The sequence below is a fragment of the Tachyglossus aculeatus genome, chromosome Y2 (genome assembly GCF_015852505.1).
Source record: "Tachyglossus aculeatus isolate mTacAcu1 chromosome Y2, mTacAcu1.pri, whole genome shotgun sequence".
Lineage (NCBI taxonomy): Eukaryota > Metazoa > Chordata > Mammalia > Monotremata > Tachyglossidae > Tachyglossus > Tachyglossus aculeatus.
Window position 1 is genome coordinate 4,085,704 of NC_052094.1, and position 576,716 is coordinate 4,662,419.

The window sequence follows — 576,716 nt, forward strand, 5'->3', positions numbered from 1 at the left end:
TCTAAATGGGAAAACATTGAGATTATTCAGAGGAAAACAAGGCCAGAAAGTAAGAGAGAGATACTTCAATGTAATGGGCAAATAACCTGGGGGGTGGGCTCCAGCAAGGAGGGTTTTGAAGGCAGCTCATCACAACACTGGTTATAGTCTTGTCATTTTTGGTTTTCCAAATTCTTGCTGTATTTCCATGCAACATGGACACAAAGAACACAAAGGGAACAGTAGTATTCTAAATTTAGTGCATGAGATGTTTATCTCTGAATTACAGGGAAATGAATACATCAAGGTGCTCTGTTGTCAAGATGAACCAACCACAGGAGGGAAATTAAATGTCTAACAGGAACAACATCCTAAAAGCCACCAAGTATTTTGATGGGTTGATCTTACTGCTTCTGGTTATCCCCTTCACCCACCATGCTCTACCATCCCCAGTACAGGGTGACACAACCCTTAGGGATTGGAGGGTTCATAGAGGAACAACAAAATCCCCTCCATGATCTGAGGAAATGACAAGCCTTCCTGAAGGGGTGAAGATGGATTAACTCTGTAAGACTGTAGGGGTAACTCAGGTGAACTCTAAACTTCCCCATCTGGCTCCTGAAGCATTTAGCATGTAATATGCATTAGATCATATCCAACAGGGCTTAGGTGACAAACTCACCTGTATGGAAATTGTACGATGCAGGGAGAAACCAGTGCCCTGAAATAATAACGATGATGAGAAGCAGCGTGGTTCAGTGGAAAGAGCCCGGGCTTGGGTTCTGATCCCAGCTATGTCACTTGTCAGCTGTATTACTTTTGGCAAATCACTTCACTTCTCTGGGCCTCAGTGACATCATCTGTGAAATGGGGATTAAGACTGCGAGCCCCACGTGGGACAACCTGATCACTTTGTATCCCCTTCAGCAGTTAGAACAGTGCTTGGCACTGTTTGTTAAGCATAGTAAGTGCTTAACAAATGTCATCACTATGATGATGATGACAATGATAATAAAACAATAATAATCTCATTATGGACAGGGAATGCATTGGCTAATTCACTACAATACAACAGTACTGTACTCTCCCAAGCACTTAGTACAGTGCTCTGCACATCACAATCACTTTATAAATACCATTGATTGATTATTATTAATATTAGTAATAATAATGGTATATGTTAAGTACTTCCTATGGGCCATGCATTGTGCTGAGCACTAAGGTAAATCCAACATAATTAGATCAAACAGCCCCTTATCCCATGTGGAAGATCAGTAAGAATTGTTCTTCCCAATTCATTGATTGATTAATTGATTGATTTCCCAAAGGGAGAGTCCAAACCCTTTAATCCATGGAAGGATTAGCCCAATTATTATTTTGGCACTGTTCAAAAAACAATGAGTGGTATTTATTAAACAATGAGTGGTATTTATTGAGCACTTACTGTGTGTTGAGCACTATACTGAGCTTTTGGGAGACTACAATACAGCAAAGTTGGTAGACACATTCCCTGTCCACAATGAGCTTACAGTCCAGAGGACCCACTTTTCTTAGGCACTAGACACCTGAAAGGTCTTGTGTCTGCTCTGGGCTTTCTAGCAACCTTGGGAAATAGTTTCCAAAAGTTAGTGATTAGTCCATAATTTTTATCATCCAAACTTTCTTCTTGGGTCTAATCTCCCAACCTGTCAGCCCTTAGAGAGGAAAAACTTGGAGGGATGAAGCTGCATCTTTCTCATGTTCTCAAGCACACTGGTCTGCCCGGTGGCATATGAATTGACACATTGGCACTATGGCACATTAATCTAATGAAATCCCTCATTATGAGAAGCAGTGTGACCTCTTGGAAAGACCCTGGGCCTGGGAGACAGAGGACCTGGGTTCTAATTCCAGCTCTGCTACTTGACTGCTGTGTGATCCTGGGCAAGTCACAACTTTTTTGAGCCTCACTTACCTCATCTGAAAAATGAGGATTAAGGCTATGAGTCCCATGTGGGACAGGGACTGTGTCCAACCTGACTAGCTTGCATCTTCCCCAGTGCTCAGTACAGTACCTGACACATAGTAAGTGCTTAACAAATACTATTAAAAAAAATGATCCAGTAAACTAGTGCTTTATTGAGCACATAGCAGGTGGTTAATTAATACTGCTGCTACTGTTGCTGAGAGCTTTGTGGCTCTCTGAATGGTCTTCAAGTTCCTTTCTTCACTCATAAATTATGGAGTCTTCAAGGAAGTGTCTAACAAGTGCAGATATAACAGAGGATCATCAAGTATTTCTATGTATTATATTACCCACAGGAATTAAGGACAATGGCCTCAGGAATCTTTTTTTTCAATGTAACTTGTTAAGTCGTTACTAGGTACCAAGCTTTGTACTAAGTGCTGGGGTAGATACAAGATAATTAGGTTGAACACAGTTCCTGAGTCCTTGTCCCACATGGGGATCACAGTCTAAGTCAGAGGGAGGAGGATTTAATCCACCTTTTTTTTGTTATGGATGAGGGAACAGTCATAAAGAAGTTAAGTGGCTTTCCCAAGGTAACACAGTAGACAAATGGCTGAGCTGGGGTTAGAACCCAGGTACTCTGACTGCCAGGTACATACTCTTTCCACTAGCCCATGCTGCATCTCTGGAGCTGGAGATAATACTGACAGTGGAGATAGAGATGGAGCTGAAGAGCTACTTCTAGGGGCTCTGGCTCCACAACTTCTTGCAAAATAAATCTGCTGAGTTAACAGTAAAACTGAGACATTGAGGAAAATGTTTTCCATGACATTATGGAACTGGTATGCATTTTTTATCCAGTAAGGGGAAATTATTTAAATAGAGGAACAAGAACAAAAAAAATGGGGATTGAGAGGGGAGTGGAGGAAGAGAGGGAGAATAGAAAGAGTGGGGAGAAAGAGAGGGAAACAATGATAGACACAGAGAGAAGAATAGGTGAAGGGAAGAGAAGCTGAGGGGGAAAAAGTAGAAGAGAAAAAAGAGGAAGTAGGAGGCAAGAAATGGGGAGCATGCTGGAGATAGAATGGGAGAGGGCAATAAGGAGAAGGGAAAAGGAGAATAAGGGAAACAGAAGGGGAGAGCAGTATGTCCTAGTGGATAGAGCATGGGCCTGGGAGCCTGAAAGACCTGGGTTCTAATCCCAGCTCTACCACTTTTCTGCTGTGTGACCTTGGGCAAGTCACTTAACTTCTCTGTGCCTCAGTTACCTCGTTTGCCAAACAGGGATCAAGACTGTGAGCCCCATATGAGCCTCATATGAGCCCCAATAATCAGGATAGTGCTGCCTAGGGGAAGTGGGTTTGGGAGTCAGGAGACCTGGCTCTACTTCCGGCTCTACAATCTCAGCTCTACTTCCCACTTGCTTCATGGCCTTGGGCAAGTAACTTAGCCTCTCTGTGCCTCAGTTTCCTCACCTGTACAATGGAGATAGTAAGGTCTGTCTCTCCCTTCCTCTCTTACAGGGATGCATTGAGACTAGTAATGAATTTTTTGATAATATTTGTTAGTACTTACTATTACATCAAGCATTGTTTTAAGTGCTAGAATAGATACAAGTTACAGGTCAGATACAGCCCCTCTCCCACATTGGACTCACAGTATAAGTCGGAGGTAGAATATGTACTGAATCCTCATTTTGCGTAGAGGAAACTGAGGCATAGAGAAGGTAAGTGACTTGCCCAAATTCATACAGCCAGCAAGTATAGTAACTGGGCTAGGTACTCAGGTCTCCTGGCTCCCAGGCCTGTGCTTTATTCACTAGGCCGCACGGCTTCTCTGCTACTTCTAATAGCTGCCAATAACTAATAACTGCTTCTACTGCTACTCTCTCCTCGACCCCCTCCAGTCTGGCTTCCATCCCCTACATTCCATGGAAACTGCCCTATCAAAGGTCACCAATGACCTCCTGCTTGCCAAGTCCAACGGCTCATACTCTATACTAATCCTCCTCGACCTCTCAGTGGCCTTTGACAGGGTGGACCACCCCCTTCTCCTCAACATGCTATCCAAACTTGGCTTCACAGACTCCATCCTCTTCTGGTTCTCCTCTTATCTCTCTGGTCGTTCATTCTCAGTCTCTTTTGCAGGCTCTTCCTCCCCCTCCCATCCCCTTACTGTGGGGGTTCCCCAAGGTTCAGTGCTTGGTCCCCTTCTGTTCTCCATCTACACTCTCTCCCTTGGTGACCTCATTCGCTCCCATGGCTTCAACTATCATCTCTATGCTAATGACACCCAAATCTACATCTCTGCCCCTGCTCTCTCCCCCTCTCCAGGCTCGCATCTCCTCCTGCCTTCAGGACATCTCCATCTGGATGTCTGCCCGCCACCTAAAACTCAACATGTCCAAGACAACTCCTTGTCTTCCCTCCCAAACCCTGCCCTCTCCCTGACTTTCCCATCACTGTGGACGGCACTACCATCCTTCCCGTCTCACAAGCCCACAACCTTGGTGTAATCCTCGACTCCGCTCTCTCATTCACCCCTCACATCCAAGCCATCATCGAAACCTGCCGGTCTCAGCTCCGCAACATTGCCAAGATCCGTCCTTTCCTCTCCATCCAAACCGCTACCCTGCTCATTCAAGCTCTCATCCTATCCCGTCTGGACTACTGCATCAGCCTTCTCTCTGATCTCCCATCCTCGTGTCTCTCCCTACTTCAATCCATACTTCATGCTGCTGCCTGGATTGTCTTTGTTCAGAAACGCTCTGGGCATGTTACTCCCCTCCTCAAAAGTCTCCAGTAGCTACCAATCAATCTGCGCATCAGGCAGAAACTCCTCACACTCGGCTTCAAGGCTCTCCATCACCTCGCCCCCTACTACCTCACCTCCCTTCTCTCCTTCTACAGCCCAGCCCGCACCCTCCGCTCTTCTGCCGCTAATCTCCTCACCGTGCCTCATTCTCACCTGTCCCGTTGTCGACCCCCGGCCCATGTCATCCCCCTGGCCTGGAATGCCCTCCCTCCCCACATCTGCCAAGCTAGCTCTCTTCCTCCCTTCAAGGCCCTACGGAGAGCTCACCTTCTCCAGGAGGCCTTCCCAGACTGAGCCCCCTCCTTCCTCTCCCCTTCTTCCCCATCCCCGCATCTTACCTCCTTCCCTTCCCCACAGCACCTGTATATATGTATGTATATACACATGTATATATGTTCATATTTATTACTCTATTTATTTATTTATTTTACTTGTACATAGCTATTTTATTTATTTTATTTTGTTAATATGTTTGGTTTTGTTCTCTGTCTCCCTCTTCTAGACTGTGAGCCCACTGTTGGGTAGGACTGTCTCTATATGTTGCCAACTTGTATATCCCAAGAGCTTAGTACAGTGCTCTGCACACAGTAAGCACTCAATAAATATGATTGATTGATTGATTGATTAATAGTAACTTCTCACTATGCAGTACAAGATAATCAGATTGGGCTAAGTACCTGTTACACTATAAAAAGGAAGGAGAACAGGTATTTTATCCCCATTTTATAAATGAGGAAATGAGCCCAAAGAGGAAAAGTATCTTGCCTAAGCACACAACACACAAGAAGTGGTAGATCTAGGAGAAGAACTTCCGGTTCCTTGTTCTTTACATGAGGCCACACTACCCCCCTAAAAGATGTCACAATGCAGGAAGAAAAGAGAGGGTGGTTTGGAAAAAGGTGGCGGGGCAGGCTGTCTTGATCCCCATTAATGAGTCCAACTGAGGTCTCAGGGCTAAGGTCAGGCTCTACCCTGTTGCTCATTTCACTCCTTGGGTTTTCCTGAGTATTTGAAGGCCCAGATTCTTTGTTAGTAAAAGATGATTATGTAAGATAGATTGTAAGTCCTGTGTGAGACAGGGACTGTGTCTGATCTCATAACCAGGCATCTGCCCCTGTGCTTAGTGAAGTGCACATAGAAAGGGCTTACAAACACCACAATTCATTCAGTGTAGATATCCAAGCATCAAACTATTCCCAATATATTTCTGCAGGAATTGCCAGCTGACCCAGGTGTTTTCTTCATGATTTTGCCTGCTTCCTCAAAAGCTGGGTGATGATGATAATGATGGTATTTGTTGAGTACTCTGTGTAAAACACTGCTGTAAGCACTGGGGTAGATACAAGCTAATGAGTTTGGACACAGTCTTTGTTCCATATGGGGCTCACAGTCTCAATCCCCATTTTAAAGATAAGGTAGTTGAAGCACAGGGAAATTAAATGACAATGTCCAAGGTCACACAGACAAGCGGCAGAGTCAGGATTAGAACTCAGGTTCTTTCACTCATTCATTCAATCATATTTAGTGAGTGTTTACTGTGCGCAGAGCACTGTACTAATCCCTAGACAATGCTGCTTAAATAAATTGGGTGTGAAAGCTGCCACATTTTGGCATGTGCCTCTTAACCCTTTCCCTCAGTTGTGGGATCATATGTAGAAGGTCACTGAATTATTTTGGACCATCTCCACAGTGATGAGGAAAGGCCAGAACTGACAAAGCTAAAAATAAAAGAGTCTCCTAATATACTAAAATAGTATTTCTTGAACACTTTAGTAGACACATTCCCTTCCCACTACAAGCTTACAGTCTAGAGGAGGAAAACATCTGGGAAATCAGTGGTGACACTTAAAGGAAAGCAGATAAAGATACAATAAGGGGTGACAAGGTGATAGCCAGAGTTTGGTCCATTCTTTACTTTGGTTTGAATGTCTGTTAAAGGATTACTTTATAGACATTGATCCAGGTAACAGGAAAGGGAATAAACTGTGGGTAATTACACAAGATGATTCAAACCAAATTGATATACCATATATATCTTTACTATTTAAAGAAGACACCAATGATAAAGAAATTTATCTTGAATGAATGTGTGGTTTAAATGGCCAATGTGGGACCCACAGTCCAGGACAAATGATGCACACAGAAAAGTTGTCCAGTGTCGTGCTGTTGTAATTATAATGTTTTTAATTCCTCGCTTTCTTTTCTTTCTCTCCTCCTTTCCTCTTCCTTTTTTTTCTTCTACTCTCTTCTGCTCCTCTCTTCATTGTCAAACTTCATTCTTATATGACTTGGGTAACAGTTCCACCCTGTTTCAGTATTACAAAATTATGCCAAAATGAGGCAATCACACAAGTAAATATGGCATACAATGGTAGTCTGAGAACTGTCAAGACTCAATTTTAAATAAACATCAGTTTGTACACATCTCCCTACTCTTTAAAACTCCTCAATAGCTACCCATTCTTTTCCACGTCAGCAGAAACTCCTGACCATCGGTTTTAAGTCACTGAATCACCTCTTTCCATAGTACAGTGTTCTGCACACTGTAAGTGCTCAAAAAATGATTGAATAAATGCTTTTCCTCATTCTTCTCAGTAGAACCCAGCTATCAGTTCTTTGCTCCTCTCAAGTCAACCTACTCATTGTGCCTTACTTTCGTTTCTCTCACATCAACCTGTTCCTCCCACCCTCTCTCCTGTGTACAACTATCTTCCCCACCCCATCAGGAACAAGGAATGTCAGGAAGGTGTGAGGATGGACAGATCGAGTTCCAGATTCATAATGGGTTATTAAAGGGCAAGTTAGGAATGTAGAAAGGGAAATTTAGGGTGACAGATGGTCCATCCCTAACCACAAGGATAAAATCTGGGTGGGCAACCTCACATATTTCCTTCAAGAACCCTGGTCCTTCTGCAACCAAATAATCAATCAATAATATTTACTGAACATTTATTCTGGGGAGAGCACTGTACTGTTTGGTATAGTATAACAAAGTTAGTAGAGATAATCCCAGCCCTCAAAGAGTTTACAGTCTAGGGGTTGATAGAGACAGAATCCTGAAATAGATGGACTACTCGTCTGGTAGTAGCACAGTTTATGACTTTGTGAGGATGGAGAATAGATGAGGCCTCCTTAATGATGAATAACAGTCCTTGTCCTGGTAGCAGTCAGCATAGCTTTGGATTTTGAAAGATTAATCAAACAATCAATCAGTGTTATTTATTGAGTGCTCACTGTGTGCAGAGCTCTGTACTAACTGCTTAATCTTCACCTCACATTTCTTCATCCTTAGCATCCCAGTCCTGGTCCTGTGTGTTCCTTTAGGTTGGCCTGCATGTGACCTAACAAGATTTTGTTCTCTTCCATTAGTAAAGATCATGAGGAGCTACAATATACCGATTATGTATTTGTGCTTTGTGACTTGAAGTTTCTCATTCTGAGTCATTTTCATGCACATACAAGTTTGCCTGAGTTGATTCTAGTTCTTTTACAGGATTGCCTGGCAGCTGAAGTTTAAATGAGCTTAATAAAATAGCCATAGTTCACTTTATTGTCTCTACTTCAAATGGAGGGGAAACGTTTAGGAATTATTGTTATTACTATTAATAATGATAACAATAATAATTATAATAATAATGATGATAATAACAGCGATAATACTTGTTAAGCACTTTTGTGTATCAAGCACTCTACTTTGCACATAGTAAGTGCTTAACAAATGCCATTATTATTATTATTATTATTATTATTATTATTATTATTATTACTAAGTAGAATAGATACAATACAATCAGATCAAACACAGTCCCTAACCCATAGCTCTCCTCCCTCCTCTCAAGTGCTACTCCAGCCACCTGAGCTTCTGACCCCATTCCCTCTCATCTCATGAAATCTCTCGCTCCATCTCTTCTCCCCTCCTTAACTTCCATCTTCAACTGCTCACTCTCCACTGGTTCCTTCCCCTCTGCCTTCAAACATGCCCATGTCTCTCCCATCCTAAAAAAACCCTCTCTTGACCCCACCTCACCTTCTAGTTATCACCCCATATCCCTCCTACCATTCCTTTCCAAACTCCTTGAACGAGTTGTCTCCACGTGCTGCCTAGAATTCCTCAACAACAACTCTCTCCTCGACCCCCTCCAGTCTGGCTTCCGTCCCCTACATTCCATGGAAACTGCCCTCTCAAAGGTCACCAATGACCTCCTGCTTGCCAAATCCAACGGCTCATACTTTGTCCTAATCCTCCTCGACCTCTCAGCTGCCTTTGACATTGTGGACCACCCCCTTCTCCTCAACACGCTATCTGACCTTGGCTTCACAGATTCTGTCCTCTCCTGGTTCTCCTCTTATCTCTCCGGTCGTTCATTCTCAGTCTCTTTTGCAGGCTCCTCCTTTCCCTCCCATCCCCTTACTGTGGGGGTTCCGCAAGGTTCAGTACTTGGTCCCCTTCTGTTCTCAATCTACATGCACTCCCTTGGTGACCTCATTCGCTCCCACGGCTTCAACTATCATCTCTACGCTGATGACACCCAGATCTACATCTCTGCTCCTGCTCTCTCCCCCTCTCTCCAGGCTCGCATCTCCTCCTGCCTTCAGGACATCTCCTTCTGGATGTCTGCCCGCCACCTAAAACTCAACATGTCCAAGAATGAACTCCTTGTCTTCCCTCCCAAACCCTGCCCTCTCCCTGACTTTCCCATCTCTGTTGATGGCACTACCATCCTTCCCGTCTCACAAGCCCACAACCTTGGTGTGATCCTCGACTCTGCTCTCTCATTCACCCCTCACATCCAAGCCATCACAAAGAGCTGCCGGTCTCAGCTCCACAACATTGCCAAGATCTGCCCTTTCCTCTCCATCCATACCGCAACCCTGCTCATTCAAGCTCTCATCCTATCCCGTCTGGACTACTGCATCAGCCTTTTCTCTGATCTCCCATCCTCGTGTCTCTCCCCACTTCAACCCATACTTCATGCTGCTGCCCGGATTTTCTTTGTCCAGAAACTCTCTGGGCATGTTACTCCCCTCCTCAAAAATCTCCAGTGGCTACCAATCAATCTGCGCATCAGGCAGAAACTCTTCACCCTGGGTTTCAAGGCTCTCCATCACCTCGCCCCCTCCTAACTCACTTCCCTTCTCTCCTTCTACAGCCCAGCCCGCACCCTCCGCTCCTCTGCCGCTAATCTCCTCATCGTACCTCGTTCTCGCCTGTCCCGCCATCGATGCCCAGCCCACTTCATTCCCCTGGCCTGGAATGCCCTCCCTCTGCCCATCCACCGAGCTAGCTCTCTTCCTCCCTTCAAGGCCCTACTGAGAGCTCACCTCCTCCAGGAGGCCTTCCCAGACTGAGCCCCTCCCTTCCTCTCCCCCTCGTCCCCCTCTCCATCTCCCCGTCTTACCTCCTTCCCTTCCCCACAGCACCTGTATATATGTATATATGTTTGTACATACTTATTATTCTATTTATTTATTTGTTTATTTATTTTACTTGTACATATCTATTTTATTTATTTTATTTTGTTAATATGTTAATATGTTTTGTTATTTTGTTCTCTGTCTCCCCCTTTTAGACTGTGAGCCCACTGTTGGGTAGGGACTGTCTCTATGTGTTGCCAACTTGTACTTCCCAAGCGCATAGTACAGTGCTCTGCACACAGTAAGTGCTCAATAAATACGATTGATGATATGGAACTTATAGTTTAAGGGGAAGGTAAAACACGTACTTTATTCCCATTTTGTACATAAGGAAACAGGTACGTAAAAGTTTAGTTACTTGCCCAAGGTTATACAGCAGGCAGGTGGTGGAGCTGGGATTAGAACCTAGGTCTCCGGCCTCCCAAGCCCAGGCTCTTTCCACTAGGCCTCACCATTTCTCCAGATAGACATTTGGGGATTCCAATTTGCAGTTTCCTAGATCATTCCTTCTTCACTCCCTCCCCCACTGGACATTCATGGCTTTATCTAATGTTGTTATGGATCAGTAATCCAGTAATTTTAGGGAACAGTAATCTAGGGTTGAGCCCCTGCAGATGAGAAACAACAGTAGCTTTCAGGGAGAGGTCTACATGAAGAACAGTGTCAAAAACTAACTGAGGGATCACCGCCAGGCTAGCTCTCTTCCTCCCTTCAAAGCCCTACTGAGCACTCACCTCCTCCAAGAGGCCTTCCCAGACTGAACCCCCTCCTTCTTCTTCCCCCTACTCCCCCTCCCCGTCCCCCCGGGGACAGCACAGCACCTGTATATATATATATACACAGCACCTGTATATATGTATATATGTTTGTACATATTTATTACTCTATTTATTGATTTATTTTACTTGTACATATTTATTCTATTTATTTTATTTGGTTTATATGTTTTGTTTTGTTGTCTGTCTCCCCCTTCTAGACTGTGAGCCCGCTGCTGGGTAGGGACCGTCTCTGTATGTTGCTAACTTGTACTTCCCAAGCGCTTAGTACAGTGCTCTGCACACAGTAAGCGCTCAATAAATATGATTGAATGAATGAATGGACAATGGCACAAGGGATTTACAAACATGTTTGGAAACATGCAGCCATTGTATCCATTAACAATAAATAATTATCCTTAAAAAGCACAGTAATTGCTCATTTTAATTCAATAATATTAATTTAATTAACAGGGCATTTTAAAAATGTAAATCACCTGGGTGCTGGTCAAATCTGCTGTTTTTAAAGCCCTTCTGAAAACCCATCTTCTCCAAAAATCTTGCCTCACTAATAATGATAAAAAAGAGAAGCAGTGTGGCTAGCAGATAAAGCACAGCCTGGTAGTCTGAAGGAACTGAGTTCTAATCCCGGCTCTGCCACATGTCTACTTTGTGACCTTGGGAGAGTCACTTAACTTTTCTGGGCCTGTCACCTCATCTGCAAAAATGGGGATTAAGAGCATGAGCCCAATATGGTATAGGACTGTGTTCAATCTGATTACCCTGTAAATGCCCCAGCCCTTGGAACAGCGCTTGGCACATAGTAAGGGCTTAACAAGTAACATAATTATTACTATCATTATAATTTTTAATAATTCTGGATGATGAACTCTTCTTCTGTCCTATTTATTCAGTTCTATTTTCCTAAGGCTTGGAGGAAAGGTTGGTTGGGTGTTCTTATTTTCCAGAGGCTTCCATTGGAAATTTGGAATTCTGCCATATCCCCTAGAAAGAGCAATTGTTTTTCTGATGATTTCAACAAGCAAGAGCACTCCACTTTTGTCTTATCTTGTGCTGTCATGTAGTCTCTGACCCCTAGCGACACCATGGACACATCTCTCCCAGAATGCCCCTCCCCCACCCGCAATCGTTCTGGTAGTGTAACCACAGAGTTTTCTTTGTAAAAATATGGCGGTAGTTTACCATTGCCTCCGTTTGAGCAGTAAACTTGAGTCTCCACCCTCGACTCTCTCCCATGCAGCCCAGCACAGGTGAGTTTTGACTTGTAGCAGATTGACTTCCACTCACTAGCCACTGCCATGCTAAGAATGGAATGGGTATGCCTCTGCTTGACTCTCTCTCCTGTAGTCGAGACTGGTAGAGTACTGGAAACTCTCCAGGTGTGACACTGAGAGGGGCTCCACTTTTACAATGAATTAATTTGTAACCTTTTGGAAGATTAATGTGAGAATGGGAAGCAGTGTGGCTTAGTGGAAAGAGCACAGGCCTAGGAGTCAGAAAGACCTGTATTCTAAACCTGCCTCTGCCACTTGTCTGCTGTATGAGCTTGGGCAAGTTACTTAACTTCTCTGTGCCTCAGTTGTCTCATCTTTAAAAGGGGGATAAAAACTGTGAGCCCTGTGTGGCACATGGATGGTGTCCAAACTAATCGTTTTGTGTCTACTTCAGTGCCCTAGAATAGTGCATGACACACTAAGCGCTCAGCAAATACCACACACAGAAAAACAGTGAAATGGAGAACCAGAGAAGTTGTGACTTGGGAAGTAGCATGGCCTAGTGGAAAAGACATGGGCCTGGGAGTCAGAGGACTTAGGTTCTAATTCTGGCTCTACCACTTGCCTGCTCTGTGAACTTGGGCAAGTCACTTCTCTGTGCCTCATTTTCCTCAACTGTGAAATGGGGTTTTTATATCTGTTCCTTTTCCTGCTTAGACCATGAGCCCCATGAGGGATAGGGGCTGTGTCTGTCCTGATTATCTTTTAACTACCCAAGAGCTAAGTACAATGTTTGGCACATAGTAAGCACTTAATGAATACCATCATTATTATTAGGTGACAAGTGAGATCACAGGTCATACTGAACTACTCTTTCTCTGCTAAGACTGTGAGTACCAAATAGGACAGGGACTATGTCTGACCTGGCTAACTTGTATCTACCCCAGTGAATACAACAGTGCTTGATTCATAGTAAGCACGTAACAAATATCATTGGAAAAAACCATAGCAATGTGCAGGCCATTGACAGAACTGGGATTAGAACTAGGTCTCCTGAGTCCCAGTCCTGTGTTCTTTGCTTCTCCAAACACATTCTTCAACATATGGAACTCTGAAGAAATGCTACAGGATTCAAATTTGCTTTCATAATCACTGTCTTCAAGACCTCTACTGCCAGTAGGAGTGTAGCCAGTGGCCTTTTTAGATCTAGCTCTGAAGAATATTATTAATCATGTCCTTCCTGAATCACACTTCTTAAGCACTTACTATGTGCTATGCACTGTTCTAGGGACTGGGGTGGATACAAGTTAATCAGGATGGATACAGTTCCTGTCCCTATCCCTGTCCCTGTGTCAAGGCTGTCACAGTCTATGTAGGGGGACAATGTACATTGAGTCCTCATTTTATGGATGGCTTTATGCTTATTCAAAATTGTATAGACATCTTGGGGCACTCTCTGGGCTCGTAGGTGTTGCAAACTGCTAGGTTGGGAGGTGGAGGAGTCGATGGAGGCAATAAGACAGATAAACATGGTAGAGAACAAAACTGGGACACCAAGTGTTAGCTCCCTACTCATGGGTTCTGCCTATAACCTGTCAAAATACTTTATTCCTTTTAAGAGGTACATTACCAGTGTGGTGTGAACAGGGCTGTATTATCTGCCCTGTGGAACTGGAGCTCTTAGATATTATCTGCCACCCTCCCTCATGACTTATGACATGGTTTACATTTGGAAGTGGGTCATGCCAAAGAAAAGCCCACTGAAGGACACAGAGTAGCAAGAGGAGAGGGGTTCAAGTATTCACACTGATTGTGGCTGCCTCCTACAGGAAGGAAAGCTTCATAATTACTGACAGATACAGGTGGATGGGACATGATTAGGAGGTCTTATGGTACCACAAATTATTCCTGATTGAGAAGCAGCATCTCCTTGTGGAAAGAACCATGGGCCTGGGAGTCCGAGAACCTGGGTTCTAAGCCCAGTCTGCTGCTTGTCTGCTGTGTGACTTTGGGCAAGACTTTTTTTATCTGTTCTCCCTTCTGCTTAGACCATGAGTCCCTTGTGGGACAGAGGCTGTGACCGATCTGTTTACCTTGTATCTACCCAAGGTGTGGCACATACTAAACACTTAATAAACACCAATATTATTATTATTATTATTAGGTTGCTGATGAGATCACAAGTCATAGTGAACTAATTAAGGGGAAATATTGGGACCTAGAATGATGGATATTGAGTTGAAATAAGAAAAGGGAGCAGACTGTTTTAATAATAATAATAATAATAAGTATTTACTATTCCCAAGCACTGTGCTATGCACTGGGGAAGACACTATCAGTTCAGGCATTGGCCCTGTTCCACAAGGACTCACAATCTTGAGTAAACTGAAGCATAGAGAGTTTAAGTGATTTGCCCCTGGTTATACATCAAGCAAATACCAGAGCCAGGCCTCGAACTCATGTCTCCTGACTCTCAATTGCATGCTTTTTTCACTAGGCCATGCTGCTTCAAGATGGGTCACTAAAGTGGATCTCTTAAAGAAACGTCTCTATGAGTAGCCAATAACTCTGTGTAACTTTAGGCCGTAAAGGTAATTTCCTAGTTATGGAGTAGCCTTGGGGTTTTCTGGTTAGCTGTTTGGGAGCGGGAAAACACACTTCATAAATATCATTGGCAGAGATAGTTCACAGAGATGATGGTGATGGTGGGCTCAAGTTGCTAACTTCCAGTTTTATTTTGATTGATGTCTGGAACTTCCTCCCACTTCATATACGACCACAGCTCAACTCATCTTCAAAGTCTGTCTGAGACCACAAATCCTCCAGGAGGCTTTTCCCAAGTAATCTTTAATCTCCTCACTTTATATTCTCCAACTGTCAACTTCACCCCCTTCTGCTCCACCCAAGTACTAAAGTTCCCACAATCCCACTTAGCATTTATGTAGATGTCTTATGTACTCAAATTAGTCCCCCTATTGCTAATCTTTTTAAGTGTCAGTCTGCCCCACTAGACTGGAAGCTCTTTTATTTCTTCTAACTTTTCTGCTCTCCCAAGTGCTTAGAATGGTACACAGTAGGAGCTCAATACATGCCACTGATTTATTCATTGATTTCATTTTAATAAAGTAAAATCCTCATATCTCAAGCAACATCTTGTGAGAAAATTGGACAATGATGGACTTCTGGAGGACTCTGAAAATTTTTTTAAAATACACAATGTAAGAAAGCTGTAGAAGGTAAAACTTCATGATTTTAAGCACTGGTTTGGGGTGATAGTAGGCAGATTTGGAAAATAGAATAATAGGGGCATTTTACAAATATCAGAAGGGAAATACAAATAGTAAAGACAGGAGTCAGTGAGATGATAGTGTCAGGGTTAATCTTGACTACTGGATGGTGTAGGCAATATCTAATCACTTCTGGCAGGCTTTGGGGGGAATCTGAAATACCTGGGTTATTTGCTAGTGTAAATGTGGGGTCTGGGTCATTGAGTTTGGTGTGGAGTGTTATTCTGTTCTTTAGACCATAAGCACATTGTGGGCAGGGAATATGTCTATTTATTGTTATATTGTACTCTCCCAAGCACTTAGCAGAGTGCTTTGCACACAGTAAGCACTCAATTAATATGACTGAATAACTGAATGAATGATCCCCATGTTCAGAAAGCTGATTGTGTTCAAGAAATGTGTCTAACTGTTATAGTGTCCTCTCCCAAGTGCTTAATACAGTGCTCTACACACAGTAAACAGCACAATAGATATGATTGATTGACTGATTGATTGATAACATGGGTGTTGGACTCCATTTTCTGTTTTTCCAAAGAATGTGGGAGATTAGAGAGCAGCCTGGAGGAACCCAGGCCTGGAGGTTCATCCAAACCCACAGCAGAAACAGTGTGGCCTAGGGGAAAGAGGCATGGGACTGGGACTGGGACTCAGAGGACCTGTGCTCTAATTCTGGCTCCACTGCTTGTCTGCTGTGTGTCCTTGGGTAAATGACTTAACTTCTCTGTGCTTTTGTTTCTTCACCTGCAAAATGGGGATTCAATACCTGTTCTCCCTCTCCCTTAGACTGTGAACCCCCCATGGGACAGGAAATGTGTCCGACCTGATTATATTTACCCCAGTGCTTAGTAAACAATATAATATTATTATCAATTTTATTATTACCATCATAATCATTATTATATCTAGCTGTTGACTTCAAATCCTTAATGGACAGGATTCCCCTGCACCGGTTAAACCCTCTCCCTTAAAGACCTGGCCACTAATCAAGCCTTCTGACCAATTGGAAAGCAGCAATGGGAGGAAAAATTCAATGAAATCCAGTTCACCAAAATGGATATTTTTCTTGTTTTGCCTTTTTAAATGAACTATTGATCCAGACACAATTTTTTGAATAGCCAAATGAATACCACAGGTGAAAATGTTTCAGTGGAAATAGTGAAATGGCATAGTTTAGTCATGTCTGTTCATATTTGCAACTGGTATTAAGTAATTGCTTTGCAGAAAGTGATAGGTTGGTGAACTGAATGAAGGAAGGAGAGCAGCAGTAGAAGCACTCAATGATGTGGGAGGAAGAGGTGTGTTTCCATTGTGACTGGCAGCCCAACAGAGCAAGTGAAAAACAAGGGGCTTGAGGAACTGCTTGTATGTCACTGGCATTTCCCTGTTGTGTTTATGAAACGAGGCAGGAATGCAAGAGTGACAGGTTACTTGAATCTTCTCTTTTAAGAGAAAAGGAGAAAAAACAATGAAGCCCCCAGTGGAACAACACTCACATGTCTGAAGCGGGGCGGTGGGAGTTGGCTAATAAACAGCAGCTCTTCTGCTGCCCCAAATTTCAATGAGAAATAGATGAGGGAGTAGTAGAGGTAGTCGATTTATTAAGTACTTACTGTGTACTAAGCACTAGGATAGAATACATAAATAATAATAATGATAAATGGGAATTGGACGTGGTCTCTGTCTCTCAAGAGGCTCACAATTGAAGACCGTGGGAGGGTGACTAAAAGAAATGCAAAGCCAAGATATGGGTGACTGGGGTCATTAAGGACGCTGCTTCCATCCTTCAAGAATGTTCCAGGATGGGGGCTGACTAGAAAGGATCATGTGTTTTCTTTAAAAAGGCTTTGTCAGTTAATGGAATGGCTTCATTCATTCATTCATTCATTCAGTTGTGTTTACTGAGCACTTACTGTGTGCAAAGCACTGTACTAAGGGCTTGGGAGAGTACATTACAACAATAAACAGACACATTCCCTACCCACGATGGGCTGCTTAAGTGCTTACTATGTGCAGGCCATTGTTCTTTGCGCTTGGGAGAAACACTGCTCCCTGTCTTTGAGGGCACCAGAAATAACTGTGGCATTTGTTAAGTTCTGACTATGTGCCGAGCCCTGGGTGGCAAGAGCATGGGCTTTGGAGTCAGAGGTCATGGGTTCAAATCCAGACTCTGCCAACTGTCAGCTGTGGGACTTTGGGGAAGTCACTTAACTTCTCTGTGCCTCAGTTACCTCATGTGTAAAATGGGAATTAAGACTTTGAGACCCCCGTGGGACAATCTGATCACCTTGTAACCTTCCCAGTGCTTAAAACAATGTTTTGCACACAGTAAGTGTTTAATAAATGCCATTATTATTACTATAGACAATAATCAGATCAGACACAGTCCCTATATAACATGTGGCTAACAGTCTGGGGGGAAGGAGAACAGGAATTTCATCCCCATTGTACAGATGAGGAAATGGAGTCACAGAGAAGTGAAGGACATTGAATGAAACAGGCTATATTGTGGATGCCTCCACAATTACCAGAAGAATTTTTTTGAGGCTGCTTGTATTCCTGGAAGCAGGTTGCAGGGAAATTGAAAATCAGTTTTTTGAGGTATTGGGATCACATCCCACTCTCTCCTTGGTAATTCCCCCACCCCCACCCCACCCAGGGTACAGCACAGTGCTCTGCACACATATAAACACTCGTGGATTTGTGAACACTGTATCCAAAATAAATCGCTAATATCTCTGGCCAAAATAAAGCCAAGTCAGAAGTCAATAATGATTACAATTACGGTACTTGTTAAGTACTTACTTTGTGTCAAGTACTGTTCTAAGTGCTGGGGTACATATAAGATATTTGGATTGGACGCAGTCCCTGTCCCACATGGGGCTCAAAGTCTAAGGAGGAAGAAGAACAAGTATTGAATCCCCGCTGTACAGAGGAGGCACAGGGAAGATAATTGACTTGCCCAAGGCAACAGAGCAGGCTGCTTCTCAAATGGCCAAATGGAAGATGTTTTAGTGTTGACCTGGCCTGAGCTACTCCGGAGTTGACCTCGAGAGTTTCATCTCTGCCCCAAGGACTCCAGCATCAATCAAATCAAGCAAATCCCCTGGGACATCTAAGACACTTAACCCAGTTGCCATCTTATAAAAGGGTGGTTTTTTGGTGCCTGGCAGAGACAAAGTGAGTTGGAGAGAAGAGTGAAACAAAAATACCATTGATTTGAAAAAACCCAGGGGAAACCAGCCACCCAGTGAGAAATGCTAATTGCACATCCTATGGCCAAGTGGCAAAGTTCCACTTGCCTTGCTCAGATTTGATAGTGTCAAAACAATGGCAGGGAAAAATCTCCACACAAACCTAAACAATGAGTTACTGGAAATTCTTTGGTAAACAGCAGCAAGTAGAAGGCAAGAGAGGTTCTGAAACTGTCTTCTAACCATCTCAACGCAACAGCAGAATATCTTCCTACTTGGCAATGTCTGTGGACCCCCAAGGCTGCTGCAAAGGATTCTGGGTGTAATCAAGACTCAGAATTCTGGACTGAATCATCGATCTGGAGGTACATGGTAGCTTTAGCCGTGGAATGAGGTAAATTCGCATAAGATAAGAGGAGGCAGTGTGGTCTAGTGGAAAGCACATGGGTCTAAGAGTCAGGAGATCCAAGCTCTATTCTCAGGCAAGTCACTAAACTCCTCTGGGCCTCAGTTTTCACATCAACAAAATGAGGTTCGAATACTTGTTCTTCCTCTTAGACTGTGAGCTTCAAGTAGGGGCAGGGTCTGAGTCCAAGCTGATCATCTTGAATCTACCCCGGTGTTTGGCATGGTTCTTGGCAGCACAGCAAGCACCAAATGAATAGAATAATAGTAACAACAACAACAATAATAACAATGACAACAACTCTTTGGGACTTCTGCTAGGCAATGAGGGTAGAGAGATATGAGAGCCATATTTGGGGAACATTATATGTGTTTGGGAAGAAACTAAGCCAGGCTTTCACACAGGTTGGAACCAGTCGGATAAGAAGGAGTCAGCTGTGGGTTGAGGGGCTTTATAATCCAGGATTTAGGTGGAGTGGAAACCAGTGCCAATTACCAACAGGATGATTGATGAACATCAGAAAGCCCAATCTTGCTGCAGAATTTGCTGATCTTTTTTTCTGCAAGGTAATCTGCAATGGTTGTGCTCTTGCCTAGGGTTATGTATGGTCATTTTATTTTCTTTTAATGGTATTTGTTAAGCATTTACTATGTGCCCGGCACTGTATTAAGTGCTGTCCCACGTAGGGCTCACAGTCTTAATCCCCATTTTACAGATGAAGTAACTGAAGCCAAGAGAAGTTAAGTTCATTCATTCATTCAATCGTATTTATTGAGCACTTACTATGTGCAGAGCACTGTACTAAGCTCTTGGGAAGTACACGTTGGCAACATATAGAGACGGTCCCTACCCAACCACGGGCTCACAGTCTAGAAGGCGGAGACAGACAACAAAACAAAACATGTGACAGGAGTCATCAGAATAAATAGAAATAAAGCTAGATGTACATCATTAACAAAATAAAATAAATGTAATAGGAAATATGTGCAAGTAAAATAAATACAGTAATAAATCTGTACAAACCTATATACAGGTGCAGTGGGGAGGGGAAAGAGGTAGAGCGGGGGGGATGGGGAGGAGGAGAGGAAAATGGGGGCTCAGTCTGGGCCCCCTATGACAATTATACAACAGAATTGGTAAACATGTTCCCTGACCACAAAGAACTTACAGTCTATAGGGGGAGAGAGACGTTAATACTCATGGATCAGCCAAAATGAGCTGTCAGGCAGCCACAGACAATCAGTGTCTGAGATCGAGTCTAGCAGGATGAGGGCAGAGGAGAAGAGATGGTGGTGAGGGAGGGGGTGGCTTAAATACCTCCTGCTGGCCCTTGAGGCCAGATTCGCATGGGTCTCTACCTTGGAGAGAAGCTGGTGGGAGAGAGGAGGAGGTGAGGACTTTGGGTCAACACAATCCTCTTCGACCACGGTGTTTCTGGTATGGTGATGATTCACTTTTGGGAGCTGTTGGAAGAGAATGTGTAGGAATCCAGTAAGTCTTCCACTTCAGCCTCTTCTTCAATAAGTTCCTGAATGGAAGTGATGTCTCTTGGCCCAGAATGCCTGCCGCCTCTCTTGGCTGTGATCGTCCTCCTGTTTTCCAAATTCATGCTCAAAGGCGTTCAGGAGCTCCAGGGTGATGCGCACTTCTCTTTTGTTCATTTTGTAGGCTATGAGCTCCCTAGCCAGTTTGTCATCCTTCATCCGGTGCATGAGACACAACACCAGTTTCTCACAAATGGCCTTGTCTTCCTCGAATTCCAGGCCAAACTCTCTCAGGACCTGGGCCAGTCACTCAGTGGACACTGCCATGGCACCGTCAGGGTCCCTGGGGCCAAGCCCCCTCGGCCAAGCCAGGCAGCCTTCAACCTCGAAGTCTGAGTATTCCTGGGGAGACCAAGAGAAGCCCCCTGAGTGCCCCCCGAATATAGGGGGAGGGTCGGAGCACAGGGGAAAGCCCTGCCTGACAATGAGGGGAGCGAGAAAGACCCCCCTACTAAGAAGCAGGAGCACCTGACCCCCTCACCCTCCCCAGAGACATGCCCACAAGAAGACATAGAATCTGTTTTGACAAAACAGCCTTATATTATGGGCTGATGCTAAGCATACATAAAGCCAATGAGCATTATCAGTCCACATCAGGGAAGTCATATAAGTAACAAGTTTTATGCCAATCAAATGGTATTTACTGAACACTTACTGAGTAATTTGCCTAAGATCACCCAACAGACAAGTGGCAGAGTTGGGATTACAACACAGGTCCTCTGACTCTCGGCTCTGTGCTCTTTTCACTAGGCCAACCTGCTTCTCAATCCCCCAGACCTCGCTGGGCAAACAGCCCCCGGCAAGAATTCAAAAGGCAGTTAGAATCAGAACCTCAGTGACCCCGTTTTGCCCCCCTGCCCAAGTTCTACTCAGCATTACATTTGGGGATTGCTGACTGAATAGAAGAGGAGAGGGGTTAACCCTTTGATAAACTAGAACAACTGGATTAATAAATATGGGGAATTCCACTGTTAAAAGAGTTGAACATCAGACTGCTGAGGAAAGGTTTACTATAGCATAATGTAGCCCACATTTCTGGCATATTGCCGGGTGTGTTCTCTCATTTTCGAGATTGGTTACCTAGCACCATTTGGGGCTGAGGTTTTGCACGAGAGATCTGGATCAGTTAATCTGTCCACTGAACACCCTCCCTGGTCCCTTAACTCTAGTAAGCAAGGCTTGGGGAAGGGCAGAACCACTAAAGATAAAAAAAAGTACATAAGCTTTCTTTTTCTGGGTAGAACTCTATTATACTGTACTCTCCCAAGCACTTAGTACAGTGCTGTACACAAAGTAAGCATTTAGTAAGGATCACTGATTGTTCGATTGAGAGTACAGATCGGGTTTACTATTGCATTGTACTCTCTTAAGTGCTCAGTATAGTGCTCTACGCGCCCAAGCATTCAAAAAAATACAACTGATGGACTGAACGAGAGCAGGGATCCCATCTACTAGTATATTGAACTCTCCCAAATGCTTAATACAGCGCTCTGCACACATGAGTGCTCAATAAATATCACCGTTATATTGATTGAGGGCCAGGATCGTGCCTACGCATGTATTGTACTCTCCCAAGTGCTTAGTACAGTGCTCTGCACACAGTAAGCACTCAATAAATCCCATCGATTGATTGATCTCAAGGAGTCTACCATCATCCTTATAGATAATGCTAATGCTCTTCTCTCTGAAGTGGTAACACAGTTGATCCAGTGTAAGAAGAGGTAGCTCTTCTGGAGAAGATTCCCTTTCATATCAGGTATCCACCAGGCCAGGGTCCTCAGACACAAAACGCTAGTGCACCTCACCTCTCTTCTCTCCTTGGCAGGATCTGTGCTTGGGACTGAAATGATGGATTAGTCGGCCTCAAACTTCACCTGAGCCAGCCTCCATTTCTGGGGCCTTTGAGTCTTCCCAGGAACCCTGATGGCAGCATGGCAATTTGGCAGATTGCATGTGAGCTCTTGCCATTTCTCCACCTCATCTTCCACATGCAACCACCTGGACCACTCTAGGTCTCTAGGGCCAAGTGCTTAGTGCAGTGATCTGCAATCATTCATTCTCGAGTGCTTAGTACAGTGCTTTGCACACAGTAAGTGCTCAATAAATGTGAATGAATGAAATCTAGAGAGTCAAGTTCTTAGTACAGTGCTTTGCACCCATTAATTCTCTTCCAAGAAGCTTTCCCTGATTAAGTCCTCTTTTCCCTAGCTCCCTCTCCTTTCTGCATCATCTAGGCAGATGGATCTGTGACCTCTGGGCATTTGATATTTGTCCTACCCTCAACCCCACAGCACTATGTACACAGCTGTCAATAATATATCATAAATCATTAGTTTATATTAACATTTGTCTCACCCTCTAGACTGTAAGCTCACTTTGTGCAGGGAATACTTTGTTGTATTGTACTCTCCTAAGCCCTTACACTAAACACACAATAAATATGATTGAATGAATGAATATTAAGAATTCAAAAAGTACCACTGTTGATGATGATGATTATCAATTATTCTGTTGAATAATTTGTATTTAGGTAGAAATACAGAGAAGAGAAGGGAAAGTTCAGTAAAGGCTCCGGGCCACAAAGCTCTACTTAAGAGCCTCAGGGATCAATCATGCATCATCTTGTCTTCCAGATCTAAATGGTGGTCTAGGCTGTCTATGGGAATAGATCGAGATGTCTGGTGTGGGCTGAAAATGAGGTCACAAATTGCAAGACAAGTAAATAGAATGTAGTCTGTTCCAAGCAGCCTACTGCAATTAGAACATTAATCAACCAATTGATTAATGGTATTTATTGAGCACTTACTGGGTGCAGAGCACTAATAAGTGCTTGAAAGAGTATGATAGAGTTGGCAAATGTCATCACCACTCTCAAGGAGCTTAGTATCTAGCTGGGGAGAAAGCCATTAAAATAAATTGCAGATAGAGGAAGAGGCAGAGTTTAAGTACTCTGAAGTCGGCGGTGGGGTGAGGTGACACAGAAAGGAGGTGAAGTGGGTGGGGAGATGAAAAGTTAGTCAGAGAAAGTTTCCTGAAGGAAGTCAGTTTTGGATTGTGAGCCCCAAGTGGTACAGGGGCTGTGTCCAACCTGATAACCTTGTATTTAGAACAGTGCTTGGCAAATAGTAAGGGCTTAATAAATACCATAATTGGAAATATTATAATTAAAATTACCCATATGAAGATATGAACTTTGAAGATGGGGAAGTGGTGATTGGTTGGACCAGATGAGCTGGAATTCCAGGCAGGAGTGAGCGTGTGAGTGAGGGCTCAGCATCAAGAGAGACGAGACGAGACTGAAGTAGGATAAGTTGGTGTTGGAGAAGTGAAGTGTGTGGGCTAGGTGGTAGTGGGAGAGGAGCGAGTTTAGGTAGGAGCAGATTGAGCAATTTAAAGCCAATGGTAGGGAGTTTCTGTTTGATGCCAAGATAGATGAGCAATCACTGGAGGACTTTGAAGAGGGAGGAGATATAGACTCAACATTTTTTAAGAAAAATGATCTGGGCATTACTGGGCCTGTATCACCATCAGTTTGAACTTCCAGCAGGACTTCTGGATGCCCAGCTCAAAGTTGCCATCCTCTAGACCGCTCGTTGTGGGCAGGGAATATGTCTACTGACTCTGTTATACTGTACTGTCCCAAGCATTTAGTACAGTGCTCTGCGCAAAGTAAGCACTCAAAAATACCACTGGTTGATTGATTGATTCAGCGGAGTGGTCCCTCCATTCCCATATTCATCATCATCAATCGTATTTATTGAGCGCTTACTATGTGCAGAGCACTGTACTAAGCACTTGGGAAGTACAAATTGGCAACACATAGATACAGTCCCTACCCAACAGTGGGCTCACAGTCTAAAAGGGGGAGACAGAGAACAAAACCAAACATACCAACAAAATAAAATAAATAGGATAGATATGCACAAGTAAAATAAATAAATAAATAAATAGAGTAATAAATATGTACAACCATATACACATATATACAGGTGCTGTGGGGAAGGGAAGGAGGTAGGATGGGGGAATGGAGAGGGGGAAGAGGGGGAGAGGAAGGAAAGGGCTCAGTCTGGGAAGGCCTCCTGGAGGAGGTGAGCTCTCAGCAGGGCCTTGAAGGGAGGAAGAGAGCTAGCTTGGCGGATGGGCAGAGGGAGGGCATTCCAGGCCCGGGGGATGACGTGGGCCGGGGGTCGATGGCGGGACAGGCGAGAACGAGGTACGGTGAGGAGATTAGCGGCAGAGGAGCGGAGGGTGCGGGCTGGGCAGTAGAAGGAGAGAAGGGAGGTGAGGTAGGAGGGGGCGAGGTGATGGACAGCCTTGAAGCCCAGGGTGAAGAGTTTCTGCCTGATGTGCAGATTGATTGGTAGTCATTGGAGGTTTTTGAGGAGGGGAGTAATATGCCAAGAGTGTTTCTGGACAAAGATACTCCGGGCAGCAGCATGAAGTATGGATTGAAGTGGAGAGAGACACGAGGATGGGAGATCAGAGAGAAGGCTGGTCCAGACGGGATAGGATGAGGCACATATTCCTGCTGTCTAAACTCTATGGCCACTTTGACCACAGCAGACAAGTGGCAGAGCCGGAATTCAAACTCATGACCTTCTGATTCCCAGGCCAGTGCTCTATCCACTACGCCATGCTGCTACTTCCCTGTAGTTCTGGATAGGGCTCAACCATTTGTCTGCTGCGTGACCTTAGGCAAGTCATTTCACTTCTCTGGGCCTCAGTTACCCCATCTTGTAAAATGGGGACTAAGACTATGAGCCTCAAGAGGGACAGGGACGGTGTCCAACCTGATTTGCTTGTATCCACCCCAGTGCTTAGTACAGTGCTTGGCACATAGTAAGCATTTAACAAATAGCATTTTTTAAAAAAGCAAAAATTGCCCCCTAAAAACCACTCCTCTCTCCTCCAGGACTGGTTCAATCCAATTCACTATGTTGCTATGATACTCATTTGTTCTTTTTATGGTATTTGTTAAGCACGTACTACGTGCCGGGCACTGTACTCAGAGCTAGGGTACATACAAGCTAATTAAGTTGGGCACAGTCCCTGTCCCACATGGGGCTCACAGTCTTAATTCCCAATTTACAGATGAGGTAATTGAGGCACAAAGAAATGAACTGACTTCCTCTTTCTTCTCTTTGATGCACGCACCTCCCTGCTGCTGTCACGTAGTCTAAATGGACAGAAAGCGGACTGAAGCCAGATTCTTGGGCCAGTACAGTGGAAGATAATGGCATGGGCTGAGCTCTACCAGCTGAAGAATTAGGGCTACTGATATTTTATTACCCCTTAACAGGACATAATGGTATTGGGTTTGAATGATATTTAAATAATCACCTATAAAATAATATGCTCATATCATTTTATGAGAGATAAAGTGAGACAACATGCCCTAATGAACTGGGAGTCAGGAGTCCTGGGTCTAATCCTGGCTCTGTCATTTACCTGCTGCCTGACCTTTGGCAAAGCACTTAACATCTCTGTGCCTCAGTTTCCTCATCTGCAAAATAGAAATTAAATACCTGTTCTCCCTCCCACTTAGACTGTAATTCTCATGTGGTACAAAGGCCATGTCTGATCCAATTACCTTGTATCTTTCCCAGTACTTAAGTAGTGCTTGGCACATAGTAAGCAATTAATGTATACTATTATTATTGTTATTGTAATCTTATTTTTAATGGTATTTATTGAACTCTTACTACATGTAGAACACGGTACTAATTAAGCAATTAATGGTATTTATTAAGTGTTTACTGTGTGTAAGCACTATACTATACTAAGCTCTTGGGAGAACATAAGAGAATTGGTAGACACATTCTCTACCACAAGGAGCTTAGTCTAGAAGGGGAGACAGACATTAAAATAAATTACAGATATAGATATCAGTGCTGTGGTGCTGGGTGTGGGGTGAACAACAAATGCTTCAAAGGGCTTAATCACCTTGCCTCCTCCTACCTCACCTCACTACTCTTCCACTACAACCCAGCCTGTACACTTCATTCCTCTAATGCCAACCTCCTCATTGATCCTTGACCCAACCACAACCTACCGCTGGCCTGGAATGCTCCTCCTTCTCAAATCCAACAGACAATTATTCTGTTCTGCTTCAAGCCTTACTGAAGGCACATCTCTTCCAAGAGGCCTTCGCTGACTAAGCCCACCTTTCTGCTTGTCTCATTCCCTCTGTGTCAACCTGACTTTCTCCTTTTATTCATTCCCCCCTCACAGCCTCACGGTACTTATATACATATCTGTAATTTACTCATTTGCATTAATGTCTGTCTCCCTCTCTAGACTGTTAGCTCACTGTGGGGAGGGAATGTGTCTGCTATTGTTACATTGTACTTTCCCAAGCACTTAATACAGTGGTCTGCAAACAGTAAGAGATCAATAAATATGTGTGAATGAATGTATGAATGAACTAATCCAAGTACAGAAGTGACACAGAATGGAGAGGGAGTAGGGGAACCAAGGGCTTAGCCAGGGAAGGCCCCTTTTGAGGGGATCTGATTTTAGGAGGGCTTTGGAGCTAGGATGAGGGGTGATTTGTTGGGTACAAAGAGGGAGAGGGTTTCAGGTAACAGAGAGGATGTGGGTAGAGGTAAATGGTGAGATAGATGAGATCGAGGTATGGTGAGTAGGTTGGCATTAGAGTGGTGAAGTGTGCAGGCTGGGCTGTAGTAGGAAATCAGCATGATAAGGTAGGAGGGGGAGAATTGTCTGGGTGCTTCAAAGCTGAAGGTAAGGAGTTTCTGTTTGATGTGGAGGTGGATGGGCAACCATTGGAGGTTTTTGAGGAAATGGGAGACGTGGACTGAAAGTTTTCAGATGGGCAGCAGAATGAAATACGGAGAGGGGAGAGACTGAGGAGGCCGATGCAGTAGTCAAGGCTGGATATGATAAGTGCTTGGATCGGGTAGTAGTAGTTTATTGTTTTTATTATTATTGCTTAGTGGATTGAAAATGGCTCTGGGAGTCATAAGGACCTGGCTCTACCACATGGTCTGCTGTGTGACCTTGGGCAAGTCGCTCAACTTTTCTAAGCCTCATCTCATCAGTAAGTGGGACACATGTCCCAAGTGGGACATGGATTACATCCAACCTGATTAGCTTGTAACTATCTTCAGCACTTAATACAGTGCCAGCAACATAGTAAGCTCGTAACAAATACCATAAAAATATAGTAGCATCTTTCCATTAATGAATTCAAAGGAGAAACATAAAAATACTGACAACCTTGGTGTAGGACTCTACAAAATACAGGCCCATGGAGTGAGAGACTCCTCAGAAGTCAGTGACACTGACAAAGCTTAGCTTGGAGGCTAGAATGGCCAGATGACGAGGGTTTGCAAAGCTTGCCCAAACACTGTTTATAAACTCATTCAGATACTCTGTTCTTGGGAGTTCTTAAAATGCTGAACTTCCATAGGAAGTTTCTATGCCTAACCACTTTCAGGTCTAATTTCCTTTTTTTTTTCTTGTTGTTGTTGTTCTTTAAATAAAAATATTTAGGTTTTCAAAACGTTAAAACTAGTGAGTTTCATTTGTGGGGGTCTGTTATCAAATGGAGAACAAATTGCCTTCTTTAATGTTTTTTTCTGAATGAAAGGCAGCGTTTAAGGGCTCTTAAAAATGAAAGAGTGAGGTTTCCTGAAATGAAGCATCGCTGGTTTTGGTTCTGTGCTGGACTCCATGGAAGCTATAGCAAAGTATCTGTGTTATGCTGAGATTAACCCAGGGTTCCAGAAGCTATGGCACTCTTTTGGCAAGGAGCCTGGAGTCGATTTCTTACTTTGTAGATTGGGAGCAACTTCTAGTTCAAGAAAATAACCCTGATGGAGTAAAGATGGGTTTGAGAACCCTTCATTAGAACATATACAATTTGTTAAATGAATCTTCTTTTAAAAAAAAATCAATCCAAACCTCTGAAATCTCCTCGAAATTTGGCCTGCCCTGTTTAGGGGCTATAATATAGGAATAGACTAACCTCACTTTGGGCACTTGGAGGTCAAAACACAGTGGCCTTCCAAATGGAAAAATTGAGCCTAAGTTTAGTGATGTGTTCTGGGGCATCACTTTGCCCGCTTTTCCACCCAGCATTGACTTTGCTCTGCTTGGTCCTGATCTGTTTTCTCTCACCAATGCATTTAAAGTAGAGTCATGCTTCCTTGTTTGGAAAGGAAATTTATCTTCACCTTGATTCTGCATCATCAGTATCATCCTCCTCATCAATGGTATTTGTTGAGTGCTTACCGTGTGCAGAGCACATAGTATTAAGTGCTTGGGAGAGTACAATACAACCGAATTGGAAGGCAGTTTCTCCGATCACAATGAGCTTGCAGTCTAGAGACTGTATCAATTGCAGGATGATTCATCTTGGGGATAATAATAACAATAATGATAGCATTTATTAAGCACTTACTATGTGCAAAGCACTGTTCTAAGTGCTGGGGAGGTTACAAGATGATGAGGTTGTCCCATGGGGGGCTCAGAGTCTTAATCCCCATTTTATAGATGAGAAAACTGAGGCCCAGAGAAGTTAAGTGACTTGCTCAAAGTCACACAACTGACAAGTGGCAGAGATGGGATTGGAACCCATGACCTCTGACTCCAAAGCTCGTGCTCTTTCCATTGAGCCCAGAAAAGTTAAGTGACTCTCCCAAGGTCACAAAGCAGACATGTGGTAGAGCTGGGATTAGAACTCAGGTCCTTCGGACTACCAGGCTGTGCTTTCCACTGAGCCACACTGCTTCTCTAGCCATGCTGCTTCTCTATACTATATACTCTACTTTTTATTCTCTATACTACTATAGTATAGTATATAGTAGTATACTATACTATATAGTATATATATACGTGTGTGTGTATGTGTGTGTGTGTGTATACATAAATATAGTAATATACTATAGTAGGTCATCCTGCCTACAGTAGTAATAGTATTTATTAAATGTAAGGGTGGAGAAAACTATTATATCTGGGAAAGACTACACAAGTGAGAACTAGATACAGTACCTGTCCCTCGGGGGGCTCACAATTTAAAGTGAAAAATGTGGAGACAGTACTGTCAACAGATAATAATAATGATAATAATGGTATTTGTTAAGTGCTTACTGTATGCCAGGCACCATATGTAGCACTGGGTTAGATACAAACAAATTGTGTTGGACACAGTCTCTGTCCCACATAGGGGTCACAATCTCAATCCCCATTTTACAATCTCAATCCCCATTTGCCTGTAATTGAGGCACAGAGAAGTTAAGTGACTTGCCCAAGGTCATACAGACAATTGACATAGTAGGGATTAGAACCCATGACCGTCTGAAACACATGCGCACGCTTGATCCATTTGTTCATGCTGCTTCTCAGATATATAAGGAGAGAGGAAACCAAACAGTAGGACAATATGGAGAGAAAACCAGTTGTCAGTAGGGTCCTTTGGCAGGAGGAGCAGAATCTCAGGCTCCTCACAGCTCACAGCCCACAGTCCGCGACCACAGTGAGTGCTCCAGCAGCAGCTGCCCGGTCTTCCTGAGGTTTAGAGGAGGTGGTCCTGGCTGAAGCTGCTTTTCTCATGTCCCACTGGGGTGGTGGGAAGCAAGTCAGGATAGAGGTTCCTGAGGAGAACTGCTTACCTCAGTGCTCTCCTACTACAACCCGGCCAGCTCACTGTGCTCCTGTAACACCAACCTACTCACCATACCTCCATCTCATCTATCTCGCCACCGATCTCTCACCCACTTCATGCCCTCCCTCTTCATATCCTGTGGACAATTACTCTCCCCACCTTCAAAGCCTTATTCAAGGTCCAGTTTCTCCAAGAGGCTGTCCCCAAGTAGGCCCTCATTTCCTTTCCTCCCACTTTTATCTGTGTCACTCTTGCATTTGGATAAGAGAAGCAGCAGGGCTCAGTGGAAAGAGCCTGGGCTCGGAAGTCAGAGGTCATGGGTTCTAATCCTGGCTCCCCCACATGTCTGCTGTGTGACCTTGGGCAAGTCACTTAACTTCTCTGAGCCTGTTACCCCATCTGTAAAATGGGGATTAAGACTGTGAGCCCCACGTGGGACAACATGATCACCTTGAATCTCCCCCCAGTGCTTAGAACAGTGCCTTGCACATAGTAAGTGCTTAACAAATGCCATTATTATTATTATTTGCTCCCTTTATTTACCCCTCCCTCAGCCCCATAGCACTTATGTACGTATACTCTCAAGCACTGAGTACAGTGCTCTGCACATATAATCAATCACCAATCAATCATATTTATTGAGTGCTTACTGTGTGCAGAGCACTGTACTAAGCACTTGGGAAGTACAAGTCAGCAACACATAGAGACAGTCCCTACCCAACAGTGGGCTCACAGTATAATCACTCAGTAAATACCATTAATCGATTGATATCTGTAGTTTATTCATATTCTAGACTGTAAACTCATTGTGGGCAGGGAGAGTGTCTACCAACTTCGTTATATTGTTATAGAGTATTCTCAAAAGCACTCAGTACAGCACTCTACATGCATTCATTCATTCATTCAATCATATTTATTGAGCACTTTCTGTGTGCAGAGCACTGTACTAAGCACTTGGGAAGTACAAGTTGGCAACAGATAGAGATGGTCCCTACACAACAATGGGCTCACATTCTAGCAGGGGGATGGTTCCAGTAAGTGCTCAATAAATACGATTGATTAATTGCATGGTTCCAGTGAGGCGGCATGGTGGTTTGGCAGAGGACGATGCTTAGAGCCCTGACTGGGGACAGCTGGTGTCCGGAGTAATCATGCAGCCCATCTGGTGGGTAGGTCTGAGGCACGAGGAGCAGTGGCTTAAGTCCAGGTGGGTAGCCCACGGTGCACAAGGCATGCTGGGAATAGAGCTCTGTGAGCTGTGGTGGAGAGGCAGCAAGCATGAGAGTACATTGGTGCGGGGGTTGGGGTTGTGCATTTTTTTTTAATGGTATTAAGCATTTAGTATTTTCCAGGCACTGTAGTAAATGCTGGTGTAGCTACAAGCTAATCAAGTCAGACGCAGTCCATTTCTCATATGGAGCTCAGTTTTAATTTCCATTTTAGAGATGAGGTACCTGAGATGAGGTACAGCAGACGTGGAAGAGCCGGGACTAGAACCCAGGTCCTTTGGTCTCCCAGGCTTGTGCTCTGCAGCAGTTACTAGACGTTTGGTTCAGCCCTGATGAGAAACAAGATGGTTCTTGCTCTCTCCTCACTTTCAGGGGCTTTTTCCTCAGGGACCAATTCCCTGCTCCACCTTCCTCATACCAAGTTGGAGACATTAGAATGGTTAAAATGGAGTTTGGGAGATTGAGTCTCCAGCTGTTCTCTCACTGATGGGCTTTTGGAAAAAGTTTACACAAGTTATTCAACATTGTCAATTTTCACTTTAGCTATTCCCCCTAATGCTCCCTCTATCTCCCTGTCTCACCCAATCAATTAACTAATGGTATTTACTGAGAATGGTATTTAGCACTTGGAAAAATACAGTACAATAGAGGTGGTAGATATGATCCCTGTCCTCAAGGAGCTTATGGTTCAGAGGGGGAGACAGGCACTAAAATAAATCACAGATAAGGGAAGTGGCAGAGAATAAGGAAATGCACCTATGTGCTGTGGGGCTGGGGTGATTATCAGAGTGTTAAAGTGGTCCAGACTAAGAACACAGGTGAAGCAGAACAGGGGACAAATAATGTGGGGAAATGAGTAGATAATCAGGGAAGGCCCTTTAGAGAAGATATGACTTTAATTGGGCTTTGAAGATGGGGGATATGGTGGTCTGTCAGATATAAAAGGGGAGGAGGTCCCAGAACAGAGGGAGAACATGGCTGTGGGAAAGATGAGATTGAGGTATAGAGAGTCTCTTGGCATTAGAAAAAGGAATTGTGTGGGCCAGGTAGTAGTGGGAGATTAGCGAGGACAGGTAAGAGAGGGAAAGCAGATTGAGTGCCCACTTTACCCTCCATAAACATTTCACATTTAAGGCAAGAAGAATTACAAACACAGCATTCCCTAAAGTAGCCAACTTCTGACTTCAGACATTTTTTCCAGGACTGCATATTTTACTTTTGAGCAATCTCCTTTCACCATCGGTCCCTTACCCCCAGGAGCACAGGATTATGTTTCTAGACTATGAGCCCACATTACTAGACTGTGAACCTGTTGTTGGGTAGGGACCAACTCCATATGTTGCCAACTTACACTTCCCAAGTACTTAGTACAGTGCTCTGCACACAGTAAGCGCTCAATGAATTCGATTGAATGAATGAATGAATGTTTCCTTGTGAAGTAAAGGCACCAAACACAAGAAAAATGAAAAACACAACCCACTTCTTAAGGAGTGGAAGCTAACATTCAGCTCCACACCGACTTGAACAAAATGAGGTAATATAAGGGGAGGAAGCTCTTCAGGCTGACACATCCTGCCACTGGGAAACCCACCCGAGGGTGGCTTCAACAGATGGGAAATGCCGGAGGCAACCTAAAGTGGGTAAACGTTGTGACTATCCTCGATTCAGCAAGGAGTACAGCGTGAGCCAGATGAGTCAGAGGGCTGTGATCGTTGCTAGGCCTAATGTTGTGTGAACTTAAGCGCTCATGGGAGGTCGCCTCTGAAAGGCAACCAGCCACTAGGGGAGCCACATGATGGGTTTGAGTTTGCATTTAGTCTGCATTGAGTCTGCAGTGCCGGACTGAGCCCTGTCTCACAAAGAGTCACCATTCACCAGATGAAATGCCATCCAAGAAGGTGTGGAGGGCTAAGACTCTCAAGCCCAATTCCCTTCCCACCTGATCAGTGCTATGAAGGAGCACAGCTTAGTGGATAGAGCATGCTCCTGGGAGTCAGAAGGACCTGGGTTCTAGACCTGGCTCCATCACATGTCTGCTGTGTAACCTTGAGCAAGTTACTTAACTTCTCTGTGCCTCAGTTACCTCATCTGTAAAATGGGGATAAGAATGTGAGCCCTGTGGGGGAAAGGTACTGCTGATTAATTTGTATCTACCCCACTGCTTAGAACAGAGCATGACACATAGTAAGTGCTTAATGAGTGCCGTAATTATTATTATTGTGAACTGAAATAGTCTGAGCAGATTTTCTCAAAATGGTGTTCCCTCAGAATATAATAATACAGATGCACTTCTGCCTCTGGTACTGAACAATAATAATTATAACTGTGGTATTTGTTAAGCATTTACTATGAGCCAATCAATGTTCCAAATGCGGGGGTAGATGCAAGGTAATAAGGTTGGACATAGTCCCTGTCCCACATGGGACTCACAGTCTTAATTCCCATCTTACAGATGAGGTAACTGAAGCCTGGAGAAGTGAAGTGACTTGCCCAAGGTCAACCCCTCAGACAAGTGGTGGAGCTGGGATTAGAACTCATGTCCTCCAACTCCCAAGCCCATGCTCTTTCCATGCTGACCACAATACCTCAATCTGGAAATTTGAGTCCTTAGTTCAGTGTTCTGTATGCAGTAAGTGCTCTCTAAATACTATTGATGATTCTCCCACTCCCCCAGACTCACCGGAAAAGGAGGAGGTGTCAGTTTCCTTCTCACTCCCCAATGTCGCTTTCGCACTATCCCTCCTCTCCTTTCCCTTTCCTTCCACTCTTTTGAAGCCCACATTATTCACCTCTACCACCCCTTCCAGATTCTTGTAGCTGTCATCTACAGCCTCCCCCCACCCCTGGCCCCACCTCCAACTTCTTTAATGATTTTGACCCCTTTCTCACCTTCCTTCTCTCCTTTTCCATGTCCACTCTGATCCTCAGAGACTTCAACAGCCACATGATGTCCCTGGTGACTCCTCTGCCACCCGCCTTCTACCTCTCCTTGGCAATGTGAACCTCCTGCTCTGCCACACCTTGCCCAATCACCAACTTGGTCATATCCTCGACCTCATCATCTCCTACAGCTGCACTATCTCCAACCTCACCAACTCTGAAATCTCTCTCTCTGATCATAATCTTCTCATCTGCCTCCTCACTCACACTCCTCTCCCCTGCAAATCTATATTACTACCTCACAGAGACCTCCACTCTCTCGACCCATCCATCTTTCTGAGCACCTCACACCCCACCTTGCCTCCCTTTCCTCTCTACCCAATCTTGATGACCAGATTACTGCTCTCAACTCCACCCTTTCTACCCAGCCCAACTCGCTCACTCCCCTTTCCCTTTGCTGCTCTTGTACCACTAATCCACAGCCCTGGATCACTGCCACTGTCCACTTCCTTCACTCTTATGCTCAAGCTGCTGAATGCTGCTGGCCAAAGTCTAAACACCAAGCCAACCTTGTTCACTTCAAGTTTATCCTTTCCTGCCTTAACTCTGCCCCCTCCTCTGCCTGGCAAAACTATTTCACCTCCCTTATTGACACCCATGCCCATCATCCCTGTCAGCTGTTCCATACATTTAACTCCCTTCTCAGGCCCCCTGTTCCTCCCCCTACTCCATCCCTCACCCCCAACGATCTGGCCTCCTACTTCATTAGTAAAATTAACTCCATCAAGTCTGAGCTCCCCAAAGTCACTCCTCCCCCTTCTCCAAACCCCCTGCTCTCAACCCTCTCCACTACTCTCCCATCCTTCCCAGAAGCATCTTCAGATGAGATCTCCTCCCTCCTCTCAGGTGCTACTCTGGCCACCTGTGCTTCTGACCCTATTCCCTCTCATCTTATGAAATCTCTTGCTCCGTCCCTCCTCCCTTCCTTAACTTCCATCTTCAACCACTCACTCACCACTGGTTCATTCCCCTCTGCCTTCAAACATGCCCACATCTCCCCCGTCCTAAAAAAAACCCTCTCTTGACCCCACCTAGCCTTCTAATTATAGCCCTATCTCCCTCCTACCATTCCTTTCCAGACTACTTGAACGAGTCATGTACACCTGCTGCCTCGAATTCCTCAACACCAACTATCTCCTTGACCCTCTCCAATCTGGCTTCCATCTGCTACACTCCACCGAAACTGCCCTCTCAAAGGTCACCAATGATCTCCTTCTTGCCAAATCCAACGAACTTTATCCAAATCCTCCTCGACCTCTCAGCTGCTTTCAACACTGTGGACCACTCCCTTCTCCTCCACACGCTATCCAACCTAGGCTTCACAGATTCCATCCTCTCCTGGTTCTCCTCATCTCTCTGGCCGTTCAGTCTCCTTTGCGGGCTCCTCCTCCCCCTCCCATTCCCTTACTGTAGGGGTTCCTCAAGGGTCAGTTCTTGGTCCCCTTCTGTTCTCTACCTACACTCACTCCCTTGGTGAACTCATTCGCTCCCACGGCTTCAACTATCACCTCTAGGCTGATGACACTCAAATCTACATCTCTGCCCCTGCTCTCTCTTCCTCCCTGCAGGCTCAGGTCTCCTCCTGCCTTCAGGACATCTCCATCTGGATGTCTGCCCACCATCTAAAACTCAATATGTCCGAGACTGAACTCCTTATCTTCCCTCCCAAACCCTGCCCTCTTCCTGAATTTCCCATCACTGTAGACGGCACTACCGTCCTTCCCATCTCACAAGCCCGCAACCTTGGTGTCATCCTCAACTTCGCTCTCTCGTTCAACCCTCACATCCAATCCATCACCAAAACCTGCCGGTTTCACCTCCACAACATTACCAAGATCCGCCATTTCCTCTACATCCAAACCGCTACCTTGCTGGTTCAATCTCTCATCCTATCCCGCCCGACTGGATTACTTCATCAGCGTCCTCTCTGATCTCCCATCCTCAGGTCTCTCCCCACTTCAGTCTATACTGCACACTGCTGCCCAGATCATCATTGTGCAGAAACGTTCTGGGCATGTTACTCCTCTCCTCAAAAATCTCCAGTGCCTGCCAGTCAACCTACATATCAAGCAAAAACTCCTCACTCTTGGCTTCAAGGCTACCCATTACCTCACCCTCTCCTACCTCACCTCCCTTCTCTCCTTCTACAGCCCAGCCTGCACCCTCCATTCCTCTGCTGCTAACCTCCTCACTGTATCTTGTTCTCACCTGTTCCGCTGTTGACCCCCAGACCATTCACGCCCTCCTCCTGGCCTGGAATGCCCTCCCTCCACACATCTGCCAAGCTGGCTCTCTTCCTCCCTTCAAAGTCCTACTGAGAGCTCACCTACTCCAGGAGGCCTTTCCAGACCGAGCCCCCTTTTTCCTCTCCCATTCCCCATCCCCCCACCCTACCTCCTTCCCCTCCCCACTGCACCTGTATATATGTTTGTACAGATTTATTACTCTATTTATTTTACTTGTACACATTTACTATTATATTTATTTTGTTAATGATGTGCATCTAGCTTTATTTCTATTTATTTTAATGACTTGACCCCTGTCCACATGTTTTTTCTTGTCATCTGTCTCCCCCTTTTAGACTGTGAGCCCATTGTTGGGTAGGGACCATCCTCTTTATGTTGCCAACTTGTACTACCCAAGTGCTTAGTTCATTGCTCTGCACACAATAAGAGCTCAATAAATACGATTGAATGAATGAATATATTAGGCCTTGATTGATGACATGCATCATCTACTGCATCAGCCTCCTTTCTGATCTCCCATCCTCCTGTCTCTCCCACTTCAGTCTATACTTCACTCTGCTGCCTGGATTATCTTTGTAATGAAACGTTCTGGGCATGTCACTCCCCTCCTCAAAAATTTCCAGTGGTTGCCTATCAACCTTCGAATCAAGCAAAAACTCCTCACTCTTGGCTTTAAGACTCTCCATCACCTCACCCTCTCCTACCTCACCTCTCTTCTCTCCTTCTACAGCCCAGCTCACACACTCCACTCCTCTGCTGCTAAACTCCTCACTATGCCCTGTTCTTATCTGTCCCACCATCAACCCCTGGCCCATGTCCTACCTCTGGCCTGGAATGCCCTCCCTCCACACATTCGCCAAACTAGCTCTCTTCCTCCCTTCAAAGCCCTTCTGAGAACTCACCTCCTCCAGGAGGCCTTCCCAGACTGAGCCCCCCTTTTTCCTCTTCTCCTCCCCACCTCCATCATCTCCCCTCCCTCCCCCTGCCCTACTCCTTTCTCCTCCCCACAGCACTTGTATGCATTTGTACATATTTATTACTCTACTTATTTTATTTGTACACATTTATTACTCTATTTTATTAATGATATGTATATAGCTATAATTCTATTTATTCTGATGGTATTGACACCTGTCTATTTGGGTTTTTTTATTATCTCTCTCCCCCTTCTAGACGGTGAGCCCATTGTTGGGTAGGGACCATCTCTATATGTTGCCAATTTGAACTTCCCAAGCGCTTAGCACAGTGCTCTGCACATAGTAAGCACTCAAAAATGGGTGGGTGGGTGGGCGGGCGGGCGGGCGGCCGGCCGGCCGGATGGATGGACGGACAGACGGACGGACGGACAGACGGACGGACGGATGGATGGATGGATGGATGGATGGATGGATGGATGGATGGACGAACATAAACTAGCTTCAAAGTACAGCTAACTAGTGATGGAAAATTAATTTCCTTCCAGCCCTTTCTTCCCTTCACACCATTCAGTTCCCTCTCTGTCCTGAGCTAAACAGATTTCCTCCCCCTCCAGATTTCTAACCAAGTCTTGCCCTCACCTGTCTCCCCACCAATCCCACTCATTTTAGAAAAACTTGGGGGATGAGGTACCTTATTAAAAATACGCTGATATTCCCCCCGTGTTCCATCTATTGTCAGTCTGTAGCAGCAACAGAAGCAGCAGCAGCAGTGAGCAGAATGGTCCTCGGGATATTCTGTCTTTGGAAAGTCACTTTTCTGCAGGAACCTAGAAAGCAAAGGTGCCTTTCTAATCCTGCTGTTCTCTATGGTATGGACACACCTGGCAGAGGAAGATATGAGCAGAGTCAGAAGAGATGGACACCGCATATATATCTTCAAGTCTGAACGAGCTTGCTCACCATCAAGGGTCCCCCAAGGGCTTCATGGGTAGCACTGAGTGGCCTTTGGGCAGGGAGAGGAGTCAGTGACCCACAAAAGGGAGCAGGAAGGGAGTCACCTGATAAAGTATCACGCAAGCTCCTTATGGGCAGGGAATGAGTCTACCAACTCTGTTCTACTGTATCAATCAATCAATCAATCGTATTTATTGAGCGCTTACTATGTGCAGAGCACTGTACTAAGTGCTTGGGAAGTACAAATTGGCAACACATAGAGACAGTCCCTACCCAACAGTGGGCTCACAGTCTAAAAGTACTCTACTGTACTGTACTCTACTGTACAGTCTATTGTACTCTCCCAAGCACTTAGTTCAGTGCTCTGCACACAGTAAGTGCACAAAAAACACGATTGATTGATTGACAGATAGGGTTCCCAAAGTCACCACCAAATTAACAGATTGCAAATGTCAGACTAATAATAATAATAATAATAATAATAATAATAATAATGGCATTTGTTAAGCACTTACTATGTGCCGAGCACTGTTCTAAGTGCTGGGGTATATACAAGGTTAACAGGTTGTCCCACGTGGGGCTCACAGTCTTCAACTCCATTTTACAGATGAGGGACCTGAGGCCCAGAGAAGTGAAGTGACTTGCCCAAAGTCACAGCTGACAAGTGGCGGAGCCAGAATTCAAACCCATGATCTCTGATTCCCAAGCCCTGGATCTTTCCACTAAGCCACGCTGCTAGGCAGTAAGGATTTCCTGGGACCCCTTAAATGAGGAAGTCCAACCAATGACTGATAAACACACAAAAAGTCCTTGTACACTGTTCCTGGAGACTGGAGGAAAAGCAATAGAGCAGTGCCATGTTTAAGGGAAATGAAATTGGAAAACTTAGAATATGTCTCTCTTCCCTGCTATCTAGAGCATTTGCCAACAATGTTGGTGTGTGTGTGTGTGTGTGTGTGTGTGTGTGTGTAAGTGTGTAAGTGTGTAAGTGTGTAAGTGTGTATGCGTGTCCTGAGTCCATTTAAAAGTAGATGTTAACAACAGTTATCTCTCTGGGAAGAATTTGCAAAAAACAGTTAAAATACAACACTAGGAAAAGGAACAATAGCTAAAGATCCTCTAAGCAACAAGAAACTCTTAATTTAGTTGCAAGAATCATTTCTTTTCCTAAATGGATGGCAAGCATCCACATGCAATTGCATTCAAAATAATAAATGCATGTTTAGATTTTATTGATTCTGCATTTAGAGAGAATCAAGTCTATTATGCAGCTGCTTCCTGGATAGAAAAATAAAATCAAAAGGCAAACATGTTTGGCATAGGCTAGGAGCTAAGGCTGATAAATAAGGTAACATATGCCCTACTGTCTTTTGTAGCATTTCAGCCAGATTCCCTTATTTTGTGGAAAAGGAAGACTCATTTTGTATAAAGAGCCTGTTTTGTGGCAATAGCTTCAACCTAATCCAGTAATAAGACATAGGAGCTTTGGAAAGATAGGAGCTTTGGAAAGAAAGAGATGTTCTCATCATCACATCTTGCCTGTAGACAGAAACTCTCCACATCAAACAAATTCTTCACCATTGGCTTTTTAAAGCATTTAATCACCTTGCCCCCTTCTACTTCACTTTGCTACTGTGCTATCTACAACCCAGCCCACACAAGTCCCTCCTCTAATGCTAACCTTTTCCCTGTACCTCAATCTCCACTACCGACTCCTGGCCCACTTCCCGCCTCTGGCCTGGAATGCCCACCAGCCTCAAATCTCACAGACAATTACTCTCCTGGCCTTCAAAGCCTTTGGAAAGCACATCTCTTCTAAGTGGTCTTCCCTGAGCCTTTCTTTCCTCTTCACCCACTCCCTTCTGCACTGCAATGACTTGCTCTTTTTATTCATCTCTCCTCCCACTCCCACAGGAGTTTTGTACATATCTGTAATTTATTTATTTATACTAATGTCTGTCTCCCTTTCTAGACTGTAAGCTTTTGTGGGCAGGGAATATGTCTGTTTATCATTATATTGTACTCTCCCAAGTGCTTAGTATAGCACTATGCACAAAGTAAGTACTCAATAGGTACAACTGACTGACTGGCTGGCTGACAGATGGTGAATGCTGAAAACTAAAGAAGCAAATGCTTGAAGAATAGGCACAAATGTTAAAACTCATATGTACTACTTGGAGCGGAGGGCCTGGCTGTTGAGTTGGAAATGAAATCAATGGGTGAAAACCTGGGAAAATACCTGATAACCACCATAACCTGCTGCAGAACCTCGAGAAAGTAATTGCACACCTCAGAGTATTCATCTCTTCCCCTCCAAAAGCAGCATGGCCTAGTGAGAATCAGAGAACCTGGGTTCTAATCCTGGCTCTGCCACCTGTCTGCTGGGTGACCTTGGATAAGTCATTTAATTTCTCTTGCCTCCATTGCCTCATCTGTAAAATGGGGATTAAGACTGTAAACCCCACCTGGGACATGAAGTTGATGGTTTACTTCTGTTGAATGTTCCCAAGTGCCTCGCTTAGTAACAATGATGATAATAGTAATTTTGGTATTTGTTACGCACTTACTATCTGCCAAGCACTGTACTAAGCACTAGGGCAGGAACAAAATAGTCAGGACTCACTTATGGCCCCTTACTCTTCCCAAGATCCGCCCTTTCCTCTCCATCCAAACCGCTACCCTGCTAATTCAAGCTCTCATCCTATCCCGTCTGGACTACTACACTAGCCTTCTCTCTGATCTCCCATCCTCGTGTCTCTCTCCACTTCAATCCATACTTCATGCTGCTGCCCGGAGTATCTTTGTCCAGAAACGCTCTGGACATATTACTCCCCTCCTCAAAAATCTCCAGTGGCTACCGATCAATCTGCGCATCAGGCAGAAACTCCTCACCCTGGGCTTCAAGGCTCTCCATCACCTCGCCCCCTCCTACCTCACCTCCCTTCTCTCCTTCTACTGCCCAGCCCGCACCCTCCGCTCCTCCACCACTAATCTCCTCACTGTACCTTGCTCTCGCCTGTCCCGCCATCGACCCCTGGCCCACGTCATCCCCCGGGCCTGGAATGCCCTCCCTCTGCCCATCCGCCAAGCTAGCTCTCTTCCTCCCTTCAAGGCCCTGCTGAGAGCTCACCTCCTCCAGGAGGCCTTCCCAGACTGAGCCCCTTCTTTCCTCTCCCCCTCGTCCCCCTCTCCATCCCCCCGTCTTACCTCCTTCCCTTCCCCACAGCACCTGTATATATGTATATATGGTTGTACATATTTATTACTCTATTTATTTATTCATTTATTTATTTTACTTGTACATTTCTATCCTACTTATTTTATTTTGTTGGTATGTTTGGTTCTGTTCTCTGTCTCCCCCTTTTAGACTGTGAGCCCACTGTTGGGTAGGGACTGTCTCTATGTGATGCCAATTTGTACTTCCCAAGCACTTAGTACAGTGCTCTGCACATAGTAAGCGCTCAATAAATACGATTGATTGATTGATTGATTGATAATGGCTCACAGTCTAAATAAGAGTGAGGAGCGGTATTGAATCCCCATTCTACAGATAAGGGAACTGAGGCACAGAGAAGATACAGTGACGGTGAAAGTCACAAAGCAGGAAAGTGGTAGAGTTGGGATTAGAAATCAGGTCTTCTGTCTCTAGCCTGTGTGCTTTCCATTAGACCACAGTTCTCTCATGGAACCATTATTTTACTGTCTGTAATGTCTAGACTGTAAGAACCTTGTTCACAAGGGAAAGTGTCTACCAACTCGGTTATATTGTACTCTCTTAAGTGCTTAGTACAGTGCTCTGCACATAATAAATAAGTATCATTGTTTGAAACATTAATTTTGTTCTTTTCAGGAACAGCAGACAGAGTAGGCTTCCCCTTACTCTTCCCAAAGAGTCATATTAACTTATCAGGAAGCAGCAATGTCTAGTGGACAAAGCACAGGCCTGGGAGTCAGAAGGACCTGGTTCCTAATTCCAACTCCTCATATGTCTTCTTGGTGACCTTGGGCAAGTCACTTAACTCTTCTGTGCCTTCTCTTCAGTTACCTCTTCTGTAAAATGGGGATTAAAACTGTGAGTCCCATGTGGGACACGGACTGTGTCCAAGTTGATTAGCTTGTATGCACCCCAGAACTTAGTATAGTGCCTGGTACATAGTACGTGCTTAAAAAATACCATTAAAAAAAAGAGAAGATGTGGAGCACAGACTGTCCTACAACTCTTTCCAGATCAATCAGTCAGGCAGTCAGTCAATCCATCATATTTATTGAGTGCTTATTGTGTGCAGAGCACTGTACTAAGCACTTCGGGGAGTATAATATAACAATATTATAGACTCATTCTCTGATGAGCTTACAGTCTAGTAAGGAAGACAGACATTAATATAAATTAATAAATTAAAGATAAATTCAATAAATCAATCAATTTCCTGGAGAAAGACTTCGAAAAGCTCAAAAGATGCAAAGAAATAGTTGAATTGTTGCCTGTTTTTCCAAACTGTTTTCTTCCCTCAGTGGCAGTGAAGGCAGATCGGATAACTGGAATTTACTTTTTAAAGGTGGAATGTAACAAGCAAATCCACAAGACACCACTGGAATTATTGTGAATGTAATCATTTGAGTGCCAGTAACTGAGGTGGGAAAGTTACATCTTTATCCTTAAATCTGATAGCACTTTTGAGAAACAGTGTGGCCTATAAAAAGCAACATGGTCTAGGTGGAAAGGGCATGGGCCTGGAGTCAGAGGACCTGGGTTCTAATCCCAGCTCTGCCGCTTTATCTGTGGTGTGACTTTCAGTAAATCATTAACTTCTCTGAGCCTCAGTTACCTCGTCTGTAAAGAAGGATTAAATCCTCCTCGCTCCGACATAGACTGTGAGCTTCTGAGGGACAATCTGTACAGACTGGTGTACAATCTGATTATCTTGTATCTACCCCAGCATTTAGAAAGGTGCCTGACACATAGTAAATGTTTAACAAATGCCACCCAAAAAAGGTTCTGATTTTCCGAACCCATTAAATTCTTTGATACTTACTCCAATTACAATAATTAGCAATTACGTAGATAGCCACTATTTCCCCTCTGGGTAATTTATTTTACTATCTGTCTCCTCCTGTAGACTGTAAGCTCTCTGTGGGCAGGGATCACATCTACCAACTCTGTTGTATTGAATTTTCCCTAAAACTTAATACAGTGCTATGCACACAATAAATACCATGAAGTGATTTGACTGATTAACCGACAACTTTCAAAACCCATTTGCCATTCAAAGTACTGTGAACAGTGAATCACATATCAGCTTCTAGAAGAAGAGCTTGTTTTGTGACCTGAGACTGTCACACAGAAGAAAATAAGTCCTCCAAACAATTCACACCAGCATCTTGCAGAAGTGAGAATCTTCAAGAATCTTCTGTATTGAAACCGATACTTTTTAAGTTGGAAAAGGAAGTGTTTGAAAATATTGTAAAAGGAAGTATATTTTTCTAGCTCATTCTCTTTCTTCTGCCTAGAACTCCCTCCCTTTCCACATTCAGCAGACCACTGCTTTCACTGTTTCAAAGTCCATCTGAAAACACATCTCCTCCAGGAAGCCTTCCCTGACTAATCTCTCATCTCCCCTTCCCCTACTTCTGCATCACTTGGGCACACACCTCAATTCAAGCATTTACATACATCTCTTTAAACTCTGTTATTTCTCCTACGTGGAATTTATTTTTATGTCTGTCTTCCCAACAGGATTGGATGAGCCTTGAGGGCAAGGATTCTGTGTACTAACTCTAATGCACTCTCCCAAGTGCTTGGTACAGTGCTCTCAATGAATACCATTGATTAGTTGATTAGACCCCAAGCACTTAGTATAGTCCTCTTCTTATGGTAAGCGCTCAATAAATACAATTGAATGAATGAATGAATCAGAGGAATGGGAACTGAGGAGTGCCATCTGAGGCCTTCCCAGACTGAGCCCCCTCCTTCCTCTCCCCCTCGTCCCTCTCTCCATACCCCCCACCTTACCTCCTTCCCTTCCCCACAGCACCTGTATATATGTATATATGTTTGTATGCATTTATTACTCTATTTATTTATTTTATGTGTACACATTTATTCTATTTATTTTATTTTGTTAATATGTTTTGTTTTGTTCTCTGTCTCCCCCTTCTAGACTGTGAGCCCACTGTTGGGTAGGGACTGTCTCTATACGTTGCCAACTTGTACTTCCCAAGCGCTTAATACAGTGCTCTGCACACAGTAAGCACTCAATAAAAACGATTGAATGAATGAATGAATGAATGAATGAATGAATGAATGAATGAATGAATGAATGCCATGCAACTAAACTCCTTCCATGGGTAATAACAAGGAGGAAAGCAGTAGCCCAACTGGCCTGGACTTGGGGGCTGGGTGGAAGTGGCCCCCAGCACAAGGCCCACAGTGAGGCAGGAGGAAGAGATGTTGTGAACCTGTGTCAAGGCAGTGGGACATCTCTAAGAGCTGAGGAAGGTGATGATCAGAGAAGGTGCGAAGGGACAGGAAAAGGGTTGTGGCCAACCCAGATCTATTAAAAGGGGAGCGTTTGTTAAAAACAGCCAAGCCAATCTTTTTATTTTGAGCTGCCAAAACTTTCTGTTTAGCCAGCTGTTTTTTTCTTCCTGCAGAATGGTTCCACAGGCTGCAACTTGAATGCCCAGCTTCGAAGTGAAGGTCATTGCTTGGACACTCAACGGCATGGAAAATTATAACTGTGACCCCTCAGACAGAGTCAACTTTTGGGGTACTGGGAGACCTCTCACAGCAGCAAAGTAGAAGCCCTAACCCATGTCCACACATCCCAGAATCCAGTACTTGTGAAATCCACCCCCCAGCACACATACGGTATCTACCACAAAAATTTACTGAAACCAAATTTGAAAGCACCAAAGCAGTTTTCCAGGCTGAAATTTTCAGTCCTGTGTAAGTTATGGGAAGCAGCTTGGTCTGGTGGAAAGAGCATGGGGCTGGAAGTCAGAGGTCCTGGGTTCTAATCCCCACTTCACCATTTGCCTGCTGAATGAATTTAGATGAACCGCTTAATTTCCTTGTGCCTGTTACTCATCTGTAAAATGGGGATTAAATCCTTCTCCATCCAATCTACCTTCTATTTATCCCAGTGCTTAGGAAAGTGCTGTCACATAATAAGTACTCAACAATTACCATGAAAAGGTCTCCAAAAGTTCTGATTGCTGTAATTCACACAGCACTTAGAAACATCCCTGTGGGAGGGTAGTGCTAGTCACAATGGCATTCACTGCCAGAAGCTTAGATCACCATCATGCTGGAATCCAGTGACCTGCCCACTAGACCATTCTGCCTTCGTTTTAATAATACTACTATTATAGTATTATAACAATACTATATAATACTATATAATATATATAATATAATAATATATATATTATATTATATTATTATAATAATAATACTTCCTTTTTCCTCACGGGGAGTTGGGTCACTTCACTAAAAGCAACAGAAAGGTTTTTTTTTCTCTCTCTTCTGTCGGTCTAGAATAATTCTCTTTTTTTCCTGTGAAAAAGAATGAATTAGGAGTTGGTACTACTCTGGATAACACTAGGGAACTGACACTGACAGAAGTAGAGATGGAGGTGACTTCCTTTTAGAGTTTATTTCAAGTTATAAAACTTAATGTTTCCAGGGGAATATGGTTTAGTAGGACACCTGGTTAAAAACTGTGATGGTTTTAAATGGGATGTTAGGCAAATTATTTGACCCCTCAGCTTCCTCATCTGCATTAACTACAATGATGCTATTGTCTGTCCCTTCCTTACCACATCCAAAGGTTAATGAAAAAATACATGTAAGGCAGTGTGGGCTAGTGGAAAGATCACTATTCTCGGAGTCAGAGGACCTGGGTTCTAATTCTGGCTCTGCTACTTGACCTTGGGTAAGTCACTTAACTTCTCTGTGACTCAGTTTCCTCATCTGGAAAAATGGAAGTAAGATACCTTCCCTTCTCCCCACCTGTCCCCACCTGTGGGACAGGGACTGTATTATCTGACCCAATTACCTTGTGAATACCCCAGTGCTTGGCACATAGCAAGCACTTAAGCAGCACAATTATCATCAATTATTACTTCTGCTCTTGGGAAGCAAAGAGCTTAATAAGGGCAATAAATGTTTCTAAGGTCTTCTGCTCTCTGGCATGGGTGAAGGTGTAAAATAGGAGATTGTTATGGTCAAGACAATTTATCCCAAGGACAGACAGTTACCTACTGTACACATGCTTAGTACAGTGCTTTACATACAGTAAGCGCTCAATAAATACAACTGAATTAATGAATGATTGAATGAATGCGGGTTTCAGCAATGGCTTCCATAGTATGGAACATGAAACCTTTCTTAACCTATATGAGTACCTGCTTTTTAAGAGATAGTTATTTTAACTTTTCCACTGCATTGTGTCTACTCCATCCCTTAGTACAGAGCTTGGCCATAGTGCTTAATAAATACCATTAGTGTTGTTACTATTATTATTACATTGTACAAAGTGCTTGGAAGAGTACCATAGAATTGGGAGAAACAATATCTGCTCTCAAGGAGTTTACAGTCCAACAGGCTTGTGCTTGGGAGAGTACCACAGAATTAGGAGAAACGATCTCTGTTCTCAAGGAGTTTACAGTCCAAGAGGCTTAGTAGAAAGAGCACGGGCTTGGGAGTTAGAGGACGTGGGTTCTAATCCTGGCTCCGTGACTTGCCTGCTGTGTGACCTTGGGCAAGCCACTTAACTTCTCTGTGCCTCAGTTTCCTCATCTGTAAAATGGGGATTAAGACTGTGAGCTCCATGTGGGACAACCTCATTACCTTTTATCTACCCCAGCGCTTAGAATAGTGCTTGGCACATAGTAAGCACTTAACAAATACCATAATTATTGAATTATAGATAAAGGAAGTACTCAAGTATAAAGATAAGTATATATATATGCTGTTGGATGTTGTGAGTTATTTAGGACTAAGGTGGCATGGAACTGGTGTAATGGGCACTTGGGAGGATATAAAGTGGAGAGATTAGAAATTGGTCAAGGAGATGAGATTACAGAAATGCTCAGAGGACAGGACATGCAGGATGGTTCAAGGAATCATATAATGGTTGCCCTGCTAGACACTGATTCCTGAAGGTTTGAGATAGACCAACAGACATGAGAAGCAGCGTGGCTCAATGGAAAGAGCCCGGGCTTGGGAGTCAGAGGTCATGGGTTCTAATGCTGGCTCTGCCACTTGTCAGCAGTGTGACTTTGGGCAAGTCACTTCACTTCTCTGGACCTCAGTTACCTCATCTGGAAAATGGGGATGAAGATTGTGAGCCCCATGTGGGATGACCTTATTACCTTGTCTCCCCCCCAGTGTTTAGAACAGTGCTTGGTACATAGTAAGTGCATAACAAAAGCCATCATTATTATTATTAAACATCCTAACTTTTCTCTCTACATCTCTAACTTTTGCTCTAATAATCCATTATGACCTTGCCCATGAATTTATTCAAACTGATCTTAAACCTGACAGTAGCTTAGGCCTGCATAATTTCTGGTGGCAAACATCGCATTTGGTTTCAAACCTGTGACCCCTAGGCCTCTTGATGCCCTCTGTTTGAGGGTTTTGTCCCAATTCTGTGACAATTCTAACGACCCTTCATGTTTAACAAGAGCCAATCTAGATCTTTTGCACACTTTCATTTCCCTCAGACAGAAGTCAATTAATCAATCAATCAGTCGTATTTATTGAGCACTTACTGTGTGCAGAGCACTGTACTAAGCACTTGGGAAGTACAAGTTGGCAACATATAGAGACAGTCCCTATCCAACAGTGGGCTCACAGTCTAGAAGGAGGAGACAGAGAACAAAACCAAACATATTAACAAAATAAAATAAATACAATAGATATGTACAAGTAAAATAAATAAACAAATAGAGTAATAAATATATACAAACATATATACATATATACAGGTGCTGTGGGGAAGGGAAGGAGGTAAGACCGGGGGATGGAGAGGTGACGAGGGGGAGAGGAAGGAGGGGGCTCAGTCTGGGAAGGCCTCTTGGAGGAGGTGAGCTCTCAGTAGGGCCTTGAAGGGAGGAAGAGAGCTAACTTGGCGGATGTGCGGAGGGAGGGCATTCCAGGCCCGGGGGATGATGTGGGCCAGGGGTCGAGGGCGAGACAGGCAAGAACGAGGCAAGATTAGCGGCAAAGGAGCAGAGGTTGTGGGCTGGGCTGTAGAAGAAGAGAACTGAGGTGAGGTAGGAGGGGGCGAGGTGATGGAGAGCCTTGAAGCCGAGGGTGAGGAGTTTCTGCCTGATGCGCAGATTGATTGGTAGCCGCTGGAGATTCGTGAGGTGGGGAGTAACATGCCCAGAGCGTTTCTGGACAAAGACAATCCGGGCAGCGGCGTGAAGTATGGATTGAACTGGGGAGAGACACGAGGATGGGAGATCAAAGAGGAGGCTGATGCAGTAGTACAGATGGGATAGGATGAGAGCTTGAACGAGCAGGGTAACAGTTTGGATGGAGAGGAAAGGGCGGATCTTAGCAACGTTGTGGAGCTGCGACCGGCAGGTTTTGATGATGGCTTGGATGTGAAGGGTGAATGAGAGAGTCGAGTCGACGATGACACCAAGGTTGCGGGCTTGTGAGACGGGAATGATGGTAGTGCTGTCAACAGTGATGGGAAAGTCAGGGAGAGGGCAGGGTTTGGGAGGGAAGACAAGGAGTTCAGTCTTGGACATGTTGAGTTTTAGGTGGTGGGCAGACATCCAGAAGGAGATGTCCTGAAGGCAGGGGGAGATGCGAGCCTGGAAGGAGGGGGAGAGAGCAGGGGCAGAGATGTAGATTTCGGTGTCATCAGCGTAGAGATGATAGTTGAAGCCGTGGGAGTGAATGAAGTCACCAAGGGAGTGAGTGTAGATTGAGAACAGAAGGCGACCAAAAACTGAACCTTGGGGAACCCCCACAGTAAGGGGATGGGAGGGGGAGGAGGAGCCTGCAAAAGAGACTGAGAATGAATGACCGGAGAGATAAGAGGAGAACCAGGAGAGGACAGAGCCTGTGAAGCCAAGGTTGGATACCCACCAAGACCACCAAGACCACTCACCCTCACCCCCTACCAAGGATCTCTCTGTACCAGTGCCAGTCCTCCATTCCTCCCTCCTGGCCCCCTCCCTCCCCTTCTCCCCTCCCCCACCCCAACCCAGTTCTCCTTTCCCATCGCCACCCCCTTCCCACTCTCCCCGCCCAGGCCCCCGCCAACTCATCCCAATCCAAACCCTACCCACCCCTCGCACCCTTCCCCCTCCCTCCCCTCCCTCGACAGCTGCTGCCAAGTGTGGCCTCTGGAACCCCCGCTCTGTTTTAACTAAGATCCCTTTCATCCTGGACATATTCCTTTCCAGCTCTCTACTCCTCCTCGCCCTAACTGAAACATGGCTGTCTCCAGACGACACGGTCTATTCTGCTGCTCTCTGCAGTGCAGGCTTCTTCTTCTCCCACTCCCCCAGACTCACCGGAAAAGGAGGAGGTGTCGGTTTCCTTCTCGCCCCCCAATGTCGCTTTCACACTATCCCTCCTCCCCCTTCCCTTTCCTTCCCTTCCTTTGAAGCCCACATTATTCGCCTCTACCACCCCCTCCAGATTCTTGTAGCCGTCATCTACCGTCCTCCCGGTCCCACTTCCAACTTTTTTAACGACTTTGACCCCTTCCTCACCTTCCTTTTCTCCTTCTCCATGCCCACTCTGATCCTCGAAGACTTCAATATCCACATGGATATCCCTAATGACTCCTCTGCCGCCCGCCTTCTATCTCTCCTCGACGCTGCCAACCTCTTCCTCCACCCCACCTCACCCACTCACCAACTTGGTCATACCCTCGAACTCATCATCTCCTACCACTGCACTGTGTACACCCTCACCAACTCTGAAATCCCTCTCTCTGATCATAATCTTCTCACCTGCCTCCTCAATCACACTCCTTTCCCCTGTAAATCCATATTACTCCCTCACAGAGATCTCCGCTCTCTGGACCCCACCCATCTTTCAGAGCGCCTCACACCCCACCCCGCCGCCCTCTCCTCTCTACCCAGTCTTGATGATCAGATTACTGCTCTCAACTCTACCCTTTCTACTCAGCTAGACTCACTCGCTCCCCTTTCCCTTTGCCGCTCTCGTACCACTAACCCACAGTCCTGGATCACTGCCACTGTCCGCCTCCTTCGCTCTTATGCTTGAGCTGCTGAACGCTGCTGGCGAAAGTCTAAACACCATGCCAACCTCGTTCACTTCAAATTTATCATTTCCTGCCTTAACTCAGCCCTCTCTTCTGCCAGACAAATCTATTTCTCCACCCTTATTGACACCCATGCCCATCACCCCCACCAGCTCTTCCATACATTCAACTCCCTTCTCAGGCCCCCGGTTCCTCCCCCTCCTCCTTCCCTCACCCCCAACGATCTGGCCTCCTACTTCATTAACAAAATCAAATCCATCAGGTCCGACCTCCCCAAAGTCACTTCCCCCCCTTCTCCAACCCCCCTGCTCTCAACACTCTCTGACACTCTCCCATCCTTCCCAGCACTATCCTCAGAGGAGCTCTCCTCCCTCCTCTCAAGTGCTACTCCAGCCACCTGTGCTTCTGACCCCATTCCCTCTCATCTCATGAAATCTCTCACTCCATCCCTTCTCCCCTCCTTAACTTCCATCTTCAACTGCTCACTCTCCACTGGTTCCTTCCCCTCTGCCTTCAAACACGCCCACGTCTCTCCCATCCTAAAAAAAACCCCTCTCTTGACCCCACCTCACCTTCTAGTTATCGCCCCATATCCCTCCTACCATTCCTTTCAAAACTCCTTGAACGAGTTGTCTACACGCGCTGCCTAGAATTCCTTGACAACAACTCTCTCCTCGACCCCCTCCAGTCTGGCTTCTGTCCCCTACATTCCACGGAAACTGCCCTCTCAAAGGTCACCAATGACCTCCTGCTTGCCAAATCCAACGGCTCATACTCTGTCCTAATCCTCCTCGACCTCTCAGCTGCCTTTGACACTGTGGACCACCCCCTTCTCCTCAACATGCTATCTGACCTTGGCTTCACAGACTCCGTCCTCTCCTGGTTCTCCTCTTATCTCTCCGGTCGTTCTTTCTCAGTCTCTTTTGCAGGCTCCTCCTCCCCCTCCCATCCTCTTACTGTGGGGGTTTCCCAAGGTTCAGTGCTTGGTCCCCTTCTGTTCTCAATCTACACTCACTCCCTTGGTGACCTCATTCGCTCCCACAGCTTCAATTATCATCTCTACACTGATGACACCCAAGTCTACATCTCTGCCCCTGCTCTCTCCCCCTCTCTCCAGGCTCGCATCTCCTCCTGCCTTCAGGACATCTCCATCTGGATGTCTGCCTGCCACCTAAAGCTCAACATGTCGAAGACTGAACTCCTTGTCTTCCCTCCCAAACCTTGCCCTCTCCCTGACTTTCCCATCTCTATTGACGGCACTACCATCCTTCTCGTCTCACAAGCCCGCAACCTTGATGTCATCCTCCACCGCGCTCTCTCTTTCACCCCTCACAGCCAAGCCGTCACCAAAACCTGCCGGTCTCAGCTCCGCAACATTGCCAAGATCCGCCCTTTCCTCTCCATCCATACCGCTACCCTGCTCATTCAAGCTCTCATCCTATCCCATCTGGACTACTGCAATAGCCTTCTCTCTGATCTCCCATCCTCGTGTCTCTCTCTACTTCAACCCATACTTCATGCTGCTGCCCGGATTATCTTTGTCCAGAAACACTCTGGGCACATTACTCCCCTCCTCAAAAATCTCCAGTGGCTACCAATCAATCTGCGCATCAGGTAGAAACTCCTCACCCTGGGCTTCAAGGCTCTCCATCACCTCACCCCCTCCTACCTCTCCTCCCTTCTCTCCTTCTACAGCCCAGCCCGTACCCTCCGCTCCTCCACCACTAATCTCCTCACCATACCTCGTTCTCGCCTGTCCCACCATCGACCCCCAGCCCATGTCATCCGCCGGGCCTGGAATGCCCTCCCTCTGCCCATCCACCAAGCTAGCTCTCTTCCTCCCTTCAAGGCCCTACTGAGAGCTCACCTCCTCCAGGAGGCCTTCCCAGACTGAGCCCCTTCCTTCCTCTCCCCCTCATCCCCCTCTCCATCCCCCCATCTTACCTTCTTCCTTTCCGCACAGCACCTGTATATGTGTATATATGTTTCTACATATTTATTACTCTATTTATTTATTTATTTATTTTACTTGTACATATCTATTCTAATTTATTTTATTTTGTTAGTATGTTTGGTTTTGTTCTCTGTCTCCCCCTTTTAGACTGTGAGCCCACTGTTGGGTAGGGACTGTCTCTATACGTTGCCAATTTGTTCTTCCCAAGTGCTTAGTACAGTGCTCTCCACATAGTAAGCACTCAATAAATACGATTGATGATGATGATACAAGGTGATTAGGTTGTCCCACGTGGAGCTCATAGTCTTAATCCCCATTTTACAGTTGAGGGAACTGAGGCACAGAGAAGTTAAGTGACTTGCTCAAAGTCACACAGCTAACAATTGGAGGAGACAGGATTTGAACCCATGACCTCTGACTCCAAAGCCCGTGCTCTTTCCACTGAGCCATGCTGCTTCTCTATGCATATGCCTGCAATTTGTTACATATTCTATCTACCCATCTAGACTGTCAGTTCCTGGTGGGAATGTGCCTATCAACTCTGTTGCATTGTTCTCTCCCAAGCACTAAGAATACAGTAAGCACTCAACTACTAGTGAATGACTGAAAGTCAAACATTCTGAGAATTTACCGTACAAATATCAGATTCCTAAATCTGTTCACTCTACTTTCAATGGAAGTGATTTTTTGATATGCAATTGCTAAGGTTTGATTTTCAATGTCTTTGAATTCTGAAAGAGCAGATAGATTTTTTAAGGTATTTTACTTGTGCACAATCCCATTTTTATTATTTGTAATGTATGCAAAAATGAATTTCCAAAGAGTTCTCAACATGACAACTAGAAAAACAATGTAAAGCTTGAATATACTTCAGGATAAAATTGGAGAGTGGTGTTTTTTCTTCATTTCAAAGTGTGTTGTGAAAATCTATGGACAAAAATTCTCTTGCCACTTCCTTGGTTGTGATTTGGCTTGTCTACGTGCCCCTTTTGCTGAGCCAGACAAACACCAATCAAGTCAGAAAGGGCCAACTTTAGGCCTCCCTTCTTCCTTCTCCCTTCCAGTGGCAGCAAGGAACCCTCAGTTTAGGTAAAAGGAGCTCGGTCTCTGTGTGGACAGAAGCCTTGCTGACCCCAGTTGTAGTCCCACAGAATCACAGCAAGAGTTGAGCTTGGAGAGAAGAGGCAGAGCTGCTCTATTCATGCCCCAGGACTGGGAAGCCTCATTATACCTCCTCCCTGAAGACTTGGAGAGAAGATGCCCTGATTGGCACACCTTAGATGCAGATTCTGGCCTTGCCCTGGCCCCACTGGCAATGTGAGGAGAGAGGATGTTGGTAAACTGTAGAGGACATTCAGATACTAAGACCCTGGGTATACTGTTCATATGTTCTTTTATTGGGGCAACAGGAGCCAGTGGTTTAGTGGGCAATACATATGAAAGATACACAGGAGAGAAACTCAGTTTTCTTTCAGTCCAGAGACGATGGCTGGTATTCCTGGTATAAAAGGCCACAGGTGTCTGGGGCTGGATTTTTTTTTTTTTTGTATATTATTTGTTAAGCACTTACTTTGTGCCAGGAACTGTACTAAGCATTGTGGTAGATACAAGATAATCAGGTTGGACACAGTCTCTGTTCCACATGAGGCTCCCAATGTTGGTAGGAGGGAATAAGATTTAATCCCATTTTACAGATGAGTGACAGAGGTACAGATAAATTAGGAGTTTGCCTTTGGTAATACAGCAGACAAGTGACTGTTCTGGGATTTAGAACCCAGGTCCTTGACTCCAAGGACCATGCTCTTTCCACTGGGCCATACTGGAATGCAGGCCAAATAAAGAGTACCCTCTATATCCCATTTCTGCTAAATCACAATCTGACGTACCTCCGGCACCATGAACTTTGTAGAGATGAGATCCCAGGTGACCTGCCAGTTCAGACTAGAGCCTAAGTCTCACTTTGGGCTCAGGCTTCTGGCTGAGCTCGCAACAGGAAGGGTAATTTTTGCCCTGTCAGACTGCTGCTGCTGGCGGAATGGAGCTCATAAATACTTTTAATTTTCCAGGATTCGATTCTCCTCCTTTACTGGCAAAAGACCCATGTTCCTCATTTTGCACATCAGAATGTGAAAATTGAGAAGTGAGGTACCTGCAAAGCTCCATTTTTGCTGAAAGATGAAACACATTGCATCAGTCAACTTAGTTCATCAAAGACAGCTTCACAATCTTGGAGAGCACCAGAGGGACTAAGTCCTTAGAAATGGTGAATACCTTGAGGATTTCAAACAATCAATCAATCAACAGTATTTATTAAGTACTTAAGGTTTGCAGAGCACTGTATTTACTAAGCATTTGGGAAAGTCTAAACAAGAACACTATATTCACTGTGTCACTGTGTCACCCCTTGCTAGTTTGGATTTCTTCAAAACCTCCCAACATATTAAAAAAAACCCACCTCTAAAAATTCCCAAACACTCTCAAAAATATACACGCCTCCTTACTCGATCACAAAAATACGTTAGATCAAAACTATATGTAAAATAGTGGTGTAATATATCTAAAAGAAAGAGAAGAATATTTGGTTTATAAAAAAGAAAAGGTGACTTCAGTAAGTACAGTATGTTGGCATTTGACTTTTGAAAAAAGAGTATATTGGACTGAAATTAAAGTGCTTTTGGGAGGTCACTTTATTATCAATTATCAATTTATCCTGGGAGATAAATTACACAGAGAAATCACATATCTTCTGGTATTAAACTTGCTTAACATGCAGGGCATATACTTTGTTTTCAGAGGCATTTTTGGACATGATATTTGTTGGTTAAGTGCTTATTATGTACCAGGCACTGTACTAAGCATTCAGGTTGACACAAGATAATCATCTTAGATGCAATCTCTGTACCACATGGGGGTTACAGTCTTAATCCCCATTGTACAGATAAGGGAACTGAAGCACAGGAGAAATTGAGTGACTTGCCCAAGGTTACACATTGGACACATGCTCTATCCATGCTCTCCCCACTAGACCACACTGCTTCTCGAGGCAATCCAAGGGCTTGTAGTAAAATACAATCTTCACTGCAGGCAAGATAGTAATGAGTCAATCAACGTAGTATTTGAGTGCTTAATGTATGCAGAGCATTACGCTAAGTTTCTCAGACTGTAGGTGCACACCAAAAAAGCCCTGGAAAAGCATAATTTATTTGCAAATTCCAACCTCAAGATTGCACTCCCCAACAATATTTTTTCTTTACTGATTTAGAAAACTGCAGTGTTCGGGGCAGCATAATTGTCACTTAATATGATGACCTAATACCCTGCCAAGAAGGACAGATGAGCCTTGGGCCTGAGGCCTCAAGGACTGGGAACCTTCCTGCCAGCCATGTTTCTGCTACAGTAATAGATGCAGTAGGCCAGTAATCAGGCAGGGATGGAGCATATGGTGAAGGTCATGCAAAGATTTTCACATGCGGGGTCTACTATAGCCGAAGTGACCATAAGACAGTGCCAAATGCTGTTCTGTAGAGCAATGACCTGGATGGCAGATTCGTTGGTAGTCACTGCTGCCCCCAAGAAGCAGTTTCGCTTAGTGGATAAAGGACAGGCCTGGGAGTCAGAAAGACCTGAGCTTTAATCCTGGCTCTGCCACGAGTCTGCTGTGTGACCTTGGAAAAGTCACTTCACTTCTTTGGGACTCAGTTAAGTCATCTATAAAATGAGGATTGACACCGTGAGCTCCACATGGGGCAGGGATTGTGTGTCCAACCCAATTAACCCATATCTTGTCTAGTGTTTAGAACAGTGCTTGGCACATAGTAAGCACATAACAAGTGCCATCATTATTATTATTATTAGCCGGCCATTTTTCAGGATTACTGCTGAGTTGGTCTACCTTTTGGAATACCTATGGTGATTTATAGGGTTTGTTCCTCTGGGACATTTTCTTCTGACTTTTTATTGCTACTCAGAATATAATTCAAAAGAGGATGTGTCTTCAGCTGGCTGTGAGCCTACTTTATGAAGTAAGGTTGGAGGAGTAAAATGTTTTATAGTGATCTAGCAAGGCACATGCCAAGCTGACCAATTTTGGATGTGGAATTGCCAATACCCCTCACATTTGCTGTACCAGTCAGCCAGACCTGATAGACCCTGGAACTTTACTGTTCCATGGACTGCCGGCAAACACTATTGGGACTGGCTGTAATTAGCAATTTCTTTATGGAATTTGTTAAGCAGCATGGCCTGAAGCCCGGGCCTGGGAGTCAGAGGACCACCATTTTAATCCTGGCTCTGCAACTTGTCTGCTTTGTGACTTAGGGCAAGTTACTTAACTTCTCTGTGCCTCAGTTACCTCATCTGTAAAATAGGGATTAAAACTGTGAGCCCTATGTGGGTCATACACTGTATCCAACCTGATTAACTTATATCTACCCCAGATAGTGCTTTCTATGTGTCAAACATTATTCTATATGTTGGGGTAAGTTGGAAACAGTCCACGTCCCACACGGGGCTCACAGTCATTCATTCATTCAATCGTATTTATTGAACACTTACTGTTTGCAAAGCACACAGTGCTTGGGAGAGTACTCAAAGCTTGGGAGAGTACAATACAATAATCAACAGTCACTTTCCCACGTGGTCTTAATTCCCATTTTACATATGAGGTAACTGAGGCACAGAGAAGTGAAGTGACTTGCCCAAGGTCACACAGCAGACAAGTGGAGGAGCCAGGATTACAACCCACACTTGTGATTCCCAGGCCTGTGCTCTACCCACTAGACCATCCGCCTTCTCGATTTACCAGTTGGGCAAATTTCAGGGCTAGGGCCATGGAATCCGTCCCCGGGTGGGCTTCATACAAACTGACTTGGGATCAGTGGCAGCCCTGATTTCTGAACAGCTGTCAGGCTAAAATGGACATGGATGTGTAATGTGCTGGGAGATGAGGGCAAACCTCTATATCTCATTTAGGCCAGCCTCTAGAGCATTCCATGAAATATAATTTATGATCACTAGCAAGTACTAATGGATAAAGAACAATACGAGTAACTTAGCATGTTATCCTTTACAGGACACACTGTGGAAACTTAGGGGGCCTCTTTAACATTTCAGCCTAGGTTCTTGTACAGAGGTAAGTTTCTTCCTGGTCTCTTGATTATCTGGTAAGTTGTGACCCTTTGGGATTCAAACTGTTAACAGTCAGAGGGCATAGTGTGTCTATGAGCAGGTCTAATTTGCAAACTGGCTAAAATTTGGTTTACCAATTTTCCAAAGTATGTCACTTAGTTGAAGGAAAAACTTTTCAACTATTCTGTCTGCTTTTTTCTACAGGTATAAATGGGTTTATTCTTCCATAGAATGGGTAAAACTGAAAATCTCACAAAGTAAGCATGGAAATGGAGCAATTGGGCTGCATTCTTATTTACATGCACTACCTGAAAACTAATCCTAAAAACTCCAAGACAGGTTAAGAAGGTAAAACAGGTTGGCAAAAACTAGCAAATTTAGCTTTCTAGCTCAATGTTTTGCAACGCTTTCCATTAGAGTAATTACTAAAATATATGTCACCTCGGCATTCGCAGCAATTATATTCACCAAGGCTTCCTTTAGGTAGTTCCTGACAACTGAAATCAACATGGGGGAAAAGAGAGTGAGAGACGGAGAAAAAAAAATCACTTTTGCATAATTGCAAAAACTGTTTAGTGCTTAATTGGTGGAAACTTATATTAAAAAGTATATAGTTATGTAAAGAGAAGGAGAAAGTCACACCACCACAATCTATTTCCTTTTTAATAACCAAATGGTGAAAGGAGTGTTTCCTTGTAAAAAAAAGTTTAAATAAGCCAGTAGTTCCTGTTTCAGTGCTTTTCTTCTTTGTGTTTCCCTAGGCCTAGCCTTTCTGGTCAGCTTACTTCAAACTGACATTTAAGGATGAGGGTAGAGGGAAATGGAGGAGGGAGAAAGGCCTTAATTTCAACTTGAGGTAAGGTATAAAGTAGTACAAAAGACTAGAACCATGCTAAGAGCCCCATATGGTAGAATAATATAGATTAAAAGGCATAAACAGCAAATCTCCATTTGGGAATTTTAATTTGTAATGCTGTTTTAAAATGTTTAAATAGAACTCATAGATGGAATTTCTAAGGATTTTCTAACACATGAATAGCAAACCCCTTCTACAATTGCTCCTGAGAAAGTGATACACGGTCACACCAAACAGGGGGTTTTAAAACTAGAGTGTAGGATCAAATTTCACTATTTTATTTTAAAAAGGAAAACTCTCATATGCCAGTTAGCTAGAAACATTGTATAACCATAACCCTCACACTGGTGGGCTCACAAGCCCTACTATGCTTTCATTTTCTCCACTGTAGGTTCTATTGTAAGAAAGCCTCTGGGGAATCTTTTTAATTTCAGTCAAAGGTAACTCCAAAACATATACCTTAATCTGGCTCCTACTCTTAGAAGCACACTCGGCGTATTTGATAACCAATACTCTCTCCATCAGAATGGACGAAACTCCATTCTGACTTCTAAAGTCTTTGGAAAGAGGCAATAGTCCCACACTACTTTTCCTCTCAACTTTGTGACCCAAGTAACAGACTAACTTGATCTGACTCTAAAGTAACAATTCAAAAGGTTAACCAAAGCATTGAGATCATTCAGAATATTGTATTAGAAGCAAAAGGATCAAGTTTATTTTCAAAAGACGTGCTTGGGAGAGAAAGATTATTAGTTATTGAGTTCATGATAATAAAAGTGATCAAGAACCCCCATCTTATCTTGGAATCAGTCAATCAATCATATTTATTGAGCACTTACTCTATGCAGAGCACTTTACTAAGCTCTTGGGAGAGTACAGTGTAACAGAATTGACAGATGTAATCCCATTCTGTCAATGAGCTTATAGACTGGGGAGGACGACATACATTAATATTAATAAATTACGAATACATACAAGTGTGCAAATCCGAATACAAGTATGACACAGAAGGAAGTGGGAGAGGAGGAAATGAACACTTAGTCGGGGAAGGCCTCCAGGAGGACTTGTGCTTTTAATAAGGCCTTGACAGTGGGGAAAGTGAACATTTGTCAGACATGAAGAGGGAAGGAGTTACAGGCAGGAATGGGTGAGAAGTCAGCAGCGAGAAACATGAGATCGAGGTACAGTTGAGGAGGTTGGCATTAGAGAAACAAAGTGTACAGGCCAGGTTGTAAGAGGCAAGATAGGATGGAGCAAGATGATTGACTGTTTTCAAGCTAACAGTATGGAATTTCTGTTTGATACAGAGGTGGATGGGCAATGACTGGAAATTCTTGAGTGGGGAAATGGACTGAATGGTCTTGTAAAACAATGGCAAATGGCCTGAAGTGGGGAGAGACAGGAGGCAAGGAGGTCAGCAAGGAGGCCATTGCAGTGGTCGAGGTAGGATGGTATATGCTTGGATCAACTTGGGAGCAGTTAGGATGGAGAGCAAAGAATGAATTTTAGCGATGTTTCGAAGGTTGAAACCAACAGGATTTGGTGACCAGTTGATTGGATTGAATGTGGATTGAATGAAAGAGATGAGTCGAGGATAATGCCAAGGTTATGGGCTTGTGAGACAGGAAGAATTTTAATATCTCTTATCCTGTCCCACCTGGATTACTTCATCAGCCTCCTTGCTGACCTTCAGCCTCTTGTCTCTCCCTACTCCAGTCCTTCACTCAGCTGCCTGGATCACTTTTCTAGAAAAACATTCAGGACATATCATCCCGCTCCTCAAAAAACTCCAGTGGTTGTTCATCTTTCTCCACATCAAACAGAAACTTTAAACCACTGGCTTTTAAGCACTCCACCACCTTGCCCCCTCCTACCTCACCTTGCTACTCTCTTTCTACAACCCAGACTGCACACTTCACTCCTCTAGTGCTAACTTTCTCACTGTGCCTAGGTCTTGCCTGTCTCGTTGCCGACCCCTGGTCCACCGCCTGCCTCTGGCCTGGAATGCCCTCCCTCCTCAAATCCAACACACAATTACTCTCCTCCCCTTCAAATCCTTTTTGAAGGCACATCTCCTCCAAGAGGCCTTTCCAGACTAAGCTTCCCTTTTCCTCTTCTCCAACTTCCTTCTGCATTGCCCTTACTCCTGTTGTTCTTCCCTGCTCCCAGCTCCATAATATTTATGTTTATATCAATAATCCATTTTATTCGTATTGATGTCTGTCTACCCGTCTCTAGACTGTAAGCTCATTATAGGCAAAGAATGTGTCTGTTTATTGTTATATTGTACTCTCCCAAGTGTTTAGTACAGTGCTCTGCACACAGTCAGCACTGTATAAATACTACTGAATGAGTGAATTAATGAATGGTGCTGTCGACAGTGATGGAAAAGTCAAGGGAAGGTCAGGGTTTAGGTGGGAAGATGAGGAGTTTTGTTTTGGACATGTTTAGTTTGAGGTGTAGGCAGGGCATTCAAGTAGAGATGTCCAGAAGGTAGGATGAAATACAAGACTGCAGAGAAGGAGGAGATCAAAGCTAGAGATGTAGATTTGGGAATATCTGCATAGAGGCAGAAGTTGAAGCCATGGGAGAAGGAGAGAAGGGAACCCAGAACTGAGTCCTGAAGGACTCGCACAGTTAGAGGGTGGGAGGTAGAGGAGGAGCCTGTGAGAGAGACTGAGAATGAGTGGCCAGAGAGATAGGAAGAGAACCAAGAGAGGATAGTATCAGTGAAGCCAAGGTTGGATAATATTTCCAGGAGCAGGGGGTGGTACACAGTGTCAAAGGCAGCTGAGAGGTCAAATAGGATTACGATGGTATAGAGGCCACTGGATGTGGTGAGGAGATTACTGGTGACCTTTGAGAGGGTAGTTTCAGTGGAGTGAAAGGGCAGAAGCCAGACTGGAAGGGGTCAGGGAGAGAATTGGAGGAGAGGAAGTGGAGGTAGCACAAGTAGACAACTCGCTCAAGGTGTTTGGAGAGGAATGGTAGGAAGGAGATGGGGCAACTGGAAAAAGACTTATTCCTGAGTCTACTAGATTGTAACTCCTGTGAGCAGGGATCCTGTTGACCATCTGTATTTCACTCTCCCAAGGACTTAGTACAGAGCTCTGCACACAGTAAGGTTCAATAAATGTCCCTGATTGATTGTTGCAGATTGGTTTTGGCTTTAGAGGAGAGAGCTATCTCATTGCCCTACCTCCCCCCACCCCGCCCTACCTTCTTCCCCTCTCCACTGCACCTGTATATGTTTGCACAGATTTATTACTCGATTTATTTTACTTGTACATATTTACTATTCTATTTATTTTGTTAGTGATCTGTATCTAGCTTTATTTTTATTTATTCTGGTGACTTGACACCTGTCCACATGTTTTGCTTTGCTGTCTCCCCCTTCTAGACTGTAAGCCCGTTTGTTGGGTAGGGACCGTCTCTATATTTTGCCAACTTGACTTCCCCAGCACTTAGTACAGTGGTCTGCACACAATAAGTGCTCAATAAATACAACAATGAATTAATTACATTTTTTATCAGAGAAGCTAATGTTGATAATGTTCCTCTGATTATGGCTAAATAAATCTACAGTCCTATCTAAGCTGAGTATGTGTTCCTTGTTCTTTGCCATTAGGCAGAAGGATCTGGTTGCTGAATCTTTTGCTTCATTTCTGGTGCTTTTCAAAGCTGCTAAATCTGAGTGCCTCCATGTGACTCTTGAAAAGTTTCTGGGAAAATCTTGTTAGACATTTCACTGAATCCTTACTTCTGGCTTCCTCTGTTATAAATAACCATCTTAAGACCTATCATTTGCTAACAGCTCGGCCTAGTGGATAGAGCATGGGCCTGGGAGTCAGAAGTACCTGGGTTCTAATCCCCACTTGTCTATTGTGTGACCTTGGGCAAGTCACTTACGTTTTCTCTGTCTCAGTTATCTCATCTGTAAAATGGGGATTAAGACTGTGACCCCTGTGTGGGACATGGACTGTGTCCAACATGACTAGCTTGTATCTACCCCAGTGCTTAGTAAAGTGTCTGGCTCATAGTAAGCACCTAACAATGCCACTACAAAACAATTAGTAACAATATTCTCTGGAGAAACTTAAATTGCTGCTCCAACCATAGCCCAATAAATATTTAGGAAGATACCCACAAAATCACCGAATTTGCAGCAAACAATAGAATTGACATTTGCTGAATGTGAATATTGCAATGACGTTTAAGAATTCTACAACCTTCCTTTTGAGGAACTAAAATCTCCCCTGGGAATTCCTCATTTTGTTCATAATGTTTCTATGAGAAGGGAACACTCTTACCCCCAATAATGGAGATATGGAGAGTCAAACAGCAATGAATGAAATTCAGACATTCACCTTTCTTTTCTGGAAGGAAGAGTTCGTACAACTCATAAAGGGGATGCTAATGAATTAGACTAGTAAGTGGTAAAAATGTTTCCCTTTAGCAGTGTGGCATAGAAAGGAGGTTACAGGGATGGGAGTCAGAGGAATTGTATTCTAATTCTTGTCTGCTGTGTGACCTTGGACACGTCATTTAACTTCTCCATGCCTCAGTTTCTTCATTGGTAAAATGTGGAATACCTGTTCTTTCTCCTTTGGGCTGTGAAACTCATGTGAAACAGGGACTATGGCTGATCTGATTAACCAGCACTTAATACAGTACCACAATTACTATTACTATTATTGATGATGAGGATGATAACAATAATAATAAAAACATAAATGAAGTGGCTAAATTGTAGAAAGGCTGGTCTAGATTCACCATTAAGACACAATCTGAAACCAAATCCAAATAATAATAATAATAATTATGGGATATGTTAAGTGCCTAGTAGGTGCCAGAGAGTGTACTAAGTTCTCAGATGGATAGCAACAAATCGGGTTGGACACAGTCACTGTCTGGCATAGAGCTCACAGTCTTAATCTCCACTTTACAGATGAGGTAACTGAGGCACAGAAAAGTGATGTGGCTTTCCCAAGGCCATACAGAAGACAAGTGGCAAAGCGGGATTGGAACCCATAACCTTTTGATTACCAGGCATGTGCTCTAACCACAATGCCATGCTGCTTCCCAAATGTTTACTAAATCCTCTCTTAAAATATTTCAAGTTACTACTTTCTCTTTCTTCCCCCTGCTCCAAACTGTCTACACCCCTCCAGCACCCGCAGCCCTTGGAAGCTTGGACAGTGATGAGTAGAAGATTGGAGGCCAAACCAAAAAAAAAAGTGGTGCCATTACATCTTATTAGGAAATTCCAGTTTTAACAGAGTAATTTGTGGGTCTGGGGAACAAACGTAACTGTTTGTAATTGCTGGGGACCCTTCTGCCAGTCTTCCTGAGAAAAGAGGAATAACATAATAATTGAACCTTTGGTTCTAACGACTGAAGTGATTCTGGAAACATAATAGCCTTCTTAAGTTTTGAAACAATTAAAGGGTAAAGAAAGATTTTCAGGCAGTTAACTAGAAGGCAGAAAAGAATGAAAATAGAGCAACTCACTGGTGCTGCTCACTAACTGTATGCCACTTACTCAATTCCCACTTTGACCGTGAAATGAAACAGACATTTTTCAGCAGGAACCCATCATTAAGCACTAATCATAAAAATACCTACCAAAAAGATACATATGAGGACACACACAGAAAGTTGGCTGTGGAGAGTAAAAACAGAAACATAGGAATTTCAACCAAAACAATCATCTCTCCTGGTTCTCCTCTTATCTCTCCAGCTGTTCATTCCCAGTCTGCTTTGCAGGCTCCTCCTTCCCCTCCCATCCCCTTACTGTAGGGGTTCCTCAAGGGTCAGTCCTTGGTCTCCTTCTGTTCTGTATCTACACTCACTCCCTTGGTGAATTCATTTGCTCCCACGGCTTCAACTACCACCTCTCCACTGATGACACCTTAATCTACATCTGTGTTCCTGCTCTCTCTCCCTCCCTCTAGGCTCGGGTCTCCTCCTGCCTTAAGGACATCTCCATCTGGGTGTCTGCCTGCCATCTAAAACTCAATATGTCCAAGACTGAACTCCTTATCTTCCCTCCCAAACCCTGCCCTCTCCCTGACTTTCCCATCATTGTAGACTGCACTACCATCTTTCCCAACCCATAAGCCTGCACCTTGGTGTCGTCCTCAACTCCGCTCTCTTGTTCACCCCTCACTTCCAATCTGTCACCAAAACCTGCCTGTCTCACCTCTGCAACATTGCCAACATCCGCACTTTCTTCTCCATCCAAACAGCTACCTTGCTGGTTCAATCTCTCATCCTTTCCCGACTGGATTATTTCACCAGCCTCATCTCTGATCTCCCATCCTCCTGTATCTCCCCACTTCAGTCTATACTTCACGCTGCTGCCCTGATCATCTTCGTGCAGAAACGCTCTGAGCATGTTACTCCCCTCCCCCAAAATCTCCAGTGGCTACCAGTCAACCTACACATCAAGCAAAAACTCCTCACTCTTGGCTTCAAGGCTCTCCATCACCTTGTCCCCTTCTACCTCACCTCCCTTCTACAGCCCAGCCTGCACCCTCTGCTCCTCTGACACTAACCTTTTCACTGTACCTCATTCTCATCTGTCCCACCGTCGACCCCCAGCCCAGGTCCTCCCCCTGGCCTGGAATGCCCTCCCTCCACACATCCGCCAAGCTAGCTCTCTTCCTCCCTTCAAAGCCCTACTGAGAGCTCACCTCCTCCAGGAGGCTTTCCCAAACTGAGCCCCCTTTTTGCTCTCCTCCTCCCCATCCCCGCCCTACCTCCTTCCCCTCCCCACTGCACCTGTATGTATGTTTGTTCAGATTTATTACTCTATTTATTTTACTTGTACATATTTACTGTTCTATTTATTTTGTTAATGATGTGCATCTAGCTTTACTTTTATTTATTCTGATGACAACACCTGTCCACATGTTTTGTTTTGTTGTCTGTCTCCCCCTTCTAGATTGTGAGCCCATTGTTGGGTAGGGACTGTCTCTGTATGTTGCCAACTTGTTCTTTCCAAGTACTTAGTACAGTGCTCTGCACACACTAAGTGCTCATTAAATACGATTGAATAAATGAATGAATACTGCTGCTGATTGAAACTTGAAAAAAAGACTAGCTTCCTGTTTTAAGGCAACTACTATAGTTTCACAAGGATAGTCAGAAAGAATAATTGATTTTCATTTTGAAAAAAAAAATTTGATTTTCATTTCTTGCTGGCATTTAAAAAAATAACAGAAAAACAGAGGTACTTAGCCTACTCCCTGAAACTAGCACTTTCCCAAAATATCAGTGCATACCATGACAGTGTACAATGAACATACACCTTGGGAAAAGAGAAGGGAAATATTTGTGGTGCTGAGAATTGACAAAAATAGAGATCCTAGTCAACCCACTTAATAGTTCAGGGAAGGTTCAAAGCGATAACATTATTTACTGCATTTGAAAAACAAAAATGCTGTGTTCTGAAATAGAAATATTCAAAGATTGTCCACAAGAATTATCTATTCCAGCCACACCAATTAGAATTAAGAATTAAGCCACAGTTTTGTTTTGCTCTCCTACTCTCCCATTAGGAGGCACAGAATAAGTTAAAAAATGAAATATATAAAAATGGATCCCTTATTCCTCTACCTGTCTTAGCAGCTAAAACTCACAAAAGTTTCCTCTAGACACACAGTTCGTGTGCTGAAAATACAAAAGTATTCCAAACAACTTCTGTGAAGGGGACTCTTTAGAAAACATTTAGCTAATAAAAAGAGTACAGACATATACCATAATACAATGGGGTGGTACTTCTTGAAAATGTTGGTGATATTGTGAATGGTTGTATTATGGGGTTTGATTTCCCATAGACTTATGTGTATGAGAAATCTGTTCCAGCAAGGGCAGAAGAAACATGGTAAAATGAATCCTCATAATGCTGTATCTTAGCTAAACCATCCTTGCTAAGGGTAGAACAGCATGACACACTGCTCTTTTTGAGCAAAAGGTTCATAAGGAATAAGAGTCAAGAAGGCAAAAAAGAAAACCACACCACGTGCTGCAAGCATTAATCATGACCACACAATAAAGGACAGACTTTTTGTGTGTACAATATGGCTGCAATTGTGGATCCCACACTGACCTTTCCAGACACACACACACACATAGAGATGGATGAATTTCACTGTCAGTGGTTTCCTCTCTGAACACGAAGATATATATGTATGTATATATATATATATACATCTCCTAGTGAAGATGTAATGTAAGGTAAGACCACATTGCAACTTGCTGCAATTTCTTTAAGTGAAAGTGGCCACTAATAGTAGTGTGCATTCAGGGCCATTATAGATAATATGAAATAAGAGTTTGGATATCAGCTTTCAAAATATTTATTTAGTCATTAAGTTTTGTTAAAGTGTGAGCGCTCACTATGCATGACTGTGATGGCAACAATGTAAGTTTTTCTTGATATACTGTGTTGTGTTGTCTGAAACTGGGGTATGTGAGTACTACAACACAAGTTTTCCTTAAAGTGAGGTTTGGCTGGACTACAATCGCAGCATTATAGGAGATTTGGGTGTAGTTTCACTTTGCGTTCTTTTCTTAAACAGAAAGCTAAGGTAGGGCAGGGTGAAAGGATTGGAGTCTGAGGTGGGTTGAAAGGAGGGAATGATGGTTGGGAGTTCAGGAAGTTGGATGTCTGGGAATAAGGGCATATAGGAACTAGCAATGACTTGAGAAGGACTCCATCCAATGGTCTTGCTAATTAAGAAATCTTGTAAGTTTTTAAGTGAATACCACTGATTGATTGATGTATCTAGTCTCTAAGAGACAAGACAGGTCAATCTAATTGGGCCACATCAGCTCTGAAAATAAGAGTTACACATGCACAAACAATTCTCCTATAACTCAGGGACTGTATTCTTACAAAACCACACGGAAAACTTGTACAATCACACTCAAAATGTTTATTCTGACACTGTAGCAGACTGTATTCCCAACAACCTTGCATTGTCATATAGACGTTTCATATATGTCAATCAAGGGTATTTATTGAGCGCTTACTATGTACTGTAATAAGCACTTCAGAAAGTACAAAACAAGAGTTGGCATACATATTCCCTGCCTGCAATGGGCTTACAGTTTAGAGGGGGAGAAAGGCATTAATACAAATAATTTATGATATACAATTCTAAAGATATGTACTAAAATACTGTGGGGTTGAGGGTGGGGCAAATATTAAATGTCCAAATGGTTCCAAACTGTTTTTTTTGCCAAAACACACCCTGAAAACACCAACCATGTCAGGCCTGAGACTGAGAGAAAGGGAAGGAGAGTGAGAGCCATCCTTTATTTTCCAAGATAGGGCTACCCAGTTACATCTCCCCATCTCCCTTACATATTATGACAGAAACCCTTCCTTTGAAGCCCACATTGTTCACCTCTACCACCCCCTCCAGATTCTTGTAGCCGTTATCTACCACCCCCCTGGCCCCACCTCCAACTTCTTTAACGATTTTGACCCCTTCCTCACCTTCCTTCTCTCCTTTTCCATGCTCACTCTGATACTTGGAGACTTCAACACCAACATGGATATCCCTGGTGACTCCTCTGCCGCCCACCTTCTATCTCTCCTTGACACTGCCAACCTCTTGCTCCACCCCACCTTGCCCACTCACCAACTATGTCACTCTCACCAACTCTGAAATCCCTCTCTCTGATCATAACCTTCTCACCTGCCTCCTCACTCACACTCCTGTCCCCTGTAAATCTATATTACTACCTCACAGAGACCTCTGCTCTCTCGACGCCATCCATCTTTCGGAGTGCCTCACATCTCACCTCACCTCCTTTTCCTCTCTATATAATCTTGATGATCAGATTTCGGCTCTCTACACTACCCTCTCTACTCAGCTCAACTCGCTTGCTCCCTTCTCTTCGCCACTCTCGTACCACTAACCCACAGCAATGGGTAACTGCCATTGTCTGCCTCCTTCGCACTTATGCTCAAGCGGCTGAACGCTGCTGACAAAAGTCTAAACACCATGCCAACCTCGTTCACTTCAAGTTTATCCTTTCCTGTCTTAACTCTGCCCTCTCCTCTGCCAGACAAAACTATTTCTTCTCCCTTATTAACACCCATGCCCATCATCCCCATCAGCTCTTCCGTACATTTAACTCCCTTCTCAGGCCCTCTGTTTCTTCCCCCTATTCCTTCCCTCACCCCCAATGATCTGGCCTTCTATTTCATTAATAAAATTAAATCCATCAGGTCTGAGCTCCCCAAAGTCACTCCTCCCCCTTCCCCAACCCCCCGGCTCTCAACCCTCTCCGGTACTCTCCCATCCTTCCCAGCAGTATCCTCAGATGAGATCTCCTCCCTCCTCTCAACTGCTACTCCGGCCACCTATGCTTCTGACCCCATTCCCTCTCATCTTATGAAATCTCTCACTCCATCTCTCCTCCCCTTTTTAACTTCCATCTTCAACCACTCACTCTCCACTGGTTCCTTCCCCTCTGCCTTCAAACATGCCCACGTCTCCCCATCCTAAAAAAACCCTCTCTTGACCCCACCTTCCCTTCTAGTTATCACCCTATCTCCCTCTTACCATTCCTTTCCAAACTCCTTGAACATGTTGTCTACACACACTGCCTCGAATTCCTCAATGCCAACTCTCTCCTCGACCCCCTCCAATCTGGCTTATGTCCCCTACATTCCACGAAAACTGACCTCTCAAAGGTCATCAATGACCTCCTGCTTGCCAAATCCAATGTCTCCTACTCTATCCTAATCCTCCTCGACCTCTCAGCTGCTTTCAACACTGTGGGCCACCCACTTCTCCTCAAAATGCTAACCAACCTTGGCTTCACAGACTCTGTCTTCTCCTAATTCTACTCTTATCTCTCTGGCCATTCATTCTCAGTCTCTTTTGTGGGCTCCTCTTCCCTCTCCCTTCCCCTTACTATAGGGGTTCCTCAAGGGTCAGTTCTTGGTCCCCTTCTGTTCTCTATCTACACTCACTCTCTTGGTGAACTCATTCGCTCCCGCGGCTTCAACTATCACCTCTACGCTGATGACACCCAAATCTACATCTCTGCCCTTGCTCTCTCTCCCTCCCTGCAGGCTCGGGTCTCCTCCTGCCTTCAGGATATTTCCATCTGGATGTCTGCCCACCATCTAAAACTCAATATGTTCAAGACTGAACTCCTTGTCTTCCCTCCCAAACCCTGCCCTCTCCCTGACTTTTCCATCACTATTGACAGCACTATCACCCTTCCCGTCTTACAAGCCCACAACCTTGGTGTCATCCTCGACTCTGCTCTCTTGTTCACCCCTCACATCCAATCAGTCACCGATACCTGCCGGTCTCACCTCCACAACATTGCCAAGATCTGCCCTTTCCTCTCCATCCAAACTGCTACCCTGTTGGTTCAATCTCTCATCCTATCCCGACTGGATTACTGCATCAGCCTCCTCTGATCTCCCATCCTCCTGTCTCTCCCCATTTCGAGCTATACTTCATGCTGCTGCCTGGATCAGCTTTGTGCAGAAACGCTCCAGGCATGTTACTCCCCTCCTCAAAAATCTCCAGTGGCTACCAATCAACCTATGCATCAGGCAAAAACTTCTCACTCTCGGCTTCAAGGCTCTCCATCACCTCGCCCCCTCCTACCTCACCTCCCTTCTTTTCTTCTACAGCCCAGCCCACACCCTCTGCTCCTCGGCCGCTAACCTCCTTACTGTGCCTTGTTCTCGCCTGTCCCGCTGTTGACCCCCAGCCCATGTCCTCCCCCTGGCCTGGAATGCCCTCCCTCCACACATCCGCCAAGCTAGCTCTCTTCCTCCCTTCAAAGCCTTACTGAGAGCTCACCTCCTCCAGGAGGCCTTCCCAGACTGAACCCCTTTCTTCCTCTTCCACTCCCCATCCCCCCGCCTTACCTCCTTCCCCTCCCCACAGCACCTGTATATAAGTATATATGTTTGTATGTATTTATTACTCTATTTATTCATTTATTTTACTTGTACATATTTACTGTTCCATTCATTTTATTTTGTTAATATGTTTTGTTTTGTTGTCTGTCTCCCCCTTCTAGACTGTGAGCCCGCTGTTGGGTAGGGACCGTCTCTATATATTGCCAACTTGTACTTCCCAAGTGCTTAGTACAGTGCTCTGCACACAGTAAGCGATCTATAAATATGACTGAATGACTGAATGAATGAACAATATATATGAGCAAAATAAAATTGGGACTCAAATACCCAGAATTTCAGATTCCACTTTCCTTATGCTCCTTTTATTAACTCACCTGAAGAGGATAAGTGTTGGAAATACTCATTTTTAAGCTATCCTAAGGCTAATAATACTGAACACTTTTTGATTTAAAAGATCAGCCTCTGTATAGTTTTATTTGGTTTGTGTTTAGGCTACTTTGGACAGTCACACTTTGGAGGGTTTTTTTGGCATTCCAAGCTTGAATGGTGATATTCCCATGAGCACAGAAATTATTCTTTTCCAATACAAAAGGACAAGGAAAGCCATATGCCATTAGTGGTACCTTCAGCAAAATTTCAATCATACTAGAGAAGTTCTGTTTTCATGCAAAAATTATACATATGCTTAAGTATTATAAAATACTCATGCAGACAGATCTATCAAGTTTTTCAACCTCTTGTAAAATTTTGATAATTTAATATGCAAAATAGCTAAAGTAATTGGCAACCACAGGGAGACAATCTTCAAAGGCAAGAAAACATTGTGTTTCCTGCCCAGTTTTTTAGGTAAGGCTGAACTAAATAACAGGAACATATAATCTCTCATTTTTTATGCTGGTGAAGGTTTTGCTAATTTTGAGGATGCCAGCAAAGGGATCTACAGGAAAGTGAAGGAAACAGAAGACAATTCAATTCTGATCTGCTTTGACAAGTAGAACTGAGAAGTTAAAGTCATGTAACAATTTTCATATCAAACACTGGTATTTATTGAGCTCTTACCCTGTGCAGAGCATAGTACTAAGTACTTGGGAGCATACAACAGAGTTCTTAGGTGTAGTCATTGCCCACAGGGAGCTTACAGTCCAGAGTGGGAGACGGACATAAAAATAACTTACAGATATGTATGTAAGTGCTGTGAGGCTGAGGATGGGGTGAATATTAAATGCTTGAAGGATACAAATTTAAGTACTAGGGTGACAAAGAAGGGAGAAGGAGTAGGAGAAATGAGAGCATAGTCAGGAAAGGCCTTTTGGTGGAGATATGATTTTAATAAGGCTTTGAAGGTGGGGAGAAGGGTGATCTCTCATAATGAAGGGGGTGGGAGTCCAAGCCAGAGGGAGTGTGTGGGCAAGAGGTAGATAAGACTGAGGTACAATGAGTAGCATGGAGTTAGAGGAGTTAAGTGCGCAGGCTGGATTGTAGAACGGTAGGAGTCGGGCAAGGTGATTGAGTGCTTTAAAGCCAATATTAAAGAGTTTCTGTTTGATGCAAAGGTGGATGGACAACCCCTGGAGGTTCTTTAGGAAAGAGGAAACAATGACTGAATAATTTTCAGAAAAACAATCTGGACAGATTTGGACTGTCTCTCTGTGAATCTGGAGCAAGGAGACACAGGAGGCAGGGAGGTCAGCAAGGATGATGATGCAGTAGTTGAGATGGGATAGGATAAGTGCTTGGATCAGTGAAGCAGCAGTTTGGATGGAGAGGGAAGGATGGACTTTAGCGAGGTTGTAAAGGTAGAAATGACAGGATTTGTTTGAAGATTAAATATGGGGGTTGAATGAGCGATGAATTGAGAAAAATGACAAGGTTATATGCTTGTGAGACAGGGAGGCTAGTGGTGCTGTCTATAGTGATGGGAAAGACAGGGGCAGGGTCTGGGTGGGAATACAAGGAGCTCCCAAGATTCTATATTTTGTGGATCCTTAATGCCATGTAATGCCAGTTCCTCCTGCGGTGGTGCAAGGCAGAGCTGGGATTGAAACTTTGGGATAACATGAAGGAGCCCAGTGAGGTAGTATGGTTTTCCAGTGGCTGGGCAGTTGCTATTCTGTTTTGCCAAGCATATTATCACTGGGTAGCTGTAGCTTTCATCTTCTTAAATTTATCACTCTACTGATGCATACAAGCAGCATGCTTAAATGCTTGAAGCAGTACGATCCACTGAAAAAAGCTCAGAACTGGGAGTCAGGAGACCTGGGCTCTAATCCCAGCTCTGCCTCTTGCCTGCTGTATAATTTCTCTCTCAGTGTCTCAGATTCTCTCTACCCTGTAGACTGTGAACAGGGTCTGACCAGAATAATGTGTATGTACTCCAACACTTAGTCCAGTTCTTGGTACATAGTAAGCACTTAAATAACACAACCATTATTATTATCACTTAGACACAAAGTCATCAAATTGCAAGGCAACTTCCCACACTCACTTAGAAAGACAAACTGAGTTGATAATGCAGTATTGGACGGAGGTGCTAGACAACTGAATTATTTCACACCTGGGGCTTAAAAGCTGAGTGCTGATGCTTTAACAAATAAAATTCAAAGCTGTAGTGTCATTTTATTGGATATAAAAAGGAGCAGAATCTGCAAAAAAATTAAAACCTACTAAAAATCTATGTAGCTCATTTGCACATACATTTTTAGTAGGTTTTAATTTAACTACTTATGACAGGCTTGAGCTATTTGTAAAAATAGACTCTATAACAATAAGTAGAAACCATGACACAAAAGTTATATCTCCAAATAAAAGGTTTATTTTGAATAAAATTATCTGGTTCTAAAGATAGGGCTAACCATTCAACATTTGTTTTAAAATTCAATTTCTTCCTAGTTAAGTCTCATAGCCTTTCACGTGATTTCATCACATCTACCTGCGAAAGAGTTCTAAGCATTTCTAGACATGTCTCCATTCTATCTGAATTAGAAGGTGTCACTATATTTTACGTGTTCCCACCCACACAGTACCTAGTACTTCATCTAGTCATTAATCTAGTAGCTCGGTGTGAAAGATAACTTGGAAATTCCCCATGGACATAACAAAGTTAATCTCTGCCCATAAATCAGGCTAAAACAATAAATAGCCTCACCACTACTGATGTTCTTTTGTACACTACTAAAGGAAATGTTTTGTCCATACAATTTCTGTAGTAGTAATTAGTATTTACTGAGCACATAATTGGTGCCGTGCACTGTACTAGGCATTTCTATATTGCTTCTCTTCCTTCCTACTCTGTAAACTACTATCCAAGTTGAGATGTGATGAAAGAGACATGTCTGACTTGAAGGAAAATGATGATGCTGACAATGAAAGGATGTTTATCGGGCTACGCAAACTGATTGATTGATTGATTGAACAGCCTGTCTATAACGGGAATCCTGTGTTACTGCCTTAGAAGACAGCTCAGATTTTGAATGAATATTAGCTTCTGCTGCTCAGTTAATGCAAAGAAATTCAGTTAAAGAGGAAATGAGCTTCTGTGACTGACAGGAGTTCTGTATTGCCCATTTTGAGAACTTCCCTTCACTGCAAGAGAAAGCGAGGACATATAAAAGAATGCTGGTGCTTTTCTATCACCTGAGAAATGGGCAGATAATAAAAGCATGAATTTCCACGGGACAACCCATTTATTGATAATTTTTGAAAAAAAAAGCAGATTACATCTTCCTGTATTAGTTGTACACCATTATCCCTAAAAGAATCCTTCTCTGAAACACTGAACCCTGAACTATGAAAAAGTCAACATATTATTCACTTTTGAAAGAACTGCAAAATACCCTCAGAGAAAAACTTAAAGAATTTACAAAGTCCAAAAGGAAATTTATTTAAAAATTCAGATTTTGCAGTAAATCTGTCAGAATGAAAAGATACCTGAAACAAATAAAACTGGGAAGAAACATTCCAGTTTGATTAAAGAAAACAACTCAAAAAATTCTGGTGTATCATTTGATCTTAAATCTAGAAGGCAAAACTTTTCCATGAGCCATTTCCTGCCATTATTGGAAAAATTCCTCCTTTACACTGAGACTGATTTCAAGGTACTGCACAAATGTTGTTTTGAAACCCAGTAATTCTTCAGACAATACTATGTGAATGCATAAACTCTGGAAACTCACTGGAGAGACTACCCACTTTTCAAACCACATTTCCTGTTTTTAACCCCTTGGCCCTAAATCAGTTATCAGTCTTAGGCTACTGCTAAAAGCAGATACAAAAGGTGCTAAAAATACCTCACAATGTTCTTTTTTTGGGTCAAAATGAAACACAATTTTAAAGATCTATTGAATTTTATTTAATTCACATTGGTACTTGAGTTGGGGGCTATTAATGCAGCCAGGAGATTCTGTTCCCTGTGATTAAAAAAGAAGGTTAGAAAAAGCTCCTGTCACTGATTTCAGAAACCTGCATATTGGCAGGAATGGAAAACAGTGCCTGAAATCACAACCATCCAATGGGTTGTCTTGCTTTAATATCCTTGGCTTCCCATCTTACATTTCCCTGCCTCTGTTCCTCATCCTGTCATCTGCAGGTGCCAGTAGGTTTTGGTCTAGGCTTAGTAATGGACAATCAGTGGAGGAAAAGGACACCAATGTTTGTTAGAAGGATAAATCTGACTTCCAGTTTTCATTTTCAAACAATATAAATTGGCTAAATGGAAACCATAATAGAGAACTGGAAATACAATTACAGATTAGAAACTGATTAAACAGGGTACCTCAGAGAACTATGGGCTAAGAATGGACATTTCATCACTTTTGATTCCTTATGTTCTTTCCCATTGCTCCCCTTTTGTTTCAGTAAAAATGGTCACGGCTCTTAGAATGGGGTGGTACCAGTAGAGGAAGAAAACATGACTTTGTGGCAGAAACATCAACAGGAAGTGAAAGCTATGGTGCAAATTATTTCACCTTTTACTTTTCCATCTTTAGAGAAATACACTCAGTTGATAATGTACATTCATCTGAATTTGGTGTTTGTAAAAATACTCGATTGACAGCTCTGAGGGGCTTATGTGTGAGTGATGCCCTGTGAAAGTAAGATTCACATCTGAAAAGTTGCCTTGTAGAGAGATAAGAGCATAGAATAACTTGAATGTACAGAACTTATATAATAACTTTAATTTTGATCTGGTGCCAAAGCTGTCTTTATATACTAAAATTATAAAGAACACTTTATGTTTATATAAAAGGAGCACACATACAAATATGTGAGAAAATATGTGTGATTAGAATGGGAAAGGAAGCAAATTGTGCATGCCTTGTGGTTCTACTTTGCTATTTAATCTTGATCTTGGCTTGCAGGCAATCCTTAACTCTGCCCTCTCCTCTGCCAGACAAAACTATTTCTCCTCTCTTATTGACACCCATGCCCATCAGCTCTTCCATACATTTAACTACCTTCTCAGGCCCCCAGTTCCTCCCACTACTCCAGTCCTCACCCCAATGATCTGGCCTCCTACTTCATTAGTAAAATTAACTCCATCAGGTCTGAGCTCCACAAAGTCGCTCCTCCCCATGCTCCAAGCCCCCTGCTCTCAACCCTCTCCGCTACTCTCCCATTCTTCCCAGCAGTATCTTCAGATGAGATCTCCTCCCTCCTCCCAAGTGCTACTCCAGCCACTTGTGCTACTGACCATATTCCCTCTCGTCTTATGAAATCTCTCACCCCTTCGCTCCTCCCCTTCTCAACTTCCATCTTCACCCACTCAGTCTCCACTGGTTCCTTCCCCTCTGCCTTCAAACATGCCCACGTCTCTCCCACACTAAAAAAACCCTCTCTTGACCCCACCTCTCCTTCTAGTTATAGCCCTATCTCCCTCCTACCATTCGTTTCCAAACTCCTTGAACGAGTTGTCTACACCCGCTGCCTTGAATTCTTTAATGCCAACTCTCTCTTCAACCCCCTCCAATCTGGCTTCCATCCCCTACACTCCACCAAAACTGCCCTCTCAAAGGTCACCAATGACCTCCTGCTTGCCAAATCCAGTGGCTCCTACTCCATTCTAATCCTCCTCGACCTCTCAGCTGTCTTCAACACTGTGGACCACCTTCTTCTCCTCAACACACTATCCAACATTGGCTTTACAGACTCTGTCCTCTCCTGGTTCTCCTCTTATCTCTCCGGCCGTTCATTCTCAGTCTCCTTTGTGGGCTCTTTCTCCCCCTCCCATCTCCTAACTATAGGGGTTCCTCAAGGGTCAATTCTTGGTCCCCTTCTGTTCTCTAGCTACACTCACTCCCTTGGTGAACTCATTCGCTCCCCCAGCTTCTACTATCATCTCTACGTTGCTGAAACCCAAATCTACATCTCTGCCTCTGCTCTCTCTCCCTCCCTGGGGCTCGGGTCTTCTCCTGCCTTCAGGACATCTCCATCTCGATGTCTGCCCACCATCTACAACTCAATATGTCCAAGACTGAACTCCTTATCTTCCCTCCCAAACCGTGCCCTCTTCCTGACTTTCCCATCACTGTTGACGGCACTACCATCCTTCCTGTCTCACAGGCCCGCAACCTTGGTGTCACCCTCGACTCCACTCTCTCGTTCACCCCTCACATCCAATCAGTCATCAAAACCTGCCGGTCTCACCTCCACAACAACGCCAAGATCTGCCCTTTCCTCTCCATCCAAACCGCTACTCTGCTGGTTCAATCTCTCACCCTATCCTGACTGGACTACTGCATCAACCTTCTCTCTGGTCTCTGCCCGGATCATCTTTGTGCACAAACGGTCTGAGCATGTTACTCCCCTCCTCAAAAATCTCCAGTGGGAACCAGTCAACCTACACATCAGGCAAAAACTCCTCACTCTCAGCTTCAAGGCTCTCCATCACCTTGCCCTCTCCTACCTCACCTCCCTTCTCTCCTTCTACAGCCCAGCCCACACCCACCACTCCTCTGCTGCTAACCTCCTACCCTCTAGCCCATGTCCTCCCCCAGGCCTGGAATGCCCTCCCTCTGCACATCTGCTAAGCTAGCTCTCTTCCTCCATTCAAAGCCCTACTGAGAGCTCACCTACTCCAGGAGGCCTTCCCAGACTGAGCACCCTTTTTCCTCTCCTCCTACCCATCATTTCATTCATTCATTCAATCGTATTTATTGAGTGCTTACTGTGTGCAAAGCACTGTACTAAGGACTTGGGAAGTACAAGTTGGCAACATATAGAGACATTCCCTACCCAACAGTGGGCTCACAGTCTAGAAGGGGGAGACAGACAACAAAACAAAACATATAAACAAAATAAAATAAATAGAATAAATATGTACAAATAAAATAAATAAATAAATAAATAGAGTAATAAATATGACAAACATATATACATACATACAGGTGCTGTGGGGAGGGGAAGGAGGTAAGGTGGGGGGATAGGGAGGGGGAGGAGGGGGAGACAAAGGAGGGAGCTCAGTTTGGGAAGGCCTCCTGGAGGAGGTGAGCTCTCAGTAGGGTTTTGAAGGGAGGAAGAGAGCTAGCTCGGCAGATGTGTGGAGGGAGGGCATTCCAGGCCAGTGGGATGATGTGGGCTGGGGGTCAATGGCGGAACAAGTGAGAATGAGGCAGAGTGACGAGGTTAGCAGCAGAGGAGCGGAGGGTGCGGGCTGGGCTGTAGAAGGAGAGAAGGGAGGTGAGGTAGGAGAGGGCAAGGTGATGGAGAGCCTTGAATCAATCAATCAATCAATCAATCAATCAATCATATTTATTGAGCGCTTACTATGTGCAGAGCACTGTACTAAGAGCTTGGGAAGTACAAATTGGCAACATATAGAGACAGTCCCTACCCAACAGTGGGCTCACAGTCTAAAAGGGGTAGACAGAGAATAAGACCAAACATACTAACAAAATAAAATAAATAGGATAGATATGTACAAGTAAATTAAATAAATAAATAAATAAATAGAGTAATAAATATGTACAAACATATATACATATATACAGGTGCTGTGGGGAAGGGAAGGAGGTAAGATGGGGGGATGGAGAGGGGGACGATGGGGAGAGGAAGGAAGGGGTTCAGTCTGGGAAGGCCTCCTGGAGGAGGTGAGCTCTCAGCAGGGCCTTGAAGGGAGAAAGAGAGCTAGCTTGGCGGATGGGCGGAGGGAGGGCATTCCAGGCCCGGGGGATGACGTGGGCCGGGGGTCGATGGCGGGACAGGTGAGAACGAGGTATGGTGAGGAGATTAGCGGTGGAGGAGCGGAGGGTGAGGGCTGGGCTGTAGAAGGAGAGAAGGGAGGTGAGGTAGGAGGGGGTGAGGTGATGGAGAGCCTTGAAGCCGAGGGTGAGGAGTTTTTGCCTGATGCATAGGTTGATTGGTAGCCACTGGAGATTTTTGAGAAGGGTAGTAACATGCCCAGACCATTTCTGCACAAAGAGGATCTGGGCAGCAGTGTGAAGTATGGATTGAAGTGGGAAGAGACAGGAGGATAGGAGATCAAAGAGGAGGTTGATGCAGTAATCCAGTTGGGATAGGATGAGAGATTGAACCAGCAGGGTAGCAGTTTGGATGGAGAGGAAAGGGCGGATCTTGTCAATGATGTGGAGGTGAGACTGGCAGGTTTTGGTGACTGATTGGATGTGAGGGGTGAACAAGAGAGTGGAGTAGAGGATGACACCAATGTTGCGGGTTTGTGAGACGGGAATGATGGAGGTGCCGTCAACAGTGATGGGAAAGTCAAGGAGAGGGCAGGGTTTGGGATGGAAGATAAGGAGTTCAGTCCTGGACATGTTGAGTTTTAGATGGCGGGCAGACATCTAGATGGAGATGTCCTGAAGGCAGGAGAAGATGCGAGCCTGGAGTGATAGAGAGAGCAGGGGCAGGGATGTAGATTTAGGTATCATCAGCGTAGAGATGATAGTTGAAACTGTGGGAGCAAATGAGTTCACCAAGGGAGTGAGTGTAGATAGAGAACAGAATGGGACCAAGAACTGACCCTTGAGGCACCCCTACAGTTAGGGGATGGGAGGTGGAGGAGGAGCCCACAAAAGAGACTGAGAATGAACGGCTGGAGAGATGAGAGGAGAACTAGGAGAGGACAGAGTCTGTGAAGCCAAGGTTGGATTGTGTGTTGAGAAGAAGGGGGTGGTCCACAGTGTTGAAGGCAGCTGAGAGGTCGAGGTGGATTAGGATAGAGTAGGAGACGCTGGATTTGGCAAGCAGGAGGTCATTGGTGACCTTTGAGGTGGCAGTTTCCATGGAATATAGGGGACAGAAGCCAGATTGGAGGGGGTCGAGGAGAGAATTGGTGTTGAGGAATTCAAGGCCATGCGTTTAGATGACTCGTTCAAGGAGTTTGGAAAGGAATGGTAGGATGGAGATAGGGTGATAACTAGAATAGGAGGTGGGGTCAAGAGAGGGTTTTTTTAGTGTGGGAGAGACGTGGGCATGTTTGAAGGGAGAGGGGAAGGAGCCAGTGGAGAGTGAGCAGTTGAAGATGGAAGTTAAGGAGGGGAGAAGGGACGGAGCGAGAGATTTCATAAGATGAGAGGGAATAGGGTCAGAAGCACAGGTGGCTGGAGTAGCACTTGAGAGGAGGGAGGAGATCTCCTCTGATGATACTGCTGGGAGGGATGGCAGAGTAGCAGAGAGTGTTGAGAGCAAGGGGGTGTGGAAGGGTGGGGGGTGACTTTGCGGAGCTCAGACCTGATGGATTTAATTTTAATTAATGAAGTAGGAGGCCAGATCGTTGGGGGTGCGGGAAGGAGGACGGGGAGGAACCAGGGGCCTTAGAAGGCAGTTAAATGTACGGAAGAGCTGACGGGATGATGGGCATGGGTGTCAATAAGGGAGAAGAAATAGTTTTGTCTGGCAGTGGAGAGGGCAGAGTTAAGGCAGGAAAGGATTAACTTGAAGGGAAGGAAGTTAGCATGGTGTTTAGACTTTTGCCGGCAGTGTTCAGCAGCTCGAGCGTAAGAGCAAAGGAGGTAGACAGTGGCAGTGATCCAGGGCTGTGGGTTAGTGGTACGCGAGCGGCAAAGAGAAAGGGGAGAGAGCGAGTTGAGCTGAGTAGAGAGGGTAGAGTTGACAGCAGTAATCTGATCATCAAGATTGGGTAGAGAGGAAAAGGAGGCGAGGTGGGGTGTGAAGCACTCAGAAAGATTGATGGGGTCAATACAGCAGAGGTCTCTGTGAGGAAGTAATATAGATTTACAGGGGAAAGGAGTGTGAGGAGGCGGGTGAGAAGGTTATGATCAGAGAGGGATTTCAGAGTTAGTGAGGGTAGAGACAGTGCAGCGGTAGGAGATGATAAGGTCGAGGGTGTGACCAAGTTGGTGAGTGGGAGAGGTGGGGTGGAGCAAGAGGTTGGCAGCATCAAGGAGAGATAGAAGGCAGGAGGCAGAGGAGTCACCAGGGATATCCATGTGGATGTTGAAGTCTCTAAGGATCAGAGAGGGCATGGAAAAGAAGAGAAGGAAGGTGAGGAAGGGGTCAAAATCGTTAAAGAAGTTGGAGGTGGGGGCAGGGCAGGGGGCAGTAGATGACAGCTACAAGAATCTGGAGGGGATGCTAGAGGCGAATAATGTCGGCTTCAAAGGAAGGGAAGGAAAGGGAAGGGGGAGGAGTGATAGTGCAAAAGCAACATTGCAGGGCGAGAAGAAAACCGCCCTACCTCCTTCCCCTCCCCACAGCACCTGTATATATGTTTGTACAGATTTAGTGCTCTATTTATTTTACTTGTATATATTTACTATTCTATTTATTTTTTAATGATGTGCATCTACCTTTACTTCTATTTATTCTGATGACGTGACACCTGTCCACATGTTTTGTTTTGTTGTTTGTCTCCCCCTTTTAGACTGTGAGCCCGTTGTTGAGTAGTGCCAACTTGTACTTCCCAAGCGCTTAGTACAGTGCTCTCCACACAGTAAGCGCTCAAGAAATATGATTGAATGAATAATGAAAACACTCATTTATTCATTCACTAAATCACATTTATTGAGTGCCTACTGTGTGCAGAACACTGTACTAAACTCTTGGGAAGTACAATTTAGCAACAAATAGAGACAATCGCTGCCCACAGTGGGCTCACAGTCTGAAACCACACATGCCTTTGGAGGTATTTCATTGCCATTTAGAAGGCTGGACATCACAGCTGAGAGGTAATACACATGATGCTGTGTTGTCATGAAATTTGGTCATTCTCCCTAGAGACATGCTGGCCCTCTTTATGTTATGTTTCACTTTATCATTGCATTATTTTACTACAGAGGTAGTAAAATTAGGTGGTCATTTAAAAGTTCCATATTGCCAGTAGAGTTAGTTGTATGCAGGCTACTCACAACACCAGTCTTCTTAAAGCTAACTGTCAGGGCTCTACTTTCCCTGCAAAGTGGATCTTATTTATTTGAATGTCTTCTGTTGAATGTACCCTAGAGTATAGTCATCTGCATACAGCAGTCCTTGAATAGCTTTGGAAGGAATTTCAGTAATGCTCAAAAACGGTTGAATAGGGAGTCTTGCCCAGCTTCCAGGCTCTCCTGGCATCCTCAAGCACAGCAACGAAGATTTGTTTAAACAGTACTATACCTTCTACGTAATCTGCTTATTCTTATAGTTTCAGGGAAACTGTTGGACAAACACCTTGAACTTAGCTCAACTGACTTAGTAAACCAGTCCCAAAATAAAGCAGTCCTGCAGACAGACAACTGCAAGAGACAGTCTAGACTGGTGTGTGGAAAACAAGGAATAGGACTGTTCTCCTTGAATGGATTCTTTGTGAAGACTGGGATGCCACGAGGTGGACTTGAATCAATCACTCAATCAATCAACAGTATTTATAGAGCGCTTTCTGTGTGCAGAGCCTTTTACTAAGTGCTTGGGAGAGCGCAATGCAATGGGGTCTGCAGACATGTCCCCTGCACACAGGGAGCTAGAGACAAGAACTGCAAATATCAAGCACAATAGCTGGACAAAATACTATCTTCACATGAACAGAGTGTTGGGAGGACTTTCATGTACATGGCCTTTTCAGCCATAAGTGCATGTTTGGTTAGGATTTCAATAACCTAGTGCTATTTTCAATTACCAAGGATGGCTAGAAATGTGCGTGTATACATGTACACACTTGAGTGTAAATAAACACCAGAAGGATATCTTAAGCAGCATGGCCTAGTGGATACAGCCTGGGAGTCAGAAGGACTTGGGTTCTAATCACAGCTCTGCCACTTGTCTGGTGTGTGACCTTGGGCATATCACTTCACTTCTCTGTGCTTCAATTACCTCATTTGTAAAACAGGGATGAAGACTTGAGGCCCATGGGGGAAAGGGTGTGTCCACTGCTACATGTTTCTCAATCAAACACTGCATTCAAAATTAAATGGGTTTTGTCCATCTTTGTAGGGTTTAGAATTATAACTTAACCCCCCCCACACCACACTTTCTTTTTCAATAAATAAAATTTTTCAAGTTGCTTTCTTTTTACAGTTTGGGTCTTTTCTCTCAATATACATCATTTCTAAAACATGTAGCAGGGTGGCAAAGGAAGAAAACTTGATATGCAATAAAAGAGGATAAGGTAAGTACTGTAAATACTTCTGCAAATAGCTTTGTAGATATGATAAGCAATGAACAAATCATTCCATAGAAAAGAAAAGGTTTCCAATAGGCATTCCCCTATTTCTCCTCCTTTTTGAGTCACCTAGGCATTTGAATCTGTATCCCTTAAGCACTTGCTATTCATCCCATCCCCAGCCTTACAGCACTTATGAAGCTACTGCCATTTCTCTTGTTTTAATGTTTGTCTCCCTTTTTAGTCTGCAAGCTCCTTGCAGGAAGAATCCTGTCTACATCCTCCTTGGCATAGTCATCTCCTAAATTTTTCCTACAGTGTTCTACACACAGTAAGCATTCAATAAATACCACTCATCGATTGAATGTCAACTCATGTCACAGAGAGAAAGAGATGGGAAGGTGCAATGTGGTAGGCACAAGGAATAGGGATAGGTGGTAAAAATAAAGGAAAGAAAAGCAATGGAAGAAGGAAAGAAGAAAGGGGGGAGAAGACAAAGGGACCTCATGGAGTGATAAAACAGCTTCCATGACAATGTCAGGAAAAGAATATCAATAATGAGGAAAGCAGGATGCATGACATTGACAAAAGCTAACAGTGCATCAGTGCTTACTGTATGAAGAATACTGTACTAAGTTCTTAAGAGAGTACAATACAGAGAGTTGACAGACACTACTCAAAGATCTCCATCGCTGAGAATGAAAGATGTCCACTACATTATTCTACAGGAGCTTGATAAATTCTTGTCATTTTGATTTCCCAAATACTTTCTGATTGCTCATATAGAATTGTCATAGCATGGAGTCTATATTCATCTCCAGAAAAGCATTCTTGTTGTAGACTTTTTGTCACCTTCAGCATTAGAAAGAAATCTTTAAAGGATCAAGGGTAGGTTTATCATTCCACAAACCTGAAAATAATTTTGATACTTGAGGCTATTCTTCTGGACCTCAGTGACAGGGCTATTATACTGGACTTAGGAGTGATTTATAAGCCTTATTGGTGTTGAGTCACAAATGTTAGGTTGGGGAGAAGACACTTTAAAGATGGTTGCCCCTCTCCCTTTTTCTTCTCCTCTCACACTCTCTTATCTTCAATCTCACCAAAAATTAAGTGATGTGGTGGGGTAGGGAGGTGCTTAGAGAGCAATATTAACTATGCTAAAGGTCCCCATGGGTCCCACTGCGACATCTGGCAACTCTGGTGGCAGATGGACTATGATTAATCAGCAATAGCAGTTGTTTTTCCTTTAAACTAGAATAATTTTATGCTTAATATGGATTCTAAGTGCCCCGAATGAACATTATGGAGTGATACTCAGATTGGCTGCTCTTCTCTTTCTTGAAAGTGAATGAGTTCCTCTTTTTCAAAAACTGGCCAATTATGAGTTTCAGCACCCCTACTCTGACATCTTTTGTTAGCATAACACTAAGCAAGTGCTTGGAGTTTCAGAGTACTTATGACCAAGACTTGAACATTGTTAGAAAGCCCCTAGTTAGTACTTGGAAGTGATCTGAACTTCAGTTTTCTGTAAATGGTGAGTGGCAGTGGTAAGTGGCTTAAGTGACTTGGAATGGGGAATGGTCTTCAGTTTTCTTGCTCAAAGTGAAGTGTTCTAATAATTGGGAACACTCAGTATTATTGAGCAAGTCTAAACCTCTAAACTCACCTAACCACTAATAAAATTTTGAAGTGTCTTACAGCTTGGTGGTAGTAGCAACGAACTCTAGGCAAAAATCTGGCTTGAAAAAAGACTCAGTCTAAGTTTAAATTTTCTTTTGTACAAATATTCTCAACCTCTCAAAATATGGAGTGAGGATGCTTGTATTACAAAAGTACTACAGGCAGCAACACAGATATTAAGAATTCCAATTAAATTTTTCCTGATTGTAACTTACTTCCTGGTTTGTTGCTCTTAGGAAGTTATACACCCAATGGAGGTCTTATTTTCATTTACCTACTCGATGCAACATTTATCAAGGAAAGGTTTAGAGGTTGGCACATTTTGGGCTCAAATAAATGTCCACTTTCCAGATGTGCTTTTCAGTGGTCAGAGAGGAGGCAGGGCTCTCTGGGATATTCCCAGCAAAAAGGCAAGGAACCACGTGAAAGGAATGGTGGGTACTCCAACAGCACTGTCGACCTACCCCAGAGTCAAGCCAACCCTTGTCCAATTTATAAATGGAAATCCCTGGAAAACACAATCTCAAATACCAAGGCAGGGATGTGGGTGGAGGCTGGCCAGAGTTCGCATTCAAAATAGAAAAACTAATTGCCATGTAGAGCTAGCAACTTGATTTTTTTTTTAAACTATGGGCACTTTGTCAGAATATCTCCCCCTCTAGTCTTGGGAAATTAAACCTCAGTCTCCTTTTTACACAACCATAAATTCTGAGAACTGAGAAGAAATGAAAAAAATTGCAATGTGCACTTTGTTACATATTTTAAGCTCAAGTCACTAAATCTTGACTAGAAAAGGTTCTAACATGAACATGATATTCCCTAGTGAGTAGTTTTAAAATTCCAGAGTAGTAGGTAGTTATTTCAAGAATTAATACAAACAATGGCCACTAATTAAATAATTAAAAAATGAAAAAAAAATTAAAAATGAGGCTTAGACTGTATTCTATTTATTTATTTTATTTTGTTAATATGTTTTGTTATTTATTTTACCTGTACATATTCTATTTATTTATTTTACTTTGTTAATATGTTTTGTTTTGTTGTCTGTCTCCCCCTTCTAGACTGTGAGCCCACTGTTGGGTAGGGACTGTCTCTATGTGTTGCCAACTTGGACTTTCCAAGCGCTTAGTACAGTGCTCTGCACACAGTAAGCGCTCAATAAATACAATTGAATGAATGAATGAACATTAGGAAGTCTTAACTTCCTTTCTAATGATTGAGTTTTATAGTTTTATTTTGGTCATGTACATTGGGAAGTCATTTTTTGCATGACGGTACCAATCTTATGCCAATCCTGACAATTTCTAAATTTAGCTTTCCAACATAGCAACTGTGCCAAAAATCTCAAATCATACAAAGCACTTTGTTTCTGTAGACACCTTGTAATATTTTTTCCCTGAGTGAGAGCAAATTAGATTTGCCAATACAGCTTCATCTACTAATGTAAGCTGTTCACCGTAATGTATTATATTTGTGGCACTTACTATTTTCTCATAACCACTCCTGAATAGGAGGCATTAATCTCTTTTTACAAGAATCAAGAAATTGGAAGATAAGTAAACTATCAACAGTGATAGTGCAAATTCTAGGCAGAAATAGGGATAGGACTCCAGTATTTCTGAATCACTTGTCCTAGATACACCTGCAGTATTTACTTTGTAAATACTTGTAACACTTAGTAAACAAAACCATTAATGTCTTGTGTATCTAGCTACCTTAGGTGAGGTAATGAGATATACACAATGCCTTTGGGGGAGGTCAGAACTCACACAGACAACAGCACTTTAGACGAAGACAAAATAATAATAGGAAGGAAAATTGCATATGTATACATTTAGATATGTTATCTATATTCCCCCTTCTAGACTGTGAGCCCGTTGTTCGGTACGGACCGTCTCTATATGTTGCCAACTTGTACTTCCCGAGGCTTAGTACAGTGCTCTGCACACAGTAAGCGCTCAATAAATATGACTGACTGACAATGAATGAATGAATCTATATAATCTATTTTTTCCTAAATTTTTGCTCAGTGAACTCCACTTGGAGGTGGAACTGGAGGGCTCAATAAATAGTTAACTATATATGTATTAAGCCAAACAAAGTGCAAAAAGCTGTGGTAGATTCCAGATAATCAGACCCTCACACCCTGTCTCAAATGGGCTTGAATATAGCCTGCAGGACCATATCAATTTGCTAATGATGCAGTTTAACTTTGCTTTCTTCTCACCCCACTAGTGTGATTTCCCAATCAACTCAGGGCCAGACTGACTGAAAATGAATATGAAATCACAATGATTAAAGTTCAATTTAGCTAAGAAAAATAATGATGCTAATTCAAGTGGGGAAATGTCAACAGAATGTGGTCAATGGCCACCTTTGCTTTCTTTAAAAAGGGAAGGTGCTTGTCCTTAGCTAGTGACCCTTATAACAGTTTGGGTTCTCCTTGTTCCACAGATGCTTTGAGAAGCTCAGAGATCAACTGTAACTAGAATGTATTTTTTTATTTGCTCTTGGAATGGAAAGTGCAACCATTTTTTTTTCCAAATAAAGCTTCATCTTAGTGAGTCAAGAACCATCTTCTGTATTGTACTGTTCTCCAGGAAACCTGTTGGCAACAAGGTGGGTGAAGAATTCTGTGTTGGATGCACTGCTCTTACCCTGAAATGGCATTTTTTATGTAACTTCTTGATTGAATTACTCGAATGCTCGCTCTAGAATTCAGAAAGTAGTTGCTGGTTAGTGCAAAAATGTATCACTCAAGTATACCATATTAGCTTTTTGCTACAATACTGGCATATATACTCTTTTTTTTAATTTAAGGGGTTTTAATAAATGAAGTCCCATATGCTCGGAACATGGTTCCTTCATATAGAGAAGGCTTGATTTGCTGCCTGATCTCCAGCTGTCTGCATCTGGGTATAGGTCTTTGGAAAATACCCCCAACCCTCATTAGGAGTCATACTTAATAAATGAGTGAGGACATGGTACTGCCCACTGCAAATAAAGTCTCAGAGCTATTCTATTTCATGATCACAGAATGTACCCACTTTTTCTGACGACCAACTCACAAAACAATTAGAGCAAAGTAATAAACCACAATCCAAATCATCTCACAGACTTCAGCTATGATGACCTCAATAAGCCCAGGCCATTTTACAATGAATAAACATCACCCTGGAGAAGATCAAACCCAAAATGTCAACTTTCTGAAACAAAATACCTTTCTCAAATGCACTACCTAGAGAAGCTGCATGGCTTATTGGAAAGAGCCTCAGTTTGGCTTGAGACTCAGAGGACACTTGTTTGCTGTGTGACCTTGGACAAGCCACTTCTCTGTGCTTCAGCTACCTATTTGTAAAATGGGGATTAAGACTGTGAGCCCCACGTGGGACAACCTGATTACCTTGTACCTACCCCAGGCACTTAGACAGTGCTTGGCACATAGTAAGTGCTAAACAAATACCATAATTATTATTATATGTACTGACTGCTTACTGTGTGCAGAATACGGTACCAAATGCTTAGTTGAGTGCAGTACAATAAAAGTACTAAATACAATCACTGTCCACAAGAAGCTTATAGAGTAGAGAGGTAGACAGACATTAAAATAAATTACAGGTAAGGGAAATGGAAGAGTTTAGGATATGTACAGGAGTGCTGTGGGGCTGAGAGTGGGGTGAATATGCAGTGTTTAAGGGGTTCAGAATCAAGTTACCTCATCTGTAAAAATGGGGATTAAGATTGTAGGCCCCCCATGGGACAACATGATCACCTTGTAACCTCCCCAGCACTTAGAACAGTGCTTTGCACATAGTAAGCACTTAATGTGTTATTATTATTATTATTAAGTGCAGAGGACTAGTAGGGGAAATGAGGGCTCAGTCAGATAAAGTCTCTTGGAGGAAATGTTATCTTAGTAGGGTTTTGAAAGGTGGAGTGAGTGGTGGTCTGTCGGATATGAAGTTGGAAGGAGTTCCAGGGCAGAGGGAGGATGTGGGCAAGGCACTGGCGGTAAGATAGATGAGACAGAGGCACAGTGAGTTAATTGGCATTCAAGGAGCTACATATAAGTGCTATAAACAAAAGTCCAAAACATCACATCAAGGCTATGACAGCACCGGTTCCAGAATGCTACAAAAACAGTAACTAAATAGAAATCAATTGAGTAAAATAGTTAAAAGTGAATTATTCCTGCAAGGCATCAGAACTGATAATTCTAATAGCCTTTATTAATTTATACAGATGATGTTTAGATAAAAAAGATTATTATTCCTGGGTAAACCCATGTGATAAGTACTATGAATTCATAGGAAGCTGACAAACTGAGAAACTGCTGAATACTTCACATTGGACTAATAATGTGCTCCACTTTCAATTATTATTTTCATGCAGCATAGGAACACGCATTAGATGTTTAAGATTTTAAGATTTAAAAAAACACCTCCTTTAAGATGTTTAAAGGGCATTTCAATAGTTACAAGAAATTAAAATTTGCTTGGCAGAGGAAAATAATGAGTCAGAAAGAGGCTAAACGAAACATAGACCCATGTGGGATTTCATTGCTACTAGAAGAGAGGCTGTGGTCTCGGTTCATAACTAACAGAAGGACCTGGGTTCTAATCCCAGCTCCACCACTTGTCAGCTGTGTGACCCGGAGAAAGTCATTTCACTTCTCTGTGCCTCAGTTTCCTCATCTGTAAAATGGGGATTAAAACTGTGAGCTCTATGTGGGACAGGGACTGTACCCAAAATGATTAGTTTGCATCTACCCCAGGGCTTAGCACATAATAAGAGCTTAACAAATATTATGAAAAAAACATAATCACTGTTTTGAGGATACACGTCTATTTGGCAACATAAATTTCCAGACTTCTTATTTCTTCTCAAGAGGTTAAAACACTTTACAAACTTCCATCAATTTCATAAAAGTCCATGTGATAAATGATATCAACTTAGTTTTAAGGAGGTTGGGATTAAACCTAAAAATCACCCAATGGAAAAGTAAAAATGATGAATAATCAGCAGTTAGGCAAAACAGACATTGTTTATAGCATGGTATGGTAAACCTGTTTTTCCTATGTATGCCATGCAGAATGATCTAATCAAGCCCAAAGAAAAGGAACACTGCAGTGAACTATTATAGTAAACTATATTTTAGTTTAGTGAACTATAAACTATAAAATAAACTATTATAGACTTCAGAGTTCAGGGAATGATAGGAAGCTGATGTGTGACAGTAAAATGGGGAATACCCAACTCTTCTTCAAAGTATACTAGAATTACTATATGTAATTTTTTTACATGACTCACAAGACTAAGTTTTCAGGAAAACATTTTATAGGTTCCATCTCAATATCTTGTTAAGAAATTTGGATTTATGATCATAATGCAATTACCAAAAGACCTGCTGTTTTTGAAGTGTGTCACATTTCTACTGTTACTGTTCACTGATAAACCTTTCCTTCCAGATTCAGTCAACAAAAAACAAAATATCCCTCTGTGGATAAAACTGGAATGGGACATTACACTAGGCTTCTTATTATATAAGCAGAGTCAAAAACTGTATTAGAGCTTTTCCAAGAGATCAGTGTTTTCAACGGCCCTTTCCAAAATATGCTGATCATTAGGTAGTGTATGTCTATCATCACCCTGCCGTTACCTGAACTTCAGGATTTTCTCAAAGAAACGACATGCAGTCATTAGAAGATAATGAGACTTTTGAATAATTTACAGGTAAGGTAAAATATCAAGTTGTAACTTTGCATATTCCTTTTTGAAAACGTAGCACAGTGAATGAAAAAATACTTCTGTTGAACATTTTCCATGTAATACATTAACACCAGTTCAATCATAAAAATTATTTCTTGGAAACATAACTAGGACTGGAAATATGAGAAATGTACCAAAACAATTCTTCTGACACAGTAAGTAAACATGGAAGTAAAGTTAAAGGAAAGATAATTTGAGGTTAAAGTTAACTGGGTATAACGGGAGGAACTATTTTAGTACACAAGTTTAATTTTTTTATTGGTAGGGAAGTGGAAGCAATACATGCTCAATGGACAAAAACGATTCTCACAGTATGTGTTGTGTACTCATCAGGTAGGTTAAGCATTAGTGACAACTTTCCAACTCAGTTCTTTGCCTTGTTTTATGAAGGGGTATCATCTTGTGGATAAGAGAGTGCATCTCTTTAGAATCCATTGTTTCCTTTAGGTTTCTTTTCCTCAAGAAAGGTTAACTTTTCTCTAGCCTTTTTTAATGTAAAAATCCAGTAAGAAAGACAATTTTCCTAAAAAGCTTTATGATTTGGCCAGTTTCTGCAGTATATTTAATTTATCTTAGGAAAAGTGAATTACTTGAAATAATTCAAGTTTCCTTTCCAATTTCATTCCATTTTAATGCAATATGCTTTCAAATATTGATTCTTAGGTTGGAAAAAGCACTTTCATTCAATTATAAATATGCTTAATTTTGAATTAAACTTCAAATTGCATTTTCTGGAAGAAAGGTGCTAGGTTAATTTCCTAAAGTAAGAATGACAAAATAGATAAGTTGACATATTTGAATAATCTTTGTCCCATAATGATACAATATCACTTCAGCACGTATTATCATAGACATTGCTATTTTGATTGCTTGGCTAAAATGATGCATGTTAAATCTATTGAGAGGGATTTTTTTTAAGATCTGCATTCATTCATTCAGTGATATTTACTGAGGGCTTACTGTGGGCAAAACGCTCTACTAAGCACTTGGGAGAGTACAATATAACAATAACCAGACACATTCCCTGCCCACAATGAGCCTACATGCACCTGATTAATGTAAACGTAGAGCTCCTGATTTCATGAGCATCCTAAAAAATCTCTGCAAATACTGCGTAAATCAGAAGGTGGAACTCTATTGATTTGCAAGCTACAACTTCATGAAACAGAAAACAACTATACTGAACTCCTTATCTTCCCTCCCAATCCCTGCCCTCTCCCTGACTTTCCCATCACTGTAGACAGCACTACCATCCTTCCCGGCTCACAAGCCCACAACCTTGGTGTCATATTCGACTCCGCTCTCTCGTTCACCCCTCACATCCTATCCGTCACCAAAACCTGCCAATCTCACCTCCGCAACATCGCCAAGATCTGCCATTTCCTTTCCATCCAAACTGCTATCCTGCTGGTTCAATCTCTCATCCTATCCTGACTAGATAGGATGCATCAGCCTCCTCTCTGATCTCCCATCCTCCTGTCTCTCCCCACTTCAGTCTATACTTAATGCTGCTGCCCAGATCATCTGCGTGCAGAAATGCTCTGGGCATGTTACTCCCCTCCTCAAAAATCTCCAGTGGTTGCCAGTCAACCTACGCATCAAGCAAAAACTCCTCAATCTCGGCTTCAAGGCTCTTGAAGCTCTTGAAGGCTCTTGCCCCCTCCTACCTCATCTCCCTTCTCTCCTTCTACAGCCCAGTCTGCGCGCTGCGCTCCTCTGCTGCTAACCTCCATGGTGTAGCTCGTTCTTGCCTGTCCCGCTGTCGACCCCCGGCCCACCTCCTCCCCCTGGCTTAGAATGCCCTCCCTCCACACATCTGCCAAGCTGGTTCTCTTCCTCCCTTAAAAACCTTACTGTGAGCTCACCTACTCTAGGAGGCCCTCCCAGAGCTCCCTCCTTCCTCTCCCTCTCTTCCCCCTCCCCAACCCCCATCCTACCTCCTTCCCCTCCCCAAAGCACCTGTATATATGTTTGTACAGATTTATTACTCTATTTATTTTACTTGTACATATTTACTATTCTATTTATTTTGTTAATGATGTGTTCTGACGACTTGACACCTGTCCACATGTTTTGTTTTCTTGTCTGCCACCCCCTTCTACACTGTGAGCCCGTTGTTGGGTACGAACTGTCTGTATATGTTGCCAACATATACTTCCCAAGAGCTTAGTACAGTGCTCTGCACACAGTACACGCTCGATAAATACAATTGAATGAATGAATGAATGAATGAATGAATGAATGAATGAATGAATGAATGAATGAAAGTGCCCAATACATATCACTGATTGAAACACAAAGAATGAGCTCAGGTCAGATGGTAAATTTGAGAAAAGGTGAATTAATGGGAAAGAAGTAAAGCATAAACATTTCATAAAAACATGTCATATTGATTGTTCCTAGATTCACTTTGAATGAATGAAAATATAAATAAAAAATTACCTGTTTTGATCTGCTTTCAACTCAGTGTAATTTTCAAACAGTCTTTCATCGAGTTCTTTTAATAATGCCATGCTAACCTGAAAACAATAAAAATGCTTTAGAACAGAATAAAATATGTACAATGTCTCCAATGTTGGGGCAAATAAAGTTTCCCGTCCAGCAATCCTCTGAACATGTTTCTCATCATTTTTCTGATGTTTTACGTAAGCTTTCTATAATATACAGAAGCAGCATGCCCTAGTAGAAAGAACACGGGCCTGGGAGTCAGAGAACCTGTGTCCGAGTCCCAGCTCCACCATTTGTCTGCGGTGTGACCTTGGGCAAGTCACTCAACTTCTCTGTGCCTCAGTTCCCTCATTTGCAAAATGGGGATTTCAGAACCTGTTCTCCCTCATACTTAGGTGGGACCTGATTATCTTTTATCTATCCCAGTGCTTACTACAGTGTTTGGTACACATTAGGCACTTAATCAATATGATGACTAAATTAATTATGTTCAGATGGTACTGGTCTGTCCTGGAGGAAACTTTCTGGACTAGCATTCTCAAGCTAGAAACACAATCACAGTATTTTTTTTTTTTGGTAGTATCTATGTTTGGTTTACACTTGTATTCTCATTTCTCTTAGAATGAAAATCCACAGAAATGTAGCCTGTTTTTGAAAATGTACACCAAACTCCTTGTATATTACTAAGCAAGATGTGGGTAAGAAATACTGTCATCATTAATATGCTACTGAAATACTAAAACCATAGACTATGTTTGGAAAAAAATACCAATTTTCTTGTTAGGATCTGTGATAAGTCCACTTCAGATGCTTTAGGTAGTAAGAAATATTCAAATAGACAAGCCATGGTTTTGAGAATGTTGTCTTTGCCACATTTTGTTCACTCGAACAAGGAAGGCTGTAGAGGTACTGAAACTACAATATACAGTACCCTGGATAAAAAGTTTAAAGAATAGTCAAGAAGAGACCATTTACAAGTTTCAGTTATATATTTTGTTTTTAAATTAAGAGAGCTAGTTAAAATTACCCAACTGTCTATTTTCATGAAAAGCACAATAGGATTTTCCTTTCTGATACCAATTGTAATTGTCAGCATTATCTCCTGAACGTAATGACAGCATATGTAAAGTGATGACACAGAAACAGCACTGAACACAATTACTCAATTGGCATCGGATGGGTATGCAAAAGCATTTCTAAAACTCTGACATTTCTGGGGTTAATCAGAAATAAGGAGAACTGACTTTTTTGTTGAAACAGTCCTAATATGGGGTAATTTGTTCTCAAGATATAACATTCTTGAGAAGCAGTATGGCCTACTGAAAAGAACACGGGCTTGGGAGTCAGAGGACCTAGGCTCTAATCCTGGCTCTGCCAATTGCTTGCTTTGTGACCTTGGGCAAATCACTTAACTTCTCTGTGCCTCAGTTCTCCTGTTCTTCCTACTAAGACTGTGAGCCCCATGTGGGACATGGACTGCATCCAATCTAAGAAACTTACATCTACCCCTGTGCTTAGAACAGTGTCTGACACATAGTAAGTGCTTAACAAATACTATTAAAAAAAAGATTCCTAGAAATCCTGTTTGGTGATATTCCCATATTATGGACATATGTCATTCATTCATTCACTCATTCAATCATATTTATTGAGCACTTACTGTGTGCAGAGCACTGTACTAAGTGTTTGGGAAGTACAAGTTAGCAACATATAGAGATGGTCCCTACCCAACAACAGGCTCACAGTCAAGAAGGGGGAGACAGACAACAAAACGAAACATACTAACAAAACAAAATAAATAGAATAGCAAATATGTACAAGTAAAATAAATAGAGTAATAAATCTGTACAAACAAACATGCAGGTGCTGTGGGGAGGGGAAGGAGGTAGGGCAGGGGGTGGGGGAGAGGAAGGAGGGGGCTCAGTCTGGGAAGGCCTCCTGGAGGAGGTGAGCTCTCAGTAGGGCTTTGAAGGGAGGAAGAGAGCTAGCTTAGTGGATGTGCAGAGGGAGGGCATTCCAGGCCAGGGGAGGACGTGGGCCGGGGGTCAACGGGGGACAGGTGAGAATGAGGCACAGTGAGGAGGTTAGCGGCAGAGAAGCAGAGGGTGGGGGCTGGGCTGTAGAAGGAAAGAAGGGATGTAAGGTAGGAGGGGGTGAGGTGATGGAGAGTCTTGAAGCCAAGAGTGAGGAGTTTTTGCCTGATGCGTAGGTTGATTGGTAGCCACTGGAGATTTTTGAGGAGGGGAGTAACATGCCCAGAGCATTTCTCCACAAAGATGATCTGGGCAGCAGTGTGAAGTATAGATTGAAGTGGGGAGAGACAGGAGCATGGGAGATCAGAGAGGAGGCTGAGGCAGTAATCCAGTCAGGATAGGATGAGACATTGAACCAGCAGGGTAGCGGTCTGAATGGAGAGGAAACGTCCTAATCAATTCTTCAAAATTTACAATAAATTGGGATTGGTCACCTTCTACTTGTCAGAACAAGCCTGCTAATTTAGTCACTCTTGTCTGGCGTAACATGTTTTTTTCTGAACTGGAAGGCCACTTTAAAACTGTCACAATGGCACTAACTACATTATGAAGGAGATAGACCTGTCCAGAGAACATGATACTGTTTGGAATATCCTCTAGTCAGGTTACTCCACTTGAACAAGTGGCTTAAAAAGAAATGTTGTTTCTTTTCTCTAAGAAAAGGAACTTCCCATGAAAATAGAACATCACTTGTTCATTTCAATGAATCAAGCATATTTGAGTGCTTACTGTGAGCAGAGCACTCTAAGCGCTTGGGAGAGAACAATATAACAAAGTTGGTAGACATGGTCCCTGCCCATAGGGAGCTAACTGCATTTCTTAAGAAGCAACTACAAAGGAAGAACAATTAAAAAGTGCATCGAACATCTTCCCAAGAATCCATGTCTTCTCAGGAAACTCTACATCCAAATATTGAAAAATTCTCATCTTTGATGTTCCAAAAATAAAACACTCAACTTCTGGAAAATGTCAATCATTGAAACAGCTCAATGCCTTAAGGCAGGCATAGAAGTGTATGAAGAATTTATACAATTAATCAACGAATGGCATTTATTGGGGGCTTACTGTGTGAAGAGCACTGTATTACATGCTTGGTACTTATTAGAATTGGTAGACACATTCTCTGCCTACAAGGAACTTACAGTCTAGAGAGGGATTCAGATATTAATATAAATAAATTATATATGTGTATATAGGTACTGTGGTTTTGACGGTGGGGTGAATATCAATCACTAACATGTAAAGAGCCAAGAGCAAAGGTGATATAAAAAGTTGTGGGAGTAGGACAATAGTGAATTCAATCTGGCAGGGCCTCTTGGAAGCCATAGGATTTTAACAAGGCTTTGAAGGTGGAGAGAGTAGTAGTCTGTCATACATGAAGGGGAAGGGAGTTCCAGGAAGGGAGTTCCAGGCCACATTGAAGCTGTGGAGCTAAGGGTCAGAGGCAATGGTCGGGAGATGGAGTGAATAAACTGATATTAAAGAAATGAAGTGGGAGGGCTAGAAAGGTCTCAAAGGTCACCAATGACCTCCTGCTTTCCAAATCCAATGGCTCCTACTCTATCCTAATCCTCCTCGACCTCTCAGCTGCCTTTGATACGGTGGACCACCCCCTTCTCCTCAACACGCTATCTAACCTTGGCTTCACAGACTCCATCCTTTCCTGGTTCTCCTCTTATCTCTCCGGTCGTTCATTCTCAGTCTCTTTTGCAGGCTCCTCCTCCCCCTCCCATCTCCTTACTGTGGGGGCTCCTCAAGGTTCAGTTCTTCGTCCCCTTCTGTTCTTGATCTACACTCACTGCCTTGGTGACCTCATTCGCTCCCATGGCTTCAACTATCATCTCTACGCTGATGACACCCAAATCTACATCTCTGCCCCCGTTCCCTCCAGGCTCGCATCTCCTCCTGCCTTCAGGGCAACTCCATCTGGATGTCTGTCTGCCACTTAAAACTCAACATGTCCAACACTGAACTCCTTGTCTTCCCTCCCAAACCCTGTCCTCTCCCTGACTTTCCCATCACTGTTGACGGCCCTGCCATCCTTCCCATCTCACAGGCCCGCAACCCTGGTGTCATCCTCAATTCCGCTCTCTCATTCACCCCTCACATCCAAGCCGTCACCAAAACCCGCCGGTCTCAGCTCTGCAACATTGCCAAGATCCGCCCTTTCCTCTCCATCCAAACCGCTACCCTACTCGTTTAAGCTCTCATCCTATCCTGTCTGGACTACTGCATCAGCCTCCTCACTGATCTCCCATCCTCCTGTCTCTCCCCACTTCAATCTATTCTTCACGCCGCTGCCCGGATTGTCTTTGTCCAGAAATGCTCTGGACATGTTACTCCTCTCCTCAAAAATCTCCAGTGGCTCCCAATCAACCTACGCATCATGCAGAAACTCCTCACCCTTGGCTTCAAGGCTCTCCATCACCTAGCCCCCTCCTACCTCACCTCCCTTCTCTCCTTCTACAGCCCAGCCTGCACCCTCCACTCCTCTGCTGCTAATCTCCTCACCCTGCCTTGTTCTTGCCTGTCCCGCCATCGACCCCTGGCCCAAGTCATCCCCCTGGCCTGGAATGCCCTCTCTCCCAACATCTGCCAAGCTAGCTCTCTTCCTCCCTTCAAGGCCCTAATGAGAGCTCACCTCCTCCAGGAGGCCTTCCCAAACTGAGCCCCCTCCTTCCTCTCCCCCTCCTCCCCTTCTCCATCCCCACTGCCTTACCTCTTTCCCTTCCCCACAGCACCTGTATATATGTATATGTTTGTACATAGTTATTACTCTATTTATTTATTTATTTTATTTGTACATATCTATTCTATTTATTTTATTTTGTTAATATGTTTGGTTTTGTTCTCTGTCTCCCCCTTCTAGACTGTGAGCCCACACTTGGGTAGAGACTGTCTCTATATGTTGCGAACTTGTACTTCCCAAGTGCTTAGTACAGTGCTCTGCACACAGTAAGCACTCAATAAATACAATTGATTGATTGATTAAATGTAGTGGGAAATCAGTGAGGTAAGATAGGAGTGGGTGAGCTGATTAAGTACTTTAAAGCCATTGGTTAGGAGTTTCTATTTGATATGGAGATGGATGGGCAACCACTGGAGACTCCTGGGGAGTGGAAAGATGTGGACAGAACAGTTTTTTAGAAAAGTGACCTGTGCAGCAAAATGAAGTAGAGACTGGAGTGCAGAGAGACAGGAAGCAGGGAGGTCAGTGACTAGGCTGATGAAGCAGTGCAAGTGGGATATGACAAATGCTTGGTAGCAGGATAATAGCAGAGGAAAGGGCAGATTTTAGCAATGTTTTGATGGTAAAGCTGACAGGATTTGGGGACGGATTAGATATGTACGTTGAAGGATAGAGATGAGTCCAGGATAATGCTAAGGTTACTTACTGGCTTATGAGATAGTGTTGCTGCCTATAGGGTTAGGAAAGATGGTAAAGGCTAGGGGAAGGATTGGTGTAGATGACTATTTTGTGGACAACTGGACTTTCAACAACTATTTGATTAACTATTTGTCTTAGAGTAAGCTTTAGGAGTTTACTGCTTGATAAAATTGCTTGGACAATTTGTCATCACTTTTCCCCCTTGAAATGAACACATTAATATAGAACATTTCTGTTGTATTGCATTACGTCCACTAGAAACAATAACATTTTTAACCCACCTCATTTACTATTGTAAAGAATTTTCACAATCTGGTTCTACTCCATTGCATTTTATATAAGCCTACTAAAAATCTGAATATTGATAGTTGATCTCTTATTATCGTTTCATAATCCTAGTCTCACTTGAACATTTTGGGTTAAAATCCCCTTTTGGGGAAAATAATTTTTAAAATGAAGTTTCTGAATAATAGTAATGAAAATCAAGATACCATAAATCTTGGTATTTTTATCACATAAATGTCAAAATGATTACATTTCAATTTATGCATCTTTATATAAATGTGTTTATTAAGTTACGATCAAAAAAACTTTTCTGGTATTACTCAACAGAAGCTAGGTAACTAAGTGCATTCACATTAATTTTTATTCTGAACTCTTTTCAGAGGGTGCCAAGGCAGATGGTAATATAGAATTATTTTACACTAAACCAAGAGTTTGCTAAAATACTGACAATACAAATGCAAGTACTGCAAGTTTCATAGACTGTAAACTCCTTGTGGGCAGGGTTCACAGCTACCAACTCTGTAGTATAGTACTTTTCCAAGTGTTTAGTACAATGCTCTGCACACAGTACGCACTCACTAGATTTTGTTGAATGATGGGTAGAGTAGAATTTAATAGTTGCAACAATAACCATACATAAAGTAAATGAAAGCATGTTTATATACGTACTAAGAAAATCAAAAGAAGGTGAACATAAAAAGTGTAAGATATATTTTCCAGATCACATGAAAGAAACTAGGTCTAAGATACCTTGAGCTCATCAAATTCAGTTTTAAGAACACTGATTCTGCCATAAGGGAATTAAACGGAAACACACCATTAAATTATAGTGCTTGGCACACAGCTAGTAATCAATGTACACCATTGATTGATTAATATCAGCGCCCATGGGGCATACATTTTTTTCCCCCAAACACCAAATTTGACTATTTCCAAATCCTCAGGACAACAAAAGATTGAGAACAGCATTGCTCCTTGAGTCCCTACTGCTGATATCTCACACTGGTGATTCAGGATGATTTTATGATTTATTGTTTTAAGACCTTTCTAGCACCTCTTGTGAAGCCTAGAAAATGCATCCTAGTCATATTTTATTTGGACCATGAGTTGCATTCTTGATTATCTTACTTACATCTAGGTTCACCAGGTACCGTACGGCTGAGTAGTAACACATAAGTGATATGGTAATTGAAACACAAAAAAATGAGTTGGGATTTCACATATTCAAGTAATAATGCAGAAAATTCAGGGAGACAGTATTACTAAATGGATACAGCATGGCCCTGGGAGTCAAAAGGATCTCAGTTCCAATCCCTGCTCTGCCATTTATCTGCTGTGTGACCTTGGGCAAGTCACTTCACTTCTCTGTGCTTCGATTACCTCAACTGTAAAATGAGGATTAAGACTGTGATCCTCATGTGGGGCACGGACTGTGCCCAACCTGACTAGACTGTATCTACCCCAGCATTTAATAAAATGCCTGAACTATAGTAAGTGGTTAACAAATAACATTTTTTTAAAAAAGATAAAACCATTAAAAATCCTCACAATTCTCCAAAATTAGCCTGTGCAGGGAGTATGAAATCACAGAAGGATGCAGTTATTTCAATTATTTTCTATGAAAAAATACTGAAAATATATACCCCTCATATCCATGTTTTAAAGAGCACAATCTCAAGTAACCCTAAAACTTATGAGAGTCATGTGAACCAATATTCCCAGTCACCACAGGGCCTGAAATGCACATATTGTGAATTTTTAACTGATCTATGAACTTTAGTTCAATTCAAAATTTACTATTTTACTATTCTATTTATTTTGTTAATGATGTGCATCTAGCTTTAATTCTATTTATTCTGACGACTTGACACCTGTCCACATGTTTTGTTTTGTTGTCTGTTTCCCCCTTCTAGACTGTGAAACCTGTTGTTGGGTAGGGACCGTCTCTATCTGTTGCCAACTTGTACTTCCCAAGTGCTTAGTACAGTGCTCTGCACAGAATAAGCGCTCAATAAATATGATTGAATGAATGAATAAATGAATTCACAACTTGCAAGAGATTTATCCTAACAGAAACAGAATGAAACCTTCCGATTTGGGTATTTTGGGGGGTTATACATGAGGTACTGTTTTGTTTTGTTGTCTGTCTCCCCTTTCTAGACTGTGAGCCCACTGTTGGGCAGGAACCGTCTCTATTTGTTGCTGATTTGTACTTCCCAAGCACTTAGTACAGTGCTCTACCCACAGTAAGTGCTCTATAAATACAATTGAATGGATGAATGAAAGGTAAAAGAGACTTTGGGGTCAAAAAAAAAGGACTTCTACACAGATGTAGAAGGAAGTGTTAGATCATGTAGTAGCTTAAAGTTCTGAGAATTGTTATAAAGCAGAATTATTTCAAGGCAGCTGCAGCTTGGCAATACAAAACAGGATTTTTAGATATGCAAAACACCTCCATGAAATTGTTTGATTACATCATGAACATCATATGTTCTTGGTCTCGGTCTAATAAATGGTTTAAGAACAATTTACAAACTGTGGCCACTGGGTTTCCCCCTATCAAAAATAGTTAGTGTTCTGACAAGCCTAGCACTATTCGGCTGGACTAATGTAAGCAATTAGTTCAGTTTCACCTTCAGATATGTTCAAGGATTTTAGTTCATATTTAACATGAAGAAGACACGGATAGCCCTGTTCTACTTAAAAGGAAGCATTAATTTATATTTCTACTTTTAAAAGTTAATTTGTCTCCATATCTGAACACGCATTTTGAAGTTGTAGGATGGGTGTAATGGGATGAAAATAAAATCTTTTTTTTTTTTTTGGTTTACAGTACTTGTCCAGCCCTTGCTTTGTACCACAAATTGTACTAAGCGCTGGGGTAGATAGAAGTTTATCAGGTTGGGCACAGTATATGGGGTTCACAGTCTAAATTGGAGGGAGGAGTCAATCCTCATTTTACAGATGAGGTACCTGAGGCACAGAGAAGTGAAGTGACTTGCCCAAGGTCACATGGCAAACAAGTGGTGGAGCTGGGATTAGAACCCAGGGCCTCTGACTCTCAGGCTTGGGTTCCTTCCACTAGGCCATGCTGCTTCTTTCTTTCAACTACTATCCATTCCTTAAGTGCCAATCAGAGGTGTACTGTCAGTGGACCTACTTTAGTGGGTCCATCTCACAGGTTTAGAATGCTAGGGCCTGCCTGGATCCCATCATTTAGAGCCTCTTTTCCCCAGGCATGAATATGTACTGAAGCAGCTAAGGAACAATAACAGGAAGCAATCTAGTAGGGGGCTGCATTCCTGAGGCTTGGTGTTAGTTGTCAGAGGCCAGAAGGACCTAATCCTTCTTTTTGTTTTCTTGTCTTAGATCTTGTTCTAGAAATGCCGACACTTTGTCATGACAGACACAACAGCATGGGCTGGAAAAGTAGACACCTCTCTGGTAAAGTTGGTGAAGATGTGAGGAGGAAGGGAGGTGACATTATTTAGGCAAAACCATTTAGGAAGTTAGCCTGTCCCAGTAGCCTGACCAAAAATCACACTTCACTTCCATTATAACCAACTCATCTGAGCTGAGTGATATTTCAGACCATATGTACTCCTAAAATTCAGATATCATTTTAAAGTTTGTTGAAAAATGCTATACCACTGTCGGAGAGAAAAATATTTACTCTCCTGGAAGGGATAACCCTTTACCTGCAGACAACCAAAATTTCTGGAAATAAACTAGGCATTCATCCCTGAAGGCCCTAAGTCACAGATTTTCTCATTAGAATGATTAATTTTTATGAAAAGACAGGAAAACAAGACATGTAATGCCGCCTACTTTGACATTTTCATTCTTTGAAGAAAAAAAATCCCTGATCTAGTTCACAAAGGAGATCCAGCAGTTGCAAGTTAACAAGAGTACATTCAGAGATAGTAAGTTTTACTGCGATTAGGATCTCCCACTCTTTGCATTGAGAACACTGCACTGACAAAAAAAAGCACTTAGAGTTTTACCTAGAAATCTGATAACTCTTTGCCCAAGGACAAAGTTACTTAATTTTTCCTATTCTACCCTCCTAAGAATTATAAAACAAGCACTCATAAGTGAGTGTGACTTTCTAAACTGCAAAAGTTTCAATAGGAGATTGTTTAACCATTCTTTTGGGGAACTGATGGTGGCATTTAACACCTGACATTAAAATGTTCATTAAAGCAATGGATTGACATTTTTTCAGTAATTATTTCATTCATCTGTTATTTTTTTAATTCCTTGAAAGCTATGTTTCTCAAAATGTTCAGCTACATTTAAGAAGGTATGGCGTTCCAGATAACTGCAGTTACTTAAAACAATCAAAAGTCATTGCACCTAAAACAAAAAAGGTTTATTTTTAATGGAATGACATACAGTAGCAAAGATTAAGAGAAAACAATGTTCATTTATTCATAAATTTCCTTGAATCATAGAACTGCAGAATTCCATTGCATTGTTTTAAAAATTTGGTACTCGTATTGGGTAAATGACACATATTGACATGTAAAAACCTGCCAATTGGGTTTCAAAGGGAAAGTCATGGATGGTATGGTTTAATCCAAATGGATACACATGTCTGTCACGATTTAATGAATGAACATCAAGCATACTGTCCAATGAATTAGTAAGAGCGTTCAAAGGTGTTTTGGAATGCGGGCAGTCCATCAGCATTAAAGCAATGCTCATTACATCACATCTCATTCAATTGTATTTACTGAGTGCTTACTGTGTGCAGAGCACTGTACTAAGAGCTTAGGATAGTATAAAATAACAATAGACACATTCCCTCTCCACAACGAGCTGGGATATGGAAGGAAAATAGATGCTAATAGAATACCCAAACAGTCCGTTGTATGGTGAGCTGAAATGACAAAACCTCAAACATGGGGAGGCCAAAGAAAGGTTTTAAAGGTACAATGAAGCCAAGCCCCAGCTGAACTGCCATAACTATAGAAAGCTGAAGCACCACAGCAGAACAATAATAATAATAACAATGGTATCTGTTGAGTATTTACTAGGTGCCAAGCACTGTTCTAAGTGCTGGAGTAGATAGATACATGATAATCAGGTTGTCCCATGTGGGGCTCACAGTCAATCCCCATTTGACAGATAAGGTAACTGAGGCACAGAGAAGTGAAGTGACTTGCCTAAAGTCACACAGCTGACAAGTGACAGAGGTGGGATTAGAATCAAAGACCTCTGACTCCCAAGCCCGTGCTCTTTCCACTACACCATGTAGCTCTTAGAATTGGGTGACTTTTTTAGAGAAGATGGTGATGATAACTGTATTTATTAAGCACTTACTATGTGCCAAGCACTGAACCAAGCATTGGGGTTGATATAAAATAACCTGAAAAGACACAGTTCCTGTCCCACATGGACTAAGTGGGAGGGACTGACTGATTGATTACTTATACTTATTCATGACATCAGGAAGCATAAACCAAAATGCAGACTAGGTCCTGAACAAAGCAAATGCAATAATGAATAATCTTTAATGACATTACTTATCATCTAAATAATCCTAAACATCAGATTTTTTAAAACCCTAAAATTCACTAAAGGTAAATAATGCACTATCTGGTAGGGGAGAGGGAAGAGAAGGTGGGAGAGAGGTTGTGACTGTGCTGGTAAAGTGAGTTCTGTGCTTTCATCCTTTGGGTAACCCACTTAGATTCTGAAGACTCCCCTAAAAATCATCCAGGGCAGCAGTGGGAGAAAGCAAGGATGGTAGGCAGAAAAGCTGTGTGTCGATCAATACTAGGGTTCCTGGGACTAGTCCAATGCTCTATCCCCCATAAACACCATTTTTTAAAAATGGTATTTGTTAGGCATTTACTATGTGCCTGGCACTGTTCTAAGCGCTGGGGTGGATACAAGCTAATCAGGTTGGATGTAATCCCTGTCCCACATGGGGCTCACAGTCTCAATCTCCATGTTATAAATGAGGTAACTGAGACCCAGAGAAGTGAAATGATTTGCCCAAGGTCACACAGCAGAGAAGTGTGAGAGCTTAGTACAGTGCTTGGCACACAGCACGTGCTCAATAAATATGACTGAATGATAGAATGAAAATGGCAGAGCAGGGATAAGAACCGAGGTCCTTCTGACTCCCAGGCCCGTGTGCTAACCACTGTTAGATGCTGTTGCCATGCTGTTTCCCCTTCTCCATCTCCATTATAATCATTTAATCCAAATGCTAATAAATAAAATATCACACTACATTTCAGAAGAAACACTTCTGTAAATAAAACTCTGAGAATTGAGTTAATATTGCTACCATGATTCACCCAGAGTACTTTTTTCTTATGGCCCTATCATGTGAAAACATTCTCTGAAATAACTATGACTAGTAAAGTACCTTCATTTAAGATTACCTTGACTAAAAACATGGGAGGGATCATTTTCCAGGAAAACATTTCCCCATTTCACTTTTGTCTAATTTTTCCATATGTACCCAATACAGAAGACCTGAATTAGTTCAGTAATAAAAGCTGTACCACCTGTATAAAGAGAGGTGACAAAGTGAAGACAAAGCCTTCAGCTTTTATGTCATACCAGTTAAGTATTTTCATGTCACCTCCTTAGCACTTTCATTGCAATCAAAAGTGATGAAAACAAAACCACTACAAAAATTCCAAGGCTACAGAACAGAAAAATCTTCCACAAACCCTACCAATTTTCCAGATTCCATCTGATCTTTATTTCCAAGCTCCGCAAGAACAAACCCAACTCCACAATTATCTCCCATTGGATCGTGAGATTTTGCCAAAGTCCCTTCAAGAAGACCCACTGCATCCATCATCATTATTATTAAAATGACTCCAGGAATCCTGAAACCCTGAAAATGGTGCGGCAGTGAAGACTACAGTGGCCATTAAGACAGCTGCCAGGTATCTACCTAGGCATTGATCTTCTAATTTACAGCACTCCTGCACAAAATCAGAACTCTGATGTAGTCACTTTGTAACTGGGCTTTGTTCATAAAATTTCTGGGTACATTCTATAATGAGATGAATCTCTGGCCACTTACTCACTTACTGTAGGAACATGACTGGCAGGCATGAGAGAGTGTCAGTATGCTGTTAAACCACGAACACTTTAATCGATTTATTTTCACAGGTTTTCGGGTCTGACATCCTAGTGAGCGGACGAAGGCCACCTTCAAAGCCTTACTGAAGGCACATCATCTCCAAGAGGCCTTCCCCGACTAAGCCCTCATTTTCTCTTTTACTCCTTTTTGCATCATCCTTGCACTTGAATTCACACACTTTATTCACCCCTTCCTCAGCTCCACACCATTTACGAACAAGTCTGTAATTTATTTATATTAATGTCTGTCTCCCCTTCTGGACTGTACATTTTCTGTGGGCCAGGAATGTGTCTACCTACTCTGTTATCCTGTACTTTACCAAGTGCTTAACACGGTGTTCTCCACACAGTATACATTCAAATGCAGTTGATTGATTGATTTGCAGGAGACTATCACATCATCACATCACTGTCCAATCTACTATATAATTGTGAAACCTAGAATTACTACAAGAATCTTGGCTTGTAAAGCAGTTTCATTATCATTGCTATGAACATCATTAAATGGTAAGACAAGACAACTGTCTGATGGTTGAGGCCCTAGAAAGCAGTTATTCTCAGAACAAAAAAATCAATCAATTGTATTTACTGAGTGCTTAGTGTGGGCAGAGTATCTCAACACAGCTTTACTGGGCAGAATATATGACGAGAGTGGGCAACAGCATAACACTCAGGCAATTACTAACAATCGTCCTTTTACAATGAACAGTGTACGTTCATGGTGAACCCAACATTAGAGAAACATTGAATTATGAAATTCAGGCCTTGACTGATGCTGATTGCATTTCCATGACCTTCACTTCTAACTCTGCATCCAGATACATCTGCACTGTTGGAAGACCATTCCTTGATTTCCCACTAGGGTTCACCTTATTCACCCTCCCTTCTGATCTCTGGACTGTGAGCTCATTGTGGGCAGGAACGTGTCTGTTTGTTGTTATATTGTACTCTCCTGAGTGATTAGTACAGTGCTTTGCTCAGAGTACTTTGCTCAATAAATACCACTGAATAAATGAATGCACTACCCACACGCTTGGGTCTGTGCCCCTTAAGCTCTTTGATATGACACCCACAACCCATTTATGTTTTTAAGTATATATCGAGAACTCTGCTGCTTCTTCTATCTGTAATTTATTTAAATGTCTGCTTCACTACATTGTAACATCCTTGAAGACTGTGTCTACCAACACTGTTGTATTGCACACTTCCAAGCACTTAATACAGTGTTCGACACACAGTACATGTTCAATAAATACCATTAATTGGTTACTATTGACAATAGGTCATTCAAAAGCATGCAGAGCAGAGAGACATTTTAAAGACAAGGTTAGTCACAAATTTAAGCCAAACGCAATAGCAACAATAAATTAACTGTTAGGTGATAATAGTGGCAGACTGGCAAACCTGACACAAAGCAAAGAGAGAGATGCCTTCCTTTTCTCGATCACAATCAGGTTCACCAAGAGCTGGAATAAAAATAGTTGCCAAAAATAGGAAGCAGCAAATATCTGCAGAGAATGACATTACTCTGAGTGTATGCATGGAAGAGATTGCTAATTGCACACTGATCTTTCCAGTCACATCACGAATCATAGAAAATATCTTGAGGCCAGGAACAAAGTTTCAAACCCAATGGACAACAACTATCCATACACAGTACAATTGAACCTACCTCTATAACCCTAGGTATATTTAAATATACCCCTAAAACCCTAGGTATATTTAAAGATTCAGAGATACTAATATTTGCTTCCAACCATCCTGATGATGTGAAAAAAAAATGTAGGGTAATTTGAACTCTACAGAAGTGTACCAAAAATTCAATATATCATTATTATTGAAGTTTTTGTAATCATCATCATCATCATCAATCGTATTTATTGAGCGCTTACTACGTGCAGAGCACTGTACTAAGCGCTTGGGAAGTACAAATTGGCAACATATAGAGACAGTCCCTACCCAACAGTGGGCTCACAGTCTAAAAGGGGGAGACAGAGAACAAAACCAAACATACTAACAAAATAAAATAAATAGAATAGATATGTACAAGTAGAATAAATAAATAAATAGGGTAATAAATATGTACACACATATATACATATATACAGGTGCTGGGGGGAAGGGAAGGAGGCAAGATGGAGGGGATGGAGAAGGGGACGAGGGGGAGAGGAAGGAAGGGGCTCAGTCTGGGAAGGCCTCCTGGAGGAGGTGAGCTCTCAGCAGGGCCTTGAAGGGAGGAAGAAAGCTAGCTTGGCGGATGGGCAGAGGGAGGGCATTCCAGGCCCGGGGGATGACGTGGGCCGGGGGTCGATGGCGGGACAGGAGAGAAGGAGGTACGATGAGGAGATTAGCGGCAGAGAAGCGGAGGGTGCAGGCTGGGCTGGAGAAGGAGAGAAGGGAGGTGAGGTAGGAGGGGGCGAGGTGATGGAGAGCCTTGAAGCCCAGGGTGAGGAGTTTCTGCCTGATGCGCAGATTGATTGGTAGCCACTGGAGATTTTTGAGGAGGGGAGTAATGTGCCCAGAGTGTTTCTGGACAAAGATAATCCGGGCAGCAGCATGAAGTATGGATTGAAGTAGAGAGAGACACGAGGATGGGAGATCAGAGAGAAGGCTGATGCAGTAGTCCAGACAGGATAGGATGAGAGCTTGAATGAGCAGCGTAGCTGTACGGATGGAGAGGAAAGGGTGGATCTTGGCAATGTTGCGGAGCTGAGACCGGCAGGTTTTGGTGACGGCTTGGATGTGAGGGGTGAATGAGAGAGCCGAGTCCAGGATGACACCAAGGTTGCGGGCTTGTGAGACGGGAAGGATGGTAGTGTCGTCAACAGGGATGGGAAAGTCAGGGAGAGGACAAGATTTGGGAGGGAAGACAAGGAGTTCAGTCTTCAACGTGTTGAGCTTTAGGTGGCGGACAGACATCCAGATGGAGATGTCCTGAAGGCAGGAGGAGATGCGAGCCTGGAGAGAGGGGGAGAGAGCAGGGGCAGAGATGTAGATCTGGGTGTCATCAGCGTAGAGATGATAGTTGAAGCCGTGGGAGTGAATGAGGTCACCAAGGGAGTGCGTGTAGATGGAGAACAGAAGGGGACCAAGCACTGAACCTTGGGGAACCCCCACAGTAAGAGGCTGGGAGGGGGAGGAGGAGCCTGCAAAAGAGACTGAGAAAGAACGACCGGAGAGATAAGAGGAGTACCAGGAGAGGACGGAGTCTGTGAAGCCAATGTCAGATAGCGTGTTGAGGAGAAGTGGGTGGTCCACAGTGTCAAAGGCAGGAGGTCATTGGTGACCTTTGAGAGGGCAGTTTCCGTGGAATGTAGGTGACGGAAGCCAGACTGGAGGGGGTCGAGGAGAGAGTTGGTGTTGAGGAATTCGAGGCAGCGCGTGTAGACAACTCGTTCAAGGAGTTTGGATGGGAATGGTAGGAGGGATATGGGGCGATAACTAGAAGGTGAGGTGGGGTCAAGAGAGGGTTTTTTTAGGATGGGAGAGACATGGGCATGTTTGAAGGCAGAGGGGAAGGAACCAGTGGAGAGTGAGCGGTTGAAGATGGAAGTTGAGGAGGGGAGAAGGGATGGAGCGAGAGATATCATGAGAACAGTACAAATTTTGTAACAGTACAAATAAAAAATTTAGTAAACCTAAAGATAACAAAAAATCAACAATTTATTTTTACTACAACTCTGAGGGTTATACCAAAAATCCCCCCCAAAAAATGTCACTTGTAGACATTCTTATTTATTTTCCTACTTTTTTTGGAATTAATGGTTTTGAATTATAGGCATAATTTACTTTCCATTTAAATTCCCACTTATTGAAGATAAAGTGAAATCTTCATGGATACTTCCAAATAAGTCGGGAGAAGAAACATCAAGTATAAGGCTGAAAATGAAAACAAACATGAGAGACAAGTTTATTTTTAAAATTTACTTAATGGTGAAGCAAAAATGGTGTGTGTTTGGTTATTTGATCTAATTTATCTCAAACTATCTCCTGAAAAATAGCTGTATGGTAGAAGTATTAATAACCCAAATCCACATATATAAAGTCTGAAATTCCTGATGGCCATCTTGAAGATGATTTATTACACCTAACTCCATCAAAAGACACTGTTATGAAATCAACTGCAAATGATCTGAATAGTACTCTGAATACTGATAAATTTAATATTTCTACATTAATATTTTCATTGTAAATTATTTATGTGCAAAACAGCTTGTTAAAGATAATAATAATAATGATGGTTTTTGTTATGTGCTTACTATGTGCAAAGAACTATTTTAAGTACTAGGGTATATACAAGTTAATCATGTTGTCCCACGGTGGGGGGGTCCCAGTCTTAATCCCCATTTTACAGATGAGGTAACTGAGGTACAGAGAGGTTAAGTGACTCACCCAATGTCACACAGCTGACAAGTGGTGGAGGCAGGATTAGAACCCACAACCTCTGACTTCCAAGCCCGGGATCTTGCCACTAAGCCATGCTGCATCTCTGCTTAGGTTAGATCCTTATGAGGAAAAGGATTAAAACACTGTCTACAGGAAGGCCATTAGAACATTTAACACATAGGACACAGCTATTCATTTTGTTTGAAGTTCAGGATTGCATTCCTTACATTTTTGGTTTAATCAAAATAACAAAGCAGTGCAGAGCAGTGATTTTGGGCTTACTACATTTCCCCTCATACTTAGATGGAAGTCCTTGATTTAGCATACTTCAAGTTATGCTGGACAACACTTAATAATGTTTCTAAGTTAACATCTTGTTTCAGCTTCACAACGTATTGGTTTGATTTTGCCACACTAGCCCCTTTAACGGCACTGGTGATGTAGGTGTTAAAAGTATGCATGGGAACTACAGAGAATTGCTGAAAAAAATTTTAAAATGTGTGATGGGAAGGGAACACTTCAAAGAGAATAGGGGGAGGGAATGGGAGAGGCAAGGGATCTGGGGAATACCTTGATCACCAGTTGGTGTCAACGAGAGACATCTTAGTTCTGATTAAGTGTAAGTTGGTTACCTTATCATGAAATCTCTGACAATATTAATATATTAATAGAGCTACATTACTCATCTATAATTGAGTACACAATTCTGGATAACGTGTAAAAATGGGGTAACTGACCTAGGTTCAAGAACTAATCTCCCCACTTATAACATTGTTCTTATGAGAAAATGGGCTCCAAATTACAATTTTGCAAGTTCAGACAGTTTTTCGGGAATCAACTATGTATAAGGACCTCCAATCTAGTCACTGCGTCCTTGAGTTAAGACATTATTTAGAACCCTCAGTTCTGTGCTTTATAAATGATCAAGTACGGCTCAGTAGGCTGAGTTTATGCCTCTTGCAGACCTGACCTGGAAATGACACTCAACTACAGCATCTTCTAAAGGTCATCCAAGCTGTTTGCTTTTCAGAGTTTGGATTGTACGAACAGAGAATGGGCCACTTGCTATTGAACACAACTAGATTTTTAAAATGCATTCCCTTTAGATGTTTCCAATATGGTGAGCTGAAAATTACTGCAAGAGCAATTTGGTTGGAAGCAGCATGGTGCAGTGCATAGAGCATTGGCCAGTAAATCAGGAGGTCATGGGGTCTAATCCCGGCTCCACCTGTTCCAAAGTCTGGGATTAATACTGGTTTGGGATGCATTGGACATTTTATATTTATTGAAACTTGGTTGCCCTCTTTCGAGAGGCCCCCACTAATCCCATTAGGATCCTCTCCTCAGAGCGCCGCCACAGACGCCCGGGACTCCATTCCCGAGAGGCCCGCTCGCCATCACACCGCGTGGCCCCCACTGCTCCCAGAAGGATCCTCTCCCCAGAAAGCCGCCATAGACGCCCCCTGTTTTCACCCCCCACACCCTCCCACCACCAATTAAGCCACCATCATTAAAGAGCCCCCCAGTACCCTCCTTCATGGTCTGGACCTGACTGATTCTTCCCCCACACCCGGCATCCCCTCCCCTGGGAAAAAGGCCCTTGTTATTACCAAGTTACATTAATGACAACCTCATTCGCACCTACTCAGCCGTCCCATGCTATTTGGCTGTTCACTCCTCTCCCCAGGTATCTCCACTCCCTGACCCCCCTTAACAGTTCCACCCTACTCCAGAACCGTAATAGTTTGTATCTGCTCTCTGTCTCGCTATCTGCGTATTTTATTATTGCCATAGCATGTTAATCGTTAACTACCCTCTGTGATGCCATCGCCTACTTATATCATTGCTACTGTTTTATCGCTTCTGCATTTCAATTGTTAACCTCCCGCTGTGCTGTCATTTACCCTGCTGACCTCACCATGATCAATTCCCTTGCTCCCAACTGCCATTCCCATTCCTCACCTTCCCCTTCCCCTCTCCCACACATAATTTTCCCTCCCTTCCCCCCCCCCGCCCACAACTCCCCCTCACCTCCTACCCAGGATCCCTCTGTACCAGCGCCAACCCTCAACTCTTCCCTCCCAGCCCCCTCCCTCCCCTCCTCCCCAGCCCCAACCCATCCCAGTTCTCCTTTCCCAGCGCCACCCCTCTTCCCACTCTCCCCACCTAGGCCCCTGCCAACTCATCCCAATCCAAACCCTCCCCACCCCTCGCACCCTTTCCCTTCCCTCCCCTCCCACCACAGCTCTGGCCTCTGGAACCCCCACTCCATTATAAGTAAGCTCCCTTTCATCCTGGACCTATTCCTTTCCAGATCTCTACTCCTCCTCGCCCTAACTGAAATATGGCTGTCTCCGGACGACATGGTCTCTTCTGGTGCCCTCTCCAGTGGAGGCCACTCGCCCAGACTCACAGGAAAAGGAAGAGGTGTTGGTTTCTTTCTTGCTCCCCAATGTCGCTTTCGCACTATCCCTCCTCCCCCTTCCCTTTCCTACTTTTCCTTTGAAGCCCACATTATTCACCTCTACCACCCCCTCCAGATTCTTGAGGCCATCATCTACCGCCGCCCCCCGGCCCCACTTCCAACATCTTTAACGATTTTGACCCCTTCCTCACCTTCCTTCTCACCTTTTCCATGCCCACCCTGATTCTTGGAGACTTCAACATCCACATGGATATATCCCTGATGACTCCTGTGCCGCCCGCCTTCTATCTCTCCTTGACACTGCCAACCTCTTGCTCCACCCCACCTCGCCCACTCACCAACTTGGTCACACCCTCGACCTCATCATCTCCTACCACTGCACTGTCTCCACCCTCAACAACTCTGAAATCCCTCTCTCTGATCATAATCGTCTCACCTGCCTCCTCACTCACATTACTCTCCCCTGTAAACCTATATTACTTCCTCACAGAGACCTCGGCTCTCTTGACCCCATCCATCTTTCTGAGCACCTCACACCCCACCTTGCCTCCCTTTCCCCCCTACCCAATCTTGATGATCAGATTACTGCTCTCAACTCTACCCTCTCTACTCAGCTCTACTCCCTCGCTCCCCTTTCCCTGTTCTGCTCTCATACCACTAACCCACAGCCCTGAATCATTGCCACTGTCCGCCTCCTTCGCTCTTATGCTCAAGCTGCTGAACGCTGCTGGCGAAAGTCTAAACAACATGCCAACTTCGTTCACTTCAAGTTAATCCTTTCCTGCCTTAACTCTGCCCTCTCCTCTGCCAGACAAAACTATTTCTCCTCCCTTATTGACACCCATGCCCATCATCCCCATCAGCTCTTCCATACATTTAACTCCCTTCTCAGGCCCCTGGTTCCTCCTCCTCCTCCTTCCCTCACCCCCAACGATCTGGCCTCCTACTTCATTAATAAAATTAAATCGATCACATCTGAGCTCCCCAAAGTCACTCCCCACTTTTTCCAGCACCCTGGCTCTCAACACTCTCCGCTACTCTCCCATCCTACCCAGGAGTATCCTCAGAGCTCCTACCATCCTTTCAAGTGCTACTCCAGCCACCTGTGCTTCTGACCCTATTCTCTCTCATCTTATGAAATCTCTCACTCTGTCCCTTCTCCCCTCCTCAACTTGCATCTTCAACAGCTCACTCTCCACTGGTTCCTTCCCCTCTGCCTTTAAACATGCCCACGTCTCTCCCATACTAAAAAAAAAACCCCTCTCTTGACCCCACCTCCCCTTCTAGTTATCGCCCTATCTCCTTCCTACCATTCTTTTCCAAACTCCTTGAACAAGTCATCTACACGCACGCGCTGCCTCGAATTCCTCAACGCCAATTCTCTCCTCAACCCCGTCCAATCTGGCTTCTGTCCCCTACATTCCATGGAAAATGCCCTCTCAAGGGTCACCAATGACCTCCTGCTTGCCAAATCCAACGTCTCCTACTCTATCCTAATCCTCCTCGACCTCTCAGCTGCCTTCCACACTGTGGACCACCCCCTTCTTCTCAACATGCTATCCAACCTTGGCTTCACAGACTCTGTCCTCTTCTGGTTCTCCTCCTATTTCTCCAGCCGTTCATTCTCAGTCTCTTTTGTGGGCTCCTCCTCCACCTCCCATCCCCTAACTGTAGGGGTTCCTCAAGGGTCAGTTCTTGGACCCCTTCTGTTCTCTATCTACACTCACTCCCTTGGTGATCTCATTCTCTCCCACAGCTTCAACTATCATCTCTACGCTGATGACACCCAAGTCTACATCTCTGCCCCTGCTCTCTCTCCCTCCCTCCAGGCTCGGATCTCCTCCTGCCTTCAGGACAACTACATCTGGATGTCTGCCTGCCATCTAAAACTCAACATGTCCAAGACTGAACTCCTTATCTTCCATCCCAAACCCTGCCCTCTCCCTGACTTTCCCATCACTGTTAACGGCACTTCCATCCTTCCCATCTCACAAGCCTGCAACCTTGGTGTCATCCTCGACTCTGCTCTCTCGTTCACCCCTCACATCCAATCCATCACCAAACCCTGCCGGTCTCACCTCCACAACATTGCCAAGATCCGCCCTTTCCTCTCTATCCAAACTGCTACCCTGCTCGTTCAAGCTCTCATCCTATCCTGTCTGGACTACTGCATCAGCCTTCTCTCTGATCTCCCATCCTCGTGTCTCTCCCCACTTCAATCCATACTTCATGCCACTGCCCGGATTGTCTTTGTCCAGAAATGCTCTGGACATGTTACTCCCCTCCTTAAAAATCTCCAGTGGCTACCATTCAACCTACGCATCAGGCAAAAACTCCTCACCCTCGGCTTGAAGGCTCTCCATCATCTCGCCCCCTCCTACCTCACCTCCCTTCTCTCCTTCTACAGCCCAGTCCACACCATCTGCTCCTCTGCCGCTAATCTCCTCACTGTGCCTCGTTCTTGCCTGTCCCGCCATCGACCCCCGGCCCAAGTCATCCCCTTGGCCGGGAACGCCCTCCCTCTGCACATCCATCAAGCTAGCTCTCTTCCTTCCTTCAAAGCCCTACTGAGAGCTCACCTCCTCCAGGAGGCCTTCCCAGACTGAGCCCTCTCCTTCCTCTCCTGCTCCTCCCTGTCCCCATCCCCCCATCTTACCTCCTTCCCCTCCCCACAGCACCTATATATATGTATATATATTTGCACATATTTATTACTCCATGTATTTATTTTATTTGTACATATTCATTCTACTCATTTTATTTTGTTAATATGTTTTGTTTTGTTGTCTGTCTCCCCCTTCTAGACTGTGAGCCTGCTGTTGGGTAGGGACTGTCTCTATATGTTGCCAACTTGTACTTCCCAAGTGCTTAGTACAATGCTCTGCACACAGTAAGCACTCAATAAATAAGATTGAATGAATTACAGTACTCTGCACACAGTAAGCACTCAGTAAACACAATTAAGACAAAATATGCTATTTGAAATTGGATTCATCCTCTAATAGTTTAAAGAATGCACTTTTATTTTACTTATTGGGTAGTATCTATATCACCATCGGGTTTGGTACTCAATTGTTCCAGGCAATGTATAAAAACCTAGTGCAAAAAAGAATATTGTACGGAAATGAGAATTTAAAACAAAAATTGACTTCTTATGGGCACTATAAAAATGTTTTCTTTTCCCAAAACTATAAAATACACAAATATAAGTTCCTTGTTCCTATGGGTGATATGAAATTTAAAAATATTTTTCTAATCTACCCATTCACATCTTCTAGAGAAAAAGCGCACAGATTACTTTCCTAATATTGCATTTAACTGGATATGTGACACACATGTGAGTTCATTGTGGGCAGGGAATGTGTTTGACATTATATTGTACTCTCTCAAGCGCTTAGTACAGTGCTTTGCACACAGTAAGCACTCAATAAATATGATTAATAATAATAATGATAATAAATGGAATAGTAGTTGCTTTCATTTAGCTGAAAGCTATTTCTTCTCTACGCAATCAACACATATAAAAGTTATCTTTAGAGGCAAATAAGCTACAGCTATTTTATTGAAAAGGAATCCACAGAAAGTTGTTGTGCAAGAGAAGGAACAAGGGGGAATGGGTTAAATTTGCCTGGTTTAAATTCAATTTGAGCAATATCTTCCTGGCTATGAATATTGAATATTCATTGAATATTGAATATTGAACTCCTCACCCTGGGCTTCAAGGCTCTCCATCACCTCGCCCCCTCCCACCTCACCTCCCTTCTCTCCTTCTTCAGCCCAGCCCGCACCCTCCGCTCCTCCACCGCTAATCTCCTCACCGTACCTCGTTCTCGCCTGTCCCGCCATCGACCCCCGGCCCACGTCATCCCCTGGGCCTGGAATGCCCTCCCTCTGCCCATCCGCCAATATGAATACTTCCCTCTCAAAGGTCACCAATGACCTCCTGCTTGCCAAATCCAACGGCTCATACTCTGTCCTAATCCTCCTCGACCTCTCAGCTGCCTTCGACACTGCGGACCACCCCCTTCTCCTCAACATGCTATCTGACCTTGGCCTCACAGACTCCGTCCTCTCCTGGTTCTCCTCTTATCTCTCCGGCCATTCATTCTCAGTTTCTTTTGCAGGCTCCTCCTCCCCCTCCCATCCCCTTTCTGTGGGGGTTCCCCAAGGTTCACTGCTTGGTCCCCTTCTGTTCTAGATCTACACACACTCCCTTGGTGACCTCATTCGCTCCCACGGCTTCAACTATCACCTCTAAACTGATGACACCCAGATCTACATCTCTGCCCCTGCTCTCTCCCCCTCCCTCCAGGCTCGCATCTCCTCCTGCCTTCAGGACATCTCCATCTGGATATCTGCCCGCCACCTAAAGCTCAACATGTCCAAGACTGAACTCCTTGTCTTCCCTCCCAAACCCTGCCCTCTCCCTGACTTTCCCATCTCTGTAGATGGCACTACCATCCTTCCCGTCTCACAAGCCCACAACCTTGGTGTCATCCTCGACTCCGCTCTCTCCTTCACCCCTCACATCCAAGCCGTCACCAAAACCTGCCGGTCTCAGCTCCGCAACATTGCCAAGATCCGCCCTTTCCTCTCCATCCAAACTGCTACCCTGCTCATTCAAGCTCTCATCCTATCCTATCTGGACTACTGCATCAGCCTCCCCTCTGATCTCCCATCCTCGTGTCTCTCCCCACTTCAATCCATCCTTCATGCTGCTGCTCGGATTGTCTTTGTCCAGAAACGCTCTGGGCATATTACTCCCCTCCTCAAAAATCTCCAGTGGCTACCAATCTGCGCATCAGGCAGAAACTCCTCACCCTCGGCTTCAAGGCTCTCCATCACCTCACCCCCTCCTACCTCACCTCCCTTCTCTCCTTCTCCAGCCCAGCCTGCACTCTCCGCTCCTCTGCCGCTAATCTCCTCACTGTACCTCGTTCTCGCCTGTCCCGCCATCGACCCCCGGCCCACGTCATCCCCCGGACCCGGAATGCCCTCCCTCTGCCCATCCGCCAAGCTAGCTCTCTTCCTCCCTTCAAGGCCCTACTGAGAGCTCACCTCCTTGAGCTTTTACTTGTACATAGCTATTCTATTTATTTTGTTTTGTTAGTATATTTGGTTTTGTTCTCTGTCTCCCCCTTTTAGACTGTGAGTCCACTGTTGGGTAGGGACTGTCTCTATATGTTGCCAATTTGTACTTCCCAAGCGCTTAGTACAGTGCTCTGCACATAGTAAGCACTCAATAAATACGATTGATGATGATGATGATGAATATTGTGATACGTGAACACATTAGCGGATTGCAAGAGGCAGGTGATTTTTGTGAATTTCAGAGGCCATTATGCACAGGACAAGGCTTACCTCTGGAAGTATCTAAATCTGTGAGACTACACAAGCAGAAATGGATGCTGTTTTAGAACTAGGCCACCTAGCATATCTGTTGGATCGACAAGCTGCATCTTACTAAGGTCAGTGTCCTTGGATTTCGGATTTCGTCCTGTTCTGAAGTCACTGGTTTGGGTGGGAGGAAAGTTCTCTTTGTTTTTTTCCTTCACTAGATTCAGATTTCTGGAAGGCAGATAGAGGGGAAAGGAACAGGAAGGATAAAGCAGAGAAAATAGTCTGAGGGCAAAACTGGAGTGCAGAAAGATGGTCTTGGAGCTGTATAGACTGGATATTTCCTAAACATAATTGCACGGGCTTCCCAGTGAAGGGGGATATTGGGGTGGGGCTGGGCAGAAAAGGGGAAGGGAGGAGAGGAGGATCACCAATTCTAGCCTTTATTTTTTCCCAGTGAAGTCAACTGGCCATTTATGGTGATAAACCATCCTGCCAAGATTAATTACTATATATTCAACAATAATAACTGTGGTATTTGTTGAGTGCTCACTATGTGCTAAGCATTGGGACAAACACAGATTAATAAGATCAGAGTCCCTGTAATACATGGGGCTCACAGTCTAAGTAAGGGGGAAGGAGAACAAGTATTTAAACCTCATTTGACAGAGGGGGAAACTGAAGCACAGGGAAGTTAGGCATCTTGCCCCAGGACTCGCAGCAGGCATATTACAACTGAGGACTCCTGCTTTCCAGACCTTGGCTCTTTCCACTAAGAATTGATTTTTCTTAGCTTTCCTTTATCCTTTCCCTCAGACAATCCATTTATAACTGCAAATTTTCCTTCATGATGAATGATCTAAAGAGAAATATATCTAAAGTGGCGAGGTAATTTACTGGAGAGAGAGTACTAAATTAGGACCTCTCAGAGGTTCAGTAATTTTAGGAATATGTAGGAATTATGCCTTCCCTATCATCTCTGATGACAAAAGAGGTGCTCTTTTCATTAGTACTTCACATGACTGCTGAGATACTTAACTGAATCAAGTTTCTCAAATGCTGGGAGCTTGCTCCCTGTTCCCATTCTGGTAACCTAAAAGGTTCTGAGTGTATTTTCTTAACTGTTGCTGGAGGGTACATGCCATTTTCATTATCAAGACATACTCCACACAATTTCAACTGCCTCACGCAATTATTGTCACCAAAAAAAGAACTAAGGACAATGCTCTGCACATAGTAAGCGCTCAAAAAATATGATTAAATGAATGAAATCTTTTTCAGGCCTCTGGAAATAATTTCAATTTTCACAGTGAGAATTACCTGCATGATATTAATGCTCAATTGGCAAACCTCCTCCAGGGTTTTAGGTTGCTTAAAAACCTGTAAAACAAAATTATTATAATTAAATAGAAAAGAACTGTCAGTTTAATAGTTAATGATAAAAATGACAATAATAATGATAATGATAATAATAATAATAACTGTCATATCTGCTAAGGGCTTACGTTGCGACAAGTACTGCCCTAAGACCTGGGGCAGATACAAGATAGTATGGTAACAATAATACTAATCAATCAATCGATCAATCATATTTATTGAGCATTTACTGTGTGCAGAGCACTGTACTAAGCACTTGGGAAGTACAAGTTGGCAACATATAGAGACGGTCCCTACCCAACAGTGGGCTCACAGTCTAGAAGGGGGAGAAAGAGAACAAGACAAATTAACAAAATAAAATAAATAGAATAGATATGTACAAGTAAAATAAGTAGAGTAATAAATATGCACAAACATATATACATATATACAGGTGCTGTGGGGAAGGGAAGGAGGTAAGGCGTGGGGGATGGAGACGGGGAGGAGGGGGAGAGGAAGGAGGGGGCTCAGTCTGGGAAGGCCTCCTGGAGGAGGTGAGCTCTCGTAGGGCCTTGAAGGGAGGAAGAGAGCTAGCTCGGCGGATGGGCAGAGGGAGGGCATTCCAGGCCAGGGGGATGATGTGGGCCGGGGGTCCACGGCAGGACAGGCGAGAACGAGGCAGGGTGAGGAGATTAGCGGCAGAGGAGTGAAGGGTGCGGGCTGGGCTGTAGAAGGAGAGAAGGGAGGTGAGGTAGGAGGGGGCGAGGTGATAGAGAGCCTTGAAGCCAAGGGTGAGGAGTTTCTGCCTAATGCGTAGGTTGATTGGTAGCCACTGGAGATTTTTGAGGAGGGGAGTAACATGCCCAGAGCGTTTCTGGACAAAGACAATCTGGGCAGCGGCGTGAAGTATGGATTGAAGTGGGGAGAGACAGGAGGATGGGAGATTGGAGAGGAGGCTGATACAGTAGTCCAGACGGGACAGGATGGGAGCTTGAACGAGCAGGGTAGAGGTTTGGATGGACAGGAAAGGGCGGATCTTGGCAATGTTGCAGAGTTGAGACCAGCAGGTTTTGGTGATGGCTTGGATGTGAGGGGTGAATGAGAGAGCGGAGTCGAGGATGACACCAAGGTTGCAGGCTTGTGATATGGGAAGGATGGTAGTGCCATCAACAGTGATGGGAAATACTACTAGTAGTAATATGACCAAACCATGGAAAATAAATGTACCACCCTCTGAAATAGAGGATTTAGAGAGACCACTTGCTACAGTGTGTCCTGTTTTCTGATCCAGGGAAGGGGGTCCTTTGTACACTTCTAACACCACTTTAGGATAGAGAAATTTACCAAATGACCTCTCCAACCTCAATTGTTTTTTTGAAATAGCTAACCAATAATGTGGGGTGACCAAGACGCTTAGGAGAAGCATTATAAATGGACTTTGCTGCCATCAGTCTGATGATATCTTCTGTATGGTGAGGAGTAACACTGTCTAGAAAGTGACTTTCAGGTAACTTAAGTTGCACACTAATTTAATAAAGCTGCTCTGGTAAATTGCCACTATGGTATTCTTAAAATTGCAATAAAGTATAGTTTAGACAGTACATTGATTTTTTTTCCCTTCTCAATCAGTGGCATTTAGTGAGCACTTTTTGTGCAGAGCACTGAACTAAGCACTTCTGTGCAATTATTGTTCACTGTGTATCATGACTTCGAAGAGCAAGGTAACATTATACAAGGGTTTCCAAGTAAAGACTAAGAGAAATGCAACATAAAAATGGAATCCATACTGTAATGAGCCACGTGAAAACTGCTTAATACTATTTGGTTTTTTATCTACTTATCCTGGAATGAAAAATTAAAGCAGTTGCACATCTTATTAGCTTAAACCTTTTAAATTCAAACTTAAGAAATACTATAACTCACAATTATTCCACGGGAATATATATGCATCTAAAAAAGGGAAGAGAAGGTTAAATGGAAAAGAAAACTTACATTAGTCTCTCCAGATTTGCACTCTCGAACTCCTTTGATTGACTGTAAGGAATGCACAATACACTGTTCAAATTGAGATGGCTGAAAATTACAACAAATGAAATTGTTAAAATTTTAATCAAAGGGATGATAACCAACATATTTATCATTGGGTATTTTTGACTAGGGAAAAGGTGGAGAAAATAATTTATTTTTAAAAGTCATTGTCCTCAAAGCTCCACATTTCATTACTTGGAACCTTCAATATGTCACAAGGCTGCAATTTAGTTTACCCAAATGCAACTGTATTTTAATAAATGTTGTTCAAAAATTTTCCTTTAAAATGATCTTATAAAATAAGAAGAGGAAGCACTGGAATGAAACATACCTCTAAAAGCAAAACTAAAACAATCAAACTTCAATAGAAAGCAATTGAGCAGTATGGGCTACTGGATAAAGACAGGGCCTGGAGCCAGAGAGCCTGGGTTCCAATTCTGGCTCCATCAGCTCCACCACTTGTTTGCTGTGTGACCTTGGGCAGGCCACTTAAATTATCTGTGTATCAGTTACCTCGGCTGTGAAATGAGGATTAAGACTTGTAAGCCCTACATGGGACAAAGACCGTACCCAATCTGACTAGCTTGTATATACCCCAGCTCTTAGTACAGTGCCTGACACATAGTATGTGCTTAAAAAATACAGAAAAAGAGAGAGAGATTGGGAATTCCTGAGTATATACCATTTCGAAAATCCACTTCATCAAACTCACTTTCTCAGGTAAAGAAATGAAAGTTCATAAAACATAAAACAGTATGATTTATGTGAGCCATTTTTTATTTTACCTGCTCCACTATGGTTTGAAACCACCAGATGTCACTATAAGTAATGCTCGCAACAGTGATAATACTTAACCACTTTGGACAATAAGAAGATCACAGGTTTCAGAGAAAGGATATGAAGAATTGGCATTTCACAGTAACACATGAAGATCACAGACTGTGAAATTTTTAAAATAGACTTTAGATTTATAGTGGTTAAGTAAAATTAGTTTAAAAATGCTTATCTACATAATTTAACTATATTCATTCTTTTAAATACCATCAATCAGTGGTATTTGAGCACATTCATTCATTCATTCATTCAATTGTATTTATTGAGCGCTTCCGGTGTGCACAGCACTGTACTAAGCGCTTGGGAAGTACAAGTTGGCAACATATAAAGACGGTCCCTACCCAACAGTGGGCTCACAGTCTATAAGGGGGAGACAGACAACGAAACAAGGTATATTAACAAAATAAAATAAATAGAATAAATATGTACAAATAAAATAAATAAATCAATAGAGTACTAAATACATACAAACATATTTACAGGTGCTGTGGGGAGGGGAAGGAGTAAAGCGGGGGGATGGGGAGGGGGAGAGGAAGGAGGGGGCTTAGTCTGAGAAGCACAGACTATGTGCAGAGCACTGGAGCACTTGAGACTGTACAATACATTAGTTATATGTATTGAACTCATTTATTATCTCCAAGCCAGATTGCAAGCTCCCCGAGGACAGGGATGGCTCTACTTTACTCTACTGTACCCTCCCAAGCTCTCAGTGTAGTGTCCTGCACCTGCACACAATAAGCAGTCAACAAAGCCTGTTGAATGATATACTGATGAATTAAGAGATATTCAATACTGACACCTTATTTTTTTAATTTCTTCAACAAAGGATAGTATGCAGCATGGCCTAGAGGCTTGGGAGTCAGAGGGCGTGGGTTCTAATCCTGGCTCCGCCACTTCTCTGCTGAGTGACCTTAGGCAAGTCACTTAACTTCTCTGTGCCTCAGTTACCTGTAAATTGTACAGGTAAAATGGGGATTAAGACTGTGAGCCCCACATGGGACCATCTCATTACCCTGTATCTACCCTAGAACTTAGAACAGAGCTTGGTACACAGTAAGTGCTTAATAAATACCATTATTATTATTAAAATGAACTTTTTTCACCTCACTTCTCATTTATACCTTATTAAGATAATGTAATATGAATGCAGTATTTAATTAATCATATTTGCTGAGTGCTTACTGTGCGGAACACTATACTGTCAGTCAATCATATTTTTTTAGTGCTTACTGTGTGCATTCATTCATTCAATCGTATTTATTGAGCGCTTACTGTATGCAGAGCACTGTAATAAGTGCTTGGGTAGTATAAGATGGCAACATATAGAGACGGTCCCTGCCCAACAATGGGCTCACAGTCTAGAAGGTGGATTACAGACAACAAAACAAAACATGTAGACAGGTGGTACAGAGCACTAAGTGCTTGGGAGAGTATTATATAGATACATTCCCTGCCCACAATGAGCTTACAGTCTAGAGGCGGAGATAGATATTGATATATATATATATATATATATATATATATATATATAAACTGCAGATATGTACAAAAGTCCTGTGGGGCTGGTGGGAGGTGGTGGTGAGAAAAGGAGGCAAATCAGGCAACAGAGAAGGGAGTGGGGAAAAAAGTATGAAAGAGCTTAGGCGGGCTTAGTCAGGGAAGGCCTCTTGGAGGTGATATGCCTTCAGTATGTCTTTGAAGGTGGGCAAAGTAAATGCCTGTTGGATATGAAGAGGGAGGGTGTTATACAGGCCAGAGTCAGGATGTGAGAGAGATGTTGGCAGTGAGACAGACAAGACTGAGGTACAGTGAGGAGGTTGGCATTACTGGAGAAAAGTGTGTGGGCTGGGTTGTAGTAGGAGAGCAGCAAGATGAGGTAGAATGGAGATAGGTAGGAAGGTGATTGAGTGGTTTAAAGCTGATGGTAAGGAGTTTCTTTCTGATGTGGAGGTGAATGGGTAACCACTGGAGATTCTTGAGGAGTAGGAAAGCATGAAGTGAATGCTTTTCTAGAAGAGTGATGCCGGAAGCTAAGTGACATACGGACTGGAGTGGGGAGAGACAGGAGGCATCGTAGTCAGCAAGGAAGTTGCTAAAGTAACTATGGTGGGGCAGGATAAAACACATGGATTAACATTGCAGCAGTTTGGATGGAGAGGAAAGGGTGGATTTTAGCCATGTTGTGTAGGTTGAGCTGACAGGATTTAGTAATAGACTGAATATGTGGGTAAAATGAGATAGATGAGACACAGATTACTCAAAGGTTACTGGTTTGTGAGGCAGGAAGGCTGGTGGTGTTGTCTATAGTGATAGAAAAATCAGGGAGAAGACAGAATTTAGGTGGGAAGATTAGGATTAGGAGTTAGGAGACTGGATAATGTTACCGGGAGAAGGGAGTGATTGATAGTGTTGATATGTCCAAAACTGAACTCCTTATCTTCCCTCCCAAACCCTGCCCACTCCCTGACTTTCCCATCACTGTTGACGGCACTACCATCCTTCCCGTCTCACAAGCCCACAACCTTGGTGTCATTCTCGACTCTGCTCTCTCGTTCACCCCTCACATCCAATCCATCACCAAAACCTGCCGGTCTCACCTCCACAACATCGCCAAGATCCGCTCTTTCCTCTCCACCCAAACTGCTACCCTGCTGGTTCAATCTCTCATCCTATCCCAACTGGAATACTGCATCAGCCTTCTCTCTGATCTCCCATCCTCCTGTCTCTTCCCACTTCAATCTATACTTCACGCTGCTGCCCAGATCATCTGTGCGCAGAAACGCTCTGGGCATGTTACTCCCCTCCTCAAAAATCTCCAGTGGCTACCAATCAACCTACACTTCAGGCAAAAACTCCTCACTCTTGCCTTCAAGGCTCTCCATCACCTTGCCCCCTCCTACCTCACCTCCCTTCTTTCCTTCTACAGCCCAGCTGCATCCTCTGCTCCTCGGCTGCTCACTGTGCCTCATTCTCACCTGTCCCGCCATCAACCCCTGGCCCATTTCCTCCCCCTGGCCTGGAATGCCCTTCTGCACACATCCGCCAAGCTAGCTCTCTTCCTCCCTTCAAAGCCCTACTGAGAGCACACCTCCTCCAGGAGGCCTTACCCCTCCTTCCTCTCTCCCTCCTTCCCCTTCCCATCCTCCCCACCCTGGCTTACCTCCTTCCCTGCCCCATAGCACCTCTATATATGTATATATGTTTGTACATATTTATTACTCTATTTATTTACTTGTACATATTTATTCTATTTATTTTATTTTGTTAATATGTTTTGCTTTGTTGTCTGTCTCCCCCTTCTAGACTGTGAACCCACCGTTGGGTAGGGATCGTCTCTATATGTTGCCAACTTGTACTTCCCAAGAGCTTAGTACAGTGTTCTGCAGTAATTGCTCAATAAATATGATTGAATGAATGAATGAAGGTAGCTGAGAGGTTGAGGAAAATTAAGATTGAGTAGAGAATTTGGCAAGAAGGAGATCAATTGTGATCTTTGAGAGCGCGGTTTATACGGAATGAAGGAGACGGATACCAGATAGTAGGGTCAGGCAGCGGGCAGGGGACGGGGCTGGGGGAAGAAGAGGTCAGAGGTCACTGATTGGGGTGGGTGGGGGGGGCCCAGGATGCTCCCTCTTACCGCTCCCCAACACACACGAGTCCCATCTCCCCGTCTGTTCCCCCCAGCCCAGGTGGCTGGGATGCTCCCAGCCCGCGTGGAGGCAGGGGCCCGGACCAGGGCCCGGACAAGGCCCTACTGAGAGATCACCTCCTCCAGGAGGCCTTTCCACACTGAGCCCCCTCCTTCCTTTCCCCCTCGTCCCCCTCTCCATCCCCCCGTCTTACCTCCTTGCCTTCCCCACAGCACCTGCATATATGTATATATGTTTGTACGTATTTATTACTCTATTTATTTATTTTACTTGTACATATCTATTCTATTTATTTTATTTTGTTAATATGTTTGGTTTTGTTCTCTGTCTCCCCCTTCTAGACTGTGAGCCCACTGTTGGGTAGAGACTGTCTCTATATGTTGCCAACTTGTACTTCCCCAGCGCTTAGTACAGTGCTCTGCACACAGTAAGCGCTCAATAAATATGATTGATTGATTGATTGATAGGGGATCAAGGAGAGAACTGGAGGAGAGGAAGCTGAGACAGTGAGTATAGATGACTTCACTCAAGGAGTTTGACGAGTAATGGTTGGAGGGAGATAGGATGATAGCTGGAGGGAGCCATGGGGTCAAGGGAGGGCTTTATTCATACCAGGGGATATGTGAGCATATTTGAAAGCAGTGGGGAAGAAGCCATCAGAGAGCAATCAGTTGAAGAGGGAGGGAGCAAGTACTTTGATAAAGGGATTCATTCAGATGAGCGGCGGTGGCGGGGGGGGGGGGCGCGCGCGCACGCGTGCGTGTGTGTATGTGTGTGTGTGTTTGTATTTTGAGAAATGTCAGATCTCCTCTTGAGATACTGTTGGAAAAGATGGGAGAGTTGAAAAAGATGCAGGAGGAGGGAGAGACCAGAGAAGAACAGGGAAGTTTTAGGGAGATCATGCACGATAGCTTCAATTTTCTCAATAAAGTTGGTGGCCAGATCATTAGGGGCTAGAGATGGGGGACAAGGGGTTTGATCAGCGATTTTAATGCCCAGAACAACTGGTGAGGGCAATGGGCAATGGTATCAATAAGAATGGAAAAATCCTTTTACAGGGCAGACGAGAGGGCAGAATTAAAGCATGATTGATTGACTGAATTTGCAAGACAATTAAAACAACACTGTTACTCTAAATGAAGAATCTTATTCTAGAGGAAGCTGTAAAGTTCAATTTGTTGACTGGAGCTGAAGAACAGCCTCAAGATAGAGAAGTTTTGTTTTTTTAAAACAGTCCAGCACGTTAAAAGGAAAATAAAAGGGGAGATTAGTATTCTAGAAAAACTGGAATTTGAGTCCCGAGTCCTTTGTTTTCTCTATGAAGATATTTTAAGTCATGTTATCCATACCAAGTCCATCTATCAGCCAATTTAACTGACAACAAGGCGTTAGCACTATTTCAGTTCTAATGAAAAATGAATTCTCAGAAATGTAATATGAGTTGAGGAAAGATGGAAGCCACTTTTCAGATGCAAAGAAAACCGGATGCTCTAAAATGAGCTGTTTCAGAATGTTGCAAACTAAGTTCAAATTGAAGATAAACTTCATTTGTTGTCTAAGCCTGAAAGAACAGTCATACTGGGTTAAGATTATCATTCATTACTAAACTTAACCAGAGAGATTAGCATTTATTCCCAACTAGCTAACTAGGAAAGAAAAGGTAGTAAATCTTTCCAATTAAAAATCAAATACAATAGGAATGCTTCAACTATTTCATTTGTTTTCTACCTTGCCTATAGAGATTTATGGAGAAAAAACTAAGTATATTCCAAGTATAAAATGTAATGTTACATGATGTGAGGAGATTTACTATATAAGTGAAAAGTAGGTGAGTAATAAATTATTTGATTTTGGATAAGGATGAAAGGCCATCTTTCATCCATGAAAAGCTAAGTACTTCACATCAAGGACTTTCACTTAACTTCCTTCAGAACTACCATTATGGGTACTATTTTCGATGACATGACCTTTTGCAAAAGGACTAGGAATTAACACTTTATATATTACAGCCATGTAAATTGTCATGTAAATCTAATACCTGCAGTTGCTTTTAAACAGGACTCTAATGTTTGGGTCATTAGTCATTCCTGTTTCCTTCCCCAAAATACCTACTTTCTCTGAATCTAGCTTTGGGTTGTTTATAGTTTGCGTGAGCCAAAATGACTACTTAACTAGTGCACTCTGGTTGAAATTTCTCACTAGCAGATAAGATACTTTATTAACTGCAACCATGTTTCTGTGGTAGTCATTTGGCTGGCTAGGAAAACATTTTCAAGTGGATTATCTACCTTAATCAGTCCAGTAATCTTCCTGCATTGTAGTAATAAAGGCAGATTAAGCAAAAATCAATGATTTTACAGCTGCACAGATATTGAGGCTACAATGAAAGACGGCAATATTCCTCCTTAGCTTGGTATTTTTAATTTTTTTTATAATGTTAAAACCTTGAAGGAAGAATCTGTGTTTTCACAAGAGCCAAACTCCACACAGTCAGGCAGTCTGGCACTATTAAATGTTTATGTGTGTAGAGCACCACACAAAGCACTGGGAAAGCATACACATGGACCCTGTGACACAAACTAGGAATATTTATGAAATATCGAGGGGACGTTTATGAAAGAGAAGTCCAGGGAAAGCATACAAACTCTGTTACATTGTACTCTCCCAAGCACTTACTACACTGCTGTGCACACAGTACAAGCTCCATATGATTGATTCTTAATGTACATTACAGAGAAGGAAGGGGAAGAAATGAAGGGATAGCATGTGTATGCTGCCCTCTGTCCAATAATAGGAATGTGATATCACAGAGCAGATCAACCCATATACTGTGACCAGAATATAGTGCTTTCTGTGGGTTTGGCAGCAGGTATGTGTTCCCGGGTAGTGATCAGTGTGACCACACCTCCACATCCCTCAGGTATCTTATCATGACTAAAAGTGATGTGAGCAGGCGTCCTGAATCAGATGGGATGGTCCAGCTATCTGAGGTCCCATCCCACCACCCCAAACCCCTTTTAGACTCTGAACCCATTGTGGGCAGAGATAGTCTCTCTTTGTTGCTGAAGTGTACTTTCCAAGCACTTAGTACAGTGCTCTGCACACAGTAAGCGCTCAAAAAATACGATTGAATGAATGAATGAATTTGGTTCTTGCCTTTGGTTGAGTTGGCAGGAAGAGTCCTTGATAGCTGTTACGGGAAAGCCACAAAAGAGAAACGGAGAGGCAATCTTTGACAAAGTTGACTTGGTCTTTTCAAATCATTGCCTAAAGGTTTTTGGTTCACTCATACCAGAATCCCTCCAAGGTGTGGCCTGCTGCATAGTAGGAGCCAAGAAGATGATCCCCAAATCTACCTGGTTAGCTCCGACCTTCCTCCTCAGAAAAATCTCAGATTTCCACCTGCCACCAGCACATCTATTAAGTGGATACTGGTATTTCAAGCTCAATATTCCTAAAAATAAACTCATCTTGTCCCTTTATTCACTCATTCAATCATATTTATTGAGCACTTACTGTGTGCAGAGCACTGTACTAAGTGCTTGGAAAATACAATTCGGCACTGGCCCCCACACAAATCTGCTGAACTTCATTTACCATTACAGTCAACAATAATTGCACCATCCTCCACATCTCTCAAACCCACAACCTGGGAATTGTCCTTGGCTCCTCCATTTCTTTCAATCCTCATTTTCACTCTATGGCTCAACCTCGTTAGTTCTTCCTCCATAACATATAATGATAATAGTAATGACAATAGTATTTGTTAAGTGTTTACTACGAGCCAAGCACCATAGTATGCGCTAGGGTAAATATGCAATCAATCAATCAATCAATCAATCATTTGTATTTATTGAGCACTTACTGTGTGCAGAACACTGTACTAAGCGCTTGGGAAGTACAAGTTGGCAACATATAGAGACGGTCCCTACCCAACGTGGGCTCACAGTCTTGAAGGGGGAGACAGAGAACAAAACCAAATATATTAACAAAATAAAATAAATAGAATAGATATGTACAAGCAAAATAAATAAATAAATAGAGTAATAAATATGTACAAACATATATACATATATACAGGTGCTGTGGGAGGCAAGGCGGGGGGGATGGAGAGCGTGGCTCACTGGAAAGAGCATGGGCTTTCGAGTCAGAGGTCGTGGGTTCAAATCCCAGCTCTGCCAACTATCAGCTGTGTGACTTTGGGCAAATAACTTAACTTCTCTGGGCCTCAGTTACCTCATCTGTAAAATAGGGATTAAGACTGTGAGCCCTTCGTGGGACAACCTGATCACCTTGTAACCTCGTCAGCGCTTAGAACAGTGCTTTGCACATAGTGAGCACTTAATAAATGCCATCATTATTATTATTATTATGGAGAGGGGGAGGAGGGGGAGGGGAAGGAGGGGGCTCAGTCTGGGAAGGTCTCCTGGAGGAGGTGAGCTCTCAGTAGGGCCTTGAAGGGAGGAAGAGAGCTAGCTTGGTAGATGTGGGGAGGGAGGGCATTCCAGGCCTGGGGGATGACGTGGGCCGGGGGTCGACGGGGGGACAGGCGAGAACGAGGCACAGTGAGGAGATATGTAATTCAGACACAGTCCCTGTCCCACAGGGGGCTCACACTCTAAGTAGGAGGGGAACAGATACTAATCCCCATTTTACAGATTACGAAATTTAGGCTCGGAGAAGTTAAGTAACATGTACAAGGTCATGAGGCAGGTAGGCAGAAAGGCCAAGTTTAGAACCCCAGGTCCTCTGTTTCCCAGGCTCATGTTCTTTCCACTAGGTCATGTTGCCTCCCAGCTCCACAATCTTTCTCTTCCATTACTTCTGAATGGCTATAACATTGGTCCAGGCACTTGTCGTATCCTGGCTTGACTCTTGCATTCTGCCTCCTGAGTCCTCATTCTCCAGCCCATACTTCACACTGATGCCCAGATGATTTTTCTAAAACATCACCATTTCTCAGGAATCTTCAACGGTCACCCATTCTTCTACACATCAGGCAGAATCTCTTGACCACAGACTTCAAAGCACTCTAGTAGTTTTCTCCCTCTTAATTACTCATTGTTCTTTTCCATCATACCCCAGCTCCCAATCTTTCTTCTTCTTCACCTAACCTACTCAACTGTGTCTCATTCTTGTCTCTGCCATTAGTGACCTCTTGCTCAAACTCTCTCTACTGCGTAAAACTCCCTCCCCTCCAACTCAAACAGTTCATAGCATCTCCCATCTTCAAAACCCTGCTGCGCCACCTAATACTTAAGTTAATCACAACCCTCATACCACTTTTATATAACATGTATTCATTCCCTATCCTTGATTTATTTAAGTAGGCATGCCCCAATAGACTTGGAGCCTCTTGACAGCAGGAGTCATGTCTATTTTGTTCTCTCCCAAGTGTCTACAACAGTGTACTGCAAGCAAGAGGCACTCAAATGTTACTGGTGGTGATGATAATGTTACTGGTTTTGTGTCAAGAGCACGGGCTTGGGAGTCAGAGGCCTTGGGTTCTAATCTTGACTCCACCACTTATCAGCTGTGTGACTTTGGGCCAGGCACTTAACTTCTCTGTGCCTCAGTTACCTCATCTGTAAAATGGGGATTAACACTGTGAACCCCACGTGGGACAACCTGATTACCTTGTATCTACCCCAGTGCTTAGAACAGTGCTTGGCTTATAATAAGTGCTTAACAAATACCATCACTATTACAGTATTTTTATGGTATGGTATGGTATTTTTGATAACTGGAAAAAGATGGTTCCTTTACCTTAAGTTGTAGTAGGAGCTATGGCAATTGTAGCATTTATTGAGTACGCACTTGATGTAGTGCACTGAACAAGGAACTTGGGAAGTAAAGGGAGTAACAAAATGATGCATTCCCTGCCCACTATGGGCTTATCCCCTAACGGGAAGGACAAATACTAAAATATATTGACAACTAGGTACATTGAGGGACAGAGATACACTGAGGGACAGGGACCGGGACAACTGAGGCAGGGAGGGAGACGGTAAAGACTGCTTTTGCTCAGAGAGTGATTCTCTGCCTGAAGCAGGAATACGTTGGCAGTAGTGGGCAAAGGGCAATTGTTTCTCAATATCCTCTGGATGAAAGCTGGGTTGATTATTCTTTGTTTTATGAGCGGAATGGTGCTAAGACTTGGATTACTGCAAGAGTTTACTTGTAAATCTTCTATAGTCTCAATTCATTGAATCAATGGCGCCAAGATTATACTCTAATAGAAATTGCTTTAATCATGTCATTCCCCTTGGCAGATACCTATACTCACTTGCAACTGTCACTTGAATCTAATTTAAATTCTGGATTGCAATAGGAGTAAAGGACCTCAATTCATTTAAGCAGCTCCCCTCAACTCACTACCCCCCAACTCAGGCTCCCTTGCTTCTTTCAAGCAAAGAGGTTTACTACCTAATGCATATGACTCTCCGGCAACCAAGTTACTCCAATTCTTTTTACCTACAAGGCATTCTTCACACAAATCATCGAATAACATCCCGCTTTTCCAACTCCCTACTAAAAACTCATCTCCACCATAAAATCTTTCCAGATTAACTCCAAATACTGCCCATTGAACCAAAAATTCCTGAATCCCTTCAGCAATTAAGAATACTTTCCGAGCACTGAATGTGTGCATAGCATTGTTTTAAACACTTGAGAAAGCACAACAGAGGTAGGAGACACAGTCATCATCCTGAAAGGGTATAATAATAATGACAATAATAATAATGGTAATAATAATGGCATTTGTTAAACACTTACTATGTGCAATGCACTGTTCTAAGCGCTGGGGATGATACAAGGTAATCAGGTTGTCCCACGTGGGGCTCACAGTCTTAATCCCCATTTTACAGATGAGGTCAATGAGGCACAGAGAAGTTAAGTGATTTGCACAAAGTCACACATCTGACAAGTGGCAGAGCTGGGATTAGAACCCATGACCTCTGACTCCCAAGCACGTGCTCTTTCCATTGAGCCACGCTGCTACTCTAATCTACAATAATCTAATAGAGCTCTTGTGTATACCCTTCAGTGAACATATGCATTTGCCCATTATGCTGTTGTATATTTTATTTGTTTATATGTTTTGACATTTGTGTTTGGTAGCACTTTTGCCCTATGGCAATTTAAATATTAACTGCAAAGATAACAAATATTTAAAAATAGAACTTTAACTCACCAGAGAGGTCAGTCCTTCATTCTCAATAATCCAGTCTTCTTTTTTCGACTTATCTCTTGTATCTGTATGAAAAACAACCAGAGAATTAATTTCCATTTTAACTGACTGAACTTTATCATGATAAAGATAAACTGTCAAGTTGTGGTTTTCCTGGGATGACTCGGTTTGCAAGTAAAATGTGGTATAAGTTATTAGAACATTTCTCCTTCATTTGGTGAGGCTCAGATTAGCATATTCAGTATAGAATGGTTAAAGAGAACAGTTACCCAGTGTTCTTCCCACTCTGGAAAACTCTCAGCTAAACAGTATAATCACAGCTTCTGAGAGTTCTTTCACATCTCTATCCAGATTCAGAATAAGGCCTGTCGAGTGCATCTAGGCATCTTTGATCATTGATGCTGCCTTTTCACCATCATGCCCAGGCCTGGGAGTCAAAGGATCTGGGTTCTAATCCCATCTCCACCACATACCTGCTGTGTGATCCTGGGCAAGTTATTGTGCTTCTTTTTCTGTGCCTCAGTTACCTCATCTGCAAAATGGGGATTCAATAGCTAATCCCCCTCCTACTTTGACTGTGAACACCACGTGTGGCCCAATTATGGTGAATCTACCCCAGTGCGTGGTACAATGCTTGGCACATAGTGAGTGCTTAACAAATACCACAGTTATCATCATCATCATCATCATCATTATTATTATTATTATTACACATATCTGATCCTACAGCCATAAAAGTGGTATTCTTCCAAAAATAGAGGAGTTTACTGCCACACTCATTAAGAATTTATCACATATCAAGCTTGGTACTAGGCAAGGGTGTCGACATGTGATAATCAACAGTGCCTGAATTCTGTCAATCTCGGTGGACCTTTGGGTGGGCCTTCCTGATAATTTCTAGAACTCTGCATTGCTTCCCTTCTTCCAGCTAGCTCTTACAGGTGGATCCTCCCTTATCTGCTGAGCCTAAAATTCAGAAATTCAAAATTGGCAGCTAACTGGATCTTAGTAGAACTTTGTGAGATGGAGATGGTCTAGTAACAGTGTTCCCATTTTACAGAGGAGGAAATTGAGACACATAGTAGCTGGTGGTGGACCGAAGACCTGGACTGCCCATTTTGCATTTTGAGTGCAAGAATGAACTTCAAGTGGAGGACATTAGTAGGACTGAGTATTTGAGGGGGACTTTAGAGGAGGTAGGGAAAATGGGGGATAGGGGAAAGGGAGAAAAAGGGGGTGAGAGTCAGGAAAGAAAGAAGAAGGAAAAGAAAGGATGGAGAATGAGGGGGAGAGAAGAAAGAAAAAGAAAAAAAGGTAAACAAGATGGGGTGGGTGAGGGAGGAAAAGGAGGCAAGGAGAAGTGGTGGAGGAGGGAGAGAAAAAAAGTCCTAAGATTTACTCTGTATCAGGTACTCTCATTTCTCCTATAACACATGTGTGAAAACACATGTTTATGGCACAACTGAGTCTTCCTAGCAGAAAAGCAGTAGAAAACTAGCATATACCTTACACTTAGTACATACAATCAGACACATTCACCAGTACTGTTTCCAATTTTTCTCAATTTACCTTCAGCTGTGTGTTGTAAGGTGATCTTTACAAAATGGATTCATAGATCCAAAATAAGGTCCTGGATAGTTTGTAACAAATCATTTGGAATTTCAAGGGCAGTCAAAGATTCAGAAGTAAGCCTTTAAAAAAAGGAAAACACATTTATCTTTTACCTGAATGTATTTAGCTACAGAATGTGGCCATTGCTACAAAGTTCTCAAAAAGGAAATGGAAAGCTGTTGTTATTGGAAATACTACAGAACAGATTGTTATTTAGCTTCAAGCAGATTGGGTTTTGCCCAGTGAAATTTTGTTCCTAGAACTAGTAAAGATTATGCATTTATTCAGATGGTAGTACCTTTTCTACTTTTCTGTCATTTTGGGGAGCCAAGTGTCCTTATTTACCTTACAGTGGGAATGACATGAGTTAGACACTGGCCAGAGAGTTCAGACGTCATCTTCCATCTCCCAAACTGTTTCAGTTCTCCTTCTCTGAGACTGAAAGGAAGCAACGCTCCACGGATCAGTTTCACCAAGGAGTACATCACCTCCTGAATCATTTTCTAAGGACAGATGGAAACCATTGGAAATATACTTTAAAAAAAATTGGTGATTTTTTTTTTTTTACTAATTACCAACTACTTAAACAATCCAGGACAAAGTATAATAAACAGTAACTTGAAAATCTGCTTTCTTGTCATAGGGTTTATTTATAAAATATTATGGGTGAATTATTCTATTTTTCTTACCCCAGGTTAAGAAGCATCTGAAATAAAAAGCCCATATGCTTAACCTACCTTGAAGTAATTTTGCCTTTGCCTTATGTTCTTTGATCTTTCCATGTGGCCTGACATCTCAGCTGTATGTTTTTAAAAAGAAGAACAATCAATCAATCAATCAATCGTATTTATTGAGCGCTTACTGTGTGCAGAGCACTGTACTAAGCGCTTGGGAAGTACAAGTCGGCAACACATAGAGACAGTCCCTACCCAACAGCGGGCTCACAGTCTAGAAGGGGGAGACAGAGAACAAAACCAAACATACTAACAAAATAAAATAAATAGAATAGATATATATGTACAAGTAAGATAAATAAATAAATAAATAGAGTAATAAATATGTACAAACATATATACATATATACAGGTGCTGTGGGGAAGGGAAGGAGGTAAAATTGTGGGGATGGAGTGGGGGACGAGAGAGGCTCAGTCTGGGAAGGCCTCCTGGAGGACGTGAGCTCTCAGTAGGGCCTTGAAGGGAGGAAGAGAGCTGGCTCGGCGGATGGGCAGAGGGAGGGCATTCCAGGCCAGGGGGATGACGTGGGCCGGGGGTCGATGGCGGGACCGGCGAGAACGAGGCACGTGAAGAGATTAGCGGCGGAGGAGCGGAGGGTGCGGGGTGGGCTGTAGAAGGAGAGAAGGGAGGTGAGGTAGGAGGGGGCGAGGTGATGGACAGGGTGAGGAGTTTCTGCCTGATGCGCAGATTGATTGGTAGCCACTGGAGATTTTTGAGGAGGGGAGTAACATGCCCAGACCGTTTCTGGACAAAGACAATCCGGGCAGCAGCATGAAGTATGGATTGAAGTGGGGAGAGACACGAGGACGGGAGATCAGAGAGAAGGCTGATGCAGTAGTCCAGACGGGATAGGATGAGAGCTTGAACGAGCAGGGTAGCGGTTTGGATGGAGAGGAAAGGGCGGATCTTGGAAATGTTGCGGAGCTGAGACCGGCAGGTTTGGGTGACGGTTTGGATGTGAGGGGTGAATGAGAGAGCGGAGTCGAGGATGACACCGAGGTTGCAGGCTTGTGAGACGGGAAGGATGGTAGTGCTGTCAACAGAGGTGGGAAAGTCAGGAAGAGGGCAGGGTTTGGGAAGGAAGACAAGGAGTTCAGTCTTGGACATGTTGAGTTTTAGGTGCCGGGCAGACATCCAGATGGAGATGTCCTGAAGGCAGGAGGAGATGCGAGCCTGGAGAGAGGGGGAGAGAGCAGGGGCGGAGATGTAGATCTGGGTGTCATCAGCGCAGAGATGGTAGTTGAAGCCGTGGGAGCAAATGAGGTCACCAAGGGAGTGAGTGTAGATCGAGAACAGAAGGGGATCAAGCACTGAACCTGAACAACAAATATGCATGCACATGCATAATTAGTACCTCTTTCTAGTATGAAATACAACTGTCATTTAAAAGGGTACAATCATTGTACTAGTCATCTTCTACTACAATGATCATTTAGGGCATGAACAAAATTGCCAACAAGTTTTTGGCTTTATACCAAACTAGAAAAACAACATTCCAATCCAGTTTCCTGGCACTTGAAGTAATAGAGAGGATACATCACATGCTATAGAGGAGTGGAATATGTACTTTAATATAAAGAATATATACTTAGAAATGAATGCCCTTTCATTTTTTTTAATGCACTGAAGTAACCTGAGCATTTTAGATGGATTTTTCTCCCCAAATGGCAATACATTTTTGGCATAGCTTATAGTTAGTTATGGTTATTGAAAGATTACAGTGTTCCAAGCATTAGGCTAAGCGCTAGGATGAATATCAACATCACATATCAGGCACAGCCCAAGTCCCAAATGGGTAAGCCTAACTGAAGAAAATCATATCTGCATTTACTACAGCTGGTAAGGAAAATGATTTTTCTCCTATGCTTTTGTCGGTGGGTTTCAAAAGAGCAAAACATTTAGCTTCCCCAGTGAAATCATATGATAAAAGACATTTTCCTACTCAAACTTATCAACCCCTAAAACTGAAAAAAGTATGTCAAGTTCACAACTCCAAAAGTTGTTCATGAATCCACAGTGACACCTGCTGGTAACGATGTTTTTGGCAACAGCAGCTAGAAGCATTTTCCTTACGAGTAATCGATTGGAACTTTCTCAGAATTGTGTCTCTTTTTAACGCTCAAAAAATACGAGACATTTTAGGCTCTCCATCACCTCGCCCCCTCCTACCTCTCCTCCCTTGTCTCCTTCTACAGCCCAGCCCGCACCCTCCGCTCCTCTGCCGCTAATCTCCTCAACCTGCCTCGTACTCGCCTGTCCCACCGTCGACCCCCGGCCCACGTCATCCCCCGGGCCTGGAATGCCCTCCCTCCCCACATTCGCCAAGCTAGCTCTCTTCCTCCCTTCAAGGCCCTACTGAGAGCTCACCTCCTCTGGGAGGCCTTCCCAGACTGAGCCCCCTCCTTCCTCTCCCCCTCATTCCCTCTGTCCTCCCCACCTTACCTCCTTCCCTTCCCCACAGCACCTGTATATATGTATATATGTTTGTACGTATTTATTACTCTATTTATTTTACTTGTACATATTTATTCTATTTATTTTATTCTGTTACTATGTTTTGTTTTGTTCTCTGTCTCCCCTTCTAGACTGTGAGCCCACTGCTGCGTAGGGACTGTCTCTATATGTTGCCAACTTGTACTTCCCAAGCGCTTACTACAGTGCTCTGCACACAGTAAGTGCTCAATAAATACGATTGAATGAATGAATGAATGAATGAATCTTAAAAGACTTTCGTTTAGTTTTTATTACAAGAAAAGGTTTACATGCATAAAATTCTGTAAAAAAATTCATAGTATTCTTTCTATTTATTGATGCTCCTCTTTCTGACTTCCGAATCCCACTTGCAAATAAATGAAAGCAAGTCTCCATGAATTATTATTCCCTTGTTCCTTACACCTGGATTTATTTTCAGAATTTCAATATTAGATAGAATATAAATAAATGCTTCTAAGCAGAATATTGAAAAAAACAGGTATTTTCATTCAACAAAAATTTATTAGATAGCTGGTGGTTGGAGAAACTAGAGTGCACTTACTCAGCTTTGAAAAAAATGTTAAAGTTTCTTTACAACTGCAAATGAGGTTCTCCAGAACTGCTTCATTTCAAATGTAGGACTTAAGAGTCAAATAATTCAATTAATGTTCTGCTCTCTGCCCCCTGCAACTGTTTTAGTGAGAAATCTTATACTCTATAACTTAAAAAGAGATTTCAAGAGATCAGAAGCTTCTTTGAATCCTGTGACCTCTTTGAGTCAGCATAAAATTAGCCAAAGATCAAAAGAACATCAGTGGCTTCTCTGAGAAAATTAAACATCGCAAAGATTCAACAGTTATATAGGAGACTGTTCCTCTTAGAACACGGAAACATCTCAAACATCTAACCTCCCAGAACACTATAATGATGATGGATGATGGTATTTGTTAAGCACTTACTATGAACTAAACACTGTACTAAGTGCTGGGGTAGATAAGAAATAATCAGGTTGGACACAGCAGTCCTTGTATTATACGGGGCTCCCAGAGAACAGGTACTAAATCTCCATTTTGCAGATGAAGAAACTGAGGCGCTGAGAAGTTAAGTGACTTGCCCAAGGTCTCCCAGCAGGCCAGTGGAAGTGGATGTGTTGGACAAAGAGGGAATGAAGGAGTAGAACTTGCTAGCTCAACAGTTCTGTTTCTCCAACTGACAGCTCTTCTTCCTTCTGTACATTTCCCCAGCTGCAAATTTGGGTCAGTGAAACAGGGACAAATGAAATAGTATTTTACTGGGTGCTTACTGTGTGCAGAGCACTTTTCTAAGCACTTGGAAAAGTTCAGTAAAATACAGTTGGTAGACATGATTCCTGCCTTAATCTACAAGACAGACATTTAAAATAAATTAAACGTAGAGCAGAATATAATGATACAGTCATAAGTCACGGTCATAAGTTCTGTGGGACTGGGGGTAGGGAGAGCATCAAAGTGCTTAAGAGGTAAAGATTCAAGTACATAAGTGACAGAAGCAAGGATAAATAGAGTGGGGAAATGAAAGATTAGTCAGGAAAGGCTTCTTAGAAGAGATGAGTTTAATAGGTCATTTCCCTAACCCTTTCTCCCCACCCCCAACTACGAACAGGGCCTCAATAATTTTCCTCCTCTGACACCAGTTGTTTGTAATATAGGACGTAAAAGTTGAGAAAAAATAATCACAGGCCTTTTCAACTTTAAAGGTTTGAAATACAATTTCCTAGGGGTAAATTTTCAGCCAAGTCCATCTTTATAACCCCCTCATTTCCCCCAGAATCCCCACCTTAATGTCTGCCTCTCTTCTTACATAACACTCACTAAGAGGTTTCAATCATCAGCATTAATTCTTGGTACCTATCATATTCAAATGAACGGCAAATATTTTGTTGGGGGACTTCCATTGCCATTCGCTGATCCTAACTACTGACATGAAGGGTACTAGAAGAGTGCTTGGCACATAGTAAGCATTTAACAAATACCATAATTATTATTAATTGCTCCCATTTTCCATATGCTAAGTAACACTCATTATCTAGATAAAACAGATAAGGAAAGGAAGCTAGAGTACTTCTGGTGCAGAGGCTCTCCTCTGTGGTAAGGACAAGAAACCTAAGTCAGTGCTTAGCACATTGAACCACATTGCTTTTATGAGGCTGAGATTTTCATAAAAAAAGTCACCATTAGAGAATAGATTTGAAAGGTGGTGATGACATTGTTTCCTTCTCCTTTCTTTTCTAAGTGTGATCATTTTGACCTGGGTAATAGGGAAGTCCAATTAATCTACCCTCACTCAGAAAGTCGATGTATCTCCATGTGAAAACAATTCTGAGAACAGGCTGTTTTGAATACTGTATTTCAACTTTTCACCTGGGCTTCTGTATAATTACATGATAAAACCGGGACCCAAAAGTGTTACGATGTGGAAATTGTTTTATGTAGTCATCTAGCATTACTGAAAACCCACAAGAGTCTGTTGTTACTGTCCTTTAAAAAAAGAAAATGAGAAAATACGAATTACAAAGATTTGTGTTCTTTTGGTTAGTTTATTTTGAAGAATTGGTGCATTCATAAATTAAACAATGAAATTAAAACATAAGGATAATTGTACTCAATAACTAAATATTACTGAGCATGAAATGAGATCTACAATCCAATTATTAGACTGTGAGTCAGTCCTCTAGACTGTAAACTCATAGTGGGATGGGAATGTGTCTGTTATATTCTCACAAGTGTGCAGTTCAGTGCTCTGCACACAATTAGAACTCAATAAATATAACTGATTGAATGACTGACTGAATTATTAGAGCTACTGAAAATGAAGACCATAGCCTGATAATCTAGCAGATTTTTAAATTGAAACAAACCCCCAAAAATGTGGTGGGTAATTTTTAAAAAATATGTCACAATCCTTGTGGTGACTTCAACATTTTCATTTTCACTAGCATCAGGGGTATATATTATGCTACTTCTAAAATATCACAGTGGTGCATTTTTTTGGAAGCTGATATGAAGTGGCCAGAAATTTCACCGTATTAAATGAGAAAGAAGCCATTTACAGCTCTGGATAGGGCCAGAAACAGAGTGGAGAGAAGTGGTGGAAAGGAAGAATGAAGACAGTGAAGGGGAGAGTATGGCTGAGGGAAATGGTGAGTGGAGGAGGAAGAGAAAGGAAAGAGGAGGAAAAGGGAAAAGGAAAGGACAAAATATGAGAGAGGGAAAGAGGATGGAACAATGAAAAGAAGAAAGTGGGGGAAAGTGAAAAGAAGTGGGAGAGATGAGAAAAAGAGAGCAGAGGAAAAGCGAATAAGGAAAAGCAGGATGAGGGAAAAGGAAAAATACTGCCATCATGGCCACTAAGACTTCATGGGCAGGTAGAAATAAGCCATTTCAGGTGGAACTGTTTGGGTTACCATCACTTTTGCTGTTACTTCCTTTGACACAGTGGCAGCAGGTGGTACAAATACCATAAAAACAACAACAAAAAGACCCAATAATGACTAAGCCAGTATAGCCTTCTTCCATTATTACCTTCCTTAATATTTCCCTCCAACTTCAAAAGCTTGAATAACTGAACTCTGAAGAAGGTGACCCATTCACAATTTTATTTTAACGAAATTGGAGAGGAAGAACTCATACATACCTCACTGTAAAGGCTTCCATTTACATAGGAAATCCAGAGTTTCTAGAATTTAGGGAGCTAACATAAAACAAGCTTGGTCAACTTCTCAACAAAGGCCACTTGGTGTGGAAGTTTATATCTCCAAGCTTAGAGAAAGAAAATAAGACTAATGAAAATGAAGACCCCACAGAACCAGTAATACAGAATAATGTGTCTGTGATACAGCTCTACTACAGTAGCTGAAAAGATATCAAGAATCTTATTGATCATGAAATGTCCCAACCCAGTTTGTGGGCTACGTTGTAGTAGGAGAGCAGCTACGTGAAGTAGGAAGGGAACAAAGTAATTGAGTGTTTTAAAGCCGATGGTAAGGAGTTTCTATTTGAGGTGGAGCTAGATGGGCAACCACTGTAGTTGCTTGAGGAGTGGGGAAACATGAACTGAACGTTTGTGTAGAAAAATGGTTTGGGCAGCAGAGTGAAATATGGACAGGAGTGGGGAAGAGACAGGAGGCGAGGAGGTCAGCAAGGAGATTGATACAATGATTAAGTGGCATAGCATGGAGGTTTGGAATTAATATAGTAGCGGGGTAGCAGTTTGGATGCTCTGAAGGTTGAACTGACAGGATTTAGTGATACAATAAATACCTATCTTCCACTGAATGTTCATCTTCCTTGGGACTCTTCTCCCTTGCTTGGTTGTGCCTGGTAGTTTGGGGAAGGAAGAACAAACTAGACTGTAAACTCATTATGAGCAACGAATGTGTCTGATGTTATACAGTACTCTCCCAAGCACTTAGCATAGTGCTTTGCACACAGTAAACACTCAATAGATATGATTATTATTATTAATAATAATAATGATAACAAACAAAGTGATGAGCAGGAAAAATCTTTAAACTCTCAGAAAGGCAAGTCTGCTTACTTGTTTGTGGGGTAGTTTTAAAGCAAAAAAATACATATATAGAGTAAGGAAACCACAAAATAAATTAAAATAACTCCTTTATCCAAGAAAAATGAATATGAAAAGAGTAGTTACAAATCTGCAGCCACTTCTGCACTAATTCACTAGAAAAGTGTGATTTTCAGAAGTCAGTTGCAGATTTTTATTTTCAAGAATATAAAATAAACTAGGCCCTCCCACATCACAAGTTCCTTTTAAAAGTAAAGTAGGGCAGGTAAGTGAGTTTAATGACATTTATCATATAGAATATCTGAATAATAGAACTAACTAAAATCAGATGACACACAATGCTTTTATACGGGAAAGTTATGTGTTACCTAGAAACTTTTATATTAAATATACAACTCAGTTAACAGGGAATGGAGAATGAAAAGATAATGTATCTTCACTGACAGTGGTTTGAGGTCACAGTAGAGATTAACTGGATTATGGAAAACCTCTTTGGCCAGTTAGGAAAAACACTAAAAACCACAGAGGGAGTTAGAAACAGACAAGCAAACTATTAAAGAGAAGCAGCGTGGCCTAATGAATAGAGCCCGGGCCTGGGAGTCGGAATGTTCTGAATTTTACTCCCAACTCCGCCAATTGTCAGCTGTGTATCTTGGGAAACTCACTTCATTTCTCTATGCCTCAATTCCCTCATCTGGAAAAGGGGGACTAAGACGGTAAAACTGTGTCCAACTTGATTAGCTTGTATCAACCCCAGTGCTTGGTACAGTGCTTGGCACATTCTACTACTAATAATACTAATAATAATAACTATGGTATTTGTTAAGCATTTACTGCATGTGAGGCACAGAGTACTAAGAATTTAACAAATGCTATTTTTAAAAAAGAAAAAAATAATGAGAAATAAGTAAATGAAAGACCTACTGTCATCTCTGCCGGATTGGAAGCTGCTGCCCCGTTTCAGTGAAGCTGTCTGACTGAGGTGGCTCAAAGAAGAGGGTCGGGCGTCCCCATCCATGTCCAGTATGGTGCTGTGTAGCACAGGATAACCTAGGGGGAAAGAAAGGCATCTGATTTCTGATGTGCATGTGTATTCATTCATTCATTACAGGCATTTGCCATATACTCCTGATGCAAATCTTTTTACGCTATTACTTTTCCATAACTATATTTTCTAAGAAAGTGAGAACCAAGAAAAGCCAAGGTTGTTTGTTTAATAACTTCTAAACCACCTGTGCTGGGCAGCAGCGGCATGGGAGAGAGTCAAGGGTGGATACTCAAGTTTACTGTACAGAAGGAGGCAATGGTAAACCACTTCCGTATTTTACCAAGAAAACTATGGATACACTACCAGAACGTTTGCAGATGGAGTTCGGGTATTCTGGGAGAGATATGTCCATGGCATCGCCATGGGTTGGAGACGACTTAGCAGCAAAAGACAAGACAATGTCTATGCTGTTTACAGAAGGTTGTATGTGGCTTAGCGGAAAGTGCACAAGCCTGGGATTTACAGCATTTGGGTTCGAATCCAGGCTCTACCATGTGCCTGCTGTGTTCATCTGCACTTGAGTTACCTCATCTGTAAAATGGGGATAAAATACCTGTTCTCCTTTCCTCAGACTCTGAGCACCACGTGGGTCATGGAACATGTCCAATCTGCTTCTATCATATAAACCCCAGTACTTAGTACATTGTGATTGCTTAATGCATATCACATTTATCATCACGATATATTTTTCCTATAGGAACAGGTTTCATTTTTTCAGTAACAAAGCATTCCTAAAAAGTTCCATTGTTACAGCCATACCAAATATTTCTAAGATTACTGGAAGAATTACTGGAGAAGCAGTGTGGCCTAGTTGTTAGAACATGAGCCTGGAAGTCAGAATGACCTGCTTTCTCATCCCCACTCTGCCACTTGTCTGCTGTATGACCTTGGACAAGTCATTTAACTTCTCGGTACCTCAGTTACCTCATCTGAAAAATGGAGAATAAAATTGTGAACCACATGTGGAGCCTGGACTCTGTCCAACCAGCTTATCTTGTATCTACCCCAGGGGTTAGAATACTGCCTGGCACATAGTAAGTGCTTAAAAAATAGCATAAAAATAAAATAAAAACAAAAACAAAACCCCATGGATGCCACTTGCTCCCTGAATCGCTTGAGGACAATGAACAGATGAGACATGAACAGATGGTGAAATCATGTGGATTCCTTAACTAACACTGGGTAAACTCCTCTAATTCACAGGCAAAGACCATCAGTGAACTGTACTTTCCAAGAGCTCAATACAGTGTTCTGCAACGACTGAATGAATGAATCAGTGAAAAACCTTGAATAAGTCATACGAAAGCTTCTAAATCAAAAGATTAAATACATCATCAGAACTCCACAAATCAATCAGATAGGAGCTCCTTTTCATTTCTGTTTTCTAGAATCAGTCACATAAGATATTAGCTAGGACTGCTTTTTAGGATAAGCACAATTATATGGATCATCATAGCCATATGGATTGGGGTAGTCAACTTTTCAATTTCAAATGCTTTCAAGTTGTCCACGGATATGTACCAAATTGCTTCCGGCACGCCTAGCCAACCAAAACCTTTCAAAGCTCAACAAAGCAAACCTTTAGATAGTATGGTACAGCCTTAGACAATTGTGATGGTAGCAAGGTTGACTAGGCTACCATATAGCAACATGCACATCAATCAATCAATCAATCAATCAATAGTATTTATTGAGCGCTTACTGTGTTCAGAGCACTGTGCTAAGCGCTTGGGAAGTACAAGTTGGCAACATATAGAGAGAGTCCCTACCCAACAGTGGGCTCACAGTCTAGAAGGGGGAGACAGAGAACAAAACCAAACATATTAACAAAATAAAATAAATAGAGTAGATATGTACAAGTAAAATTAATGAATAAATAAATAAATAGGGTAATAAATATGCACAAACATATATACATATATATAGGCGCTGTGGGGAAGGTAAGACGGGGGGATGGAGAGGGTGACAAGGGGCAGAGGAAGGAGGGGGCTCAGTCTGGGAAGGCCTCCTGGAGGAGGTGAGCTCTCAGCAGGGCCTTGAAGGGAGGAAGAGAGCTGGCTTGGTGGATGGACAGAGGGAGGGCATTCCAGGATAGGGGGATGACGTGGGCCGGGGGTCAATGGCGGGACAGGCGAGAACGAGGCACGATGAGGAGATTAGCGGCAGAGGAGTGGAGGGTGCGGGCTGGGCTGTAGAAGGAGAGAAGGGAGGTGAGGTAAGAGGGGGCGAGGTGATGGAGAGCCTTGAAGCCGAGGGTGAGGAGTTTCTGCCTGATGCACAGATTGATTGGTAGCCACTGGAGATTTTTGAGGAGGGGAGTAACATGCCCAGAGCATTTCTGGACAAAGACAATCCGGGCAGTGGCATGAAGTATGGATTGAAGTGGAGAGAGACAAGAGGATGGGAGATCAGAGAGGAAGCTGATATAGTAGTCCAGACAGGATAGGATGAGAGCTTGAACGAGCAGGGTAGCGGTTTGGATGGAGAGGAAAGGGTGGATCTTGTTAATGTTGCGGAGCTGAGACCAGCAGGTTTTGGTGACGGCTTGGATGTGAGGGGTGAATGAGAGAGCGGAGTCGAGGATGACGCCAAGTTTGCAGGCTTGTGAGACGGGAAGGATGGTAGTGCCGTCAAAAGCGATGGGAAAGTCAGGGAGAGGGCAGGGTTTGGGAAGGAAGACAAGGAGTTCAATCTTGGACATGTCGAGTTTTAGGTGGCAGGCAGACATCCAGATGGAGGTGTCCTGAAGGCAGGAGGAGATGCGAGCCTGGAGGGAGGGGGAGAGAGCAGGGGCAGAGATGTAGATTTGGGTGTCATCAGCGTAGAGATGATAGTTGAAGCCATGGGAGCGAATGAGGTCACCAAGTGAGTGAGTGTAGATTGAGAACAGAAGGGGACCAAGAACTGCACCTTTGGGGTACCCCCACAGTAAGGGGACGGGAGGGGGAGGAGGATCCCGCAAAAGAGACTGAGAATGAATGAACTGGAGTGATAAGAGGAGAACCAGGAGGACGGAGTCTGTGAAGCCAAGGTTGGATAGCGTGTTGAGGAGAAGGGGGTGGTCCACAGTGTTAAAGGCAGCTGAGAGGTCGAGGAGGATTAGGATAGAGTATGAGCCATTGGATTTGGCAAGCAGGAGGTCATTGGTGACCTTTGAGAGAGCAGTTTCCGTGGAATGTAGGGGATGGAAGCCAGGCTGGAGGGGTTCAAGGAAAGAGTTGGTGTTGAGGAATTCAAGGCAGCGCATGTAGACGACTCGTTCAAGGAGTTTGGAAAGGAATGGTAGGAGGGAGATGGGGCGATAACTAGAAGGTGAGGTGGGGTCCAGAGAGGGTTTTTTTTAGGATGGGAGAGACATGGGCATGTTTGAAGGCAGAGGGGAAGGAACCAGTGGAGAGTGAGTGGTTGAAGATGGAAGTTAAGGAGGGGAGAAGGGACGGAGCGAGAGATTTCATGAGATGAGAGGGAATGGGGTCAGAAGCACAGGTGGCCGGAGTAGCACTTGAGAGGAGGGAGGAGAGCTCCTCTGAGGATACTGCTGGGAAGGATGGGAGAGTAGCGGAGAGTGTTGAGAGCCGGGGGGTTGGGGGTGGGGGGGAGTGACTTTGGGGAGGTCAGACCTGATGGATTTAATTTTATTAATGAAGTAGGAGGCCAGATCGTTGGGGGTGAGGGAAGGAGGAGGGGGAGGAACCGGGGGCCTGAGAAGGGAGTTGAATGTACGGAAGAGCTGACGGGGATGATGGGCATGGGTGTCAATAAGGGAGGAGAAATAGTTTTGTCTGGCAGAGGAGAGGGCTGAGTTAAGGCAGGAAAGGATAACCTTGAAGTGAATGAGGTTGGCATGGTGTTTAGACTTGATGATGATGAAGTGGATGATCATGTGGACATCCACTTGATGTGGAAAGCCTGTTCTTCAGATGCTTATCACATTCACATATTTACATAATTTTAGGCTCCTTGGCAACTTCTGAATCCCCAAAGTCTGCTCTATTTTTCATTAACCTCTTTTCTCTACCATTAGATGCCTACAGTAGATTGTGTAAGAGCAGGGTTGCATCTTCTCAATACATTCTTTATGTAGGTTTCCTAGTACTGTTCAAGAGATCGATTAAAACCAATGGATCACATTAAATATTTTCTCTAAAAAGCATGGGAAAGTATGTCTTTGAGGGGAATTTGCTTAATTTGTTGTTTAATTTTCCTTTGATTTACCCTGGATAAACACAGAAAACTAATATATTATTGAATTTAAGAAAATGTCAAGTTTTGAGAAGATAACTATGATTTCAGTTCGAATTTAAACCAGTAAGCAATAGCGCTGGAATTCCTGTGGACAGGTTTGACATTCACAAATTTCTTCACTGTCTATTTCTAGCATTTAGTCAAATAATATTAATTAAAATCAATTTGTAAAATGTGTCCAGAATTTAACTGACACCCCATTTTCCAATTAAAATCAATTTAGAAAAGATGCAATGCAAGAACATGGAGTTAGCATTTTTAATTTGGGCAGGAAATGAGTTTCCCAATTCTGATGTATTATATTCTCCAATGTGCTTAGTACAGGGCTCTGCATGCAGTGAATGCTCAATAAATACCACTAAGTTCAGAGGAGAGAGTAAACACTCCACCTCTTTTTTCTTTAATTAACGGATAAGATTAAACAAACACAGTTGACTTTACAGTATCCCAATTAAAATATGCTTTTAAACTAATCCCATAAACTTGCAAATTCCAAAATCTTATAATGCTTTCTAAAAGAGATATTTGTTTTTCCATCTATATAAGAGGAGTAGTATAAAGCATGCTCTCAGATCATTAAAAACCACATAATCAGTTTCGGTGATACCAGAAAAAAAGGAATTTAACATGAACTAATTTCTTAATTGGTTGTCTCACATTACCAACTGTATAACATAGCAGTGGGGAACTACAACAGCGTGTACACACTCAGGACTAATATACATTTAGAATACATTAAAGAGATCTACCTTATTCTCAACTGACCAGAAGACAGTGCTTCAACACCACACACTAATACAGAAATCCTGCAAACTAACATATAGGAGTCAATTTAAAACATATTTTTATTTCTCTGACATTTAATTCTTTTTCTCTGGTTCAAATAGGGGAAAAAATATCCACAGAGAGCAACGATGAATTGTTTTAGGGGAGAACAATAAACTGAAGTTTCTAACACACTGGGAAGGAAAACAATGCTTATGTACATTTTAGAAATGGAGTGCTTTTTTTTTTTATAATTCGAAGAATTCCAAAATGGCCTTTGGATTTGAATAAGCATAGGTACAGACATTTTGGTGCTCTAAATTTAAAAATTTCTCAACTTTTTAAAAGAATTTTAGTTATCTAACCTTGTCCCAAATTACATTCCAAACACGGAATTAGACTAATTCAAAAGAAATCCTGAATTAGGAATAAAATACTTCATCGAGAAAATATTTGACCTGGAATAAAATAACATAGGAAACAATAAAAAAGATATCTTTTATTGAATTCAGTAACCTTCCATTTTCTAGATACTACAAAATAATATTTTTAAATGATTTAAATCCTGAACATTTCTTTAAATATGAGAAACCTTATACCTCTATTATATATATATATATATATATATATATATATATATATATGTAGAGATAAATATCTGCACTCTCTCCATTGTAAGTGAATGCCTGTTGCAAACATATGCAATACTTAAAGTTCTGTCAGAAATATTAACACAAAAATATCACTTACATTATTCATTCATTCATTCAATCATATTTATTGAGCACTTACTGTGTGCAAAGCACTGTACTAAGCGCTTGGGAAGTACAAGTTGGCAACATATAGAGATGGTCCCTACCCAACAGCGGGCTCACAGTCTGGAAGGAGGAGACAGACAACAAAACAAAACATATTAACAAAATAGAATAAATAGAATAGTAAATAAGTACAAGTAAAATAAACAGAGTAATGAATCTGTACAACTATGAAGCTGTTCTACACTGGCCGTTTGTAGAAACACATCATGAGAACCCAACTGAAACTGCTGGCTGCCAGACCATACATAACAAAATGAATAGCTCAGCATGTCTGTTTGCCAGTTCCAAATGATACCACTAAGTTAGGTTTCAACACCTTCTCCTTTCACAAGGGAGTGGACAGCATTATTTAACTGTTTAATAATAATAATGATGGCATTTGTTAAGCACTTACTATGTGCAAAGCACTATTTTAAGAGCTGGGGAGGATACAAGGTGATCAGGTTGTCCCACATGGGGTTCACAGCCTTAATTCCCATTTTACAGATGAGGCAACTGAGGCACAGAGAAGTGAAGTGACCTGCCCAAAGTCAAACAGCTGACAAGCGGCGGAGCTGGGATTAGAACCCATGATGTCTGACTCCTGAGTCCGTGCTCTTTCCACTGAGCCACACTGCTTCCCTAGTTTAGTCAGTTTAGCTTTTTCCCAGCAGCTCAGCCATTATTTCATGCTTCTCAAGTGAATTTGATCCTCAAACTCCACAATGATGGTGTGCAAATTTATGGGGTCTAAGTTTGGTGTCACCTCTAGCCTTTTATCATTAAGTTCTGAAGGTCTGACAGAGGCCATGATATGAATAAATGTTGCTGTAGCTTGCAGCTATACTGTTAACTCTGGGCAAGAATCAAATAAACTAGTGATTGTCTGGACTTTCCGTGTCAAGAGTCACTAAATGGTTCACATCCAAAAGGCTTTTTTGGGTTCATATTGATTTATATCAAGGGTTCCAGTGAGCCACTGATCCCATGGGACAGGTACTGCTTGGGTAAAATCATTAGTTTCACTCCACAGCTTTTTGGGTAGAGAAGGTGACCACAGCTAGGCCCAGCAGCCAGCATGGTGGCTATACTTTTTGGCCCTAAAATGCTTCCTCACCCCAAAGGTTTCTGTTGCCCCCAACCCAGGCAAGCAGGAGAGGAGGGGAGGAAAGGGCTTCTTAGACACACCAGGACTTGTTTCAATCAATCAATATGATTGATTGATTGGCTCTCCAAGGACAATAGACTAATAATAATGGTACTATTTTTTTTAAACCAACTCTGTTGCACTGTACTCTCCCAGTTGCTCAGCACAGTGTGAGCACTCAACCACATTTGAACCCCATGTGCAGAGCACTGTACTAAAAGTCCTTGGAAGAGTACAATATACGAGTTGGGAGACAATCCCCACCATAAGGAACTTACAAGTCAACACTGATTCATTATACATTAATAGTACATATGTTGACAGAGTTAAAATTTTCCATACATACAAATTTTCTTGAAATTTATGAACTTTAGTAGACGTGAGCTCACTGCTTAAAGTTAGTTGTCGGTTTTTGCAGATTTCAATCAACAGTTTTGGCCGTATATTTTATGTAATCAATAGCCAAGTAGTGTTCACCCCTAGCACATACCCATGAAATTCAAATTTTGGTGTTTTCTTTTAATTTGTAAAATTAATAATATTGTAGAGTTGGGGTCTGCAACATTTTTCTTCTCAAGAGCCAAACTAAATGCAAGCTTTAAAGAGTTGAGATGCAGAGAGAAAAATCATACACTAAAAATAAAAGGGAAGGAAAAAGAAGAAAAGAAAAAGGGGGGATGGAAAGGACAGAAAAAAATGAAAGAGAGAGACACAGCCAGACAGAGAGAAATATATTTCAAATACACTGCTGATTCTTTTAGAAAGGGGTTAGGATAGGAACAAAATTCTGTAGCAAAATTCCGTGGCTGCTGTTGTCATATCTCACTCCCCTCCGACTACTGCACCACTGTCATCCTGAACCTGGCTTGTGTGACTTCTTGCCACTGCTTAGATTCTAAGCCCATAGAGGTAAACGGACCATGTCTAATTCTCATTTGGGTAGTCTCTTTCAGCACTTAGTATAGTGCTCTGTACATAGTAAGCAATAAATATATTCTATTACTAATACCCTAGATTGTAAACTCACTGCGGAAGGGAATATGTCTGTTATATCATTGTGCTGTATTCTTTATATCGTTGTGTTGTACTATACCAAGAACTTAGTACGGAGCTCTGCGCACAGTGAGTGCTCAATAAATATGATTGAATGAATGAATGAATAGCTGACCACTGTTGTTATCTTTGCATGCAACAGAGCATCTGTGATGGAGGCATGGGCATTTTTAAAATGGTGTTTGTTAAGCATTTCATTCATTCACTCATTCAATCATATTTATTGAGTGCTTACTGTGTGCAAAGCACTGTACTAAGCACTTGGGAAGTACAAGATGGCAACATATAGAGACAGTCCCTACCCAACAATGGGCTCACAGTCTAGAAGGGGGAGACAGACAACAAAACACATTAACAAAATAAAATAAATAGAATAGTAAATATGTACAAGTAAAAAAACCAGAGTAATAAATCTGTACAAACATATATACAGTTGTGGTGGGGAGGGGAAGGAGGTAGGGCGTGGGGATGGGGAAGGGGAGAGGAAGGCGGGGGCTCAGTCTGGGAGCCCAGGCAGAGGTGGATGAGCCCTGTGTATCCAACACTAGCATGCCAGCCCCTGGCATATGTGCCCAGAGTTGCTGGCTGGGGACACCCAAGGCCCAGAAAAGCTCAAGCCCAAAGCACTTACTATACACCAGGCACTGTACTAAGCACTGGGGTAGATACAAATTGATCAGGTTGGACACAGTCCATATTTCACTTGGGGATTAAAATAATGAGCCCCATGCCTTACATTTTACAGATTTCACAATTAGGTAACTGAGGCACAGAGAAGTGAAGAGACTTGCTCAAGATCACAGAGCAGACAAGTGCAGAGTGGGATTAGAACCCAGGTCTTTTTGACTTCCAGGCCCATAGTCTACCTACTAGTCCACACAGTTTCTCATGGCTCTACCTCTGCCTGGCTTGGCTGGCCCACCTTGGCACTGCTCCTGCTTCAAAGAATTCTGGGGGTGGGGAGGAGAAGGAAGAGGAGAAATAGAGTAGACTTAACTTATCCTATCAGCTGGGGAAGACAATGATGACCCTAATGTTCCCCAGGCTAGGGGTGTGTCCCGACAGTGGAGGCACAGAAGCAGAGCAGAGGTTGAGCTGCCATCCTGAGCATCTCTTCAGCTTCTTTCTGACTCTCAGTGGTGGGAAAGGCAAGTTACTTCCTGCCAAGAGAGTTCTGAGGGAGATGATAATGGCGTCACCTCATGGTGGCGAAACTGTCCACAGAGCTGGCCCCTGTGCTCGAGAGTCAAACAGGATATCTTGAGTAGCTTGATCTAGCTGAGGAGCCATTGGCTCCCAACCCATGTTTTAGTTCACCCATTTATCTACACAACTGTATCACCTTAAAATGCTTTAAACCATGGTATCATGACAATTCATGGGATCAATTTTGCCAGTTCTAACAGATAGGCCCCTATGTGTGGAAACTTCTTTTGGAGGAATGGAAAAAGTTTATTCAATTTTTATTCAATTATATTTTTAAGCTTGGGCTGAGTTCTCTGGATTTTGCCCCCAAATTTGTCTTACAAAACACATTATTTGGTTTAATTCAAAAAATACAGTCCTAAGAAAATCCACCTTTGCATTGAGAACATAGAAAGTTTTAGCTTGAAAAAAAAAGTTTTAAAATATCCAGAAATGAGAATAAATTACCATTATGCAAACTGGTAATGCAAAAAGGATTATTGCAAATTGCATCCTGATTACAGATTTGCACCTTTTAGTCCCAGGATAACTGGCCACTGTAAGTAGATATAAACATTCACTCTCTCTCCATATATATATATATATTTCTGAAAATGAATGGGGCAGATAAAAAGTGATTCTAGGGTTCAGATTATAAAGTTGTGTTTGCCAGTAATTTAATTATCCTGAAGAGAACTCTTCTTGATTAGGATGGGGGCACAGATGAGCTTCCAATGGAAAACAAGAGAAGAGCAAATACAGTTTCCCTCTGCCCAGAGGATGGAAAGAACATAAAAGCTCTAAGACTGGACTGTAACAATACAAAACTCAAAAGAAGACATAATTACATTTACTAGCAGGTCTATTCCATACATAAAATCCTGAGAACAATATTTTAATTCCTCAAAATCGAGCATATGCACCTATCAGATATGGGTGCATTTTCAGAGGTAAAGTAAACTTCCAAAAAGATGTACATTGTTTTACTAAAGCTAATGGTCTGTGCTCTGTAATTAAAAACTGGCTTTTCCTTTCAGCCAAAGTAATTTTTATAAGGTATCCAGGTTGTGCCCTCAAATGGATGTGTTTATTTATGAACACGTTTATTTATGAACACTTATTTATGTGTTCATGCTTATGCTTATGTTCATATTTATGTGTTCATGCTTACCTCTATTTAAGAGAAATTTAAGGAATTATAAACAAAATTAGATGAATAAGGTACTTTTTAGAAAACTTAAAATGTGCTTCCCAAAGGGGGAAAAATGGTTTCAGTTGACAAACTGATCTAATAATGAAAACCCTGTTTTTTTTATCATGCTAAACTAAACATCTAATAATTCCACAACACAACTTTTGCATAATCTGAGCCACTGGAAGACAGAAACCTGAATATTTATCTGTGGATATGGAAGGGATATTTCCTACAAAGTTAGGACACTTGCATGTTGAAATTTAAACCCAGAATCCTTGATAAAGTTTCAACACAATGACAACATCTCCAGGAAAATCCTGCAAATAAAATTTACAGAACCTACCTCATACTGCCTTAAGAAAGACCATATAAGTCTTTTCAACTTGACTCCCCCACTCTGTGTCGAGACACCAGCCACTATTTATATTACAGACTACATAATGCAAAGGGTAAAATCAATATTTGTTGAAGAAGTATGCAGATGTGAAACCAGGTGAATAAGTTTTCTGCATTTTCTCATCCTTTATGTCATTTAAAGCAAGTTTTCTCACAGTCTCAGGAGTGAGAGGGAACACTGAGCTATAGCCTCCAGACTCTGTGAAGGGCAGCAGACTTCCTTACCACCCTTAAACATCTTTGAACACTTTTTCCTGTGCTCAGCGGGCCCTTGTCCTGTGCTACAGTCCGACCACCCACTGGTGCTTGTTGACCAAACATGCAGCGCCTGGGGCAGGCATTTACACAGGCAGAGATGGGATTCCTTTTAAGCCCACCACACACAAGAATTTCAATGCTGAAGGGGGAGGGGAAAACAAAGCAGTTATTACAAATTCCCCTAAAACTAAACCTGTGTCAGCAGATAAAAATGCTTCTTTGTTTGATCTTAGGACTCTCTCTCTGGTTCTTTGAAAATGAAAACAGGGTACAGCAGTTGGGACATTTCCTAAATTTAAAGGAAACCACTGTATCACAATGAATTAGGGGTACAATTGGTGGGCTGGTGTTAATTGCTCTTTAACTTTTAGAGAACATAGATGCCCTTCAATAGGTTTTGGACAATGTTTTCTGACCTGTGGACTTAGAAAGAATGATTCAACATGATTTTTGAATTAGAAAGTAAAGTTGATTAGACTTCCAAATAACTCAAATATTGCTTGTTTTCTGAAATTATGAATGCTAGAAAACACCTTCCAAAATGTAGATATGATTGAAGCCACATTAATTTTACTCTTTGGTTAGGTTTGTGGTCTATATAATAGCTTATGTTCATTTAACTATTAATCAATCATATTTATTGAGTGTTTACTAGGTGCAGAGTACTGTACTTGGGCTTGGAAGAGTACTTCAGATTTGAGGTCTTGCCGTATATATCCAATAAGCCCCTATATTCAGGCTAAATGCTATCCGTAAGTAAATACATCCCTACTGGATTGAGTTTAAGCAATCAATGCGGATGCACATTAGAAGCTCTGTAAACAGTCATATTTTCAAGCTTTGCCTAAGTAGATAAACCCAAGACCTTAGGGGTCCCTCCCACTCCAAATATGCCAGATCATTACTCTCCCCACCTTCAAAGTCATTTTAAGGTCACAGTCTTCCAAGAAGACTTCCTAATTAAAGCTCCTTCTTCCCCTGACTCTATCACCCATCTACGTCACTTAGGCACTTGGATCTGTATCCTTTGGGAATTTGGTATTCACCCCAATTTTATCCCCACAGCACTTACTTACTCAACCATAAATTATTTATTTATGTTAATATTTATGTTAATTTCTGTCTCCCCCTCTAGACAATAACTCCCTGTGGGTAAGGAATGTGTTTACCAACTGGTTTTTTTGATGTTATTTGTTAAGGTGTTTGAACTTCTGGGCATCCGGAGTTGGAGTCACCTTATCCCCAATCTTCAAAATCCTCTCTCTTCAGAAGACACATCAAACCTTCTCCTACCTCTCTGGCCTCTCCTCCATCTCCTTTTCTAATTTCTCTCCTGTTTACCACCCTCTACTGGGAACAGTTCTACTGGGAACGCATCAAGCAAAAATTCCTCACACTCAGCTTCAAGGCTCTCCATCACCTAGCCCACTCCTACCTCACCTCCCTTCTCTCCTTCTACTGCCCAGCCTGCACCCTCTGCTCCTCTGCTGCTAACCTCCTCACTGTGCCTTGTTCTCACCTGTCCCACCATCGACCCCCTGCCCATGTTCTCCCCCTGGCCTGGAATGCCCTTCCTCCACAAATAGCGTGGCTCAGTGGAAAGAGCCTGGACTTTGGAGTCAGTGGTCATGGGTTCAAATCCAGACTCCGCGAGTTGTCAGCGGTGTGACTTTGGGCAAGTCACTTAACTTCTCTGTGCCTCAGTTACCTCATCTGTAAAATGGGGATTGACTGTGAGCCCCCCATGGGACAACCTGATCACCTTGTAACCTTCCCAGTGCTTAGAACAGTGCTTTGCACATAGTAAGCACTTAATAAATGCCACCTTTATGATTATTATTATTATTTCCACCAACCTAGCTCTCTTCCTCCGTTCAAAGCCCTGCGGAGAGCTCACCTCCTCCAAGAGGCCTTCCCAGACTGAGCCCCCTTTTTCCTCTCCTCCTCCCCATCCCCCCTGCCCAACCTCTTTCCCCTCCCCTCAGCACCTGCATATATGTTTGTACAGATTTATTACTCCATTTTTTTTGCTTGTACATACATACTATTCTATTTATTTTGTTAATGACGTGCAACTAATTCTATTTGTTCTGATGACTTGACACCTGTCCACATGTTTTGTTTTGTTGTCTGTCTTCCCATTCTAGACTGTGAGCTCATTGCTGCGTGGGGACCGTCTCTATATGTTGCCGACTTGTACTTCCCAAGCGCTTAGTACAGTGCTGTGCACACAGTGAGCGCTCAATAAATATGATTGAATGAATGAATGAATGAATGAAAGTGCTTTACTATATGCCAAGAACTGTTCTAAGTGCTGAGGTAGAAAAATGGTAATCAGTTTAGACATGATCCCTATCCCACATGGGGCTCACTGTCTTAATCCCCACATTGCAGAAGAGGGAACTGAGGCACAGAGAAGTTAAGTAATTTGCCCAAGGTCACACAGCAGACAAGTGGCAAAGTAAATTCATATTACACACTTTTTGGTACTGTTATGACAGTACTAATACAATGTTGCAATGTACTCTCCCCAGCACTTAGTCTAGTGCTCTTTATACAGTAAGCACTCAATAAATACCATTGACTAATTGATCATTGACCTGACAAGGACTCATAGAAAATTAAAAATTCAATGTATCATGTTGTCCACTAGCGGACTTGACATGACTGACTACATTTTGTGTATGCTGACAGTAACCCTCCATTTTGTGCAGGCCGAGAGAACAACTCCTTTTTGTATTTTGTGCAAGGCTCAGCAACAGATGTCTCCAAGGCCAGTAACAAGTAACACCTATCTATGCAAGGCCATAGGGCAGATGACAACAACCGGCACAAGGCAGTGAAAACAGAGAATAATGAGAATTTACAGCATCCTGTCGGTCCTAATTGGATTCCTGAAATTCCTAAATGCTCCGCTCCCATGTTGCTGTAACTCAATAAAAGACACAGTGAGAATGGGATCGGGGCTGCTTGTCACTCGTACCTCTCCCGGGAGGTGAACGGGCAGGTAGCCACTTTCCTTCTTTACTGCTCTATCTGAACTCATGTCTCCGAGTCATTTTTCCTATCTGCATCACCACCCTGGGTACAAGAACCCTGCGGCCGATTTACACCGAGTTAACCTATTTTGCACCCTACTTGTCAATAACATATCATTACAAGATGCCAAAACAGCTGAAGAAAAGATTATGATTCCTCCATCATCGATAAAACCTTGGGATCAAAAACCTTGCATTAATTGTCAGTAGAGTGGATAAACTTAAAAACTTGATGGAAAAAGGAACCTAATTGAGATAAAAGTTCAAAAGGAGTTCACTGGTGTTCAGAAGGTGTTCACTTGATTCAAGGTGCCTTAAGAAGAAAAGAAGGCAGCAGCCCACCCTAGATTGGAAAGTTTCTTCTAATGTTGATGAAACCTCTTTCAGAATCTGCAAAAAAAGGTTTTACTTCCACAGACTGAGCCAGAGACTTAAAATCATATTACAACTCCTCATTCACAAGGATATTAAACAATAGTTCAGTGGCATGTATGATTATAGAATAAAACATGTTAATGAATTTCATATATTTCCAGAGGTACTGGAATGGATTGTAATTTATAACACATGTGTGGGAAAATATACCCCATGATAAAGCCATCAATGGGAAAGCCACACTCTCAAAGGAAATGAGCTGGTGGAGAGTGGGAAAAAAAAAGCAAAAAGGGCATGAACATAGAATCCAGTGGTCAGAAGATTCTGTGTTCTGCAGAGAATAATCACAATGATTAGTAATTATGGAATTTGTTAAGTGCCTACTAATATGACAAGCACTGTACTAAGCGCTGGAGTAGATACAAGGTAATCAGGTCCCACAGGGGGCTCACATTTAAGTAGAAGAGAATCCCCATTTCACATAGGAGGGAACAGAGTCACAGAGAAGTGAAGTGACTTGCTCCCTCTAGTCTATTTTTGTATTGTACTCTCCCAACCTCTTAGTACAGTGCTCTGCACACAGTAAGTGCTCAATAAATATGACTGAATAAATGAATAAAGGTGACACAGCAGGTAAGTGAAAGAGTAGAATCCAGGTCCTCTGACTTTCAGGCCTGGGCTCCTTCCACTAGGCTACACTGCTTCTCTCTTTGATTCAGCCCCTGAGAAAGAAGCTAATAGTCAGAGAAGAGTTTGAAAGCATGGGTATTTCATTATCATAAATACTGGTCTCTGAGAAAATGAGAATTGAAAAACTGAGTAATCATTATTTCTGCATCAGGCAGAAACTCTTCACCCTCAGCTTCAAGGCTCTCCATCACCTCGCCCCCTCCTACCTCACCACCCTTCTCTCCTTCTACAGCCCAGCCCGCACCCTCAGCTCCTCTGCCGCTAATCTCCTCGCCGTGCCTCGTTCTCACCTGTCCCGCCGTCGACCTCCGGCCCACATCATCCCCCTGGCCCTCCCTCCCTCCCCACATCCGCCAAGCTAGCTCTCTTCCTCCCTTCAAGTCCCTACAGAGAGCTCACCTCCCCCAGGAGGCCTTCCCAGACTGAGCCCCGTCTTTCCTCTCCTCCTCTTTCCCCTCTCCATCCCCTCCGCCTTACCTCCTTCCCTTCCCCACAGCACCTGTATATATGTATATATGTTTATACGTATTTACTACTGTATTTATTTATTTATTTTACTTGTACATATCTATTCTATTTATTTTATTTCGTTAATATGTTTTGTTTTTTTCTCTGTTTCCCCCTTCTAGACTGTGAGCCCACTGTTGGGTAGAGACTGTCTCTATATGTTGCCAACTTGTACTTCCCAAGCGCTTAGTACAGTGCTCTGCACATAGTAAGCACTCAATAAATACTATTGATTGATTGATGAATTATTCAGGAACAAAATAAAAATTTTTGGGAAAGGGAATCTTGCCTTTCAGTTCTTTCACATAACCTTCTTTGCAATTATGCATGAGTTGAATGATCCACTTATGCTGGGCTCCAATACACTGCCAAGCAGGGTCACCATCTGCATGGAGACTGGAAAGATATCTGAAAAAGAATGCCTAAGGTTCACCGGTTAGATATTTATATTGCTGTGCAATAGGAAAAAGACACAAAAAACCTATGTGAGACAAATGCATCGACATAGCAAGAAATTATCTTCATGTGCACACAATGTGCACAAGAGTTCAGTCAAATATTGGACTTCTCAGCCACATTTGTATGCATGCATGCAAGAAGAAGCAGTGTGGCTTAGTTAAAAAAGAATGGCCCCGGGAGTCAGAGGACATGGTTTCTAATGCCGTCTCTATTTCTTGCCTGTTTTCAGACCTCAGCAAAGTCACTTAATTTCTCTGTGCCTCGGTTTCTTCATCTATAAAAGGGAGATTACAATACCTGTTCTCCCTGCTATTGAGACTGTTAGCCTCATGTGGGACAGGGACCGTGACCAACCTGGTTATCATTTATCTGCCCCAGAGCTTAGCAGTGTGTGTGATACATAGTAAGTTCTTAAGAAAATACCATAATTATTCCTACTACAACTTAGACTGTGAGCTCCATGTGGGACAGGGATCAGAAAATTTCATGAGGTCTCTGCTGGAAGATGAACACCTTTGTCCTTAATCTTGTTCACCAGCCTAGCCTGTCTGCTGCACTACTCCCTTGAAAGCCGGGAATGTGTCTGTTTATTGTTATATTGTATTCTCCCTTGCACTCAGTACAGTGCTCTGCACATAGTAAGTGCTCAATAAATATGACTGAATGAATGACAGCCCAATGCTCGATCACGACTTCTTTAAATCATTTTCTCTGTCTTCCTTGATTGTGCATGTCAACCTTATAATTCCTCATACAGAAGATCCTTGGGTATTTTTCCATCATGCATTTTTGTTACATGTTCCATCCTTCATACTGTATTGTTGTGAGCATTATCTCACGTTGATGATCTTTGTTTCAGATCTGATTGCTGAAAGTCTCACCGTACCACCTAACTGTGGGAGTCCTTCAAGGCTCAGCTCTAGGTACCCTTCTAATCTCCATCTACTCTCACCCCCTTGGAGAACTCATTCACTTCCATGGCTTCAACTTCTATCTTTATGCAGATGATTCCCAAATCTCCATCTCTAACCCTGATCAACACTTTTCTTGTAGCTGTCATGCTATAAAGGTTATACATGCTGTGCTGCATCTGGGAATGCAACCACTTGAGAGTGTGGATGGCATGTCCTGGTTCTGCTGAAAATGGGATACTGCCTACCCTTCTTTACAAAGGTCATTTAGAAGCGAGGAGACATTTCCTAATGAATAATGCTGCTGCTTCCTCTGATAGTGAGAATAAAGTATCAGAATAGCCACTAGATGGTGATGTAGTACTTTATTCTAGAACAGGCATTTTCCTCATTATTATCAGTGGCAGAGTAAGTGGTGGCATTAGAGAGAATGTGCGCTGAAAAAAAATCAGACTGAAAGTTCTTTATTCTTGCTGATGCCAAATTTGACCTATTCCCGATTTGATCCATTTTCTACAGTTGTCATTTTGGAAATTACTTGCAAGGAAATCACTATATTTTCCAGGATTTTCCACTTCATTGGCAAATAGATGTTGAAAGTCTATTATGGACTACTGAAAACACTTTAAAAAAATAAGTACTGTAAAAAATACTAATCCGTGGCCCTCAAAAATGATGGGGATGGTGGCCAGTGGCACTGGGGAAGGGAGAAGTGGCAGAAGTAGAAACAATACATGAGGAAGGTGAATGAGGACAAGAGACACAGTAACTCTGCCAGGAGAAGCAGCTGGGGAGAACTGAACCCCTCTAGACGGTAAGCTCATTGCAGAGAATATGTCTGTTTATTGTTGCATTGTAATCTCCCCAGTGCTTAGTACAGTGCTCTGCATACAGTAAGCACTCAATAAATATGAATGACTGAATGACCCCAACAAGTTTCAGGTTAGAAAGACAAGAGATATCTAGCTGAGGAGAGTTGGCTTTTTTTCACATTCCTTCCCCTGCAGCTTCTCTGAGAAGTACTCTAGGCTTGCTTTCACCAAGAATCTGGCTGTTGGGCCAGAAAGTTGCAGTTTCTCAGAACCAATCAACCAACATAAAAGCTGTACGAATAGCCTAAGTAATATATGACCATTGTCCTATAAAGCAGATACCAACATCAAGTTCCTGGAAAATTAGGGCGAAATAATTATGGTACATAATTATGGTACATAACATAAATGAGAACTGGGCATTCTTCCATGATAATATATGTTACGGAACTGTAGAGACACTAAGCATATCCAAGCAAAGCCACCAATATTGGTTTGATGGAAATGACTCTGAGATAAAATGTCTATTTGCAGAGAAAAATCTACTGCGCCCAACTTGCGGCAGTACTCAGAGATGAATAAGGCTTACAAACCCCTGAGTCGTGATATGCAAATCAAGTGGAAAAAAAAACGGGGGTGCAATGCCAAGGTGGAAAAGAGATCCAGGGCTAATTGACCACCATGAAACCAAAAATGCCTTCATTACTAAAGAAATTATGTGACTTGCCACCTCTGAAGAGTGAAGATGGCTCTATTCTCATCACAGGCAAAGTGAGACTCCAGAAAGGATGGCAATGACATCTGACATCAACACGATGAGGCTCTTTGAAACCTACAGTACCTTCCAACATGCAAAGACTTGGCACTTTCTCAACCACTAAGGAAGGTGCTGAGGTAGTTGGAGCCCTGAAATGGAAAAGCCCTAGACGTGATGGCGTATTGATCGATATCTACAATCTTGGAAGGGACAATTAGTTTAAACATGTAAGCTCTTCCTCAAAATTTGGAACACAAGAATATGCTACAGTATCCAAGAGATGCTATTATCTCCATCTTCAAGAAAAAGGTGAAAGACTGTGGTAATTTTTGACATAATAATAATAATAGTGATGGTATTTGTTAAGCACTTATTATATGCAAAGTACTGTTGTAAACACATACCTGAGCCCACTGTTGGGTAGGGACTCTTTCTGTATGTTGCCAACTTGTACTTCCCAAGCGCTTAGTACAGTGCTCTGCACACGGTAAGCACTCAATAAATACGATTGATGATGATACCTCATTACTCTCCACTGCTGGCTAAGTGTTAGCCAGAACACTCCTGTATTGGCTACTGAAGAATATCATTGACAGAATGCTCCTGGAATCTCAATGTGGCTTCAGATCAAAGTGGCACTGCAGGCATGATCTCAGCAGCATGTAAGACACAGGAAAAGTACAAGGAGCCCTGCCAACATCTGAGTATCGTTGACACAGACCTTCAATAGCTTGTGAGACAATTAAATAGATCTGCATTCTAAAAATTGCTTAGCAAACGTGGATGCTTTAGAAAATTCACTAAGATTCTGAGATAATAATAATAACTATGTTTTTGTTAATTGCTTACTATGTACCAGGCACAATACTAATCGTTGGGAGATGTATGTCACCTACGCCAGCAGGGTAAAGCAGGGAAGTGTATTGGGCAAGGATCTGTTCAATTTATTCTATGCAGCTATAGGCCAATAGAGACCTTAATGCAGAGTTGAATATGGTCCCATTCCTCTGAGAAACTCGCCTAGCCAATAGATTTCAAGCATCATTGGAAGCCCTAGAAACAATCACGCAAGAAATGCAGAAACAGCTTGGCCACTGGAAAGAGCACGGGCCAGGGAGTAGGAAGGACTTGGACACTAATCCTGGTTCTGTATGACCTTGGGCAAGTCACTTAACTTCTCTGGGCCTCAGTTACTTCATCTGTAAAATGGGGATTAAGACTGTGAGCCTCTTGTGAACACACACTATGTCTAACCTGATTAGCTTGTATCTACCCCAGTGCATAGTTCAGTGCCTGGCACACAGTCAGCCCTTAACAAATACCATTTAAAAAAATGGGGAATGTAGAGGACTGTTCATTCATTCATTCATTCAATCGTATTTATTGAGCGCTTACTGTGTGCAGAGCACTGTACTAAGCTCTTGGGAAGTACAAGTTGGCAACATACAGAGACAGTCCCTACCCAACCACGGGCTCACAGTCTAGAAGGGGGAGACAGACAACAAAACAAAACGTGACAGGTGTCATCAGAATAAGTAGAAATAAAGCTAGATACACATCCTTAACAAAATAAAATAAACAGAATAGTAAATATGTACAAGTAAAATAAATAGAGTAATAAGTCTGTACGAACATATATACAGGTGCTATGGGGAGGAGAAAGAGGTAGGGCAGGGGAATGGGGAGGAGGACAGGAAAAAGGGAGCTCAGTCTGGGCCCCCTATAACAATAATACAATACAACAGAATTGGTAAACGTTCCCTGCCCACAAAGAACTTACAGTCTATAGGTGGAGAGAGACATTAATATTCACGGATCAGCCAAAATGATCTGTCAAGCAGCCACAGGCAACCAGTGTCCAAGATTGGGTCTAGCAGGATGACAGCGGAGGAGCAGAGGTGGGGGTGATGGAGGGCGCAGCTTAAACATCTCCTGCTGGCCCTCAAGGCCAGATTTGCATGGGTCTCTACCTTGGGGAGAAGCTGGTGGGAGAGAAGAGCAGATGAGGACTTCAGGTCGACATGATCCTCTTTGACCGTGGTGTTTCTGGTGTGCTGATGATTCGCTTTTGGGAGCTCTTGGAAGAGGATGTTTAGGAATCCAGTAAGCCTTCCACTTCAGCCTCTTCTTCAATAAGTTCCTGGATGAAAGTGATGTCTCTGGGCCCAGGCTGCCTGCCGCCTCTCTTGGCTGTGATCGTCCTCCTGTTCGCCAAGTCATGCTCAGAGGTGATCAGGAGCTCCAGGGTGATGCGCGCTTCTCTTTTGTTCATTTGTAGGCTATGAGCTCCCTAGCCAGTTCGTCATCTCACATCCGGTGCATGAGACACAACTCCACCAGTTTCTCGCACATGGCCTTGTCTTCCTCGAATTCCGGCCAAACTCTCTCAGGTCCTGGGCCAGCCACTCAGTGGACACCACCATGGCACCATCAGGGTCCCCGGGGCCGGGTCCCCTTGGCCAAGCCAGGCAGCCTTTGACCCCGCAGTCCTAGTCTTCCCAGGGAGGCCAAGAGAAGCCCCCTGAGGGACCCCTGAATAAAGGGGGAGGGTCAGAGCACCGGGGAAAGCCCTGCCTGATGGTGAGGGGAGTGAGAAAGACCCCCCCAACTGAGAAGCAGGGCGCCTGACCCCCTCACCCTCCCCAGAGACATGCCCACAAGAAGACACATAATCTGTTTTGACAAAGCAGCCTTGTATTATGGGCTAATGCTAAGTATACATAAAGCCAATGAGCATTATCAGTCCACATCAGGGAAGTCATATAAGCAACAAAGTTTTATGCCAGTCAATCAATCAATCAATCGTATTTATTGAGCGCTTACTGTGTGCAGAGCACTGTACTAAGCACTTGGGAAGTACAGGTTGGCAACATATAGAGACAGTCCCTACCCAACAGCGGGCTCACAATCTAAAAGGGGGAGACAGAGAACAAAACCAAACATACTAACAAAATAAAATAAATAGAATACATATGTAGAAGTAAAATAAATAAATAAATAAATAGAGTAATAAATATGTACAAACATATATACTTATATACAGGTACTGGGGGAAGGGAAGGAGGTAAGATGGGGGGATGGAGAGGGGGACGAGGGGGAGAGGAAGGAAGGGGCTCAGTCTGGGAAGGACTCCTGGAGGAGGTGAGCTCTCAGTAGGGTCAAATGGTATTTACTGAGCACTTACTGTGTGCAGAGCAACCATACCAAGTGCTTGGGAAACTGCAATACAAGAATTGGTAGGCATGTTACCTGTTCTCAAAGAGCTGGCAGTATAGGAGTCAGGCGTGGGGGAGGGAAGAGACAGACATTAATATAAATAAAGGGTATGTACATAAGTACTGTGTGAATAAAGGTAGGGTGGGGGTAAAGCTAACAGCTATCATAGAATTCTGTTGTCTAGGCATAACACTAATGACTGACGCAACAGTAGACAAGGAAACAAGCAGTGTGGCAGTAGCATAGTATTAAGCTCCAGACCTAATTAGAGGTCCACCCTTCTTTACGGTGCCCACAGACTCCACTTTTGACTCCTTTAGCAACAGGTCAGTTGAGGGATAAAAATCAATATTAAAATCCTATCAAGTTCAAAAACAATTAAGTCCTGGGAATAAAGCCCGTTTCCTATCAATGAAGATGTTCCCCTGCAACACTGGTGAAACTCCTTACTACTGACCTCCTACCTAACCTCTTTGATTTCCTACTGCAAACCAACCCTCACATTTCACTCCTCTAACACCAATCTCCTGTACCTCGAGCTCATCTATCTATCATCTATCTATCTATCTCCCTCTCCCCCTTTTAGACTGTGAGCCCACTGTTGGGTAGGGACTGTCTCTATGTGATGCCAATTTGTACTTCCCAAGCGCTTAGTACAGTGCTCTGCACATAGTAAGCGCTCAATAAATACGATTGATTGATTGATTGATTGATTGATTGCGGTCAACCCCTCACCCATGTCCTGCCTCTGGCATAGAACTCCCTCCCCCTTCATATCTGACAGATGATCACTCTCCCCAGCTTCAAAGCCTTTCAAAGCCTTGAAATCACATCTCCTCCAAGAGGCTTTCCCTGACTAAGCCATCATTTCCCTTCTCCCACTACCTTCTGCCTCGCCCTTGCATTTGGATTCACACCATTTATTCACCCCACCCTCCGTCCCACAGCACTTATGTTCATATCCATAACTTCTTTATTTATATTAATGTCTGTCTCCTCCTCTAGACTGTAATCTCCTTGTGGGCAAGGAACGTGTCTATCAACTCTGCTACCTAGGTGCTTAGTACAGTGCTCTACACACCATAAGTGCTCAATAACTACGATTGGTTTATTGATTTACTGACCAAGTGAAGATAATAGGCAAAGTAGGCAAAGTAGGACATTCAAACAGCTGGTAAGCTGAATCTGGGAAATTGAAACACGGAGGACAAAACATTTTAAGAATATGGATAAACAAAGCCTTAGACAATGTTGCATCCCAGATGAAAACTGGGAAAACTGGCAACAGGGAGGCTGCTGTAAATATACAAACCAGCATGGTTCAATGCAATCCAGAAAAGAACAACTCTGAGCCAAAGCACCTTAAATATCATAAGACAAGAAGGCTACAGTGAAAACAGCACTAAGCGCAAGCATGTCACCATGATAATGGAGAGTCTTTGTGTATGCACAACATGGTTTGAGACTGTAATTCCTTCTCCAGTTGCACACGCACCCGTTAGTGAATTTCAACATCAGTGCCATTTCTTCTAGTACAAAGGACAACTATATGGGTTTGTGGCATGAACCACTGAAAATGCTTCCCTAGATTCTATTAAAGCAATAATTGAAGGCCCTTAGAAATAGATTTTTCTTTTTTTTATTATTTGGCAACTGATGATTTCATATTTGGAATAATCAAGAGGCTTGCACTACTACTCCCTCCTCTGGCTTTCAGTCTTTAGGTCTTCATTGATCACTACCTCTTCTAGTGGGAAATGGGCCAAAAAAATTAGAGGGGATGAAATTACAGTCAGATTTGTTTCTAAACTATGGGCCAAACATGGCTTTTGTTTAACCATGCTGTCTCTCACTGTGGATATTTGAGATTTAATTTTATTTGTAAGTATTCCACAGTCACTTAGTGTGGTACATAGTAAAATGGGCCAAAGTCACTTTGCACCACAGCTTCATGTAATGTGGCTCTCCCACTAAATTCTATAAATGTGCCAATATCAGCTGCAGCTGCACATACCATCTCTGCAGTTGGCACATTAAAAAATATTTTATGGTATTTGTTAAGTGCTTACTATGTGCCAGGCACTGTACTAAGCACCAGGGTAGATACATGCTAATCAATTTGGACATATTCCAGGTCCCACAAATAGCTCAGTCTCAATCCCCACTATAGACATGAAGTAACCGAGGCACAGAGACTTTCCCAAGGTCGCACAGCAAAGTGGCAGAGCCAGGATTAGAACCCAGGTCCTTTGACTCCCAGGCCTGAGCTCTATCAGGCTCTGGTCATAGTTCTTCCCATCTTTAAAACCTGTCAAAATCCCACCTCTTCTAGGATGTTCCAAATGTTGGTGCACATTTATAAATCTAACATACTGAATTTCACTGACTGGTGAGTTGATCACTAGTTCAGAACTGCTCTTCATTTTTCTAGAAGATGCTACTGCAGACCCTACTAACACTCCCTCTCTCACTGTCTGTATGAAAGAACAGATCCCCTTTACATCTATCCCATTTCTACTTTCGAGTTCTCATCTCGGTATCCTAAACTTCACAATGCCTTTGCTCAAAGAGAGCTACTTCTCTCCCCTTGCTTTTCATTAACCTGAACTTTCTGTTATAGTAGTCTGCCAGAAATTTAATGTTGCATTTTCTGAGATTATTCTTCACTTTGACTTTAAAATGTTTATTCTTCCCTCCTGGGTTTAAATAATTTCTTCTGTCCTTCTAACATATATTTCCCCACTTTGGGTTCAGGAAAAAGGAGCTGCTGTGACCTACACTTACTTCACAGATGCAAGAGCAGAATGGAGTGAGAAAAGCCAAACAGCTCCCTGTTCCAATTCCTGGGAAGCCAGAGAAGGTACAAAGAAATAGGGGGGCAAGAAGCTAGAGCCAGACAGTACAAACACAGAAGCATAAAACAGTTGGCCAGGAGGCATTTGGAAAACCAGTACTTAAAGACTCACTTGCTTGAGAGCAAATAGGACTAGTAGAGGCAAAGTTGTAGGTATGCACACTCAATCAGTTGCTGACATTTTGATGATGATGAAACAGTATGGCCTAATTAGAAGGATATGGCCTGGGAGTCAGAAGACCTGCATTCTAATTCCGGCTCCGCCACTTGTCTGTTGTGTAATCTTGAGCCAGTCGCTTAACTTCTCTATGCCTCAGCTACCTCCTCTGTAAAAATGGAGATGAAAACTGAGTTCCAGGTGAAACATGGATTGAAACCACCTCAATTAACTTGCATCTATCTCAGTGCAGTGTCTGGCACATAGTAAGTACTTAAAAATACCATTAAAAAAAGTGTAAAATAGGGGTCCAGAGTAGAATGATGGCTGTAGAAGATGAAAATGTTCTAGAGTTCCAATTTACTAAGACTAAAATGGCAAAGAGAAGGAGATTTGTCTTGACTAAAGCCTGACTGCATCTGTATGAACCTGCTTCTATCAAATTTTTGTCCTCTCAAGCACACTAGGAAGTAGCTTGCATTTCTCTGGAATGGAGGAGGAGTTGTGATCTATTCTGTTCCTCATTGCTGGACTTTTAGCTGAGTGGTGGGAGGTTGCGGGGAGCGCGGGGGGGTGGCAGGACAGTGGTAGAACAGGTTTTCCCAGAGGATAACAAGGCCACTGAGTGGATAGGAATAGGAGGGCAATGACCCTATCAGATAGAGGAAAAACAATTTTCCTGAGGACCATCTAGGGAGATCAGTAGGGCTGTACACTTTCAAGCTCCAAGCCACCTAAAACTCACCTCTGCATCAGCAGGAGTGCAGAGTGGTAGGTTGCGAACTGCATGGGCACCAGTAAGATAAATCCTGAAGTGTGGGCTAGTGGCAAGAGTTGAGGTGGTGATTACGTCTCCCTTTCTTGCTCCACGTAGAAGACATGCAGCAGGTTCATTGGAAGTTCACTAAAATTGCCCTTTATAAATTATTTTTCAGTTATCCAAGGGGTTATCTTTCTCTCCCTACTATCCAAGTCTCTTTCCACTGCTAATACTTTGTAGAAGGATGTCCAAACTTGAAGAAGGAGGAAGTAAAAGTAATTTACAAGGAAGACATATCTTTACCTTTCTTTGGTAATACAACAGTTTGCAAGAATGAGAATATGGTATGTGGATAAATATTTTCTTGTGTTACAGTCAGGGGGTATGATCAGCCTAGGAAAATTTTAAAAGATTTAAATGAAACAATTCATGACTAAAATCTGAAACACAATCACTTATATCCCAAAGGAACCAAATTTCTAATAGCATGGGTTTTTGTTAAATTTAAACAACATCTTGATAATGTACGGTTGTACATTATCAAAGAAGGTACTAATCAAAGTATTAGATGAAAGAATCACCTTATGTAACATTTCTGATCATGTAAGGTCAATGGAGTCTCCAGTAATGTGTCTAGAAGTAGTTCTCTTAAGGCTTCAATTCGTGCTTCTACTTCAGCATAATCTAATAAAAAGAAGCACACAAAAGTGTTTCCAAATATAACTAAAGCTGAAAAGTACTTTTTTCCTATGTTCTTAAATGATTACTGAATTAATGTAGCAAAATATTAAGATACTGTCTCAAATATATACCAATTTCACACACCCAGTCCTACCCCACAAATAGAAATAACGTTGTTTGAAACTAAACGTCAGGTTAATTTCAAAACTTTATTAGCATCAACATCACAACTCTGATTTACATTGCTCTGATTGAGCAGGGATTGTCTGAAATCTGAATTTTTCTTTATAAGGCACAAAAGTTAGACCTTCTTTGATATGACTTTACTTGACAGCAACAGTGAATGAGATACAGAGCACAACCTTAATCATTTTGGGTTTTTTTTGCATTCTCACTAGCTACCTTTTTAACAATTAAAAATCAGTTTAAACATCTCCTGGCTACCCTTTGTAGAGCTGTTTATAACGCATCTTTAAAGAAACCTGGGCAACTGAATAATTCTCCCCCCCTTTCCTGTAAGCTTGTTGTGGGAACCAACCCTGTTGTATTGTTCTTTTCAAAGCGCTTAGTACAGTGCTCTTACACACAGTAAACACTCAATAAATACCATTTATTGATCGACTGATATTAAATTATGCCACGACTGTGGGACTCTATACTTGTCGCTCCAGAAGTCCAATTTATACTTACTCACCATAACTAAAGGAAATTACTGATTTTGGTTTTCATATACTCCAAGTGTAAACCCACAACTAGAAAAGTTGCTAGAGTTGTTTAAAGTAGTATATCCATAAATTTAAACTTTTGAAACACTTCAGACAATGAAAATTTCTTATTTTTCCTATTGAAGGGCAACATAAAACTTAAGTCTTTAAGAGATTCTTACATTTCTTGAAAACCTGAACTTCTGTTTTTCCAAAAAGTGACTTGGCTTTTTCCTAGTCATTGATGACGACATCGTAATCACCCTTTAAGATAAAGAAGTATTGTGAAGACTTCAGTAAAGGAAAATAAGAACTTTTTTTAAACTACATACATAAATTAAAAGGCAGCCCTACCTTCTAAATATTCCTTTCGATATTCAGAGGAAGGTTGAAAAGAAACTTAAACCGCTGAAGAACATTAAGTGCATTTCTAGTTTAATCTGCCTTGTCTTTTCGACCCAATACTTCTTGAAACAATGTATCAGCTGTAGTAGTTGCCCCTATTTTAGAAGAAAAAAAAACCAGAAAAAGTTCACTTAAAAACAAACTGAAAATATACAAATGGGCACTAAAATTTGTGCTGGGTAACTACTGCACTTTACACAAGAAAAGGACAAATTTTTATTCCATAAATCTGAGCTATATTAGAAATATTATGTAGCTTGCTGAAACAACTTCAGTGTTGACAGATTGGCCCTTTGACTTGGTGAAACCTTTGTACAATGAAAAATTCCCACATTTTCCAAATGCAAGTGCTTTAATTTCAATGTGGTGACTTTGAGTTTGTTTTGGCCACTATGCTAAATTGTTCAGTTAATTTGCACTCTAAAATAATTTAAGATAGAATAAGTCTCTTTAAGATACAACAAAATTATTCAAATTAAATACCACTATTAACTATTATTCAGTTACCAAGGGATTAAAGCTCAAGGAGAATCCTTTTCCTATTAGAATGCTAGCAAGGCTCTCTTACTAATATTAAATACTAACAGCAAAAAATGTATAACGATCCAGAAAACTGTAATATATTAAAATTTGGAATAAACATCTATTTTTATATACAAATCAACCAACAATTCTTTAATTCAGCAAGTCAGACACGATGTTATTTTTACCAAAAAGATCTCATAACTTTGTGAACCACAATAATGAAAAGACTGTTTCAGCAAGTACAATTTATGTTATAGAAATACTTCAAATTTTTAACTTGCAATTTTTTTTTTAGTTAACCAGACGGAAAGTAGAGAGGAAAGGGAAAGGTAAAAATGTCTTCGTCTGTTTGCTCACTACCTTTAGAACATTTCTACATTATCTGGTCTGGTGACTATGCTTTAAGCAAAAATGAAATAAAATGACATCAGTCTCACCAGGTGGTTTACATGCCATATTCTTTAGGCAACAACATGGGTGGCCTGATCATGTTAAAAGTCATCTTTGCAAAATTGTTTCATTTAAATAAGGTTTAACCTGGGTTGCAATTTTAAAGACTTTAATGCAAAAACTTTGTTTTGTCAAGATGGTAGTCTTCACTACATGCTATTTGATGCAAATTCCTTTAATTTCTGAAAAAGGTCACAATGATGGCTTAGGAGAACAAGTAAAAACTGACTATGACCACTGTCTCTTTGGAGAAAATGGTGAAATATATACTAATTTTTTTCATTAAAAAAACTACATGAAAAAGTGAAAGACGGAAAGATAGAAACACCCACATGTGCAGAAAAAAATACTGATTTGTAACTGTTGAGACTAGTTTTATAAAACTAAGGTCTTTCCTACAATATGAGAATTTTAATGTTACTAACAGGGCAGATCACAAATGCTTTAAGGAAAAAAATAAAATAATGCCATTATCAAAAAACAAGTTGCATTTTTGGGCAATGAGAAAAAAATACAATAAAATGCCCAAGGCTTTCAAACTAAAGACTGATTCCAAAAGCACACCAAAGGGCTTAAAAGTAATAAACACATTAACTCATAGAAGTGGGTTTAAACCAGGTTAGGAAGCGGAAATTAAAAATATACAGAGGACAATTTACAACAGATGGAATTATAACATACTGAAAACATTTCCTATAATGAATTCCAGGATATCCACCTTACACACCAAGCGATCTTTTGATCACTTGTAGATTCCAGCTCAATAAGTGCTTATGAAAAGTCGGAATAATCAGCTTATTGATAAGAAAGACTGGTGATGTCAGACAAGAAGTCCACATTTACAAATAATTAATTAAAGTAATTGAAAATCAATCAATCAATCAATCGTATTTATTGAGCGCTTACTATGTGCAGAGCACTGTACTAAGTGCTTGGGAAGTACAAATTGGCAACACATAGAGACAGTCCCTACCCAACAGTGGGCTCACAGTCTAAAAGGGGGAGACAGAGAACAGAACCAAACATACTAACAAAATAAAATAAATAGGATAGAAATGTACAAGTAAAATAAATAAATAAATAAATAAACAGAGTAATAAATATGTACAACCATATATACATATATACAGGTGCTGTGGGGAAGGGAAGGAGGTAAGATGGGGGGATGGAGGGGGGACGAGGGGGAGAGGAGGGAAGGGGCTCAGTCTGGGAAGGCCTCCTGGAGGAGGTGAGCTCTCAGCAGGGCCTTGAAGGGAGGAAGAGAGCTAGCTTGGCGGAGGGGCAGAGGGAGGGCATTCCAGGCCCTGGGGATGACGTGGGCCGGGGGTCGACGGTGGGACAGGCGAGAACGAGGTACAGTGAGGGTGACAGTGACAGTGACAGTGACAGTGATCAAATCACTGTCTTTCAGGAGAAGAACAAAGGACAAAACAAAGGGGAAGCTACCTGTTTATTTTATTTTGTTAGTACGTTTGGTTTTGTTCTCTGTCTCCCCCTTTTAGACTGTGAGCCCACTGTTGGGTAGGGACTGTCTCTATATGTTGCCAATTTGTACTTCCCAAGCGCTTAGTACAGTGCTCTGCACATAGTAAGCGCTCAATAAATACGATTGATTGATTGATTGATTGATAGGGTGATGGGATACTGCCTCTTGCCCCTTCCTTATTTAGACACGCATGCGCATGCGTGCGTGCACGCACACACACACATACGCACACACTCTCCACCCCTCCCACCCACCCCCTTTCCTTCACCCTATTCTGTGTCACTCTCCCATCCTTGGCATGGCTGTGGATATGGAGAATGTTTTCCACGAATGTTTCTGGGCCTATGGCTTATCCCCTGGACTAAGGATGGTCCTGGGAAGCAGGTGCTTGGAAAGACAATGGCTCATGAAGCTGGCATTTTCTTGGCTATGGTCTCTCTAACATGACTCGGGGCTAATTCCTTTCAAGGCAATTCAGAGGTTGCCTCTCAGCAACATTAAGTTAAGCAGATTGCAGAGTTCATCCAGGGGTAGAGAGTTATGACTTCACTGGCACAGTGGCCTAGGGCTGCCATTAATAATAATAATAATGATGATGATGGCATTTGTTAAGTGCTTACTATGTGCCAAGCACAGTTCTAAACAGTCCAGCAAGCCACCCCTAGGTACCCTTCAGGAGTCCTTTAAGCAAGCTGAACGGCCAGAAGATTCCCATTCACCTCTCTCCTTCCAGGATGCCAAGATACTTGAATCATAGTAATAGAACTGTAAGAAACTGGCATTAACAAGTGGAAACAGCATGCATGAAACATAAGCATGGAAGCCACAAAACCAAGGTTCTAATCCTAGCTCCAACACTTGTCCGCTGTCTGACCTTTGGGCAAGTCACTTAACTTCTCTCACCTCAGTTTCCTCAACTGCAAATTGAGCATTCAATATCTGTTCTCACTTCTACTTAAGCCCCTTGTGGCAGAGGGACTATAACCAGCTTGATTATCTTCTATCAACCCCAGTACTTAGAATAGTGCTTGACACACAGTTAGCACTTAACCAATACCACAAAAAAACCCTCAAAAACCAAAGACATTAAAAATGGTCTCTCATGTCCCCGTAGTTTTATAAAATCCTTTTAAAGAGATGGTCTCATTGACACCTTCCCATAATTTTCAAAAACATGAGCAGGGAGGTTGTTTCAAAGAATCCTTGTTCTTATGTTGGATCATCATACTTGATCCAACCCTTGTGTTGGATCATTAACCCTCAGGCCTTCCACAAACTAAAAATTTAATTATTTACAGTATATGGGGTACAATCTTAAATTTCATTCTTATTACATACAGTTGATCTTTTGGTAAGCAAAGCAGATGTTGCCAGTATTAAAGGTGATTATTTGAAATTGTCTTTTTGGAAACCGTCTTGCCTAAAGTTGCTTTATTTTGGCTATTTCTAATACTATTTGAACCACTGTCTTCCATCCCACCAATTTTGTCTCCTGAAAAAATACTGAGGAAACTATGATTCACCATGTGTAAATTACAAAAATGAACAATCTTCTGGGAAGCATTTTTCCTTTTTGTTAATTGAATCACTGGTATGCAGAAAAGCATTAGAATAACCACTGTCCACTAGGCATCTACATTCAAGAAGTATATTAAGGATCATCACAAAGTCCATAAATATTTTCTGGTAGAGGAAGAAAACTAACTGTTCAGTATATTCTCCAGTTTCTGTGTCATAGATCCTTCTACTTTTTCCATTTCATCCGCTTCCAGTTTCTGATGGATGGCTGGAATAAATGTCAAGTTAAAATGCAGGCCATTTTAGTAGTAGGAATATATTATATCAAAATGACATTTTTAAACAATTTTTTAAAGGACCATATTATTTTCCCCCCACTAGTCAAGGCAAGCGCAAACACACAACCCTTTGCAAAATCACCAACAAGAGACGAGCTAAAGTTATGAATGGTTTAATTTTCTAAAAATTGACATAATACATAAACTACATTGCCTGTGCTTTAAGCATTAAAAACAATAGACATTAAAAAGCTTCTAGACACAGAATAACAGAGGTTTATATTAAGAGTCTGGCTCCCAGAAGTCTATAGCTAATGCCACTGCCATGATGATGTAGAAAATCACCTCGTATTTCAGTTTCCCTAGCTGCAAAATGGGGTGATGATACAAGGCATATGAAACAAAGGAATCTGGGTTTTGGGAAGAAAATGTGAAACAATATTGACCTGAGACTGATAAGTGTGGAAAAAAACCTAGGAATGTACCAACCTACACCAGAAAAACCCTACATATATTCAAATAATTCATCTCTGACAAAGAGATTGATGCAGGACCAGAATTCTGCTAACTAAGACAGTCTTCAGCTTACAATGCACTTGGCTCTGTCCCCTTTAAGTATCTCAAAATCAATCCACCCTCAGCTGATTGCACTTAGATACATACCGGTAATTTATTTTAATGTCTGTCTCCTCTTCTAGACTGTAAGTGTCTTGTGGACTCTTCTCCTCTAGACTGTAAGCGTCTTGTGGACAGAGAACATGTCTACCAACTCTGTTGTATTATGCTCTCCCAAGAACTTAGAACAGTGCTTTGCACACAGTAAGCGGTCGATGAATACCATTGTTGGATTGACACTTCTAATCACAATGAACAGTACTCCAGCATTTCTACATGTCCAGCTTCGGATTTGCAACATATTAGTTTCAAATTAATACCATTATCTAGCTGTTTCTAAGGCAGTAATCCCACTTATCATCTATATTACTGTGCTTTTAAGGAAGAAAATATTCTGGAAGAATCCCTAATCTAAACAGTGTTATTTTATAGCAACATTCAGCAGAGTGACTCCCAGGATATATGGATCCCAGTAGCCCTGTGAGGAGCAGAAACCCATAAATTGTATTTACTGAGCACTTACTGGGTGCACAGAGCACTGTACTAAGCATTTGGGAAAGCACTGGGGAACACCTCTTGGAGGAATGGAATTTTAATAAGGCTTTGAAGGTGGGGAGAGTGGTGGTCTGTTGCACATGAAGGGGGAGGGAGTTCCCAGGCCAGAGGGAGATAATAATAATAATAATGATAATAATAATAATAATGGCATTTATTAAGAGCTTACTATGAGCAAAGCACTGTTCTAAGCACTGGGATGGTTACAAAGTGATCAGGTTGTCCCATGTAGGGCTCACAGTTTTTATCCCCATTTTACAGATGAGGGAACTGAGGCCCAGAGAAGTTACATGACTTGCCCAAAGTCACCAGCTGACCAGTGGCAGAGGTGGGATTTGAACCCAAAACCTCTAACTCCAAAGCCCATGCTCTTTCCACTGAACCATACTGCTTCTCAGGGGCAAGAGGTTGGCATCAAGATAGATGACATCACAGTATAGTGAGTAGTTTGGCATTGGAGGAGTGGAATGGACTGGGTTGTATAGGTTATCAGCAAGGTTAGATAGGAGCAGTGAATGGATTGAGTGTTTTAAAGCCAATGGTAAGGAATTTCCATTTGGTGTGGAGGTGGATGGTCAACCACTGGAAGTTTTTGAAGAGTAGGGAGATGTGAACTGATCTTTTTTTAGAAAAATAATCTGGGCAGCATAGTAAACTAAAGACTGGAGTGAGGAGAGATAGGAAGCTGATGAGGTAAGTAGTCAAGGCAGGATATAATAAATGCTTGAATGAGCAAAGTGGCAGTGGGGAGGGAGAGGAAAGGGTGGACGTTAGCGATGTCGTGAAGGCAGAAACGACAGGATCTGGTGACAGAGTACTGGATGAAAACGTTAGATTGGGTGAAAAAGCAAAGATTGGCAGATTGATTTCCCCAGCTCCTTCTCCCTTATGCATCATCTGTGCACTTGGATCTGTAACCTTTGGGCATTTGGTATTTTCTCCACCTTCAGCCCCACAGAACTTTTATACATATCTATAAATTGTTTCTTTATATTAATGTCTATATTAATGTCTATCTCCCCACCTTGATGATAAACTCGATGTGTGCAGGTGACATATCTACGAACTGTGTTGGATGATACTCTCCCAACAATTTAGTACAATGGTCTCAACACGCTAAGCACTCAAATATTATTGATGATGATGTCATAATCTGATCAAGATCTTAGTTCAGTGCTTTGCACACAGTAAGTGCTCAATAAATATGCACACAGTAAGCGCTCAATAAATACAATTGAATGAATAAAACCCAAAGTCACGCTGACTATTCATATACTGCATCATCAACTGGCCTCCAAACTGCCAACAGCTAAATGTTAAGCTCCTGGAGAATGAAGATATCCACAAGGATCTCTGTAGCGAAATTTCTGGTATAGGGAACCCAAACCACAATCCCCAATATAAACAAGGAACGAGCATTTCTTCATAGTGCTGTATTATGGTCAGCTGCCAAGACATTCTGCATGGCCAAGAGAAGACAATATATCAACAAGACTGATTTGATGCAAGTGAATCTGAGACTAAATATCTACCTGCAGGAAATCATCTCCTGAGTCATCAATACCATGCAGCACCCTAGGCCCTACCCCTCATCCAAATGCGGCCTGTGGAATCCCCGCTCCATCATGAAATGCTTCCCTTCATCCTTGACCTACTCCTGACCTAGTTACTGCTCCTCCGCAACAACACTGAAACTTGCCTCTCTTCAGACAACACTATTCTCCTCTGCCGCTCTCACTGGGAAAGTCTCATCTTCTTCCACTCCCCAAGCCTCATTGGGAATGGGGAAGAAGTTGGTTTCCTTCTCGCTTCCCAATCCCGCTTTTGTACCATCCCATCTCCCCCATCCCTCTCTTGCCCTTCCTTTGAAGCATCATGTGATGTTGATATAATAAAATAGTTTGCTAATGGTAATAAATAGGTATTATTTGTCTGGCAACAGTTATGGGAAGGGGCTTATCTACTGTTATTGTGTACTCTACCATGCACTTAATACAATGCTCTGCACATAGTACTAAAATAACAACTCAGTGAAATGTGATTGAATGAAGGCATTTGGATTGGACAAAAACCTGAGTATTTACACAAAATCAACTACATCAAGTTCTCCTACAATATTGGGGTTGCCTTCATGGAAAACCCTGTGTTAGGGAAAACCTCCAACACAGTACTCTACTCCCAACACCATTCCTAAGAGTAAGAGAGGATGTACATTAACTGTTTCTTCCAATGTCACATCACACAGTATCCAAGCAGGCTCATGTACACTGACAAATATTCACTATGTTCCTTAAACCTTTAGTATCGAACTACACAGTATAACCAATCAGTCAAGCAAGGAACATACTGAGTGCTTACTGTATGCTGAGCTCTGTACTGAACACTTAGGAGAGTACTATACAATAGGATAGGTAGATCCCTGCTTACAAGAAGTTTACAGACCAGAGGGGGAGATGTATTAAAATAAATTACAGATGGATACACCAGTGCTATGGGGGTGGGATGAAATTCAGAGTGTTGTGGGCAGGGATTGTGTCTACAAACTCTGTTGTACTGTATTTTACCAAGCACTATGTACACAGTGCTATGCACACAGTAAGTATTCAATAAATACACTGATTGACTGATTAAGGTTTAAAGACTCAAGTGCATAAGTCATTCAGAAGAGAGGGTGAATAGGGAAAAGGAAGGGTTAGTCAGGGTAGACCTCTTGGAGAAGACAGGATTGTAGAAAGGCTTTTCAGATATTTGGGTAGTGGTCTCTTGAATATGAATGGGGAGGGAGTTCCAGGACAGAGGAGAATGTGGGCAAGGGATGAGTGAGTGGCAAGAAAGACAAAATCGAGGTGTAGTGAGTAGATTTGTATTAGGAGAGCACATGAGTTGGGTTATAGTAGGAGATCAGTGAGGTACAGTAGGAAGGGGACACCATACAGAATGGCTGGTGAGAGTAACATTCAGTTTCTTCCAACCAAAGCTAATTTCCCCACTGAAAAGTTCCCTGAGTTTTCATGATTTGCTCACACAGTCCTAGATGAGAGGTCAATGGCTACGTTACTAGCAATGGACAAGGAAAGTAGATCCCTAAGGTCACAAATGGGCCACTTTGAATTGAGTATTCAAAGCTCAAAAAAGGAATGCACATAATATGCATATTACGGCCATTCAAGGATCTCTCATTCCTCTATCCCTAGAACAGATAAGAGGAATTTTTCTGGAGATGGTTTTCTTTAATTGTTTATTTACATGTTCCAATTGTTTTTAATTGTGCTCTTCTCAATATTTCCCCAGGGTGTAGATAGAGAACAAGCTAATGATATTGAAACAAGAAAGCAATAATCAGCACAATTAGTCATCAACTGATAATTTAAAACTGAATTTATTAAGCTTAGTTCTTAGTCCTGTAGCATTTATGTGCTTACCTTACCTATTGCTTAAGTACTAACTCATGTTCATATCCCCTTTTTTTCTTCCTCTTATCTGTACCTATCTCCCCTTCTAGAAAGTAAGCTCTTTGAGGAGAGGTACCAGGTCTACTAACTCTACTGTAATCTCCCAAGGGTTTACTAGAATATTCTGCACACAGTAAATGCTCAATAAGAACTACTCAAGGGCTAATAAAAATTTTAATTAACAAATACATTGATATGCCAACAAATAATTAACTTTGGTAATACTTCCCCTATCTACCTTATCATCTAAGTTCTAAACCCAAAGCAAAGAAGTCCTCTTTGCCTGTGAATAATGAGAATGAATTGGAACCCAAACTTTCTACCAACAAAGCAAGTTCCATCAAGAGACGCAGTTGAAATAATTCTTCACTCAAAACACAGAGCCACTTAAACACCTCTGTCTTATCCAAATAAAGGCAAACTATGACTTTCAAACCTGCCTCAGAGTCAAAAGTCAGAGGGGTAGGGATGATTGAACCAGACTGAATCCATCAATAAATGGTATTTATTGAGCACTTTGTGCGAGGACTGTATTAAGCGCTTGGCAGAATATAGTACCACAAGGTTGGTAGACACATTCTCTGCCCAAAAGGAGCTCACAGTGTAGCGGCCAAGATGGGTATTAAATAAGTGAATTACAGGGTGAGCTGATGGATGCCCCAATAGCTTCCTCTCACCCCCTTACCCCCATTTTAGAGCATTTGAGACTGCACTGGGGCCTTGGTGTGGTATCTCACTTCTGCAGATCAGAAATGGCCACAGGTCTCACTCCTAGGAGGGGGAGATGAGGGGTTGCTGCACATGCAGAAACATAGTAGCACAGGTTCTTTCAGCACATAAGGAATACAACTCCCAGAAACCAGTGGAAGCCACTATTACTGGAACCCTCCAGAAGTGAGTCTCTGATAGGCTCCGGCCCTGACTGGACTTGGACTTCACAGTGTAGGTCTATGTTCCAGCAGGCCAGTACTGGGGCAAATAAGTGTGGGTCTCCCCCATTTGCAGCCTGTTTAAGGATCTAGGCTGGGTGGGAGTCATGTGGCCCACAAGGAGGGAAGGGCCTACTTGACTGGGGCCAGCCCCTCCCCTCACTCCCCAGTCATCTGTGGTTCAGCAGAAAGAGCACGGGCGTGGGAGTCAGAGGTCATGGGTTCAAATCCTGGCTCTGCCGCTTGTCAGCTGTGTGACTCTGGGCAAGTCACTTCACTTCTCTGTGCCTCAGTTCCCTCATCTATAAAATGGGGATTAAGACTGAGAGCCCCCCATGGGACAACCTGATCTCCTTGTTACCTCCCCAGAGCTTTGAACAGTGCTTTGCACATACTGAGCACTTAATAAATGCCATCCTCACCAAGGCAAAGAAATATCAGTCATTAAGGCTGTGCTTCTTATCAAGGTTGTGGGAAAGATTCCTAATGCTCCACAGGAAATAAACTAGGATAACCAAAAGAAAGTCAAAGAAATAAAAGGAAAAAACTTCATTTTATGGTATGTAGAGTTGTGTAATTCAATTTTCTGAAACAAAAAAAAAACCTTATTTTAGCATTGACTCAGCCTAGAAGACAGTTATTTTGCACTTCAAACTGAAATTGTTTTTGTTACTTTACATGCAATTTTATTTTTCCTAGTTTTTTTTTCATCCAAGTGCAATATTTTAACAATAGTATTTATAAAGCTAAAAGGAGAGAAATCACCCAATTTTCTTAACATCATATATTAATATGATGGTGTTCAATGGTGTTCAATGATCAATGTTCATGTTCATGTTCATGTTCAATGATGGTGTTCAATAAGAAACAAATTATAAGGATTGAGCATTTTAGAAATGTGAGTTTGCCTTTTGATGGGAATTTCAATCTTTTTATTTTTATTTTTTAGTTTTCATGTAGAAAGGTGTCTCAAAACTCTGATAAGGGTACTGAAGACTTGTCAATGGTGATTACACATTATGAACAGCCATTCTGCCTGGAATGCTATTCATCATCAGTGGCTTACTGCGGAGCATCATAAGCGCTTACTGTGTGCCGAGCACTGTTCTAAGGCTTGGGAGCGTACAAGAGAAGCAATATGGCCTAGTGGATAGATAACTGGCCAGGAAGTCAGAAGTACCTGGATTCTAATCCCGGCTCCACCACTTGTTTGCTGTATGACCCGAGGAAGTCACTTCACCTCTCTGTCCCTTAATTCCCTCATCTGTAAAATGGTGATTAAGACTGTGAGCCCTAGGTTGGACAGGGACTATGTCCAACCCGATTATCTTATATCTACCCCACTGCTTAGAACAGTGCCTGGCACATAGTAAGCGTTTAAATACCACAATTATTATTACTATTATTAAAATACAGCAGAGTTAGTAGACATTCCCTGTCCACAATGAGCTTATGGTCTAAACAGAAACACTGATATACATATTCTATATATTAATATTAGTATGGGCAGTAACACATTCAGCTCACCCACAAAAACATCAATGATCAGTAGGTCAAACAGAGATGAATTTGTTTCACACTTAGCTCATTTTTCAGCTTCATTTTTCAGATAAAGCAAGACTCATATCAAACATCTATACTAGAGTTATGTGATTGTTAAGCTGTCAGATGGATACTGTGATCTGATAGGGCCACTGTATTTTCCAGGGAATTAAAACAATGTCTGACCCACTTGATCTTTCATTCTTTTATTTTTGTTATAAACACTTCCCAAATTGTATAATGCTCTTGGTATAGTGATCGTCAAGTTTTTTGAAAGATAAGTTGAAGTTAAATTAAGAGTTTGAATGTACTCACTTCTGGAAGGGAAACTACGTAAAATACCATGTGAAGAAAAGCTGATACGCATTTTTCCATTAAAAATTAAGAATAGTGAAGATTTTATGAGAGCGATATCTCCCTCAAGCTTCCAACTTTTGCAACTGACATACATTTCTCAACAGGCTCTACAGCAGTTATTCTACTCCTAGGCCCTCCATAGTAACTGCGCAAATATTTTATTTGCATAAGGTGGCTGGAAATTAAGGAGAACACGGGAACAGAGGGAGTAGTGGAAAGGGAAAGTGATGATAAAAGGAAAGGGATGCATGGAAGTAGAGGAGGGGAGGAAGAGGAAGATGGGCAGGAATCAATGGAGGGAGAAAAGGGGAAAGAGGAGGTGAAGGAGGGGTTGAGGGGGAGGAAAAAGAGGAGATGGATGAGGAGGAACCTGAGGAGGTAGAGGAGGAGAGGGAGGGAGTAAGAGGGCAAAGAAGAGGAGGAAGGGACATTAGGAAGGATGGGGAAAACAGCTTTTGAATCCTGGACCTCAACTCCCCTGAACCCCTCCTCCTTCCTTAAAAAGGGAAATTGAATGCATCAGTTGGTTTACAATACACTCAAGTTTCAACCATTTTTCCTTAAGGCTTTCCCAGATATAAACCCGTCTTAAGAACCTAAAGCAGATGATGGAAAACAGTCCAGTCAAAATTCCAGGAGCGTTCCACTGAAACCGGGACTTTTGGTCCTCTTGATTTTGAAGCAAAGAATGAACGTCTCTATATGTTGCCAACTTGTACTTCCCAAGCACTTAGTACAGTGCTCTGCACACAATAAGTGCTCAATAAATACGATTGATTGAATGAATGAATGAATGAATGAATGAATATAGAACCATTTGGAATCTACGTAGCGTGTCAGCATTCATTCGTTCATTCAATTGTATTTATTGAGCACTTACTGTGTGCATAACACTGTATTACGCACTTGGGAAGTACAGGCTGGCAACATATAGAGATGGTCCCTACCCAACAACGGGCTCACAATCTAAAATCCCATACATTTGCTTTTATGTATGAGATTGATTTATAGTAATGAGCCATGGAGTATGCAAAACAACAAATGATTTTGAGAGAAACTCAACTATGCTACTTTCAGTGAGGTCTGAACGGAGTTGTGATGCTTTCAATTTGTATTTCGGGAAATACAGTTTTTATGATTTGGCAGAGGGAAAACAAATGAAAGTAAACATTGGCTTGGGCTGCTCTTCTGTGCATATTTCAATAGTTAATAGTCATTTGTTTTAGCCTTAAGTTTGGACTAAGGTGATTTTTATTTTTCCGCTGCCTTAAGAAATCAACCTTTCTTGTCAGGGCTGAATTAGAATCAGGCATTACATCATGATCTGCCAATCTGGCAGTCAGCTGTCTTCTCTAGATCACTATTTTACTATTTTTTACGTTACCACCTTTCTCTCTTCTCTAAATGTAATTAACATGCATTCTGCCTGTTGGAAGGGTGGGGTATTTGGCTAAAGTCAAAGAGACCAACTCCACTTCTTGGAAACCAGATTCACCTCACTCATAAAGCGTGTAGAAAAATGAAATGACTGCATTTATTATATCAGTTATGCAGCCATCCCCAAATGACTGCCTTACAAAGAAGTTATAACAGGATAGTTTCATTATGAATTCTCCTCCATTTAATATTAACAAAATACAGTTCCCTAAACATATTAAAGGAACTCACAATAAATTTTCTTGATGTAAGGCTAATAGGCATTCAGCTGTATTCCCGAGGAACCGAAGCTGTTTTAAACTTTCATCCAATTGGGACAAGGTGCCCTCTCTTCCAGTTTCAGATCTTTGTCACCATTCAAATATGAGTCAGGTACAGAAATATATATTTGTGACAACCCAGCCAATAAATCAGAAATACAGACTTTTTACAAGTGAGTTCTAGTCCTTGTTCAAAGTAAAGTTAATTTTTTTCAGCAATTAGTAATACTTTTATAGGCATCGAGGCACCATGTGTATGTACAAAAAACAGCTGTTAAAGGTTTAAGAATAAGAAGGACTTAACAGGCAAAGGTGGCCAATAAATACCAGTTGTTAAACTTGTGGGTTGAAAGATGTCAGCATGCATGCTGGGTACATCAATAAAATATTTATTAAAGCCTGACATATCAAAAAGCAACAAGGAAAACTGAACTCTCCAACTCTCACTTTCTTTTTCATCTTTAGATGGACTGGCCATAAAACTGCAGATTCCTCAATGTTCCAAGTACTTTTTTGACTGTCAGCTGAAGAAAATTTCTATAAACATTTACACTGCAATTACTGGAAGCTGAGTCATTTATCTTTCAAAGGCTTACCCACCCATTTAATCTGGTAATTCATCATAAACATAGTTAAATACTTTATTACAAATACCCTCTTTACTTAAGCCATAATTCCCCACACCTTCCTGCCAGTTAATGTATTTCTCCAAGCAAAGACAATAAAAAACCTTTCAAGGATAAAGAGTGGAAAGTCAAAAATAGATCATCTCTTTATTTTTAACTTGTTAAAAGCAACCCGAGGTAGCATTTTTCCAAACAGCATTTCCAAATTTTGGAAAAGGTTTCTGGAAGGGGATTCTGGAAGATGTGAAATCCCCTTCACATCTGAATAGAGTCTATTAATCCTGCAGTCATCTTTTTAAAATTGTGTAAGGTGAAATTGAAAGTCATTTTTTTTAAAAGCTGGAATATGGGTCATGTTCTACGGCTTTTCTTTTTCTCTATTTTCCCTTTTTAGGTCAAGGGATTAAATATTTTGGATGCCTAAAGTAACTTTCCTGGAGATAACATCAGAAAAACTCCGGGTCTTTTAAGATTAAGAGAACTGTGTTAAGCAAGGACTTTCCTCCCCTATGGTTTTGTACAGCAATTGCTGCATTCAGTATCTTAAATTTTTCGATGTTGTGACATTTTTTCTTCATTCGGCCATGTTATTTTTATTTGGTTAAAAATATCTTCAAATTTTGCGAATGATAATTCAATTTTTTGATAAGTCCATTCTCCTTCATTCCATTTTAATTTTCTGTAATAACTATTTGTTATATATACAATGTAGTGATATGAAATCTGCAAGAGCATATAGACTTAAAATAATCTTCCCAGGTGAAAACCCGTACAGGAAAGCAAATGCACAAGAGAACTAAGAGAGAGGGGGCAAATGGGTGCGTGAAGAGGCTATTTGCTCTTGAGAAGACTGGAAAGAAAACAAAAATGGGCTGAATTACTGGCAACTCTGAAGAATCCCTGTGGGTGCCACTCTGAGAGAACACAACTGAAACAAAATTTGGATGAATAGTTTAATTGTGGTTTATGCATAAATAGCCTTGGATAGAAAAATACCAAGAACAAAACTGGGGATTCTAATCTTTACCAAGTGCCTAGTCCACTGTTTCAGGAATTCTGTTCACCTGTTCTTTTTCATGAGAAACTGGGATGCATTCTAGTTGAACCACTTGGTAATGAAAAATTTCAAAAGTAAAATACTCTAAAAACAGATTTGAACACAATGGACTGTACAAACTGTATTGTATTGGACTGGACTGGACTGTACTCCCCCGGGTGTGGCTCAGTGGAAAAAGCCCGAGCTTTGGAGTCAGAGGTCATGGGTTCATCATCATCATCATCAATCGTATTTATTGAGCACTTACTATGTGCAGAGCACTGAACTAAGCGCTTGGGAAGTACAAATTGGCAACATATAGAGACAGTACCTACCGAACAGTGGGCTCACAGTCTAAAAGGGGGAGACAGAGAACAAAACCAAACATACTAACAAAATAAAATAAATGGGTTCAAATCCCAGCTCTGCCAGCTTTGGGCAAGTCACTTAACTTCTCTGTGCCTCAGTTACCTCAACTGTAAAATGGGGATTAATACCACGAGCCCCCGGTGGGACAACCTGTTCACCTTGTAACCTCCCCAGCGCTTAAAACAGTGCTTTGCACATAGTAAGCACTTAATAAATGCCATTGTTATTATTATTATTATTACAAACAAAGAAATTCCAGGAGCTAAAACTGGCTGATTGCAAGTTACAACCAGGCATGAATGTATTAACAAAACTGCTGAACCTGGACACATAAGCAAACATGTAGCTACTCTCCTAAGAGCTAAGTACAGTATGGAGTAAGCACTCAATAACATCAATGAATATCAAAAACTGATTCTGCTACATCAGCTAGCCTTAGGATTGTTTCATTACGACAAAGTTCACCACAGAATGTGACCACACACTGCTCCCCCAATGCCAATTGATAGCAAATATGAACTTTTTTGAAGCATTTGTTATCTAATAAAAATCATATTTTAGCAAATAAGTTAAAATTTTAATTGCTTATAAATTATACCCCCAAAACTGTAGGCATGGAATTTTATAATTTTGTTGGCTTGGCAGACAAGTGCCATTGGTAAGAAAGAGGTGTTACGTATTTCAATATCCTGTTTTTTATCCAAGACTAAAAAGCAGACTGACTGCGTGCATACACAATATCAACGAATGGCTGATTCTGGTCATTCAATGCACAATGGTATATTTGTTTCATTAAAACAATGCAATAATCTTTACCTTTGCAAAGATGAAAAAAAATCTTTCTGGACACAAAGAGCCATTTTTATTGACTACTAAGAATTATTGATTGAACTTTGTTTTTCCTATTAAAAAGAAAATTTTAAATACAATGCTAATATTTTAGAATTTTTTAAAAAGCTTGTTTGCCAGGCTATTACAATTTTTATGGTCACTGCAAACTGTTTAAATAGCTTTAAATCAGATGATTTAGTGCTCTTCAGAGAGGAAAGCTAACCAATATAATTTATCACCTGTCCAGCTCTCGACTCCACCACAGGAAAATGAAGAAGATGAATGAAGGTTAAAAAACTAGTTCACCTCTGGCCAGAAGCCCATTTGTTCCTGAGGAGTTTGAACAAATTTCAGTCATCCTCCAAGCAAGGAAAAACTGGTTTTATCCTTCAATGACACTTTGAGACTCCATAAAACTTTGCCCTGATCTGGACCCATAGCCACAAGCAGTATTTTTGTTTTGGGTTTTTTTTATGGTATTTGTTAAATGCTTACTAAGTGGCAGGGACTGTACTAAGTGCTAGGGTAGATACAGGATAATCGGGTTGGACACAGTCCTTGTCTCACATAGGTCTCATAGTCTTAATCCCCATTTAGCATATGAGATAACTGAGTCCCAGAAAAATTAAGTGACTTGCCCATTGTTACACAGCACACAAGTTTTACAACAAAATCATCCCACAAGATTGGGAAGTTAGTGGAGGCAGTGTGGCCTGGTGAAAAAACTAAAGGACTGGAAATCAGAAGACCCAGATTATAATCCAAGTTCCATTACGGGCTGCTCTGTGACTTGGGGTAAATCTTTTAATTTCTTTGTGCTTCAGTTTCCTCATCTATAAAATGGGGATTTTATTGCCATTCTCCCTCCTTTTTTAGATTATGAGCCCCTTGTGGGAAAGGGAATGTTGCTGATCTGATTATATCTACCCCATGCTTAATACATAGCAAGTGCTCAACAAAACCAACAATTAAAATTATCAATCCCAACACAGCCCAGTATTTTGGGATGTGACTTTGAGGAAGTCACAACCTAGCTGACACATTTTTCTCAATCTGTAAAATGCAGATAAAATTAATTTTGAACCCTGTGTGGGGCAGGGACTGTGTCCAATCTGTGTCCAATCTGATCACCCTCTATCTATCCCAGTGCTTAGCATATAATATGCCATAATTTTGGTTAGTTCAGTAAAATTCACCAGAAAACAAACTCCAATTAATCACTAACAAAAGCATTCACCAAAGGCCCCCAGATGAATAGGATGATGAAAATTTTAATTAATCAGTACTTCGGTGTTCCAAAAACTGATCAGGTTTGACATGTGGTTAGCAACCAGACTCGTAACATGCCAGGAATGGTACCATCATCAAATTGCATCTTCTTGGTCCCAGTTTCCTACTTGTTCTGTCACTTCAACTTCACCGCAAGCAACTGATAAACAAAGAAAATTAAAAGCATTTGGTACTCACTTCTCAATTTCAATGCCAAGCAGGTTAGCTGGCTGTAGGGAAAAGGGAGAAATCCCTTTATTCCTGTCAGTGTGCACATTGTAATAGTTCAGTTCATCCACCCAGATGGTCGACTGATCTAAGATACCTAGAGAGAATGGGACAGAGGTCCTTAAAATAACAAAGGCCACCTGAACCACCTACTTCCTGCCACATTGATTTAATGCTTTAAACTGTAATACAAAATGCAGGCTGAAGTAATATTTTGGAAGCTGACAGTAAAGAAGCCTGAATACAATTATGATAATCACATATTTAAGTCATCCAGGAAACTATCAAAAATGAAGCAAAGTATATTCTCGATTCCATGGGGCATTTCATACATTTGGGGGATGATAAAAATTAAAATCTCTGAAAAGTTCTGTTAGGACTGATGTAGTTAATAGAGAAAGACAAGGTAGATTTCATGCCAAACAATTGCCAATGCATTACCAAAAGTAAACTCAACTTTGCCATAACAAAAGTCTTTACGACACATTTTAACTAGACCACTTCTTGAAAATCGGGGAACAGTCTTCTGACAAAGCCTGTTACGATACAGCATGATGCAAAGCTAGAAGATAAGACTGTGCACAAGTGTGAGATTAGACAGGTTGAGTATTACATCACAAGTTTTGCAATCCCCAAACCCCCGAGTTAGAAGTTATTAGTTATTTTACTTGTACATGTGTACTACTCTATTTCATTAATGATGTGCATATAGCTATAATTCTATTTCTTCTGACAGTTTTGACACCTGTCTACTTGTTTTGTTTTGTTGTATTCTCCTCTTTCTAGACTGTGGGCCCTTTGTTGAGTAGGGACCATCTCTATCTGTTGCCGACTTGTACTTCCCAAGTGCTTAGTACAGCGCTCAAGGCACAGTAAGCACTCAATAAATATGACTGAATGAATGAAAAGAGAACTGAATTCATCAGATTACAATCCATGAGATCAGCAGATAGCATAGCCAGTTCCCTGAGATCACAAGAGCATTACGTCTTGCAAACCCTTATACAAAGAAAAACCTACACTGCAGTATTCAAAGTATCCAGTGCTGTGTACATGCACAAAATACTTCCACTGACCCGGAATCGTTAAAATGTTCCCTAATTCCCTAACAGAATTCTAGCCAAATTGCATAAAGAAAACACACCCACGCTATGGCAGAACTGAGTACATTCATCACAGTGATCTGAAGTAGTCATCCGGAAGGAATATTTTGGAAATGTTTCTTCTTTTTGAAAAATTGCTGGAAAGACTTAAGCATGCGATGCTAAGAACACGCTGGGAGCCTTAACTTATGAGAAGATTTTTGTTTCAGATTATTTTTCACTGACCCATAAACCAGCTTTTTGGGTTGAAATTTAGGATTTACTATTAATATGAGGCATTACAATCTTGGGGTAAGTAGTTAGGGGACATCTTTGATCTCAAATAAAGTGAAACATTGAAAATGGACTCAAAGTATAAGAAGTGGCTTTCACTTTTCCCATACTAATTTGGAAATCTTGCAAATTAACATTACCCTAGCTATTTCCTTGTTTGTGTATTATTAGCATAAATGTTGCCAACTCAGCTTTGGCAGTCATGCCTTTTGATTCACTGTTTAAAGATACATTTAGATTCACAGGAAGCATTTCTCCTTTGCTGTGGTGAAATTCACTTTGGGGTCTATGATGAGAAAGTGAGTTTGTACACAACTGCACTTGAATGGGAGGATCATATTTTTCCCAAAGGAATTCTGGTACCCATATTATTGAGGGAGTATTCAAAGGATTTTTTTAAAAAACAGTTATCCAACTCTGGCTCCTACCAAACAGCTGTTTACAGTCCCCAGGTTTTGTCACAGAACTAACACTGTGGTTGGAAACCAGAAGCCGGATGTTTTTGGAGGAAAACTAACAGGCACTTCATTTTAGCAAAATCCACATTTTGTATCCTTCCTTCTGGTTTCTTATGAGTTGAATTCCAGATTTACAACCTCGGTTGTCTTTTGAAAAACTCTAGGTTTTAGTGTTGAATGGTAAGCGAGATTTTCCAGTATTTACCACAGCGACTGAATCTCAAAGTTCCATAAATATAATTACATAAAATAAGGGCTACTACTCTGCCCCACATTATTGCAATCATCTCAAAATGATCACTTGCAAGGACATAAAAATGTTTTGAATTTCTCTACAGCCAGTAGTTTCACATAGTAGTAACAGTATTAAGTGCTTACTGCACACAAAGCACTGTACTAAACACTGAGAAAGGGTGAGAATTAGAAAGGATCTAATAAAAATTCCACAGATAAAAAAGATTACAAATTTATTATGGGTTAAACACATTTGGGGATCCAACTTCCACATGATTTACTTGAACTATCAAACAGTTAGAGTATTAAAAAGACCCATCTCGCAGAAATAATTTGTGTTCTAATAAAATCAAAACAGACCAGAGAAACGGTTTTAAACAACCAGTTCCTTCCCTTAGCTGGATAATTGTTGTTGGGTTTTAAGAGCATACTTCCACAACTGCTTCTACAAAGGTGCTTTATGCTCAGGAATCTTGATTGAGCAGCTCTCACCCTTTTGTACAGCATACAGACATTCTGAAATGGGTGGAGAAGGGAAAATTTTTAAGGATTTTCAAATTTAAAAAAATCTCAGTAGTGTAATTGTTAAAGGATCAAATTTTGCCCTCAGAAGGCACAATGAACAATTAACAATGATACACATCTCAAAGGGTTTGTGTGGTCTAAACAGTCAGCCAAAGAGATAAAGGAATAATAGATTAGGGCTATCGAATTCCCAATTAGATGAGACTCCTACGAACACTATAATAAGTAAAATAACTGCTGATTCTGATGGTTCCACACAAAGAACAACGAGTTGTCTACACTCGCTGCCTAGAATTCCTCAACAACTCTCTCCTCGACCCCCTCCAGTCTGGCTTCCGTCCCCTACATTCCACAGAAACTGCCCTCTCAAAGGTCACCAATGACCTCCTGCTTGCCAAATCCAACGGCTCCTACTCTGTCCTAATCCTTCTCGACCTCTCAGCTGCCTTTGACACTGTGGACCACCCCCTTCTTCTCAACACGCTATCTGACATTGGCTTCACAGACTCCGTCCTCTCCTGGTTCTCCTCTTACCTCTCCGGTCGTTCTTTCTCAGTCTCTTTTGCAGGCTCCTCCTCCCCCTCCCATTCTCTCACTGTGGGGGTTCCCCAAGGTTCAGTGCTTGGTCCCCTTCTGTTCTCCATCTACACGCACTCCCTTGGTGACCTCGTTCGCTCCCACGGCTTCAACTATCATCTCTACGCTGATGACACCCAGATCTACATCTCTGCCCCTGCTCTCTCCCCCTCTCTCCAGGCTCGCATCTCCTCCTGCCTTCAGGACATCTCCATCTGGATGTCTGCCCGCCACCTAAAGCTCAACATGTCCAAGACTGAACTCCTTGTCTTCCCTCCCAAACCTCTGTTGACAGCACTACCATCCTTCCCGTCTCACAAGCCCGCAACCTTGGTGTCATCCTCGACTCCGCTCTCTCATTCACCCCTCACATCCAAGTCGTGACCAAAACCTGCCGGTCTCAGCTCCACAACATTGCCAAGATCCGCCCTCTCCTCTCCAACCCAACCGCTACCCTGCTCATTCAAGCTCTCATCCTATCCCGTCTGGACTACTGCATCAGCTTTCTCTCTGATCTCCCATCCTCGTGTCTCTCTCCACTTCAATCCATACTTCATGCTGCTGCCCAGATTATCTTTGTCCAGAAACGCTCTAGGCATATCACTCCCCTCCTCAAAAATCTCCAGTGGCTACCAATCAATCTGCGCATCAGGCAGAAACTCCTCACCCTGGGCTTCAAGGCTCCCCATCACCTCGCCCCCTCCTACCTCACCTCCCTTCTCTCCTTCTACAGACGAGTCCGCACCCTCCGCTCCTCCACTGCTGATCTCCTCACCATACCTCGCTCTCGCCTGTCCCGCTATCAACCCCCGGCGCACGTCATCCCCCGGGCCTGGAATGCCTTCCCTCTGCCCATCCGCCAAGCTAGCTCTCTTCCTCCCTTCAAGGCCCTACTGAAAGCTCACCTCCTCCAGGAGGCCTTCCCAGACTGAGCCCCTTCCTTCCTCTCCCCCTCGTCCCCCTCTCCATCCCCCGCATCTTACCTCCTTCCCTTCCCCACAGCACCTGTATACATGTACATATGTTTGTACATATTTATTACTCTATTTATTTATTTATTTTATTTGTACATATCTATTCTATTTATTTTATTTTGTTAGTATGTTTGGTTTTGTTCTCTGTCTCCCCCTTTTAGACTGTGAGCCCACTGTTGGGTAGGGACTGTCTCTATATGTTGCCAATTTGTACTTCCCAAGCGCTTAGTACAGTGCTCTGCACATAGTAAGCGCTCAATAAATACGATTGATGATGATGATGTTGAAGGCATGATACTTATTTTTTCCAGCTTAAGAAGCTTAAAAGAGACTATAGAAGTTCCTTTGCCACCTGACTTGGTTGTGACAACAATGTTGCCCATATCATTCTTAGCTGGTCCCACTCGACACACAATTTTACTGGCAGACATCCACTCTGCAGTCAGAAGGCAATTGTGTCCACAAACTGTCAAACCTGTAAAACAAAGAATGACCATCAGACAAAAAGAAATCGCATAAAGTGTTTTACACTATAAAATAGTAAACAGAAGACAGTGCTTGGGTTTTTTTCAGCTTAAATATTCATTTAGCAGTACAAACATCTCTGTTGAATATCTGTTGTTAACAATTAAATTTATCCATTAGCCTCACTGCAAGCCAATAAATAGAACAGTGTTCTAATGCTAACCAAACTGTCTTGAGTGACACTTTGACAATTTTTGCATTGACCTTTCCACACCAACGTAAATATGTTACTATTTAGATAGCTTGAAATTGGGTGTCACACATAATATTTTCCAAGCCATTAGAGGTCAGACTCACAGAAGGTTGCCAGACAAACATGCATGAACCCCAAACCATAAGTAAGCCATGAACTTTTTCCACTAAAAATACCAACTCACCACACTCTGAAGACAATTGTTTAGATTTCTCCTACTACTGCTCTTTAGTGGATTCCTTGCAGAATGGGGAAGGGTACTGAAGAAGCCTTGTGGCAGATTTTCCTTAGAATTCTGGAGTTCTTTAGATTGAAGGTCTACATAGGGCCAGACTCAATTCCAGTGCCATGATATTCTCCAAACTGGGCCTCTTTGGAACCCATGCTGAACTGGCTGGGAAGATCTCTCAGGAAACAAGTGATTCCAGCCCCATCCAACTTACCAAGAGTGAGGTCTGAAGTGTCAGGTAAGGCTGAGGGAGACAAGTTGGCTTTAACCCCATTAGCAGGCCCTTCCCCAGTTCCAGTACCTGGGTATGTTCAGTTGCTCTCGTACCTCGCTCTCGCCTGTCCCACCATCGACCCCTGGCCCACGTCATCCCCCAGGCCTGGAATGCCCTCCCTCTGCCCATCCGCCAAGCTAGCTCTCTTCCTCCCTTCAAGACCCTGCCGAGAGCTCACCTCCTCCAGGAGGCCTTCCCAGACTGAGCCCCTTCCTTCCTCTCCCCCTCGTCCCCCCTCCATCCTCCCCATCTTACCTCCTTCCCTTCCCCACAGCACCTGTATATATGTATATGTTTGTACATATTTATTACTCTACTTATTTATTTATTTATTTTATTTGTACATATCTATTCTATTTTATTTTGTTAGTATGTTTGGTTTTGTTCTCTGTCTCACCCTTTTAGACTGTGAGCCCACTGTTGTGTAGGGACTGTCTCTATATGTTGCCAATTTGTACTTCCCAAGCGCTTAGTATAGTGCTCTGCACATAGTAAGTGCTCAATAAATACGATTGATGATGATGATGATGCTCTGGGGCTTATGCCCTAAAGGTGCCCATCATTCCTGATGGTCAGGGCTCCAAAGGGTTGCTACCTCACAAGGCAACACAGAGATGGAGTCTTCATGTGGAAAAGGCTCCTCCCCAACAAGAATCCTCTTTCTCCTACCTCTAATTCATTCATTCATTCAATCGTATTTATTGAGTGCTTACTGTGTGCAAAGCACTGTACTAAGCGCTTGGAAAGTACAAGTTGGCAACATATAGAGACAGCCCCTACCCAACAATGGGCTCACAGTCTAGAATGGGGAGACAGACAACAAAACAAAACGTGGACAGGTGTCATATGGAAACCCTCGAGCTCACATTCCTCATGAAGAAAACATTAAGGGACACTCTCCCTGTAGCACTCAGACCTCGACTGATGCCATGCCTGTGAGCCAAACCTTGCTTTCCACCACTACATCACGCTGCATCCAGATAGATGTGGAGTTGTGGGAAGAGTGGGCCTTAATTTCTCAGGAGCGTTCTCTCCAAAGCATGGTGAAGACACATGTATGGAAGATCGAGTGTCCTCTAAGCCAAGCACTGGGGTTGAAGCCTTGCTGACAGTCCTGGGCAAAGCGCACAGCTCGGAGGATCAGGAGACCCGGCTCCTAACTCAGTTCTGTCTGAGATCCGCGGTGAAGGCATCCGGTGCTTGAAGTTGCAGGTGGCTTGGGGAATCCAGGCATGGATCGCCTATAACTCCAACATGGACTCCACCACGTTTGAGTCCTATTTAGGGCACTAAACTCTCCCTGTCATCCCACTTAGGCCTACTTTGCAGAAAAGGCACTTGAGTGTGTCAGAAGGGAAAGAGTTTAAAAAGTGGAAGTTCTTCCCTCTAAATCTGCTCTTCCATACCTTAGCCTAAAACTGCCAAAGGCAGCTCTTCTTCACTAACTGTGCAGCTTGTGGTAAAAACCTAGGTAATACTGTGGCTCAGTGATATGCAGTGTGGCCTAGCGGAAAGAGCACAGGACTGGAAAGACCTGGGTTCTAATTGGTTCTAATTCTGCCTCTGCCACTTGTCTGCTGTATGACCTTGGGGAAGTCACTTAACTTCTCATGAAAAGCAGCCTGGATTAGTCGATAGAGCAAGGGACCGGGAGTCAGGAGGCCAAGGGTTCTAATCCCGGCTCAGCCACTTGTCTGCTGTGTGACCTTGGGCAAGTCACTTCACTTCTCTGGGCCTCAGTTCCCTCATCTGTAAATTGGGAATTGAGACTGTGAGCCCCATGTGGGACAAGGACTGTGTCCAACCTGATTACCTTGTATCGACACCAATGCTTAGCACATTGCAATTGCTTAACAAATACCATAATCATTATCATTCTCTGTGACTCAGTTACCTTATCTATAAAATGGGGATTAATACTTAATCCCACCCTATTTAACTTGTGAGCTCCATGTGGGATAGGGACTCTGTCCAACTTAACTGGCATCTACCTCAGCATTTAGAGTGGTGTTTAGCACATAGTAAGCACTTAACAAGTACCATTATATATTATTTCGCCACGATGTAACAGGCTGCATTTTGCCCCTGCTCCAACTCTTGTGATGGCAGTGCTCTCACCCTCCTGGGCCTAGCCCAGGAAAAGAATGGCACCCAGCCCCAGACTCAGCTAATGATGATAGTGATGGTATTTGTTAAGCACTTACTATGTACCAAGAACTGTTCTAAGCACTGGGGTAGATACAAAGTAATCAGGTTATCCCATATGGGGCTTACAGTCTTAATCCTCATTTTACATATGAAGTAACGAAGGCAAGGAGAAATTAAGTGGCTTGCCCTAGGTCACACAGCAGACAAGTGACGGAGCCAGGATTAGAACCCACAACCTCTGACTCCCAGGCCTGTGCTCTTTCCACTAAGATAATCCCCTGCTTGCTGCTGCCGCTGCTCATCAATTTCCCTCTCTGCTCTGGAATGCCTGTCACAATTCTGGTTCAAGGAATTTTGAAAAATCTGCAGCTTATGGCCATACTGTAATTTGAGTTTACGGCTCTTCAGTAGGAAGGCCTGGGCCATTCCTGGTCTAAGGACCAATGAAGACATATCTGAGAAAATGTTATCCCCGACCTTCCTACAATTATTTTAAATCCCGAAACAAAGAACTGGATTCTTTCTCACTTTGCATACCGGTGATAAACATAGTTCAGGCCACTTTGAAGCTTTCCAACCGCCAAAACCTAATTTGAAGTGATGACGTAGGCTGCAAAATCAGTATGGTATACTGTCACTAACTAGAGAGTTCTATTTAACCAAATAGGAAACGGGGCCAATCAGAAACCATATCATTTTTAATTTGAGCACTGACCAGAGGTGTCCTCTTTATAGGTCCCATAAGAGCCACAGCCTTCGCTGCCTAGGCACCGTGAGAATGATTAGCTTTGGCCCCACTCCTCTTGGGGTTAACGAGCCCCAGCCCATGGATTCAGATAAGTGCCAGAGATGAAGCCAAGATGGTAGCTCTATTCCTGGCCTTCAGCTGGTAGGCCTTTGAGACTGAACCATCCTCTTTGCTACTTACATGAAGTAAACTGCTTCCTGCTCCTCTGTCTCCCCACAGCAGGTCAGTTTCTAGAGATGAAACCAGAATCACTGTGGGTGGCTGGCATACTGGGAAGAGACTGTGCCCCCAGCATGCCCTAGCAAAAGAGTGGCCCTGGAGGAGGAGAAAGAGAATGCTGCTGCCAGTTTTCTGATCCTCACCCTATCTTGGAATGGGAAGTTCCCCCTGCCCCACCAACACTGGAACTCCACTCCAATAGTGCCCCAAAGGGCACATCACAGCCACAGCGTTAGGCTCTTCTAAAAGGCTGTCCAGTCAAGCAGTACCTGTGCTATAGGATGATGCCCACACCCCACAGCAGCTCCCTTAAGATTCCCCGATGGGTGGATGGCCCCTTCAACAGGTCCTTGCAGCAGGATTCTGAAGAATTGCTGCTTTTCAGGCAGGTGAGCCTGGGGAGCCTCAGAGCACCACCCTCTCTCTGCTCCTTCTCTCCCAAGCTGTTAGTGCCCAGTCTTAGGGTATCCATCAAGTAACCAAAAGCAGCAAAAGAGAAGAGAAGCAGCTGCTTGTGGGAAAGGAATGGGTCTGTTTATTGTTATACTGTACTCTCCCATGTGTTTAGTACAGAGTTCTGCACATACTAAGCACTCAAATATGATTGACTGACTGAACAGTGAGTACACTGAATAATAACTGGGGCATTTGTTAAGCACTTACTATGTGCCAAGAATGCAACTAAACACTGGGGAACATGCAAGATGATCAGGTCTCACATGAGGCACACAGTCTAAGTAGGAGGGGGAACTGGTATCAAATCTCCATTTTGCAGATGGAGAAACTGAGGCACATAGGAGTTAAGTGACTTGCCCATAGTGTGACAGCAGGCAAGAGGCATTGTCAAGATGAGAATCCAGATCCTCTGACTGCCAGGCTTATGCTCTTCCTTCTAGGCAATGCGGCTTCTCTTATGTCTTTCCTTTCTTATTTACCTTTCCCTCTTTTTCTTCCTTTCTCTTTCTCCCATCCCTACTCTTTCCATTTCTGATGCTCTTTCAAATTTATCAAAAACTCGCAATGAAAAACAGACACCCTTGGCCATTCCAATTCTAAGGAGTACCTCAGGTTCAGCACTATGACTAGTACGGTTGCACTGCCGGCTACCCTTTAAACTTGCTTTGCTTTGTATTGTCTATTTCTATAATGTGATCAATTTAATTTATGGAAAAAATAAGCAAAGGGATCAGGGGCCAAAATCAGAAACATTTTACTTTCTCTATTCACACTGACCAGAAAAATCTGGTACAGTCAGTTTGTCTAATTTAAGGATACCAAAGATGAGATGATCATACCAAAGATCATACCAACGATGAGATGAAACAGAGATGAGGAAATGGAGTCCCAGAGAAGTCAGGTAACTTGCCTCCGGTTATGCGGCAGGGATTAGAACTCAGATCCCACAACTCCCAGGCCCGAGTTCTTTCCAGTAGGTGAGGCTGCATCTCCAAAGAGAGCTGTCACCTAAAGGTTTCTAGTGCATGCATTCCTGGCTTGGCTGGAATTCCAGGATCCAGCTGACATCAGCTGCAGAAATTGCCACCACGATGCAATGGACTGCTCCAGCAAAAGCAACCGGTGTTGACAGAGGCAGCTGGGTGAGTGCTGTATGTGGTGGGTCATCTCAAGAGGTCCAGTCCCCTGAAGACTTATGCTGCTCCCCTTTCCACTCGGAGTTTGGAAAAATATAGACACTATCTTTCAACACGGTCATTTTTCCAGGAGATGAAACAGCATCAACACAAAGGAGAACAAAGCTACAAGAGTATGTCTACCATTCATTACCCATGACTAGAGTTCTATCTTTATTGTTAAATAAAACTTGCTACCCAGAAACCGATTATTTATGTGGAAAAAAAGGAAATAGACAAGCACTGTGTAGACACACATAACGTACTTTATTTGGAAATGAGGTTTAACTTGGCCACTGTAGATACTGTCCAACTTAAAAATCCACCAATGATTAGCATTTATGCTTGCTTCAATTTACTTCATCTTGTCCTGAGACTACAGATTTAAAGATAAATTGTACTGAGGTTTATAAAGGTATCACACACTTGAAAAGTAAGAATAACCTTATCTGAAATTCAAATTGTGATTAAAAATTGCACAAGCTATCAATCCTTACCCTGAGGGCAAGAGATAATTGTTAGTTGCACTTTGGAAGTAAACTTCCCACCCAAAGTTACAGCATTGCACAACTTGGAGATTTTTTTTCCACTTTCGGTAAAAACAGCTGGGATAAGCCACAAGGCAACGTTATGGTTAGCTAGAGCACTGTAATAAAAATAGCATTAAATTTTTAATTTTGAGTGGTATTTGATGAAGAAATGCAAAACATCGTAGGAAAAATTATTTAACCTTCCCTCTATGTGAACAGGACTAGAAAAAAGAATTGGAGAGAAAACATGGCCTAATGGTCTAAAATCCTGCACTGAGCTCCAAAGTTGTCTAGAGCATGGCCTAGTGGAAAAAGAATCAGATGTCCTATGTTCTAATCCCAGTTCTGCCATTTATCTTCTGTGCGACGTTGGGCAAGTCATTTAACTTCACTAAGCCTTACTTTCCTCATTTGTAAAATGGGGATTATATATCTACTCTCCCTCCCCTTCAGACTATATGCCCAATGGGGGAAAGGGCCTGTGTCCTAGTTGATTATCTTGTATCTATCCCAGTTCTTGATACATAGTAAGCACTTAATAAATACCACAATTATTATTAGTTTATTAACATCTACCAAACATTGTGTGTATAACACTGTACTAGATACTGGTACCATTTAAAAAAATAAATTAAATTCCAACCCCATACATGGCTCATGATCTAAAAGGGCAAAGAAAGGTACATACAACAAAAAGAATATTAAAATAAGTATATCACAGTGGCTTAGGATAGGAACTGCGTGATGTACAGACCTTGGTATTTCTTACTTTAGCTTTCATAATTTCTTCACAGAGCCTTATACAAATTTCACACTCTCAAAGGTCATTGGGAGGTTATGATGTCTGAGGCCAAAGATGAGTTTCACAGATGCCCATGATGGTGCTTGTGGAATACCAAGCATGAAGTGTGACGTAATGACATCATAGTAACATTTTGGGAAGTCCATCCTAGTTTCCCTGAACCTACAGCATTTTTCCAGGGTGGTGGGAGGAATGGATCCCTGATCCCTAACCTCCCCTGGAGCAACGTGTTCCGGTCTAAGTCCACGTTAACAGAGACATACTTCCTGAAAAGTATTTGAAGGAGGAAACCATGGCAGTCACCACTGCTTCTGAGACTGTAGCTCCCTTTCCATCTCTCTCTTTCTGGCCTGACAAGACCTCCAGGCTTCATGGAGCTCCCTCTCTCCATGCAGCAGAGGTCAAATGGTATGGAGTGGGAGGGAATGCTATGGAAGCCCTCTAGACTGTAAGCTTATTGTGGGGCAGGGATGGGTCTACCAATTCTGTTTTATCGTACGTCACCAAACACTTAGTACAGTACTCTGCACACAGTAAGTGTTCAATGTGTACCATTGATTGATTGGAAGAGTAAAGGACACACAAGAAAAGGTCCATGAACAGCCATCTTAGACCCAATACAGTCCTCATGCTGGGCCAACTAGACAGAATCTCTGAAATATGAAAGTTAATTCCCTAATATTTCCCATTTACATAAGAACTTCTGAATTCACGAAGTACCTTTTTGGGGTACATTATCAGTGACAAAGCACATTACCTTGGCAGGCTATATCTATATATGTATCTATATGGAGAGAGACGTGTGTGTGTGTGTGTGTGTGTGTGTATATATACACACAAACATACATATATGTGTGTGTATACACACACATATATACAGACACATGACCTGCTCCCAGAAGGATTCTCTCCTCAGAGTGCCACCATAGACGCCCAGGACTCCATTCCCGAGAGGCCTGCCCGCCATCACACCCCGCAGCCCTGCTGCTCCCGGAAGGATCCTCTCCTCAGAGCGCCCCAAAGACGCCCGGGACTCCGTTCCCAAGAGGCCCGCCCGCCATCACACCGCGTGGCCCCCGCTGCTCGCGGAAGCATCCTCCCCTCAGAGCGCCCCCATTGACGCCTGGTACTCCGTTCCCTAGAGGCCCGCCCGCCGTCACTCCACACTGCCTTGCTGCTCCAGAAAGGATCCTCTCCTCAGAGCACCCCCACAGACGCCCCCTGCTTCCACCCCCACCCCAACCACTTAAGCGACCTTCCTTAAAGTGCCCCCAATATCCCCCTTCCCGGTTCGGACCTGACTGACTCTCCCCGCTTCCCTACCCCGGGAAAAAGGCCCTGGTTATCACCAAGTTACATTAACGACAACCTCATTCACACCTACTTAGCCCTCCCATGCTATTTGGCTGTTCACTTCTCTCCCCAGGTATCTCTGCTCCCTAACCCCCCTTAACAGGTCCACCCTACTATAGCACATAATAGTTTGTATCTGCTCTCTGTGACATCATTATCTATTTCATTATTGCCACAGCATGTTAATCGTTAAATAGCCTCTGTGATGCCATCGCCTATTTATATCACTGCTACTGTTTTGCTTCTGCATCTCAATAGTTAACCTCCCGCTGTGCTGTCATTTGCCCACCAGACCTCACCATGAATTATCAATTCCCTTGCTCCCAACTGCCATTCTCATTCCTCACCTTCCCCTTCCCCTCTCCCACCCAGCTTTTTCCCCTCCCTCTCCCCACCCACCACTCCCCTTCACCCCCTACTCAGGATCCCTCTGTACCAGTGCCAATCCTCAACTCCTCCCTCCCAGCTCCCTCCCTCACCTCCTCTCTGCCCCACCCCATCCCAGTTCTCCTTTCAATCAATCGTATTTATTGAGCGCTTACTCTGTGCAGAGCACTGTGCTTCCCATCGCCACCCCTCTTCCCACTCTTTCTGCCCAGGCCCTGCCAATTCATCCCAAACCAAACCCTCCCGACCCCTCGCACCCTTCCCCCTCCCTCCCCTCCCTCAACAGCTGCTGCCAAGTGTGGCCTCTGGAATCCCTGCTCCGTTAGAAGTAAACACTCTTTCATCCTGGACCTATTCCTTTCCAGGTCTCTACTCCTCTTTGCCCTAACTGAAACATGGCTGTCTCCAGACGACACGGTCTCTTCTGCTGCTCTCTCAGTGGAGGCCTCTTCTTCTCCCACTCCCCAAGACTCACCGGAAAAGAAGGAGGTGTCGGTTTCCTTCTTGCCCCCCAATGTCGCTTTCGCGCTATCCCTCCTCCCCCTTCCCTTTCCTTCCCTTCCTTTGAAACCCACATTATTCGCCTCTACCACCCCCTCCAGATTCTTGAGGCCGTCATCTACCGCCCTCTGCCCCACCTCCAACTTCTTTAACGATTTTGACCCCTTCCTCACCTTCCTTCTCTCCTTTTCCATGCTCACTCTGATCGTCGGAGACTTCAACATCCACATGGATGTCCCTGGTGACTCCTCTTCTGCCCACCTTCTATCTCTCCTTGACGCTGCCAACCTCTTGCTCCACCCCACCTCGCCCACTCACCAACTTGATCACACCCTCGACCTCATCAACTCCTACCGCTCTACTGTCTCCACCCTCACCAACTCTGAAATCCCTCTCTCTGATCATAATCTTCTCACCGGCCTCCTCACTCACACTCCTTTCCCCTGTAAATCTATATTACTTCCTCACAGAGACCTCTGCTCTCTTGACCCCATCCATCTTTCTGAGTGCCTCACACCCCACCTCGCCTCCCTTTCCTCTCTACCCAATCTTGATGATCAGATTACTGCTCTCAACTCTACCCTTTCTACTCAGCCTCACTTGCTCCTCTTTCCCTTCACCGCTCTCGTGCCACTAACCCACAGCCCTGGATCACTGCCAATGTCTGCCTCCTTCGCTCTTATGCTCGAGCTGCTGAACGTTGCTGGCGAAAGTCTAAACACCATGCCAACCTCGTTCACTTCAAGGTTATCCTTTCCTGACTTAACTCAGCCCTCTCCTCTGCCAGACAAAACTATTTCTCCTCCCTTATTGACACCCACGCCCATCATCCCCGTCAGCTCTTCCGTACATTCAACTCCCTGCTCAGACCCCTGGTTCCTCCCCTTCCTCCTTCCCTCACCTGCAACGATCTAGCCTCCTACTTCATTAATAAAATTAACAAAATTAACTCTACCTCAGCAAATGAACCCAGGGAGAATGAGACGACCCCACTCGATGATGATGATGATAAATTCCCAAAGGGTTTTCTTTTTTTTGGTTTTGCCGGGGGAGGGGGAGGTTTGTTCAAAACTGGAAGCAACTAATGAAAACCACCATGGCATCCATTTGAGGGCTTTTTCTTCCCAAGAATATAAATCCAATCAATTTATAAAAACTAGAATTTAAAAATCTCCCAAGAGCAGTATAAAGTAAAGCAAGCTACATATATTAACCCCTCTGGAGGTCTTCGGAAGCCTAGAATTTTCATGGCCTTTAACATAAAGCCCATTCGTGCACCTCTGCCAGAAAAGAATAGGAAGTGAATAAACTAAACAATGCTGAAATTCCCAGTGATATTAAGAGTCCTTGCCTGTTTATTTAAAAATTAAAGAAGATTACAATTTTCACAAGAATGCTCACAAATGTTACCTTTTACAGAGAGAAAAAATGATGAAAACACCACTAAGCTACTTTTAATGAAAGGACTGGAAAAACAGTGTGTCCATACAGCTTTACACTTATATGGAAATAACAAAGTTCCATTTGCCTTAGCTTGTAATATCCGGTACACTGAATCAAGCCAATATCAATGCCAATAAACACAGTAAATAAGCATGCCAAAATCAATGTTGCTTTTCAAGAAGGGAGGAAAGGGTTGGTAAGCCTAATGGGCAGTTTGAAATCAATTAATTTTACCGAGTTTTCAAATGCAACATAAATCCTCAATTTTAGGAGATGAACATAGGATTTCTTGCTCCAAAAGATGGTTTTGATTTTTCTTTATCAAGATGGGACTGAGCAGCAGCTTTGATTTCCTAGTTACTCACTCAGATCCATCATTTGTGGGGTAAATCCCTCCTCTATACTGTGAGCCTGTTGCTGGGTAGGGACCGTCTCTATAGGTTACCAACTTGTACTTCCCAAGTGCTTAGTACAGTGCTCTGCATACAGTAAGCACTCAATAAATACGATTGAATGAATGAATGAATGAGGTATTCTTTACTCCCTTTCTTCCACCTCACAAGATACTTCTTCAAGGCCATATATCTTGACATGGGGAAAGCAAAATAATCAGAGCCCTCAGCAGTGCCATTAACATTTCTGAGTCACCAGGGATTAGCAGGCTGGACCCAAAGCAGATGCTGGGAAGGCACTGGATGAGGGATCCAGCCACAAAGTTCAGACTGCATTGCAGCTGTAAGGGACTGAAGATGCTAACTGTGGAATCAAGCTCAGGAGAGGCTCTGGACACAGTTCCGGCATCCGAAATAAAGTAAGCACTGTTGCTTTCTCTCATCCACCCCATTAGCAGTCACTCAGTTGGCTGGAGACCACACATACCTCAGCACACCTTTTACCTCCCTAAAAGCAGGGATCGAGTCTACTAACTCCATTATTGTTAGAGTATTAACTGATTACTATGTGCCAAGCAATGTATTAAGCACTGGGACAGAAGTGGAGGGAAAAGACGTTCAGAGGCTGTTCCAAGAGGCAGATGGAATGAAAAGCCTCCCTCCGCTCAAGTCAGAAAGGGTGCCTGGGTGAACAAAGACCTGAGACGGAAACCTCTTGCTCTGCACTCAAGAGAAAATAGTGAAGGGAAAGGACATTCAAAGGCTGCTCCAGGAAGCTGCATAGTCTGTGCAGAAAGACACGGACCTGGGAGTCAAAGGCCAGTGGAAGTCTTTGTCCCAGCTTTGCTGGTGATCCACTGTGACCTCAGGTAAGTCACTTTACCTCTTCAAACACCTTCATCCTTAAGATATAGTTGATGACACTTGCCTTTCTGCCTCAAAGGGAGATTTGTAGGGACTGAGTGAGTTATGTGAGAGCACACTAGACCCACCATTATTATTTTCAATGCACTACTGGAGGAAAAAGCCTGTCAACTTGCACCGGGCACCCAAGAATGAATTCTGAAGTGTGCTATTGCCCATGCACTGGAAACCAACTTGACGGCCCCTGATATTTCCAGGCCACACCACGTTACAACAGTGAGCTCAGGAAGCCTGGTTGGTCCAACGATGGATTCCCAACTTTTCCTTACTGGACAACATTTAACTGCTCTCCACACCCTACCCTGCTCCCTGAAGGGCACACATTGAAGTCAGGGTAACCTGGATCACCGATAGGGTACACACCACGTTCGGAATCTCAGCTCAACCTTCTGGGGCAAACAATGTGTTAAACAGATGTGGGGAAATTGGATTTCCTGTGGTTTCCAATTAAAGCTGACAACAGTTGCTTCAATTTAAAATTTCAAATATTGAATCTCGCAGTAAATTAAAGAAACCATTTCCAGATTCAATGGGGATGAGTACCAACGTGAAATTATTTTATAGGCTTCAAGGGGTCTCGGGCCTCAAATGCAGCCTTTTGTTACTCTCATACCTCCTTCTTTAGCCCATCATTGCTATCCCTCCTTTCCTATTTTGTGTTCAACCTCATTCCTTGTCTCCCACTGCTGCCTTCCTATTCCATTGTCATTCTTCACTCCCTCTTGTCTCTGTCTCCCCATACATTCCCTCAGCTTCCTGTTCATTCATTCACTCATTCAACTGTATTTATTGAGCGCTTACTGTGTGCACAGCACTGTACTGAGCGCTTGGGAAGTACAAGTCGGCAACATATAGAGATGGTCCCAACCCAACAACTTCCCAAGCGCTTAGTACAGTGCTCTGCACACAGTGCTCAATAAATATGACTGAATGAATGAATGAATGAATGAATGAATAAGGCTCTTGCTGCTACCCTAGTGATGATGATGATGATGGTATTTGTGATGCACTTACTATGGGCCAAGCACTGTTCTAAGCAATGGGGTAGATACAAGGCAGTGCCATGAATCTGCGGGATAATGAATGTATAGCTTAATAACCGGGTTATAAGAGACTCTCCCAGGTGCTTAACACAGTGTTCTACATACAGTAAGCACTCAATAAATATGATTTATTAATTGAAGCGGGAAAAGAGAATGTTGTAAACTCTTGTGATTCTGAGATGACTCGCTTTCTGGATGTTAGTTTGCATGTGAGACAGGAGTGTGTCCCACCTCCGTTACTTTGTGTCTCTCCCAGCACTTAGTATAGTGTTTGGCACACAGTAAGCACTTAATGTGTCTACCAACTCTGTTGTATTGTACTCTACCAAGTGCTTAGTACAGTTGTCTGCACCCAGGAAATGTTCAATAAATACCACTGACTGATTTATTAATATTATTATTATTATTATTAGGCATCCCCCCAAGATGATCCTTCCCAATCTCCAACGCACTGACACCAGTAGAGGGTGACCAAGACTGGACATCAGCATGAAGCTGGTTCAACGGGTGACCATGATACTTCCCCCCATGAAGCACAGCACCAAGAAAGGAAACTGGAAAAAAAACGGGATTAAGACCAAGCGCAGCAGCATGACCTAACAGAAAGTGCACGGGCCTGGAAATCAGGGAACTCGAGTTCTAAACTGAGCTCTGCCAGATGCTTGCTGTGTGACCTTGGAGAGGTCCTTTAACTCAGGCTTGGGAGTCAGGGGTCAGGGGTTCGAATCCCAACTCCACCACTTGTCAGTTGTGTGATCTTAGGCTAGCCACTTAACTTCTCTGTGCCTCAGTTACCCCATCTGTAAAATGGTGATTAAGACTGTGAGCCCCACGTGGGACAACCTGATCACCCTGTATTCCCCCGCCACCCCCCAGCCCCGTGCTTAGAACAATGCTTTGCAGAGTAAGCGCTTAACCAATAGCATTATTTTTATTCTCTTTGCCTCGCCTACTTCATCTGCGGAATGGGGATCAAATCCCACTCCCTCCACTTTAGCCACTTTGGTCCGTGCGAGAAAGGGATCGTGTCCAACCTAATTAGCTTGTATCAACCACAGCGTGCATAACAGTGTTTGACAATCAACCAATCAATCGTATTTACTGAGCGCTTATTGTGTGCAGAGCACTGTACTAAGCGCTTGGGAAGTACAAGTTGGCAACATATAGAGACGGTCCCTACCCAACAGTGGGCTCACAGCCTAGGCTCACAGTTGGGGCCAACTGGCCCCAGAAGGAATGCTGACCACCCCTAAGAGGGCTCCGTTGGTCTGCCATTTTACCTCCTTTCCCTTAGGGTGGTGGAGCCTGGCACTGAGGCAGGGGCTGTGAAACACCGGGTGTTGTGCAGCCTCTTTCTCAGAAAATGTTTAAAGCAGAAGACCAAGCCAGTGATCCCTCTTGGGTAACTGAGGTGCAGACTCAAGGTAAGGGGTGGACCAGATGGCCTTTCTAGGTTCCTCTCACCCTTATGATTCTGTGCAGAATTGGATTTTCTTGGTCTCCTCCTTGACTTAGTGGGGTAGAAAGGGAGCAGCTGCAGGCCTTTTCCATTGTGCTTGTTCCTCAGAAGGCCTAGCCCCAGCCTCTCCCTTCTCTCAGTATATTTGCTGCCCTCTGTCACAGCTCTGGAGAGGCCAGCAGCTGCAGCGTGGGCTGGATGAACTCAGCTGACGACTGGGCCAGGATCTTACTATAGGAATTCTAAAACGTCAGCCTTCTCCGGCCACGAAGTACCATTCGCATCGTTCCCAGGGCTCTAGGTGGCAGCCGAGTCATTCTGCTCTTTAGGATTTTTCCAGGACGGTCCCTGCTGACCCGCGGGTGGCCAGGAACTGATGGTCCCTGCTGACCCGCGGGTGGCCAGGAACTTGGGGAGGGGCTGAGGTAGGGGAAGAAGAGGAGAATGTGAAGGGACTCCCTTCCCCAAAACCTTGAGGACATGAGAGGTGTAGAATAAGTGGGAGGCCCCCGGGGCCCCCTGTTTTCCCCCCACCACGCCCTCTGCGCGAGGTGGGGCGTGGGGCCGGGGGCCGGGGGCCGGGGGCCGTGGGGCGGTCCCCTGGCTCCGGGCCGCCGGTGAAATACCACTACTCGTATCGTTTTAAGCCCTACTGAGAGCTCACCTCCTCCAGGAGGCCTTCCCAGACTGAGCCTCCTCCTTCCTCTCCCCCTTCTCCCCCTCCCCCCCGCCTTACCTCCTTCCCCTCCCTACAGCACCTGCATATATGTATATATGTTTATACATATTTATTACTCTATTTTACTTGTGCATACTTATTCTATTTATTTTACTGTAATATGTTTTGTTTTGTTGTCTGTCTCCCCCTTCTAGACTGTGAGCCCGCTGTTGGGTAGGGACCATCTCTATATGTTACCAACTTGTATTTCCCAAGCGCTTAGTACAGTGCTCTGCACACAGCAACTGCTCAATAAATACGATTGAATGAATGAATGAATGAATGAATGAATGAAGGGGGAGACAGAGAACAAAACCAAACCGCTTAACAGATACCATAAAAAAAGACTTCCCCCACCCCCGCCCTTCCTGCCTGTAGCCGGGGGGAAGCGGAGGGGAGGAGGTGTCCGAGAGCAAGCGAAAAAGAAGACAAAGGAAGAAGGGAGGGAGGGGCATCAGATCAGGCGGAGACTCGCAAAATCATCTCTGGTAGCCCCGATCGCCATTTGGCCAGGTCCACCCCGAGCGACCCCAGCACCCCCGAACGCCCGGCCTACCTCGTCCTCCTGCCAGGAAGCAGCTCCCCGCTCCCCATTTGCCCCCCACTGCCACTACCCGAAGTCTACCCACCCGCCCTCCAAGCATTACCTTCACCGCCTCCGGGGCCCCTTCCCTCCCTGCGCGGCTCCGGGCGCCGCAAAGTCCTGCACTTCCGCCCACACCGAGCCCGGACCTCATCGATCCGCCCCCCCCCCCGACCCCCAGTCGAGTTCCGAGTCATCGATAGGAGCCCCGCTCCCCGCCCTCCGCCGAATCCCGGGAACAGCCGCTGTGCCGGGGGGTCGGGCCGCAGCTCAAGGCGGACAGAGATGTCGGCCGGCGCGGGGGAGGGGAGGGTGACGGTGTTGCTCGATAAAAAGTTGGGGAACGCTGGAAGCGGCCCACTGGGCCCCGGTTCTACTGAGCATGCGCGACCAGTCCCGCGGCTACTGAGCATGCGCTCTGAGCTCTCAGCTCTACCCTGGTCGCTCGTTCTCGGATGCTGCCGTGTACCCTGTCATCGCGGCCGGAAAGTCGTAGTTGTAGTTATGAATTATTCTCTGCACAGGGAATGTCTCCCCTAACTCCGTTATATTGTGGCAACGCGGCCCTGTGGTAAGGGCACGGGCTTGGAGGTCAGGTGACGCGGGTTCTAAATCCCGCCTCTGCCACGTCTGCTGGGTGACTTTGGCCAAGTCACTCAACTTCAATGGGCCTCAGTCATCTCATCTGTAAAATGGGGATTAAGACCATAAGCCCCACGTGGACGACCTGATTACCTTAGTTCTAGCCCAGAGCTAAGAGCATCGCTTGGCACATAGTAAACACTTAACAACTACCATCATCATTATTATTACTACTCTCCCAAGCTCTGCTCGGCCACTTGTCTGCTGTGTGGCCTTATGCAAGTCACTTCACGTCTCTGGGCCTCAGCTACCTCATCTGTAAAATGGGGATTAAGACTGTGAGCCCCACAGGGGATAACCTGATTACCATCTATCTACCCCATACAGGAGCCGTGTCCATCCCAATTTGTTTGTACCCACCCCAGCTCTTGGTATATTGCTTGGCACAGAGTGAACACTTAATAAATGCCACAGGTATTATTATTATTACAAGGATCTGCACACAGTAAGTGCTCAATAGATACTGAAAAGCCCAATTTCATGCTGCAGAGAAGCAGCATGGCTCAGTGGAAAGAGCACAGGCTTTGGAGTAGGAAGTCATGTGTTCAAATCCCTACTCTGCTGCTTGTCAGCTGTGTGACTTCGGGCAAATCAATCAATCAATCAGTCGTATTTATTGAGCACTTACTGTGTGCAGAGCACTGTACTAAGCGCTTGGGAAATACAAGTTGGCAACATATAGAGATGGTCCCTACCCAAATCACTTAACTTCTCTGTTCCTCGGTTACCTCATCTGTAAAATGGGGATTAAGATTGTGAGCCCCACATGGGACAACCTGATCACCTTGTATCCTCCCCAGTGCTTAGAACAGTGCTTTGCACATAGTAAGCACTTAAATACCAAAATTATTATTATTATTAAATAAGGAAATGAACAGTATTTCTACTCCAAAAGCAGAATGGTATACTAACAGATGTTAAAAAGCCAATCTATTTCCTACCTAATTTGCATGGATGATTTGTTATTGTTCCAATGCAATAATTCTCACTGAGGTTGGAAGTACAGAGTGACTTGCAGTTGCCGTAAAGAATGGGTGCCTAGTCAAAATGACCTAGTAATGATTGTTTAAGTGAGGAACCCCTATTCCTCTTGACTGAGATGCTGTATTGCTTCCCAATCTGGACTCAGTTCTCCATAAAAATTAAACTTGAATTATTTGTTTTATTGTTTATCCTACCTCACCTTACTGATCTACCCCTCCAGCCCAGCCTGCACACTTTGCTTCTCTAGCTCCAGCTTACCTGATCTTGCCACTGACCCATGCCTCACATCCAGCTGCTAGCCCGGAACATCCCCCCAGCCTGCCCACCAATATATGCCAGACCACTACTCTCCTTCACTACTCCCACTTTACAACATTAGTAAGGTCACATCTCTTCCAAGAGGCCTTCCCTGAGTAAGTCCTGTTATCCCCGGCTTCTTCTCCCCTCTGTGCAGTTTTTGCACTTGGATCTGTGACCTTTGCAAATTTGATATTGGGGCACTTTCTTTTTCATGGTATTTCTTAAGCACTTACTATGTTCCAGGCAGACTAAGCACTGGAGTAGATACAAACTAATTGGTTTGAATACAGTCTCTCTCCCACATGATGCCTACAGTCTTAATCCCCATTTTACAGATGAGTTAACAGAGGTGCAGAGAAGGTGGCAGAGTAGAGATTTGAACCCAGGTCCTTCTGACTCCCAGGGCCATGTTTTATCCACTAGACCATGGTGCTTACCAAATCCAGCTCTAGGGAAGAAATTACCATCTGAGGTGTGTATATTCAGGGAGTATTTTCCTTTCACATCTGAATTTTGCTGCAGTCAATCAATCAATCGTATTTATTGAGCGCTTACTGTGTGCAGAGCACTGTACTAAGCACTTGGGAAGTACAAGTTGGCAACATATAGAGACAGTCCCTATGTAACAGTGGGCTCACAGTCTAGAAGGGGGAGACAGAGAACAAAACCAAACATATTAACAAAATAAAATAAATAGAATAGACACGTACAAGTAAAATAAATAAATAAATAAATAAATAAATAAATAAATAAATAAATAAATGAATAGAGTAATAAATATGTACAAACATATACATATATACAGGTGCTGTGGGGAAGGGAAGGAGGTAAGACGGGGGGATGGAGTGGGGGACGACAGGGAGAGGAAGGAGGGGGCTCAGTCTGGGAAGGCCTCTTGGAGGAGGTGAGCTCTCAGTAGGGCCTTGAAGGGAGGAAGAGAGCTAGCTTGGGGGATGTTGGGAGGGAGGGCATTCCAGGCCAAAGGGATGACGTGCACCGGGGTCGATGGCGGGACAGGCGAGAACGAGGCACGGTGAGGAGATTAGTGGCAGGGGAGCGGAGGGTGCAGTCTGGGCTGTAGAAGGAGAGAAGGGAGGTGAGGTAGGAGGGGGCAAGGTGATGGAAAGCCTAGAAGCCGAGGGTGAGGAGTTTCTTCCTGATGCACAGATTGATTGTTAGCCACTGGAAATTTTTGAGGAGGGGAGTAACATGCTCAGAGCATTTCTGCACAAAGACAATCTGGGCAGTGGCATGAGGTATGGATTGAAGTGGGGAGAGACACGAGGATGGGAGATCAGAGAGGAGGCTGATGCAGTAGTCCAGACGGGATAGAATGAGAGCTTGAACAAGCAGGGTAGCAGTTTGGATGGAAAGGAAAGGGCGGATCTTGGCAATGTTGCGGAGCTGAGACCAGCAGGTTTTGGTGATGGCTTGGATGTGAGGGGTGAATGAGAGAGTGGAGTCGAGGATGATACCAAGTTTGCGGGCTTGTGAGACGGGAAGGATGGTAGTGCCGTCCACAGTGATGGGAAAGTCAGGGAGAGGGCAGGGTTTGGGAGGGAAGACAAGGAGTTCAGTCTTAGACATGTTGAGTTTTAGGTGGCGGGCAGACATCCAGATGGAGATGTCCTGAAGGCAGGAGGAGATGCGAGCCTGGAGGGAAGGGGAGAGAGCAGGGGCAGAGATGTAGATTTAGGTGTCATCAGCGTAGATATGATAGTTGAAGTCCCCCTCAGCAGTGCTGTATATTGAAATGTCCATAGAGAATGTGTCTGTTTATTGCTGGATTGTACTCATACTCTCCCAAGCACTTAGTAAGGGTGCTCTGCACACAGTAAGCTCTCAGTAAATGCAATTGAATGAATGACTTCTATCATACTTATTGTGTGCTTTCTGGGTGCAAAGCACTGTACTAAGCCCTTGGGAGAGTACATGAACACTGTTTAAAGTTTGCTGTAATTAAATGTCTTATAAGTGAGGAGAAAGAAGTCCAGGAGCCTTCTTTTAGAATTCATATTTGTTCATTCGTTCATTCAGTCATATTTATTGAATGCTTACTGAGTGCAAAGCACTGAATTATGCACTTTGTTTGTTGGTAAGGGTCCATCTTTAAAGTCCAGAGAAATCCATCCTGAGTCCCCCTCTACCATGCCAGATCCCTCTGCCTGTCCTACTTGCATCCCAGCTGGGCGTAGTGTTTTGATTTAGTTGCAGGCTCTGCTTCCTCAGCCCACACAAGAAACAATAGTCTTCTTCAGTTCATTTTAATAAAGGACTTGTTCGGGTGTTCTGGTGACAGCTATTCTCACAGGATTCAGCCAGCCAACTCTTGGCTACTCTCGGTAACTGGGAACTTTAGAAAGCACAGGTAATTTAAAGTCCATGCACAATTAAAAACTGAAATCTATTCCTAGAATTCGACTCTCATCTTTCACCAAATTTTTATAGATTGATAATACTGACTGATTTGAGTTTCCCCTCCTTTTGTTTGCCTTCTGCTCCCTGGAGGAGGTTCAGTTGAGTAGTGAAATAGCCAGAGTGAATAATGAGCAGAAGAAGGATGAGAAACAGTGACCTAACTCGTAGGTGACAATTCCAAGAGGGAAGGAAGGGGTGAGAGTGATCACCCTCAAGGGGTGAGTTCCCACAACATTTTGGACCAGGTGAGATACCCGCCGATGTGGCTCAGAGCCAGGAAGAGGCCAATGGAAGAGTTTCAGCCCCTAACTTATAGGAATAGGCTCCTGGCTGGTACTGGGGCCTGCAGGGCTCTGTTCACCTTGGGGTTGTGGGAGCAGGTCAGAGGCTGGTGCTCAAGAGGATGAATTTTCTGGAGCCAGGGCAGGGGAGAGTAAGTTTTTTCCTGTTCTGTATGAGTCTTAGATTGTGACCCATCCCCTGCCCTCCCCAACTGCAGGGACTGTGCATAATTCCTACCTGAGTTGTCTCTCACAGCACTCAGAACAGTGTTGTGCACACAGTAAGCACTTAATAAATGTTTACTACTGCTGTGAATCGCTAGAGTACTATGGTCTCTAGTATCCTCTTTCCTCCTTTCCCCTTCCTCACCTATTTTTCTCCTTCACCCCTCTCACTTCACCTTTCGTTTCATCTTCCTCTTCCTTCTTCTTCCCCCATTCCTCTTCTTCCTTCTTTCCTTGTTTTCCTTCCTCACTGCTTCCAAATCCTTCCCCATAATTCTAGCCCTGATGCCTACTTTCTCTATGTTCCCTGCAAAATTTTCTCCCTTACTGAAGAGGAAAAGCTGACTACCCTAGACTGTCATCATTGATAGCATTTATTGAGCACTTTTTACTCTGCAGAGCACTTTATAAAGCACTTGACAGAGTACAATAGGACATGTTAACACAATACCTGAACTCAAGAAGTTTAAAATCTAGGGCAGGGAGAGAGACACTAAAATAAATTACAGATGGAGGGAAACAATGTGTATGGTCAATCAGTAATGGTATTTACTGAGCACTTACTGTGTACAGAGCAGTGTATTAGGTACCTGGAAAAGTACAATATAACAGAGTTGGTAGAAACATTCTCTTCTCACAGGGACTTTTTTTAAAAAATGGTATTGTTAAGTGCTTACTTCGGGCCAAATCCTGTCTTAAGTACTGGGGTTGATACAAGATAATCAGGTTGGACATAGTCCCTGTCCCATATGCACAGTCTAAGTAGGAGGGTGTAGGATTTAATCCCCATTTTACGGATGAGGAAACTAATTTAGAGAAATTAATTGACTTGCCCAAGATCACACAACAGATAAGTGGTGAACCTGGGATTAGAACCCAGGTCCTCTGACTCCCAGGCATACGCTCTTCCACTAGGCCATTGTGGCTCTCAGTCTAGAGGAGAGCTTACAAACTTGATAATCAGTCCTTGAGTCATCAAGCATTGACTGAGTCTGAAGACCATTTGGTCCTTCTGATTGCTATGTGTTAGTACAGAAATAATAAATCTAGGAAAACTATAGAAAAGATAAACTAAAATGATCAATAGTAGCTTCTCTTTGAGGAAAGGCAGAAAAAATTAAGATTTTCATATTGGAAAATGAAGGGTGAGAGAGAATATGTAAAGTCAGCACAATCAAGTAGCAGGAGTATGGGGTAGGTAAAGAATCATCAGTCATGAAATATCTCATTACAGGATGCCCACTGAAACTTAAAGTGGCCAGGTGAAAACACTTCTTTGCCAAGTAATACAAAGCACATTATCACAGGAAGTTGTGCAAGCTGCTTATATCCATTCGTTGAAGAAAAAATTATAAAAAGTCACAAGTGGGTTAGGGATGTTAGAAGGAAAAATTTGGAATAATCCGTTAGGGATCTTAGAGGGAACTTGGAATATTGGAAGACTGAAGCATGTCTGTAATGATTTCATGGTGAATTAGTAAGGAGAAAACCTAGGGATTTAGAAAGTACATTGCTTACCATGAGTATGGATGTCAAAGTGGGTAACTGCCCAATTGTTCCTCTAAATATTTTGGTGCTTCTTTGGGGACAAAATATTAGGCTGTTAGTGCTGAGCTAATTTGCATCCGAGGTTAGGCCTGGTATATAAATAAATAGGATGAATTGATTTGTTTTCAAATGATGCTATATGTCATTTGTAGCATGTCAAGCTAGGTGTTATGGTCACAATAATGCATTTGTATAATACACCAGGGATGGTCAGCCTTATCTAGAGAAGCAGTGTGGCTCAGTGGAAAGGCCCGGGCTTTGTCTGTTGTGTGACCTTGGGTAAGTCACTTCACTTCTCTAGGCCTCAGTTCCCTCACACGGGACAACCTGATTATCTTGTATCCTCCCAGCACTTAGAATAGTGCTTTGCACATAGTAAGCACTTAACAAATGCCATCATTATTATTACTGAAAAACTGCCAAGTAAAATCATAACCAGACTGAGGGCTGATGATTTAAAAAATTGTTAAACTGTAAGCAAACGTTACTTTCTGGATGGGTGGGGGGATTGGGGTGGGAAAGAGTGGCAAGCAGCTGTTCTCATGGATAAAGGGAATAGTAAGGTGCAATAGAGTTGAGAAAGCAGCAATTGAGGCAGGGTCTCCCTAATCAAACAATTAATGGTATTTATTGGACACCTCCTGTGTGCAGAATGCTGTACTTAGGGCTAGAGAGAGTACAGTAGAGTTTGTAGGCATGATCCCTGCCCTCATTGAGCTTACAGTCAACAGACACTAAAATACAAGAAGGGAGAAGAAGTGCTTCCAAGAGTGTTCTGCACACAGTAAGTGCTCAATTAATACCATTCATTGATCACTGATAGAGAAGATCAATTCATCAAGGAAGGCCTTCTGCCTTTGGACCCATGTTGGGGTGGAGTTGTTGCTACCAACCAAAGATCTGGAGGAGCATCACACTGTAGCCTGCCACTGTGGGAAAATACCGAATGATAAAGAAAATGTGTCCAAGCCACATTGCTCGCGACCATCTGTTTGGCCACCCTCATAACATAATCAATGCTGCCTATGGAATGGCACCCACACAGGTGACTCCATTCTGCTGCCTGAATAATTTTCCTTCAAAAACATTCAGCCCATATTTCCCCACTCCTCGAGAAACTCAGGTGTTGTCCATCCACCTCCACATCAAACAAAAACTCCTCACCGTTGGCTTTAAAGTCCTCCATCATCTTATTCCCTCCTACTGCACCTCGCTACACTCATACCACAACCCAGCCCTCACACCTTGTTCCTCTAAAACTAACCTTCTCATTGTACCATGATACCGCCTATCTCACAGCCAACTTCTTGCCCACATCTTTCGTCTGTCTTGGAATGCTCTCCCTCCTCATATCAGATAATTGCTCTCCCCCACTTCAAAACCTTATTGAAGGCACACCTCCTCCAAGAAGTCTTGCCTGAATAAGCCCTCTTCTCTTCTCCCACTCTCTTCTGCACTGCTCTTACTTGCTCCTTCATTCGTTCTTCTTTCATCCCCACATCACATATGTCTATATCTGCATATATCTGTAAGTTATTTATTTATTTATATTTCTGTCCATCTCCCCATCTTCTGTGAGCTCGTTGAGGGCAGGGAATGTGTCTGTTTGTTGTTAGACTGTACTCTCCCAAGCGCTTAGTACAGTGCTTTGCACAGAGTAAATGCTCAGTAAATATGACAATGAATGAATGAGTAAACAGTTTTGAAATGAGAACAGCTTTGTTTGTCATTCTTCTTACCTCCACAAACCTTCCTCTGTAACACCTTAGGAAGGAATGTACTTTTTATGGCTCTTTTACAATTGATATAAACTCATAAGTGGGCAGGGAACATATCTACTAACTCCTTTGTGTTTTACTCTCCCAAGCACTTAGTACAGACCTCTCCATACAGTAAGCACTCAGTAAATATGATTGGTTGATGGTAAAGATAAAATTTTGGTATAGACTGCCTTCTACTTAAACACAATTACATCTTCTTCAGGATAAATTCTTACAACCATTTGTTATTGCCCAGAAGTGTGATTCGCAAAATATCTCCACTACAGTTTTAAAATAGGCCCTCAACCATAAGAAGCAAGGGATTGTGGGATTGATTACATTGGGAAATGCTTGCTGCCTCCCATGTGGAGAATTTGAGTAGTCCTTAATTCCTAAAAAGCATCTCAGTTGTGCCTCGTCTCTCACAGGGGACAACTTGCATTGAGGCGTCCATCAACTCAAGAACGTGAATCACTCAGTAGATTGGCTATGAAATGAATTAATTATAACAAAAGATTGTAGAAATACTAATAGTACTTGGTGAGCACTTACTATATGCTGAGCATTGTACTAAGTGCTAGGGTAGATAAAATACAATCAGATGAGAAATTGCCCCATCTCATATAGAGTCCCAGTGGAGGGGGAAGAGAGATGAGATATTTAATCCCCATTTTGCAAATGAAGAAACTCAGGCATAGGTAAATTAAATGACTGTCAAGTGGCCAAGCTAGGATTAGAAACCAGGTCTTCAGATGCCCCATCCTGTGGTCTTTCCATTAGATACACTGCTTCTTGCTATCTTCTCTAATACTAATTCTGTGAATTACTGATCTTTCATTTATAAAAGTAATTATTACTTGTTCCTACTATGATTTGCTTTGCACATAGTAAGTGCTAAAAAAATCCATAATTATTATTATACTTTAACTATTTCAGTCACTAAATCTGTGAATATATGTTAATTTGAATAATTCAATATCCTCTACCACGTATTACAGAATCCAAATATTGTTAATTAGAAATCCAGAAACCAAAACAGGTTTAAGCATATTTGTATTTGTTGGTAATAAAAACATAAAACAGAACTTATTCCTCAGTGTTTTAAGATGTCTCACAGAAGAATATTCCAAGAAACACTGTAGGGATTCTCAACCGTTTCAAGTATATAAATGGAGAACCTGTACAATCATGCAATTTTAATTAAAATGTAGAAATTAATTTCCTTAATAAATAAATGTCAATTATATCTGCTTACAATCCTGTTATCACTGTTGCTCTTTCCTGTAGTTTTGGTTTTCTATAATGCATTTTTTTAGAGTTCCAGAGAATCAGGATTAACAGGATAAAATGGTACTTAGTAGTTAGCGTTCCATATTTTTCCCTGACTTTCCCTGACTCTTTTTGTTCATCCCCTTCTCCCAGCCCCACAGCACTTATGTACATATCTGTAATTTATTCACCTAATTAATATGAATGTCTGTCTCCCCCATTCTAGACTGTAAACTCGTGGGAAGGGAAGGTGTCTATTTATTGTTGTATTCTACTCTCCCAAGTGCTTAGTACAGTGCTCTGCACCCAGTAAGCACTCAATAAATATAAATACAAATAAATGAATGAGTGCTCAATAAACACGAATGAATGAATGAGTCTGTATTTGCTGACAAACTACATTTAAAACGGAAGTTTTTGTTCTTTAGAGAAATTAATGGTTTGCATTTTCAGGCCATTTTCTCTTCATGTTTCACTGCCTGCTGGAAATTACCAGTCTCCTTCCCCTGTCTAGTGGAAAAGTGATTAAAACACGGTATCCATGAAGTGGCATAAAGCCGACATTCAGAAATCAATCAATCAATCAATCAATCAATCGTATTTATTGAGTGCTTACTGTGTGTAGAGCACTATACTAAGCACTTGGGAAGTACAAGTTGGCAACATATAGAGACAGTCCCTACTAAACAGTGGGCTCACAGTGTAAAAGGGGGAGACAGAGAACAAAACCAAACATACTAACAAAATAAAATAAATAGAATAGATATGTACAAGTAAAATAAATAAATAAATAAATAAATAGAGTAATAAATATGTACAAACATATACATATATACAGGTGCTGTGGGGAAGGGAAGGAGGCAAGATGGGAGGATGGAGAGGGGGGCGAGGGGGAGAGGAAGGGGCTCAGTCTGGGAAGGCCTCCTGGAGGAGGTGAGCTCTCAGTAGGGCCTTGAAGGGAGGAAGAGAGCTAGCTTGGCGGATAGGCAGAGGGAGGGCATTCCAGGCCCGGGGGATGACGTGGGCCGGGCGTCAATGGTGGGACAGGTGAGAACGAGGCATGGTGAGGAGACTAGCGGCAGAGGAGTGGAGGGTGCGGGGTTGGCTGTAGAAGGAGAGAAGGGAGGTGAGGTGGGGCGGGGGGCGAGGTGATGGAGAGCCTTGAAGCCAAGGGTAAGGAGTTTCTGCCTGATGCGCAGATTGATTGGTAGCCACTGGAGATTTTTGAGGAGGGGAGCAACATGCCCAAAGCGCTTCTGGACAAAGACAATCTGGGCAGCAGCATAAAGTATGGATTGAAGTGGGGAGAGACATGAGGATGGGAGATCAGAGAGAAGGCTGATACAGTAGTCCAGACGCGATAGGATGAGAGCAGTTTGGGTAGCAGTTTGGATGGAGAGGAAAGGGCGGATCCTAGCAATGTTGCGGAGCTGAGACCAGAAGGTTTGGTGACGGCTTGGATGTGAGGGGTGAATGAGAAAGCAGAGTCGAGGATGACACCAAGGTTGTGGGCTTGTGAGATGGGAAGGTTGGTAGTGCCGTCAACAGAGATGGGAAAGTCAGGAAGAGGGCAGGGTTTGGGAGGGAAGACAAGGAGTTCAGTCTTTGACATGTTGAGTTTTAGGTGGCAGGCAGACATCCAGATGGAGATGTCCTGAAGGCAGGAGGATATGCGAGCCTGGAGAGAGGGGGAGAGAGCAGGGGCAGAGATGTAGATCTGGGTGTCATCAGCGTAGAGATGATAGTTGAAGCCGTGGGAGCGAATGAGGTCACCAAGGGAGTGAGTGTAGATCGAGATCAGAAGGGGACCAAGCAGTGAACCTTGGGGAACCCCCACAGTAAGGGGATCGGAGTGGAAGGAGGAGCCTGCAAAAGAGACTGAGACTGAACGACCGGAGACATAAGAGGAGAACAAGGAGTTGACGGAGTCTGTGAAGCCAAGGTTGGATAGCATGTTGAGGAGAAGGGGGTGGTCCACAGTGTCGAAGGCAGCTGAGAGGTCAAGGAGGATTAGGACAGAGTATGAGCCATTGGATTTGGCAAGCAGGAGGTCATTGGTGACCTTTGAGAGGGCAGTTTCCGTGGAATGTATGGGACGGAAGCCAGACTGGAGGGGGTTGAGGAGAGAGTTGTTGTTGAGGAATTCGAGGCAGCGCGTGTAGACAAGTCATTCAAGGAGTTTGGAAAGGAATGGTGGGAGGGATATGGGACGATAACTAGAAGGTGAGGTGGGGTCAAGAGAGGGGTTTTTTTTAGGATGGGAGAGACATGGGCATGTTTGAAGGCAGAGGGGAAGGAACCAGTGGAGAGTGAGCGGTTGAAAATGGAAGTTGAGGAGGGTCGAAGGGATGGAGCGAGAGATTTCATGAGATGAGAGGGAATGGGGTCAGAAGCCCAGGTGGCCGGAGTAGCAAGTGAGAGGAGGGAGGAGAGCTCCTTTGAGGATACTGCTGGGAAGGATACGAGAGTAGCAGAGAGTATTGAGAGCAGGGGGGTTGGAGAAAGTGGGAGAGTGACTTTGGGGAGGTCGGACCTGATGGATTTAATTTTGTTTATGAAGTAGGAGGCCAGATCGTTGGGGGTGAGGGAAGGAGGAGGGGGAGGAACAGGGGGCCTGAGAAGGGAGTTGAATGTACAGAAGAGCTGGCGGGGATGATGGGCATGGGTGTCAATAAGGGAGGAGAAATAGTTTTGTCTGGCAAAGGAGAGGGCTGAGTTAAGGCAGGAAAGGATAAACTTGAAGTGAATGAGGTTGGCATTGTGTTTAGACTTTTGCCAGCAGCGTTCTGCAACATGAGCACAAGAGTGAAGGAGGTGGACAGTGGCTGTGATCCAGGGCTGTGGGTTAGTGGTACAAGAGCGGCGAAGGGAAAGGGGAGCGAGTGAGTCTAGCTGAGTAGAAACGGTAGAGTTGAGAGCAGTAATCTGATCATCAAGATTGGGTAGAGAGGAGAAGGAGGCGAGGTGGGGTGTGAGGTGCTCAGAAAGATGGATGGGGTCAAGAGAGCGGAGATCTCTGTGAGGGAGTAATATGGATTTACAGGGGAAAGGAGTGTGAGTGAGGAGGCAGGTGAGAAGATTATGATCAGAAAGAGGGATTTCAGAGTTGGTGAGGGTGGAACACTGTGCAGCGATAGGAGATGATGAGGTCGAGGGTATGACCAAGTTGGTGAGTGGGCGAGGTGGGGTGGAGCAAGAGGTTGGCAGCGTCAAGGAGAGATAGAAGGTGGGCGGCAGAGGAGTCATCAGGGATATCCATGTGGATGTTGAAGTCTCCGAGGATCAGAGTGGGCATGGAAAAGGAGAGCTGGAAGGTGAGGAAGGGGTCAAAATCGTTAAAGAAGTTGGACGTGGGGCCGGGGGTGGGGGCGGTAGATGACGGCTACAAGAATCTGGAGGGGGTGGTAGAGGCGAATAATGTGGGCTTCAAAGCATAAAGAAGGTTACAAGACCTCCTGATTCCTTAGCAGTTGCTTTAAACAAACGTATTGGTCTATATTGACTCCGACTTTGGTAGGACTTTTCCCAGTAAATATCTGTTTGGATGAGAATCGCTGTACATTGTAAAGGAAAATAGGTTTATCATCCAGAGAATAAAGGGAATGAAATACATTGCTGTATCAATTTCTGTTCCCAAATGAGTTTTGACAAACTTTAAGATAAATGAAATGTAAATTAATGCAAAGTGCATTTTGAATTCTCTTCCTGAACAAGTACAGCCAGTTTCTCCACATCAGAGAGTGAAGCCTTTGCTTTCCTTTCTTGGCTCATGACACAATAATTCTTTTCTTTAAATTCTATCCAAGGAACCTGTCTACAACTGACCTAAAGGCACTATTTCTCTAAATAGCACTGATGAAAAAAGTTTAAAAATGTTTAACTCCAATCAATCAATCAATCAATCATATTTATTGAGCACTTACTGTGTGCAGAGTACTGTACTAAGCGCTTGGGAAGTACAAGTTGGTAACATATAGAGACAGTCCCTACCCAACAGTGGGCTCACAGTCTAGAAGCCCACTCCATGCATAGAACTTAGAACATCTCATATGTGCTTTGCCTTTCTACTAGCATGGAAGCAGCTTTATTCATGATAAAGACGTAGCAACAAGCTCAGACTTACTTTTGGCCTAGTAGCCTTCCCAATTAAGGGCCACATGGAAAACACAAAAAGATTGTTTATTTGTTTTCCTTGATGAGATATACCTTTCCCTCCCTGTAACTCTAGTTGGATAAACATTTGCAATTAGAACTTCTATGGACTAGCAGCCTGTGGTGGCAATGGAGCACACCAAAATAAAAGATCATCAATCATCAAATAACTTTTTTGTTGTTTTTCAAATCTGCTCAAGCATCTTTAAAACAGCATGTGCTTACACTGCTCCAAATGCATTATGATAGCTTATTTTTATGGTGCAATACAGCTACTATTGTAACTAGAAGTGAACTATATTTCTCAGCAGTAGGTAGTTGCTGTGGTCAAACATTATAATTTAAAGTATACATGCTTAGAAAGTCAATTTAAATTCTTGAAATAATTTTTGCCTTAATTCATCTTTGAGTTTTCAATGGGGAAAATTCAAACTGGAAGAACTACATGTGATTTTTCAAAGTTTGATATTCTGTCTTATTTAGGGAAAAAAATCACTTCTAAGTTTTATATGATAAATTTGCACATTATTTACAGCTATTTTTAAGCTGGTCACATTAAATATTAGCCCATCTAATTCAACCCGAATATAGACTGAATGTGACAATTCTAATTAGCTCCTAAATAAACTCTTATTAAATCACTTTATAAGCAAGTTTATGATGAAAAAAAAATTATATAACATACCCAAATGAGATATCAGCTTTCTACAACACTTACAAAAAAGCACTCATGAAACTTAAACAGCTTCTAAGGAATCAACCCATTATGAGACTTGTACCCCACCTCAAGTTGGATTCTAACTAGTGGTTTTTAGAAGCATAATAAGCCCCTTTCCACTTTGTCAATGACAACTCCAACATTTTCAATCAGAAACATTTTCCCTGGGACAAAAGACATTTTCAGTTTAATACCCATGCATTCCTTATAGGAAATACTACTAGAAGTCACCTTACTTGAGAATATTTTTTTCTCACAAAACAAAAAAGCTACTTCACAATATACTTTTCATAAACACTATACAAAGAAACTTACTAATCATTTATCCTCACCTGAAAAAAGCACATGATCTACCATTAAGGTTTAGTCTATGCTGCCATTTGCAAATTTTATCACTCTCTATTGTTTTTGACTGCTGCCACTATGAAAAAAAAAAAACAGTTTTCAAGCCATCTAAAAAGCCCCATTACACCAGTAGGCAAACCAGGAGTAAGATTCAATCAAATGTCCCAAATTATCTGAAATGAGAATTATACAGTTCATTTTTCCTTCCCCTTAAATCATGTTGGCCTCCTGCATTCTGAAGTGTTTGTCAACCCCAGGGCCTTTTTCCTTCTTGAAATCTGTCTCCAGCTTAATGTGCATACCTTAGAGGCTGTGGAAATGGAGGGTTGTCCTGACCAGCTAAGTAGGGGTAGAAGGAGCAGATTACTAACTACTACAAAGGTCAAGTCATCTGTGTACATGAAATTCCAAGTTACAGTAGGGGAGAGCAAGGAGACTAATGCAGAGAGGCAGGGCCATCTGAATCCCAAATAGATAGCTGTGTCTTCTAGAGGACATCAGCCATTATTTCTACCAAAATTCATTATTTAGACTGTGACCTTTTGCAGTTTCTTTTCCTCCTGTTTTCAGTCATAGTGAGTGGCAGATTATGTCAGGACTCCTGAGCAGCTGGCAGCCCCTTCTCTTCAGGGACCTCCAACTTGGATTTTGTTTGAATCTTGGGCTGGCTCGAAGGCCAACCGATTCCTCTCCCCCCCAACCCAGCAACTGGCAGCAAATTCATTTATTCACTCAATCATATTTTATTGAGTGCTTACTGTGTGCAGAACACTGTACTAAGTGCTTGGGAAGTACAAGTTGGCAACATATAGAGATGGTCCCTACCCAACAACAGGCTCACAGTCTAGAAGAGGGAGACAGACAACAAAACCAAACCTGTAGACAGGTGTCAAAATCGTCAGAACAAATAGAATTACAGCTATATATACATTATTAACAAAATAAAATAGTAAATATGTACAAGTAAAAAAGAGTAATAAATCTATACAAATATATACAAGTACTGTAGGGAGGGGAAGGAGGTAGGGCGGGGGGATGGTGAGGAGGAGAGGAAAAAGGGGGCTCAGTCTGGGAAGGCCTCCTGGAGGAGGTGAGTTCTCAGTAGGGCTTTGAAAGGAGGAAGAGAGCTAGCTTGGCAGATGTATGGAGGGAGGGCATTCCAGTCCAGGGGAGGGACGTGGGCTGGGGGTCGACAGTGGGACAGGGGAGAATGAGGAACAGTGAGGAGGTTAGTGGCAGAGGAGCAAAAGGTCCTGGCTGAGCTGTAGAAGGAGAGAAGGAGGTGAGGTAGGTGGGGGCGAGGTGATGGATAGCCTTGAAGCCGAGAGTGAGGAGCTTTTGCTTGATTTGTAGATTGACAGGCAGCCACTGGAGATTTTTAAGGAGGGGAGTGACATGCCCAGAGCATTTCTGTACAAAGATAATCTGGGCAGCATGGTGAAGTATATAGACTGAAGTGGGGAGAGACAGCAGTACAATCCATATTAATGTATGTATTCCCCTCAATTCATTCATTCATTCATTCAGTCATATTTATTGAGCACTTACTGTGTGCAGAGCACTGTACTAAGCACTTGGGAAGTACAAATTGGCAACATAAAGAGACAGTCCCTACCCAACAAAGGGCTCACAGTCTATAAAGGGGAGACAGACAGCAAAACAACTAGACTGTAAGTTCACTTTGGACAGGGAATGTGTCTCTTTAATTTTATATTGTGCTGTCCCAAGTGCTTAGTATAATGTTTTGCACAGAGTAAGCACTCAGTAAATACAATTGAATGAATGAATGTATAAAATGATTCACCCACAAAATGCACCTTCTGGTCTGTCATAAGAGCCAAATTCATGCTTTTCCCATTTGCACTTGGAAAAAATAATGCAGAAGGAAATATAATTTTGGGATTTGATTACATTGTAAGAAGAAGGTACCTAAAGTCTACCCATTTGCAGTCAGACTAATTTAATGCATCATACTAACGTAAGCTCTGATTCACACTTTTGGAGACTGTCCCTCAAATCTGCTTTTGAAAATAGTAACTGTGTAAAGAAAACAGAGGAGGTAGTCTGTGGCCAATCTGATAATTTTGTATCTACCTGAATGCTTAGCATAGTGCTTGATCCATAGTAAGTATTTGATAAATACCATCATCACTGTTGTAGACAATTTAAAGTAGAGAGGAAAACTGACTGGTAAAGGAGTTTAGGCATTGTTTATTAAATCTCTGTTTTTAAGCCAGTACATTCTAAGCCACTTGTAAGTGGCTTACAAATTACTTACAAATCTCCCAAACAGTGTTATGTCTCAGTGTCATTAGGCTGCTTCATCTTTGACAGTCCACTTTAACAAGTATTGTGCTACTCTCAAATAAGAAAGAAAATAGTCCAAACTAAAACATGGACTATCAACAATCTACAGTCAGCCATGGAACCTTCCGTTCTCTACTCTGAATCTTCCCTCTAACAGTTACATTTCATTGTTTCTCCCTTGTATTGCATCAAGATTGGAATATATTTCTGTACCTGACATCCCCAGGTGGCTATCCTCTCGGCTAATCACAGGTACCTTGGAGGTGAGGAACACACCATATCACTTCTAAACAAGCCCATCTCTGAATGAATCAAGAAATAGAAATGGACATTTTTCATTTCCTGCTTATCAATACCCCCAGTCATCATGAATTTTGATATTTCAAGTTACAACATCAGTAAGACAATCTAAACTATTCCTATTCAATGGTGATGCATTATTTAAGCATTTGTAATCATTTACAAGAAGACTGATGTGCTATAATGTATTGCTCGGAATCTATGAAATATCAAAAATTATTAAAAGTAAAAGTACAGATAACTTAAAAGGGAAAGCATGATTTGTATGGCAATCTGAATTTTGTTTTCACAATGTAAACTCAAAGTCCCCTGATTCTGAATTTAGGACTTGGTTAAACATTTTTCTTACAAATACCCATAGCAGAGGACTACACTAATAGTGCTTTTATTTGTTTGCCATGTGGGGCATTTCGTATAAGTTCATTATAAATGTGCACAGACGTCATCTTCCAGCCCCCTTTCCTTTTAAGACAAATATCATTGTAAACACATATTTCATTTACCTAGAAAGGAAATGGTGTAGATCTGCAGGGTTCCTATACTGGTTTAAATGTAAGTTGGATTGGTTAGCTAAAAATCAATAGTCAGAAAGCAATCATAAACTTCTGATTGAGAAAGCCCTTAAAATTTTGAGTCACACTAAATATTTTTAATCACAGCTCATATTTATCGTTCAATTTTCAGGGCACCTGGGGATGTGAACATGCTTGTTACCATCAAGCTAATTGTACAGTTGAAACTCATTTTCTCTCTCATCATGAAAGGAAGAGAGGTCTGGCCTCAAACAATTTGATTCTATAAAAGGATAACTGTAAAAATGAATCAAAGATAGCCTGTCCTTTCTTGTGTGCTGGAGTCTCCCTTGCATTGCTGGGGTTTTGAAACTGAAACGTTGCACTGCTGAGAAAGTATTATGAAAATATAACCCACTGCATTCCATAAAAATAAATAAGCAAGGCCATCCAAATTTTCAATTAGTGCTAGTGCAGAGTGCAGGAAATGGCTAGGGATCCGTCAAGGGCGGCCTAAGGCTGGGTCATAGATAGGGAACAGTGACGGGAAGGTTTGAAGTGGGAATGCAGACTCAGTGTGAAGATGACTCGATTCCAAGGAAAGCGTCATACTAATAGGTTAATACCAATTTTCTGAAACATTCAGACCTGATACTACAAGCTGGAATCTATATTCTGACAAAGGTGATTGCTTAACCTTTACTTTACTTTTAGGTGGTGAAATAACACTTGAAAGTGCAAGTAGCTTGATTGATTTTATGTCCTAAACTTTTCCATAAATACTGTAAACACAATTATGATTATTATTAAACATTCAGAATACAAACAATCATACACATATTTTATGTACACACAACTTAAAGTTGCAAGTGGGACTACTTGATGGAATGTTGGGTATTAACTCGTATTGAAATTATTAGAAAGGAGAATAGATTTTTCCATTAGTATGCTTTGCCAATTAATATGCCACTGTCAGCTAGGGATTTGATAGAGAGTGTCTCAAAGCACTGAAGAGCAACGTTATGTTTTTCTCCTCTCATAGTTAAGTGTCGGCCTCTCTGTGACTCCTTGGGAACTTACAGAATCTATGCCTTGGAGTAAAAAGGTTTGTTTTGTTTTTGTTTTAACTGTTTTCCTTGTTGGGGAAAAAAACAAAAGAGAAGGTAAAAAAAGCTAACATTTGGTAAAGCAGAAAGGAAAGAAAAAAACAATGGCTAATTTAATTCTGATTGATTTGTAGCTTTACATTTGGCTTCAAGGTCCTTCAGAAGCTTTCTCCATTTCACATTAGTGTAGTGATTGGCACAGAGTAAGTGCTTAACCATTATTATTAACCATTATTATCCATCACTATTATTATTTCTGCTGATCTGATTCAAATAAGCCCTATCTAATCTCATGTCATGCTTTATGAAATCAGCATGCTTTTTCTACGTTTCCAACTTGTTTTCTTGTGTGACATCAGAGGTACAACTTAGAAATGCACTTCAAGTCATGCTGTGTTGAAGCAGCTGAGTGTATGTTGTCTGCCATGTGACCTTGGGTAAGCCACTTAACTTCTCTGTGCCTCAGTTACCTCGTTTATAAAATGGGTATTAAACTGTGAGCCCCATGTGAGACAACCTGATTACCTTGTATCTACCCCAGCACTCAGAACAGTGCTTAGCACATAGTAAGCACTTAACAAATACCATTATTATTATTATTATTATTATTATTATTATTATTATTATTACTATGTTCAATAATTGCAGGTGGACCAGATGCAAGGGGATAAGTTCATGCCCAAGGGCTGGGGGAATCCTTGCACCCTAATGCTTTTAGGGGTGAGGATTAAGACAATAGGGAAAATCAGAAAGCAAAAATGGAAGAGCAGTAACAATAGTTATCTTTAGCTTAACAAAGCAGAGGGTAGATATGTTTTCCCCCCTAGATGGTAAGCTCCAAGAGGGCAGATAGCATGTCTACCAATTCTGTTACATTATACAATCCCAGATACAGTGCTCTGCCCACAGTAAGCACTCACTAAATACCACTGATTGGTTGATTTATTACTTGGATCCTGGTTACATTTCCTACTAAAGGATGGTAGAAAGTACCTAAGGAACATTTCCCACATAGCTTAGATTTGTTTCTGTTTCTGACTGATGCGAAGTATGTTTGAGGCAGGAGGGATGATGTGGGCAAGAAATTGGTGGTGAGGTACAGTTTGAGGAAACGCTGAGTAGGTTGGCGTTAGATGGGTGAAGTGCAGCCTAGGTTGTAGTGGGAAAGGAGAGAGGTTAAGTAGGACAGTGAGACCTGACGAAATGCCTTAAATGCCGGGGCCACCATTTGAGGATTTTGAGGAGTGGGAAACATGGGTGAACATTTTTAGAAAATTGATCTGGACAGTAGAGTGAAGTATAAACTGGAGTGGGAAGAGACTGGAGGCAGGGTGGTCAGGGAAGAGGCTGATGTTGTAGGAACTAATGACCATTGGCTTTTAGGCACTCAATCACCCGTCTCTCCTTCCTACTTCTGGGAAGCCACATGGAGTAGTGGATAGAGCCAGGGCCTGAGAATCAGAAGGTAATGGATTCTAATCCCAGTCTCTTCTTATCTGCTGTATGAATTTGTGCTAGTCACTTCACTTCTCTGTGCCTCAGTTACCTCATCTGTAAAATGGGAATTGAGACTGTGAGTCCAACATAATAATAATAATGATGGCATTTATTAAGCACTTACTATGTGCAAAGCACTGTTCTAAGCACTGGGGAGGTTACAAGGTGATCAGGTTGTCCCACAGGGGGCTCACAGTCTTAATCCCCATTTTACAGATGAGGTAACTGAGGCACAGAGAAGTTAAGTGACTTGCCCAAAGTCATGGAACAGAGATTGTGTCTAATCCGATTTGCTGGTATCCACCCCAGCAATTGGTACAGTGCCTGGCATATAGGACGTGCTTAACAAATACCACAGTTCTTCTTATTGTTATTAATTTATCCAATCTATTCTCTTCTACACACCAACTAGGCTGTTTCCTTCTTTTCAAGATAACCCATTCACTAGCCTTGTTTTCAAATCTCTTGCCATTAACCTGTTGCTCATGTTCTCCCTGCAGACTGAAACTTCCTACCCTTTCAAATATTACCAACCCGAGGTCTCTTCATCAATCAGTCAATCAGTGATATTTATTGAACATTTACTGTGTGCAAAACACTGTATTAAGCTCTTAGGAGAGTTCAATACCACAAAGTTGGTAGACACATTTGCTTCCTGCTCATAACAAGCTTATAGTCTAGCGTGAGAGACAGACAGTGATATAAATAATTAATTTATGCATATGTACATAAGACCTGTGGGGCTCAGGGGTAGGGTGAATATCAACTGTCCAAAGGGTATAGATTCAAAAACCCTTCTGAAATCGTATCTTCTCCGGAAGGTCATCCCCAATTTATATCTAATCCTGCAGGTATTTGCCCTACCTAACTCCGACCTCAGCATTGCTGTGCCTCATAAGCACTTTTAAGTACTCACAACCTCTCCCAGCTTTTACGTACATATTTTATGAACTCCATTATACAAACACCATGCACTTTCCCTTCTTCCTCCTCTTGGTAATTTATTTTAGTGCCTCTCTTTGAAACTAGATTGAAAGCTCCTTGAGGTCAGGGATCATGTCCACCAATTCTACCTTACTCTCCTAAGTAATATTATAGTGCTGTGCACACAATAGGTACTAAATAAATTATATTGACTATATAGAGACTGTAAGCTTGTCTGTATACTGTGAGCTCATATTGGGCATGTGTTTACCAACTCTGTTGAACTGTACTCCCTCAAATGCCTAGAACATTACTCTAGAACATAGTGTGTTCATTAAATACCCTTGATTGATTGATTTGACTGTTTGATGACTGATTAGAATACCAGATGGGAAATTAAGGAGGGAAGATGAGAAATTCAATTTTAGGCATGTCGAGTTAGAGAGTGAGTGATGATGTAGTGATGTCCCATAGGATAGCTGAAATTTTGGATTGTAGATTAGGTGAAAGGTTAGGACTGGAGAAGTAGTCTAGAGTTTCCTGAGATGGTGAGACAATTCTGACTTGAATTAGCCCAAGTTCCCTTCCAAAGCATGGAATTGGCATGGCAACAGAGCATGACAGCATCCCATCATGGCAATGTAGATTGTTCACCAATGAGATACTGCAGTTTCACATTCATTCATTCATTCATTCAATCATATTTATTGAGTGCTTACTGTGTGCTGAGCACTGTACTAAGCACTTGAGAAGTACAAGTCTGTAACATAGAGAGACTGTCCCTACCCAACAACGTACTCACCAAGAATCAAGTTCTCAGAGGTCAAAAAGCAAAGTTCATAAGTAGCAGGATAAACAATGAAGGCACATCTATAAAATTCAGGGAAGATGTCTATTTGAAGCATACAACCAAGCCTACGTGAAAATACATTAATGACTTGCATTTAATCATGGAATTATTAAGGTAGTGAAAACAGACATTCAAGAAGCAAGATTTAGATACATTCATAAAATGATAGTAAAGGTCCTTCGAAATTTATCAGGTGTTGCAGATTCATGTGCAAACAAAAGTAGTATATGGGAGAAGCTTAAATAATAACAATAATGACAAGAATAATTATGATAATAATTGTCCCAGAACAAATGCATAAGCTAGGTTTTAAAGATAAAAATATTTTCAATATTTAAGGGTATAAAGGGTCTCATAGTTGCTCATATGTTTACAAAAGGGAAATTATTTTGTTGCTTTTTTATCAAATTGCTTTAGTATGAGATGGATGTCTTACAATTAGGTTCAGAAGCTATGAGTTTTTCTCTGATTGACTCCTTTAAGCTTTCATTCCCTGGAAATCAATCAATCAATGGTATTCATTGAGCAGCTATTGTGTGCATAGCACAGCATAAGTCAAGACAAATGTGGGCAAACGTGGTGAAGCTGCTCCAGAAGCTGATTGGGTCCATGTCTCCCAGCTGTAGCAAAAGTTGACACCATGTCAGATTTAGAGCCAATCAATTTGGTAAGGTTTGATGCCCATTCTGGCCAAACTTTGACAATCTTAAGGGACCATGGGAGCTATGCTGACAAACGGCTATGCTCCAAATAAAGGCACTGAGTTTGAGATGCAGGCAGGGACATGAAAGCTATTGAGGACAGGGGAGGGCAATCAATAGTATGTATTGAACACCTATTATGTGCAGATCACTGTACTAAGGGCTTGGGAGAGTACAATACAACAGAGTTAGAGGACACGTTCTCTTCCCATAAGGAGATTACAGTCCAGAGGGCAAAGAAGGAGAAGGATTCAGGGGAGAAGTGGGTGGGAAGGGAATTGTCTTACAAGCAATAACTGGACATTATATCAGGGATGAACCTCTGCATATTGACACAATTCAGGAAATAGTGGAAGATCTATCCCCAGGTTATAACCCAGGATATGCTGATACAAATATTCTTTCATGCCTTCTTGTGTTTTGAGAAGGTGAACAATGTTAGATGGATAATATCCTTCAATAGTGAATTGAGTCCTTTGCTTAAATTAAGCACAGGAACTCTTGATTAAACCCAGAAATCATACTCAAGATGGAATAATCAACATGCATTGTTATAAAAATTCCAATGGCATTATTATAAAAAATGAAATAAAATTTTCCCCAAGTGCCCTGCTTGGTCCAGGGCATAGCTTATATCTTCGCTTCACGGCAACTCTATCTCTTCAAAGAAAGGGATATTATCACTAAAATAGAAACAGTGCATTTATAAGAGTGATGCGTGGCCCTTCCATTACAACCAATTTTCTTATTATCCTGTGGTATTGAACATGGGTTAAATTTACAAGTACTGGAAAGACGTAAAATGGAATGCTATGTTTTTAGTGCAATCAGAGATGTAAAGACTTTCCTGAAAATTATTTTATTTTTAGTTATTCAATATAATGATTTACAAGATTATACGAACATACTTGGCTCCCTTCTCTCCCTGAGGACATATGTCTAACAAAGGGAGGGATACCTGGTTATCTACTGACCTATCAGTTTTCTACAAAAATGTGAAGGACATGTTTCCCCACTTCTCAAGAAACTCGGTGGTTGTCCATCCACATCCACATCAAACAAAAACTCCTCACCATTTGTTTAAAACACTAAATCACCTTGCCCTTCCGACCTCACCTTGCTACTTTCCACCCAGCCCACACACTTCACTCCTTCAATGCTAACCTTCTCACTGAAACTCTAGGCCATCTATCTTACCTCCAATCCCTCACCCACATCCTGCTTCTGGCCTGGAACACCCTTCCTCCTCAAATCCGACAGACGATTACTCTCCCCTCATATAAAGCCTCATTGAAGGCACCTCTCTTCCAAGAGGCCTTCCCTCCCTAAGCCCCCCTTTCCTCTTCTCCCACTCACTGCTGCGTCACCCTGACTTGCTCTCTTTATCCATCCCCCTCCCAGCCCCACAGTACTTACAAACATATCTGCAATTTCTTTATAGGAATTATTAATGTCTAACTCCCCCTCTATACTGTAAGCTCTTTGTGGGTCGGTAAAATGTCTATTTACTATGAGACAAAGCCCTACTGAGAGCTCATCTCCTCCAGGATGCCTTCCCAGACTGAATCCCTTCCTTCCTCTCCCCCTCCTCCCCCTCCCCAGCCCCCCTTACCTCCTTCTCCTCCCCACAGCACCTGTATATGTGTATATATGTTTGTATGTATTTATTACTGTATTTATTTTATTTGTACATATTTATTCTATTTATTTTATTTTATTAATATGTTTTGTTTTATTCTCTGTCTCCCCCTTCTAGACTGTGAGCCCACTGTTGGGTAGGGACCATCTCTATACGTTACCAACTTATACTTCCCAAGCACTTAGTACAGTGCTCTGCACACAGTAAGAGCTCAATAAATACGATTGAATGAATGAATGAATGAATGATATCATACTCTCTGAAGTGCTTAGTTCAGTGCTCTGTGCACAGTAAGTGCTCAATAAAGATGACTGACTGACTGAATGAATGAATGTCACAGCATTTCCATGATTTACACCTTAACTTTTAAAAGGGCCTAGGAATTGAGACTGTCATTAGACTACAGGGAATTAGAAATGGTGGGTGAATAGGGCATATAATGAAAACGCATCAAACAGGAGCAACCTCATTTATTCAAAAATTTGAAACAGACACACCTATTCCATTGGATGTTCAAATTAAATTCCTTCAACTATACTGCACCTGTGACCATCAGATAGCTACCTAATGTTTCCATCAGTTTAATAGCAACAGATGGAGAATTATAGGGAAGGAAATAAATGAGAATTTAAATTAAAAAGCACTATTATATTATTTTGAAAATCGTTCCCTAGTCTACACCAGAGTCTACATCCATGGCCAAAGCATGTCACATCAAACATGCTATAGCACACGTAAATGAGGGTTTCCTTTCCCAACCGTTAATTGCCTCTATGGGTTCATTGAAGGCACACCAATACACAATGATTCTAAATGATGCTGAGTGAATCTGCCACATTTTTAACATGGAGAAATTCAAGCCTAGAGGATTTCTAATAAAGCTTGGCACCCTCCGATGATATTAACTTCCCATCTTCAGTTTGAAGTCCAGTACATATTTTTATGCACTAATCCTTAGAAATTTACAGTTGTTAAATTAGGAGCAGAAGTAGACTAGCAAAAAGGACAAGAAAACATCTAATTTAAGAGTTACAAAGTTCAAACCATGATCTGTGGCTCTGCAAGATTTCATGTAAATCAAGGAATTTATTATGCACTTTGGCTCTTCCATAAAGAAATGACGACCAACTTTTTTTTACATTATGCCTGCTAAGTTTTCCATAAAACAGGGCACTTATTACATTTTATAAAATATGTGGTTGTGGAGGGATTCAGCAAGTGCAAAAGTGCAAAGGAAGACATTTGTTACCAGGTAGAAAAGCCTCACTCTTCCAGTTAATTGTAATAAGTTATAAATATTTTCTGTACTCATCTGTTGATGAGCCTTTGTGGGTGAATACTATGAGTCAGAGCAGCTGCCACACTCTTCACAAGGAAGGGAAACAGGGACAACATTTATCTCCATATACTCCAAATGTTTAACAACTAAGAAAATCAGGAAGATGAGAGGTTTAACAATGGTTCAGTCAATAAAGGATGCAGATTGTAAAGCTGCCAACCTGGAACAGATCATTTTGAAAAAATAACAATTCATTTGTGCTTTGGTCATATGTGTGTGTGTGTGTGTGTGTGTGTGTGTGTGTGTGTGTGTGTGTGTGTTCATATGGCAAAGAGGGTGTTAACTTGAATTATCCAAACTGCCCCTACCCATCCAATTCATTGGATAATTGATTCTCAATCTTTGGTTTCATTTATGCCATGTAGATCTGGCCTAAGTTAAGACAGTTTTATGTAACAATTCTGTCATATTCTACTCCCCGAAGTGCTTGGTAGAGTGCTTTGCGTGCAGTAAAAGTTCTATAAATACAATTGATTGATTGATTAAGAAAGTGTTTAAATCCCTCATTCTCTTTATTCAACAGACAGAGGGGCATCTTAGATCTGGCAAATCAGGACTGGGTTTGGAATGAACACTTATGCTTTTGAGAGACTGGAATATGTTTCTGGATCCACAGAGAGAGGACTCCAAGTAATTTCAGTATGTCAGATATGAGCTCTATCAGAGATGCTTTTCACCCTTTTTGTGTGTGTGAAGTTTAATTAACCATTGTGTACACTAACATGAGAATCCTGTTTGTGTATGAAGATCATATCCCCTGAGAGCCATTTCTGTTCCACTTCAGCCAGGATGAGCAGAAGATTACAGTGATTTTGGAATCCTTGGAATGTTACTATTGTACTAGATTCATTGATTATTTGTGGAATGCAAATGTTTCCCAAGTCTACATCTCCAGCCCTGATCTCTCTCCTTTTCTGCAGCCTCACATTTCCTCCTGTCTTCTGGACATCTCTTCTTGGATATCTTACTGACACCTCAAATTTAACACGTACAAAACTAGAATTCTTTATCTTCCCAACCAAACACAGTCCTCCTTCTGGCCTTCCCAACCTGTCAATAGCACCACAATCCTCACTCTCTCACAAGCTTTTAACATTGGCATTATGTATGACTCATCTCTCTCATTCAACCCAAATATTCAATATCACCAAATCCTGTCAATTCAACTTTCATAGCCTTGCTAAAATCCATCTTCTGACCTCCATCCAAACTGTTACCACATTGATCCAAGCACTTATCTTACTCCACTTGGATTACTGAATTAGCCTCCCTTTTGAACTCCTTGCCCCTTGCCTTGTCCCTCCCCATCCAGTTCATACTTCACTCTGCTGCCCGGCTAATGTTTCTTGAAAAACATTCAGCCCATGTTTCCCCACTTCTCAAGAACCTCAGTGATTGTTCATCCACCTCTGCATCAAACAGAAATTCGAATTCTTTACAAAGCAAGTTGAGTCTCTTCACCAATCAAAAATTCAACTGCCAATCGTCAAGCTAACTGAAAACCAGCCTTCAACATTTGGCAATAAAACAAACTCCTTATATAAAAAGAAAACACCAGCTGATAACATTCACCCTCAAGCAGGTAAGTTTCACAATTCATTAAAAAGGAGTTAATTGAGGTTTGTGTTTACAATTAAATTTATAAATAGAGAATTGAAGTGCTAATTAATTATTTGGGTCAAATAGCCTCTTCAGAAATTCTGCAATTAGTAGGTTGGATTAATCATTTCACATTCAGCTGCGGGTAAATAGGAAGTTCCTTTATGAGCTCTCTATGATGACACCAGATTGAGCCAAGGGCTACAGCCTGCATTATTGTGTTTCCTAAAGTACTACTTACACAGTTATGGGTAAGTCTCATCAGGGGCTGAGAGGAGGGGAGTGAAGACCTAAAGGATTCAGAAGGGAAAGAAATGGTGGTCATTCGCTCACACATCATCTAATGACAGATAGAACTGGTGGACCACTGGGGTTGGGAGAACAGCATTTGAGTCTTTCTGAGAAGCAGTGTGACCTAGTGGAAAGAGCCTGACCCTGGGAGTCAAAGTTTCTGGGTTCTAATCCTGCCTTTGCCACTTGTCTGCTCTGTGATCTTGGGCAAATCATGTCACTCTAATGCAAGGATCATTTTTCAACACAAAAGTTCAGTCCACAATCTCCCCAGTCCGCAAGAACCTCCAGTCATGGCCCATCCACCTCCACATCATGTAGAAACTCCTTACCACTGGCTTTAAAACATTCAGTTAGCTCACTCCCTCCTACCTCACCTCACTGATCTCCAACTATAGCCCAATCCACACACTCTGCTCCTCTAGTACCAGTTTACTCACTGTGCCCCATCTCATCTATGTTACTGCCAATCCCTTTCCCATGTCCTTCCCCTAGTCTGGAACTCTCTCCATATATGTCAGACCACCACTGGTGTGGTTAGAGCACACTCTCCTAAGTCACTCTCCTCTCAGTGATCTTTGAACATTTGATATTTGCGCCCCCCAACACACACACACTGTGCTTATGTACACATCTTTAAATTATATAATCAATTACTTATTTATTTGTATTGATACCTGTTGCCCCCTCTAAACTATAAGCTCGTCTTGGGTAGGGAAAGTGTCACTAATTCCAATGATAATAATAAGCTGTTGTTGGGCAGAGATTGTCTCTATTTGTTGCTGAATTTTACTTTCCAAGTACTTAGTACAGTGCTCTGCACACAGTAAGCACTCAATAAATATGATTGAATGAACGAATGAATAATAATTCTGGTATTTGTGAAGTGCTTATTGTGTGCCAGGCAATGTACTAAGCCCTAGGGTGGATACAAGCTACACTCTCACAAATGCTTAGTATAGAGCTCTGCACATAGTAAGTGCTCATTAGATATGATAGCTTGACTGAGTAATGGATTAACTCACTTCTCTGTGCTTCAGTTCCCTTGTCTGTAAAATGGGGATTTGATACCTGTTCTTCCTCCTGTTTAAACTGCGAACCCCATGTGGGACGTAATGATCTTTTATCTACTCCAGCCCTTAGTACAGTTCTTGACACTTGGAAAGCACTTAACAAATACCATTATTAGTAGTAATAGTATTACTATAAGTCCCAATTCTGCTAGCTATGGCTATGCCATTGATGGTGAAGATTTCTGACTGAACAATCACCAAAGGCATTCTGAATGTAGACAGGTCCAGCCAGAACCCTGAAAAATAAATGATGGGTAGCAGACACTTTCTGCTTTCTGGACTATGACTCCATGGCATTATGTTGCTATCATTTCAGGCATCAATAGCCCTTGCATGCCAAAACTGTACTCACTCTTTGCACTCCAGGGATAACACCTGGTATTTGTTAAGCACTGTACTAAGTGCTGGGTTGAATACAAGCAAATCAGGCCACTCACAATCCTAATACCTATTTTACAGAAGAGGTAACTGAAGCACAGAAAAGTGAAGTGACTTGCCCAAAGTCACATAGCAGACAAGTGGCAGAGATGGGATTAGAACCCAGGTCCTTCTGACTCCCAGGCCTTTGCTCTATTCACTGGTTCATACTGCTTCTCAAAGGAAAGTACTCAACTACGTGCTTGGGAGATTTAAATTCACTGGAGTTGGTAGGCATGATCCTTGTTCACGAGGAGCTTAAAGCCAACATTCATTCATTCATTCAGTCGCATTTATTGAGTGCTTACTGTGTGCAGAACACTGTACTAAGAGCTTGGGAAGTACAAGTCAGCAACATATAGAGACGGTCCCTACCCAATAACGGGCTCACAGTCTGGAAGGGGGAGACAGACAACAAAACAAAACAGAACCCATGACCCCAGTGTGGCTCCTGCGCCGGCCCGGAGGGGAAAGGGCCGCCCACCGCAACCCCTGCCCCACTGCAGCACGCACAACCTCAAGTCCAAGATTACTTTATTGGGGGACAGGAAACAGGTGAGGGGGTGGGGTGTGGTGCAGACGGGGGTGGAGGGGAGAGCCAAGCCCCGGCGTGGCCCCGCTCAACTGCTGTGCGCCTGTAGGCTGGTCCGGGTGAGGCTACAGCGCTGCTGCCATTCTGCCAGGATCAGGCCGCCGCAACGCAGGACCGCCACGCACTGCTGCGCTGCCTGCCTCCTCCAGTCCTCAATGGCCTCCCAGAGGCGCGGGCCTCCCTGCAGGCCCTGGGCTAGGTGACCCTGGAGCTGCTGCAGTGCAGGGCACAGCCGGGCCGAATGGTCCTGCTACCTGGAAGCCTGAGTCTTCAGGGGTTCTTGCACGAGAGGGGTGGACGTCCAATGCATCTGCAGGGGCCGGAGGACCCCGGCAGTGCGTTGCTGGAGCTAGGCCTGGAGGAAGCGGTGGGCCTGGCGGAGGTCAGCCACGTGCTCCAGGAGAAGCTACAGGGCTTGGTGAGGTGACAGGCCCAGACTGGTGACGACGGGGTGGGATCGCTCCTCTTGTGATGGTCGCCGTTGCGACCACAGGGAGACAGACGTTAAAATAAATTATGAAATAGCAGATTATAAGGATAAGGACAAAATTATTGTGGGGCTGGGGACAGATTCTCAGTCCTTAAATCTCAAAAATTAAAGGCCTGAATTTTTGGATGGGATGGATAGGAGACTCCATGCATAATCTAGGGATAAGCCTAGCATGAATCCTGGGTTGGTAGTTGAAATATAAACCACTGTTCAGAGAAAAAGATTTTCTGAAATTCTTTGCACATCTTTCCTTATTGGTATAATACATACAAGGAAAAAATATCAGTTTCAATCAGTCAGTTGTAATTATCGAGCACTTACTGTGTACAGAGCACTGTACTAAGCGTTTGGATAAGTACAATGTAACAGAGTAGGTAGGCATGATTCCTGCCTACCAGGAGTTTGCCATGTAGAGATATGAACTACTGTCTAGTTTCTTATCTTGAACTTCAAAATCAATTTTTTCACTGCATAGGCAATTTGAAGGGCAGAGTAAATTAAACATGAAGAAGCAAAAACTCATAAAATGTAGTTCCATGCTTTCCGGGTCTTTTCTGCTGGTGGCAGTGTCTTTCACGAACTAGCTAAGGTATTAACATAAGACTTGTCCTCTGCTGGTACAGTAACAGCAAAGTTTCATTGTCGTTTTCCGTCCTTGTAATTACAAGAACTTAAAATCCAATATGTTTAGTTTCCACCAGTCAGGGATCATTCACCACTTACTTTCATCATCACCCTTCCTTGCCATAGCCCAACTCAGTTGTAATTCTAGTTACCTTTCATCAGTCTCATGGTGAGCACACCCTGTAGTGAACATAAATACCAATAATTAAATTTCTCATCAGAAGAAAGCAATGTGGAAATTTGAGGATAAAATCGAGAAAAAAGGGAAGGGTTTGTAATGAACTGCCTGATTCATTTCCAATGTTGACTTTCTTAATGACAAAATGCTTAGGAGCACTGTCTTCAGTTCTCAGGGTATTTTTGCAGTTGTACATTTGGTTTCTCGAGATTTTGGGTGGGATAAAAAAGGGTAGGGGGCAAAGATTGTGGGAAGCGAGAGAGAGAGGGAGGAGGAGAAAGGAGACAAGAGCAAATGGAAAGAGGAGGGGGAAGAATGATAAGATGAGGAAAGGAAAGGAAGAAAAGGGAAATGGAGGGGGGGAGAACAGATATTGGGACAGGTGGAGGGGCATTTAGCTCCTGTTTCTCCATGGCAGCTATTAATCAGTACATTTATTGAATGACTCAGGACCTTGGCAAGCAGTAGATGTTAGGCAGTGTAGGATTGTGGGGGGGATGGGAAAGAGGAGTGGTGACAACAGTGAGTTGACAGCTGTGGATGAAGGGGGCAGTGGTGCAAGCAAAGGATAAGAACCAAGAGGCTCTGTCCTACCAACTGGCCTAAAATGAATCAATCAATCAATTGTATTTATTGAGCGCTTACTGTGTGCAGAGCACTGTACTAAGCGCTTGGGAAGTACAAATTGGCAACATATAGAGACAGTCCCTACCCAACAGTGGGCTCAAAGTCTAAAAATGAAGTCCTTAGCAGGGCCCCCCATTAAAGACCCTTGGGTGATGTAGGGAAGAATCCCCAATGCTCCACCCATTTCTGGCATAGCAGCCTGGAGTAGTGGATAGAACCTGGAGCTGAGACTCTGAAGGTCATGGAGTCTAATCTTGGCTCAGCCACCTGTCTGCTATGTGACCTAGGACAAGTCACTTCACTTCAGTGTGCCTCAGTTCCCTCACTGTAAAATGGGGATTGAGACTGTGAGCCCCACATAGGTAAGGGACTGCATCCAACTCTATTTGCTTGGACCCACCCCAGTGTTTAGTATAGTGCCTGGCACATAGTAAGTGCTTAATAAATACCAATCAATCAATCAATCGTATTTATTGAGCACTTACTGTGTGCAGAGCACTGTACTAAGCGCTTGGGAAGTACAAGTTGGCAACATATAGAGACAGTCCCTACCCAACAGTGGGCTCACAGTCTAAAAGGGGGAGACAGAGAACAAAACCAAACATACTAACAAAATAAAATAAATAGAATAGATATGTACAAGTAAAATAAATAAATAGAGTAATAAATATGTACAAACATAAATACATATATACAGGTGTTGTAGGGAAGGGAAGGAGGTAAGGCGGGGAGGATAGAGGGAATGAGGGGGAGAGGAAGGAGGGGGCTCAGTCTGGGAAGGCCTCCCAGAGGAGGTGAGCTCTCAGTAGGGCCTTGAAGGGAGGAAGAGAGCTAGCTTGGCAGACGGGCAGAGGGAGGGCATTCCAGGCCCGGGGGATGTTGTGGGCCAGGGGTCGATGGCGGGACAGGCGAGAACGAGGCAGGTTGAGGAGATTAGCGGCAGAGGAGCGGAGGGTGCGGGGTTGGCTGTAGAAGGAGAGAAGGGAGGTGAGGTTGGGGGTGGGGGGGGCCGAGGTGATGGAGAGCCTTGAAGCCCAGGGTGAGGAGTTTCTGCCTGATGCACAGAATGATTGGTAGCCACTGGAGATTTTTGAGGAGGGGAGTAACATGCCCAGAGCGTTTCTGGACAAAGACAATCTGGGCAGCAGCATGAAGTATGGATTGAAGTGGGGAGAGACACGAAAAGTACCAGAGGCTTTGGTACCACAATTATTATTATTATTTGATAACCTCAGTGAACAGAAACAAAGGGAAGTGCCATTGGCTTAGTGAGCTCATTAAGGCAATATTGATTTAATACTGTTGCTGATAAAGTCTATGGGGAACAATAGTAAGTAATTGTTTACACTATAAAGTAGAGATTAGGATTCAGGGCTGGGGGTACTTAAACTGTGAGCCCTAAGTGGGACAGAGACTGTGTTCAACCTGATTAACTTCTGTCTATCCCAGCACTTAGAACAGTGTTTGTCACATAGTAAGTGTTTAACAAATAGCATAATAATCATATTGAGACCAAAATGTTTATATTAATCACTTTCTGGTGTACTTGTCTGGCCTATCTCTCATCATCACTTTAAATGCTTATACAAATACCCATTAATTCATTCATCTGTCCATCAGCACAAAGTGTGAACTAAAAAACAGAGTTGACATTACAATTGTATTCTATTTACCATTTGGTCCCAAGGCTACAGATTATTTAAAACTCAGTTAAAATCTAAAATAGATGAAAGCTCTTTTTTGAAGGAGGGTTCAGTCACCTTTTCACGTCGAAAAGTCAAACAAAATAAAATCTTTGGCTATTTTGACTACAAAATGAAATCTTTTCACTTCTGCTACTGCATGTAGTTTGTTGACAAAGAAAAAAATCATACCATTTAAACTCATATCAATATAATAATAATAATAATTGTTGTATTTTTAAGTGCTGATTAAGTACCAGACACTTTAACTTACTTCACTGGGAATGTAATGGTTTTAAATGCCTCAGTACCCACACATTTTGTATTATAATCTCCCCAAAATTCAGTACAGTTCTCTGCACATAGTAAGTGCTCAATAAATGCTATTGATCGATTGATTGTTTGGCAGTGGCTGGGACACAAAAGCTCCACAACAGGTCCAAGGTTGTTCATTTTTTGGGGGGGTCCCAAGGTGACTGAATCATTAAGCCCTCCTGAGCATGGTGATGAATCGATATGTGTACCATCAGCTTTGAAGCATTCAATCAGATTTCCCCCTCCTACCTTACCTTGCTGCTGCCAACTACTACCCAGGCCCAACAGTTCTCTCTTCCAATGCTATTCTACTCAATGAACTTTCATCTCGCCTATACTACCTCTGGTCTGGAAGTCCTTGATTACTCCCTGCATCTCCTCCAAGAGGCCTTCCCTGAATAAGCCCTCATTTCCTCTTTCTCCACTCCTTTCTTCGTCGCTCTGTTTTTCTCCCTTTATTCACCCTTCCCACAGCACTTATGTACATATTGGTAATTTATTTATATTAATGTTTGTCTCCCTCTATAAAGCGTGAGCTTGTTGTGGGCAGGGAATGTGTCTACCATATCTGTTATATCGTACTCTCCCTAGTGCTTAGTGCAGCACTCTGCAAAGAGAAAGGGCTAAATAAATATGATTGTTTAAGCCACATGGCTTTCCCACCCGCTTCTGTGTCACCCTGATTTTCTCCCTTTATTCACCCCTTCCTCGGCCCCATGGTACTTATGTATATATCCATAATTTATTTATTTATATTAAGGTCTGGCTTCCCCTCTAGACTGTAAGCTCGTTGTGGGCAGTGCTCAATAAATACGATTGACTGGTTGATTGACTGACTTAATGTTGATGATCATAACACTGGGAATCAGAAAAAAAAGATGTAACCCCTTGTGATTACTCCCTGGGATGTGATTGGTCACTTCAAGCCATCACCAACAAAGAGTACTTTTTAAACCAGAGAAACATTGCCTTTGGAATGTCTACATGTGCTTTTATCCAAGAACATTTATTTCTACTGCGACTTTAAACCCAACCTGCACATCCTTTTAAGAGTAATAACCAGTTCTGAAAGAAAATCTTGTAACATTTTTGGCTTCCTTCACCCTCCAATATAAGTGATCTTGGCCTACACAGCGCTTATGAATTTTATGTTAAGGAAAAGCTTCAGGGCACTGACCAAAAGCTAAGCATCCTCATTCTGTAAAACGAAGGAAAGCGTAATGAAAACCTGTAAGAATTGTAAAAAGGAGAGTGGATGCCACTTAAATTTAATAATTCTAATTGGAAAGAAATGAATTTTGGAAGCCATTCTCTTTATAGTGCCTATTTAATATGAAACTTAGAGAAAAAAGACAGAATACAATTTATTGATCTCACCAACATCCAAAACTAGCAGGAATCTAGGAAAAGTTAAGATGGAAAAAGCGAAGGAGGCCCCCTGGAAGGCTGAAGGCTCAGTTCTGGGTCCCCTTCTAGTCTCCATCTACACCCACTCCCACAGAGAACTCATTTGCTTCAACCACTATCTCTATGTAAATGACTCCCAAATCTACATCTCCAACCCTGATCTCTTTCCTTCTCTGCAATCTCAGATACCTCTTGCATTCAGGATATCTCTACTTGTATGTCCCTCCAGTACCAAAAATTTAACATGTCCAGAGCAGAATTCCTTATCTTCCCATCCAATCCCTATCCTCCCCATGAATTTCCCATCACTATAGATAGCACCACCATCCTCTCTGTCTCATAAGTCTATGGCCATGGCGTTATCCTCGACCAATCTCTCTCATTCAATATGCACATTCAATCTGTCACCAAATTCTGTAGGTTTAACCTTCGCAACATGGTCAAAATCCAACCTTTCCTCCCCATCCCAACTGTTACTATGTTAATCCAAGGATTTATCCTATGCTACCTTGATTACTGTAACAGCCTCCCTGCTGACCTGTCTTCTGTCTTTCTCTGCTACAGCCCATGCTTCATTCTGCTGCCTGGATCATTTTTTTAGAAAAATGTTCAGTTCATGTTTCCCCACTTCTCAGTTACTTGCAATAGCTGCCCATTCACATCCATATCAAACAGAAACTCCTTACCACAGATTTTAAAGCACTCGATCACCTTGCCCCCTCCTACCTTACCTCCTTAATTTCCTTCTACAACCAATCCTGCACAGTTCAGTCCTCTAATGCCAACCAACTCACTGTACCTCGATCTCATTTATCTTGCTTGTGATCTCTCATCCTTCGTCTGGCTTGGAAAGTCCTCTCTCTTCAGATCCAACAGAAGATCACTCTCCCCATCTTCAAAGCCTTATTAAAAACACATTTCCTCCAGGAGGCCTTCCCTGTCTGACTTTCCCCATTTCCTCTTCTCCCACTGTCTTCTGTCACCTTTGCACTTGGTTTTGCACCCTTTATTCTCCCCACTTGCTGCCCCACAGCTTTTACCTACATAAGGGTAATTTATTTATATCAACGTCTGTATCCCCCTCTAGAGTGTAAGCTCACTGTAGGTAGGGAATGTGTCTACCATCTCTGTTATACTGTGCTTAGCACAATGCACTGCACATAGTAAACAATAAATATGACTGACTGATTATTAATGTCAGATTTGCATACTGTGGCTCATCCCATGGATGTGGGCCATGTTATAAGTCTAAATGATATGGATTAATTGTCCACAAGGAATACATTCATCCAATTCCCATTTACAATTTGTGTCTTGGTTGAAACCTTTGGGGAGACTGCATTCTCATTACTTTTAGCAGAACCTGATGACTTCATCCCAAGATGACTGTATTTTTTTTTGAACTTCAGGACTTTCTCTTTCCTGCTTGATGATGAGAATGATAGTCCTAAATACCAATCTTGAAGACATTAGATTAAAAATACCAAAAATTGGCTGTTATACAGCTGGAATGATTAAAATCTTGCTTTGCTTTGCTTTGTTTGTGTTGGTAATGCTGGAGTCATCCATTTACAGATTATTATTTTTGAGCTGGTTTATTCAATCTATTTCTTGACAGGGAAACCCTAAATGATGAAAGCCCTGCTTTAAAGTGGCTTGTAAAATTGACAGGGCTGTAAGCCATTTCTTTCCTCCACAGAAATCTAAATCTTTCTACAAACTAATTTAGATTTTTAAAGATTCAAAACAGCAAAATTTCTGTCATCCTACATTATGCAATGGGAAATGGGAAAAATGATAAGTAAGTAAATATGATGGTGATAAATGCACCAGCTTCTTAATACAATGCAGGCTAAAGACAAGAGGAAGAATGCAGACACAACATATTGTGGGAGAGATGCAGTAATGAGCTGTTTAATATTGCCTTCATCACAGGAAAAGAAAAGATGAGAACATTAGCTTGTGTTCTTTTTGTTACAGAATGAAGTCTGCTATGGTATTAGCCTAACTAAAAAAACAGGAGTAGGAGTGTTGGAATGACGAATGATGTTGGTTTCAGAGACTTATCAACCCTTTACTGAAAACTTCATCCATGAATTTAGAGTATCATATCACGGTTCCAGAACTTTTCCTTGATCAATGCATGTCAGACATTAGAACTTTTTATTTACCTAAGGTACCCTGGTTGTTTGATGATGGAGTCTCCTGCTGCAAACTGTGGACAGGCCTTAGTGTAGTCATGAATCAATCAATTAATCACATTTATTGAGTATTTGAGAAACAGCAAGGCATAGTGGTTAGAGCACGGGCCTGGGAATTAGAAGGTCATGGGTTCTAATCCAAGCTCCACCACTTGTCGGCTATGTGACCTCAGGTAAGTCACTTCTCTGGGTCTCAGTTACCTCACCTGTAAAATGGGGATGAAGACTATGAGTCCCATGTGGGACATGGATTGTGTCCAACCCAACTTGCTTGTATCCATTCCAGAGCCTAGGACAATACTTGACACATAGTAAGCACTTAACAAATACCAGAATTATTACTTACTGTTTGCAGATCACTGTATTAAGCCCTTGGGAGAGTACAGTAAAACGGAGTTGATAGACATGTTCCCTGCCCAGACTGAGCTTACAGTTAAGGGATGAGTTTACAGTCTAGAGATGAGTTTACAGTCTAGAGAAGACTTTGGTAGGGAAATCCTGCAAGAAAGAGTTGATTATAGAGATAATATGTGCAGCACTGTTTACACTCTCTCTTCTCAGCCAGTTATCAATCAATAAGTGGCATTGATTGAGCAGTTACTGTGTACAGAGCATCATCATTATCATCATCATCAATCGTATTTATTGAGCGCTTACTATGTGCAGAGCACTGTACTAAGCGCTTGGGAAGTACTATGTGCAGAGCACTGTACTAAGCCCTTGGGAAGTACAAATTGGCAACATATAGAGACAGTCCCTACCCAACAGTGGGCTCACAGTCTAAAAGGGGAAGACAGAGAACAAAACCGAAATACTAACAAAATAAAATGAATAGAATAGATATGTACAAGTAAAATAAATAAATAAATAAATAAATAGAGTAATAAATATGTACAAACATATATACATATATACAGGTGCTGTGGGGAAGGGAAGGAGGTAAGAAGGGGGGATGGAGAGGGGGATGAGGGGGAGAGGTAGGAAGGGGCTCAGTCTGGGAAGGCCTCCTGGAGGAGGTGAGCTCTCAATAGGGCCTTGAAGGGAGAAAGAGAGCTAGCTTGGCGGATGGGCAGAGGGAGGGCATTCCAGGCCCGGGGGATGACATGGGCTGGGGGTCGATGGCGGGACAGGCGAGAACGAGGTACAGTGAGGAGATTAGCAGTGGAGGAGCGGAGGGTGTGGGCTGGGCTGTAGAAGGAGAGAAGGGAGGTGAGGTAGGAGGGGGCGAGGTGATGGAGAGACTTGAAGCCCAGGGTGAGGAGTTTCTGCCTGATGCACAGATTGATTGGTAGCCACTGGAGATTTCTGAGGAGGGGAGTGATATGCCCAGAGCGTTTCTGGACAAAGATAATCCGAGCAGCAGCATGAAGTATGGATTGAAGTGGAGAGAGACATGAGGATGGGAGATCAGAGAGAAGGCTGATGTAGTGGTCCAGACGGGATAGGATGAGAGCTTGAATGAGCAGGATAGCGGTATGGATGGAGAGGAAAGGGCCGATCTTGGAACTGTTGAGGAGCTGAGACCAGCAGGTTTTGGTGATCGCTTGGATGTGAGGGGTGAATGAGAGAGCAGAGTCTAGGATGACACCAAAGTTGCGGGCTTGTGAGACGGGAAGGATGGTAGTGCCATCAACAGAGATGGGAAAGTCAGGGAGAGGGCAAGGTTTGGGAGGGAAAACAAGGAGTTCAGTCTTCGACATGTTGAGCTTTAGGTGGCGGGCAGACATCCAGATGGAGATGTCCTGAAGGCAGGAGGAGATGCGAGCCTGGAGAGAGGGGGAGAGCGCAGGGGCAGAGTTGTAGATCTGGGTGTCATCAGCGTAGAGATGATAGTTGAAGCCGTGGGAGCGAATGAGGTCACCAAGGGAGTGCGTGTAGATCGAGAACAGAAGGGGACCAAGAACTGAACCTTGGGGACCCCCCACAGTAAGAAGATAGGAGGGGGAGGAGGAGCCTGCAAAAGAGACTGAGAATGAACGAACGGAGAGGTAAGAGGAGAACCAGGAGAGGACGGAGTCTGTGAAGCCAAGGTCAGATAGCGTGTTGAGGAGAAGGGGGTGGTCCACAGTGTCGAAGGCAGCTGAGAGGTCGAGGAGGATTAGGACAGAGTAGAAGCCGTTGGATTTGGCAAGCAGGAGGTTATTGGTGACCTTTGAGAGGGCAGTTTCCGTGGAATGTAGGGGACGGAAGCCAGACTGGAGGGGGTCGAGGATAGAGTTGTTGTTGAGGAATTCTAGGCAGCGCGTATAGACAACCCATTCAAGGAGTTTGGAAAGGAATGGTAGGAGGGATATGGGACGATAACTAGAAGGTGAGGTGGGGTCGAGAGAGTGTTTTTTTAGGATGGGAGAGACGTGGGCATGTTTGAAGGCAGAGGGGAAGGAACCGGTGGAGAGTGAGCGGTTGAAGATGGAAGTTAAGGAGGGGAGAAGGGATGGAGCGAGAGATTTCATGAGATGAGAGGGAATGGGGTCAGAAGAACAGGTGGCCGGAGTAGCACTTCAGAGGAGGGAGGAAAGCTCCTCTGAGGATACTGCTGGGAAGGATGGGAGAGTAGCAGAGAGTGTTGAGAGCCGGGGGGGTTGGAGAAAGGGGGGGAAGTGACTTTGGGAAGGTCGGACCTGATGGATTTAATTTTGTTAATGAAGTAGGAGGCCAGATCGTTGGGGGTGAGGGAAGGAGGAGGGGGAGGAACGGGGGCCTGAGAAGGGAGTTGAATGTACGGAAGAGCTGGAGGGGGCGATGGGCATGGGTGTCAATAAGGGAGGAGAAATAGTTTTGTCTGGCAGAAGAGAGGGCTGAGTTAAGGTAGGAAAGGATAAACTTGAAGTCAACGAGGTTGGCATTATGTTTAGACTTTCGCCAGCAGCGTTCGGCAGCTCGAGCATAAGAGCGAAGGAGGCGGACAGTGGCAGTGATCCAGGGCTGTGGGTTAGTGGTACGAGAGCGGCGAAGGGAAAGGGGAGCAAGTGAGTCTAGTTGAGTAGAAAGTGTAGAGTTGAGAGCAGTAATCTGATCATCAAGACTGGGTAGAGAGGAGAGGGCGGCGAGGTGGGGTGTGAGGCGCTCCGAAAGATCGGTGGGGTCCAGAGAGCAGAGATCTCTGTGAGGGAGTAATATGGATTTACAGGGGAAAGGAGTGTGAGTGAGGAGGCAGGTGAGAAGATTATGATCAGAGAGAGGGATTTCAGAGTTGGTGAGGGTGGACACAGTGCAGCGGTAGGAGATGATGAGGTCGAGGGTATGACCAAGTTGGTGAGTGGGTGAGGTGGGGTGGAGGAAGAGGTTGACAGCGTCAAGGAGAGATAGAAGGCTGGTGGCAGAGGAGTCGTTAGGAATATCCATGTGGATATTGAAGTCTCCGAGGATCAGAGTGGGCATGGAGAAGGAGAGAAGAAAGGTGAGGAAGGGGTCAAAGTCGTTAAAGAAGTTGGAAGTGGGGTCGGGAGGGCGGTAGAAGAATCTGGAGGGGGTGGTAGAGGCGAATAATGTGGGCTTCAGTGGAAGGGAAGGAAAGGGAAGGGGGAGGAGGGATAGTGTGAAAGCGACATTGGGGGGCGAGAAGAAAACCGACACCTCCTCCTTTTCCTGTGATTCTGGGGGAGTGGGAGAAGAAGAGGCCTGCACTGCAGAGAGCAGCAGAAGAGACCGTGTAGTCTGGAGACAGCCATGTTTCAGTTAGGGTGAGGAGGAGTAGAGAGCTGGAAAGGAATAGGTCCAGGATGAAAGGGATCTTACTTAAAACGGAGCGGGGGTTCCAGAGGCCACACTTGGCAGCACCTGTCGAGGGAAGGGAGGGAGGGGGAAGGGTGCGACGGTGGGGAGGGTTTGGATTGGGATGAGTTGGCGGGGGCCTGGGTGGGGAGAGTGGGAAGGGGGGTGGCGATGGGAAAGGAGAACTGGGATGGGGTGGGGTGGGGAGAAGGGGAGGGAGGGGGCCGGGAGGGAGGAGCGGAGGACTGGCGCTGGTACAGAGGCATCCTCGGTAGGGGGTGAGGGGGAGTGGTCTTGGTGAGGGAGAGGGAGGGAAAAAGCTGTGTGGGAGAGGGGAAGGGGAAGGTGAGAAATGGGAATGGCAGTTGGGAGCAAGGGAATTGAAAGTTCATGGTGAGGTCAGCAGGGCAAGTGCCAGTATAGCGGGAGGTTAACAATTGAGATGCAGAAGCAATAAAACAGTAGCAATGATATAAATAGGCGATGGCATCGCAGGGTTTAGTTAAACAATCAATATGCTATGGCAATAATATAATTGGCAGATAATGATGTCACAGAGAGCAGATACAAACTATAAAGTGCTGGAGTAGGGTGGGCCTGTTAACGGGGGTCAGGGAGCAGAGATACCTGGGAAGAGGAGCGAACAGTCAATTAGCATGGGATGGCTGAGTAGGTGCGAATGAGGTTGTCGTTAATGTAACATGGTGCTAACAAGGGCTTTTTACCTGGGGGCGGGGGGAGAGTCAGTCAGGACCGGACCGGGAAGGCGGGGATGAGGGGCACTTTAAGGAAGGTCGCCTAAGTGGGGGGGGGGGTGGAAGCAGGGGGGCGTCCGTGGGGGCGCTGTACTAAGCACTTGGGAGAATGCAATATGAAAGAGGTGGTAGGCACGAGCCCTGTCTGAAGGAAGGGTAGTGAGTACAACCAGCATGCAATGAAAATTCTTAGTACAATGTTCACACAGTAAGCACTCTAACATCATTAATCGATTAATTGCAGTGCAGCAAGAATTTGAATTAAAATCACAGACACAGCCTCAAGTGACTGCACCAGAGCTCTGACTGAAGGCTCCTTGTGGGAAGGGAATGTATCTGTTTATTGTTGTATTGTACTCTTCCAAACACTTAGGACAGTGCTTTGCACACAGTAAGTGCTCAATAAGAATGATTGACTGACATGTCATACCACAGTATAGTGCCAAAGACCAGCAGGAGGTGGCCTGAGTAGCCTTCAATCAATCAGTGATATTTATTGAGTATTTAGTACATACTTAGCACTGTATTGAACTTGGGAAAGTACAATACATTAGAGTAGGTAGACCCAATCACTGACCTCAGGGAACTTACAGTCTACAGAGAAGACACTAAAATAAATTTCAGATAGAGTAAGCAGCAGAGTATAAGGATATTGTAATAACTGTGGTATTTGTTAAGCACTTACTATGTGCCAGACACTGTACTAAGTGCTGGGGTAGAAACAAACACTACTAGGCTGTAAGCTCACTGTGGGCAGGAAATATGTGTTTATTGATATATTATACCTCCAAAATACTTAGTACAGTGCCTTGAATACAGAAAGTGCTCAATAAGTATGAGTAAATGAATGAATGAATGCCAGGAACTGTACTAAGTGCTGGGGTAGGGACAAGGTAATTGGGTTGGACACAGGTCCTGTTCCACAGAGGTTCATGGTCTTAATCCCCACTTGAAAAACCAGATAACTGAGTCCCAGAAAAATTGTCCAAGGTCATCCAGTAGACAAGTGGTGGAGCTAGGATTATAACACAGGTCCTTCTGAATTCCAGGCCATACTGCATCTACTTGGCCATGTATGTAAGTGTTGAAGGCAGTTCACAACCAAGTGCATAGGCAACACACAGGGGAGGGTAGACTGACTTCTCGGTAGCCACTGTCGATTCCGCCACCCAAATATTGGCCAATTATTTCTCAGGATTCCTGTCGAACCAGTCCACATTGTAAAATGGCCTAGGGTGATCTCAGGTGAGAAGACTTCCCCATGGATGCCATAGCTCCAGCAAGTATTTCACCCCCACACCACTGACAAAAGTTGGGTGGATTTTGGGGTGGAAGGCAGTTGTACGGAGTACAGTGTATGATTTCTGTATAGCATGATTACACAGTTTTGAAAGATTAAGGAGCATGCGGTATATGAAACCCCTCTCAGGATGGCACTTGGAGAGTTTCCAGGACTCTATCAGGCTCGACTACAGGAGGGAGAATCAAGCAGAGGCATACCCATTCCATGGCTCTTGGGTGGAAGGCAATCTGCTACAAGTCAAAACTCACCTGTTCTGGGCAGCAGCAGCACGGGAGAGAGTCAAGGGCAGGGACTCAAGTTTACTGCATGGAAGAAAGCAAAAGTAATAATAATAGTATTATTATTATGTGCCAGACACTATACTAAACACTGGGGTGGATAGAAGTCCCTATCCCATGTGGAGCTCTCATTCTCAATCCCCATTTTCCAGGTGAGGGAATTGAGGCACAGAGAAGTGAAGATGAGAGAACTGAAGCATAGAGGAGTGAAGTGACTTGCCTAAGGTCACATGGCAGAAAAGTGGCAGAGCAGGATTAGAACCCATGACTTCCAAGTCCATGCTCTATCCACTACACCATGCTGCTTCCATATTTTTACCAAGCTAAGTCTATGGCTACACTCTCAGAACGATTGCAGATGAAGATAGGGCATTTTCTGGTAGCGATGTGTTCATGATGTTGCTGTGGGTCGGGGACAACTCGACACACAAGACAAGACAAGATATGTAATTCTATATACGACAAGATATATGACTCTAGGAAGATCTCAAGAAAAACTGCCTCTGGCCCATCCCCATAATAATAACAGTAGCAATTGATATAATAATATTAATTAATGATAATAACATACACAGTGAACGGGCATTTCTCCTTAATGTTGTATTCCAGGCAGTTGCTGGGTCAGTGAAGCCAGTCAAGAGAAGTCACCAAGACTGGTTTGATGCAAATGACTAAGATATCAAAGACTTGCTTTCTCTCGATTTCACCAGCAACATCTCACAAGCACCTGAGAACCCAGGCAGAAATGAGGCTTCAGAAACCTGCATAGTGATTTGCAAATCAAAGTAAGAACTTGCGTGAAATGTGATGGGATGCCTATGTGCCAAAGATCTACAGCTAAGCAGGCTTCCAGAAAAACCAAACACTATCTTAAGAAACCATCACTGCCATCACTGTTCCTCTAAAGAGTAAAGGCAGTCCCAGTCTTATAATAGACAAGAAAGGAAGCCTAGAAAGATGGCAAAAGCATTTCAGTGTTCTCTATCAATAAATACAATTGAATGAATGAATGAATTGTGGTATTTGTTAAGTGTTTACTAAGTGCCAAGCACTGTACTAAGTTCTGGAGCAGAAAAAAGATATTTAGGACTGCTACAGTCCCTGTCCCACATGGAGTTCATAAACACAGGAAGGGAAGAATAGGTTTTGAATCTCATTGAAACCCATTTACAGGTGAGGAAACTGAGACACAGAGAAGTTACGTGTCTTACCCAAGGTCACACAGCTGGTGAGAGTCAGGGCTGGGATTAGAATCCACGTCTTCTGACTCCCACCCCCACAGTCTTTCCACTAGTCTTTCTACTGTCAAAGACAAGGCTTGGCAAAATATACAAAACCTTCCAACATGTGAAGACATGGGACTTATACTAACTCTAGGGGAAGCAACTGCAGCAGTGTCATGAAAAGTGGAGAAATATCTGGCATACCTATTGAGATCTACAAACATGGAGGGCCTCTTGGAAGAGATGTTCTTTCAGTAAGGCTTTGAAGAGGGGGAGAGTCATTATCTGTCAGATACGAGGAAGGAGGGCGTTCCAGGCCAGAGGCAGGATGTGGGCGAGAGGTCAGGGGTGAGATAAATGAGATTGAGACTTAGTAAGAAGGTTACCAGAGATAAATGCTGTCACAGGATTCTGTTACCAAGGCAGCGTAAGAATTGGTAAAGCAACCATAGACAAGGACTTAGAAAATGGGATCAAGAAGGCCAGCACATCATTTGGAAGACTGGCAGAGTGTGGTGTCAACATGGAATCAGGCTTCAGACCAAGCTAAAGCTCTACAGAACTGAGGTGCTGTCCAATCTTCTCTCAGAAAAGACAAGTGCTACACCTGGCTCCTTGAGCAGATTCATCATCACTATTTACAGATCATATGTCATATTACATGCCAGGGCAAATGTACAGTGAAATTCTGGAACAAAATCAGTCCCCTTTCATTAAAGCTGGGATCATTTTTAATACTGCTATGATGTGTGAGACATGAGAATGAGGAGAATGGGGAGAATATCAGAACACCTGGGAGCCAGAAGGAACTTGGTTCTAATTCCTGCTCTGTCACAGGTCTGCTTTGTGACCTTGGGCAAGTCAATTAACTTCTCTGTGCCTGTTACCTCATCTGTAAAATAGGGATTAAGACTATGAGCCTCATGTGCAACATGGACTCTGTCCAATCTGATTAGCTTATATCTACCCTGGTGTTCATTACAGTGCCTGGCACATAATAAGCACAAATGCCATAAGAAAACAACCACAAAAAGGCATATCCAAACAGCTGCTATACATAGAGCTGAAACTGGGAAACCAAAATCTGAGAGAGCGGAGGAAGTGTTTTAACAACACAGTGAGATAAAGTCTAAGAAAATGCAACTTCTCAGCTGCAAACCGGAATCAATTTCTGAGGATAGACAATTTGGCAAAGTGTTCAATAAATCAATCATATATACTGAGAGCTTACTGTGTGCAGAACACTTTACTAAGCACTTGGGAGAGTACAAAGGAACAAAATGGAGTTAGTAGACACGTTCCCTGCCCACTTCACTTTGAGCTTACAGTCTAAAGGGTACCGTTATCTAAATAACAAAAACAAAGGAGAGATGGATCAAAAGCAAAACAGTGCCAGACACTGCGAACACCAAGCGCTTAGTACAATGCTCTGCATCCAGTAAGCACTCAATAAAAATGATTGAATGAAATATCAGTATATCAACTCCAGCCCTTAGCACAGTGCTTAGCACATAATAAAGCACTTAACAGTACCATCATTGTTATAACAAGGGACAAAATTTCTGGGCTTCTAATGTGGCTGGGGCTAGAGACCACTCATAAGTGAAGATAAGTGTTATCTTCTCCAAATATGTAGAACAACTATATATAAGGATAAATCCAATACTATTTTATTTTTGGGGGGGAAAATGTCATTTTTTCCCTACTCTTGTGCTTTTTTTCTGAAATCATTTTCCTTTTTCAATACCATGATTAAGAACTCTTAATGGGCATTCATGGAGCTAAGCAGCTGGATCAATATTCAAGCAACAGCTGTTTTGTAGCTAAATTTATCCCCACTTCATGATCCACCAGCTTGCTGGATTTGCTAGTGACTTGTATTTGAACATTTCAGAGATACCGAGAAGGTTCTAATGCCCAGTCATATCTTCATACAAAAGGGATATGCTTCAAATGACAATGAAGAACAAATCAGCAGATTTTCTTTTGTTGCAGTGCCTGCAAGGTTGTTACCAGATGGTTACTTTTCAACCAGCCTGAATAAATCCCTATCTCGTTCAAAAATGTCAATATCATTTAATGGCAAATGCAGTGTAATTACACTATTCCATAAATATTTAACAGGACACAGACATATTCTGCTGAAAAGGACCTACTAGTGTACTTTTTAGCAATCTAGAAGTGATTTACAACTGGTAGCAGTCTCTAATTTCTAAAGTTTAGGAGTGAACAGCCATTGGGCAAATTCTGAGTTGTGAATAATTTTCCAGTTGATTACTTTTATGCAAAACCTAGTCCCTCCTGTCCCCTTGCCAGACTGCAAATTCATTTTCAAATGTATTTTCTATAAAAATCACAAGCTTTTGGGGCAAAAGGTAAAAGCCACTTGAGCCACTAAATTTCATATGTATTTGAAATTAACCAGCCCGGAGGACTGACTGATCCTTCCTTTTCTTCCCACTCCAGAGGTCCTTAAGGTCAGGAATCATATCTACCAACTCATAGTACAGTGCTCTGCACAAAGTTAGCACTCAATAAATAAATAATGTGCGGTGAGATCTGCCATACCACTTCGGAACTTGGCCCTTAGGCTACCATCTGCCCATTTTTTTTCTCAAACTGGGTTGATCTGATGAGGGAACCATGGTGAATGAGGGTATAACCAGGAGTTATAGGGTTTATTAGAAAATGGCTAACAGTTGCCATTTCCCAGTCACACGGCTGCAGATGCACTGCTCTTCAACTCCCCACTCGTCTTCATCATGATCATCAATTGAGCACTTATTTTGTGCAGTGCACTGTACTAGATGTTTGGGAGCACTGAATAAAAGATGATGTTCATGCTCTCATCACTATGCAGAAGCAAGTTAGCTTGTATCTACCTCGGCACTTAGTACAGAGCCTGGCAAATATTAAGCAAATATCAAATGCTGTCGAGTCATTTCTGAATCGTAGCGACTCTATGAATATATTTTTTCCAGAATTTCCAAATTCTGCCATATACATAGCCTTGCTAATGGTTCTCCTTTATCGTTGTTATGATTTCTATCCATCTATCTGCTGGTTTGCCTTTTCCACATTTTCCGTGGACTTTGCCTAGCATTAGTGTCTTCTACAGAGGATTAGTCCTCCTGATTATGTGTCCAAAATAAGTCATTTGGCCTTCCAAAGACCTCATTGGCTTAATTTGCTCCAAAACCCATTTGTTTGTTTTTCAGGCAGTCCATGGTATTCCTATGATATTAACATATACTGTAGAAGAAAAAGCAAGGGCTTTCTTGAAGAAGAGTTATATAAATTGTCAATCCAGTAATGAAATCATAAACTATTAACAGCGTACTTATTTGCCCTCAACACCCTGCTCCTAATCCTCCCCAACAAGACCCCTGGAACCCTTACAAAGTCACAGTGGGACCTGGCGTAATAATAATAATAATAATGATGGTATTTGTTAAGGCTTACTATGTGCCAAACACTGCTGTAAGTGCTGGGGCGGATACAAGGTAATCCGGTTGTCCCACGTGGGACTCAGTCTTAATCCCCATTTTACAGATGAGATAACTGAGGTACAGAGAAGTTAAGTTGGTAGCCCAAAGTCAGACAGCAGACAAGTGGCAGAGCTGGGATTAGAACCCATGTCCTCTGACTCCCAAGCCCCTGCTCTTTTCACTAAACCATGCTGCTTCTCACATTCTGGATGTGTTACCTCATCTGTAAAAATGGGGATTGAGACTGTGAGCCTTTTGCTTGTATCTACCCCAGCACTTAGCACAGTGGCTGGCACATAGTAATCACTTAAAATAATACTATAGCTATTATTATTGTCTTTAAATTATATATTGTCAATTACCTATTTATTCATATTAATGCCTGTCTTCCACTGTAGAATGTAAAAACTCATTATTGACAGGGAACATATCTGCTAATTCTGTTATATTGTACTTTCCCAAGCATTTAGAACAGTGCTCTGCATGTATTAAGTGCTCAATAAATATGATTGATTGATTAATTGGTGAAGCACTATGAAGCACTAACTCATATATATAGGCTTTTCCCACTGCCTCTGAAATAATTTAGACAACCTCTCTATGTTGTAAAGTCCAGAACAGAAATCATGCTTTCCAAATCTAGTATACTCTACCAAATATTTTCATACAGAGCCCTGAAAATAGCAGCCACGCAGTAAATACAACAGTTGGCAGCATGGCTAAGTGGAAAGAGCCTGGGCTTTGGAGTCAGAGGTCATGGGATCAAATCCCAGCTGTACCAATTGTCAGCTGTGTGACTTTGGGCAAGTCACTTCACTTCTGTGGGCCTCAGTTCCCTCATCTGTAAAATGGGGATTAAGACTGTGAGCCCCCCACCTGATCACCTTGTAACCTCCCCAGCGCTTAGAACAGTGCTTTGCACATAGTAAGTGCTTAATAAAATGCCATCATCATCATCATCATTGATTTCCACTCACATGCACTATTCATAGTTTTTCTTTTATCTGCATTTGCAGTATACCAGTGTTCAGAGAAAATGGTCATTAACTATTCTTGTAATTGGTGACTGCTTGCTTGTTCTCATTTCCTAGTCTATTATTTCTTTCCTATGTCCTTAAAATTGAGGACAGATTGAGACTAATCTCATAGTTTTAAAAAAAATTGTTTATCTTCTAGCCAGGAGGAAGTTCCTTAATTTGAGCGGGTAATCTCAGCAGTGGGTAGGTAGACAAAGTGTTTGTGATGGCGTCAAAGGACTGATTTGGAAAAATGGCTCTGTGGTGGCTAGTGGGAGGATTTTATCTTCATGGGGTGGGCTCGAGAATGTCACCAGATTTGAGAAAGTTCTGGAAGGCAGGCCAGATAATTATCTCAGCAGTTCACAAGTGACTTGGAAGGGGTTGTAGGTTAGGCCTGAATTTGTCTGATAGAGCTGGGTATGGAAAAAGCAAATATGAAGCAGCACGGCATAGTGCATAGAGCAAGGGCCCGGGAGTCAGAAGCTCATGGGTTCAAGTCCCAGATCCACTACTTGTCTGCTGTATGACCTTGGGCAAGTCCCTGTACTTCTCCGTGCCTCAGTCACCTCATCTGTAAAATAGGATTGAGACTGTGAGCCCCACATGGAACAGGAACTGTGTCCAACGTCCCAACCCAATTTGCTTATATCCACCCCAGCACTAAGTACAGTGCCTAGAACATTGTAAGCACTTAACAAATGCCATATCTAATATGACCGCTGTTTATGCCTCTTCCTTGGTTGTAGACAGTGTGACACCTTTTAATCACATAAACTATAACTCTTCTCTAACCATCATGTAACTCTTGTAACTTTTCCCTATTGCACAGATTAATAATGGTTCGTTTTTCCAACCATCTGATTGATACCAAATTCCTTCACATCTTCACCTCTTCATTTTGATTGAAATTGCTTAGCTCAGCCCTAGACACTCCCTGCTCTTCATTTTTCTAAACTGGGGCTTCGCTGGGCATTCAGGACGGGAAGGCAAAAATAGAGTAACACTTCAATCCTATTTTCCAAAAGAACCATGATCCAATTTTGCCTTTCCTTCCAGGTGTTTCCCATTCTAGCAGTATGGCCTACATTTACAGCCTGTATATACTACGTCAAGTTTGTAGTATGCTTTCATTCCTTGGGTAAGATGCCATTTTAAAACATAAATTTAAGTTTCCTGTATCCAATTTTCTTTTATTTCTCATCTTTATAAAACCCATCAACATGCACTCTTTATAACTGAATTCCTCTCCATTCCTCTTCTTCGTTAAGGTGACGATTACTTTGATCTCCTGAATACACCTTTCCTGCACCAAAATATTACGATTCCGTTTGGTATTTCAACACTCTTAAAGGGTTGTGACACAGTAAAATCAAGCATTTGGACATCTGCTCTCCAGTCTCAAACTAGGGGACCATTGAGAATTCTTTGAATCCATTTATTTCACCTCAGCCGTGAAATTTACTAGCTGTGAAATTGAGTGCTAAAAGCAAAGCTGAATTTTAGGGAGTATTGAGGTCCCTATCTGAAAGTTACTCATAATCTAGAGTTGTTACAAGTGTATTTTACCATGATATTACTTTGATGACAGCTTTTTCTTTAACTGGTAAACAAGTTTTAGTTCTGATATATTTTAGAATTGTAAGAGCATAATGATATTTTGCTTTTACATCAGAAATATATTACGTCAACATTCCAACAAGAGGGTTTTTTAGCTTGTTTTTCATTTCTGGTGAAATAATTCTTAGGAAATTATTTGCCTAGTGTGGATATGATTCTTAAATTAAATTGGTCTCAGGAAGTCATTGGAAAATTATAGCTTATGAACTATATATAGTTTTCTTTTTAAAATTCCCATATAAAAGGTTGATTGTGTTTATTCAATCCACTTTTTGGTCTTTTTGACAATTTAAGGATATTTAACTGTCAGTTAACATCTTTGCAAAGGAGTGTTTCCTAGAGTTTTAATTTTATGAAGGTAGTTATTGAAAATGAAATAGCTCAAAGGGAAATTGCAAGGAGAGAAATTTGAATTTGAAGAGCAAAAAGTGATTGGTTCCATTTCTGAGTCTAAAGATTCAGTAAGTGAAATGGAATCTTCAAACAGGAATGGCCCCCACCTTGAAGTTCATGGCCTGGAATTGCTTTCATCCCAGTTTGCTTTCAAATACACAGCAACTTTACAGCCCTTTCATTTGTAATAATGAAAATAAAAGCTGTATGAAAGCCACAAAGGAAATGGATAGAATAGAGTTGGATAGTCAAATAAGACTGAAATTTAATTTAGTCAGCCCATAACTGTATACTCTGCAAAGCTGTTTAAAGTCATCTGTGTGACTTTTTTGTGATGGTGTCGTAAGAGTGCAATTATTAGCATTTTGCCACTGTGGGATAGCAGGTCAATAATAAAAATCGTGGTATTTGTTAAGTGTTATGTGCCAAGCACTGTACACATGGGGCTCACAGTTTAAGTAGGAGGGAGAATGGGTATTGGATTCCCACTTTGCAAATGAGGGAATTGAGGCCCAGAGAAGTGAATTGATTTGCCCAAGGTCACACAGCAGGTATGTGGTGGAGCCAGGATCAGAACCCAGGACCCCTGAATCCCAGGGCTGTGCTTCACTAGGCCACACTGGTTCAAAGAATTTAGATGGTGTTGAGAACCCGTGGAGTTGGAAGAATCCTGGTGGATCATAAGGGTATTCTCGTACTGCTTCCAGAGTCCCACATTGCAATCTTGAACTGGCAGCAAAACACAGACGGAATCAGAAGACATTTTCACTGCAGTGTTTATGCTTACTGTGAACAGGGTATTCAATCTAAGCACTTGGGAGAGTACAATACAATAGAGTTAGAAGATCCAATTCCTGCCCAATCAGGAATGGACCATGCAAGGCACTTTTACCTTCAATCCGCTGACCATATCATCAAAATTTAGCATTATAATCTTGTCTATTAGATTGTAAGATTTTCAAGGGCAGGAAGTCTGTTTTTACTTCTAATGTACGTTCTCAAGGGCCACTATAGTGCTTAACACATAGTAGATGTATTGATGATGATCGATGCTGTCGTTGACGATGATGATGATGATGATAATGGTGAATGACAGAGTTGGTAGGCATGATGCCTCCCCATAAGAAACTTACAGTTTACAGGGAGAGACATTAAAATGGATTACAGATAAGGAAAATACTTAGTAAACCACATGGATTTTACAGAACTCAATTTTTTTGACAACAGAGATATTTCATATATCTGAATACTTGATAATACACAGACACATAATGATAGTTAATAATAATTAATTATGGTATTTGTTAAGTGCTTACTATATGCCAAGCATTGTAAGAACCGGGGTAGGTACAAGGTAATCAGGTTGTTCCACGTGGGGCTCATAGTCCCCATCCCCATGAGGTCACTAAGGCAAAATGAAGTTAAGTGGCTTGCTCAAGGCCACACAGCAGACAAGTGGTGGAGTCGGGATTAGAATCCACATCCTCTGACTCCCAAGCCCGTTCTTTCCATTATGCCTCACTGCTTCTCACGAATGTGATCATAACAATGATTTACTTTCCAAGCACTTAGTACAGTGCTCTGCACACAGTAAGCACTCATTAAATGTGATTGAATGAATGAATGAATTTACAATGATTTGGGGACAAAATAACAATCATCATGGATAGAGCACAGGTCTGGATGTCATTAAGACCTGGGTTCTAATCCTGCACTGCCACTTGTCTCCTGTGTGATCTTGGGCAACTTACTTAACATCTCTGTGCCTTATTATCTCAGCTGTAACTGAGGCACAGTGTTAATGCTGCCAGCTCCATGCGGGACTTGGACTGTGTCCAACCTGATTCCTTTGTATCCACTCCAGTGCTATGTGGAAAAATATGCCCAGAGCGTTTCTGGACAAAAATAATCCGGGCAGCAGCATGAAGTATGGATTGAAGTGGAGAGAGACACGAGGATGGGAGATCAGAGAGAAAGCTGATGCAGTAGTCCAGACGGGATAGGATGAGAGCTTGAATGAGCAGGGTAGCAGTTGGGATGGAGAGGAAAGGGCAGATCTTGGCAATGTTGTGGAGCTGAGACCGGCAGGTTTTGGTCACGGTTTGGATGTGAGGGGTGAATGAGAGAGTGGAGTTCAGGATGACACCAAGGTTGCGGGCTTGTGAGACGGGAAGGATGGTAGTGCCATCAACAGAGATGGGAAAGTCAGGGAGAGGGCAAGGTTTGGGAGGGAAGACAAGGAGTTCAGTCTTCGACATGTTGAGCTTTAGGTGGCGGGCAGACATCCAAATGGAGATGTCCTGAAGGCAGGAGGAGATGTGAGCCTGGAGAGAGGGGGAGAGAGCAGGGGCAGAGATGTAGATCTGGGTGTCATCAGCGTAGAGATGATAGTTGAAGCCGTGGGAGCGAACGAGGTCACCAAGGGAGTGCGTGTAGATGGAGAACAGAAGGGGACCAAGCACTGAACCTTGGGGAACCCCCACAGTAAGAGGATGGGAGGGGGAGGAGGAGCCTGCAAAAGAGACTGAGAATTAACGAGCGGAGAGGTAAGAAGAGAACCAGGAGAGGACGGAGTCTGTGAAGCCAAGGTCAGGTAGCATGTTGAGAAGAAGGGTGGTCCACGGTGTCAAAGGCAGCTGAGAGGTCGAGGAGGATTAGGACAGAGTAGGAGCCATTGGATTTGGCAAGCAGGAGGTCATTGGTGACCTTTGAGAGGGCAGTTTCCATGGAACGTAGAGGATGGAAGCCAGACTGGAGGGGGTCGAGGAGAGAGTTGTTGTTGAGGAATTCTAGGCAGCGAGTGTAGACAACTCGTTCAAGGAGTTTGGAAAGGAATGGTAGGAGGGATATGGGGCGATAACTAGAAGGTGAGGTGGGGTCAAGAGAGGGTTTTTTTAGGATGGGAGAGACATGGGCATGTTTGAAGACAGAGGGAAAGGAACCAATGGAGAGTGAGTGGTTGAAGATGGAAGTTAAGGAGGGGAGAAGGGATGGAACGAGAGATATCATGAGATGAGAGGGAATGGGGTCAGAAGCACAGGTGGCCGGAGTAGCACTTGAGAGGAGGGAGAAGAGCTCCTCTGAGGATACTACTGGGAAGGATGGGAGAGTAGCAGAGAGTGTTGAGAGCCGGGGGGATGGAGAAAGGGGGGAAGAGACTTTGGGGAGGTCGGACCTGATGGATTTAATTTTGTTAATGAAGTAGGAGGCCAGATCGTTGGGGGTGAGGGAAGGAGGAGGGGGAGGAACCGGAGGCCTGAGAAGGGAGTTGAGTGTACGGAAGAGCTGGCGGGAGTGATGGGCATCGGTGTCAATAAGGGAGGAGAAATAGTTTTGTCTGGCAGAAGAGAGGGCTGAGTTAAGGTAGGAAAGGATAAACTTCAAGTGAACGAGGTTGGCATGGTGTTTAGACTTTCGCCAGCAGCGTTCGGCAGCTCGAGCATAAGAGTGAAGGAGGCTGACAGTGGCAGTGATCCAGGGCTGTGGGTTAGTGGTGCGAGAGTGGCGAAGGGAAAGGGGAGCGAGTGAGTCTAGCTGAGTAGAAAGGGTAGAGTTGAGAGCAGTAATCTGATCATCAAGACTGGGTAGAGAGGAGAGGGCAGCGAGTTGGGATGTGAGGCGCTCTGAAAGATGGGTGGGGTCCAGGGAGCAGAGATCTCTGTGAGGGAGTAACATGGATTTACAGGGCAAAAGAGTGTGAGTGTGGAGGCAGGTGAGAAAATTATGATCAGAGAGAGGGATTTAAGAGTTGGTGAGGGTGGACACAGTGCAGCAGTAGGAGATGATGAGGTCGAGGGTATGACCAAGTTGGTGAGTGGGTGAGGTGGGGTGGAGGAAGAGGTTGGCAGTATCAAGGAGAGATAGAAGGTGGGAGGCAGAGGAGTCGTTAGGGATATCCATGTGGATATTGAAGTCTCTGAGGATCAGAGTGGGCATAGAGAAGGAGAGAAGGAAGGTGAGGAAGGGGTCAAAGTCATTAAAGAAGTTGGAAGTGGGGCCAGGAGGGCGGTAGATGACCACTACAAGAATCTGGAGGGGGTGGTAGAGGCGAATAATGTGGGCTTCAAAGGAAGGGAAGGAAAGGGAAGGGGGAGGAGGGATAGTGCGAAAGCAACATTGGGGAAGAAACAATGGAAGAAGGGAAGGATGGGGAAGGGGGAGGAGGGACAGTGCGAAAGCGACATTGGGGAAGAAACAATGCTTCTGTGTGAGTCACTGAGAAAGCCAGCACCACCAGGGCAACACATTGCACACTTTGTCACTAACACTCCTTTATAGTTTTGCATCTTTCCCTTTCACCCAATTTGACCTCCTAACAAGAAATGAAAAAGTCAGGCTGAAAAGATGGGTGTTTCCACTATACTCAGTTACAGGGGCTCAAAATATATCTTGGGGTGTATCACCGGAGGGTAGACCGTGAAGAAAGTGACACACACACACAGACACACACACACACCCTTAATCTGCCCATCCCACAGCCACGATCTGTGCCCTGACACTTACACTGTGGCAGGAATTCATGCCGCGGAATAAAATGCTATTTCCCTGAGATTTCTAGCTTAGTCACAAGCATGTATTCTTGACCACAATGGAACCTCCAGGAAACAGCTTAGAGAAGGCCAGTCTAGCTGTGGGGCTGGCATGAGTAACAGATGCAACAGCCGCTGAAGAGAAGGGGAAAAACAGAAGAGGAGGAAGAAGCTGCATATTCCTTGTTCCCTCTTTTGTCCTCTTCTTGCTTCTTTGCCACCACATGTGGTCGCATAGTCGACACAAAAGGGAAAGGGAGCTGGGGAAAAAATAATAAGCAGCGTGGCTCAGTGGAAAGAGCACGGGCTCTGGAGTCAGAGGTCATGGTTTCAAATCTCGACCACCAATTGTCAGCTGTGTGACTTTGGGTAAGTCACTTCACTTCTCTATGTCTCAGTTTCCTCATCTGTAAAATGGGGATTAAGACTGTGAGCCCCACGTGGGACAACCTGATCACCTTGTATCCCCCCAGTGCTTAGAACAGTGCTTTGCACATAGCAAGCACTTAATAAATGCCATTATTATTATTATTCATTCATTCATTCAATCATATTTATTGAGCACTTACTGTGTGCACAGCACTGTACTAAGCACTTGGAAAGTACAAGTTGGAAACATATAGAGACAGTCCCCACCCAACAGTGGGCTTACAGTCTAGAAGGGGGAGACAGACAATAAAACAAAACATATTAACAAAATAAAATAAATAGAATAAATATGTACAAGTAAAATAAATCAATAAATAGAGTAATAAATATGTACAAACATATATACATATATGCAGGTGCTGTGGGGAGGGGAAGGAGGTAAGGCGGGGGGAGCAGGGGGAGAGGTAGGAGGTGAGCTCTCAGTAGGAGAGGTTAAAAAGAACCTTCTTCATTAGAAGAAGCTTAAAAAATATAGACAGATACACAGGCAAGGGCACTGTCTAGAAGCAAGGCATAGTGGAAGTCAGAAGGTCATGGGTTGTAATTCCTGCTCCGCCACTTGTCTGCTGTGTCACCTTTGGCAAGTCACTTCACTTCTCTTGGCTTCAGTTACCTCATCTGTAAAATGGAGATTGAGACTATGAGCCCCACATGGGACAGGGACTGAGTCCAATCTGATCTGCTTGTATCTGCCCTAGTGCCTGGCACCTAGTAAGCACTTAACAAATACCATAATTATTATTATTAATAATGCAAATAAAAATCATTTCATTTTCACAGATGTATAACAATTCTTCCCCCAGGCCCCATCACTCATATCTGAACTTTTTACTTCTCCTTTTAACACCTCAGGAATTTGAAAAGCTGTGGGCAAGGAATGTGTCTGTTATATTGCTGCATTTTACACTCCCTAGCACTTAATACCGTGCTCTGCACAGAGAGTGAGCCCTCAATAAATACAATTGGCTGACCGACTGACTTCTGAGAAAGCTTGGCTATTTCTCTTTTCTGAGCTCAGTGACCAGGCCTTCTCATTAATTTTCTTCATGGAAAGGCAGTGCCAGATAGGGAATTGGAAAAAGGCCCCGACTTCATGTCTCCTCCCACTTCTGATCCAGTTTAACCCAAATATCCTCTCGTGGTGCCAACCAGGTGAACCAATGCTCAAGCAACAAAGAACCTTCCAGGCAGATATCATCTGCCCCCATCATGTTGTATCATCATCATCATCAATCGTATTTATTGAGCGCTTACTATGTGCAGAGCACTGTACTAAGCGCTTGGGAAGTACAAATTGGCAACTTCTAGAGATGGTCCCTACCCAACAGCAGGCTCACAGTCTAAAAGGGGGAGACAGAGAACAAAAGCAAACACAGAAACAAAATAAAATAAATAGAATAGATATGTACAAGTAAAATAAATAAATAAACAGGGTAATAAATATGTACAAACATATATACAGGTGCTGTGGGGAAGGGAAGGAGGTAAGATGGGGGGATCATCATCATCATCAATCGTATTTATTGAGCGCTTACTATGTGCAGAGCACTGTACTAAGCGCTTCGGAAGTACAAATTGGCAACATCTGGAGACAGTCGCTACCCAACAGTGGGCTCACAGTCTAAAAGGGGGAGACAGAGAACAAAACCAAACATACTAACAAAATAAAATAAATAGAATAGATATGTACAAATAAAATAGAGTAATAAATATGTACAAACATATAGGGGGAAAGGAAGGAAGGGGCTCAGTTTATGCAAAGAGACAGGAATCCGGCCCCTTTCCCCAACTTTCCCGACCTTTCCCCATTACTTACTAGCAATGATACCTAGGGGAACCACAACCAAAGAGCAACAGAAACAGAGGCCTGCCCTGCTTTGGTGAGGGCAAAATCACTCATGTCCCAGAATATATGGCCAGTTCTCAAACCTCACTTGGATTGGCTGTTTGGAGAATGTGACTCCAGAACACTTCTGAGTTAGTGGGAACGGATTAAGGAGGCCCTGGAAAATATACAACACTTCCAGTTTAAAATAGAGCTTGGAATCATCTGAAAGGGGAAGCAAGAATGTGGGAAGGCAACTGGACAGGACTCTTTGATCCCCAATTCAGCCGGAATGTTAATTATCTGTCCACATTAGAACAAACAGCAGGAACCCTTTCAGAGTCAGCCTCTTCAAACGGTTTGATGATGACAGACTCTCCCATTGAAAGTAACAGACCAACTCGGGTCCAGTCACGTCAGGGAATTAAAGGCCCAGTGAAATCACTGTAGTCATTTCATAATGTTATAAGCCCTGGATTTGAGCATTTCCAAAAGTTTCAGACAGGAGTGGCAGTCTGATCCCAAATGAGGGTGCTTCCTCAAATGTTCCAGCATGTAAACTTGGCAACAGTAATTTGAGCAGAAATACAGAAGGAAAGTACAATTACTTTAACCCTGATGTTACTTTTAAGTTGATCCATGTCCCCAGTTCTTCCCAGAAAGATGGGCATTCCAGCGTTCATAACCAGGAAATTAAAGGTAGTCAAGTTGGCCAGTCAGCAGGATTTCTTGGGTGACTTCAGTGTGTACATAAGTGGTTCAGGCTGTAGAGAGTTACAGAAACAATAAGACAAGGTCTCTTCCCCTCAAATTGAAACAGGTCAATTGAGGATGTAGAAGCATGCAAATTTACTTAAGCACAGGAAGCAGTGGTATAGAGTGGAAAAGATACATAAGAGCCAAGAAATTACAAAGCTATTTGTCGAGATAGCCAAAATTACTGAGGTCTGTGGGTAATGATGGTTAAAGTTCAGCTTGGGTTGGTAAAATACTGGATTCCATTTTCCGCACTAGAGCGTAATCCAGGAGTATTATCCTAGAGTCAGGAAATGGCACTTGGGCTATCTTCCCTCTGTAGCATCCCCACATTACCTGCAGGATGGGGGTCTTTAAAAACACAGGTTAGTAATTTTTCAGTTGGAGAACCAGTTTTAAGGAACCATTGTAAACATGCTTGGAACTTTAGGCCTAAATTGGTGTTCCCTCCCATTCTGACAGTGTTCAGTAAATCTTACCACCTGGAAAACCAAGATTCAAGGAAAGATTATATTAAGATTCCAAGATTCTAGATATAGAGAGTCCTTGCTTTTTCTCTGTGTCTATGCTGCCTCTTGTTCACTACTACTTTCAAGTTTAAGTTGAGAAGCACAAGAAGTAGTGTGGACTAGTGGAAAGAGCCTGGATCTGTGAGTCAGAGGACCTAGGTTCTATCCATGGCTCTGAAGCTTCTCTTCTGTGTAACCTTGGGCAAGTCACTTAACTTCTCTGTGCCTCCATTTCCTTATCTGTAAAATGGGGAGTCAATACCTGTTCTCCTTCCTACTAAGACTGTGAGACCCTTGTGGGACAGGGACAGGGTTCAACTCGATAAACTTGTATTACCCTTTGCTTAGAATGCTGCATAGTAAGCACTTAACAAATGCCCTAAGTCCCATCTGGAGATTTCTCTTGTCCTGGATATAGATGTGAGTAAGTTGCATAGTTAGAGCATACTGGTGAGAACTTCAACTCCATATCCCCATTCTTGGTAGAGACAAGATCTTCCTCAAACTGGTTATCATCCATTTCCTCTCAGTTGCAGACTGCCCCTCATTTTCTAGAGCACTGATGTACGTTCCTTGTGGGCAGGGAACATGTCTACCATCTCTGCTATATTGTACTCTCCCAAGCATTTAGTACAGTGCTCTATACATGGTGAATGCTCAATAAATACCATTGATTGATTGATTATATTGGTGCTTTTGCCAGAACCCATAATCACTCCAGCTTCCAATGAGAAGCACATATTTCAGCCAGAGGCTTAAGACACAGGAGTGGTGGCTTTGTTGAATCTGATTTAGCCAAACCAAACAACACTACTATTTTAGCATCTATTTGTGTTTGTTTTGATAATCAATTCCTATGGGATCATTCACACTTGGATGCAATCTTTTTCATCTTTCCAATCTCCACATTGTGGAAGTTGATGAGGGGAAGAATCAAGTTCAACTACACTGAAAAGAGTGGTGTTCAGTCATATAAACACAATTTTATCTGAGTAGTCTGTGACTGAATGAACTTATTAGCATCAGAGAGCTGAATCAGTAAGGAGTAATTGGCTATTTTCAGAGAGACTGAAAAGGCCAAACTTCATAACAGATGGTTTTCCATACTTATTAAGTCTCTTATGATGGGGAAATGACATTGACAGAGGCTGATGAAAAATAAATGATTTAATTCTTGTTTGTAGGCTAAAATATCACTCTCACAAGTAAATAAGGAATGTTAAAGGAACCTCTTCCAGTCCTGTGCAACAATGCTTGGCACATATTAAGTGCTTAACAAATACCATCATTACCATCAGTACTATTACTACTTACTCTATGCCACTGTGATAGAGTGAGTGTACATGTCTTAGAGATTTCCCCAGCAGATGTGTGATTATTTTTATTACCTATTGCTTTTACTGATTGTCATGAGACAGCATAATAGTAATAAGAATAAGAATAACTGTGGTATTTGCTAAGGGCTTACTATATGCCAGGCACCGTACTAAGTGCTGGGATAGCTACAAGGTAATTCGGTTGGACACAGTCCCTGTCCCACATAGAGCTCACAGTCTTAATCCCCATTTTCCAGATAAGGTAACATGCACAGAGAAGTCAAATGATTTGCCCAAGGTCACACAGCAGACTTGGTGGAGCCAGAATTAGAACCCAGGTTCTTCTGCCTCCCAGGCTAATGCTCTACTGGAAGTCAGGATATGGGTACTAATTCTGCCTCTGTCAGTTGTCTGTGGTAGGTTCTTGGCCAAGTCACTTAACCTCTATGAGCCTTAATTTATTCATCTCTAAAATGGGATGAGAGATTGTAAACTCTATGTGGAAGGTAGAAACTGTACCATATAATAATTATGGTATCTGTTAAGCGTTTATTATGTGCCAAGCATGGTTTGACCTTACATATTGAATAAGTACTTAAAAATACCATGGTTATCATTTTTATTATTATTATCATTATTATTATTGTTATTGCTAATCAAGTCTCTACATAAACAGAATATGTGAAAGGCTATTGGAATTTCACATCTCTGAAAAATGGAAAAAGTTCAGTGCACACACTCTACCAATAGAAAAAGGAAGGAAAAACACAATGAAGAGCTGTACACATGTTAAATCAATTAATCAATCAATCGATGGTATTTATTGGGCACTTACTTTATGTAAAGCACTGTATTAAATGCTTTATGAAGCTTGAATAAACTTAAGATGTATCTGCAAAGTGATTAATTAAATATCTATAGTGTAGATTGGAGAAGCAAAATGGTGTAGTGGATAGAACATTGGCCTGGGAGTCAGAAGGTCATGGGTTCTAATCCAGCTCTGCCACTTGTCTAGTCTGTGACCTTGGGCAAATCACTTTTCACTTCTCTATGCCTCAGTTACCTCATCTATAAAATGGGGATGGAGACTGAGCCCCAAATTACAGATATGTACATAAGTGCTGTGGGGCAAGGAGGGGGAAGAACAAAGGGAGCAAATCAGAGTGACACAGAAGGGAATGGGAGAAGAGGAAAAGGGCGCTTAGTCAAGAAAGGCCTTTTGGAAGAGATGTGGAGGAGGCTTTGAAGGAGGGAAGAGTAATTGTCAGATTAGAGAGTATGCCAGGCCAGAGGCAGGACATAGGCTAGGGGTTGTTGGTGAGAGGTGAGATTGAGGAACAGTGAGAAGGTTAGAAATAAAGGAGTGCAGTGTGCAGGCTGTGCAGGTAGATGGTGAGTAGTGAGGTAAGGTAGGAGCAGGCAAGGTGGTGGAGTGCTTACAGCTTTTTAGCGATGTTGTGATGGTGGGACCAACAGGATTTAGTGATGGATTGACTATGTATAGGCTCTAAGCTTCTTGTGGGCAGAGAATTTGTCTTTCAACTCCATTGTATTGTACTCCCCCAAGGTCTCAGTAAAGTACTCTGCATACCATTAAGGTGCTCAATAAATTCCTTTGATGGATTCATTACTTCCAAGCCCAACAGATAGATATTTCCTTGCCTTACATTTTATTGAACTATTTTAAATGTCCAATTAACAAAGCTAGGACTTTTGTCCATTTTTTTTCTTAAGGAAATAATAAAGCATGTTTCAAATTTAATAGATTTTTTTTAATGATTAAAGTCAAATGTGATGAAATTTTAAAAGTTTCGGGATTGAAAGAATGAAAATTACTTAGACTGATACTAGGTGTTTTGACAGTTTCAGTGGGGCCTGAAATTTTAACCTTCTTTGAGAAAATACTGACATCATGACCTGTGGTATTTATTAAGCTTTTACACTGTGCAGAACACTGTACTAAGCACTTTACTAAACAATTAGAAGAGTACAGTACAACATTCATTCATTCAATCGTATTTATTAAGCGCTTACTGTGTGCAGAGCATTGTACTAAGTGCTTGGGAAGTACAAGTTGGCAACATATAGAGATGGTCCCTACGAAACCAAGGGCTCACTCATCCTTGACCTATACCTTTCCAGCTCTCTACTCCTCCTCGCCCTAACTGAAACATGGCTATCTCCGGATGACACGGTCTCTTCTGCTGCTCTCTCCAGTGAAGGCCTCTTCTTCTCCCACCCCCCCAGACTCACCGGAAAAGGAGGAGGTGTCAGTTTCCTTCTTGCCCCCCAATGTCGCTTTCACACTATCCCTCCTCCCCCTTCCCTTTCCTTCCCTTCCTTTGAAGTCCACATTATTCACCTCTACCACCCCCTCCAAATTCTTATAGCCATCATCTACCGCCCCCCACCCCGGCCCCACTTCCATCTTCTTTAACGATTTTGACCCTTTCCTCACCTTCCTTCTCTCCTTTTCCATGCCCACTCTGATCCTCGGAGACTTCAACATCCATATGGATATCCCTGGTGACTCCTCTGCCACCCGCCTTCTATCTCTCCTTGACGCTGCCAAACTCTTGCTCCACCCCACCTTGCCCACTCACCAACTTGGTCACACCCTAGACCTCCTACCGCTGCACTGTGTCCACCCTCACCATCTCTGATATCCCTCTCTCTGAACATAATCTTCTCACCTGCCTCCTCACTCACACTCCTTTCCCCTGTAAATCCATAATACTCCCTCATAGAGATCTCTGCTCTCTTGACCCCATCCATCTTTCGGAGTGACTCACACCCCAACTCACCTCCCTTTCCTCTCTACCCAATCTTGATGATCAGATTACTGCTCTCAACTCTACCCTTTCTACTCAGCTTGACTCGCTCGCTCCCCTTTCCCTTCACCGCTCTCGTACCACTAACCCGCAGCCCTGGATCACTGCCACTCCTCTGCCTCCTTCGCTCTTATGCTTGAGCTGCTGAACGTTGCTGGTGAAAGTCTAAACACCATGCCAACCTCGTTCACTTCAAGTTTATCCTTTCCTGCCTTAACTCAGCCCTCTCCTCTGCCAGACAAAACTATAAATGCCATCATTATTATTTCTCCTCCCTTATTGACACCGATGCCCATCATCCCCATCAGCTCTTCTGTACATTCAACTCCCTGCTCAGGCCCCCGGTTCCTCCCCCTCCTCCTTCCCTCACCCCCAACGATCTGGCCTCCTACTTCATTAATAAAATTAAATCCATCAGGAATGACCTCCCCAAAGTTACTCCCCCCGCTTCTCCAACCACCCGGCTCTCAACGCTTTCCACTAGTCTCCCATCCTTCCCAGCAGTATCCTCTGAGGAGATCTCCTCCCTCCTCTCAAGTGCTACTCCAGCCACCGGTGCTTCTAACCCCATTCCCTCTCATCTTATGAAATCTCTCGTTCCATCCCTTCTCCCATCCTTATCTTCCATCTTCAACCGCTCACTCTCCACTGGTTCCTTCCCCTCTGCCTTCAAACATCCCCACGTCTCTCCCATCCTCAAAAAATCCTCTCTTGACCCCACCTCACCTTCTAGTTATTGCCCTATCTACCTCCTACCATTCCTTTCCAAGCTCCTTGAACGAGTCATCTACACACGCTGCCTCGAATTCTTCAATGCCAACTATCTCCTCGACCCCCTCCAATCTGGTTTCTGCCCCCTACATTCCACAGAAACTGCCCTCTCAAAGGTCACCAATGACCTCCTGCTTGCCAGATCCAATGGCTCATACTCTATCCTAATCTTCCTCGACCTCTCAGCTGCCTTCAACACTGTGGACCACTCCCTTCTCCTCAACACACTATCCAACCTTGGCTTCATAGACTTCATCCTCTACAGGTTCTCCACATCTCTCCGGCTGTTCATTCTCAGTCTCTTTTGCAGGCTAATCCTCCCCCTATAATCCCCTTGCTGTAGGGGTTCCTCAAGGTTCAGTTCTTGGTCCCCTTCTGGTCTTGATCTACACGCACTCCCTTGGTGACCTCATTTGCTCCCATGGCTTCAACTATCATCTCTTCGCTGATGACACCCAAATCTACATCTCTGCCCCTGCTCTCTCTCCCTCCCTCCAGGCTTGCATCTCCTCCTGCCTTCAGGACATCTCCATCTGGTTGTCTGCCTGCCACCTAAAACTCAACATGTCCAAGACTGAACTCCTTGTCTTCCCTCCCAAACCCTGCCCTCCCCCTGACTTTCCTATCACTGTTGACGGCACTACCATCCTTCCCATCTCACAAGCCCGCAAACTTGGTGTGATCCTCGACTCCGCTCTCTTGTTCACCTCTCACATCCAATCTGTCACCAAAGCTTGCCGGTCTCAGCTCCGCAACATTGCCAAGATCTGCCCTTTCCTCTCCATCCAGACCGCTACCCTGCTCATTCAAGCTCTCATCCTATCCCGTCTGGACTACTATATCAGCTTCCTCTCTGATCTCCCGTCCTCTTGTCTCTCCCCACTTCAATCCATACTTCACGCCGCTGCCCAGATTGTCTTTGTCCAGAAACGGTCTGGGCATGTTACTCCCCTCCTCAAAAATCTCCAGTGGCTACTAATCAACCTACGCATCAGGTAGAAACTCCTCACCCTTGGCTTCGAGGCTCTCCATCACCTCGCCCCCTCCTATCTCACCTCCCTTCTCTCCTTCTACAGCCCAGCCCGCACCCTCCACTCCTCTGCTGCTAATCTCCTCATCGTGCCTCGTTCTCACCTGTCCCGCCATCGACCCCCGGCCCACGTCATTCCCCGGCCTGGAATGACCTCCCTCCGCACATCTGCCAAGCTAGCTCTCTTCCTCCCTTCAAGGCCCTACTGAGAGCTCACCTCCTCCAGGAGGCCTTCTCAGACTGAGCCCCCTCCTTCCTCTCCCCCTTCTCCCCATCCCCTCGCCTTACCTCCTTCCCCTCCCCACAGCACCTGTATATATGTTTGTACATATTTATTACTCCATTTATTTATTTAATTTGTACATTTTTATTCTATTTATTTTATTTTGTAAATATGTTTTGTTTTGTTCTCTGTCTCCCCCTTCTAGACTGTGAGCCCACTGTTGGGTAGGGACCGTCTCTATATGTTGCTAATTTGTACTTCCCAAGTGCTTAGTACAGTGCTCTGCACACAGTAAGTGCTCAATAAATACAACTGAATGAATGAATGACCATGTAAATAAATCACAAAGGTATATATATGATAGGTTTTATTTACACGTACACTGTAAATCATTTCAGATATTTCATTACTGAGATATATTTTTGATGTTATTAATATTTTCTGTCAGATGTCCAATCTTGTGCCTAACCCAGTGCTTAGGACATAGGAAGTCTCGAGACTGTAAGCTCACTCTGGTCAGGGAGTATGTCTATTTATTGCTATATCGTTCTCTTCCAAATGCTTAGTACAGTGCTTTGCACACACTAATAGTAATAAATACAATTAAATGAATGAACATAGTATGTGCTTAATTATTAGAAAAGACCACTGAAAATAGATGCATGACATCTTGATTTAGAACATGAATTTCACAGACACCTATAAACAAAAGAAAATTATCTATTTTTCTCATTGTGTTAATCTTCTAGACTGTAAGCCCATTGTTGGATAGGGACCATCTCTACATGTTGCTGACTTGTACTTCCTAAGTGCTTAGTACAGTGCTCTGCACACAGTAAGTGCTCAATAAATATGACTGACTGAATGAATGATTGAATCTACAACCTCTTGCGATGGAAACTATATTGATTTTATAATCCCTTAGAATTAAAAATACATAGGCTCCAGTTTGGGTATCATGACTCTGCAATTAAAATGCCTCTTCAGTTTTCCAAACAGAAATTTACATCAAAATTTACTCCTATCGGAACTCCAACCCACATAAGCACCAAATACCTTGTTTTGACTTACCTATTAAGTTCACTGGGCCTGTTCCCAGGTTCTCCCCTCTAATTGTTACTTTAGTCCAGGAGATTCCCTCATTTGATGAGACGCTTGTAACCAAGGGTGGTTGGTGGGATCAAGACATAATCATTTTGAATGCAAACCAGTGATCCAGTTAGAAAATAATCTAGGAGGAAAAAGGAAATGTCAACAACAAAAAAATAAAAATACCTAAAGACTCAAAATCACTTTCACATATGCTAATCTGAAAAATCTAACTTGTAACTGTCTCATTTCTTTCCTCCTTAATATGGCAGATGCCACTGGAAATGCTATCTAAATGCACCACTTTCCTCTCTCCTATCTGATCCCTAGAATCTCAGATTCTCCCTCATCGATCCACTGGTATTGTACATGCTAGAATGAAGTCTCCTTGGTAGTCTTTTTTTACTATTCTTACCTTATGTGCAACAGAAGACTTTTTTCCCCCTTTTTGAGAACTGTTAAATGGACTTCAATTCCCCTGTACATCAAATTAAATGCTTGATCCTGGATCCTCAGCTAATTATTCTACTTTCATCCAATGGCTCTAAACTCCCTCCTCTCCTGTATCTGGGCCAACACATGTCATTACTCAGATATGGCATGCTTTCTCATTCCATTTCCAAAACAGGCAACTCCCCTCTAATAAACTGACCCATTTCCTTCTCGAATGTTTAACCCTATCTGAAATCAGCCATTCCAGCCATGCTACCTGTTTTTCAGCTTCCCTAGCCTCTCAGTACTCAGTTGTTTTTTTTTTATGGTATTTTTTTTAAATAGTATTTGTTAAGAGCTTACCATGTGCCAGGCACTGTACTACACCCTGAGCTAGATACAAGCAAATCGGTTGAACACAGTCCCTGTCCCACCTGGAGCTCACAGTTTTAATCCCCATTTTACAGATGAGAGAACCAAGGCACAGAAAAGTGAAGTGAATTGCCCAAGGTCACACAGAGCAGACAAGTGGTGGAGCTGGATGGGAACTCCCTTCTCAGGTCCCCGGTTCCTCTCCCTCCTCCTTCCCTCACCCCCAACGATCATTAATAAAATTAAATCCATCAGGTCTGACCACCCCGAATTCACTCCCCCCAATTTTTCAACCCCCTGGCTCTCAACACTCTCTGCTACTCTCCCATCCTTCCTAGCAGTGGCCTCAGAGGAGCTCCCCTCCCTCCTCTCAAGTGCTACTCCGGCCATCTGTGCTTCTGACCCCATTCCCTCTCATCTCATGAAATCTCTCACTCCATCCCTTCGACCCTCCTTAACTTCCATCTTCAACCGTTCACTCTCCACTGGTTCCTTCCCCTCTGCCTTCAAACATGCCCCTGTCTCTCCCATCCTAAAGAAACCCTCTTTTGACCCCACCTCACCTTCTAGTTATCGCCCCATCTCCCTCCTACCATTCCTTTCCAAACTCCTTGAACGAGTCGTCTACACGCGCTGCCTCAAATTCCTCAACACCAACTCTCTCCTCGACCCCCTCCAGTCTGGCTTCCGTCCCCTACATTCCATGGAAACTGCCCTCTCAAAGGTCACCAATGACCTCCTGCTTGCCAAATCCAATGGCTCATACTCTAACCTAATCCTCCTCGACCTCTCAGCTACCTTCGACACTGTGGACCACCCTTCTTCTCAACATGCTATCTGACCTTGGCTTCACAGACTCCGTCCTCTCCTGGTTCTCTTCTTACCTCTCCGCTCGTTAATTCTCAGTCTCTTTTGCAGGCTCCTCCTCCCCCTCCCATCCCCTTAGTGTGGGGGTTCCTCCAAGTTCAGTTCTTGGTCCCCTTCTGTTCTCGATCTACACTCACTCCCTTGGTGACCTCATTTGCTCCCACGGCTTCCACTATCATCTCTATGCTGATGACACCCAAATCTACATCTCTACCCCTGCTCTCTCCCCCTCCCTCCAGGCTCGCATCTCCTTCTGCCTTCATGACATCGCCATCTGGATGTCTGCCCACCACCTAAAACTCAACATGTCCAAGATTGAACTCCTTGTCTTCCCTACCTAACCCTACCCTCTCCCTGACTTTCCCATCACTGTTGACGGCACTACCATCCTTCCCATCTCACAACCTTGGTGTCATCCTTGACTCTGCTCTCTCATTCACCCCTCACATCCAAGCCGTCACCAAAACCTGCCGGTCTCAGCTCTGCAACATTGCCAAGATCTGCCCTTTCCTCTCCATCCAAACCGCTACGCTGCTCATTCAAGCTCTCATCTCATCTGGACTACTATATCAGCTTCCTCTCCGATCTCCCATCCTCTTGTCTCTCCCCACTTCAATCCATACTTCACGCCACTGCCCGTATTGTCTTTGTCCAGAAACACTCTGGGCATGTTACTCCCCTCCTCAAAAATCTCCAGTGGCAACTAATCAACCTACGCATCACACAGAAACTCCAAACCCTTGGCTTCAAGGCTCTCCATCACCTCGCCCCCTCCTACCTCACCTCCCTTCTCTCCTTTTACAGCCCAGCCTGCACCCTCTGCTCCTCTGCCACTAATCTCCTCACCGTGCCTCGTTCTTGCCTGTCCCGCCGTTGACCCTCGGCCCACGTCATCCCTCTGGCCTGGAATGCCCTCCTTCTGCCCATCCACCAAGCTAGCTCTCTTCCTCCCTTCAAGGCCCTACTGAGAGCTCACCTCCTCCAGGAGGCCTTCCCAGACTGAGCCCCCTCATTCCTCTCCCCCTCCCCCGCTCCATCCACCCGCCTTGCCTCCTTCCCTTCCCCACAGCACCTGTATATATTTATATATGTTTGTATGTATTTATTACTCTATTTATTTATTTATTTTACTTATACATATCTCTTCTATTTATTTTATTCTGTTAATATGTTTTGTTTTGTTCTCTGTCTCCTCCTTCTAGACTGTGAGCCCACTGTTGGGTAGGGGCTGTCTCTATATGTTGCCAACTTGTACTTCCCAAGAGCTTAGTACAGTGCTTTGCACACAGTAAGCACTCAATAAATATGATTGATTGATTGATAGAACAGGGAGACAGACAACAAAACAAATCACGTGGACGGGTGTTAAGTCGTCAGGACAAATAGAATTAAAGCTAGATGCACATCATTAACAAAATAAATAGAATAGTAAATATGTACAAGTAAAATAGAGTAATAAATCTGTACAAACATATATACAAGTGCTGTGGGGATCGGAAGGAGTTAGGGCAGGGGGATGGGAAGGAGAGGAAAAAGGGGGTTCAGTCTGGGAAGTCCTCTTGTGTGTTTGCATGTGATAAAGAAAGAAAGATAATATTCATTAATTCATTCATTCATTCAATCATATTTATTGTACGCTTACTGTGTGCAGAGCACTATACTAAGTGCTTGGCAAGTACAAGTTGGCAACATATAGAGGTATATAGAGATATACCCAACAGTGGGTTCACAGTCTAGAAGGGGGAGACAGAGAACAAAACAAAACATATTAGCAAAATAAAATAAATTGAATAAATATGTACAAATAAATAAATAAATAAATAAATAGAGTAATCATCATTATCAGTCGTATTTATTGAGTGCTTACTATGTGCAGAGCACTGTACTAAGTGCTTGGGAAGTACAAATTGGCAACATATAGAGACAGTCCTTACCCAACAGTGGGCTCACAGTCTAAAAGGGGGAGACAGAGAACAAAACCAAACATACTAACAAAATAAAATAAATAGAATAGATATGTACAAATAAAATAAATGAATAAATAAATAGAGTAATAAATACATACAAACTAAAATACATATATACAAGTGCTGTGGGGAGGGGAAGGATACGGTAAGGCAGGGAGGATGAAGGGGGGAGGAGGGGAAGAGGAAGGAGGGGGCTCTGTCTAGGAAGGCCTCCTTGAGGAGGTGAGCTCTCAGTAGGGCCTTGAAGGGAGGAAGAGAGCTAGCTTGGCGGATGTGCGGACGGAGGGCATCCCAAGCCAGGGGGATGACTTGGGCCGAGGGTCGATGGCGGGACAGGCGAGAACGAGGCACGGTGAGGAGATTAGTGGCAGAGGAGTGGAGGGTGCGGGCTGGGCTGTAGAAGGAGAGAAGGGAGATGAGGTAGGAGGGGGCGAGATGATGGAGAGCCTTGAAGCCGAGGGTGAGGAGTTTTTGCCTGATGTGTAGGTTGATTGGTAGCCACTGGAGATTTTTGAGGAGGAGCGTAACATGCTCAGAGAGTTTCTGGACAAAGACAATCTGGGCAGTGGCGTGAAGTATGAATTGAAGAGGGGAGAGACAGGAGGATGGCATAATAAAACATGCACAGAAGCTAAATCTGAGCTTTCAAGAAAATTCCTCAGATGGACAATGCCAAGTGAGACTGTTGAAACCAGTCAGTTTAAACTCTGTTGGGTGAGGAGTCTGAGCTCCAAAACTCAAAGGACATGGGTTGGGGCCCTCTCCATTCGAGTTGAGAAAGGTTGGAGGAAGGCACGATGTGTCCTCACAATAACAGATGAACCTAATTAAATGTCTCCATTCTTTCTTTCCAGTAGTAATTTTGCTGTCCAAAATTTGGCTGTGGACCTTAGGGAATTCAGATGTAACTACAAATCTAATCCATGCCACTGATATCTCAAATTCCTTGTTGCCCTTCCCATGTTCACCCTTCTTTCAGACCAATCTCCACCAAATGTTTTCCTTTTTAAGAGCATCTTAGGAACCATAATGATGAAGCTATAATTAAACACTTATGGAAATGGTATCAGGGAGTGGTTAGAATCTTCTTCTAATACCCATGTTTAGCAAAGGAGCTCACAAAGTATGGTAATACAAATTACTATTTAAATATGCAGTGAGCAGTAACTGCGCCGAGCATTGAATTGCATGTAGAATTAGGAAAGGTCCCTGCCCCATAGATTTCCAATTCAAATTACATTCTATTCTTTGCTAGATGAGGGGTGTTCACTAATTCTCAATTTGGGAGAATTACCTTTTCTGCTAAAACTGTGAATTGAGGTGGTTGGTAAAAGCTTCCAGCTAGTCCCAGAAATTGAATACAGACTGTGAGCTCCATGTGGGACAGAGATTATGTTTCACCTGATTACCTCGTGGAAGGCAGAGTGTCATGGGTTCCAATCCCAGATCTGCCAGTTGGCTCCTGTGTGACCCTGGGCAAGTCAATTCACTTCCCTGGGCTTCAGTTACCGCATCTGTAAAATGGGGAAACTGTGAGCCCCATGGGGGACAAGGACTGTGTCCAACCCGATTTGTTTGTATCCACCCCAGTGCTTAGTACAGTGCTTGGCCCAAAGTAAGCACTTAATAAATACCACTATTATTACCCCAGGCTTAGAACAGTGGTTGACAAATAAAAAGCACCTAAATGCAATAATAATAGTAGTGATAACAATATAAACTCCAGGTAAGGGCCATATACTTGAAGCAATTGTAATATTCTTTAAAGACTAGTTAGTGAAGCATTTTCTGATTTATTACTTATATAAAATGTTCACACTGTACTAAACCTTCAACTTAATAAATTAGAGTCAAGTTTTCTGATAATCTTTAAGTGATTACAAGACCATCTATTTATCTTTCTTTATTTTCCAAGTGACTTCTTACCGAAAGTTCAGGAAGAGTCTGACCCAGCTAGGTAGAACAACATGACAAATTCACATTTCTAACTTTGTGTCAAGTGTAAAGAAGGATAAGACCTTGTAAATGAAGGATGTTTATAGCATCAGCATTCCTAGAGGCACTACTTGCCTGAATTTGGCACCTAATCTTCCTGAGAAAGACACAGTCAATCTACTGTTGCTAAATTTTAATTACTCGGTACCCTTTGCTGGTACATCACAGTGTTCACGAAAGGAAAAGGAATCATCTTTGAGAAATATTCCTGAGGAATAATTTTAGTGAAACCAAACTTTAAAGTAGATGTCACCATTTCCAAGTGAAAAGGATGTAAAATGGTGACATTCTAAAGTTATGGATGAAGAATGAAGAAGGGAAGTTTCCATTCAGGAGTAAAGAAGGGAGAAAAAACTCAATGCATGACTTTATTTGGGGGGAACATTATTAAATGCAGCCAATAAGGGTCACAAAAGAATGTGCAGTCATTTCAGAACATTTTAGTTTCTTTACAGTTCAAATTCACTGTTTTGGATTTTTTTTTAATATAATGTGCCCCTGAATAAGGAGTCACCTTTTTATAATTTAAACAAGTAGGGACAAAAGTGCTTTGTTACCACACTCTGAAAACTGACAAAGCTAAGATGTGAATGTAGACATTTTATCTTGTCTTTGTATTTAAATTCAAAGGATGGCATTTTAAAAATCTGAATGTTGACCTTCTAGGTTTATTGATTCCTTATACCTAGATCTTCCTAGTTCCTTGCTGCTTGTGGTCTTGTCAACTACTTTGTTAACAAAATTAAAATCATTAGTAGTACTAGTGGTAGAATTCGTAGTTAGTAGTAGTAGCAGCAGCAAGAGTAGAAAAAGTATTGTTAGTAATTGTATTCTTTGAGCACTCATTGAGTGTAATGCACTGTACCATGTGTTTGGAAAAGTACAAACTCAAAGAAGTGATGTGCTCCCTGCCCACAAGAAGCCTACATTCTCAAAGGGACGATAGACATAATATATTCAAAATAATTGAATTGTGTGATTCTATTACTATCACAGAGAAGCAGCATGGCTCAATGGAAAGAGCCCGGGCTTTGGAGTCAGAGGTCAGAGGTTCAAATCCTGGCTCTGCCAATTGTCAGCTGTGTGATTTTGGGCAAGCCACTTAACTTCCCTGTGCCTCAGTTACCTCATCTGTAAAATGGGGATTAAGACTGTGAGCACACCCCCGTGGGACAACCTAATCACCTTGTTACCTCCCCAGTGCTTAGAACAGTGCTTTGCACATAGTAAGCACTTAATAAATTCCATCGTCATTATTATTATTACTATAGAAAGTGGGTTTTTCCCTTTGTCAAAGTAAATACTGAGTGCTATAAAAACAAGTCAGTGAAACTTGTAGACTTTTATTCAGGAGTGCAACCCAATGATAACATAGACTTACCATGGTAACCCAATTGGAAAAATAGATATCACAATAAATTCGCCAATAATTATTTAGTATCCATAAAGTATATGTCACTGAATTAATTACTTTGGACCATGATAAGCACACTACACTTAGGAAGGAAATTAAAATATTTAAAGCATTAAAAACACATTTTTGAGTTTGGGATGCTTTCACTTTAAACAAAAAAGTTGTCTAAATTTAAGACACTTTAAATCTTTTTTTGTAAGGGAGACAGTATTTGGTTTTAATTTATACAAACATATGCTAATTATTCTCTGAATTTACAGAACAGGAGTAAGATCAGCTGTTTGTGAATACAGATGCATTATGGTAGCAGTTACTGATTATTGTTATTTCAATCAAAATATCATTATCCTCTCTATTTTTTTTCCTCAAAGCCTGCATTCCACAGTATACTAGTAACATATTTTCTAGTCCATTGAGCATTTTCAATGCCTATGATCTAAAATCCAGCCTCTTTTCAAATATCAGTTTTTACTCATCAGGAAATAAGCAGAAACAGGAATTATTCTAAAATTCTAAAACTCTGCAGTATGGAGGGAGATTATTAACTCAGTCAAATTTAGCCCTTAGGTTTACATTACTCAGTCATCAATAATTTGGAGTGCCAGAAAGTAGCCCAATACCTCAATACATTCCATTTGTTCTTGAAAGCTAAATTGAAGACACTCTCCTTGTCCCACTGCATCTCCTGCTGCGTAGATAATTTCTGCATGTTTCCTAAGATGTTTTAACACAGTATGTCTTGCTGTATATTCTTAAACTTAACAGGAGTGACAAACCAGAGTATCTCTGATACCGCAGAAACGGTGACCCATCAATCAATCAGATTACCTATTCTGTGTAAAACATTGGACTAAAAATTTGGGAGTTTATAATAGTCTTCCACTGTCCTCAAGGAGTTTACAGTCTAGAGGGTTCCTCTGACACCTGTTTCATTAGTTATTGTTGAATTTGACAAAAAAATTCTCACCCAGCAACACATTTGTGGGTAATAATGATGGTATTTGTTAAGCACTTACTATGTGCCATGCACAGTTCTAAGCACTGTGATAGGTACAGGTTATCAGATAGTCCCACGTGGGGCTCACAGTCTTAATCCCCATATTACAGATGAGGTAACTGAGGCACAGAAAAGTTAAGTGACTTGCCCAAAGTCTCACAGCTGACAAGTGGCCTAGTCAGCATTAGAACTCATGACCTCTGACTCCCAAACCTGTGCTCTTTCCACTAAGCCATGCTGCATCTCTACAATTGTAGACAGCAGTATCATATTCTAAGAGAGAAGTAGCATGTGTCCTGGGAGTCAGAAGGACCGGGGTTCTAATCCCAACTCCACTACTTGTCTACTGTGTGACCTTGGGCAAGTTGCTTTACTTCTCTGTGTCTCAGTTACCTCATCTGTAAAAAATCTATTAAAACTGTGAGCCCTATGTGGGACAGGGACTGTGTCCAAACAGATTACTACCTAATACAGAGTAAATGCTTAACAAACACTATAGAAAAAGAAATAAAAGGAGGCAATTATACTGTTTCAAAGGGATGGCCATAACTTCACAAAAGCAAATTAAAATATATTGGAACCCGCAGAACTGCATTCTAAGTTCACATAGCCTGAAGGTAGTTAGCATAATGAAAAATATTATAGCATGCTTAGACATTGTGACATTTCACTGTAGTGTGATGACCATGATTTTAGGCCTCTGGTTGGTCATATTTGGCCAGATTTCCCAGTCCTAACTGCATGCTTCTGTTTATATTTGCTGGAGAAAAGTGTGTGTTTTGTAGGGAGGGAAAGGAAAGAAATGAAGGGATGAAAATAATTTCATTACTAGTATGGATGTATTTCTGAGTTGTTCATTGAGACTGCATGCCAAATAATAGAAGGACCTGGGTTCTAATCTCCACTCTGCCCCTTGTCTGCTGTGTGACCTTGGGCAAATCTCTTAATTTCTCTGTGCCTCAATTAGCCCATCTGCAAAGTGAAGACTGTGAGCCCCATGTGCGCCATGGACTGTCTCCAATCTGATTAACTTCTATCTACTCCATTGCTTAGTACACTGGCTGCATAAAAATGCATTAAAATGGAGTTTTTAGTGTGTGTCTCTCAAATGAGATCTTCAAACTAATTTTTTTCATTTTCAATGGGTACAAAATATAACCCCAACAAACTCCTAATCCCTCTAGGGAAGGGATGGGGAAGTGTAGAGACAATCCAGAGACTAAGCAGTTTCTAGCATTTCAAGCATAATAGAGAGATTCCTAGCATGGCAACTTTAGAAAGTAGAGAATCTGGTTGTCTCTTGGCTTCCTTACCCAAAGATCTCACTGTTCTTCCACTACAACCCCAGTTCTTCCACTTTCCACCTTGAATGTCAATGTACTCACTCTGCCTCACTCTCATCTCTCTCACCATTGAGCTCTTGCTTGAGCTTTCCCTTCTGCCTGGCCCTCCCTACCCCATCACGGCCTGAGAACCACTGCTTTCCCCATCTTCGATGTCCATGTAAGTCATCCATTGGACCATATGCTCCTTGAGGACAAGGATCATGAATATCAGCTGTTTGTTCTTAGTACCCAGCACTTCTTAAAGCCTTCTGCAAACAGAAAGCACTTAATACTGTTGATGGAACATTATAAAGGTTGGCCAGGCAGATTTGGTTTCCACAAAGTACAGTGGGAGGTAGGAAAGAATGCTTGCCATTGGAGAAGTTTCCTCAGACTGTGGAACCCCCAGTAGCATGGAGACGTCAACCTCCTAAGAATCTCTAAAGTTGTAGTTTTCTATTCCATCACTGTCAGCACTGAATTTAACAGGGACTTAAATTCTTACTGAATCCAGGCATTCAAATACTTGGAACCAATCGAACTCAACAATTTTCTGTAGTAATCCATGGCTAATTTAAAAGAATAGCTATGTCATCCATCACCCAAATCTTAACTCAGCCAATTAATCAATCATATTTATTGAGCTCTCACCATATACAGAGCACTTTGTAAGCACTTGGGAGAGTACAATATAGCAGAATTAGCAGGCATTCCTGCCCATAACAAATTTACAGTCTAGAGGACGCCCACCGTTATGTAAATTCCCTCAGGACAGAAAATGTACCTTGTTCTTCCTTAGTAGTAATAATGGTAATAATAATAATATTTCTATTTACTAAATTCCAAGTCTAGTTCACACCTGAGTATTCTTTCCAAGGGCTTAGTATACTGCTCTGCACACAATAATAATAAATATAATAACTGCTATTATGCATGAAGCACTGCCCAAAGCATTGAGGTAGAAAAAAGATAATCAAGTTGAGCAAAATCCCTGTCCCACATGGTCTCACAGTCTAAGAGATAGATTGGAATTTCTGTGCACAGTGAGTGCTCAGTTAATACTCTAGAATGGCTAATGCTCAGCCCTTAAAATGGAAAAAATATGAGTACATTTTACAATCTGAAATAAAGGAGTTGAAGGTCTTTGAGCGTTAGAAACAATAGATTGTCTTGAGAGCAATCAAAGCAGTTATACTGAAGCTACATTTCATTCCCTTCTCCCTTCTCTACTTGACTTGTTTCTACCAGATTGTGGTCACTGTTTTGCCTCTGTGACTACATAGAGTTTTTGGCTTGTTAATCCGAGATTTCCGAGACAAGTGAAAGGCTTTCCAGGATAATTTTTCATTCAGATTCCCCCAGTTAAAACATTGGTTTGGGATCTGCATCCCCCAGCACCTCTATAATTTGTTCTTCCAGGCAGAACCTGTAAAAATCTGCCTTTTGAATCACTCCCACTTTCCCTGATGGAATCCTCTCGTTTGAACATGGTTTCGACACTGTTGACCATCCCTTTCTCTTGGAAACGTTATCCAAGTGAACACTGGCTTCACTGACACTGTTCTCTCCTGGTTCTCCTCCTATCTCTCTGACCACTTCGTCTCAATCTCTTTTCGCAGGTTTCTCCTCTGTCTCCCATCTCCTAAATGCATTCATTCATTCATTCATTCATTCATTCATTCATTCATTCATTCATTCATTCATTCATTCATTCATTCATTCATTCAATCGTATTTATGGAGCGGTTACTGCACTGTACTAAGCACTTGGGAAGTACAAGTTGGCAACACATAGAGACGGTCCCTACTCAACAGCAGGCTCCAAGTCTAGAAAGGGGAGACAGATAACAAAACAAAACATATTAACAAAATAAAAGAAATAGACTATGTAAACACATATGTAAATAAATATGTAAACAAAACATATTAACAAAATAAAAGAAATAGAATATGTAAATATGTTCAAGTAAAATAAATAGAGTAATAAATGTGTACCAACATCTATACAGGTGCTGTGGGGAGGGGAAGGAGGTAGGGCGGGGGGGGATGGGGAGAGGAAGGAGGGGGCTGAGTGTGGGAAGGCCTTCTGGAGGAGGTGAGCTCTCAGTATTCATTCAATCGTATTTATTGAGCGCTTACTGTGTGAAGAGCACTGTACTAAGCGCTTGCGAAGTCCAAGTTGGCAACTTATAGAGATGGGCCCTACACAACAGCGGGCTCACAGACTAGAAGGGGGAGACAGACAACAAAACAAAACATATTAATAAAATAAAATTGAATAGTAAATATGTACAAGTAAAATAGAGTAATAAATCTGTACCGACATCTACACAGGCGCTATGGGGAGGGGAAGGAAGTAGGGCGGGGAGATGGGGGTGGGGAGAGGCAGGAGGGGGCTGAGTGTGGGAAGACCTCCCGGAGGAGGTGAGCTGTCAGGAGGGCTTTGAAGGGAGGAAGAGGGCTAGTTTGGCGGCTGTGCGGAGGGAGGGCATTCCGGGGCGGGGGTGTACGGCTGTCCGTACCCGGTCCTCAACGTCGTAGTCGGAATCTGCGCTGCTGCAGCACCAGGGCCTCGTGCAGCTCCAGGAGCCCGCTCGTCCACACGAACCGGTCCATGGCCCCGGACGTACGGACGGGCTGATGGACGGACGGACCCTGGCAGGCCCGGCCTCTCCGCCCCCAGAGCCTCACGGCCCGCTCCTAAGCCGGGACACGTACCCCGATCTCGAAGCTGCTGGTTTCAGAAGCAGCCCGGCCTTGGGAGTCAGAGGGCCTGGGTTCCAATCCCAGGTCCAACACTTGTCAGCTGGGTAACTTGGGGCAACTCAACTTTTCTGGGCCTCAGCGACCTCATCTGTCAAATGGGGATGAAGATTGTGAGCCCCCCGTGGGACAACCTCATCACCCTGTATCCTCCCCAGCGCTTAGAACAGTGCTTTGAACATAGTAAGCGCTTAACCAATACCATCATCATCACCTTGTAACCTCCCCAGCGCTTAGAACTTGTCAGCCGGGTGACTCTGGGCAAGTCACTTCACTTCTCTGGGCCTCAGTTCCCTCATCTGTCAAATGGGGATGAAGACTGTGAGCCCCTCGGAGGACAACCTCATCACCTTGTATCTCCCCAGTGCTTAGAACAGTGCTTTGCACATAGTAAGTGCTTAACAAATACCATCATCATCATCACCTTGTATCCTCCCCAGCGCTTAGAACTTGTCAGCTGGGTGGCTTTGGGGAAGTCATTTCACTTCTCCAGGCCTCAGTGACCTCATCTGTCAAATGGGGATTAAGACTGTGAGCCCCATGGGGGACAACCTGATCACCTTGTATCCTCCCCAGTGCTTAGAACCTGTCAGCTGGGTGACTTTGGGCATATCACTTCACTTCTCTGGGCCTCAGTTACCTCATCTGTTAAATGGGGATGAAGATTGTGAGCCCCCCATGGGACAACCTCATCACCTTGTATCCTCCCCAGCACTTAGAACTTGTCAGCTGGGTGACTTTGGGCAAGTCACTTCACTTCTCTGGGTCTCAGTTCCCTCATCTGTCAAATGGGGATGAAGACTGTGAGCCCCACGTGGGACACCCTGATCACCTTGTATCCTCCCCAGTGCTTAGAACTTGTTGGCAAGTCATCAGGGCTCAATTATGGCTCCCCTTCTATTCTCCATCTATACCAACTCCCTTGGAGAACTCATTCAGGCACATGGCTTTAACTACCATCTCTATGTGAATGATTCCCAAATCTACATCCCCAGGCCTGATCTCTCTCTTTCTTTTCAGCATTGTATTTCCTCTTACCTTCAGGACATTTCTACTTGAATGTCCCACCAACACCTCAAACTTAACATATACAAAACCTAATTCCTTATCTTCCCACTCAAATCCTGTCCTCCCCCTGACTTTCCAATCAATGTAAAGAGCACCAACACACTCCCTGTTTCACAAGCACATAACCTTGGCAGTATCCCACATATTAAATCCACATATTCAACAGTGCTTCACACATAATAAGCGCTTAGTAAATGCCATTATAAAAAAAGCTGTCACTAAATCCTGTAGGTATAACCTTTCCAACATCACTAAAATCTGTCTGCTGCTTCTTAGTACCTGAGGAGCATGGATAGAGCGTGGGCCTGGGAGTCAGAAGGTCATGGGTTCTAATGCTGACCCAACATGTGTTTGCTGTATGACCTTGGGCAAGTCACTTCATTTCTCTGTGCCTCAATTACCTCATCTGGAAAATGGGAATTGAGACTGTGAACTCCACATATGACAGGGACTATGTCCAAACCTATTTGCCTGTATCACCAACCCAGCACTTAGTACAGTGCCTGGCGCATATTAAGTGCTTAACAAATACCATCATTATTATTATTACATCCAAATTACTTCAGGGAAGGCAATTCCTTCCCCATCTCGTCCTTTACTTACCTGCTAGCTCAGCATCCCCTTGCTACTACCAATTATATCCTTCTTTTTTCTCCCACTGTATTCAAATAATTTATTTCTGCCAGTCCCATGATTTATTTCTGCCAGTTCCCCACATTCAGTTTTAGGTTTCAGACTCTTTCTTGCTATTGGAATACTCTCTCAAGTGTGTAATATAATAACCAACTTGAAATCCCTCTCTCCACACATCAGATATATCACACCTCTCCACATATCTGAATCCCTCCTAAAATCCCACCTCTTCCAACAGTTTTCTTTGATTAATTTCCCAGTTCCCTGAGCCACATCTTCTTTTCAGCCAGTTCTAGCACTTATGAACTTATTTACTCCCTTCTTGGCACACCTGTATATATTTGTTCAATTTATTTATTTTGATCACTCTAACTGTAAATATTTGCATTTGTCTCCTCTGTAAACTTACAGTAGTCAGAAAACATGCTATTTCTTTATTCTGTACATTCCCAGGGCTTACTACAGGACACTGCAATAAGTGGGTGTTCAATAAATGTTATTACTATTAGTACTAATAGTACTACCACCACTTCTGCTATTACTGCAAGTATTATGACTACTCCTACAGTAGGTGCTTAATAAATACCAGTGATGGATTGATTGAAATTTAGTTACTGGGTCAGTGTGTCCACAGGGAAAATATCTGAGAATCTTGTTTAAATTTATAAAAATTTTGGAAAGGTGTGGTGCCCCACACCCCGAGTATCCTGCTATCTAGGATGAGGTACCCTAGGGATGTAAAAGAAGCAGAATGGCCTAGGGGAAAGAGCACAGACCTGGGAGACAGGGGACCTGAGTTCTCAATCTGATTCTGCCATTTTATGCAGTGAGACCTTAGCCAACTAATTTAACTTCTCTGTGCCTCAATTTCCTCATCTGTAAAATGGTGATTAAGACTGTTAGCCCCATGTGGGACATGGACTGTGTCCAATCTGATTATCTTGTATCTACCCAACATTTAGGATAGCGTCTGGCACTTAGTAAGTGATTAGTAAATGCCATTAAAAAGTTAGGTGTGTCAAACATTTTTGTTGAAATTTGGAACAGAGGACTATAGGATTTTCCTGTAAATTTCCTATATTCGACATGCAGAAGAAGAAAACATTTTTCTTATGCTGGATTGCAGCCCAAACCCACATTGCAGGACCCCGGTGCTGACCTTACCAGGAACAGAAAATAGTTTCCTCAATGATCTCTCTTCTAGAAAAAATGGAGTCTTTGAAACCCGACGGCACTTCCTCAGTGTGCTATGTAAAGAGAAAAAACTATCGCGATACCCAGGGACGATGTGCTTGTTTTTCTTGTCGATTTCAACAGGCCTACTGCCATCATTTCTTCCAGGTTTTTCATGGCTTTAGGAGTAGTAACAATTTTTATTAAGCACCAAATGTGTTCAAAGCACTGGGAAAAGATACAGGGATGAAGATTAGATAAGGTGCCTGGCCCTCAAGGGGCTCACAATCTATGAATAACATGGGGAAGAGGTCAGGTTGATGATTGTTGCATAAGGAAGGGTGAAATAATCAAAGCAGAAAAACAAAGTAAAGTAATAAGGAAAATTATACATATAATGAGAGTTACAGGATATTGAAACTAAAGAAGTAATTGCACATTTACCATCGCTCAGGCCAGACTGGTCATGGCTACAACATCCCCACAACTTTCTAGAATTTTGGAAGGAAATTGATCCTCATCCTACTGATCCTCATCCTCTTGATCCTCATCCTACTGAGGTGGACAGAGCAGGACAGAGCCCAGCGAAACTGAAGGACAAAGGCTTTGAGGTGCCATACGTCATCACCTTCCATAGGTGGGCTGAGCAAGATGGGACCAGCTGTTGAGGGGAAATAGCGGCTCTGAGGTATCATGCAGGTGATGGGTGTTTGGCTCCAACAGCTGGGTAGTGGCTGGGTTTCACGCTGCTGCTTGTCTTCATTCAGCTGTGGTACAGAGTGAAGAATGGGGCCTGATGTTAAGGAAGGTAATAAAAATAATTGTAATGGTATTTATTAAGGGCTTACTATGTGTCAGTAACTGTACTAAGTGCTGGCATAGATAAAAGATATTCAGTTCCCAAATGGGGCTCACATTCCAAGTAGGAGGGACCACCTGCTTTGCAGTTGAGAGAACTGAGGCACAGAGAAGTTAAATGACTTGCCCAAGGTCATGGAGCATGCAAGTGACAGACCTAGGATTAGGACTCAGGTCCTCTGACTCCCAGGTCTGTGGTCCTTCCACAAGGCCACACTATTTCTCTGCATATGATGGCAGTAGGGGGGCATTCTGCAGTAGGGGGTACTCCCTTCCTCAATGAAGGCACATCTCCTCCAAGAGGCATTTCCTGACTAAGCCCTCCTTTCCGCTTCTCCCATTCTCTTCTGTGCCACCTAGAATTGCTCCCTTTGTTCATACCCCCCTCCAAGACCCACAGCACTTACGTGCATATCTGTAATTTAATTTATATTAATGTCTGTTTGCCCCTCTAGACTGTAAGCTCCTTGTGACCAGGGAATGAGTCTGTTATATTGTTATAGTGTACTCTCCCAAGTGCTTAGTACAGTGCTCTGCACACAGTAAGCACTCAATAAATATGATTGACTGTTGACTGACTGGACTGCCTGCTGAAGGGAGTTGAGCTGTGTGAGTGACTTTTACCTTGTTGGTGACTTTCCCGAAGACTGGAGCAATAGTTTTTTTGTGGCAGCAGGTTCTCTAAATTAATTTCTGATCATGAAAGCCGTGGTCCCTGAATCATAGGAGGGATTTTGTCCTCTCCTAAGGATTTACCCTTTATTTCCTCCAAGGTAATAAGTAGAAATACTACCATTTGTGTTGAGCACAGAGCCATCTACACTTTTCATTGATGCTTCAGGAATAGGAATGGGATCATCTAGGTGCTTCTCATTAGAATAGAAAGATGAATCATACAATTTTTCTTAAATAGGGTGCTGATCTGGTCTCTGGGAGTGGAGCCATTCTCAGATTTCAAGATTACAGAATCAACAGGATGCACATTTTAAGACAGCAACCTGGCTAATAATCTTGGGTTATCTTGACTATCACAATAACTCAAGTATTTGCCTCTGATGTAGAAACAAATTTTCTTACTGTTGTTGTTCAGGGTAATTCAATCTCTGTGAATTTGTTAGTATTTAGACACAATATGTACAGAGCACTGCACCTGAAAACAGACAATGAATACAGAATATATGGTCCCTGTCCTGAAGGAGTTCATAACCTAATGGGGAAGCCAGGTGGCACATAACATGCACATACAATAGGAATAGGAGGAAAGCTTAGATACCAAGGCAACAACAAGAATCATTGAATTGAGAATAAATACCTGCATTCAATAAATTGACATAAATAAGTGCCAAGGGCTAGATGATAAAATGACTTGACCAAGAGAAATGCAGATTAGTCACAGATTACTGTTTTCTCTCTGTTTCCTTTCTTAAGATTAAGTTCTCTGTGGGAAGGGATCATATCTACCACCTCTCCTGTATTGTACTCTCCCAAGTTCTTAGTACAGTGTTCACCACACAGTAAAGTGCTCAATAAATACCAGTGATTGATAAGTACCTCTCAGAGAGAATGGCTTTTTAGGAATTTGGGAAAGGACAATATCAATATCAATCAATGATATCAATCAATCAATTAATCAATTGACAATATCAATAATCAATCAATGCTATTTATTGAATGCTTATTGTTTGCAGAGCACTGGACTAAAAGCTTGAGAGAGTAACAAATAATAAAGTTAGTAGCTCCAATTCATGCCCCTTAAGGAGGTCTTGGGGAGCATAAGGTAGTTGGGGAAAGAAACACTAAAATAAATTAAAGATAGGGGAAGTAGCAGAGTATAAGGATATGTACACAAGTACTGTGTGGCTGGGTCAAGGTCAATAAAATGCTTAAGAGTGATGTGGGACTAGAGTGGGGAAAGAATCAGAGTGCTGAAGGGATACAGGTGCTTCAGGACAAGGAGCATGGCCTAGTGGCTACAACAAGGGCTTGGGTGTCAACAGGACCTAGGTTCTAATTCTGGTTCTACTACTTGTCTGCTGTGTCACCTTGGGCAAGTCAGTTCACTTCTCTGTTCCCTCACCTGAACAATGAGGATTCAATACCTCTTTTCCCTCCTTCTTAGATTGTGAGCCCTTTGTGGAACCTGATTATCTTGTATCTGCTCCAGAGCTTAGTACAGTGCTTGACACATAGTAAACACTTAAGAAATACCACAAATACACTTGCAGTCACCAGAACACCCAGATGGCTCTTCATACCTCCTTGTCCTTCCCTGACAGAGCTTATCTCTGCCACACGGCCTATTCCAACTCAGAAGCAAGTGGGAAGCAGTGTGGCCTAATGGAAAGATCACAACTCTAGGAGACAAGAATGGGGCTTCTAATCCTGGCTCTGCTATTTGTCCTCTGTGGGATCTTGGGTAAGTCACTTTACTTCTCTGTTCCTCAGTTTTTTCTTTTGTAAAGTGACAACCGGATACTTTTTCTCCCTTCTATTTAGTTTGTCGCCTATGTGGTATCTGACCTGATTATCAATCAATCAATCAATCAATCAATCAATCAATCAATCAATCAATCAATCAATCATATTTATTGAGTGCTTACTGTGTGCAGAGCACTGTACTAAGCACTTGGGAAGTACAAGTCGGCAACACATAGAGATAGTCCCTACCCAACAGTGGGCTCACAGTCTAGAAGGGGGAGACAGAGAACAAAACCAAACATACTAACAAAATAAAATAAATAGAATAGATATGTACAAGTAAGATAAATAAATAAACAGAGTAATAAATATGTACAAAAATATATACAGGTGCTGTGGGGAAGGGAAGGGGGTAAGATGGGGGGATGGAGAAGGGTATGAGGGGGAGAGGAAGGAAGGGGCTCAGTCTGGGAAGGCCTCCTGGAGGAGGTGAGCTCTCAGTAGGGCCTTGAAGGGAGGAAGAGAGCTAGCTTGGCGGATGGGCAGAGGGAGGGCATTCCAGGCCCGGGGGATGATGTGGGCCGGGGGTCGATGGCAGGACAGGGGAGACCGAGGCATGGTGAGAAGATTAGCGGCAGAGGAGCAGAAGGTGCGGGGTGGGCTGTAGAAGGAGAGAAGGGAGATGAGGTAGGAGGGGGTGAGGTGATGGAGAGCCTTGAATCCGAGGATGAGGAGTTTCTGCCTGATGCGCAGGTGCGGAGATTTTTGAGGAGGGGAGTAACATGCCCAGAGCATTTCTGGACAAAGACAATCCGGGCAGCAGCATGAAGTATGGATTGAAGTGGGGAGAGACGCGAGGATGGGAGATCAGAGAGAAGGCTGATGCAGTAGTCCAGACAGGATAGGATGAGAGCTTGAACGAGCAGGGTAGTGGTTTGAATGGAGAGGAAAGGGTGGATCTTGGCAATGTTGCGGAGCTGAGACCGGCAGGTTTTGGTGACGGCTTGGATGTGAGGGGTGAAGGAGAGAGCGGAGTCGAGGGTGACACCAAGGTTGCGGGCTTGTGAAACGGGAAGGATGGTAGTGCTGTCAACAGAGATGGGAAAGTCAGGGAGAGGGCAGGGTTTGGGAGGGAAGACAAGGAGTTCAGTCTTGGACATGTTGAGGTTTAGGTGGGGGGCAGACATCCAGATGGAGATGTTCTGAAGGCAGGAGGAGATGCGAGCCTGGAGAGAGGGGGAGAGAGCAGGGACAGAGATGCAGATCTGGATGTCATCAGCGTAAAAATGACAGTTGAAGCCTTGGGAGTGAATGAGGTCACCAGGGGAGTGAGTGTAGATCGAGAACAGAAGGGGACCAAGCAGTGAACCTTGGGGAACACCCACAGTAAGGGGATCGGAGAGGGAGGAGGAGCCTGCAAAAGAGACTGAGAATGAATGATCGGAGAGATAAGAGGAGAACCAGGAGAGGACAGAGTCTGTGAAGCCAAGGTCGGGTAGCGTGTTGAGGAGAAGGGGGTGGTTCACAGTGTCGAAGGCAGCTGAGAGGTCGAGGAGGATTAGGATAGAGTAGGAGCCGTTGGATTTGGCAAGCAGGAGGTCATTGGTGACCTTTGAGAGGGCAGTTTCTGCAGAATGTAGGGGACGGAAGCCAGACTGGAGGGGGTCTAGGAGAGAGTTGGTGTTGAGGAATTCGAGGTAGCGCGTGTAGACAAGTCATTCAAGGAGTTTGGAAAGGAATGGTGGGAGGGATATGGGGCGATAACTAGAAGGTGAGGTGGGGTCAAGAGAGGGTTTTTTTAGGATGGGAGAGACATGGGCATGTTTGAAGGCAGAGGGGAAGGAACCAGTGGAGAGTGAGTGGTTGAAGATGAAAGTTAAGGAGGGGAGAAGGGATGGAGCAAGAGATTTCATGCGATGAGAGGGAATGGGGTCAGAAGCACAGGTGGCCGGAGTAGCACTTGAGAGGAGGGAGGAGAGCTTCTCTGAGGGTACTGCTGGGAAGGATGGGAGAGTAGGAGAGAGTGTTGAGAGCCGGGGGGTTGGAGAAGGGGGAGATGTGACTTCGGGGAGGTCGGACCTGATGGATTTAATTTTATTAATGAAGTAGGAGGCCAGATCGTTGGGGGTGAGGGAAGGAGGAGGGGGAGGAACCAGGGGCCTGAGAAGGGAGTTGAATGTTTGGGAGAGCTGGCGGGGATGATGGGCATGGGTGTCAATAAGGGAGGAGAAATAGTTTTGTCTGGCAGAGGAGAGGGCTGAGTTAAGGCAGGAAAGGATAAACTTGAAGTGAACGAGGTTGGCATGGTGTTTAGCCTTTCACCAGCAGCGTTCGGCAGCTTGAGCATAAGAGCGAAGGAGGCGGACAGTGGCAGTGATCCAGGGCTGTGGGTTAGTGGTACGAGAGTAGCAAAGGGAAAGGGGAGCGATGAGTCTAGCTGAGTAGAAAGGGTAGAGTATCTGATTATCTGGTATCTAGCTTAGTACAAAATCTTGGCACATAGTAAGTGCTTAACAAATTTAATGATTACAATTGTTTTTCATCAAAAATAGCCCTGGCTGTGTGGAGAGGGCAGTCCATGACCCAAACCACATCTCTATTCTTTAGCCCAAGAGACCACCAGTTTCCCTGTCTGGGACCCTCCAGTCTTAAATTGACCCTGGATTCAAATAGAGGATTGCATCACTTTAAAAATAAAAAGTTTCCAGACAGATGGATCTGAAGTTATTTTTTTCAGCAAGCTTGATCTTACATAATCCTTTGAAGATTTTTCACACCTGGTATCAAATGAGCACAGCTATGTCATATTTTTGTGTCTCTTGTTTGGAGAACATTGATTCCACCCCTAAATATCTGACCTGGAAATTTAGACTTGTCTTAATACTTTCATTCATTCATTCATTCAATCGTCTTTATTGAGTGTTTACTGTATGCAGAGCACTGTACTAAGCTCTTGGGAAGTACAAGTTGGCAACATATAGAGATGGTCCCTACCCAACAGCAGGCTCACAGTCTAGAAGGGGGAGACAGACAACAAAACAAAACATATTAACAAAATAAAATAAATGGAATAGTAAATATGTACAAGTAAAATAAATAGAGTAATAAATCAGTATAAACATATATTCAGGTGCTGTGGGGAGAGGAAGGAGGTAGGGCAGGGGGGATGAAGAGGGAGAGAGGAAGTAGGGGGCTCAGTCTGGGAAGGCCTCCTGGAGGTGGTGAGCTCTTAGTAGGGCTTTGAAGGAAGGAAGAGAGCTAGCCTGGTGGATGTGCAGAGGGAGGGCATTCCAGGCCAAGGGGAGGACGTGGGCCAGGGGTCAACAGCAGGACAGGTGAGAACAAGGCACAGTGAGGAGGTTAGCAGCACAGGAACGGAGGGTGTGGGCTGAGCTTTAGAAGGAAAGAAGGGAGGTGAGGTAGGAGGGGGTGAGGTGATGGAGAGCCTTGAAGCCGAGAGTGAGGAGTTTTTGCCTGTTGCATAGATTGACTGGTAGCCACTGGAGATTTTTGAGGAGAGGAGTAATACACCCAGAGCGTTTCTGCACAAAGATGATCCGGGCAGCAGCGTGAAGTATAGATTGAAGTGGGGAGAGACAGGAGGATGGGAGATCAGAGAGGAGACTAATGCAGTAATCCAGTTAGGTTCTGGTACTTCAAGAGTTCTATATGACTGTTAGAATTCTGAATGTCATAACAGTCAATATTTATGCAGACCACATAGGGAAGATTGAAACCAAGGACTTAAATGAAGTGGTAATAAATATGACCCATCTGTTCAGGATTAGTGGATATATTTTGGTGTTTCTTCTCCAATGAGTTTGCAGAACGATTAACTCGATGAGTTCCCAGACTTTTAATGTAATTACCCTCAAACTTTTATCACTCATCTGTAGGACAGTAGCAAAAAAGAATTTATGGAGAACTGTTCTGCTGTTCCTTTTTCTTGTGGACCTCTGATTACTGAAAACATTTGCACACTGTTATAACACTGGATTTCTGAATCAAATTCTTATCAAAGTGGCAAAACATTACTGCTCACTATCCTGTAAAACAGAAATAGCCTCCATTCATTCATTGCCTCAGGATCTTTACATATACAGTTTCATGTGAAGGATTCTGCAGGGATATTATGCACATGGAGAAGGTTCTGTTGGCCATTTTTGTTTAATTCTAGGGCTTTATGATTCCTTGTGGTTATGCATGTTACTAAATTTACAAAAATCTTTCATCCACTGCAAATTCCCAAGATGATTCTCACGCAGAGGAAGCCTTTGGATGGGTAAACATCTGAAAGTGAACCACTTCTAAGACAAGACTTCAAAAGAAAATCATTTGTTATAGTTGGCTTTTGTTGTCCAGATCAAAATGAAGAAATCTAGCCACAGCTTGAAGAGACAGTCAGGAAGATTTTGTTGTTCATACAAAGCTCAAGACCCACACAGACCTAAATCTGCTCTGAACGACTGGTTGATATACCTATCCATTTGGTAAATTCACCGAGTAAACCTGTAAACCGATAAATATGTCCAAAATATGCAAAAAGATTGTTTAAAGAGATTTGATAAAATCCTGCAAATGCCATCTGATGTTTTCATAGAACACGATAGTTTGGAATACTTTAATACGAGTTTGAATGCATATGAGTTCAGCTAAAGAGGCAAGGAGAAATACTTTGTAGGAAATGACATATGAGGCAGCAGTTAAGTGGAAATAGAAAAGTGTCAAAGTTGTTACTTCAGAGAAGAAATTTGTAGATGTTATAATGGCAAAGATTTCTTGGGCAAAAATAAGCAGCAAATAGGTGAAAACAACTACTTCCAATACTTTATTGATTAGTTTTTGGCTCTGGTTTCTATTTCTTTAATGACAGAATAAGCTTTACAAATACCAGTGATTTTATTCTTTTATTTCAATTTTAATCACACCTAATGGAGAATGATTCCAGTAGCCCTTGGTAGTCATCACAACCCCACAAAACCAGTTAGGTCTGGGTCTGGATCTATAGCTTAGCATTTCCTAACAATAAACCCTAGATTTAGTCTAGGACAACTAATGAAAAGAAATTATTTTGGAAGGAAACCCTACCTCTTGAGGCAAACCAGCTGGGTTTCCTCAGAACATCTTTCTGATGTGTCTTTCCTATGCTGAATTAAAGTGAAAATTCAATCTCTGAAGCTGATGTAACATATGTCCCATGAATGATGGATTGATATTAGTTCACCATTTCCATGTCTGTACCTAGTATTTGTATTAATGATTATTTGCCAATCCAGTACTCCACTGTGGTAGATAGAGAGGCTTCTTGCTTTCACAAATGAATTGGCAGTGAATTATGAAGTTATTTTTTTTTCAGTGGCTAGGAAGTATTCTCTCCTATTCTACTCAGGTTCATACATGCATAAAGAACATACCCATGGCACTTTTTTGAAAAAAAACCCCAAAAACCCAAGACCTGTTAATCTGGAATTATCCCTGTTGGCTGCCTTAACATCCATTTACTTTTTAGGACAGAATCCTTCAAAATTGATACCACATTCCTTATTCTTATTTCATTATACTGGAGGACTGTTTTACTCTGGATTTTGCCAGGACTGAATTGACTGTCTGCAGGTCAGTCTATATTTGGGTAAAGAGTTTCCTATAGGAGTCAGGCACCTCCACACAAAGACAAGGCCATTCTCATTGACAAAGTGATTATATTTTTAAGTGGCAGGATTGAATTCAAGGAATGATTTTGTAAAGCAAAATCTAACATTGAGCTCAGGAGCTGATGTGGTTGTTCTCAAACCACCACTTGGTTAGCATCTGGGAAGCACTAAATTGTGGGCTACTTAGTGTTGGTCCCCTCCCTCCTTTCCCCAGTGCCTTTCTTTATAACGATTCCTATTAGGAAGAATCTCTATGGAACCCAAATAATTTCTTTTCATGGCCAACATAATCACTAGGGCAGAAAACTGGGTCACTGGAACTGAACTGGCTGCTTGTGTCTACCAAATCTACTACATCGTACTTTCCCAAATGTTCAGTACAATGCTCTGCACACTGTAGATGTTCCATAAATATCACTGACTGATTCTTAGATAGTGATGTTAAGAAAGGAATCATCCTATTAGGTGTTCCCTTCACTTGTTATTCCCTAACAATCTGTCCTTTTTCTTCCAAGCCAAGCATCTAATAATACCTCACTATTCCACCTTTCTCGCTCATGCTGTTCCCCCAGTCTTAAAACTGCCTCCATCCCCACATCCAAAAGACCTCAGCTCTCCCTGACATTCTAATTCCTCCTCCAGCAACAAGCTTTCCTGATTAATCTCCTAGCACCAGGAGCCATACCATCCTAGACTGCAAGCTCTTTGTAGGGAGGGATCATGTCTACCAACTCTATTGTATAGTACTTTCCCAAAAGTTTAGCACAATGCTCTGCATGCAGTAAGCACTCAATAAATACCATTGACTGATGAACTGATTCATTCATATCTAGTTCTTATGAATTTATTTACACCCTCAGAACTCATGGCTGTAGGTTTGCTGTATTCATTAATTATGACAGCATTATACACATTTTTACATTTGTCTCTCCCATTAAAGTGCAAACTCCTGGTGGGCAGAACATATCACTTTTTTATTCTGTTCTTCCCAAAGGCCTAATATAGTGTTCCATTTCAAGTGAGTACTCAATATATTCATTCAATCATATTTATTGAGCGCTTACTGTGTGCAGAGCACTGTACTAAGCAATTGAGAGAGTACAATACAACAGTAAACACACTGTTTCCCTGCCCACAGTGAGCTTAAAGTCCAGCGATTAATGCTACTATTACTACCAATACTTGAGAACATAGACCAGGTCTAACTTGCTGAGCTGTTTCCTTAACAGTTTAGTATAGTGCTACATGCTTAATGGACACTCAGTAAATTCTTATTAATATAGATGATGATGATGATGATGTCTGATAATGTCTGATGAACAAAGTAGGGGATTTTTCTCTATTTGGACAATCCATTCCATGAAAAAAGCAAAACATTAGATTGACTTGCTTAAATGACTGTTACCTAGAAAATAGAAGTTCTAGTTTTGGAATCCCATAGAACTTGTCCAGGGATCTGAACTCATTTTAAAAACGTTATTTGACTATAATTTTCTGTTGACAAGAGGACTCAACCAAGGCCAAAACATGGTTTGAAGGCAGAAAAGAAAAGATGGGTTGAGCAGCTGGAATTTGAAAGTGTGAAATCTGGGTAAGTTCAGGTATGCTTTTTTAAACTCATTTTTCCAAAAGAAGTGCACTTTTTTTTAAAAAAAGTTTATATTGAAACACAACCACACTCATAACTCTATCATTCTTACCCATCATCAGATCTTAGAGTGGCTGCTATGTGCTCTCCCCCACTGCAACTGTCTGCAAATGTGGATGTTTCAACATTTTCTCCTGCCTTTGCTGGAATTGGACAACCTCTTGAGTATTTGAGTAGCCCTATTTCAGGATGCAGAACTCATCCCTATGAGGTATGGGGCTAGAATAGGTGCCCTAAACTTCATCTTTCCCATGAAATGCAACTTAACTCCTCAGAGGATTAGAATCTAGGGAACTTTTATTTTTCAAAACAAAGGGAACTATGTATATATATAATCAGTCAATCAATCAATCCATGCTAGTAATCATTCTATGATACTTATTGAGCAGAACACTATACTAAGTATTTGGGATACTACAATACTGATGGTAGACCTGATCCCTACCTTCAAGGAATTTACAGTCTAATCAGGGTGACAGACATTAAAATTAAATTATGCATACAGGAAGCAGCCAAGTGTAAGAATACACATATAAGTGCTATAGGGGTAAAATATACAATATATAATGCATATTTTGTATGTAATCAGCAGGTTGAATGATACTGTATAATTTCCTGAGGTAACTCAAGCATCTATCCCCTTGCATATTTTCAGTCATATGAAAGTGAAGTGTTTGAAGCAGCAATCAAGCATGACAACTGTATCAGAAGATTAAGAATTTGAGGCTCCTATTTGGCTGAACCTTCTCCTCATTTCCCTTGAAATTTACACCTATTTGGAAAGATCCTTCATGATAAAGTATCAAATGGCTTTGGAGGTCTTAGAATATTTTCTGTCAGAAATCACTCAAAGCAATCAAATAGGAAGCCCTCAATATTATGTCATTGACAATCCACTTTTCTAAAGTTCTAGACTTCGACAATCATTATAACCTTTGAAAATTGACTGGGTTTGATCATGCTGTAAGAATTGCACACCCAGAACTGCTGCCGCAGATTTAAGGAAGGTATATTCAAGATACCCCTGAGCATGGACACAGCAGAATGCAGAGCCTCTCCTTGATCCAGCTGTTATAAGAACCTGCTGCTAAACTCTTGATGTTGGATGGGATTTTCACATCTACATTTGCATTTTGAGCCCCTGGAAAAAGCCTTCCACTACCTTATTTCCACTGGCACGGACCTCCAACCATTAACAGGAACTCCTTCTGTAAGTATATTCCTATCCCCAGTCCCCTTGCTGTTTAGTCTGCATTAGGTTAAGTTCTGGATTATCATCATCAATCGTATTTATTGAACTCTTACTATGTGCAGAGCACTGTACTAAGCACTTGGGAAGTACAAATTGGCAACATATAGAGACAGTCCCTACCCAACAGTGGGCTCACAGTCTAAAAGGGGGAGACAGAGAACTAAACCAAACATACTAACAAAATAAAATAAATAGAATAGATATGTACAAGTAAAATAAATGAATAAATAAATACAGTAATAAATATGTACAAACATTTATACATATATACAGGTGCTGCGGGGAAGGGAAGGAGGTAAGATGGGGGGGATGGAGAGGGGGACGAGGGGGAGAGGAAGGAAGGGGCTCAGTCTGGGAAGGCCTCCTGGAGGAGGTGAGCTCTCAGTAGGGCCTTGAAGGGAGGAAGAGAGCTAGCTTGGCGGATGGGCAGAGGGAGGGCATTCAAGGCCCGGGGGATGACATGGGCTGGGGGTCGATGGCGGGACAGGCAAGAACGAGGTACGGTGAGGAGATTAGCGGCGGAGGAGTGGAGGGTGAGGGCTGGGCTGTAGAAGGAGAGAAGGGAGGTGAGGTAGAAGGGGGCGAGGTGATGGAGAGCCTTGAAGCCCAGGGTGAGGAGCTTCTGCCTGATGCGCAGATTGATTGGTAGCCACTGGAGATTTTTGAAGAGGGGAGTAATATGCCCAGAGCGTTTCTGGACAAAGATAATCCGGGCAGCAGCATGAAGTATGGATTGAAGTGGAGGGAGACACGAGGATGGGAGATCAGAGAGAAGGCTGATGCAGAGTCCAGACGGGATAGGATGAGAGCTTGGATGAGCAGGGTAGCAGTATGGATGGAGAGGAAAGGGCGGATCTTGGCAATGTTGCGGAGCTGAGACTGGCAGGTTTTGGTGACGGCTTGGATGTGAGGGGTGAAGGAGAGAGCGGAGTCGAGGATGACACCAAGGTTGTGGGCTTGTGAGATGCGAAGGATGGTAGTGCCATCAACAGAGATGGGAAAGTCAGGGAGAGGGCAAGGTTTGGGAGGGAAGACAAGGAGTTCAGTCTTCGACATGTTGAGCTTTAGGTGGCGGGCAGACATCCAGATGGAGATGTCCTGAAGGCAGGAGGAGATGCAAGCCTGGAGAGAGGGGGAGAGAGCAGGGGCAGAGATGTAGATCTGGGTGTCATCAGCATAGAGATGACAGTTCAAGCCGTGGGAGCGAATGAGGTCATCAAGGGAGTGCGTGTAGATCGAGAACAGAAGGGGACCAAGCACTGAACCTTGGGGAACCCCCACAGTAAGAAGATGGGAGGGGGAGGAGGAGCCTGCAAAAGAGACTGAGAATTAACGACCGGAGAGGTAAGAGGAGAACCAGGAGAGGACGGAGTCTGTGAAGCCAAGGTCAGATAGCGTGTTGAGGAGAAGGGGATGGTCCACAGTGTCGAAGGCAGCGGAGAGGTCGAGGAGGATTAGGACAGAGTATGAGCCGTTGGATTTGGCAAGCAGGAGGTCATTGGTGACCTTTGAGAGGGCAGTTTCCGTGGAATGTAGGGGATGGAAGCCAGACTGGAGGGGGTCAAGGAGTTGTTGTTGAGGAATTCGAGGCAGCATGTGTAGACAACTCATTCAAGGAGTTTGGAAAGTAATCGTAGGAGGGATATGGGGCGATAACTAGAAGGTGAGGTGGGGTCAAGAGATTGTTTTTTTAGGATGGGAGAGACTTGAGCATGTTTGAAGGCAGAGGAGAAGGAACCAGCGGAGAGTGAGCGGTTGAAGATGGAAGTTAAGGAGGGTCAAAGGGATGGAGCGAGAGATTTCATGAGATGAGAGGGAATGGGGTCAGAAGCACAGGTGGCTGGAGTAGCACTTGAGAGGAGGGAGGAGAGCTCCTCTGAGGTTACTGCTGGGAAGGATGGGAGAGTAGGAGAGAGTGTTGAGAGCCGGGGGGTTGGAGAAGGGGGAGATGTGACTTTGGGGAGGTCGGACCTGATGGATTTAATTTTGTTAATGAAGTAGGAGGCCAGATCGTTGGGGGTGAGGGAAGGAGGAGGGGGAGGAACTGGGGGCCTGAGAAGGGAGTTGAATGTATGGAAGAGCTGGCGGGGGTGATGGGCATGGTTGTCAATAACGGAGGAGAAATAGTTTTGTCTGGCAGAAGAGAGGGCTGAGTTAAGGCAGGAAAGGATAAACTTGCAATGAACGAGGTTGGCATGGTGTTTAGACTTTCGCCAGCAGCGTTCGGCAGCTCGAGCATAAGAGCGAAGGAGGCAGACAGTGGCAGTGATCCAGGGCTGTGGGTTAGTGGTACGAGAGCGCCGAAGGGAAAGGGGAGCGAGTGAGTCTAGCTGAGTAGAAATGGTAGAGTTGAGAGCAGTAATCTGATCATCAAGACTGGGTAGAGAGGAGAGGGCGGTGAGTTGGGGTGTGAGGCGCTCCGAAAGATGGATGGGGTCCAGAGAGCGGAGATCTCTGTGAGGGAGTAATACAGATTTACAGGGGAAAGGAGTGTGAGTGAGGAGGCAGGTGAGAAGATTATGATCAGAGAGAGGGATTTCAGAGTTGGTGAGGGTGGACACAGTGCAGCGATAGGAGATGATGAGGTCGAGGGTATGAGCAAGTTGGATTGTTTACTCCTTTGATTGGCAACTGTAGTACTATAAAAACAAAAGTCTCACCAGAAATGTACTTCCCTCCATCCGTCCCAATTTGCAAACTCTTTCAGCTTCATTTGTACTGAAACCCAATGATAGTGTCTCTAAACAGGAAGTACTTACCCCTCCTCCCGAATATGCCAACAACAGCAGGGCACGCTATCTCACAGATTTAGTAACTGAGTTGAAGGGGCCTGAACTAGTCAGTGTCTCAGGAATTCTGACTGTTGTCAAAGATAGAAAAGGACTAAAATGTTTATTTTCTGTGGAGTTAAAGTTAACAGTTTGATTAAAAACTACAGTTGAAGTGGCTTGTGGAATCAGTGAGCTAGAAACAGCAAAATGTCTATGACACTAAATACCAGGATTATGGCATGCATGGGGAAAAAAGAAAAGCTTGAGGCTTGGACTTGTTTGTTGTAAAGATAAAATGGGAATTTGCCCAACAAACAATATACATTCTATGTCCCTCAGAAAATAATATAGGTAGTCCTTGAATTGAGACCCTTGGAGTTTGGTAGGTAGGGAAGCAGTGTGGTCTAATGGAAAGAGCATGGGCCTGGGAGTCAGAAGGCATGGGTTCTTATCCCAGCTCTGCTATTTGTCTGCTGTGTGGCCTCAGGCAAAGTCACTTAACTTCTCTGTGCCTCAGTTTCCTCATCTGTAAAATGGGAATTAAGACTGTGATCCCTATGTGGGACAGGGACAGTGTCCAACTTGATTATCTTGTATCTTCCCCAGAAGCTAGTATAGTGCCTGACACATTATTAAAAATTGTGATACGGGGGAGGAAATGGGGAAAGCAGTTTAAAAAAGGCTGGGGGTGAGGGGAGCAAGAGAGACTTGGGGAGGTGGGCATTGGAAGTGCATGTATAGGGGACAGGATTCACCTGATTGCTAAATGGAGTTATGAGGGAGGGTCTCAAGAGACTGAAAAGCATCAGCCAGTGAGGTAAGAGGAGTACCGCAAGAGTACTTTATCCAAAAAAACAATAGTATGTCAGGAAAAACAGCTTAAAAGTTGAGAATTAAGACAGGGTGGAGTCTGTTACTTCCAAGCAGAACAGGATCAGAGGCAATGAAGTCTTAAAATGAAATCACTCTTTCCAGCACTGAAGCTGTACTCCCAAAATAAATTGTGCTGAGTGGAGCATGGAGGAAAATAGAGGATAGTAGGATTCCCAAGCAGAAGCTGCATGGTGAGCTGAAATTTGGAAATTGAAAGCAAAGTTGCAGCATGACCTAGTTGAAAGAGCAGGAATCTGGGAAACAGGAGCTAGGTTCTAATATTGGCTCTGCCACTTGTCTACTGTTTGACCTCAGGCAAGTCACTTAGCTTCTCTTCGCTCAGTTCCCACATTTGTGAAATTGGGATTCAATGTCTGTTCTTTCTTGTACTTAGACTGTGAGCCCCATGTGGGACAAGGGTTGTGTACAAACTTGATTATCTTGTATCTACTTTAGAGCTTAGTACAGCACTCTGCACATGAAAGTGCATGAAAGTACCATGAAGAAAAATGTAAGCAGGACAGGGGAAATATATTAAGGAAGCAGTAAAAAAAAATTTTACTGCATGCTGCGTCCCAGCTGAAACCTGAGGGATAATTACTGCAGACTGACCAACATGGCACACTGCTGTCTAGAAAGGAGAGTTCTTTTTGAGACAAAGCTGCCTGGGAATAGTGAAACGAGGAGTCAGAAAAGAAAACAGCACCTGCCCCTGTAAGCTACATTTATGATCTCACAACAAGGGACAATTTTTTTTGTGGGTAGAAGCCATTGGTAGCCTTTCAGTCACGTGCACAACCTCAAGTAAATTTCACCATTAGTGAAATTTTTTTATGGTATTTGCCCTAAAAAACTTACTATGTACCAGGCACTGTACTAAGAGCTGGGGTTGATACAAGATAATCTGGTTGGACCCAGCCACTTTCTAACAGAGGTCTCACAGTCTTAATCCCCATTTTGTTTATGAGAAAACTGGGACACAGAGAAGTTAAGTGACTTGCCTAAGCAGTCAAGTGGCAAAGCCAGAATTAGAACACAAGTCTTCTCTTTCCTAGGCCCGTGCTCTTTCCAATAAGCCATGATGCTTCTCCTTGAATATGAAGGACAGCTATGTTTGTGAATATATACATACATGGGCTGGATTAATGCGGGGGTTTAATAAGATTGAAGCCCTCAGGCCCAGGGATAGCAAGGATAGTGAAGGGAAAACAAGGACACAGGGAGCTAGCAGATTAGATCAGTGGGAAAAGGGAAAGACACATTTTTGGGGAAGGAGATAATCGAGTCTCCAGGTTGGCTGCTCCCATTAAACCCAAGGGATTGGAGCTCCCATTGTTGTCCTGCTGCTGCAGTTCAGAGGGGCATCTCCAAATCCATGGTTCAGGGGAAAAGGCCAACAAGAGCGAGGGAAAACGCCAACAAAAGCAAGTTGGGAAAGTAACTCCACTTTTTTCCGAGAAAGGAATTTGGGGTTGCTCCCTGGATAGGCAAGGTGCCACCCCCTAACAAGGCTACTGTCTTAAAAGTGTCTAAAATTTGGACTGCTAGCCCAGAACTTCCACCTGGAGAGACAGCAAGGAGGTGGTTGCCCTTTCCTTCAGCTCCCTGGTCAAATGGACACTTTCTGCTGTACTGAGAGGTCTCTGAGAAGCCACTCTCTCAGTCCATCCAGAGATGGAGTAGATAGCTGTTTTGGTCGGGAGAGGAGAGGCTGTAGAAGGGCCTGAAAGTCCTCAAGGATCAAGACTGTGATCTAGATTTCTAGATCTAGACTGAGCCCATTGTTGGGTAGGGATTGTCTCTATCTGTTGCCAAACCATACTTTCCAAGGGCTTATTACAGTGCTATGCATATAGTAAGTGCTCAATAAATATGATTGATTGAATGAATGAATGAATGAATGAATCAAGTCTATAGTCTTATCCCTGTTGGGAGGGGATCCTGGAGATTCTGGGAGGTTGTTGTTACTCACTCTGCTGTCACCATACACCATGTAAGGGCTTCATAAAATGGATTCACCTGAATGCTGGTGAGAGTTGATCCAGATAGATAAAGAAAATATATGTGTATAAAGACATAAATAATACAAAATTTATGTATTTATGTTATGTATTTATATATTATGTACTACAATACAATAATACAATATTCATTCAATCAATCATATTTATTGATTCCTAATCGGCAAAGATTGGGAAGCAGCTTGAACTAGTGCATGCATCATGGGCCTGGCAATCAGAAGTATCTGATTACCCTGGCTCTGCTGGGATTAATTCATTAATTCATCCAGATTTATTGAACATTTACTCTGTGCAGAGCACTTTCATTCAATCATTCAATCATATTTATTGAGTGCTTACTGTGTGCACAGCGCTGTACTAAGCACTTGGGAAGTACACATTGGCAACATATGGAAATGTTCCCTACCTAACAGCGGGCTCACAGTCTAGAAGGGGGAGACAGACAATAAAACAAAACATATTAACAAAATAAAATTCATTCATTCATTCATTCATTCAATCGTATTTATTGAGCGCTTACTGTGTGCAGAGCACTGTACTAGTCGTTTGGGAAGTACAAGTCGGCAACATATAGAGATGGTCCCTAACCAACAACGGGCTCAGTCTAGAAAATAAATAGAATAAATACGAACAAGTAAAATAAGTAAATAAATAGAGTAATAAATACATACAAACATATATACATATATACAGATGCTGTGGGGAGGGGAAGGAGGCAAGGCAGAGGGGATGGGGAAGAGGAGGAGGGGGAGAGGAAGGAGGGGGCTCAGTCTGGGAAGGCCTCCTAGAGGAGGTAAGCTCTCAGTAGGGCTTTGAAGAGCACTGTACTAAGCACTTGTGAGAGTACAATACAACAATAAACAGACATATTCTCTGCCCACAACGAGTTGATGGTCTATCTACCGCAGAGCTTAGTATAACTTAGTACAGCTTAGATACCACAATTATCATTATGATGATGGCAGGGAGGGGCAGGGAAGGATCATATGGATTCCTAATCTGCAGCAATCCCAGCCACCCTTTCTTTCCTCTTTCTCCACTATTCCCCTTAAAGGTAAACCCATTTGATTGAGCCTCAGAAAGAGGTAGGAGGTAGGATAAGAGGAGAGGTTGGGATGATGTAAAATGGAGGGAGAGAGAGAGAGAGAGAGAGAGAGAGAGAGAGAGAGAGAGAGAGAGAGAGAGAGAGAGAGACATACCATAGCAAAATTGTAATATGACCAACTTCATAGGCTAAAACGATCCTTCTCTGATTCAATTTCATGGCTTTGACCAGTGGGAAGAGCATAGGCCCAGGAATCAGAGAATCTGGGTTCTAAACCCAGTTCTGTCAATTCTGACCCAAGTTCACTTAACTTCTCTGTGCCTCAGTTCTTCAGCTGTAAAATGAGGATTAAATACCTGTGCTCCTTCCTACTTATACTGTGAGCCTCTTCTGGCACAGGGACTGTGTCCAACTTGAATGATCTGTATCTACCACAGCAGTTAGCACAGTGCTTGATATGTAGTACGTGCTTAACAAATATCATAATGATTAACAATATTTAACTTCCACTCCTGTGCTGTGAATCAATGGACCTCATACCCAATCCCTAGTATTTGCCTTTCTATTCTGTTCCTTTATGAAGCCTAACCCTCAGCCTCCAGCTTGCAGTTTTGTCTTAAAGCATATTCTTTTGATTTGGAGCCACAGCACAGTTTCTGTATGCCAACATGGGGTCTCCATGATCATGTGGTCCATCTCCCTTTGAATGACAGCTATATTGGATTCCATTAATGGATGAGTGAATCCAAGTCTATTTCATAATATCTGGAGCCAAGCAGAGCAGATATAAGACATAATGAACTAGTGGTATGCATACAAAGTGTTATTAAACAACTCTTAAAATAGTTCCTTAATAAAATGCATTTCAGTACTTGGTTGTAAATGTATCAAAAGCACACATTCAACAATACTAATCTTGATTAATAACATCCTTCAGCCTCAAGCACTCTGAGACCATTTTGGCAAATTCTCAAATGGACACAGCTATCACAGACACACTGACCATGAACTTGTGCCCATTGTGTTGCCCCAGGGGAAGACCAAAATTGAACTTTTAACAGCAAAAAAACCCAACACCATGAGACGGTTTACCTTAATCCCAAGCCAGCAGAGACAGCAACAATTAAATGAGGGTAATTAAGATCCCTTTGTTAGTGTGAACATTCTCTTTTCATAGCTTTAATATGGCCACACAGAGACAGCAAACACCCAAGGAACAACTGTTGAATAACTGATTTGGTTTCTACACTCACCCCCTATGGCTGTTCTAATTAGAAGGAATTAGAAGGAACAGCTCTCTCTCTTTACTGAAACTTTTCAGCACTCTGGCTCAGAATGAGCCTGTGTTATATCCCTCTTTCCCCAGCTTTCCTGACTGCAAACAGATTCCATTTCACAATGCTGCCTTGTAAACAAAAAAAAATCATCATTTTCTAGGTTTGATGTCTTTGGACATAAACTAAGCGGCATCACAGGATGAAGTGTAAATATGGCTTTGCTCAGAAAAAGAAAAACATTTATTCCATTCAATAATTAATTATTATATGCCCCACAGACTATCCTTTCCTCACAATTGGCACTCATGTTCGCAATAACAAGACATTTGATTTAAACGTATTTGGCCAACCTCCTCAAAATGATATGTAAGCAGTAATCAGGGAGAGCTACGTATGTGAGTAAACAAATTGTTGTCCCATGCTGATCAACCTGTACTTCCCAAGCGCTTAGTACAGTGCTCTGCACACAGTAAGCGCTCAATAAATATGATTGAATGAATGAATGAATCAAACAGCCATGGTATTGCTGTAAAAACTGAAAAAGCAGATTTTGGTAAAAAAAATTCTGTCTCTGTGCTTTCCTTTGGGAAAGCACAGGCTCAGATCAGCAGGTAGCAGCTACTTTTTTTACAGGGCTCTGATGGAGAGAAAAAAGAAATAGATTCTTCAGTCATATGCCAGTTTAGGGTATGTTTCCTGCTTCCCCCCATTCTATCACTTTTCCAAGCAAAAAGGACATCTCTGACATCTGAGTCCTCTACTTCAACTCAAGATTTAGTCTTTGAGTGGTATTTTCCTTGGGCTACTTTACTTGAGAAAGATAAATAAAAGAGGATTCCTAATGAAGATTCTATACTACGTAAGTGATTTAATTTGCATGAGATTGACTGAAATGGAGGGTTAAAGGAGAAAGCAATTTCCACTTGGATTTCAACTTTAAGGAACCATTTGATTTTGGGTTAAGAACCCATAGCTTTAACTTGTCTCAGCAATCCAGTTCTTAGATACTAAATTTCCCCTCTACTCTTGCCATTTTGGCCTTTTCTGTACATTTAACACATGTGTTTTCATGTGTACCTCATTGGGTTCATCTTTCCCTGTACCCAAGAGTGCTGAGAACTCTGAAAATGGGGTTAGGACTTATTTTGTTGCCATTTTCAGTTCTCCCATGCTCAGTGATTTTATTTTCTCCCAAAAGGTAGAAAAACCTCAGAAATACTGTTGTTTCATCCAATTTACATGGTGGCACAATAACAATAATAATTGTGATACTTGTTAAGCACTTACTCTGTGCCAGGTACTCTACTAGACACTGGGGTGGATACAAGCAAATCAGGTTGGACACAGTCCCTGTCCCACGTGGAGCTCACAGTCTCAGTCCCCATTTTACAGATGAGGTAACTGAGGTACAAAGAAGTGAAGTGACTTGCCCAATGTCACATGACAGACAAGGGGCAGAGTCAGGATTAGACCCATGACCTTCTGATTCCCAAGCCCATGTTCTGTCCACTACACAATGCTTCTGCTTCTAGAGTTTTGTCTTAAATGTTTCCTTTTCACCACCTGGAAACTATAGCTGTTACTTCCATTCAGAATTTTTATTCACATTATATGGTCAGATATAAGATTCCAACTTTCCCTTTCTCTTATATTGTGAGCCCCTTGTGAGACAGGGACTATGTCTGACCCAATCATATTGTATCTGCTCCAGTGTTTAAGCATATATTAAGCATTTAATAATTCTCCAAATTATTAACTAATAGTAAATGCTTTTTTTCAAACCATGTGAATCCCATGAAAATCAGTCAAATAGTTAGTGTTGAAGTTGCGATTCTCCCTTCTTGGACCATGTCCAGTGTAATAATCTTGTATTTTCCCAGGGTTTGGCAAACAGAAGGGCTTAATAAATACCATAGTTATTACAAGAGAAGTAGAAAATGCTGTTGTAGAGGCACTTAAATCAGTGCAGGGCCTTACACTGTATGGAAAGAGTGTTGCAGAATGGGATACCCTGCACTTAGAGCTAGATTTCAGTCACACTTTTTCCTCCTATAAATTATCATCCCCTGAGCACTTAGATTAATACTTCTCTATTAGAGGACAAGGCTTCCATCAAGCTCTGTTGTTTATTTTACAGAATGGAGTCACCTAGATTCTCCTATGTTCTGGCCATTCCAAAAATGATTGAAATAGAGTGGAAATTAAATTTGCCTAATTCTGCTGTGGCCCAGACTAACTACAGCAGAGGACAGAAACACCATCCTCCGGCAGCTGCATTATGATAGAGTGACTGTAAGTTCATTTTGGGCAGGGAACATGTTTATGAACTCAGTTATATTGTTCTCTCCCAAACAGTACGGTGCTCTGCACATAGTAAGGACTCAATAAATATGATTGATTGATTAATTGAGCAAGCTTCATTTAGCTCAAACACTTCTCAAATTCAGAAGATGGAAAAACACTGCTACTGTTAGTTTTCCTTTAACTCTTAAAGAACTTATGTTCTTGAAGAGCCTCACATTTAGGAAAACTTGCATCATCTCATGTTACACACATTTAGACGACTGCTTCTTCTATCATAGTGTGTTTTATCCAGACAGTTGCATATGGCCAGGGGACGCATTCCCAGATTACTCAATAGCTTTCCATTTAAAATGCATGGTGAAAACAACATTGTAGGAAAACAGGCTATAGTTTGTTTCTATTTGTAATTCTGGTTCCCTCCAAGAAAGAGTCCTATATGGATGATCTAATATGTTAGTGGGTTTCTTACTTTGGATTCTGCTCTTCTGAATATGTGGACAACCCCGGGATCATTTTTGGCAAAGATGGTTCCCAGTGTTCTGGGATTTAGTAGTTAATTATCAATTTATTTTCATTTTATTGTCTCTAAAATGCCTTATATTTGACTTCAACTGACCTCAGAACTCCCTCGCTCTTTATATCTGACAGAAGATCATTCTCTCCATGTTCAAAGCCTTATTAATAGCACTTCTTCTCCAGGAGGCCTACCCCAGCTAAACCTTCATTTCCTCTTCTCCCACTCCCTTCTCTGTCACCCTTGAACTTGGATTTGCATCCTTTATTCACCCCACCCTCAGCCCCACAGCACTTATGTACATATCCATAATTTATTCATTTTTATAAGTGTTTGTCTCCCCCTCTAGACTGCAACTTTTGTGCAGGGATTGTGTCTACCAACTCTATTAAACTACATAGTAAAGTGTTCTGCATAGAGTAAGCACTCAATAAATATGATTGATCAGTTGAACAATTAATGTTCGAGGAAGAACATAATAATAATTGTGACACCTGTTGACTGGTTACTATGTGTCAAACACTGCATCAGATCAGACACAGTCCCTGTACCAAATGGGACTCAGAGTCTAAAAGGGAGGAAGAACAGTTATCCCAATTTTTACAGTTGAAGAAAATGAGACAAAGAATAAATGATTTAGCCAAGCAAATGTTGGAAGTAGGATTTAAGCCTGTACTCTTTCCATGCTGCTTCTCAGAACACTAAGTTCAAGTGCCAAAATAAAAATCTCCATGGAAAGAATAAATGGGGTTGGAGGACAATGTAGAAGGCTTAGGGTTTTTTAGTTTGTTTGCTTTTTCTTTTGGTATTTCTGAAGTATTTACTATGAGGCAAGCAAATGCTGGGGCAGATATGAGTTAATCAGACAGAATACCATCTCTCTCCCATATAGGATTCACAGTCTAAGTAGGAGGGAGTACAAGTATTGAATCCTCTTTTTACAGATGAGGAAACTGAGGCACAGAGAAGATAAGTGATTTGTCCAAGGTCAAATGGCAGGAGTGCTCTTTCCACTAGCTTATGATGTTTCCCACTTGCTCATCAGGATTATTTCAATTTCTAATCCATGGAACACAGATCTGTTAACAGATATGTCTTTCTGAGTCTAAATGTTTTTTTTCTAACCTCTTTTTTATATTTATTTTTCAAATGTTTTGGGTCAGACTATTTATTTCCTACAAGTAGTTTTTGTCATTATTTGACATGCAAAGGTTGGGTTGTAAAATGAGCCAATGTTCAAAAGAGTTATCTGTTGCAGGAAACTAGGCCATCTAGGCAGTGGAATTCTTTCAGCTATTGCCAATTTCCTTTCTAAGAGCTTAATTGGGTAATTCAGAAAGAAACATTGCTTCCCTTTGATCAGAATACTTGCACAATAATCCACATATTGCCATTTTATGACTGTAACCTCAAAATGCCGATTAACATAAAACACATCATGCCCCACAGTTGGTTAATATCCTTCACATAAGAGGGATCAGGAAAGACACTGTGCATATACCCCAGTGGTGAGTCCTCCCCAAAGGAGAGGCAACATTGATTCAGGACCCTCTTCCCTCTCCCATCTCTAGAGTCTTAATAGTAATTATAATAATGTCATTTGTTAAGCACTTACTATGTGCTAAATACTGTACTAGGCCCTGGGGTGGATATAAGCAAATCAGATTAGACAGAGTACCTGTCCCACAAGGGGCTCACTGTCTCAATTCACATTTTATAGATGCAGTAACTAAGACACAGAGAAGTGAAGTGATTTGGGATCTCAGGTTCCGGGAAGACCACGCTGCTGGACACACTGTCAGGGTGGCTGAGGCAGCGGGGGACACTGGTGGGAGACGTGTGTGTGAACGGCCACCAGTCATGCCCCGACCAGTTTCAGGATTGCATCTCCCTATGCCCTGCAGGTAGCATCAGGGATGGTGGAGCTGAGCCTCAGCCATGTTGCGGACACACTAATTGGGAGCCGTGCGACCGAAGGCATTTCTGATGGCGAAAGGCGTCGTGCGTCCATCGCGGCCCAACTCCCCTGGGATCCAGCCCAGCCTGCACCCTCCGCTCCTCTGCTGCTAATCGCCTCACCTTGTGCCTCGTTCTCGCCTGTCCCGCCGTCGACCCCCGGCCCGCGTCATCTGCCTGGCCTGGAATGCCCTCCCTCCGCACATCTGCCAAGCTAGCTCTCTTCCTCCCTTCAAGGCCCTACTGAGAGCTCACCTCCTCCAGGAGGCCTTCCCAGACTGATCCCCCTCCTTCCTCTCCCCCTCCTCCTCCTCTCCATCCCCCCCACCTTACCTCCTTCCCCTCCCCACAGCACCTGTATATATGTACATATGTTTGTACGTATTTATTACTCTATTTTATTTGTACATATTTATTCTATTCATTTTATTTTGTTAATATGTTTCGTTTTGTTCTCTGTCTCCCCCTTCTAGACTGGGAGCCCACTGTTGGGTAGGGACCGTCTCGGTATGTTGCCAACTTGTACTTCCCAAGCGCTTAGTACAGTGCTCTGCACACAGTACATGCTCAATAAATACGATTGAATGAATGAATGAATAAAGTAACACAGCAGCAATGTGGAGGGGCAAAGATTAGAACTCATGACCTTCTGACCCTCAGACCCATGTTCTATACACTACGCCAGGCTGATTACCCTCCCACTCTTCATTTCTGCCTGACTAGTCCAGCAGGGAGATTCCTGTTTTGGGAACTGAGCTTCCAGCTAATAGCATCAGAGCAGGAAAGATGAACCAGAGAAGCCCTTCCCCCATACCTTCTCTGCCCACCTTATTCATTTTCATTCCTTCATTCAGTCGTATTTATTGAGTGCTTACTGTGTACAGAGCACTGTACTAAGCGCTTGGGAAGTCCAAGTTGGCAACATATAGAGACGGTCCCTACCCAGTAGTGGGCTCACAGTCTAGAAGGGGCAGACAGTGAACAAAACAAAACATATTAACAAAATAAAATAAGTAGAATAAATATGTGCAAGTAAAATGAATAAATAAATAGGGTAATAAATATGTACAAACATATATACATATATACAGGTGCTGTGGGGAAAGGAAGGAGGTAAGGTGGGGGGGATCATCATCATTATCAATCGTATTTATTGAGTGCTTACTATGTGCACAGCACTGTACTAAGCGCTTGGGAAGTACAAATTGGCAACATATAGAGACAGTCCCTACCCAACAGTGGGCTCACAGTCTAAAAGGGGGAGACAGAGAACAAAACTAAACATACTAACAAAATAAAATAAATAGAATAGATATGTACAAGTAAAATAAATAAATAAATAGAGTAATAAATATGTACAAACATATATACATATATACAGGTGCTGTGGGGAAGAGAAGGAGGTAAGATGGGGGGATGGAGAGGGGGACGAGGGGGAGAGGAAGGAAGGGGCTCAGTCTGGGAAGGCCTCCTGGAGGAGGTGAGCTCTCAGTAGGGCCTTGAAGAGAGGAAGAGAGCTAGCTTGGCGGATGGGCAGGAGAGAGGGAGGAGGGTGCTCAGTCTGGGAAGGCCTCCTGGAGGAGGTGAGCTCTCAGTAGTAGTCAATCAATTGATCAATCAATCAATCATATTTATTGAGGGCTTACTTTGTGCAAAGCACTGTTTTAAGCACTTGGGAAAGTAGAGTACAACAAAGTTTAAAGATAAAATCCTTGCCAACAAGGATGTTACAATTGGCAACTGTGTGGTAACTGTGAGCCCATTATTGGGTAGGGAACATCCCTCTATTCTGCTGACTTGTACTTCCCAAGCTCTTAGTACAGTGCTCTGCACACAGTAAGCGCTCAATAAATAGAATTGAGTGATTGAATGAATAGTAACTCCCCACCAAAACTGGAGGCAGACCTGAATGTAGCTCAGGGGTTCCATCAAACAGTGCTCCAGTAATCAGTCCTCACCAAGGCTCCATCAACCAGCACTTCTTCATCCAGGGCTCAATAAATACTGAAGGAATGAACCAGTGTTTCATCAATCAGTCCTCCATCAACCAGTGCTCTAGCATGAGTTTATAGCTGGCATCCTTCAATCAATGGTATTTATTGAATCCTACTGTGCAGGGAGCACTGTACTAAGGGCTATGGAGAGTACGATACAACAATAATAATAATGACATTTACTAAGCACTTACTATGTGCAGAGCACTGTTCTAGGCGCTGGGGAGGTTACAGGGTGATAGGGTTGTCCCACGTGGGGCTCGCAGTCTTCCTCCCCATTTTGCAGATGAGGGAACTGAGGCCCAGAGTGGTGAAGTGACTTGCCCAAAGTCACATAGCTGACAGGTTAAAGAGCTGGGATTTGAATCCATGACCTCTGACTCCAAACACAAGTGCTGTGGGGCAGGGAGGAGGGTAGAGGAGAGGGTGGGAGTCAGGGCAATGGGAAGGGGAGGAGGAGCAGAGGAAAAGGGGGGCTAAGTCTGGGAAGGCCTCCAGGAGGAGGTGACATTTCAGTTGGGCTTCGAAAGGGGGAAGTGTGGTTGTTTGGTGGATTTGAGAAGGAAGGGCATTCCAGTCCAGAGGTAGGATGTGGGTCTGGGGTCGACGGCGGGACAGGCGAGAGCGAGGCATGGTGAGAAGTTTGGCGCCAAAGGAGTGGAGTGTGCAGGCTGGGATGGAGAAGGCGAGAGGGAGGTGAGGTAGGAGAGGGCAAGGTGATGGAGAGCTTTTAAGCCAATAGTGAGTAATATTTGCTTGATGTGGAGGTTAATGGGCAACCACTGGAGATTTTTGAGGGGGGGGGGGGGTGACATGCCCAGAGCCTTTCTGTAGTGTGACCTTGGGCTTAACTTAGAGTATTTATTACTTTATTTATTTATTTATTTATTTGTACATGTTTATTCTGTTTATTTTATTTTGTTAATATGTTTTGATTTGTTCTCTGTCTCCCCCTTCTAGACTCTGAGGCTCCTCCTCCCCCTCCCATCCCCTTACTGTGGGGGTTCCCCAAGGTTCAGTGCTTGGTCCCCTTCTGTTCTCAATATACACTCACTCACTTGGTGACCTCATTGGCTCCCACGGCTTCAACTATCATCTCTACGCTGATGACACCCAGATCTACATCTCTGCCCCTGCTCTCTCCCCATCTCTCCAGGCTCGCATCTCCTCCTGCCTTCAGGACATCTCCATCTGGATGTCTGCCCGCCACCTAAAACTCAACATGTTCAAGACTGAACTCCTTGTCTTCCCTCCCAAACCCTGCCCTCTCCCTGACTTTCCCATCTCTGTTGACGGCACTACCATACTTCCCGTCTCACAAGCCCGCAACCTTGGTGTCATCCTCGACTCCGCTCTCTCATTCACCCCTCACATCCAAGCCGTCACCAAAAACTGCCGGTCTCAGCTCCGCAACATTGCCAAGATCCGCCCTTCCCTCTCCATCCAAACAGCTACCCTTCTCGTTCAAGCTCTCATCCTATCCTGTCTGGACTACTGCATCAGCCTTCTCTCTGATCTCCCATCCTCCCCACTTCAATCCATACTTCATGCTGCTGCCCGGATTGTCTTTGTCCAGAAATGCTCTGGGCATGTTACTCCCCTCCTCGAAAATCTCCAGTGGCTACCAATCAATCTGCACATCAGGCAGAAACTCCTCACCCTCAGCTTCAAGGCTCTCCATCACCTCGCCCCCTCCTACCTCACCTCCCTTCTCTCCTTCTACAACTCACCCCACACCCTCTGCTCCTCTGCCGCTAATCTCCTCACCGTGCCTCGTTCTCACCTGTCCCGCCATCGACCCCCGGCCCACGTCATCCCCCGGGCCTGGAATGCCCTCCCTCTGCCCATCCGCCAAGCTAGCTCTCTTCCTCCCTTCAAGGCCCTACTGAGAGCTCCTCCAGGAGGCCTTCCCAGACAGAGCCCCTTCCTTCCTCTCCCCCCTCGCCCCCCTCTCCATTCCCCCCATCTTACCTCCTTCCCTTCCCCACAGCACCTGTATATATGTTTGCACATATTTATTACTCCATTTATTTATTTATTTTACTTGTACATATCTATTCTATTTATTTTATTTTGTTAGTATGTTTGGTTTTGTTCTCTGTCTCCCCCTTCTAGACTGCGAGCCCACTGTTGGGTAGGGACTGTCTCTATATGTTGCCAACTTGTACTTCCCAAGTGCTTAGTACAGTGCTCTGTACATAGTACGTGCTTAATAAATACGATTGAATGAATGAATGAATGAATAGGTTCCCTGCCCACCTTTCAGTCACATTTACTGAGCTTTGATGCAAATCCTGTCTGCAAGGATGGAGCAGATCTCCTCCTGGAGCTACTTCATGGAAATCATCAGACGTTCCAGGGTATTTAAATTATAAGAAAGGAGGGATTTAAGGCAATTTTTGATTCTGTGCTACATTACTAGGAAGAGCTGGCTTAGTGGAACACAGTGGAACACAGTCCCAGGAGTCAGGAGACCTGGGTTCTAATCCCAGGTCCTCCACTTGCTTACTTTATGACCCTGGGCAAATCACTAAACTTCCCTGTGTGTCAGTTTCCTCATCTGTAAAAGATTAATTCAATAACTGTTCTCCCTTCTCCTTAGACGGGGAATCCTATGTTAGACAGTGACTGTCAGACCTGATTTTCTTGTATGCCAATATTTAGCATACTTCTTGACTCATAGTAAGCTCTTAAATATTACAATTACTTTTATTATTATTTAGCCCAGAGAAATTGCCCCACTGCCATTTCTTTGTAAAATAGATTGCAGTTCATAGTCAAGCGTAGAATGGCAGATGTACTCTTGTCCCTACACATTCTTCTTGCTATTTATACTGCCTACTCATAGGATAGTAAATAAAATTCATTCATTCAATCATATTTATTGAGTGCTTTCTCTGTGCAGAGTTCTGTACTAAGTGCTTGGGAGCATACAATACAACAATAAATGGACACATTCCCTGCCCACAGTAAGCTTACTGTCTGGAGGGGGAGACAGACATTAATACAAATAAATGACAGATATGTACAATAAATTCTGAGGGGCTGAGAGAGGGGTTGAACAAAGGGAGCAAGTCAGGTTGATGTGGAAGGGAGTGGGAGAAAAGTAAAGGGGGGCTTAGTCAGGGAAGACCTCCTGGAGGTGAGGCAAGAAGTCAATGCTTGGAGCCTAGACCCTCCACAATATCAAGAGTTGGTAAGTATGTAAATCATACCTCCAGTTCAAGTCTTCAACCTGCGAGCTCCTAAAATTCTATGCAGAACAAGAAAGGTGGTTTTCCTTCAAGAATTTTCCCATCACCGATCCATGACTTCCGAGTTCCATCCACTTAGGTACTACAGGAGTCAGAGTACTGAATTCATGATCCCATGACCTACTTTCCCCTTTTCTCCACTCCAAGTTTTGCATAACACAAAACGAGAGAGGCATTTCTGATACCTTTCAACGTGTGTTGATAGGCTTCTACTGCTTTCTCCAGTCTCTAGTCACAGATGTCTATGTCACGAACCTCTTTGGAGGCCAGAAAGTACAATACTGGCCCAAGACATATGGCTGAAGATTTCAAATACTATTTCGTTACTAAGATCCAGAAATCTTTCAGCTCCCATAAAGCTTAAGGATTTACATCTCCTGGAAAAAAAAACTCTTTCCAAAACCACTCAATCAGTTTTCTTTTGTCCATCTTTCCTACAAGCCAACCCACATACTTTGCTTCAAATGCCAATTTGTTCACTGTACCTCGATCTTGTCAATTCCAATTCTCTTATATTGTACTACCAACAATACACTTAGTACAGTGTTCTGCACACAGTAAGTTGATTGATTGAATGATTGATTGATTTCACCTCCAACCCCTTACTCACCTTCTCCCTCTGACCTGGAACTCCCTACCCCTTTACATATAACAGACTTCCACTCTCTCCACTTTCAAAACCTTACTTAACTCACACCTCATCCAAGAATCCTTCTCTGACAAGGCCCTCATTTCCCTTATTTGGTCTACTCTTCTGTGTCACTTATACACTTGTATCCGTCCCCTTGAAGCACTTGATATTCACCCCTTCCTCAGCCACACAGCATTTATGTATATATCTGTAATTTATTTATTTATATACAATGTCTGTCTCTCCCTACCACTTACTGTAATGGTATTTATTACATGATTACTATGTGTCAGGCACTGTTGTGGTAGATAAGCTAATCAGGTTGGATACAGTCTATGTCCCACATGGGGCTCACGGTCTTAATGGTGAAGAGCTTCGGGGAGAGGTACCATCAACCCTCCCCCACACCCCCATTAATAACAACAATAATAATAATGCTTTTTGTTAAGTGCTTACTATGCGCAAAGCACTGTTCTAAGCACTATATAATGATGACATTTATTAAGAGCTTTCTGTGCTCTAAGCCCTGGATAATGATGGCATCTATTAAGTGCTTTTTATGTGCAAAGCACTGTTCTAAGCACTGGATAATGATCATATTTATTAAGCACTTTTTATGTGCCAATCACTGTTCAAAGCGCTGGATAATGATGGCATTTATTAAGCGCTTTCTATGCTCAAAGCACTGTTCTAAGTGCCAGATAATGATGGCATTTATTAAGTGCTTTCTATGCACAAAGCACTGTTCTGAGCACTGGATAATGATAGCATTTATTAAGTGCTTTCTATGCGAAAAGCACTGTTCTAAAGCACAGGATAATCATGGCATTTATTAAGCACTTTCTATGCGCAAAGCAGTGTTCTAAGTGCTGGATAATGATGGCATTTATTAAGTGCTTTCTATGCGAAAAGCACTGCTCTAAGCGCTGGATAATGATGGCATTTATTAAGCACTCTCTATGTGCAAAGCACTGTTCTAAGCGCCGGATAATGACGGCATTTATTATGTGCTTTCTATGCACAAAGCATTGTTCTAAGCACTGGATAATGATGGCACTTATTAAGTGCTTTCTATGTGCAAAGCACTGCTCTAGGCGCCGGATAATGATGGCATTTATTAAGTGCTTACCTTGCGCACAGCACTGTTCTAAGCACTGGCATTTATTAAGCACTTTCTATGTGCAAAGCACTGTTCTAAGCGCTGGATAATGATGGCATTTAAGTGCTTTCTATGTGACTAATATATATATTATATATGTATATATGTTTGTATGCATTTATCACTCTATTTATTGTACTTGTACATATTTATTCTATTATGTTATTTTGTTAATATGTTTTGTTTTGTTGTCTGTCTCCCCCTTCTAGACTGTGAGCCTGCTGCTGGGTAGGGACCGTCTCTATATGTTGCCAACTTGGACTTCCCAAGCGCTTAGTACAGTGCTCTGCACACAGTAAGCACTCAATAAATACGATTGAATGAATGAATGAATTCTCATTTTACAGATGAGATAAATGAGGCATGAGAAATTAAGTGATTTGCCCAAGGTCAAAAAGCAGACAAGTGGCAGAGCCAGAATTAGAACACAGGTTCTCTGATTCCCAGTCTTGTGCTCTTTCCACTAGGCCACACTGCTTCTAACCTTCTACATTGTATGCTCCTTATGGGCAGGGATCATCTACCAACTGTTAGATTGTACTCTTAAGTGCTTAGTACAGGGCTCCGCACACATTAAGTGTTCAATAAATACCAGATTGATTGGTTTTACTATTCTTAATCATTGGCAGATGCTTATCAATATTACTTGACTGCTCTTAGAGTGTTTGTGAATTCATCTACATCTATCATATCCCCTGCTGTTCAGGTGACCAATAATTTTGGGTGGGGGTGGAAGGAAAGTCAAGAAAAAGGTTTTTTTTGTACACAGTTAAAGGAATTTTCAGAGGATGATTTCCCATACTGGAGAAGATTGAGCTTGAGTTGGAGAAGCTGGCCAGGCTGTAGAAGGTGCTACAGATATGGAGTTCCAGAAGTTTCTTGGGTTTCAGGCTTGAATATCTGATCACTTAGAAACCAAGCTAATTATTTAAATTCTATATCTAAGTCCCTCTTTACATTGAGGATTCAGCCTCCTCTTTTCATTAATAGAAAAAGCCAAGTCAGGTTAGACAAAATACCATGCCCCTCAAATGGTAGCTATCAAGTTTTTAAAAGGAGCTTTTTCCTAAAGAACTGCAAATGATCTCAGGTATAAGAAAACTGTGATCAAATTATTTAATAAATTGTTTATATTTATTTTACAGTTCCCAAGGGCTTCAAGTAGAATTTTATATATTGGCAAAAAGGGCAGCACATCCAATTTTGAAATTCTCTTATCTTCCTTAAAATAACTATAGTGACACCTTCACATGCACAACCTCTTTCCAATAGATAAACCATTCATTCATTCACTCAATCATATTTATTGAGCGCTTACTGTGTGCAGAGCACTGTACTAAGTGCTTGGAAAGTACAAGTTGGCGACATATAGAGATGGTCCCTACCCAACAATGGGCTCACAGTCTAGAAGGGGGAGACAGACAACAAAACCAAACATGTGGACAGGTGTCAAGTCATCAGAATAAATAGAATTAAAGCCAAATGCACATGATAGCTAAATGCACAACACAGCTAAATGCAAACCATCGGAATACTGAATGGCCCCACTCTTCTTACTCCCTTCTGAGTGTTGGAAATGAAAAATTTTGGCATAAACAGTTATTGCAGATAAAGTCTCAAACTGGTAGGGATTTATCTGGAGGGCAAAGGAGAGAACGCCTTTTTTAAATAATAGTCTTTTGTTTTATTTGGATTTTCTAAGAAGGGAACATGATAACAGAGACTAAATATTCAAAATAAAGAAAGGTGTGAAGGTTTTCACCCTCTTCCATTTTATCTCCCTTTCTTAGGAGAATTGTGCAAATGTTTCATTTGGTTTGCTTTACCGATTATGTAAACCTAAATTTAATCGCAACATGGCCCTTTTCTCAAGCATAAAGGAGATTGGATGTGTATATAAATCTTTGGGTGGGTCCATGAGGAATATGTTTTTCATTCCATTTCATCAGATCAGGAACATTCACTTCCTGACTAGAAATCATTTAAATATTTGGTCTTGAAAACTAACCAAATAGATGTATGGCTTTCATTATTCAGAAGTGAAAAGAATATACAGCTGTCAATTAATCGATCAACCAGTGGTACTGATTGAGTACTTACAATGTACAGAGTACAGTACTAAGCATTGGGAGCACACACTAACATAGAGTTGTTTCAAACATGACACATCTGATGGTGAGATTCTATCTGGACAAGTGGACTTGGCAGAAAAAACTAAAGTGTCAGTTTACATCCCTTCGTAACTAAATAAGTGTAAATATAATTGTATACTGCTGAATTTGTCCTATACAAAGCTGTACCCATTTCCAAATGTGCCTGTTGGTGGGGGATGACATTTGTGAAGTTTTTGCTTGAGGAAAGCAACCCCTTTTTGCATATAGTAGGTCCTGAACTACTGTCCCAAAATGTTGGTGATGCTCATCACCTGTCCATATGTAAGAGTTTCTTGGCAAACTCAGGGAAGGCTTCAGTCGAATATGTTTCTGAGAACTTAAAAAAACGAAGAAATTGGTGAAATACAGGTGAAATATTATGGAGTTAGACAGAAAAGCTAAAAGGGAAAATTATGCCAGAGCCCAAAGTTCAGTTATGCATATCAGAATGTTAAAAGACTGTTTTGTATTTGAAAGTCACAGGCCTCTGTTGGCCCTGGAACACAGTGGGAGACCTGCCTCTAATGATTCACAGGATCCAGTTCTTCAGAAGCTATTAGTGGAAGGTCCCATCTCCATACACCAGACAGAACTGAGGGAGAGGACCCTTCCTTCCTCCCTCTTTTCCTCCCACCCCTGCCAACCTCATCTAGCCACCTCCCAGGGACAGCGGGCCACACTTAATTAAAGGGCTTCCTTTTTCTGCAGCCCCACATGGAGTTTGGAATAGATCCCTTCATCCCTCACTCTGGTCCTTAGGTGAACCCATCTCATTAATTATACATAGTCTACAAAATGAAATATTTCTGGTGTAAAACTATTTATTGTGAGGGACTACCTTTGTCCTGCATTGGACTCTCTTTTCCTTCAAATCTACCAAACCATATCCTTTTTCTTTTCTTTTTATGGTATTTGTTAAGCACTCACTATGTGTCAGGCATTGTACTAAGCACTGGGGTAGATACAAGCTAATCAGGTTGGACACAGTCCCTCTCCCATATAGGAGTCACAATTTTAATCTCCATTTTACCGATGAGGTAACTGAGGCACGGAGAAGTTAAGTGACTTGCCCAAGTTCATTCTTCCCCATCTTTAAAGCCTTCCTATAAAGGGCAAAAGTCAGAGATAAGGTTCAGAGCAGAAGGACTGTGAGTCAGGGAGATTAGGCAGAGTGAAGGGTAAGAACTGGGATGTAGCAGAAGTAGGAAGTGGATAGGTAGGGAGAGAGATATGCAATAGAGCCAATGAGGATTAGGAGCATTTTTAAAAATTTCTTTTACTCCATCACCTCCCTACACTTGCATGAAAAGTTTAACTATCAACCAATTCATTTTTATCTTGATCAACTTTTCAAGAGATGACCTATCCCTAAATTCCTATCCTCAGTACATAATTAATCAATTAATCAATGGAATTTATTTAGTGCTTATAGTGTGCAGAGTGCTGTAGTAAGCACTTGGAAAATAACAGTACAATAGAGTTAGGAGGCATGAATACCACCCACAGGGAGCTTATAGACTATGGGGAAAACAGATATTAAAATAAATTACAGACAGGGGAAATAGGAGAGTATAATAATATGTTTAAAGGTACACTGTGCTGTGGTACTAGCACAGATATCAATTTCATGGAGTCAAGCGAAGAAGCACTCCAAAAGTCTTGGCACAGTGATGATGATAATAATAATAATGATAATAATAATAGTATTTGTTAAGCACTTACTGTATGCCAAGCACTGTGCTGTCATTGAGACAAGACAATCAGGTCAGACACAGTCCCTGCTCACAAGGGGCTCATAGTCAAAGGAAGAGGGAGAGAACAGGTACTGAAAATTCCCATTTTAGAGATGAAGAAACAGGCACAGAGAAGTTAAGTGATTTGCCCAAGGTCACAAATGACCCATGAGTAGGATTCAGGTCCTCTGACTCCCAGACAACTAGCTCAATCAATCATATTTTTAAAAAATTAATCAATGATATTTATTGAGCACTTACTGTGTGCAGAGCACTATAGTAAGCACTTGTGAGAGTAATAATAATAATAATAATGGTATTTGTTAAGCGCTTACTATGTGCAAAGCACTGTTCTAAGCGCTGGGGAGGTTACAAGGTGATCAGGTTGACCCACGGGGAGCTCACAGTTTTAATCCCCATTTTCCAGATGAGGTAACTGAGGCACAGTTAAGTTAAGTGACTTGCCCAAAGTCACACAGCTGACAGTTGGTGGAGTCGGGATTTGAACCCATGACCTCTGACTCCAAAGCCTGTGCTCTTTCCACTGAGCCATGCTGCTTCTCATACAATGTGCTGCACACAGTAAGTGCTTAACAGTGAATTTGGTATTCATTCATTCAATCATATTTATTGAGCGCTTACTGTGTGCAGAGCACTGTACTATGCGCTTGGGAAGTACAAGTTGGCACCATATAGAGTCAGTCCCTACCCAACAGTGGGCTCACAGTCTAGAAGGAGGAGACAGAGAACAAAACAAAACATATTAACAAAATAAAATAAATAGAATAAAATGCAAGTTGGGAATGAATTGAGCGAAGGTGTGCTGGCCTCAGGGCCGGCAACTTGTGACCTGTGACATGACACCATAGACACCATGACACCATGACTCAGCAAAGGCTGCTGAGAGAGGAGGGGCTCAACAGGCCCACACGGGCAGAGGTTAGTCTCCCCTGCTTGCCCTCGGCATGGATTCCATTGCCCACAAAGCCAGTGGCCGGCAATGGGGACGCGATCCTTCCCCAGTTGCCTCCAGCGGAAGGTAAGACCTCCTCTTCTCCTACAGGAGAGGCCAGCTGCAACGTACCCATTTTACCAATGTCTCTGTAATATCGTTCTAGTGTACTCTTCCAAGTTTCTCCTCGTGCTCTGCACGCTGTAAGTGCTCAATAAATATGATCGATTGCTTGATTGTGGAATGAATACTCTCTTTCCTGGAGAATTTGCCCCAGCAGGTTTGCCATGTGAAATGAGTTTTGCAGATGAAAAAAGAAAAAAACTAGAAGCAGAATAGGACGTTGATTGTTGTCACCCATACAATGAGGTCTCCCTAAATAATGCTCTCCTATTCATTCAACCGTATTTATTGAGTGCTTACTGTGTGCAGAGCACTGTACTAAGCGCTTGGGAATTACAAGTTGGCAACATACAGAGATGGTCCCTACCCAACAGCAGGCTCACAGTCTAGAAGATTGCTTATAGACCTAGGGTCACATACTTGAAAAAAGGCCAAAATTCAAACTGATTGCCTTAACCAAGTTCAAAAAGGTAACTGCTAATAATAATACTAATTGTGGTATTTGTTTAATTAATTAATGATGGCATTTGTTAAGTGCCGACTAAGTGCGAAGCACTGTTCTAAGCACTGGATACAAGGTGATCAGGTTGCCCCACGTGGGGCTCACAGTCTTCATCCTCATTTTACAGATGAGGTAACCGAGGCTCAAAGAAGTGAAGTCACTTGCCCAAAGTCACACAGCTGACAAGTGGCAGAGCTGGGATTAGAACCTGTGACCTCTGACTCCCAAGCCCGGGTTCTTTCCACTGAGCCTCGCTGCTTCTCTGTGTTTAGCACACCGTTCTAAGCTCTGGGAAAGATGATAATAATAATAATAATAATAACAATAATAATAATAATAATAATGGCATTTGTTAAGCACTTACTATGTCCCAAGCACTGTTCTAAGCACTGAGCATTGTTCTAAGCAGTGGAGGATACAAGACAATCAGTCAGATGGCCCCTGTCCTACACAGGGCCACCGTCTAGGTAGAAGGGAGAACAGATTACAGTTTACAGATGAGGTAACTCAGGCCCCAAGAAGTTAAGTGACTTGCCCAAGGTCACAGAGCAGGCATGTGGCAGAGCCCGGATTAGAACTCAGGTCCCCTAACTCCCAGCTCGGGTTCTTTCTACCAGGCCGTGCTGTTCCTCCTCTGAGAAGATGCCAAGTCCCATTTCACCACATCTCTTCAACCCAGATGATTTGCTAGAACAGCAGTTCAAAAGGAGCATAATAATAACTGTGACATCTGTTAAGTGCTTACTATGTGCCGGGCACTGTACTAAGTGCTGGGGTGGATGCAAGCAAATCAGTCCCCACGTGGGGCTCACGGTCTCAATCCCCATTTTATGGATGAGGTAACTGAGGCACAGAGAAGTGAAGTGACTTGCCCAAGGTCACACAGCTGACAAGCAGTGGAGCCCGGATTACACACATCCTCCAGATTTAGCTTCAGAAGTCAGAAAAATCCCCACCTGCAGAAGAGTGGTTTTAAAAAAAACAGTGTTCACTGATGGAGACAAATATCTTGTCCTGAAGGAAAGCTTCATTCCCACTTTATTCATTCATTCATTCAATCGTATTTATTGAGCACTTACTGTGTGCAGAGCACTGTACTAAGCGCTTGGGAAGTACAAGTCGGCAACATATAGAGACAGTCCCTACCCACCCAACAGTAGGCTCACAGTATAGAATAAATCCCAAACCACAAAATAGCAGAGTGTGAGAGATAAGTGAATGTATACTGTAAGCTTATTCATTCATTCATTCAATCGTATTTATTGAGTGCTTACTGTGTGCAAAGCACTGTACTAAGCGCTTGGGAAGTACAAGATGGCAGCATATAAAGATGGTCCCTACCCAACAATGGGCTCACAGTCTAGAAGGGGGAGACAGACAACAAAACAAAACATATCAACAGGTGTCAAGCCATCAGAATAAACAGAAGTAAAGCTAGATGCACATCATTAACAAAGTGAAATAAATAGAATATTATTACAATTAATATTAATATTATAATTAATTAATATTATAGAATTAATATTACAGGGAACGAGTCTACCAACTCCGCTATACTCTCCCAAGCGCTTAGTACAGTGCTCAACACATGGTAAGTGCTCAATAAATACCACTGATTGACAAGCATATTTCTTTGAAGGGACAAGTATTGATGCCAGAGCCACCAAGAAAGAAAATTGAGACAATCAGGACAGTTCAGGCTAAAAGCCCACTTTGGCCTAAACTACCTAGATATTAGTTTAAATTCATTTTGACCTACTGGGAGTACAATGCTATAATCCACTCCAGGCATCAGCCGTGGAGAGCTGCTCTCTGTAGGATTCCTCAGCTAGTCTCTTATTTCTGAGCTTCAGCATGACTGCGAATGGAAACCTAAATTTTTACAAACCAGGGCAGAGAAAAAACCAATACAGGCGATTTTTTTGTTTTAATGGCATTTGTTCATCACTTACTATGCAACAAACACTGTTTTAAGGGCTGGGGAAGGTACGTGTTAATTAGGTCGGGCATAGTCCCTGAAATAATAATAATAATAGTATTTGTTAAGTGCTTACTATGTGCAAAGCACTGTTCTAAGTGCTGGGAGGGATACAAGGTGATCAGGTTGTCTCACATGGGGCTCAGACTCTTAATCCCCATTTTACAGGTGAGGTAACTGAGGCCCAGAGAAGTTAAGTGACTTGCCCAACGTCACACAGCTGACAAGTGGCGGAGCCGGAATTAAAACACATGGCCTCTGACCTCTGACTCCCAAGCCTGGGCTCTTTCCACTGAGCCACGTTGCTTCTCTGGGACGACCTGGGACTCGTAGTCTAAGTAGCAGGGAGAACAGGTACTGAATCCCCTATTTTACAGTTGAGGAAACTGAAGCTCAGAGAAGTTCGGTGACTTGCCCAAGGACACACAGCAAGCAACAGAGCCCCGCATGGGACAGGGACCGTGTCCAACCCAATTTGCTTGCATCCACCCCAGCACTTAGTACAATGCCTGGCACATAGTAAGCACTTAAATACCATCCTTATTATTATTGCTATCATTATTCTTATCATCATCATTATTAATAATAGCCAACAGAGTTAGGATTAAAACCCAGATCTTCTGTCTCCTATGCCTGGGATCTTTCCACGAGGCAACACTGCTTCAATCTTACATGTCTTGGGGAATCCTTTTTGTGACTTAAGTTCTTAAAGAATCAGTGTGGCTCAGTGGAAAGAGCCTGGGCTTGGGAATCAGAAGTAATGGGTTCAAATCCTGGCTCTGCCCATTGTCAGCTGTGTGACTTTGGGCAAGTCACCCAAGTTCTCTGTGCCTCAGTCACCTTAGCTCTCAAATGGGGATTAAGACTGTGAGCCTCACGTGGGACAACCTCATCACCCTGTAACCTCCCCAGCACTTAGAAGTGCTCTACAAATAGTAAGCACTTAATAAATGCCATATATATATAGATAGATAGATAGATAGAAAGCAAAAGCTGCATCCATCTACATGGTTCTGAAAAGAAATCATAACATTATGGGCATAAGATGGATAATCATTTTGACTTCAAGAGAAGGAAAAGGGGATGGGTTTCCCAGTCTTGTTCTCGAGTCAGACCTGTGCTAATCCTTCAAGAAATTCTGAGTCCTGAAAGCAGTCTGGACCACAGTGGAGATGTTTCCAGAGGGAGTGTGAAAGCACCAAAGAGGAGAATCCCCAAGGTATTCCAAAGTACAAGAAGTCTTCCATGTACAGCTGCCAAAATTGCAACAAATCACACTGCTGACATCTCTGACCTTATTTCACCCCCGTTTTGGGCTTATGACATCGGCTCCAACTTGATGCTAGGTTAACTAATCCTTTCCTCTCCCTTCTCTAACTATATCATACCCCTCCTGACTATGGCATCACAGCCTCCTCACTGCTCTCCTTCCTGCGTTCTGTCTTTCCCCACTCCAGCCTATACTTCACTCTACCACTTTAAAAAAAACAACCCAAAACACCATGAAGTCCACATCTCCTTACTCCTCAAAAATCTTCAGCGGTTGCATATTCACCTCCAAGCAGAAACCGTTGCCTTTAAGGCACTCAAAATCTCACCCCTTCCTACCTAATCTTGGTAGTCTCCCACTACGACCCAACAGGCACACTCCACTCCTCTAATGCCAACCTGTTCACTGTATCTCCATTGTGTCTTGTTTTGCCAACATAATAATAATAATAATAATGGCATTTATTGAGTGCTTACTACTTGCAAAGCACTGTTCTAAGCGCTAGAGAGGTTACAAAGTGATCAGGTTGCACCACGGGGGGCTCACAGTCTTAATTCCCATTTTACAGATGAGGTAACTGAGGCACTGAGTGACTTGCCCAGTCACACAGCTGACAACTGGCAGAGCTGGGATATGAACCCATGAACTCTGATTCCAAAGCCCGTGCTCTTTCCACTGAGCCACGCTTCTTGCTCATGTTCTCCCTTCGGTCTGGAACTCTCTCCCCCTCCGTACATGACAGACCACCTCTCTCCGCCATCTTCAAAGCCTCCCTAAAAAAAGAATTACACCTCCTCCATGAGGCCTTCCCTGACTAACCCCCTCATCTCCTCCCTATTTACTCTCCCATCTGTGTGGCCTATGAACTTGGGTCTGTACCCCTTAAACACTTGGTTTCTCTCTCCTCAAGCCCTCAGGCACTTTGGCATTCACCCCACTCAAACCCACAGTATTTTGGTACATCTAGAAATGTTACTTTATAAATGACACTTATATTAAGGTCTGTCTTGCCCTTTAGACTATAGGCTGATTATGGGCAGGGAACGTGTCTACCAACTCTGTCAAGGCTCTCCATTACCTCACCCTCTCCTACCTCCCCTCCCTTCTCTCCTTCTACAGCCCAGCCCGCACCCTCCGATCCTCTGCCGCTAATCTCCTCACCGTGCCTCGTTCTCACCTGTCCCGCCGTCGACCCCCAGCCCACGTCATCCCCCTGGCCTGGAATGCCCTCCCTCTGCCCATCCGCCAAGCTAGCTCTCTTCCTCCCTTCAAGACCCTACTGAGAGCTCACCTCCTCCAGGAGGCCTTCCCAGACTAAGCCCCCTCCTTCCTCTCCCCCTCGTCCTCCTCTCCATCCCCCCGTCATACCTCCTTCCATTCCCCACAACACCTGTATATATGTATGTATGTTTGTACATATTTATTACTCTATTTATTTATTTATTTATTTTACTTGTACATATCTATTCTATTTATTTTATTTTGTTAATATGTTTGGTTTTGTTCTCTGTCTCCCCCTTCTATACTGTGAGCCCACTGTTGGGTAGGAACTGTCTCTACATGTTGCCAACTTGTACTTCCCAAGCACTTAGAACAGTGCTCTGCACACAGTAAGCACTCAATAAATATGATTGATTGATTGATTGATTGATTGTACCCTCCCAGGCGCTTAGTACAGTGCTCTGCACACAGTAAGCACTCAATAAATACCACTGACTGATTGGAAACTCACCCCACCCCAATCTCCCAGCACTTAAGTACATCTCATCCTCTGCTGCTTCCCCCATCTGTAATTTATTTTAATGTCTCTCCATCTAAAACTGTAAGCATGAGGGCAAGAATAATGTCTACAAAATCTATTGTATTCTACTCTCCCAAGCATTTGGGCATTTAGTACAGTGCTCTGCACAAATCATGTATGTACTCAAATACCATTGATTCCAACCAATCCCCTGCTTCCCCAGCCCCTCAAAGCTCTGCTCAAAGTTACTGCTGCCATAGCTACCACCCACTGTCAGTCAATGATATTTAGTGAGTGCTTTCTGTATGTTTATGGTATTTGTTAAGCACTTATTATGTACCAGGCACTGTACTAAGTGCTGGCGCAGATACAAGCCAGTCAGATTAGAGAAGCAGTGTTGCTCAGTGGAAAGAGCATGGGCTTTGGAGCCAGAGGTCATGGATTCAAACCCCGGCTCCGCCAATTGTCAGCTGTGTGACTTTGGGCAAGTCACTTAACTTCTCTGTGCCTCAGTACCTCATCTGTAGACACATTCTCTGCCCACAACAAGCTTGTACTTGAAAGTGGGAAAGAATTTATTTAATTTTGAAATAGGCAACTGGAGGAGAAAGTCTTTCCTGGCATAAGAACCAGCATGGCATAGTAGATAGAGCACGGGCCTTGGAGTCACGAGGTCATGAGTTCTAATTAAGTCTCTGCCACTTGTCTGCCATGTGACCTTGGGCAAGTCACTTCATTTCTCTGGGCCTCAGTTACCTCATCTGTAAAATGGGGATTGAGACTATGCGCCCCTGGTGTAACAAGGGACTGTGTCCAACCTGATTTGCTTGTATCTACTCAAGTGCTTAATGTAGTGTCTGGCATATAGTAAGCACTTAAGAAATACCATCATTATTACTGTTATAAGCAACAAGCTCAGGTTTCATCCTGTGGTGTAACTGCAGGCTCCACCTAGCTGTAAATTGTGTTCAACAATATAATTCCAGAGAGGAGGATGGGAGTCTTTTCCTTTGCCTCAACTTCTTATTTTCCAGAGTTCCTTCTGCCAGCTCAGGTAGCCAGAACTCTCTTCCCAACAAAGGACAATGTGGTAGCATTTTCCAGACAACACCCAGCTGACTGGCTAGTTGACTTCCTGAAATCTAATAATAACAAGAAATAGCTTCTTTTTTCCCTCTTTAAAGTCATGTTGGTCACACTGGATGTGTAATTTAGAGCATCTGTTTGGGGACTCCGAAGCCATCTGTGGATACTAATGAATAGGGTAAGATTTGTTTTATTTTTCTAGTGGAAAGTCACCATCCTGGGCTCCCAGCTGGAAGGAATAACAGCTGCCTGTATTTTTAGATGGCCAACGGGTAGTGTGTGAGCACGTGTGTTTTGGTGTTCCCTGGGATTTGTCAACAGCAAGAGGCCTTTAAGACTGCCCATATAGCTTCCTCAATGGTGAATATGTGATTCAGCAAAGAGGGGTATTTTCCAATTTATCTCGAAGTGTGTGTCCTGCTCCCTTCTAAAAACCATGAGAGTCATTTGGAAAGTGTCTGTCAAAAATACCAGAGTGTTGGAGTGAGATAGGGATTGTCTAAAACTACTTGGTCACTTTACAGCTCTGGTCTCACAAGGCAGTAATCAAGAGGAAGGGTCCTAGCAAAAGGGTCCTTATTTCTATTCAAATTCCCTTTTTCCTTTCCTCCAGGGATGAAAGACCAGAATTATCTACTGTTAGGATCTCTGATCAACTTGGCAAGGCTATTTTTTAATGATATTTCTTAAGCACTTACCATGGGGCAAACTGTACTAAACATTCAGGTAAATAGGACATAATCAGGTTAAGTACAGTCAATGATGGATTTACAGATGAGATAACTGAGGCACAAATCAGTTAAGTGACTTGTGGTGGTGGAGCCAGGATTATCACCCAGGTCCTTAGACTCTAAGGTCCATGCTCCTTCTACTTGGCCATGCTGCTTTTTATATTTCCCATGGTTGTTTTACTTGGGTTCAAATATCTCACTGACAATATCCTTTACTAGAAATGAAGAAGAAGTCCGGACTTCAGAGAGAGCTACCTGTCTTCCCTCCCCACTCCAACACCCACTTTCACTGGGAAACATGCTCCTGCAACTATAGATGCCTCCTTCAGGAGTGATACTCCTCGTGGACTTGGCACTAGGGAGTAAAGACATTTGTTTTCCCTGTAGCTTTTGGGGCAAGAAGAGTACTGGAATTATTCTGCCTTTCCCTTTTGGAATCAGAAATGGGCCCAAAATGGAGTCAAGATGGTGGTTCTACTCCTTGCCTTCTGCCAGGGGGAAACAACCCCCAATCTAGGGAATCAATCAATCAATCAATTAACTGTGGGTAATCCATCATTCTCATCACTTGGCTACAGGGTGAGCTGGAACTACTCACCATCTCTGCCCTGAAACCTGGGAACAAACCATCCCCTGTGCCAGCAGAAGGGGTTCCTTCCCCATCCTCTGTAGTACTACCTGTCACTTGTCACTTTCTACAAGCAGCAGCAGCATCAGTGATCATCATCATCATCAATTGTATTTATTGAGGGCTTACTGTGTGCAGAGCACTGTACTAAGCACTTGGGAAGTACAAGTTGGCAACATATAGAGACAGACCCTACCCAACAGTGGGCTCACAGTCTAAAAGGGGGAGAGAGAGAACAAAACCAAACATACTAACAAAATAAAATAAATAGAATAGATATGTACAAGTAAAATAAATAAATAAATAAATAGAGTAATAAATATATACAAACATATATACATATATACAGGTGCTGTGGGGAAGGGAAGTAGGTAAGATGGGGGGGTGGAGAGGGGGACGAGGGGGAGAGGAAGGAAGGGGCTCAGTTTGGGAAGGCCTCCTGGAGGAGGTGAGCTCTCAGTAGGGCCTTGAAGGGAGGAAGAGAGCTAGCTTGGCGGATGGCCAGAGGGAGGGCATTCCAGGCCCAGGGGATGATGTGGGCCAGGGGTCGATGGCGGGACAGGCAAGAACGAGATACGGTGAGGAGATTAGCGGCAGAGGAGCGGAGGGTGCGGGCTGGGCTGTAGAACGAGAGAAGGGAAGTGAGGTAGAAGGGGGCGAGGTGATGGAGAGCCTTGAAGCCGAGGGTGAGGAGTTTCTGCCTGATGTGCAGATTGATTAGTAACTGCTGGAGATTTTTGAGGAGGGGAGTAACATGCCCAGAGCGTTTCTGGACAAAGACAATCTGGGCAGCAGCATGAAGTATGGATTGAAGTGGGGAGAGACACGAGGATGGGAGATCAGAGAGAAGGCTGATGCAATAGTCCAGACGGGATAGGATGAGAGCTTGAATGAGCAGGGTAGCGGTTTGGATGGAAAGGAAAGGGCGGATCTTGGCAATGTTGCGGAGCTGAGACCGGCAGGTTTTGGTGGCGGCTTGGATATGAGGGTTGAAGGAGACAGCGGAGTCGAGGATGACACCAAGTTTGCGGGCTTGTGAGACGGGAAGGATGGTAGTGCTGTCAACAGAGATGGGAAAGTCAGGGAGAGGGCAGGGTTTGGGAGGGAAGACAAGGAGTTCAGTCTTCGACATGTTGAGTTTTAGGTGGCGGGCAGACATCCAGATGGAGATGTCCTGAAGGCAGGAGGAGATGCGAGCCTGGAGAGATGGGGAGAGAGCAGGGGCAGAGATGTAGATCTGGATTTCATCAGCGTAGAGATGATAGTTGAAGCCGTGGGAGCCAATGAGGTCACCAAGGGAGTGAGTGTAGATCGAGAACAGAAGGGGACCAAGCACTGAACCTTGGGGAACCCCCACAGTAAGGGGATGGGAGGGGGATGAATGATGAGCTGCCCAGGCTGGCCCAGTGAGGCTGCGGTCTCTTGGGTGCCAGGGCATGAGGGAAAAGCACCCCCAGGTTGGGCAACATGTCCAGCCATCTTTGGAGCAGGCTGTATATGAAGTGGAATGGAGCCAGGACAGTGGTACAATCAACCAACACATCAGGCCCTATGGACACTTGGTGTTTGTGTTCCTGATACTGGATAGGTTTTATTCATTTTATTCATTCTATGCCTTCTTTGTTCAGAACACTGAACTAGGCACTTGAGAGAGTGATAATGATGCTGCAGCCTCCTGCTGAAGGCAAATTGACCAATACATCTTGGTCCTGTAGAGATCTTGTAAGATGGGGTTGATTATTATTATTACAGTATTTGATAAGCACTTACTATGTGCTGAGCACTGTTCTAAGCACTGGGATAGATACAAGGTAGCTAGGTTGTCCCACATGGGGCTCACAGTTTTAATCCCCATTTTACAGATGAGGTAACTGAGCCACAGAGAAGTTTAGCGGCTTACCCAAGGTCACACAGCAGACAAGTGGTGGAGCTGGGATTAGAACCCATGTCCTCTAACTCCCAAACCTGTGCTCTTTCCACTAAGCCATGCTGCTTCCCCAATTCTATATTACTGTAGACAGGATGCAGCATGGCCTAGAGGAAAGAGCATGGTCCTGGGAGTCAAAGGATGTGAGTTCTATTCCCCGCTCCACCACTTGTCTTTGGAAAGGAATGGTAGGAGGGAGATGGGGTGAAAACTAGAAGGTGAAGTGGGGTCAAGAGAGGGGTTTTTTTAGGATGGGAGAGACATGGGCATGTTTGAAGGCAGAGGGGAAGGAACAGAGGGGAAGGAACCAGTGGAGAGTGAACGGTTGAAGATGGAAGTTAAGGAGGGGAGAAGTGACGGAGCGAGAGACTTCATGAGATGAGAGGGAATGGGGTCAGAAGCACAGGTGGCCGGAGTAGCACTTGAGAGGAGTGAGGAGAGCTCCTCTGAGGATACTGCTGGGAAGGATGGGAGAGTAGCAGAGAGTGTTGAGGGCCGGGGGGTTGGAGAAGTGGGGGGAGTCACTTTGGGGAGGTCGGACTTGACGGATTTAATTTTATTAATGAAGTAGGAGGCCAGATCGTTGGGGGTGAGGGAAGGAGGAGCAGGAGGAACCGGGGGCCTGAGAAGGGAATTGAATGTACGGTAGAGCTGACGGGGATGATGGGCATGGTTGTCAATAAAGGAGGAGAAATAGTTTTGTCTGGCAGAGGAGAGGGCTGAGTTAAGGCAGGAAAGGATAAACTTAAAGGGAACGAGGTTGGCATGGTGTTTAGACTTTCACCAGCAGCGTTCGTTAGATTGAGCATAAAAGCGAAGGAGACGGACAGTGGCAGTGAATCCAGGGCTGTGAGGTAGTGGTACGAGAGTGGCGAAGGGAAACGGGAGCGAGTGAGTCTAGCTGAGTAGAGAGGGTAGAGTTGAGAGCAGTAATCTGATTGTCAAGACTGGGTAGAGAGGAGAGGGAGGCGAGGTGGGGTGTGAGGCACTCAGAAAGATGGATGGGGTCAAGAGAGTGGAGATCTCTGTGAGGGAGTACTATGGAGACATTAGCCAGGGAACTTATTGGAGGAAATATGATTTCAGTAGGGTTTTGAAAATTTTATATACAAATCAGGGGGACATTCCAGGCAGAATGGAGGATGTGAGCAAGGGGTCGATGATGACAAACAAAAACTGAGGCACAGTGGGTAGGTTGGTATGCAGTACTTGTAGTAGGCTTGTAATAGGAGAGGAGAAAGGTTAGTTTGGAGGGGAGAGCTGATTGAGTGCCTTAAAGTAGGGAATTTCTGTTTGATACAAAGGTGGATGGGCAACCTATGGAGGTTTTTCAGGAATGTGGAGACTGGCACAGAACAGTTTTTTAGAAAAAATAATCCCAACATCAGTGTCAAGTGTGGACTGCAGTGAGAAGAGACTTGGAGGCAGTGGGTAGGTATATAAGTCTTGGGGAGTCATGCTGGATTTTCAACCTCAGATAAAGAAGCCCCTACAGATCCTGACAATGGGTAGCAGCAGCACAGTTCAGGCACTAATGGTTGGGTGTCTGTTCTCTTAGGAATGACTTTCTGTTCTGTTTGGTAAGGGAACGCCTAGGGGGAGCTGGAATTAATATGATCTATGGCTGGCTCTCTAATGACACGTTCCTCCAAGAGAGCTCAAGCTGTCTACACTGCATGTTATATTAGAGCAGCATAATACTACATCACCAAGAACCCTATGAGAGTATTTCACATCACCATATGGGCTGCATGTGAACCAGTGACCTTGAGGAAAAGAATTGAGCTATTCATTAGCTTCTAAGTCACCAAAAACCTTCATTTCTCTTTCCTTAAGGTTCCTGTTACAACCCTGATTACATTACTGGACAGAGTTTATTTCCATGCCTTATTACTTTATGGTGTTTACATAACCTTGCTTTGATACTACTATTGACTTTGGAGTTATAATTACAACTACTAATTGAGAACCCTGATGATAGATTGAGGCAAATTGACCAACTCCTATGTAGGAAACTGCACTAAAGCAGTCATTAGAAACGAAATGGTACAGAACAATTTTAATTAGACATGACCAACATTAGTTGCCTCTGTTTTCAGGGTGATTAAGTCCTGGGGTTCAAGAATACTGAGTCACATTACCATGTTTGATCTTGTGAGGAGCAGGGGTGGTCAAATTTTTATTTTCAAAATGAGTTCTGAGAGACCTAGTCAGGCTACTGAGAGCTTTTTCATTTGTTTGGGAAGCAGTTGTTCTAGAAGATTCTAGTCAAGGAGAGAGAGGAGTAGAAATTGTACGGTAGATGGTTATTCATAGTTGTCCTTTGTATTTGACGACACCAATCAATTAACTATATTTATTGAGTGCCCACAAAGCACTGTAGTAAGCACTTGGAAGAGCACAATATCACACATAGATATGTTTCCTGCCCACAGTGAGCTTACAGTCTAAAGGGGATGGGGACATTCCTTGAGCAGGATCTCTCCCAAGGGCTTAGCATGTATGTTGCAACCTACTGACCTGCCATTGACTTACTAGGTGACCAGAAGTACCCGATCTCTCTACCTCGATTTCTTCATCTACAAAATGGAAATAAATTTCCACTGAATTCCAGAAGGCAATCACCGGGGACCCAGAAAGGTTTAATCTAAATATTGAATAATCTTTCTGGATAAAGAACAGATTAACTCCCACCAAATATTTTGCAAAATAATAATAATAATGATGGCATTTATTAAGTGCTTACTATGTGCAAAGCGCTGTTCTAAGCACTGGGGAGGTTATAAGGTGATCAGGTTGTCCCACGGGGGCTCACAGTCTTAACCCCCATTTTACAGATGAGGTAACTGAGGCACAGTTGCCCAAACTGTGCCACAGTTGAGGCACAGTGACTTGCCCAAAGTCACACAGCTGACAATTGGTGGAGTCGGGAACCCATGACCTGTGACAAAGCCCGTGCTCTTTCCACTGAGCCACGCTGCTAAATATAATGGATCTTCTGGGTCACTCTTCTCTGGTACAATGATTTCCACTGAGTTACATTTATGAGCAGTGCTTCAACAGCTTGTTTAATGTATACTTCATACATGAGTCTCTTTTTGGCTATAAAATTCAATGGATCTCTGTCTGTGAATCTCACCATTATTAATGCTCTTGCCCTGTTTTTTTAGGAATTGGATTAAGGGAGATGTGCCCAGGTTATAAGTGTGTAACCACATTTGGTTGTGATCAATATGGGCTTTTTTTTTAATTGGAAGAAGTGAGGAATAATGAATCATTTCCCTGTGCTTGTTTTTGGAAAAAATATCAAATCAATGTCTATATGAAATGAGTATGGTGGTGATAATTATCCTACTGCCTCCATAATTTCAATGAAAAAGAAAAATTGGGGGATGTATCTCCAAAGCTGTTTTTGGCAGAGGATTTTCTTGGAAAACCAGGAAGAGTTTGTTTCATTATAAGGGAAGGAGAAAACCAGCTAGGATCCTCTTCCCCCAAGATGGGGCAGTGAACAAGTGTATTTTTGGATGCTAATGTCCAATATTCAGTTTTCAGGCTGAAAGATTGAACCTGCCTTGGAGGTGGATCTCCTATTTCACTCTCCTTTCTCAAACTTTCCAGGTAACGGTCACTTCAAGTTTATGTAAAGCTCATAATTATAATAATTTTAATGATAATAATAATAATTGTGGTAGTTGTGGTTGTTAAGCACTTACAATACTCCAAACACTTTATTAAGAAGTGGGATAGATATAAGATCATCAGATCAGAGATAGTCCCCAGCCCATGTGACTCACAATCTCAAAGGGAGTATTTTATCCCCATTTTTCTAGAAGAGAACACTTAGATGTTCTGTTAGAAGTTTTGACTTCAATCAATCAAACTGTCAACCAATCACATTTATTAGCACTCACTGTGTGCAGAGCACTGTACTAAGCACTTGGAAGAGTATGATATAACAGAGTTGGTAAATACGTTCCCTGCCCACAAGTTTACAGTCTAGAGAACTTGCCCAAAGTCACACAGCAGGCCAGTGGTGGAGCTGGGATTAGTACTCAGATTTCCTGACTCCCAGGCCTGAGTATTAGGCTATGCTGCGTTTCACACCAGTTCCCTTGCTAGATTATCAGCTTCTTGAGGGGAGGGATTATGCCTACTTTGTGTCCTCTCCTGAGTACTTAGTACAGTGAGTGCTCTGCACATAGTAAGCACTCAATAAATATTATCAATTGATTTCCTGGGCATAACATGCCCACCTAATTTATATGAACATGCAATTCCGTTGTTTTTAACATTGGTGCCAGGAGATAGTGTGCTTGGTTCAGTACAATCCATCACTACTACTGGCAAAAATAGCATAATTGAGATATTTGTTAAGTGTTGACTATGTGCCAAATACTGAACTAATCACCGGGGGAGCATAAATAAAAGCAGACTGGACTCAGTCCCTGTCCCATTTGGGGCTCATGATCTTTGGAGGATTAAACAAAACAAATCAAGCTATTCTGCTGCACGCTATAGTACAATCCTTCCTGAACCCTGAAACTTGAAACTTAAAGCCTATGGAAGTAGACAGCCCACAGTATGTGTTTTAGTTGCTGAAGAGATTGTGAGCAGCCTCATTTAGGAATTCATTGCCCAACTTCCTTGGATGTGAAGACACATTTTTTTCCCCGGATGGATGAAATCTCATGTCCAGTAATGGCATCTTCAAAAACAAGATATAGCTAGGAATATATTGGACAAAGTTTGGAGAACTGGAGGATGTTCCCTGAGTTGTTTTTTACTCCCCACTTGTTACTTGATGTCGGTTTTCTAAAGAGAATTCTATTTACTGAAAAATGTTTATAGTTTTCTTCTAAGCATAGCTTTGCCCAAAACAATGTCAGTTACTTGTTCTGCACCTGTAACTTGATTGCTGGAGTTTTATAAGATGCGAAAAAGACTCTCAGAATCCCAGAAGACATTTCCATAGTAACAGTCTGTGATTGGAATTACAGTTTCAGATGTAAATCTAAAGTAAATTAACAATACCATTGTTTTTTTCTGCAACAAGCCAATTTATCTGCCCAGGGAAACTTTGCCTTGTGTATACGACTCATGAGTGAATGTGAGAGTGATCGTGGTCTTCTGATTAGATTTTTAGGTAGAATGTAAATATTGCATTTCATTTTCATTTGCATTATTCTACAGTATTTGAGAGGCATAGTAGTCCGAGTGATAAAAATCTTGATCTCAAAAGGTGAATTGACCTATCTTGGGAGCTTAAAACTCTGTCTACAGAAAATAATTGCCAAGCACTTTGAGATAGTCATATTATGTGGAATATTGCCTACTGGGTCATATAATAAAATTATGATTATTTTCAAGATTGTGTCTGCAGAAATCACAATATCCAAGTTTGATGTCCAAGATCCAGATCTAGCCAAGGTATTGGATACCTGATTTAAGAAACTCCAGTATAAAAGCTGAAGATTTGAATCATTCTTCTTAACATATTTGCGTTTTTAATGCTATTTGTTAAGTGCTTATTATGTTTCAGACACTGTTCTAAGAGCTGGAGTAGATACAAGATAATCAGGTTGGACACATGGCTTACGTAGGGCTCACAGTCTTAAGTCCCCTTTTACAGATGAGGTCACTGAGGCCCAGAAAATTTATCCACTTAGCCACAGTGCTTGTCTAACAAATATTTCTTAAGTATCACCTTCTAGACTGTCTCCTTAAATTCAAAAAGCAATTGTGAAGCCACTATTTTGGAGCTGTTAGCCCTGTAGGAAGCTAGTGAGCATCTAGAAGAGAGGATGGGTCACCTACAGTAGGAAGACTGCTTGCTACTTGCTACTTACTAGGTGCTTGCTGAGAGCACCTAGGTCACACCCTTCTCAAAATGCAGTGTGGAGGGATGCAACATGATATCCTTTGGTTCATACTGACCCTGGTTGCCCCTCACCTTGCCCAGAGGCACAGGCTGGATTGGCTTTGCTACTTGTCTGCCATGTGACCTTGAGAAAGTCACTTAACTTTACATGCTCTCTAGTCTCACCTTTAAATGGGAATGAAATATCTGTTGTTCCCCTTACTTAGAGTGTGAGTCAATCAATCAATCAATCAGTCGTATTTATTGAGTGCTTACTGTGTGCAGAGCACTGTACTAAGCACTTGGGAAGTACAAGTTGTCAACATATAGAGACGGTCCCTACCCAACAGTGGGCTCACAGTCTAAAAGGGAGAGACAGAGAACAAAACAAAACATATTAACAAAATAAAATAAATAGAATAGATATGTTCAAGTAAAATAAATAAATAAATAAATAGAATAATAAATACGTACAAACATATATATATATATATATATATATATATATATATATATATACAGGTGCTGTGGGGAAGGGAAGGAGGTAAGACAGGGGAGTGGAGAGGGGGAGGAGGGGGAGAGGAAGGAGGGGGCTCAGTCTGGGAAGACCTCCTGAAGGAGGTGAGCTCTCAGTAGGGCCTTGAAGGGAGGAAGATAGCTAGAGTCCTATGGGGGACAGAGATTATGTTTGACCTGATTATCTTGTGGGTTCAACCTTCACTACATGACTAAATTCCACCCTTTCCTCTACATCCAAACTTCTACCTTGTAAATCCAGGCACTTGTCCTATCCTGCCTTTATTATCTATATCTCCCTCCTTGCTGACCTCCCTGACTCCTGTTTCTTCTCACTTCAGTCCAGACTTCACTCTGCTGTCCAGATCATTTTTCTACAAAAGCATTCAGTTCATGTTTCCTTACTCCTCAAGAACTTCCAGTGCTTGCCCATCCACTGCCACATCAAATGGAACTCCTTACCATAGGCTTTAAAGCATTCAATCACCTTGCACCCTCCTACCTTATCTCATTACTTTCCTAATAACCTAGCCCTCTTCTCTAATGCCACCCTACTCACTGGACTTTGATCTTGTCTAGCACACTGCTGACCTCTTGCCCATGTCATGCCTCTGGTCTGGAAACCCCTTCCTCTTCATATCTGACAGGCCATCATTCTTCCCATCTTTAAAACCTTTTTAAAAGCCCATCTCCTCCAAGAGGCCTTCCCTGATTAAGCCCTCATTTCATGTTCTCCCACTCCATTTCGCATTATCCTTGCACTGGGGTTGCACCCTTCATTAATCCCTCCTTCAGTCCCACAACACTTATGTACATATTCATAATTAATATATTTACATTACTATCTATCTCCCCCTCAAAACCGTAAACTTGTTGGCCAGAACAGTGTCTACCAACTCTGTTATATTGTAGTACTCTCCCAAGCACTCAGTACAGTGCTCTGCATTCAGTAAGCACTGAATAAATACAACTGATTGATAAATTGATAATGTGTCTCAGCAGCTACTTTAGATTCAGGACCTAAGGTGACAACTAGTGTCTTCCTCCCTGATGATAGACTACTTCTAAGCAAATATATTATTTTCTATTGTTTTTAAAGCTAACACAAGGTGCTTTGTTTCTGTTTACTTTTCCTGACAAGCAAAGTCTTGGTATTCTCATCTCTGGTTAAGGTCATATAGGAAACACTGGGCACTTGGCTCATATAAGCAGTGTGACAATGAATAGAACACAGATCTGGGAGTCAGTAGGACCTGGGTTCTCTAATCCTGCTCTGCCACATGTCTGCTGTGTGACCTTGGGCAAATCACTTAATCAATCAATCAATCATATTTCATAACTTAACTTCTCTGTGCTTCAGTTACTTCATTTGCAAAAAATGGGGATTGAAAGTGTGAGGCCCATGTAGAACAGGGACTATGTCCAACCTAATTAATTTGCATCTACCTCAGCACTTAGAAGAGTGCTTGGCATAAAGTAAGCACTTAACAAGTACTGTTAATGGGGCAGGGTGCTTAGAGTTCAGTCAGAGAAGTGTCTCATGGCTCTCACAATTCCAAAGGCTGTCAAAATATCCTGCTTCCCATCCCTAAGATAGGAGTCAGAGTGGGCAGGAAGGTCAGGAGGAATAAAGAGCATCAAAGAAGGATATCATCTAAAAGTTGGAATAAGAATGGACCCGTTCTGTTCTGTTTCCACACAGTCTATCTCATGAAAACAGATTCCTGGTGTGCCATTTCCTGCTTCTTTTTGCACTTTTTCTCACAAGTATCCAGTTTGGGACAGATGAAGATACCTTGCAGCCTTCTGGGTGAAGTTGAAGACTGAAATTCTCAGGCAATCTGATTCAAGAATATTACCACCCTTAGGGAAGGGAATAGATGCCTGTAGTAGCATTTTTTAATTCAACAAATTCTCATCTCACCCATCCCTTGTACTCACAGGCCACTTATTTCTCCAGCTCAAAAATAAGACATAGTATCTAAGGCACTCAAAAAACCTTCCTAAATTACTGCCTGTCAATATCATTTTCAAAGTTTAGTTCTCTCAGGTTCACAGTTAAACGGAAAACAAGTACTTTTAAAAATGTACAATCCAGAGATCTGAAAGTTCAAATTGAGGCTTGAGTAGTGAATACAGGCTGGGCTTTCTCTGCAGAGCTTTAAAGTTAGAATTGATTATAATCTGCTTGGGAAGACTTAGGGTTGTAATAAAAAGACAGAGGAATGGACAAACTCATTTCTTAATAGCTCTTCTATCTTCAGCTTTATAATTACAACTAACGTGATTTGGGAAAAGTACAATCCTAGGCCCTTGGAAGTTACTGAATAATTTGTATTGAGGAGTTCACCATCTAAGGGGAAGATGAAAAAAGTCAGCCATTCAATTTCTAGCCAAATGATGGAGAACTTCTGTTACTTTGCTCTCCTCCAAGACCAGGGAGGAAGGATATCTATGAGGAGCCTGGAAAAGGGATCATAAATCTGCCAAAGTGACAGGAAAAAGTACATTTCTATTGCTCACGATCAGAGGTGCTCCCATTTTCATTTTGAACCAGGGGCCAAACTTGGGCAGAACTTCAAGGGGACAGGGCCTGACAGGTGCTTTAAGGGGACAAAATGGGGAGAGGGAAAAATAGGAGGGAGAGGAGAAGAAGGAAAAGAAAGCAGAGGATGAGAACAGAAGGAGAGGTTAAAGGGGTAAAAGAAGAATAAAGTAAGTGGGCAGCAGAGAACTCTCTCTTGCTCTCTCTTTAAGGTCTAGGTTAAGCACTTACTATGTACCAAGCACTGTACTAAGCTCTGTGGTTGATAAAAGATACTCAGGTTGGAAACAGTCCCAGTCTCACAGGGAGAGGGTGCATAGAATTTAATCCCCATTTTACAGATGAGGAATCAGAGACCCAGAGTAGTGAGGTGACTTGTGCAAAGTCACACAGCTCCTTGAATGAGTTGTCTACACACGCTGCCTCGAATTCCTCAACACCAACTCTCTCCTCCACCCCCTCCAGTCTGGCTTCCGTCCCCTACATTCCATGGAAACTGCCCTCTCAAAGGTCACCAATGACCTCCTGCTTGCCAAATCCAACGGCTCATACTCTATCCTAATCCTTCTCGATCTTTCAGCTGCCTTCGACACTGTGGACCACCCCCTTCTCCTCAACATGCTATCCAACTTTGCCTTCACAGACTCTGTCCTCTCCTGGTTCTCCTCTTATCTCTCCGGTCGTTCATTCTCAGTCTCTTTCGCAGGCTCCTCCTCCCCCTCCCATCCCCATACTGTGGGGGTTCCCCAAGGTTTAGTTCTTGGTCCCCTTCTGTTCTCGATCTACATTCATTCCCTTTGGTGACCTCATTTGCTCCCACGGCTTCCACTATCATCTCTATGCTGATGACACCTAAATCTACATCTCTGCCCCTGCTCTCTCCCACTCCCTCCAGGCTTGCATCTCCTCCTGCCTTCAGGACATCTCCATCTGGATGTCTGCCTGCCACCTAAAACTCAACATGTCCAAGACTGAACTCCTTGTCTTCCCTCCCAAACCCTGCCCTCTCCCTGACTTTACCATCACTGTGGATGGCACTACCATCCTTCCCGTCTCACAGGCCCGCAAACTTGGTGTCATCCTCGACTCCGCTCTCTCCTTCATCCCTCACATCCAAGCCGTCATCAAAAACTGCCAGTCTCAGCTCCGCAACATTGCCAAGATCCGTCCTTTCCTCTCCATCCAAACTGCTACCCTGCTCGTTCAAGCTCTCATCCTATCCCATCTGGACTACTGCATCAGCCTTCTCTCTGATCTCCCATCCTCGCATCTCTCCCCACATCAATCCATACTTCATGCTGCTGCCCAGATTGTCTTTGTCCAGAAACGCTCTGGGCATGTTACTCCCCTCTTCAAAAATCTCCAGTGGCTACCAATCAATCTGCGCATCAGGCAGAAACTCCTCACCTTCGGCTTCAAGGCTCTCCATCATCTCGCCCCCTCCTACCTCACCTCCCTTCTCTCCTTCTACAGCCCAGCCCGCACCCTCCACTCCTCTGAAGCTAATCTCCTCACCATGCCTCGTTCTCACCTGTCCCGCCCACGTCATCCCCCTGGCCTGCAATGCCCTCCCTCTGCCCATCCGCCAAGCTAGCTCTCTTCCTCTCTTCAAGGCCCTAGTGAGAGCTCATCTCCTCCAGGAGGTCTTCCCAGACTGAGCCCCCTCCTTCCTCTCCCCCTCCTCTCCCTCTTCATCCCCCCATATTACCTCCTTCCCTTCCCCGCAGCACCTGTATATATGTATATATGTTTGTACATATTTATTACTCTATTCATTTATTTATTTATTTTACTTGTGCATATCTATTCTATTTATTTTATTTTGTTAATATGTTTGGTTTTGTTCTCTGTCTCCCCCTTCTGGACTGTGAGCCCACTGTTGGGTAGGGACTGTCTCTATATGTTGCCAACTTGTACTTCCCAAGCGCTTAGTACAGTGCTCTGCACATAGTAAGTGCTCAATAAATACAATTGATTGATTGATTGATTGATTTTCTCACCCTTTTCTCCCTCACTTCTGCTTCGCTCTGCACTTGGGTCAATTCACCCTAAGCATTTCGATTCTCACAGCATTCCTGCTCCTACAGCACTTATATAAATATACTTTGTTGCTCTCCCTATCTGTAATTCATTTTAATGTCCATCTCTCCCACTATACTGTAATCAATCAATCATAATTATTGAGAGTTAACTGGGTGCAGAGCACTGTGAGTGTACAATATAACAGTATAACAGACACATTCCCTGCCCACAGTGAGCTTGCAGACTAGAGGGGGAGACAGACATTCAGACGTGTGTGTGTGTGTGTGTGTGTGTGTGTGTGTGTGTGTGTGTGTAAGTGCATACATACATACTATAGGGAGGCGGTAACCTGATAGGAGAGGGAATCTAAGGAGACGGCTGGAAACAGAGGTGTGAAAGATATTTTCTATCCTAGACGGTAAGACCTCTGAAGAAAATAAGACTCCTTTTAATTTAAGAGAAGCAGCATTGCTCAGTGGAAAGATCACAGGCTTTGAAGTGCAAAGGTCATGGGTTCAAATCCCGGCTCTGCCAATTGTCAGCTGTGTGACTTTGGGCAAGTTACTTAACTTCTCTGGGCCTCAGTTACCTCATCTGTAAAATGGGGATTAAGACTATGAGCCCCCCATGGAATAACCAGATCACTTTGCAACCTCCCCACTGCTTAGAACAGTGCTTTGCACAGAGTAAGCACTTAATAGATACTATCATTATTATTATTATTAAGGAAATAAACTTAATTGGCAATTATTAGCCAATGACCATTAGTGATTTATGGTCACCACATTGTGGCACCTTTAGGTAATCCTTCACCGGTGTTCATGAGTTTATTATTTACTGGCCTGTTGGCTATTTTCCAATTTGATCCTTGACATTCTGATCTTGCTTAAACTTCTCCTGAAGCGTATACTCCCTGTCTCTGCATTTGTCCTCCAACAGACGTGTGCTAAGCTGGATGGTTTGAGACCATGCTTCATGCAGCTTTCTGATCAATGGACCACATGATGAGAAGCACCTGAAGCTGAGCACGGTGTTTAAGAACATACATATCTTTTGAAAGACCTAGCATCAGGACTCTAGGTTAAATAAAAGGATGAAGTGCCGAGAGGACACACTAAAGAACCTTTTCAAGTCTTGCTTTAGTATGTTCTACCTCTACTTTGTTTTTAGAAATTCAGTAAATTCTGTAAGCTCTCGCAAATTGGTCATCTATGAGAGTAGCATTTATTAAATGCTTACTGTGTACAGAACACTAAGCATGGAAAGAATATACAGGTGGGAATTAGACATGGTTCCTGACTATATTCTTTCCCAGCGTTTAGTACAGTGCACTCACACTAACCACTTAATGATTTGGCTGATTTGGCTGATTATAAGTAGAGTTGCTTTAGATTATATTTACAGAAAGTTTAGAAATCATGAGCTAAATATATATTTTTGCAATTGACTGACAAAAGAAGAATGTTTGCATGTTACACTTATTAGCATTGGAAATAGGAGAAATCTAGTTAGGCACAATGCAAATCAAGTGGGATGGCATTTATATGGATATGTGAATCTGTAAAATGAGCATTAAATACCGGGACAGGGATGGTGTCTGTTCTGTTTCCACTGTACCTACCCCAGCACTTTTAATAGTCCTCAGTTCACTGCTAAGTGAGCTCTTATAAAATGACATCAAGAAACAAAAAGATATTTTAGTTTCTATGAGTTCCTCAGGCCAAAATGTAACTGTCCCCAGCATAGTGCTAGGTTAGGGCAGGGAGTGGACAACCAAGATAAATAAAGTCAACCTTGGACATGGATTTCCCAGTGGCCAAACGTTTTTTTATCAATCCATTCTCACTTTAAATTATGAGATCTCAACTGTTGTCCAATTATCCAAATCTCAACTGGTTGGCTCTTGTTGCTTTTAAGAAAGACTGTGAGCTGCAAAACCCAAGGAATAAAACATCTACCATTCTGGAATTTCTGAGCCAGCCAGAAGCAAGACATCCTCATCTCAGAATAATTAAGGGTAGACTAAATAATGGGAATTCAATCTATGGAGAATGATTGCTTTCAACCTCAGATACAGGAGGATGGTATATGTACTTTTGGAGACCTTGTAACCTTCCTGGAATTTTCTGCTTTGATCTTACAAGAAAACGTACTTGCTTTCTCGGCCAGCTTAGGCAGCTCTCCAAACAACCAAAGTAACAAAACTTTCTGGACACTTCCCTAAATGAAGTCCCCAAGTCTTCTGAAGTTATCAACTCACCAGAAATAACGGGAACTGTTGTGTTGAGGAAATGGATAGGAAGTCAAGCAGGGTGATCAAAGTGGAAAGTTAAAACAACTTTTATTAATAATAAACACTGCTTTTTTCAGGCTGCCCAGATCACAAGCACAATATCAGATCAAATATCTATTGTTCAGGTTTCATGATATCAGTCAAGAACACTTTGCCAGGTATTCCATCCTAGATACTGAGGAATGAAACCTGCTAATAGTATCTTTTCTAGTTTTTCTACTGGACCATACAAATGATAAAGGGTTTCTTAGGGATCAGGAAATGTCTGGAAAGAAAAAACCAGACACTGAGAACAAGAGCAATGAAAGTAAACATGTAGCCTTTTGTCCTGACACTTCTTCAATCCCATTCCAACTAATTTATCAAAGCTATCTACAAATTGCATGCATTTGGAGGTCAGCACTCAAAACCATATTTGAAGCAAAGAAAACACACCCAAACATTAGAAAATGAGGCATAAAATAAAGAAAAACAACCCCCCAAAATGTGATAAACAAATAAAGGGCTCCTTTGTCTACTCCCTCATTTCCCACTCCCTCTGTGTTGCCTTTGCTTCCAGATTTGCACTCTTTACTCATGAACCAGATTTGATTCAAAAATCAGTCAGTTCAGGTAAATACTCAGATAATAAAGATTTACTTTAATTAGAATATTACAGTTCCTTATAATTAGCTATTACGTACCTTCTCATCTTTCAGGAACTTGATATATTTGCTTCGAATAGTGAAAGAAACCAAACCCTTCTTCCAACTATTTTGTACTTCATATCCCAAGTGCTCTGCACACAGTAAGCACTCAATAAATTTCACTGATTGATTGATGTCTCCAAAAAACTAAATGGAAAATGCAGAGCTTTAAAAAGCTCTCTGTCTTCTGAACTCAGCAATAGCAAATGATGGCTTTGAAAATTAGAAATTGTTTAAATAATTCTTTAATATTTTGCACTCCAAAAATATGGAAAACAAAGTTACTAAGAATAGAGTAAGAAACTGGGTACAAAAAAAAGATCTTATCACCCCCCACCTCTAATTCATAACAAATGTGTAGGGTACATTAAATATAAAACATCAGCATCAACATCGTAATCTTTGCTCATATTAGACAAAATATAGTAAAATGCTCTCATACTTTGTCTATCCCATTTTAGTCAAAGCAATGAGTCACCGTCTTCTGAAACAAGAATGACTTCCTCAAAGATGTGACTCAATAGACCGTACTTTATGTGGCATCTTTCATACAGTGTCCAAACCTTATTTCTAGAGTTTAATATCATCATTAGTGAACTAACTACAAGCAAAATCGGCATAAACCATGATACAGCTGGGTTACGGTCTTGGAAAGTATGGCTTTCATGAATGGCTGTATCAGGGAATGCATATTCCCACAAGCTTCCATTTATGTTTTTAAATTACGAACTATTCCAGAACCTCTGGAGAAATAATATGATATTACTTCATAATGTCAAACATTACCAAACTATTGTTGTCTTAAACTAATTTTAAATATAACACCAGGATACTAAAAACTATTTTTTTCTATTACAGACTCTTAAAAGAAATCCATTCAAAAATATTTAAATACAAACCAAATTGATTCTGCCATTTTCCAGCAGTGTGACCCTGGATTGGTCACTTAACTTTTCTGTGTCTGGGTTTCCTTATCTGAAAGATGGGAGTTTAATACCTGTTCTCCCTTCCCTCTAGACTAGGAGCTCCACATGGGACAGGGACTGTGTCTGATGTGATTATCTTGCATCCACCCCAGCACTTGGCACATAATAAGACCTTAACAAATGCCGCAATAATTATTATCAGCATTATTAATATGAATAATATTGATAATAATAATTAGCACTGGAGTAGGTACACTATAATCAGGATTCAAAAATACCCCATCCCACATGGAGTTCAAAGTCTAAATAGAAAGGAGAGCAGGCATTGAATCCCCATTTTATAGATTATGTTAATGAGGCAGAGAGGAACTAAGTGACAAGCCTAAGGTCATACCTCAGGAAAGTGTCAGAGGCAGGACTAAAGTATAGGTCCTCTGACTTCTAGGCCTATCCTTTTTCCACTAGGCCACACCATTCCTATCTCTTATGAGTTGGGGAAATTTGTGAATTGAGAATTTCTGGTAGAAAGGTTCGGTTTGTAGAACTGTGGTTGGTTCTCTCTGCCCTTGGCACAACCTGTATTATGCAAGTGTAAGTTTATAAGAAGCCAACTATCCTTATTCCCCTCTCCTGATCTTCATCGTCTCTCCACCAAGGGTAGGATTAGGTTCAATATAAAAACTATTTATCCAGAAGAGAGAGAGTTGTATGAGCAAGGACAATTAACAGCTACTGCCAACAAATGTTGTGCACTTGAAAATAAGCCTTGAGCAAAGTCAGAGAAAAATCATTCTCAAACTTTGGGTTTTTAGAGGGTTTTTTCGTGGCATTTGTTAAGCACTTACTATGTGTCAGGCACCGAACTAGGCTCTGGAATAGATCAAACAATCAATCATATTTATTGAGCGCTTACTGTGTGCAGAGCACTGTACTAAGTGCTTGGGAAGTACAAGTTGGCAACATTTAGAGACGGTCCCTACCCAACAGTGGGATCACAGTCTAGAAGGGGGAGACAGAGAACAAAGCCAAACATATTAACAAAATAAAATAAATAGAATAGATATGTACAAGTAAAATAAATAAATAAATAAATAGAGTAATAAATATGTACAAACATATATACATATATACAGGTGCTGTGGGGAAGGGAAGGAGGTAAGATGGGATGGAGAGGGGGTCGAGGAGGAGAGGAAGGGGCTCAGTCTGGGAAGGCCTCCTGGAGGAGGTGAGCTCTCAGTAGGGCCTTGAAGGAAGGAAGAGAACTAGCTTGGCAGATGGGCAGAGGGAGGGCATTCTAGGCCCGGGGGATGATGTGGGCCAGGGGTCGATGGCGGGACAGGCGAGAATGAGGCACGGTGAGGAGATTAGCAGCAGAGGAGCGGAGGGTGCGGGGTGGGCTGTAGAAGGAGAGAAGGGACATAAGGTAGGAGGGGGCGAGGGGATGGAGAGCCTTGAAGCCGAGGGTGAGGAGTTTCTGCCTGATACGCAGATTGATTGGTAGCCACTGGAGATTTTTGAGGAGCTAATCGGGTTGGGCATAGTCCATGTCCCATGTGAGGCTCACAATATTAATTTCCATTTTTCAGAATGAGACAACTGAGGCATAGAGAAGTTAAGTGACTTTCTGAAGGTCACATAGCAGACAAGTGGTAGAGCCAGAATTAGAACCCATGTTCTCTGAATCCCAAACCCATGCTCTTTCCATTTGGCAACAGTGTTTTTGTTAAGACATTGGAGTCATCATTGATTTATATCAATTTATATCGATGACTCATGTCTTGCTCTCAGAAGTAAAGGCTACTTACTGCACCAACACAGAATTTTTCATAAACCCTTCTTCAGTCTTCGCTAACTCCAAGTGACATAGACACATCTACTTAGAGCATGTAATCGTAAACTCCTTGAGGGCATGCATAATGCCTACCCACTGTAGCATTGTTTACTTTCTAGAGTGCTGCATTGTACAGTGCTTTTTGCCCACAGAAATAAATATCATTGATTGATTGATTGACTGGCATGTTCAAAAGGGTCTCCCACTCTGAAAATGTTTTAAGAAAGTGCTTAGCATTAGGAACTCAGTAATGAACTCACTTCAGGCTCAGGTCTCCTCCTGCCTTCAGGACATCTCCATCTGGGTGTTTGCCTACCATCTAAAACTCAGTATGTCCAAGACTGAACTCCTTATCTTCCCTCCCAAACCCTGCCCTCTCCCTGACTTTCCCATCACTGTAGATGGCACTAGCATTCTTCCCGTCTCACAAGCCCGCAACCTTGGTGTCATCCTCGACTCTGCTTTCTCGTTCACACCTCACATCCAATCCATCACCAAAACCTGCCGGTCTCACCTCAGCAACATCGCCAAGATCCGCCCTTTCCTCTCCAACCAAACCGCTACCTTGCTGGTTCAATCTCTCATCCTATCTCAGCTGGATTATTGCATCAGCCTCCTCTCTTATCTCCCATCCTCGTGTCTCTCCCCACTTCAATCCATACTTCATGCTGCTGCCCGTATCATCTTTGTGCAGAAACACTCTGGGCATGTTACTCCCCTCCTCAGAAATCTCCAGTGGCTACCAATCAACCTACACATCAGGCAAAAACTCCTCACTCTTGGCTTCAAGGCTCTCCATTACGTCGCCCCCTCCTACCTCACCTCCCTTCTCTCCTTCTACAGCCCAGCCTGCACCCTCCACTCCTCTGCTGCTAACCTCCTCAGTGTGCCCATTTCTCATCTGTTCCACTGTCGACCCTCGGCCCACATCTTCCCCCTGGCCTGGAATGCCCTCCCTCTGCACATCTGCCAAGGTAGTTCTCTTCCTCCCTTCAAAGCCCTACTGAGAGCTTACTTCCTCCAGGAGGCCTTCCCAGACTAGCCCCCCTTTTCCTCTCTCCCTCCCCACCCCCCTGCTCTACCTCCTTCTCCTCCCCACAGCACCTGAAAATGTTTGTACAGATTTATTACTCTATTTATTTTACTTGTACTTACTTACTATTCTATTGATTTTGTTAATGATGTGCATCTAGCTTTACTTTATTTATTCTGATGACTTGACACCTGTCCACATGTTTTGTTTTGTTGTCTGCCTCCCCCTTCTAGACTGTGAGCCTGCTATTGGGTAGGGACACTCTCTATATGTTGCCAGCTTTTACTTCCCAAGCGCTTAGTATTGTGCTCTACACACAGTAAGCACTCAATAAATACGATTGAATGAATGAATGAATGAATGAATGAATGAATCATCAATCAATCAATTGTATTTATTGAACACTTACTGTGTGCACAGCAATGTATTCATTCGTTCATTCATCTTTTCAATCCTATTTATTGAGCACTTACTGTGTGCAGAGCACTGTACTAAGTTCCTGGGAAGTACAAGTTGGCAACATGTAGATATGGTCCCTTCCCAACAGCGGGCTCACAGCCTAGAAGGGGGAGACAGACAACAAAACAAAACATATTAACAAAATAAAATAAATAGAATAGTAAATATGTACAAGTAAAATAAATAGAGTAATAAATCTGTACAAACATATATACTGGTGCTGTGGGGAGGGGAAAGAGGTAGGATGGGGAATGGGGAGGAGGAGAGGAAAAAGGGGGCTCAGTCTGGGAAGGCCTTCTGGAGGAGGTAAGCTCTCAGTAGGGCTTTGAAGGGAGGAATAGAGCTAGCCTGGCAGATGTGCAGAGGGAGGGCATTCCAGGCCAGGGGGAGGACTTGGGCTGGGGTCGACGGTGAGACAGGTGAGAACGAGGCAAAGTGAAGAGGTTAGCGGCAGAGGAGTGGAGGGTGCGGGCTGGGCTGTAGAAGGAAAGAAGGGAGGTGAGGTAGGAGGGGGAGGGGTGATGGAGAGCCTTGAAGCTGAGACTGAGGAGTTTTTTCCTGATGTGTAGGTTGATTGGTAGCCACTGGAGATTTCTGAGGATGGGAGTAACATGCCCAGAGCGTTTCTGCTCAAAGATGATCCGGGCAGCAGCGTGAAGTATAGATTGAAATGGGGAGAGACAGGAGAATGGGAGATCAGAGAGGAGGCTGATGCAGTAATCCAGTCAGATCCGGTAATCCACTGTACTAAGCACTTGAGAGAGTACAATATAACAGAGTTGGTAGACGTTCCCTGCAGTTGTGAGTTACTGTCTTCTCCCTCTGTAGTTCTCAAAGAAGGGCACTCGAAGCTTTGGTTACTCTCTTGAAAGACCTTAAAATCAAAAGCACATCATCTGCCAGGCCACAGGAGGACAGTACTAGCCTTAGATATCTAATTAGGGCTCCTCTCCCAGAACTTAATCCCAATTTGATTTTTTTCTATTTCTGTCAGAATTGATGTGCTTTTAGTGGCTATGGGGCCCCTGGGGAAAACAGCCTTGCTTCTGAGGATCTATGTTAAGCCTAACAATAATTTTAGAGCTGCAGGCTAAAATTGAGTTGTCTTTCCCACTTTCCAGGCATTCCCTGCAGTAGAAAGCGGTTATCACCAAATTAGCAGAGTCTCATAAAGAAGGGGTGGAAGGGAATTGTTTAAATATTAGCTCAAGATAGCTCAGTGACAAATTGTTCCTTTTTTCTCAGTCCTTTAGGGTTGCAAGTTCAGAAGGGAAGGTTGATAAACACAACCTTGAATAAACCAAAATGATCTTAAACTAAGCAACAGGATGTGTGATTATCTTCTGTGTTGAATTTCCCACACCTTTCACCCAAGGATCCCAAAGCACTGTGAACATTATCTGATGGCATACAATCCACAGATTAATAAAGTCAGGAGAGATTAGTGATTTGCCCCTAACCAGAGCAAGGCAGTGCTCCAGACAGTGTTTACACACCCAATTACCAGTCCAGTGCTCTAACCTTCTGCCCCTCCCAAAGATGTAGATAATTACAGAGTTATGTGGTATCCATTCTTGGAGATATTCACAGAAAAACATTTCATTCCCACTGTGTCATAGGCACAGATGCGTAGATTACACAGTGCCCTCCCTTCATATACTTTGAAGACTTTGCTATAATGTAATTTGTCTATTTCCAGGACTTCCAGGGCCCTGAATGGGTTCTTATCTGCCTCAGGCCCTTTTCAAATGGTAAAAGACCTCATATTGAACTAAAATACAATTGGGCTTGATGAAGGCCCAGAAGAGTCACCCCAGAAATGTTTCATTCAGCACTCTTGGAAGGAAAGACCCAAAAGATATTCATTCACTCAGACATATTTAGTGATCACTTACTGTGAGCAGAGCACTGCACTAAGCACTTGGGAAAATACAATGCAATAATAAACAGTGACATTCCCTGCCCACAATAAGCTTACAGTCTATAAAGGGGGAGACAGACATCAGTACAAATAAATATAATTACAGATATGTACAAAAGTGCTGTGGGGCTGGGAGGGGGGAAGAGCAAAGGGAGCAAGTCTGGGTATGCAGAAGGGAGTAGGAGGTGAGAAAACATGGGGTTTAGTCTGGGAAGGCCTCTTGGAGGAGATTTGCCTTCAATAGGGCTTTGAAGAGGGAGGAGAGTATAAATCTTCCCTGATCACATGTTTTAAAGTTAATCACAAATGTCTTCCTTTTGCCCTGAAATCCTTGCTTTCTATAAAATACAGGGGATGTCACTCAAGCTGAACTTTTCTTTCATTTGTGTTTCCCACCAGTAGTCTGAATTTTGATTTATTCTTCATCTTTGTTCATTCTACCCCCTCCATTTCCCTAATGTTAAAAATGTTTTCCCTTGAAAATCATGGCATTTTTATTTTGCACAAATCTCCTCTAACTGCTAGGGTCTCTCCTCAGCCAATATCAGGTTTTTCCAAATGTTCCTGCCCCTCCAGCCACTGTCCTAGAGCCATCATCATTCTTTTGGACCCTAATCTTCCCAAAAGACTCCCTTGTACCTGCAAAGCTTGTTCCTTTCCTCTCCCTCTTTTCTCCCTCCTGCTTATCTCATTGTTCCACACTTGACCTAGCATGTGGGAGATCTTTGCCACCCACTCGCAGTACTGTTTCACCTTCCAATTTTCTTTGGGGCTGATTCAGTCTGCTACAGTCAGCATCCTCTTTCTAATCATTCCAAACCTTTGGTTTTTTTCCTGAAAGTTTTCAGATAGTTTCTTTCTCTGAAATATATCATAAGATACTCTGGGGTTGTAGAGACAAGAAATGAATTGAGGGATTTATCCCAGTGGGATATAGGGATGAGTCCTAAAAAATTGCTCTGCCCGTCACCCTCAAGTTGCCCATTCATTTCCTCATCAGGCAGAAACTCTTCACCACTCACTCCACTCTCCCATCCACAACTGCCTACTTACTAATGCTCCTTATCAAGGGTTTATCTTTTAAGAGTCATCCCCCCCAGCCCCACCTATCTCCTCTCTCTCTTATTCACCTCCCTCACTGTCGAAGCTAAATTTAAAAGTGCACCTCACACTCTCCTTCTCTGAGTACAACTCTTTTCTCCATCACTTACCACCACACTTTTCTTTTGAACATTCTCAAACTCCCATCATATTTCTTGAAATTCTGCCTGAGACAGATCAAATCCAAACAATCTGGTTGTTTGGAAGGTGATAGTTCTTAGGATTACATTTATACTGGCCTGAGAAACCCATGGTTGCCATGGGTACTCATGGAATAATGCGATTTCTTTGCCTTTCTGGAGCCTAATGAAGTATCCATGCACAGGCTTCATGCACGTAGTGACACTAGAGTTGCTCGGACTATTAAGAAGAACTTGCACGTTTACCACTCTGTTCCTACATAAGTATATTTATGGAGTAATTGATAAGGAAATATTGGGACCTCACTGGATAGAACTGCTGAGAGGGGGAGGTTCTTTTGGCAAATAATTTTCTGTTTGACCCAAATCAGCTCCAGGAGGGTTCCCAGAAATGTCTCATGTTTTCCTTTGGTAGCCTGAGGCCAGGTTGCGAACATTACAGAATGCACTCACCTGGCTAACCTCAGCAACCCCTGAAAATTCAAATTCAACACCACACACACTCACTCAAACATACATATAAAAATTTACAGCTTTCCATTGCCAGTCATCAGGGCATTCTGCTCTCCCAGGTAACTCCTGGGGGCTCAGCCTCTTCAAATTGGAGAAACTTAAAGTGTTTCTCTCCAAGTATGGGTAGCATAACACTTAGGAGCTTGAGTTTGCTTCATCTTCCAAACTAATTAAGCACAGGACAAGGTAATGAGTTTGAAAAAAGGCTAAATTCAAATTTAGCACTAAAAATTTCCCTTCTACATAAAACAACTCTAAGCAGAGCCACAGAACCCTCCTCTAAATTGATTCCTACCTAGAGAGAACAGCCTCTTCTCTTAAACAAAGACCTCTCCCTTACGCTCCATGGGTGCTCTTTGGTCTGTCTGTCTGTCTGTCCACATGCAGTTCCTTTCTTAGGACTCAGCTTCAATACTCTGGCTCCTCCCAACAAGGACCACCATAAGTTTTTATCTGCAGCCCCCAATCTTATATTTTTACTTCCAGCTTTCTATTTTTTTCTCCTCTGTCTTCTAGTTCCCCATAATAATAATAATAATAATAATAATAATGATAATAATAATAATAATAATAATAATAATAATAATAATGGTATTTTTTAAGCGCTTACTCTGTGCCAGGTACAGTATTAAACAGGGCCGGGGGGATACAAGCAAATCAGGTTGGACACAGTCCCTGTCTCACTTAGGGTTCACAGTCTCAATCCCTATTTTATAGATGAGGTACTGAGGTTCAGAGAAGTGAAAAGACCCAAGTCACAAAGCAGACACATGACAGAGCTGGGATCAGAACCCAAGACCTACTGACTCCCAGGCCTGTGCTCTATCCACTACACCATGCTGCTTCTCATCACCCAACTCCTACTCTGGATTATTGCTTTTCTATCCCGGTATCTTATTTTGTTGTCAGAATTGTTCTTGGTCCATTGGTGGGGAGAAGAGTATCTAGGTCTCCTGAAAGAATTGTGTCCTTCTACCTCCCAAGAACCTTGTTTAAGTATTAACCTCAAATGGCCTGTGGTTCTCAAGGATTTTCAGGTTTCTACCTTCTCATCTCCCTTCCTGTCAGCTCCCCAGACTTGTTTCACTCTCTCCCACTGCCACCTTGACATTGCAAATCAAACCTCAAAGCAAAAGGGAATTGAGAGAAGGGGGTGACACATGGAGAAGTGCTTAAATGCTTAAAGGGATCCTAGCTGTGAGTTCAGAAAGGGCCAGTGCAAACATAATTGGAATTCAATTACCGAGCACGATCTAAGTCTCAAACACAGAAACTTCTGCCTAGTCCTGGAAGCCACAGAATAGTAGTAGTTAAGACCACTGGCTGTTTTTCAGCATCATATCTGTGTATTTGTTAAGTGCTTACTTTGTACCAAGCACTGCACTAAACACTGGGGTAGATATAAGATATTCAGTTCAGACTCAGCAGAAACATGCCAACTCTGAGGAAGTCAGAGTTTGTCTGATCGAATCACAGCCAGTCCCTATCCAGCTGCTCATGCCATTCTTGATACTCTTTAAAGGGAAATGCACTCTGAGCTCTCATCTCCCATTCAAGTCCAGAAGAGCGGCTAGGGTCCAACAGCCATCACTATATGGAAATGAGGATGTGGCTCTTGAAAGATTCTCTGTGGAGAAGCAGCATGGCTTAGTGGATAGAGCATGGGCCTGGAAGTCAGAAAGACCTGTGTTCTAATCCCAGGTCCGCCAGGTCTGCTGTGTGACCTTGGGCAAGGCACTTCACTTCTCTGGGCCTCAGTTACCTTATACGTAAAATGGGGATTAAAAGTGTGAGCCCCAAGGGGACGGTGATTATGTCCAACCTGACTGACTAGTTTCTACCCCAGTGCTTAGAACAGTGCTTGTCACATAGTAAGAGCTTAACAAGTATTATTATTATTACTATTATTCCCAGACACGTAGCCTGTGGGCCATTATAGGCTTGGTCTCCTGTTCACTATCAGCAGTTCCTAAATCCGTGCCAAGGGCTGAAAATAACTGAATTAATGTCTTGGCTGATTGTCGACGGGACTGAATTCATTCATTCAATCATATTTATTGAGTGCTTACTGTGTGCAGAGTACTGTACTAAGTGCTTGGGGAGTACAAGTTAGCAACATATAGAAACGGTCCCTACCCAACAGAGGGCTCACAGTCTAGAAGAGTGGGCTCACAGTCTAGACTGAATCTACCATCAGATTCCATGCCTGCTGTTTCATGGTTATCGGGAGGATCAAAATGGAATAGATCAATCACCTGACTCACCTTGATACATGGAAGAACATGGTTTACCAAAAGGCAACATCATAATACAGGAAAGAATATTTCCTGGTCTTATTTAAGTAATGTTGTTTGGGAACATCTGTGAGGTTTTTATTTTTTAGCAGAGGGGCAGCCAGGTTTTTTCAATAGTCGACCACTTGAACAGAAATTCATATGTCTGTGGGCCACATGAATTTTTTACGGAGAAAGATGGTCAAGTATAGTCTGTTAGCTATTCCAAAAGATGGATTTACTTAGCAGTAATAAAAGAGTTAAAAACTTTTGCTTCATCATCTTTATTAGTACAAATGTGGACAATCACTAATTCAATGATATTCTCGTCTCTTTCACCAAGTCCTTCTTCTACCTCTCACACCCTAACTGTGGGAGTCCCTCAAAGCTTGGTTTTGGGTCCCGTTCTATTTTTCATCTATACCCATTCCCTTGGAGAACTCATTCAGTCCATCAACTTCAACTACCATCTCTTTGTGGATGATTCCCATATCCACCTCTCCATTCCTGCTCTCTCTCCCTCTCTGCAGAATCACATTTCCTCCAGTTTTCAGGATTGCTATTTGAATGTTATACCAATACCTCACTTTTCACTTAGGTGAAACAGAACTCATCTTCCCACCCAAACCTTCTCCTCACCGACTATTTTTCCATCATGGTAGGCAACATCACCATCATTCCTGCCTCACAAGCTCATAACCTTGGCATCATCCAGATATCATTTATTTTATTCAACATACCTATTCAACTGTCACCAAATCCTGCCAATTTTTCCTTTGCAATCTTTGAATCAACCCCTTTCCCTCCATCCAAATTACTACTATGCTTATTCAAGCACTTATCCTATTCAGTCAATTGTTTTTATCAAGTGCTTACTATGTGCAGTGTATTGTACTAAGCCCTTAAGACTACAATGCAAAAATAAACAGACACATTCCCTGCCCACAACAACATACTGCATCAACCTTACTGACTTGCCTTCCTTCTATTATCCCCTTTCTTGTCTATTACTCCAATCTGCTTCCTGGATCATTTTTCTTAAAAAATGTTCTACACCCATCTCCCCATTCCTCCAATGGTTGCCCATCTGTCTCTGCATCAAAAACAAAAACACCTTACCATATAGGCTTTAATGCACTAACTCAGCTGTCCCCTTCCTACTTAGCTTTGCTAATCTCCCACTTCATCCCAGCCCACACAATTTGCTCCTCTAACAGCAACCTACTTACTGTACCTCCATCTCTCCTCTCTCTTAGCATTGATCCCTTGTTCATGTCCTCCCTCTGACCTGGAATTCCCTCCTCCTTCATGTCCAACAGACTGTCACACTACCCATCTTTAAATCAATACTAGAATCATATTTTCTCCAAGAAGACTTCCCTCACTAACTCTTATTTCCTCACCCTATTTACCTTCCCTACTTGGGTCTATGCCACCCCCAGCCCCACAGCATTTAGATACCTCCTTCTTGCCAAATCCAATGACTCCTACTCTAATCCTTCTCGATCTCTCAGCTGCCTTCAACACTTCAACACTTCAACACCCCCTTCTCCTCAACACGCTATCCAACCTTGGCTTCACAGACCCCATTCTCTCCTGGTTCTCCTCTTATCTCTCCAGCCATTCATTCTCAGTCTCCTTTGCAGGCTCCTCCTCCCCCTCCCATCCCCTTACTCTTCTCAAAGGTCGCTTCTTGGTCCCCTTCAGTTCTCTATTTACACTCACTCCCTTGCTGAACTCATTCACTCCCATGGCTTCAACTATCATCTCTGCACTGATGACACCCAAATTTACATCTTTGCCCCTGCTTTCCTCTCCCTCCCTCCAGTATCGTGTTTCCTCCTGCCTTCAGGACATCTCCATCTGGATGTCTGCCCACTATCTAAAACTCAATATGTCCAAGACTGTACTCCTTATCTTCCCTCCCAAACCCTGCCCTCTCCCTGACTTTCCCATCACTGTAGATGGCACTATCATCCTTCCCATCTCACAAGCCCGCAAACTTGGTGTCACGCTCGACTCCACTCTCTCATTTACCCCACATATCCAATCCATCACCAAAACCTGCCAGTCTTACCTGCACAACATTCCAAGATCTGCCCTTTTTTCTCCATCCAAACCTCTACCTTGCTGGTTCAATCTCTCATACTATTCCGACTGGATTACTGCATCAGTCTCCTCTCTGATATCCCATCCTCCTGCCTCTCTCTACTTATATCTGTTCTTCACTCTGCTGCCCGGATTATCTTTGTGCAGAAATGCTCTGGACATGTTACTCACCTTCTCAAAAATCTCCTGTAGCTGCCTGTCAACCTACGAATCAAGCAAAAACTCCTCACTCTCGGCTTTAAGACTCTCCATCTCCTTGGCCCCTCCTACCTCACCTCCCTTCTCTCCTTCTACAACCCAGCCCACACCCTCCACTCCTCTGCCGCTAACCTCCTCATTGTACCTCATTCTCACCTGTCCCGCCGTCGAGCCCCGGCCCACGTCCTCCCCCTGGCCTGGAATGCCCTCCCTCCACACATCTGCCCAGCTAGCTCTCTTCGTCCCTTCAAAGCCCTACTGAGAGGTCACCTCCTCCAGGAGGCCTTCCCAGACTGAGTCCCGTTTCCTCTCCTCCTCCCCATCCCCCCTGCCCTACCTCCTTCCCCTCCCCACAGCACCTGTGTATATATTTGTACAACTTTATTACTCTATTAACTTTACTTGTACCTATTTACTATTTATTTTGTTAATGATGTGCATATAGCTTTAATTATATTTGCTCTGATGATTTTGAGACCTGTCTATATGTTTTGTTTTGTTGTCTGTCTCCCCCTTCTAGACTGTGAACCCATTGTTGATTAGGGACCGTCTCTATATGTTGCCGACTTGTACTTCCCAACCACTTAGTACAGTGCTTTGCACACAGTATGCACTCAATAAATACAATTGAATGAATGAGTGAATGAATGAATATATATCCTTATGCTCTATAGCTTCCCCTGGATGCTATTTATTTTAGTGTCTGTCTCTCCAGCTAAAGTGTAAGATCCTTGAGGGCAGCAATCATGGCTCCCAACTCTGTTGTATTGCATTTTCCCAATTGCTTAGAACAGTGCTCTGCTCACAGTAACTGCTCAATAATTACCATCGATTAATGACTGATTGCTCTATGGCTGCAGTGTCTCTTTTTCAAACTAAGGCATGAAAATTATTTCTGCCAGATGCCCCAATCCTTGGGTGGAGACTGAATGAGTCAGACTCGGGATTTCAGGACCCACCCATCTTCTGGTAAGGAAAAGAATCATAAATTTTGCATCCCAGGATTAGAAATGTAAAAGATATTCAGGGCTAAATTTTCCAGAGGTAGTTTTCCTTTTTATACATGTAAGAGCTTATCAGCACCAAAAAAACCTCACTCCTGTGTAATGGGACTCCACTAGGTTCTAAGAAAGGACCTAAGGCCCTGCTCCTAAAACAAACCATCCCAAGAGACAAAAGCTGTGTATTTTTTAAAAACTTCTCTTTAAAATAAAAGTTAATTCACTGCAAGGTGGCAGTTTCCCAAGGAGAGGCAGCTTTAGTTTTAAATTTAGAATTGAAAAAAGATGAACACTCCTATTTCCCAACTTCTACCACCCCAAGTCCCAATACCTGAGAGTGGCATGCTGCAGTGACGATGGTCAGAGTTCCTGGGGAAGTCACTATTGGAGATGTCTGAGACCCATTCCTGACCAGCTTTTTGGATTTGGATTTGGATTGAGAAACAGTGTGGTGTAGTGGATAGAGCATAGCCCAGGGAGTCAGAAGAGGTTCTAATCCTGGCTCTGCCACATGCTAGCTGTGTAACCTTGGGCAAGTCACTTAATTTCTCAGCCTCAGTTACCTCATCTGTAAAATAGGGATAAGAATGTGAGCCCCACATGGGACATGGACTATGTCCAACTGATTAACTTGTATCTACCCCAGTGCTTAAAACGGTGCTTGGCACATAGTAAGCACTTATAAGATAACATAACAACTATTATTATTATCTGCACAAATTTTTCCTTCAACCTCTCTGCACCTCAATTTCTCTAGCTGTAAAATGGGCATGACAATGATCCTATCATCTCCATAGGGATGTGGCAGAGATCACTAAATTGTTGCACCTTGGAGGTGCCTCTGAAAAAAGGAAATGTGCCAAAAAGAGCTAATAATCAGGGATGAACAAATGTTGGTTTAGTTCCTCAGTTAAACAAAATTACCACTTTTCCTCTATCCATATTTGGCTTTCCTATTTATTTATTTTATTTTTAGTAATTACTTCTCTCAAAATGTGTCTGGCTCCCACTGTTGCTTACTAATTACACTGAGCATTATGAGGGAAGCTCTCTTCTCTATGAGGATTTTTCCGTTGTCATTGATGAATAGACTAATTTAACTCCGAGCCCTACTATTAATATTATTATTAACAGGCTTATTTCCTTTCCACATTTTAAAGAACAACTGAAATATTGCCCACCTGAAATTAGAAGTCAATCAGCTCCTCTTTATGAAAAGTGAAGTAAATCCCTTTCATATATGCCCATCATTTCAAAACTTCATTTGAACTCTGTATTTTGGCTGTGAAGTGGTATTTATATTAGGCTGCTATGCATAGTCACTTTTCTAATCAAATATTTGAAGTCTTTTCAGTTACGGCACTGTTCCTTTAATATTGTCCATGTTTACTGTACGCTTCTTAGGATGTTTCTATTTCTGTGTTTTTATGGGCAAAAATTTCATGGTAACTTATTGAAGTGAGGAGTAGGAGGTGTCAGAAGAGACTGAAAGACTGTGGCATATATATATATATATATATATATAATATATATATTAAACTATATATATGTATATATATATATAGAAATAGAAATAGCCACCACCTGCTGAGAGGAGAGTTGGAATCTTTTCAGGAACGTCTCCCACAGAGAGAACTTCCACTTTCTCCTCTTGCTCCTTCTCCTCCCCCTTCTTTCTTTTTCTTCTACCTCCTCCTCATCTTATCTCCCTTACACTCCTTCCTATTTCCTGTTCCTCTATTTCCTCTTCCTCCTCCTCCTCCTTACTTTTCCTTCTCTCCCAGCTCCACCTGACTTTTTCCTCCTATTCCATTTCCTTTCTTCTCCTTAATTCCTAAGGGAGTCCCCCTCTTGCCCTATCATCTAATCTGCACCTGTCTGGGAAAAATCTTGCTTTCCCATAAACTGTCATCAACTCAGGGAGGGACAGGATCCGGCTTCCTGTGCCAACCTTGGCATCTAAACAGCTCCCCTGTTTTCAGAGGTAGTCTATTCATGAAATGAATTTCAAGGAGGCCAGCTTGTTTGCTCAAGGGCAGTGCAAATCAACATGTGGGACATAGGATTATGGTGTAACAAGAATAGGGCATAAAGAGTCAGGTAAACTGCACTCAGTTCTTCTTTTTGTCATTATCCATATATCTTTAAGGGGCGAGCTACTGGTACATTCTTACTTTTTAACAGAAGAAGTCTCTTGCTCTCTTTAATAGATTGTTCATACTTTAACCACTTCATGATGCCAGTACCACTAGCTTCAGTGTCACAAGACACAATTCCAACACGTTAGGTGGAAGGGATGAACTAATTCTTGAGATTGTATTTACATTTTTGACAGTTGATACTGGCTTACTCGTTGTCAATTTATTGGGACTGGAGGAATTGTCCTGAAAAAACTCACAAACTCACAATTAAACCTACATCACCTGTTAACCTCAGATTTGTTCAGAGCAAATTCAGGGCCAAAAATATTTATTTATTTTTTTTAGGAAATGCCCTGTCAAATGAGGCTTTGAATAGGTCTCCATTATAGACTGCAATATTAATTGAATCATACCTCTTTACCATTTTCCCCCTCTGTACTGAAGTCTGACTAGACTCTCATGCACTTTGTCTTTGCAGTCAGTTATTAATATTTATCAAGGGCCAAATTAGAGGCTATGACAAGCTTCAAAGAGAAGAGGACTTTACCATTTTTTGAGGATATTAAACTAAGATACATAAAACTTATAGATACAATTGTCAGAAACAGATATGATTAAACCATAAAATGTGGAAAGGTATTCAGCAGAACTGCTGGAGCTGTCTGGAGGTTCTTGGAGAGAATGAAATGATGACGGTTTAATATGGGAAGGCATCTTGGAGATGGTGTGTTTTTAGTAGAGTTACAAAGGAAAAGGCCATGGTATGGTAAAAAAAGGAAGGAAGAGATGATTTTGGGCAGGGAGAATGGTCACAAGGTGGTTGATCCACCACCATTCTCCAGAGGATTGAAACAATGGAATCTGCAATTGAATGAAAAGATGTACCCATGAGAACTACATGAACTACACCCAGGAAACCTCACTTGCAATGTAAGTCCCAGCGATGCAGAAGGGAGTGGGAGATGAGGATAAGGGGGCCTTAGTCTCCTTGGAGGAATGTGCCTTCAGTAAGGCTTTGCAGTGGGCTGGGAGGGAGTGTAATTGTCCCACTGTTTGAGAACCTCCTTCTCCTTCTCCATTCCCCTACAGTCTGGGTCCCTGGGAATGCAGCTTGCCTGGAGTCCCCAGAATCATGCCATGGACCCTGTCCATATATGGCAAGGGAATTTGCCATAGTTCTACTGTTCTTTCCTTTGCTAACACTGCTGCTGTTTCAAGTCACAGCTAGGTCTCCTCTGACCTTTTGCTTGTGAAATTCAAGATTAGAGTTCTGTTGTCTTGTCTAACATTTTCTCTTCTTCTACTAGCAAAAGCATCAGCCTCTGATCCTTTACTCTAAGGCACTGAAAGGCACTTAAGACTGGTTAGTAGATAAAGCTCAGTGTGTAGGTGTGAATGATGAGAAAAGTCATGATGAGAAAAGATTAACCAGGGTGGGGCATTGAGGGGGTGTGAAACAAAAGATCTTGTGTGATGATTCCCAAAACATGTGCTCACAGTGCTTGTTGTCCATAGGTAATGAAAAATTATTCACAGTCTTTAAGAGCAAGTGTTTCAGGTGTAATTCTAAAACACATTACCTAAGCATGATCCGTGTGGTTGAACACACATATTTAATGGAGAGAATGTACTTACATGTAATGGAGCAAGTTGTCAAGCAGTGGCATGATTTGGCTCTTTGCTTATCTAATTAACCTTAATAAATCACGTGCAACAATTCCATAGTAATAAATCCATCATTAGGGTTGGTCTTTCAAATCTTTCAAACAAAGAAGCCCAGTGGATTGGCCAGTGTGAAGATAAATTGTTTCACTGAAACAAACACAGAGTGCATCACAGGAACTTGATCATTTAAAAGCAGAATGGGGTCCACAAAGAGGCAGAAAAGGGGATTCATTCATTCATTCAATCATATTTATTGAGCACTTACTGTGTGCAAAGCATTGCATTAAACATTTGGGAGGGTATGATATAACAATAAACACATACCCCTGCCCACCATGAGAGTTTATAATAACAATAATAATGACAATAATAGTTTTTGTTAAGTACTTCCTAAATTCTAGACACCATTCCTGTCCCACAAGTGACCTCTTAGTCTAAGGGACTAGGAGAATAGGTATTTAACTCCCATTTCACAGAGGAGGAAACTGAAGCACAGAGAGTTCATTCATTCATTCAATCTTTTTTATTGAGCACTCACTGTATGCAGAGCACTGTACTAAGCACTTAGTGCTTTGCCCGAGTTTACCTGACAGACAAATGGCAGAATTGGTATTAGAAGCCAGGTTCTCTGACTCTCCAGGCCTGTAGTCTTTCCAAATGCAGCAGCATGTTCAAAACCTTGAAAGAGGGAAGAATGTGACGGGAGAACACACAGGCAGGGTGTATAAGTAGGCCCTCTTAGGGCTAGAATGAGTTAAATCCTATAGGGCACAGCATGGCCAAGTGGAGAGAATGCAGTCTGGGAGTCAGAAGGTCCTGGGTTCTAATCTTGACTTCACCACATATCTGTTGTGTGACCTCCGGAAAGTCTGTTCACTTCTCTGTGCCTAAATTGATGGGGATTAAAACTGTGAGCCCCACATGGGACAGGGGCTGTGTTCAACCTGATAAGCTTGTAACTACCCAGTGCTTAGTACAGTGCCTGACCCATAGAAAGTACTTAACAAATACCATAAAAAAGCAAAAAATTTCTGTAGAAGGAATATCAGTGTGCAGGAAGAGAAGGTCAGAAATCAAAGAATGTTTGAATTTGGGTCTAACCTCCTGACAAATTTTCTGATTTTGAATGCTATACAAATGTGCCATTCAGCCATATGGCTTATTGCATGGATTTAGCCTTTACAGTGGGCTTCTAATAATGAAAAAGTTAAAAAACCCTCTTAAATCTAAATGTTAAAGTTCTCAAAGATCATTACATTTTCCTATGTTGAGTCCTAGGGTTATTATAAATTGACTTAGCAAATAACAAATGGCGTAATTAACCAAAACATATTCTGCAAATATTGACTTGTCTGGAAATCAGTGTCTATCAGCTAACAGGCAAGGATGAGGAGAGGTGGCCAAGAATCTTGGGTGATGGTGGTTATTTTTGCTCTGAACTGAAAGGCTCTTTTGGCGGGCTATTTGACAACAATGTTAACTCAGCTTTCTTTGCATTGGGAAAACTTAAAAAAACAACAACTTGGAGGCAGTTAGTTGCCATGAGGTTTGTTTTTTGTTTGTCTGCCCACCCCATTTCTTTGATCTATTGGCTTTTTGTGGGTGTTTTCTGGATTACCATGCAGATAGCCTCATATTTTTGCCAAGTGATTGTAGTTGCTTTTTTCATCCCCAAAATACCAGAATTAAAATGTGAATCCTTCAGGAGAAAAATGTTAACTCTGCATTCCCCACATTAAATGTAAGGCTAATGTAAATGTTAGTCCCTTGGCACTTTTAACATATAACTGAAATTAAAAGGTTAATTAATTGATTGCATTTCTTTACCAATTGTGGAAAAAATGGCCCATTAGATCTTAGACAAACTAGAACTCATGAGTCAATCAATCAATCAGTAGCATTAATTGAGCACTTACTGTGTGCTGAACACTATATTAAGTGACTGGGAAAGTACAATCCAAAGAATTGGTAGGCAAGTTCGCTGCCCACAAGGAGGTTACATTCTAGAAGTGCAAACTCCAATGGAGTGCAGCACGGCATAGTGGATAGGGCATGGGCCTGGGAGTCAGAAAGTCATGGGTTCTAATCCCTGCTCTACCACTTGTCTGCTGGGTGACCCTGGGAAAGTCACTTCATTTCTCTGGGCCTCAGTTACCTCATCTGGAAAACGGGGATCGAGACTGGGAGCCCCATATGAGACAGGGACTGTGTTCAACCTGATTTGTTTATATCTACCCCAGCACTTAGTACAGTGCCTGGCACATAGTAAGCACTAAACAAATATCACAATATCAGGCAGAAACTCCTCACCCTGGGCTTCAAAGGCTCTCGATCACCTCGCCCCCTCCTACCTCACGTCCCTTCTCTCCTTCTACAGCCCACCCTGCACCCTCTGCTCCTCTGCCGCTAATCTCCTCACCGTACCTCGTTCTCACCTGTCCCGCCATCGACCCCCGGCCCACGTCATCCCCCGGGCCTGGAATGCCCTCCCTCTGCCCATCCTCTGCGCTGTACTTCCCAAGCGCTTAGTACAGTGCTCTGCACATAGTAAGCGCTCAATAAATACGATTAATTGATTGATCCGCCAAGCTAGCTCTCTTCCTCCCTTCAAGGCCCTACTGAGAGCTCACCTCCTCCAGGAGGCCTTCCCAGACTGAGCCCCTTCCTTCCTCTCCCCCTCATCTCCCTCTCCATCCCCCATCTTACCTCCTTCCCTTCCCCACAGCACCTGTATATATGTATATATGTTTGTATATATTTATTACTCTATTTATTCATTTATTTATTTTACTTGTACATACCTATTCTATTTATTTTATTTTGTTAATATGTTTGGTTTTGTTCTCTGTCTCCCCCTTTTAGACTGTGAGCCCCACTGTTGGGTAGGTACTGTCTCTGTGTGTTGCCAACTTGTACTTCCCAAGCGCTTAGAACAGTGCTCTGCACACAGTAAGCACTCAATAAACACGGTTGATGATGATGATTTATTAAGACTGCCTTCAAAGCTTTTTGTGCTGGGCCTCCAACCTCAATCACATTTGTTGAGTGCTTTTTCTGTGCAGAGCACCCTATTAAGCACTTAAGGGAGCACAGTGGAGTTAGTCCACACAATCCCTGCCTCCTAGATGACGTACATTATAATTAATTATAGATAAGGGAAGCAACTGAGTTGAAAGATATGTTTATAAGTGCCTTGAGAAAAGAGGTGGGGTGAGTACCTATGTGTTTAGCAAGGTAAGGACTCAACTACCTAGGTGATGAAATAGGAAGGGAACTAGGGTGGAGAAATGAGAGAATTATCAGGGAAGGCTCCTTGGAGGAGACAGGTTTTAGGTAGGGCTTTAAAGATGTGGCGAATGAAGGCCTTCTAGAAGTAGAGGAGGAGGGCGTGACCAAGGGGACAATGACAACAGAGACAAGATTCTGCATCGCCCTGACTTGCTTCCTTTGTTCATCCCTACTCCTAGTTCCACAGCACTTATGTACATTCTGTAATTTATTTCTTTAAATTAATGTCTACCTCCCCCTCTAGACTGTAAACTCATTGTGGACTGGGATTGTGTCTATTTATTGCTATATTGTACTCTCCCAAGTGCTTAGTACTGTGATCTGTACATAGTAAATGCTCAATAAATACAATTAAATTAATATTAGTCTGTGGGCTATCCACTATCTCTGACAACAACTGAGAGTTTCTGGCCTGTTGGCTCTTTGAAACTTGCCCTCTCCTATTCTCCAACTCCACAGGAATCCTTACCTCATTACCCCATATTCTCTCCTGGGGTCCAAATGAAAAGTTGTCACTTATGCGACAACCCATGAGTAAAACAGCACTTTCCAGGACCACATGAACCAGGGGAAATAGAACTAGACTGAGAGTCACATGGGGCATTCCATTCCTAGTTTTTCCACTAACTTTGTGGCCTTGGAAATGTTTCTTGACCTCTCCCTTCCCCAGTTTTCTACCTGTAAAATGGAGAAATTTTCTATTCAATTCATTCAATTGTATTTATTGAGTGCTTACTGTGCACAGAGCACTATACTAAGTGCTTGGGGAAGTACAATATAACAATCAACAGATATGCCCTGCCCACAACAAACTTATTCATATTATATTTTTCCTTCACGTGGGCTTTGTGAAGATAAGATAACAGGCATGAAATTATATGTAATCTGTCCAGAGCTGAAGGCTCTGTACTTCAGAAACTTTGGTCAAAATTAGGAATAGTGACAGACTGAAGAACCAACATCCTGGAATAGACTGCCTCATTAATACTTAGTATAGAAAGATCAGAATTAATGAATCAATCACTTAATGATATTCATTGAGCACTTACTATGTGCAGAGCACTATACTAAGCACATGAGAGTACAATGCAACAGAAACAGCAGATCCATTCCCTCCCCAAAATGAGCTTATATAAAGCTTTTTATTTTGGACTATAATTTTCTATTTTCTTCAGCAACAGGTATTTCAACATTACATATATCCAGTTATATGGATTCAAAAATGATTTTAAAATAAAATCATTTAATAATTTCAATTGGTCATAATTTTCACTGGGACAGGCTCTTGTAGAGCAAATAAATGACTTCCTGAATCTTAGTATCCTTTTCAAATTAATATTCTTAATATATGAACCTGATAATGTGGTTTTATCTGATAGCTTAAACAAGCCACTTGTCTGCACATTAATTGTTACTTGAGGATTAATGTTGTTTATAAAATCTAATCAATATCATTGCTACTGCTTATTAACTGAAACTTTCTAGGCTCTGCTGTTTCTTTTGCTTTTCAATTAGTTTCTATTATTTTCCCAATTAGCTTTTAACCAATAACTGTAGAAATAACCTTAATGGATGTGAAAATGTTATCAGAGTGGATAAAGTGACTTAATGGAAAATCTTGTATATTTAAATGCTTGAGTTAAAAAAAGATTCTAACATTTAATCTTTTGACATTATGAGATGAGGTCATTACTATATATATCTTTTCCTCACAGACTTCTTAAAAAAAGCAAGTCTTTCTGAATTCTTTAGGTCAAGTGACAGCATTCTTCTTCTATTTATTTCAATCGGGAGCAACAAACTTTAAAATCTAATAGCATTTGTTAACAGGAACAAAAGGAATATTTGTCTAGCTGAAAAGGGTTCAGGTAAATTTCAGCCCTAGAGTAAGTCAGATGATGAAAATTTCAATAAGTAGCTACAGAAGTCTTCTTCTTGCTTTCTCTGAGAGGGCCCCATCTGCACCAGAAAGTGATGCAATCTTAACCTGCTTGGATGGTCTATCACAAAATAATGATTTGTCAATCCTGAACCTTGGAAGAGGTTATTTACCTAAATAGAGTGAGCAATTTTACTTCCAAGAGGGCATTTTGTCCTTCTGATTGACCATGTTTGATATATTACTCTGAAAAGTGAATTATTCCAAACCCAAGTTCTAATCTGGGCTCCCTCACTTTTCTGCTGCATCACAGTCACTTAATTTCTCTATGTTCCTGATTCCCTATCTGTAAAATGGGCGTTAAATACTTGTTTTCCCTCCTCCTTAAGCCTTTTAGCCCATCCATCCATCCATCCATCCATTGACTGTTTGATATCCATAATACAACAGGATCAGGCACAGCCCCTGTCCCATATTAGGCTTAATTAATCAATGGTACTTACATAATGCTTACTGTGTGCAAAGCACTGCAGTAAATGCTTGGGAGAATACAACAAAGTTGGTAGACACAGTCTCTATCCACAATGATCTTACAGGCAGGGGTCAGGGCAAACAGAAATTATTATAAATAAATAAATTACAGGTAGGTACGTAACTGTTGTGAGGCTGGGGGAGTGGGGAATATGAATTGACCAAAGGGTACAGATCCAAATACATAAATGAAGATTCATCCTTAAGACTGTGATTGCTCATCTATTTCCTCATCAAACAGAAACTCTTTACTATCGACTTTAAGTCAATTCAATCAGCTCTTCCTCTCCCATTTTGCCTTGCTTAATCTCCGATTACAAACCAACCCACACATTTCTATAGCACCAATTCACTCACTGTATCTAAAGCTTGCCTTTCTCCCTCCTGAGTCCTTGCACACATCCTCCCTCTGGCCTAGAACTCCCTCCCCTTTCATATGTGACAGGCACCACTTTCCCCATCTTCAGAAGCCAACAAAAATAATATCTCCTCCAAGTCGCTCTCCCCAGTGAAGCCTAACTTCCCCATTTGCCCCCTTCCTTCTGTATTGCCTCTTTATGACCCTCTGTTCCATGGCCCTTAAGTACTTTGATAATCACCCTTTTCCCAGCCCCACAGCACAAATGTACATATTCATCTGTAATTTATTTTACTATCTAGATCCCTCTCTAGACTATAAGATCCCTAAATACTGCTGATTGATTGTGCCCCATATGGAACAGGAGAATGTATCTGATTTTACTGTTTCTGTATGTCAGTCAATCAATGGTATTTATTGAACATGTACTGTGTGCGGGGCACTTTGCTAAGCCCTTGGGTGAGTACAATACAATACAGTTGGTAGACATGATCCCTACCCATGAGGAGCTTACAGCCTAGAGGAGACAAACATAAATGTTAAGTAAATAAATTATGGACATGTACATAAATGCCATCGGGCTGAGAGTAGGGTGAATATTAAGTGCTTACAGGGTACTGATCCAAGTGCATATCAGATGCAGAAGGGAGAGGGAATAGGGGAAAAAGATGCCTTAATAGGCAGAGGCTTTTTGCAGGAGATGAGATTTTACTTAGGTGTTAAACACTAGGAGATTAGCAGTCTGTCAGATATGCCAGAGGAGGGAATTCCATGTTAGAGGGAGGTTTGAGGCAAGATCAAGGTACAATGTGTAAGTTGACCTTAGAGGATCAAAGTGTGCAAACTCCTCACTCTTGGCTTCAAGGCGCTCCAGCACTTCACCCCCTCCATCACTCACCTCCCTTCTTTCCTTCTACAGCCCTGCCCACACCCTCTGCTCCTCTGCCACTAACCTCCTCAGTGTACCTCGTTCTCACCTGTCTCACCGTCGACCCCTGGCCCACATCCTTCCCCTGGACTGGAATGCCCTCCCTCTGCACATCTGCCAAGCTAGCTCTCTTCCTCCCTTCAAAGCCCTACTGAGAGCTCACCTCCTCCAGGAGGACTTCCCAGACTGAGCCGCCTTTTTCCTCTCCTCCTCCCTATCCCCCACCTTTCCTCCTTCCCCTCCCCATAGCACATGTATATAGATTTGTACAGATTTATTACTCTATTTATTTTACTTGTACATATTTACTATTCTTTTGATTTTGTTAATGATGCACATCTAGCTTTATTTCTATTTATTCTGATGACTTGACACCTGTCCACATGTTTTGTTGTGTTGTCTGTCTTCCCCTTCTAGACTGTAAGCCCGTTGTTGGGTAGGGACTGTCTCTATATGTTGCCAACCTGTACTTCCCAAGCTCTTAGTACAGTGTTCTGTACACAGTAAGTGCTCAATAAATGCAACTGAATGAATGAATGAATGGGTTGTAATGGGGAATCAGCAAGTTAAGGTAGGAGGGGGAGAGCTGAGTGGGAGCCGATAGAATGTTTTAAAGCCAAGGATAAGGAGTTTCTGTTTGATGTGAAGATGAATGGACAACCACTGAGGGTTCTTGATGAGTGGTGAGATGTGAACTGACCATTTTAACAGAAAAATGACCCTGGCAGAGAAGGAGACTGCAGAGAAGGAGAGAGGACAGGGGTGGAGAAGTACATTTGGGAATCATCCATGTAGAGATAGTAGTTGAAACCGTGGATGGACTTCTACAAGGCAGTGGTTGTAGATGGAGATTACAAGGGGACCCTTAGTGAGCCTTGAGAGACTCTGACAGTTTGGGAGGCAGAGGAGGAGTCTGAGAAGGAGTGGTTATAGAGATAGGAAGAGAACCAGTAAAGACAGTGTTAGTGAAGCCAAGTTTGTATCATTTTTCAAGGACAAGGGTGTGGTCCAGAGGTCAAGGAGGAATAGAGACCATAGGATTTGGTAAGAAGAAGGTCGTTGGTGACCACAGAGAGGTTAGGTTCTGTGGAATGAAGTGAAACCAGACTGAAGAGGGTCAAGGAGAGAATTGGAGGAGAGGAAGTCAAGACAAGAGGTGTAGACAACTCTCTTGAGGAGTTCATATTGGAATTCTAGTAGGCAGGTGGGGTAATAACTGGAGGGAGCCTTGCGGACAAGGAGTTCTTTTAAAGACAGGAGTTACAGGAACATATTTGAATGCAGTGGGAAGAAGCAACTGGAAGATGAACAGCTGAAGAAAACAGGAGGGGGCAAGAGTTTTGATAAGGTGTGATGGAATGAGGTCAGAGACTCAGGTGGAGAGGGTTGATTTTGAGAGGAGGAGGGAGATCTCCTGTTGAGATACTGCTGGGAAAGAGGGAAGTGTTGAAGAGGGCACAGGAGGAAGTATGTCCAAGATTGAACTCTTTATCTTCCCTCCCAAACCCTGCCCTCTCCGACTTTCCCATCACTGTTGATGGCACTACCATCCTTACCGTCTCACGAGCCTGCAACCTTTGTGTCATCCTCGACTCTGCTCTCTCGTTCACCCTCGCATCCAATCCATCACCAAAACCTGCCGGCCTCACCTCCGCAATATCTCCAAGATCCACCCTTTCCTCTCCATCCAAACTGCTACCCTGCTGGTTCAATCTCTCATCCTATCCCGACTAGATTACTGCATCAGCCTCCTCTCTGATCTCCTACCCTCTTGTCTCCCCCAACTTCAATCTATACTTCATGCTGCTGCCCAGATCACCTTTGTGCAGAAACGCTCTGGGCATATTATACCCCTCCTCAAAAATCTCCATCATCATCATCAGTCATATTTATTGAGCGCTTACTGTATGCAGAGCACTGTACTAAGCGCTTGGGAAGTACAAATTGGCAACATATAGAGACAGTCCCTACCCAACAGTGGGCTCACAGTCTAAAAGGGGGAGACAGAGAACAAAACCAAACATACTAACAAAATAAAATAAATAGAACAGATACGTACAAGTAAAATAAATAAATAGAGTAGTAAATATGTACAAACATATATACATATATACAGGTGCTATGGGGAAGGGAAGGAGGTAAGATGAGGGGATGGAGAGGGGGATGAGGGGGAGAAGAAGGAAGGGGCTCAGTCTGGGAAGGCTTCCTGGAGGAGGTGAGCTCTCAGCAGGGCCTTGAAATGAGGAAGAGAGCTAGCTTGGCAGATGGGCAGAGGGAGGGCATTCCAGGCCCGGGGGATGACGTGGGCCATGGGTCGATGGCGGGACATGCGAAAATAAGGTATGGTGAGGAGATTAGCGGCGGAGGAGCGGAGGGTGCGGGGTGGGCTGTAGAAGGAGAGAAGGGAGGTGAGGCGATGGAGAGCCTTGAAGCCCAGGGTGAGGAGTTTCTGCCTGATGCGCAGATTGATTGGTAGCTACTGGAGATTTTTGAGGAGGGGAGTAACATGCCCAGAGCCTTTCTGGACAAAGACAATCCGGGCAGCAGCATGAAGTATGGATTGAAGTGGGGAGAGACACGAGGATGGGAAATCAGAGAGAAGTCTGATGCAGTAGTCCAGATGGGATAGGATGAGAGCTTGAACGATGAGGGTAGCGGTATGGATGGAGAGGAAAGGGCGGATCTTGGCAATGTTGCGGAGCTGAGACCGGCCGGGTTTGGTGACGGCTTGGATGTGAGGGGTGAATGAGAGAGCGGAGTCGAGGATAACACCAAAGTTGCGGGCTTGTGAGACAGGAAGGGTGGTAGTGCCGTCAACAGAGATGGGAAAGTCAGGGAAGTGAGAATCAATCAATAATAATAATAATAATTTTGATATTTGTTAAGTGCTTACTATGTGCAAAGCACTGTTCTAAGTACTGGTGAGGATACAAGGTGATCCGATTGTCCAATGTGGGGCTCACAATCTTAATCCCCATTTTACAGATGAGGTAACTGGGCCACGGGCTTAGGAATCAGAGATCATGAGCTCAAATCCCAGCTTTGCTGCTCGTCAGCTGTGTTACTTGGGCAAGTCACTTAGCTTCTCTGTGCCTTCAATCCCTCATCTGCAAAGTTAGGATTCATTCATTCATTGAATCGTATTTACTGAGCACTTACTGTGTGCAGAGCACTGTACCTTAGTACTTGGGAAGTACAAGTTGGCTACATATAGAGATGGTCCCTATCCAACAGCGGTCTCACAGTCTAGCAGGGCGAGACAGACAATGAAACAAAACATATTAACAAAATAAAATAAATAGAATAAGTATGTACAAGTAAAAGAAATAGAGTAATAAATATGTACAAACATATATACATATATACAGGTGCTGTGGGGAGGGGAAGGAGGTATAGCAGGGAGATGGGGAGAGGGAGGTGGGGGAGAGGAAGGAGGGGGAGAGGAAGGAGGGGGAGAGGAAGGAGGGGGCTCAGTCGGGGAAGGCATCCTAGAGGAGGTGAGCTCTCAGTAGGGCTTTGAAGGGAGGAAGAAAGCTAGCTTGGTGGATGTGCGGAGGGAGGGCATTCGAGGCCAAGGGGAGGACTTGGACCGGGGGTCAATAGCGGGACAGGCGAGAATGAGGTACAGTGAGGAGGTTAGCAGCAGAGAAGCAGAGGGTGTGGGCTGGGCTGTAGAAGGAAAGAAGGTAGATGAGGTAGGAGGGGGCGAGGTGATGGGCAGCCTTGAAGCCGAGAGTGAGGATTTTTTGCCTGACGCATGGGTTGATTGGTAGCCACTGGAGATTTTTGAGGAGGGGAGTAATATGCTCAGAGAATTTCTGCACAAAGACGATCCGGGCAGCAGCATTAAGTATAGACTGAACTGGGGAGAGACAGGAGGATAGGAGATCAGAGAGGAGGCTGATGTAGTAATCCAGTCGGGATAGGATGAGAGATTGAACCAGCAGGGTAGCAGTTTGGATGGAGAGGAAAGGGCGGATCCTGGCGATGTTGCGGAGGTGAAACCGGCTGGTTTTGGTGATGGATTGGGTGTGAAGGGTGAACGAGAGAGTGGAGTCGAGAATGACACCAAAGTTTCGGGCTTGTGAGACGGGAAGGACAGTAGTGCCCTCAACAGTGATGGGAAAGTCAAGGAGAGGGCAGAGTTTAGGAGAGAAGATAAGGAGTTCAGTATTCAATACCTGTTCTCCCACCTATTTAGACTGCAGTCCCCGCATAGGACCTGATTATCTTGTACCTAACCCAGTGCTCAGTACAGTGCTTGGCACATAGTAAGCACTTAACAAATACCATCTAAAAAAAGAAATACAAATAAGAAATCCTGGATTTTGTCCTAAGGAGAGGTTTAAGAGTAGAAAAGCTGTATTGGAAAGAATTTATGTTCTTTAAATCCTGCTCCCTCCACTCTCCACCTTCAGATGGATTTGACTCTAGTCCTAACTGCTTAAGTGGTATTCTTGAGTTATATTTCTGGAAATACCAAATCCCTTTTGAGAATCTGTCCGATGGGGGCTTTGTGGTAGCAAAACTAAATTGAAAGAGAGTGGGGGAGGGAGGGGAAGAGAGAGGGAAGGAGGGAAGGACAGAGAGGCAGGGAAGAAGGAAAGAGGGAGGGAGGGAAGAAAGAAAGGGAGAAAGGGAGGGAGTGTGAGAGAGAGAAGGAGGGAAGGAAGGAGAGGGAGTGAAAAAGGGAGAAAAGGAGAGGCAAAGAGAGGGAGGAAAGTAAGGAAGGAGGGAGAGAAATTGGGAAGGAGTGAGGAAAGGAGGAACAAAGGGAGGGAGATAAGGAAGTTAGGAGGAATGGAGAGAGGGATAAAGGAAGGGTGGAGGGAGGGAGGAAAGGAGGGAAGAAAGGAGGGAGAAATGAAGGGAGGCTGGGAGAATATTGACTTTAAAGGAAGCTGATGACAATTCTCTTTATTAACTGGGCCTCAGTTTCCTCTTATGCTACTTTCCAGTTTTGGTCTGATGGCCCATGACAGCTCTCCCAGAATCCCTGCTCAGTGGTTATTGAGTTGAGTCTTTCTCTAGTTTTAATTTAAGGATAAATGCCAAAAGATTTATCTGCCCTGATATGTCTTACCAGCCTGTCCTCCCTCCAGAGAATAAAATGAATGAAATCACCTCTTCACCTGGTATAAATGACCTCCGTTCCAGAGAGGCCCGCCCGCCCGCCATCACACCAAATTGCCCCCGCTACTCCCGGAAGGTTCCTCTCCTCAGAGGGCCCCCATAGACGCCCGGGACTCCGTTCTCGAGAAGCCCGTCCGCCGTCACACCGCGTGGCTCCCGCTGCTCCAGGAAGGATCCTCTCCTCAGATCGCCGCCACAGCCGGCTGGCCCGAGAGGCCCGCCCGCCATCACACCGCGTGGCCACCGCTTTTCCCGAAAGGATCCGCCCCTCAGGGCGCCAGAGAGACCCGCCATAGACACCCGGGACTCCGTTCCCGAGAGGCCCGCCCGCCAACACACCGCGTGGCCCCCGCTGCTCCCGGAAGGATCCTCTCCTCAGAGCACCGCCATAGATGCTCGGGACTACGTTCCCGAGAGGCCCGCCTGCCATCACACCGCGTGGCCCCCGCTGCCCCCGAAAGGATTCTCTCCTCAGGGCGCCAGAGAGGCCCGCCATGGACGCCCGGGACTCCGTTCCCGAGAGGCCCGGCCGCCATCACACCGCGTGGCCCCTGCTGCTCCCGGAAGGATCCTCTCCTCAGAGCGCCGCCACAGACGCCCGGGACTCCGTTCCCGAGAAGCCCGCCATCACATCGCGTGGCCCCCACTGCACCTGGAAGGATCCTCTCCTCAGGGCGCCAGGGAGGCCCGCCATAGACACCCGGGACTCCGTTCCCTAGAGGCCCGGCCGCCATCACACCGCGTGGCCCCTGCTGCTCCCGGAAGGATCGTCTCCTCAGAGCGCCGCCACAGACGCCCGGGACTCTGTCCCCGAGAGGCCCGCCCGCCATCACACCGCGTGGCCCCTGCTGCTCCCGGAAGGATCCTCTCCTCAGAGCGCCGCCACAGACGCCCGGGACTCCGTTCCCGAGAGGCCCGCCCGCCATCACACCGCGTGGTCCCTGCTGCTCCCGGATGGATCCTCTCCTCAGGGTGCCCGAGAGGCCCGCCACAGACGCCCGGGACTCTGTCAATCAATCAATCAATCAATCAATCGTATTTATTGAGCGCTTACTATGTGCAGAGCACTGTACTAAGCGCTTGGGAAGTACAAATTGGCATCGCATAGAGACAGTCCCTACCCGATAGTGGGCTCACAGTCTAAAAGGGGGAGACAGAGAACAGAACCAAACATACCAACAAAATAAAATAAGTAGGATAGAAATGTACAAGTAAAATAAATAAATAAATAAACAGAGTAATAAATATGTACAACCATATATACATATATACAGGTGCTGTGGGGAAGGGAAGGAGGTAAGACGGGGATGGAGAGGGGGACGAGGGGGAGAGGAAAGAAGGGGCTCAGTCTGGGAAGGCCTCCTGGAGGAGGTGAGCTCTCAGCAGGGCCTTGAAGGGAGGAAGAGAGCTAGCTTGGCGGATGGGCAGAGGGAGGGCATTCCAGGCCCGGGGGATGACGTGGGCCGGGGGTCGATGGCGGGACAGGCGAGAGCGAGGTACAGTGAGGAGATTAGTGGTGGAGGAGCGGAGGGTGCGGGCTGGGCAGTAGAAGGAGAGAAGGGAGGTGAGGTAGGAGGGGGCGAGGTGATGGAGAGCCTTGAAGCCCAGGGTGAGGAGTTTCTGCCTGATGCGCAGATTGATCGGTAGCCATTGGAGGTTTTTGAGGAGGGGAGTGATATGTCCAGAGCGTTTCTGGACAAAGATAATCCGGGCAGCAGCATGAAGTATGGATTGAAGTGGAGAGAGACACGAGGATGGGAGATCAGAGAGAAGGCTAGTGCAGTAGTCCAGACGGGATAGGATGAGAGCTTGAATTAGCAGGGTAGCGGTTTGGATGGAGAGGAAAGGGCGGATCTTGGCAATGTTGCGGAGCTGAGACCGTCAGGTTTTGGTGACGGCTTGGATGTGAGGGGTGAATGAGAGAGCGGAGTCGAGGATGACACCAAGGTTGCGGGCTTGTGAGACGGGAAGGATGGTAGTGCCGTCAACAGAGATGGGAAAGTCAGGGAGAGGACAAGGTTTGGGAGGGAAGACAAGGAGCTCAGTCTTTGACATGTTGAGCTTTAGGTGGCGGGCGGACATCCAGATGGAGATGTCCTGAAGGCAGGAGGAGATGCGAGCCTGGAGGGAGGGGGAGAGAGCAGGGGCAGAGATGTAGATCTGGGTGTCATCAGCGTAGAGGTGATAGTTGAAGCCGTGGGAGCGAATGAGGTCACCAAGGGAGTGAGTGTAGATTGAGAACAGAAGGGGACCAAGCACTGAACCTTGGGGAACTCCCACAGTAAGAGGATGGGAGGGGGAGGAGGAGCCTGCAAAAGAGACTGAGAAATAACGACCAGAGAGGTAAGAGGAGAACCAGGAGAGGACGGAGTCTGTGAAGCCAAGGTCAGATAACGTGTTGAGAAGAAGGGGGTGGTCCACAGTGTCAAAGGCAGCTGAGAGGTCGAGGAGGATTAGGACAGAGTATGAGCCGTTGGATTTGGCAAGCAGGAGGTCATTGGTGACCTTTGAGAGCGCAGTTTCCGTGGAATGAAGGGGACGGAAGCCAGACTGGAGGGGGTCGAGGAGAGAGTTGTTGTTGAGGAATTCTAGGCAGCGCGTGTAGACAACTCGTTCAAGGAGTTTGGAAAGGAATGGTAGGAGGGATATGGGACGATAACTAGAAGGTGAGGTGGGGTCAAGAGAGGGTTTTTTTAGGATGGGAGAGACATGGGCATGTTTGAAGGCAGAGGGGAAGGAACCAGTGGAGAGTGAGCGGTTGAAGATGGAAGTTAGGGAGGGGAGAAGGGATGGAGCGAGAGATTTCATAAGATGAGAGGGAATGGGGTCAGAAGCACAGGTGGCCGGAGTAGCACTTGAGAGGAGGGAGGAGAGTTCCTCTGAGGATACTGCTGGGAAGGATGGGAGAGTAGCAGAGAATGTTGAGAGCCGGGGGGTTGGAGAAAGGGGGGAAGAGACTTTGGGGAGGTCGGACCTGATGGATTTAATTTTGTTAATGAAGTAGGAGGCCAGATCGTTGGGGGTGAGGGAAGGAGGAGGGGGAGGAACCGGGGGCCTGAGAAGGGAGTTGAATGTACGGAAGAGCTGGCGGGGGTGATGGGCATGGGTGTCAATAAGGGAGGAGAAATAGTTTTGTCTGGCAGAAGAGAGGGCTGAGTTAAGGCAGGAAAGGATAAACTTGAAGTGAACGAGGTTGGCATGGTGCTTAGACTTTCGCCAGCAGCGTTCGGCAGCTCGAGCATAAGAGCGAAGGAGGCGGACAGTGGCAGTGATCCAGGGCTGTGGGTTAGTGGTGCGAGAGCGGCGAAGGGAAAGGGGAGCGAGCGAGTCTAGCTGAGTAGAAAGGGTAGAGTTGAGAGCAGTAATCTGATCATCAAGACTGGGTAGAGAGGAGAGGGCGGCGAGGTGGGGTGTGAGGCGTTCCGAAAGATGGGTGGGGTCCAGAGAGCGGAGATCTCTGTGACGGAGTAATACGGATTTACAGGGGAAAGGAGTGTGAGTGAGGAGGCAGGTGAGAAGATTATGATCAGAGAGAGGGATCACAGAGTTGGTGAGGGTGGACACAGTGCAGCGGTAGGAGATGATGAGGTCAAGGGTATGACCAAGTTGGTGAGTGGGTGAGGTGGGGTGGAGGAAGAGGTTGGCAGCGTCAAGGAGAGATAGAAGGCGGGCGGCAGAGGAGTCGTTAGGGATATCCATGTGGATATTGAAGTCTCCGAGGATCAGAGTGGGCATGGAGAAGGAGAGAAGGAATGTGAGGAAGGGGTCAAAGTCGTTAAAGAAGTTGGAAGTGGGGCCCGGAGGGCGGTAGATGACAGCTACAAGAATCTGGAGGGGGTGGTAGAGGCGAATAATGTGGGCTTCAAAGGAGGGGAAGGAAAGGGAAGGGGGAGGAGGGATAGTGCGAAAGCGACATTGGGGGGCGAGAAGGAAACCGACACCTCCTCCTTTTCCAGTGAGTCTGGGGGAGTGGGAGAAGAAGAGGCCTGCACTGCAGAGAGCAGCAGAAGAGACCGTGTCGTCCGACGACAGCCATGCTTCAGTTAGGGCGAGGAGGAGTAGAGAACTGGAAAGGAAAAGGTCCAGGATGAAAGGAATCTTACTTAAAACGGAGCGGGGGTTCCAGAGGCCACACTTGGCATCAGCTGTCGAGGGTGGGGAGGGAGGGGGAAGGGTGCGAGGGGTGGGGAGGGTTTGGATTGGGATGAGTTGGCGGGGGCCTGGGCGGGGAGAGTGGGAAGGGGGGTGGCGATGGGAAAGGAGAACTGGGATGGGGTGGGGGCGGGGAGAAGGGGAGGAGGGGGGCCGGGAGGGAGAAGCGGAGGACCTGCTCTGGTACAGAGGAATCCTTGGTAGGGGTTGAGGGGGAGCGGTCTTGGTGGGTGAGAGGGAGGGAAACAGCTGGGTGGGAGAGGGGAAGGGGAAGGTGAGGAATGGGAATGGCAGTTGGGAACAAGGGAACTGAAAGTTCATGGTGAGGTCAGCAGGGCAAGTGACAGTACAGTGGGGGGTTAACAATTGAGATGCAGAAGCAATAAAACAGTAGCAATGATAAAAGTAGGCGATGGCATCACAGGGTGTAGTTGAGCAATCAATATGCTATGGCAGTAATAGAATTGGCAAACAATGATGCCACAGAGAGCAGATACAAACTATTAAGAGCTGGAGTAGGGTGGGCCAGTTAAGGGGGGTCAGGGAGCAGAGATACCTGGGGAGGGGAGCGAACAGTCAACTAGCATGGGAGGGCTGAGGAGGTGTGAATGAGGTTGTCGTTAATGTAACATGTAACATGGTGCTAACATGGTGCTAACAAGGTGCTAACAAGGGCTTTTTACCTGGGGGCGGGCGGGGGGAGAGTCAGTCAGGACCGGACCGGGAAGGGGGGGGGGGGGATGAGGGGCACGTTATGGAAGGCCTCCTAAGTGGGGGGGGTGGAAGCCGGGGGGGCGTCCGTGGGGGCGCTGAGATGGCGGGAGGGTGGGCAGCCGGGCCTCTCGGGAACGGAGTCCCGGGCGTCAATGGCGGCGCTCTGAGGAGAGGAGCCTTCCGGGAGCGGCAAGTCCTCGCGGGGTGATGGCGGGCGGGCGGGCCTCTCAGGAACGGAGTCCCTGTCCCCGAGAGGCCCGCCCGCCATCACACCACGTGGCCCCTGCTGCTCCCGAAAGGATCCTCTCCTCGGAGCGCCACCACAGACATCCGGGACTCCGTTCCCGAGTGGCCCTCCCGGCATCACACCGCGTGGCCCCCGGTGCTCCCGGAAGGATCCTCTCCTCAGAGCGCCGCCACAGACGCCCGGGACTCCGTTCCCGAGAGGCCCTCCCGCCATCACACCGCGTGGCCCCCACTGCTCCCAGAAGGATCCTCTCCTCAGGGCGCCAGAGAGGGCCGCCATAGACGCCCGGGACTCCGTTCCCGAGAGGCCCGCCCGCCATCACACCGCGAGGCCCCTGCTGCTCCTGAAAGGATCCTCTCCTCGGAGCGCCGCCACAGACATCCGGGACTCCGTTCCCGAGAGGCCCGCCCGCCATCACCCCGCGTGGCCCCCGCTGCTCCCGGAAGGATCCTCTCCTCAGAGCGCCGCCACAGACGCCTGGGACTACGTTCCCGGGAGGCCCGCCCGCCATCACACCGCTCGGCCTTGCTGCGTTTGGAAGGATCGTCTCCTCAGATCGCGCCCCCATTGACGCCCGGGACTCTGTTCCTTAGAGGCCTGCCCGCCCGCCCGCCATCACACCAAGTGGCCCCCGCTGTTTTCGGAATGATTCCCCCCTCAGAGCGCCCCCATGGACGCCCGGGACTCCGTTCCCGAGAGGCCCGCCCGCCATTACACCGCATGGACCCCAGTGCTCCGGGAAGGATCCTCTCCTCCGAGTGCCAGCGAGGCCCGCCATAGACGCCCGTTACTCCGTTCCCGAGAGGCCCGCCCGCCATCACACCGCATGGCCCCCGCTCTCCTGGAGGACTCCTCTCCTCCGAGCGCCACCGTAGACGTCCGCTGCTTCCACCCCCCCCCCCCCCCTTAAGCGCCCTTCCTTATAGTGCCCCCTTCGCGATCCGGTCCTGATTGACTCTTCCCCCCACCCCACCCCACCACTCAGCCTACCTGTCCCGCCATCGACCCCCGGCGGCCCACGTCCTCCCCCGGGCCTGGAATGCCCTCCCTCTGCCCATCTGCCAAGCTAGCTCACCTCCTCCAGGAGGCCTTCCCAGACTGAGCCTCTTCCTTCCTCTCCCCTTCGTCCCCCTCTCCATCCCCCCATCTTACCTCCTTCCCTTCCCCTCAGCACCTGTATATATGTATATATATTTGTACATATTTATTACTCTATATATTTATTTATTTTACTTGTTCCTATCTATTCTATTTATTTTATTTTGTTAGTATGTTCGGTTTTGTTCTGTGTCTCCCCGTTTTAGACTGTGAGCCCACTGTTGGGTAGGGATTGTCTCTATATGTTGCCAGCATGTACTTCCCAAGCTCTTAGTACAGTGCTCTGCACACAGTAAGCGCTCAATAAATACGATTGATTGATTGATTGATTAAATAGTCAAGTAGTTGTATTTTCAAGGCTACAGTAGATGGTGCATAAGGGTCAGGTGACTGGTGGTAGCTTCCAGTCTAGGACTGGTTAGCAATGAACAGAGGAAAAAGTGCAGGTTTCTCAGTCTGCAAGAGTGCTGCCAATAAGCCAAAAGCAGAAAAGCAATATTACCATTTTAGGGTTCTCTTCAGGGAGACAATTATGATACAAAATAAATGTGTAGGCCAAAGCAGGAGAAAGTCAAAAAATAATTAAAGGAGTGGAAACTGTCGACATTATTGTTCAAAAATGAAGTATGTTTAAACAATATTTAATCCTCATGTCTTTTCTATATAAATTAGGTCTGGGTAGTGCCTGCGAATCTTTTATTACACTGTTTGAAGTCTTCTTCTATAGCCTGTGGGGACATGGGAATGACATTTTGAAAAGAGAAATGACTTCTTTGTTTGGAGGGGTGGGGATGGAATGATCAGTCTGTCCCTATAGCTTACTTTTTTTCTGTATTTGATTTTCACACATTTGGAGGGGAATCGGGACAGAAGAAAGCTTGGTAGCAGTGGCAGGGGATTGACTCAAGAAGGTGGTAGAAAATAGAAGGACTGATACAGAACTCAAAGAAAGGAAACATTTACATAAAGACATTTTAAAGAAACAGTGGTATCCACTACAGTGGAAAGGATGTACTGAAAAGGAGCAGAAGCTACGTGGCCTTGGGGAAAGAGCATGGACCTAGGAGTCAGAAGACCTGAGTTCTAATCCTGCTCTGCCACTAACCTAATGTGTGACCCTGGACAAGTCACTTAACTTTTCTGTACCTCAGTTCCCTCATCTCAAAATGGGAATTCAGTACCTGTTCTACTTCATATTTAGACTGCCAGTCCCATGTGGGACCTGATCATCTTGTATCTACCTCAGCACATAGTCCAGTGCTTAGCACATAGTAAGTGCTTAGCAAATACCAAAATTATGTTATTATTAAAGAAAAACAAAGGAATTTTTATTGTGATTAATTTTGATTCATGCTGTGGTAGCATGCTGTCACAAATTTTAGATGGTTGAGAAGGCTTGGGAATACATAGATGTATTTAATCTTTCTTTGTATGCCTACCTGAGGGCTAGTGACCTACCTTGTTAATTTTTATTGTATTATTTTTGAGTGGTTAGTATAGTTTTTTGCACATAGAAAGCACTTAATAAGTACCACTGAATGAATGAATGAATGATATAAAGTGAACAGAAAAATGACTTGTTCCGATATCCCATTTTGCTAAATTATTTTTGAGCTAGATTCTCCCAGGCAGAGCTACCTCTTGCTTATGAGTGATATCATCTGTGGACACTGCAATCACTCTTTTGGTCTATAGGGCTGAAAGCATTCATTCATTCATTCAATCGTATTTATTGAGCGCTTGCTGTGTGCAGAGCACTGTAGTAAGCACTTGGGAAGTACAAGTTGGCAACATATAGAGATGGTCCCTACCCAACAACAGACTCACAGTCTAGAAGGGGGAGACAGACAACAAAACAAAACATGTGGACATGTGTCAAGTCATCAGAATAAATAGAAGTAAAGCTAAATGCACATCATTAACAAAATAAATAGAATAGTAAATATGTACAAGTAAAATAAATAGAGTAATAAAGCTGTACAAGCATATATACAGGTGCTGTGGGAGGGGAAGGAGGTAAGGTGGGGGGATGGGGAGGGGGAGAGGAAGGAGGGGGTTCACTCTGGGAAGGCCTCTTGGAGGCAGTGAGCTCTCAGTAGGTCTTCGAAGGGAGAAAGATGTGCTGATGTGGTGGATGTGCAGAGGGAGGGCATTCCAGGCCGGGGGAGGACTTGGGCTGGGGGTCGATAGCGGGACAGGTGAGGACGAGGTACAGTGAGGAGGTTAGTGGCAGAGGAGCAGAGGGTGCGGGCTGGGCTGTAGAAGCAAAGAAGGGAGATGCAGTGGGAAGGGGCGAGGTGATGGAGAGCCTTGAAGCCGAGAGTGAAGAGTTTTTGCCTGATGCCTAGGTTGACTGGTAGCTACTGAAGATTTTTGAGGAGAGGAGTAACATTTCTGCACAAAGATGATCCAGCCAGCAGTGTGAAGTACAGACTGAAGTGGGGAGAGTCAGGAGGATGGGAGATCAGAGAGGAGGCTGATGCAGTAATCCAGTCGGGATAGGATGAGAGATTGAACCAGCAGGGTAGCAGTTGGGATGGAGAGGAAAGGGCAGTTCTTGGTGATGTCGTGGAGGTGAGACCATTAGGTTTTGGTGACAGATTGAATGTGAGGGGTGAACAAGAGAGCAGAGTCGAGGATGACACCAAAGTTGCGGGCTTGTGAGACGGGAAGGATGGTAGTGCTGTCTACAGTGATGGGAAAGTCAGGGAGAGAGTAGGGGTTGGGAGGGAAGGTAAGGAGTTCAGTCTTGGACATGTTGAGTTTTAGATGGCAGGTAGACATCCAGATGGAGATGCCCTGCAGGCAGGAGGAGACACAAGCCTGAAGGGAGGGAGAGAGAGCGGGGGCAGAGATGTAGATTTGGGGGTCATCAGTGTAGAGATGATAGTTGAAGCCGTGGGAGTGAATGAGTTCACCAAGGGAGCGAGTGTAGATAGAGAACGGAAGGGGACTGAGAACTGACCCTTGAGGAACCCCTACAGTAAGGGGATGAGAGGGGGAGGAGGAGTCTGCAAAGGAGACTGAGAATGAATGGCCGAAGAGATAAGAGGAGAACCAGGAGAGGATGGAGTCTGTGAAGCCAAGGTTGGATAACGTGTTGAGGAGAAGGGGGTGGTCCACAGTGTTGAAGGCAGCTGAAAGGTCGAGGAGGAGGTCATTGGTGACCTTTGAGAGGGAACTTTCAGTGGAATGTAGGGGACAGAAGCCAGATTGGAGGGGGTCGAGGAGAGAGGTGGCACTGAAGAATTTGAGGCAGTGGGTGTAGACAACTCGTTCAAGGAGTTTGGAAAGGAATGGTAGGAGGGAGATAGGGTGATAACTAGAAGGGGAGGTGCCTTCAAGAGAGGTTATTTTTAGGACGGGGAGACGTGGGCATGTTTGATGGCAGAGGGGAAGGAACCAGTGGAGACTGTGGTTGAAAATGGAAGTTAAGGAGGGGAGGAGGGAAGGGGTGAGAGATTTCATAAAATGAGAGAGAATGGGGTCAGAAGCACAGGTGGCCAGAGTAGCACTTGAGAGCAGGGAGAAGCTCTCATCTGAGGATACTGCTGGGAAGGATGGGAGAGTAGCGGGGAGAGTTGAGAGCAGGGGGGTTGGAGAAGGGGAGGAGTGACTTTGGGGAGCTCAGACCTGATGGAGTTATTTTTACTGATGAAGTAGGAGGCCAGATCATTGGGAGTGAGGAAAGGAGGAGGGGGAGGAACAGGGGGCCTGAAAAGCGAGTTAAATGTACAGAAGAGCTGACAGGGATGATGGGCATGGGTGTCAATAAGGGAGAAGAAATAGTTTTGTCTGGCAGAGGAGAGGGCAGAGTTAAGGCAGGAAAGGATAAATTTGAAGTGAATGAGGTTGGCTTGGTGTTTAGACTTTCGCCAGCAGTATTCAGCAGCTCGAGCATAACAGCGAAGGAGGCGGACAGTGACAGTGATCCAAGGCTGTGGGTTAGTGGTACGAGAGCGGCGAAGGGAAAGGGGAGTGAGCGAGTTGAGCTGAGTACAGAGGGTAGAGTTCAGAGCAGTAATCTGATCATCAAGATTGGGTAGAGAGGAAAGGGAGGCGAGAGGGGTGTGAGGCTCTCTGAAAGATGGATGGGGTCGAGAGAGCGGTAATTCAGTAAAGTCCACTCTAGTGTTTCAAAAAGATAATGAAACTTTCATAGGCTTAATTTGGAAAGAGAGAGAGGGAGGGAGGGAGGGAGGGAGGAAGGAAGGAAGAGATTGCATGGGAAGAATCCCAATAACCTTGAGTCAATAATATTGATATTAGTAAATTCAGAGTCAATCTAAACCCATTTCTCATTTACAAAGAGCTTGAAGAAATGATGAAAATATGCTTGTTTTAGCATATAAGATAGGATATGATTTATAGTATATGACCAGCCATATAGAATATAGTAATACAAAGATAAATATGTATTTACATACATATATACAAATACATAAAGAATATAAAAATCTTCATGATTATCTCAGTTATTTCCATATTTCCACTTTGGTACTGTACATAAAATTAGCTTCTTACATATCTAGGTATAGTGGGTTATAAAAGCTTACCAATACATCAGAACATGAATACAGGTAATGACTTGTAAAAAAAAATTCCACTCATTTATTTACTTGTTGGGTAGGTATCTTTTCATCAGTTTGTTCAGTATGAACTACAGTAGCAATTGTTCTTATAAAGTTACCTAATTCTGAGAATAGGTTCAAAGCTCCAATAGCTATTAGGGAGAGAGTGACATAACTAGTAGAAAACATCATTTAGGTGGCCAAACAAGATGCCCTGAGGGCCAGGTTTGCATTTTATGAGCTTCTTCACTTGTATACATTGCTATTATCCAATGATGATTTTTTTTTCAAAGTTTTATTTTTCAGGAGCCAAGCTCCCCTAAGTACTTCAAGAAAAACCAGTTAGTACTTGTTTAGACTAACAAATTACACAAGTGTATTTCTTTGTATTTCACTTGTGATTTGCAGTCATTATTTGTTTTTGCCCCAGCCAAATGATCCCTATTTTTTTTTTAGAAAATTCAAATGGAAAAACTGTAAAATAGTTCCCCCTCCATTAGCCAGCCTAGCAGAGTGGAGAATGAGAAGAGACTGGATCGATTTATTCAACAGAGCTAATTTGGAAAATTTGAGATCAGAAGAAGAGTGTCTGCCAGTAGTTTGCTACAAGTTCCATGAAATGGTATGTAATTTGTCACTGTGAATACCAAAAATGCTCCTTTTTGGTCATGCTCATGTCAAGGCTGATGGAAAAAGCTTAGTCAAGAATGTATTTTTAAAAAGGCAGTTTGAATGTTTTGGGCCAGGGTAATATCTCAGGTGTTAAAACTTTGATGCACAAAAGTCAGATTTACTGCAAAACCAATAGTGAGAGGGAAATCAGGTTTTGCATTTGCAGCGTGGCTCAGTGGAAAGAGCCCAGGCTTGGGAGTCAGAGGTCATGGGTTCAAATCCTAGCTCTGCCACTTGTCAGCTGTGACCTTGGGCAAGCCACTTAACTTCTCTATGCCTCAGTTACCTCATCTGTAAAATGGGGATTAAGACTATGAGCCCACATGGGACAACCTGATCAGCTTGTATCCCCAGCACTTAGAATACTGCTTCACACTAAGTAAGCACTTAACGAATACCATTATTATTATTATAAGGGAGATTGTTTGTTATTCAAATGGCATTTGTTAAGCCCTTTAGTATGTTCCAGGCACTGTGCATAATTGCTGTACTGAAGATATTGAATCTTTCCTGGATCAGAAGGGAGGCTTAGTACATAGGAAGCACTCAATAAATACGATTGAATGAATGAGTGAGGCATCTGAAGAAAAAACAGTCTATCCACTCATAAAGCCAGTGGCTGAATTCTCCAGGTACCTATGATTTTTCCTTTTCAGTTTGATTAGTCAGCTCTTCTGTCCCTCTTACCTGCTAATGACATATGTTCTTCATGCTTCTCTCCTATGTCCTTTCTCCATTCACACTGTAGTTACTCTCTTAGGAAGCTCAACCATTAGACTGTGAGCCTGTTGTTGGGGACTGTCTCTGTATGTTGCCGACTTGTACTTCCCAAGCGCTTAGTACAGTGCTCTGTACACAATAAGGGCTCAATAAATGTGATTGAATGAATGAATGAATTCTCATAGCTTCATCTACTGTAACCTCTATGAAAATGACTCCCAAATCTATCTTGCTAATCTCGACCATTCTCCACATCAGCAATCATACCCTACCGGACATCTCCACACAGATCAATCAATCAGTCAGTGGTATTTATTGACTGCTTACTATATGCAGAGCACTATACTAAGTGCTTGGGAGAGTTCAATACAAAGAGTTAACAGACATGCTCCCTGCTTGTAATGAACTTACAGTCTAAACAGGGAGAACCACAAGCATCTCAAGGTCAGTATTTTGTTCCAATACCCTCTCCTCCACCTCCATTTCTCATCTCGCTTGGCAACACCACCAATGTCTCTGCCTCCGAAGACCACGACTTTGGCGTTATCATTGAATCCTCACTCTCTTCCATCTCTCATATTCAGTCTCATTCACCACAGCACCTATATATATGTTTGTACATTTTATTACTCTGTTTATTTTAGTTGTACATATTCACTATTCTATTTATTTTATTTTGTTAATATGTTTTGTTGTCTGTCTCCCCCTTCTAGACTGTGAGCCTGCTGTTGGGTAGGGACCATCTCTATATGTTGCCAACTTGTACTTCCCAAGTGCTTAGTACAGTGCTGTGCACACAGTAAGCGCTCAATAAATACAATTGAATGAATGAATCAATGAAATTCAATTTCATATTCATTCACTGAATCCTGAGGGTTTTGCTTCATCGACATTTCCCAGATCAGTCCCCTTCCCATCCAAATGGTTCTCTAGACAGTAAGCTCCCTTTGGGATGGGAACATGCTTACCGACTCTGTTATATTGTCCTCTCCCGAGTACTTAGTATAAGCTCTGCACTCAGTAAGTGCTCAATAAATATGATTGATTGGTTGATTCATTGATTCATCACTCTGGTCTAAGCATTCATCATTGCCCAGCTTTAGTACACTATTAGTCTTCTCATGGGTCTCTCTTCCTCCTGTTTCTCACCTCTCCAGTCAAATGTCACTCTCTTGCTCAGATCATTCTTCTAAATGTAGTTCTTCACACATCTCTTCACTTCTCAAAAATCTCCAACTCAGCTCCACATCAAACAGAAACTCCAATAGTTTTCTCTCTCCTATTTAACTACTCTCTTCTTCTACTCCCCACTCACACTCTCTATCTTTCTCATGGCCACCCTCTCACTATTTCTCATTCTTGATTCTTCTGCCTCCATCATCATCATCATCATCATCATCATCATCATCATCAATCGTATTTATTGAGCGCTTACTGTGTGCAGGGCACTGTACTAAGCGCTTGGGAAGTACAAGTTGGAAACACAAAGAGACAGTCCCTACCCAACAGTGGGCTCACAGTCTAAAAGGGGGAGAAAGGGGTTGAGGCTCCAACCTTGGCTCAAGCTATACTTTCTGCATGGAACTACCCCCCATTTCGAATTCACCAGATCTCAACTATTCCCATTTTCAAAGCCCTTCTGAAATCCCACTTGCTCAGGAAACTTTCTTAATAATTTTTTTGTTTCCCTGAGTTCCACTCTCTTAACCATAATTTTTTCCACCATCTCAGGACCTAAGCAAGTACAGCCTGCTGTTGAATTTTTGTAAATATTAACATTATTAGTAATTATAATAATTACAGATTGCAGCATTTGCTGAGCATTTACTATGTGCCAAGCACTGTACCAAGTGCTGGAGTAGATATGTGATAATCAGATCAGACACAGTCCCTATCTCACATGGGATTCACAGCTTTAAGAAGGAGGGAGAACAGGTATTTAGTTCCCATTTTACAAATGAGGCAGAGAAGTTGAGACATTCCCAAGGTCACATAGCTGCCAGGTAGTGCAGCCAGGATTAGAACCCAGGCCCTCTGACTCTCTGGATCAGAATCTCAGGGTGGGGAGGGATAAGAGAAGAAAGTTCTGGGGTATCCTTCTTGCCCTTCCAACTAACATTCCCCTGGATCTTCTAATTCTGAGGAATTAGCTTGGGGATGGAGAAGACACTTGAGTGTGACACCTCCTGCCCATGTCCCAAAACTTGCTCAAGGATACTACAAAATGATCCAGGATCAGGAATTAAGGAAGTTGTCCAGTTCTTAAATGATCAAACAACTTTGTTCTAACTGTTTCAAGAGGTGAGGCCCAGCAGACCTTACATATCTTCTTCCTCTGTCAAATATCTTTCCATCTGTCTCCCTTTGTTATTTACAGGCTGGTTACCTTCCAGTACCACCTTAGGCCTTCTGTTGCATTAGAGTTTTACAATTTTTTCCCTCTCCCTGAATATCTGTGTTTCAGATTGTTTCCCAGATTAGTATGTATTATCTGCTGCTCTTTCAATCTGAATCTCATTTCTTCCCCATATTTCCAATTTTTCAATGTTCTTTTGTATTAGGTTTCTGCCCTCACTAGCAGATCACTTCTAGTGATTAAAGCTTTCTCCCATCTCCAGACCGTTACTTCAAATTCAGCTGTAGCTAAAGCTGACCCTTGTGACACTCCCCAAGAAACCTACTCAGTTCATTGACAGTGTGTTGCTATTTACCAATAGTCCATGTTCATGTTTCTTCAGCCAGTTTTAATCCATGTGCAAGGGCTCACATGCAAGCCAATTTGAACTAATTTGGCAATTCAAATTTTAAGAGATAATGCTTTACTAAAATCCAAACATATTTCATCTACTACTCACCTAATTGTGCAACTCTTCCAGTAAAGAAATTATCAAATTTTCCCCTCATGATTTGCTCTCTAAAAAGTCCCTGGGCTCCTAATGCCTGATTATCCTTCTATTTTCCAGATGCTTACAGACTTTTTCTCTCCATATTTTTCCATTGTTCTGGGGCTTGAATCTGGGTTTTCCAATCTAGGCCAAGCAACAGTCTAAAATTACTTCCTGGAAAGTCAATTCATGACACATTCCAATCACTGTTGTTCCAGAAGTCAAAATCCACACTAACAACCATCTTCCCTCATGCATCAAAAATGACAGATTGTCCCAACAAGGTAGAGCTGCTGGAGTATTTTTCATTTGTGCAGACACTGCCTGCTGCCATGGACAAAAGTGATTGGTCCCATCACAGCTCCTTCTCATGAGTCGTGGTCTCTCGGTGTTCACAGATTTCAAAGGTGGACTCTCTCAATCAAAATAGAGTTCATGACTAGTGTTAGTAAGGGAAGATGGATCCAAAGCAGTGAAAATTTCAGTAACAAGAGGAGCCTGACTGTTTGTGCAAGACTGAAAATCATCCCTGCTGAGATGGAAATACCCGAAATTGTCAGGGAGTGCTCACTTGGCTTTCCTACCCTGGCCGCATCCATTTGAGAGGAGGTGACACATCCAATTCGACCCAGCCATATTGGGTTAACAATTGTATTGATCCCTGATTGGTGTATGAACCATTTACTAGATAAATGGGTGCCACTGCTTGACCACTTAAGGTTTGCCTTTAGATGATTCTGTTACAGTGCCAATGATTGGTACTTCGAAATTACTCTCTTTAACTTTCTGAAACTCTTATAATTGTGGTACTTGTTAAGTGCTTACTATGTACCAAGCACTATGTTAAGCACTGAGATAGGTACAAGATAATCAGGACCCATGTGGGGCTCACAGTCTAAGAAAGAGGGAGAACAGGTATTGAATCACTGTTTTGGAGATGAGGGAACCGAGGCACTGAGAAGTTAAGTGACTTGCCCAAGATCACACAGCTGGCAAATGGCAGAGCCAAGATTAGAACTCAGGTCCTCTGACTCCTAGGCCCAGAGTCTTTCCACTAGGCCATGCTGCTTTCACCAGTACCATACTTGTTCTTCTTGATTTTCCCATTCTTTTTAAAATAGTTGAAATGATTCAGAGAATTCATCCCATCCCATTATATTTTATTTCTTATCATCCTTATTTTGAAGCAAATGTCCTGGATTCCACCCTGTTTTATTTGGTGGAATCATTTGCTCTATGTTTCATTTCCTGATGCATTTTTTATGGCATTTGTTAAGCACTTACTATGTGCCAGGCACTGTATTAAGTGTTGGGGTAGATTCAAGCTGGCAGAGAGTGTGTCTGTTATAATGTCATGTTGTACTCTCCCAATAATTTAGAACAGTGCTCTGCACAGAGTAAACACTCAGTAAATACTACCAATTGAATCAGGTTGGACACAATCCCTGTCCCACATGGGGCTCACAGTCTTAATCCTTATTTTGCAGAAACTGAGGCCCAGAGAGGCCAAGTGACTTGCCCGAGGCCACCCAGCAGACAGAAGGTGAAGCTGGGATTAGAAGCTAAGTCCCAGGCCCTTGCTGTATCCATTAGGCCATGCTGTTTCTCATTTTATAAGAAACACACCTTCTCATTTGCCTCTGTGGATGTTTAAGGCTGTTCCTTCACCCATACCTCACTTCTGCTTTCTATAGCTTCTCCCTCTTTACTAGAAGACAATTGACTTCTCATTCTTTTTTTTCTGAATCTTTTTAGTGCCTATTTTTTGGCAAAGATTCCTAATTCATCTCTTCATAGATATTGGGCATCCATCTTCCTGAGCACAAATGACTGACCACTTACAGAAGGAGACGCTGAGATTCAGAAACTAGAACTCACTTTCAATGATTCTGCTATAATACCCGAGTCTGCAATACCTAAAGAGAAAAACAGTCACATTTTAGGAGTCCAGCAATGTTACTAGCAATTTTGTCACCACAGATTCCCAAAATCAATTAATTAATCAATCATATCTATTGAGCACATACTTGGGTGAGTATAATATAACAGAGTCAGTATACATGTTCCCTGCCCATAGGAGCTTACTGTCTAGAGGGCAAGACAGACATTAAAATAAATTATAGATGTATTCATAAGTCCTGTGGAGCTGAGGGTGTGGTGAATAACTGATGTGAATCCAAGTGTACAGGTAACACAAAAAGGGGAGGAAGTAGAGGAAATGAGGACATAGTCAGGGAAGCCCTCTTGGAAGAGATGGGATTTTAATAAGAATAGGTTCATCAGCCCATTCAGTAAGTCAGGCCTCAAGATGGCATTTTTGTGCAATTGTCATTCAACACGGGAGCTCCATGTGAGGTTCTGTATTATGTAAGCCTCACAGTTCTGTTCACATACCCTTCATCGATGGTTATTTGTTGAGTGCTTACTGTGTTCAGAGCACTGTACTCAGGGCTTGGGAAAGCACACTACAACAGAGTTGGTAGACATGTTCCCTGCCAAAATGAGTTTACAGCCTATCATTTTACCCTTACCGCTAATGGCCTCTCCTGCTTCATGTACCCTGAGAAGCAAAGTGTGTTGTTGCTTTTCCTGGGCTCTGACTTTCCTGGGCTGAGAGATGACTGTAGAGTACACATGGGCAAAGAACAGTCCCTCAAGCCGGTCCCGACCCACCTACTTCATTCTACCCCTGGGTCAGAGCTATGTTGTCAATTGACTGGGAGAAGCAGATGTTCTGCACACAGGCACTATTCACTAGTTCTAAGTCTGCTATGGATTCACATGACAACTCTACACACTGCAGTTCCCAGAGCCTCTATTGTACATTGTGGGCAACTCTGACCAACCATTTGGTACAAGGCTCCGTACACAATAAGTGCTCAGTGAATACCGCTAATGATGACTAGAGGGCAGGGATCATATCTAACTACCTGGTAGTGCCATAAGGAACTCTCCAAGCTCTTAGTACAGTGCTCTGGACATAGTAAACTCTCAAGCTCTTTGTACAGTGCTCTGCAGACACAGTAAGCCATCATTAAATGGATTGATTGATTGAATAAATATCATTGATTGATGTAATAACAGAGGCAGTGCTGGGGCACATGGAGTTTGCCAAACACATCTCTGGTAGGCTGAGAACTATTTTGGTGTCACTTTGGACAGAATGTAGCTCATTATGGTGAAGTACTTTGGAATATTAAAGTGCCCAATAAAATTCAGAGTATTACTGAAACCTGTCTCTTAAGGAAACCAAACAATTCTGTGAACAGAGGGCAAGAAGGTAATTTGTGTTTGAGACTTTCCTCAATTTACCTTCTGAAAGCCAAGCCCTTACTGTTAGGTCTGGCATGAGATACACGTCAACATGAGAGAATACATTATGAAAACATGCAAGGATCAAGTTCTTGGATTCTAAAGGGCTGAAGTTATTTTGCTTTGGAGAAATTCTTCAATCAACAGTCTTGAAGACTTGAAAATAGTTCAGTGGGCTTCTTGGACATCAAATGACTTGCAAAACAACAATTTGGTGCATTAAACAAAATGAACAGAAACAGATGGCTTAGATTTCTCCTGAAATCCAGACAGATTGAAAAGAAGGGCTTGGCAGGAATGTCTTCTCAGTTTGGCCAAATTCAAAATATTTTAGAAGAAGTCAGAATCACTGGCCAAATCCCACTTCCCTTTCAGATCCAACATCAACCACTTGGACCTGTCTCATAAACAGAGGTTCCAAATCATGGGTCTCTCTAGAAAGGACTTTCAAATATATATGGAATTCACCCATCCTGGTTTGGGATTATGCCCAAACTCTTTGTCTCTTGATCTTGACTGTTAGGGACAAGAAACAAGTTCTCTTCAAAACACTTCGGTTCTCCTGTTTAAGGTCAAGTGACGAAGAATTAACTTCAGCTGTCAGTGGAAACCTAAACCTCTAGAGAAAGAAAAACAACTTCTGAGCTTCTGCTGTAATCCAGGTTTCTGGGCCTCTTTAGCCACACCCTTCAAATTAACTTCATGAGTTCAGTAACCAGTGGCCATGCTAAACTCTGGAGATGGGTCCCATAGACTGTACCTTCCTATGATCATGGGGTATGTTTACCATCTCTGTTATATTTTACTCTCCCTAGTGTTTAATGCAGTGTTCTGCACATGGTAAGTGCTCAGTAAATTGATTGATTGATTGATAGTGATGGAGACTGGTGCCCAAACTATATTCAGCAAAAATATTTAGTCCATGTTTCCCCACTCCTCAAGTACCTCCAGTGATTGCCCATCCACCTCCGTATCAAACCAAAAGTCCTTACCATTGGCTGTAAAACATTCAATCACCTTTGCTCCTTCTACCTGACCTTGCTGCTCTGCTACTACAACCCAGCCTGCACACTCCTCTCTTATGCCAACTTTCTCACTGTACCTCGATCTCATCTGTCTCACCACTGACCTCTCGCCCACAAGTTGCCTCTGGCTTGGAAACCTCTTGCTCTTCATATCCATCAGACAATTACTCTTCCCACATTCAAAGCCCTATTAAAGGAAAATCTCCTCCAAGAGCCCTCATTTCCTCTTCGCCCACTCCTTTCTGAAATGCCCGTGCACTTGGATTTGCTCCCTTTATTAACTCCTCCCTCATCCCCACAGCACTTATGCCCATATCCATAATTAAGTTATTTATACTAATGGGTCTCCCTGTCTAAGTTCACTGTGGGCAGGGGATGTGTCTACCAACTCTATATATTATTATATTGCACTCTCCCAAGCATTTGTTACATTGTTCCGCAAACAGCAAGCCCTCAATAAATATTATTGACTGATTGGTTAACTTTATAACTCTCTGATTCACTTATCCACCCATACATGTTTCCTTGCACATGTTACTACCAGTCTTGTCTTTATTTTTCCTCCTGCTCCCAATAATTAAAAATAATCTATGTCTGTCTCCTCTATTAAATTGTAAGATCCTTTGGGGTAGGGTCTGTCTTTGATTCCCCAAATGCTTAGCACAGTGCTCTGCACACAGTAGGTGCTCCACTCAGTACATACTACAGATTGCTTGTTGGATGGGAAAGGGAATTGTTAGGTAAGAATTGCATAGGGGCAACAAAAATGATAATATACTGAATTCAATCCTGACTAGTGGGAGAGATTTGATGCAGGAAGTATATATGGGAGAGTTATTTCCTAATAGTTTTCACAGCTTGATAGCATTTGACATTCTTGCCTGTTTGACCTTATCTTCTATCTACCCTAGGGCATCATATTGTGCTTGTTACATAGTAGTTGTTTAAAAAATACCACTACTATAATAAGAGAATAATTTTCATTATTATTATTAGAGGAGAAGATTAGGAAATTATGAGAAAACATTGACCTCAAGAAAAATTTGAAAGGGTTAGCCAAAATAGCAAATGATTTGCTGAAATCCTGGAAATTACTAGTAATACCATCTTAGGGACTAGTGGAAAACAGACAACTGAACAGAACTAGCCTTGCTAATCAGGAGACTAAAAGGTTGTTAGAGGGAAAGGATAATCTTTTTAAAACTGAGAGAGAAAGAAGACTCTCCAGAGAAACCTGAGAAAACCCTCTAGAGAAGGTAGCTCAAAAAAAAAAAGCCAAGGTAAAAACATTATTACCATCATCTGTATTTTCTGAGCTCCCACAGGGCACAGAAATTTAGGCCAAACTAAAGTAGTATTAGTAAATAATATTTATTGCACATCTACTGGATATAAATCACTTAACTAAGCACTTGGGAAGTACAAAACAAGCACTGCCACACTCCCTTCCTACAAGGAGCTTACACTCTAATGAGGAGACAGACAAAACAATATTTATAGAGTAATTAAAATGAGCATTTGAAAGTATAATTTTTGAAAAGTATGTGCATAGGTGCTGAGGATGAGAAATCAGTAATAAGAAGAAGATAGAATATGGACCTGAGAGTCAGAAGGCCCTAGGTTCTAATCCTAGCTCTGCCACTTGTCTGTTGTGTGACCTTGGGCAAGTCACTTTACTTCTCTGTGCCTTGGTTACCTCATCTGTAAATTGGGGATTAAGCCTCTGACCCCCATGTGGGACATGGACTGTGTCTAACCTGATTAGCTTAGTACAGCACTTAGTACAGTGCCTGGCACATAGGAAGCACTAAACAAATACCATTAATAAATAAATGAATAAGTAGAGATGCTTGATGGGTTTAAGTGACTTGGAATCCTGGAAATTAATTGGGGAAGTTATACTGAAAGATGTAATAGTAATAATAACAACAATAATAATAATAATAATAATAATAATAATAATACTTGTAAAGTGCTTACTTTGTGCCAAGCACTGTATTAAGTACTGAGGTAGATACAAGATATTCAAAGTGGACACAGACCTTGTTCCACATGGGGATAATAGTCTGAGTAGTAGGGAAATAAGGTATTGAATCCCCATTTTGAAGATGAGGGAACTGACTCACAGAGAAGTTAAGTTACTTGCCCAAAGTCATACAGCAGGTAACCAGAGAAGCCGAGATTAGAACCCAGGTCCTCTGACTTCCAAGCCTGTGCCCTTTCCAATAGGCCATGCTGCTAGGAGTGTGGTTTCAAGGGACCTTTGACTATGGAGAAGGCTGTGATATGTACGATTTGCAGGGAGTGAGTTCCAAGATTAGGGAAAAGAATGAGTAACTGGATGGAGGTGGGAGTGTCCAAAGTGAGGTACAGGTAGAAGGTTAGTTTGGGAGGAAGAAAGAGAACAGGCTGGGAAAGAGGGAGTGAAGAAAGCAGATATGTAAGTCAGAGTGAATTGCTTAAGAACCTTGAAGTCAGTTGTGAGGCAATTTTGCTTGGGGCTGAGGGTCACAAGGTGCCATTGATGGGTTTTAAGGACCAGAGGGATGCGTATTGAGTGAAAGATGATTCCTGCTGTGGCATAAAAGATAGATAGAAGGCAGAGGGGAGGCTGGAAATAGGAGACCAGCAAGAAAGGTGACTCAATAGTCTAGTTTTCATATATCCAAAGCATGTACCAAAGTCTTCGTTGTTTGGGTAGAAAAGAAGAGAGAGTTCCAGGGGTTGTCATGTAGGAAAGTGAAGAGAGCAATCAATTTAAAGAAATCAGTTTAGCAAGTGACATAACAAAATGAGGAAAAACAGAGAGAGAAATATATGTCCTGAATGAGAAGATGATTTATAATAGCTAATCTTTAAGAAAATAGGATTGGATTTATAATTAGACCATAAAGTCTTGAGGGCAGGGACTGCCTCTGCTTCTATGGCACATTCCCAAACCAGTAGAAACCCCCACTTTGTGCTCAGTGAATGTAGCTGATGATGAGACCGAAAGGAGGATTTCCCAAGTTTCCCCTGATTCCCCAGACAGGAATATTAAACAAATTCCATTAGTTTTACTATGACATTTTTGTTGTGTTTGGAGGAGTTAAGGAGCTGTTCTTGAAGCTTTTAACATGAACATATCCATCTGCCAATCATTTTAAAGTCTGTTTCCCCCTCTAGTCTGAAAGCTCCTTTAGGGCAGGGATTGTCTGTACTTACTCTTTTCATTCATTCATATTTATTTAGTGCTTACTACGTGCAGAGCACTGTACTAAGTGCTTGGGAAACTACATATAACAATAAACAAACACATTCCCTGGCCACAGAGAGCCATTTTGTACCACTTTGTACAGTGTTCTGCACCCAGTGAGAACTCAATAAATACTATTGATTGATTGACTGATACTGTATGTTAAATTTTATTCATACTGAACATGCCATCTCTAAGATTCAATCTGTGTTGCCCAGTTGGTGTTGTGGAGTTTAGTGAATGAAAACTTCACATAAATCTCGGTTGCAACTGTTCAGCCTTGTCTCATCATATTTTATTTTTCTTGATGAGACTGATCATGCATGCATATGTTGGGTAAAGCAGATTATCCTTGAAAGACTATTAGAAACTCAGTGCAGAGGACTGAACTAGCGCCTATTCAATACCCAACAGAGAAGCCAAAGAGAAAATTTGTGCAGCTAAAGAGAAGAATGCCTGGAGCCAGGAGGTTCAGAATTGAGGAGAAGATGGGGGTCAACAGTAAGGTGAAGTACAACCATTTTCTTGAGTACTGAACCACTGGGAGAATTGCAACTCCCATCAGCATCCAAGCCCTGGAATGAATGCCTAACAGGAGGGAGAATCACTCCTTCTGACATTGATAGACTTGAAGAAAGGCCCGGGACTATTGAGCACTTACTGTGTGCAGTGCATTGTACTAAGCACTTGAGAGAGTAGAGTATAACAGAGTTGGTATTATTATTATTACATTTAAGTACTTACTATGTGTCAAACACTGTTCTGAGTGCCCTTTCTATATCTGCATTTCTATAGGCAGAACAGCAGAATGAGCAATAATGTTGCAATGTCTAGTGAGATGCAAACTCTTATAAGAATAAGAAGAAGTGAGGAAGTGATTCTTCACAAAGGCAGTTGCAATTAACTCACTTGAATTTACTTTAAGGCACACAAAATCAAAATGCTTGCCTGTTGTGAAACATCATTGGTTTAAGTCCCTGTAGTAACAGAATTTTGAAAGTGGCTAGGTCAATTAGAGGTAGTATAGCGTACTAACTGAACAAACAGCTGGAGACAGCACAGAACAGGAGAGGGGTAAATAACTGAGAGGAGTCAGCATATTTCCTTTTCAACATTCATGAAAAACACACAAAAGAAATACACATGTATATAGTGCTGATGAGAAATGAAAATGATTGTGAGCTAGCAACATATGGTATTTTATTGTTTTTTGTCCATCTTCAGTTAAATAAAATGCTTCACAGAAGGATTTTTATATAAAGAAAAAAAGAAGCTAAAGAGAAAGAATTATACTAGGGATATGCCAGAAGGCCCAGCAGTAATTGGGATTTTTTTTCTTGTTAATTCCCACTGCCCTCACTCAAATTCCTATTAAGGGAGCACAAATATGCATAACCAGAAAATGAACAAGCCTCAGATTGTTAAAACACAATACAGTATAATAAATTCAAACAAAAGTAAGGAGAATGGAGATGGAATGTCAGAAAGCTTAAATGAGGGGATAGAAGAGATTATTTTCTTTTCTTACCATTTACTGCAGTCAGAGCCCTGTTTAGAGCTTGACTGCCTGTGGAATTGTGGAAACTGACTCTCAGGATCAGGTTGGGTCAGGACTCAGCCTGACCCAAGCTGAAGGCTCCAGCACCTAACCTCTCAGAGTAGCTACTGTGGGAGTGGTTCCTTGGTGGCCATGATATCTACTTCATGCCAAGCCAAAAGATTTTCCAGGCTTAAGACCCCATTTCAGAAGACTTAAACCTGATTTGCTTGTATCCATCCAAGCACTTAGAGCAGTGCCTGACACATGGTAAGTGCAAAACAAACATCGCAGTAATTATTATTAAGGAGATGCCCGGTTTGTTCTACTTCCCTAGATTTTCAAAGCCGAAGTTTCATACTGCTTCAGGAGGAATTGTCCAATGTTTAATAGCTCCACTGAAAGTGGTCTGGAACCATACCAGTTTTGCTCAGGTTCTTCTCTGTCATGCTTGCCCAGACCGGGCTGGGAATGGATCAGGCTAAGCCAGAACAGGCCAGAACAGGCCCATAGTTGACCAAGCTCAGATTTCTGCTTATAAAGGGCTTTAATGCTATTTGTGAATATGTCTGTAGAACAGAGATTCTGAAGAACTCAAAAACACTTCCAAAAGAGTTCTTTGTTACTTTTCTGGTTCTCCCTGGACTCATTCTGTGACTTTTTTTGGAGTTATACGAGCATAAAACTCTGTAGGCTGAAAGCTTCAATTACCCTTATTGCTTGAAGTGGTTAGGAATGGCAAAACTCATTCTGGAATCAAATTTACTTGAGTAGAATTCTATTGGACCTTAAGCTTCTTTAAGCTTGCATCCTTAATAATTTTTATTTATCTCATGTAGAAGAAAATGGTTGTCCTGGATGTTAGCAATTCACCTACCTGGTGGCTGGGGGCTGAATCAGATGCCCTATTAAGGACCCATGTCTGCTCCATGCTTCCATGTATAATGGAGATGAGTCTAGAGAAAGGGAGAGTAAGGGGCATTGAGGGATGAGAGGAGCTGGAGCATGAAGGAATAGGAAATGAGGTAGCAAAGGAAAGTGGAATAAATTTGAGAGGAGTTCAATAGGGAGTGAGTAAAGATGAGAGGGGAAAAAGGTAGAGGTTGCCCACTATGCAGTGCTACTTAGTGTCAGGAGCTGATGGAGAGCAGCTTACTCCAAATCAAATTTCATGTGACCGATCTCTTCATTGGTACTTCATACTTTACCCTTACCCATTATACTTCAAAGGTTCCTTCCCCTCTGCCTTCAAACATGCCCACGTCATCCTAAAAGAACCCTCTTGACCTCACCCACCTTCTAGTTATCGCCCTATCTGCCTCCTACCATTCCTTTCCAAACTCCTTGAACAAGTTGTCTACACTACCTCGAATTCCTCAATGCCAACTCTCTCCTTGACCCCCTCCAATCTGGCTTCCATCCCCTACACTCCACAGAAACTGCCCTCTCAAAGGTCACCAATAACCTCCTGCTTACCAAATCTAATGGCTCATGCTCTATCCTAATCCTTCTCGACCTCTCAGCTGCCTGTGGACCACCCACTTCTCCTCTGCACGCTATCCAACCTTGGCTTCACAGACTCTGTCCTCTCCTGGTTCTCCCCTTATCTCACTGGCCGTTCATTCTCAGTCTCTTTTGCGGGCTCCTCCTTCCCCTCCCATCCCCTTACTGTAGGGGTTCCTCAAGGTTCAGTTCTTGGTCCCCTTCTGTTCTCGATCTACACTCACTCCCTTGGTGAACTCATTCGCTCCCACAGCTTCAACTATCATTTCTATGCTGATGACACCCAAATCTATATCTCTGACCTGCTCTCTCTCCCTCCCTCGGGGCTCGCATCTCCTCCTGCCTTCAGGATATCTCTATCTGGATGTCTGCCCACAATCTAAAACTCAGCATGTCCAAGACTGAACTCCTTATCTTCCCTCCCAAACCCTACCCTCTCTCTGACTGCCATCACTGTTGATGGCACTACCATCCTTCTCATCTCACAAGCTCACAAACTTGGTGTCATCCACGACTCTGCTCTCTCGTTCACCCCTCACATCCAATCTGTCACCAAAACCTACCAGTCTCACCTTCACAACATTGCCAAGATCCGCCCTTTCCTCTCCATCCAAACCACTACCCTGCTCGTTCAAGCTCACATCCTATCCCATCTGGGTTTCTGCATCAGCCTTCTCTCCAATCTCCCAACTTCCTGTCACTCCCCACTTCAATCCATACTTCAAGCAGCTGCCCAGATCTTCTTTGTCCAGAAATGCTCTGGGCATGTTACTTCCCTCCTCCAAAATCTCCAGTGGCTACCAATCAACCTACGCATCAGGCAAAAACTCCTCACCCTCGTCTTCAAGGCTCTCCATCACCTCGCCCCCTCCTACCTCTCCTCCCTTCTCTCCTCAGACTCGCAGAGGATGGGAGACAAAGCTTCAGGTAAACATACCAAATTTAAAGCCAATTTCCTCTTTCAGCTTTTCAAATGTCAAAGGTGTGGCCTAGATGATTTGAATGGGAGTCAGGGCCATCAAGCCAGAAAATCTAAAGTTTACTTGTTGAACTTGACATATTATAATAGTTTGGGTTTTTTTTTTTCACATCAGTGATGTCTCCAAAAAACCTTTTGATTTATGCTGAGAAGTCATTACTATCCCAGTGACAATGGACTACAATGCCATTCAGAATTTCCCTTTGATCACTAACTTCTAATTCTGATTTTATTTATTTTTGAGAAACAAACATTATATTACAATGGTATAGCAATTCTAAGCTGCTTATGTTGGTTGAAAGGCAATTTACTTTAGGTTATGTTTTCTTGACTTTGAGGCTGAGCTGAAGTTTGCATTACCTAAAGCCAAATCAAGGCTTTCACACAAGTTCTCAAAAAAACTGAACTATATAGAAACACACAAATTGGCATGATCTGCAGACATTTGATAGTTACTCAGTGCTCTAATGTTTGAATCCACTCTGCTGTGGAATTGGGTGGAAGAATTTCTTCAGTGAATTATTGGCATTCATATTTTAGGTGCTAGGTTAAGAAACGCTACTGACTTGAAAGTGAAGTGGCTAGACTTTTCCATCTTCTTTATTATTCTTAACACATTTCTCTAGCACTTTATATTTGCTTTAATAATGATTGAGGGGGTTTTTGTTAAGCACTTACCATGTGCCAAGTGCACTAAGCTCTGGTGTAGAATCAAGTTAATTAGTTTCCACATGGAGCTCACAGTCTAAGTAGAAGGGAGAACAGGCACTGAGTACCATTTTGAAAATGAGGGAACTGAGGCATAGAGAAGCCAAATGGCTTGCCCAAAGTCACACAGCAGGCAATTGGTGGACCTGGGACTAGTACTCAGGTCCTCTGACTCCCAACCCTGTGTTCTTTCCCCTTGACCATGCTGATTTATGACAACTTTCATTATTCATTCTTTTACACAACTTTGGATGTAGTTGTCTTTTAATAGGTAGTTATAGTCCCTGATTCCCCAGTCTTCAGTATTCTTCTCTTACTCATGCTCCTTCCCTTTAGGTGTTGCCACTGCCATTTGACCATGATGTTATTATTATGTTCTATTGCTGAGTTGTACTCTCCCAAATGGCTCAGGATAGTAATAATAATAATAATAATAATAATAATAATAATAATAATAATAATAATGGCATTTGTTAAGCACTTACTATGTGCAAAGCACTGTACTGTACTCATAGTACTATTTACATTCTAAGCACTCGATAAATATGATTGGATTGAATGATTACTATGTGCCAGGCATTGTACTAAGTGCTGGGGAGGATACAATCTTATCAGGGTGGACGCTGTCTCTGTTCCACAAGGGGCCTACAGTCTTAATCCCCATTTTGCAGATGAGGGGAGTGAGAGGCCCAGAGAAGTTAAGTGACTTGCCCAAAGTCACATGGAAGACAAGTGGCAGAGCTGGGATTAGAACCCAGGACCTTCTGACTCCCAGACCAGTGCTCTAGGTCATGCTGTTTCTCAGGGTAAGGTGATAAGATTAAGATAAGATAAGATAAAGTGAGATGAGATGGGATGAGATGAGATAAGATAAAGTAAGATAAGATAACATAAGACAAGGTAAGATAAGATAAGATGATAAGATAAGATAAGATAAGATATAATTATCTTATTTATTTTTTATTAAATTATTTATTTATTTATTTATTTTATTTGTACATATCTATTCTATTTATTTTATTTTGTTAGTATGTTTGGTTTTGTTCTCTGTCTCCCCCTTTTATACTGTGAGCCCACTGTTGGGTAGGGACTGTCTCTATATGTTGCCAATCTGTACTTCCCAAGTGCTTAGTACAGTACTCTGCACATAGTAAGTGCTCAATAAATACGATTGATGATGATGATGATATAAGATAAGATGAGATGAGATGAGATGAGATGAGATGAGATGAGATGAGATGAGATGAGATGTAAGATAAGATAAAAGAGTGCTTGGCTCAGCATACTAGCTGTTTGGGTGGAGAGGAGAGGGATGATTTTAGCGATGTTGTGAAAGTAGTATCAATAGGATTTGGTAACAGATTAAGATTTTAGAATTGAATAACATTAGAAACCAACTGTCTTTCATTATGGGACTGGGACAGAAATTTTTCTTTCTGTTGAACAGCTCTTTAGTGGTCTTTCCAGGAGATTCTGAATCTTTGTGGGCAATTATGGTGTCTACCAACTCTACTATGTTATTCTCCCCCAAGGACTTAGTACCATGGATTGATTGGTTAAATCCTGAGAAAAATTGCCAACCAAATCTCTTCTGGGGCCAGAATTGAGGAGAGCTGATCCAGAGGATTTCCAAAGACAGCAAGAGAGAGTCATCTTTTATGCTTTTGTCCACTCTCATTTTTCAAACCCCAAGATGTTTGGATATGCATTTGTGTTTTAAAAAGGTTGGCTGAACCAATTCCCAACTCAGAATCTTTTGATGTTTACCCCTCACTAATCACATTCTAGAATGCATGCAGGGTAAACCGTGTAATGAAATACAAACACAAGGCAGCTGAACCCAATGGGTTAAGCAGTGACCTGCGAGTCAGAAGCACTAGTTTCAATACCCAGTAAATCTTACTACATGACCTTGAAAGAGTCCCCTTTATGTGTGTCTCTCCATCTCTACACGGAGGACAATTCTGCTTTTCTTTCCATAAAAGGAGGCTTTTGCTGTTGTTGGCCTTTTCTGGATTTCAAAGTCATAATCATTGTCATCCTTATCACCATATTTCATTCATTCATTCATTCATTCAATTGTATTTATTGAGTGCTTACTGTGTGTAGAGTACTGTATTGAGTACTTCAGAGTGCAATACAACAATAAACAGACATATACCCTGCCCACAATAAGTTTACAATATAGAGGAGGGAAACAGAAATTAATATAAATAAAAAAATTACAGATACGTACATAGTGTTATGGGGCTGGGAGGGGAGTGCAAGTGTTATGAGGCAAGTTGGGGCAATCCAGAAGGGAGTGGGAGAAGAGGAATGAGAGGCTTAATCAAGGAAGGCCTCTTGGAGGAGATGAGCCTCAATAAGGTTTTGAAGGTGGGGAGAGAAATTGCCAGACATGAAGAGGAAGGGTGTTCCAGGCCAGAGGCAGGAAAGGGACTAGGGGTCAGTGGGGAGGTATATGAGAATGAGACCCAATGAAAAGGTTAACATTAGGGGAGCAAAATGTATGGGGTAGGTTGTAGTTGGAGAGTAGAGAGGTGATGGAGTGCTTTAAAGCCAATGTTGAGAAGTTTTTGTTTGATTCAGAGATGGATGGGTAATCTCTAGACCTTTTTGAGGAGTGGGGAAATGTGTTCTGAATGTTTTTGTAGAAAAATGATCTGGGCAGCAGAGTGAAGTATGGACTGGATTGGGAAGAGACGGGAGGCTGGGAGGTCAGCAAGAAGGCAAATGCAGTAATCCAGGTGGGGTAGGATGAGTGATTTTATCAACATGGTAGCAGTTTGGATGGAGAAGGAAGAGTGGATTTTTACAATGTCGTGAATGTGGGACCGAAAGTATGTAGTGATGGATTGAGTGTGAGGGTTGAATGAGAGAGAGAGAGGAGTCAAGGAAAAAGCCAAGGTTATGGGCTTCTGAGACAGGAAGGATGGTGGTGCCATCTACAGTGTTGGGAAATGGGGAGGACAGGGTTTGGGTAGGATGATAAAGAGTTCTGTTTTGGACATGTTAAGCCTGAGGTGATGGGAGGAAATTCGAGTAGAGCTGTCTTGAAGGCAGGAAGAAATGCAGAGAGGGAGAGAGATCAGGGCTTCATTGACAATAGATTCTTTTGGAGTGGCTTCTGTCCACAGTGCCCTGAACCCAGTGTCCACTCTCTGCAGACTGTTCTACTGGCCAACTATAATAAAAAAACTAATTATTATTATGGTCTTTATCAAGCTATTACCATTTGCTAAGTGCTGGGGTAATGAAAGAAGGATATGAAATAAGACGCAGTCCTTTATGTGCAATTAACTATAGTAGTCCCTTGGGAATATATAATGGAAGTAAGAGACATATGCCTTCAAGGAGTTTACTATCTAACATATTCAGCATTAGTCATTAAGTAACCACAGTTTTCAACAATCATGAAAATAAACATTTACACAGGACCCTAGAGTTCAGGGTGGCCCTAAAAGAAATGAGGCAGTGTGGTTAGAGAAAAATCCGGAAAAAAAAACCCTAAAATGAATCTAATCTACTCAGATCTACTACTCTATTAATCCACCAGGTTTAGTTTTCAAGGGAGTTTGTTTATGCGGGAGAACTGTAAGAGTGTTTACAGAAAGCAGAGGTCATGAGTGTGTGTGTGTGTGTGTGTGTGTGTGTGTGTGTGTGTGTGTGTGTGTGTGTGTGTGTGTGTTGGGGGGTTATTTGGATATGTTATGTTCATGAGGAGCAGTAGGAAGATTTGGTATGCCTAATCAATCAATCAGTGATATTTATAGAACGTTTATTATGAGCAGAGCATTATACCAAGTCCTTGGGAGAATACGGTGCAACAGAATTAGCACACATGTTCTCTAACCATAATGAACTTACAGTCAAAAGGTTAGGAGAAATAGAGAAAAATAAGTTCCCTGTAGAACATGGAGAGACCTGAAGGTTTACTTAAGATTGTGTAGACAAGTGGCTGAGCTGGGATTCAAACTCATGACCTCTGACTCCCAAGCCCACACTCTTTTCACTGAACCATTTACTTGGCTACCAATCAATCTGTGCATCAGGCAGAAACTCCTCACCCTGGGCTTCAAGGCTGTCCATCACCTCGCCCCCTGCTACCTCACCTCCCTTCTCTCCTTCTACAGCCCAGCCTGCACCCTCCTCTCTTCTGCCACTAATCTCCTCACTGTACCTCGCTCTCGCCTGTCCCACCGTCGACCCCCGGCCCACGTCCTCCCCCCGGCCTGGAATGCCCTCCCTCTGCCCATCTGCCAAGCTAGCTCTCTTCCTCCATTCAAGGCCCTGCTGAGAGTTCACCTCCTCCAGGAGGCCTTCCCAGACTGAGCCCCTTCCATCCTCTCCCCCTCGTCCCCCTCTCCATCCCCCCATCTTACCTCCTTCCCTTCCCCACAGCACCTGTATATATGTATATATGTTTGTACATATTTATTACTCTATTTATTTATTTATTTTATTTGTACATATCTATTCTATTTATTTTATTTTGTTAGTATGTTTGGTTTTGTTCTCTGTCTCCCCTTTTAGACTGTGAGCCCACTGTTGGGTAGGGACTGTCTCTATATGTTGCCAATTTGTACTTCCCAAGCACTTAGTACAGTGCTCTGCACATAGTAAGTGCTCAATAAATACGATTGATGATGATGATGATGATGATTTACTTGGCACTGAGACATATAAACCCTGGAAACAAAGGCTTGTGGTTTCTCAAGAATCTCTAAAATATTCTGATTTAGCTTGCAGTATTTTATTTTTAAAGTATTCGCTGGGCCTGTTATTACAGGCCTTATCTTTGCTACTTATCCACAAAAAGTCAAAAAAATTAAGTAGAGTATCTCAGTTGCTGACATTTTTGAGTGCTTGAACAAGAAGTATTGCAATTTTCCTCACTGTTTTGTCTCTTCATGTATCAACTTGGCGTTCCTGCAGCTCCACCCTCTCTGAGCTTTGAAGCCATTTTCTGTTTGTCATGAATAAGTATACTTCAAAGTTTAAGTGATCACACCTCATTTGAGATGTGTATGTTTTTCTCTCGATATAATTAATCATTAGGCTATTAGGTATGTCACAGAGTCAGTCTTACCCTGCTTGTCATAAATTTTTTTATACAATTGTTTCTTTGCTCAAGTCTGTTTTCTGTCTATACAAGTCAGTTTTTTCAAGTACTGAAGTTGTGAAGTGAGAATAAATATCTTCTTTTTTGGAATAACACAATATCATTTCTATAAATGCAGAAGGAAAATTAACATTAGGTATTTTGACCTTTCATGAAGGAAAGAACTTTAGAAGCAAAGGAATCTGGTATATTATTTTATTGCTATTAATACCATTGTTGTTATACCTGTTAAATGCTTACTACTTGAAAAGCACTGTTCTACAAATTGAGGTAGATTCAAATTAATAAGGTTGGACACAGTCCCTGCCTCACATAGGGCTAATAATCTGAGTAGTGGGGAGAACAGCTATTGAATCCCCATTTTACAGATGAGGAAACTGAAGCACAGAGAAGTTAAGTGAATGCTATATTGTGAAATATTTGGTTTACTTTTAACTAAGGGAGATGTTTTGTCTTCATTCTGAGATTAGATCAAATTGGTGTAAACACTTTCAGTCAAATGGATAAACTAGTAATAAGTTGGTAGGAGCTAGATTGTCAACATCTCCTTGCTAGACTGTAAAATCCTCAAGAGTGGGTATTGTGTCAGCTAACTATTGTACTTTCCCAAGTGCTTAGTACAGTGTTCAATGTAAAGAACTCAACGAATACTATTGACTGATTAATTGAAATAACATGGTAGCCTCTCAAGAGTTTTGAAAAAATTCAGAGGGAATATTACAGAACCTTATGTCATGAAGGGGGTATAAACCACTGTTACAAATGTACTGGAGGACAGGTCAGGTTATTATTATTAATGCTAATTTTATAATAATTATAAAATTGTTATTATATATTATTACATTGCAATATGCCAAAAAAATGCTGGGATAGATACAATGATAGAAGATTGGACAGATTCCTGTTCCACATAGGGTGTAATATCCTTTTTTAATGGTATTTATTATGAGTTTACTTTGTGCCAATCACTGTTCTCAGAACTGGGGTAGATACAACTTAGCAATAATTATGGTACTTGTTAAGTGCTTGCTATGTGCCAGGTATTGTACTAAGCACTGAAGTGGATACAAGCAAGTCGTTTTGGACATAGTCCCACACTAGGCTTACAGTCTTAATCCCATTTTACAGATGAGGGAACTGAGGCACAGAAACTTCAGGATCAGGAAACTCTATGGAAGAGTTGATCATAATGCCAGTGATGCCACTTGTTACTTGCACTCTCCTTTCTCAGACAGCCAAGTGTCCTCATGGAGCTCAGAGTTCAGTGACAGAGAAGGTGGACAGGGCTGCAACACAAATCAAAATGCATGTAAAGCTTTCTAACATGAAGAGCCCATTTGCGGTCAAAGTAAAGCAGACTAGCCTAGTGGATAGAACACAGGACTGGAAGTCAGACAGACCTTGGTTCGATCCCCAGCTCTGTCATTTGTCTGCTGTGGGGCCTTGGGTGGGTCACTTAACTTCTCTTCTTCTTCTGTGCTTTAGTGCTCTCATTTGTAAAATGGGGATTAAGACTGTGAACCCCATGTAGTACAGTGCTCTGTAATAATAACAATAATGATGGCATTTATTAAGTGCTTACTATGTGCAAAACACTGTTCTAAGCGCTGAGGGAGATACAAGGTGATCAGATTGTCCCACGGGGGGCTCACAGTCTTCATTCCCATTTTACAGATGAGGGAACTGAGTCCCAGAGAAGTTAAGTGACTTGTTCAAAGTCACACAGCTGACAAGTGGTGGAGCCGGGATTTGAGCCCATGACCTCTGACTCCAAAGCTCGGGCTCTTTCCATTGAGCCATGCTGCTTCTCAATGTACAGTGTACAGTTATCTCTGAACGCAGTAAGCGCTTAATAAATACAATTGAATGAATGAATGTTCCAATCTGATTAGCAGGTGTTAGTACAGTACCTGACACTTAGGAGTGCTTAACAAACACCATAAATAAGTACCACCATGACCCAGAAGGTAGTTGCCCATTGCTCTGTACAGTGTACATAGTAAGCACTAAGCAAATGCTATTATTATTATCAATAGTAGTAGCAGCAGTAGTCTTCACTGCCCAAAATAGCCACCTATTTTTCAAGATACCCATCAGACCTGAACACCTCGTTTAAAACTTTACCTGACTCTGCAGTCAGAAGTCTTCACCAGTGGTCTTCGTGAAGACCTGGGTCTTGGTCCTAGGTCTTTTTTTTCCTGTATTTGTTAAGCACTTACTATGTGTCCAACACTGGGTACATCACTTAACTTCTCTGGGTCCAGTTACCTGAACTGTAAAAAGGAGATTTTATTCCAGTTCTTCAGCCTTAACGCTGAAGATCAGTCCCTATCTGATTATCTTGTATCTTGTATCTTCCGCAGGACTTAGTACAGCTTAGCACCTAAAGTGCTTGGCAATGTCAAGGGGGGTTAAAATGGGGATCCCTTACCTGTTCTCCCTCTACCTTAAGACTCTGAGCTTCCTGTGGGACAGGAAGAGTGTCAGACATGATTATCTTGTACTTACCCCAGTGCTTAGTACAGTGCTTGGCAGTTTGGAAGCACTTCTCAAATATCATTATTATTGATGTCTATTTCCTAACAGTTCGAATCCCCCTCTACCCCCTCTTCATCCCTAAAGTTTAAAGGGAAATTTGAAACCTATGCAAGATGTGCATTCTTCAATCCTCCTTTGGAATCTATGAAAGATGAGTTGAGGATTAGTTAGTGAAAGGATGAGATAGGTATGTATTACTCCCTAATTCCCTGTCTTCTCTACAATCTTTTCCCAGTCCCCTGAAAGCAAACACACTGCAACTTGGGAGTTGCTTGTTGACATCAGTGGGGTGTAGCCACCCATGCTACTGATCCACTTTCTCTATATTAACTGAAATCACCGAAGATGTCTACCTCCTGTCTCATAGTTTCCCTGTCCCATCACTCTGCAAACAAGTAACAAGCACAACTCTGCATGGGTTATTTCCCAACACAAGAGCTGAGAGTTTGCTGTCTCTTTTTGTAATGGCTCTGGGGCTAATAACTAATTTTAGAATTGCTGAATTCTTTTTCCTCAGATGAACCAAATTAATCTTGGCAGGAGAAAATGTTGGCTATTAAAATGCAATGTTTTGGGATCACATCATTTTCTTGGGGCCAGGGGAGCTCTTAGTTAAATAAAATAAGTAGTAGAAAGACCAGGCAAGACAACTACCACATATGTACATATCTGTAAATTACTGATTTATTTTAATGTCTGTCACTCTCTAGACAGCTCATTGCAGGCAAGGAATATGTCTGCCAACACGGCCGTATTGTACTCTCCCTAGTGCTTAGTACAGGGCTTCTGAACATAGTAAGTGCTCATTGAGTTTTTGATCTACTAGGAAGGAGAGTTGCACCACTTAGGCTTGGAGCTTGGAGCTTCAGTACTGAAATGGGAAAGGAGGCATTGACTTTACCCCTACCACCAGTCCCTACCATGTCCCACTGCTGGGCTCAGCAGAGTATATAAGAGCAAAAGGGAGATGAAAATGGACAAATAAGTGATGGGGTGAGAAACCCAAGACAGCAATGCAGAATCTAACAGCCACCTATAGAATGAGCAACTATTGTCCCTCACAGCACCAAATACACTCAACAATCTCCAGATAAACTTTCTGTTTGCCCATGCCCTGCTAACATCATGCTTCACTTGGGCATTAAATCACATATGTGTATAGGAATTTGAGCTATGTAGAAAGCTTACCTGCTCTCTTATGGGTCATGTGGCAAGATATTGAGAAGCAGTATTTCCTAGTGTTAAGAACAAAGGACTGAGACTCAGATGATCTGTATGCTTTTCAATCCAGGCTCCACCACTTGCCTACTGTGTGACCTTGGATAAGTCATTCAACTTCTCTATGCTTCAGATTCCTAATTAGTGAAATGGAGATTAAATACTTCTTCTCCCTTGCCCTTAGTAAGCCACATGTGGAGCAGAGACTGTTGATATTTGTATCTATCCTAGCTTCACATCCCAGAGACCTTCTCCAACTATGCCCGTATTTCTTCCACTTCCTATCCCTACTGCATCATCCTTGCACTTGAATTTGCACCCTTTATTAACCCCATAGCACTTATGTGCATATCTTTCAATTTGTTTATATTAATGTCTGTCTCCCACTCTAGATGGTAAGCTGCTCCTTGCAGGCAGGGAACATGTCTACCAACTCTATTATATTGTACTCTCCCAAGAGCTTAGTACAGTGCTCTGCACACTATAAGCACTCAAGAAATAAAATTGACTGATTAATTAGCATAGGGCTTGCCACATCATAAGCACTTAACAATTGTAATTATTATTATTCTTATTTAGCTCACTCCAGAGATGCAGTCACCTTCGGGTGAGAGTAACTCCTGAACTGAAAGATCCAGGTGTTTACATCGCTTTGCTTCTCCCTGCATTCATTCATTCATTCATTCATTCATTCATTCATTCATTCATTCATTCATTCATTCATTCATTCATTCATATTTATTGAGCACTTACCGTGTGCAGAGCAGTATACTAAGCGCTTGAGAAGTACAAGTTGGCAACATATAGAGATGGCCCCTACACAACAACAGGCTCACAGTCTAAAAGGGGGAGATGGACAACAAAACAAAACATATTAACAAAATAAAATAAATAGAATAGTAAATATGTACAAGTAAAATAGAGTAATAAATATGTACAAACATATAGACAGGTACTTTGGGGAGGGGAAGGAGGTAGGGCAGGGGGGATGGGGAGAGGGAGAGGAAGCAGGGGGCTCAGTCTGGGAAGGCATCCTGGAGGAGGTGAGCTCTCAGTAGGGCTTTGAAGGGAGGAAGAGTGGTAGCTTGGTGGATGTGGAGGGAGGGCATTCCAGGCCAGGAGGAGGACGTGGGCCAGGGGTCTATAGCAGGACAGGCGAGAAAGGGGCACAGTGAGGAGGTTAGGGGCAGAGGAGGAGAGGGTGTGGGCTGGGCTGTAGAAGGAAAGAAGGGAGGTGAGGTAGGAGGGGCAAGGTGATGGAGAGCCTTGAAGCCGAGAGTGAGGAGTTTTTGCCTGGTGCGTAGGTTGACTGGTAGCCACTGGAGATTTTTGTGGATGGGAGTAACATGCCCAGAGCATTTCTGCACAAAGATGATCCAGGTAGCAGCGTGAAATATAGACTGAAGTGAGAAGAGACAGGAGGATAGGAGATCAGAGAGGAGGCTGATGCAGTAATCCAGTTGAGATAGGATGGGAGATTGAACCAGCAGGGTAGCAGGTTGGATGGAGAGGAAAGGGTGGATCTTGGTGATGTTGTGGAGGTGAGACCGGCAGGTTTTGATGATGGATTGGATGTGAGGGGTGAATGAGAGAGCAGAGCATGGGCACAGTGTGTCTGTTTTTACTAACAGCTTCATTGTAGCTCTGCAGCTGATATAAAATATCTTCTAAGAAGCAGTTCACCTGTCCTGTCAGGCCTTCTGTTTTCTACTAGGTTGAATTGGACATATCTAAATGGTAATATAAATCCCAAGAAGAGCATTTACAAAAGTGAGTACATCTTTTTCCACAACATCATAGAGCTCACAAAGTAGGTAGAGGACAAGAAAGAGTTGGGAGAGAAATTTTGCTAGCCTTTTACCTGCTTCCTTTGGAGCTCTCAAGCCTTCTTTCATCTCCTTCTGAGAGTCAGACGGTCCTGGGTTCTAATCCCAACTCTGCCACTTGTCTTCTGAGTGACCTTGGGCAAATCACTTCACTTCTCTGAGCCTCAGTTACCTCATCTGTAAAGGATTAAGACTGTGAGACCCATGTAGGATAGGGACTGTGTCCAACCAGATTTTCTTGTATTTACCCCAGGACTTAGTACAGTGCTTGGCACATAGTAAGTGCTTAACAAATACCACAACAATTAAGGGAATCCCAGCAGCCACCCCTCATCCTCCACTCTCTCAGGTTACTTCCCATACAGGAATTATTATATGCCCCTGCTCCCATTTATATCTTGTTCCCTGCCACTCCTGAATGCTACCTGTAAAGCAGAATAGGAATGTGGTTTGTGCATATAGGCTTAGAAGTATTTTCCTGAAAAATCTCAAAAATCACCAGTGGCTATCAATCAACCTATGCATCAAGCAAAACTTCCTTACTCTCGGCTTCAAGGCTCTCCATCACCTCGCCCCCTCCTACCTCACCTCCCTTCTTTCCTCTACACCCCAGCCCACACCCTCCACTCCTCTGCCCCTAACCTCCTCACTGTACCCCTTTCTCGCCTGTCCTGCTATCGACCCCTGGCCCACGTCCTCCTCCTGGCCTGGAATGCCCTCCCTCCACACATCCACCAAGCTACCACTCTTCCTCCCTTCAAAGCCCTACTGAGAGCTCACCTCCTCCAGGATGCCTTCCCAGACTGAGCCCCCTCCTTCCTCTCCCTCTCCCCATCCCCCCTGCCCTACCTCCTTCCCCTCCCCAAAGCACCTGTCTATATGTTTGTACATATTTATTACTCTATTTTACTTGTACATATTTACTATTCTATTTATTTTATTTTGTTAATGTTTTTTGTTGTCTGTCTCCCTCTTCTAGACTGTGAGCCTGCTGTTGGGTAGGGACTGTCTCTCTATGTTGCCAACTTGTACTTACCAAGCGCTTAGTACAGTGCACTGCACACAGTACGCGCTTAGTAAACACGATTGAATGAATGAATGCATGAAAGTAGACTGTAAGCTCCTTGTCAGCAGGGAAACATCTACCAACTCCATTACATTGTATTCTATCAAGTGCTTAGCACAGTACTCTTCATTCATTCATTCAATTGTATTTATTGAGTGCTTACTGTGTGCACAGCACTGTACTAAGCGCTTGGGAAGTACAAGTTGGAAGCAGAAACAGTCCCTACCAAACAGTGGGCTCCCAGTCTAGAAGGGAGAGACAGACAACAAAACAAAACATATTAACAAAATAAAATAAATAGAATGAATATGTACAAGTAAAATAGAGTAATAAATATGTACAAACGTATATTCATTCATTCAATCGTATTTATTGAGCACTTACTCTGTGCAGAGCACTGTACTAAGCACTTGGGAAGTACAAGTTGACAACATATAGAGATGGTCCCTACCCAACAGTGGGTTCACAGTCTAAAAGGGAGAGACAGACAACAAAACAAAACATATTAACAAAATAAAACAAATAGAATGAATATGTACAACTAAAATAGAGTAATAAATATGTACAAACATATATTCATTCAATCGTATTTATTGAGCATTTACTGTGTGCAGAGCACTGTATTAAGTGCTTAAGTACAAGTTGGCAACATATAGAGACAGTCCCTACCCAACAGTGTGCTCACAGTCTAGAAGGGTGAGGCAGACAACAAAACAAAACATATTAAAATAAAATAAATAGAATTAATATGTACAAGTAAAATAGAGTAATAAATATGTACAAAAATATATACATATGTATATGTATCAAAACAAACAGGCATCAACATAAATAAGTAGAATTATTCATTCATTCAATCATATTTATTGACACTTACTGTGTGCAGAGCACTGTACTAAGCGCTTGGGAAGTACAAGTTGGCAACATATAGAGACGGTCCCTACCCATCAGTGGGCTCACAGTCTAGAATTATAGATATATACGTAAGTGCTGTGGGTCGGGGAGACAAAGGGAGCGAGTTGAGGTGAGGCGGAAGGGAGGGGGAACTGAGGAAAAGGGGGCTAAGTCTGGGAAGGCCTCTTGGAGAAGGAATGCCTTCAGTAGGGCTTTGAAGAGGGAAAAGAGTGACTTGAAATCCAAGGGACAGACAGGGAATGGATTCAGCATGACAGTGGAAAAGAGCAAGGGCTTTGGAGAAAGAGGTCATGGGATCAAATGCCGAATCCAAACCAATTGTCAGCTGTGTGACTTTGGGCAAGTCACTTAACTTCTCTTTGCCTCAGTTACCTCATCTGTAAAATGGGGATGAAGACTGTGAGCCCCATGTGGGACAACCTGATCACCTGGTATCCTCTGCAGCGCTTAGAACAGTGCTTTGCACATAGTAAGTGCTTAATAAATGCCATTATTATTATTATTATTATTATTATTGTTATTATTATTATTATTATTTTATTATTATTATTATTATTATTCCCCCTTCGGGACGAAAGAAATAGATCATTCTGAGAAACTCTCATCATGTGACCAGTCAATCAATCAATCAATCAATCGTATTTATTGAGCACTTACTGTGTGCTGAGCACTGTACTAAGCGCTTGGGTAGTACAAGTTGACAAAATATAGAGACGGTCCCTACCCAACAGTGGGCTCACAGTCTAGAAGATGCCTAGTCCAATGATGGACTGACCATTTCCTTTTTTCCAAGGCCAACCAAGAGATAAATCATCTTTAAGAACTTACCCTTCTTTAGAGGGGAGGGATCAAAATCTACTCCAACACTCCCGCCTTTCCCTGTTTTGCGCAATTTCTAATTTACCTCTTCACTTTCTGGTGTTTGATGTCTTATCTTAGTACTCTGCCAGCTGTCAGCTGTGTGACTTAGGGCAAGTCACCTAACTTCTCTAGGTTTCAGTTCCCTCATCTGTAAAATGGGGATTAAGACTGTGAGCCCCCCATGGGACAACCTGATCTCCTTGTAATCTCCCCAACGCTCAGTGCAGTGCTTTGCACATAGTAAGCGCTTAATAAATGTCATTATTATTATTATTATTATTATTATTATTATTATTATTATTGTTAGTATTATTATTATTACCTCTCTACCTCCTGCCACTCTGTCTGTTAATTACAAATAGGGTCATCTCTGCAACTTTAATTTCTCACTCCTCACCTATTAATAAAGCACTCTGTTAACCCAGCCCATTTGATGAATTACCAGAAGCTCCCTTTTAAATTAATTTTAGTAATTAAACCCCTTTAAATAATTGTCACCATTCCATTTCCAGAGGGATAAGCCCATGCCTGCCTAGCAACCTGTTTACCGAGAGCAAAACTACAGAGGGATACCATTTTGAAATATCTAGGGAATTAGATGAACGAGATTAATGGAGAGGGAATTATAAAATGATACTAACAATAAACATGATTCTTTTACGAGGAAATACGCATACAAAAAAAACCCCATCAAATGAACATGACTTTTTGCTGTGAAACTGATTGATGGAATTCCAAGAGGGATCTCTAGACTGTAAGCTCCTTTTGGGTAGGGAATGTGTCTGTTGACTGTTCTATTGGATGCTTCCCAAGCACTTAGTACAGTGATTTGCACACAGTAAGCACTCAATAAATGACTAACAATGAATGAATCTCTAAAAAAAATTGTGACTCACCACTCTTCCCTTGCTCCTTCACACTTCAGTTCCTCCCTGGGCTCTGCCCAAGCCAAGGTAAGTGAGCAGGGTGGCCTCCAACTCCTTGCCACCTTTTTTGTTTTTTATGGTATTTATCAAGCACTTACTATGTGCCAGGCACTGCACTAAGTACTGGGCAGAGGCATGTTAATTATGTTGGACATAGTCCTTTGTCCCACATGGGGCTTACAGTCTTAATGTCCATTTGAGAGAAGAGATAACTGTGGTGCAGTGAAGTGCAGTGACTTGCCCAAATAATAATGACATTTATTAAGCACTTACTATGTGCAAAGCACTGTTCCAAGCACGGTGGAGGTCACAAAGTGATCAGGTTGTCCCACGGGGTGCTCACAGTCTTAATTCCCATTTTCCAGATGAGGTAACTGAGGCCCAGAGAAGTGAAGCTGACAATTGGCGGAGCCGGAATTAGAACCCATGAGCTCTGACTCCAAAGCCCAGGCTCTTTCCACTGAGCCAAGCTGCTTCCCAAAGTCACACAACAGACAAGTGGTGGGAGTCAGGATTAGACCCATGGTCCTTTCTGTCTCCCAAGACTGTGCTCTATCCAGTGGGCCATGTTGCTTCCCGCTAACTGTAAATTCCCTAAGCAGGTGACTGGGGGGTGGGGGGGTGGGGGGGGCAAAATGGCCTCCATCTCCTCACCACACTTACCATGAATTCCCTCAGCAAGTGACTGAAAGACCAATATAGCCTGCAACTTCTCAGCCCCTTTACCATAAATTCCCTCAGCGAGTGACTGAAGGGGCAAAATGGCCTCCACTAACTCACCACATTTACTGTAAATTCCCTGAGCAGGTGATTGGAAGACCAAAACAGCCTCCAACTCCTCACCATATTTACCATGAATTCCTTCAGCAGGCGACTGGAAGGGCAAAATGGCCTCCGACTCCTCAGGACCTTTACCGGTAAATTTCCCCAGCAGGTGCCTGGAGGGGTAAGTTGGCCTCCCATAACTCACAGTAAGAGCTCAATAAATACAATCTAATGAATGAATGAACATCAATCAACGATATTCGAGCTTTTACTGTGTGCTAAGCACTTGGGAGACTACAATAGCATGGGCTTTGGAGTCAGGTCATGGGTTCGAATCCCGCTCCACCTCATGTCTGCTGTGTGACCTTGGGCAAGCCATTAAACTTCTCTGAGCCTCAGTTCCCTCATCTGTAAAATTGGGATGAAGACTGTGAGCCCTACATGGGACAACCTGATCACCTTTTATCCCCCCAGCTCCTAGAACAGTGCTTTGCACATTGTCAGTGCTTAACAAATGCCATCATTAATTAATTAGAGTTGGTAAACCCTAGGCAACCCGACACTGAAGTAGTCCTAGAGTCAAGCCCTGCAAGTCACCTTTCAAACACTATCCAGTGATTCTTTGCTCTAATCAATCAATCTATCAATGGTATTTATTGAGCACTCACTATAAGATGACCACGGTACTAAGCACTGAGGAGAGGAACAATCCAGAGCTGGAAGACACATTCCCTACCCACAATGAAGTTACAATATGGAGGGGGAGGAGACATCAATATAAATCATTTTCAGATACGTACGTTAAGAGTTGTGGGGCCAAAATCAAATGCACAAAGGAGCACAGGCTTTGGAGTCAGAAGTCATGGGTTCAAATCCACACACTAAACACTCAATCAGTATAATTACTTGATTGATTAGATACTCTATTCTCTTCCTTCTGTTCTGATAAAGGACATGGGGAAAGTGCCCAGTCCTTCCACACTTCAAAAAGTTGACAGTCACTGAGTGGACAGCCCTTCAGATTGTTTGCATAATAAGGCAGGAATTTTGAGGAAATGCACAGAAAATATGAGAGGAACAGAGAAGAGGAATCAACAGAAGAAGCAGTGCTACCTAGCAGAAAGAGCACTGTCCTGTGAGCCAGAGAACCTAGGTTCTGATCCCTACTCTGCTGCTTGTCCGCTGTGCAACCTTGCACGTTACTTAACTTCTCTGTGCCTCAGGTACCTCACTTGTAATTTAATGGGGATTAAGATTGTATATCCTTGTGGGTCATGGATTGTGTCCAAACTGATGATCTTGTATCTACTCCAATGCTTACTATATTGCCTGGCAGATATTAGGTGCTTACCAAATACCATTACAAAAATAAAAGATAAAATGATTGGTCACTTGAATTGTTCAATAAACAAACCTGTAAATTTCAGGCAAGTCGGTTTTATCATTCCCATTCCTATTGCAGATGTGAAAGAGTAGTCCCATCCATGGCGTCAATTTGTGTGGCCTAAAACATTCAGGACCCCAAGTTAGCCTAGGGCTGAGAAGCTCCAGTCAGTGAACAAGTATTTATTAAACCCTTCAGAGAGAACACAGAATTAAGATGAGAGGCTGGTCACCTGGAAATTCTCATCTTCATCACAAAGCTTCCCCTAATTATTAACATCCTCCCTAATATAGGCTGAAATTCAGACATGTATTTCTCATCTGAGTCTCCTAAAACCATGTAGGTGACCAAGGTCCAAAACAGATGAAAAAAAAAAACCAAACGAGGACAGCCTTGTTGTAAATTTGGAGATTAGATTGTAAACCCATCAAGGGTAGGAACTGTCTCCATCAACTATTTTTTACTGTACTTTCCCAGGCACTTGTTCCAGGGTTCTGCACAGGGTAAGTGCTTCATAAATACCATTGATTGATTTACTGCCTGTAGAAACAAATGCTTCATCTCTATCCAACATCTTCCATTGTTTCCCACTATAGTATTTCAAGGACACACATCCAATATTGGAGGGAAGTGGGGATACATCCCCACCTTATGCTAGTTGAGAACAATCCTAAAATGGGACTAGGACCAGAAAGCAAACAGCTGTCTAAATATTGGTTTCTTGGGTGCTGGGATTGGCTCTGATAACTAGTCTGTCTGATTGGAACTACTCACTGGGCCAAAACACCATCAGCTATTCAATTAGCAATTAACATGTGAGACTTTGGCATGCTTACTAGTTACTGGAACATAGAGCAAGCCTTATTAAAAGCACATCTCCAAGAAGCCTTCCCCAACTAAGCCATCATTTTCTCTTCTCCCATTCCTGTCTGCAAACCCTTGCACTTAGATGTACCCTTTATTCCCCTCCCTCAGACCCACAGAATTTATGTACTTATTGGTAATTTATTTGTTTATCTATGAATAAGTAGAAGTAGCATGATTTAGTAGATACATCATGGGCCTGGGCATCAGAAGGGCCTGGATTCTAATCCCAGATCTGCCACACGTCTATTGTGTGATCTTGGGCAAGTCACTTCCTCAGTTACCTCATTTGTAACATGGGGATTAAGACTGTGAGCCCCATGCAGGACAGGGTCTGTGTCCAACCTAATTTATTTGTTTCTACCCCAGAGTTTAGAAAAGTGCTTGGCACATAGTAAGTGCTTAAAATGTACCATAATTATTATTAATACATTAAAGTCCATTTATTCCTCTAGACTGTGAGCTTATCCCTCTAGACTTGTTTTCTCACAAGCAGGGAACATGTCTACTGACACTATGATATCATATAGTACAGTACTCTGCACATAGTAAGTGCTCAATAAATATGATTGATTAATTGATTGTGACCATTTTTTTTCCTACTCAGACAATCTCAACCATGAAAATCAAACAAGGTCCCAGAAAGGGTTTGACCTTGAGGTAACTTGCTCTTGGGGATAGATTGGAGATGGTATTCTAAACACGGAAACAATGAAGCCATAGTACATGGAGGACCAACATGTAATGAAAAGTTTGTTTCCTGAGACCAATCACCATCGACCTCTGGTACCACAGTGTACCTCATCTGGTTAATCACAAGGCCATTAACTTTTACAGCATCATTATCTTCCCATTAGGCAGTTCATCTCAGTTATTAGCTAAACTAGGAGCAGATCAGTGCAGTGGGCATGACACTTGAGAAGAGAGAGGCAGAGACACAAGCTGCAGTCATGGAGTAGAAAAATAGAAGAAAAGTAAACAGAGAGAGAGAAAGAGAGACAGAGACAGACAGACAGACAGATGGGCAGACAGGGAGAGAGAAGCAATCAGATGGCTGTAACTCCAATCTCAAAGGTTGGGAGAGTGACCAGAAGATAAATCTTAATGACAAAAGCCAAATCCGTGGAACTCAAGAGGCAAATCTGGCTCTGGAAGTCCTATTCTATCTCTCATGGAGATAAATCTTCTCCACATTTTTCAATGTTGCTGTAATTTCAATAAAAACTGACTTCAGACATCACAGTGCCTCAAACCACTTGATTTTAGCCCCTCATTCAATGGATAATTGCCAACTCTCCATTTCAGCTTGCACTGGGAAGATCCTCTAAACGGTTTATATTGAAACTTTGATGGACTAGATAGCCTAAGTCAACTGCAACAGATATTTTCTTGTTCTACCATTGATTGATGGCAGTTAGAAAGTCAGTGTAACTGTAGGGATATTTAAAAGAAAGCTGCATGCTGTGTAATTAACTCGCTGCAATTTGAGGCCAGCAGGAACTAGTCTGCTGAAAAAAGTAAGTTCAGGTCTTTACATTTAATGGCATCTGGAGCAGAAGGGATGCCAGACTGTTTAGTCAGAGAAGACAGAGCTGCCATGCTATTTGTGGGAGAGGAATGCTGCTTGATATACCTTGGGACCCAGCAGCCAACAAATTCACATACTAAAGGATTTGACCCTCTGCATTATGTTTCAGCCTTCCCACCACTGTAAAAGCACTTCACGTCATGAAAACTCTCGAGTTCTTGGGAGCTCCCTGCATCCTTCCACCATGGTTTCCCTCTCCCAGAGAGTCCTTTCTGCCCCATCTCTGATGCTTCTCCTCTTTTATGCAGCAACTGTGGATTTTTAAGCTTCGAGAAATACACATTCTTTCTTGTGATACAACTCTGAATAAATTTCAGGGCTAAATGAGCTATATTCAACTCAGGGGCCAATGTTATTGTCAGTGACCACGATGGGGAGGGATGTTTATATCAGTGAGCTTCCCACTGGGGCCAAAGATGAAGTTCATGTTTCTGTGAAATGCTGTTTTTTAGTCCTTGGGTAATGAGCTTCAGATAAAAGGAGGAGGAGGAAGGTTCCCTATTAAGGCTTTCTAAATTAGCAATTTAATTTAGTCAACTTAACTATTTTGCATTATAAGTCCACAGTTTCAACCCCTGCCTCTGCCATTAGGAAAATTCAGTGGGTTCGGTTTTCCCAAGTAACACCACTCCCTCTCTATTCACTGTTTGAAAACATTCTTTGTACTTTTGATAGGGAAACCCTGAATTTTCAACTTGTCAGTATTTTGGTTTTTCCTTCTTTCTACTCTGCCTACTGGCCAATATTGCCACTGAAGCAAAACAGATGCTGTGACTCCTCCCAAGAGAATAGATTACTGAGTACGATTTTCACAAATTTGTGGCATGCTTAAAATTAGCATTTACAGAACTGCATTTGTCTTAAATTAAATTCAATCTTGCCCAGTATTTTGTTTTCAAAAAAATCTAGATTCATTTCTCTCAACTTGGTTTTAATGGTTCCTTCAGTGTTTAGACTGCCCTCTTAAAGCTGAAAATTCTAAAGTGAAATCATTCCTCAGACGAAATTACAAGGACTTCATCATAATTATTATAAGTTTATAATACCAATAACAATTGTAAGTTTATCTGAAATGGCCAAGGAGATTCACAGATCAGTGTGAGGGGAGTAGAGGGGAGTAGAGTAGAATTGAACAAGAAAAGATAAAATTTCCTAAAATGAAAGGGAAACATAAGATAATGAGAGAATTATGCAAAACTGAGTCCAATACTTTGTGGTTCAGGCAAGGTTTAAAAAGTATCGTAATGGTTATCATGGAGACTGTCGGCTGCCATGAGGTGAAAAGTATAGAACTAGAGTCTGAAGTGTTAGTAGGGTTAATCACAGATGGGCTCCTTACCCACAAGAGATTTACTTATTTGTGGAAGGAGATAAAGTGAATGAACAGACAGTTTACATAGTTTTGTACAGAATAGAAAGTGAGAGTATGGCACAGCATGAGCTGAGAACCAGAAAGCAGTCCATATAGGATGATATATACTAGATAAACTAAATTGGAACTAAAGTCATTTAACTAGCACAGAAGGCCTGAAGTTGCGTGATTTAAAAGTCAAGAATGGATTAGATGGTTCTAACCTTGAGTCCACCCCTTCTCTGTTGTCTGACCTTGGGCAGGTCACTTCACTTCTCTAAGCCTCAGTTACCTCATCTGTTAAATAGTGATTGAGATCGTGAGTCCCACATGGGACAGAGACAGGGACCGGATTTTCTTGAATCCACCTCTGCACTTAGTACAGTGCCTGGGACATAGTAAGCACTTAAAAAATGCTATTATTATTATTATTATTATTATTATTATTATTATTACTATTATTATTGTTGTTATTAGAAGTGGGGTGGGGCTAGTGGCTGGAAGAGCTTCATACCCAGATGGGGACTGACATGGTAGATGATACAAGAAATCTAAAGCATTTACTGTGTGCCACGCACTGTCCTAAGTGCTGGGGTGCATACAAGCAATCTTAAGTGCTTACTATGTGCCAGACACTGTCCTAAGCACTTGGTTTGGATACAACCAATTCGGGTGGGACACAGTCCCTTCTCCCACATGGGGCTCACAGTCTTCATCCCCATTTTACAGATAAGGTAACTGAGGCCCAGAGTAGTGAAGTGACTTGACCAAGGCCACACAACAGACAAGTGGCAGAGCCAGGATTAGGACCTTCTGACTCCCAGGTCCCTGCCATATCCACTGTGGTTAATAATTATCTGTTGCCAAATTGTACTTTCCAAGTACTTAGTGCTTACTGCTCTGCACACTATAAGCACTCAATAAGTATGACTGAGTGAATTTCTAGACTGTGACCCCATTGTTGGGTAGGAACTATCTCTATATGTTGCTGATTTCTACTTCCCAAGCGCTTAGTACAGTGCTCTGCACACAGGAAGCACTCAATAAATACGATTGAATGAATGATGAAATCTTTGGAGTGTTTTGTGGAATATGGTCCAAGTAGTGGGACTAAAGAATCATTTAGATGGCAGTATTTCTGGTTAATCAAATTACTAAAGGTGGACAGATGAAGCAGGAAGAAGGTTGTGGTAATTACAGCAAGAAATTACATAGCCCTAACAAGAGACTTGGCCATGGTGGTGGAGGCATTGTGCTGGAACAAAACTGCCTGGCATTATAATCTGTTTCCAGTAGGAGGGAGGTCTTGAACTGTAATTCCCACATGAGAAGGAAAGGGTGAAATTTGCTCAGTTGTCCTGTAAACCAGGGGTACACCCTTGACAAAGCCTATGATGAAGACTACTCATGTTTTAGCTCTCACCCCAATTTTATAAGCTCTTCTCTCCAAGTCCCTACCTTTATTTAACCATTTCACTCAACATATTTGGATATGAGAACAGCATGAAACAAGTGAAACAAGCAATGGACTGCTCTTTTCCTCCTGAAAGTCTCAACTTTGCCACTTGCGTATAGTGTGACCTGAGGTAATTCACTTAACTTTTCTATGCTTCCGTTTCCCCATTTGTCAAATGTGAATTAAATGCCTATTCTCTTTTCCTCTTAGACTGGGAGCCTCATGTGGCATAGGGACTGTGACCAACCCAATTATTCTGTACCAATGCCTATATTTGGAAAATGAGCACTTGACAAATGCCACTGTTATTATTAGAATTTTGATATTTGCTAAGCACTTACCATGTGCCAAGCACTGTACCAAATGCTGGGGTAGATATGAGATAATCAGTTTGGACACAGTCCCTGTCAGTCCATGGGGCTCACAGTTTTAATCCCCATTTTACAGATGAGGTCACTGAGGCCCAGAGAAATTAAGTGACTTGTCCAAGGTCACACAGCAGACAAGTCCTGGAGCTGGTATTAGAACATAAGACCTTCTGACTCCCAAGTCCATGCTCAATCGACTAGGCCGTGCTGTTTCACTTCTCATGAATGTGCATAACTATTTGGTCTCACATTGTGTTGCTTTCTATCCAGAGAGATGTGCATTGCTAGAAAATTGTTCTTCAATTCAGGAGGATTCAGCAGTGGCAAAACCACAGTGGGGATCAGTAGCAAGTGTGACGAGCACCTTATAATTCCCCAAGTGATAATCTTATGCAAGCTTTATTTCTATTTATTCTGATAACGTGACACCTCTCCACATGTTTTGTTGTCTGTCTTCCGCTTCTAGACTGTGAGCCCGTTGTTGGGTAGGGACAGTCTCTATATGTTGCTAACTTGTACTTCCCAAGCGCTTAGTACAGTGCCCTGCACACAATTGAATGAATGAAGGAATGAATGAATGAATGCAAGCACTTTAGAAGCATTAATGAATAACTCAGTTTGGCTACACTGGTACAATCAATCTAACGAATTTGAACTATTGAGGGTTTTTATAAATCTCATTTTGAAATTATCAGTTCCTCTAAAAAAAATTCAGCCCCAATGGCAAACCAGGAGTAAGGCACAGGCCTAAACTCAGTTCACACTTGGGTTTCAGAAGTAAAAGATGAATTTCTGCTCTGCAAAATGGATGAAGTACATTGCTTTCTGGATTTGGGCGAATCATTTTTCAAGTGTTATGGTTCAGTAAAGCCTCAAGTGAATTTTGCTAAGGACTTTTTATCTTCAGTCTTTAAACACATGAATAACTGAGCCATTTAATTCCTATACCACATTTCTGATTCATTTTTTCTAAAGTTACCATTTTTTTAATGTAAGCAGTACATGTTTGCTAAATATCCCAAGGACTCTTTTTATGCACTCTTTTAAGAGAAAATAAGTTGTGTTCTGGAAGAGGTGAATTTAAACATATGTTTGTTTTTAGCCTTTTTTGTTTAAATCTCCAAACCTAACCAAATGTCTTTTGCCCTTCTTACTCAGGATCTGAAGCCAGAGAGGAAAGTGCTTAATAACCTGTTCACTGTGCAGGAACAATATCCCAGAGCGAGCAGGGGGAAAGTAACATGAGAAAAAATCAAAAAAGAAAAATAGTCACCTCAACCCTAACTGATGGCATTTAACCTACTGTTTATGTGTGCTAGGCTGCAAGAAGGGGAAAAAAAAATCCCCAGCAACTGTGCCAAGACAAGGAACAAAAAGAAAGAGATTTTGCTGGTAGATCTGACTGATTGAGTTAATTAATTGCCACCCACACAAGTAGGTGTTGCTGCTGTTTACTTAGCACTCTGCCAGCAAGAAGATTTTAGGATTCCTTCGGTTGCCCCATAGTCTGAGTCTACCTTAAGGTCATTTCTAATTTATCTGCCGCATCACCATCTAACAATGCATAATGAAGAAGGGCAGAGGGTCAGCGTGGCTCAGTGGAAAGAGCAGAGGTCATGAGTCAGAAGTCATGGGTTCAAATCCATGTTCCACCAACTGTCAGCTGTGTGATTTTGGGCAAGTCAATTAACTTCTCTGTGCCTCTGTTACCTCATCTGTAAAATGGGGATTAAGACTGTGAGCCCCACTTGATCACCTTGTATCCTCCCCAGTGCTTAGAACAGTGCTCTGCACATAGTAAGTGCTTAACAAATGTCATCATTATTTTCATTATTATAAAAGATAAACAGTCAGAGCCATTTTTCTCATGGAATGCTTGCTCAGGGATATATCCGCTCTGCCTTTGCCTCTGCTAAGAGTTGAATGGGTAGGATCAGGAAAGCACCATGACCTAGGGGAAAGAACATGGGCTGGAGAGTAGGAGGATCTGGGTTCTAGTCCTGCCTCTCTCACTTGCAGTTTTATGGCCTTGGTCAAGCCACTCAACTTCATTGTGTCTCAGACTCCTCAACTGTGTTATCACAGGCATGAAATAATTGTTCTCCCACCTAATTTACCCTGAGATGGGGACCTGACTAACTTATATACACGCTAATGCTCAGAACACTGCTTGATACGTAGTAAGCTCTTAACAGATATTGTAATTATTATTATCTCTTCAGGATGGGAAGCCAAGGCATCTTGAAGTTTACCTCATTCTTCTGTGGACAGTAAGAAATTATCAAGCCAGCAGACCCCCAGCCCACCTGACAATTAGAAGGACAGAAGCAGCATGACTTAGTGGATAGAGCATAAGCCCGGGAGTCAGAGGTAATGGGTTTAATACTGATTCCACCACTTGTCTACTGTGTGACCTTGGGCAAGTCACTTCAATTGTCTGTGCCTCAGATTCTTCATCAGTAAAATAGGAATGGAGGCTGTGAGACCCATGTGGGATGGGGTCCTGATCTGCTTATACCCATCCCAGAACTTAGGACACTGCCCAGCACATAGTAAGTGTTTAAAAAACACCATAATTATTAATTATTATTATTATTCGAAGGAGAAGGGGAAGGAGGAAGGAGAGGACAGAAAGGAAACAAGAGCAAAAAGGATGGAATTGTTTGGGTTGGCTTGCATGACAGGAGTTCGTTTGGATAAGACAGATGCTAGCTCTACAGGGTTAGGAGCTGTAGTACTGATATTTCCCATTACATCATCATGAAGTGTCCAAAGATCTTAATCGACGGAATGGGGAAGGAGTTTGAATATGTTGAACTAATTTTCAAGGCCCAGGAGAGTTTAGAATTAGGCTCAAGCTCAGAGGCTCAGCATGATAGGAAGAAATGAAAGACAAAAAGGCAGAATATGATTAAAGAGCAGCAAATCCACACAAACAAGTATATTTTGCCACCGACTGAACAGGCTTAGTGTCAAAATGAATAGACAAAAATCAGGTCATTTAATTTCTTTGTGCCTCAATTAAGTTGTTTAAACATCAGTAAAATGAGGATTCAATACCTGTTATACCTACTTACACTGCGAAGCCAATAAGGACAGGAACTGTGTCCAAACTGATTATCTTGTATCTTCTCCAGAGCTTAGTACAATGCTTAACAAACAATAAGTGCTTAACAAATACAATAATTAATAATATTAATATTTTTAGGAAAGATCGGTGGGAGGTTTGCTAACGGTATTGATTGTCTCTATTTGTTGCCGAATAGTACTTTCCAAGCACTCAGTTCAATTCTTTGCACACAGTAAGTGCTCAACAAATAAGGTTGAATGAATGAATGAGTGAGTGAGTGAGTGAGTAAGAAACCAATAGTCAACACTGTCCCCCCTCACCCCCGACCCACACTGGCTATCAATGGGCACTCTGACAACCAAAGAACCCTTAGAGATCTTCTCCCAAGGACACAAACTATATCCCTGTCCAAGATACGGCTGAACAAACCTCCCATTGGTTAATACATCCCTGAAAAGTTGGATATTTTTAAGAAGACTTTGGATGATTCAGATGTCTTCCTCTAATTGATCCTTAGTCATGGTATCATGTTTACACCTGGGAAACTGGGAAGCAATTATTGGACAAAAAGTTCAAGGGAAGAGTGGAGTAGCACCTAAAAATAGGAGTCAGGAATACAAAGTTTCAAATCTTAAACCCCTCTCTTCCTTTAGCATACAGTCAGCAACTCAATCTCCAAACACTTCTGAAACTGAGTGAAAATACTTACCTGGATCACAGGGCTCATCAGAGGAATTAATACATTTTGCTAAGGGCAGGTTTGATAATGATATGTGTGGTATTTGCTAAGTGTTTACTAAGTGTCAAGTAGTGGGACAGATACAATCCCATTAAATCAGATCCAGTCCCTGTCCTACATGTACCAAGTAGTGGTAGTAGTACTCATACTAGTAAAAGTAGTAGTATTTAAGTGCCTACTGTGTACAGAGCACTGTACTAAACACTGGGAGTGACTACACAGGTGGAAATTAGACATGGTCCCTATCCCTCGGAAAGTATATCATTTAAGAATATAAGTGGTGAGAGGTGATTGGAAATAGACACATCAGTAAAGAAGAGATATTAAAACACAGCTCAGACTAATACACAAATTAAAAAAATTACACAACAAAGGACTGTGGATGGAGGAGCAGCATTCGTGTTCCTCGAACTCAGAGTTTGGGCCCCACCCTCAGCCACAGCAACTATTTCAGCAGCCATCAGTCTTCCCGGGTTTTTGTGGATGCTTCATTCTGTAAGTATTTTCTCTTTTCCATCTGGGTAGCAAAAGGCAAGATAGGACGGAATCTCCTCAGTGGTGAGGAGGAGAGCAAATGCTGGTTCCCAGAGAGGCAGCATTACTGTCTATCTGTTTTCAGGGGATGGAAGACAGGTATTTAATCCCCATTTTACAATGATGAAGCTGACACCCCAAGTTAAGTGGCTTGCCCCAGTTCCTCGAGCAGGCAAGTGATGGAACCTGGATTAGAATACAGATCCTCTGACTCCCAGGCTCTTTCCACTAGACCACACACCATTTTGGTATAGGAAAGATGACCAGCCTGCTGCATTATCCATGCTCCTGTGTCACATGCCAGCCTGGCCCTTTTTCAATGATTTTAAATCAGTAAGTGTCTTGATTGGGAATCAATATCAATGCCTCAAAGAAAATTGATTGGTTCACTATCAGGCCATCTAGCTAGACTATGCACTAGTGAATTAACATCATCATGAAGTGTCCAAAGACCTACAAAATCGGCCCATCCCTGGAGCTGTGAGGGACACTGCAATTCTGCTGATCCTGCTGCTGCTGAGGTAAAATCGTCTTACCAAAGAGTCAATCAATCAATCATATTTATTGAGCACTTACTGCATGCAGTGCTCTGCACACAGTAAGCGCTCAATAAATACGATTGATGTACCAAGGGCTTGGGATGTACAAGTTAGCAACATATAGAGACAGTCCCTACCCAACAGTGGGCTCACAGTGTAGAAGGGGGAGACAGAGAACAAAACCAAACATACTAACAAAATAAAATAAATAGAATAGATATGTAAAAGTAAAATAAATAAATAAATAGAGTAATAAATATGTACAAACATATCTACATATATACAGGTGCTGCAGGGAAGGGAAGGAGGTAAGATCGGGGGGTGGAGGGGGAGAAGAAGGAGGGGGCTCAGTCTGGGAAGGCCTCCTGGAGGAGGTGAGCTCTCAGTAGGGCCTTGAAGGGAGGGAGAGAGCTAGCTTGGTGGACGTTGGGAAGGAGGGCATTCCAGGCCAAGGGGATGACATGGGCAGGGGGTCGATTGTGGGACAGGCGAGAATGAGGCATGGTGAGGAGATTAGCAGCAGAGGAGCGGAGGGTGTGGGCTGGGCTGGAGAAGAAGAGAAGGGAGGTGAGGTAGGAGGGGTGAGATTATGGAGAGCCCTAAAGCCGAAGGTGAGGAGTTTATGCCTGATGCGCAGATTGATTGGTAGCCACTGGAGATTTCTGAGGAGAGGAGTAACATGCCCAGAGCGTTTCTGGACAAAGACATTCTGGGCAGCAGCATGAAGTATGGATTGAAGTGGGGAGAGACACGAGGCTGTGAGATCAGAGAGAAGGCTGATGCAGTAGTCCAGACGGGATAGGATGAGAGCTTGAACGAGCAGGGTAGCGGTTTGGATGGAGAGGAAAGGGCGGAACATGGCAACGTTGCGGAGCTGAGACCAGCAGGTTTTGGTGATGGCTTGGATGTGAGGGGTGATGAGAGAGTGGAGTCGAGGATTACACCAAGGTTGTGGGCTTATTGAGACGGGAAGGATGGTAGTGTCATCATCATGGGAAAGTCAGGGAGAGGGTAGGATTTGGGAGTCCTTAATTCATGGGCACAACCAGGTTGAGGAGAAGCAACCTGGAAAGCACAGGGGCCTGTGAATCAGAGAACATAGGTTCTAGCTCCAATTCTGCCACTTTCCTGCTCTGTGATCTTGGGTAAATTGCTTACCTTCTCTGGCCTGAGTTTCCTTCTCTGCAAAATTCTGCAATTCAATATCTACAATTAAATACCTCTTCTCCCTTCTTCTTAGGCTTAAAGACCCAAATGGGCCAAAGACAGTGTCCAACCTCATCATTTCATTTCTAAACCAGCACTTAGTACAGGGGCATCCTATCCCGGCTGGATTACTGCATCAGCCTCATCTCTGATCTCCCATCCTCATGTGTCTCCCCACTTCAATCTATACTTCACGCTGCTGCACGGATCATCTTTGTGCAGAAATGCTTTGGGCATGTTACTCCCCTCCTCAAAAATCTCCAACCTATGTACCAGGCAAAACTCTTCACTCTCGGCTTCAAAGGTCTCCATCACCTCGCCCCCTCCTACCTCACCTCCCTTCTTTCCTTCTACAGCCCAGCCCACACCCCCTGCTCCTCTGCAGCTAACCTCCTCACTGTGCCTCGTTCTTGCCTGTCCAGCTGTCAACACCTGGCCCACGTCCTTCCCCTGGCCTGGAATGCTCTCCCTACGCATAACCACCAAGGTAGCTCTCTTCCTCCCTTCCAAGCCCTACTGAGAGCTCACATCTTCCAGGAGGCCTTCCCAGACTAAGCCCCCTCCTTCTTCTCCCCCTTCTGTCCCACCCCATCCCCCCTGACTTACCTCCTTCCCCTCCCCAAAACACCTGTTTATAGGTTTGTACCTATTTATTACTCTATTTATTTTACTTGTACAAATTTACTATTCTATTTATTTTATTTTGTTAATATGTTTTGTTTTGTTGTCTGTCTCCCCCTTCTAGACTGTGAACCCGAAGTTGGGTAGGGACCATCTCAATATGTTGACAACTTGTACTTCCCAAGCACTTAGTACAATGCTCTGCACATAGTGCGGTGCTCAGCTAGACTCACTCACTCCCCTTTCCCTTCGTCGCTCTTGTACCACTAACCCACAGCCCTGGACCACTGCCACTGTCTGCCTCCTTCGCTCTTATGCTCGAGTGGCCGAACGCTGCTGGCGAAAGTCTAAACACCATGCCAACCTCGTTCCCTTAAGTTTATCCGTTCCAGCCTTAACTCACTCCTCGCTTCTGCCAGACAAAACTATTTCTCCTCCCTTATTGACACCCGTGCCCGTCACCCCTGCCAGCTCTTCCGTACATTCAACTCCCTTTTCAGGCCCCCGGTTCCTCCCCTCCTCCTTCCCTCACACCCAACGATCTGGCCTCCTACTTCATTAACAAAATTAAATTCGTCAGGTCTGACCTCCCCAAAGTCTCTTCCCCCCCTTCTCTAGCCCCCCGGCTCTCAACACTCTCTGCTACTCTCCCATCCTTCCTAGCAGTATCCTCAGAGGAGCTCTCCTCCCTCCTCTCAAGTGCTACTCCGGCCACCTGTGCTTCTGACCCCATTCCCTCTCATCTCATGAAATCTCTCTCTCCATTCTTTCTCACCTCCTTAACTTCCATCTTCAACCGCTCAGTCTCCACTGGTTCTTTCCCCTCTGCCTTCAAACATGCCCATGTCTCTCCCATCCTAAAAAAACCCTCTCTTGACCCCACCTCACCTTCTAGTTATCACCCCATATCCCTCCTACCATTCCTTTCCAAACTCCTTGAACGAGTTGTCTACACGCGCTGCCTCGAATTCCTCAAAAATAGCTCTCTCCTCGACCCCCTCCAGTCTGGCTTCCATCCCCTACATTCCACAGAAACTGCCCTCTCAAAGGTCACCAATGACCTTCTGCTTGCCAAAGCCAACGGCTCCTACTCTGTCCTAATCCTCCTCGACCTCTCAGCTGCCTTCGACACTGTGGACCACCCCCTTCTCCTCAACACGCTATCTGACCTTGGCTTCACAGACTCCATCCTCTCCTCTTACCTCTCCAGTCGTTCATTCTCAGTCTCTTTTGCAAGCTCCTCCTCCCCCTCCCACCCTCTTAGTGTGGGGGTTCTCCAAGGTTCAGTGCTTGGTCCCCTTCCGTTCTCGATCTACAGAAACATTCTGGGCATATTACTACCCTCCTCAAAAATCTCCAGTGGCTACCAATCAATCTGCTGATCAGGCAGAAACTCCTCACCCTGGGCTTCAAGGATGTCCATGACCTCTCCCCCCTCCTACCTCACCTCCCTTCTCTCCTTCTACACCCACCTCGCACCCTCCGCTCCTCCGCTGCTAGTCTCCTCACTGTACCTCGTTCTCGCCTGTCCCGCCATCGACCCCCAGCCCAAATCATCCCCCGGGCCTGGAATGCCCTCCCTCTGCCCATCCTCCAAGCTAGCTCTCTTCCTCCCTTCAAGGCCCTACTGAGAGCTCACCTCCTCCAGGAGGCCTTCCCAGACTGAGTCCCTTCCTCCCTCTCCCCCTCGTCCCCCTCTCCATCCCCCCATCTTACCTCCTTCCCTTCCCCACTGCACCTGTATATATGTATATCTGTTTGTACATATTTATTACTCCATTTATTTATTTTACTTGTACATATCTATTCTATTTATTTTATTTTGTTAGTATGTTTGGTTTAGTTCTCTGTCTCCCCTTTTAGTCTGTGAGCCCACTGTTAGGTAGGGACTGTCTTTATGTTCCCAATTTGTACTTCCCAAGTGCTTAGTACAGTGCTCTGCACATAGTAAGCGCTCAATAAATATGACTGATGATGATGATGATGATAGTAAGTGCTTAATAAATATGATTGAGTTAATGAATAAATGTTTTGGCACATAGTAAGCATTTAATAATAAATAAATCAAGATATGCAGCATGGTTTAATGGATAGAGAGTGGGTTTGGGAGGCAGAGGACATGGGTCTGACTCTGCCTCTGACTCTGACCCTGACTCTTCCACTTGTCTGCTTTGTGACCTTCAGCAAGCCACCTAACTTCTCTGTGCCTCAGAGAAGAGTTACCACCTCTGTAAAATGTGGATTAAAACTATGGGATAACCTGATTACCCTGTATCTACCCCAGGGCTTAGAACAGTACTTGGTTCACAGTAAGTGCTTAATGAATACCATTATTATCATTATTACTACATCAAATTGAGTAAATACTGATAAAAAAAGTTATGGGATGGCAGTCTTCCATTAAATCTAGTTTGTTCACAAGTGAAAAAATATTGCAAGATTTCTGAGCAGTTTGTGACAAGCTGTTTCCAACCTCTAACTTGGCTGGGAAATGTGACTTTCCCAGCTGAAAATAGGTGTCAATATGCTTTCATTTATGGTCAGTTGTCCAAAGACTCATCACGAAACTGTTACATTATGTTACCCAACAGATACAATCTTCAATGACCACTCTTGCCAGTAATCAACACATATTCCAGTTGGGTGGAATACATTAAAAAATTCTGAAATGAAGGAGTACACTAGTACAAAGACAGGGCTTTAAGGAAGCAGGTGTCTGAAGATGATTTCAACCACCCTCTTACCCTGTGGGCTGGGACCATGCCTTCCACGCTTACCAATTCTGATATTGTGCACTCTCCCAAGTTCTTAGTACAGTGTTCTGTGCACAGGAAGTGTTTATTAAATCCCCTTGATTTATTGATTGGTTGTGAGCCTTATGTAAGACAGACACCGTGTTCAATTGGCTTGCACTGAATACACTTTTTTGTTTATTACAGAGTGTGGCATCTAGTAATCATTTAACAAATATCATAATTATTATTATCATTATTGTTACAAAGTTATTCTAGAAAATACCTACACTTGCTGCCTTGTGCATTCTGTAGATTATTCTTTGCCTCTTCATCAGAGTTGTTTAGTTTGGCCAAAGATTTAATAAACTAAAATCTTTGGTCTGCTGATTAGATGAAGAATTGTCTTGTCCTTTTTTGGTTGTAGACAGGTCATAATCCTCACCTTCTCTTTCACTCACATTGTCTTTCACACCACACTCCCCTTTTTTGTGTTTCCCAAAGGCAAACTGCTCATCTCTAACCCAGGATGCCTGGGAAGTTTGCATTACCTTTCATGTCCTAGTCAAGTGACTACCATTATTATTTTAATTATTTATTATTTATTGCATTATACAAGGACTTGGGAAAGTGTTACATGGGCACTGAAACAGACGTTCCTGGCTTGCTCATAATCTAAGAGATGTGGGGAGAGGACAGAGACAAAGCGATAAAGCAATACTAAGGCAATGATTAACAAGAAAAATGGCAGTGAATTTACTTCTGGAAGGACTAGTCCTCAGCCTCCTCCCTGCTCTGGCAGGGCTGCTCTTTCATTAAATAGTAACCACCTGCCCAGTGTTTGAATGGTTTGTTTGGGGGTTTCAACATGTCCCTCAGGTGGAGGACTACGGTTTGTCCTGTCGAAGTAGCATAGTCTAGTAGAAAGAGCATGGAACTGGGAATCAGAGGACCTGGGTTCTAATCCTGACTGCCTTTGCCAGCAAGGTGACCTTGGGCAAGTCAATTAACTACTCTGTGCATTTTCAACTGGAAAATGAGGATTTAGACTGTAGACGCTAGACTGTAAGCTCTTTGTGGGCCATAAATGGATTTGTTTACTGTTGTATTCTCCTCTCCCAAGTGCTTAGTATAGTGGTCTGCACACAGTAATCACTCAATAAACACAATTGAATGAATGGAGATAAAATTGCTTCTTCATGTATTCATGGTGCTGAATTTTAGACCTGATACCTAAAGATATCTTATACGTATTTACTATTCCATTTATTTTGCTAATAATATGCATCTAGCTTTATTTTTATTTATTCTGATGACCTGACACCTGTCTACATGTTTTGTTGCATTGTCTGTCTCCCCCTTCTAGACTGTAAGGCAGTTGATGGGTAGGGATATTCTCTATATGTTGCCAACCTGTACTTCCCAAGCATTTAGTACAGTGCTCTGCACACCGTATGCTCAACAAATGCGATTGAATGAATGAATGAATGTATATAATGGAGAATCAAAACCCATTTGCCCCACAACTTATACTGTGAGTCCCATGTGGGACAGGGAACACATCTTATCTGCATACGAAGTACCTACCCCAGTGCTTATAAGAGTTTTTGGCACATAGTAAGCACTTACAAATACCATAATAATAGTAATAACAATGATATCCAGGACACTAATTAGACCTAGTAGGCAGGACATCAAACTGATTGTTTGAAGGACAGTCATTATACTCCTTTCCATCAGTTTTTCCAACTTCATAATGTAGCAGTAGAACTGGTAAATAAACAAGAATAGTGAAGAGTTATATGTGAAACACATTGAGCTTTTCAGAAAAGAAACATTTAACAAATATAAACCTCTATTCTGTCATGACAGATCTAGATCTAGGACAGAACACTTAGATTAAGCAGCCACTGAAGTTTCCTCACAGTCTGAAAAGAACATTTTCCTCAAGGCATAGATAGTAGTCAGTTTACAACCTCCAGCTTCATTCATTCAATTGGATTTATTTAACCCAAACTGTATACAGAGCACTGTAGTAAGTGCTTGGAAGAGTACAATATAATAATGAACAACTGTATATCCTGCCTACAACAGGCTAACAATCAAATTATCATCAATACCTGTTTTCCCTCCTATTTAAACCGCAAGCCCCAGCTGGAACAGGGAATGTGTACAACGTACTTATCTTATATCTATCCCAGTGCTCTGGACATTGCTTGGCATAGGGTAAGCACTTAAAAAATATAATAAATTGTTATTCTTATTACCTGCAATTGCAGTGCAGATATAAAATCAGAACAGGTGTTTGCCTATGACTGGCCTAGAAATATTAAAAAATACAATCTGGTTAAGTGGCAGCAGGATTTAAGCAGCAGAAATTAAGCAGGCAGCAATTTCTTGATATTGCAGGAGAGCCCTTCTTTCTCCCTATGCCTCTACTTCCATTTCAATATTTCCTTCCTCTGCTCCATTCACCTTAATGCACCTCCAACGTCTATTTATTTATATTGAGGATATTGATGCCTGTTTACTTGTTTTAGTGCCTGTCTCCCCCATTCTAGAATGTGAGCCTGCTGTTAGATAGGGATTGTCTCTATTTGTTGCTGAATCATACTCTCCAAGCACTTAGTACTTATACTGTGCTCAACATACAGTAATTGTGATTGAATGAATGAATCCTATCTCCTTTGCCCCTTTCTAGACAGCATTTCAGATGAGGAGATCCTCTCCTGATTCCTTGGCTGCTCACTCTCAGAAGCCAAAAAACTCTTCTATTTTTTTCTTTTCTTGTTTGACACACATAAAAGAAAGAAAACATCCTTGCCCCCTGAACTGCTTCCAGCTTTCAAATGATAATTAAACTTCCCCCGTTTTCAAAAGGAGGCTTCTTCTGGAGTTGCCTATTCTCTGGTTGTCACACCACAGGGGACTGTTTAAGCTTTAACTGACCTTTCTTCAGACCTACAGGAAACATAGTGAGAGACCTCTTGATAAATGTGTCTCATTATCTCTATCTTGTTGTCTTGATTGCATGGGCTAATGGGGCAATCTCTGATTCTAGTTGTCTTTAGAGAGGCCCTCCATTCACGGCAGAGATTGGTTCCTGCTCATTATACCTACAAAAAATATACTGAAAGGATTTCCACTGAAAGACTCCAGTTGCTTTTTTTTTTCCAAGTATATTTTCAAATCAGAGTGAAATTTCAGCTTTCCATCTCAAATGTGTCCCTTGTATTGTGTCTTGCAAATCACATAAACTCCTTATGGGCAGAGACTGTGTCCACCAACTGTGTTACATTGTACTCTCCTAAGAGCTTAGATAGTGGTCTGCACACAATAAGTGCTCAATAAATATGATTGATTGATTGATTTTTAATCCAGTGATACCAAGGCTCTTTAAAAAGGCTCTTAGTGAGAATCATTATCCTTGATATGAAAGAGAGGAGAGAATTCTTACTTTGGCACTTTGGTCATTCCTGCTGGAAAATTGCCTTTGTTGTTGATTGATCATGCTAGTTTGGATGTTTGAGTTACTCTGAGAAGCCTAAGGACAGCTGAAGGGGCAGTGAACAGACAGTGAACATTTTATTTCCCAAACCCTTCAAAACAATCCAAAAAGAGAAAAGTCTGAAACTTCCTCCCAATGTTGATAGGACCTCAGGGACTGAATTAAGTCCATTTCTAGGATGAGGGAAGAGGCATCTTTAAAATCCTAGTTATTCACATGCATTCACTCGAAACTTTTGCAAGAAAATATTCACTGATATTTAGCCGCATGAAATAAATGCAACTTCACCAGGTAGTAGTAGTAGTATATGTTAAGTGCTTACCATGTGCCAGTCATTGTAAGAATAATGATAATAGCAATAATAATAATAATAATAGCATTTATTAAGTGCTTACTTTGTGCAAAGCACTTTTCTAAGCACTGGGGAGATTATAAGGTGATCAGGTTGTTCCACGTGGGGCTCACAGTCTTAATCCCCATTTTACAGATGAGGTAACTGAGGCACAGAGTAGTTAAGTGATTTGCCCAGACTCACACAGCTGACAATTTATGGAGTTGAGATTTGAACCCATGACCTCTGACTCCAAAGCCCGTGCTCTTTCCACTGAGCCACGCTGCTTCTCAAAGGAATCAAACCCATGTCAACTGCTTGGAAGGCAGCTAAGCTCACCACTGGGTAGATGCAAGGTAATCATGTTGGACACAGTCCCTCTCCCACATAAGGCTCACAGTCTAAATTGGAGGGAGGAGGAGTAAATCCTCATTTTACAGTTGAGAAAACTGAGGCACAGAGAAGTTAAGGGACTTGCCCAAGATTGCAAAGCAGACAAGCAGTGGAGGTGAGATTAGAACTCAGGTCCTCTAACACCCAGGCTGTGTTCCCTGCCTACAAGATGCTTACAATTCTTCTCTTCTTATTCATTTCTCTTTTTCCTTTCCTTCCTTCCTTCATTCATTCATTCAATCGTATTTATTAAGCGCTTACTGTGTGCAGGGCACTGTACTAAGCACTTGGGAAGTACAAATCGGCAACATATAAAGACGGTCCCTAACGAACAACGGGCTCACAGTTTAGAAGGGCCAAACACATATGCCAGTATCACATAACCAAAGCAATCGTGCATATAACTGGAAAAGAATAAAAACCACCTTAATTTAATGGCTTCTGCAGTGATAAAGAGTTTAGCTGAATCACAGGTACAGACGTCTTAAAAATAATTTGAGTGCATTTGGAATTTTCAGTTTCAATAGATTCTCAGATCACCGATGAGCAGCAAAAGGTGAACTGCCCTTTAAAAATGGCTTTAAATGAAGCACAGAGATAACCAAGAGTGAGAATTCCAGCAGCAACTCAAAACGATACAGAACTAGTTCTAAAGAAATAGCCAAAGGCCTGTACGAATAATCTGAGGTGCAAAACCAATAAAATCTAAAAGTTTAAAATGTCCCATAAACAAAGATAAACATACATTATATCTTAAGTGAAAATGCCTGCTAGTAGCATAGACTAGTGCAAGCCGTTGCTAGAACTTACTGGTGAATAAGCATTTATTACCTACCAAAAATTACTTTTCTTCTTCATCCCCATACTCTTAATTTTAAAGTACTCTGCATTGGCATCTTTATTCCAACCAGTTGTAACAATTAAAACAGCATTAAAGCAGAGCTCTTGCCTCTACTTAAAAACACCTACAGAAATAAGAAGGCAGAATGTTAAAATAGTTTTTAATGGGCAATCCGAAAAAGGAAGCTTTACTGGTTACTGAAGAGACTGGCTCCTTAGGGGTGGATGGTTGTATGTGTGTGTGTATCTGAACTGCTTGATCTGCATAAAGACTATCAAAAAAACGGAACTTCCTTCTCCTTATATTATCCTCTTTTCTTTTTCCCCTATTCCCTCATTAATTCTTTCCCTCTTGCTTTTTCCCTGGTTTTCCGCTCTTTGCCCTTCTTTTTCTTACTCCTTTCCCCTGAGCTCAGAGTCAGATGAGGGAAGAGGAAGAAGAGTCAATGACCAGGGACTTAGGAGGTTGAAAGAATGAAGAGGTAATGGGAAAACGGATGAAGAAGAGAGAGGAGAGGATGAGAAAATGATAAGTTCATTGTGAGCGAAGAAGTAGTCCACCAACTCTATTGTATTGCACTCTTCCAAGTGCTTAATACAGCTCTCTGCAAACAGAACTCAATAAAACCATTGATGATGATGATAATGACAAACAGCAGACCTTTCAGGCTGCTCTGAGACTGCTCAGAGCTCTATTTTTGCTCCTAACTGCAGCTGGTACCCTGTGGCAGCTGACTATTTTCAAATCTTTGGATGCCTAGTTGCCACCCAGAGAAATGTTCTTAGAATCAGCATGAAACTGGGGTGTCTGGATTTAGGTTCCCCGGTATGGAGGAGGAGGAAAAGGTTAAATGTCAGGCCTAGTGTGTCCAAAGAACTTCCTGTCCTGCCACTCTCCTCAGCCTCTTCTCTGGACCACAAAATGTGCCTTTCTCCACAAGAGTCAGAAAAAGGACTCCTGTTCCCGGGACCCCTTCACGCCTTTGTGTCTCTGGTGCAGGGCACTGTCTTTACACTGGGCATGGCTGCCCACACCAGCTTAGTGTTACCCACTGCTGTCCAGACTAACATAGTCCCTCTCCCATCAAGGGCACCTGGAAGTTTGACACTTACTTTGCAAAATTATTGTCTAGAGACCAAATATGGACCTTAAAACCCACAGGCATAAAGAAACTACTGGCAGCTTCCGGCAAATCAGTCATATTTATCATATTTATTGAGTACTTACTGTACGCCGAGCCCTGTACTCTCCCACTTTGGGAGAGTACCATATAACAGAGTTCGTAGACACATTCCCATTGCAGCCCACTCCCTAATTTATCCAGTTCCAAAAGAATTAGTCATGAAAAGGGAATATGTCTACTAATCTGTACTCGCCCGAGCCATTAATATAGTCTTGTGCACATACTAAGTGCTTGATAAAGACCGTAGATTGAGTTCTGGTATTGGAGTTCATTACCAAATAACCTCTCCTCCCAAATGCTTAGCCCCTTGCACCTTTCAAACCAGCCTGTGCCACCCCATTTGTCTTTTGCTGTCGTTTTCGCCCCTTAGCGATGCCACGGCTACATCTTGCCCAGAAATCCCCTCCTCCATCTGCAGTCATTTTGGTGGTGTATCCATAGAGCTTTCTTGATAAAGATACAGAAGTGGTTTACCATTGCCTCCTTCTGTGCAGTAAACTGAGTCTCGCCCTCGACTCTCTTGCATTCCGCTGCTGCCCAGCACAGGTGAGTTTTGACTGTAGCAGATTGCCTTCTACTCACTAGCCACTACCCAAGCTAGGAGTGGAAGGTATGCCTCCGCTTGACTCTCCCTCCCGTAGTCAAGCCTGGAAACTCTCCAGGTACGACCCTGAGAGGGGTGCCAGCCCACTCCCACCCCTCAAATCAAAGGTCAGAAAGTCATTCCCTGGGACTCAGAAGTTAAGGATAACTTAAAATGACAGACCTCTCCCAACTATGTCAAACCCCGGTTTCTCGAGTTCTGCCAAGGATTTCTCTACGTTCCAATAGCCTGCTTTCTCCAACCTTCTTGGCTTATCTTGCCAACTTGTACTTCCCAAGCACTTAGTACAGTGCTCTGTACACAGTAAGCGCTCAATAAATATGACTGACTGACTGAATGAATGAATGAATGATGATGATGTTGACAATGAAGACACAGTAAGAAAGGTACGGTAAGGTAAGGGTAAGGAAGAATAATGTAGAAAACCCAAAAATCCATCTGATTTTTGCAGAAGCTTCTAAGAGACTAGAGGTGCATCTCCACTTGACTGAATTAGAACCTTGGAGGACAGCTCTTCATAAATTATGCAGAGATGAGGCTGATTCCCAATTGTTGCTCAAGTCATCACCTTGGTTTGGCATAATCTGCCTTTGAAGTTTTTCAGCTGGATCCCTTTTTGATTGAGCCACACTGCATTTTCTCGGAGCAGATAGCCATATGGTAAGCAGAATAAGCCCTTATCCTGAACTCAGCTTTCCCTGTTTTTCCTTGGGACACAAAATCACTGGAAGCTGCCAGATTTTCATTGCTTGTGAAGGCTTCCAAATAAAATTTATTTACAAGTGACAAACACTCCTCTTGATTCAATGCAGTGAAGGGGAGTAAGGAAGTTGAGGAGCGAGATTGATATCCACATTGCAAAATGTTCATAACCATTCCCTGTGATCTACGTATATATTGCAAAACTCTTGGATAGACAAGGGCCAAACAATGGGAAAGTTCAATAGCAAGTTCTTTGAAGTGTGCAAAGAAGGCTCAGGCTGATCTCTTCCTTTGTGGACCAAGGGGTGCACCTCACCGGCGCTGCTGTTGTTATGCTAACCTCTGTGCTGTGGACCGGCTCACTCCCAGCTACTTGCAGTGCGCAGGCAGCTGAGCTTGAAGCTCTAACACAGGCATTATTACTCGGTAAAGGGAAGCGTGTGACCATCTATAAAGGCTCTAAGTATGCCTTTTGGGTCTATCATGCTACCGGTGTCTTGTGGCAATGTCATGGGTTCTGTACAATCCTCATTAGCACCCTGACTACCTCAGCGGGTCGTCAGGTTACTAATGGGGATTTTATAGAACGCCTATTACAGGCCCTCTTGCTCCCAGCAAGGTGGCCATCGTGCACGTGCATGCCCAAACCCGAGGACGTGATTCCCCGAATTTGGGCAATCGCCGAGCCGAAGAGGCCTCTCGTTGGGCAGCTCGGCATGCCCCCCTTGTATGTGTAGCTCCTGTTATGAGCCTGGCCCCCACATCTATGCCTGACACTCCGTTGCCCTCCCTAATTACTGATAAGGAAAGAGCTGAGTGGACTCAGCAATATGACGTGCTGGAACGGAATGGGCTCTTTTGGGTCCCTGATGGGTGGCCTATTCTGCCCGCTGCTGCACTGTGACCAGTTTGTCTGGGTCTTTACCAGGAGACTCACTTTGGTGCAGATGCCTTGTCAGCCACAGTTCTCCGAGTTTGGTTTGCCCCAGGTATCCATCCTGTTGCCAAACGGGTTACAGCCAGTTGTGCTACTTGCCAGAGTTTCAATGTTCACCCTGGTCGTCGGGTTCCCTTCGGAGGACCCCCTTGGGTCTATTCCCCTTTTGCGGGTTTACAGGTTGATTTTGTGACACATCCATGGGCTTGTCGTTTTGGATATTTACTGGTCATTGTTGATTACCTGACAGGGTGGATTGAGGCTTTCCATTCCTCCTGAGCAACCGCTCTTACGGTGGTGAAATGTCTCTTGTGGTAAGTCATTCACAGGTTTGGGTCACCTGCTATTATTGATTCTGATCAGGGATCGTATTTTACTGAGTCCGTTCTATCCGAAATCTATCGATCACTTGGAATCGAACAATCTTTACATGCACCATACCAGGCCCAGAGTTCAGGGAAAGTGGAACGTGCTAATCGGGAGTTGAAAATGCTTTTGGGAAAACTTTGTACGGAAACTCATCTCAAATGGCCTGAGGTTCTACCTCTCGCCCTTTATCGTCTACGATGTCGCCCCAGGCTCCTTTAAAATATATCTCCTTATGAGATGCTATTTGGTCATTCCCTATATTGAGGAAGCCTTTCAGATCCCCAACCTCCTCCGACTCTACAGGTGGGCGTTGATGCCCTGCAAGCCTGTGTTTTGTCTCTCCAGGCAATTCTAGCTGAGCTGCAGGCTGCTGGAATCCTCCGTCAGTGCACCCCTCTCAGCGATCATCTGCATCCATTCATCGCTGGAGATTGGGTTTGGGTTTAAGCCCCTAATCGGCAACGCTGCATTTAAGCCATCCTGGGAGGGTTCCTACCAGGTTCTTTTGTCTTCCTTTTCTGCAATTCGTGTTGCTGAGTGCCCCTCATGGATCCACCACTCCCAGCTGAAACCAGCCGTTTTTGATGCTTCGCCTCCTGATTGTACTCCCTTGTCGGTTTCTGCTGACTCTCAGGATTCTGAGCCAACCGCTGTCCCAGCTTTACGGCTGCGTCGAACTTCTACTGGATGGGCCTCGGTCCTGTGAGATTTTGTTTTGTTGCTTATTTGCATGTCTTGACTTTTTGCTATTGCCACTCTGGATACCTTTACAGCCCTGAAGGAAGAGATCCTCTCGGTCTCTCAAGTTACTATCCAGAACCGATTGGCGCTGGACATCCTCTTGGCCAACCAAGGAGGGGTTTGTTCTCTGATCAATCAAACTTGTTGCTTCTACCAAGACCAGTCGGGCCGTATTGAAACTGATCTATCCGTCCTAAGAGTAGTCATGCATTCCCTCCCGTCTCAGTCGGCCTCCAGTTCTTACTCTTGGTGGTCATGGCTGGATTTTTCATCCTGGTCTGGTTGGGTCTGTTACCTGACCAAAGGTTTTCTTGCACTCCTGACGTTACTGTGCATCTTGTTTTTGGTATGCCGTGTTTTTCAGCTCTTGAAGGCCTGCCTCCACGCTTCATCTACCCTGATGCTTCTACAAACCCCGACCACACCCCTGTCCAAAGCTGAAGTCATGGACATGCAGCGCCATCTGGACGCTGTGTATTGCTGAGGAGGGGGATTGTTGTGTGTGTTGTGTGGGTAAAGACTTGCCTGGATTTTTTGTCTTTTCCTTGTCCTATGTTTTAGGCGTCGGCTTTGTGGCGGAACTTTGTTATCCCAAGGAGTGTTGTATGTGATCCTCCCGGAGGCCATGGGCCTCGGAAGGATCAAAGGGTTGTCCACAGTGGACTTGACATGACTGACTCCATTTTGTGTATACTGATAGTAACCCTCCATTTCTGCAGGCTGAGAGAACAAGTCTGTAACAGATGCCTTCAAGGCCATCAACAAGTAACACCCATCCGAAGATGAAGATAATTTACATCCCTATTTACAAGAATTTACATCCCTATTACCTATCTATGCAAAGGCCATAGGGCACAAGAATTTACAACCCTATTACCTATCTATGCAAGGCGTGGGAATGGAGAACAAAGATAATTTGTAATATCATGTCAGTCCCAATTCCTGAAATTCCTGAAATTTCCAAATGCCCAACTCCCATGTTGCTGTAACAATAAAAGACATAGTGATATTGGTATCGGGGCTGTTTGTCACTCGTACCTCTCCCGGAAGGTGAATGGGGAGGGAGCCTCTTTCCTTCTTTACTGCTCTATCTGAACTCATGCCTCCCAGTCATTTTTCCTACCTGTGTCACCAGCCTGGGTACAAGGACCCTGCGACCGAATTACACCGAGTTAACGTATTTTGTACCCTACTTGTCTATAACAGGCATTATCTTCTCTGGGCCTCAATGTGCTCATCTTTTAAATGGATTTTCAATTCCTGCTTTCTGTCCTAATTAGACTGTGAACAAACTTGATTATCTTGAATCTACCTTAGCACCTATTTCAGGGCTTGGCACAGAGTAAGCACTAAGATAAATTACGTGGCTCAGTGGAAAGAGTCTAACTTTGGAAGTCAGAGGTCATGGGTACTAATCCTGGCTCTGTCCATTGTCAGCTGTGTGACTTTGGGCAAATCACTTAACTTCTCTGTGCCTCAGTTACCTCATCTGTAAAATGGGGATTAAGTATGTGAGCCACAAGTGGGACAATCTGATCACCTTGTATCCTCCCCAGCACTTAGAACAGTGCTTTGCACATAGTAAGCACTTAACAAATGCCATCATTTTTTTTAACTAATACCACAATTACTATTGTTATAATTATTACTGATAATAGTAACAGCTGCATGAGAAGCAATGGAATCAGGATGGCTTCACAGTAATCAGTGATCCATGAAGGGTTATGTACCTGAGCCCAAAGTGTGATGTATGAAGAACACTGGGAAACAAATTTAAAAAATTAAGTTACTGAGTAAATCTCTACCAGAGGACATGGTTCATTCATAACTTCTGCCTCCAGATTATAAATTCCCCATTTTGTTTTCCTCACTCTAGAGCAAAAGCTTCTTAAAGTCAGGGAATCTGTCTACCAACTCAGCTGTGTTGTACTCTTCCATGTACTTAATACATGGGATCAGCCTGATCTCTGCCAAAAGTAGGAGCTCAGTAAACACCATTGATTAAGATTTTGATTGAATTCTCACGATGTCATCCCGCAGGAAAGGAGGAAATGAATCAATTACCCAGTGAAGGCTTGAATGGCTCTTGCAATGAAGCCATATAGTCTCAAGAGTGGAGCTAGCAATTTTAAATCAATGCACCACCCTAATTTATTAATTCATTCAATCATATTTATTGAGCTGCGCTTACTGCGTACAGAGCACTGTACTAAGCACTTGAGAAGTACAAGTGAGCAACATATAGAGAAGGTCTCTAACCAACAATAGGCTCACAGTCTAGATCCACCTGACCCTGCCTGGAGGTATTCCCATAATCTCCGAGAGGCGAGTTGGAGATGTCTCCCTGGCGCATGGTTAAAATAGGTATTATACTGGAGGGGATGGATGAGTATTCTAAGTCGCAGCTTTCTAAAACCTAGACTTCCTACAACCACCATTTCAAATTTTGACTGGTGACAGCTTTTAGGATTACTAAAGTGGATAACAGGAGTCTTCCTGGAGGTGGGACTTTTTGGGTGGGAGCTAAAATAAATAGTGTTCAGTAAATCAGAGTTGCAATAGTCAGTAAAGGTATTCTGACTATTTTCTTCTAACCAGAGATGTTTGTCCTGTTGTTTCTGGATAAATTTTGGAGAGATAAGCCTTGAGGACAGAGTTCCCTTTATAATATAATTGTGTTATGTGTGCGTGACCAATGATGTGCTATAAATCAATCAGATCATAATATACTTAAGGGCAGGTATTATGTCTTTTCTTTCTTTTTTAACTCCTCACTGTGCACACAGATGTTGCTCAATAATGGTATATTTTGTTAACAGACTAGACACTGCCAAGATGGGTATTTTGGAAGGATCTCAAAATAAGTAGTCAAGTAACATTATTTATTGAATTCCTAATGAGTGCAGAGGGCTCAAGGGACTACAATAGTAATAAGTCAAGATTCTTCTCCTCAAGGTGCTTACAGTCTAGAAGGTGAGAGACACACAAGAAAGGAAGATGAATGTGTGGATGTGTCCAAATGATGGCACATACAAGTTGATTTGCACAGAGCAGGTTGTTGTGAATGCAAAGATAAGGAAACTGAGGCAAAGAGAAGTGCAGTGACTAACTCAAGGTCACACAGCAATCAAGAGGTGGAGACGGGATCAGAATCCACAACCTTCTAATTCCCAGGCTCGTGCTCTTATCCACTATGCTGCTTCCTAATATAGTCCAGCCCCACCTCTCTCTGTCCCTCTCCATTACCTTCCTCCTGAATCTTGGCCTCTGTTCTTTCTGGATGAGTCTTGTGTTAAAAGGGGGATAAAGCTAAAAAACAAACCTGACAAATTAGTACAGATGCCCCAGGGTGAAAAATCTCGATTAAAATGCCACCATAATATTGTGTAAAATATCCAAAGGAGTTTACAGAGTTTACCTCATGACCATCTTGGGCAACTCATTTAATTTCTCTGTGTCTCGGTTTCTTCACCTGTAAAGTGGATATTCTCCTTGAACTGCGAGGCTCATGTAGGATGAGACTGTGTCTGACCTGATTCTCTTGCATCTGACCCAACACTTAGTACAGTGCTTGACATATAGTAATTATTTAATGCTTAGAACAGTGTTTTGCACATAGTAAGTGCTTAACAAATGCTGTCATTATTTTTTAACAAATGCCACAATTATCATTACTATTATTTTTCTCCTCTCACCGCCATCCGAGGTATTTCTGTATTTCTTTTAAGAGATCTAATGGGGACTGAAGGAAGGAAATGCCACATGAATTGAATGAAAAAGAGAATTCTAGCGAGGATTACATTCACTCTGGTTGCTGCCCCAGTGATTGTGGACGGTTAACATGTCTACCAACTTTGTTGTACTCTCCCAAGGGCTTAATACAGTGTTCTGCACGTAGTAAGTTTTCAATAAATAAGATTGATTGATTAATTGTTTGAAAAGAATGCATAAGTTCTAGAGTGTGTTTTGGAAACAAGAGTCTTCCCAGGAAAAAGCTCTATGCTCAGGTTCAATGGGAACTCTTCCCAGTAGCATTGCCTATAACTTAAATGGATTACATGGTTGGGCTCTCAGCCAACAGGGGTGTGGTGTGGTATGTGGATCCAGTGAAAAAATTAGTGCTGGTTCCACATACTCTAATGAAATGCTTAGAACCAGACACTTTTCTGTCTATTTTCATTCATTCATTCATCCAATCGTATTTATTGAGCACTTACTGTGTGCAGAGCACTGTACTAAGCGCTGGGGAAGTACAAGTTGGCAACATATAGAGATGGTCCCTACCCAACTGTGGACTCACAGTCTAGAAGGGGGAGACAGAGAATAAAACAAAACATATTAACAAAATAAAATAAATAGAATAAATATGTACAAATAAAATAAATAAATAGAGTAATAAATACATACAAACACATATACATATATGCAGGTGCTGTGGAGAGGCGAAGGAGGTAAGGTGTGGGGATGAAGACGGGGAGGAGGGGGAAAGGAAGGAGGGGGTTCAGTCAGTTCACCTCCTGGAGGAGGTGAGCTCTCAGTAGGGCCTTGAAGGGAGGAAGAGAGCTAACTTGGTGGAGGTGTGGAGGGAGGGAATTCCAGGGCAGGGGGTTGATGTGGGCGAAGGTGCGATGGTGGGACAGGCAAGAATGATGCACGGTGAGGAGATTAGCGGCAAGAGGTGTGAAGGGTGTAGGCTGGGCTTTAGAAAGAGAGAAGAGAGGTGAGGTAGGAAGGGGTGATGTGATGGAAAGCCCTGAAGCCAAGGGTGAGGAGTTTCAGCCTGATGTGTAGGTTGATTTGTAGTTACTGGAAATTTTTGAGAAGGGGAGTAACATGCCCAGAGCATTTCTGGACAAAGACAATCCAGGCAGCCGTGTGAAGACTGGATTGAAGAGGGGAGAAACAGAAGGATGGGAGATCAGAGAGGAGGCTGATGCAGTAAGTAAACCAGACGGGATAGGGTGAGAGCTTGAATAGAGAGGAAAGGGCAGATCTTGGAAATGTTGTGGAGGTGAGACCAGCAGGGTTTGGTTGGCTTGTATGTGAGGGGTGAACGAGAGAGCGGAATCGAGGACGACATCAAGGTTGTGGGCTTGGGAGATGGGAAGGATGGTAGTGCCATCAACAGTAATGGGAAAGTCAGGGAGTGGGTAGGGTTTGGGAGGGAAGACAAGGAGTTCAGTCTTGGACATGTTGCGTTTTAGGTGCCTGGCAGACATCCCGATGGAGATTTCCTGAAGGCAGGAGGAGATGCGAGCCTGGAGGGAGGGAAGGAGAGCAGGGGCAGAGATGTAGATTTGGGTGTGAAGAGAGAACAGGGCAGAGATTTAGATTTGAGTGTCTACTTTTTTATTTTTCCCTCCAGACCTATCTCTGCAGCCATCCTGCTGCTAAGTTCCACGACCCTAATGCTGCGTCAGTCCTTCCTGGAAGAGGAACGCGTCCTGACAACTTCTGAGATTCCCCCACTGGATGACTTGGATGCTGATACACTCCCCAGGCCAGGGACCCCTGCCCCTCTTTCCGAACAGACCACAGCATGCTTCAGGGGCACTGGTGCCTTGGGTAACTGTCGCCAGCTCTGTCCCGCCCTTGGGCATTGGCAATGAAATCCCTTTAGGGCCTGCATAGTCTCTCCCACCACCTGTCATAGGGCGGCGCCTCCAGGCTGGCCATGATCAGGAGCATTCAGGCCAGAGCAGCCATGTATCAGGCTGTAATGATAAAAATAATAATAATAATAATAATAATAATAATGATGGTGACAGTATTTGTTAAGCACTTACTATGTGTCAAGCACTGTTCTCAGTGCTGGAGTAGATAAAAGATAATCAGGTTGGACACAGACCCTGTCCCACAGTAGGAGCCACAGTCTAAATCCCATTTTTAAGATGACAGAACTGAGACACAAAGAAGTGAAGGGACTTTCCTGAGGTCCACAGCAGACAAAGTGCGGAGGCGGGATTGGAACCCAGGTTCTTCTTTCTAAGCCATGCAGGCAGGATACCATCAGCACTGGTCTGTTCCTTCAGGGAGCCCAGCATGACACTGGTTCAGAGAAATAGGAGTCAAGGAATGGAGATGTAGGGAAATTCTCTCAATTTCCCCCCTCACCAATGAATCTACTCCTCTTTGGTAGAAGCCTCCCTATCCACCTGGACCCTGACCTGGTAGGGGCTGAGGCATCGAATCCCAACCCTGCCTCAGCTTTCCTGATCCTTGCCAACTGTCCCCCTCCCATTTTTATCTTTCCAGGTCCTCTGTTGCATAGTGTAGTGTTTTGCTATCCAGTACTGGGATATCAGAGTATTATGCTGCTTGTCTTCCATAGAACACGTGATGTCACATGCATCTTCTCCAGTGACACTGAGAGCCATCATTGGCTACCTTAGTGCCTGGGAATATCAAAATTTACTGTTACCTCTGGGTGTTGATGCATGTGACATCATGGGTGTGGCTGTATCAGCATTTTTGGGAGTAGTCAATGTCCATCCTATTCCCCAAGTCTTTTCAGAGCCAATAAAAATGCTCCCCCTTATCTCTCCCACACCCCTACTTTGTTGACCATTTTTTTTTCCATCCAGGTTTACAATCCCCAATTTTCTCTAGGAACCAACTAGAAATAAAGCAAAAAGCAATAAGGTACTGGTGGTAATGGGGTATGTGTGTGTGTTTGTGTGTGCACACGCACGTGCACGTGCGTGCATGCGTGTGTGTATTAGTGTGTGTGTGTGTGTGCCAGGAGATGGTTTCCAATATTTCTCTGGAACAGGAGACTGAGGGAGCATTAGGCTGCTAGAGAAGCTCTGAGCAAGGCAGATAAAGCAGGATGAATAGAGAGAATGACCCAATTGTATCCCCACTGGAAATTTTGAACAATGTTAATGAAGTCAAAAGTTCAGTTAATAATGCTCACCTGTCCCCTCCCTCCAGTCTTTCAAATCAAGACCTGGATTGTGTGTATGGCATGGGGGAAATCTCAGGAGGTTATTACTAGGCAGGCCTGAGGAGAGCAAGGGTTACTAAATGAATCCAGGCACCCATAAAGTGCAGACATGCCTAAGAAAGGTGAGTGAAAGACCTTCACTTGGCAAACATCTGGCCAAGTACACGACTGCAGATATGCCCAGGACCTCTTCAACTCCACAGACAACTCAGGAAAATCCAGTAGAAAATTTTTGAGGTTAAAAGAAGATGCCAATTTGGAGATAGAACGGGAAAACTTGAGACTAAGGTAATACCCTGGTGCAGACACTATCAATCAATCAACCAGTGGTATTTCTTGAGCATTTACAGTGTAGAGCCAGCCCTGTTCTAAGGAATTTGGAGAGTACAATACATTAGAGCTGGTAGACAAGGTCCTTGTCTACTTATAGTCTACAGGTGGAGGTAGACATTAAAATAAATTACAGCCGTGGGAGAGCCTACCTTAAGACATGCAGCTACAGCACAGCTGTGCCTCATACCAATGCATTAAACTCAAATCTGCTAGGAATTTCTGCTACTGAGTGTTGCTCTTGGAAACTGTCTCCAGTGAGTGACTGCTAGTCAGGTAAACAATAAAATGAGCAAAATTGTCTCAGTCAATCAATCAATGGTATTTATTGAGCACTTGCTCTGTGCAGTGTACTGAGGGAGAGTACAGTATAACTAAGTTGGTAGACATGCTTTCTGCTCACTAGAAGCTTACAGTCTAGAGGGATGATTATGAGAAACAGTGAAACTGAAAAACAGTATGACCTAGTAGAAAGAGTCTGGGCCTTAAGTTAGAGGACATGGGTTCTATTCCTGTCTCCTCCACTTACCTTCTGGGTCACCTTGGGCAAGTGGCTCATCATCTCTGTGCCCCAGTTTCCTCATCTGAAAAATGGAGATTTGTGCTTGGACTATGAGCCTCAAACCAGATAATTCAACTTGATTATCTTGTATCTACCCCAGTGCTTAGAATAGTGCTTGGTACTTACTAAACACTTTAAAGATATCACAAATTATTAATGTAAATCCCATCTATGTGCATACCAGTAATTTATCTATTTATAATAATGTTGGCCTCCCCACTTAGAATGTAATCTTGTCATGAGCAGGGAATGTGTCTGTTGTGTTGTACTCTCCCAAACATTTAACACAGTGATCTGTTTAAGTGCTCAATAAATATGATTGACAGACGAGGAAGGAGAGGATGATGGACTTTCCAGTGGAGTGTGGGGGTAGCTCTCTCACACAGCGGGCTCTGGCTTCCCATGGAAGGGCCATTTCAAAAAACAACTATCTACATTCTGACCCATGCTAATCAATCAACAATCAATTAAGACAGAGCACATGTACATCTACTAAGTGCTTGGGAAAGACCAACAGTATCTGTAGACATGATCACTGCCCACAAGGAGCTTACAACCTAGTGGACAAGGCAGACATTAAAATAATTCAAAGGAATGGGAAGCAACTGAGTGAAAAGATATGTACTTGAGTAACATGGGAGCAAGGGAGGGTGAGTACCTAAGTGCTAAGGGGAAATAGGCCCAAACCCATTGGTAATATAGTAGAGAAGCAAAATAGGATAGGAATATGAGATATTAGTTAGGGAGGACTTTCTAGAGGACATGAGATTTTAGTAGTGTTTTGAAGATGGGGAGAGTAGTGGTCTGTCAGAGGAGAATGGGGAGGAAGATACAAACAGAAGAGAGGATTCATTCATTAATATAGTCAATCGTATTTTTTGAGTGCTTACTGTGTGTACAGCACTGTTCTAAGGGCTTAGAAAGTACATTCAGCATTAGAGACAATTCCTGGCCACACCAGATTTATAGACTAGAAAGGTGGAGAAAGATATCAAAACAAGTAAATAGGCATCAATATAAATAAATAGAATTATGGATAAGTATATATAGACACGAGTTCTGTGGAGCCAGGAGAGGAGGGAGCAATTTGGGGAGACACGGAGGCAGGGAAGAGCAGAGGAAAAGGAGGGCTTAATCTGGGAAGCACTCTTGGAGAAGGTGAGCTTTCCTTGGGGCTCTGAAGGGGGAACTTGTGATTGTTTAGTGGATTTGAGGAGGGAGGGTTTTTGAGGAGGACATGGGCCAGGGGTCAACAGTGGGACAGGCGTGAACAGGGTACAGTAAGAAGTTCAGTACCAGAGGAATGGAGTGTGTGGGCTGGGCTGTAAGGGAGGTAAGGTAAGAAGAGGCCAGGTGATGGAGAGTTCTGAAGCTACTAGTGAGGAGTTTTTGCTTGATTTGAAGGTTGATAGGCAATCACTGGAGGTTTTTGAGGAGGGTGTGACATGCCTAGAAAGTTTCTACTGAAGAGGTTGAAGACAAGGGAGATGTGATTGAGGCACAGTAAGTCGGGTGGTATTAGGGAAGTGAAGTGTACAGGCTAGGTTGTGATGGGAGAGGAGCAAGATAGGAGTGTCTTAAACCCAATCCTGAGGCAGAGAGACAGGCAACTTGGAGGTAATTGAGGAGTGGGGAGATGTGCACAGAATGATGTTCTATCAGCTTGTATTCTCTAGAACAGACACCATCTCCTTACATCAGTACATACCACAGTCTTCTTGAATTTTGAATATTTTTTCTGTCCTGAAAAGAACACCTGGAGTTTTCACAGAAGTTGGTGTCATATCAGCATTTCATGAAGGGCGAATGAGTCCAGAATGCTGAGAGTTGCTCTTTGCAGTACTTAGCACATGGTTAAAACTGCCTAACGTTTAAGCAAAATAACAACTGGCATGAAAATTGCTTTTAATCTGAGAATAATGCACTGGGAAAGGATCATGCCTGAGAAATAAGGCATCTCTCAACAGCATGCAAAAACCGCCTCTGGATTTTGTTTATAAATCCAACCTCAGGGCTGACTGATCTCACAATGGAGCAGCCAAATATAAACATTCCATTATTCTTCAAAAGAATAAGCACACTGAGACTTTGCTAAACTTCTAAGGGTATGTTCTGAAGGGTTAAAATGTGAAAAATCACATGAAAAAAGAAACTGAGATCTCCCTCAAATATCGTGGAAGAGCTGTCATTGTTCCCTTAAAGAAGGAAAGTTCTCAATGTAAAAAGGACAGATGATTGCTTTATGAATTTCCTGGCTTTGAGGGTTAATTACATTTCAACACGGGTTCCTCCTTTGTTTTCCTTTTGGGTTTGTTTTGTTTGCTAGCATTAATTAAAAAATGGCACACCCAGGGGGATTTTCTAAATTGCTGGCTTGAGCATCAAAACTCCATAGGGACCAGAAGTCTACAAATGTCAGGCTAGAAGCAGCATGGCTCAGTGGAAAGAGCATGGGCTTTAGAGCCATGGGTTCAAATTCCAGCTCAACCAATTATCAGCTGTGTGACTTTGGGCAAGTCACTTCACTTTCCTGGGCCTCAGTTCCCTCATCTGTAAAATACGGATTATGACTTTAAGACCCCCACGGGACAACCTGATTACCTTGTAACCTCCCCATCACTTAGAACAGTGTTTTGCACATAGAGCTTAATAAATGCCATTATTATTATTATTATTATTATTAGAAGATGAGATTTCTGGAAGAAATGCTGGCAAGCATTTCCAGCTGTGTCTGCTAAGAAAGCCCTTCTAAATCCAGCCTGTACCGATCTCTTGCCTTTCTTTTCTTTTGGGATCAGTCCCTTTGAATGAGATGCAATTACTTACTAGCTGAGCTCTAGAAAGTGCTCACAGAAGAGACTGTTGAAAAATACTTATCCCTTAGCAAAGCAGATTTTAAAGATATGAATTTCACAATTCATTCATTCATCAGGCAGAAACTCCTCACCCTCGGCTTCAAGGCTCTCCATCACCTTGCCCCCTCCTACCTCCCCACCCTTTTCTCCTTCTACAGCCCACCCAGCACCCTCCGCTCCTCTGTCGCTAATCTCCTCACCGTAGCTCATTCTCAACTGTCCCGCCATCGACCTCCGGCCCACGTCATTCCCCTGGCCTGGAATGACCTCCCTCGGCCCATCAGCCAAGCTAGCTCTCCTCCTCCCTTCAAGGCCCTACTGAGAGCTCACCTCCTCCAGGAGGCTTTCCCAAACTGAGCCCCCTCCTTCATCTCCCCCTCATCCTCCTCTCCATCCCCCTGTATTACCTCCTTCCCTTCCCCACAGCACCTGTATATAGGTATATATGCTTGTACATATTTATTACTCTATTTATTTATTTATTTATTTATTTTACTTGTACTTATTTATTATTTATTATTACCTATTTATATTATTTTGTTAATATGTTTGGTTTTGTTCTCTGTCTCCCCCTTCTTGCCTGTGAGCCCACTGTTGGGTAGGGACTGTCTCTATATGTTGCCAACTTGTACTTCCCAAGTACTTAGTACAGTTCTCTGCACACAGTAAGTGCTCAATAAATATGATTGATTGATTGATTGATTCATTCATTCATTCATTCAATCATATTTATTGAGTGCTCACTGTGGGCGGAGCACTGTGCTAATTGCTTGGAAATTATAATTCAGCAATAAAGGAGACAATCCCTGCCCACACTGGCCTCACAGCCTAGACAGATCACAGGCTTGAGAGTCAGAGGACCAGGATTTTAATCCTTGGTCCACTACTTGTCCTCTGTGTGACCTTGGGCAAGTCACACTAACGTCTCCATCCCCCCTCAGTTTCCTCATCAGTAAATTAGGATTTAACTCAATCCTACTTATACTGTAAGCCCAAGGGAGCAGAGACCGTTTCCAATCTGATTAGAAGATAACCTACCCTAGCACTTAGTAGTGCATTTGATACAAAATAAGCACTTAACAAACACTATTACTATTATTACTAATACTCTACTCTAGGATCCCAAACATAGCTCATATATCTTATGTTATTTATTAGGCACTTTTTATTGTCAGGTGCTGTATTTAGTAATGGGATAGATAAAAGCTAATCAAGGTGGATACAGTCCATGTCCTTTATGGGACTCACAGTCCTAATCCCCATTTTACAGATTAGTGAACTGAGGCACAGAGAAGTAAGTGATTTTTCCAAGGTTGCACAGCACACAAGTGATGGAGCAGGGATTAGAACCAAAGGCCTTCTGACTCTCAGGCCTGTACTCTATCTCTGGGTCATGTCCCTTCCCATAAAAGTCATTTCCTCTCTACATTTCCTGATTTGTAAGTAGGATTTGAATAAAGAACTAAGGAAAAGCCAAAAGCCCTTTAAAGTTGGCTTAAATAACCCTTCCATCCAAGAAACTGGTTTGTTATGCCTAAATAATGTCCAACCTTAATTTATTTAGCACCTTTTTTCTTAAGATCAATTCACCCATATTGACTTTTTCCACATGTCATATTTGATGATGATGGCATTTGCTAAGCACTTACTATATGCAAAACACTGTTCTAAGTGCTGGGGAGGATACAAAGTGATCAGATTGTCCCACATGGGGCTCACAGTCTTCTTCCCCATTTTACAGATGAGGTAACTAAGGCACAGAGAAGTTAAGTTACTTGCCCAAAGTCACACAGTCGACAATTGGCAGAGCCGAGACTTGAACCCATGACCTCTGACTCTCAAACCCATGCTCTTTCCATTGAGCCATGCTGCTTCTCTAAGCAGCATTATTTGTGCTTTCTAAGGGAAAATTCTGCTATTGTTTGATAGGGAAAACAAAGTAAGGAGAAATCATGAGGCCTCCAGTGTCTTACAATGAGCTTCCTTTTGCCATATTTCAAAGAGCTGCAAGATTTGGACTAGAGATTTTATGAGGCAGACTTGTGGTAAACCCTGGAATAGAGGGGTGTGTGGATTAGCATAATTGCCCCCAGGAATATCACCAACATGAATTTACACACTTGGATTTACACACTTTTTTCACTCCTCCTTCAGTCCCACAGCACTTATGTACATATTTATTATTTATTTATTTATATTAAAATATGTATTCTCTACATGAGCTCAACATAAGATGAACATAAGTTCATTGTGGGCAGGAAACATGTCTAACTACTATGTTATACTGTACTCCCCCAAGCACTTGATGGAGTATTCTGGACACAGTAAGTGCTTCAGTGGCAGAAAGAGAGACATACATTCTGATTTTTCCAGTGCAGTGTTTTTTTTCCACTTTGCTTCCCTACCTTTTCCTGGCCTCCTTACTGATGAAGCCCAAAACTCCAGTTAGAATAATCTGTATTTGGCACGTATTTGGCATTTGACCGAGCTGTCTACCCTTGAACGAGTTGTCTACACTCGCTGCCTAGAATTCCTCAACAACAACTCTCTCCTCGACCCCCTCCAGTCTGGCTTCCGTCCCCTAAATTCCACAGAAACTGCCCTCTCAAAGGTCACCAGTGACCTCCTGCTTGCCAAATCCAACTGCTTCTACTCTGTCCTAATCCTCCTCGACCTCTCAGCTGCCTTTGACACTTTGGACCACCCCCTTCTTCTCAACATGGTATCTGACTTTGGCTTCACAGACTCCGTCGTCTTCTGGTTCTCCTCTTACCTCTCCAGTCGTTCTTTCTCAGTCTCTTTTGCAGGCTCCTCCTCCCCCTCCTGTTATCTCACTGTGGGGGTTCCCCAAGGTTCAGTGCTTGGTCCCCTTCTGTTCTCGATCTACACGCACTCCCTTGGTGACCTCATTCACTCCCATGGCTTCAACTATCATCTCTACGCTGATGACACCCAGATCTGCATCTCTGCCCGGCTCTCTCCCCCTCTCTCCAGGCTCGCATCCCCTGCTGCCTTCAGGACATCTCCATCTGGATGTCTGCCTGCCACCTAAAACTCAACATGTCCAAGACTGAACTCCTTGTCTTCCCTCCCAAACCTTGCCCTCTCCCTGACTTTCCCATCTCTGTTGACGGCACTACCATCCTTCCTGTCTCACAAGCCCGCACCCTTGGTGTCATCCTCGACTCCTTTCTCTCATTCACCCCTCACATCCAAGCCATGACCAAAACCTGCCGGTCTCAGCTCCACAACATTGCTAAGATCTGCCCTTTCCTCTCCATCCATACCGCTACCCTGCTCATTCAAGCTCTCATCCTATCCCGTCTGGACTACTGCATCAGCCTTCTCTCTCATCTCCCATCCTCGTGTCTCTCTCCACTTCAATCCATACTTCACACTGCTGCCCAGATTATCTTTGTCCGGAAACGCTCTGGGCATATCACTCCCCTCCTCAAAAATCTCCAGTGGCTACCAGTCAATCTGCGCATCAGGCAGAAACTCCTCACCCTGGGCTTCAAGGCTCTCCATCACCTCGCCCCCTCCTACCTCACCTCCCTTCTCTCCTTCCACAGCCCACTCCGCACCCTCCGCTCCTCTACTGCTGATCTCCTCACCGTACCTCACTCTCGCCTGTCCCGCCATCGACCCCCGGCCCACGTCATCCCCCGGGCCTGGAGTGCCCTCCCTCTGCCCATCCGCCCAGCTAGCTCTCTTCCTCCCTTCAAGGCCCTGCTGAGAGCTCACCTCCTCCAGGAAGCCTTCCCAGACTGAGCCCCTTCCTTCCTCTCCCCCTCGTCCCTCTCTCCATCCCCCCCAACTTACCTCCTTCCCTTCCCCACAGCACCTGTATATGTGTATATATGTTTGTACATATTTATTACTCTATTTATTTATTTATTTATTTTATTTGTACATATCCATTCTATTTATTTTATTTTGTTAGTATGTTTGGTTTTGTTCTTTGTCTCCCCCTTTTAGACTGTAAGCCCACTGTTGTGTAGGGACTGTCTCTATATGTTGCCAATTTGTACTTCCCAAGCGCTTAGTACAGTGCTCTGCACATAGTTAGCACTCAATAAATACGATTGATGATGATGATGGTGATGAAGGGGAAGGGAAGTCTTTTAAAGCTCCCATGAACCCTGCCTGTGAAGCATACAGTTCAGTTGTTAAACCCTCAGAGTTACTCTGCTCTGCAGTTTTCACTTCTGAGAACTCCTTTCTCCCTTCCTGCCTTGACCACATCGTGATTGATGGCTCACACAGATCTCCTCTCTAGGGTTTTGAACTGATGCTTCCTTAATTTATCATAACTAAAGCGATTTGCAGTCGCTGAAATGACTGCCATTTGGTTAACGTTGCTGCCTAGCTACATAATTAGGTACATGACTCACTCCTCCAGCTTGTTTTGTTCATTGTAATCCTATTATGTATTCCATTAAATCTCATTTAAAACCAAACCTGGTCATCACCCTGAAAAGAGCCTCATGCCCTGCTCTGGGACAAAGTGAACTAATGTAGGCTAAGGTCTGCAGTCTATGACTTGGGAACCATCTGTGGTTCTTTTTGGAACTAGATGTGGCCCACGAGTTAGGGAGGTGGGGTCAGACATTTGAAACAGCCTTAAAAGGTTTTGGGCTTAGAGGGGGGCCTCTGACAAACACCCCTCAATGTCCGACAGATGGCACTGTCACCATAACCAGCCTAAGAGCCTATGTGTCCAATCACAGCTGGGAGCATGGGAGGGAGAACTTGGGGAGTCAGCAACAGGCAGGCCATCTATATTACTCAACTGAGCGAGGTAGGTGGGACCAATACCCAGAAAGCCATGGATTCAAAAGTCCACCTCAAAGGCCTTTGGGAGATTCCAGGGTGTAGCAGAGGGTTCTGGGTAGTGCCAGAATCACACCACTCTAACCACCCACTCTGGACTATTCAGACTAGGGGAATCCTCACCTGAATCTTCCCAATGAGCTCTTGTCTCTTAGCAGAGAGGAATCTCCTCCCCTGGAGGCCATCCTGGAGCTGAAGCAAAGGAGGGAGGTGAGGCTCTGTTGTCAGGAGGAGGAAGAACCAGAGCAGGAACAAAGTCAAAGGCAGGAGCAGCCATTAAGAACCCACCAAACAGCTTCAGAAAGTCAGCCTCACCACATCCCTGCACTAGAGCAAATCAGCTAAAACCTGTCACTCGCCAAAGAATAAGACAAACAGTGACCTACTTCAAGAGAAGGGGGAGCAACACTCTTCCGTTCTTAGAGTCCTCACTGCGGCCCTTATATCATGGGTGGGGAAGACAAAAGGGAGCTTGTTCACCCATCTTTAGTAGGTCCTAGCCACAAGGGAGAGACCATGGTACATGAGCTCTGACCTCCGTAATCCCTGGGGCAAGAAGAAGAAAAGGGATAAAGAGATAATTTTCAGTCAGTTCTGACCTGTCATGCTTCCCTTGCTTCCCCACCCCTTTCTTACCTCCTTCCTCCTTACTTCCTTACCTCCTTACCTCACCTTCCCCTGCAGGCATCAGCTGTTGTTGCTATGAATTTAATGGTGCAGCTCAATGACTCAATCACATTGTGCCCTGTGCCCCTGGGAACCCTGAGGATTGCCGGAAAGGGGTGGAGTGTGGTGGGGGAAGAGTAAACTGTCCCACCTGCCTCTAAGTAGGCATTGCATGGAGGTGAGATTGGAAATAAATCATTTAAGAGCATTAGGGACATAAGTAAATTACATCAATGTATGTTTAAAATTGCATGATTGGTTTTTCCACACAACTGCTTAAAAGTTTAATATTGTTTGGATCTCTGACCAAAACAGTTACTGATCCCTGCCTTTTAAGCGGGATATGAAAGTGGCCCGTGTTCTAAATCATCCTCATCATCATCAATCGTATTTATTGAGGGCTTATTATGTGCAGAGCACTGTACTAAGCGCTTGGGAAGTACAAATTGGCAACATATAGAGACAGTCCCTACCCAACAGTGGGCTCACAGTCTAAAAGGGGGAGACAAAGAACAAAACCAAACATACTAACAAAATAAAATAAATAGAATAGATATGTACAAATAAAATAAGTAAATAAATAAAACCTCCCACCTATTGAAAAGTTCTTGGCTTCAACATCACCATAACAAATGCCCAGCTGAAGAAAATAAATAGTGAAAAACTATTTTTGTCTTCTGTGTGACCTTGGGCAGGTCATTTATCATTTGTTTGCCTCAGTTACCTCAACTGTCAAGTGGGGATTGACCGTAATACCTATGTGAGAAGTATACTGTGTCCAATCTGATTGGACCAGAACTTAATAGCAGTGCCTAAGGGCTTAACAAATACTGTAAAAAAAATACCTATTTTACTTAACCTCAAAAAAACTTGGAGACAAAAAAACTGTCCTGAGACATTCGCCCAACAACTAAGTGAAGGGAACTGTTTTCCCCTTGCTTCAATCATCTAAACAATCACCAGCACTTACTAGTTTGATTTTGTTGGAACGAGTTAAATAAAACAACCTCCAAAAGTATGCATATGACTCTTCCTCACGATTACAAGTGTGTCCTCAACATGCCATAACTATTTCACTCAATACTCTTATAACCACAAAGAAATAAGATCCCTTAAATAGATTTGCTAGAGTGCCACACTAACTAAATAAACCCTCTATATCTGACTAATTTAACAAAACCTCAAAATAAAAAGATAAACAGTTAAGTTAAGAGTAATTAAGACACAATTCTTCCCATTACCTTAAGTGTGTTTCCAGCTGCAAAATTACAACATAACTCCATTTTAATCGTCTTACATTGTCAGGTTCTGATTAATGTTAATTAATATCAGGGTCACATATCTGACTCAAGGGCAAAACATAATAGGCTGAAGTAATGTCATAACTTCTAAATGCATGTTATATATCTAGCTTGTGTCTTTCTCTGATGTACTCTCACAAATGCTTACTGCACAAATGCTTACCATTGATTGCTCTAACTGGTAGGAAAACTGAGGCATGGAAAATGGCAGAACTATAAAAAAATCATCTGTATAAGCTACAACTCTTTAATAAGGAGTTTTCGTATTTTTTAAAAGGACACTCAAAAAATGATAGTAAGTATGCAGCTTATGCTGCTGTGGAGGGCACCCAGACATATATAGTCCCTTCCTAGCTTTAATTAACCATCTGCCCAAAGTGAGCTTACACTCTTAAGGGGGAGACAGACTTCAATGTAAATAGTTTATAATATATAATTTATAGGTATCTTACATAAATGCTGTGAGGTTGAGGGAGGGGAGAATATCCAATTCTCAGAGATTATAAACCCAAGTGCACTGATGACACAGAAGGGAAAGGGAGCCAGGGAAAAAAGGACTTAATCAGGTAGGACCTCTTAGAGGCGATGTGATTTCAATAATGCCTTCAAGGTGGTGATTGACCAACCCTGTGGTTGGTCTGGTGTATGTGGTGGGAGGGAGTGCCAGAGGGAAGATGTGAAGGAGTTCATTCATTCATTCAACTGTATTTATTGAGCAGGTACTGTGCACAGAGCACTGTACTAAGCACTTGGGAAGTATAAATCGGCAACACATAGAGAAGGTCCCTACTTAACAACGGGCTCATAGTCTAGAATGGGGAGAAGGGATTGGCAGTGAGATAGACAAGATTGGGGCATGGGGAGTAAGCTGGACTTAGAAGGGGCAAAATGTGTGGGATGGGCTGTAATAGTAGATGAGTGAGTTAAGGTAATTAATGAGTTCATTAATTATGATATTTGTTAAGTGTTTACAATATGCCAAGCACTTTACTAAGCACTGGGGTAGATACTGAATAGTCCGGTCCTACATGAGGCTTGCAGAGTAAGTAAGAGGGAGAGCAGGTATTGAATCCCCATTTTACAGATGAGGGAACTGAGGCATAAAGAAGTTAAGTGACTTGTCCATGATCATACAGCAGGCAAGTGGTAGAGATGGGATTAAAACCCATGGACTCTGACTCCTAGGCCCATGCTGTTTCCCCTAGGCTCTGCTGTTTCCCAAAGTAGGAGAGGACAAGTTAATTGAGAGCTTTGAAGTCAAGCAAAACGAATTTCTGATTGTTGCAGAGATGGAAGGGCAACCACTGAAAGCTACTGGTCTTGAACTGAACAATTTTTAGAAACATGATTCAGACAGCAGAGTGAAGTCTGGACTATAGTGGGGAGAGACAGGAAGCAGGGATATCAGTGAGGAGGCAGATGCATTAGTCAAGGCGGGATAGGATGTGAGCCTGTTGTGGGATTGTGGGCAGAGACTGTCTCTTTATTTGCTGTATTGTACTTTCTAAACACTTAGTTCAGTGCTCTGCTCAGTAAGTGCTCAATAAATACGATTTAATAGTGATTGGATCAGCATTGAAGCAATTTGAATGGAGAGGAAAGGGGGGATTTTAGTGATGCTGTGAAGATAGAACTGATTCGGTTATATATTGACCGTGTGGATTGAATGAGAGGGAAAAGTCTAAGTTAGTGCCAATGTTATGGGCCCATGAAATAAGGGAAATAGTGGTATTGTCTACGGTGACGGGAAAGACATGGGGGAAGGCAGGTTTGGGTGGGAAGATAGTGATCTCTGACAAAAGAGGAGCAACTCTCTGTTGCAACCAATCTGGCTAAAACCCAATTCCATCTTTAGGACTACATGAAAGTTTAAAACTATCCAATTCCCAAAGAATCGGTTATCTGACTCTATCAATCATTCAGAGTTTAAGAAGAGCAATGTTTAGGACCATGTAAGTTTAAATTCTTTCAGAGGTTCCTAAAATACAACCTCTCTGATCATGTAGGTCGGATCCCATTGTAGTCATTGCTTTCTCCTGAAACTGTACTTGATAGGGATGAGGAGTTGGGGATGTCTGGGGACCAGATTACATGACATGGAAATTTTCAGGGGAAGGAAACTGCAAATCTTTGAAAGAGGTATAGTTCCTCCTCTCCAAAAGACAACCCAGATGGAGCACCATAAAACTCTGTTTTTAATAGATGCATTTATATGGAGTTATCTGTGGACAGTGTTTCGTAGCGTGTGTTTCTGCCAAATGTGGTCAGTGCTTCACCCACAAAAATATGTGGGCCTTGCAATAAACCCGCTTTGTTCTCAAATCTTGCCTTTCATCAGGACAGCATAAATTATTTGCAGACATTAGGTCATTAATTCTACACCACCTCAAAAAGGGAGGAAGTTGCGTAGGTAGGGAAGACATGTATATTGCCTCTGTTTATGTAGATAGAATATGAGGAAAAGAAAATGGAATTTGCAAAAGTGACAAATCAGAAGTTAAAAATGTCTCTCAATCAATCAACCAACAAATAAACAGTATTTATTGAGTTTCTACTGGGTGCAGAGCACTGTACTAAGCTCTTGGAAGATTACAATTGGATACCTTCCTGAAACTCACAGTCTATTGCTATAGTTACTGGACTCTCTACTGCACTGAGTCCAGCACTCAATGGCCCATCCTCACACATGAATGTAGTGAACACCTTCTACATCATTTTGGACCTATGGAGCAGAGGTAGAGATGTTCTCTTTACTTATTTAGTCCCCAGAATATCTGCAATTTTCATCCTCCACCACCTACTCCTGACTCAGTCACGGCTCACAAGTCAATGGTAATTAGGTAAATTACTGACATTTGCATATAGGCATTTGCGTACTTTCTCTAACTAAACATTTATCTTTTGCTATTTGACCTATACTGGCAGTTCTAGGCCAGAATAAGCTATCATGACTTTTGAAGGCATTTAATATTAATCTCCACAACTGCACATTTCTATATGGCGTGAAAAAGCATCAAAGCAGTGTAGAAACAACATGCTCTACATGTAAATGAGCAGGAAATATAAGATCTATCATTTGGGCAATAGTTTCTCATATTCTATTTATCTTCACATTTTCTTTCGGTGACGATATAAAAATTAGTTGTTGGCAATACTATTCAATAATCTATGTTATGAAGATTGTCTATGAAGTTCTTGTCCTCTTATTTAGACTGTGAGCCTCATGTGGGACAGGGGCTGTTTCTAAACTGATAATCTCATATCTACCCCGGTGATTAGGACAGTACTTGGTACTTGGCATATTAGTAAGCAGTTAACAAATACCATAATTATTATGATAAGTAGAAGAAGAAAGGGTCAGACATTCCAGTGATTGAGATATTGGCCTAATTGGTTGGTGCATTGGTTGTGCTTGAAACAGACCAGCTTTTTCCTTTGTCTGTGTGCTACTCTTTATCATTCTCCAACATGATCTAATGTGCTCTGGAGCAATTTTGGAAGGGTTTTTTTTTCCATGGGGCGTTCCAATCTTTAAAAAGACCCCAGGTTACTGAATTTCAGTGCACAGTGCAAGCCCCAAGTACAGAAATGGCTCTTCCCAGAGGCAGCAACACCTCATTATTGCTACTTTTTATCTCTGGTTTTTAGCCTTTTGCCATATGGTTATATATATTTAATTTATATTTTTTATGGACTTTATTAAGCACTTACTCTGTGCCAGGCACTGTATTAAGCACTGGGGTAGATACTAGAAGGAATATTGGACACTGTCCTGTCCCACATAGGGCTCACATTCTTTTCCCCCACTTTACAGATGAAATAGCTGAGACACAGAGAAGTTAAGTAACTTTCCCAAGTTCACACTGCAGATAAATGGTGGAACTGGGATTAAAACCCAGTTCCTGAGATTCCTAATCCTGTGCTCTTTCCATTAGACATGCTGCTTCTTTTGTGCTTGAGGCTCCAATTTTAAAAATCTACAAATACTTGAGATTCATTTTAGGATCATAAGAAAACAGCACATATTCTTCTTCAATTATAACTATGTCTATGTAAAAGTAAGATGAGAAGCAGCGTGGCTCAGTGGAAAGAGCCTGGGTTTTGGAGTCAGAGGTCATGGGTTCAAATCCCTGCTCCACCAATTGTCAGCTGTGTGACTTTGGGAAAGTCACATAACTTCTCTTTGCCTCAGTTAACTCATCTGTCAAATGGGGATTAAGACTGTGAGCCCCCTGTGGGACAACCTGATAACCTTAATACCTCTCCAGCACTTAGAACAGTGCTTTGCACATAGTAAGTGCTTAATAAATGACAACATCATTATTTTTATCAAAACTGAGAGACTTATCCTTTTGAATATAATGATGTTACTAGGAATGCACACGGACCTCAGGTATTAAAGCAGGATAATTCTTCCATCCATCCATCCAAATAAATATTTATTTATTTATTTTACTTGTGCATATCTATTCTATTTATTTTATTTTGCTAATATGTTTGGTTTTGTTCTCTGTCTCCCCTTTCTGGACTGTGAGCCCACTGTTGGGTAGGGACTGTCTCTATATGTTGCCAACTTGTACTTCCCAAGTGCTTAGTACAGTGTTCTGCACACAGTAAGCACTCAATAAATACGATTGATTGATCCAGGCATGTTGAAACAGCGTAATAGACTTTTGCAATGTAAATAATGAAAATGCTGCTAAAAAAGCAGAGCACTGCCATTCTTTCAAACCTCAAGATGGCTCATTCCAAATGCTACTTTCTAATTAAATATGCTTTCTATCACACACATATTCTAATAATTAAACAGGATATCAAATATTTAGACCCTATCCTTTGGTTAGGTAATCAAGGAATAAGATGCCAATTTTCAAAATGACAGTTGGTTAGCCAACAAGTATGTATTGAGCATTCACTGTCTTTCCATCCTTACAAGGAGGGCTTTGAACACTGGGCAGTGATATCAAGCACTCTGAATTTATTTGCACTTTCTATCTCTGTTGTATATATATCTGCTCAGTTTATGTATTTTGATAGCATTGAAAATGGGTTTGTGTTTGTCTTCTCTCACTGTGTAAGCTCTTTGTAAGCAGGAAAGGTGACATTTTGGTTTTCGTTATTTCCAAAGCTCCCAGTACAGTGCACAGCCCCAAGTGAAAACTTTATCGGTTCATTCATTCATTCATTCAATCGAATTGAGCGCGTAGTCAAGGATTCATTCATTCATTCACTTATATTTATTGAGCGCTTACTGTGTGCAGAGCACTGTACTAAGCGTTTGGGAAGTACAAGTTGGCAGCATACAGAGACGGTCCCTACCTAACAGTGAGCTAACAGACTAGAAGGGGGAGATAGACAACAAAACAAAACATATTAACAAAATAAAATAATTAGAATAAATATGTACAAATAAATAAATATGCACAAAGTAAATAAATAAATAGAGTAATAAATACTTACAAACATATATACATACATACAGGTGCTGTGGGGAGAGGAAGGAGATGAGGCAGGGGGATGGAGAGGGACAGGAGGGGGAGAGGGAGGAGGGGGCTAAGTCTGGTAAGGCCTTCTGGAGGAGGTGAGCTCTCAGTAGGGCCTTGAAGGGAGGAAGAGAGTTAGCTTGGCAGATGTGCAGTGGGAATGCATTCCAAGACACGGGGCGACGTGGGCTGGGGTTGATGGCAGGACAGGTGAGAACGAGGCACGGTGAGGAGATTAGCGGCAGAGGAGCAGAGTGTGATGGCTGGGCTGTAGAACTGAAATCTTAGAGGCTTTCCCTTTCTAAGGGAAAGTTTGCCAAAGATCGTTGGAATTGTACACTGATAGCAGCTTCGAGATCCCTTTGAGTGTAATCAAGCGTGGCTGGGTTGAATAGGTTGAACAGGTCTGGACAATGTACATAGAGATGCTACACTCCATTGTTAAAACGTATCATCCTCTAGAGCATAAGCTTGCTGTGGACCAAGAGTATTCTTACCCCTCTGTTACACTGTATTCTCCCAACCTATTAGCACTGTGCTTTGCACATAGCAAGATCTCAATGAATACCATTGATTGACTGACTTATGATTGGGTAAGGATTGGTTGAGCCCCCTCTTTGTAGTCAGAGAAGGAGATGGTAACACTCAGTCTTGGTTTGGAACCTCAAGGGCAGAAGCAAGGGAGGAAAGTAAGCAGCAAAGAGCTCTGATTGTTTCTGTGGTAAGTTGTTGGACATAATTCACCGAAGGGCAATGAAATGTAGTCCAACTGTATGCACTCATCATACCAAGCAGGCCACATCACCAGGGTGCAAACATATCAGTTTCACAGGGTTTGGACTGGTGCCTCTTAAAACTGAAGAAGAATGGCTCTATCACAGCCAACCACCTCTTAGTTGAGCCTCTATTCACGAGGCTGTTTGAAGTCCCCATTGAAGAATGTCAGCACTGCTATTCATAGACCTAGAGGGAAGGGGGAAAATATTCCCGGGCAGAATCACCCCAGGGCCAGGGGAGGTTAAGTGGACTCCCTCCTTTGCACTAACCTGACATCCATCTTTTACCCCTGTGAGGTTTCCAAAAGCCCTGTGAATGCCAGCTCATCTCTGTCCCATAGCTGAAATGATCCACAGATGCACAAGAATAGGTGAATCTCACTGCCAAGCTTCGACCCCGTCACTAATGGAAGAAATAGGAAATGCCAATCTGCTAGTCTAGCCATCCAGGGGTGAAAGAGGAAGGGAAAAAACAACTTGTAAAAGAGGTTTGACAAGGGGGCACACTTTCTAACAAGTGATTCGCAGACCAGAAACATCATGCGAGTATTTAGATCATCCCGCTTTGCTGAATTTTAAAACTGTGCAAAGAATCTTTGAAGGGGCGTTAACAGAACAAGACCTGTTAAAAACAGGTCAAAAAGAGGACATGGTATAGGCATTCGTACATGAGAATTTTCTTCCTATCGTTACATAGTCCAGTTTTTGCTCGATTTTCTGTTCGGGGGGGGGTGTTTTGGTGGTTGCTTTTTTTCGAATTAGTAGGACTTTGAAATTGCACAAGCAATAACGTGTCACATGATGAACACTTTAGAACAGGCTGCGGATTTTTCCTGTACATTACCTGGGCATACCCATGGCCGACTCTCATTTGCTTTATCGGAAGGTATGCTAGTTGCTATACTTGTTTCTCCAATGTAGCATGGTATGTATAATCTATGTTGTATTGGAGAAGCAGCATGGCTTAGTGGAAAGCGTCCAGGCTTGGGAGTCAGATGACGGCGGTTCTAATCCTGGCTCCACCACTTCTCTGCTGTGTGACCTTGGGCAAGCCGTTTAACTTCTCTGTGCCTCAGTGACCTCATCTGTAAAATGGAGATTAAGACTGTGAGCCCCACGTGGGACAACCTGCTTACCTTGTCTCTACCCCAGCCCCAGCACTTAGAAAGCACTTAACAAATACTATCATTATCTTGGCACCTAGAAAGCACTTAACAAATACTATCATTATCGTTACTGTTTAAAATGGCTAATAAACCTAAAGACTAGTGCTCCTAAGCCATTTGCTCTACCACCTGGAAGTTATTCCAGTACTTTATACCTGAGAGGAGATGCGCTGCAACACAAACACATATACATACACACACACATGTACATACACACACATACACCTAGACACACACACACGAGCCTGAGGTCCACAGCCTTGTGCCCTTTTTTGGAGGCAGCAGGGGGGCGGATTCTGGCAGATACAAAACAATCTGCACAGAACAACTTTCCAACCAGATCTCCAAGTCACCCGCATAACTGCGGCTCTGAACTCGCCTATAAACAGCTTTTATTTTGAATATAATTTTTTTTGTTTTTGTTTTGGATATAAACAAAACAAGCTTTTGTTTTGAATATAAACAGCTGCCCACCTTTGCTACCTTGGTTTCCCCACCCATCTTCCTTTCAGATTAAGAAAGGTAGCCCCGCCTCCGCCGAGCAGGGCAGAGCGTTATGTTGCACCTGTCCGAAGCGGAGGAGAGACGCCGGAGAACGGGGGACGGGAGAAACTCCTCATCCTGGGCTTCAAAGCTCTCCATCACCTCGCCCCCTCCTACCTCACCTCTCTTCTCTCCTTCTACAGCCCAATCAATCAATCAATCAATCAATCAATCGTATTTATTGAGCGCTTACTATGTGCAGAGCACTGTACTAAGCGCTTGGGAAGTACAAATTGGCAACACATAGAGACAGTCCCTACCCAACAGTGGGCTCACAGTCTAAAAGCCCACCCCACACCCTCCGCTCCTTTGCTGCTAATCTCCTCACCGTACCTCGTTCTCGCCTGTCCCGCCATCGACCCCCGGCCCACGTCATCACCCTGGCCTGGAATGCCCCCCCTCTGCCCATCCGCCAAGCTAGCTCTCTTCCTCCCTTCAAGGCCCTACTGAGAGCTCACCTCCTCCAGGAGGCCTTCCCAGACTGAGCCCCTTCCTTCCTCTCCCCCTCGTCCTCCTCTCCATCCCCCCATCTTACCTGCTTCCCTTCCCCACAGCACCTGTATATATGTATATATGGTTGTACATATTTATTACTCTATTCATTTATTTATTTATTTTACTTGTACATTTCTATCCTATTTATTTTATTTTGTTGGTATGTTTGGTTCTGTTCTCTGTCTCCCCCTTTTAGATTGTGAGCCCACTGTTGGGTAGGGACTGTCTCTATGTGTTGTCAATTTGTACTTCCCAAGCGCTTAGTACAGTGCTCTGCACATAGTAAGCGCTCAATAAATACGATTGATTGATTGATTGATTGATTGCTTCCCTTCCCCACAGCACCTGTATATATGTATATATGTTTGTACATATTTATTACTCTATTTATTTATCGATTTATTTTACTTGTACATATCTATTCTATTTATTTTATTTTGTTAGTATGTTTGGTTTTGTTCTCTGTCTCCCCCTTTTAGACTGTGAGCCCACTGTTGGGTAGGGACTGTCTTTATATGTTGCCAAATTGTACTTCCCAAGCGCTTAGTACAGTGCTCTGCACACAGTAAGCGCTCAATAAATACGATTGATGATGATGATAATGATGGGAGAGAAAAGCGACGGACGTTGACAACCGTCCTGCTGCTGATGGGGTGGCGGCCCCCGGGGCGGCACTGGGGCCCGGGCGGAGACGTCCGGCAGTGACCGCGACGCCTTCGAGCGGGGACCCCTCCCCACCCGGGGCGCCGGCGACTCCCCGAGAGGCCAGGAGCCCCTGAGGGCGACGCGCCCTCGACGAAGCGCTCTGCGGTCCCCTGCGGCCTCAGTGCCCGGCGCTCCGCGATGGCCGTCCCACGCTGATTACGGAGCGGCCTTGGGTTTAGCCACCGGGGCTTCCTTGGCCGGTGCCCGCAGCTGGCCATTTGGGTTTCTTCCTCCCGAAAGCCCCGCTTCCCGCCGCCCTCTTTCTTCGCCTTTCCGTCCTCCCCTGGCTCCGGCAGGACAAGGGCCCGCGCAGCGCCTCGGCCCGAGTGGCGGGGGGCGGGGAGCCAGGCGTCCTCGGCCCCTCCACCTGCTCTGGCCGCCGCCGCCGCCGCCGCCCCGCGGAGGGGAGGGGGGCTGGAAGGAGAGAGCGACGGGTGGGCGCCGGGGGCTGTGGCGGGAGCGGCGGGGCTAAGCCGAGCGGGGGGATGAAGTTGGACGTCTTCGCCCCCCAAGCCAACGGCGAAGCCGAAACGGGCGGCGACCTGGAAGGGGCGGGCGGCGGCGGCGTTGGCTCGTCGTCTCCCGTCTCGGGCCCCGGAGTGGACGAGACGGGCTCCGGCGGGGACTGCGCCGCCCACTGCCCGGGCAGCGGCGAAGGGGCCGCAGCCGGGGGAAACTCGGCCGGGGCCGGGGCCGCGGGGGTGGCCGGGGGCGGGCGCACCAAGCCGTACACCCGCCGGCCAAAGCCCCCCTACTCGTACATCGCGCTGATTGCCATGGCCATCCGCGACTCTGCCAGGGGCCGCCTGACGCTGGCCGAGATCAACGAGTACCTCATGGGCAAGTTCCCCTTCTTCCGCGGCAGCTACACGGGCTGGCGTAACTCGGTGCGCCACAACCTGTCGCTCAACGACTGCTTCGTCAAGGTGCTGCGCGACCCTTCGCGGCCCTGGGGCAAGGACACCTACTGGATGCTCAACCCCAACAGCGAGTACACGTTCGCCGACGGGGTCTTCCGCCGCCGCCGCAAGAGGCTCGGCCACAAGGCGAGGGCGGCCGCGTTGGGTCCCTCGGCCCGTCCTACCGCGGAGGGGCCGTTGGTCGCGGGTCCCGGGCCCGCCCGCCTCCTCCCGCGCCCATCGGCCTTGGCTCCCCTCCCGCCCGCCCCCTCGTTCCCGCCGCGCTGCAAGGAGGAGGAGGCGGGCGCGGGCGCCAGCGCCTAGTTCTCCAGCTCCTTCGCCATCGAGAGCATCCTCAGCAAGCCCTTCCGCCGCGGCGGGGAGCCGGGCGCCAAACCACGGCCGCATCCCCCACGGCCTTGCGGCTGCTGTGGACCGCCGGCTACCCGGCACTCGACCCGTACAGCGCGGCCCCGCAGCCTCAGCCCTCCGCGGCTCTCTTCTCCGGAGGCTGTGGAGGAGGAGGGGGCGCGGCGGGAGGCGGGTCTCTCCTGCAGCTATACGCCTAAGGCCTTCAATGAGCCGCAGCTTCTGGAGGCTTGGAGGAGGGGGGCGCCGCCGGCCCCCAACACCGACCCTTGCTCAGAGCCTCCGCCGGAGCCGGGACATCCTCCGGGTCAACCGCAGCAGCAGCAGCAGCACCATCTCTTCCTCTCCGCTTCTCTGGCCGCCGCTGCCAAGGTTTTCCGCGGCCCGCAGGCTGGAGGCGGGTCGCAGCTGTACTGCCCCCTCCGGCTGTCCGCGGCCTCCCGCTACGGGCCCAGCGCCTACCTGACCTACCCCGTGGAGACGCTCCTCGCCTAAGCGGGCCCCCCGGGCCGGCCGAGGAATTAGTGACGGCCGAGAGAGGACGATCGGGGGGCAGCGGCCAGAGAGATCTGGGCTGGCTCCGAGTTCTGCAGTTTCACCCTAGAGGGAACGAGACCTTTAAAGCAAGTTTCATGTGCCTGAAAGCCGAATGATTTCAGGATGATGTTTTAATCAGTCAGAAAGGGTTTGTTTTGTTTTTAATGGGACTTTTCGGTGGACCAAAGCGTTTCTTAATAATAGATATAACTACTTGACCAAGCCAGTTTTCCCTCGGGTCTTCACTTTCCAATTTGCCTCCTTTCTTTGCCCCGAACCCTTCCCTTTCTTCCTACCCCTTTCCCTTCTCCTTTCTAATATCCCCATTCAACAAGAGCAACTTCTTATAAGAACCTGTTCCGTGAGATAAGGTGAACGACTACGCTGGGGTGCATTGACCCCACTGTGGGCTGTGCCAGTGTGAATGAGTGAGCTCTCATATCTTTCTGGTGTTTTAAGATGAGAAAGGTCAGAGATTTTCTAAGGATTTCTGTGCTCCAAACTGTGCCAAAAAGGACTTTATAGCTATAATGTTGTTTGTAGTTGGGTTTCTGTAGTTCTATTATTTATTAAAAACAAATCTTTGGAGTAAAAAACAAGTGTTGCAGGCAATGGGATTTATTTGTTGTTCAGTGATCTTCTCCATCGAGGTTCTCTGGGACAGAGCTAGATGGAGCTAGGCTTATCGATTTCTTACAGAAGTAGCATTATGCATGTGGGGTGTTAGGATCACAGCCACTGGAAAGCAGGTTTTTTTAATGTTATTATTTGTGGGTCAATGTTTGAACGTGTCTAGATTTTATGAAACTAAGGCAGAGTGCTTATTTTCGATTGAAAGTCACAAAACTATGAGGCCGTGAATGGTGTATATAAAGGAGAAAGAGGAGGCTGCTTAAAGAAAGTTGTAGAATCTGGATTCGGAAAAGTCCCTGACTTTGAAGGACTCAGTTCTAGTCTCAATCCCATTTTTCTCAGGATACAAGCTTGTTGCGTTCTTAGGTTTAGTACTACTCATCTTCGTGACAGGTGTATAGGTTGGTGAAACTCTGAAAAAAATAGTCGTCAGGTGAAACTGTACTCTACCTGATTTCATAATTTTTAAACCAATATTCCTTTCCCTACATAGACTTCCTTACCTAAAGTAGTCTCTTACAATACAAACGAGATGTTCTAAGCCCCCTACCCATTCCCAGGACCAATTCACCCACTTGAATGGATTACTTAGTAACCAGGTAAAACATTTTCCAGCGGAAGGCATAGCCAGACCTTTGGAGCGGAGACCTTGAAACAACCCCAATGTGACAAATTCCCAACACACACGAAGAACCCCTCAAAGACGGCTGTCAGTACAACTCTAGTTGTCAGTGCTTTTGATAAAACAAAAATGTTTGCATTGACAGGAATGCAGTAACTCTACAGGGTGTAGACTTAGCGTGACTTTCCTTTCCCTCCTTCTTGCGATTTGTGTGTGTGTGTGTGTGATTTAAAAGCGATATTCTGGTGAAGCATGTTTGATTGCTCTCTGATTAATGGTCACTTGCTACTAACAAAACAATGTAAGGAAGTCATTCTCCTAAAGAAACAATAAATCATCACTATTCCCAAAAAGAAAGAAGATTAAATACGATGAGATATTAAAGTGCTTTCTATAGGGAGATATAGGCATATATACACATACACAAACAAGTCAGCCGAGTATGTTTTTTTCACAATTCCTCTGTTTCTTAAAGTTTCATATGACAACAATGTCCTGGAAATGCAGCAGTTACTTCTTTTAAACGAATCAATTCCTAGCCGGGCTGGTACTTTAAAAGATTGAATCAATCAATCAATCAATCATTAGAAATTGAAATTCTAAATCCTTTAATCATCTCCCTTAATACCGTGATACGATTCTAAATATTGAACATTTTTGGTTTAAAAGGGGTCAAAAACTTGTATGTAAATCCAAGCGAATTCATAGGAATCTTTTTATAGAAGAATATAGTTATTACTGTATAATGTCTTTTTGTACGCCGAGAAGCATGTCTTCCTAGCTGTAGCTAAAGATTTCGAGGAGCTTAACTTCAGAGTTTTGTCAATAATTAGATTCTTCCTGTTTTCAAATAAATAAAAACTCCCCAAACATTGGCGAGAACTGCCGAAGAGCAAGCTAATGTAAACTTAACTAGAATCAATTTAATACATAAAATACAAATTATCTTTAGATTCGTCCACACTGGCATGAAATCTTACTGAAAAGTTGGCCTATCGTGTAAAGAAATGGCCTTTAATTTCATGTCTAATCAGGACAAGGCCGTTTCTCTCTATATTTCGCCTACAGGAGAAATTTGCCTATGCTAAATCATCCGTTGCAAAGCCACCGTTTTCTTATGCATTTGGCACACGTGTAGAATTACTTTAAAGGAGTGCAAAACAATTTGTACCCTGAGATTAAATAGGTTTGAATTTATTTAAAAGTAGAAAGCGATCTATAGAAAGCACAGCTCTTTCTTATATATATAAAAAAAACCTTCCTACGTTGAGCCCCATGAAATTTCCCCGGGGATGTTGGAGGTGTCGGGGGTGCAGAGGAGGGCCCTGGCCAGAATCAGGCAGATTCGCAGCCAATTTCGAGGTTTCTCTGGGCACATTTACACGAGGAGGGCCCAAAGTTACCTTCGAAGACGCCTGGACAAGTAGTGAGAGGCGCAAGGATGCGTCGGAGCTGCTCTTCCACTCCCGTGGCGGCTCCCCTAACTCTACCTCCGGGTCTCTCCTGGACAGCCGAATACGGCTCCTGCTCAGAACTACGACACACAAAGCAGTGCCCAACCTAAATTATCTTATATTTCTCCCTGAAAAAATCCAAATGTCCCCACAACCGTCCTTTTTTGTACGCTTCCCTTCTGTTTTTCATTATGAATGACCGATCCCTGCACAAGGATGACACGCAAATTCGTGAGGCGTTCCATATTTTTACTTGTACTTATCCTATTTATTTTATTTTGTTAATATGTTTGGCTTTGTTCTCTGTATCCCCCTTCTAGACTGTGAGCCCACTGTTGGGTAGGGACTGCCTCTATATGTTGCCAACTTGTACTTCCCAAGCGCTTAGTACAGTGCTCTGCACACAGTAAGCGCTCAATAAATACGATTGATTGATTGATTGATTGATTGCTGTATTTTATACGCTGGGGGTGCGGGGAGAGGAAGATGCGCATGTCAGAGGAGTGACAAATAGGGACAGGAACTAGAAGATTTATCCAACAACCCCGGAGCCGCAGCGACACGAACGGCCGCCCTCTGCCCCGCCCCCCTACCCCCCGGTGCCTTTCGGAAGTGTCCCCGGAGAGAACCGCTTGAGCTGAACCGAGTTTGCTCTGCACTTGCCGGAACGAGAGGCCCCTCTCCTTCCTCTGCCGGGTGCTCCCACCAGCCTCCGCCCACCTCCGCAGTAAATCCGACTCCCCGCCCCCAAGATCCTACGCCTCGTCCCCATCCTCTGATGCCCCGGCCTGGGCCCCACACTTTTTAAATAATAATAATTATGGTATTTGTTAAGCGTTTACTTTGTGCTAGGCACTGTACTGAGCGCTGGCTGAATACAAGCAAATTGTATTGGACACAGTCCCTGGCCCACATGGGGCTCACAGTCTCAATCCCCACTTAGCAGTTGAGGTAGCTGAGGCCCAGAGAGGTGAAGTGACTTGTCCAAGAACACACAGCAGGCAAGTTGGGGAGCTGGGATTAGAACGTTGTCGCGGCTTGCCTCTCTGGTGGTTCCGTGGAGGATGGACGGCCCCACCTACCGAGCTGGCGACTGGGCTCTCTGGCAAGTCAGGCTATAACCAAGGCTGCCTAAAGGATAGGCCCCGTTAGTCCCAGGGGAAAAGCCCTAGGGAAGTAGCCTCCCACAACCCGGCTCCTGGGGCAGGTGGGTGTGGAGGAAGACGGGCCAGTGCTGGTTAGCCCCAGTTCCTGGACAAAAGCTGCCGAATCATTCAGCTGTGAACCTCTGCCAAATCTTACCCAGCCGGCTCGTCCTCCTGTTCCATGACCCCTTTCCCATAGTTCTTTAGCCAGCTACCAGTTAGATCACTGTAAAGAGGCAGGAGGGAGAGGGGCCTTGGTGACAGTGGTCCTCACTATGTTTCCTATACCAAATAATAATAATAATAATGGCATTTATTAAGCACTTACTATGTGCTTACTATGTGCTATGGACACAGTTCTAAGTTCTGGGGAGGTTACAAGGTGATCAGGTTGTCCTATGGGGGGCTCACAGTCCTAATCCCCATTTTACAGATGAGGGAACTGAGGCACAGAGAAGTTAAATGACTTGCTCAAAGTCACACAGCTGACAATTGGTGGAGCTGGGGTTTGAACCCATGACCTCTGACTCCAAAGCCCGGGCTCTTTCCATTGAGCCACGCTGCTTCTCTATGCTTAGAGGTCTCCAGGAATAGGGTGATTTAGAGAGCCACAGTGGGTTGGAAATGCTCAAAATGACATCTTCAAATCCCAGTCAAATCCAACATACCTACAGCAAATAAATCCAAAATGCCTGTACCAAACCTCCTTCAGGTTGGCTTCCTTCTCCCCTTCCCTCCTCCCTTTCATTTACAAGAAAATGCAAGGGAAGGAAGACATACTACCATTCCCATTCCTCACCTTCCCCTTCTCCTCTCCCAACCAGCTTTTTCCCTCCCTCTCCCCCACCGAGACCACACCCCCTCACCACCTACCAAGTATCCATCTGTAAAAGCGCCAGTCCTCCACTCCTCCCTCCAGGCCCCTCCCTCCCCTTCTCCCCGCCCCCACCCCATCCCAGTTCTTCTTTCCCATCGCCACCCCTCTTCCCACTCTCCCCGCCCGGGCCCGCGCCAACTCATCCCAATCCAAACACTCCCCACCCCTCGCGCCCTTCCCCCTCCCTCCCCTCCTTCGAAAGCTGCTGCCCAGTGTGGCCTCTGGAACCCCCGCTCCATTTTAAGTAAGATCCCTTTCATCCTGGACCTAATCCTTTCCAGCTCTCTACTCCTCCTCGCCCTAACTGAAACATGGCTGTCTCCGGACGACACGGTCTCTTTTGCTGCTCTCTCCAGTGGAGGCCTCTTCTTCTCCCACTCCCCCAGACTCACCGGAAAAGGAGGAGGTGTCGGTTTCCTTCTCGCTCCTCATTGTCGCTTTCACATTATCCCTCCTCCCCCTTCCCTTTCCTTCCCTTCCTTTGAAGCCCACATTATTCGCCTCTACCACCCCCTCCAGATTCTTGTAGCCACCATCTACCGCCCTCCCGGCCCCACTTCCAACTTCTTTAACGACTTTGACTCCTGCCTCACCTTCTTTCTCTCCTTCTCCATGCCCACTCTTATCCTCGGAGACTTCAACATCCACATGGATATCCCTGATGACTCCTCTGCTGCCTGCCTTCTATCTCTCCTCGAAGCTGCCAACCTCTTCCTCCACCCCACCTCACCCACTCACCAACTTGGTCATACCCTCGACCTCATCGTCTCCTATCGCTGTAGTGTGTCCACCATCACCAACTCTGAAATCCCTCTCTTTGATCATAATCTTCTCACCTGCATCCTTTCACACTCCTTTCCCCTGTAAATTCATATCACTCCCTCACAGAGATCTCCGCTCTCTTGACCCCATCCATCTTTCGAAGTGCCTCACACCCCACCTCACCACCCTATCCTCTCTACCCAGTCTTGATGATCAGATTACTGCTCTCAGCTCTACCCTTTCTACTCAGCTAGACTCACTCGCTCCCCTTTCCCTTAGACGCTCTCGTACCACTAAACCACAGCCCAAGATCACAGCCACTGTCCGCCTCCTTTGCTCTTATGCTCGAGCTGCCGAACGCTGCTGGCAAAAGTCTGAACACCGCGCCAACCTCGTTCACTTCAAATTTACCCTTTCCTGCCTTAACTCAGCCCTCTCCTCTGCCAGACAAAACTATTTCTCCTCCCTTATTGACACCCGTGCCCGTCGCCCCCACCAGCTCTTCCGTGCATTGAACTTCTTTCTCAGGCCTCCGGTTCCTCCCCCTCCTCTTTCCCTCACCCCCAACGATCTGGGCTCCTACTTCATTGAAAAAATTAAATCCATCAGGGCTGACCTCGTCAAAGTCACTTCCACCCCATCTCCAATCCCCCGGCTCTCAACACTCTCTGCTACTCTCCCATCCTTCCCAGCAGCATCCTCAGAGGAACTCTCCTCCCTCCTCTCAAGTGCTACTCCGGCCACCTGTGCTTCTGACCCCATTCCCTCTCATCTCATGAAATCTCTCACTCCATCCCTTCTCCCCTCCTTAACTTCCATCTTCAACCGCTCACTCTCCACTTGTTCCTTCCCCTCTGCCTTCAAACATACCCATGCCTCTCCCACCCTAAAAAAACCCTCTCTTGACCCCACCTCACTTTCTAGTTATCGCCCCATATCCCTCCTACCATTCCTTTCCAAATTCCTTGAACGAGTTGTCTACACGCGCTGCCTAGATTTCCTCAACAACAACACTCTCCTCGACTCCCTCCAGTCTGGCTTCCATCTCCTACATTGCACGGAAACTGCCCTCTCAAAGGTCACCAATGACCTCCTTCTTGCAAAATCCAACGGCTCATACACTATACTAATCCTCCTCGACCTCTCAGCTGCCTTTGACCACTGTGGGCCACCCCCTTCTCCTCAACACGCTATCTGACCTTGGCTTCACAGACTGCATCCTCTCCTGGTTCTCCTCTTACCTCTCTGGTCGTTCATTCTCAGTCTCTTTTGCAGGCTCCTCCTCCCCCTCCCATCCACTTACTGTGGGGGTTCCCCAAGGTTCAGTGCTTGGTCGCCTTCTGTTCTCGATATACATGCACTCCCTTGGCGACGTCATTCGCTCCCATGGCTTCAATTATCATCTCTACACTGATGACACCCAGATTTACATCTCTGCCCCTGCTCTCTCCCCCTCCCTCCAGGCTCGCATCTCCTCCTGCCTTCAGGACATCTTCATCTGGATGTCTGTCCACCACCTAAAGCTCAACATGTCCAAGACTGAACTCCTTGTCTTCCCTCCCAAACCCTGCCCCCTCCCTGACTTTCCCATCGACGTTGACGGCACTACCATCCTTCCCGTCTCACAAGCCCACAACCTTGGTGTCATCCTGGACTCCATTCTCTCGTTCACCCCTCACATCCAAGCCGTCACCAAAACCTGCCGGTCTCAGGTCCGCAACATTGCCAAGATCCGCCCTTTCCTCTCCATCCACACTGCTACCCTTCTCATTCAAGCTCTCATCCTATCTGGTCTGGACTACTGCATCAGCCTTCTCTCTGATCTCCCATCCTCCTGTCTCTCCCCACTTCAATCCATACTTCATGCTGCTGCCCGGATTGTCTTTGTCCAGAAACGCTCTGGGCATGTTACTCCCCTCCTCCAAAATCTCCAGTGGCTACCAATCAATCTGCGCATCAGCCAGAAACTCCTCAATCTGGGCATCAAGGTTCTCCATCACCTCGCCCCCTCCTACCTCACCTCCCTTCTCTCCTTCTACAGCCCAGCCCGCACTCTCTGCTCCTCTGCCACTAATCTCCTCACCGTACCTCGTTCTCACCTGTCCTGCCATTGACCCCCGGCCCACGTCATCTCCCGTGCCTGGAATGCCCTCCTTCTGCCCATCTGCCAAGCTAGCTCTCTTCCTCCCTTCAAGGCCCTACTCAGAGCTCACCTACTCCAGGAGGCCTTCCCAGACTGAGCCTCTTCCTTCCTCTCCCCCTCATCCCCCTCTCCACCCCCCATCTTACCTCCTTCCCTTCCCCACAGCACATGTATCAATGTATATATGTTTGTACATATTTATTACTCTATTTTTTTATTCATTTATTTTACTTGTACATATCTATTCTATTTATTTTGTTTTGTTAGTATGTTTGGTTTTGTTCTCTGCCTCCCTCTTTTAGACTGCGAGCCCACTGTTGGGTAGGGACTGTCTCTATATGTTGCCAACTTGTACTTCCCAAGTGCTTAGTACAGTGCTCTGCACACAGTAAGCACTCAATAAATACGATTGATGATGATGAAGATGATGATGCTTGCCTTTGACAGTCCACTACAGCCTCTGAATGAGGACAGACCTCATGCCTAAACTCTAGACAAAGGCAAAAGTGAGATCATAGGTTATGTGTTATTCCCTTGTTGGAGCCTCAGATTAACTAGGTGTTTCAGTAGGATCTGGATCAAGGCTGTGTGAGTGTTTCACCTGCTGTTTCTCAGAGTTCCTGCTTTAATGTCCACGGGGCTGCGTCTGGAGTCCAGAGATGTTTGTTGGGACAAAAGTGAGTGCAAGACTTAGGCTGTTGCTCCTCTGGTGACAATATACCGAAGGCAGTGGGGACAAGGAGGCAAGAAAAGAATGGGGTTTGAATTTTGCAGTATAGCTTTACAATCCCTTCATGTTTTTTCACAGTTTGGTAGGAAGGTGGAACTACTTATGTTATTGTTTCCTTTAAAAAAAAACAACAAAAAAACAACAAAAGAACTTCTTTAGTGGATTCACCCTCCAACACTGACACCTTTTCTAAAGTAGTTATTTCTTTACTGATGTGAGAACACTGATTCGGTTGCTATTTCAGTTTAACATTGGCTCAGCAATTAATGCTTACTGAATCCCTGAAATCCTTTGTAACTAAACTGAGCCAAAATTCTCGAAGCTAAATCCTAAACAATTTTTCCATGATGATTTCCAACTTCCAAATATTATGATGTTTCTCGATTAAGTAACAGAGTTTACAGTTACCCTGAGGGGGACTATGGATTGTCAACTTGTTGTTTTCTAATTCTTAGGTTTCATGCAATGGTCTGACATAAATATCTCCATGAACAGACAACCATATTCCAAGGATTAGAAAGGCAATTCCTCCTGTATTTGCATTTACCACTCCAATCGACCAAGGTCGAGATGTCACGCAAATTTGTCCATTAGGTGTTACTTTCCCGTCTATATACATTCAACTTTGATAAGATGGATGGTATTAAAAATCACATTTGCTTCTGCCCAGTGAAAATCAACTGACAGGTTACAGATGTACACGAAGGGAAAATGAATCAGCAATTATTTTGGGTGAACTCAAGCCAAACCTAAAATGCAAACATAATACCAGGGTTTCTTTGACACTCTTTGGTCTTCTCAGTGTCTTTCCAGGGAAAGTTCAACCTAGAAAAATATCTGATAATCCCATTTTAGAACTGCACATGTTTGGAAACCGAAATAAGTTTGGGAAATTCAATCCAAATGGTTATGTAAACCCCAAGAGTTTACTTTTCAGTCTTTAAAATAAATGGTAGAAAAAAATTAAACACATTACAGTGAGTTTTCCTTTCAAACTGATTAAAATCTGGAAGGTTTCTTCATATAACACCATCTGATATCCATTGATGCATGCATTTTAGACAAGCTCCTATTCAAGTCAAATGTCCCTTAAACATTTTGATTTTTACCCCTACCTTTACAGCACTTATGTACATATCCGTTTGTAAATTATTTTAATTGTCTGTCCCCCTCTCGAGTCTATAAGATCTCCGCAGGCAGGGATTGTGCCTACCTATTCCATTTTATGGTAGTTACCCACGCACTTAGTATAGTGCCCCAATACAGTAAGTGCTCAGTAAATTCCACTTACTGACTGACTGTGGAAAGACAGCATTAGGCAAATAATTTAAGATTTGCTAAGGAACCAATTTTGGATCAACTGGCTATCTCACTAACGTTTTCAAATGTAATCATAAACACACAAAGACCTTCAATCTCTGTGTGTGTGTGTGTGTGTGTGTGTGTGTGTGTGTGTGTGAATCAGGACTACACAGTTGAAATCAGAGCTTTTTTCCTCCAGGAATTATAGGAGAATAATTTCTAGTAAAGACAAACCCACCGTGGGTACTCAGCGAATGGCAGCAGTGAAGAACAGGAAGGAAACATTTACTCCAACATGAAGTAAGTGGCCTGCCCTTGCCACACTAAATTCTTACTAATAATATCTTGATTTTTCCTTAAACTTTTATTAAGCTGGAAAAGCAATATAGCATAGTGGATAGAGTGCGGGCCAGGGAGTCAGAAGGTTATACATTGATTCCAATCCCGGCTCCATCATCTGCCAGCTGTTTGACCTTGGGCCAGTCACTTCACCCCTCTGGACCTCAGTTACCTCACCTGTAAAATGGGGATTGAGACTGAGTCCCACATGAGCGTGGACTGTGTCCAATCCAATTTGCCTGTATTCACCCCAGTGCTTAGAACAGGGCCTGGAACATAATAAGTACTTAACAAATACCATTATTATAATAATTATTATTCCCAAAGCACTCTTATTTCATTGTTGCCCTCACAGCAACTCTATGAGGTAGTTAGAAAGGTAGGTTTCATTGTCCCCATTATGTAGATGAGGAAACAGAAGTAGAGAGAGGTTAAGTGACTTGAAGAAGTGACTTAGAGAAGCAGCATGTCTCAGTGGAAAGAGCACAGGCTTTAGAGTCTGAGGTCATGAGTTAAAATCCCTGCTCTGCCAGTTGTCAGCTGTGTGAAAGGGCATGTCACAACTTCTTTATGTCTCAGTTACTTCATCTGTAAAATGGGGATTAAGACTATGAGCTCCCTGTGGGACAACCTGATCACCTTGTCACCTCCCCAGTGCTTAGAACAGTGCTTTGCACAAAGTAAGACCTTAATAAATGCCGTCATTATTATTGTATCCCCACAGGGCGTAGAACAGTGCACATAGAGCACATAGTAAGCTCTTAACTAATACCTTCATCATCACTTGAAATTTGAAGCCAGGTCCACCCATTCCCAGACTGGCGCTCTTCCACTTATCTAGTTTTCCAGCCTCAATCCTTTAGATTGAGGTCTAATTGATTCCAGTTAAACCTGACTCTGCCCTAAACCCCACGTGACAAAAGACCCTGGAGCAGGATCTGAAAACCCAAGTGGCAAGAGTGAGGATTAGAACACAGATCTCCTGAAACACAAGCCCATGTTCTTTCAATTTAGCCATACCACCCCATCACTGTAGACAAAACTATTATTCTCCCTGTCTCACAAACCCATAACTTTGGCATTATCTTCAACTCATTTCGATCAAATCACATATTCACTATCATTAAATCCTCTTTGCTCTGAGACCTTAACAGCATCTTTAAAATCCACCCTAAGCCTCTCTATCCAAACTGCTACCACACTGATCAAAGCATTCTTTTATGCTTCCTTTATCTCGCTGAGATCCTTGCCTCCTAACTTTCCCAATTCTAGTCTTCACCCTTCACTCTGTTGACAAGATCTTTTTCCTAAAAATAGTTGTCTTCCTACTCTACAAGAACTTCTAGTAAATCTCCATCCACCTCCATGTCAAACAGAAACTCCTTACGATCAGTCCTACAGCATTCAATCAACACACCCCCTCCTTCCCTACCTAACTGAGTTTCTACTACAAGGTATCATCCATATTTTGCCACTCTAAAACCAGCTTGCTCACTGTACCTCACTCTCATCCATCTCACCACCGAACCCTTGCCCATGCCCATGTCCTCCTTCTGGCCTGAAATTTCTTCCTCATTCTTATATAGTAGACCACCACATTTTAAGTCCTTATTAAAATCACATTTTCTCCTAGACATAACCTCAAGTAAGCCCTCTTTTCCTTTATTCCCACTCTCTTCTGTGTCGCCTAAAGCAGTTGGCTCTGAACCCTTTAAATGTTTGATATTTACCATACCTTCATCCACTTACACAAATATCCATAATTTACTTTAATGTCTGTGTCTCCCTCTAGACAATAAGGTCTTTTTGGGTAGATAGCATGTCCATTAACTTTGTTGTATTGTACTCTCCCAAGTATTTAGTAGTGCGCTCTGCACATAGTAATCATTCAATAAAAAACACTGATTGATTGATTCTAATTACTCATCTGGCCACTGTGGAACTATCTTTAATTCATCTAGTTAAGTATTTAATACATCTATAATCCAATCAAAGAATGGATAATTCCCACTAGTCTATATAGTAAGTGGATGAAGATGTTTTTCATCACTTAGCCCCGTCTTGGGAATGTTTTATGAGCGTTCAGTTCAACGAAGTCTGGAGCCAAAACTACTTCATTATTGAACCAATAAGTTCAAATGTTTATGACCAATCAACCAACTGGTGTGCAGATGTGAATCTATTAAGTAGTACTATTGAGCAAACTTCTAGGGGTTTAAGTATGTAAATGTAATCTTATGACTTAACAGAAAGGCAACTGTTCTTTAAAACTGATTTAAATTTACAAGGAATAAAGAATATGTCTGTTCCATAAGCTGCAGTAATTATGAACTATTTAGATTGGGATACATGAACTCACCCTTTTAGACTTGATATAAGCCTTCTTTGGACATGCCAATTGAAATGATTGACTATTATAAATGGATAACAATTACTCATCTAAAATTACATTCTGAAGGGCTCAATCCTGCAATCTAAAATTATCAACTTTCCCCCATTTTCCTAGTGCAAAAGACAAAGTTCTGTGAAGACTTCCAAAATATTGTTTGTTCTTAGACCACAGTTTGTTTCCAAAGAGGTTGTGGCCATTTAATTCGTTATTTCCTGAATTTCTTATTGTCAATTCCTGAGCTAGGTTAGTATTATCAACTTTTTTTGTGTGTAAGGAAACTGAGGCAGAAAAATCAGTTAATAATTGGAAATGCTTTTGGCTAAGAAACAGAAATAGAACCAATCAACAGACAAATGCTACAGTAATACAGTCCCTGCCCGACATGAGGCTCACAATCTAAGACAGAGGGAGAACAAGAATTTAACACCCATTTTGTTTATAAGGACAGTAAGGCACAGAGAAATTAAGTGATTTGCTCAGTGTCACCCAATAGATAAGTCAAGTGACTGAGCCAACGTTAGAACACAGGTCTTTTGACTCTCAGTCTATGGTAAGGTCTGTGGTATATTCTCCTGAAATGTGTTATACCCCCTCTCAAAAGCACCCGTTGCGAATTTACCCCTATACTAAAGTCTTAGAGGAACATTTAAAAGCTTAAGATTTGATTCTTGCTTTAAAGGAAATTCAAATCTAGCATGAAATGTGCTCTATGGACTGACTCTTTCTTACTTCTTACTTCTGAGATATTAATATGTGTATTGGTTGGGGGGAGGGGGAACGGTGAGGTGGATGGAGGGTGTGAAGCAAAATACTTTCAAATTTTGCAGCAAAGATATAAAGAAGATATTTCTTAGGCAAAAACTTCCCTTACATACTAGTACAATATCCAATTACATATGCAAATCAATTTCTTTAGATTTTAGTTATTTAAATGAGGAAGTGAAGTCCCTTTTTTCCCCTTCTTTGATTTGAAAGACATAGATGATTCACAAATTTGGGCATTTTAGAGATATTCTATAAACCCAAAGACGTCTGAAATTGATGACAGATGAAAGACAGATGAAACTGAATAGTTTCTGTACACTCTAGTCTGGAGAAACGTTCATCAAAATAAGATAGATTGATGCAGATATCACTCTTCCTTCAGATCACACGAGGAATTTTTGTTTTAATTAGCACTATGCACTGATCTCTATTGCATATCTTAAGGCTAAAGAATAGGTATAGGTATCTGGACTGTAGTTTCTCATCTACAGTTATAGTTATATAACTATAGATATATAGTTATAGTTATATAGTTATAGTTATAGCTATAGTTATATAGTTATAGTTTCTCATCTAACTTTTAATAATCATTTTGAATTTCACAAGGATCTGACATGCCTACAAGGCCAAAAGGAAGGTTTGGAAGGAAATGGAAATATCAGTAGCATTGTTTAACCCCTCAGTGTGCTGCCCAGGTACAGAGGTTCACAGTAAACAACACTTTTAACTACATCTAAAACCTATTTAGCAACAATACAACTTCAAATATTTTTTTTTTTTGCCGGGAGGAAGAACTTAAAACTAGACTGATGCTTTCCTTCTCCAGAAAACTGAGTCAATCAAAATTCTGACACCTTTTGTTGCTGTTAACTGGATTCACCTGTGGAAAACCTAAAGAAAATCAGTTCTGGCTGAAGTGGCCATTAAGGTTACTTTCCAGCAAAGGTCCTTTGTGGAATAAGAGGAATAGATATGATGTCAGTCAAAGGACGAACACTTTTGGAATGAGCCCCTAGATGAAGCTCTCTATTCCAGCTCTTTGGGAATATGGATGTTTCCAACCCCCAACAGAAGGTCACATCTACTTCTTAATTCTGTGCTTGAATATCTTCTATGTAGCATTTAATTAATTTGTTACTGCTCAGAAAAACAGTGGATCTTTGATTTTTTTACCAACATCTACTCCTCTTTCTCCCTCTGTCATTTCAACTCCATGCCTACCGAAAAAGGACAGTGACAGTTTAGCATGAAACTTTTGGCTGCACATAAAGAAGATGCAGGGGATTGTATACGCAGCTGGATTTGATTAGCGAGCAAAATTATATTAGTGAGTTTTCCATTTTCAATAGAGAAAAGAAGTACCTTTCAAAGCAAACCTCAAGGAATAGGTCATGCAAAAAATCTGAATTCTTTATGGTATTTGTTAAACACTTACTACATGCCAGGCACCGTACTAAAGCAAAGGGGTATTTACAAGATGATCAGCTTGGACCGGGCTCACAGTCTCAATCCCCATTTTATGAATGCTCAGAGAAGTGAAGTGACTTACCTAAAGTCACACAGCTGACAAGTGGCAGATTCAGGATTAGAACCCAGGTCATCTTACTCCAGGTCCGTGCTCTTTCCATTAGGCAATAACCTGAATGAAAATCATATCCATCACAGTTGATAACACTAAATTGGAGCAAGGTACTAGCCTTTGGAATGCAGAAATAAAACTCAAAATGACCTGGATGAATTAGAAAAGTGGGCCTACCCAATCAGAATTATATATTTTGAGGATAAGCACAAAGTATTTCACTTAGGAGCAGAAAACAAGCATCATGAAAACACTGTGAAGTCTGATTTCATTAAAATAGAGCAGAAAAATACTGGGGCTTAGAGCCTATCACAAGCTTCATGTGACTCAGCAATGCAGTACCACCACTGTAATGGAAAATATCAGCAGAAATGAGACATACAAGAATGGGAAATTGACCTTAATACCTAAAGAAACCCCTAAAAGAACTCTACCCTGGTTAAAACTTTGTTGGAGTTATAGAGTCCGAGTTTTGACACCAAATATTTTAAAGGATGTGAAGAAACTGGAATGGTCCTAGAAGAGAGGGAAAAATGACTGATGGTATGGTAATGGACCCTATGAGGAAAGAATAAAGGAAATCAGATTTTATGTACTCAAAAAGAGAAGGCCAAGGGCTGATTTAATTAATGCCTTCAAAGCATGTAAAGAGTTATAAAAAGGATTTTGATTTGCTGCTCTCCATGCATAAGAGGAAATGGATATTGATGGTTTAACACTGGGACAGACTACAGAAGGAAGTGGGTGGAATTTATATCCCTGGAGAACTCTAACAAAAAGCACCTTTAATCGTTCACCAGCCCGGATCCCGGGGTTTAAACCTATTGGTCTCTTGACACCCTTACCATTTCTTTTATTTTTAGTTGAATGCAGGAAGAAACAAGAGCACACCCTGATTTGGGGAGTGTTTTCATTTATTATGTTTCATACATTTTTCCTGTTCCCTCCACAGTTCTCTCAAGGTTGCTGATACCCTCAAACTGGGCACACCCACACCTTGTATTATGTAGGGCATGCCTAGAAGAGAACTGAATGAAAGATGGTTGGTCTTGCTATTAATGCCCTCAGTCCCCCTAACAACCAGGATATAGTTCTTGATTGGTCAGAGGCGAAGGAGCAGTAACACAAAACACTGTCAACCTAGGCCAGCGAATCCACTGAGAATGAGGGTTGGGGAAATGGGTGTTTACCTTCCCTTCACTGTTCCCTTGGGTATAATACTGTTATCAAGAGCCATAGTCGGTTGGATCAGGCCTAAGGTTACTATTAGCTTGATTCAGAAGGAAATTGAAAAGTGGCATTTGACCATGCCTACGGCCTGAGAATCATGAGCCCTGGATTCCACTTCTAGGGTCTGTGATAGTGCAATTTGCACAAGAGGTGCTTGGATTAAAAATATGTCTGGACACCCTATCAGATCTACTAATCCCCCAGAAGTCAGGGGATATGGAGGAAAATGTCCCAGATAGGCACAGCCCTCCTTGAAAAGCCGGGATTTGGCTACTTCAGTGTTTTCATCTGCCTCGTCTCTGCTCAGCGTGGCTGAAGACACACAGTCAGGGAAATTGTGATGCCGTTATAGGTGGCAACTAGCTGCAAAGGCCTAGGCCAGTGGTCCGCAACCCCTGTCATGGGGGTCGGCTCCAGGAGAGAGGTCTCATAGCCAGCTGTACATCCCCCAATCTGCTTTCCAGGTCCACAACCCAAACATTTTCCCTTTCAGACTCCAGTACACCCTGCCCCTGTTGAGGGGATCATCTATAATCCATTCTTCCCTGCCTCTGTCACTGGTATCAGCTACTGAAGACCTGTCTCTGTTTTCACTAGTGGTGCCTGTGGCCAGCAAGATCAGGCAACTATGAGGACAACTGGTCAAGACAGTTGCTCACTGATTGGATCCTCTTGAAGGATTTCACTTAATTAACGTGTTACTGTGCAAAATCCACCAATCCGTTTAGAAATTAGGGAAGGGTGTTTGAGTGGTAGACCACGAGTTCCGTGGTCATGGGTAAATTTTCTTCCTGGGGTCCTTTAAAGATCTTGGTAAACGCATTTGGCCTTTCAATTATCCTCTCACCTGTCCTTTGTGAATGGTAGTCATTCTCGTGTCCCCTAAAAGGGTGTGATGCTAACTCTCTAATTTCTCAAAAGCCATCAATCCATCAAATTTGTTGAACACTTACCATAACGGAACACTGTACTTGAATGTAAAGCATTAAAGAGTTGGAAGACATGTTCCTTGCAGAGCAGTGCTCAACTTGAACCAGGAATTGATGGAGGACTGGCGGTCTGGCAGATGCTGGCCTTTTTGTTTCATTCTGGCATATTAATAAAACACTCAATGAGTTCAGAGCACAGTACTCAGCACCTGGGAGAGAACAACTTCACAATAAAAAGAGACATTCCCTGATCAAAGCAATCTTATAGTTTAGAGGGGTAGAGAGACAATAATATAAATAAATAAATCCAGCTCACGCTCTGTGGCAGCGGAGTTTGTTGGCATCACAAATCACATACCAGGACTCCTAGGGCTCATCAGTCAGTCAGTCAGTCAGTCAATCATATTTACCCTGTGTAGAGTACTGTAGTAATGGACGCATTTCCATGCCTAAAATGAGTTTAAAGGCCAAATAGGTGTTTGGCTTTAAAACAATTTCATATCTGGCTGCCAAGATTTCCTTATCTTCTGAGATAATTTATCAGTCCTCTTCACTGACTATTCTCTAGTTTTTTCCCTTCCTTCTTCCCAAATTAACTCCATAACAGTGTCTCACTCTTTAATTTGCCCCTCTGTACTCTTGCTTATGTTATCCCTCATCCAGCTCTCATTCCCCCCATAGTTTGACAGACCATTCAGCTCTTCCCATGTTCAAAACCCTCATAAAAAATCCCACTTCCTCCAGCAAGACTTATCTGATTAATTCCTAATACTCTAAGGGATGAACCTAATGGCCACTCCGAACATTTAGGCATTTATTTAGAATCATCCTCAGCACTTATATATATATATTCCAAGTATATATATGTGCATAATCAACTATATGTGTAAAGTCAACTATTCATACTGATTACATAATTTGCATTTATATGCCTGTCTCCTTTTCCCCAGTGTTTAGTACTTAGTACACTGCACTGTACCTAGTGGGTATTCAATAAATACCATTATTACATCTGCTGCTGCTACTACTACTACTACAACTACTACAATCCCCAAATCAATCTATGGTGCTTACTGAGCAGTTAACGTGTGCGAGCACTTGGGAAAGGATTTTTACGATAGAGTTGTAGAGGTACAGTCAATCCCTATAAGGAGCCTACAGTTTGCAGGGGACAGAATCAAGTATAGATAGGACAAATAATGGAGAAAACGTTATTTACAAATAGCTAACACGACTCTTCTAGGGAGAGCTGCAATCAACAACGAGAGAAGAGAGTTGTTTTTATCCCTTGTCAATCTCTTGAAATGAGATTGGCTGGCTGCCCAAAAATCACCTTTCAGACAGTTAAATTCCACTATATTTTTTTACAAACCAGGTTTTCTACAATCTACATGAAATTCTCATAATCCACTGAAAGTATGACTTGGAATGGGAAGAAAGCAGGATCATTGAAGATGGGAAAAACATCAAAGAACATTGTATAGTCAGGTTTATAACAGAAAGATTGGGGGTATGTTTAGTCTAGAGATACTTGCTAATAAAAGTGCTGGCAAACCTGTTATTTATAAGTGCCCTGGCCTTTTACGTCAGAATTCATTATGCACTCAAGGCCTGTTTACTGCCTTGTAAACTTGCAGGCAAAGAAATTGTCGCTGATTTTTGAAATATGCCTCCATTGACAAATTCATAAAAGTCATAAAATCCACCTCGCACAGCATTTTCTGAGAATGGAAAAATCATATATTGGGTGTTGCAAGCACCTTTCCACCCTGATTCTACAATGACTATATAATATACAACATCAGGGCAGGGTGTGGATTTTGTCAGCTACATACATGGGTTGGGTGGGTGAATCTGTCTGTCTCTGGCGAAAGGAGTGTTTGTCACTTGCCATTTGCATATTATCCCTTGATTTGGAGTTATACAAAATCAGCTAAAGTCAACCAACAGGACAAAACTGCTTGGAAAATGTAAATGATGCATCTCTTTAAACATATGGTACTGTAAAAAATGTCCTCACACTACATTGCACAGTTCTGTGTGGAGGTTTCCATAGCCTCCTGGAAACAGCAGAGGGCTGCTTAGATAAAGTAAAATCTAGCCAATAGCTGTCTTTTATATACGTGGCACATGTGATGTGGAAGAAGGTAGGAGATAGGAAAGTCAGCACTTACCTTCTAAGCAGTGTAGCCTAGTAGAAAGAGCACAGGAATGGGAATAATTCCTGGGAATTAATAATAATCCAATAGGTACAGTGCAATACTTGGAGCCCACTCTTCAATCGAAACAGATTACCCAAGGGGAACAAATGTGCAGCCTGGAAAATGTAATTTCCAGAAAATCAGATCTGTCCGAAACAAGAAACAGGAATAGTTTTTAATCCTACACCAGGATCAGATCCAGAGATCTGGGCTTTGGCTAGAGGGAAGTAGGTGAGGAGCATTTGGTAGTAAAATTTGTGATGAAAAGAGAGAGAGGGGGAACAATGGAGCTCAAACCACTTAAGCTTGGGTGAATGGTTTCCATTAATTAAACTGGGCAGGTGTTTATACATGTGGAAAATGCAGAGTGAGAGGAGTGTCTTCCTTTGGAGGTAGATTATTAGACTACGGTGATGACATCCAAATCTACATCTCTGCCCCTGCTCTCTCTCCCTCCCTCCAGGTTCGCATGTCATCCTACCTTCAGGATATCTCCATCCGGATGTATGCCCGCCACCTAAAACTCAATATGTCCAAGACTGAACTCCTTGTCTTCCCTCACAAATCCTCACCTGTCCCTGACTTTTCCATCTCTGTTGACGGCACTACCATCCTTTCCGTCTCACAAGCACTGAATCGTGGTGATCCTGGACTCCACTCTCTCGTTTACCCTTCACATCCAAGCTGTCACCAAAACCTGCCAGTCTCACCTCCACAACATTGCCAAGATCCGCCCTTTCTTCTCCATCCAAACTGTTACCCTGCTCGTTAAAGCTCTCATCCTATCCCTTATGGACTTCTGTATCAACCTCCTCTCCGATCTCCCACCCTACTGTCCCTCCCCACTTCAATCCATACTTCACGCCGCTGCCCGGATTGTCTTTGTCCAGAAACGCTCTGGGCATGTTACTCCCCTCCTCAAAAATCTCCAGTGGCTACAATTCAACCTATGCATCAGGCAGAAACTCCTCATCCTCAGCTTCGAGGCTTTCACCTCGCCCCTCCTAACTCAACTCCCTTCTCTCCTTCTCCTGCCTAGCCCGCACCCTCCGCTCCTTGGCCGCTAATCTCCTCACAGTGCCTCGTTCTCGCCTGTTCCGCCGTAGACTCGTGGCCCACGTCATCCCCTTGGCCTGGAATGCCTTTCCTCTCCACTTCCACCAAGCTAGCTCTAGCCCTTCTTCTTCTCCCCCTCCATCCGCCCCATCTTCCCTGCCTTACCTTATCTTACCTTTCCCCGCAGCATTGCTTTATATGTATTTATGTTTCTACGTATTTATTACTATATTTATTTGTTTTATTTGAACACTTTTATTCTATTTATTTTCTTTTGTTAATATGTATTGTTTTGTTCTCTGTCTTCCCCTTCTAGACTGTGATCCCACTGTTGGGTATGGGCCGTCTCTGTATGTTACCAACTTGTACTTCCCAAGCGCTTAGGACAGTGCTCTGCACACTGTAAGTGCTCAATAAATGCGACTGAATGCATGACAACAAACCAGAGACAAATGAAAAAAAAACTCATAGCCTGTCACTCTGAGCAACTTGCCCTGTTTTCCATTTCTTTCTTCCTCAGTTTTCCTTCTTCCAAAACAACAGAAATTAAGCTGCATAAGTAGAATGACTTGTTCTAATTAGTCAGAGTTGTACTTAAAGAGCCTTCAGTCGGAATGCAGAGGCTTCTAGTGATAAGAACACTTTCCCAGTAGTCAGAGGATCTGGGCTCTAACCCCACTCTGTCTCTTGCCTACTGTGTCACCTCAGACAAGGAAAACAATTTCTCTGTGTCTCAGTTTTCTCATCCATAAAATGGGAATTACATACTTGTTCTCCTCCTCACTTTGGCTGAAAATCCTCAGTGAGACAAAGGCTGTGTCTGATCCGAGTATCTTTCATCTACTCCAGGATTTAGCAGAATGCTTGAAACATCAAAGGGACTTAAAAAATATCATCACTTGGGTTAAAACAGTGAGAATTCGCAGACACTACAAGGCAGATTAGTGATTTTGCTTGTCAGAGAAGAAAGCCTCCGGAAACTTAAGTGGGTTGCAATGATCTAAAAGACATTTCTCTGACAGCCGAAAGAATGAGCATTTTGTTTTTCCAAGTGTTGTCTGTAACAGGGTCGTTCACTGGATGCTGAAGCAATCTTATTCAATCTTTTCCACTTCCTGAAACTCCTTCACAAGGCAACTTTCCAGACTACCTCTCTCCCAACAATGATAGTTTGCCTGCAAAAATCAATTAATCGATTGTATTTATTGAGCACTTACTCTTTGCAGAACAATGTCCATTTCCAGGGAGGTAGTCCCCAAATATACCACAAATGTCTGTTGATTTAAAACTCAGTATCATTTCTGTTTATTCCATTTATTCATTTTTAACTTACTTTTGCTGTTATCAGTTATATTGATGTCAGTATGTCATCAATATGTCTCATACTCTTGTCCACACAATATGGAACCAATTTTTGTCTGTCATTAGATAGAAAGTTCCCGTGGAGAAAGAGACACTTGTTGACAACTTTTATTGTGTTCCCAAGTACTTCGTATAGGGTTGGCTCACAGCATGTTCTCAGGAAAATCCTCTGTAAAAGTAATTATAATTGTGGTAATGTTGATTGCTTGGTCAGGGATTGTTATAAGCACTTAGGGATGGATACAAGTAAATCAGGGAGGGCACAGAGCCCGTCCCAAGTTAAGCTCCTAGTTTCAATCCCCATTTTGCAGATGAGGGAACTGAAGCACGGAGAAGTGAAGTGATTTGCCCAAGGTCAAAAAGTAGACCGTGGTAGAGCTGGGATTAGAACCCATGGCCTTTGGTTAAAACCCTTCTCCTCCATTTCAAGCCAGCTCATAGTTTCTCTTTCAGACCCAAACGTTCCTCGGCCTCTTATAGCTAGATCTATCTAGGGGGATCCCCATGCACTAAAAATCTCTGTCATAACATTGCTGCCTTGCTCGTTTTAATGAAAGGAAGGCGGACATTCTGAAAACTATGCTGCATGATTTGGAGGGGTTGGAAGAGAGACTGAGTCGGAGGACGCAGTTTGGAGTGGGGGCTTTTGCTTGGTCTTGGCCTAATTTCACGGCCCTGACAGGCAGAGTGCAAGCCCCGATCGGGCTACTGTTCCATACTCTTAAACTGCCACAGACCCTCTTTAGACTTTCCCCGAAGGGATCGGTGCAAAATAGGAAAAATAGGCCTGCTGGGTGCCGAGACTTCTGGGGACAGGGATTGCCTGGAAATGCAGGACGACAGAGAGAGAACGGCCTCTATTACCGGATATCTAACGCCACCCAGAGAAACAGATGACATGCGAAACAAAAAGCCTGGGTACTTTCGGAGGTGGAGAAGAGTGGGAGCTGAAAGGAGCCGATCACAAAGCACTGATTGTAATGGAGGAGGAGATGTCGGTGGAAGAAGAGGAAGAGAAGGGAAAGAGGAGGAAGGGGTAGAAGAGGATAAAGTGGAAGATGAGGAGAAGTGGAATAGGAGACGGAGGATGAGAGGAAGAGGTGGGAAACGCAAACTCTAATTTTTGCTGCTCAATTCAGAGAAACATTCATTATCCACTCCCTGAGAGCTCCATATACACGTAAGAACAAACATACAAGCACCTACAGTCCCCCAACCACCTAGAAAGTAAGGTTCCAGCTTTTCTGCTAAACCCTCAAAACACAGTACAGGAGTAGACATGGGGTGCTTTTGATTTATTTTCCAAGAAATGGGTTAGGAGAGACTAGGTTATGGCCGGCTCTGCAAGCAAAGCTAATGGCTGCCCGGGTGAGGGGGCGAAGTGAGGAGCTGGGCCTAGACTTCACATTTTCTTGTGGTACTTGGATTCTTTGGACTTTGTTATTTAGCTGTTTTCATCTGAAGTCTGTCACCTGTCCCCTTCCCCCATCTTTCTCCCTCTTCCTCACCCCCACCCTGGTTTGTTGCGTGAGGCTCGTGTTTAAAAGTGAGGAAATATATTCCTGAAGTGATGGCTGTTGGGTTGTCTAATCCCTTCAGGGACATATTATGCGGGATTGTGAGTTTCTCATCAATAAGAACCCCGAGGAAAGAGAGGAAGGGGCGAGGAAGGAGGAGAGGCGGTGGGCTAGAGAACAGGTCTTCCTTGACAGGTCCACGGGGTGGAGGGGGATGTGAAAAAGACTTTGCAGGGGGTTGTCACTTCTTTGTTCACTTTAGTCCATTAGACACTGGATTTTAGTGGCGGTATTCCGGGGTTGGATTGGACGTGTTGTTCTGTGGGGAGGGTCGGGAGTTGGGATGAGTGTGGTGTTTGTATGGGGGGACCTAGCCCACCTACCCACTTCCCAGCCACAGGATTTGAGTGTGGAAGAAAGTGGGGTCGGGTTGAAAGAGAGGCACAGGGAGCGTGCTGACAGTCTGGTAACCCTTTAGTCTTTTTTCTAACAAGCTCTGAAAAGCCCAGGGTTTCGCAGCCTCGACCTAGCTTGCTGCTCCGCGCTCTAGAACAAAGCAACAACAACGCTCAAAATAATAATAATAATAATAATCATAATAATAATATTTATTAAGCGCTTACTCTGTTCCACACAATGTTCTAAGCGCTCTTGTAGATACATTATCATGTTTTCCTATGTGGAGCTCACAGTCGTAATCCCCATTTTACAGATGAGGTAACTGAGGCTCAGAGAATTTAAGTGAATTGCCCAAAGCCCCAGCTAAGTGGCGGAGTACAAATTTGAACCCACGACCTCTGACTCTCGGTCCCATTATCTTTCCACTACGCTACTCAGAGTCGACAGAGACGCCCATGACGATGACATTGTCCCGATCAGAACTTGGCGAGGAAGACGGGGCTGTAGGGGACTGGGATGGAGGGGTTTCTCCATCCACTGTCTGCCCACAGTCCAGAGTCAGACGACGACCAACTGGGGCCACCGGCAGAGGAAGGCATCCAATTCGATGACTAGTAATCAATCAATCATATTTAGTGAACGCTTACTGTGTGCAGAGTGTTGTACTAAGCGCTTGGGAGAGTACAATATAACAAGAGTTGGTAGGTACTTTCCTTTGTCCTCAATGAGCTTACACTCTAGAAGGGAGAACAGACATTAACATATATTTTATGGATTGGTACCTTAGTGCTGGGGGTTAAGGGAGCGCTGAATAAAGGGAACAAATCCAAGTGACACAGAGGGAATGGGAGGAGAGGAAATGTGAATTTTGTCAGAGAAGGACTTATAGAAGAGATGTGTCTTTACTTAGACAAGCAATACCCTCATTCTCACACCATTACTGGTTGCTGCCTTGCTTAATTTTGCGGTTATCTTTGAAGTTATTCCACCAGATGCGTCAACTTCTACAAATTTCCTAGTTCTGCCTAGGAGCGTCGTCCTGAATCCTTGTCTCCGACATGCCCACCCTCATGAGGGAAGAAACCAGCCCCCGGCAAGGGATGGGACCATTGAGTTGCTTCTCTAACCCCTGGTTTGTCTGTTTCAACCAAGAGAAAGCTCCAATGTGTGTGGGGAGGGTAAAAACCCAGCCTCTCTCTCGCTAGCTTCCCGTTATAAACACACAAATGCATGAATAATAGCAATAACTTTGGTACTTATTACATACTTATTACACGTATTACGTATGTTAAGAATTGAACTATCAAGTATTGAACTAAGAGCTGGGATAGATAAGATTTTCAGATAGACACAGTCTCTGCCCCAAATTTTGAGGTGGTGAGGAACCCGAGGCAAAAAGAAATTGACAATCAAGGACATACAGCAGACAAGTGATAAAGCTGAAATTTAGGACCCAGGTCTTCTGACTACAAGGCCCACACTCTTTCCACTATACTGCAGTGCTTCTCTAAACTCCACTTCTTTGTACATCTTACTCGAAGAAAGCGGAGGGGCGGGGAGAGAGAGAAAAAGAGATATTAAACATTTGGTCCCCAAACTTCCAGTAAGAAAAAATCTGGGAGGAAGGATGTTGCTTCTCGAGGGTTTCTAATTTTCTAATGAGGGTCAAACCTTTCCTCACGGTAATGAAAATCTATTCACTCCAATTGTTAGTGTTTATCCAATATAGTTCTCCACCTACTCTTCTCCTTTCCCTCCTCCGGAGGACATCTAATCTGCTTTATCTCCTGCCTTTTCCCTGACTCAGCTCTGATAGAATGTCCTTCTTGTCCAGCTCTAGGAACCGACATCCTAGAGTGGAAGAGAGAATTGGGTACCTCCTGTGCCCCGGGACCCACCTTAGGGTTGAGCGGGAGTTGAGAAGCAGGGAGGAGAAGGGGGAAAAAAAGGAACAGCATGGCTTAGAAAAAGCATGAGGTTGGGAGTCATAGGACCGGGTTTCTAATACCAACTCTGCCAAGTACCTGCTGTGTGACCGTGTATGTCACTTAACTTCTCCGTGCCTCTGTTGCTTCATCTGTAAAGTGGGAATTCAATGCCTGTTCACCTTTCTACTTAGACTGTGACGTCTGTTTGGGACAGGGACTGTGTCAGACCTGATCATGCTCTATATTCCCCAGCGTTTAGCACAGTGCTTGACACACATAGTAAGCGCTTCACAAAGGCCACAGTTATTAGGCCCTATGCGAGGGGGCTGATGGAGGGAGGGTGCCCCCGATAGAGAATACAAATGCAATCTAGGCCGAGGCGCCGGGCTCTTCTTATTTACCCCAACACAGGGTGATCGAGGACGTCAGAGCCAAATTACATTTTTGGAAAAGATACGTTTCCTTTTCTGAGAGGAGACCGAATGAGCGCAGCGGGAGGGTGTGTTTTGATAATGCAGGAAGTTTATACAAAGCTGTAAGGACACAGGGGCCCAGCGCTCAGCAAAAGTATACAGCTCTTTCAGTTATTTATTTATTTGGGGTCGGAGGAGGGTATGTAGTGGGGGAGGGGAGGACAGAAGCCAGACCAGTAAAAAACAGAAAATCCGGAAAGTCAGACAGACCTCCCGGCGCTTCCCCGAGCGCCCGGCCCGGAGATACCAGAGCGGTGCCCCCAGAGCCCCGGGTACAGGACCCGGTTGAGCTCCCGGGCCTCCCGCAACTGAGTGGCTCAGCGCATTTCGTGTTCGGTTCCGCCAGCTGCCCCCCGCCCCAAACCCGGGGCTTCACACTTTGTCATTCCACCTTCAAAAGCCGTTTCAGGGACGTCCTTTTTGGGGCAGGGGCAGGTTCTGGGGTCGAGTGGCGGGTTTTCTCTACGGAGCGAAAGTTCGGGAAAGGAGAACAAAGAAGCGGGGGAGGGAAGAAAGATGGAGAAGAGCTAATGGAGTCCCGGATCCGTGGGTCAAGGGCCCGAGGAGGAACGCTACAGAAGCGCAATAAAGGGGATGAAGTTCAAACTTCCCACCCAAGGTAATTTTCCTCTGAAACAGAGGGATTATTTCCAGAGCGGAGGTGCGTTTTTTGGAGGAGGGGGAATGTCCTTTCTCATCTCCTTTCCCCAAATGCGCCCTGACAGTCAATCAATCAATGGTATTTATTGAGTGCTTAATGATGTTCAGAGTACTGATCTAAGCATTTGGGAGTGTACAATGCAAGGGAAATTAGCAGACACGTTCCCTGCCCATAATGAGTTTACGATCTTCCAGCCTGGAGTCTGAGGTTAGCTGGAGAGATTGAGAAGTTTGGCGCTTGGGAGGAGGGGGGAAAGTGGAGGAGATGACGGTTTTCGCTGTCTGTGTCAACCAAAGATATTTACTGATCTCTCGTTCTTTGGTTGTGGATGTAACACGCTGATCAGAATTTGAATCTCCAGATGCAAAAATAGCCAGCCAACCTCCTGCTCCACGCTCCCTCACCTGGGCCTTAATAGGTTAGATGGTCCTTGACTGACTAGGCACAGGGGAGACCACCACCAATTCACATAGCTCCGGAAAATGCCTATGAAAAGCGACATGTCTATGACACAGGCATTTAGAAAGCGGAAGATCTATCCAAATAAACATTGGGATTGCATGGCTAGTGACCTAGATCCCAAGAAGTGAGGAAGCCAGGACTTCTGTATGTGTCAGGGGCGGGGGTAGAGAGGGTAGAGAGCAGGGAAAAGGGGGCCTCAGGACGGAAAAAGGACAACCACTGAATTTGATGAAAAAATTCCTATAAAAAGTCATTTATCCTTTCCAGGCCCTTTCTGCTACTCTGACAATCAGACCTTTTTTCAATTGCAGTGAGCTGTGGTGGTGTTTTTCTTCCAAATTACTTGAAGTTCACAGAGAATGTTCACTCTGGATCAGCTGCTTTACACATTTTCCCTGCCTGTTTCCAAATTGCCCCAGTGTGGGATATTGAGGGTTAACAGCCCAACTAAAATCAACCAGGATTCAGAAAAAAAGTATTTCGAAAATATTTGTTTCTATAAAACAAAAAGTTCAATCTCGGACCTAGCTTAAAACAGCGCTTCTCCTCAGCAGGACTCCCTGGCAGATCAGGTTGAAAATGGGTTGGGTGTGTAGGGGGGACCAGATGATCCAGCTTGTGGGGAAATAAGATGTCTTGGTAAACGTTTATCCTCCGATTTCATTTCTGAACCGGATTTTGGTCTGAATCCTTGCACTTGAATACCAAGTACATGAAATGTGTGAACAGTAAAATTTGAACAGCAATAGTGAAGTAAGTGCTTTCCGAGAATGAAAGCAGACCACAGACCCACATCTGACCCACCCTAACGATTAATTTCAATGCAGAACTGCTGGGCAAAAATTTTGGCGTTCTGCGTGGAGTAGAAATCAAAAGCAGAGAAGAGTACAGCTCGCAAAAGGAATTCCTTTACAAAACGGAAAGAAGTAGGTTACCCAATTCCTTTCAAATCATAAAGTGTTCCAGGTCGACCCAAATTTGCGGAGAGCAATAGTTGGGGTTAGAGGAGGGCGGTGTTAAAGAACTAATTACTTGTATAATAACACTTGCAGACACACGCGCACGTTCATCTATTGTTCTTTTCTAAGACAGTGAAAGTCAGAGAGAGACCACTATCGAAGATGAGGTCCCCCTAAATCATGCAGGACCGTCTTAAACGGTGGTAGGCCTAACTGCTGCTGTTTATGTTTGAAATAGATATGTATTCTTTTTCTGAGAACAAAACCGCTTTGCCGGTAATAAAGGGGACAGCTGTTACCACGGGCGTTCTTCTCAAACTAATTTAAGTAAACCGAAATTGAATAAAGGATTCAAATGAAGTAGACCCGTGGAGCTCCTTTGCCTTTTCAGCTGACATATTTATAAAAACACAAATCATAATACTGAAGAGATGTCTAATTAGGATAAATTACTGCCATAGACACTCAGGAAAAAAATTTCTAAAGCATCACTGCACTGGCTCGTTTATAGGGTTCGGTTTTTTCGTTTAAAAAATAAACTTTAGGCCCGAAACGCTAACAGCGTTTAAAAACGATGTCCCCTACCCTATTCAAAAGCCCCGCTTTCCTTGGCCTTCCAAACCTTAGACATCTTAGAAAAACGTATAAGGTTTCGTCAAAGAGTAGTTCAATGTCATTTTAATTGGATAGTTAGCTAAATTTGTTCTCTAATCCGCCCCGGATAATACACAACTCCATAGCTAAAAGTTGGGGGGCGGGAAGAAGAGGAGAGGGCAACATTAGTCTACACGCCACCCCGGCCTCCCAAATCCCGCTGATTAGGCAGGAAAAGGATATAGGTGAAACACAAAATTGAATTTATTCTCCTCCCCGGGTCTTTCGGAGCGAATTGAATTCTCTTCCCTTTAGATTGGGAGTCTCCTACTCAAAACAAACAGTCGCTATCGAAGGACAGACTTGTTGCTTTTTCTTTAGAAATGTACGGCGAGTTGAATTCAGATTTGAGGTGTTTTCTTAGCTGATTCTCGGCTCCAATCAAGCTATTTTGGTACACAGTCCCATTTACGTACGAGGGGTGTTCGGGACGAGACTGTCGAAGCGTGTTCAGCTAATTTAGGGTTTCTTTGTCTACTTACTCTGGAGCTTAGGGAACAGAAGCCGGGCTCCGGGCTGTAAACTGACACAGCCTCTGTATGTGGTATTCAGGCAGAGGTTGATGGGAAAAGGCTGCTTCCACTCACTGCAGGTCAATGTCTGAGACCCGGTTCCCAGCCCTCCTTCCCTCTCCCACTGTTCTCCCCTCTTCTGCATACCCTCACCAACTTAAGTCAACAAGGCAGGGACACTGACAGCGTCACTGAGCCCGCAGATAACTCGCCCCTGGTGCCCCTCTGATAAAGCCCCCCTTACCTCTCGTTGCGGCTCCAGCCTCTCCCCTTCTTCCTCCCCTCGGCCTCCGCCTTCCCAAAAATGCCTTCAACCTCTCCGACTTTCACAAATGTGGCCTATCTGGGTGCTCCTGCCTACCCTTTGTCTTCTATTCGCTTTCCACAAAGCCTTCCCTCTGCTCAGAGTGGATTTCCTAGCACGTGTAATCCAATAACACTGTCAGATCTCGTTAGAAATGATTCTCCCTTGGACGCACCCTCGTGCAGTTTCTACAGGTACCCATAGATCTTACAGATCTTACAGACATGGTACAGATTACGACTTTTCATTAGAAAAGAAAGAAAAGAAACCCTGCCATCTCTTGAGGCAGGAAACATGAATCTGTGTGCCGAATGCCACACACACACACACACACGCACACACACACACACACTCAAAAACATTCAACTTTCATATCTCCATTCCTCGCCTCTGAATACTGTATGCTCACACGATCGGTACGTCGCACGCCTGACCATTAATCCTGATCAAGCACATCTCATTGTTCCTCCATTAATACCATGCAAGGGCTAAACATGTGGCGGTGCAAATTGAAGAGTTAAGCAGGAATTTTTCCACTCCTTACCAATAACTCCTTTCCCCCAGATGTTCTGCTCGAATTTCCGTTGACAGTACCCCGGGACCCCTTTACCCTACATCTCTCCAACTTCTCAAAACCTCATCTATCTGCTGTTAGAGAGACGACGCGAGGCCGTGTTCCAAAGAGAGCGGGGCGGATCGGCACGTTTCCTTCGGAATGTGTCATATACTTGAGGGTGGCAAGAGCTAAAATGCGGCTGCTGGTAGGTGTGTGTGCACGTTTTAGGGGTGACAGCTCCATATGTCTGGAGAGGGTGGGGCGCTGCAGCACCTTATGACCAGAAAGCCTAGTGTCAGAATCTCAGGGGAAGGGTTTCTGGAAGAGGTTGCGGCTGTTGCTGATTTCTTGGATGGATTCGGGGGTGGTGTGGAAAAAGAAAAAAATTTCATAAACAGATAGACGTCAGGGTTTGCTTTGGCTGATAAGACTTTGCGAGGAACTTGAGGAGCTGGGCGCTGCGGCGTCTTCTTAAAGGATGGGGGCGGAGGGGAAGACGATGACAAAGAGAAAGAAGGATAAAAGAGAGAGGGATGAAGGGAAGGAAGGAAAGAGAGAAATCGAGGGAAGTAGGGAGAGAGGGAGGAGGGGGACAGAAACCAGATGGAGGGGCGGAATTCTGATTCCAGCAAGGGAGAGCGAGCTCTCCCGGTGGCGGGGCAGAGTGCACAATGGAAAAGGGAGGGAAAGGGTAGGAGAAAGAGGGGAGTAGATAGAGGGAGGGAGGGAGGGAGAGAGGGAGAGAGAAAGGGAGAAAGGAAGAAAGGTAGAAGAGGGATGGATGGACGCGAAAAGGAAGATAGAGCGAGAGCGAGAAAGTGTGGCGTGCCTGGGGTTCCGCTGTCTGCTCCGGTTGTGGCCGCCGGGCCCGTTCTCTCGGGGCTGCGGAAGGCGAAGCTCAGCGGGCCGCGCGGGGAGAGAGGGAGAGTCCTCCGTGTCCGGGAGGGATGCGCCTGGCGCTTCCAGAAGCCCTCCACCCCGGTGGGATCCCCGCCGGGACCTCCGAAGGCCCTGAGGGCGCCCGGCCAGCAGGAGTCGTGCACGCTGCGGGCCCGACGGCGGTTGACGGGCCCGTTCGGCAGCCAGCCTATCCCCACTCGGTGCCATCCCTCTCTTCCCCCCGGCCCTCCCCGCTCCCTCCCTTCCCTCCGCCAGATGACCACGGAGAGCGGCCAGCAGCAGCAGCAACCGCAGCCTCTGTTCTCCTCCCCGTCCTCTGCCCCGTCGTCCGCCACCCTGGAGGCCTTCTTTTCGTTGTTCTCGTCCTCCTCCTCGTCGTCCTTCTCCTCCTCTTCGCCCACTGCCTCCGCGCCGTCGTCCTCGTCTAAAGCATCTTCCGGGTGGAAGGGAGCCAGCGGCGGGGGCAAGAAGGCGATCTCGGCGCTGCGACGGCCCGAGAAGTCCCCATACTCGTACATCGCCCTGCTCGCCACGGCCATCCAGATCTCGCCGAGCAAGCGGCTGACCCACAGCGAGATCTACCAGTTCCTGCAGGCACGCTTCCCCTTCTTCCGCGGCTCTTAACAGGGCTGGAAGAACACGGTGCGCCACAACGTGTCGCTCAAAGAGTGCTTCATCAAGCTGTCCAAGAGCCTGGGCCGCCCGGGGATGGGCCATTATTGAGCCATACACCAGGCCAGCGAGTTCATGTTCGAGGAAGGCTCTTTCCTCCGCAGACCCCGCGGCTTTAGGAGGAAGTGTCAGCAGCTCAAGCCCGTGTATCACTGCATGGTCAGCGGGCTGGGCTTCGGCGCCTCCCTGCTGCCGCAGCCCTTTGACTTCCAGTCGACACCTTTGACCCGGCTCGGCTGCGCCGCCCAGGGCGGCTATGTGGGGCTAGACGTGATGCCCGGAGCCTATGAGGCCGGCGCCCCAGGCTACACACACCAGCACCCTCCCGCCCCGCTTCCCCCACCCCCCACCATCACCACTACGTCCCGCACGCGTCCCCCGCCCCGGGCTCCTCCTTTTTGGCCGGCTGCTCTGGGCCCGCCTTGGCTGGTGGAGCCGCGGGGGCACCGCCGGGGAACGCAGGCGGAGGAGGAGGAGGAGTCGGCGGAGGAGGAGTCAGTGGAGTAGGGAACGCAGGAGGCGAGTATGGGCCAGACAACAGCAGCAGTCCGCTGCCCCTTTCACCGGCCATGGCTTGCGGCCGCGCGCCCTATTCGAACCCCGCGGCTCACTGGGGTTCACCAGGCACCTGTCTTTACTTCAAGCATCCCCCCGCCCTGCACCCCAGAGGCAATCCCCCTGAGCCCTCCGCCCTCCTCTCCAACATGGCCTACTACTCCATCGACTATAGCTACCTGCATCAGAACGGTCACGAGGAACTCTCAGGTAAGCAGACTGCCGCGGCCCCGACCCGAGGTTGGAAGAGGAGATGACTGCTTCGCAGGGGAAGTGTCGGCCAGGGCCCGGTCGGGGGGTCGTGTTGAGTCCGGGAGCGTTGCAGCGTTGTCTGTCCGACCACCTTCGCAAAGAGAAGCCCAGAGTGTATGTGTTCTGGGGCGTCGACCGACTGGGTAGGGACCCTCCTTGTCCACGGAGAAGGGGTCTAGGAGACGTGCTAGGGTAGGGGGAGGAGGGAAGAATGTGGATGAGTGTCACTTGTTTGAGTTTGTATGTGTGTGTGTGTGCGTTTCTGTCTGCATGTCCATTCGTTCCACCTGTGGTCCTGGTCGGCTTGCTTTGGGTCTGCCCAAAAAGGGTGTCCTAGTGGAAAGATCATGGAGCGGGGCCGCAGGGGATCTCGGTTCCAATTCTAATTCGGCCACTTGCCTGCAGTGTGAGCTTGGGCAGGACACTTCATTTCTCTGGGTTTCTGTTTTCTCATCTATAAATAACCGGGGTAAGATATCAGTTATCCCTCCCCATTAGGTTGGAATTCCTGTGTATACCAGGGATTCCGTCCGATCTTCCAATAAGGGATGTATCCTAATACAAAGTAAGAGCTTAATATACATTTTCTAACCTCCGCCTTACATGGAAACTCCCGTGTAGGACAACAATTTCGTCCGATCTGCCAATATTGTATGCAACCCAGCTCTTGGCATCCAATAAGAGCCTTACGTACACCATAATTATTATTAACAGTCGAACGAAGCAAGGGGGCGGTTAAAAGCGTGCAAGGAAGCAGCGTGGCTCAGCGGAAAGAGTCGGGGTCAGGGGTTCAAATCCCGACTCCGCCAACTGTAAGCTGTGTGACTTTGGGCAAGTCACTTAACTTCTCAGTTCTCTCATCTTTAAAAAGGGGATGAAGACTGTGAGCCCCCTGTGGGACAACCTTATCATCATCATCAATCGTATTTATTGAGCGCTTACTATGTGCAGAGCACTGTATCTGAGTAACCTTATCACCTTGTAACCACCCAAGCGCTTAGAACAGTGCTTTGCACAGCGTAAGCGCTTAATAAATGCCATTATTATTATTATTATAAGGAAGGTTCTGTTGGAGATAAAGGCATTAGGGCTGAGGAGGAGGGGGACAGAACAGATGAAGTAAAATAATCTGCCCCCCCCCGTCCCCTTCCCCGTCCCCGTCCCCATCCCCGTCCCCGATGGAGTGAACAGACTGGATTCTGAGCGTGGTACTCCACGGAAATCCTTAGAAAAAAAATCCCTCGAAAGGGAGAAGTGCTCCGCCAGGCCAAGGTCGGGGGCACACATTCGGGGAACCAATCTCCGAGAATGGCGGGCCCAGGACGCTTGGGAGGACCTGAGAGAGGAAATTCTGGGTTCTCCTCCATTCACAGTGTGTCGAGCGGGGACAGAAGAGTTTTGGGACTGGTCTCAGACACCACCGTTCATAAAGCCCTGCCGGCTGTGCGCAGCCTGCAACCGCTATTCCTTTGGAAGGCGACACACTAAAGCGGAACTAATATGTTTATAACCCTAAGAATAAAATGGGTGGCTATGTTTGCGCACTTTATCCTCTCTCTTCTGATTAGAAAACATTTTTCTATACTAAAACGGAGAGAGAGAGAGAGAGAGAGAGAGAGAGAGAGAGAGAGAGAGAGAGAGAGAGAGAGAGAGAGAGAGAGAGAGAGAGAAGACAGGAGGAAAAACAAAACAGAGAAATTGGTCTTTTTCGGTCTTTTTACGGTGAAAGTTTTCAAATAGTCCCTTGAAATACAGATCTCAGGGTTTAAATAAACAAAGACAGTCTGAAAGGGAACGCATCGAAGAGGATTTTAGCCTGAGTTAACTTTCATGAGAATGGAGTCTTGTTCGATTTTAAGGGAATTTCAATAGTAACTTTTTTAAAAACCTTTCTGAACACTTGCCAATCACTCCCTCCTAACCCCCACCACCACTCATTATCACTTTGGTATTTCTTCAGTATCTGGGGTGGATACTAGCAAATTGGGTCGGACATAGTCTCCGTCAGATATTTGGCCTTGGGCAAGTCACTTTACTGTTTCTTGCATATAGTAAGTTCTAACAAGTACAGTAATAAGCAATAATACCAAAATAACATTGATGATGAGGATAATGATGATTCAAGGAGTCCATCAGAAAGTTGGGAAAATCTGAATTCTGCTTCTTGCTGCGGATCATCCTCCCAGGCAATAAATGAGTGTTTTCTCAGTGGGGTTACACAGGCAGCCATTTCGTTTGTTTTGCACTTAATGTCGTAGAATACTAATTTTGCAGTAGTAGAGGTAATAATAATGTTTATTTAATGCTTAACCCATGGAAAATACTGTACTAAATACTTTGAATTAGACCTTTTATCTGTCCCTCAAGGGGCTCACAATCTAAAAATAAAAATAGATAGAGTATACTGGTCATAAGGACTCAAGGAAAGGTGACACAACACTTACAACATGAAGCTTATGGTTCTGTGTGTAGATGAGCGGATTTCAGAGACCGCTATTACAACTGCAGCTACAACCTTCCTGAGGATTTTGCAGAGGTTGTGCTAGGCTATGGTGACTTTCATCTGTTCCATTGGAGTGGTGGTACACAGGTCGATATGGATGTGTGGTGCAACTATCGAGAATCTACTCTTTGCAGAACACTCTTCTAAGTGCTTGGAAGAATACAATAGAATTATTGTAATGTATCCTACCCTCAAGGATTTTACAATCGAGTAAGGAATAACTACCCAAAACTATTTACAAGTAGAAAAGAAAGAAATAATTGATACTATTAAACTCCGGTGATTTCTTAATGGATCAAAACAGGAGCTGCTTTAACATGTATCCACACGAAGGCTGAGATCAGCCATTTACATTTGAGGACCTCTGAAAGAAGATGTAAAATTGAACTACTTCAGGGATTCACTCATTCATTCAGTCGTTTGTATTGAACTCTCGCCGTGTGCAGAGTACCGTACTAAGAAATTGGTAAATTATAATACACAATAAACAGATACATTCCATGACTACAATGAATTTAAAATCTAGAGGGGGAGACATAGCGATATAAAATAATTATGGATATGTACATAGCATTGTGTGTCAGGGAGTGGGGGAGAACAAAGTGAGTAAACCAGGATGACACAAACGATATTGGGAGAAACAGAAAGATAGGGGTTAGTCTGGAAAGGCCTCTTGAAGGAATTGCCCTTTCAGTGTGGTTTTGAAGGGGAGTACTGTCGGATTTAAAGAGGGAGGGGAGTTTCGGGTCAGAGGCAGGATGTCGGTGACGATCCAGGAAAGACCGAAGCAGAGTGAGAGGATTACCAGTATATGGGTGTGTTGTATTGAGGTGCGGGACTTATAAGTGGAGTTGACCACATAGGACGTAACCCGTACTTATGCCATAGCAGCCAGATATGCCCCATAACAAATATGATGATTTCTATGTAATGAAAAACTCATGCAAAAGATTATGCTAAGTGCATGTAAGACGGGAATTTATATTTAATTCTGTAGAGCATATGGTGAGTGGAGAAAAGGAATGAGCGACTTCATGGGGGGAAAAATGTGAATTCAAATGAGAGATAAGTGCTCTTGCTCCCAGTGTCTTGTGCAATAAACTCTGTGTGCCAGGGGGAATGGGAAAGGCTCGGTTAGAGTTAACCATACCACAAACCAAGTTTACCTTCTTCAAATTCTCTGTGAGAAGCTGAGCTTAATTCAGAGAATTTGGTTGTGCCAAAACAGAAATTCTCTGGTTTTCTGGGCATTCAGGAAGTTGTAAAGGGAAAAAATATATTATCCAACGTTTTCAAACCGAGTAGTCTTGGTAGACAAATTTTTGTAATCCTCCAGGCACACAGAATGCACACAGGGCGTGCGAACCCAGTCTTAGAAGTTTTTCTATTTGGCCAAAAGATCCCAAGATTTCTCTGGCCTCTCACTTCTTGGCCATCTAAAAGATGGGCATGCGGAGGCAAAGAATGGTGTTCTCCAGATAGTTTTGAACATGCTCTTCTAGCCAGTCACATAAACTCCCAAAACACATATAAACAACTATTTATGAAAATGAAATGCTTGCATTTATGCACATTTTGTAGAGTTCAACCCCTTATTCCTTTTGGCAGGGCAGATATTGCCATATCCTTGTAAAGCTGTTGAAACTGGGAGACTTTAATGATAATATCTGACCTCTGCTTTTTAATCCTATACCATGAAAATAATGACCTCCGTCTTTTAAAAAAGTACTTGGAAGTTATGTTCCTACTTTCCAGGGAATGAATCCGATTCAGAGATCTATTGTAAAGGGCCCCTAAAACAACATATTAATTGGAATAACACTATCTGCTTATATATCTACAGAACTTATTACTTATTGAATGCAGAACGCTATACTGTGTTTGCAAAAGTACAATTGAGGTGGAAGATACAATCTCTACCCACGGTGAGTTTGCAATCTTATGAGGGAAATAGACACAAAATAACTGCAAGAAGTATTTTTAGGTAAATCAGTGTGTACAAAAGTACTATGTATGGCCTTGAGTTAGCAAGTGTTCAGGGGGTGGAAAAGTAAGGAGGTGGAAAAGTAGGGAAGTAGTAGTTAGGAGGACCCTCGGAGAAATGAAAAATTGATTGAGAAAAGTTTCCTGAAGCATGTGGGATTTCAGAATGACTTTAAAGACAGAGAAAGCTATGGTCTGTTGGATTTGAAAGACAAGGGAGTTCCAAGCATGCAGAAAGGCATGAACTCAGATCCTCTAGACACTCAGAGATGGGGGGCTCAATAATAAGTCTTTATAAAAGTTTATATTGGTTCTGTGTGCTTTCTAGATCTGTTTCGAGATCATGCATAGACTCATCGCTGATAGCTCACCTAAGCCTAGAAAAGTCTTTATTTAAACTTTTTCTATAATGAGTGTCATTAAATCCGTCTGGCCCCTCACTTCTTTGCCACCTAAAATATGGGCATGTGAAGACAAAGTGTGTGCTCTGGATATTTTTGAACACACGCCTCCCGCCATACACGTAAACCCCCAAAAACAAACCTGTACCTTCTTTATGCCAGGAGACTAAATTTCTTATACAATGGAGACTTGAACTAGTTGAAAGCATCTGTGTGAAAACTGAACATACTAGAAATTCTTGTCATCCTTCATCTATGGCTCATAGTAATGATTTCATTCCTTGGAGTTAGGACCTCCTGTTTTAGCATTAGGGAATTATTTTTTTTTTGTTTACCATTTAATTAAATCCAATTTCAATAATTCGCTAAACATTTCTTGTTTTGAGAATAGGTCATACTTTTTTGTTGTTTATTATTACATTAAATCCAATCTCCAAAAATTGTTAGGGGCTCTAAAACTTTTGTACAGATAAAATGGTTACACTGTGTAATCAAATGAGTAACTCATCCTTTCCATTCAATTTCCTCAGTGAATATAGGTTGTGATTTCTCAGTGAGACCTTCATTTCAAACCAATATCCTTCAGATAACCTGTTGGAACAGGAAAAGTAGTGCTATGTGTAGAGTGGGAGTCTCATTTTCGTCATTTTGATTAGAAATTGAGTGGCTCCAACTCCAGGAACGCCAAAAGTTTATCTGATTATTAAAAACATAATTAGGGTGGTGATCATGCATGATTTTATGATTTCCAGAGATGCAGTGCTGTTTATTTGCCATTTTGGTATCTTGGGCAAGAAATGAGTTTCTACAAGACAAACACACACACACACACACACACACACACACACACACACACACACGCACACACACTGCAATGCTTTCTATCATTGAAAAATATCCTTTACTAAAGAAACCGGACTATAGACGTCACCTCTACTTTGTCGGAAATGTTCTTAGAATATCAATAACAAAAGCTCCTAACAAAAACTGTTCAATTTTCAACTTTAAAAGACTCTGAAAAGAAATCGGAAATGCATTTTCTGGCCCATTCCTTCCACTAGAGGGCACGGGAAACCTTTCCAATGGGGTCAATGAAACAAACTCATTTTTCTGTCTTTGATGTCCTGTCATTCTTTGTATTAACAAGTTATGTTCCAGTGTTTAGGACATAAATTAGGAGCATGTAGGCTGCCTTGGAAAGAATGTAAACAGCACTGTGACCAGAGCAAGCTGTGAAACTGACTTTACAATTTACTACAGGCCCCGAGTGGCTCGACAAGAAAACACACACACACGCACACACACATCCGGATTCTTGTTTGGTAATGGAGATGAAGGTAGGAAAAAAAGGTTTCAAATCAAGTGCTTAGTTTTTGGAAACGATCGGAAGTGTCCCGACTGTACCTCCTTAGAGGAACACCAAGGTATCTTCCTAAGTACTTGTTGGAAGTTGGTAATCCGCTAGCCCATTACAATCGCTCGTGATTACTGTTTAAGTCAGGCTGGATGAGTTTTTTAAGGGTCGGAAGTAGTTATTCGGGAAGCGAGAGACGGTTTCTCTAACCCAAGAAATGATGAAAGACCGCGGTTTTGCTCTCAGCAAAACCCAGCAGGCATCCGAAGGGACCGGCTGCGCACAGACAGTTAGGTCGAGTAACGGCGAAGGGAACGAGAGAAACAAAAAGGCTGTGGGGTTTGGTGCTGAGGTAAGGGGTCAGGGGGCTTTCTCTCTGGTTGCGCCTACGGGATGGTCTAGGCGGAAGGAAGTCTCTGGGAGGCACGGCAGGAAGGAGGAAACATGGCAACGGTGAGCGGGGCATGGGGTGGAGGCTTCCCATCCCGGTCTCTTGGATGTTATGAGACCTAATCTCATAATCTCCTCCTCTTCCTCCTCCTCCTTCTTCTTCTTTTTCTCCTTCTCCTTCTTTTCCTCCTCGTCCTCCTTCCCTTCCCCCACTCCTTCGACTTATTCTCCTTCTTATTATCCTCCTCCTCCTTTTTCTGATTCTCTTCCACCTCCTCTTTTTCCTCTCCTTATCCTCCTCCTCCTCCTCTTTCTTTGCCTATGGCTGGATTTCTCCGCTTCTCTCCCTACCTGACCATCTGCAGATAAGCAGGATGGAGGGAGTGGGGGCGCCAGGAGGTGTGGAGCTGGGAAGTGTGGTGGCTGAAGTAAAGTCTCTGCGAGGCTCCTCTCTGGTGGGACCCGTGGGCGGGGGTCTTCCAAGCCAGACCAGCTCAGATCAAGTGGTATTTGTTACCAATCCCAATGTAAATTAGAAAGGGGACTGGAGAAAAGCCCGCTGGAATGGTAAGCAATGTTTCACACCTAAAATAGAAATAAAAAGAGAAAGAACAAGAGAAAATAAACTGTAATTCTGTTTCAAAAATTTGGACTGTTTAAGCCCCTTTCCCCCTCCGTCCCGTGGCCAGACACGAAAGATAGAAAACATCTATCTATTTTTCTCTCTCTCTTCTTTTCCTTCACGGCTCTAACCCACCCATTAACTCCAGCCCATTGGTCCCCAGCCCTCTCCCTCCACGACCAGTCCCCCTTTTTACAAGAAAATCTCCTCCAGGTGCCGCTGCTAGTGTTAAGGGAACCCCAACCCCAGTCGGGGAGCTCCGTGGGAAGGAATGTCATTAACGATTATTCGTTATATACATTTTTATTGAAAAGAAATTGTATATCAAAGTACTTTGGAAAAGTACTTTGGAAAAGTCATGTGTAAATACACATGAAGTTCATTTAAAATATTTTTTTAAAAATATGGTGGTAGAAAACTACCTTGTAAAACTTTGTATTGTCACAGTACTGAACACTGACTTTCTTAAACTAGACAATAAATTTCTAAATTTGAAAAGATAAAAAAACTCGGTATTAACCAGGAAACAACAACGGGAACAACAGCAAACAACGAAACAGGGCTTCTGATATTCTCTATGCTTTAGTTGAGCTTTTTTTTTAACTCAGTTTCATAGAAAAATAAACAACTATTCACGTCTCTGACTTCTACTTCATAAAAGGAATGAAAAATACATTCCTATAGAGTTTACTATTAATCTGGGTGGTTTTAAAACTCTCTAATTGGAAAATAATTGCCTCTTTATATTCTTTTTCTTTCAACTTCTTCTCAACCGGATCTGAACATTCCCTGCAAGAACTGCTAGAAAACAAGAGTAAACATTGTTTCCTTAAGGGCTTGTATTCAATTCATGTTGGTAGAGTGCACGTTACGTTTTCGCTCGTGAATTCACCTGTACCTCAACCCTTACACCAAACAGACCAAATAGTCACCAGATTGTCTTTCCATGTATTCACATGACACAAGGCTTAATTTCCTGGCAGGCACTCTGGTGGTGGTAATGGTGATAATAAGATCCGTTGACTGAAGGATGAAAGGACGAAATACCATTAAAGTTGAGAATGAAATCTTTCCTGTCACACACAGGGGACGAGTGGAGCTGGTAACTGGGCAGGCTCACTGAAATGAGTGGAAAGAGATGGGTGTGACTCTATTCAAAAACCTAGAATGGAACCAGAGCAATAAGGGCTGCGATACCTACACCCCAGTGAATTTTATAGAGAGGCACAGGAAAATTCGTGTCTAGCCTCTATTCTAGTGGCTCTCTCTCTCTCTAAATATATATATATATCTACAACGCAAACAAAATACGGAGATAAGGGCCCACATTTGTTCGATTGCTTTTTTTTGCAATCCTATTTCTATGAGAAGCATCGTGGCTCAGTGGAAAAACCATGGGCTTGGGAGTCAGAGGTCATGGGGTTGTAATCCCAGCTCCACCACTTTGTCAGCTATGTGACTGAGCAAATCACTTAATTTTGTGCCTCAGTTACCTCATCTGTAAATTGGGGATTAAGACTGTGGGCCCCATGTGGGACAACCTAATTACCTTTAATCACCCCACTGCTTAGAACAGTTCTTGGTATATAGTAAGTGCTTATCAAATGCCAGCATCATTATTATTATAATGAAGAAACCTCCGGCTATGTATACATATTTGTGTGTGTGTGTGTGTGTGTGTGTGTGTGTGTGTGTGTTTGTTGTGCCCAGGGATGCTGCTGCTGTAAGATACATTGGCTGTTACGTTTTACACAGCTCCATGCAGGCGAGTCAGATATTCTTTACCTGCTACTTAGACAAGAGGATATGATGGTTTTAAATGAAACAAAACAAAGAAAAATAAAATTTCCAATGTTCCTCGTGAATGCATGTGAATGCATTGTGAATGCATATACAAACATGCATGCATGTTTCAGTATGTGTGACTTTGGAAAATCAGTGGCACTGGGAGGATAATGACATTTTGATAACATGCATACCTACACTCACCTAGGTATATAACATTATGGGAATAAACAATCGAAGTGTTCTGTATGTGATAGATTCATAAGAGGAGATAAATTTATAGTGAATTGTGTTTTTCAACCCACTAGCATCAATAGGATTTACTAACAAGTTGGCATTATTCACTCTTCAGACATCGACGTACCAGTTTTTCATTTTGTTTTCCTGTTACTCACCCCACACCAGGGAGGAAATCAACCTCTGGATCCCACCCGGGGTCCGAGAGAAGTTTGGCCTTGTCCTTTTCCCGATATAGTCAGGTTTCCTCCCTTTCAGTCTTTGTCGAGAGATTTAAAAGTCTGTGGATTGTCCTGTTCTTTTCTAATAATCCGCTTTGAATGCTGACAATAAACCCTCCCATTACATTATGGCCAATCAGTTCAATGTTAGCACGTTTAGTTAATGTTTTAAAAATGTATCCGCAAGCCTATAGGAAATGAAGAATTGTGTTTATAATCTCCTTGTCCTTATTCTTGGGTCCAAATTCTCTGGGGCAGGGAGAAAGCAATTAGGACCTCAATGCCTAGTGCCATCGTGCTACTATACTCCAAACTTGAAGGTCCTTGGCGCGTTCCTCTCAGGGGACCGTGTGGGGATTGACTCGTTTTTAAGAAACCGTATTTTTCAAGGCATTTTTCTAGTTTCCTGGAAACTCGTCTGGCTGAAGTCTCCCATGCAATGGAATCACGGGCCCCAAGTCGACGTCACCATGATTCACCTGGCATATTTGCGTGAATACTCATATCATGGCGCTAAAAGTTACACCCCACTTTTTTATTCTCTGGTATCCAAATCTCCAAATTCCAGTTTAGCGCGGTTCGGAATAGGGGTTTGGTAGGGTGATTCCAAACGAGGATGGGGCAGAAGCGGGGCTGACCCATTTGGTGTCACTCCGGAGTCCCAGATGGGAGGGGGAGGACGCGGGACGGATGCTAGCTCTAAATCTCTGTGGTTGCTGCTGTTGTTCGATTGCCTTCCATCGAGCAGCGTGGTTTCGGGGAAAGAGCTCGGACTTGGAAGTCAGAGGACTTGGATTCTAATCCCGGCTCCTCACCTTGACTGGTGTTATACCTACTAGATTGTAAACCCGCTGTGGATAGGGATTGTATCTCTGTAATAATGAATAGTACTTTCCAAACACTTAGTGCAGTGCTCTGCACTCAGTAATTGTTCAATAAATACGACTGAATGAAAGTGTGACCTTTGGCATGTGACAATTTCTCTGTGGCTCAATTACCACATCTGTAAAATGAGGATTAAGACTGTGAGCCCCACCTGATTACTTTGTATCTACACCAGAACAACGCTTGGCACATAGTAAATGCTTAACAAATACAATTATTATTATTATTATTCAGGCCAGGCCGGCTTCACTTCGCCCATGTCGGAAACCCGTGTGGACTCTGTCTGTACTCTGCCGCGAGATGAGGGGCGGAGGGAGGGGTGTGGTCACCTTCTGCAAGCCCGACCCGGCCCAAGGGCACCCCGGAGGAAGTCCGGGAGGGTGGCGTCCTATCCATTCGAGCCTCTCGCTCCTCAGACGCACAAAGCAGGCTTTTCCCAGATCTTAGGGGCGTTCGAGGAGTTCTAGTCTACTCCAGGGAGGCTGTAGAGGGGTAAGGACGGTGAGGCTTTAGACGAGAGGTGGCGATGGCCCCTGAAAAGGCTCTTTGGAGCCTCCTCGGCCGGGTCGTCTTCTCTCCTTACCCGGCGCCCGGGTAGAAGCGTTCGCAGAGCGCGCCCCTCCTCTTTCCCAGACCAGGTATCCCCTCCATCTCACTTGGCTGGCGAGATTCCCGTCTCTTGAAAGCTTGTGGCCGGCTTCGCTGAAACGGCATTAGACTGACCTCCCGCCGCCTCCGTTTCCTTTTGAATTTGGCCCTGTTGGGTCTGCACCTCGGAGGCTTGGATTGGGCTTGGTAAGTAATTCGAAGAATCTGGCAGGGGACAGAACGAGTTCGGGCCCTCCACGGCCTGCAGGAATGCCGACCCGGGTTAAAGCAAAGACAGAGGTTGTCGGGGGCTAAAGGAAAGATGTGAGGGGTGGTGTGTGTGTGTATGTGTGTGTGTGTGTGTGTGTGTGTGTGTCTGGTGTGTGTGTCTGGTGTGTGCCTGGTGTGTGTGTGTGCGTGTGTGTGTGTGTAATAATTATTGCAATTATTATTCTTAATACTGGAGCATGTTTCACAGGGATGATAGGCTCTGCAGGAACCCGTAAGTTTCTTTGCAATTTATTTTTTCTCTAACGTGTTTGAATGACGCTCTCTCTCTCTCTCTCTCTCTCTCTCTCTCTCTCTGTCTCTCTCTCTCTCTCTCTGTCTCTCTCTCCCTCTCTCTCTCTCTCTCTCTCTCGCATGAAAACCTTTCTGAAAACGGATACTTTTGTATTTTGGTTTCTTTCAGGTTCTTCCCTCGTTTTCTTGTTAATGCTATTGTAGTGCATAAATAGGTAAACAGCAATCCTTACTTCCAACTGCTCACCTCTAGAGTGGTTTTGAAATTGCTTTTTTGGTTTTGTTTTGTTTTTTGTTTTGTTTTGTTTTGTTTTGTTTTTCCATTGGGAATGCCCCTGGAAAGAGGCTGATTACGGAAAGGTATTTAGGTAGTTTCAGAAAAGGTCTAAATGGGCTTTCTTAGAAAAATACATTTCCAAACTGAGATTGTTATAGGACGTTTGTACCAAAACAAAATATTTACACTGCTCTTGTTTGGTAATTAGGTCTTGATTCTCACCTTAAATTTAGTAGTTTAATAAAAGGTCAAAAAATGCAAGCCTGAAGAATCTGAAATTTCCTCTTTTTCTGAGCAAACCCCTAATAAGACTTTCACAGGCAGTGAGTGGTGTCAAAATCGTTATTATAATAATAACTATAGTGGAATTTAAGAGCTAACTTTGTGCGGGGCACTGGGGTAGATACGAGATAATCGACTTTGGACATAGTCTCTTTCCCGCATAGGGCTCACAGTCTTAATCCCCCGTTTACGGATGAGGGAACTGAGAAACACAGAAGTTGAAGTGACTTGCCTGCGATCTCACAGCAGGCAATTGGCAGAGGGGTATTAGATCTCAGGTACTTCTGACTCCCAGTCCTGTTCACTACCCTCTAGGCAATACTCTTCAGTTTTCCTCTATCACTTAGGTAGCAAAGAACATGTCCGCCAGACCCTGTTAGGGCCAGAAGGCATATCGTGTGATTCTGGGAGGCAACAGTTAGCAGTAGTCATCATCACTTGGTCCATGAGGATTTTGGATAAAATCCAGAAAATTAGACAATTGTTCTTTGTACTGACCACTCACGTAAAAAGATGGGATTGAACCATGATGGTAACTTGATGACTTTGTCGGAAAAGAGAGGAAAGGGAACCAAACACCATTCTCCCTAGGGAATCCAAAAACTACAATAAAAAAGGAAGAATTCCTTGAAAAATGAATAGACTACCTCTTTGTCTGCTTATCCTTTGTGCCTTATTTGAGGCACAGTCTCGAATATTGTGCCTGGCTCTGATGCCAAGAAAGCTGATTCTTGTATTTCATTTCTGGCAAGTGAAACAAATGTTCCTTCCCACCAGTGCAATCAAGTTCATCAGTTGGTGGATTAAAGCCTCAGAAGACTTCAACCTTGGCGTTATCTTTGACTTAGCTCTCACCTTCAACCCGCATATTTGGTCAGTGACTAAATCTGGTCTATTCTATCTCTACATCTTCAGAACCTATCTTTCCCTCTGCCAACTAAATTGTACCACACAACATCCGGTCAATTCTATCTCTACATCTGCAGAATCTATCCTTTCCTCTCCTTCTAAATTGCACCACCTAATCCCTTCTCTACCACTGCTTCAGCATCTTCACTGGCCTCTGTGACTCCAGCCTCAACCCTCTTAGGTTTCTACTTCACTTTGCTGCTCAGATCATTTTTACGTAAAGTCATTCTGCACATATATCCTCACTCTTCAAGTACATATAATGGTTGCCCAACCTCAACAAAAAGAAACATCTACCGTCAGCTTTAGGAGACTCAAATGGCTTTCCCTGTAGCTTATCGTTGTTCCTTTCCCCTTACGACCCAGCCTATAAACTTTGCTTATTTCTTGATGAACTCACTCCCCGGTCTCGCTCTTGTATCTCCCACTGTTAAGCCTTGTGCATTCCACTTTTTCATACACACTCTCCTGCCTGGAACTCCCTCCTCATTTATATCTGACTGTGAGGTTCTTATGGGCAGGTTCATGCCCGCTAATTCTGTGGTATTCTGCTCTCCCAAGCACTAAGTACAGTGCTCTGCACATAGTAAACGCTCAGATGCAGCATGCTCTAGTGGATAGAACATGAGCCTGGGTGTTAGGAGGACCTGGGTTCTAATCCTGATTCTGCCACTTGTCTGCTGTGTTAACCTGAGCAAGTCACTTAACTTCTCTGCTTATAGCTACCCCAGAGACTAGTACAGTGTCCTGAACAGAGTGAACACTTACAAAATACCATTAGAAATAAACAATACATACCACTAATCGACTGACAGACCAAACTCCCTCAACTCAAAATTCCTGCTAAAATCTCAACTTCTCCCAGGAAGACTTTTGTGACTTATCTTTCAGTCCCCATCTTTATTTATCCTGTCACCCACACAATTATTCCCACCCTATAAACATTTAGATACTCACCCACCTGTACAATACTTAACTTATTTTAAAGTCTGTCTCTCCCTCTCTAGACTGTAATGTCCATGGGAACAGGTGTTATGTCAATTTACACCTGAGCGCTTCGGAGAAACAACTTGGACTAGTGATTAAAACATGGACCAGGGCAGCAGAAGGACCTGGTTTCTAATCCCTGCCCCGGTACTTGTCTGTGGGTGACTCTGGGCAAGTCACTTCATTTCTCTGGGCCTCAGTAACTTCATCTGCATATTGCAGATTAAATGTGGGAAAGGGATTGTGTCCAGTCTGATTACTTTGAGGTAATCAGATCTCACGATGACCAGATCTCACGATTTTGGCAGGAATTTTATTTTTTCAGTCCGGAAGCCCTGGTTTTCTGAAAATCAGGCTCAATTGGGCTAATTGGTCAGGTATTTATGTACACACAAAATGCAAAGGAATGTTGAATGCAATCAATTTCAAACCTCATGCCTACCCCATTTTGGCATTTCAATAATATCACCAAGATCCCAGGATACGTAACCCAGTGTATCTGTGGAACACTTGGGAGAGTACCACAGATTTGTAAATATTCTGAGAATAGACCGTACACTATCTAGCACCAATTTCTTTAGCATGTCCTCGAGGTTTTTCTTCTGGCCTGTAAGCTCTATGTGGGCATTGATTGCTTCTGATTCCATGTTGAAGATGATGTTTCTAGGATGTGGACTCTCCTAGTTGATACCGTAACTCAGTCAGAACAGGTTCAAATATATTCGTTTGGGTTCAAGGGTGATTCTTCTGGCCAGTGAGAATTTGTTCATGTATGGGAAGGTGGCTGAAAAAACTTATTTATGAATGAAAGATACTCTCTTCCACATTATCCACATTGTCCCCCAAAGTGCTGTCCTGTTGGCCATCTGCGTTGCCTGGTGCCATGTTTAAATTTTGACTCTGGTAGATGGTGGGGGTGGGCCGGGGGGGTGATTTTCTTGAAACCTCTGTGTTTACAGGGAAACCCCATTTCTAATGCAAGCCTGGTTTGACTGCTGCTACTGTCTTCCAGCTGTCCAAACCTCTGCTACAGTAGCTGTTATTTCTGCACTTCTCTCTTCTGTCTTCCTTACTTCATCTCACAGTAGAGTCACTGAACTGGTCTTATTCCATGGTCAATCTACCTCATCGAAGGTGGCATGTGACCACCTTTGATACTTTCATACTTCTGTGCTGATTGCATCATCAACATCATCAACATCAATCAACAGTCAGCATGGCATGTAGGTGGCACTTATGGAAGTGTTCGGGTGTGGCACTGGTGTGTTAAGTCTAGGCTAAAAGTCATTAAGAGGGGTCTGGATAATAACGATCTAACGACTTTACTCAGTTTTGAAATCAGTCAGTTGTATTTATTCGCACTTGGAAACTTTGGAAACAAACTTCTGGTTACAGATAGATGTTGCTGCTGTTGAATCACCATACTTGGTGGGCAATGGGAAGGGTTTGACTGGCCATATCAAACTCAAGGACATCCTCCAATTTTTCTACACCTTTAAACCCTCAGGCAGAGGATAATAGATTTATCTTTATCAGCGTGGGACCAGGGAAGCCAGCATGACAGGGGAGAGCAGAAAGAGAGATCAATTGATCAATGGTATATACTAAGCGCTTGCCATTTGCAGAGCCCTGTACTAGGTGCTTGGGAGTGTGCAGTACCACTGAGAAGGTAGGCAGCCCTTTCCCACAAGGAACATACGAACTAGAGGGCTAGAACCAGGTTAGTGGACAGCAGAGTCGGCTGGACCTACACATCCTCTCTCTCTTCTCCCAATCCCCAGCCAGACTCTTCTCCCAGTCAAAACCCCCAGTGGAGAGGGGAAAGCAGTTGTAAGCTAACTCTTTGCAAACCCCATTTCCTCTTGACTTGCATGCCCTCCACTCTCTCGTTTTATCCCTAAGAGAAGCGACTTGCCGTATTCATTGTTGTATTCATTCAATGATTCAGTCATATTATTGAGCGCTTACTGTGCACAGAGCACTGTACTAAGTGCTTGGGAAGTGCAAATCGGCAACATATAGAGATGGCCCCTACCCCCCCACAAGCTCACAGTCTTGGGCACTTACGGTGTGCAAGCACTGTAGTGAGTGCTTAGGAGCACACAATACAAACACAAAGACACCATCCCTTCCCCACAATGAGCTCACACTAGAACCCGCCATTCCTAGTCAGACATTTCATTTCTGTACAAATCAGTGGTATATTTATTATTGAGTACTCATTTTGTGCTGCTTCCTGGCAAAATCACTTCTTGTGTCCAGAGGAAAACTCTTTGGCAAGAAAAGCTGACTGCATGAATTACTCCTTGAAGTGATAAGCCCTTTCAAAAGTTGCCATACCCCAGAAAAGAACAAGCTATATTCGAGGCTGTAAATACTGAAGCTGTTGACAAAGGGTTTCCCACCTTGGGAGTTGGGCATGGCACATGAGAGCCACATGAGCCCCCACCTCTAAACCCCCAGTCCCGGGCCTCAGCCCAGGGCCAAACATGCAGGCAGCTAGAAAAGGCTTGCCCGGCTGAGAGTTACTGAGAGTTCTAGTTCCACTTGCAGAGGGGGAAAAAAACGGAAAGAATGGTCTCTTTCAATGCAAACAGGTGCTGTCTGGCTGGGAGACAGGTGGCCCTAGTGGCCCAGTATTGTGACAAAAGCTCCTGGGATTCAAAGCGGTATTTTAAATAGCACACAAGCGCAGGTAATAAATTTGATGGTTTTTAAATTCTCCATGTGCAGGACCAGCCACGTTCCCAATCATGGACTATTTCTTCTCTTTTCAGAATGCTGCAAACATGCGGCTAAGACTAGTCTCTGCTGTCAGAGGAGGTAAGCAAGCCCGACTTCTGGGGTTGGATCTGTGTAGCCTGATGTCCAATGGCTTCCAAGAAAGCGAGTTACCTTTCTCATCACTTCAGAAAATGAATGCTGTCATTGTAATTTCAGAAGTAGCACAATGTTTCCAGCCGTGATAATGTCAGAACTCTAAAGCCTAATCATAGTGTAGAAGGTTTCCTTTCATAATGAATAAAAAGATATAAAAAATGATGTTTACAAAGGCCTGGTGGTGGATTGGAAACCCGAATTCTCTCTGTTTCACGTTCACCCTTCTCTCTCACTCTCTTTCACTCTCCCTCTTCCTCACCCCTCCACTTGCAACTGGAATACACTTGTTAATTCCCCCAGTCTCTTTCCACAGTCCCAACAGGACCCCCGAGAGTGGAACATGAATGCGTCAGACTGTGGAGGAATCTTGTGCATATCACCTTGAGTCTTCTCCTATGAGGGCCCGATGGACCCTGGGAGTTGAAGCTTGGAGTTAAAGCTCAATAAATCAAATGGTATCACATCATCCCCCTGTTGTACTTCAGTCCACCTCATAAAACTACCAGTTTTGTTACAGTGCCTACGGTTGGCAGCCTCTGGTCCCCGGGAAAAGCCTTGGATAGAGTGTAAATACCTGATCCTGGGCCCTGTGGGTCTCAGTTGAGGCAGGAAGTGAACGCAACACTATTATCCCTTCAGTGTTTTGGTCAGTTTCTTGTGTCAACCATTGTTTTATACCTCTCTGAAAAATGGAAAAGTCTGGAATGAAAATGTCAAGGAGCGGTGGCCCGTGATCATCCAGACATCTTAGAGAAGCTACATATTGGCCCAATCTTTCTTTTGGTTCAGTTGGATGGGGCTAGCCAATGACAAATCTGAGGTTTAAATTATGGTTCTGGTCGCGCACGCATTTAGCAATCAGGGCCCTTGGTTGCAGTCTAAGGGAGAGTTAGGAGATGAGAAATGTTTCAAATGCTTCGAATTGGTTCTTTGCAGGCCTGGATCCAAGCGGCAAGATGAGAGTGGCTTTTAGAGAACCTGAACTTCTTCTTGCTGGTTGGTCTGGGGGCTTTAGAAAAGTGCTTTACTTCTTGGTGTGCTGCCGACCAACAGAGAGTTGGTGAGCTCAAACCCTGACTCTGCCTCCATATAACTACACTGGGACTTTTGATTTTCATATCAATAATAATTAGAATAACATTTACTAGGCATTTACTGTGTGCCAAGTGCTGGGTAGAGAGAAGGTAATTCAATTTCTTTGCAATTTCTGATCATTCATCTTCCTCCACTGTGAAAAAGTACCTAAGTAAAAATGGCTTTCCTTCAAAAGCTGGTACTTTGCTCCAGCTCTGTTCTTCATGCTAATCACTGGACTAATGTGAACAATGCTACTTTATAGTCAGTAGGTGCCCTGGGCAAGACTAAAGTCATGCAGAATTTGGGTGATAAGAAAAGATAAATGTTATCCTAGTCCTCTTGAGGAAGTTTATCGTGAGTAATTTAGAAAAGTATTTATTTCTATACAACTGAAAAACAGTCAGTCAACAATTATTTTAAGAGCTGGAATAATATGATCTCAGATCCAGCAGCTCTAACTCTATAGTAAGCTTAGGTATGTTCTGTGTCTTGTGGAATAACTTCTATATAGTAACTTCTAGTAAATAAGTGGGAGTCCAAGGTCTACAGAGTTAATTTAGTTCTCTTAATTGAGTACTTCAGTCTTGTCGAATGTTTTCCTTACCTTCCCTGACCATACATTTAAGATCATGTCGATTGATGGATATGCAACTCTTGTTAATAACTCTGGTTTATATTTATTAATTGAGTACAGATTCCTTTAATTAAATTGCTAAATTGTTTTTCAGATCACTTCCTATACTGCCTATTTCTTTTGCCTCTTTATGGCTGTACATCTGAAGTTTTGTGAGAGCCTGCCAATTAAGTCCTGCATGCAAACATTAAGAGTCACAGAATTTAATAGTCTAATAAAAATGTTAACTCTGCCTGTTGCACAGTGTTGTAAGCAATGGTTTGAAACAGAGTCTAAGTATTTATTTCGTTAATCTTGTCCCACCAATACAACGGAGTCAACTGCTCACTTTTAAGAGTTCATTCTTCTATATTATATTTAGAATATTACTTTATACAAATGATCTCTTTTATCATCATCATCATCATCAATCGTATTTATTGAGCGCTTACTATGTGCAGAGCACTGTACTAAGCGCTTGGGAAGTACAAATTGGCAACATATAGAGACAGTCCCTACCCAACAGTGGGCTCACAGTCTAAAAGGGGGAGACAGAGAACAAACCAAACATACTAACAAAATAAAATAAATAGAATAGATATGTAAAAATAAAATAAATAAATAAATTTATGTTTTAGTATGCTTTTAGTATGCTTTTAGTATGCTGAAGAGTCTTATTGTGGCTGAAAAGGGTTAAAACATAGAGCCACTTCTTTCATTCAGTGAGCTGGACAGCATCAACAGGAATTCTGAAAAGAGTTGGCAAACACGGGCAGCGAAGCTCTCTGTAGTGACTGGCTCACAGCACTCCACCATAACAGCAATATGGCACTTTGGTTGTAAATGGCTTCCCACAAGTAGTACTCCTGCACATACTTGTCAATACGTTTGACCTCTGCCTATCTCCTTGCTTGCTATTCTCTGTGCCCCAGCAGGAACACAATTAATATGGATGAGACTGTGATTCGGGCTGCTCAAGCCACCAGCAATATCATCCACTACTTCACACACATTCTCGGAACAGAAGTCATATTGATTAAAGACTTGCAGCAATGGACAAATAGTGGCAGTGGAGTTTGTGATTTTAGGCCCTCCATCATGAAGCTGCCTACAGAATAGAGTGAAAGTGACAGTTGCTCATCACTGAAAAGAGGTGATGACAGTATTTGTATCCTTCTCACATAGCTTTGCAGTCTTTTTCTGGCACCATTTCGAAGTAGCATGGCCTAATGGTTAGAGCTCATTAATTTTTAACAAAGGCATTTGTTAAACACTATTTACAAACCGCTGTTCTAAGCACTGGGGTTGTTACAAGGTGATCAGTTTGTCCCACTTAGGGCTCATACTTCACAGTATCCCTACTTCACAGATGAAGTAACTGAGGCATAGAGAAGTTTAAATGATTTGCCCAAAGTCACACAGCTGACAATTGGCGGAGTCAGGATCTGAACCTCCGACTCCAAAGCCTGTGCTTTCCACTGCGTCACACTGCTTCTCAAGTCATGCTGATTCGCTTGTCTGCTGTATGACCTTGGACAAGTCACAACTTCTTTGTACCTCAGTTACCTCATCTGTAAACTGGGGATTAAGACTGGGAGCCCTATGTGTAACAGTTCCTGTGTCCAATCTGATTACTTTCCTTCTACCACTATACTTAGAAGAGTGACTGGAACATAGTAAACACACAGTCAAGCTTCAGGATCAGGCTTCAGGACACATAGAAGGTGGATGGGAGCAAAGGCTTGGGAATCAGAGGACCTGGGTTCTAATTTAGACTCTGATACTTGCCGGCTGTGTGACCTTGGACAAATCATGTACCTTCTCTGTGCTCAGTTTCACAAATACACAGCTAATACTTTCTAGGATAGCTTCTGCTCTCCCCATTTTGGGGAAGGGGATAATGTATTTTCAGTAATGTGGGAAACTGCAATTCACAGTCCAGAGGATAGCTTTTTAGCAACTGGGCAGCCAAAATTATCATTCAGCCTCAGTTTCCCACCATTTGCTGGCATTCACAACTGCCTTGCCTCGCTCTGTCCAACTTTATTGGGCCAATGGAAAGAGCAGAGGCCCAAGAGTCTAGAAACCTGAGTTCTAATTCCAGTTCTGCTGTTCGCTCACTTTTTTGCCAACCTTGGGTTAAACACAACTTCTCTGCACCTTAATTTCCTTACCCCCATAGATTTTTGAGTACCAGACAGGACAGGGATGGTATCTAACTGTATTATTCTATATCTACCCAAACACTTAGTACATTGCTTGGCATTATCCTCTCCCAAGCACTTAGTACAGAGTTCTGCACATATTAAATAACACTGATTCATTCATTCAGTCATATTCATTGAGTCCTTACTGTGTGCAGAGCATGGTACTAAGCGCTTGGTACCGTACTACAGAACAATATACAAATTCCCTGTATTTTTATTATTATTATCATTTTTGGACAGGGAATGTGTCTAGCAGTTCTTACAATAGCATTCTTCTAAGTGCTTACAATAGTGTTCTCCACAGACTAAGTGCTCAACAAATGCAATTGATCAATAGATTATTATTAAGCCGTGGACAACAAGAGGCAATAACAGCAGCAGCAGCTTGGCCACAACGAAAGTGAGGAGCAGGGCAGTAGAAGGTGGTAGAGGTAAGGTGTAAGGGGGAGGATTTAAATGACAGCGGTGAGCTGCAGCTCCTTTCCCCATTGCGTCTTTCTTTCATTTCTCCTCTCCCTCTTTGTCCTCTTTGTAACCATCCCTCTTCGCGCCCCCACCGACAATCTTCGCTTCCCCCCTAGGCCAATTGATGGCTTGGCATAATTGGTAAAGAAAGGGCTTGGGAATCAGAAGGTCATGGGTTCTAATACCAACTCTGTCAATTTGACAGTGGGTGACCTTGGGCAAATCACTTCACTTCTCTGTGCTTCAGTTACCTCATCTACAAAACGAAGATCAAGACTCTGAGTTCCACGGTAGAGAAGTATTTTGTCCAAGTTATTTGCTAGTCTCCACCCGGGAGCTTAGTACAGTGCCTGGTGCATAATAAGTGCTTAACAGATATCACCATCATCGTCATCATCATCATCTGTGTGCGAGCCACAGCTAAAGGGGAACAATGAACTTCATGTTGATCCAGTACAAATTACACTCTTCCTTTAGCACTCTTTCTGCCCCCAGGACTGTCTGTAACTCTGGTTGTCCTGAGATGATCACCCCATTAGGCAGTTGCACCAGGCAGAGTGTAGGTGTATCACAACACGAGGCAGAACTGTGCCAAGATAACGTAATCATGGCTCTTGTCCGGTCAGAACCAGTCTGGTAATGTCATCCAACGCTCGCAGTCAAAGGCGAATTACTTGGTTGTTCTTTTCTTCTCCAAGAGTACAAGGCAAGGTTGTTTCTTCAACAAATCAATTAATCAATCAATCATATTGACTGAGCCTTTACTACCTGCAGAGCACTGTACTAAGCACTAGGGACTCTACAATATAATAGAATCAAGAATAACGTTCCCTGCCCATGACAAGCTTACAAGTATCGAGGACTTAAGGACTTAAGGAGCAAGTGGTTAAACAAATAAGGCTGGAATCATTGAAAGTCTGCAAGTACTACCTAAATAACTGCGAAATGGACAATACATTTTCTGTCCTCACCACTCAAGTCCTTTAAATAAAAAAAGATTTGCCCTAAAAAAGGCAGCGGACCAGTAGGTTCCACCTATACTACCGTAAAAAATCTGTTTTCGACTATCTAGGTTTTTGCAGGAATTGGGTATCCCACCACCTTTACCCCGCTAGGTGGAACTGCTGCTCGATCTCTTTCTCTGCAGGTCTGGAGACTCACCAGGATCAGAAACCGAGATACAAATAATGAACACAACGTTGGGGGAGAAATAAGAAACAGAGCCATTTATGTTTTCAGAGCCAAAAATTCATTTCCATTCAATCCTGTATCATAAAAGCACACATTGCTACCAACTTTTCAGATACAATAAGCATAGGGTTTGTGACAAAAACCTAGACTGTGACTTTAATTTGGATCCTAAACTGACACAGATGACATCCCTAACAATGCCAAAATAATGCAGTTATGATTTATTAGACATTTATAATGAAAAATAAATAAAAATCCTGGAGCAATAAAACAGTTCACTTGGCTGTTCTTCAAAATGACAAATGTCTTGAATCCATTCACCCATTCCTGTTCTAGGAGGTGCAGTGTCATTCAGGATCTAACCTGCTTCAGTAATTCTGCACAGACTATTGCTCTGGCTCTAGCAGCAAATATAATCCAGCACCAATAAAGTGCCTACCGAAATGCTAGCTCAGGTGAAAATTCTTTTGTGAAACCAATGCCATTTGCCCAGACTGCCACGCGACAAAAAAAAAAAAATCCCTGAAACAACCAGAATAACAACCCACAAAGGATTGTACTGCTTCCTTCCTCTCCCCTGCCTCTCCACTGGGCCCCTCTGGTTCCCCTTCCTCACAAAGTACTATCACAAATACATGCCCAAGTCAACCCACTGTACCTGAGCCCTAATTATCTGAGCCCTAATTCTTGCTCTGCTTTGTTACTAAAAGTCACTTAACCGCTCCGGACCTCAGTTCACTCACCTGTAAAAACGGGTATTCAATCAATAAATACGATTGATTGATTACCTGGGGCAGTACTAATCTGAAAAGCAGACACAAGAGATAAATACAGAAAAATTGAATGTTTTATGAATCAGAATGAGTTAGAGCAACCAATCCACTATGAAGAAAGATAACCGGGCAGGGGGAAAGTGCAATAAATGAAATTACCCCTCTTACACCTGGAGATAATGAGACATTGATTCCTCTCATCCTAGCATTTTTTTGTGTGCAGTTGAATGTCCCTTCTAGACTGTGATCATATTGTTAGGTAGGGACCATCTCTATTTATTGCCGACTTATACTTCCCAAGCGCTTAGTACAGTACTTGCACACAGTGTGTTAGCTGAATGAATCTTTCGTGGAATGGATCATTCAGTGATATTTACTGAGTGTTTATTGTGTGCAGAACACTATAGTAAGCACTGAAGCAGCGTGGTCTAGTGGAAATAACACGGGCCAGGAAATCAGATTATCTGAGCCCTAATTCTTGCTCTGCTTTGTTACTAAAAGTCACTTAAACCGCTCCGGACCTCAGTTCACTCACCTGTAAAAACGGGTATTCAATCATTGTTCTCTCTTCTATGTAGCTTGTGGGACTTCACTATGTTTTAACAAAAGATAGCAACTAAGTACAGACCTTGGCACAAATTAAGCATTTAATAAATAACTCAGTTATCATTATTATTACAACAGTCAATCGATCAAATGAGCAGTACTTATTGAAGAATTTTGCTGTTGTTCCAATGTTAATGCACCGTTCAGGATATTGAATCAGTGGTATTTTTTTGAGCGCTTTCTATGTACGTAGCACTATACCAAGTGCTTGTTTCATCTGTCTAACTACTGACCTCTTGCCATGTCCTAATTCTGGACTAGAATGCTTTCCTCATCGTATTTGACAGATAATTTTATTCTCCCGGCCTTCAAATCTTTATTGAAGTCAAATCTCCTCCAAAACTCTCTCCTCTGTGTCACCCTAATTTGCTCCCTTAATTCACACAGCCCCACAGTACTTAGGTACATAGCCAAAATTTATTTATTTATATTAATGTCTGTCTCCCCCTCTATACTGTAAATTCATTGTGGCCAGGAAATATATCTACCAGCACTGTTAAATTGTTATATTGTGCTCTACTGAGTGCTTTGACAGTCATCTTCTTACAATCAGAGCTCAATAAGAATTGATTGGTTGATTGATTGATTGATTGTGAGAGTACAATAGAAGAGTTGATAAACATGTTTCCTGCCCATAGGAGTTACAAACTTAGAGGGAATCAGTATTCAGGAGGCCTGAATTCTAAGATTTGGTCTCCCTGCTTGAACTTTACCACCAGTGGTAGAGAGTTCAGCCTGAAGAACTACCTAGGGAGTTCCATTAGGGGAACAGGCCCAACGAGAATCTTGAAAAATAGGCTAGCTTAACGTGGCCAGCAAAGATCACAATAGCTACCAAAACAACGACCGGCTTGTTCATTATGTTACGACACAGTTTCTGCACAAGGCTGTGCTTGCTTTGGCAGTAAATGGGTCATGCAGGTTCAAAGCCTCTGAGCATACTTCACAATGTGCAGCAGCAGCTCCTGCCTACTCATTCATTGTATAACTATGCCGCAATAGGCATATGACTGATGGAGCTGAGTGAGAGTGAGTGTCACTGCTCAAAACACTAATTCTAGAAGAACAACTTCTTGGTCCAGTTTATCATTTTCGAAGTCAAAGGTCCTTGGTTGCTCTGTCATTCGGTGTTACTGTGCTCAGAGCACTGAATTAACCGCTGTTCAGAAGTGTTTAAAGACAAAGCCATGACACTCAGGAAATTTAAGTTCTAATGGGGAAGCTATTATTTGTAAAAGATATAAGTAAAAAGAGTAAAGATTAAACAACTCTTTGTTGGCAGGGATCCTGTCTACCAACTCCAATGTATATTGTACGGCCTCTAACTTAGCCTGTGGTATTTGATTATCTTGTATCTATTCCAGTACATAGGGTTGAACACTTAGGTAGAATAGTGTTCTGCAAACAGTAAACCCTCAATAAATACCATTGATTGACTTTTTATTTGCAGTGTCATGCTCTGTCTTAAGAGATGAATACAAGATAATCAGATTGGGCACAGTCCACGTACCACATGGGGTTCATAGTGTTAATTCTCATTTTACAGATGAGGTAACTGAGGCACGGTGAAGTGAACCATCCTCTCCTGGTTCTCCTCTTACCTCTCTGGTCATTCATTCTCAGTCTCTTTTGCAGGCTTCTCCTCCCCGTCCCATCTTCTTACTATGGGTTTTCCCCAAGGTTCAGTGCTTGGTCCCCTTCTGTTCTCGATCTACACGCACTCCCTTGGTGACCTCATTCACACCCACGGCTTCAACTATCATCTCTACGCTGATGACACCCAGATCTACATCTCTGCCCCTGCTCTCTCCCCCCTCTCCAGGTTCGCATCTCTTCCTGCCTTCAGGACATCTCCATCTGGATGTCTGCCCGCCACCTAAAACTCAACATGTCCAAGACTGAACTCCTTGTCTTCTCCCCAAAACCCTACCCTCTCCCTGACTTTCCCATCTCTGTTGACGGCACTACCATCCTTTCCGTCTCAAGCCCGCAACCTTGGTGTCATCCTCGACTCCGCTCTCTCATTCACCCCTCACAACCAAGCCGTCACCAAAACCTGTTGGTTTCAGCTCCGCAACATTGACAAGATCCGCCCTTTCCTTTCTATCCATACTACTACCCTGCTCATTCAAGCTCTCAACCTATCCCATCTGGACTACTGCATCAGCCTTCTCTCTCATCTCCCATCCTCGTGTCTCTCCCCACTTCAATCCATACGTCATGCTGCTGCCCGGATTATCTTTGTCCAGAAACGCTCTGAGCATGTTACTCCCCTCCTCAAAAATCTCCAGTGGCTACCAATCAATCTGCACATCAGGCAGAAACTCCTCACCCTGGGCTTCAAGGCTGTCCATGACCTCGCCCCCTCCCACCTCAACTCCCTTCTCTCCTTCTACAGCCCACCCTGCACCCTCCACTCCTCTGCCTCTAATTACCTCACTGTACCAGGTTCTCACCTGTCCCGCCATCGACCCCCAGCCCACATCATCCCCCGGGCCTGGAATGCCCTCCCTCTGCCCATCTGCCAAGCTAGCTCTCTTCCTCCCTTCAAGGCCCTACTGAGAGCTCACCTCCTCCAGGACGCCTTCCTAGACTGAGCCCCTTCCTTCCTCTCCCCCTTGTCCCCCTCTCCTTCCCCCATCTTACCTCCTTCCCTTCCCCACAGCACCTGTATATATGTATATATGTTTCTACATATTTATTACTCCATTTATGTATTTATTTATTTATTTTAATTGTACATATCTGTTCTTATTTTTATTTTGTTAGTGTGTTTGGTTTTGTTCTCTGTCTCCCCCTTTTAGACTGTGAGCCCACTGTTGGCTAGGGACTGTCTCTATATGTTGTCAACTTGTACTTCCCAAGCAATTAGTACAGTGCTCTGCATATAGTAAGTGCTCAATAAATACGATTGATTGATTCATCGAGCCCCTTAAAGCTGGAAAAACATGGAAGAGCCCAGTCATCCTTTCCATTTTTGCTCCAGTTGGTAGGCTGTGGTTCCAGGCCTCAGCGCTTACCTCTTGGTTCCAGTCTCAGAACACTAAGAATAAGCCAAAACTGCCCATCTCATCCTCGGTTGTCCCAGATATCCTGTTTCGGGGTGGAACAACTCAGTTTGAGCCACTGTTGCTTATACAATTGAAGCAGCAAGTGCTGGAAGTTCTGAGTTCGGAGATTCTGAAATAGAGCCCATTAGCTCTTGAATCCTGTATATGAACCAATAAATTACTTCTGTTCACTAGACAGGCTAAACTAAAAGCAGCATCAAGAAATAATGCAGGATTTGCATAGAACGGGAGGCAGGTCTAAGATTCTAACTTCAACATGATTTTCTCACCTTATTTGTCAAGAAAAAAAAAACAGTACAGTCAAGTGTGGAGCAGGAACAGTAGCCTATGGGATTATCTTGTTATCTGCCCCAGTGCCTAGGTCAGAGGTTGACTGGAGAGTCAGGAGGTTGGCAGTAAGTAAGCCCCTAAGAAATGCCATTACTATTGTTGTTTTGTTATTATTTCCAAATTGCACAAGTTGAACTAAACGGGATGAACATTAGAGTTAACTATTTAATGAGAGAAAACCTATTCCCAAGTAGCCGTAAAAGATGTACATGTCATTTCTTCCTATACTACTAATGTAGTCCTGCTATATCTGTTTGTTAATGGATCAAATGATAATGGATAAATGGATAAAACTAAAAGTCATTTTATTATCTGAAAAGCACACCTAAGAAACATAAAATGCTGTTTAACTAGGCACAATGCCAAGGAACTTTAAATCCAACACTTGAATAGTTTTTTAATAGTGTTATAATCTGGAGGGGGAATGTTCCTTGAGTTCTAAAGGTCTGTTTTCTCAGAGAAATAATAAGTGAAAGCCACTGTTTTTGGAAGCCTACAATAAACTGTCAATGTTACCTGTTCATGGCACTTCTCAACAATTAGCAGAATTTTGTAGACATCATGAGGGAAGTGTCTACAATAAACCAAAGTAAAACCAACAAAGAAAAATGTATTTTTATTCCATTGAAAATATAATTGGGCTAAAAAAACTTCAAGTTGCCAAAAAAACTAAAAAGAAATAAAATAGAATGGAAAAGAAATTTGGTCATTGGAGCTTTCAAGTGAGTAAAGATTAAAAAGAAAGATTAAAGTCAACAGTTTTTTAAAAAACATTCAAAGTTCAGCTCAAAAAAAAGAGTAAATCCAGCCTATTCTGAGTCTGTTCCAGAACAAACAGTAAATATTAAAGACAGTAATGCTTGCTAGAAACTAACCTGCTTCTACAAACAACAGACAACATGACTGATACTGTACTAAACAAAATATGTACACTATGCGAATTTGCCTTGATATTATGAGTGATTTCTATATTTGATTTCTTACTGTGCAAAAGCCTGCCCGTCTGATACCAAAACTCTTTTGATAAATATACCTAACAAATAATCTTTGATAACAAATTTTCACAAAGAAAAGCTTAGGGGGTGACAGTAGGAAATTTACAAAACTGCCTGACACAAATAAAAGAATTCAATGATTCTAGCGGCTCAAGCCAAAAAGGTATTTCTGCAAGGCAGCTTGTTCCTTCCTATGAAGTCAGTATCTGGTTTCATTCTTCCCCTCAGAATAATTAAGTCTTTCAGTAGTGAGACAATAAAAGTCAATTTATAAAATTGTTCATTTAATTATCTAGGAATAGGAGTGTGATTCAGAATTGAAGTGTCAAAGAAACCTCAAAAGTTAGATTACACAGAAACATTGATTGTTGAATAAAGGGGAGAGTTTGCATGAATTTCTACTATTTCACTGCCAGTAAATATGTGCCATTGGAAAGGAGAACAAATAGGTAAGAGGGTAGGAGATGAACGGATGATAAGAGTAGGGAATGTAAAAATGGTTAAAAGAAACATTTTCTTTTCCCATCTGTTGAGGAAGAACGTCAGAGTAGTGGACTAAACATAAGCCTGGGTTTCAGGAGTTGTGTGTGTGTGTGTGTGTGTGTGTGTGTGTGTGTGTGTGTGTGTGTGTGTGTGTGTGTGTGTGTGTCTAGTCAAACTGCAGCAGTAGCGACCCAGTTCTTAAATATCTCCTTCCAAAGGCAGACTAATGCTCTGTTAAACTATAAACACCAGAAACGGAGGGAAAGGCTCTCTGTAGCCCCTCTCTGGCCTCTTGCAGAGGTGCTGGGTTTCTCTCCGAGCCAGGGAGGTTGCTCACCAGTCTCGACCCTGGAGGGGCGGGCCTGGCAAAGGGCAGAGAGGCCCGCCCCTTGCCTGGGATCCTCGAGACCTTAAAACCCATTGCCTAAGGGAGAGACAGAAAGAGAGAGTGTGAACACACGTGTGTGTCCGCGCGCACGTATAATACACATGTGTCTGTGTCTTTGTCCGCGTATTTCATGGATTTTTACACCTTTGTTGATGGGTGTGTGCTTGGATGTGTACTCTTGAGTATGCATGAGTGGGTAGGAGTGTATAAAAGAGTGATCGCCGGGAGACAGTGGGGCTTCCTTCCCAGAACTCAGCTTGAGCGGGAGCGGGCTCACACTACAAACCCGACGGTGACTCCCTGAGCTAGGAGAACCGGGCTGTTCTCACTCTCTTAGACGGCGTATTCATTCATTCACTCCACTGTATTCATTGAGCGCTTTCCGTGTGCAGAGCACTGTACTAAGAGCTTGGGAAAGTACAATGCCGCAATATAAACAGAGAAAATTCTCTATCCACAACGGGCTCACAATCGAGAGGGAGGGAGACAAGTAAATAGGCATTAATATAAATACATAGAATTATTTATTTATCATTAATGCTGGGTAGGAGGAAGAGCAAAAGGAGTCAGGGTGAAGCGGAAGGGAGTGGGAGGCTGAAAAATGTGGGGCTTAGTCTGGGAAGGCCTCTTGGAGGAGGGGAGACTGAGGAAGGTGGAGAGTGATTGGTGGATTTTTGAAGAGGGTGGGCGTTCCAGACCAGAGGCAGGATGTGGGCCAGAAGTCAGCAGCAATACAGGCTAGAATGGAGAAGGAGAGAAGGGAGGTGAGGTAGGAGGGCGCAAGGTGATGGAGAGTTTCCACCGTGCACCTCCTGGACGAGCGGCCACCGGGTGGATCCTGGCCGGGGATCCCCGCACGGGCAGGGGGAAGCCTGGCGGCTGAGGCCCCGCTACCTCTGCTGGAGGCCGGGGTGCCCTGGGGGAGCCCAGGAGGTGTGGAGGTGGTGAGACGGAAGAAGAGGAGAGGGGTACTGGAGTGGGGCGTGAAGTGGGGAGGGAAGAAGTAGAAGAGAAAAGGGAGAAGGAAGAAGGGAAGAGGAAAGAGGAGGGGATGGGGAGGAGATGGGGGAAGGGAAAAGATGAGGGGAAGAAGGAGGAAGAAGGAAGGGAGAGGAGGAAGAGGGAAGGGGAAAGAGGAGGGGACAGAGGAGGAGGAAGAAGGAAGGGGCAGAAAGAAGAGGGAAAGGGGAGGAGGAAGAGGGAATAGGAAAGTAAAGGGGAAGGGGAAGAGGAGGAGGAGAAGGAAGAGAAGGAGGAGGAGGAAAGACAAGGGAAGAGAAGATTAGGGGAAGGGAAACGGAAGCCCCGAAAACGTCCTTTAGCCTCCTGGTCCCTGATTTTAAAGAGTCTTCAACAGGAATTCCCCACAAGGCCCGGGGGCTTGGGACGGAATTTCCTGCCGACCCTGAAGCCCGAGGCTGCCAGACTGGGGTTCGAGACCCTCCAAAATCCAAACTGGGGATTCGGAGCCTCATCTTCCGCCTGCTGCAAAGGGGGTGTGGAGCCATCAATGCCGACACTATGGCCGGGTCAGACCCAACTGACCGCCTCATCGGACAGGCTATTCTTTCTGTAATAATAATAATTGCGGTATTGGTTAAGCGCTTACTGAGCACTGTACCAAGCACTGGGGTGGATAATTGCAAATCGGGTTGTACAGAGTCTCTGTCCCACGGGGGTCTCACAGTCTCAATCCCCATTTTATAGATGAGATAACTGAGTCACAGAGAAGTGAAGGGATTTTCCCAAGATGTACCCTCCCAGAGGGCTGAGGGGAAGGATGGAAACAGATCAAGGGACGTGGAGGGGTGAGGGGAGCAAGAGCTATGGACTCCAGGAGGAAACTGAGGAAACCGGTTGAGCCTTGATGTGAGGGCTTCATCTTGTGCAGATAAAAGAAGAAAAAAAACTGCTCTTCAAAACATTTCTAGAATCCCGGGCTCGGGCCTAGTCAGCTGTGTGACTTCGGGCAAGTCATTTAACTCCTCCGTGCCTCAATTACCTCATCTGTCAAATGGGGATTAAATTAAAATTGTGAGCCCCCCGTGAAACAACCTGATCACCTTGTAATCCCGCCAGCGCTTATAACAGTGCATTCTTTGCACATCAATCAATCAATCATATTTATTGAGCGCTTATTTTGTGCAGAGCACTGTACTAAGCGCTTGGGAAGTACAAGTTGGCAACACATAAAGACGGTCCCTACCCAACAGTGGGCTCACAGTCTGGAAGGGGGAGACAGACAACAAAACAAAACATGTTAATAAAATTAAATGGAGTAGATATGTACAAGTAAAATAAATAGTGTAATGAATATGTACAAACATATATACATATATGCAGGTGCTGTGGGGAAGGGAAGGAGGTAAAGGTGGTGGGGATGGAGAGGGAGAGGAGGGGGAGAGGAAGGAGGGAGCTCAGTCTGGGAAGACCTCCTGGAGGAGGTGAGCTCTCAGTAGGTCCTTGAAGAGAGAAAGAGAGCTAGTTTGGCCGTAGTGTGAAGGGAGGGCATTTCAGGCCAGGGGAATGACATGGGCTGGGGGGTCGACGGCGGGACAGGCGAGAACAAGGCACGGTGAGGAGATTAGCTGCAGAAGAGCGGAGGGTGCAGGCTGGGCTGTAGAAGGAGAGAAGGGAGGTGAGGTAGGAGGGGGCGAGGTGATGGAGAGCCTTGAAGCCCATGGTGAGGTGTTTCTGCCTGATGCGTAGGTTGATTGGTAGCCACTGGAGATTTTTGTGGAGGGGAGCAGTAACATGCCCAGAGCGTTTCTGGACAAAGACGATCCGGGCAGCGGCGTGAAGTACGGATTGAAGTGGGGAGAAACAAGAAGATGGGAGATCGGTGAGGATGCCGATACAGTATTCCAGACGGGATAGGATGAGAGCTTGAACGAGCAGTGTAGCGGTTTGGATGGAGAGGAAATGGCGGATCTTGGCAATGTTGCGGAGCTGAGACCGGCAGGTTTTGGTGACGGCTTCGATGTGAAGGGTGAACGGGAGAGCGGAATCGAGGATTATACCAAGGCTGCGGGCTTGTGAGATGGGAAAGATGGTAGTGCCGCCAACAGTGTTGGGAAAATTCAGGGAGAGGGCAGGATTTGAGAGGGAAGACAAGGAGTTCAGTCTTGGACATGTTGAGTTTTAGGTGGCGGGCAGACATCCAGATGGAGATGTCCTGAAGGCAGGAGGAGATGCGAGCTTGGAGGGAGGGAGAGAGAGCAGGGGCAGAGATGTAGATTTGGGTGTCATCAGCGTACATAGTAAGCACTTAACAACTACCATTATTATTATTATTATATCCCCAATTGTGTGATGGCATATAAAGCTAAGGGAATTGCTTTTTTCTGATCACGCCTGGTGACCAGCCTGAGTCTTGCAGCCAATCTGCTTTAGCCTTATCTATAGCAAGCATAGATAAAATTCCTTATATGTTCCCAATTCCTTTTGAATTTTTTTCAGATCAAGTAGTCCACGGGGCGGTGAGTTTCGTGGATTAGTAATTCAGTGTTACCAAATAAATTCCTCTTTATATCTGTTTTAATTTTACTCCCACTTCATTTCATGGAATGTCCCTTGTTCCCGGTACTCTAGAGAAGGAAGATGTATCTTGTATTTTTCCTTCCAAACCAAATAGTCGTAATCGGAATGCATACGTCGGTACGTTCCAGTGTCTGGCTTTGCGTGTGTGTCTACTATGTATGTAAATATTAACATCAGTCTTGAGATGTGTGTAAAGATGTATGTGTACATATTCTGTAAATGCAGGTTTATATGACTCTGTGGGTGTGAAAATAGATGTGTGGGTGTGAGACTGCCATTAGCAACGCATGCTGATTGTTGCTGCTCATTAGTCCTGTTTTCTAGGACTCGTTCTTTTGAGGCAAAGTAGTAATTAGGACGAAATGGGTGGTTAAAATTACAGAAGTATATTTTCCTGGAAACCCAACACTTTTTCAATTGTAGTTTTTATTGGCAAACCTGGTAGCTAGTAATTGCATTCCTTGGCATTGCCCAGAGAGCAATTTTCTTGATTCCTCTGCCCTGCTTTGCTGAAATGGAGCCTGCTAAAGAGACCTGAAAGACGGCCTGTAAATATGCCCTCCCTCTGTTCACATCTGGCCCTACTTGGACCAGTTCTGTGAACGTTGATGTGTTTCTCCATTTGGGTGTGCCCCGGTGTTGGATGCCTGGCTCTCTCTCTTTTCATCAATCAGTCAGTCAATCACTGATATTTATTAACCATTTACTATGTGTATAGTACTGTACTAAAGCGCTTGACAAGAGTACTATATAGCAGGATTAGCAGTCATGTTTCCTGCACATAAAGCGTTTACAGTCTAGAGGGGTAGACAGGCATTAATATGAATAAATAACTTATAATATACAATTTAAAGATATGAACATAAGTGCTGTGGGGTTAAGGGTGGGACGACTATCAAATTTCCAGAGGTCATAGATCCAAAAGCAAAGACGACGTGGAAGGGAGAGCCAGGAGAAGGAGGGCTTAATCAGGAATGAAGGAAAATTAGAGGAGAATAGGATGGAACTATTTTGGTTAATCAAAAGGAAGAGACGGAGAGAGAACACAGTAGACTGCTGCCCCTTCCAAGCACTCCAGGGGCTTTCATCTTTACCCGGCAACCATATGTTTATCCCCACCACGAGCTATTCCCAAGAGTAAACGGCTTGTGGGCAGGGAATGTGCCTGCTAAACGAACTCTCCCAAGCGCTTACTATAGTGCCCTGCACATAGTAAGAGTTCAATAAGTACGGTGGATTGCGTGAATGCTTGATTGATTGACTGATTGATAGGAGTGGAAGAAGCAGATAGAAGCGTCTTCCTGGAAGGAGAGGAGAGAGAGGGAGAGGGAATGGGAGAGAGGGGAGATGGAAAGGGAGAGGGATAGGGAGAGGGAGAGGCGGTAGGGCCGACACCTGCAGGGGGCGCTCCGAACCCGCGCAGCGCCTACAGCAGCCCGCAGGTGGCAGCCAATCTCAAACTGCTCTGACATGCGGCGCGGCTGGAATGTAGGGGTGTACTGTCCCTACCCACGCCGCGCCAAGAAAGTAGCCCACCCCCAACCTCTAAAGAAGGGTTTGGAGACGAAGAAAGAGACCGCGAGGCAGGGATATGAGGGAGAAGGAAGAAGGAGAAATTCATTCTGCCTCCCTTTCCGAGTTACTGCTACTACTAATAATGGTGTTTGTTAAGTTCTTACTATATCCCGGGCCTGTATTAAGTTCTGGGGTGGATACAAGCAAATAGAATTAGACGCCGTCCCTGTCCCACGTGGGGTTCACAGTCTCAATCCCCAGAGTCCCAGAGAAATGAAGTGACTTGCCCAAGGTCACAGCAAACAAGTGGAAGAGCCGGGATGAGAACCCACGAACTTCCGACTCCCAGGCCCGTGTTCTATCCGCTATGCCATGCTGCTTCTCGAGTGAATGCCCTCACTCCGCACATCCGCCAAGCTAGTTCTCTTCCTCCCTTCAAGGCCCTACTGAGAGCTCACCTCCTCCAGGAGGCCTTCCCAGACTGAGCCCCTTCCTTCCTCTCCTTCTACTCCCCCTCTCCGTCACCCCCGTCTTACCTCCTTCCCTTCCCCTCAGCACCTGTATATATGTATATATGTTCGTATTTATTTATTTATTTTACTTGCACATATCTATTCTATTTATTTTATTTTGTTAATATGTTTTGTTTTGTTCTGTCTCCCCCTTCTAGACTGTGAGCCCACTGTTGGGTAGGGACTGTCTCTATATGTTGCCAACTTATATTTCCCAAGCGCTTAGTACAGTGCTATGCACACAGTAAGCCCGGGCCTGGGATGCCCTCCCTCTGCCCATCCGCCAAGCTAGCGCTCTTCCTCCTTTCAAGGCCCTACTGAGAGCTCACCTCCTCCAGGAGGCCTTCCCAGACTGAGCCCCTTCCTTCCTCTCCCCCTCGCCCCCTTCTCCATCCCCCCATCTTACCTCCTTCCCTTCCCCGCAGCACCTGTATATATGTATATATGTTTTTACATATTTATTACTCTATTTATTGATTGATTGATTTTAGTTGTACATATCTATTCTATTTATTTTATTTTGTTAGTATGTTTGGTTTTGTCTCCCCCTTTTAGACTGTGAGCCCACTGTTGGGTAGGGACTGTCTCTATATGTTGCCAATTTGTACTTCCCAAGCGCTTAGTACAGTGCTCTGCACACATAAATACGATTGATGATGATGAGTAAGCGCTCAATAAATGCGATTGATTAAGTGAGTGACTGACTGACTCGCACCTGAGACTCTCACCGATGCAACGACTCATTCCGGCTGCCTGCGAGAAGAAATATATGCAGAAGGGTCCCAGCGAGTGAGCAGAGGGGAGAGAGAACTGATTCCGGGCCCCTGTTGCGTTTCTGCTCAGATCCCAGCTGTGCAGACGGAGTCAGCCCCTGCCGTGAGAGGGGAGGAGGGGGGAGGGGGGGAGGGGGAGGGTCTCCCACTCCCGTTCCGGCCGCGAGAACCCCCGCCCCTCATTGCTGCTGCCTTCGTCACTGTGATAGAGCCGGGGGTCCCGGGAACCACGGAAGGCTGGGACGGCGGGCTACCCGGAGCCCCCTTCCCCGCTCCCAGCTGGCATCCTCTTCCGACTGTGGCTCTGCCCTGCATTCCCGGAAAAGACCAGGAGCTTCGTTCCGACTCAAATACTTTACCGTTCTGTATCTTTCCTGGTGTTCTTTAAACGCTTTCTATGGGGCCTCCGGGGTTACAGAAGGTGACAAGGGAGGCAGGAGGAAGGAGGCGAGAGAGAGACAGAGAGAGAGAGAGAGAGAGTAGAAGGAACAGGAGGAGGAGGAGGAAGATGAGGAGGCGAGAGGGAAGAAGGAAGGAAGGAGGGTAGGAAGGGCAGAGGGAAGGAGACAAGGTAAAGACAAAGGAAATAAAAGGCGACAGGAGAAGAGAGAGGTTTGGCGTTTACATAGTACCCACCAGCCCTCACATGGGTGAGCCTCATTTTTTTAAATTTAACATGTGAACCAGTGTGTTGGAGACAAAATTCAAGTATTCTTGAAGAGTCAGTCCTAGTCCTAATTAGCTGCAGCCCTCGTCTACACAGGCGAAGGGATGTAGATCAATGAGTCCGGCCCCCAAAGAATTCCACTGGTTTCTCACTCACAGTGCTTAGCATTTCTTTTCTCTTGCTGTTGGGATTACATTCATTCATTCATTATTCATGTATTACATTCATTCACACATTCAATCGTATTTATTGGGCACTTACTGTGTGCAGAGCGCTTGGGAAGTACAAGTTGGCAACATATAGAGACGGTCCTTACCCAACATGTATAGATTGTGGATTTTAAACTCGTTGTGAGCAGGGAATGTGTCTTTTTATTATTGTAATAAATAATATTATAAGCGCTTAGTACAGTGCTATGAACACAGTAACCGTTCACTACATGTGTTTGAATTGAAATGAATTAAATTGATAACAACCATCACTTCACTCTCCACTCCACCGGCGCCCTCAACTCAGGAAGAGGAATACCGGTGTCTATCTTGCCCCTCCCTCCCCCAATCCTCGCCAAAGCCCAAGACATACTCTAACAACTTTGCAAAATCCCATAAAACGCACAGCACTCCGGGCTCTGCCCGCTCCCCTGAGGGAGGAAGAGGGGGCCTTGGTGCCTCCAGATTATGTTCGGGAAAGGGCTCCTCTCTGCCTACCGTGGATCTCTCGCCCCTCTCCGAGCGCGATCACCTTCTTGACCGTCGCAGAAATCCCTGAAATTTGTTATTAGGGCGACCTCGCCCCTCTAATCACTTCAACTCGTTTTTCTCGTTTGTCTCCGTCTAGGACACTCGGCTTCCCCTCTCCGCCGAGGGACCAGAGGCGCTTCCCGAAGGGAACAGAGCGTTTCCCGCGACCCGAAGCGGGCCGAAGGAGACGAAAGAGGAGGGGGCGGGAGTCTGCTGGCTTTGAGAAGGAGGCAACCGGTGGACAGCTCCAGGTTTGTGGGCTTTAGAGGAGGGAAAGGGAGAAAGACTCGAGGGGTCAATCCAAGAGGCTCTCTGTCCACGGCTGAGTCTCCCGAGAGCGTTAAATTCATTTCTGGGTTTGAAGAGAGAAGGATCCCGCGGGCTGTTGGGGTCCACCTGGAAGGAGGGCCTGACCGACCCTACTGTGGTGGGTGAGGGAAGCGAACTACCTCTTCCAACCGATTCCCCTTGCCCTACACACATACGCTAGCGCGCGAGTGTGCTCACGCACTGTTGCATCTACCTACAACAGTAAAGATATTTTGAGGGCGCAGGAAGAAGGAATTCAGGCTGAACCTGGCCATTTCTTCGAACACGTCCAGTCTTCCATTTTCCCGCTGAAAGGCCTGGTTGTAACTGGGGGCTAGATTCTGGGGTTCTTTTTTTCTTTAGGACAGAACTCAGAGTTAATCTTTTGGTGAGTTGGATGGGGAGGAAGGGTGACGGAGATGGTGACAGGTGGTACGGTGGGGTGAAGGTGAAGGGAAAGGAGGAGATCCTCCCCTTGGTTTATGTTCGTGCTGGTAAAGCCCCAGTTAGGGCTGCAAATTCTTGAGCTGCGAAGCGAAGGACCTGAGTCCTTCTGGAGACATTTCTGGAGTCTGGAGGGTTTGGGCTTCAAGCACGGCTCAAATGTCTTCTGCGCGGTACCAAAAGCTTAAATGTTCCCTGGATTTTTGCTCTTACGATGTGCCCGAAAGCGAGGGGAGGGGCAGAACAACTCTTTTTGTCTCTGTTATGCAGTAGGGAACTGAGCCAATGACTTTTGCCTTTCACCCAAGGGACATAGCGTCTCAGTCTTACATGCACTATATAAACAAATAAATCAATAATATAGCGTCTCCGAAACAATCAAGTCGTTTACTGCCGTATGTTTCCGAATAAATGTATAAGATACAAATAAAATTACTTTTCCTGGAGGGTATCCAGACTAAACCAAAAGAAAGTTGGTTTTTCTGCCTCAATAAATTCCCCCCTCCCGCCCCCGCTAAAAGTTATTACTACCAGTGACTTGTTTCACAATGACAAGTTTTATACCCAAACCAGAAGGACAGGAATGTAGCTCCTTTAGGATCTGTAATTTAAATGACACGCTCACCAAAGTGGAGAGGAAGGGAGGGAGGAATGGAGGGAGAGAGAGAGAGAGAAAGAGAGAGAGAGAGAGAGAGGGAGAGAGAGAGACAGAGAGAGAGAGAGAGAGAGACTGATTGACTGGAGCACTGCAAAACTGAGGGTCTGTAGAGAGCGCTTCCTGCATGAAGAAAAACAAAAGAATCTCTATCATTTCAGTCATCTCGACATACAGCACATTAAAAGCAGCAGTAACAACTCAATTTAAAGTCATAAAAGACAAAACTCCTCAACCACAGGGTTGTTGCCGGGTTTTGTTTATTTGTTTGTTTATTTGCTTTTCGACAAATCTCAAACAAGGTCAACGTAAATAAATGGTATGTACAAAGGAACGGAGGCAAACTGATGAACATGCATGAACTTAAATATTCGGTGAGAACTGTATTAGTGACGGAAGCGTATCAAGCCTTCCTTTAGTAAATCAGTTAATTTTAGCAAAGTTCTAGACGAATGTCCCCATTATAATTGGGAGCCAGAACGGCAGCTAACCACAGTACAGAGCGCTAGCTATTTAGATAGCTTATTTTGGGCTTGAATTTTCAGACACGGTACTGTAATGCCGTGTGAACCAAGAGCAGTGGTTCTTCCTTGGCCATTCTCGCGTTGTTTATTTGTTTCCATTTTAAACGAGCTGAGATTTTGCGTTTTGAAGGTTGAGTGTGAAAACATCACTAGCCCCGGCTGGCTTCTTCTCCTGATCCCTGAACGAGTTTACATCGCATCAGTCAAATGAGGCTTCAGCCCACATCAATGTCCCCAGGGGAGAAAACGGGGGTTCGAGAGGCGTCAAAAGAAAAGGGTCTTCTGACAACGCGTACTCGGGGACTGTCAGAAATTCAGGGAAGCCCTCGTGTGAAATGTTTCTTCACACGTCTCCAAAAGTTGCCACTTCAGCAGGCTCCTACCAAATGAATTGCCGGCCCACCTCCAGGTTTTTAGGAGATACCGAGGTGTTGGTGGGTTCATAATGTGAAAGTCACCCTTAAATTCTCTCTGTCAATCTTTCTGCTTTCCCTTCCGCTCTTCTCTAACCATCCCAAGGCTACCTCAACCATCGAAAGCCGCTGAAAAAAAGGGCTTGCACCTCCACTTCCAATCATTGCGGGGAGTGGTGGGGGTGGAAGGGGGGAAGAAAGCACAACCCCCCACTCATTGTGCCGTTTTGTTCCCTGCCCGACCTTTGCTCCCTCCCTCCTGACAAATCCTCTTCATAGCGCTAGCAGAGAGGCGGGAATTTTCAGCACTGAAGACGTCCCTTCCAACTCTCTCCTGGGCACATTTACTTCCTTCTGGTCAGCACACCTGTTGATCATCATCATCAATCGTATTTATTGAGCGCTTACTGTGTGCAAAGCACTGTGCTAAGCGCTTGGGAAGTAAAATTTGGCAACATATAGAGACAGTCCCTACCCAACAGTGGGCTCACAGTCTAAAAGGATGTCAAGAAGCCCGCCACCTGGGCCGTTTTTTCAAAGAGAGAAGAGTGGGAGGAGAGAGAGAAGAAAGAAAGAAGCCCTTTGAAGAGTCGAAGGGAGTGGTGGGGGGCAGAGAGATTTAGCAAGCCGAGAACGGTGACCTGGAGGGAGATGAGCCCAGAAACTGCTCGAGTTTCTAAACATCCCCACTAGCAGACACTCTTTCCGCAAGCTGACGGAAAAAAAGTATTTAGAGGCTTGGGAAAACGGTCAAAAATTTGTCAAACAGGCGAATGGAATACCTCTGAAGCGGAATTTACTCCGGCAGCAAGGGACCCTGGCTCCAAATCCTATTCCTTCTCTCCCACCGCCTGCCTCCCACCCCCGCTCCTCCCCTCCTCCCTCCCCTCCCCCGGCCCCCGCCTTTCCCCCCTTAATCCTGCCTAGTGTGGAGAGCGGGGTGTGTGTGTGTGTGTGTGTGTGTGTGTGTGTGTGTGTGTGTGTGTGTGTGTGTGTGCGTGCGTGTTGGGGGAGGGTGGTAACAGCTCGTTCCCTTTCACCGAAAGGATACTTGTCTGTCATCTCCATCCGAGGCGTCTGATATAAAAGGGCAGTTTATGGGAAGACACGTACACGTGGATGTCGTCTAGATATCTGTGGAATGCCCGAGTGTAGGAGAGAGCCGGAGAACGAGAACAGGGCGGAGAAGCCTGTCTGTCCAAACAGGTATGTGCCTCGGTGTCTACGAGGGAGGGGAGGCGAATGGAGACGGGGAAGGGCGGAGATACGAGAACAGAGGCAGAGATGCGTGTGTGAGCGTTAAAAGAAGCCAAGTCGGGTGGGCAGATAAGCGAAGGTTTGGAAGACAGGGGGAAGCGGGGGAGGAGGAGGAGGAGAAAGAGGCGGATCTATTTGCTTGAGCCAACTGGGAATAGCGGGGGGAAGTCCGGCGATTCAAGGGCTGGGGACGGGCCATAAGGAAGCTGTCCGAGAGAAATAGACGGAGCAACTCTTTGAAGGCCGGTGCCCGTGGAAGCGAGGGCCTGGGGAGTTGAGGAAATCCAGGCTGTCTCGGAAGAGGAGAAAACGTCCCGCGGAGAGGATGAGGGCGGCCGTGGATCTGAAAGGGTGGAGGGATTTGGTGGGGCTCGGGGAGACTGAGGGGGAGACTGCGGAGGCGAGTGTGGTCAGTGTGAGTGCAGTAACTCTGGCCGCCGCAGCAGGCTGCTTCTCTTTCTCTCTGTCTCTTTCTCTCTCCAGTTCCTCCTACTCGGGCGGGGCTCATTCAGTGTCAGGCTCTGTTGCACCGCATTGGCTGGCCGGGCCGGGAGGGGCGGGGCCTGCATCCCGGAAAAAAAAACCTGTAAATGCGTAAAAAAGTCCTCGCTTGGGTGACGGATGCTCAAAATACCAGACGTTTTTCCCAACGCTTCCTAAAGTGGGCCGCGCGCGCCAGGGAGAGAAGCGGAAAAAAGTTGACGCTGGGTCCCGGGAAGGTGGATTCTTCAGCGTCCCCTCCCCCCAGCCCGTCCCCGCCCGCCCCCCGCCCCGGTTACTTTCTCGGCCCTCGCAGCCTGCTTAGGCCAGATCCTGCGGACGCGCCGGGGGCGTGGCAGCCGCTTTGGCAAGAAGACTTTCTCTTTCTTTCTTTTTTTCCTTTTTCCTCTATTTGCTTTGGGAAGTTGCTGGGCGAGTTTCTCCCGAACCGCTTCTTCTTCACCGGCGGCTTCCTTTCGCTCTTTCCTTTGACGTCCCCTCTGCCTGCCCTCGCCCCGGCCACCGAGAGGGACGAGAGGCGGGGAAAGCCCTTGGCACCCACCGGCGAGAGCGGCCCGAGGTGGAGCGGAGCTTAGAGGAGAGAGACCGAGGCTCGGACAGCGGGCCAGAGGAGAGCCAGGCAGGGCGGTCCGGCCCGGCCCGGCCCGGCCCAGGGAGGCTCGACCTGGCCCGGAAAGGCTTGGCCGGTCCCGGGGAGGTTCGTCGGCCCGTCCCGGCCCAGGAAGGCTCGGCCGGTCCCGGGGAGGCTCGGCCTGTCCCGGCCCGGGAGCCGGAGGGGAGGGGGGGAGGCGGGCGGCGGCGGCGGGGAGGCGGGGGACTCCGGGGGAGCGACCCACCGGGCGGGGGCCATGCAAGCGCGCTACTCTGTGTCCAGCCCCAACTCCCTGGGCGTGGTGCCTTACCTCGGCGGGGAGCAGAGCTATTACCGGGCCGCCGCGGCCGCCGCCGGGGGCGGCTACACGGCCATGCCGGCTCCCATGAGCTTGTACTCGGACCCGGCGCACGAGCAGTACCCGGGCGGCATGGCCCGCGCCTACGGCCCCTACACGCCACAGCCGCAGCCCAAGGACATGGTCAAGCCGCCCTACAGCTACATCGCGCTCATCACCATGGCCATCCAGAACACGCCAGAGAAGAAGATCACCCTGAACGGCATCTACCAGTTCATCATGGACCGTTTCCCCTTCTACCGGGACAACAAGCAGGGCTGGCAGAACAGCATCCGCCACAACCTGTCGCTCAACGAGTGCTTCGTCAAGGTGCCCCGCGACGACAAGAAGCCAGGCAAGGGCAGCTACTGGACGCTGGACCCGGACTCGTACAACATGTTCGAGAACGGCAGCTTCCTCCGCCGCCGCCGGTGCTTCAAGAAGAAAGATGCGGTCAAGGACAAGGAGGAAAAGGACCGGCTGCACGTCAAGGAACAGCCGCATCCGCAGCACCTCGCGCCGCCCCGGCAGCAGCAGCAGCAGCACTACCAGCAGCAGCAGCAGCAGCAGGCGGAGCCCCCCGGCGGCTCCGTGGCGGGAGGTCCCGGGCCTGGGGCCCCGCCGCCCCCCGTGAGCATTCAGGATATTAAGACCGAGAACGGTACTTGCTCGTCGCCGCCCCAAGCGGGCTCCCCAGCCTCGGCGCTGGTCAGCGGCAGCCACGCCGCCGTGCCCAAGACCGAGAACCCGGACAGCGGCAGCAGCAGCAGCAGCAGCAGCAGTAGCAGCATCCTGTTGAGCAGCGGCAGCCCTTCCCACAGGACCTTGGGCCTGGAGGGCTCCGATCACCCGCCACCGCAGCACCCGCACCCGTACCCTGAGCAGCAGCAGCACCAACCGCCGCCGCCGCCGCCGCACCCGGGGCAGGGCTTCAGCGTGGACAACATCATGACCTCGATGAGAGGGTCGCCGCAGGGCTCGACGGGGGAGCTGGGCCCGGGGCTCCTGGCGTCCCCCGCTGCCTCCAGGACCGGCCTGCCGGCCTCTCTGTCCCTGGGCGCCTATTCGCCGGGCCCCGACTCCCTGTACGGCTCCCCGTGCAACCAGGACGCCGCCGGCGTGGCCAGCGGAGGCGGCCCCAGCCCGGGCGGCCCCAGTGGCGGCCCCAGCAGCGGCGGGGGAGACCCCGGGGGCAGCGGGGGCGGCGGCGGCCCCAGCGGCCCCGGAACCTGTAACATGCAGGCCATGAGCCTGAACGCGGCGGGCGAGCGCGCGGGACAATTGCCAGGCGGGCCAGGGGGCGCGGGCGGCGCCGGGGTGGACGAGCCCCTACCCGACTACTCCCTGCCGGCTGCCGGCGGCGGGCCGGGCGGGCCGGGCGGTGGCTCCTCCTCGGCCCTGGGCCACGGCGGCCAGGAGGCGGGTCACCACCCCACCGCCCACCAAGGCCGCCTGGCCTCTTGGTACTTGAACCAGGCGGCCGGAGACCTGGGCCACTTGGCCAGCGCGGCAGCGGCAGCGGCGGCGGCGGCGGCGGCGGCGGCGGCGGCGGCCGGGGGCGGCTACCCCGCCCAGCAGCAGAACTTCCACTCGGTGCGGGAGATGTTCGAGGCGCAGCGGCTCGGTCTCAACAACTCCCCCGTCAACGGGAATAGCAGCTGTCAAATGGCCTTTCCTTCCAGCCAGTCGCTCTACCGCACCTCAGGGGCTTTCGTCTATGACTGCAGCAAGTTTTGACCCGAGAGGCTAACTCTCCCACCCGCCTCCTCCCTCCTGGCCAGGAACAGCTCCCCCCGCCCCCCTCTCAGAAAACCAAAAATCAACCAGCCAAAGAGAAAAAAAGAAACCAAACTGACCACCCTCTTCGAAAACTGTCTCCTAAACAAGCCACCAGATGTTCTTCAAAAAGAAAAATCAGCTCAGAGAAAACTTATTTTCTTATGTCACCTCCGAATCCAACTCCACCTTACTCTTCCTAGATAAGCCAAATAGTAAACTCTTTCTTTTGTACAGAGACAGCAAAGGCACGGTTTGTTAAAGACATTGTTACTTCAGATAAAAGGTAAGTTTCTTCTTGCTTCTCCGAGATCATCTTTATAACCTCTCCACTCCCATCCATGTCCTTCCCTCCTTTACCTTTCTTCTTACATAAGGTATTATTTTATCCTATAGTTAAAGGAGAAAAAGAGCCCCATATATTGCAGTTGCTTTTTTTTTTCATGGACTTGTTTTAAAATGTAAATTGAAACATAGTAATTTATTTTTAATTTGTAGTTGGATGTTGTGGACCAAACCCCAGAAAGTGTTTCCAAAACCTGATGTTAAATTGTCTGAATCTTTGAATTGTTATTTTTTCCTTATAAAAAGGGAAACTATTAATCTAATTCTATCGATCATTTTTTCTTTTTTTGTTGAACATATTCTAAAGGTATTGCCTTGTTTATTAATAAATTACCCTTCAATTGAATGAGAGCTTATACGTCTGAATACTTTAATACATCTGTAATTACTTTAAGTCAAGCTTTCTGAGATAAGCCTACAGAAGGGGAACCGTTGGTGTGCCTCCCTGAAATAAGGAAAAATTGATCTTGTCAGATTTCAAGTCAAAGGCTGTGTGCACTCTTCCCCCCACCCCCACCCCTGTCCCTTTCTGCATGATGGTCTACGTTCCAATGTAGCCAGTTTTCCTTGTAGTTGACGGGAAAGGGGGTGGGGGGGAGCGAGGTTTTCCCTGTTCCTAGCTAAGTTGGCAAATAAGCAACATTTTTTTTCTTAGTAATGGATATGATCTTGGAAATATTAAGCCCGTTAATCACCAGCAGTATTACAGCATATTCTTACCTGGGCTTGTGTATATATAGTGTATATATTTTATATAGTATTGTTATTGAAGTGGATACATGATTCACTATTTTTCACTTGTAGGTTTGCAGTGTGTATTATATGTCGATCTGAGGTAGATGCTACATAGATTTTTTTCTATTAAGCCCTGTTCTTTCTACTTAAGAAAAAAAAAAAAGAGGTATTTTTAAGTCACCCAGATTTGAAGTTCTCCATGTATCGCATGAGGGATGGTTTTATTTTTTGTATTTTTTAAATATTGCTTTGTTGGAAATGGATCATTTAATCACCTGTGAGGTCTAGGAGAAAATGTGGTAGGGAGTGTTGTCCTTGATACAGATTAAAATGAGCCATAATAGTAATAATCAGACGGAGGACGACTAGAGCAGAAGGCTGCTTCTCTACGGTGGTTTTCTTAATAATAGTTCCTTTTCATTGAAAATACAATCATTGGGGTGGTCGGTATTGGCTTTCTCCCTTTGTTCCAAAGAGATGTTATAAATTGCGTTATTTTAGAGTGATCCGCCTTGTCAATCAGATTTTCAGAAGATGATTATTTGATTACAGATATTTAGGGCCTTTAAGTTTGCTGTCAAGATAATACAGTCTGCTATCAGCCGCTCTTCTCTAAAGGCAACACTTAGCAGTAATTGCTGCTGTTTGTTTTCAGAATGTGATCATTGTTAAGTGTTTGCTGCAAATAAATCCGAACTAATTTCGGTCAAAACCTTATTATGGGGCTTCTGATTCGGTCCCCGGTTCCCTCCGTAGAATAATGACCTAATAGTCTAGGTCGCTAGCTGAGGGGAAAGCGAAGTCCACATGGATTTTGAATCCATTTTCTGGACGTTTTTAACCTTACTGGTTTGCTTCGCTGTGGGTTGTTGGGTTTTTTTTTTTTTGTCTGTCTGTTTTTCGTTTGTTTGTTTTTTTTCTCTCTCTCTCCCCTGTGGCCGATTTCAGCTAACGTAAGCCTTCAGCGGCTCTCAAAGTTGGAGAGCGGGAGGAGGACTCCAGGGAAGCTGAAACCTTGCGTAAAGTTCCATTTTAAACACGAGAATAATCCCGTCTCCCTCGGAGGCCCTGGAGTGAGCTGTCCGGCTGGATGGAAGGTGGGCTGGGTGTCGCTCGTGTTACACTCTTGGAGGTTTTTTAGTCCTTAGGCAGGCGATGAATAGGGGTAGGGGCCGAAAAGATGGGTGTTCGAAGCCTTCCCTCCCACCGTGGATCGGGCCTGGCGAGATTTCTCCATGCTATTCCCCCGGGAGGGCCGCCCGGCCCGAGAGACTGACCGCTTCCGGCACCGCTATATTGCTGCTGTGGGTCTGACGAGGGGGAAGAAAAATGAAGAAGAAGAAATATGGAGGCAATTTCCCCTCTCGACTTTCGGCTGATCCTGCTTTTAAAGCCGCCCGGGCAGGACCTGCTGTCGCCCGAGGAGGGCCGCCAGAGCAGTCCGTCTTTGGAAGAGGACTCGTCTCCGAGGTGTCCTTTCCCCCACGTCTCCAGCTCCTTTCTCGGGCTTTGGCTCGGCTCTGCCATGGGGGCTTAATCGTCTGTCTTATCTCTCTCCTTCCTTCCCGCTTCTCCCACACCCGGATCCGACTCTGCGAGGGGAAGCTGTGTGGGAAGAAGATAAATCGAGAGTCGAAGAGGTACGGCGTGAGGTTTGCTGTTTTAATCAAGGCTGGACTATGAATTGGAGAGGGAGGGGGTCTGCTGGTACCAGCCAGGAACTGGACCAAGAGTGGGTTGGAGAGTCTCCTTCTGTCAAAGCGGCCTTGAGGCTCAGCCGCAGACCATCCAGGACCCCCGGCTGGGGGAGAAGGATGGCTGAGAGTCCCGCGGGCACTCTCCTTTCCTTCTGTCCGTCTTTATCTCCTTCCATCCATATCGCATGTCTCCGCTCATGTTGGTCTCGTTTCGGAGCTCGCCCTGACCCAGACAGCTGCTAGTAACTATTTCCTCATCATTCGCTGCCTTTTGTTTTGAAGACGCAATTGTGTTTGGGAACACGGTCCCAGGTGGACAGATCAGAGACACTACACTCCATTCCTTGCGGGTGACAGGGAGTTGGACTTTGCTGCGTATAGCGATCAGGAGCAGCAGAAAGGGTGGTTAGCTTTTCGTTGCAGCGAGTGAAATCACCCCAAATCAAAGGCCAGCACTCAACCTAGCAAACAGATGTCACACCACCCTTGCGCCTCCCGATTTTCCCTCCTGTTTCTTGCTCCTCCGTGTCGGACCTGCGCCGCCCTTGCTGGGGGAGGCTTCGAGCGAACACCCCAGCAGCAAGGGACCCTGGGGGATGAAATTCCCCAGCCGATGCGGGGCCCTGGAGAGTACGGGGGCCGCTAGTCTACCGGGAGTCTTCGCCCCTCGGCCCGGCCCGTGGAAAGGACTCGCGGGGGCTCGGGGGTCCTGCAGGGGTTGTTTGCTACCTGTTGCAATCTGACTTGGCTCGTAGGAGGCGCTTTTAAAGAGGAGGCAGACAACCCCAGGAGGTAGGCGAGGGTGTGCGTGAGGAAGGGTGCGTGAGAACTTGAGGGCGAGGCGAAAGAGACTGTGGCGGTTGAGATGAGGGCTTGCACGGTGACGCGACCATTTTACATGTATGCATGCGTGTTGGTGGGTACAAGTGTGTGTTAAGGTATGTGGACATATGCATATTCAGTGGAGCTCTGCGTGCTCCCACCTCCAGCCCATCAACTCTCCCGGCCAGAGTTGGGACCCCCACCCGCCCCGCCCCTCGCGTTTAAAATAAGGAGCTTAAGGGAAGGAGTCAGGACTCGGTTTAGGCCCGCCAGCCCTCCTTTGCCATTCTCTGAGGTTGCCTTCGAGACACTTTACCTGTGCAATTGAGGCAGGCACAGGCCGTTCTACCTGATCTGCAGACTGGAGAGGCCAAGGCCTCTGCCAAAGGTTGGGGGAGTGTTATACGGACCAATTCCAGAAGGGGAATCATAACACCCTGTCTTAGTCTTTCAATCATTTTTAAATTCACGAAGAAAGTATGAGAATCCGCTCTGTCCCGCAGCATAGGAAAGGGGATCTCTTCCAAGCGAAAAGAGTTGTTGCCTGCTAGGCCAACTGAAGCTCATTAGGAGCGACAGTTCTTCCCACTCGATTAATTTACAATTTCACGAAACAGTGGGTTTGATCTACACAAGGGGCAACAGATGTGGAGATATCTGAGAGATATATTCATCTCGTGTCTGAATGGAAGTTCGAAGTCCTGCGTTGAAATTTTAAAAATCCAAGCGTCTTCCAATCGCTGCTGTAAATATCTATCTATTTATTTATCAACTTTAAAAATCGGAAAGGTCTATTTTGTCTCGGGACTCAGTTTCCCGAAAAAGCACCCTTAATTCCCCTTTCCACTTCTTAAATTTTATTTTTAAATATTTTAAAAATTATTTTTAAATAAATTATTATTCTTTCAAAGTGAATTTGGGGGCAGAAGGACTCTGGCTAATCTGAAGATGAGCAGCCTTCTGATTTGCTGCTCTCCTACAATAGGGGCAATTCTTCCTTGAAATAGGATGCATTGGAGGAAAATAATATTCAAGAAAAAGTTTCTTCAGATTTAGTTATTCCAAGTTCGTTTCTCAAATACGTAGTTTGAACCAAGATCGTCTCTTTAGAAGACTCAGACTAATCGAGAATTTGCGAGGTTCTCGTAGCAAGAGATGAACTTTTAGACATAGAAATAGCCAAATCCTAGCGTGTTCTAATCTTTAGACTATAATGTGCACAGATGGGTATTTGCCATGTTGACTGGGCATCTTCAAAAGGCCGAGAAGCTGGACATTTTACAATGTTAGGCAGTCGTATTTAGTTCTTTCACCTGCATATTCATTCAATGGTATTTATTGAGCGCTTACTGTGTGCAAAGCAGTGTACTAAGCGCTTGAGAAGTACAAGTTGGCAACATATAGAGACGGTCCCTACCCAACAGTGGGCTCACAGTCTAGAAGGGGGAGACAGACAACAAAACAAAACATATTAACAAAATAAAATAAATAGAATGAATATGCACAAATAAAATAAACAAATAAATAGAGTAACAAATACGTACAAACATATGTACATATATACGGATGCTGTGGGGAGGGGAAGGAGGCAAGGTGGGGGGGGATGGGGAGGGGGAAGAGGGGGTATTTTATAATTATTTCTCTTAAACTATTTAATTTGGAGTTCTGAGTAGGACTAACCTCATCCAGAATCTTTAACAGAGGGGTTGTTATCATTACTGACTCCATTTTAACTTTCGGGGGCGGTGAGGAGAGCTACAGGGGAATAAATTATTTTTAACTTTTTCCTGGAGACGTTCAGGTTTTCAGAGCTCCTAATTTTTGAAGAATAGGGCCATTTGTTGTTATTTTTTTATGGCTCGAGTGTTAGAAAAATATCTGAGAGGGTCTTTGAATCCTAAATTACGGTTGTGATTTAGCTCCCGAAGTTGATCAGGAGACGGGGAAGGGGGGGAGGGTAGGAAGGGAGGGTGAAGGAGGGGACAGGGATGTGACAGGGAGGCTGGAGACTACAATTAGAGTGCCACTTCTTCCTGATAAGGTGATACGGTGGCCTAGGCGAAGGCCAGCTTTGGTGACGATTGTCTCCCCTGACATCTGCCCTAGAGGTATCGTTCCGAAGGCGGGTGGGAACGAGGGCGGTGGAAGGGGGAGATGGGGGTTTGGCCGGTGGGAGGAGGGGGAGGATATCTCTGCGGCCTCAGTGGCCGAGAGCGGACCTTGTTCCCCTAGCTGTCCGGACCGGTCGCCGGGAACCGAGCATGGCCGAAGCGGGAACCAATTCCTCTCCTGTTCTTTCTCCTCCCCCCCCCCCCCCCCCCCCCCGGGTTAATTGAGCCCGGGACCATGCACAGAGTCATAAACAAACGTCGCGTTAGGCCGAGATTGATGGCGTCCGAGTAATAAAAGCAGGCCAGGTCAGGAAGGATTCAATCAGAGCTCTGCTGAATCATTTTTCCAGGGGAGCAGAAAGGCGGAGAAGGATCCGGGGGTCAAGAGAGAGGATGTCACAATCCACAACACTATGGGGAGGGGGGTTGGAGGAGGAGGAGGCAGCGGCGGCGACGGCGAGCTAATGAGAGATTGTTTTTTCTCCAGCCCAGTCGGATTTAACGAGACAATAACCAAATCGTGAGAAGGAGAAAACTCACCACTCAAATCCCAGCCCACGGGCGCAATCTTTTGAAATTTCCAGTTCGGGGGGTCAGTGGAGGTCATTAAGTTGGGCAGCCGGACATGGGGATCCCCCGTCCCCATTCTGCTCTCCTGTCTGCCCCTCAAATGTACCTGTCCTGTCCGGCCTGGAGCAATGTCCTGCCAGGGTCGCTGTCCGGTTTGAGCCCTATCTGGCCTGGGGCTCTATCCGGCCGGGGCACTGTCCGTTTTGATCCCTGTCCAGCTGAGACCTCTTTCCTGCCAGAGGCACAGTCCAGTCTGGGACATTGTCCATCCAGGGGCACTGTCCGGTTTGTGCCGCGTCCGGCCTGGGGCTCTTTCCGACCAGAGTCACAGGCCGGCCTGGTGCATTGCCCAGCCAGGGGCGCTGTCTGGTTTGAGCCGTGTCCAGCCTGAGGTACTTTCCGGCCAGGGGCACTGTCCGGTTTGAGCCCTATCCGGCCCGAGGCAAAATCTGGCTTGGACCCTCTCTGGCTGGGGATTTTTCTGGCCGGGGGCACAGTCCGGCCTGGGGCACTGCCCGCCAGAGACACTGTCCGATCTGGAAACTATCTTGTCTGGAACTCATCGGCTTGGAATACTATCCGGCCTGGTTAACGGTCCCTGGCAAGCTCTCTGATCCTACAGCACAAAAGCGAGGGCCAAGTATGGTTGGAGATGGAACTCTCCCCATCTGTCCCCACGATACGTGTGTTTGTGTGTGAGTGAGAAAGAGAAAGAGGGGGTGGGGGTGGGGCGCTAAGCGAGGGACCAGCGTGTTCGCAGGACTCGGTCCATGAGGCTGGCTTGGAAGTAGGCTTTGCAAACCGACCGCGGGCTCCAAAAGTCTCTGGGACAGGAAGGAGTCCAAAGGCCCGCGCCAGGGACCTGCTTCGCCTTGGAAAATAGATTACAATATTTTACCCCTCTCGGCCTGATGGAACTCTAGAGAAAAGTGCCTGCAGCCCAAATCTAGGCCCAACTCGATCTTTGGTTTCTCCCAACAGACCCCATCTCTTCTACCTCGGAGCAAGGCCTCTGTTTTGTATTGTCTTTCTTGTTTACTTGATTTTTTTCCCTGACTGATTTTAAATTTGCAGCAGATTGAGCGTATTTATAGGAGATGCCGTCGGAGCTGAAATGTCCTCGTCTCTATACTGAGACGGACTCTGTGTGAGTGTTTTCATGAGCTAAGCATGAGTGGACACATATGGGAGAGGGGTGTGTGTGCGTGTGTGTGTGTGTGTGTGTGTGTGGTTGTGTGTGTGTGGTTGTGTGCTTGTGTCCGTGCGCACACTCCCGGCGTTGTTCAGGAAGAGAGGCCCGGTTTCTGTAACCCGCAGGAGGCTTTTCGCAGCTGCAGCTTTCCAACTTGTTCTCCGTTTATTAAACTGAACAGTTAAGTCATAGTGGGAGAGACACTCAGAACCGTTTAGAGATTTCCAGGAAGGGCCGCTGGACTGATCCCCTGACTCTAGTTTGCTTCTAGGAGGATGGGGTTAGCTGGCGCTCCTCCCCCGTCCTGACCCCTCTTCCAACCAATACCATCCGCTGGTCTGCTCCCGCTCCCTGCTGATGCGCCTCTCTTCTGGAGGATACCCCGAGCCCTCCCAGCGCCTACACCCCTCCGATCTTACCCTCCCTTATCCCACCCTCCCGGCTGATACGCCTTTCCCCCCAGCTTGTCATGGGACTCCCCACAGCTTTCAGTTTACCTTCTCCTTCCTTAAATCCTCTTCTCCAGCCTCCTGGATGATAACTGGGTGGGCGATAATTTTGCGCCCCCTCCCCACCCCCTACACAAACACAGCTTGACGCGACTTGGGTGGGCAAGAGAGACCAATTAGTGATGCGAGGGACAGAACCGTCCAGGCACTGGTATTTACCTGCCGTGGAACACTTTCACCTGACCTTTCCCTGCCAGACCTTTCCCGGGGAGGCAGGGGGTGGGAGAAGGGAATGGGATCAGGGGATAGAAAGGCAGGGATGTTGGAGGGGGGGGGGGGCGGTAGGGACGAGCCAAGGGGTAGGAAATGTCGGTGTGGAGAATAGGTTTAATAATTTGGCTTTAAAGGAGTTGGAGGGTTTTTTGTCTGTTTTTTTTTTTTTTTAAAGGCCGATTCCAGCAATAAAAAATGCAGAATCCTTCCATCTCTTCTCCCATCACCCCTGGGGACAAAACAGGAAAACCAAGACATTTAGCGCCATTAACTCTTAAGACAACTGAATTTCCTCCAACATTAAAACAACTACCTAAACCTCTGCTTTATGCAAGAGCAACCAGGTGGGGGGCGGATCCAATTGGAGCTGATTAGAAGGCGGGGAGAGGGAGGTATGTAATTACGTCTATGAACGGTGACCCACTGCCCTAGGATGAGGCTACGTGCTTCTGGCTAATTCCTTTGTGGAGCCATTCCTATGCGCTTTGGAAAGGCAGATGTAGTACTAATACTAAAGGGATTGCAGGATATTTTTCGGGAGAGAAAAGGGCTGACCCTCCCGTGCTGATCCTGGAAACCAGGTCGCTCCCGTCGAATTAACAGTCCAGAAAGTCAGGATGGGAAGGTTCTCCCGCAGCCAGGCACGATCTTGCAGGCAGGACAGCAGAGGCGGGCAGGGAGGAAGGAAGAGGGGCGGTGCTTTCCACCAACATGATGATGATCGTTATTAGCCCCGAAGGACTCTCGAGTCCACAGCCTCGCTTGTTTTGTTGGGCCCGCAGAGGCGCAAGCAGGACTACGGTTGGCTGATCCGAGAGAGCAAAGGGCTAGGAGAGAGAGAGAGAGAGAGAGAGAGAGAGAGAGAGAGAGAGAGAGAGAGAGAGAGAGAGAGAGAGAGAGAAACTGGGAGGGAGGAAGGGGAAGAGAGAAAGATAGGAAAGGGGAAGGAGAGAGAGAAGGGGGGTTGGGAGAACAAGGAAAGGTACTAGAAGAGGAAGAGGAAGCGATGGGTAGAAGAAAGGGAGTGAGGAAAAGAGGGCGAGGGGAGAAAAGAGGACGAAGGAGGGAAAGAGAAAGGCAGGATAGAGGGGCTGTTGGAAGAGAGGAAGGAAATGGGGAACAGGGATAAAAGTAAGGGAGAAGGACAGGAGAGAGGAAAGGAGAGGTTACGGGAGGGAAAATAAGAAAAGAGAAGGGAGGAGTGGGAGTGGGCGGGAGGAGAGGGGGAAGGAAGGGAAGAAAAAGTCCGGAGCACGGAGCAGGGAAGAGAGTCTTCGGGTCCAGTTGTTCTAAGGGCTGCCTTCCCGCAACCTCTAGCCAGGCAGAGGAACGGCCCGAAAGAACTCTCAAAGGTGGGCAGTCTGGCCTCCTCACTCCCTCTCCCTGCCCTAGGCTCCGCAGCAGCCGGCCTTCCGGCAGGGCCACACAGCCATGCCTGGCGCGGGTCGGGTCGGGGGGAAGCCCGGGGCCGGCCCCTGGCCCTCCCTCCCCCGGACGGTCAGGGCCCCCTCCACTCCTCATCTCCTCCCACTCCCCTTCTCCCGGGGCCTCTCCTTCTAGGGGTTGAGCCAGGACAGGACCCGGAGAGGAGAGGACAGGAGAGGCCCGACCCGGGCCCGAGAACAGGACGCCTGGAAACCTGGGCCCACTTGCTCCTCCACTAAGGGGTTCAACAGCAAAGCAACGCCGAGGTTGCTTCCCGACCCCTCAAAACAAGGAGTCCCTTCTCCAACGAAGAAACGGGCGGGGCGGCAAGGGGCAGTTGGAATGCGGATGTTGCCCGGGGTTGACTGCGGATCAACCGCCCTCCTTCACCTACTAATCCTCCCTCCAGCCTCGCCTCTCTCCGATCTCCCGGGGACTGTTCAGGACTACCGTAGAGGCCCAGCTGAGAACATGGACTTGTTTTGTTCTTTGGGGAAGGGGCGGAGGCCGGGGCTGACGGCCCTGTCGAGGTGTGGGAGGAGCTAGCCGCACAGAGACGGCATTCAGAGCACCCGCAGAGACTAAGGCTGGGTCGGGGTTGGCGATGAGCCGGCCGAGCTCTCCTGCACCGACAGCTGGAAAATCGAGGTTGGGGGTGTGTGTCGAAATGGACTGGAGACGGCCACCCCAGGTCAATAGTCTTGACGTGCAAGTACACTTTTGACACTGTGCGGGAGCGTGTGCGAGTGTGTATGCATGGGTGCATATGTATGCGTGTATCGCATGTGCACATGTATGTCACGCTGGAGGTCAGCTCCAACACCCCCGCGGCCCTCTCACCCCGTTCTACCCCCCTCACCCAGGATAACCAGGAGGATTTTCTCCATCTTCTCTGACTCAGCTCACTGACTCTGGTCGGGCCGGGGTGGAGGAGGAGGGGTGACACCTCCCCTTACTTCGCTTCGATTTGGAAACGGCAAATCCAACCTGGTTGTGGGAGCCCAGCCTGGGTTGGATGGAGAGCAATGAGGAGCAGGACTACGGGATGAAGGAAGAGCACATCACTTTGCTCCTTGGCGGAGTCTTTCCGCTCCCACCGTTTCCTTCTCTCCCTTCGCCCTCCGTCCATTCCTCCCTCCCACCCTCCCTCCCGCCTTCCCGTCCATCCTCCCCTCACTCCTGCGCGGGACCTGGACCTCTCTAGGGAGGGAGTCGGGGACGCCCCCTCCCACACCCCGAAGAAACAAATCCAGACGCCCCCTCCCCTTGCCTCCAGTCTCCTGGGGTTTGACAAAGGCAAAATTCTTGAAAGGGGACAGGGATATTCTGGAGGGGGATTCGACTTGCTTGTCTAATTCTCCAACATTAGTTTTACTTTTAAATAAGTGCTGGTTTCATTTTTTAAAAAAATTCCCGTCACCCCACTATTAAAATCCAAGGTCTCTAGGACAGACTAGGGACTGTATGTTTAGACGGGCGTACACCTGTGTATACACTTTGAGACACATACACGTGCTCACACACAGAAACATACAGCAAACTGTACACGCACACCCTGAGACAAAAACTGGATCCCTTTGTTACTGTGTGCGAGCACCCCGGGCCGTATGTATAATGCGCACACTGTACAATTCTTCCCCCCTGTGCTTGGCTGCCTCTGAATACAGCTTGGTTAGTGGGGAAAGCAGTATCGCAAGTTCTCGAAAATATATGAGGTGTGAACCCCGATTCACGGGACATACATCCTTCAAGTGGGAATAAGGAGTTGGACCTTTCACATGAAAATCAAATATGATTCGAGACGCTTTCTGAAGACACGGCACAGTATTTGTCAACACTGTGTTTAAAGACAAAGGATTTTTATGGGTTCAACTGTTTCCTTGAGCCCCTGGCTCTGGTAATAGAAGAAAAAAACCTATTCACTAACCAAGCAGCGGTCAGAGGTTATGGACTTAAAGGTGATTCTCGTCTCATAGGCTATTCTGGGGGCGGTAGTTTGGGCTGTTATGCACTCTTAAAGGAAGTTTTAAAAAATACATTTTCAGATTGTTTGAAGGCTGTCCTAGTATACCTTTAGGTAAGTAGCCTACGGGTCACTCCACGCACATCTTAGTTTTTCTGTCATGATTCCAATTTTCATTATAAACTATTTTGAGATAAAAACATCATTTTTTCCCCTGAAAGGTTACAACGTATGTCTCTACCTTATGTTGCCAATTTGTACTTCCCAAGCGCTTAGTACAGTGCTCTGCACATAGTAAGCGCTTAGTAAGTACGATTGATGATGATGATACCTAAGCCAAACAAATAGCTGCGAAAAACGGTGACAGGTTTAGTATTCCGGTACTTATTGAGTCTTGGCTACTTAAGGGTAAAAGTTGTTTAGGTATTTTGGGTTCCTGAACTTGATGGAACTGAAGAAATGCCCAGACACTCCCCAACCCAGCCCCACTAATATACCAGTTTGGGCAGGGCGGGGTCGGGCAAACGACACTCGATTAGTAAAATAGCAAGTGAGAACGATGGAGCTAAAATAATTGTGTGTGTAGTTACATACACACTGCTTTTTTACTTCCACAACCCCAGAGGAACAAAATGAAGGAACTATTTCCCATTTCAGAAAAACTGACAAGTTTTCCGGAGAAAAGAAAGAACAAAATTCGATCACTGAATTGGAATTACACCTGAACCCTTAAATTTAAACGAAATGTCCGAATAAGAATGGTTTTGTGGGGTCATCCCCACTTATTTCCCAGCACATAAAAGATGTCAGGAATCCTAAAGTAAACTTGGGAATGTTGGGAATGTGCTTCCTCTCTCTCTCCTTCTGTCTGACTCTTTCCCACCGGGAAGCAAATGAACCACTCAGGACCACTAAGGGTGGGATTGACGCTGGCCTCATTCATTCATTCAATCGTATTTATTGAGCGCTTACTATGTGTGGAGCACTGTACTAAGCGCTTGGGATGTACAAGTTGTCAACATATAAAGATGGTCCCCATCCAACAGCGGGCTCACAGTCTAGAAGGGGAGACAGACGACAAAACAAAACATATTAACAAAATTAAATAAATAGAATAGTAAATATGTACCAAGTGAAATAATTAGAGTAATAAATATGAACAAACGTATATACAGGTGCTGTGGGGAGGGGAAGGAGGTAAGGCGATGAGGATGGGGAAGGGAAGGAGGGGGAGAGGAAGGAGGGGACTCAGTCTGGGAAGGCCTCCTGGAGGAGGAGGTGAGCTCTCAGTAGGGCTTTGAAGGGAGGAAGAGAGCTAACTTGGCGGATGTGCAGAGGGAGGGCATTCCAGGCCATGGGGAGGACGTGGGCCGGGGGTCGACGGCGGGATAGGCGAGAACGAGGCACAGTGAGGAGGTTAGCGGCAGAGAAGCGGAAGGTGCGGGCTGGCCTCTAGAAGGAAAGAAGGGAACTGAGGTAGGAAGGGGCAAGGTGATGGAGAACCTTGAAGCCGAGAGTGAGGAGTTTTTGCCTGATGCGTAGGTTGATTGGTAACCACTGGAGATTTTTGAGGAGGGGAGTAACATGCCCAGAGCGCTTCTGCACAAGGTGAGGTGGGGGCAAGGGAGGGTTCTTTTAGGATGGGAGAGACGTGGGCATGTTTGAAGGCAGGGGGGAAGGAACCAGCCTCAAAAGGTCACGTCCGAAAATAGTTTCCCGACAGTCATCTTGTGTAAACAAGATGTGAGTCCATTTTATACAGTTCATTATTGATGTTACGGCCCATTTTAGGAACTATATTTTTAAATTATGACAACTACTAACACATTAGGTCTCTGTTTCAGATTGTCTTCAATAAGGACTTTATTATGGCTTTGGGATTGGTCAACACAGCCACAAAAGACTGTTTCTGCACTACACCGCCTTTCAGAATGAACGGGGGCACTCAGAAGCAGTCTTTCCTCTCTCCCGCTGGCCCTCTGTGCACACGTAGTGGAGGGAGGTGCAGGGTGGGACCAAGAAGAAGAGGATTTTTTAATTTTTTAAAATTAAAATTAAAAAGCATTTTTTAAAAAGTGCAGCCCGTGCACCTGAACGGAGCAACGCAAGCTAGTGTGGGCTTTTTGTGTGAGGGCTTGGGCTCCGGCCGGCAGGGCCAGGCTTCAAGGACGCATCTGCTTCCAATTAGTAGCCTGCGAACTTCTGTGCGAGTGCAGAGAAGAACACTGTTCTTCGGGATACGCTTCTGAAAGCCCAGCTCTGTGCAAGCCAGTCCGGCCCTAAGTTCTGCTCCATCTAACCCTGAAACTACCTCCTTGCGCAGCACATACTTTTCCCATTGCAATTCTGGCGGCTGCTTGCTGCCTTTACGCCAGCACACAAAGGGCCCTCTTTCTCTCTCCTGCCTCCCAGTTACTTACCGACTGTTAAAAGCGAGGTCCAGCCACTTCCGCCCCCCGCCCCATATATCAGAAATCGCCCTTGAATACATTCAGAAATACTTCGGACTCTCATACCAAGACTGTGCTCACAGAAATGAACTTCATTTTCTGTGGGGCAATTTTTTTTCCTTTTTCATTTTGGGAAAGGGTACATTTTTGTGTGTGACCAGGTGCTGGATTTTCTTAGTCTTTGGCCTTTAGATTATATATTATGTAGACAGATCTAGACACATGTGGGCTGAATATACAGTCTTAATAGACACGAACCCTGCCTACTGTATTTGTGGCCCTGGGTGTGATTGCGTGTACAATCTTACAGGTTTTTATACAGTTTGTGAATTCATGTATATTCACTAGCACCATACCTGTATAGGCAGTGCATACTATCTGAATTTAACCAGGGCAACTAGGTTCAGAGCGATAAAGGTTGGTTTTATATTTTAAAGCCTCTCCTTGGTCGTTTCTACTTTGGTCTGGTGAATCATAAATCTGCCTTTTATTTGTATTTTTTTTGAGATTACAGAGCTGAGACCAGGTGAGAGAAGAGGTGGAAGATCCTAGACCAAAGGGAAATGTATGGACACTACGACCTCTGCATAACCGGGTACTTTGGCATGGAACGTTTCAACAATATTTACTTACCTTGAAGTTTCTTTTTTTTCTATTTCTTAAGCCATCTTTTGGCTCCCATATGAGGTCTAATTATAGTAAGCAGAAACAGGATGGGATTGTGAATGGTTCAATTTTTGCAGGGACCAGGTTCTGACCATGGCTGGAAAGAGGACCTTATTGTCATCATCTCTCCACCCCCTAGCCCCACACCAAAAAAAAAAAACAACAAACAACCAAAACCAACCAACCCGAACTTAAAAAAACAACAACCCACCAACAAAACCCCCAAAGCCAGTCTGAGGAACACTGAACTGCAGTTTGCAAGGCTGCCGAAGCCCCTTCCTGCCGCTGGCTACTTGGGTTTACTCCCCGACCAAGGCAGAAGCCAGCTGTCCTGCAAACCCGGAGTTAGGTCAAGGGCGACCCGAAAATGAAGGCTTCAATGGGAAGCAAAGAGAGACACGGCAGTAGAAGTGGAAAGGATTGGGGGAAACAATCGGCAGAAAATATAGGCGACGAGGGGGAAAGTGGAATATGGGGTAAGGGGCGAATATCTCTCTAGTTTTGTGTGTATATGTGTGTGTGTGTGCATGTATGTAGGTTACTTTGGGTCTTGAGGTTGCTTTCAGCGGATTTCTCTTGGAAAAAAACCAAAAAAGTTGCCCAGTTTTTACCCTGCTGTAGAAAAAAGCCATTTTTAAAATATGAAAACGATTTGAAGTCCTGACAATCTCTGCTTAACACCATAATTTCAGGTAAAGTGAATAATGTGTGATTAAAACGTCACGAAAACCCTTCCGATGTGGCTTCTAAAAGAAGATGAAGTAGGAGAGTGGTTGCATCTTCTCAATTCTAAACCTACAAACATGGACCCCCTCCGTCTTCCTCCCCCCTTCCCCAACCAAAACCCACGAAGCAGGAAAGATTCTTTTCACGAGAAGGAAGAAAAAAATCAATCAACGCCAGAGTTTCCTCCCCCGTCCTGCCCAAGATGGGCTGGGCTGCCCATCTTTGAGGTCCATGGTCTTGCCCGCCCCGACCGATTGGTTAGTTGATTGATTGGTTGATTGATTGGTTGATAACATGCCAAGGGTGAGCCTCCCAGAAATGTCTTCTCCCCAGTGAGGAGACGAGTGGGTTTAGGCTATAGGGTTGTTTTTCATCAGCTCCACAACGGCTTCCACCATCTCCTTCACCAGCTCCTGAAGGGAGAGAGACAAACAGGGTTGTACCGACCGTAGCCTCCTTCCCGCCCGGCCACAGTCACTGCTTGCCCAGCCCTCCTTTTCTCCTTCTTGCCACTGGCCTGCGCTCCTCCCCCATCCCTTCCTCCCACCGTGGACGGCCGGTTCCGAGGAAGGCGCCCCCTTTCCCCTCCTGCGGCTCGTAGACCAGGGGAGGGCAGTATGATTTGTGGTCAATCGCTGCAATGAGGACGAGGCAGGAGTTTAGCCGCATCGCTAAGCCCCCACCGCAGTCCGAGTGGCGAGTGGAGCCGGGGAAATGCTTCTCTCCGGACGGGAAAAGTCGGGCCTAGAAGGCCTCTGACGCCAGACCCCTCGAGGCAGGCCCGGCGCCCCCCGGAGAGAGGCCTAGCCGGCGGCTGCCCTTCTTCCCAGCACTGCCCAACCCGGCAACAGATTCACTGCCTCTTTCATTCATTCAATCCTATTTATTGTGCTTCTAATATGGGCAGAGCACTGTACTAAGCACTTGGGAAAGCACACTACAGCAAGAAAGTGACAATTCTGCCTGATTTCTTCAGAGCTCGATCTTATCATCGTGACTCTGTCCCCCATCTCCTCTGCTTTGTCCTCACAAGCACCAACACCGTTTCGTTAAAGAGGGGGCACTTAACATCAAAAGTAACTCGGGGTTTCCAGTTGAGCTTTCGTTTGGCTTTCGAACAGTCTCCTTGCAGAAATTCCTGGGTAAAAAGAAAAGGGAAAGAGGCACGATTCAGGGGTTGTTCATCTGTCCTTGGCTGCCGTTTTCAGGTCGGTCGCTTGGCTCCTCTCTGCAGGCCCGTGGACCCCCGGGGGGAGAAGGAAGAGGAGGAGGAGGAAGAAGAATAGGAGGAGCCCTGAAACTCCATGCCCCTGTGCCTGTCTTACTCTCTGTCAGGTTACCTCTAAGGGGAAGAAGTGCCCCGCTGCTGCTGGACACAGCCCCTCCTCAACACCCTCCGCTGTGTACACCCCCCACCACACTCTCCCTCTTTCTTTCTCTCTCTACTGGCCCCCAGCCTCCTCGACACGGTCTGCAGTAGAGATACGCGCGCCCCCTCCCCCACCTTGTTTGGTTCCCGTCTGCAAGTTCAGTAGAGGCTTAAGAACCCATAAATCACGCAAAGGCTGTGTTTCAGAATACGCGGCAGAGCCTACATAAAAACCATAAAGAGCAATCAACCCCCCTTTCCCTTTCTCCATCATCCCGAATTCCCCCATCCGTCCATCCCACCCCTCCCCCAGCCATCAAGTCATATTGACGCTTTAATGGTGAGAGCTTTTTTTACATTAAGTTGTCATGGGCGCTACTGTGAGAACTGTTTCGAATTATTGTGCTCCTCCGGCAAAACAGAACTAGATCACCAGCGAGGGAAGTCCTCCTCCGCCTCCGCCTCCGCCTCCGCCTCCGCCTCCGCCTCCGCCTCGATCCGGCAGCTCCTGCCCGTGGTCTGGGCTCGCGGCTCGTCCCCGAGTCTCGTTCGCATGGGGGACAGAACTTCGGGCTTTGACCTGGGATTGTTTTATTTTTAGTTCCAGTCAACATCCACCGGAGGGTGGAGGAGTAACCCGAGAGGCTGATCCAGACGTCATAAAGCGCGTCCAAATCGGCTTGTCGGGGTTAGGGATGGAGCGCCCAGCCTGCTTTTCTTTTCTTTTTTTTTTCTTTTTGACTTGCTGGGCCTCCCAAGAGCTTCAGCCCCATCTAGTCCAGACCTCGGTCCCCAGCCCACCCAGCTCAGCCCCGTCCAGTGCATTTTCTAGCCCGTCCAGCACCCCCCCCCCGCCCACAACACACACCTCCCGCAGCCCTGTCCAGTCCAGCCTCCAGCCTCGTCCACGGTTCCGCCTAGCCCAGGTCCAGCTCTGCCCCTGATCCCGTTCAATCCTGGCTCCCTCCGGCCGCCGACCCCCCGTCCAGTCCGCCCCCCGGCGCCGTCCAGCCTGGCTCCCTCCAGCTCCGGACCCGGCACAGCCCCCGGCCCTGTCCGTTGCCCAGTTCCCCCGCCCCCCGAACCCAGCCCCCAGCCCTCAGACCCGAGGGTTTTAATGCCGATTTAGAACTATCAGCTAATCCGGTGGGGAACATCCCCTCCCAGTCGGGAGTCCCCCCCTCGTCCGGAGGATGGCCAGCTCGCCTCTTCTCCCAAGACCCCGCCTGGCCCTCTGGCCCTCAGCGCTCCAGTGCCCCGCGAGATTTCCCCCCTCCCCTGGTCCTACCCACCAGCGGTGGAGCTGAGGATCAGCCTGGGGGCATCGGCCAGTCCTCAGCATCCGGCGGAACTGCTCTCTAGGCACATATAAAGGCACTTTCAGATTATCATTTTAGCCCTCGTTCTCCTCCCTTTCTAAGCGTGTGTGTTCCGCTCTAAAACGGGATCGCGATTACGTTCCAATGAGCCTGCCGTGCAGCGAACGAGGGGCAGGCATGCCTACACAACTCACGCATACACACAAATGCCCGTACCCCCTTTCCAGGACAGTTCATCTTCATCGAAAGAAAAGAAAACTCATCGCAGGTACTGTGCCGGTGGCCACGAACTGTTAGAATCAACAAGACTGTCACCACGGAATCAGACAGCCTTCGAAATCATTCAATCTTTGCGCTCAACACCATGGATTAGTTTATAAACAGCAGATTTTTTTTGGGGGGGGGGATGATGGGAGAGAGAGAGAGAGAGAGAGAGAGAGAGAGAGAGAGAGAGAGAGAGAGAACTATCTTTTTCCTTCACAAACTTTAGATGAGACTTCTCTGAATACTAGCTTGAATACCAGTTGTGATTTTAATTTTAAATCTATCAGCAGTCAAGAAGCACTGGTCACGTTACAAATATACCATAAAACCAGCACTTTCTAATATAAGGTTTTTAAGAACTTGAGACTAACAGGCAACTTTGAAAAACCACCCAATATAAACCAGTTTCAACAAACTACAGCTAACTGGTAGCTCTCAAACCTTTTTAAAGCATTCTATTTCAGAAAGTCACAATAGTAAAGTATACAAGAAAGATAGTTATTTTAAATAAAAAAAGAATGAAGTCTCAATACCAGCAATTTTTATTTTGAGAACAGAGCAGGATTTCTGTGGTCCTCCTAAATTAGCTGCTGTTGAATTGATGTAGAAAATAGCCAATATTCTCGTGCCCAGTGAACATTTAGGAAAAGACTAGGTTTTTTTTTTTAAAAAAAAAAAGTACATTTTAACAACTGTCTCTAAAGGAATTTTCAGTTCCTGCTGGAGCATCTTTTAACTAGGAATGAAATCAATACTTTTAGTCTTCATGGACTCAGCCAGATGCTCACCTAGCAGACAGATGCAATGAAAGCCTGCTTTATTTTTTGGGGTGGGTGGGTGGTGGGGGGTAAGGAAGGGCTTAAAGAGGGACAAAGTGGTGGCTCTTTTTCTGTTTCTAAATAAAACATCAGCCAGATAACAATTTTTTTCCCTCAAGTAAGGCTTCTCATAGACAATCTTACTTTTTCCATGAAAAGAAAGATTAAATTAGAGGCATTTCTACACATAAAGAAGAGTGGCTGTTCTTCTCAAATGCCTAAAATATTGACAAGCGGGGCCAAAGATGAGGGAGTTTGAAGACAACAAATCAACTGCTTGTTTCTGTTTAATTCTATTTTCAAATCTCTTGAACTTTTAAGTTCACTTAACTATGATATGATCTGCTCTTGAAGATAAGAGATGAGAATGAGTTTATCTGGTGGACTCTTTTCTTCTATTTGGTCATTCAGCTCTCCCTCTTTATAGGTTAAAAGCAGAATTCTGATGAATGGTGGCAAACAGCTGACATCCCAAAAGATGTGAGCTTACACAGGTTCCATTTTATAGTCCAAATGAACTAAAAAACCGATTTAATGTACCAGGACAAAAGAACTCATTGGGCAGGGTGGCCTGGTAATTTAAAAAATATGGATATAAAACTCTGAGAAAAAATGTAAAACATTTCTAAGTAAATATTACATTTCCTGAGCCCTGGTCCTGGGTGTCATCACTGCTTTCATTTCAACTCATTAGGTGAATGATATGGCTTCAATGTGTAATTTATTATTGTCTAATTCAATTAGGTTTAACTGAGCATTTTACTGCAGCAAACTAGCATGAGCAAAGAGAGAATAAAGTTTATAGGCATCCAATGCCTAGAGCCAATTTCACTTTTCTCTTTACTACCACAGATGACTAATGCTTATTCATTTCACTCTGGAAGCTGTTCTTCAACTGTATATTGAGGCTTTAATGTCGCAGCAGCTATGTTCACAAATGGCAAGATGATACAAGGCACATTTTACTATAACAATTGTTAATGCAATGTGGTTTATGTTCCTGTTTTAACGAACCAATACAGGACTAGACCAAGTCCTGGAAAAGTCATTAAGGCAGCCATTGAACCCTCAGCAGTCTGTTAAACTGAAACCACTTCCTGTCCCCCAAACATTGCTGCCACATTTTAATTTGCTTCAAAAGATTTATTTTGATGTTACCTTTTGATGTGCTTCAAGATAATATCAAAATAAATCTTTTAGTTACATTGGCAATCCTTCCCTACTGGGATTTTCCATCCTTTCCTAACATAATAAAACACTTTGATAGCTTCTCCTCCTCTCCTAAAATCTTATAGGAAAGCCCTGGTGAATATATTGTATCACAGCTTTGTTTTTTTTCCCTAGGCTGCTTTGGGGCCGATTTAATATTTCTCTTGAATTAGCATCTCACTGACCGGCTGAATTGTGAGATTTGCACAGGATGTATGCTAGATAAACATTTTATGAATGTGTGGGACCTTTTGTTAAGATGCCACATTTCTACTACATACCTTTAAAGCAGTCGACTTCAGACTACTGTAAATATGTAATGGTTGGCAACAAAATGTTTTCATAGGGAAAATTAAGACCTGTGAATTCCAGTGGCTAAGCATCTTTAGTCATTAGAGAAGGAAGCTGTGGGTCATATTCGGTTTACATTTACTTTCTCCCACCGTCTTAGAAAAGAAGTGGTGGAGCAGATTTTGGACCAAGGGAATGAAAGAATGCCAGTAAATTGGGTTCTAGATCTAAATTAATATTAATTCAGGGAGACATATTTGCTCTTTTTTAATGTATCATTTTCACACTAGCACAGGAAATGGAAGATTAATTTCAATAGCATATATTGGTTGCGAACCAAGTCCAGATATTACAAATAATAATAAAGAGGCTTGTAATTTATCCAGAAAGATTACAGCAGTATTCTGTCAATTTTTTTTGATTCAATTCTTCCCAGAGGAATTATGGAAACTCACCACAGCAATCAATGTGAAGGTGTTAATAATGGTATTGGACATTTCCCCTTTCTCTTCCCGTTGGCTGTGGAATATCAGCACAAAGTGAAGCTGAAGCCAGATCTCTCTTCAAATGATGGGGGTGATAAGAGACAAGAAGAAAACAGCCAACTGTCTGGCTTCCTCAGGAAGTTGGGAATCAGTGGCATTGTCCATCAGCAAGACCTAACCGAATGCTGTCAGGACTAAAACAAGGCTTCAGCTCAACCTCGGGAAATTGAGTCAGTCAGCACTGGCTCTGACAAGCACACTGACACTAGAGATAACATGGCAAATGGAGAAAAACAGAGGGAGCTGGTCTCACACTCTGCCTAATTCCCTTTGCCAGTCATTATCGCTTGGAGAGAGGCAGTGCACAAATTAATCAATAAAGGGGCATGATGAATGTATTCCTTGGGAGAAACACTTCAGCAGGCCAGGAATTACTACTACTACTGCGGTTACCCCTACAAGCAAAAATTAGTGTAAAGTTTGAGGAATGTGAGCCCATCTTGGTACTAGTCCTACCTATTCTTCCTGGGTCAACCTTTCAACCTCTGCAACTTTTTTTAAAGAGTATTTGTTAAGCGCTTACTATGTGCCAAGCTCTGGTCCAAGTTCTGTTTGATAACAAGGTAAGCAGGTTGGGCAAAGTCCCAATCCCTCACAGGACTTGCAGCCTCAATCCCCTTTTTACATTGAGGGAACTGAGGTCCAGATAAGTTAACTGACTTGTCCAAGGCCACATAGTAGTTAAGTGGCAGAGCTGGGACTAGAATGCAGGTCTTTCTGACTCTCAGGCCATTTCTCTATCTACTAGGCCACTGTGCTGGTGGCCTATTCTTTGAAGCGTTCCTTTTACCCAGCTACCGGGACCACCTCATGATGACTGAAATTGCCTTCCTGACCAGATTTTAAATCAAAACCATATCCTGGAATGCAATTAGTAAAAATTGTCCAAAATAAAAAAAGTCATGGCAGACCCAAAACTATTTTCAAGTGCAAGAATGTCACCTAAATGCTTTCAGAGAAATGTGGCCTAGCTGAAAGAACATGGGTCTGGGAGTGAGAGGACCTGAGTTCTCATCCCCGCCCTGTGCCACCATTCCACCTACTGTAATATGGGAATTCAATGTTTGCTCTCCCTCACACCTAGACTGTGCATTCCTTGTGGGACAGGAACGCTGTTCAGCCTGATTATCTTGTATCCCTAGTGCTCAGACCAGTGCTTGGCACCTAAAAAAATGCTTTACCAGATACCTCAATTATCATTACCCTTGAAAATAAAAGTTATTTCAACACACGCCTTTGCAGAGATTTATAAGGAATTCTAGCTAATGCAGAATGTGCCCAATCTACATAAACTCTATCTAACATAATATTTGGTCAGTGCTTGGCACAAACGCCACAATCATATTCATATTTAGTATATGAAAGTGTAACAGATGACTTGTGTGAGAAAGATTTTGGAAACTAAAGAAGATTATTTGTTCAGTGCATTAAACATGAAATTTACTGGTAAACGGACACTCCTGTTTCTGATGAACATTAATGCCATCCAAAAAAATCAACCAGCAAAAGATTTTTATTGGCCACCAGAGAACAAAATCCTGCTGCTATCTAGACTGCCTTGTGGATCAACCTAGTATGTCCTGGATTAACTATGGAAGATACATCCAATTTCTGGGGCAATTTCATCAGTGCCACTGCTAAACCCCTCCTAATAACCAATGGCAGGACAAGATTTTCAGTACTAGCAGCATGGCCTAACAGAAAGAGCCTAATCCTTGTTCTGCCAATTGTTTGCTGAATGACCTTGGGCAAGTCACTTGACTTCTCTGTGCCTCTGTTTTCTCAACTGTAAATTAAACTGTAAATTCAATACCTGTTGTCGCTTCTACTTAGACTGCGAGGGGCAAAGACTGAGTCTGACCTAAACTGACCTAGACTTACCCCAGTGCTTAGAACAGTGTTTGACACATAGTAAATGCTTAACGAATACCATAAAAAAATTACAGTTCTGGAATGTAGTCAGCTCAATAGCATTAAAGAAATGCTCTGAACAACATAGCTCAACTGGGCAGGTTGTGTGTAGAGAGGTGCAAGAAATGTAGTAGGGTGAGGTGGTCCTGCAGCTGTCTTTTCAGGCCTACTTAGACACATGAATAGGATTTTACCATCCTTGGTGTCATCTTGAAAAACAAAGAATAGTTGTATATATGCAACTATCCTTTACAGAAGCAGCATGGCATAGTGGATAGAGCACAGGGCTGGGAATCAGAAAGTCATGGGTTCTAATTCTGACTCCACCATTTACCTGCTGTGTGATCTTGGGCAAATCATTTTACTTCACTATACCTCAGTTAATTCATCTGTAAAATGAGGATTGAGACTGTGAGCCCCACATGGGACAGGGATGTGTCCAACCCAAA

General features: G+C 43.7%; 3 protein-coding genes, 1 non-coding gene and 1 pseudogene across 4 annotated transcripts; 3 read left to right on the plus strand and 2 right to left on the minus strand.

Moving 5' to 3' along the window:
• Positions 1–12,192: 12,192 nt before the first annotated feature.
• On the minus strand, positions 12,193–12,329 carry LOC119946704. Its single transcript, XR_005456461.1, has one exon. It is a non-coding gene; the product is annotated as a small nucleolar RNA SNORA7 (small nucleolar RNA).
• An 8,218-nt stretch (positions 12,330–20,547) lies between these two features.
• Positions 20,548–275,385, minus strand: EXOC2 (exocyst complex component 2). The gene is given in 36 exon segments (XM_038768085.1): positions 20,548–20,811; positions 31,327–31,458; positions 31,850–31,922; positions 53,334–53,433; positions 54,589–54,643; positions 54,852–54,925; positions 54,928–54,973; positions 58,271–58,326; positions 59,162–59,321; positions 62,829–62,972; positions 64,065–64,159; positions 74,959–74,999; positions 87,484–87,537; positions 93,038–93,118; positions 102,993–103,095; positions 109,665–109,741; positions 115,708–115,769; positions 119,331–119,390; positions 121,359–121,439; positions 133,074–133,135; positions 134,640–134,761; positions 135,027–135,184; positions 135,419–135,480; positions 141,557–141,685; positions 143,376–143,501; positions 159,440–159,558; positions 169,658–169,760; positions 170,644–170,725; positions 170,816–170,961; positions 175,033–175,113; positions 183,111–183,169; positions 184,074–184,145; positions 184,242–184,355; positions 188,600–188,726; positions 193,071–193,247; positions 275,268–275,385. Coding segments are annotated over 36 exon segments (3,615 nt in total).
• Positions 275,386–475,892: 200,507 nt separating this feature from the next.
• FOXQ1 (forkhead box Q1) lies at positions 475,893–477,170 on the plus strand. The gene is given in 1 exon segment (XM_038768086.1): positions 475,893–477,170. A coding segment is annotated over 1 exon segment (1,278 nt).
• A 31,143-nt stretch (positions 477,171–508,313) lies between these two features.
• Positions 508,314–509,542, plus strand: LOC119946671 (annotated as a pseudogene).
• A 41,718-nt stretch (positions 509,543–551,260) lies between these two features.
• FOXC1 (forkhead box C1) lies at positions 551,261–553,096 on the plus strand. Its single transcript, XM_038768106.1, has one exon. It carries the CDS (start codon positions 551,261–551,263, stop codon positions 553,076–553,078), a length of 1,818 nt encoding a protein of 605 aa, XP_038624034.1. The 3' UTR covers positions 553,079–553,096.
• Positions 553,097–576,716: the final 23,620 nt, after the last annotated feature.

Bases quoted from the DNA above. Each gene is read 5' to 3' on its own strand.
- FOXC1 (XM_038768106.1), top strand. From the start codon at position 551,261: ATGCAAGCGCGCTACTCTGTGTCCAGCCCCAACTCCCTGGGCGTGGTG.